This window comes from Pempheris klunzingeri, chromosome 21 (assembly GCF_042242105.1).
Source record: "Pempheris klunzingeri isolate RE-2024b chromosome 21, fPemKlu1.hap1, whole genome shotgun sequence".
Lineage (NCBI taxonomy): Eukaryota > Metazoa > Chordata > Actinopteri > Acropomatiformes > Pempheridae > Pempheris > Pempheris klunzingeri.
In genome coordinates, this window is record NC_092032.1 from 3,726,821 (window position 1) to 4,191,414 (window position 464,594).

General features: G+C 44.5%; 8 protein-coding genes across 10 annotated transcripts; 6 read left to right on the forward strand and 2 right to left on the reverse strand.

The window, feature by feature from the left end:
• Positions 1-7,344: 7,344 nt before the first annotated feature.
• Positions 7,345-204,543, reverse strand: kcnh2b (potassium voltage-gated channel, subfamily H (eag-related), member 2b). The gene is made up of 22 exons (XM_070852586.1): positions 204,468-204,543; positions 184,494-184,724; positions 102,710-102,865; positions 101,309-101,522; positions 100,265-100,584; positions 99,960-100,171; positions 23,788-23,967; positions 21,122-21,225; positions 20,655-20,793; positions 18,907-19,061; positions 18,417-18,511; positions 18,079-18,219; positions 15,639-15,838; positions 12,827-13,079; positions 11,522-11,715; positions 11,303-11,405; positions 10,937-11,088; positions 10,675-10,819; positions 10,401-10,590; positions 9,255-9,360; positions 8,827-8,928; positions 7,345-7,773 (listed from the first exon to the last, which is right to left on the reverse strand). Exons 1-22 carry the CDS (start codon positions 204,541-204,543, stop codon positions 7,345-7,347), a joined length of 3,897 nt encoding a protein of 1,298 aa, XP_070708687.1.
• Positions 204,544-207,808: 3,265 nt separating this feature from the next.
• Positions 207,809-278,357, reverse strand: sspo (SCO-spondin). The gene is made up of 117 exons (XM_070853329.1): positions 278,305-278,357; positions 277,584-277,793; positions 277,339-277,421; positions 276,573-276,743; positions 276,175-276,398; positions 275,947-276,049; positions 274,730-274,888; positions 274,549-274,634; positions 274,200-274,325; positions 273,341-273,497; positions 272,406-272,658; positions 272,156-272,297; positions 271,920-272,058; positions 270,926-271,098; positions 270,531-270,749; positions 270,270-270,435; positions 269,482-269,734; positions 267,585-267,795; positions 266,306-266,400; positions 265,973-266,229; positions 265,714-265,848; positions 265,380-265,582; positions 265,112-265,239; positions 264,450-264,559; positions 264,186-264,335; positions 262,363-262,456; positions 262,055-262,264; positions 260,859-261,064; positions 258,821-258,935; positions 258,525-258,646; positions 258,245-258,418; positions 257,935-258,168; positions 257,714-257,836; positions 257,389-257,486; positions 257,048-257,279; positions 256,766-256,918; positions 255,973-256,110; positions 255,689-255,871; positions 255,445-255,595; positions 254,653-254,812; positions 254,381-254,435; positions 253,738-253,824; positions 253,488-253,615; positions 252,869-252,989; positions 252,621-252,748; positions 252,378-252,519; positions 252,119-252,289; positions 251,711-251,891; positions 251,438-251,516; positions 251,021-251,042; positions 250,796-250,916; positions 250,470-250,683; positions 250,215-250,356; positions 249,932-250,108; positions 249,573-249,761; positions 249,313-249,387; positions 248,944-249,099; positions 248,551-248,709; positions 248,264-248,428; positions 247,994-248,185; positions 247,706-247,828; positions 246,480-246,609; positions 246,121-246,246; positions 245,641-245,732; positions 244,228-244,410; positions 243,937-244,107; positions 243,565-243,820; positions 243,393-243,439; positions 243,087-243,257; positions 242,841-242,975; positions 242,174-242,310; positions 242,007-242,101; positions 241,850-241,899; positions 241,451-241,621; positions 240,594-240,764; positions 240,417-240,496; positions 240,147-240,316; positions 239,989-240,035; positions 239,664-239,864; positions 239,282-239,452; positions 238,100-238,300; positions 237,881-237,992; positions 237,537-237,757; positions 237,155-237,307; positions 236,865-237,031; positions 236,575-236,720; positions 236,130-236,350; positions 235,861-235,896; positions 235,452-235,616; positions 234,075-234,281; positions 233,177-233,344; positions 232,830-232,964; positions 231,692-231,929; positions 231,382-231,534; positions 231,204-231,250; positions 230,398-230,568; positions 230,083-230,259; positions 228,953-229,108; positions 228,606-228,730; positions 227,511-227,650; positions 227,123-227,169; positions 226,803-227,039; positions 224,187-224,348; positions 223,863-223,979; positions 223,599-223,737; positions 223,194-223,390; positions 222,922-223,092; positions 222,590-222,717; positions 222,327-222,481; positions 220,389-220,435; positions 218,723-218,887; positions 218,011-218,219; positions 216,896-216,991; positions 213,335-213,395; positions 212,666-212,796; positions 210,443-210,593; positions 207,809-207,868 (listed from the first exon to the last, which is right to left on the reverse strand). Exons 1-117 carry the CDS (start codon positions 278,355-278,357, stop codon positions 207,846-207,848), a joined length of 17,205 nt encoding a protein of 5,734 aa, XP_070709430.1. The 3' UTR covers positions 207,809-207,845.
• A 1,916-nt stretch (positions 278,358-280,273) lies between these two features.
• On the forward strand, positions 280,274-284,399 carry aoc1 (amine oxidase copper containing 1). Its single transcript, XM_070852689.1, has 5 exons — positions 280,274-280,358; positions 280,845-282,383; positions 282,861-283,149; positions 283,354-283,486; positions 283,943-284,399. The coding sequence occupies exons 1-5, from the start codon at positions 280,349-280,351 to the stop codon at positions 284,210-284,212; spliced, it is 2,241 nt and encodes a 746-aa protein (XP_070708790.1). The 5' UTR covers positions 280,274-280,348; the 3' UTR covers positions 284,213-284,399.
• Positions 284,400-290,494: 6,095 nt separating this feature from the next.
• Positions 290,495-291,706, forward strand: LOC139221400 (zinc finger protein 709-like). Its single transcript, XM_070853330.1, has one exon. It carries the CDS (start codon positions 290,495-290,497, stop codon positions 291,440-291,442), a length of 948 nt encoding a protein of 315 aa, XP_070709431.1. The 3' UTR covers positions 291,443-291,706.
• An 8,427-nt stretch (positions 291,707-300,133) lies between these two features.
• On the forward strand, positions 300,134-355,393 carry slc12a7b (solute carrier family 12 member 7b). Of its 3 annotated transcripts, none has more exons than XM_070852569.1 (25): positions 300,134-300,335; positions 332,613-332,707; positions 333,445-333,576; positions 334,955-335,101; positions 337,695-337,749; positions 338,012-338,142; positions 338,288-338,529; positions 338,647-338,858; positions 340,145-340,312; positions 340,478-340,576; positions 340,894-340,951; positions 341,395-341,569; positions 341,831-341,949; positions 342,096-342,194; positions 342,605-342,724; positions 343,159-343,263; positions 343,784-343,952; positions 344,539-344,734; positions 345,078-345,247; positions 345,450-345,581; positions 346,686-346,793; positions 349,602-349,777; positions 350,484-350,498; positions 351,950-352,083; positions 352,505-355,393. In XM_070852569.1, exons 1-25 carry the CDS (start codon positions 300,134-300,136, stop codon positions 352,594-352,596), a joined length of 3,351 nt encoding a protein of 1,116 aa, XP_070708670.1. In that variant the 3' UTR covers positions 352,597-355,393. The 3 variants fall into 3 exon arrangements, with proteins under 3 accessions (XP_070708670.1, XP_070708671.1, XP_070708672.1); XM_070852571.1 differs by lacking the exon at positions 300,134-300,335 and adding an exon at positions 314,342-314,496; XM_070852570.1 differs by lacking the exon at positions 350,484-350,498.
• Positions 355,394-358,413: 3,020 nt separating this feature from the next.
• gfod1 (glucose-fructose oxidoreductase domain containing 1) lies at positions 358,414-381,556 on the forward strand. Its single transcript, XM_070853408.1, has 3 exons — positions 358,414-359,119; positions 377,845-378,038; positions 378,213-381,556. Exons 1-3 carry the CDS (start codon positions 358,867-358,869, stop codon positions 378,951-378,953), a joined length of 1,188 nt encoding a protein of 395 aa, XP_070709509.1. The 5' UTR covers positions 358,414-358,866; the 3' UTR covers positions 378,954-381,556.
• Positions 381,557-396,029: 14,473 nt separating this feature from the next.
• On the forward strand, positions 396,030-409,117 carry LOC139220840 (kinesin-1 heavy chain-like). The gene is made up of 25 exons (XM_070852694.1): positions 396,030-396,155; positions 398,330-398,417; positions 398,516-398,589; positions 398,700-398,804; positions 398,900-398,948; positions 399,035-399,090; positions 399,539-399,626; positions 400,150-400,274; positions 400,387-400,491; positions 400,773-400,918; positions 402,315-402,463; positions 403,093-403,292; positions 404,714-404,782; positions 405,023-405,229; positions 405,314-405,457; positions 406,318-406,506; positions 406,667-406,784; positions 407,105-407,160; positions 407,245-407,354; positions 407,442-407,543; positions 407,628-407,688; positions 407,886-407,957; positions 408,433-408,528; positions 408,642-408,849; positions 408,999-409,117. The coding sequence occupies exons 1-25, from the start codon at positions 396,030-396,032 to the stop codon at positions 409,115-409,117; spliced, it is 2,862 nt and encodes a 953-aa protein (XP_070708795.1).
• Positions 409,118-411,616: 2,499 nt separating this feature from the next.
• Positions 411,617-454,201, forward strand: arhgap12b (Rho GTPase activating protein 12b). The gene is made up of 17 exons (XM_070852685.1): positions 411,617-411,683; positions 414,623-415,384; positions 443,208-443,480; positions 443,885-444,025; positions 444,165-444,245; positions 444,751-444,873; positions 446,220-446,281; positions 446,366-446,447; positions 448,637-448,741; positions 448,827-448,925; positions 449,181-449,283; positions 449,367-449,486; positions 449,583-449,681; positions 450,636-450,713; positions 450,892-451,026; positions 451,147-451,252; positions 452,645-454,201. The coding sequence occupies exons 2-17, from the start codon at positions 414,707-414,709 to the stop codon at positions 452,817-452,819; spliced, it is 2,460 nt and encodes an 819-aa protein (XP_070708786.1). The 5' UTR covers positions 411,617-411,683; positions 414,623-414,706; the 3' UTR covers positions 452,820-454,201.
• The last annotated feature ends 10,393 nt before the right edge of the window (positions 454,202-464,594 follow it).

A 464,594-nucleotide genomic window follows, 5' to 3' on the forward strand; every position in this document is an offset into this window, starting at 1 on the left:
AAGGTTGGATGGACTTCCTTACAGACTAGAAGAAGCAGGCACCTGGTGTTATTCGCTGACAAAGCTCTGCTGTTGTGTTTCACATCTCTTCTCTCATTTACATCCACTAACTTCAGGACTCGATCCAGTGCCTGCCTAACTTTAGAGATCCCTCACCCCTGCACTAACGTTGGTTTCAGTTATTATGCACCTTTTAAATTGAATGAGCTACAATCTGCCTTCAAACTGGACTCACTCGTCACCCGTAGAGAATTTAAAACCTCATTACCTGAAGTCTTTATTGATTCTTGTAACTGCCTCAGGTTCTTGTATTCCTGTATTTCTTGTCATTGTTTAAATTTGCACTGTATGAATTTCTGCTGTGTGTTTGTTTTGTGAATGATGCTTTTTCTCAGGTCTCTCTTGTTAAAGAGATCTTAATCTCAATGAGACTGCCTGAATAGATAAAGATCGAATTAATCAAATAAATAAAGTAAAGTAAATCAATTTGCTTTATGAATAAATAAAAACTACGGCAGGTTCCTTTAGAATGTATCCTATTCTCGGCCACAGTCTGCTGTATGTTTGTGGAGGCAGAGAACTTTAATTCAAACTGTGTCTCTTCATCTTCAGCATGAACAGCAGGTTCAGGGTCTGGTTTCAACCAACAGTACAAGTTTAACCTGCAAAACCCCTCCAGGAAAATGACCGCAAGTGATGTGGGGGTGAGGAGGGTGGAAATGGGAAGGTGGTGGTGTTGATGGTGTCGGTGGGGAGGGGAGGGGCACAATGCTTCCTTTGTGGAAAGACTATTTAAGGGTCCCTATTATAGTCATTTGATTCAGAGTTTGTCCGTTTAAGGATGTTTGTTGGGCCAAAAGAGGTTAAAGAAAGGAAGCTGCTGCTGGAAATGTTGTGTTGGGATTAATATTTCAGTGTGGTCATTGTTGAAAGGTCGTTATGCTCATTTGTGACACAGTCTGACTGGAGACTTTTCTCATTAGCAAGCTGGGCCGTTCAGAGAAGAGGGATTGTTCTTCAGGACAAAAAAAAAAAAACAGTTTCCACAGTTACACACATTCCACTCACGTCGCTGAGCCAAGAGGTGCAGATTCAGAAATGTAAAACAGCCCCGCTAAATGTCACAAAGATCAGTCCTGACATCTGGATGTTGCTTTCAAAGAGGTTTATTGAAAGAAATATTTTGAAATTTTATAAAGATAAACCATTTATAATGCTATCACACAATCAGAACCTGAAGCTTCACCATTTCCCCCTCTAACCTTCGTCAACGTTTGATATGAATAATAGACTATAAGCCTCTAATCACACTCCACTGGCCACCCAAGTATTGCTTAGCTCAATACTCCAGGGACTGCCAGAGAGCTATTTTCAACACATTTGAGTTTTTTTTTGGGACATCACACTATTCAGTACTTCAGTAAAACTGTTTAGAATATTGCTAACAGATTTGAACTGAAAAGAACTGAAAAGAAAGTCGGGTGTGGTCCAAAAACTGCACTCAGATGTGTAGATAACCATCCTCCGGAGCGTAGCCCGTACCAACCTGGGCCAAAAAAAGTATCAGTAATATTTTAGGTGTACTTGATTTAACCTTCAGAGCGAGGGTGGAACACAGTCCAGATGAGGTAAGTCAAGCGCTCCTTGACATTCGGAACAGTTAAAACAGTTCTGCCCAGGACCGCCACACATGCATCGCTCCGTAGCAAAGATACAAATATACAATATAATATTGTATCATGTAGGATATCTGCAGCTATTCAGTACCACTCTCTCCCATGTAGTAGCAGTAGTATATATATATATATATATGTGTGTGTGTAGAAAATATATAATGTAAATATAGATATACACTACTCACTAAAAGTTAGGGATATTCGACTTTCAGGTGAAATATATGGAAAATGTAAAAAGTGAATGCTACAGTGATATTATATCATGAAAGTAGGGCATTTAAGTAGAAGCATGCAATGGTCATTTTATTCATCTTAAACAATTTATTGAAAGAAAATCAAACAACAGTGTCTCAATAAATTGGGATGTGGCCAAAGGACGTCCACTCCTCTCCTTTCTGTGACTCTTCCAGTCTCTGTATCACTGTTCCAACCTCCTGATGACACTCTGTGACCCTCTAAGCTCAGTGAACACCTCCGTCTGAGGACTTCCTGTTTGAAGCCTCCAGCGTTGAGGTGCTGCTGATCAACTGTTAGGTGTCGTCTTGGTCTCATGATGTCAGAATGTGAACAGCAGGATGAGGAGGACTGTTTAAATACCAATTCTAACTGAAGCAGGAAATGTATTGGTGGATTCATGGATCAAACCTGTTGTGAATGTTGCTGTTAAGCTTCTTGTTAGAGAACAGCAACTGGTGCAGAAAGTACTGAGACACTGAACAGTTGGACATGTGCATTCAAAAGTTTAGAGAAGGTCACATTAAGTTCACCTGGAAAGGTTAGAATGCATTTTAGGTTCATCCTGAAATTTCACCTGAAAGCCGAATATCCCTAACTTTTAGTGAGTAGTGTATAATAATATATAAATAATGTAATGATATATATACACACACACACACACATATATATACTACTGTACTACTGTGTGTGTGTGTGTGTAAATATGACTCTCTCGTAACCTGGAAGAATTCAGCATTTCACACAGTTTGCAAGCGTACAGCAAAAATCAGCTGCTTTGCACATCGAACCCTCTCACTGACGGACGATTTTCAGTGTAGCATGCAAGTAAAAATGTGCACAATGTTAAAAGCTTTTACCTTCATCATTCTAATCACTTGTAATCGCTCTCATCGTCATCATCGTCATCATCATCATCATCATCATCATCATCATACGCATTTTTATCTTCGTCTTTTTTTTCAATAAGGTGATCATTTCAATAAGAAATTAGAGCAGACTTTATTTGTTTAGTATATTTTCCTCTATAGTGTTTTGCATTTCAAAGCATGCCAAAGAAAATGTTCCGTTTTCTGCATAGTGCTGGCTATACGAGTGCCAAACAGTTTGATTCCTTTACAAGTAGTAGAAGTCGGTATGTACAGGCAAGGAGTGACAGAGCAGATCCAGTGTTGTGTAAACGGTACCAAATCCCCCTCCGCAAGTGCTCAAAATATCTACAAATACAGGACCCAAGTCTATCAGAACTCATAGAAAGTTGAACAGAGCTGAAAAAAGCTCAGCAGTATGGAAGAGCAGTTAAGGAAGGTGTGTGTGTGTGTGTGTGTGTGTGTTTGTGTGTGTGTGTGTGTGTGTGCGTGTTAGGACAAGTGTAAGTTGGGTTTTTATAAGCATGAGTTCAAACGCAACAGGGGAAAAAACAATCTAACCTCTGTTAACACCCCCACCCACCCACCCACCCACCCCTGCCCACAAACACCCCTTTTTCAAAGTGCACCCTCTACTGTTATAATATGCAGTATGCATTACATAAATGTATTCTCTAGCATCGAATATTACACTAAGGTCTACCATCACATACAAGGTTAAATTACAAGAGTCGACAACAAGCACATTCTAGTTTTGAGGTCATAGTTCTGAATTTAAACATACAGTTCAGGCCACTAGGTGACTGTTATTGAACACTAACAACGCTCTCGCTACAGTGTGAGAGATGGCGTCCACGTCTGAACATCAGTACCTCAGCACTGTGCTGGAAAAAAAAAAAAAAAAAAACTGGTCCGCCAGAGTCACTGGGTGTTTACTGGATTTTTTAAGAGTCAAAGATTGATTTGTTATCCTGGTGACCACAGGTAGGGACTGCTGGTGAACACTAACAGATGGTGATGGCGGCTGTGTCAGCTCCGCAAAACCAAATGAAACGCGACAACACTCAGGTAGGTTCAGTAGTAAGTAGAACTCAGTAGATTTGGTAAATGTCAGCTTATCAGCTTCGTGATCCGTTCCCTCGTATTCTAACTACAGAGTGCTGAAAAAGGGGGAATCCTAGTGACTTTGTATGGAACTGTGATACAGAGCATCACGTCATACAGTGTACAAACCACCCTCAGCTTTGCACTAATTCTCTGGGTTCAAGTTTTTCACATCGTTCTAATCACATCCCAAAACAGTCTTTCCTTCAGCCAACATTCTTTTTTTTTTTGTACCTACAGAGGTGCATTACGTGCCATTTTAATGTGACCAGTGATCAGTAGTTGCAGCATTCGCTTGCTGAAGTGCTCCTTTACAAATACGCACACAGATCCAATGAGCGCTCAGGCAAAGACACCGAGGAGAGCTGGGCAGACTGGTGACACAGGCCGCATGCACATCGTGATCAATGTAGAATGATTAATGAGAATAGTAATAATAACATGTGCAGCTCAACGAGTACTTCTACCCATAAATATTGAATAAATATTGAGAACGGTGGCATGAGTGGAACAGAACAGGTTACATATTTTTACACCTTACAAGAATAAATTAATGCAACAGCAAGCAGCAAAATACAATCTTCATAATTCAGCATTAAAGGGGGATTCCATCAGAGTTAAGGGTTTAGGATGCTATTCTGTAAATATCAGGGTCCTCCAGTGTTTCTTTCCTTTCTTCTGATTGGTTAGTTTTAGAGTTCTGAGACAAAGGAAAATGAGCCCTCTAACACTGATGATGCGTTCCTGAGTCTTTAAGAAACATCTGCACTGTCTAAGAGATAAAGTGCTGAACGGACGCAGTTAAGCTGCTACAAGTCTTAACTGTTTAAAGGACTATTGCACTCAAAAGGCTTTCCCTCCTCTGGTATGACTCTTCGTTGCGTGGGACAGTCTGTAAAATTTAGTATCAGGGAAGACAATTTGAAGACGTCACGGGTTTTTATTCTCCTCCTCACGACTGTAAACTAAAAACGGATAAAGGTCGACAGCATTAGAGTTGTTTCGTTTGAGTTCCACTTTATGACAATGACATTTTGCTATTTGTAGCATTTATGGATGATAGTTGACGAGATTTGAAAGGAGAATTATAAATGTTCTCTTTGCCAAATGTTACATTTCGGACTTACTTCCAAACATAATACCAAGGACCTTTTTCCATGTACGGGAAGTGTGCAAGCAATAATTTTCTCTTAATCCTATTTAATAAAAAAAAAAAAAACTATTAATCACTACTGTGTTGCCAGGCCAGATGTACCTGTATCTGATATTTTGCACAACCTTCCACTGAAATGATATCACACTATGTAGGAAGATGAAACACGGAGGTCTGGGCCAAAAGGTGTTTTTCGGTTCACTTCTACACCCACACTTCTACATTTCTACACTACCCCCCATTGTTCTCACTAACTGGTGTTATTTGTCAGGAACTGTGGCAGAAGGCAGTCTACAGTACATCGCTCAGCATAGTAGCACAGAGCCAAATGAAACCTGAACGGCGGTAACTTGTGATGAGCCTGGACGGTGCAGAGTGACACACGGTCACACTGGGGTCAGTCCTAACTCTTCAGGGCTCTGTTAGCTCCACTCACAAACAAATCAGTGCATGTTTTTACCAGTCGTCTATCTGTACATATGCTGTAGTTCTCATAATACTATACTCTAGCACATAATACTATACTACATAATACTATGCTATACTAGTATTAATAGTAGTGGTGTGGTGAGGAGACGTCACCGTCCATGTATCCTTATACCTCAGAGAGTCCATGTTAGTGTGTGTGCGGTCTGCTGGCACGGCGTGATGATCACTACCGCCGTAATGTCGAACATTTTGGGGATGACTTGGATGAACTGTGAAGAATTCTAAAACCTCCGTGTTTTTTTTGGGGTCGTTTGCTCGTTCATACAAGTCAATAAAGTGAGTTTTGGGGCAAAGAAAACAAATGCGTCCTAAACATTAGAATCCAGTGACTCTCCTCGTCGTGTGGGAGCAAACACACTATGGGCCATGCTCTGTCGAGTGAAAGACAAAAGAACACTAGGACAAACACACACACACACACACACACACACACATATGAACGCTTCGGACCTGAACTTATCACACACATAATAAGATTAAAGCACACGCACTCATGTCTTCTCGTCAGTGTTTGCATATTAAACCGCACAGAGACTAATGGCGCATTCGGCTGGTCGTTGTAAACTGGCAAACTTATAGAAATATGTATCACATGACAAACCGGTATGTACAAGGCAAAAGCATTCTGGGTGTTCGCTCGGGTGGAAAAAAAAAAAGTAACAACCAATGAAATCTGAGGTAGCAAATTGAACTAGACTAGAATCATCCGACCTCTTTCCTCTTGATGCGCGTCAAGTACTGACGTCATCACGCCAGCGTCTTGTTTCTCTGTGAGGTCACAAACTCATAGCTCGTGGAAATAGTCAGCTGAGACTTCCTGCTTGTTTAAATATGAATAATTACTTGTTGTTGTTTTTTCGGTGCACTCTTCTCCTGTTGCACTTGTAAGTTTGCCAGTTTACCTGTCTGCGACCCTGCCTAGCGTGCCATGTGTTCTTCAGTCACTAGCAAATCTGTACAATGTCTATGATAGGGCAGCTGATATGTTCATCAAGGAAATTCATGGCTTGTAACCCTCCAGTTCCCACCCCTGAGGTGCAAACCAGCCAATCCAGTGTGCTCTTGGGAAGAGTGGAGCATCAGCTCCACCTCTTGGGGCAGGACTTCGGGGGGGGGGGGGAGGAACCAATAAGGGAACGGGACAACAGGTTTCCTGTTAGGCCAGCTAACACTACAATTTACCAACCAGTCTGTGAATTTATCGGAAGCGCCACGGACATATAGAATAGAATAATCAGTATATCAACAGAATTTTCAGTGCAAGACGTAAATGGCTACTTGTTTTGTCATTATTCTGTCCGTTGTTGTATTTTCTTCTTGTTGTTGGTCATCCAACGCTGAATACCGCAGTAAAAGGATTCTTCTACAGGTAAGCAGTCATTTATGTGTGGGACGATATGTCATCCTTAGCGGATGACTGAGAGGTTCAGACCAGATCAGCTAACCTGGACTGAGATCATTGAGAGGCAGAGCTCCTCTCCGCTTTGTTTGTAGGTTTTGGTTAAAGGTTGTACCGCTGTGGAGTTCAGAAAGCTCCGGATGTGTCAAGAGGTGAGGGGACACTCGGGGGAACAGAGAGACTCTTGACCTGGCTTCACTCTCTCTGGGCGCAGTGGCCTTTCTTGTGAGAGGTTAGAGGTGACATTTCAGCAGTGAAGATACAGTAGCTGGGTGCCCCGAAGGGTTGGTGGTAGGTACAGTGGGTGCCTGTTTATCTCCAAAGTGCTATGAGAACCGGTGGAAAATGGAGGAACTGCAGTATAAAACATCACTTTCGCTGTCTTTCTGTATCCCTCCCTCCATCCCACTCTCCTCCCCCTTAGCTCCTCCCTGGGTCAGAGCTGTGTCTTTGTGGTGTCCGTGAGTCCAGAGGTGCCTGTGGTTCTTGGAGGGACAGCCTCCTTTGGGCTTCAGGATCCAGGGAGGATATATCTGTCCCAGCCCCAGCCCCAGCCCCCGCCTCAATGCGTACCCCTGAACCTAAATCTAACCCTGCCCCTAAGCTTGACCCCACAGCTGCCCCACTCTCTAAATGTAACCCTAAACCTGAACCTGAACCTACTGCTGGTCCTGAAGTGACGCCAGCGCCAGTCCCTAGTCCCAGTTCGAGCTCCAGATGCTGGCCCAGGCAGTTCAGTTCAGTAGGAGTGAGCTGGCTGTGGCTGGTGTTGATCAGTGAGGAGTCCTGGGGCTGCAGGGAGTCAAGAGGCTTGGCTGGCAACTCCTCAAAGTCCTGGGTATCCAAGATCTGCAGGAAAGAAACAGGTCAGTGGAACCGGCTACAACAAATACTACAACTACTACTACAACTACTACTACTACTACTGCTTCTACTGCTACTACTGCTACTACTACTACTACTACAACTACTAGTACAACTACTACTTCTACTGCTACTAGTACTACTACTACTACTTCTACTACAACTACTACTACGACTACGACTACTACTACTACTACTACTACTACTACGACTACTACTACTACTACTACTACTACTACAACTACTACTACTACTACTACTACTACTTCTACTGCTACTAGTACTACAACTACTACTTCTACTACAACTACTACTACTACTACTACTACTACGACTACTACTACTACTACGACTACTACGACTACTACTACGACTACGACTACTACTACTACTACGACTACTACTACTACTACGACTACTACTACTACTACTACAACTACTACAACTACTACTTCTACTGCTACTAGTACTACAACTACTACTTCTACTACAACTACTACTACTACTACGACTACGACTACGACTACGACTACGACTACTACTACTACTACTACTACTACTACTTCTACTACTACTTCTACTGCTACTACTCTTATTAATGAGTAAACCTTCCCTCAAGTGTGCCTGGGAGTTGTGCCATGAGGTGGAAGATCTTAGCTTTGACTTGATAGTTTGTATACACCAGTGATGCTGATTTCATGAATGTAAATGCAGTAAGAACGTGTCTTGAATTTAAAAATTGTTCTCAGAAAATAAATAATGTAAAATGTTGGAATATATTAAGCATGACATTAGCAGTTCTTATGTACTACATATGACACAGTGCAGGTGTTCCACTGGCTTATGTTAACACTCACTTAAATTCTTTCAGCACACACATAGTGTAGCTGCTATGTGGAATAAGTAACACTGTGAAGTTTAGGCACGAATCCAAAGCTTCAAATCGAAAGCTTTGGATTCAGTCAGATGTAATAATGCTGATCAGGAGGGCAAAGTCAAGTATGCAAAGCAGTCGGTTTATTACTGCATGTGCTTCACCTGTGATAGAGAGGCCAGCGTGTCTGTCTCCAGAGGTGGAACAGGCTGGACCAGTCTCTCTCCTGGACCTGGTCCTGGGCCGGGACCAGGGTAGGGGGAGACCTGCAAGAGACAACGTCTCATCGGTCTGCAGGAAAGTGTTGCATTCTGGGTCAGTCTCCGATGATCATAGAAAACAACTACAACTTTTTTCCTGCCTGATGTTGACGGGCTGACTTCAAACGCTTCCCAGCGACAACAAGCGTCACCATCCATTTACTATTTATATGTGTGTATAAATGGTAAATGGATTGCACACACACACACACACACACACACACACACACACACACACACACACTCTCGCCCACTTGGATCAAACCTCCAGTCTTCCGATTGTGATTGGCTCTACCTGTGAGCCGCAGCCGCCCATAAAAGTGTGTTATTACCTGAGGTGGTGATGAGATGGCACTGTAGGCAGGAGGAACCAGGGCCATCTGTCTCTGCAGCAGCTGCATGATTGCTCCGATGTCTGTTGACATGCGACTTTCCAACCTGCAGAAGACGATCAACTGTTACGCTCCGTATTTTATTTGACCATTTGATACTTTCGATTAAATCCGTACAACCTGCACTTTCTCTTGATGTTATCTAGGACATTTAGTACTCCACATTTAAAGGGAATTTCTACATTTGTATCCTCAAAGCTGAATCGGGAAGTCAGTCTGTAAAATGTAACTTATTAGACACGCTGCTTGTACTTCAAAGTCCACATGTCACAACATCTCGATGGTGAGGCTGGTGTGGAAAAGGTAGGGTGTCCAAAACTAGAACTGTTAGACTTTTCTAAACTCTTCTAAACTCTAACTCTTTGTAACTCTTTTTTTTTGCTTATACTGCATTTTTCTCCCCATCTTGATGTTACTCTGTGACAATCCGCTTTCCCCACAGGAGTCAACAAAGTTTTATCTCATCTTACAAGTAAACTATCATCTTAGTTCATAGTCACACTGTGGAACCAGGTAAGTATGTGCCACAAACAGGAGGTGTACGTTTTATCATCAAACCTGCTGGGTCCTCTCTGAAGCTCCCACACTGCTAATTAGGATTTCGCTGTGCCTATTTCTTCGGCTCTGCTCAACTTCCCGAGGGCCAACGGAGACTTTATCATGTGTGCAGATATTTGTAGTACTTGGGAGAGCAGTTTGTCCTCACACACCAATGCTCCCCAACTAAGCCTCCTCACACACTCCTTCAGCCTGCAGACTCATCTTATCCAGCACAGGCGTCCAGTCAATCATGCGTTAAAACCCCGAGCATTCAGCTGGAGGCGCGGCCAGCCTGATGGCCGTGCGCCAGCACAAAGACGGCCTGTGATCTCAAAAAGACCTGACAAAGGAGCCTCATCCAACTACAACCTACAGGGTTGGAAAAACTCCTTTTTTCCACTGTGCGGGAGAGAAGAGGCTTCCTTCAGAGGCAGCCAGGTAAAAGGAACTCTTAAAAGATGTCTTTTAACAGTTTGAGGGCGTCTTTCTTCAGCAACACGCGAAACACACCAAGCAGAAGACACACCGACACGCAGTCAGTTGTACCTGTTGAGCTGTTTCTGCAGCAGGTCCAGGCGCGTGTCCAGCTGGTTGCGTTGGTGTCGGCTCAGGCTGTGCAGCGGTGTGTTGAGAGGTGGAGGGGGGGCCAGGCTGCAGCTGGGAACCTCCTGGTACTGTCCACCACCCCGACTATCCCCCCAGAAACTAAAGATGTTGGACACGCCTGAGAACGCACCTGTGGTGGAGAAGGAGAGAGTGACTGTCTTAGTGTGAGCGCTGTGCAGGCAGGCACTGGGGAGACCACTCTGCTGGACTGTACCTGACAGGGCATTGCAGGTGTTCCCAGTCTTGGGGTCTCCATCACCGTCGGTGTTCCCTCTGAAGTTCATGGGCGTGGCCTGAGCCTGCGGATTCTCCAGCATTGCCGGTGGTGGGGCGAGTCTGGTCACAATGGACTCCTCCCCCTGTAAGATGTGGAGATCCAAGACTAGTTACACCAGTTTTTATTGTGCCACGGTGCACAACCAAGGAGACCCTACACCGACCATTTTAGGGAGTCATGATGAAAAGTGTAGTTATACCTCATCACCGCTAGAGTGTGAAGACACTGAGCTTCGATGTGCCTCCCACTGACACTTCTGTGCCTCATTCTGCTTTTGGTTGTTGGCTGCTTCCCTCTGTCTTCGTCTCACAGACTTATGGGATTTTTTAATTTCTCCAGCATCTGCATCATCTGGACAGTGGTGTGCCAGGGAATATTAAAAAAAAAGAGGGAGATGGTGAGTCACGCTGGATCAGAACCAGCAGAAGGGGAGGACAGCCAGAAAAATGGACAACCTTCATTATCAAATGAAATTCGCTGAACTTTTATTTCTATAAGCATTCAGACAGTCAGGTCGTTTCTTTGTACGGGACAGGAAAACAACCGATGAGCTTTAACGGGATACCTTTTTCTGTACGTCTTCTGAATGATAACTTGCGTCTGCGTAACTTGTTGAATCCCCCACAGTTGGAGTCATCACTGCTTGGAGAGCCTGGGATCATGTTGGTCTAAAATGAGGAACAGCATGAAATAATCTTTACTAAAAAGATGCTGCTCGTCAAAACAAGCGACAGTAAGAATCAGACGCTTCGATAAAGCAGAGACTCAAACAACTGGCACTCACATCTCGGAGGTTGAAGGTGATTTCCAGGTTGCTCCAGAAGTGGTCTGCAAACTCAGGATACATGTCCAGCACCTCCAGGACGTCTTCTCTGAGGATTTTATGGAGGTCGCAGTAGGTTAGAGCCCTCACATCGGCATTGGATTTCCCTGGTCGAGAGTACAGGTTGATGGGCTCACCGAAGATGTCATTCTTCCCTGGGAGAGGTGACAAGAAGGAAAACATTATGGATGGGACAGATGCATGAAAGACGGTACTGTATCTTCAGTGGTGACTTCATCCTGAAGAATGATAAAACTAGTGCAAACTTTTTTATCAACAAATATCCTACATAATAACAGGGCAACCATGTGTATGTGAGATTTTATGGTAACCCATGTAAGCTATGTCCAGGCTTTGTCTTCTGCACTCCTGTGCTGCTGTTCATAAATCTTGAAAACAGCTCTTGAATTATTGAAGGAAAGCAAATAGTTAAGTGCTTTCCACATGATAATAGTACACTCACACACACACACACACACACACATACACACATTCTTATCTTTCTATTTTTGTAAGGACACTCATTGACCCTTGGCCCTTACCCTAACCTTAACCATCACAGCCGAATGCCTGTCCCCAACCCTTACCCTAAACCTACACCTTAACCTAATTCTGACCTTACCCTTGAAACCAAATCTTAACCCTCAAATAGCCCTTTCATGTTGTGAGGACTCGGCGAATGTCCTCACAACAATGATGTAGAAATTTTATTTGTTCTCATGACTATACAAAGGCATGTGGAAACACACACACACATATATATATATATATATGTACATACACACACCTATCCAATCCCATCTCATTGTTGGCGAGTGAAGAGGCACACCCTCAACAAGCCTACATCCAGGCTGCATTACTAGGAACTCACCAGCAGATAGAGCTACCAGCTCATCCATATTTAACCAAAAAAAAGTGACCGGCTTGCTTCACACTTTTCCAAAGTTCAGATGGACACAGGAGGTAATGGACCAACTTTGTTACCCCTGTCCTGCTGATTAGTCCGTGCAGGTTGGTCTGAACTACTCGTACTGAGGTAAGCCCCCCAGCAGCTGAGTTGGTCTGCGATGGACTGGGTCTAGCTCTTAATCTACAATAATACGATATCAGTCTAAACTATTTGCACTTCTAAGTCATCCTCTAGAGATTTAGTTTGTAATAACCTAAAGGTTGATGAGGGATCGGGGCTACAGTAGGTGATAAATATAATTAGTAGGACAAACACTGAAATCTTTACATGTACATATGAATTTATATTTTTTGTACCCAAGATGGCCACCACCACGTCTCCTCTCAGTATCTCAATGGATCCCCTGGATATGAAGTAGAGGGCAGTGAGGACATCCCCAGCGTGGACCAGCGTGTCACCCGGGGGTGCATGGGTAGTCTTGAACTTCATGGCCAGCGCCCTGAGGCAGCCCTTGGTGGAGCCTTTAAAAGCCTTACAGTTCTGCAGCAACGTGCGGTTCAGATGCAGGCAGATATCCGCCTGGAGACACTCTGGGAAACCTTTCAGCACCTGGGGAGGGGAAGGGACGGAGCGAGGAAGCAAAGAAGGAATGAATGAGAGAAGACAAGGAGAGGGGAACGGGAAGGGAGGATGGAGGAGGTGGGATAAAGCAAGAGGAAGGTTACATCTGTATTGTTACATGTTACAAGCAGCCAGTGGCTGACAGGATACCTCCAGAACACAAAGCTAATGTCAAATAAATGTCACACATCAGAGATGCTTTAAAAGCAATAATAAAAGTGGATCCTTCACTGTCTTTATGGGTTTCATCCCCCACTCATGAACAGTCAGGGGATCGTTCGTTTTTACTGTTATGACATCATTCCACAAATCAGTGCGACAAAATTAAATTGTTACACGTTTATGAGAAGATATCGGTTCTAACCATCAGAGAAATCATGGTTTTAATATCATCTTAGCAGGAGAAGACAAGCATCTGAAGTTGGAGATTCTCACTGTTTATAAGGGCCTCTGCATGGCTTTTTAGAGCTTCACTGCAAATTCACTTCAGAGGGCCAACTGGTCCCATGGAGTGCAATTAATATGAAGAATCAGTGCAGTTTTAATGAGTTCACTGTAAGCATGGGAAGCCCCGGCTCCCAGGCTATGGACTTCTTTTGTAACTCTCCGGCTGACTGCACAGAACAGAACTGCGCCTAGACACCTACACTGTGCTTCTGTCTGTCCTCTTCTCTCTTTGCCTGTTTTCAGCTTCTCTCTTCATGTCAGCCTTCATCTCTGCTGGATAATGTCCATTTCTCTCTCTCTCTCTCTCTCTCTCTCTCTCCACATTTGTCACCAGCCCCTTCTCACCTCCCGCCTCTGTCTTGAGCTCCTGACTTGGTCATTCTGTAGGTCTCTTTGCTTGTTCATTCCCACCCCTTTATTTTCTACTGCAGTCATCATGCATTTTCCTTTCTTAATACTAATTATACTATTAGCTCTTCCCATCTCTGCTCAAGCTTGAAACCACACTAAACTTTCTGAAATGTGTCACGTCCTGGACTAAAGACACAGAAACACAGAAATGATGATAACTGCTGATTATGCTTTGTGTAACAGCCTACTATTACTCCATTTGTGGGTTGCCTGGTCCGACATCACAATGTGCTGAAGTCAGATTCTGCATCAGGTGTTCTTTTGGCTCCACTGTAATGGTGCATTTAGCAGATGTTGAACCGCTGACTTTCAAAGCTGCACTGTTATTGTTTGTCTAAATGTTTTTCTGTCATGATATATTACTGTGCTTTTCGCTGTAGCTTCTCTACCTCTGCTCAGTGTGGAAGGGAGATGTTTTTTATGGGTTTTTTTTTTGCTTTCACTGTATATCTACTAAAAAAACAAACACAAACTTCAAGGATAGCAGAAAACTAACTGGTCCTTCTGACAGTATCGTTTTCTTTCTGCTTCCACTACACTGAGAAGCACATCTGAGAGCCACATGGGGCTGTGGCTATGCCAACGCATGTTGATTTTATATATGTTAGTGATCGATCTCAGCGTCTGCACGAGTCCCATATATTCACACAGAAGTTAGAGGCCAACTGCGAAAGTGCGACCTCAGACCAGATTCAGTGTCCCGCTCATCCACACGAGAAAGATGCAACAGTTTTCTTTCTACTTCCTCCTGCTCTCTCATCACAGCGCTCAGCAGTCGTCAGTCCCTCATCAGAGCTGCATCATTATCCTCTCCATCCTCATGACTGAAAGAGGTCACAGCTAACTAAATCAGTTGCGGAGACAGACGGGTCTGCTCCACACGATCGTACTAATCAACAGAGTAAACACTCTGTAATCCGGTCTGCTCATTATTCTACACTTCACTGGGCCTTAAACGTAACGAGGGAAGATGAGGGTTGACACTGGAAAACACGTTGCCGTAGATGCTTGTCAAATCTGTCTCCTCTCTAGTTAAGTGGCTCACTTATTACACCGAGATGAATCAGGATTTCAGTGACGGGATCGCGTGTTTGCACTGGGACTTTTCTCCCAAGCGCCCTTCTGTAAGGGAGTTTGGATGCTGGATCTGCATCTGCAGTTGCATTCGTGCATGTGTGTGAGTCCAACATTACATCTGAGTCAAAGCCTTCAGAAATAGAAGATGTGACTATGCATGTGTGTGTGTGTGTGTGTGTGTGTGTGTAAACAGCACCATCCTATACATTGTGACTCATAGAGTTCAGGCTGAGGTTGACTGTGTACGACAAGCGAGTTGAAAGCGCTCCTTCATTCTGCATGTGTGTGAGCCTTTGACAGGCGTGATTCACTGTGTCTGTGGGTGTCTGCATGTGAAAAGTATAGTAACCGTCATGCATGTGTGTGTGTGTGTGTGCATGTGTGTGTGTGTGTGTGTGAGCATAATATTTACAAAACTCACATCTTTCCTACTTTCTCTGATGGTGTCACGCTGAGACAAAGTCTTCAGATCATCCTGTCACAGCCTTAAAACCCTCCTCTATCCTTCTGTGTGTACATGTGTATTCATAGGCAACTGTCATCCATTACATTATCAGACTAGGTGTATACACACACACATACACACACACACACGCGAGGATCACCACTCACAGCGTTCATGTCGATGCCGTTGGTGTAGGACCAGGCGTGCTGGAAGTACTCCTCCAGCCTCTGCCTGAGCGGGTTGGGAATCTGGTGGAAGCGGATGAACTCCCTGACTCTCAGCATCTGGGTGTGGTAGCGGGCCGTCCCCGAGTAGAGCCGCTGGATGATGGCCGACACATTCCCAAAGATGCTGGCGTACATTAGGGCTGACGGTGGGAGATGGGGATGAGGGGGAGGGGGAGGGGACGGCGGAAACGAGGGAAGTAGGAGAGAAGAGAGGAAGAGTCACACATACATTGACAGAGCGGATGGAGACACGGGGGGGGGGGCACCTGCTATACTGATATGACCTGACACATTTCTGGCTGACTGCCTTCTCCATCTGAAAAGAAATATATCATGAAGCTTGACAGCCTTGAGTGAGACGCTTGATCAAAAAAAAAAAAAAAGACGGTATGTGGAGAATGACAAGAACAAGACCGTGAGGAGGGGAGGGAGAGGAAGCTCAGACAGCTGATGGTATAACATTAAGGAATAATGAAGAGTTATAGTGTGTATAAGAGCTGCGTAGAAGAAAATACAACATTTTGCAATGTATGTAAGTGCAGATTAATTTCATGTGCAGAACATTAGAGGTGTCTTTACAAATGAGTAAAGTTTAAGCTCTACTCAGACTTCTTAAGTCTATATAATTATGGAACCAAAGACGGCAGTTCATCTGGACTAATGGCATCATTTTCTATTTCTTATTTTATCGAAGGTCAGCAATTTCAATGATTGCTTGATTCTATTCTTAGACGAAGTGCTTGAAAATGAGAACGCTATACAAATGAGGTTGATCGTGTCATATTTGCACTCTTTCGTTCCATCATACAGGCACATTTTCCTTTTTGCATTACAGCACACGCACAAGTGCCGTGTGAATACGATCCATTCGGACTCTAATACATGATAGTATCCTCTCTGAGCAGGAGGTCCTGATGTGCTACGACATCATACAAGTACAGCATACACGTTTATAAGCCTCTTCCTGTTTAAACACGTGCGCTGAAAATCAGCTCGTCGGTTGAGGGATCGTTCCAAAAACAACTGTGGTAGATATCCACTTGATTTGTTGGACTCAGACTGCTGAATATTTGCCTCGGATAGTGAATAGAGGGTTTGAAAGCGGTGATATAAGACCAGTTAAAGAGTAACTCAGCTCATACAACGGTTTTGCACGTGAGTTCAGTCCTCTAGAGAGCCGACAGAGAAGACGCTTGACTGATCTGAAAGGGTTTGTCTGTAGAGGACAGAGCGTTTTGTGTTGCATCCTTTGTGAGCCTCCCTGTTTTGTCCTGTTGACATGTCGGAATCGACTGACCTCTCACCTTCTGTCAGCTCCCATCATTGTCTGCATCACCCAGTAAAACTACTATGAGTGTGAGTGACTATGTGCATTTCTGTACAATTGATCTCTGGCTCTGTTTGAGTATGTTTTATAACATGGGACATTCCATTTTAGAGCAACAGAATATTGTACTTCCATAATGGAAATTTTTACAAGCCTCAGGTCATTTTTCCAGCCAAACATAAGCCAAAACTGTGTAGAGGAGAAACACAGCATAACTAGAATAAAACATCCAAAAAGGCCTTATTTAACTATAACAACAGTAAAATACATATTGCAAAAGCACAAAATAATGATTACTTTCATGCTGTGTAACTAGTTTCAAGTCACTTTTTAGATTGTGAACTACTTTTAAATGTCATATTTCTTCTAAGTGGAGTTGGTTATAGTAATAAATCATGACGTGGTGTACTGTTAGACAATAAAAAAAAAAAAGAATGATCAGCGGCTCTGTGCAGCCACTGTAGCTTTAACTGTGTAGAAAACTGCCCAGTTCTCTAACTGATACGGTCCGGTCTAATGTAATCCCTGGTCTGCTGACTGGAGTCTGCAGAGTAGCAGAAGAAGAGCTGAAAAAGGAGGATTTACCACAAATATTGTTCCTATAAACCACGTGATTTTGTGATGGACTGACTAATTCAGCCATCTCCTGAACAACATCCAGTTTCAAATCCCTTTTTTACTAGTTTTTCAAGTCAAACATTGTTGACACACATACTGTACAGCATTTCCTTCTTGTTTAAAGTTTCTCCTGCTGCTTGCTCTGGCATACATAGACCAGGCGAGTAAAGACAGAGCAGGAAAAGACGTACGAGGGAGGCGCTTCAGTCATGTTAGGTGGTGGACCCTCCTACACTGACTAGAGTACCAAGAGATCACCTCCAGCAGCTGTGATGGAGCCTGAAGATCTGATGTGACACTGGCTGTCACTGCTTGGAGTGCTGGATGTGAGTGTTTCCACTGGTGGATGTATTTCTCACATAATGTGACATTTTTGTTAAACCACTTTCTTCTAACCAAATCTGAAGTTGCTCTGACCATAACATCGATACTTACATCCGATGAGCATGACACAGATGGAGAAGATCTTCTCGGAGTTGGTGTTTGGGGACACGTTTCCGAATCCCACACTGGTCAGACTGCTAAAGGTGAAGTACAGAGCTGTAACGTACTTGTCTTTGATGGAAGGTCCCGAACCTGGTGTGGCAAGTTAGAGGTCACGTGAATATTGTAAAACAGTTCTTTGTTTCACAGAGGGACGGATGATCGCTGATGATCCTCCCACCGTCACATTTAAATCAAAAAGCACTTGTTGGATGTGTTTTCTATTCGACTGAGCTAACCAGTACAGGCAGTAACAGCATTACTACTAGATCCTTTTTTCCTCTCAGTACCTTGGACGGAGTCATTGTAGTGTTTTCCCAGCTGATCCCCCAGCGTGTGAAGCCAGCCAATTGAACCGTTCCTCTCTACGCTGCCGATGGCATACCTGGGGAAAATACTAGTTAATAACAGTTACAATAAGATTGTACTTTGTGATGTGAGCAATAATTAGGATGGTGCTGCTACAGCAATTACAAAATAAGCACACTACATGGGTTTGCACACTCCTGAGGGTGCTGTCAAAATATATAGCTCATAAGATTTATGAAGGTATGATTCAGACATTTTGAAACAGATAAACTAATTGCACTTTGGATGTACAACTCTGTGCAAAGCACGAGAAACTTATCATAAGTGTTGTGGTGCACTTGAGAATCTCTTAATTGTGACGACTCTAGTGTCCAGTTCTGACACATGCATACGAGACAAAGACGTGATTATTCCCACAGTGCTCCCCTCTAAATCTTTCCTGGTTCATCACACAGCCTCGTGGCATCGTACCAGATGCAGGCCAGCCAGTGAGCGATGAGGGCGAAGGTGCACATGAGGAGGAAGAGGACAGCTGCGCCGTACTCCGAGTAGCGGTCCAGCTTCCTGGCTACGCGCACCAGTCTTAGGAGACGAGCAGTTTTCAGCAGACCGATCAGAGTGGTGGTCTGACGGGAATGGGAGAGACAGAGAAAGGCAGAGATAAGTATTGTAGACAGGAAACAAAGTCCCTTGGCTCCAGTGTCACAGCAATCCCACCTGCTGTCATCCTGTCATGTCGCAAACACACACACACACACACGCAGGCGGTGCGACCGTGGCCTTGTCCAGATTCGCTGCGGTAGAGGTGAGAAATCCAGGCACCCTTTCATTACTGTCAGCTGTCTACTCCATCTCTTCCCTACTTGAATTCAGCTGACCCCCTCCGTGTCCATACAACAAATAAATAACAGGCCGATCACTGTGTTGGCAGACAGCCTAGGCCTGCCCTGTGTGTGTGTGTGTGTGTGTGTGTGTGTGTGTGTGTGTGCACACATGTCCTCACAGTAAATAATAGCTGTCTGCAGAGGAAAATCCACTTTCTCGGCTCTGTGGCCCCTTTCGGACAACATCGACGTGGCAAGTTTCCACATCCATCATTTTTTGGCTTGGTGAGAGACTTGATCACAATAAATAAGACTTTTTTATTTCTTACATGCATCCAGTTACTTATAGATGCATTTCAATTAGCGCTTACTCTGTCAATGGAATTTCCCAGGGCTGGGCTGCTGCATGGGATGCGTCTATCAACCTTGGCCTTGATGGTTTTCATCCTTATTTCATTATTTGGGAAGGATGCAGCAGTATTCAGCAACCTACAGTGTAACTAATTTCCTCTTTCTCCTCCATCTTCCCTCCAGATATCCCCCTCCATCGCTTCACTGACAGTCTTTTCAACTATTGGACTAGACCAAGCTACGCTGCACTGTGTTACTGGATCTTTGTCTCTGGGATTTAGCACAGTGATTATTATTATTACCGATTAACCCTAGGACACTAACGTCGGGTGACTTTCACCCACACGATTGTGGTCACGTTTTTATCGGGTAAAATATACCCGACGTTAGTGATGGTGTGAGTAACTGTCAGGTTAGTGTTCTAGGGTTAAAGCGACCCTTCTGGAGGTTTCTTCAGTTTGAAAAAAATAGATGTCATCAGCGTTATCTCACATTGGCTTGAGACTTAAACTCTTATACGGGTGCCTCTTCTCAAAAACTGGGAGGCGCACCACCACAACTTGTGGAGCCTTCACCCTCTACGTAAGACACACTGACGTCACTTTTGGTGTGCAGACCGCAACACTGGGGCCACGGTGTAAAGAATTAACAAAGATTTACATCCACGGGAGGCTTTTACAGCGAGGCGCGGACAGTCCTCCCTTCCATCCTCAGAACATTGACCGCACTGACCATACATAGCTCAGCCATGCACTTGGTTTCCACCCACTCTTCTGTCAGATGCATTTTGTTCGCTGCACTGTGTGATGTGAGGAGGACACACTTTATGTTGACGCTCCACCACAGCTTGACCGCAAATCAACCCCTCATGGAGACGACCGTTAAACAAAAACTAGACCACCCCTGCTTCTCTCTGTCCTCATTATTCCCTTTTTTTCCACAACACCGTTAATGTCCTCCCTCGCAGCTTCTCCGTGGTATATAAACAGCCAGTTGTCCCTCCCTCCCTCCCTGCCTCCCTCCCACTCTTCATCATTGCCATACCTCTTCTCCATTGCGGTAGATCAGCAGGTCAAAGGGAATAGCAGCTACCATGTCGATAAGGAACCAGCCTTTGAAGTAGTGGACAGCGATGCGCACTGGGTGGCTCACCACCTCGTCATTAGTGTTCACGTATGTTGTCCTGAGAGGAGGAGTGCAGATTATATCAAAATGACATGACATTAATAGCTGTTAATCTAATATGTTTGACACAACCACTACTACTGTGATAACCACCATTACTAACAACTATTTTTACTAATGCTACAACCAGAGTAACTTTAATAACAGATTAATGAGGAAAGAGCACTGGATTAGACTTGCAGCATTATTGTGTTTACTATGACTAATTCCACTACTGCTACTGCTGCAGCTGCTTCTACTGGAACAAAAAAAAAAAAACAACACTGCTACTATTTTTACTGCTAATACTGCTGTTATAATGTGTGCTTGTGTGTCTAAAGCCAGACCTGAAGTTGATGAGGATGTCGATAATGAACATGATGTCCACTATGAGGTCCACCACGCTGAGAGGAGAGCAGGAGTAACCACAACTCTGCAGGGCTACCTCTACCTGAGAGGAGAGGAGAGGAGAGGAGAGGAGAGGAGAGGGGTAGAAAAAAAGAGAATCATAGTATAATGCTCTAAAAATAGCTCTGTGAGATTACCTCCTTCAAAATGGATTAGCATTAAGTATGTCAAGATCATTTGCATACATATGTAAGTGAAGCATGAAAGCATGAAAAAGGGAAACAAAAACAGCGCTTAGAGAAGCACCAGTACAACAGGCGTGCTTTTTGTTCTACAAGAAATACATTTTCCTAACAACACCGTGTGCATTTAGGTGGAAATCCTCTTTGCACACTATTCTGCATTCTTGCACAACAGAATATACTTTATTCATCACTATTTGCCAACAGACACTATGTGTCACTCAAAGGACACTCTCACAGTGGGAGCCCTTCTCTGTCTGTTCTGCTCTGTTCAACTGCCGTGAACAGAAAATGTTAATGTTTGAACTAGCATTTATACTAATTCAACAACTTAATGTGCTTTACAGTGTTTTTTGTCTTCAGTGGTAGGCCTTTATTGTGAAACTAAGTTACTGCAGGAAGCGTTGACTGGGGTAGCAAGCTGCAAGCTGCTACTAACAGTTAACTAACTTAACTTGAAGCTTATCTCAAAGACTCTCAAAATTATTCAACCCTCACTGCAAATTAGGTGTATTGGCAACATTTACAAACTTTCAGCTGTGTTCAATGAACAACTTAAATAAGAACATTCGCTCAACACAACTAATATTACAGGTGGTTTCTGCAAGTTCAACACTTTTAATGATGACTGCAGTGTCAAAATGATTCAACCCCTTCTTGACAAGCATGTTTAGTGCAAGAGCACCCTTTTGCTGTTATGATGTGGTGCAAACATGATACATAGCCAGATGTATCATGACAGCATTCCTGAGGAATCTGAGCCCATTCCTCATGGCCAATAGCCTCCAGCTCTCTTGACTTCCTTCTTTCTTCCAGGACTTTTTCTGCAGCCAAGCCTTGGTGGACTGTGAGGTATGCTTGGTATCGTTGTCCTGTTGGAAGGTCCAGTGACAGCAAAGCTTCAGCGTCCTCACAGACAGCATGACGTTTTCTCCTAGGACTTCCTGATACTTGATTGAATCTGTTTTGCCCTTCAAACGCTGCAGGTTTCCAGTACCAGAAGAAGCAAAGCAGCCTCAGAGCACCACTGAGCCTCCGCCATGCTTCACTGTAGGCAGGGGGTTCTTTTCAGCATGTGCCTTGTTCCTCCTCCTCCAGACATACCGCTGATCCATAGACTAGAAAAGTCCCAGTTTTGTTTCATCGCTCCGCAGAACAGAATCCCAAAACATCTGTGGCTTGTTTATATGGTTTCCAGCATGTTGGAGCTGACTTGTCTTGTGCTTTTGGGTCAGTGGATGTGTATGTCTTACATCTAGTATGTACTTTACTGTGGAAACTGAAACCTTGAAAGTGAAAGTCTTGCTGCAGTCTTTTTGCAGTCACCCAAGGGTTTGTGGCCTCCTGCCTCCTCAGAAATCTAGTGGCAGCCGTTATAGCTTCCTCTTTCTGCCACGTCCAGGTAGTGCAGCCAGTGTTCCTTTAGCTTTGAACTTGGGAACTATGCTTCCAACAGTATCTCTGGGAACAGTCAGTACCTCTTTTTGTATCCTTTTCCTTGTTTGTGCAAGGCAATGATCTCCTCTCTTAACTTTTTGGACAGTTCTCTTGACTGCAACCAAACGTCACTGAGAACAAACCCCTGGCCAGTCTGGGTTTTTGATGTGTTCTGTGATGCAACTAACCAACAGCCTCATTCGGTGCATCAGGTGAACTTGACACGACACATGATTTGCAAATAAGTGCTCTTATGAGGGATTCTATTCAGGGGGTTGAATATTTTGAGACTGCAGTTGTCATTAGTGGCACATTTTGTTGAATTTGGAGATTCCGCCTGTAACATTAGTTGTGTTGAGCTTTTTAAACTGTTCTTGTGTGAGTTGTTCATTGAACACAGCTGAAAGTTTGTCAATTTTGCCAGTACACCAAATTTGCAATGAGGGTTGAATAATTTTGAGTGCAACTGTATGTCCACACAAGCTTTTGCTATTGGCATTGGGCAATCAGTCACAGACTATATATTTGCCTCGATCCTTAGACCCTTCAGTCTTGTTTCAGGATCATATGTTATGACTGTCATTGTGTCATTGTGCACTTCATCACTACATGTATTGTATTATTCTTTGAGGATCTCTTCAATTAAGCCTCTCCTGATTGAAGTGAAGATGTCAATCAATGTTGTGATTCATGTTTAGGCAGCATACATAAGTAAATGGCCTGTATTTGCACGGCGCCTTTCTAGTCATGTCGACTACTCAAAGCCCTTTTACATGACATTTTACATTACCACCTTCACCCATTCAGTTGGGGTTCAGTGTCTTGCCCAAGGACACTTCGACATACTGACTCATAGGAGCCGGGGATCAAACCACCGACCTTCCGACTGAGGGACGACCCACTCTACCTCTGAGCCACAGCTGTCCCAAATAAGATGTACTTAACAGCAGGCTGATTAATGATTCTCTCCCCAGGTGAGAACCCACCTGGTCGTTGAGGAGGAATGCGGCTGAGTAGGGTGTCAGGATAGCAGTGTAGATGACCAGCAGCAGAATTAACCAGTCCCACACCGCCTTGAAGGGGCTGTAGTGCAAGACCGTCCACTTGTGGATGCGAGGAGCCTGGAGCTTGTACTCTGGCAACACATCTGCACCCAAAGATAGCACCTGAGTAGGGAGAGGGAAACAGAGGGGCAATCAGACATCCAATAATGGAAGACAGAGAAGAAGGGAAGGAAAGTGATGAGGCAAAGGAAGTGAGGATGCATTAAGACAAAGACAGAGGAGAATGGATGGTTGTGAAAGCAGGAAGGTGGAGAGCAAATGTGGGGAAGAAGAAGAATGACAGAAATGGGGAGGAGAGAAGGAAAAATAGACTAAATCACCATAAGACTGTACCTAATGAAGCAGTGTAATGGAAAAACAAGTTGACTTACATGTAAACTATGCACACACACACACACACACACACAGTTTGCATTTAGTGGCTCCATGCAATATACATCAGCCTCCATGACGTGTGCTGTGCTTTCACAGAGGCTACAACAACAGCATTTTGCAATTACAGCGATGGAGCCAGTGTCCACTGAGGATGACGAGAACTGTTCTGAAGGCACTGACCCTCTTGAGGTCATCCTCTGAGGGCACACAGATGTGCAATTGCACAATAACGCATCGATGTACACACACACACACACACTTAGCAGTAATGATTCCAGTCACATCCTCCATTTTTCTGTACCAGTAGCTGTGACATGAGAGCCAAGGAACCCCATATACATATAACCATATTGCAAACACCCCCCCCACCCCAAACCTATAACACCCTCCCACCCACACAGATCCTTTTCCTCTGTCCTACACACTAATACATCTGAACACGCAACAGGAATGAAATCTTAGGCATTATGGAGCAGTTCTGAATAGCTTTATTTACAATAATGTATTCCACCATCTGCACTGCACTCGCCTCGGATGAGAACAGCACTAAATCAGAACAGAGAGCCATTAGCACAGCCTGCCTTGCGTCTGTGCTTAATAGAATCACAAAGTGAACCCCAGAAGCTGCTCGGCTGCCGTGCTGAAAAAAATGCTGAGCATTAGAATGCAAGTTATGACAAATTCAGACGTGAGTTTTGACTGACTTTCACTGTTGTACGGTACCCACACAAACAGAGTGTGTGTGAGCACGTGCATCAGTAACCAGCGAAATAACTGAAAGGAGAATGTATTGTCACAAAGGTAGACAATGTTGCTGTTGCTGCAAACCTTTTGTCGACGACGGTCTGACGTTTGTGAAGTTTCGATTGAAGTTTTTTTTTTGACCCACTGACATCAGAAGCACTTTGTGCATGCTGGGGATTCTGTTCTTGCGGTTTATTTTTTTGTTGCCTTCGATCTGGTCTTCAGAAGTGAAAGGAGCACTGAAAGCTTTAGGCGACTGACTTGGCTCTTCAAATCAAGTAATTGGGGACAGAGCCACAGTATATTTTATATTTCTTCAAGATGATTCAAGGTTGCATCGACTCTCTGTGGCTATGAAGGATTTTCCAAACAATTGTAACCGAACTGTAACCAACAGACACATTTGTAGCAGGTAGATTTTACCCTTGTTTGGCCTGGAGGAGGTGACAAATACAGCAGAGTGACAGAGTTCCAACCCAAGTGTGTGCAGTGTGTAACAATAAGTGAAACAAAACACATCCAAAGCTCTGACAGACGAGGTAAAACAACCAAAGACTTGTTTTAGTGTGATTCAGATATTATGCTGAGTATACTGAGTATTCCCAGTTGGTAAGCTTCTTTCCCCTGTCAACTCTGATTCATTTATTTCATTACTCTTTACTCCATTTGTTCTGCTTTCTTCCTACCCCCTCCCTTGACCTACTAAATCTCTCTTCTTTTATAATTTAATGTTTTCTTCCAGGAATCCTCACTCCACCTTTCTACCTTTTTCTCCTCTAACCACACAGCCAGCAGATCAATCACTTTTCAGTCACCCGGTCACATATTACCATTCATCCTGCCTCATGTCTCACCTTCCTTTCTTCTCCAGCTTGCATGGACAGTTTTTCATCCCTTTAGACTCTCTCTCTCCTCCTCTTTGACTCTCAGTCAGCCTTCCTGCCTCATTTTTACAGTCCCCTTCCTTTTCGCCATTATTTTCATGTATTCATCCTTCACATACTGTGGCAGACTTTATTTGTGGTTAAACCCTCCCTCAAACATCTGGTATAAGAGGATCTGATTCACCTTGCTCTCTCTGTATTTCCTTAGGAGTCCTTCTTATAGATGCCAACATTTGCAAGATAATATTTGCTTGATCTATTTTTGTAATTGAGCCTGTTTCAGCTGTTTCACATCTAAGCTTAAGTATCTATGTATTTCTGTACTAAAGTCCCTACTTGCATAAAATCCTACCTGCACTGGCATTTTGTTAATAGAGTTACTAGAATACTGAACAGAAATTGTATGAATTATCTAAATGGATAATTGCAAAACTTGAATTATTAGTTGATTTGAGTTGTTGAGCTCCACCAAATTCATGAGGACTATATGCTTCTTTGTCTTTTGAACAAAGGGGCTCCCTCTCTGAACTCAGTTTCCCAGAGTCCTTTACTTTCACACATATGTGCTAAACACACCCTTGGACCCAGATTTACAGCCACCATTGGTCAATGTGTGACAAATGACCCTACAACCTCAGGTTAACAAAACCAGAGCTCCCCCACTGCTCTCTCTCTCTCTCTCTCTCACATCCCTGAGGGTCAAGCTGGACTCTGCTCTCTCTCACCTCTCCTCTGGACCCCTCGAGGGTTCAGCTTGGCTCTCTCTGACTTCTCCTCTGGACCGCTGAGGATCCAGCTTTGTTTCACCTTGAGTTTTCCTGGAAACCTTTCCTGGTGCAGCGGTGGTTTGCTCTGGTGCTTTAATGTTCATTGAGTTTGATTTGTTATGTGCTCTAGTTTACTGTGCAGCCATAAAGTTAAGTTGATGTTAGTTGCTCATACATATGCTGTATTCTATAATATTGTACAAGAGTGAATACTGCCAACCTCTACTCTGTCAAGAACTCTGAAATCCTTCAACTAGCTGATTTTGGTAGTAGTTCAGTTAATTATTAATCATAATACCAAATTGATAGTTTAGTATTTTATGAGACTGAATCAGTTGAATCTTTTTCCTCGTTTACTTTACACTAAGTTCCATTAATCTATACAATTATCAGTTATCTTTGATAATTATTTCCGATACCCAAACATTTATTGGTGCCCCAGAGTTCTCTTGATATGATCGGTCTTCAGCCCTTGGAGACTACAGTAATACTAGCTTGATTTGTATATCTTATAACATGCTGAGATCAAACAGATCTAATGCGTACCATGTTGACTCTTAAAGTAACATGTTAGCATGCTAACATTAGCTACTGAGCACAAAAGTACAACTTAAGCTGATGTATCAGTTTTGCAGGCATAAGATGCAAAGTCAGGGGAACTCATCCTAGAATTCATCCTCTTGGGGGCATGAATCTCTGTACTAAATTTGATTGCAATTCATCCACTAGTTGTTGAGATATTTCAGTCTGGACCCAGTGGTGGATTTTCTTGGCGGCCAGAGAAAGCCTGGCCCTCCCAATAAGATATTTCATGAAAGCAAAAAAATATTCTTTCCCACAAATGTGTCTTTAACTGAGTTTTGGTCAAAACACTCCACCATCCTATACTTGTGCTTCAGCTGAGCGTAAGGAGCGAAAGGAACTATCTTACCAAGCTACCTTTTGAGGTTCAGCTAAAGATTAAAAGGATGGTGGGTCAACTCCGAAGCTTGACCCTACTTATGGGAGAGCTTAAGGGAAAGCTTGTTCTCTTTGAAAGGCATACTACACTTGGACTGACTGGCTAACAGAAAGCGTTAAGCTAAACCGCCTCTTTTGCCAATCCACCACCACCTTGAACAACCCACGGGGCACAGCGGGATTCGTTCATCTTTCACACCTACCACGGGCCATATGGAGGGGCACTCAATGTCCTGAAGTGTATCAAGACATAACCAGCAAATGAACAAAAATGGCAGAATGATTGTTGCTGTTCTGTACATCGGAGGCCAGGAGCAGGCATTTAGGGGTCACAACGAATTGGCCAGTAGCACGGGATTCAACAAAGGGAACTTCGTGGAGCTGGTGCAGGCTTTTGTTGAGTTTGATGCAACGCTCACGGAGCACCTGGCATCCGCGAGCACATTCACAGGTATGTCACCGACAATACAGAATGATATTGATGTATATTGATTCATTCTTGTTGGCTGTAAACACTAAAGATCTCTCCATGGCAAGCTGCCTGGCTTCATCCGTGAAATTCTTCTCGATCACTTCATGTCAGTGTTTCATCCTAACTGACTGGCTGATCTGAATTTGTCCCTTCTGGCTAAAACTGATCTATTATTTTTTCAGCATGTTTTGCCTTTAAAACAAGGCTGAACTTTCCAAAGGGGCTGAGGTTTTGTAGTATGGGAATTCTATGAATGTGAAAGTATATTGCTTGACCTGACTACACTGCAGTATGACATCCCCAGCTCTCTGAGGGCAGGATAAAGGTGTGTGCATACGTGTGCTGCTGAGAAATGAAAACCCAGGCTGACCAAGACACGACCACCTAATCCCACCTCCTACTCTTATTAATATTTAATTTCCTTTTCTAGACACACAACTGACCAACAGTAACTCTTACGTACATTTGCTGTAATTTACCAAACATGACTATGAACGTCAGCTTATCAAACAAAAACTTTTGTTAGTTGGTATAAAGCTCATCAAATTTCTCCGGCTCTGCACGCATCAGTGGTCTTATCGCATCTGTGGGGCTTGTCAGTTTTCAACAGCGGTCTTTAAGCTGCCTCTGCACTGCAGATAGGACCCTCCCCCTCCAGCTGTTTTTTCCCCAAAGGAAAAATATGAATGGATACATCTTATATGGTACGCATCAGCTAAAACATTTGATTTCACACTGCTAGAAAGCGTCTCAATTTTAATTTCTGTCCTGGATGTCTTTGACTCTAATTGAGAAATTTCAGGATTTTTATGGTTTATAATTGTGGCCTTTGCTTTCACTCTGGCTTCATGGTGCCAAACCCTTCTAGTGCCTCAGGCTCTGTGCTTTGTTGTTTTCTGAAGGACCACATACAGTGGCCACTGGAAATGGCTGCTGCAGTCACACATAAATATTGTATGTGTCAGGATTAAAACAAAATGAAAGGAGTAAATCTAGAAAAGGACCATCTTGTGCTTTTTCTGCCCTAAACATCTAGTATTATCACAAGTATCCCCAACAGATCTGTATCCAGACATGCACACACTAACATAAATCTTCAAGTGTGATCAAACATAAACTTGCAAACGCACGTGTATGCACACACTGACAAACCTCTACAGTTCAGTCAAATGCCCCTCTCAGCTGTGTATCCCCTCCTGGAGTATCCTTCGGGTTATTTTTAGCCATCTGTGTCAAACTGAAAAACACTGCTGTGAGGGCTGTTAAAAGTACAGATGTCAAGACACATTCATGTGCAGACTGGGCAGAGTTGGGTTTCATGACAGCACTGACGGATGAAGACTTGGAGGAAGGGGGCAACTTACAGAGCCGACTGTCTGTGCTAAGAAGACAATGTGTTTTTCTCACTTCACCCACAACAAGCTGTTTCTTCCTGGCGTCAGTCTACAGAGTGGAATCCCCGGCCCAGCAGACAGCAGCGTCATCAGCAAATTCTACACCATCTTTGACAATTATCCCTGAAACAAATGGGATTTGCCTGGATTGCATTGTGACACGTGGGTTTTGAGTGTACTGAATCCTAACTGTCTTGAATTAGACATTTAGTGGCCATTTGACGTCTTGGCTGGTGCAATACAGATCACAGGATTTGTTTTTTACAGGCTGTCCATTAGACTGCTGCAGTGTCAGTTCTTCTTGATGATGGTCAAGTGTTTCATACCTTAACCCTTTATCGGGCAAGGGACCATATTTGGTAACTTAAGTGGGAGTTCAAAATGCCCCCCCTTGCCTCACCATGAGGCAGCAGAACTACGAGATTTCTCCAAGCCAATCAGCAACAATCAGGCTACATGACAGACCAGCAAGAAACCATATATGGTGACTTCATTGACCTTGATTTTCACCATAACATTAAACATTTTTTTGAAAAACTCACAAAAGCAAAAAAGTCTTGTAATGACCACCAGTAATGGTCTAGGGTTGAAATTTTGAATTTCTAAGTATTTCAATGAGTGCCCTATAAAGGGGTAAAGATCATATGAACAGATTTCCTCCTAAAAAACTTTTCACAGCAGAACTGATCAAAGATGAGGCAAAGAACTTCTTTAAGGGAAACTGTAACACAAAAAAGCAGCACATAGAAGGACAAGGTTAGCTGTCTGTCTGAAGGTGATGACTCACCTTTTTACAAGCAACTAGGTTTAATAGCTCATGCACACACACGCACACACACTCCAGGGACTGGACTGACAGCCAAATAGCCAAAACAACCTCCAACATTAATCCTCAATCAAATCTTCTATTGGTGCAGGACACTGAGCCACAGGCCTGGGCACATAAAGACTGAGGAAGTAAAAAAAAAAATAATTCAAAGTGCACCTGAACAGCTCACTGTATTTAACTTTTGCACTTCCTTTTCTCTTGAGAGAAAGTTTTCAACAGAAGTCGGGGTATCACTTTGTGAAATGTGCCAAGAAGTTACAGTACAGAGATACATCACAGTTGACCGATATCTCACGTGCTTTACAGGTAACCCGTGATTGAGTATAACTCTACTTATCTTTAGTTGTGTCTGATCAAAAAGGTATCAGAAAAAAAGCATCCCATTATTAAAATGCTTCCGTCTACTGCACTGTTCCGTTCCGCTCTCTGTAGCTGTTATCAAACTTGATGTCCTGCCTTCTGAACACTTTGTGCAGAGGGGATAGGGACCAAAAAACATGACATGCTTTGAGGACAGCCAAAGGCAGTCAGGCAGCACACGCCATCCATCTGCTTGGTAGGGGTGTTGATGGTTTTGGAAGGCTTCCATCCATAAGATTCATTTGGCAGGGGCACTTGTGGACATGGGTGTAAACTTGGAAAAAACAATTACAGTCCAAGCATGCAGACAAATGAATACAGAAGGTGAAGACAAATGAACTTCTGAGCTCAGTTATAGTCATATTTTCAGACATACATTAACTACCATCTTTTCAATTGGCTCTTTGCTCCAATTTAGAGTCGGACAGACGTTTTTCAATCAATTGTATTCCAACGTCTCCAAGCATCATGGGAGTGTGTGTCATGTAAAAAACCCTTTTTTCCCCACTTCCCGTGGTGTTGTATCAGCCACAGGAGAGGTGGTCTAGTTACAAAATGTTAGATATTTTAAAATTTGAGACATAATGTCCATTGTTATTTTTCCATGTCTGGAAGCGTGAAACCTCGAACACATACGCAGACACATTCTTTCTCCCTCATGATCATGGATACCAAGCAAGTCTGACAATTAACCAACTGCCATTTCCTGTTCAACACACCCACGCACATACCTGCCCCTTGTGAATACCTCTGTCATCAATGGACAAGTCAAGCTATTAACCTGCCATCACAGAGTGCGCCTTGTGAATGGTACTTTCAATATGACTCAATGTGCAATATGTTTGTAACCATTCTGGTAAAAAAAATACATTAAGCTATTTCTTTATGGGCATTTTTGACAAAAAAAAGGACAAAATAAGACTGGAAACATTTTATGTAATCAATAAATAAGAAGCATTTCTGTAGTCTATAGTTTGGTCAAATCGAAAGTGAAATAATAAAATGTAATACAGTTTTTGTGTACAACTGCTCCATGTGTTTCACATCACATTTCAGGCAACTGCCGTTTCCATTTGATAGCGGGCCCTCATCCCTATTTGGTGCCAAAGTATCATCATTGGCTTTCAGTTTCTGAAAGAGGGCATAGGGAACTACACAGTTGCTTTTGGGTTATACAGTTTGCCTACAAACCTTCCCTTTATACCTTTTTCATGCTCTTACATTGGATTGCCAGAGCTCTATCTCCTTTGCACCAACTTATAGTACGGTGGCTCTGTCAGCTTCGAATACAGCATCCCAACTTATATTGTATATTGGGTGTGAACAAAAAGCAGCGAACCAGGGCATTATGTTCTTGAAGGCCGTCCAATAACCCCACCTCGGGGCCCAAGTAAATGCCAGGAGAATGGACAGAATCTCCATACATCATCTGTGTAGTAAAGGTTGGCTTGTCTACAAGGAGATCCTGAACCTCTCCAACTTTCACTGCAAGAGGAAAGCTGATGAAAATCAATCTTTAAGTTCTCAACCTGAAAGTCAGAACGTAGGACTGTGTTACACACAGGTTCGCCATTAATGAACTTCTATACTAAGAGTGCTGTGATGTGTGTGTGTGTGTGTGTGTGTGTGTGTGTCTCTATATAAGGTGCGGATGTGTTATCAAAGTTACTGTTATCAAAGTTCTATATGCATGAACTAGAAGTACTGAAATAATGTAGATCTGTTTTAGAAAAGGAGACAAAGACATGGAGGGAATGGGTGATGAAGAGAGAGAGGAGGGGGAATGAGAGAGTGAGAGTGAAAAACCAGTAGGAGGACACATGGAGCTTAAAAAAAAAAAAAGTAGAAAGAAGATGTATGAGAGCTAGTGGGCAAGACAAAGACAGATGGGGAAGCTGAGAAGGCTGAGGGGGGGCGAACGTATACAGAAAGATGACGGAGGGGCTAAAAACAGAGACTGATTGAAAAAAGCAAGTTATGAAACTGAAAGAAGGGTGGAGTCACACACACACACACACACACACACACACACACACACGTCACTTCTAAAATAGAAAATGTTAACATGCGCTTATGAAATGGAAAAGGAGATCATTCAGCTGTTCTCACTCACTTCTGGCTTTATTCTGCTTCATTGTTTGGGTTTGCTCATCGTTTCCTCTGCTCATCGCCGTGTCTTTCTTCATCTCATGTCATTATTTCAAATGTGTTTCTTGTCTCAGGAAGCTCTCTCATGGCACCTCATCACACTTGAACCCCTTTTCCTCTCAAACCTCGGCTTCCTGTTGTGATGCTTGGAAAGCCTCAACAAAAACGGTCATGCTGAATAAACTACATTTGCGTGGTACTTTTACAGTTTGGGGGTTCAAAGTCTCGCCCACTGACACTTGAAGAGCCGAGAACAAGGCAGATCGGTGGACAACACGCTGTCCCCCGTCAGTAATGTGGCCGTCAATACGTCACGACGGACAGCTGGTTAATATTTTATACACAGTGAAACGGCGCCGCTCGATCAGGCCCAACGTCAGTATTAGCAGGAGGCGGTCCGCATGAAAATTTCAAAGGCTTCATTTTCTACTGTACACAGAGCGGCCTGTGAGCTCCCAGCAGCGAACAGCACACGGTTGTTATTGCGAGGAACGATAGCTTATATGTTTGATACCCATTTAATAATGCAATATCCCCGTTCGGTAAAGGTGTGTATGTGTACATAGCTCCTGACTGAATCTACTGAATGACTGCACTCTAACACAGCCAACACACCACATTTCTAAGAGGAATTACTTGAGATTCTGTTTGGATTTCCACTGCATATATATATATATAGGCACTAATATATGTGTTTGTGCAGAAATCCAACCAGAAAGAACATGTCAATCAAGCGGTGGCAGACTGTAACGTGCCTGACGGAGAGGCCTGAGGATGCTGAAGGACAGAGGATGTTCACTGAGGTTTTCGCTGCCAACTTAGAACGTAGAATGGAAACGTTCCAGCAGCAAGTGATGTACATGTTGGTCTGTATCCCAGCATGACGTGGACTGCAAGCTTTGCTTCCACCGTGGTTGGCATGAACACACTTTAAAAGCCACGTACATCAGACGCATGGCTATATAAGCCGTAAGGGAGAAAACATACGCACATATACACATACTGTGTACATATGGGCGCTCACACATGCATTTCATTCCTCCTCCCGTCACCCTGAGCTGGAGCTTGTCAGCTTAATAGATGAATCCCACCCTAACCTTTTCTCAGCCCTTATTCCAACTATTATTATTTTAAAAAAGTTCTGGATGACTGATTTTTTCATTTTACAACACTAATACACACACTGCTGTGCAGGCACACTCATGAGCACACACACGAGGGCATAGGGAATTGACACTAGCCTGCAGCTTTATCTTTACCAAAAGACTAGCGTGATATTAATAGATGGTGTCGGGTGATAAGTTCACCCGACACCATCCACGTCCACGTCAGTGGACAGAGCAGCCACTGCTGTCTGGACAATGCAGCAGGGAAGGAACAGTGGATGATTCAAGTAAAACACACATGAACAAATGGTCAAAATGTGTCTGCAGTAATAGTACAGTAGTCTTCTAACGCTTCAGACTTTGGAGCTGAAGTGTTAATAATACATTATTGAATTGAAGGAGAGGAAGTTGGCTCGACAAGCAGGGGGGATCAGTGATTGGTCATTAGCTGTGCATATCATTGTTTCTCTCAATTTGCTGATTGATTGACATTGACAGAGCTTCTGCTCTCCTGCACTCATTGACTGACCAGGCAGACCACGTGAGCGCACAGTCCTTAAAAAGGCTATAGATTTGTTGTAAGGCGCTTTCTTAAAAAAGAGGTCTTACAATTTGCCAAATCTAGCCACAAAGTCATTAACAGTGCTTAAACCAAATCCCCTGGAGGCTAAGGCTGTTATCACTCTACACTCTGGTACAGTGTTCTGGCTCTCTCTGGGTGTTCCAGTCCTAAACAGGTCATTTTGTAACATAACCTGTAACCCTATAAAATAATCATGCTACGCCACTCTAGAAACAACACTAGGTTTGGTTCTATTGAAGGTAGTATGTTTGCAGCTTACTTCACACAGGTACACAGACCACAGATTTTAATCCATTCTCCACACATTTGGACATATAAAGGCTAAAAAAAAAAAATACCCCACCCTCCACAATCTTTGCAAAGCCTGATTTCCACAATGCCACTTTTCTTGACAATTATCTCCTGAGGAACGACCTGAGTCTTTCTGTACTGTATGAGACAAGCATGCTGGACTTTGTTTGTATCCACGCTCATGATTATGCATACAGTATGTATGGGCATGCCTGCATCCCTGTGTGTGACTACACCACCACTGGCTTCCTGGCTGACCTTTTTCTCTCCAGCTCTGACAGTTCCCATTAAGACGTAACAAAGGAGCATATTTCCTCATCCCTGATCTCTCTGCCTCCAATCTCTCTCTCTTCCTTTGCCTCCTCCTCCTCCTCCTCCTCCTCACTGCAGCCTTCTCCTCCAATATTCATCAGCACCATCAGTGCTCAGGGAGGTTGCTCTCTCTCTCTCTCTGGATATCTGTTTCTCCCCGTCTCTCTTTGTCTTTGTCCACATATCACTTCCATGATCTAATCTCACTCCATCTTTGTCTCTCTCTTTTTTTTTTACCCTTTCTCTGCCTCCATTTCTCCATTACTCTATCTTTCCTTCCCCTCAACACAAAGGGAACCTACAATATATATGCAGAAATAAAACACAATTGCTGCTGAAATACACTCTGCACACGCAGATGTGAATGCATTAAAGGGTTAATCTACGGCACAAGGGCACTTCTGAGTCTTTAAAGACATTTTAATCTCCGCTCTCTGCTTTCTGTCTGAGAAACTGCTTTCATCTGCTGGTATTCATACTAGAGATATGATGGCCTAAAGTCCAGCAACTGCAGTTCGACAACAACGCAACAGGGGATTTATTCTGCGCTAATGAAAGAAAAACATCACTCATTTGTGGGGAGGCGTTGTTGTTGTTGTAGTACAAAGCTTTAAAAAAAATCTTTCAGAACTTCACATTTCACTGCCTGTTCACATAAAAGTATCCTACACTAATTGCTGAGCACACATTGTACAGTATTGATGAGATCTGGCGCAGAGCTATAGCTGCTGTTGAAGCTGCGTTAAAGGGATCAGAGGATGCCATCATGCATTAGTTCAAACTACGGAATCAGGCCACTTGAATAAAAGATGCTGGTGTGTGTGAAGTCACAGAGGAAGGCGCATGACATGTTCTATGGTTGTGCTCTGAGCTTTGGAAACATGTAGTGTGTTTATTTTTCCTTGCATATTATATAATGGCTCTGTTCCGTTAGTGGTTACAGCGGTTTTCCTGAGACAAAATCAGTTTCCACTGCATCAGCAGCAAGCTTGCTGTGTAAATGAGAAGTCAGGTAAGTTTACCAAAAGAATCCAAAGTCAGCAAAGATTTGCGAAGCGTGGACGTGCAAGATCATATCAGAGCTGTGATTCTTCATACGTACTTTAAAGCCTAACCTATGTGAGATATGTAAGATAAAAGAATTTGCAACAATGGGAAATATGCAGGCGTCTTTCATGTTATTGGTAAAGAAATACTAACCACAAAGGTCAACTTACTGGCTTACAGAGCTTTCAACTGCATTCTTCAGATGTCCTGTTAATTCTCTTTTCTAAGCCCTGTGTACATTGTATAAATATTGTGCACAAGAGCCAATGTTTTGAAAACCACGAGATATATTCTGTGACAATTATAACTGCTGTGACGACACGACTTTCAGTGATGGGTGATGATTATGGAAAGTTCGAAAAATCATTTCATTTTTTAATAGTTTATAAGAATGAGAATATAGTTCCCCTTGTTTTGGGAGCAGAAGCTGGTGTGCTGAGATGAAGCCAGGTCTCTGTAAGATGAGATAAGATAAGGTATTCCTTTAATAGTCCCATGAAGGGAACATTTACAACGCTGCAGCAGACAGGAGGAGATATTAAAAAAAGATGTGGGCATAGAAGAATCTTTAAATAGTTAACAGTGAGTATCGAAGAGCACTTTTGTTTGAAATGCACATCCCTAATGACTTTGAGACCTTCCAGCAGCCCCTTCCACTGCTGCCCCACAGAGAGGTCAGGTGGGAAAGTGGGGCTGAAGGAATGCATTAAAAGATTTGGTCTCACTGCCTCAGTGAGAGCTACCTCATCCTGCTGTTATCATGTACAATCAACTACGGGACATGAACGGTTTCACATACGTGCAGCCATCAGACTGAACCACAGAGTCTGCAGAAGTGTACCTTTCCTACCTTTCCTTTTCCCGTTGTCCTTCCCTTGCTTCCTTTTATCTTTGTACAGTAGAACAACACACAGCTGGCTGAGGGAGCAGAACCGAAGCCAGGCCAGTTCAATAACAAGTTGAATACCACATTTCCTGCCTTCGGGGCCCAATTAGGCAACATCCAAGTGATACTTCGTGATCGAAGAGTCGTATATTTGATGATCCGAGCAGCCCAAAGAATTCACCATCACCTTCTCTCATCTCTGCGACCCTCCTTCCCTCACTCCCACTGCTCCTCTCCTCAATCATCCCCTTTCTGTCTAAGAAACCCGGCTCCCCACAGTTGGGTGACAGGGGCAGGGTGCATATTAAGTCTCTTCACATGTTTTTTTAAATCTCAGGCGAGCTAAGAAACCATGCAGAGGAGATATCGGTGTGATTTTTTTTTTTACTGAAGCTTTGCTCGCCATTACCAACACCTCCACATTGGTGAGCACACACACACACACACACACACACTTCAAGAATACACAGAAAGCAGCTAGTGAAGAGCACATATCTCTAACAAACTAAGACTTGCAGGAAAGCAAACACATATGCGCCCAACACACACTCCAACACCATATGCAAATGAACAACATACAGTGCATTAGTAGTTGCATTTATCCTGCCTTGATCCAGCAACAACCTAAAGGGCAGCACTCGACTCTTCGAAGCAGCTCAGTTATTTGGCAAAAGATGGACATCTGCAATGGCTGCTGACTGCACACACTCATAGACACACACCTCAGAGCTGCCACAGTTAGAGTGTCTTAGCAAATCGCTTCAGGCGTTTCGTACAATACATCGTGTGGGAGTCGGGGAATGCCAGTTACACTATCTCACCCTCCCAGCGTCTCTCCCTCTATTTTCCATTTCCCGTCACCTTCCCTGCCTTAGGTACCAAGCTTTGTCTTGTCTCACTTAGGCATGATAATGCGAACGAGGACTGCGTGTGCTGGGAGGGTCGTGTGCAGGAAACTCTCCCTCTTCAAAGCTCTAAAAAGGTTTTTACCTATTTGATACCAGTCCAATTGAATCTACTTTGTTCTGAAAATGCGTCTTGTAAAGTGAAAAAAGTTTAATTCATAAGAATTTACTAGAAATCCTGCAAAATTACATATAAATGAGTGTTGTTGTGTTTCTATCTAACCTTTAGACAGATAATCTCATTGAGACACAGGGACTCTTTCTCAAGAGATACCTGGCAAGGCAACAACACAAAGTTACAGAGAGACAGGACATTCTATAGTCAAAGTGGTAGTGACATTTTAAAGAGATTGAACAAGAGCAAACCCTCACAGACACTCTCTCTAGATTCCGTACAAGTAGCTCAGAATTCCTAATGGAAACCATGCTGCACAGCTTCAGCTCCTCCTGTAGCATGTTCCAGGTGGAGAAGGCAGAGTTATTAAGTTCTTATTATTATGGTAGACAGCGTCCAACAGATGAAGATCACTTGTAATGAAATGTGCGTTAATATTCAGCCCGTTCTCATTTGAACATGTTCACAGTCTCAATAGGGGCACCTTGTGCAGACATGGCTGACAACATGGCCTTGGCTTTGTCTGGACTTAAGACGCTGTGAAACTGGTGCTACTGAATAGTGTTAAATGCAAACTGAAGATACTCAAATGCCATGACAGGAGTGTCATTTTTAGACAAATATTTAGATAAATGTTATAAAGGGTGGGTTAATTTCATATCAGCAGTTACTTTACTGAAACCAGACTGGTGAGGAAACAGAATGTTGTTCAAGCACATGTATTCCTTTACCTGGTCATTCACCAGCCTTTCAAGGACCTTAGCTAAAATAGAAAGCTTGGAAAAGGGATTTATCTATTTATATGTCTATTTATATAGACAGACTAAAAACATGTGACATAGGTTTAGTTCTAATATCTGCAGCCATGGTATGGGAGGTAAGGAAAGAGATTAAGAGCTCCTGCTGATTCTCTAGGGTCTAGGTCCTTAAAGGTCCTACAAACCTTCCTAACACAGATGGGTGTGAAGGACAAAGTGTGGTTATTCGTGGCATGACTGGCAGGGAGGAGGAAGTGGGTGATTTGCCACTAGATAATGTGCCTAACAAATAGCTGGAGGCTGTAAATGTTTGTTCAAACAGCATTTTAGGTATCTTCGATTTATTTGATACAGGGATGGAGTCAACAACAGCGTTAGGAGGCAGCTCTGAAGAGCAAGAGTTGGCACAGAGACATTTTATGGTCTCCCAAAACCTCTTAGGGTCATTTAAACTGACTGATTTGTGCTTTTGGCTTTTTTTAAAGGCAGCAGTGCAGCAATTACGACAGGAATCATCCCAAAGCTGATTCCTCTTGTTAAAAAGGCGTCTCAGAAGTCAACCATCACCTTTTCCGTAAACCGGCAAATAAGAGCACAACTAAAATTTTCATGAAAACATTTCCAAGCAAGATCAATACTGCCAATTCATAAAATATAGTCCCATTTAAAATAAAACTAATCATGACGGAAGGCTTGCATAACAAATTGTTTAACAACACAGGACTTAGTAGGGGGGGTTTTGGTGTTCGTAATAGCGTAACAGCTTTAGCTTTGAACTTCCAACAGTATCTCTAAGAAGAGTCAGTACCTTTGCTGTCTTTTTGTATCCTTTTCCTTGTTTGTGCAAGGCAATGATCTCCTCTCTTAACTTTTTGGACAATTCTATTGACTTAACCATATTTCTAACATGCAACCAAACGTCACTGTGAACAAACCCCTGGCCAGTCCGGGTATTTGATGTGTTCTATCTCAAGCACGCCTGATGCTAACTAATGAGGCCCTGGTTTAGTTGCAGCAGTTGAGCTTGAGACGACACATGATTTGCAAATGAGTGTGCTCTTATGAGGGATTCTAATCGGGGGGTTGAATAATTTTGAGACTTCAGCTGTCATTAAAAGTGGCATTTGGAGAAACCACCTGTAATATTAGTTGTGTTGACCTATTTAAATTGTTCTTCTTTGACTTGTTCACAGCTGAAAGTTTGTCATTTTTGACAGTACACCTAATTTGGAATGGGGGTTGAATAATTCTGAGTGCAACTGCAAGTCACTTATTCAAAACACATCTTAAAAAATAACATCTATAGCAGAGACCTACGAATCTGACAATGCACAGTCTTGGATTGCTGCATTATTAACAACAACAAAGGAAACTAGAAAATTTGCAATTCCTGAAGAAATTGCAGTGTGAATGCTGCCTGCTGAATAGCTGACGTCACACTGCATCGCTGCCTTTTGTAACTGTAATTCATGGTTTAAGCTTCCCTGATATGAATGTATGTTCTTTTCTTTCCGTGGCCACATCACTGCGACGAGCACGATTTTTCCTATGTTTCGATGTATAAATGGTGAGTGTGAGTGACACACGTTGGGCGTGAGAGCGAGATAAAGACAAAACTTTCCGACGATTTTAATGCTCCTCTGCACTCTGGCGATGACGTCACCCACTCTAGGCAGCGCAACACACACCCATAAAATATGAGAAGGGAAAACGACATAAAAACTAAAACTGATATTGTCAATATTGTAAAATCCGTAAAATATATCAATAAGCTGAATTATGTGGTAACATAACAGGTGACCTGTTTAAAAGTTGAATGAAGTCTCTAGCTGAGAGTATGAGGAAGCTATAACCTTTCAAAGTGGAGGAAGTTGAGGATGATTTGAACATTCAGCCCATAGACTTCAATGTTAAATGCGAGTTGAAAAAAGCTGAATATTTTCAAAAGTTTAAAAAGGTTGAAATGTTTAAAAGTCACAGTTGAATGTCCTCAACGAGCTGAACATTTTGATGTTCGAATGGTTTCTGTAGCACAAAGTATGAAGCAGTTGTTAAGTGCCAAAAAACGTACGTAAGAAGAAAATGTGTGACTAATAAAGAGGATAAGAACAGTGTGAACGCTTTTCAGCAGCAACACTTCAGACCTGAAGTCCACCCAAAATACTAAATAATATATAATACAAAAAAACAACACAACACAAAAACAAACGAAACAAAACAGGGTCAGTAAGGACATTTGAACACATCGGGTGGGGTGCAGGTATATCTATGTCTATGTCTATATGCTTTAGTCCAAGTTAAAACATGGCATATCTCCAGGATATAACAAGTTGTTTCAACCTTGCCGTTACTTTAAAGGTGTTTTTTTTCAGAATCAAATGCAGAAGCAAGTATTTTTTCTCTGTAGCTTGAAGACGTCACTTTCACCATTTTTCTTTTCTTTCTTTTTAACTGATAACTTGATAAAGCAAGTTCAGTCAATCTGACAACATTTACAAGTAGTCAAGATGATGAATGTAAATTTAACCTACAATAAACTAGAATTAAAAATCTAAAACATATCCGAGCACTTTGAGTTAAAGAGAAAATGTAAATTGACATAACTAAAAGGGGCTGTGATGTTTTACAGTGTTCAAACTTAACATTGGTGTCAAACAGTGAGAAAGCAAAAGGCATGAGTTTATCCCAGTTTGGGAGGGATTACACAATCTGAGGGGAGGCTGAACTCGCCTCTGCCTCAGGAGATATGCACATTTAGCTATTTTGATTTTTAAAAATGATTGAAATTATTGGAATCGTACAGAAGTGACATTTATTGCAAAGGTCACTTAACAAATATTAATATTTATTTTATTGTATCATTATTTGTTTTTTTACTTTTCATGATGACCGCATGTCCCTGATATGATCCCTTATTAATTCTGCTTCAGCCAATAATTCAACCCTTGATAGAAAACCAGTATTTGATCACACTATGATATGAACAGTGAGACAAGAGCATGAAGGATGATGAACAATGTTCTACAGAAATACAACAATACAGGTACAATTTATCTATTTGTATTTTATTCCAATTATTGTCTAGGTGGGAGAAACCGGAGCACCCGGAGAAAACCCGTTCCCGTGTGTGTGTGTGTGTGTGTGTGTGTGAGAGAGAGTGTGTGTGTGTGAGTGTTAGTCCAGGTCCTGGACCTTCTTCTTGCTCTTGTACTTGCGCCGGTGTTTTGGCGTCAGAGCTTTCTTGAAGAGCCTCCAAGCTGAGATGTGCTCCTCTGTTTCCTGGATGTTCTCAGGAGTGTCTGCGTTCTCCGGTGGGGAGGTCGTTGCAGTCAGCTCGCACATCATCTCCATTTCCCTCTCCAGTGCCTGATAGGCATCCTGCTGAGTCTTCAGCTGGGAGGCCAGCTCCAGTTCTGCGCTGGTCTTTTCTTCCAGCTGCTTCTTCACCTCCTTCAGCTCCTCAGCAGTCAGTCTGCAGACCTCCTGCTCAGTGTTCAGCTGGGAGGCCAGCTTGAGTTCGGCGCTGGTCTTCTCTTCCAGCTGCTTGTTCACCTCCTCAAACTGTTCGGCACTCAGTCTGGAGACCTCCTGCTGAGTCTGCAGACTTGAGGCCAGCTCAAGTTCGGCGCTGGTCTTCACTTCCAGCTGTCTCTTGACCTCCTTCAGCTCCTCAGCAGTCAGTCTGCAGACCACCTGCTGAGTCTGCAGACTGGTGGCTAGTTCAAGGTTGGAGCTGGTCTTCTCCTCCAGCTGCTTCTTGACCTCCTCGAACTGCTCGATAGTTTTTCTGCAGACCTCGTGCTGAGTCTTCAGCTGGGAGGCCAGTTTGAGTTCGGCACTGGTCTTCTCCTCCAGCTGCTTCTTGACCTCCTTCAGCTCCTCAGCAGTCAGTCTGCAGACCTCCTGCTGAGTCTTCAGCTGGGAGACCAGTTCGAGTTCGGCACTGGTCTTCTCCTCCAGCTGCTTCTTGACCTCCTCAAACTGCTCAACAGTCTGAGTCTGCAGACTAGAAGCAGGCTTGAGTTCGGAGCTGGTCTTCTCATCCAGCTGCTTCTTTACATCCTCAAGCTGAGCCGTCAGTCTGCAGACGTCTTTCTGGTCATTTTTCAGCCCCTGCATCACTTTGCCAAGGGAGATGTTTTTGGCTGTCAGCTCTAAAATCAGGCTGATGTCCTTGTTGATTCTCTCCCTAAAAAGTTGCAGGACTTCTACAAGTGTTTGTTTGAAGGAGTCAGCCTTCTTTCTTTCACCCAGGACCCGGGCTTCTAGATCCCTAATAAGATCCTGGTTGGCACTGTTGTTTGACTGGTCCTGGGGCTCGGCTGTGGAGGAGAGACTCTCGATTTCTTTTTTCAGCATCTCCACCTCATTTTCTCGCCTGCATCTCCAGTTGCGCTCCTCTTGTAATTTCTTCTCTGCCTCCTGGAGCCTAGACTTGAAGATGTCCACATCACCTTCTGCCTTGAACCTCTTCTGTCTTTCTTGATGCAGCTGCTGGTGTAGAGATGGCTGCCCCCTCGGCTCGTTTTGAGGCGGCTGCCCGCTGTTGACGTTTTGAGGTGGCTGCCCCCTCGGCTCGTTTTGAGGCGGCTGCCCCCTGTTGACGTTTTGAGGTGGCTGCCCCCTCGGCTCGTTTTGAGGCGGCTGCCTCCTCGGCTCGTTTTGAGGCGGCTGCCCCCTCGGCTCGTTTTGACATGGCTGCCTCCTCGGCATGTTTTGAGTCGGCCGCCACGTCCGGCTGCGAATGGGATGGTTGATTCCTTCCATTGATGTTCTCTGTAGACTAACTGTCTTGAAGAACTGGCTGAAATCACTATCCAAAATCGCTAACCAAAATCGCTATCTAAAATCGCTTTCCCAAAATCGCTGTGTGTATCTGTTCTCTGATCGCTGTGTGTATCTGTGAGTATGAAACCGGTGAGTTTTCAAACTTGTACCTTATATATACCCAAACTGAGGGTCAACATTCTAAATGTCTTTGATGTGTCATCAGAGCATTTTAGAATGTTGATGCGTCAGAACCATCTAGAATGTTGACGTGTCATCATATTTATTTACAAGTTTCAACAAAATGGCCGCCCCAACATCAAACCACGCCCCCAGGAAGTGCTCAAGTAGCCAGAGATGTCTGTAAATCAGTCGCAAACTGTGAAATCACTCGTTTGGCCATCGGACTTTGATCCAGTCAACAGCATCACTGAATTTTATTATTTGAAATAGAAAAATTGCAATTCCTGAAGAAATTGCAGTGTGAATGCTGCCCCCTGCTGTCTTGCTGCTGCTGTACTGCCACCACGCCGCTGCTGCTGCTTTACATGCTGAATGGCAGCTCTGCTGCCACCTGGTGGCTCACAGGTTTTTATTAAGCTTCTGTTTGACCCGTTTGTAACGGTACTGAAGAAAGCGCCGATGACGCCACCACATACACACTCATGTAAAATGAGAAAAAGGAGGGAATAAAATTAAAGCTGTGATTTAGAGCTGAACCAACACCACCATGAGCAGCAGAAGACTGCTGAACACGAAAATGTGTTATTTGTTTGGATAAAGTTGAAAAATGACCTTGATTTCACAGTTTTAAAATTCCAAACTTTGGGTTTGGTCACAGATTTCAGAGCTGAAATAACATTAGAGTCAATGAGGGTTGAGGGTTGAGTTGAAGTTGTGTCCTGGTGCTTTGGGGCCGTGGCACCAAAAACGGTCCAGCAGCTGAAATGCTTACATGGTCTTAAACTAGTCATGTTTATCTACATTTTATCTATCTTGCGAAATGAGCGCTTGCTAGCAGGTAAAAGAAGTTTTTCTCTCTCCCTCCCTCCTCTGTCATTTTAACATGGCAGTCAATGAGCCGTTCGGTCGGTGCTCCCGTCGCTCCGAGGCTCGTGGGATGCGCTGCGTGTTCTGAGCCACATGACTGCGTGTCCAAAGACTTAAGCTACATTTTGAGTGATGATAAACTGTGACTGTGGGCGAAACGGTTCGGACACAGCAGGGAGTTAAAGTCAAAAGCTTCATGTGATTTTTCCACTCCTCCACGCTCTAGCGATGACGTCACCGCTTGAGCGCGAATGGAAATTCCGACGATTCTCCCCATTCACCTCCATGGACTCATAACGCAAAAATTTCATACTGAATATTATGGAAACTATGAATGAGAAAAGTCATAGCACTCGATTACCGATTGAGCTGCACATTTAGCAGTTTGAATGACGTTCATACCTTGAACGGTGTGGGAGGAGAAGCGCGGCAAAATATTTCAGTAGAAGAACATATAGTGTGAATGCTCTGGAGCATTCACACTAATGAAACTTAACTAAAATAAATACTATCAAAGTTTTTGCACTCTGAAAAAGCTTGAAAATGTCATGACTGGCTACTGTTTCTTACAGCCTTGGAATATTTCCACAAAATCAAAATAAATTATATAAGTTTTAGTTTATACGGCTCACCCAACTCTGTGCCAATCAGCGCACCTCTTGTCCACCCTGACGGCAGCCACAACACCGCTTCCTCACTGCTGTTCAACTCACTCTGCTTGCTAGATGTAAGACAATTAACCTGCACACTGTAGATAAAACACAAGCGGTACCTCAGATTGTCTCGACAGCTCTTCAATAGAACTGCCAACAAAACTTTCTGTCCTTAATTTGCAAGCTACGCTGAGTAGCTTTCAGTCTCTCAACAGCTTCCAGCACACCTGTAGTCTCAATGCTGACTATCATAAATAATGCTCTCACGAACACGCTTTAGAAATGCCATGTGCAGTCTCCCCCACCAAAATATTGAATCATTTTCTAAATCTGAGCAGAAATGCTATTCCCTTCTCCAAGAACGGCGTTCCTGTGCACCCCCACCCCTTCACTGCATACAACCCATACCTACAACAGTCTGTTCACCCTGCTGCTGTCTGGCAAGCAAAACAGAAGCTGTCATACCACCAGTCTACAGAGCAGCTTCTTTCATCAGGTTGTAGACTGTTAAGACGTCTTACCTCGTCCTCCACACACCACCATAAAACTTTGTTTTTTTCTTATATAGAATATATGAGGCTACAACTGTTGTTGGAGAACGACAAAAAAAATTAACCTTGTTTCTACCTTTTAATGGGAATCAATCTAAGCCTCATTGGGATAAGAACTCATTACCACTATATATTTTTCTCTACTACTTAGCTAGAAACAAACAGAACGATGACATATACATAAGTTTATTGCAAAGGTAAAGCCAACAAGCTGGAGGTAAACCCCAGAGCTGTTCTATGAAATGGACACAGACTTACAAACAGCGGCAGTATCAGAGGCTGATAATATTGAAACAATTTCCAGTTAAGAACTGCTGGCACTACACTGAGGATACCCATGTATGGTCAAAGACACTGTAGATCTGTGAGGGTGGATTTTCTTTTTAATTGCTAAAAACAAAATCTTGTGTAATGTGGGTCTCTGACTGTGTCCTATTTCTGGGTTTGCCAAACTCTTGCATAACTTTTAATACTGGCAGCAGGTACATTTGAAACTAAGGGTGCTTTCAGGTGTCAAATAGGGCCTGTCTGACAGCTGTGTAGGAGGAAGAGAGAATGAGAGAGAGAGAGAGAGAGAGAGAGAGAGAGAGAGAGAGAGAGAGAGAGAGAGAGAGAGAAAGAGAGATACTGAGCAAAAATTCAATATTTGACTGACAGTCTGTATCACTACTACATACTGCAGAATAGGTGAACATGTTTGACCAATGGTCCATAACTATTGGATGTATTTGGAAGATAAAATTATTGGGTTTTAAAGCATCACTTTCAAATCCAATTCATTTCAAATTAGCAGTACCAGCAGTTGACTGTTATACATAGAAAAGGCAAGATATTCAGCTACATGATGCAATTATGCTCTGGACTGTGCTTTTTTTTTTTTTTTTCTAACACCAATCTCCCACTGTATCCAGGGATCTACTTAGTATATGTGGTGGTCATGTTCGAGTAAACATCTCTCTTCAGCCTTCCATTGGTAGGTCAGAGGTCAAAGTCAGCATGATAGTCAGTTAGACCCATGGATCAGACATTTCCCCCCACTGTCCCAAAACCCATAACTTCATAACAATTATGTTCCGTTACATTTATTATTTTTCAAGACCTAAAAATCAACTGAATTCTTCTTCAATACAGAAACTCAAGTATTTGGAGGGACTTTTATTTCATTAAGGGTTAAGGTGGTCACACTGCAGGTGTAAAATAGATGTTATTCAAAAGGAGCCTCACAGTACCACTTCTGATACACTCTCGACTGTTTGCAGGAGGCAAGACCTAATTTGGGGACACGTTTTCCATCGTGTCTGAGGTGCATATGAACAGCCCCCATATATCAATTTGACATTTGCAATTTAAATACAGATATATCAGTTCAAGTCAGATTGTAGCTGATATCATGTTCACTTAGGAATTGTCACGCTCTTTTTATTTAAAATGAAGATGGTGATGGTGAAGATCTAGTCTCGAGCTCCCACTCAACTCTGCTCTTTTTTTTGGTTATACCTTATTTTTACTTTATTTTCTTTTCTTAGTTGTATATACCTTATTTTTATATTTCTTACGTACAGCAGTGTTACTGGGACCAGAGACATAAGAATTTCACTGCCAGTCATGTAACTGCTGAGACAATAAAGTCTTTGAATCTTGAATTGAATGAATCTTGAATCTTGAAATGTTAGATTAGAGCAGTGACTTTTTATTTGGCCCTCAACGTCCCACTGGTTCAGCTAACGTGATAGAAAGTGACTCTGTTTAGCCTCTAGATACTGCAGGCCAACACACCAACAACAGCACGAAGGGACTGATATCAACGCCTGGGCAGAAGAAGATCCAACTGTAACGTTCCTACTACGGAACTGTATTTCTTCAAATATGCAACTTTCAAATATGCTGCAGCCTTACTGATTGAGTTTTGGTGAAGATTTACTTATTGTTCAATTTGCCATAAACTGGACAGATGGGCTGCCTCCACTCTTCGTCTGTGAGCTCATTTTTATTCCCCCGTAGAGAACTAAGTGCAAAATTGAAAAGGTCACTGCAACAGAATCCAGCCTTGTTTTCAGGTGACAGATATTAGATAATGTGCTTCTAAATAGGACATAAAACATTCAGACCAATAGAAAACAGCTCCATAAGCCATACGTCCTTCAGGAAAGGCTAGGAGAAGAGATACCTTCTTACATGTTCTCACAAGGATGAAAAGAGCATTATTTTTTCAACAAATAAATATTTCAGCTGTTCTTCACTACAAACTTTTGCATCAGTAAAAGTAAAACATCAAAGTATCTTCTGCTACTTCTCTGTGCATGTTACAGTCTTTACCTTCCTCCGTCGGTCATTTTAGTCTAAGACACACTCTCGCCCACCTTACAGACACTTTGTCCTTATTCATACGCTTCTCCAGACCTTTCCTCACCTCAGTTGTCCCTTTTTGTCTCACCTCTTTCCCCTCGGTGGGCAGATGTCGTGGGTGCTCTCTTGCCTCCCACCCGCGGCGGCAAGAAAGTGGAGGGCCGGGCGGGCGCGGCATTAGAGCAGCCGGGTAGCAGGAAGGGCGGCAGCAGTGATCAGCGGCGGTGGCTTCGGTGAACGTCGACTGGCGTAGGAAGACGTTGAGGAGTTTGAGCAGCGATGGCAGGACCATGTTCCTCAGCGGGAGCTCACTGTGGCGGGGTCAGGGTCAGGGTGGCCCCCCGGGCGTCTGTGGCCATCCGCCGTGCAAACCCACGCCGAGACTTCACTATGTGGTGTTGCGACAATGAGGCGGTCACAGTGCACAGGCAGCCCAAAAGGCATAGCATGGCGTGGACTAAGTCTCATGCCTGAAGACGCTTTCAGACGTCACATGAAAGAGGGGTGATCACTCTGTTCCCCTGCTTCCTGGGCACAGACCATCTTCTTCGTTCTTCTTCTTCCTCAGGCTTATAAGTTGAGGGAGCCACAGCGGTTCGCAAAGCTGTTAAAATATGCAACTATTTAACAGCTTCCACTGCCTTCTGTCTCTGCTCTGCCTTCTCCCTGCATGGCTCTGATCAGTCCTCAGCTGGCCCTCGGGTCCTTATTAAACCATCGCCGACAACACTTTCTTTTTTTTTCAGACAAAATTTCAATGAGTTTTTTCGCTTGTCCCCCCCCCCCCTCTCAAAGAGACACACACAGTGCTCTGGGTGATGGCTGCCTGGCTGTAAAGCCCTCGGAATCGTTGGACAAATCAGCATGCAACAGAGGCGAAGAGGAGAAGGAGGAGGAGGAGGAGAAAAGAGAGACGGAGGACGGCAACAGGAGAGTCGGTTTCCATTTGTTGTAGATGAAGCCACGATGCCATTCAGCTGCTGCTGGTATTATTACTACTTCTACTACTCCGAAAAGAGAGTGGTAGAGAGAAAGTGAGGGAGAATTACATAAGGAGAGAGAGAGAAAGAAAAGAAGCATGTTCTGGGATGTCTTTTGAAAAAAAAAAAAAAAAACCTCTACCTAAGAGAAATGAGATGTTCTGTTGAGGATAATCAGAGAGGAAGGAAGAGAGAGAGAGAGAGAGAGATACAGACAGAGGGGAATGACGGAAGAGGGAGGGAGGGAGGGAGAGAGAGAGAGTGAGAGAGAGAGACAGAAAGAGAGACAGAAGGAGAGTGTTTAACGGCATGCAGATGCAGATGCAGATGCATGCCAATAACTGCATGCATGTGTAATGCATGCATGTAGAAGAAGTGTGAGGGTGTAATATAGGTGCTGGAATTTTGTGGTCACTTTATTTTGTCCACCCCACATACAGAGGCTGGGAAAAATAGTGGGCACACCTTACAGTGTTATGTAACCCAGTGCAACAACACTACAATCAGTGGGATGGAATATAATTGTGGTGGTGAATCAAATCTTTTGAGGGCGTCAACATAAAATGAAGGACTGTTGGTATTATGCTGTGCAGGTGTTCATGGAACTATGCTCATCCCTCGTGTGCTATATGTGACAGAGACCATGTCTCAGAGCCACATACAGTGCAAACAACGATGATAAGTACAACGAGCCACATCAAATACCTTGACAAAGCACAAACAACATTAAACTAGACTTGCAAGTAGAAGTAGTAGAAGTAAAACCCTTATAACATAAATTGACTATGGTCACTAAAGAAGCCTCACAGGCTTGATGAGACACAACATCAACTGGCTCATGTCCCCAATATCAACCCAGTAATACTTCAGTCATATGGTCAGACAGTGACAGATCCAGAGTCAGGGGGAAGATGAGAGGGACTTGGCCACTGCCAGACTGGTCTGTTTATTCAGGCAGAAAAAAGTAGCCAGTGTTAATGCATCGTTCCCCAGCTCAGTAGCACTGCCTCAACAACCTGGCTGATAGAGGCTCAGATAGAGAGGGGGAAGCACGGACACCATCTGATAAAATAACAGACAGTATGAAAGAGTGATGCTGGAGTGCAAGAACTCATCTGTGTAATGTACGTACGCTGTTTGCATGTGTGTTAGTGCGTGCGTGTACTGCAACCATGGTGACATCTGAGAAGGAACATGTGCTGTGTACTTTAGCTGACACACACACACACACACACACACACACACACACACACACACACACACACACACACACACACACACACACACACACACACACACAATGCTGATAAAGGTCACAGAGCAGTTGGCTGCTGCTCGGCACAGGCACCTATGGGCTACAAACATTATGCTCTGCTAGTATCCTAAAATAGGCTTAGGGAGAATTTTTGCCCCATGTTGTGGCACCCAGGCAGACCATCTAACCCTATGAACAAATCCCCTCTCCTCCGGATAGACAGGCCCTAAATCGAACTATTGCTTATCCTATGATTAATGCCTTACAACATTTGAGTGTTGCAGAAAGCAATGTCCGGGAGTTATGGTTAGGTGGGTTAGGTGGGCTTAATCTGGGCTGAGACACATTCACTAATTTCTGTTCATCTGGTTGTTGATACTGGTGGCATCACGTGTGTTAAACAATATTTGTGACATAATCTAAAGAAGTTATTTAAGTTTTTGAGCCTGCAGTGTGTTTTATTTAACTTTGGCAGATGGACAAAAAATTAGACCAACCAGTGGCTTCCAGCACATATTGTACATTCATGCACATTGGAGACTATGTGCTAATTACCTGTGTGTGCAGTATCTCAACATATGTATGTGTATCCGCCATATGTGTTCTGTGCAAATATAAACCGTGTGTTTGTGTGTGTGTGTGTATGAGAGGGGGAGAGTGTGTGACAACAGCTTCATAATTAGGACCCAGCTGGCTTTGTGATAAATTAAACTGATTGTGGATTTGATGGGCTGCTACTACTTATGGTACCTGCACCTGTCCTAGCTGCTGCACACAGTGACAAACATGCACACACGTGTACACACACACACACACACACACACACACTGCACTCAAACTCTCAGCTCCTAATTAATGACTAGCTGAAGACTGGCTGAGTGAATAGCTATGTGTTCATTTTGAACTCTACAATACGTAATAGTCTACAAAGAAACCAACTTGTCTCACTTGTCTTTCTCATTGTCTTTCAGATTGATTATTAAACAGCTGGTTGACTGACTTTTTAATGGTTTACTGGATGACTGGAAAACTGGTTGGCTGTGTGAAAGGTGTAGTAACTAGTATTATGGTCATCTCCTATTGCCCTCTAGTGGTCAACTCCTACTGCCCTCTCTGTCAGCACAGCTTGTACCTCTCGGGGTAAATAATGCTCTGGGTTTTCTGTTTTCTGGGCCAGAAGAGCCCCAATCCACACACACACACACACACACACACACATCTGCACTGGAAAAAAGAGAACTAGAAAGAATAGAAAAGGAAAAGTGAGTACGAATGAGGAGAGGAGAGGAGAGGAGACAGGCAAAGGAAGATAAAAGGAGGACTTGAGCACTGCTTGTTCTTTACATGTCGGGAATAGGTTGCCTGGTTACAGAGGAGAGAAAACTCCAATCTAAATTTAAACCCAGAGAAGAGGAAAGAGAGAACCTGGTGTAGAGTGAGATGAGAGACTGAGAGAGAACAATGGAAAGGTTAAGGAAATGGAGAGACAAGAGAGATGAGAGGTGGAGGGTGATGAAAAAGGGGCAGAAGAGGAAGGTGAACATGACAGGACGGTACATATGACGGCTACTAAAAATGCTTATATAGATACATGAAGTAGATATGCAGATCAAAAGTTGACTAAGAAAGAAGGAAATAAAGAAAGAGACTGATGGTTAGGAAGTGAAGCTCTTACAGCGAAGCCCGTCATCAAACACGTTTTGCCATCACAGCCAGCAGACATCAGGGGAAATGCTTGTCTTGTATTGTATAAATGTCAGAATGTGCAAGTGTGTGAGTGTGTATGCGAAGGGTTAGTAAGGTTACAGAGCATTGATGCAGGCTCTGCCTCCCCCACCTATCCCACAAACAGTTGCCTAGAATTCGGGCAAGGAGGGGGATGATGGAATGACAACAAGGGCGTCAAACTCGCAACTCATGAAGGGGTGTTTATCCCCAGAGAGGAGGGGAGGCTGATCCTGTAAGTGTGGAAGCTAAGGATGGCTCAAGGATCCCACAGGAGCTCTGGGAGCACTGAGTTAGGAGAGGGGCCCTGCCCATTGCAGGCAACATTGTGGGCAGTCCTGGCTAAGGTTGGTGTGATTACTCACCTTGTGGGCAACTTGTTCTTTTGACGGGCGCCTGCAGCCCCACCTTTTCAGGTTCCAACCTCACCTGCCTTTATGGAGGAACTACAATGCTGCTGGGTGGATCCCAGAGTGTTAGCCCACCATGGCGGAGATGCTAGGAACCTGGGATCTATGCCCAATACAGAGGTGGATCTGTGCATTGCCCCACTAATCCTCTTGCCAGACGAAGCCAGGCAGCCCCTTGGAGAATATTGCACCCTTAGGTAGTAGAAATTATCTGGGATCGTTACAGGGAGTCCCACTTAGATCTATTTGCCTGAGTGCACAACTCGTCTTCCACTATGGTTTTCCTTGGGGGAGACCAGTGCCCCACTGGGGAGAGATGCACTCACCAGCACTTGGCCGAGGGCCAAGGAGATCCATGGCAGCTCCCAGTGAGGGTGGACCTCCTGTCCCAGCTGGAGGGGAAGGTTTGGCATCCCGTGTCTGAGCCTCCCTCAGCTCTGCTCATGACTGACTTTGAGCCCTCAATTTGTGAAACCTTGCAGAGTGCAAGAGCTCCTTCCATGAGAACAGTGTATGCTGCAGGGCTGTGTTTTCCTCATGGTGCAAAGACAGGGGGTTAGACCCAGTGTCCTGCCTCTTGGAGGATATACTGTGGTATTTGCAATATCTTTTTGACACGGGCCGTACTGCTTCACCCTTGAAGGCACACGTGTATTGCTTTATCTTCAAACCATGGTCATATTGACGACAGGCCAGCAGAGGCACTGGGTGGGACAATTTCTGCGTGGTGCTGGGAGACCAGGCCCCCCCCACCAGGGAGAAGCATGCCGCAGCATGAGACCTGCCACTGGTCTTGCATGCCTTGAGCAGATCACCATTTGAGCCTACGGCAGGGACGACCTTGAGGAACACGTCAATGAAAACTGCTTTTCTTATTCCAGTTACAACTGCCAAGGGCATGGGTGAACTGCAGGCACTTCCTATCAGCCCTATGTGCTTTTGATGAAGGGCGGACGGCTCAGGAGTAACACTTTGCCCAAATATCTCCTTTCTGCCAAATGTTTTGTCCCCCAGCCAATAAAACCATTGAACTGGAAGCACACCATCCTCCCACGTTTAGATTGGAGCAGGAGGAGAGGGGAGTTTTGCTGTGTCCAGTCTGGGCGTTGAGGTTGTACATTGAGGCAACACAGAACTTTAGGTGATCAGAGCAACTGTTTGTCTGCTACAGTGGAAAAAAACAAGGGATGCGCACCCTCTAAACAGATGCTCTCCCATTTGATTGTTCATACAATCAAACACACATATGAAGGAGCTGGTCAATCTGCAACCTCAGATGTTATTGGACAATCTATGGGGGCTATGAGGGGGGTGGCACTATCGGAGATCTGTGCAGAGACATCCTGGACAGCGCCTTGTACATTCTCCAGGTTCTATCGCCTTAATGTGGCCTCTTGTTCCACCTTAGCATCAGCTATCCTACCACAGGCTTCTGTGGTTGACTAGTAGGTGGGTATCTGTTCCTCGTGACACTGCTGGTACTTTGTTTCCTACCACTGGCAGTCAGGAAGGAATGAAACAGAACGGAAGTTACGAACATAACTGTGGTCCTGGATGACTGCCAGTCATGCTGGTCACTCAGAACCTTTTTTGAAGAAGGATCTGAGAGGCTGGATGCAGGCTACCACGTGATATTTATATTGGGGGTGTGCACATAGCCTGTGAGTCACACCTGACTTTGTTAACATGCACACTCAACCTGCACGGAGCACGAGGAGACATATCCACTTTGTTTACTACCACTGGCAGTCATGCAGGAATTCACAGAACAATAGATACATTCGGAGCTTCCACTTATGCTTGTGCGCCCGTTCATCTGTCAGTTTTTTCAGACACACAACAATTTAAAATGCTTTTGAACACACAAACTGGTCTTTTTACAAAAGATTATCATAACACACACTTACACATGAAAACTCTGCCATAGGCAAAATGTTTGTTATTGCAGAACAACAAATCAATTTATCATTAGCTTGGGTTTCCAAATGAAGCATTGCAGGTTGCTGTTCAATGTGACACCGAGCTGTGCTGAGATTGTTTCTATCTGGGAGCCAGCAGCTCCCCTCCCTGGCTGGGAAATTACAACACAGCATGTGGCTGCATCACAGTGAGAACTGGGGAAACTGATGAATTTCAGTAGGTGCTTCTCTTTTCCCCTCTGTCTTTGTCTTGTTGCTCATTCATTTTCTTTACATGTCTATTTGTATTCACGAGGCCATTCGTTTGTCGTTTTACATGCTCTCCCGCGATACACGGGGATAAACTGAGCTAACGGCCACTTGCAGAGCAGGGGGCTGGCTCAGGGTTGGAGCATAAACTCTCTAAATTGCTTGCTCTGCCATGATGGGTCATGTTCAGTAAGTAACAAATGCATTAAATGCATTCTTGGCAAATGTCCTCCTGACATCTACATGGGGTCATTGTGAAACCGCTCCCTTAATCGATCCCAGGAACGGAACATTACCTAAGATAGATTCTGCTATAGAAACAGCAAGTGGAGGTTGATTAAGGCTTGTTAAAATGACTAATGAAACAGAGACATCGTTAAAAATGGTTGGAGCCTCTCCCAGCATGCACTTGGTGAGACACCCTGAACAAACTGCCAATCCATCACAGATAGAAAACTTTCTCCAGTACTTTTGATAGGAGCGTGGGCTTAAAGAGGCCCTGTAGTCAAGATCTGAGTCAGGAGGCTGATGATAATAAATAATATGTGGAAAAGTCTTTATGACATTTCTATGCAGTCTGTTGGGTGTGGTATCCAGAAAGGACAACACTGAGTCCTAACAGCAAGCCACACGAGCGACAAAATCTGTTTTATTGCCTTGTTTTCTATAGCACTGTCCTAACTGGCTGCAAGCGGCGCAGTGCGACGCTGCATGCTGTTCTGAGCAGAACTTTTACAGAGTTTTTATTTCTGTTGCACTGAAAGCGCCGTACTGGATGAGGAATGGCTGATTACTGAAGCTGAAATGAGATGTTATCTGTATGATACCGCCTCATTTCACAACAAAAACCTAAATAAGGAGGCAGCTGGCTGGAGGGAGATCACAGAGAGCTGTTACCCATAATAACAACCTGCTGCTGTTGGCTGGATTCTTTCACCGCCAGTAAAGAAGTGTCTAAAAGTGTGTCTTCAGTTTAAAACAGTACAAACGTGGGAAAAGAGACAGTACTCACCATCCTTTACTGGAGTGGTAATGTCTCCAGTCTGATCTCCAGTGCGCAGCTGATAGATATGTGGTTTGTTTATGTGAGGACAGAAGTACATTTGACGGACTCAATGTGGACAGAGAGCGTCCGATATTACATGATGCTATGAGACTGTCGGACGCTCGCGTGTTGTTAGGACACGGTGTTCGGAGGGTTTCAGGTGAGATATCCACGAGTGCTTTGGCGAATATAGGATCAGATGAGTCCATGGACGGGAATAACTTGATCTCTTATGTTTTCAGTTTTCTCTCAGTCATGCTAAAAGTAATCTTTGATTGTGGCTGTCGTCGGACATCAAATACTAGAAAAACACCTCTCTCTCTCTCTCTCAATCCTCAACTGAGGCATCAAAAGCCTTCATCAAATCCTTCCCAGAGGATGTACTCTGGACACGTCTGCAAGTCCTCAGATTCCTCTCATCCCCTCCATCCTCTCTTTACAGCATGAACAAGGTCACCAAGACAGAGACAGCCTAGAGTTATACTATACTTTGGTCATGGTTTACAGTCTCCACAGCAGTCTGATGGGTATCAATTAAGAAAAAATAAGAGCTGCTTTGACAGATAATGGGCCAGATAAAGACTTTTAGCAACTCTGGCACTGTAGAGTAGCTTTACAGTGGTAAAAATGGACAGAAGGCTGGCTTATTTTAAAGATGTGTTTGGCTTCAGTCCACTATTACGCCAGGATAACAATATCAATGAAAAACTTTTGGCTGGACCGAAGTAGGGCCAGTCCTGTAAAAGATATCTGAGTGAGTGATTGAGAGAATGAGTCATAAAGACTGACTGAGTGATTAAATTACACCACTGGTCGGTCAAATGTTGATGTTTCCCCAGTTGCCCTTTGCTCTTTCAAAAATAATATTGTGAGAACCAGACAATGCCGATTGAACGTGGCGGCGCCCTGCTTCCAAGCTGCAAATACCACGGTAGGGTGAGGCTGTATCACAGGGAGCTAATATTTTCTCTCCTGGCTTGACAGTACTGTATGTTTTTTGAAAGTGCGGGATGTGTGGGATAAAATCTTCATTGTTGTATCAAGCCCATTTTACGGAGAGGACGACATTTCAAACTCAGCGGCTCCAGACCACACACCATGGCTCACTCGGTTACAAGGGCGACCTTAAAACAGTCATTATTAATATGGTGTCTCCATGACCTCCACCTTGTAAGCAACCTCCTAGGGTCATGTCAGTGTCAGTTCTTCACATTAAGTTGATGGACGAACTGTGCTGCACCTGGGTGAAATCGTCCATCATGGTCTGCGGGTAGATGAGCAAACGATGAACCCCGCCCACCAAAATGTTCCCATGTGCTGAAGGAGGTATGTGAAGGGCACATGTCTGCTCCAGAGAGATGTACACTTTTACTTTTATGGTGAAGATGGTTAAAAACACACTTCATAATCCAAACTATGTATATGAGTTGAGGAAGACTTAATACAATAAGTTACTCTCTAAGGATATAAAGGAAAATAAACAGTTAGCTAGTTAGCTATTGCTGACAGTAGGTAGGTGCAACTGGTGTGGCAAGATTGTACATTTATACATTTTTCGTTCTCTTGTCTGATCTTGTATTAAACTTTTGATTAAAATTAATGCTCAGCTGAATTTTGGTAAAGTGGCAAATATAAACACCTTGTAATAACTACTGAGAACATTCTGTCTGTAATGGAAATGGGAGACAGTATGGAATAATTGAACACCGAAGTCTCAAAATGTCAACATTTTACAGTGTCTGGTTGGCTTTAGGGCCTTTTAAACTACAGTACTGCTGCATAGGACTATTAACTGTCAAGTGGGAGGATAAACTAAAGCCCAGGAGGAAAATGAGTGGCCTCTGCAGTTAAAAAGGAACCTTACATTATCTTAGTGTAGTATTGTATGGACCGAATTTGTTACACATTTAATGCATATGATGACTGGAATTTAAACAAATCAAATACTTATAAAGTGGGCATCCTTCATCACAGACGCTCAGGAGGAACACTCAGCACATGTAATTCATGTCAGGTCTTTTCTGATGAATTGCCCAAATGAGGAGAAAGAGAACAGTGAGAGAGAGAGAGAGTGTATGTCCATTTGTGCGTTTTGTGTGTGTTCACTCATACATTTTCCCTAAAAGACGAAAAGAAAACTGGAGTGAGATGAGGGTATCGTTGAGAGGGTAGTGCTGTTGAAGTGTCAGCCTGAGATGCATATTCTGCTGCGTTATGACACATATCTTCTGTTAGGCGTTTTAAGCATGTCAGCAAATGAGCTTTTTTTGTGGAGTATTTGTCCCTGGCAATGGCTTGTGTCCTGTCATGTGATGTAACCATGGGTTGATAAAACGCTAAATTTGATGGACAAGCTGCCTCCTCTGTGTAGCTCGTACTGTATGGCCCCTGACTGGCTACAAAAATATACAGGACGCATGCACTGAAATGAAGTTACTGCTTAGACAGAAATTCATACACACAAACATTCATGCGTGAACACATAGATAAGACATTATTAGCTCTCTTCGCTCCCTGTTCAGATAGATGTCAAGGTTTAAGGGTTTCCCTTGATAGAAAGCAGTAGTCACATATGTTCTGTGACCAGTAATGCAAAACAAGGTATTCACTTGTAACTTTATCTGGATGTAGTGCCAAGTGAATAAAAGCCATTTCATTGGCTTCCTTTTTTAAAAAGGATCAGTCCATTCACATAGTACAACAATTTTGTCTACAGTAACAACCCTGATTCATGGCTAATATCTAGCGGAGCTTGACGGGCCCCAATATCATCCTATGGGGAACCTCACAGTGATGGATAGCCCCGCCCCCCTTTGAGCCATTTGCCGGTTTGATGAATGAGTATGGCACAACTGGCAGCCACAACGGCAAATCTGAGTCCTGCTGCTGTGGGTGATAAACGGCTGCAGTGGCAACACTCCTTTGTGACGTGAGACCTCGGCCAACAACCTCCCCGAGAGGAGCAGAAACTGATGTCTGTTAGGCAGAATCCCGGTGTTCATCCAAGAGCAGTGTCCATCTATCAGGGGAGACACCTTCCGTCAAGGAAGATGAAATTAAAAAAAAAAAAAAAAAACGTGGCTTGTGTCCCATCTATCCATGTACTCAGTACTGTACACAGTATCTACCCTTAAGCGCCTGAAGCATAAAGTTAGTATCATTCAAATAACTAGGAACAGCTACAGATGTAGCCTCATGCTACAGTGACCAGCTGACTAATAGATGATGCAACAGCAGCACTCAGAAGTAGAAGAAGTTGAATCTTTCAGAGAGCCCAAACACCAATACAAGTCTCTAACACAGAGAGCTCATTAAAACTCAGTAAACTGTCTGGTTTGCAACTTTCATGTAGCAGGTAAGACAAGAGGAATGACAACAGGCTGCCAAGCAAATGGTTTGAGTTTACAGGTGCAGGGAAACACTAATTGGTCTGTGTTACTCTGTTTGTTCGTGTGTGTGTGTGTGTGTGTGTGTGTGTGTTTGTGGGTTAGGGGAACGCTATCGGGAAGAATGAAGATAAGGGTGAGAGAGGAGGAGCAAAGTCGGAATGTTGATTCCCACAATGCATTGCCACACTCGCACTATCGACCACTTTGGGATGAATTGGGCTGTAGCACCTGAAGAAGAAGATCATTTCTCTCCCTTGATCATCTTTGTGTCACTCGTGCTGCCAAGTAAAAATAGATGGAAAGAGGCACAGGGAGAACAGAGTCTGTCAGGCTGACAGGGACGCAGAAGTAGAATAGAAAGGGAGAGGGAGCGAAAGAGCCAACCAACCCTATGAAATGCTTAACGTACAATACCATATACTTTTACTGTTGATTTCCCATCTTTTACCCGATTTTTATTACTATATTGATTGTTCCTTCCATTTCTCCTTAATTTAGTTCATTCAGTCGATGAACTGTGCTTGAAACATAGTCTTTTCACAGTGGATATCCAGAGATGTCATAGCAGGGAAAAGCTCAGAATAGAGCCGCTGCTCCTTAGCATTGAAAGGAGCCAGTTGAGGTGGTTTGGGCATCTGGTCAGGATGCCTCTCGCTGGTTCCCCTAGGAGATTTTATGGCTACGGGATGCATGGGGATCCCCCAGGAAGGGCTGGAAAGCTTTGCTGGGGAGAAAGACGTCATGAGTGCCCTGCTTAGCCTGCTGCCACCATGACCTGAACCCGGATGAGAGAACGAAAATCAATGGACGGATGGATGGATGATTGCTGAAGCCCATGGTGTTTTTTTTGTATTTGTAGTTTTGGCATCATTTCTATTGTCTATGATAAAACTGTACACACCAAAGTAATAGCTGAGATCTGGGAACATCTGGGAAATGAGTACAAGAAAGCCTGGCAAGACAAGAGCAGGCGGGTTGTAAACACCCTTACCAAGTCTTAGAGGAAAGAGAAGAAAGGGAACACTAACCCTAACCCACAACTGATGCATTCTGTATAGCTAATACATAAAAAGAAAAAGTCTTAGTACATTACATACATAGCACACACTTCTATCACATTGCGATCAGGTTTGCACTGTGATGGGAAAGTCGGGATGGGAAGTGTAAATTTCAGATAACAAGAAGACATAAGTAATAGCAGGTGTATAGTAAATGCAAGAGCCATATCATTAGCTAAATAGCAGCTCTAAGTTCAGGCTGCATTTTTAATGCCAGATGTAAATGTGATAGGGGAGAGTGGCAATGAGAGAGGACGAAAAAGGATGAAAGATGAGGTGTGAAAAGAATAGGGAGATAGTGCCAACTCCTTCTCTCTCGCTCTCTCTCTCTCTCTCTCTCTCTCTCTCTCTCTCTCTCTCTCTGTCTCTGGTATAATGACAGAGGAGGACACATGAGTGGTATGTTATTATTATCAAAACGTTCCACATTCACATTCCCAGTTTGAAGACAGATTCGTCGGGACAAAGAGGCAGAAGAGTCAAAGTCAAAGTCAGTCAGTTGGAACAAGTAACTTGGCGTGTATGTGTGTGTGTGTGTGTGTGTGTGTGTGTGTGTGTCTGTCTCACACACATACACACACACACTGTGATATAATGTAATGAGAAGATATAGATAAGGGATATTCTATGTTGGGTCTACGTATTACTTGTCTTTTGAACAAAGGACCTTCCTGTCTGAACTCAGTTTCCCAGAGTCTAAACGCCCTCCTGGACGCAGCCTCCAGCTACCATTGGTCAGTGTGTAGCACATACATGACCCCCCACAACTTCAGGTCAATATACTGTAAGCAGAGTTCCCCCATTGCTCTTCCTTGGCTCCTCTTCTCTCCCGACCCCTGCAGGGGTGCAACTCTCTCCTGCAGCTCCAGCCTTAGTGTAGCCTGTACTAAGCAGACCACCTTTTCATGGAAACACAAAAAGTTTTGCCTGAGCGTTTGTTCCTTTTGTTCCTTGATAGTCGGCACCAAACGGCCAACTTGCAAGGAACAAGGAAGCAACTGGATGCCTCCAGCCTGCAACCAGGACACAGCAAGGACAACCACCAGGTTTGACTGCAGAACCAGAACCTTTTTTCCAGCCAGGCTCATCAACAGATTTGACAGTTAAGAAAGCAACACACCGAAGTACCTTCCTCTTTCCTTATAAGGACTGGTAATAAACTCTAGATGGGCATATATATAGGGTAACCTAACTGTGTACATGGCTAAGCAATGATTGAACCTTGTAATCGCCCATCTAATCAAAACTAATTTATTGGTTTTGATTTGTTTTGATGTTGTTCATGACTTTTAATTATTACTACTAGTTATTACTAGCTAACCATCCTTTCTTAACCTTGTACCTTTATCCTACATACTCACATATAAATCTGTACAATTTGAGATAAAGCTGCTACACAGCTACACATGTTCCCAAAGAACACGGCTTTGCCCTTTGTCTACCTCTGACCCACACCTTGTCTTTCTATCTTTGTGAGGACACTTACCCTAACCTCAACCGTCACAATAGAAGGCCTAACCCCAACCCTTACCCTAACCTTAACCTAATTCTAAGCTTAACCTTAAAACCAAGTATGAACCCTCAATTGGAAAAATGTCCTCACAGTGCAGAAATGTCCTCATAACGACAGTTTAAAACCAAGATTTCACTCTCTCTCTTGTTCTTTAGCTAGGCACATGTAGTTAGACTGTTTGTATGTTTGACTTTGGTATGCTTTCATAAATGTTTTTATACACACGCTGTCTTCTTTAATGTTGTATAATAGTACCAACCTCCACTCTGTCAAGAATTCTGAAATCCTTCAAGTAGTTATCAATATGGTCATGTGGTTGTAGTTATTTAGTTAAGTATCAGTCACAATGCCAAACTGATCATTTACTTTACTAAATGAGACTGAATCAGTTAAATCTTTTTCCTCATTTAACAAGGTAGCGCCCCAGTCGAGGTGGACTTTACAGCAAGCCCCATTAATCAATATAATTATTAATCATCTCTGATCATTATCAATCATTTCTGATTGCTTAACACAGAGAGATAGAGAGAGAGAGAGAGAGAGAGAGAGAGAGAGAGAGAGAGAGAGAGAGAGAGAGAGAGAGAGAGAGAGAGAGCTGCCAAGAACAAGTTGTCATCGTTAGTACAATGTGGGAGGCATTTAGACTGATTATTGATTGGATCCTACGGGAGGGTTTCGGCTGCATTTCTTGCATGTGTGAAAGTCTTTCTCTGTGTGGGTTTTTTTGTGTGGAAGTGTGAGTGAGTAGGTGAGGAAGCAATAGAAGGGGGGGGGGGTTGTACAGACTAACCTGTGTGTCTGAGTGTATGTTCTACGCATTGTGTCCGTCACCTGCATGTACACACAGAGCAGGCTGAATGAGGTTGGAGATACAGGTTTGAGAAGTGTTGGTGGCAGCTCCAGTCCGGCTGCTCTTTGTATGCCTGTGTGTGTGTGTGTGTGTGTGTGTGTGTGTGTGTGTTAGTGCGCACGTGTGTGTGTGTGTATGCGCAAGCTGAGCTGCTTAATGAAATAGCAGGTATATATATATAGGCTCAGCTGACACCATCATTTAAAAACACTACATGCAAAACCTGCACATCATCCCCCACCTCAAACCCACAGACGCACACGAAGACAAATGCACGCACATTTTGATGCTAAGAAATTCAATCATGTAAAATGATGATTTCGGTACAAACATATAAAGTATAAGGGGGGTTATAAAGCTTGATTTCATTTTTATTTACATCACCAATAAATAAAAACGATTATGTGTAATGAGAAAGGGGGAGCCCACAGAGACAGACCTACGCAGAATTACCACCCAGCTACTTTGATCTCGTCGTTTTGATTGTTTCTGTGTAAGATTCACTGCCAACGCTCTCATGGACCCAGTTTCCAACTGCAAACAGCTGTTTTCAGTTCACAGTATCACAGCCAGAACAAAAAGACAAGAACAGTAGCAGCTATGTGGGGCTGAACTGAGCTCAAACGCCCATGTCAACATGCTCTCATGTCTAAATGACAATGGTGATGTGCTTCAGTTTAGCATGTTAGCAGGCTAACATTGGCTATTTGGCACGAAACACACATTACAGCTCAGGCTGTTACTTGGTATTGACATTTTGACCTGATGATGGTGCTCAATGAAAGGTCAGACTTTCACTAAAATCATTACAGTTCATCCAGACGAATGTGCACCAACATTCACGCTACAGGAAAGTCAGAGGATCCGTAAAGTCATTAGACCGATCCTCTAAGCACCACGGACATCTGCACCAAATGACATGGCAATCAATCAAGTGGTAAATGCAATATTTCAGTGTGGACCAAAGTGGTGGACCAATGGACATTGACAGTGCCTTCCCTCAGGCCATGTCACAGGCAAGGCAAGAAATTCTACTTGCCCAGCATCAAATGGCATGAGAAATGACACCAAAATACATTATTCAATCTTAAGGCAAAAGTATTCTAGAAAAATATGTGTTTGCTGCGATGTTAGTTGGTTGCAATGTGCTAAATCTCACTCTTTTTAACCTTTGCGCAGCAGAGTTGGAGAACTATTATACTCATATCGCCTCTTTCATCAGTGATTCTTCACTCACAGCACAATGGCTCATCTTCTTTAAAAGAGGACTATAAATACTCACTGCCACAATTCCAACGACAAAGCCCTCAGTTCTTTTTCTTTAAAAGTTTATTCAAATTCAAGAGTTATGAAGTAAGCTTTGATTTCACTTTCATAATCAAAGAGAAGGAAACACACGGTGAAACAGTAGTGATGGGAGCGTGGCCTGCCAACGGTTCTCATCAGGTTTGTCATTAGCATGTTATTCAGCCTGATGTTTACAGCGATCACACACAATGGCCTGTATTGTAAACGGGCTGATTGCAGTGCACTTATTTGTGCATGATCTCACAAAAAAAACATGCGAACGAACAAATGAATTAATGACTCGATGGATGGATTCATCAATAAATTAATCAATTCGAACGCAACCGACCAGTAGATGCATTCACACCATGCAATCATCCTTGAAGCCCTCATCATTCGCCCTGTCTGACTAACTGGCGTTTGCTCAAATGACCTGCACACATACTAAAAAGTAACAACAATTAAAGAAACAACAGACAAACATATTGCACGAGGACAACTACCAGAGCTAGTGTCTTTCATATGCCAGAAAGGAAATGTCCTTCGCTGCCCCTTGTCTTCAAAGTGTCCGTCCTCCTGCTCCCTCATCACCCGATCACACTCCCCAGAGCCCAACAGATTAACCAACTAGAAATATAACCACCCTCCAATCACCTACAAGAGATCAACAACAAACTGGAGAGAATGTGGTCAGAGAGAGAAGAAGAGGGGATGGGGGCAAGAATGCAGCACCCCCTGGGGTGGGCTACAAAAACAACCTTCCTCAAGGGAGGTCATTCACATGCTTTCACACATATGCACATTCGACAACACGCAAAGGCGCCAGCACAAGCAAAGGGGCAAAGACATGGTTGGACACAAATGACAACAACAGAGAGGAGGATGAGGTATTGATAAGTGTCAATCAATATGAGAAAGAGGCTGCAAATATGAGAGAGGGCTGCGATGTGCATGTCTGTGAGAGATGAAAGGAAAGAAACAAGGGCGAGAATGAGAACGCAAAGAATTTGAAAATGTAAAGAAAAACAAACTGAGTGGTAAAACTGAAGTCTAAATAGGAAAAAGAAATATATATATATATATGTATAACAGAAAAGCTGTGCAGTCAGAGACCTCCAGTCATACCTTTTTTTTTTCCCCACATACTTTCATTCACCATCCTCCAACACACTGATTGCAACTATTTCAAAATGTCATGCAATCAGTGGTGCTTTTCCGATGAGCAGGGCCACATTCCAGTTTACGTTGTGATTATACTGCATTACTGAAATCCCCAATAAAGGTTTTTAACTTACTGCTACACTAGGCGGATGAAATGATTGTGACGCCAAGATGAGTTCTCCACCCTCTAGCCTTCGAGTCAGCCCCCAGAATGCATGAGGTAGATCACCAAGACTGGCCATGTGCCGTTTTCCACAACATATCAGCTTCAGTTTTCTGTTTATGTTAAGTACCAGAATTGATGCATCAGTCAGGTATGCAGGAAAGGAATCGTATGTATCGGCCTTTGTCATCGTGGCTGGACCTACACTGTGAATACACCAACCTACTGGGGAACAGTAACAGAAAGCAGCTGGCTGGTAGCTATATTTAGCATCTTTTGGGTAGCCTATGCTGGGTCTCACTCATGGGCAACGGCAATACTTCATTATCCACCAACCAAGGAGTTCCACTACTGGGTGGGGTGTGTGTGTGTGTGTGTGAGTGAGTGAGTGTAAGTGTGTGTATATGTGTTTGTGTGTCCTCATGTATTTAACCAACAGTGGACCTTGGTGTTGTTATACATTCACCAATAGTGGATTGAAGAGCCAAGAAGGAGACACTTTCCTGGTTAGACAGAAGTCCAATAACAAATATATATATATATATATATATATATATATATATATATATATATATACACATACATACAATTCCAGACAAAAAGAAGAGTCCTGTTTTATTTGTCCAAATCTACTGATTGCTGTGTTCAAGGGCATTGCTGGTAACGCTGATGGATGGGCAATTGTTTGCACTTCTCTCTCCTTCTTTCTTGCTTTATCTCTCTCTCTCTCTCTCTCTCGCTCCAGCTTCGTGATCAGACACTCCTGGAAATGACTAACTTTTCCCGTAGGCAAGGAAAAAAAAAAAGGGGGGATTGGACAATAAAAAAAGCTATTTGTCTTGGAAGTGACTACTGATTTATTTTTGCCAAACTTGAGTCGAGTATGGGGGCTGTTAGTGCTCTGTCTCAGCTGAGACACACAGGAGAAAAAACTACATGTATCTGCTGTGGAAACAAAAAAAATATTATCCCCTTAATGAAAAATATTACATATTTTCTCTGCAAAGAAAAATAGTGCTCTCAAGAGTTCTCTAAAATATGCATACTTGCAGATACAGTAATGCTGTTGCTCAGCTAACTGGAGTGTGTGAGTAGATTCATGTTAACATACACCCAAACTCTAATGTGACACACTGTGCTGACTGTTAACACCCCGTCAGCCACACGAGGTCAGGTTCGGGCAAGTAATGTGATAAACACACACATATGCACAGATTTCCTGTAATGTAACTCAATACTGCCTTTCATTGCACCCTCCCTGCCTCCTAAATGCCCACTTCTTTCAAGCTCCACACCTCCAGTTAGCAGCGCAGGCTTTCTGTTACACATTTTAAGCACCAAGTTCAAACTCAGATTAATCCGGGTTATTTACACAGTCTACGTGTGGAATCAGTGTCTCTTTAGTAATCATTTAAAAGTCAGCGTGAAAATATCAGTGTGTAGAAATAAAGCATCAATATGACAACCATCTGACGACAAAACCAGCCATTGATTTCACCGTGAAGTCAAGTTAATGTGCTCCGTGTCAAAACAAACGCAGTCAATGGACCCCACATATATTGACCAGAAACATGCATACATGTAAGCTAATGTGTGTGTGTGTGTGTGTGTGTGTGTGTGTGTGTGTGTGTGTGTGTGTGTGTGTGTGTGTGTGTGTGTGTGTGTGTGCGTGCTACCAATTCTTAGCTTGTGCCTTATGCAAACAGTCGTTTGTATTGATGAACCACAGCTCGCCACGGTCCCATCGCACACTATCCGCTCCGACACGCACAATCGCTGTCGATGCACACATGCGCACATGAGCGTCAGCGCACAAACATACAAATACATAAGCACAGGAGCAGATGTAACACATATCATTACTATGATGTTATCTAACACTTAAAGGTTGGGGGTTTTTTTTTTCCTCTCTCAGCTGCTCCGTTTAAACAGACTACCACCAAAATGTTAAAGCTTAATGAAATGTCTTCAATCAAGTGGTATTTGGCACATGTGCTTTTGATGTAATGAATACGAGTGGTCCAGGGTTGCCAGTATTTTACATATTGATAAACTAGGACCATTTCCACTCGTTTTGTGTCCCTCTCTTTCTCGCTCTCTGCCTTCTCTGCGTCTCTCTCTCTCTCAATAATGTTTACAGAGCTGCTGATCGGAGAGAGCTTCAATGGCCACATTTGCAGAATGTGTGCCCAACCCCGACCTCGCTCTTTCTAATACAAACATAAATACCCACGACAAATGGAGGGGGACTAAAAGGGAACATGTGTGAAGCTGTGAGACACTGTGCTTACTGGATTGCATTGCCTTGCTAAAATTGGAGCGTCCCGTTTCACACCTTCGTATTTGTACTGCCCCGGACTGGATCTATGTCAGCTGCTGGGGTGATGGAGGATAGCATAGGAGAGGAGAGGAGAGGAGAGGAGAGGAGAGGAGAGGAGAGGAGAGGAGAGGAGAGGAGAGGAGAGGAGAGGAGAGGAGAGGAGAGGAGAGGAGAGGAGTTGGGTTCAGTGCACTCTTAGACCTAATGTTCCCAGATGCTTTGGTGCAGATGTGTTGTCTCTCTCCACAGACAACTTTGGACACGGGGCCAAACACAAGGAAAAACACACACTAACACACACACACGCACGCACACACACACACACACACACACACATGTACATATACAGAGGAGATGGATCGCATCATCACTGATTACACAAATTCCTCCGAATGTGCATATTGTTGAAATTAGTAAATAGGTTTAGATGATGTCAAAGTGTCATGGTATCACTTTAACTCTTTATATTTTAATAATCAGGTGCACGTTTTCCTCTACACACTCGTAGACTTTATTTAAGACTTGATTTATGAGAAACATTTACATTCAGCTGCGCTAAGTTGTCACTTTCTCACTTTTGAGATGCTAGTAGCACACGCAGTTATTATTATTATAATCATTATTGCTTATAAAGTAGTAATAACTTCATACTTAAAGTGCCGTACAGCAGCTAAATAACAGAATCCAATTAAATGACAATAAAAGATTATAGAAAGGACAGAACAGTTACAATAAACTAAGATAAAGTCTATGATATTAAAATTATATCACAATACAACTGGTTATCAGATAATTTAGAAAGATTAGAAAGCCTCGGTTTATATTGTCCAGGTGAGCTGCAGATAAACTTCTCTGTAATCTATCAAGACGCAGGCAGCCACGCTGCTCTTTGTCTCCGAGGTGGAAACGACGTGAACTTCAACCGTACACGATTTTCTTTGTGAATGTGTAGAAACAATTCAATTATCAATGGTATTAGTCAGACAGTCGCTTCCTCCATCATTAGTCTGTAGCGCACAAGTGAAGATTCCCCTTAGCGTTCATCAGAGCTGGAGGGAGCAGCTCTCTAATCAATCAGAAAACCAATAAGCAAACATTTGGATAAGTGATAAATATTACAGTCACTTTGTTCAATCTCCTGCGGATTTGCTGCTTTTCTTTTGTTGTAAGTGACAGTAAACTGAACATCTGTGAGTTTTGAAGTCCTTGTCAGACAAAACAAGGAAACTGTTCGACAACCAATTAATCAAATAATCAGCAGACTCACTGATAAGTAATATTATTTGAATTGACAGAAATAAAAGTGTTTTACAGGTGTGTATGTTGCACACAGGATGGCAGAATGGCAGCTGATGGTCTTACACAGCGTTCCTGACAATAAAGACGAAACAACCACAGTTCCGGGACATCTACATTTCAAGCAACCAATGGTGATGAGGTCAAGGGTCAAATGTACCAGAGCTCAGACCACTGATGAAAATTAATTCATACACGTCTGTAATACACAGCACATGTATTTCACTGATTGCTTTCTCTGTCACACACACACACACACACACACACACACACACACTCGTCTACCGCTGTCACACCTCCATCACGCTTTCATCTTCTGACTGTGTAATCTGGCCCTGAACCAGATACACACACATTCCCATCACAACACACACACACAAAGGCACCGCTCTTCCACTCACCTCCTGAGCCACGAGGGAAGAGATGCGGACAGCCCTTCGGACCCTGGCATTCCTGCCCCCCTCCTGGGGGAGGCTGTCTCGCCCACTCAGCGACATCTCGCTCATCTGGTCCACCCAGGAGCCCCGGCCCACGGGCACAGGCACGTCCCACCGGGCGTCCCCCATCCCTCCCCAGCTGCCCCCCCGTGCCCGCCCGCCATCTGCACTCCCCCGTGCTGCCACTCCGTCGGCCGTCCTCCCCCCTCCGCTCTCCCCAAGAGACGGAAAGGGCGAAGGTGGCACCACAATTGGCACTGTTGGCACCGTCACCGTGCCTCCGAGGCCTCTTCTTCTCCTCCTCTACCTCCTCACCGTCCTCTTCCTCGTCGTCGTCCTCTTCCTCCTCCCCGCTGTGCCTGCTCAGCCCCCCAATGCTCTGGCAGCGACAAAGAGTTTTGGCTCCTGGGCTTCGTCCCTGTGCCTCCCCTCAGTCACTTCTCTCCTGCTACTCTGGTGTCAGTCTGGCTCTTCCTTCCTCTGTTTCTCTCAGTCTCTCTGTTGGTCCGTCTTTCTTTTTTTTTTATTTTTTTTTTTACCTGTCTCTCAGTCTGTCTGTCTGTCTCTCAGTCTGTCTGTGTTCCTGTCTGTGTCTCAGGCGGAGGAACAGAGCTCCTATCAGATCCACAGCTGTAGCCGGTCTGACTGAGTGCTCAGCCCAACTGCTGCTGCTGTTGAGACTTCCCTCTGCTCTGCTCCCTCTCTCCCCCCTCCCTTCTCTCTCTGCCTCTGTGGTGAAGCTTGCTCACTCTTCATCCACACAGAATCTTTCTCTCCTAAAACTGAACTCGCTCTTTATCCAGGATTTCCTTTAGTTCTCTCTTCCAGTGCACCTGATCTCTCTCTCTCTCTCTCTCTCTCTCTGTTGCTCTGCGTAGTGGTCTCTCTTTGTGCCTCTGTATCTCTCTCTCTCTCTCTCTCTCTCTCTCTCTCTCTAATGTCCAGTCTGTGTTTCATCTCTCAGACCTCAATCACTTTTTTGCCTCTTCTCCAATTTTACACTTTTTATGTGCTCTGATATCCACCATACATTCTGTATCTATTCTTTCTTCCACTCCTTCCTATTCTCTGTCTCTTCCTCATGTTTTTCTCTTTTCCGTTTCTATTCTCCAGGAGATAGACCAGGTCCTTTTTCTTCTCCTTGTAGGCAACAGCAGCATATAGCAAGTCCATTAAACTATGGCATTTAATATACTGTTGGTTTAACAGTTGCGTGCACATCCACTAATCCTTCAGGGGGAAGGATGCTGGATGCAAAAAATATCTCTAATAAAATGCTGAGATCTGATGTGTCAGGTAAACCTATCGCACAGGAAGTGATTGGTTTCCCGCAGAGATAATAGTCACTTGGTTGCAATAAAAGGAATCAGCGAAGAATATTAACGGAGCTCATGAGCCACAACAGCTGACGACAGTGGCACCTACAGAAAGTCGGCGCCAAAGAAAAGAAGGAGGAAGAATGCGCCTCTTTCCACTTCAAATAACTTTATTTAATAAAACATTTCTTTAGATTCACTCTCTGCTGTCTGTCTGTTCTTTTCCCTCCATCCCCTCTCCCTCTTTAAATCTCAGCCTGTGTCAGTACTAATTGCTATCCTGCATAAAGAACTCCATCCCTCCCTCTGTCCATCTAGTCGGCCCTTGCATTCTCTCTCTCTCTCTCTCTCTCCGTCCTCTCATCCCCTTCTGTTCATGTCTCATTACTGACCATGCTGCTGGATTAGTGTGTGTGTGTGTGTGTGTGTAAGAGTGCATGTTTTACACCCCCAACCAGGATTGTGCTTCCACAGCTTTTTGGGTCTCTATGTCACTTTCTTCACCTCCTTTCTCTGTGCTTCATTTTTACTCTCTCCGTTTCCTTTTCACTTCATTAACGTCGCTGCAGAGGCTTTTAAACGAAAACACATTACCTAAGCAATTTAGAAAAAGTCACATTTCTATACCATTAAACCACAGTTTCTATATCTGGGAGCATCTCCTTTGCTCTTTTTTGTTTGGTTTTTAATGCTGATTTCTCATCTGGATTCAACATAATTCAAGCAGCATCTCTGAAAGTAATTAATCATGAGTCATCAATAACGTCCAAACATTAACAGTGATTTCGAGCTGTGCATCAACAATCCTCCCAAAGTGTCTTCCTGTGCCGACTGTGGCGCTCCTGAAAGTTACCTCTGACCTCGTTTGTGGGAACAAGTGAAAAGAAGACCTCCCTCATGATTCGTTCAGTTATTGAATACCGCCTCTGTTTAGACTGTCCTTCAATTATCGCTGGGAGGAACAACTCGCGCCGACAAGACCGCACAATATTATAATATCGAATATACGACAGAGGCTTTGACCACAATTGTAACTTCCCTCGCACAGATCGTCAAGACAATAAGCAGCACTGTTGGAGAAGCATATGACAGGAATCGAAAGCAGTGAGATGGTGTCAGGCTTGCATCAAATCAGTCAATTATCGGTCTTTAGCAGTAGCCATGCTTCATATTGATTTCAGTTGAATTCATATGATGGTTGGTATGATTCATACCAACTGATGCTGGCTTCTGCTGACCTAGTTTGCGTGTGTGGAGGAGTGTGTACATATTTGTGTGTATATATGTATTAGTCATTCAGTGAAATGCTCTGTTTTTGAGAACCCTAGAATGAATGGAGAAGTGGCAGCAACACTGAAGAGCATTAAGTTTTTTTTTGGACAACGCAGCTAAAAAAAAAACTGCAATGGCCTGGAAATATTCCTTGATGAATCACACTGAGTCTGAATCTCAATACCGAACCAAAATTGTTTCAGGCAGAGCTGTGTGTGTGTGTGTGTGTGTGTGTGTGTGTGTGTAAGAGAGGGAGACTCCTGGTAACACACCGCTAGCACTGCATGTGTGGGGACCACAGAGCTCGTAGTTTGGAACTGCTACAGGCACACATTCTATGAACGCAAGCGCGCACACACACACACACACAGTAACTCACTTTCTGACCTTAACTGGTGAACCAACATTAACATTAAGAGGAAGGTGCTGTACTAACAGATCTTCTTTGCTACTGATATCATCAAAATGCAGTCAGGAAAAATGAATATGTGGCTTATATAAACATCGCTGATATTTCTTGATGTGATGTTACTGGTATTAGAGTTTGCTATTGTTAATGTGACCTAACGTTAGCAGAACGTCATTTTATTATATGTTTTTAACTATTATTATTATTATTATTAATGAACATCAACAGAGAATACAACTGCAAAATCGACCTAACTGAACGTCAGCTATGTCAGAACCTTTTTTTCCTCAAACTGCTCGGTGTGTCCCTCTGCCCTGGGAGAAAACACTGTAAGTCACTCGCATTGTTGTTTATTTGGTTGTCATGTTCCACTCGCTCTTCCTCAAAGTGGTGAGAGGGCGGATAACAGTGCGTTCGAGTACGTACCGCACGTGTTCAGTGGAGAATGTAATAGAAAACCTAGTGAGCTCGGCTGTTTATGTGCTTAACCCAAACACCCCTGCTGGTCCATCCAGGCTGACAGCTCATCTTTTCTCCAATCTGAATGGATCTCTGTGTCTCTTTCATCTGGGAAGGTTCATAAATAATAAACACAGCAGCAATGCAGACCTATATGCCAACAACTGGGTGACTGCTTTGATGGATGAGGCTAAGATTGACTCGCCTTTGTAGCACTGAAATACAGAAAAGACCTTGACCCAGGATCTGTCAACGCATAAAAAAAAAAAAAAAAAACAAGTCTGAGCTGAAGTTTGACCCTGCAGCTCCGGCGACACTTAGTGTTTATGTATCATGTTAGACACCGCACTACAAGGATCTGAGCTCGCAATTTTTCCCCACTCCTGCCTGTTTATCGTGTAAACAAAACCATATTTGGATGCTAACATGAAGCTCACTTCTCACACCAACATGTCCAACTATAGACACCATGAAAGATGATTTCAGATCACACATGACTGCAGGAGCTCTTGATCATTTTCAGGCAGATGCCAGTGCTACTCTGCATAATCTATAATCAACCATGTTGTTCCAAACAACATCACTCAACAGTGGTGAAGGCAAGGAGCTAAAAAGATAATACCAGCTAACTGGCTGAGGTTAGGCCACATTAAATAAACTCTGTACGGGAGAATCTAATTCCATAAAGGGAGCTGACTGTTTGTAGGGTGGGAGCTCACACTTTGTAGGACTGATGAGAAGGATGCGAAAAGTTGCAAAAAAACAAAAGAAAGGTAGCAAAATTGAGTTAGAATGACTTTAGAGTATATCTGTGTATACTTCATAGTTCCTCTCTGCCTATGCATCCCAGCAAACAACATTACAACTACTGTAGCTCTGCATGCAACAACGAACTGGCTCCCCACCTTTCCTTCTACCCTGTCCCTGTCATAATTGGCTCACAGACATAATTCATCATTTGAATTATGCACTTCTCTTCTTTGCCTCCTTCCTTCCACCTCTCTCTTCCTTCCTCGCCAACAAACCCGGGGCGACCGAGGCTCTTTTGTTCTCATACAGGTTGCTGAGTTGAATAAATTCATCTTTAATCACCCTGATTACGGTGGCTCCCTGCTCTCCATTTCCATTACCATGCTCAGATGCTCCCCGGCCATCACTCTTCCACAGGGCGGAGACAGTGAGCAGACTTATTAGCTATCAAAAACGCTACCTTGACAGAATTAGAATAAAGTGCAGGAGCTGAGGTGACCAAATCAGCAGCTCATGTATAAATGTGCATAGGTATTTCTTACTACATGCTGTCCTGTTCAGGCTATGGTTGGGCACTTTGTCCATGCGTGAAGGACCTGAAAGGATCTTTTCAATCAATGGAGCTTAACCCTAGGACACTAAAGTCGGCTGGTTTTCACCCACACGATTGTGGTCACGTGATTTTCATTGTGTGTCTTTATTTTTTTTTTTTTAAAGGAATTTTTCGTTAATGATTCCCTAATTTTTTTACTAATTTTAGAGCCTTTTTATAGGGTCCCCCCATGATACCTTTTTTTCGTTTTATGAGACGTTGTATAGGGGAAAGTGCTTCAATTTGCCATGTATTGTTGTACTTTAATGTATTTTGATGAGAAGTATTTTTTTTATCGAATCCTCTATTAGTAGTATCAGGACTAGGGTTGGATACCATGCACAATAAAACCAATACTGGTGCCAGTATCTGGAATTTGGTACTGATACCACATTTATCTGTCTGTCACCAAAGTGTGAGAACACTGTTGTGTGCGTCTTGGAGGAAGTTCATATTATATCCTACTTATAGGCACTGGCTGCAGGCATGCTCACCTTAGCTGCAGGTGTGCAAATGTTAGCTTTGGCTACAGCGAGGACTTCAGGCTGTCATACATGGTTTACTCCTCTGCTTTTAAATAGATTTAGTGCTTCACCAGGCGTTTCCTCAGGTTGGAGGTGCTGCCCAGTCCAGCTCTGTGTTTCACATTACAAATACAGCAGCGAGTATTGTCTGCGTCAAGTTTTGAAAAGTATAACTACACCTGCGATCGATTTAGGCTCGCCATCACACTGACTGTGTTTTCTTTCCCTCTTTCTCTCTCTCATATTCTGTCATCCACTCTCTCACTCAGATGTTCTTTAATGTCCTCTTAGGTACTAATCTAATTCAGTCACATCTTATTATATTTGTTTGGGTTCATATATGGTTAGATGCAGGTTCACTTTCTCTATACTGTAAACAGAGTTCTCATGGAATGGAGCAGCTTGTTTGCTGGACAGAGTTTTGTGAATTGAAGAATGTAAAGTAAATGTACGCTGTGTGTGTGCAAGCATGCTTGTTCTGTCCGGGGATACTGAATAGAGGATTCAGTGATCATACTGTATATCTTTTCGTGTGAACACACTATTAATGTGGGCGCACATAAATGGCTATAATTAAATAGCAAAAACGTATGTGCAAAGCAGAGTGGAATTCTACACTGACATACACAAATGATCCAAAAGTCTTTAGTCAATTTGGCTACACTGGGTTTTTGACCATCCTTTTGCTTGTGCCCATAAAATATTGTTTCTGGGTCTCTTCCTGTATTTGGTCTAAATACCTTTCCACATTAACAGACAATGCTGTAGTGGACTAAAATCCACTAGGTGCTAGGTTTCTCAGTATGGCATTTTTTATATACGTCTTCAAATCCCAAGCTTAAACCCTCAAGTTTGTGTGAACATGTCCTCAGACACACTTTTGATTACCTCCAAGGAGCCCTTGATCCAAACATGCACTGCTTGCCTGGTTCTACGGTGTTGTTCAGGGAGTAGGAGTAGGAATGCCCTCAGCAGAGTGAGTTTGCACCTGGGATTTGCATAAAGAAACAAATCTCTCTCTCTCTCTCTCTCTCTCTTTGTGTCTCTCTGGCAGTTGTTAGCAGGCAGTTTACTATGTTACCATTCCCCTACACAATAGATCAGGCTGCCATATTTAATTAGCTCTGGGGGTTGATTTACACAAACACAATGGACACATCAGTTACCGCCTTGCTGGCTTGTCAGTGGCCCCCTGGGTGGGGGCTGAGAAGGGAATCATGACAAATAACGTGTGAATATTGCTGCAATGACAGCCATCAGACAGGTGTGTGCGTGTGTGTGTGTGTATGTGTGTGTGCACACGCAGCAGTCGGGAAGGAAGAGTGTATATGTGTGCATGTCAGCCGTGGAAAGTGTGTGTTGTCGCCATATGTTTGTGTGTTCTATGAGCACACGTTTCAAGGGAGAAAAATGACAGGTGTGTGTATGTGTGTGTTCGGTTGGACAGGTGCACAAACACCTGCTCCACACGTGTCACGCTGTGTGACCCTTGCCATGTTAGTGCCACCACTGAAACCAATGGAGCAGCAGTGTTTTAATGTGACGCAATAACATATTGCACAAGAAAACATGAAGTGACCGACCTTGTCTGTACACCATCAATATTAATATGCATAAATACATTATTGTGTATTTAATGACGAAAATCGGTTCTACTAGTGACACAAACTTTCCAGAAAGCTGCAATCTGCTTAAAATGTCTACATTGATTCTGATGTTCAATTTTGATATAAACTTTGGCTCTCTGAAATAGAACTCACTGTATCTCTGCATGCCTACATGACCTGTAAACTCTACTAATCATTGCAGTAATTGGATTTCCAAACAAATATGTTGGAAAGACCTTGTGAGGTTAAACAGAGTCTCAGAGTCAGATTTATATGGCACAATTTTTTTTATGGTGTCAGGAGGCACAACTTGTATCGATTAAATGAGAATCTTGTCCTCAAATAACTTCGGACCTCCTTAAATTAGATTTGATCAATGAGCGAGGAAGGCTTGGGGACAGACATTGCAATAGATGGATTTTTTTGGATAGCTTTCTTTATTAGGTTTTCATACATCAATGTCAGACATTAGGGAAGTTGGTTGTGACAGAAGCCCAGCTGTGCTCAGCATCAACGACACTGCAAAGAGCAGCAGTCAAGAGTGTTGGTAATCAGAGGGTGGAAAATCTCTAAAAACAGCTTCTCCCTGCCTGTTAGTCATGAGATAGAGCATAAACCCTTACTCTATACACATGGCTGCCCATAACATTTGTCCTTTGTGCTTAAATGTGCACATTTATGGGATAATGTCCAACACTAAGTATGAAAACCACAAAAGTTTATGAATCTTCCTATTGGTTTGAAAAGTGCTGGGTGTGCATGGATGGAAGACCAAAATGCAGAGAAAAAAAGTGTGTCCCTGGACATGAAATGCTCATTTCTTTTCATGTCCCCCGGCACACTTTTCAAACGTATGTATTTCTATGGGATTATCTTTCTGTGTCCACAGTATGTCTTTTTTCGTTTTCCTCTCTTTAATTTATCAGTCCGCGGTGGTGTGGAGGATCCGCTGCCAGTCTAGAATGTGTGCTTGATAAGTCAGCAATATGACTGGTTAATGCTATGACCATCCATTTTTCTGTTAATAGCAGAAGCAGCGTGACTGTTTTTATGGGTTTTTTGAGTTTTTGATTCCCGAAGAAGGAGGGTCATAAAGGGCAGGTGATGCCTTGGACTGATCCATCGGACTGATCCACTGGCCTCATCGACTGCATCTTTATTAGATTGTTTGTCCGCTTACACTTCTTGTTTATTTCAGTGAACTTTGTAAAGCACTGTGAGACACTCGGTTGTGATATTGGGCTATACAAAATAAATTGAATTGAATTGAATGGGTTTTCTGCACTGTTAACACTTTGCTGTTAAACATTTAAAAACATGAAAGTGTCCTTGATAGTTCAACAATACGTTGAACTACCGTTAACTTCTCCCGTTTGAATTATTTCCTCATCGGTTCTAAAGACAATCAAGAATTGTCATCTGTTTTTCAGAGCACAAGCAGCGTTATTACCCATAAGCCTCATTGACAGTTGCTATGGAGACGAACACAGCCTGCTTTGCATTAGGTTACAAAAATTCTTAATATTTCTATAATAGTATTATATTGTTTCCTGGATATTTGCTATATTCCAAAAACATATCTTTTTACAATGCTACTTTGTAAACTGTAAGAACTGCCAATCCAAAACTTCATCTTCTAGGACACTAGCTTAGATATCGAACATTAACCAACATGTTTAATTTTTCTTAACATAGATAATCTAGATACGGTCTAATTACTAGTTTGGGAGTACTAGATATACGATGTATTGAGTAAATATACCTTTTTATGACCCTTTTTTAAACTGAGAACTACAGCTGTGGTGCTGATGTGTATAAACTTGCAGCTGATACAGCTGTAGGGAACTGAAGAATTAGAGCTCTCTGTAACAGTTGGGCCCTTATGTGACCCCTTATGATGCTGAATCATAAACCTGCAAACATGCTCCGAGGTCAATGTTCAAAGGTTAGTATTACAGTCGAATCTCCATACTGATAAATGCCAGGTCAAGACCTTTAACAATCTTATGATGCATTTGGTTTAGCTCTGTAACAAAGTTTTAATCTGGTCATTCCGTGTACACAAGGCATCCCAGACCTAGTTTCAAAAAGGACTTTGAAGGCCCACTTTATAAAATGAAATAAACAAAGAAGCAGAGGATTAGAATTAAATTTGAATTTTTCTAATGCAAAGCGCGTTCGTCTCCATAGCAATGATCGATGAGTAATGTTGAGTAATGTGGCAGTTATAGATGCATATCGCACACCAACATAAAATGAGAAATAACATTAAAGCTTCTGAGCTCCTAGATCAGAAAAAAAGATGTACTGTAGGCACAAAAAGATAATGCCATCAAAATATATTACTTTGAAAATCATGCCTGGAGACACACACAAAAAAGAAATTCATGTATTAACAGATTCAACTTTGTGACTATTTCACAAACTTATGTGAGACTGTGTTGGGTTCCTGTGCCATGCATGCTAGCTCAGACCACTGCAGCTGGCATGTGGACACTGGCACATCTTTTTTGAAATCTGAAACAACGCGGCCTGCAGCTGTGCAAACTGCATGCAGCTCTTTGTTAATGATTTTTCCATGGTACCTCCACCTCGATTACTTTTTCTGTCACCTACTTCTAAAACATTATGACAACGGTGATTAAGAATGAGGATGCAAGTTGGAAAACAATACACAAGCTGGCTTTTCCTGCGTTGGTCAACTTCAGCAGGGGTCTTCCCATGTGCTTGGTGATTGGTCCACAGCTCCCACTGCAGTTTTGCGGAACAATAGCAACTCCCACAAAGAGCGAAAACTCATGTCAGTATGTACACTGTATTAATTGTTGCAGAAAGAGGGGGCCATCCTGAGCAGACTGAGCTGAGCCCTTTAGCATACTGCTTCTACGGGGGACTGAATGCTCTAAAAAGTCCAAAGAAGTGAACCTCAGAAGCAGTTAAGCCAGACTTGACTTGGCCCAATGTATGAAAAGGAACAGATTTCTCATCACGTTGTGTTGAACAGGCCAACGCCGGACTATCAATTCTCACAAAATAGAAAATGAGATAGCAACCATTCATTGGAATGATGCACCTCATGTGTCCAGTTCAGTGGTTAGATAGAATGGGTAACAGATAAAAAAAAAAATTGTCTGACACAGGTGACTTACAGTGGCAAAAAAAACAAGCTGACATATTGTGGCTGCTTCATGCAAGGTGGTATACGGATATTCTACAGCGGCAGGCCAGCCATCATGGCGGGTGAGAGAGAACGGAACAGTGCTCATTTTCATACACCTCCCTCTCTCAATGATCTCCGATAACAAATGACACCATTACTTCTCCTCTCTAAGGCCCGTGTCGGCGCCCCACTTAATGTTTGCGTACTGCTGAGGTAGGCAGCATTGCCACCTGCCCCTCGCTTCTCCCCATTCTCCCCCCACCCCACCCCCCTTCTCAGCCCGGGTGGGGGCTCGTACCCTCCAGGTAGGTGGGTGGAGAACAGACCCCAGCTCGTGCATCTTCCAAGGAATGTGACACCCCCAGTTCCTGTGTGTGAGTTATGCTGTGAGTGTGTGTGTGAGTGTGTGTGTGTGTGAGTTTGAAAGAGAATCAGCATATGCATCCGTGTGTGATCATGAGTGTGACTATGTGTCCACAGAGGCCCCCTACTGCGGGCCAGGTGCTCCTAATGCTCAATATGACGTACAACATGGTGACATCAGTGCTATAAATGGCCAAGTTACATGTCCTTTTGATGAGTATACCTGCTTGTGTGTGTGTTGTATGTACTTGAGCAGGTTGAGCTCATTTGCTCTTTGCTGGTGTGTGTGTGTGTGTTCGCGCCTGTAACTGATGACACAGTGTTGTCAGCACCACTGAGCAGGACATACATGGAGTCACTTTTAGATGACACAGTTGAGGTAGTTGAGCAGCGTGAGCGTACATGTGTGTGTGTGTACATAAGTGTGTGTTCGGCCGATGTACAACACCACTGTGAGCAAACTGGATGCAGAGGTGACACAGTTGAGGTTGGCACCGACATATATCAGTACACTGAAAGTGACGACCCGGCACAGGCTGACCCCCGGCACACACTCCCTCTTTTCACTCGCTCAATGTTGGCTTGTTTCTTTGGGAAATGTCCAACGGCCATAAATTGTCCCCTTTCGCTCACTGGCTTCCTTATTGCTGCAAATGTAAGTACATAGATTGATAGATAAATAAACCTTTATTGCCTCTGATGGTGTGTATAAGTTGTCAGGTGGCAACAGACGGGAGGGGAATTACAGAGGCACAAGTATGACGCACAAGGACCGTAGCCCAAGGACAAGCAAAGGACAACCCCAACGATCCCTCCACCCCCATTAATGATGTCTGTGGTGAAAGGGGGGAAGGAAAAGGAAGAAGTGATAACGGGTGAAGAATATCTGCTATCTCATGGGACAGCAGGGAGAGACAGGGAAGGACGAGGAAGAGGAGGATGGGTTGACGAAGGAGAAAGCTCCAGGGAGGCAAGGGAAGGGGAGGTAGAGGTCAAGGGGTCTGGCTAAAGGCGATGGGCAGGGCACGTGGAGTGTGGGAGGATGATGCACGTGGAAAACGCTCGGAGCAGGGTGGCACAGTTTGGAACTCAAGCTAGGGAGACGTGAGCTAGGAAATTAGCAAATCTCTCCCCTGTGTTAGTAATGCTGAGGTGCCCTTGTGCAAGGCTCCGGGGAATTAGTCCAATAACAGAACTCCTGTATAAAACTGTATAAAATGTGTTTTTAGCAGACTTTTCCAGGATAAAACACACACACACACACACACACACACAGACACACACTGTAATTAAGAACAGTACATTTTTATGTTCATAACCTTCCTGACAAACTAAAGCTAATTAAGTTAAACCAGAATAGTTTTGAAGTACAAAATTGTTTGAATACTTAAGATGAGAAACATTTTTGATATGAAACTGTTTCTTTCTGGTTATTTGACAATACTAAGGCTTTACTCAGTATTGGGGATAGGGTTAGTGTAATAAACCGCTGTCCTGTTTAAGGTTGAAATGTTAGTCAATGAAGACTAATGTCATGTCTACTGTACATGCTGTAAATGTCATGAACACAGCGCCTTTAAGAGGTTAGTAAGGTTCGACAGGGGGAAGTCCTGAAGTCACATTTCACTTCTTGAAGGTTGTGAGACACTGTAACATGGCCCACGTATTGGACAAGGGACACCCTTGATGGATAAGGACAGGCTGGGATCAGTGGATGGGGCGGAGAGGGTTGAAGGACCGGCTAGCACTATTGGAAGTTAGGGAATCAAGGACTGGTGGGTGGGTGTAGTCTATTATCAGGGTGCTAGGAGGCTAAAATAGCTATGAGCTGCAAAGCACCAAGGACTGCTAGTGCGTATTATGGAGCTGTATGAGGTTTTTTTTTTTTTCAGACGTACAGATGAGAGTTAGAGCAGAGCAGCATACACGGTTATGGAACACCATGTTTCTGGGCTCATTTTACACACATGGACACCAATGTGTTCAGAAAATTAAAAATCAAAATTTCACTTTCAGAATTCAAAACCACTACACATAAAAATGGATGCAATGGCTGCTGTGATTACGAACCTTAAAAAAAAAAAAGATACAAAACTGTGCCTGTGTTGTAACTGTCCCAAGCTCCAGTTCAACAGAGAGACGCTGGCACTCACTTGGGATCGTCTCACACGTTTGTCATAATAGTTGTGCACAAAAAACATCAGTTTATGCAGCCATGAGTGTGTGTGCACGTGCATTTTTGTGTGTCTGTGTTTGCATGTATTAGCATGTGTGTGGGCGTGTGTGCATACATCAGTGTATCTGCAAATGCATTGTTTTTTAATTTTATTTTAAGACCTAAACAAAAAAAAGTTAATCTTTCACAAAGGGCTGGGTGATGTGTTTTACATCTAAAGAAAACTTTCCACATACATTTGACCTAATCGATTAGACTTGATGTCCCCTTTAGACTGAGGTCTCTAGACTGAGTATTGATGCTTAAGATGCTCATATCACACATAACAGAATAAAAACCTGAATGTTTCCTGTAACCATGGGATCATTGATGAAACATGAAGCGGCTCTAATCATGACACAGGAAGCCACTCCCCCCCCAAACATTGGCTACAATACACACACACACACACACACACACACACACACACACACACACACACACACACACACACCACTGCCTCTCTCAAACACACATCTGTAGCTACTTCGGCTCTCCCCAGTCCTGTGCTGCCTGGATACCCTGACATAAGGGTACAAAGCAACTGTGCGATATGCATCTGTTGCCCGGCATATAAAGGTCAGGGCTGATTGTGTATCAGGAGCTAAACAACGCTCGACCCTTCCTAATGAATGCCACCACAGATGATATTTGGAAACAGAGTACTGATGGGAACAGCGACTTGCGATCTATAAAGGACGGATTGTGTATTAGTGTGTGGAAGCACACTTGTCATCAAGACAGGGATGTTACAAGCGCACACACAGGTACAAACCATCCAACCAGCAACTCTGATAATGTAGTTGAACCTCATAACCTTAGCCCTACCTCTCAAGTTCATCCAACTCATTATTTTCCCATCAGTGTCTACAAATTATTGCTACTGGCTTATTCACTACCAACTATTTAAATCACTTGGCCTGTGACAACATGATGACTCAACTTGCTCATTAGTACAATGAGTCTGTGTGTGTAAGGGTGTATATGTGCCTATACACAGTTTGGCTGGCTGCAGGGCCATGAGAATAAATCACACACACACACACACACACACACACGTACACAAAGGTGGATACAGGACACTTATTTAGTACCTACTTTCCTATTCATCAAAGTAACCCAGTTGGTTTCTGTAGTTGGATTTGTGAAAGTAAAACTGTAATAACAGTGAATGTGTGAGTGTGTGAGTGTGTGTGTGTGTGTGTGTGTGCGTGTGTGTGTGGGTAGGCTGCATGTGTCTACACTTAGAAAACACTTTTTATCCGAAGCAAACCACCAACCCAGTGACCAGCGTTCGACCCGCTCTACCTCCTGACCCACAGCCACCACTTCCAGGACACTGTACACGGTGTTAGCGGACAGTGCATGTTAAGAAACGGGTAGACTTACCGAGCTAATACACGTGCCGAGTACAACAAGTCCATGAATCGTTAGTTAAGTACTGCAGTTTCATTTAATGCATCCCTGTAACATTCAGTATCTACTGCAGGGGGACCCATTGTGTACTTTACTCAGTGTGGAAGCTAGTTAGCCGAGTTTGACCACGTTCACACTAAACAATTTAGTTCATGTCATCTGAATAGTTGATGAGTTATTGGCAGCCCCCCCACACACACACAAACACACACTCAGTGTTGTATCACGACCACATTATAAAAAGGTGGGATGTCTAACGAGCCCTAGTTAATGCAAGCAGTAATGTACAGAGTGCCCGAGTCACCATGAATTCCTACGCTGGTTTCTTTGATTTTAATTTCACTTTGACTTCAGAAGATTAGTTTTGCCAGTTAATTACCTACGGATGTGAAAGATGCACCTGCACAACCAAATGTTTACTCAGCAGCAGCTGATCTATGAAACCACATCCTTCAACGACACACCTTAACCAGTAAAATAGATTTTATTCATCACAAAATACATTAAATGTCTATTATACACACACACACACACAGTCTGTGTCTGTCTCCCTCTCTCTCTCCCCCTCCCTCTCTCTCTCACATACACACACACACACACACACACACACACACACAAAGACAGATGGGATTTGACAATTCACTTTGGGTGCCGCACCAGGTGGGGATGACCTTTTAAGACGACTGGCACACAGAGGGAGCGAGCGGGAGAAAGAGAGGAGGAAAGAGGGACAGAAAGAAAGGAGAAAGAGAAAGAACAGAGGGAGACTCCCACAGAGAGCCACCGAGGCTGTGAGGGATTTGCTCTTTTAAACTGTGAATTGGTGGTCTTTTAGAAATACCACAGGATGCCAAACTGTTGCTCCTCACAGCCAATCTAGTGGAACAAAGTACTTTCAGTGTCATCGCTCTGTATGTGTTTACACTGCCTCTCTATTCAGCTCGTTTTTACTTCAGGACACTCAGCTCACTGGGAAAGCTGGATCCAGCATCCAAGTCCTCATCAGTAAATCATCACCACAGTAAACTTGGTACTTTCACTTCACATGAACATGGACAAGGACGCGACATGTTTACATTGTGTTCCCTGCAGGTTGGATGTCACAAATCATCTGCTCGACTCTTTTATGGAACGAAATAAAAGTGTTATATGAAAGACCGTTTTATTTTGGAGATTATCTTTGCTGTTTCAACCCTTGTATGGTGTTCAGGTCTGTGGGACCCGTCTTCATTTATTTTTTTATCAAGAGCAAAATGATACGATTAATTATTTTTTCAAACTCAGACTCATTGGCTCATATTGATGAGTCTGAGTTTGAAACAATGATTAATCGTATCATTTTTCTTTTGATAAAGACAATGAAAACGGATGAAATCGGGTCCCACAAAACCCGAACACCATACAAGGGTTAAATATCTTTTCTCAAACTATCATCGGTGAAGCAGGGTTTATGGAAAAGTATTGAACACATAATGAGACGCAGAACATTTTTGTATTTCTTCCAGAAATTATGTTTAGATATTAGTAATTCTTTTTGAGGGGAAAAGTAACAGCTGCCTCGATCCTCTTCAGCGGTAATGTTTATTCCACGGCACAGAAGTGGTATAGGGACATGTTTTTGTAGATGGTGGGTACAAAGCAGAGGACTTAGGTACTGGAGACTGGTCCCACATGTGGTTAGGTGTAGGCAGTAAAAACTCTTTGGTTAAGGTTAGGAGACAGGTTGTGGTTTTGATCTTCCCCAGCCTTAACCAAATACCATACTATACAAATTGTTGATCAGGCTTTATTTTTAGCATGCACTATGGATGAACATTTTTCTGACTTGGCAGATACGTTTATTAAAAAGTTTTTTTTCATTAAGTTAATAAAAGATCTAAACACTACATTAAATTTCCCTAAGAATAATAGTGCCACTAAAAAGTATATAGGTGTAATTTCCAGGAAACGGGGTTATTTTTCAGGTTCAAATTCAAACTTTAACTACATTCTCGTGGAAAGCATTTAATCTGAGAGGACCGTCCGTCTCTCCTGTACCCTGTATGGAATGTGTGTGTGTGTCAGATGTTCCCCTAACACAAATGGATGATGAGAGACTGAAAAGTGCCAACCTGTGTCAAATCCTACACAGTCCGCTGCTGTGGAGCCACATTTGATGTACTTCAGAATGATGTTAAAGCATTTCAAAGCGGGTAAAAAGTGCTGATGATTGTGACATTGCTCATCTCGTTGTTTGTCCTTTCCCTGGAAGGCCCTCTGTCTTGACACAGTCAACGAGGGGCTTGTGAGCAGGCTCATGGGACACTATTACGGTATGCTGATAATCAGCCAAAGACCGATCTGTAATTCTATTTCTGCGGTGGACTGGCGTTGTCAGCAATAACAATCATTCCTTTCAGGTATTTAGAGAGCGAAAACGTTTAAATGTGTACATTAAATATTGATGGGGAGTATGCCATACCATAATGTGATGGGATGAGTTAATGAAATGTCTTTTTGATTGTAAAATTTTTGATTAAAATGTCATTAATCAACTATATTTTCCTCTAAAAAGCACTCGAATAATCAAGAATATAGTTGAATTCTTTTATATTGTTTGGTCCAAACAAACAGCAAAAGCCTTAGTGAATCCGTAGCTCGTTACATTGGAACTTGTAGTCCACACATCATTCCTCTTTCAGCGGATCATTAAGTGAAGCGAATACGAGTGCAGTTCCAAAACCGCTTCTAGAGGGCAAACTCACATGGGAGCCATTTGAGAAATGTTCTTACGTCCTTCCAGCCAAGCATGCACATGGAGTAAGTTCTCAGAGGTAAAACTACTGAGGATTAAACACGTCAAATCTTCTTTAAACCGCCCCACGTTTGTCATTAATGCTGCGGAAACTAGCAGACAACACAGCAAAAGCTATTTCTGGAAATTACAGTGAGCTCCAGAAGTATTCGCTCAGCGATTTCTGCTTTGGCTTCATGCTGTCATTATGAATTGACTTTGACTGTGAGGTCAAGCAGAATGTCAACTTAAATACAAGGGTGTTTTCCTTGGTCTCTCTTCAAACGCTCGGAAAGTTTTTCATGTAATGTGATATTTGAAAAAGGACGAATTCTCACAAAATGCTGAATATTTTAAATCAGTCACATTATTCACAGTAATGTCTAGCACGCTTAACTGTTAATGAAAAGTGAACTCGTGCCAAAGGCGCATTAAAATAATTAACACGGAGGATACCGGACATTTATACATTTATTCCAGTACAAATTGGCTCGTTTATTCCCCGTGAACATGGGGGTGTTGCAATAAGGTAGACAAAGACACCAGGAAGTGGCTGACAGCTCCAATAAGCCTGGGCTGTGACAGCTGTGACAAGAGCCCCCAATGGATTACACACACACACACACACACACACACACACACACACACACACACACACACACACACACACACACACACACACACACACACACACACACACACACACACACACACACACACACACACACACACACACACACGTAGCATACTGTGTGTGTGTGCACGTATACACACAGAAGCACAAACACATTACAAGCTGAGAGGCTATATTACAGGACATCTGAGGTGTTGATGGAGCTAATGAGGGTCCGGAGGGCTAACAGAAGCACACGACAGAGGACACATTACCTTTAGGCTGTACGATGAATCACACATACCTTAGCTACGACCGGTTGTGACGCAACCTTTTGTTGTCACTCTCTCTCTCTCTGTCTGTCTGTCACTGTGTCTCACACACACCGTATACACACCATACCAAATTGTGACAGATTATCAGCGGAGAAGAAGACACACACACACGTACATTTTGTATTTATTGTGGGCAACCATCCCAGAGCTCACCGTTATATTACGACAAGCTGCAAGAGAAACTGCAGAGGAGCAAAAACACCGTTCCTCATATTCCTGACTGTGAATTCACGGGCCAAACACCAAAGAGCCCCCAGCCTGGAGGATTGCTGCTCTTTGTCGGTGCTTCTGTGTGTAATTTGCCTTGCTGTTATTTCACGTTTGTTGCTAGCAGAGTGGTTAGAACCCAAATAAGATGCAATCCCTCCATTGTGATGAGGAGTGCACTATTAAGAAGAGGCACATGAATAATCAAGTAACATCCTTCTGTAGTCCAGCTTTGCCTATTGCCACTGCTAATGTACCAATATGGATTGGGTAAAAAAAAAAAGTAGTGTATTTTTCTAGATGCCTTGTCTTAAAAAGGACCTTTATGTGGTGCACCTCATACTGTAGGTGACACACATGTCATCACACAAACATATAAGATAGTTCACACTGCTGAAAATCTTTTCTTTAAGGGAGATTTGGCCTCAACGCATCAATTTTTAAAGCGGAAGTGACTTAGCTGTCGAAATAATCACAAAATCCTTTTGGTAAACAGCAGGGCAGCATTGAGCTACAATGTCAGTGTCCCGAGATTACCCTGGAGACATGTCCTCAAGTTGAACTGTAGCCTTCGGTCTGCATGACTTTGTTCTGTTCCAAAACTCAGCCCTGCGCCTGCTTGTCTGCTTGACCTCAGGCAATTCCAGAGACTTCTCTGTCCTTGCACAAATCCCATACAAAACACTGTTTTCTTCTCCTCGCTATAAATATTCTGGATTAAACGAACGGCTGTGGAGGTCAACAGCACTAAAGATGTATGGAGCAAAAAGATTTAAAGAGCACCTGTACACGCGCAAATAAAAACAGGACAGGTGCTGAGTACGAATTTGGAGAGCGAAACTGGGAGACAAGAACTGAGGAAAAAAGAAAAAAAAAAAAAAGAACAGAGAAAGAGCTGAAGAGGAAACAAAGGAGTGAGAAAGAGGCAGTGAATGAGAGCGTGAGGAGCAGAGGAGAGTCTCCCGTGGAGTTTAACTTTTGGAGAATGAGTCAGTCTCAGCAGGTGGGACGACGAGAATCTCTGGACAGATTCCCAGCTCCCATGATGCTCTGCAGCAGCTTGTGACTGGACAGACATGACATGACAAGCTGTTGTGATGCTGATACGTTGCGTTAAGGTGCTCAGCAACCTCCGGCTTTAGAGGGACACACAGATCTGCTCTCACAGAGCTGGCCAGGTGGTGCTACTATCTTACACACACGCATCTGAATTGAGACAACCCTCCCACGGATATCCCTGCATGGACTGGTCCGTTTCCCAGTTAGCGAAGTTGTGTGCTAAGCACTTTTCTAACAAGGTAACCTGAATAAGATACAATAGCAGGTGATTTCTCACTGTGGCGTGTCATACTGGGGAGGCCTAGTTTTGTGTGTGTGTGTGTGTGTGTGTGTGTGTGTGTGTGTCCGTATATATGTTTATAGGTCTTATATATGTTTACATTTTTTTAACATGATATATATGTGTGTGTGTGTGTGCGTGCATTCCTGGAATAACATGAATGAACGAGAAACCTTGAGAAAAATGAGCACCTCCGTGCAAGCTGCACGTGCAGATGGTCGAACTGCAAGCCAAAAGACACACACACACACACACACACACACACACACACACACACACACACACACACACACACCTAAGTAAATATGAAAACTGTCCATTAACTATTGTGTCTGTGCAGGCAGAGATAAGTGAATCAATTTAAGTTGAAGTTCTTTTTTTTTTCATTCATATTCTAAAGTCCATCTGTATCACGTCCAAGCCTAAAATCCTGCTGCTGGCCACTGAGCAGCTCCATTAGAGACAGAGTTTCTTGCTCAAAGGCACCTCAACAGAGGGTGATCTCTGTCCTCTCTTCACACACACAAATCTTGGCTCTGTGTGCATCAGTGACTGTGACACGGTTTAGCCGTGTATATACATATATACATATATATATATACACTGTGCCCATCAAGTTGGAATAAAATGTTTTTTTACCTCTTCTCTTTTACCTCTAATTAACAATTAACAATTAATTAAAGTGTGTATTCAGGCTTTAACAAGATTGGGGGTATTGAATAATTATTCCAACTTTATGGGCAACAGTGTGTATGCAGATATTCAGTGTTTCTTGATCTCCCTGGGTGCATTAGAAAGGTTCTATATTGGGCTGCTGCTGTGTTGAAGCATGTTCTTGTTGCAGCACTGCTCTGCTGGTATTTACCATGATATTTCTGCAGGGCTCAAGGTCTGGACCAGGGTCATGGATAATGACTGGGTGTAAATGGCAGCCTCCGCCTCCATTCCCTGGCAGCTGCTGAGGAGCCAACACCAAGCTAATCTCTGGAGAGTGTCTGTAGTCTCAAGAGGACTTGCTGTACTGATACCACTGCAGGTAATCACATCGGGGTGTGTGTGAGACAGAGACAACGAGATGTGCCACATCAAGTTAGTTATGGATTTCCAAGTGACGGTTCACGCTCCAGACTGCTTCAGCAGAGTACACGTGCTTTTGCAGTAGACACTCAGTAAGAATACATTGTCCAACACAATGGAAACTAGCTTCCGGCGGCACTGTGGGGATGTGTGTCAGTGACGGAGCACCTCGATAACTCTCCTGGTTCACTCCACTGACTCCCGAGACCAGCCCATTCCCTCACCCTGCCCTACCCATCCACGCCCTTTGATGGATTGGTCCAAAGCCTCACTAACCTGATCCAGAGGCAACCATCTCACGTGTGGGGTCACGAGCAAAATCAGTGGCGTAAGATATAAAATTGGGTTTGAGATCCAAGAAATTCATTTTCAGAAACTATAACTGGCACACTTAATAACAGAAAGACAGGAGAACTATATTTCATTAAGAAATACACTTACAGGGACAACATATACCTACATTTTATCAAATTTGATCCAACCTAACAACATTCTTCCAACTAAACTTAACCCTTGGATGGTGTTCAGGTTTGTGGGACCTGATTTCATCTGTGTTCTTTATCAAAAGAAAAATGATACGATTAATCATTTTTTCAAACTCAGACTCATCAATATGCCAATGAGCCAATGAGTCAGAGTTTGAAAAAATAATTAATCGTATCAGTTTTCTCTTGATATAAAAATGAAAACGGGTCCCACAGACCCGAACGCCATACAAAGGTTAAGGTTGATCCTATGAAGGATTCGACCATTTCTCATGTTAGTGACTCCTGGTGGTGGCATTAAAAAATACACTGTGACAGCTATGATCAGAGGATACTGAAAACAAAAAGTAGAAGAATTTTTAGTTACAAAACTAAATTCTGTCTTCCTTCATTATCCAGCTAATCTACAGAAAATGCACCCATCCATTCACCAAAACCACAAAGCACCTCTCCTTGTCATCTGCTCTGATAAATATAGATGGATCTTCATTATCAGACATGTATCCACACCATAACCAACTCTAAGAAGTAACCAGGTCATACGTAAGCAGGGTAAATGACAGACCAATCAGTGGCTGCTTATTGTCCTTACCTTGAGCGCACTCTGATTCAATTACCTGCTATGATGAGGAAGGGCAGCCAGGCAGGGAGGCAGGAAGGCTGAGCCCACAACACTGTGATTAATGGGGCCAGGGCCAAGGAAATGGGTCATACAGACAGAGAGCAGGGTAGGACGACAGAGAAGGAGGGATAGGAAAGAGAAATTACAGGCTCAGGGATAAAAGGAAATGAGAGAAAAGGAGAGAAGATAGAAAAGAGAGAGAAAAAGACAAGAGGGACAAAGCAAAAAGAAAAGAGAGGCTGCACAAGATATTGCAAGAGAAAACTAAATAATGTCAGGAAGTGACAGATAAGAAGATCTGTGGTGGAACAAGGAGAGATGAAAGGAGGGATAGACGGCGAGGGTGAAGGTGTGGGAGCAGACTATGTGGCCTCGAACGCCCCTCTCATCCTTCATCTGCTGCTCTTTCAACTTTCACTTCTGTGGTCCGTCTGTGGTTCCTTTTACGGCAGGCCTCTCACACTCTCCCCATCGCTTCGTCCTTTCCTTTTCTTTACTTCCCGTCATTCTTCGTCCACTGAACTTTCCCTTGCACTGTCATGCCACTTGCCCTTTAAAGTTGGCCATTGATCGTGTATGTGTGTGTGTGTGTGTGTGTGTGTGTGTGTGAGGAGCCCGCCATTCGATCAGAGCGCCGACAGATTGAGAAGCCTTCCTGCCTGAGTGTGAATTAGAGCCAGAATGATTTAATTAGCCGCTGAGCACAAACACAGTAAACTTGCAGAAACAACTAATTGTTCCACCTGAACACCAGTGTGAAAACCAATATGTGATGTCTTCTGTTAATCCTGGATCCTAAATCCACTATTGCTCTTAAGTTCCCACGAACAATGTCATCATGTTATTTCAAAGACGCACCTGAATTTAGTCGGGTTATCTAGAGCGTTACAAATGGCCAAATCGATGTCGCGCTAATGTTGTTTGAATGAGGCTCCTCTCAGCAGCGGGAAGGAGCAATAGATTAGTCTGACATAGATTAGCTGCTTGAGAATTAGCACATTTGTTTCAACAGGGGCGACATTTTCAATGTCACAATTAACACGAAGATCCGCCGATGAATTCCAGTAATTCCACCGAACAGGTTTTCCTCTGTACCTGATGGAAGTCCTGCTCCACAGAGGATCACTTCCCCAAACATCTAACAATGTACCACCGACATAAGTAGTCTGCTATTACATGCTCTCATTTGGATGGAAATGGAATCACCGTTGCTTCTCTTAACATTTTAAAGAAATGATGGTGTGGAATTCATTAAGTTCCATTAAAAGAAGTGGAGTCAATGCAGTGCCCATCAGGGATCTGTTGATCGTGTGACCTCGTCCAGCCCTTCAGCAGGCTGAAAACCTGAATCTCACTGTCCGCCAGTGTTGTTACCTTGCTAACGCCAGCTCTGGTCATAAGGAGTCACAGGGACGAGCAAAGCAGGCAAATGTTTTGGGCAGGTTAGTCTGCTGAACGTGTTGTTAGCATGTTGCTCGGCTAATGTGGCTCCCCTTTGAAAAACTGATGCGAGAGACGGTGGATGGTGTCTGCTCAGGTTTGTGGGAGAACAGCTGACTTTGTACCAACCCTTCTCTTACACCTAATGTACAAGTGAAACATTACAAAAATCAAAGCCTTCTTTATGTATCTGGTGTCTTGAACTTTGACACCAGATACACTGACCTCCATGACACCTGTAGACTTATGACAGTGTCATTGTGGAGAAGATGTGAGGAAACAGTTTCTGATTTCCTAAAGTCATGTTGCATGTAACTCTCCTCTCATACAAGGGCCGTCATATAATCCCACGCATGGCAGGAAAACCAACCCAGAGGTTCGTGAGATAGTTACGAAATTTCGTGTGATGGTTTTAACAGTAGCCCACCATATTGTTGAGCTGTCAAGAACAATTTCATGCTTTTATGTTGAGAAATGATAATGAGAAAGAAGTGACAGTGAGGAAAAGCCGACCGTCTCCAAAGAAATGGTCAAGCTGCTTCCACTATTAAAGATTGACAAGAAAACATTCTTTTTCAGGACTGAAGGAGGAATAAATGAACACGGACGGTCACGGCATTAACTGGTCGTATTGTCGACTCAGAAAGCACACAGTTTTGTGTTTTTGTGCAGAGAAGAATCGACAGTGAGTGACACAAAAAACATTTGAATATTCGTGTCATTGGACAAAAATCAATAGATAAAATATTGTGACTATTTCATGAGCTTCTTTGAGACTGGGTGGGAAAGACTCATAAGCAATCAAGCAAGCAAAGAAGAAATAACACAAAATGTGCCTTAGGGTGCCATCAAATCATTGATTTTTCACTGAGGAAGTCTGAGAAAAACATACACAACAGAGTTGATCTGGAGAGGATTCTGATCATTATGTACACCTCTGATCGTTACAATCAACAAGAACAATTTCCAACATAAACACTCCCTGGAGAAACTACTCTTAACTGAACAGGGCTCAAGGAAAGATACATGCTGCTTCAAGACACTGACGACAAACCCTTCTGCGTGGGTCATTGAACTCACATGGAGAAAGCACTCAATCAGTTTGAGGTATTGAGGCACAGCCGCTGAGCGGGCAACTAAATTACAGTCCTGCAGGTTGAGTGCGTCATATGCTCCCAGACTCTTCTCTATTCCAGCCCATTTAACTGACAGAGCCAGGCACCGGCACGCCAGCACATGTGCATGCCTTACCAAAATATTACCAAATGTCTTCTTACCAGAGCAATCTGAGTACAAAAATAAGATACGGAAGACGGTTACCTGAGCTACGGAGTGTGGCTGCAGGCTCAAACTGCAAAAAGCCTTAATAAATCCTGTTTCATTTGTCTTCTTACCATGGAGGTTATTTCTTTTTGGTGATGGATACATTGCATAATATGTGAAGACACAAACAAGCATAGAATAGAATATCCTCATTACACACCTGGGTGGAAGTTTGTCTTTGGTTCACAATCACAAGAAGCAACAGCATAAAAAGCAGACAGGCAGTTAGTAAAACAAATACAAAGACAAGGTCGTCCTGCACATTAAAAACAGTCTGCGACTTATATCTCATCAGTCATTTTGTCGAGTTAAGAATATTGATGGCACTTGGGACGAAGGGCCTTTTAAATACATGCAGTTCAAATATCCATTATGGGATGCTCTTTTTATCTACTGCTGCAGTTTAGACTAGTTTTGCTAAAATGACTACTAAAGTACTAAACTACCACTGCGTCATTGAAGTTGTGACACAAAGAACTGTAACAAATCAACCAATGAGCACCTCCAGGTTATCACAGGCTGGAACAGACACGTGGCTGGATGCACTACTCTCCTCCAGGTGGATTCAGTAACCCTCCTCTGTCATCTCTTCTCTCTTCTGTCAGATGCAGCCCTGCTGTGCATCTCACACCGAAACAACCACAGTGTCACATCAGAGCCCAGCCCCCCCCCCCCGACTCTTCTTCAGCAAAAAAAAAAAAAACACGTGGCACTGCTAAAAATACCTGCTTTTGAATGATTCACATCATACACTATTTAGAGAGCTCATGCATACTCATGGCCCTATGCAAATATGTATCATCAGAGTTTGACTCAGGAGGAATCCAATTAATGGAAAAACAAGGGCTGCAGCCTGAGCATCTCGACCAAACTTCTCCCAACAAAAAGGATGAAACAGTGGCATGCAGGGGAAAATGATCTCTGATCAAAGTCAAAGTTGTACTTTTAATCTTCAGACAAAACATGGTTTTAAGTTTGCGGCTGTTTTCCCCAATGCATAATTAAGGTTTTACTGAAAGGCTGCTCTAGTTTTTCTTTTTACAGCTAAACTCAACTCTGCGTATTCAGCACCTTTCATACGAACAGCTAGACCAAAGCGCTTCGCATAGCATAATCACTACAGTAAGTCAATACGTATGAATCAGTAGAATAAAGCTTTATGAACCAGTAAAAGAACTCACTCTGAAAGATAAAAGGTAGCCTTCCACTCACTTTGTTGATCTGGAATCAAACCGTATGCGCCCATTAAGATTAAAATAAATGTACAATATATTTGATTGAGCGTGACACCTGTGTGCAACCTATTGACAGAGCTGTGGACGTGCCATACGGACAACATAGGGATGTAAGGGACAGAGAAAATGTCATCAAGTACTTTGGGTTTTTCTGCAGCGTCAGTTCCATTAACGCCGTAAAATGTGCAGAGATTACGAGGACATTTCTCCAGATTACAGCGGCATCTCACGGAAGATAAAGTTCGGAGAGTTTTCAGAGGCCAGGACAGTAAGTGAAAGGCATATAGTGTCTGCTCTAGTACACACACACACTTATCTATAATGCACTTTTCGCAGAAGAGGATGCAAACACATACACACACACACACACACACACAGAGTCAAAGTACAATAAAAATGTGACACAGTCCCCCCTGCCTTCTCCACAGAGATCTCCTCCTCCCATTTCCTGTACACCAGCTCATTAAAGAAACATGCACAGCCTATATTCCATGTAATGTAATGGATGTCTGTGATGGAGGTATATAATGACATAACAAGTGTTGTTCCAGAAGTGGCTCTTTACGGTAGTCCGGATGAATACCCTATGTGTGCGCACAGCTCAGAGTCCTCAAAGCAGCAGTGTTTTCACATGGTGAAACACAGAATGTAAAATGCCATTGATTTTAATACATTACCACTGAAAGACTGGATTATTTATGTGGGTGTTTGTCTTGGTGAAGCGTGCCGCAGGAAAACATCTGCAGGAAAACAAAAGCCTGAGGGCCACAGGAGGGAAAGGAGAACAGAGAACTGGCTCACAAATAAATCATTCTTAATTAAGACTATTTTTTTCACCCTCATTCACAATTTTCTCCACCAGAGAGATTAGCAGAAGACCTGTGAGGTGCCGCAAAGTTCACCATAGCACCTGTCTGGAAGTAAACCCCGGTGTTGTCACACTACCCATGAAGACGAAAGGGACCAGCAGAGTTCCTAAAAGCTGCACTACAGAAAAAGATGTGTCCTCGACTAGATAATCCAGTGGATTAGACAGAGTTGGGATTGTAGCCTTATTTTTAGATACTTTTGTTGTTACTTGTAAAGGCAAGAGAAAGACATTTAGATTACATGCTGCATTTTGATCACATGCAGTTAGAAACTTGATGTAAAGTAAAGTACAGTCACTTCCCCATAAACCATATTTCTAAATGATCCTGCACCAAAATATTGTGATTCTTTTGTACATTGTGCACTAGTTTTCTTGTCTGTGTGTTTGCAAGGCAAAACTTTTAAAGCGATCAATAAATTGTGGTATTATTACATAAAATGACATTCTTGTAAAACACTATGGATGTACATTTTACACCTTAAAAATACTTCAAATAACCACCTCTGTTACCAGATTGCAGTAATCCAGCTACATTACATCTGTTCCTTCCCATAGATGCTGAAAATGAAGAAAACCCAGCCACTGGATGCGTTTAAGACCGAACCACACATCATGCTATGCCACTAAATAAAAACAAGACTACTTTCCTGCCCGCTCAGTCATACAGCATACTGTCTTGTGAGACAGTCCAGTCATACAGTCTCACATCCAGCACACAGGACCCCCTAAACACCATCAACACTTTTTACCAACACGTGCCCCAAAACTAAAACTTCCAACGAAAGCTGAAGAGGTTCTCTGTCTCAGATTTTGAGGAGATGGACGCTTCCTACCGCTTTGCTGCTGGGCGCCGTGTGCTCCATCCATGGCTCCATTGGGTCGTCCCACTGTGGAGCTGGGTGTGACAGGCTGCTTGAGAGGAGAAGCAGCGTATATGTATATGTGTGTGTGTGTGTGTGTGTGTGTGTGTGCCTGAGTGGAAAAGAGCGTCGCTGTGTTGTAAGTGACTTTTCCCTTCAGTGTATATTTGTAAGCGTATGGGTGCTTATAGTACGTGCTCACGTGTGTGTAGGAAGGCCATGTATGGAGCTGGGTGGGGGTGTGTGCGTCAGGAATATTGTATGAGAGCTACTCTGAGTGAGTGTGTGAAGTGTGTATCTCACTCCGCGGCCGACCAAGTGTCCCTATAGGACATGACCACAGTCACAGGAGCTATGACTGTCTACTATGTGTGCAGTGAGGCGTGATTCCAGTTTATCTCTGCACTGTTCAGTGGTCTGGTCAGCCTTTCACGCTGCTCCAAACACTGCGTAAGACCTTCCTCTTTCTTGGCTTTCAGCCTCCCCTCCCCATCCGCTTCCATTATTAAACTGGCTAATGTGTCGATCACAGGTCTGTATAAGAGCTCACGAGAAGAAGATCGGAAGACGATTGATTGTTGAAATGATTGACGAGGAGACGGGGCTAACGCTAACTATTTCATGGCAGAGGCTGCAGTTACAGTTCAGCCATTTCCTCGTGTGCACAGCAACAAAAGTCGGCATTCAAGAGCCAGTGTGAGTGCAAGCAGCTTGGTCCTGAAGATGCTCAAGAGGCAGAAATCACCATTTTCAGAGCGGGAAAAGGGGGACAGAGCCAGGAGCCTTTTCAAACGAGACAGAAAATCTGCATCTGTTCTTGTTTAGGGTGTCAGATGTTTTATGGAACACTTCAATTATTCAGCCTTGTTTGCCTTTCAACATTTTCTTCTCTGCTCCTCTGAGGGCTTTGCTGAGGTCTGTCGTCACATTACCTGATGTGGTGCTGCCATCTTCAGACTTCAGCCGGTAACGCAGGCGCTTCCCGACACTAACGTGATCTCATCCGAGCAGTTGTTCCCAGGCGTCTACCACAGAGGGCTGAACCACGCAACCCGACTGTAGATTTGACTAGTTATTTCTAGTTAATTCTGCTGCTGTAGTTGACTTGAAAAGCAGAACAGGTTTGGACTATTGTTGTGCCTACACTTCCTTTTCTTTCCCCATTACTCCCTCATGTGAGTCTTCTACTTTAAAGAGACACAGAAGAAAGCCATCATGTTAAAAGGACGTCAGATATACGCAGTGAAAATGCGGCTCCTTTTGTGTTTTGTCTTTAAAACAGAGTCCATTTGGAGACACAGCTGGTGCTGGTTCCTCCATCTGCACCATAACATGACTGCACCATGTAGTACGAGTTATTGTGCGTGCATGCATATACACACACATTCACTGACGTTATGTTTTGACCTTTCCAGCTGCACCTGGCACACTGCGCTGCATGACTGCATTAAGTTTATATTGTGTTGCATCATCAACTTTGGATTATTGTATTTGCTCCCATTCCTAATCCTAGAGAACAGAGAGCATGATGTCTCACTCACTCAATACTGAATGGATCGTCCTCTCATCATCATCCTCTTTAGTAACTCCATGTAGACTACAGTCCTAGCGGAGAGGTTGACTTAATCTTTTCTGTTCTTTGTTCATCTAATTCCCAACATAGGCTTCCAAAAGTGAGAACGAGACAAAAACAGCCGGGATTAAACGACATGTTAAAGTCTGAGTAAGAACTAAATTACTCGAAAGCATCTCAGTCGGTCGACCGCACGAGAAACTTTTCATTTTAGGAAAAAAATTGTTGTCATTGCAGTCGCTTTAGACCATCATGTAAGTTTTCAAAGGATCATTTGGAGCCATCCAGTGTTCCAATCTATATAATCTGCCGTGCAGCATGCATGTAAGTAGATTTTCTGGGTTTTAAACAAAAAACATAAAAAAAAAAACAAGCATATAAGGATAAAATTGAGGAATTGAGTTCTTTTTACTTACTAGGATGAAGGGCAGAAGATGTTTTAAAGGAGGAAAATGTAAACCAGACAAAATAAAAAAGAAAGATTTTATCCTGTAACAATCCCAACATCTTTTCTGATGGAAGAGACATTTAAGAATATCCAATCATCATTAATTGTGAATGCAGGTGAATGTGAGGCGTCACCTTGGTCAGATGGGCTTTTAGCTCTAAAGTTTACAGCACATTTCTGGCTGGAATTGTTTCCCCTGCTTGTTCATCAGAGTCATGAATACCTCACGAGACACGGACTTTAATAATACACTGATTTATCTACAGGAAGCTGAGTGATGATTGCTGATTTTATCATTTTGTCAGTCAATCTGAGATCTCTGCTGAACACACAGGAAGTGTAAGTAAAACGAAAAGTAAAATTGAAATTAAAGTGTAGAGATAGTACGAGCTTATAGAAATCTCTTTTTCAGCCCAGCCATCGGAGATTGTTCGAATCTAATTAACATGCTCCTCTGGACGCTCTCGTAATAAAAGAAGGCCCAATGACCAACAAGCAGACTTTCCAAACAAGCAGACAAGACCTCTCTCCCCATCTAACCAACCCAACCACCATATGTGTTCCATCAGTGTCCTCGATAAAGCTCTCCTCTGGCAACAGCAACATTTTTGCACAGCAGAACCAGCCCCTTTGTAAAATAATGAAATCAAAGCAGAGGCTCCTCCTCTCCAGAAGCACGACATGGTCGCCTCTTATTTTAAGTAGGTGTGATGAAAAACACAATCATCTTTTTCAACATGAGACCACTCAGAAATCATCTGTTTTTTTATCTATTCAACATATCCAGCTCTCCCTCATATCTGGGACTGGGACATATTCTGTTTCACGCAACTCAAATGCCACCAGCTATAAGAAGTGGCATGGCGAAGAGCGCTCTTGCAACCAGGCGTTGGCAGTTTAAGACAGATCTTCAGATGGAAACATCGGCAGAGTGTTTAGTGAGAACCAGTGAGTGTGAGGGGTGGTGCTGTGTTGGCATCCTGTGAGAGGAGGAGGGAAGTGACCGTGGACACTTGTGAGACACTGAAGGAAATACAAGTGCTGCACTGCAACATGCCCCCCCCCATATGTCCTTTCTCTTTCAATTAATTCAATCAACTAATTGAAATGTTGCCATGCCACCCTCCATCATCAGTCTGCTTTGCATTCAGCTGAGTTGGAGCATTATCTCCTCATAAAGACTGGATTACAGTGAGTGGAATTAGCAGGCAGGAGTGAATTATACCGTCTTAGTGCACACGAATGCATAGTGTGTAAATGAGCACACGCCTTCCCAGTACCGAACCTCCAAGTTCAATACGGGCTAAACTGCGGTGAAGAATAGAAAAAAGCACCGAGTTGATTGCAAAAAATGTATCAGCAGCCCAGATGGAATCAGACAGGACCGAACCCCGACAAATAACACAAACACCTTGTACACAACGCACTGCACACGTGGACTCTGGCCTACCTGGGTGACTTTCTCTGTGACGTGGTGCGTCCGGTCAATGAGTTTGCAGGGAGCTATGATGTCCATCTCCCCAGTGGGCAGGGCGATGAGCGGGTCAGGTTTGAAATCCACGAAGTTGAGGGTGATCTGAGGGATTTTGGAAATGGTGCGGTACCGCATGAGGTCTGAGTCTGACGTGGAGTTCAAGATGTTGGACTTACTGTTTACCGCACCTGCAAGCACACACAGCAGACCGCAAGGTAAAAATCAAAGGGGGATTACAGAGAGGAGCATCTGGTTTTCCTCCTCAGTGTGTTCCTCCTCACCGGTGCTGCCCGGCCGAATACTCGTTCTCCGGTTCTTTCGGTTCCAGTCGGGCCTCAAGGCCTCAATTTCGTCGACAGAGGAGGCGCGACGCATACTGTGGAAGCTCTCCCGCGAGCGGCTGTGCGACATGGAGCAGTTAGAGGCCGAGCCGTCCGGGTTGAGGCTGAGGCGATGGTGAGGCGCGACGCAGGGTGACGACTGGGTGAGGGGACCCACCAGGCTGGCTCTGTGGGGAGGAGGGGGGGGGACCGGATTGTCAGAGCACAGTAAGGTTCGCTGGTCCTCCTGGTGGTCTTCTGGCCAACTCTGCAGAGCTGACCTAGGAAACAGAAGAGGACGTCATGTGTATTAACAGCATGTTGCTGATTTGGGGGGGAGTCATTGAACTGGTGTCTAAAATACCTTTAGCAAAAACAGAATGCTGCTGATTTTTAGCTAACAGTGACAGTGAGGAGAAGTGAGGAGAAGGGACAGGTACACAAACATAAGCTGTATATACTGTATATATAATTAATAAATCAATTTTAACATCATATATGTGATCATATTATTGTATACTGTGCAAATTATAGGACACATTGTATTTTCTTTGTATCTTTGATGCTTTGGTAACACTGTTCCTAAAACATTCATGCCAATAAAGCCAACTGCATTGAACTGCATTTAAAAAAAATATATCAATTCAAAGATTCATTTAAGACAAGGAGCTTTACATGGAAAAACTAAATGAAAATGAGACACAGCATTATATTAAGAAGTCGTAGTGAGATTGGTGTATTCTCATTTCACTGCAAATTTATTCAATGAAAACTGAAATGTGTCAAATCTCAATAAGTTGAAAGTCTCTTAACAAAAAGATCCCACACATGAAACAAACATTCAGACATGAGAAAAAATGTTTTTGGTGGGAATCCCGCTAGAAAGTTGCTCTACAGTACCGTGTGCATAGACGTTAGAATACATAGAAGACAGAACAATTGTTCCACATAGACCCTAGTGAAAGAATCTCTATGTTCTTGTCCAAAGCAATGCACAGGGTCTACCTGCTGCTGCTGATTTGCTCCTGCTGGTCTGGTGGTAAAGGGGGAAGGGGCAGGAACTCCCCAAGGCCTAAGGACTCGTGACTGTGGTGGTCTGGGTGCAGTGGCAGGGGCGTGGCAGTAGGAATGTGACCGGCCTCTGCGTCGTCCAGGGATGCTTTACTGTTGGACAAGGAGCGCGGCAGGGGGAGACGAAGCTTGAAGCCACGCGGACGACCTAGAGGAGTGAGGGAGGAGGAAGGAGGGAGGAAAAGGTGGATTTCCAATCTTAAACTGCGGCAGGAAGGAGAAATAGAGTACGAAACTTGAAGGTGAGTGTGAATCAAAGAGAGAAACAAGTAGAGATGGGATATGGGAGGATATTCTAGGTAGCTGAGGTCAGCCCAGGAGAGAGGGGGATTTGAACTGGAGAGTGAAAAACAGTCTACAAGAATCTAGGACAGTTACATTGATTAGATTTTGGTTTTAGCCCCAAAGTTAAAAACAAGAGATCTGGTTGAGAGAAAGACTTGATTCCAAATATTAGCTGTGTCCTACTTTAGATGCTGCTTCCCGTGCAGGGTTATCCCTCTGGAACATTAAGTACATGGTCATGTTCATGGAAAAAAGCTGTTTTGTGAAACCTGATCCAACATCATCATCATCATAACCGTATGCAAAATGAAATGAGCAAATGATCCGGGTGAATTAAGGGACGCTTGTCACTGATTATATGCTACAGCTACTGAACAGGGAATGTAAATTAACAGGATCAATGGATTTTGAGTACTGAACTATCAAAAAAAAAAAAAAAAAAAGTCTTTTCTTTAATTTTTATAATTTATTTTACACTGCCGAGTTCATTTTGTACTTCTGGATTTGGCATTTTTACTCTGTATATTACATTTGGTACTTTTTATAGTCTAGATTCCATTTTGTATTTATTTATTTAGTTATTTATTACCTCGCAACTTACAACATCTTGTAAATTTTTTTGCTCATTCGTTTGTATTCATGGCAGTGGTCACTTTCTATGCTGCTACTGTAACACCAGAATTTCCCCCCGGGGATCAATAAAGTATTTCTACCCATCTATCTAACTAGAATAGTCATTTTCTAAAATAGTGTGTCAATCAACAGGAAGTTTTATCTCATTTGATTGTGTTCTCTGTACAGTCTGTGCACCTACTGCATTCAGCTCGACCTCTTTATTAAGAGTTACAGCATTTTATTGTCTTGGGTTTTTTTCAGATGACTTTATGCGCTTTTTTGTTTCAAAAGTTCAAATCCACTGAAAAGGTGATCGAGCCGGATATATTCGGTCGTTCAGGAGTGAGTGCAGGACAGCAGAGACGGACAAGAATGAGGGAAAACCTGAAGTCGCCATCGGGTGAACAGAAAACAACGCGCAAAGACAGTAGCTACCTGTGACGAGCCAGGTGGGCAGGCGGTGGTTGAGCTCCTCTTTGCGGTCTCGGAACGTCTCCTCTGTCATGACCTCGAAGTTGAGGATGAACATGATCACCACGCCATCCTCGTTCTTTACTGGCACCACATCCACCATGCACAGGAAGCACTGACCTGCGTGGGAAGAGAGATAGATAAAGCTTAGACAGACTGATTTGTCTGTGTTTGCTGGAAGCTTTTATCCGGAACCTCTTACGGTGCCAAGCGTGTATATGGCTTTCGAGTTGGGATCAAAACCCCCCCGACCCTGGTGAAGTTATTTGAGGTGACATTATGAGCGCAATCATTGCTTTAATGGCTATGTGAAATTCTACAGAATCAATTTAAGTGGGGAAATATTGCCACATGGATTAGGGAGCAGTCACAGATGCACACAGGCATGTCACAGCATGTGAGCATATACACACACACACACACACACACACACACACACCTTTTAATTCTCTTTCTTTATTAAACATGCATCTGTGCTTAATCAGTTCACATACTCTCTCACACTTCAATATGTGGCCGGGCATTTCACTAATCTGCCACATGAGTGCAAAAACAGCTAAGTAAGCGTGAAATTAGACTACATACTGTATGACAGTAAGTGGTGGAGACTTTCTACCACCTCTGCAGGCCTGGCTGCACTGTGCAGACCCACTAAAGTGAAAGTCAAAATAAGCCCCTACTCTGTTTCAAACACTACAAATTTGAACCTTTGAAGCATCACAATACACACACACACAGAGTGGCAGCAGAAAAATGCACTGCTCATCTTGAACAAGGATAAAATCAGTACAACTACTGAGACACAATTTGAATACACCACAGAGGAGGAGAGTATCTGGCAGCATACTGAAAACGTCTAGGGAAATGTCTTGCTTAAAAGTATATATCTCTACTCTTTTGCATTTTACACCAGGAGGGGCCTGCTCCACACTGAAAATAAGTCAACATCTGCAAAATATCCAGAAATGTCCAAAGTAGGTTTAGTCAGGAAAATATTCTGAATGCTAAACTACAGGTATAGATGAGATAAAAGTGCAACACATTATTGACAGCATACAGAGAGTCAACATGCCGATACTGGTCGTACTGATCGCAAACTAAGGATTTTGTTGAATGTGAAAAGTTCTTCTTTGATGCCACATTTGAACAGAGCTTCCTCCTCTCAGTGACAATGGACTAAACAGACAGCGATGAGCTTCCTGAGAGTTTACTCTAAAATATCAGAAATGTATTCAAAGTCATCTCTGAAGTGTCCTGCAGCCGGTCCTAGAACAAAAACTTCACAAAAGCAAGGTACAACTAAATCCATCCAGCCTGCCGTGTCAAAATAAAGGCTCACGCTGCTGTTCAACACATTTAGCTTCTCGCTGTGATCATTATGCTAATATTTGTTCCCTCCCGACACGGATCACTTGGTCACTGCGTAAAATGGCCGTTTGATGTTAAATAGTTCCTATCACACTTCCCAGCATCCCTGGCTGTGATCCGTCCCGTCTCTTACCTGGGCAGTGATGGTCAGTGACAGACACAGCAGTTTGGGCAGCGTGGAGGGTTTACAGCCAGGGCGGTATGCTGGTCAACCAGACGTGCGGCGTGTCTAATGCATGCCTGTCTCACTCACCCACCCGCCTGTCATTCATCTCACATCATTGCTGGGGAGCGGGACGGAATCTGATTGGACGACAGTATAATCCCAACACACGAGAGGGGAAAAAATATGAAAGACAGGGGAAACTAAAAGGATTACACCATCTGGCCACATCTAGCAGTGCGGATGTGTGTCTGTGCATGCATGCTCATGTGCACGTGGGTAGGTAGATTGCCAGCCTCATGTTCACTCATAAGATACTGGGTCATGTGCATTCATGCATTCATGTTTTCATTTCCAGCTGTGACACTGCATGTGCATCCTTTTTTTTTTTTTTTTTTAAACTATGAAGGTGTTTCTGCGTCGGTCTAAAGCTGCCGGCCACCTGCTTGCTGCCACAGCGGGGGAAACCTCCCAACTTTAAGCTGATTGTTTGACAAGATTTTGTCACCAGGAGAAGTGAGAATGATTTCATCATGATCGCTGGAAGCAGGAACATGAAAGTGAAATCCAATAAATGCATAATATGAATGAGGGTTTGCGCTAAAGGGAGAAGTCAAACATGTTTAGCTCGTCCGTGGGTAAAAGATCTCACATTACTCGGTCGTTATTGCATTCTAGTCACAGGAAGAGTAATCAGAGACAGAGAACCTGGCGCCAGTCCTCCCTCTAAAGAGATCGAGATCCAGTGTTGCTTGGTGATTTATATTTACCAAACTGGTGTGCGTGTATATGTGAAAGACAATGCCTTAGAAACGCTTATTATAGGCTGTCAGTCCCAGACACTGAACCAGCGTCTCTTTACTTACAGAGCAGTCGCTCAAACTGAAGTTTGAAGTGACTCAAGTGAGTATGTGTGTTCTGTGGGTGACAGATGTGATCTGTACATACACATACACACACACACACACACACTATAATGTAGGATTAAATGCCGACAAAAGAGGATTTAACTTCAGTTCATTGTCTCAAGTCATGTACTTCATGAGACAAAATATTTAGCGTCAATTCTTTGAATGAAGCTGGAACACTCACTCACTTCTCTGATTGTGTGTTCACTTTAAACACACAATTATCATACACATCAATACCCAGCACTATACGGTGTGTGTGTGTGTGTGTGTGTGTGTGCGTGAATTCATCAGAGCTACATATTGTAGGTACATCAGACCCATTTGCTGCTGACCATCATATCGTCTCTGTCTACTGTAAAAGATGTCCTCCGAGAGCATCTGAAATGAACTGAGCTCCGAAGTCAACAGGGAAAATGCAATTTCATCTAAATGCTCCCGCTGGATGTATTCCAATTCAGCGTGTACCAGCTGATAATCTGATTCAGCGTTGCTGATTTAGAGAGCTCTGGGAGATTATCACAATGCACTAAATCGGATCCAAAAAAAAAAAAAAGCACAGCATGCAAACTGCTCAGGGTGGACCGTGGGTTTTGGGCGGAGGCTGACCGTTCCCTATTATAAAACAAAGGGTTGGCACCAAAATCTTTGAGCTGTGTCTGTTGTGGATGTTTGAACACGTGGCAGCGACTGAGTAAGTGAGGAAATGAAGCTTGCTATTATTTTGGGGTACTGGTACATTAAATATAAAATTTGATTTGTTCTCTGGCAACCACAGCCAGCAATCTGTTGCAGTAAACACCGCGAGCGAGCGGATCCAGACACACAGGTCTGAATTGTCATTTCTAATAATAATGCAGCTTTTGATTCTCTACCGTGTGTGGTCTATCAAAAAGGATTACGGCGTTTTAGATCTATGGTATCAGATAGTTTTAGTATTATCTTTGGCCTCCTTGAGAAGAATTAACATCCATCTTTAATCCCAACAGCTGCTGTCAGACTGCACATAATGCACATAATCCTCAAAAGCATGTATGTATTGAAAAACGGACACGGACAAGGTGCGGGCTGCTCCGGGCTGTGCTGCGTTTAAACCACTCAATCAATTCGTGTGGATTTACAGAGGCTGTTCACAAGCTATGACTGGACCGGTATCACTGGAATTAGGGATCGACCAAGCAAGGGAGAAAGGACAGATAAAAAAAGGAAAGACAGTGGCATTAGAGGATGAAGAAAAGGGAGAAAGCAAAGACGGAAAAACCTGAAGAAGAAAAACGAAATGAAAAATTGAAAGGTGATATGGGAAAAGAGGGGAGGAAGGATGAAAGGCAGGTGGAAAAGAAGAAAAGTGGATGGAAAAGGAGAAAATAATAAGAGAAGTGGGAAAGGGAGCGATGGCAGAGGAACATAGATAAATGAAGAAGGGATGAGGAGAAGAAGAATTGGTTTTAGTTGAGCCGGCAGGCTACAGTTCACCTGCTGTGCTCAGTGTCAACAGGACTGAGCGAAGCCACAGCAGACACTTAAAGGGACGGAAGGATTAGCTGTTCAGGAACAGATTTCTTCCTCTTTAGTATGAGCCCAGAGAGGATTGGAGAACAGTAAACAAGGATTTGGCTGATGTCAGAGCACATACGATTCTGAAGCTGAGCCACTGTTCCAATGGGACGATTCCCAATGGGGTCAAGGAGGTTTTAGCATCTGTCCTGTTTTGTTTAACCTTTTCAGCATAAAGAGAAAGAGCTGAAGCAACACCTCTCTTCCACTACGCCACAGAACATCCTGTGATGTGTTGGATTGGAAAATAGTATCATAATCTCTGCTATAGAACAAGTGGATTAAAGGAATAAAGATTAGCATTCAGTCGTTCAGATCCTCACTTCTGTACTTTGGTGAAGGGATCGAGGGAGGGGGGGGGTTTATAGAGTCCAAGATAAAAATAAAATAAAGCTAAATAAGTTTTAAATCGTTATCTGAATTATATCTTAATTTCATGTTCATTTTAAAATAACTTTAATGTTGTTAATATCAAGTAATATCAAAAGCAACGTAACAGTACAGGAGGAAATGTTTCCTGTCAGATGTAGAAGACTTGGTGCTCAGTATACAACATGGATACTGCACCCGTAGAGGGAATATCAAATGTGCAAAGACCTTGGCAGTGGGCAGCAAGCACAGTTGGATCAATTTCAAGTTGTTCATCAGTTCACAGAGTCACTGAGGTGTGTTCGACGGCAACAACAACATCATCCCTGGCACGAAACTCCAGGAAGTGTAATTGTCCTTCATCACATCATGACATCATGACTTACCATCTAACACAAATTCAGCACGAGCACCAAAATACTAAAGCGCTACCATGTGGAGTGTGTGTGTGTGGGGGGGGGGGGCTTCTGATTACAGCAGCTATGCATCCACTCCTCCTAGTGGACAGCGGTGGTCCCTACACGTTTGTCTTCAGTGTAACAACACACAGAACAGACATGCTCCTCATTTGGGAAAACTGTTCGTGTTCACTGCACTGGCTGCATGTCATTCATTCTTGGTGGATTCTGCCTCTAACTGCATCTCTAGCAGGTGCTATATAAGACCACTCTGCCTCTGTTTGTTTGGAACAGGAATTTCTAATAAGTCAGTATATACATATCAATCTCACTGTCGATTAAGAAGCTTTACACAGAAAATGACGAGTTATTTTGCAGAGAATGTCTTCAAAGTACTGACAGCACATTCAAAAGCAGCCAACTCGTTTGTTTTCTGAGGAGAAACTGACAGCCGGGAAAGGAGGCATGGCACTAAAGATTTCCAGTTCTTGTTAAGTTTTCAAATTGTTGTTGAATACAATGTACATAACCCGCATTACACATCTGTATTTCCATAAGGAAACCGTTAACTTGCGGCTACTGTCCATCCAGACAAAGAGATGGAACAGAATGAGGATGTCTGTTCTGCGTCACACACATGGACCAACACACACACACACGCGCATGCGGTGACAAAGTGATCATTCACATTATCATTCTCTTCAGCGGAAAAGAAAACAACGAAAAGAGGAAAATGTGCAGACCTTCATATCCGCACATCTACTGAGGGGGCTTTAAATATTGTGATGGTCCCGGCCGTAATCAGAGCCAAAGAAATCCTGCTTAAATCTACAACACTCAAGGTGTCATTCATCACACCAACGTACATAGCTGAATGAATTATTAATGACAATGGCAGATCTTCATACCAGGTGTGTATTCCTGATTGCTCTTTTCTCTAATAAGTTTCTGATTCCATTGGAGACTGTTGAGAAAGTGGAAAGTGGTCTTCTGCTTTTCGATAACACACCATCGAGCAAAGCCCAGTGACTGGATGAAGGGGAAACACACAGATTGTGAAGGAGTAGTCTGCTTTCTGTACTGATATGATGCAAACTGGCCCGTTCACATGCAATAGATAGTGTTACAGGGGTTTCATCAATGAGAGAGATCCTTTTCTAACCTAAAAATCTAAATCTGCACTTACTGTAGGTATCATGAGTCATGATGTAAGGCTTTTTAAAATCATGTGCTCCAGACACTTTAACAGTGAAATTGTTCACTTACTCACTTTCACTGCTCACTATACATGACATTATGTAGAGAGAAAAGAAGAAAAAAAGAAAATTCTAGCACTTTTCAGGTCATTGGGCATCTAAATGTGCTTGTTGTCATGCACAGCTCCCGCCTCTCGGTTGGTGACCATCAATTTTACATTGTATTGCAAGATAATTTGAAGAGACTATACACAGTTTAGTCTCACTAGACATTCAACAAGTTGTTGAAATGAAGAGCATCTTGGACAGTGGGACTTGGACAGGACAAGATGAAGGTCTACAGACAATCCAACCATTTTTTTCCCCCCAAAATGGAAAAGATTTCTGTGCGCAGTGATGGAGGAAAGAGTGACCATGAGTGGTTAGAATGCACACTGCAATTTAAATGGGAATTAGAGGAAAAGACACTAGTGTTACATGTTGTTCTGGTCTTTACAGTCTGTCGAGAGAGACTATGAACCCCCTAGAACTGAGCATGAGGAAAGAGTAATAACTCCAGTTAACAAACTCCTGACCAACTTTCTCTGTTAAACACTGTTACCTTGGTAACCTTCTGATATGGACTGTTTGAGAGAAGGAGACGGTCAGCTTCTGTATGTATGCTCTGATGTATCTCAGCATGCACTGGCATCCTTGATTACCTGTGTATTCATCTCCATTGAGCCACGAGCAATGCACAGTTTAAGTGGAGGCTGCAGTAGACCATGTCAAAGTGGCCAATGAAACATAAGAGAAGTATCATGTGATCATGATAAGGTGATAAACACGACACTTCTTCTTCTGTAGTTTTTAGTTCTTTTAGAACAAGCTGAAGTCTTACTGAACTGAACACTCTCCACTGTGCACTGAAAACCGGTCCTTGTACACCACCAGGGGGCAGGGCACAACAACCTTTTCCTTCTCATTTCTTTCAGATGCATAGTGGAAAATGTAACTTCACACACACACACACACACACACTGGCCTACTGTGATCTGGCTATACTACACCACTGCTTGCCCCATCCAGGTGTGTTCTTCAGACAGCGCTGGGCAGGGACATGGATGACAGAATGGAAAAATAAATTGGCACGTGTGTGTGTGTGTGTGTGTGTGAATGGCACACAGAATGTTAATATTGTAACATCCCTCTGATCCTGGCCACCAGCTGTCCTCTGATAAGTAATGTGACATTACTCCATCTAGCAAAATTGCACACACACACACACAAACACACACACACACACACACACAGATGCAAACACCCAGTTGACCACTGCACCTTTTTCTAGATTAGTGATGAGAGGCAGTGGAAAGGTAAACTAGACTACAGGTCTACACAACAATTCATCAGCCTCTGTGAGCTGTGTGTTCATGTGCTGTCTTGTAAGCACATGCTTTGAACACTTTGTGTGTCTATCTGTATATATATATACGCTGACGCAGCTCCAGACCGACAGGGGGACCCACTGAAGCAGCTGTCCGTCCCAGAGGCTGTGCTCGTAAGGGGGCGGAGCCTTGGACCCCTTTTTGTTCAGTGGGGTTTATCTAGGCTAGTAGACCATGAGGCGGATGAATGGATTGGCAAATATAATTCCAAAATGTTTGGGTCATTACTTATAAGAAATATTAGCGTATATAATAATAGCGCATTTATTGCTTCAACTGACTACATTTAACATTTACCCTCATCAAATGTGGTGAAACAGGCCTTTAACATTTGACTTCACTGATCGCACCCTGTCAGCATTAATACCCTACAGTATGACTCGCAGAGGTGATGATGTCTCTGCACCAGATCAGTGTGCACGTTACCGAGATGATCAGAATGAACGAGTAAGCAGGAATGGAAGAGAATCTGATATTAACTTTTGTGAGTGATGACTGCAGTACTGCCACTGAGTGTCGAAACACTGAGCAATACATACTAAAAGCAGAAAAGATAAATTGATAAGACGTTCAATCAATGTGATAAAATTCTCTCCCTCTCTCTAAACCCCTGTTGACATTCTATATTCCCTACCGACCAAAAAGTTGATCCCATAAGCTCGTCTCCAATCAGGAGCCCTCTCTTGCTGCCTCTTCACACCTTCCTCTGGTGGCAGGATGGAGAAATGGGAAGAATGAAGTAACGGTGGGAAGATCAGAGATCAGGTGACTGATCACAGATTAAGCTCCAACACTTGCGCTTCATGCTTCATCAACATATCTTGACAACCAGGGATATGAGGAGGTGAAGGGCCAGAGTTTGAAAAGCTCTGATACTGACATCAGCATCAGCCTCAGAAGTCCAGGAGCGATTCATTAGGAAAATATGTCAAGGTGTAATAATTACAATGATGAGTTTATTAAATCACATAAAGCAGAAATAAAGATGAGAGTGTAGAAATTCACACCCTAGCATAAACACACACACACACACAAAAATGAACAACTGTGACCACACAGGACGGTGTGTGAGGGGGGCCCCCCCCTCCGGCTCCTTCACTGTATGTGACAGCATGATAAGCCACCTGTGAAGGATCACTGGCCCAGCTGTCTCTATCGGTGACACTGTGTGCGACTGTGGTGTCACACACAAACAGCACAGCGGACTGGCTGTCTCCTTCACCCCACTCTGCACACGTCACACACACTACTATTAACAGATTACACGTCAGTGCTGGAGCACAGGTACGCAAACGTGCGCCCGTGGAGCCCAGCATGCCTGTTATAAAAGAGAAAACACACAACTAATCACAGCCCGACACCCTCACGCTTAATGTGTGTATGACACACACAAACATCTGCGCGTGTGTAGACGCACACATTTCTACTGATTACATGTCGGTAGGGTTTCAGAGCGCTGGCAGTACATACTGAAAACAAAGGTCGGCCAGGTAAAGCTCCCATGAATTAACCCAGTGTCCAGTTGCATTTACTTCAAGCTCATAAGATGCAAAAAACATAAAAAAATGAGAGGGCATTTAACTACATTTTAGAAAGTGATACGAAATGATCACTTTCTAAATATTCTATATTTATTTTGCTATTGCTTTATTTTCCAATGTTGCTTTTATTCACTCTTTCTTGTCTATTGTTGATGCTGTAACATGTAAATTTCCCCCTATGGGGGATCAATAGAAGAAGTCTAAGTCTAAAGTTATTACGTGTTTTGAGAAAAAGAAGTCCCACATCATTGGGTCTGCCTGGAGGCTCGTGGATCTTATTCTGTTCTGTCCTTGGGAGCGTGGAGAGATCATCGGGTCTCTTCTGAAACCACCATCATCTCGCACGCGGGCATATTAAAGTGGAGCAGGAACATCCAGGACAAACCGAACACATCGATATATATATATCACTAAATGTCAGGAAACATTCACCGGAGAGAATTTACTTCACTGTTGAGTTAATTAAAGCTCCATGTACCGCGATCTGCTTGGCAAATGAGGATTGTGGGATGTGGATCTTCTAACACCACCCTCAAGACAAATTTGACACTTTGATATTGTGGAGTCAAAGACCTTTTTTTTTTTTTTTTTTCTCGATGGGACTCTGTGGACATTGGCAGGTAGAAGACTGATAAGGAGAGGGGAAAGAACAAAAAAGAGAAGACAAGTTTAATTTCCTGTCTAAAGCTGCAGTTACTTAAAATGATGAAGATTCCCATCCTCCTCTATCCCTGTCTGCCGGACATTCCAGCACTCTCACTGTTTATAGACGGACAGGAATGCACACTTACGTTGGACAGCCATGTACGTTACAAATTACCGGGGATGAACTTCAGAGAGTCAGATAGAGATGAAGAAAACTTCATGAGCGCTTCTGCTTGACAAAAACAGCTCGCAGCTCACGGCTTTAGTTGTTACTCAGCACAGAAGATTCATGGATCAGAGGGGAACGAGGGAACAGAGTTCACGGGCAAAAATATGAATCCAGAGCAGCACAAAACTACACAGTAAAATCAAGATCACGCAGACGTGCTGTTTACACAGGCAGAAGAGTGTGTGGATGTGTGTGTGTGTGTGTGTGTGTGTGTCGGCCAGAGCTCCTGCAGGGCCCTGGTGGTGGGAACAGCGCCAAATGAAGGTCGGCAGAGGTTATTTGAATAGAAGAGTAAAGCTTATTTGAATGGCAAACTCTGCGGGTGAACATTGTTTCCTAGACAGATGTCACTGCACACAATGGGCAGGAGGCTGACATGACCAGCGGGATTTGCATTAAATCAAGCAAACACTTAAAATACACACACCGCATATCATACACTGTATGTTTACGGCTTCAAAATGTAAGTCTACTATATGTTTACGAATTCATTGTACACAGAGATCTACGGTTCTATACCTGGCGACCTCCCTCTCCATTTCCCCCGCTGTTATCCCTGTGCGAGCACTTTTCTGCACGCTTTGTTGCCCTCCGTCTCTCTCCCATTCCCTCCCTTCCACTGTCTTTGAATGTGGTTATGTAAGATCTCAAGATTTCTTAGCGGTATAGGCTGCAGAAGAGACAAAGGGACAGTGGGAGGTGCAGACGCTTTTCAAAAGATATACTCTGATGTACATTTTCATTTTTATTTTATTTTTTTCCCCTCAACAGAGAAGCAAAAAGTAAACCACGCCTCCAACCACCACCAGCACCATCAGCAGCAGCAGCATCCACTTCTTTTAAAAGAAGGAATTTCTATTTCTAAAGAATTTCTAAAGTTTAAGAATGCAGCACATGCACCGCTGCTGTTTGCTGACATGCTCATGTACGAGCCAGCCCCTGCCTGCAAAACACACTCTGTAATTGTCCCCTCTGTGCAGAGCCAAGTGACTTTGAAAACGCAGTTAGTAATAGTCGGGCAAATGCTTTGTGGTTTGGCTCAGCGGCAACATGAGTGTTTCTGGCAAGCGGGCAAAAAAGCTTGTTACGTGTGATGAACCTGCATTAGAGTGAGAGGAGGACAGCGAGAGAGGAAGAGAGGAAGAGGATCACATAGTTGGGAGAGGAAGTCTGGGGGGAAAGGTAAAAACTAGTGGGGAAAAAAAGAAACAGTGAGCACAGCTGAGGAAGGGAGTGAGGAGTGAAGAGAGGAGCAAAGGGTAAGAATTCGGCAAAGGGTGATAAATGAACTGTGGTAATAAGATGACATGGGGACTTTACGAACACTGGTGCTCTGCTTTTTATCAAATTAAGGATAAATGAATACTTCAACAAATACCTGCTCCCTAATTTAAAGAGACGACTTCATAAACTGTGGGAGTTTGGTTGCCCTGGTAACGAAAAGAGGGAGACTGACAGTGAGTGAAACAGGGGAACTGTCATGGTTTGAGGAGTAAAGGCTCGGTGGAACAAAGTGTTACACAGCTGCTGAACTGTAAGTCCGATGTGTGTGTGTGTGTGTGTGTGTGTGTGTGTGTGTGTGTGTGTGTGTGTGTGTGTGTGTTGGACACTTTCGACTGTCACCAGCCGTTTGCTCATAAGCTGTGTGACTGAAACCAGAGTGTAAAGGAGAGCCTGAAGCTCCGCTGCTGCAGCTGTTGGCTTGATGTGCAACTGGGACAGACACGCAAACACACATGATCACAAACCCACCCCACATCCACATCCACATCCACATCCACCAGTCTGGGCCTCATTCCCTGTCCTCTCTCTTTCTTTAGCCTCTCCATCTATGTTTCTTCCCCCCTTCTTCCTCATTATCCTTCTCTGTCTGCGGTCGGAGGGCGAGGCTCATATCTAACCAGCTATGCAAGTACAGAAACACACACACACACACACACACACTAACAAGTGTATCTCTCAGGCTGGGGAGCAGGGGAAATCTAATTTGGATGGAGGGCCTGGTTCCACTGGTGAGGCCATACATCAGAGCCACGCCTAATGAAAGTCCAGCAGCAAGGACTTGTCTTAGTTTATACTACACGCACAGTATATAAGAAAAATACACATGTACACACAGCTACTCATAGTGCTATGATATAGCTTCCCTATGATAAAAAGAAATTAAGAACAACATTAGATTATATAGCAAGCAGCTTTAAAAATGAGCCTTAGGTTCATTTATTTTTCTGCCACTTGGAGAAAGTTGTAATACCAACACTGACATTCAGTTGATATTACTAGTTAGCAAACAGTCACTTATTCAAACCTAAACCAGAGCCGAAGCACCATTAGCATCCATCTGGAGTTGTGTTTCTGTAAACTTGATTAATCTAAATCCAATATTCACTCTAATTTGAGTTCTGTTTGGTCCCCACAGAGTCCCAGGGAGAAATATCTGGCTCTTTGACTGCTAAATGCTTTACTATGTTCACCAGCTGGCTGCTAATGTCTGTCTGCTGTTTGGTTCAAGGCAGGTAGTGCATATCATCGAAGCATTTTCTTTGAAAGCAGCTGCCTGCTGCTGCCGCTAAAAGACTCTAAAAGACTCCACAGAGCAGCAAATTGCATATAATTGGTATAAATCCCGTGGGTTAATATTGATTAGCTTTAAGACTTCAACAAGACAGTAAAAAAACGATGGGCAGATAGACAATACATGAACTGAACAAAATCTTCAAATCAAAACTATGAACTAGAAACTTATTCTGTGTAAAGACACCCAAAAGGAAGTGAATCCAATATTTTAACTGTTCTATCTGCTCTTTTCTACCTCATTCTCTCCTTTGTCCGTCTCGTGTTTCCTTACATATGACCAACCTGTCCAGTTACTCTCTAGCACATTGCAGATTGTGTGTGCGTGTGCCTGCGTGTCTGTATAAAGAAATGTGTTCTATGTGTATGCGTGATGAACAATCCAATCCATAATTGGCCTCAATGATCCACAAACCATATCCATACTGTGTGGCTCATTAATTTGATAAATATGATGGTTAATGTAATCAATAACTGACCGGCTAATGAGCCAGCCAAATAAGCATGGGAACACAGAAATGAACAAATGAAGTAAGTAGTGCACGCCTACAGTTGGAGCTCTCCTACACACAGCCACTGTGTGAAGTTACTGAGGTCTTTTTGCTGCTGATAACCGCCCGTGTCAAGGTGAAAGGTTTTATCTTTATATGGATACTCGGCCCAGCCTCGGCAGTGACCTTGGACTGTGAGTGAAGCTGTGACGTGATTCAAGGTGAGCTAGGCTTTAGAACATCAGAGAGCAAATCCACATGAGAACTCACCTTGCTGTACAAGGGTGACGAGATGAGATCATACCGCCCTGAGCTATGGAGAAGCTGCACAATCACAACATCAGGTGAATTGAAAATAGCCACTATCTAAAAATACAAAACTATATCCATGTGTGCTCTCAGATGGATGAGAGAGACTTATCTGCTGGAAATCCTGCAGAGCCTCTACAAACATCTCACCAGCTTCCTCCTCCCAGTCCCTCACCAGCTCGGGGTCTCAGAGCACTGACACTGTGTTTACGTTGTGCTTAATATCACCTTTCTATTCTAAGTGCCTCTAAACCAGCCAACAGCTGAGGCAGCTCACCGTTAAGCATGTGTGTGATTTAACAGGAGTTTCTGTGAGCTTTGGCTGCTGCTGTAGCTGAAAGCCATAAACATGTGTGTGTGTGTGTGTGTGTGTGTGTGTGTGTGCGCGCACAGTACTGTAAGTGTGTGTCTGTGAGAAAAGGTGATGATGAGGGAGAGACAGAGAGCTGAAGGGGAGTTTGTGAGTGGGTCTGGGAGTGAGCGGATGAGAGTGAATGAGTGTGTGAGTAAGTGTGTGTATGGGTGTGAGAGAGGGAATGGTAGTGTTAGTGAATTAGCTGTTGAATGAATGTCTGTGTGTGTGTCAGAGAGAGAGAGGGGAGAGTCACCTACGGAGTGAGTGTGTGTTTGTCATGCACACACACACACACACACACACACACACACACACACACACATATATAAAACATACACGCATGCACAGGGTGCCCCTGTCCAAACAGCCCTCCACAAGCTCCCCTTAAATATTTAAGTATTAGGTTGCTGTGTGTGTGTGTGTGCGTGTGTGTGCGTGTGTGTGCGTGTGTGTGTGTGTGTGTGTGTGTGTGTGTGTTTTGGATAAGAGACAAATGTCTCCAGCCCAGGCCATGTGGAAAATTGTCTCCACTCACTCAGAAAAAAAAGTGTTCCTCCTATTTCTTCTCATCTCCCTCTCTGTGTACAGAATGGCCTGAAGCTTAGAGGTAAACATGATTGATTGGTTTTTAGACGTGTGCATCTTTACGTAGGCTACATGTATATATGAACCAGGGCTCATTTCATGTCACTAATCAGCCTTTCAAATCCAGAAGAACCTCATTCCGTGGTCAATAGAGTTCAAATGAAACTATATCGACCATTTATCTAATACTACATTTTAAATACAAGTAACTCATCAAAACTAAAACACCATCTCTAGCAATGGGCCTGATTCTCCCTGACAGTGCATACAGAAGTGGAGCAGTCAAATTAAAGTTATCCAGTCCTGAGATCGTGAGGCAAATGGCAGTAAATACTACAGCCTACATGGAATGAACGTTGTGCAGGTGGTTTGTAGCTGATGTCTGAGTAATGAGGCATTCAGAACCATGGGAAGAAAAGTGACATCCCACTATTGGAATAGCATTTCCCACCTAATCTAATGCTGCAGCTGCAGTACTGGAGACAGAGAGGAGGCAGCTATTTCAGGCTTCTGTAGAGGAAGGCATGAGTGACACTTACTTCTTTCAAAGTTACACTAGGGTATACAAGCAAATAGATTTTACGAGGGTCATTTGATTAGAGCAGAGGTTCTATATAGAAGAGAAAGGCCACTGGATCCAGGGTCAACAAATGGTCATGGTGGTCTTTGTACAGTAACAGTAAACAGATCCTACTTAGGAACATAGAAGTTTTTTGTGAAATGCCTCTATAAAGCACCAATATGGCCTCTGAAATGACCAAATCAGGAAAAAACAATTTCCTTGTAATATAATAATCTTATAATAATCCTTTAATGGTCAATTTTTGTACAGCATACTTCACAGCACACTTTACAACTTGAAATTAGTTCTCTGTATTTAACCCATCATATGTACAAACACATGCCCCACACTCATGCACATGCATATGAACAGAGGGCAGCCATACAAGGCGCCCGGGGAGCGATCTTAGGGGGGGTTAAGGGCCTTGCTCAAGGGCCCAAGTGGCGCCGGCGACGCTGATGTGATGGCAGTGCTACACCTGTCGTCCTCTTGGTCACCACACCAAGTCTTCTTTCCTTTGGGGGGTTCTCTCAGTCCATGCCGGTCTAGGGGTACGAACCAGCGACCTCCCGGTCACGAACTCGTCTCTCGAACCACTCGGCCACCACTCCCCCCAAACATCACCCAAACATCTTAAATTGAGCTTTTTTTATTAAAGCTACAGCTAAAGCTTCTTAACTTGATAAACAGAACAAAAGCACAAGTAAACTTTGGTCACCCATCGGATTAAGAAATGTTGCAAGTTACATTTCATTTGCTTCCACCTCTGGTGTCTCAAGTTCATTTCCACATTTACAACGTGACTGTGAATACAGCTGGGTTTGTGTTCACGGCTTTGAGAAAAAAGTTGTATGGATCACAAGAAACTCCAAATCAATTGATGAACTGAGTTAGCAGCTTCTCTCTGCTGTACTTTTCCAATGCGTGTTTAATTGTACAGCTGTAACTGACCACTAAAAGTGACTGTAGTCGTTCTGCTGCTTTTCAAAATGCAAGGTGTTGTACTGTATGACTCAGCTGCTCACTGAAGTGACATGACATAACTCCCAGTTATATAACTAAACTATCCCAAACAGTGCTGATGGCACTAAGTGGGCTGATGAATAAGAGTTAAGCAACAGCTTTATCGAGAAATAATATAATCCAGCATAGAGGTGGAGAGGACAGGAGAGGAGGTGTAGTCAAGAGTGTAGTCTTTGTGGTTGTGGGTTCGTCAGTGGTTGGCCAGGATGGATGCACTTCTCTTCTGGTTATGAGCTTGACTTTTTCCCAACAGGACATGATGTGGTGCTTCCCTCTGCTACAAACTGACCACATCTCACTTGATGGCACTATATCAATGAAAAATAATGAGAATGAAGCCAGCTCTATTGAAGCAGCCCTCTTCAGCACTCTACAAAAAGGAGAACGAACATGCAGTACGTCTTCACAGGAGGAACAAAGGAAAGCTTCTCTTGCCCATCTTTATTTAACACAGCTATCCCCCCCTCACGTCAGGTTAAGCCTGCTGGCACTAATTACAGAGCTGGCAAGTTACTGCCAAAATGTGTGCTGCAAAGCAACGAGAGTGACAAGAGTTCTGCCCTTTGAGCGTCCACACACAGCATTAAGATACGGATGCGTATATATGCATGCAAAGTATGCCGTGCACACAAATGTGCATATATTGCTTTTTATTTTTATGAAAGTGGCCGACAACACACAGGCAGAGATGCAGATTTCGCTGGGATAATAGATGGTTCTCCAAGGTAATTCATATCTCAGAAGAAAGCACAGTACAAACACAGCACACAATGATTAATCAAATACTCTGGGAGTACACACACACACACACACAGCGACATGGGTAAACACACAGCGAAAGTCTCTCCAACTCATGCTGCGGCTGCTAAGCATAGCCATTGTTGGTAATTCAATACAACATATTTTTTCTCCAATGCCATGAAAATTGACTGACTGTCGGTAAAAAAAACCAAATCACAAATATTCACAGATATCCAGTTGCTGTTGCTTTCCTGGTGTACACTATGATGAAAGTAGTCACAGTCAAGGCCAGTGTCCTGCATATTGTAGAAGAAGAGAGCTTTATTCATAGTACTAGAAAGAACAATCTGATTGTCCAAAGTCTCATGCACTTTTAGAAAGTTACAGTATATATGAATGGGTTTGAAATATCCTGAACATGTCAGGAACAATGTCAAAAAGATTTACGATCATCATAAAGCATCATAATCTTTAGATAATCTGAATTAAAAAAAGTTCATTTCTGTCCACTAATGAAAGAAACGGAGACAAACACTGATGATTTACTCAGGTATCATTGCTGGGCTCACTTAAGTGTTTTGTGCTGTGACTCATTAATAATTATTAATTAAAGTTTTTAGACTTAACAGACACAGTGTCATGGGTATCATCAACTGTAAAAGCCCAACACATGCCCCTGCATGTGGCCATCTTAACGGAAGAACAGGTGGTTCTGAACCAACAGCAACAACAAGGTGTTAGAAGTTCAATAAATAAAAAGCAGCAGACGGCGGTACGTGTTTATTCCAGACTGCCATACTAGAGACAAAACATGATGGCAGGACTAAGAATAAACACTGGTCTTTTTTCTTCGAGCCTCCTCAAACTCTGCTTCTTTCTCATCTAGAAAGAGTTATAGCATCTCGTTAGCACTAATGAGCCCATGGATGAGTGCTTTCCAGAGCTTAATGATGATGAGGGTGGAGCTGCGTGACCTGATCCTGACCTTTGAAGACTATTTCCACAGCCTCTCTACTCTACTGTACCCACATGAAGCCAGCCAGGAATTATCCAGTACCACTACATTTCATGTTAAAAGGAGCATATATTTCCAGTTATTACTCTGCTAGGATGCTTGGTTCAATTGTCCATTGTCTGCATTAAATCCCACCACCATTGTGCTTTCAGCGTATTAACCTACGCAGGTCCTGACACTTGTAGAACACAGGGAGCCCTCAGAAAGACATCTGTATTCAGAGGCTTGATGGGGTCATCATTAATCTGCAGGAGTGAAGGAGATGATGATGCCAGTGGGAGGGCATCTATCTCGTGCTGCTATGGGACGGGACTTGATCCTTGACAAAAGAAGAGGCCATTAAGGGGTGAAAGGCTTGACATCTTCATGAACTCGGGCCCATAGCAATTAAACAGTTATTACAATGTCAATGGCTGTGCTGCAGGCTATCACAATCGCACCGTCCCCAGATATATGCACAGGCAGCAATTTGATCTGAGCAATTAGAGGCTGATAGCAACGCTAAGATGAAGTGTGCCTGCACTCCAGCTCATCTGTCCCATTTTTATTCAGTTCAGTCCCTCCCTCTCCAGGGCCCAGCCATCAGTTTCACTTCTTTTCCCATTTAGCATCTTCTCTCACAGCCCTGAGTTCTGTCTCACTCTGTCTGTCTCTCTCTCTCTCTGCATTCCCGTCTTCCTCTCAAACGCGGTCGCTTAAGACAGCCTCGGAGTGACATTACATCCGTTATGCCGGCAACGAGCTGACAATTCAACGCCCATCTTCTCTGTGGAGCTCGCCGTCTCTCATTCACTGTCCTCGACCCCACCGAGAATATTTTCAAAGAAAAAGACATAAACACAAGAACGCTCACTCGTTTATCCACAGGGCTGGTAGCATATTTAAGAAAATGGGGGATGCAGGGAACGGTTTTGAGCCATTAGGTGTGGACAAAAGAAGAGATTTTCAGTGTGAAGATCAGAGGAAAAGTAAAGATCTGTAAATAAATGTATTGACAGTTGTATATAACTGATCCCTAAAGAGTCTGCTAAACCTTCAGCAATACACAATACCCTTCCTCAGCACCCTTAAACACTGGAATGTACTGCCAACCTATTTCTCTTCAAGCAGTCAAACCTGTCGAACCCCAGGACAGGGTGACCTGGCCAGAACACACTGATGTGGGCTCACTGCACTGTACAGTCTCAGGAGAACGTCTCTGATAGCAGACCAAAAACATTTGGATTAAAAGCAGCAGTCTGGAAGGTGGGGGGGGGCTCACTCAGGGCTGTGAAGCATTCATGAGGCTTGATGTGTTTCCAGTTCCAGTCCTGGTGCTCAGCTCGACCCGGTCTGGTCCAGTCAGGACTAGCTCTGACCTCTGAGGCCTCAGTTACTCAATTAAAAAAGACGGGTGCTCATCAGCCTGCTTGACTGGGCTGGTCCCATTCTGTCAGTCAGCCCGTCTCTTTACCGGGAACCTGATACATGATGGTAGATAGGGTGACAACTCAGGGAGCTGTTATCCCCCCCATCCATCCTTTCCCATGCTTTCATCCACTCCCTGCTATTCCTGTTTTCCTTCCGTCTTCGCTGGTTAACTCTTCAGTTAGTTTAACCCTTCTATCTTCCCTTGGACGCTGCACTCCCTTGTTGCATTCTTCTTTGGGCTTTCTGCTTTTTCTTATTCCTTACCCACTAACTTCTCATCACACTTTGTCAGTTAGGGGCTCTTCAGACAGTGATGGTCTTAACTCTGATACTTCCGCTGTAAAAGTCCAATTGAGAATAAAATATTTTGCAATGAATCTCACCAAGATATTTCTGGTCAAGACTTAGTGTTTCTATGGCTGCATCCCAATTCCCCCACTCAGCCCTACCCCTCCGTTTTATGCACTCTTGCGTACAGTGGTTTGTCCCATTTCTGTTGGGAATCAAGACTTAGTCGTCACCTAGCCCTTTAAATGCTTCCAGATGAAGACTTCAGATGAAGTAGTAGAAGAAAATTCTGGGGCAGGACATTATATTCATTCTGTCCAGTTGTAAATTGGCAATTTAATGTGCAATATTTTGTCAGCTCTTTCTCCGTTTTTGTTTTGTTAATGTTGGACGGGCAGACCAGCAATCTATTCGTATTAACCAGGGGTTAAAGTGGAAAGTCAGTCGCACCTGAGCAACCAGCCACAGTGCACTAACAATCTGAGCCCCAGACCAATTTAACATAATGGTGCTGACAGAGAGTAATGTCTTTATTTACATCAATTATCAAATACCTGCAGTTATCACACAGCAGGAGGAATGATACACGCATCTCCTAATTGAGAATGGGCACTTCCATCCACAACGGCACAGCTGTGGTTACCTAATCGATCATTAATTGGCATTACATTCACATTTTTTGACATGTTTATCTATGTTTATCTTTTGGAACAAAGCAGCAGAGTCCTGAGCCCAGTCAAATCTGTCCTTTTTTTTATTTTACTGCAAGTAAAAGTCTTAACTCTGTGTCTGACAAGTTGGGAAAGCATTCCACAAATGAATCCATTACTCCACCAATTAATTGTTAATCTTTCAGGAGACACTAATTGCTGTGCAGAAAGTTTCATTAAACAATACACCAATACAAAACAGAACAGAAACAGAAAAAGCAGCATCAGTTTCTACCGATGATGTAATGAACGGTGGGATTCTTCTTTGTGTTGTTTTCGTCTTAAAGTGCATACTGCCGCCTACCGTAGGGGAGTATATGGAACTAAATCTAGTAGGAGTGGTGTTCCTTTTCCTAGGAAAAGATTACAAACCCTACTCCTTGTAGCTCAGTTCTGAGGGGCCACTACCCAATTGAGGGCATTGCAAAACTAGGGGATAGGGCCAAGGGAGAGGAATTGGGATTGAGCCTATGTGTATGCTGTAGGACAGGATAACGTGTATCCTATACTGCACCAGTTTCAAAAGACACCATATTGATATTGCCTCCCTGAAAAGCATCTTGACACTGTCAGATAAAACCTTTCTTCCAGGTGACACAGACTTGTTGAAAGCAATCAATTGGCCTTTTGAAAAAGGTGAGGTGCTGAAGCCCACTCAACGTCTAGTTGAACTCACCAAGACTTGCAAGATACAGAGACATCAGGAACAAAGAAACACACGTCTGACGTGCTGTCGGAAGAGAAGCTACTCTCCCGTTTAATATGGACCACGATGAGACTGCAATGGGGCTTCATGAACACGCAGACCCATTGTCACAACATTACAGGCGCATAAATTACTTGGATCTGGACATTGTAATGACACGTTTAATACATTTCATCACTTCGTTTCAACACTCTTCCTCTTGACTATTTCCTCCAAGCTTCTGCCAGTGCCCATTCAGAAAACCACTTCTGTCATCAAGTCTCTCATCTTATTTCCAGACAACTCCATAAATTGGTCAAAATCCACAATTATTCTATTCTGCGGGGAAGACCGGGAGGCAGGAATGAATAACAGGATGTCCGTGCAGCAACGTGTGAGGACATTTCCATCACATTTTGTCCAGAAGAAAGTAGATCCACTGGGTCTTCACCTCCTGACAATGGTGGGGGCATAACATGAAGGCAGGTTTTCTGTGGGTGGGATCATCAGTGCTGATGAAGGGCTGATGGAGGTCACAAATCTAAATCAAATCTAAATGGAGTGTTTTCTCACGCATTTCATGAAGGATGGAGCAGTCTGGGGTGGGGGGGGTGTTCCAGAAACAACGGGGACACACATTTATGTTTAAAAGCCTTAAAAGTGCATAATATGCTTCCTTTGATAAAGCTAGTTTGTTGTTTTCCAGACAAAATGATCTTGCAGGATCCGCTGTCTTCGAACAGTGTTCTTCTCCTTCATTTACATTCCATACAATGTTACTGCCTGTAACTAACTAGGCAAACCCTAGATTCTAATGAGAATCCCACTTCCACCGTGTCCTCTCATTATATTCAGCTATAGAATTACTCAGTAAATTCTCGTGAATGCAGAAAAACTGCCTGAAATAAACAATTTTAGGAAAACAGACTTTAAAAAAGGCCCACCTAAAAAAAAAAAAACATCAGTATGAGTGTACGCTATATTTAGAATAGTTTCAACACTTTACATTGCCATCAGACGGCCCTTTAGACAGGGAAATGAAGCTGTTTTTTCGTTTTTCTTCAGTTTATTATAAAGCGAATTATTCCTTTAATTGAAAAGAAGAATCAGACTTTACACGTTGTAGAAGTGCGGGGACGTAAAATACACTCAAAAATCCTTCCGTGTGCCGACAGAGCTGGCTCACTGGGTTGGAGGCAGGTTCTGAAAGGAACCTTAGGTATCTACAATACAAGTCCTGTCAGTATCCTGCCTGTGTATGAAGAGGAACTGTGGTACTGTATGTGGGCCTGCAGAGATTATAGGTTAGCCTGCCAGTGTGAAAATGGCACCGATAATGGTGACTCCAATTTCAAAGCAGCAACTTGACCCTCTTGTCTATGTTTGATGAGTCAGAGCACTTTCAAGACTATCTAATCTCGTGGTCGACGCTCCACACTGAGTGACAGCTTCAGAAAGGTGTGCAAAGGTGTGTCAGCATTAGCGCAGTGAGTGATCTCTGTGTCATCATCCCTCGCTGCCGTAAGCGAGCTGGCACCTCCAACTTGGTGCTTGCTCGCTGAAGGCCTCAGTTGGCACCTGTCAGTCAGTGGGCAGCCAAGTGTGGCGCCCTCCATTAGCCTGGCTGACAGCCCCGGACCAGGGGCATCACTCATTCCCTCGCTTCATCAGCTTCACCCTGCCAGCCTGCCAGCACTTGCTCGGGGGCCTTTCAGCAGAGCGCACATAAGCACGTGAATGTAAGCGCACACACAAATACGTACATCCTTGCCATGGTCAGAGCATTCACCTTGGGCTCCGGCAGAGAGTGGTGACCTGGAGTTGCAGCTAAAGCAAAGCATCATCTTGACAACTTAGACTGACTCTGACATTTTCTCCCCCTTGTCACTCCATCCTTCTCCTCAACTCTCTTTCCACCCTTTGTTCAGTCTTCCCTCTTTTTCTTCCAGGACATCTCTCCTTCCGTCCTCTCCTCCACAGCCCCTCCCCTCTTGTACTCTGAGGTCCATGGTTAATTCATGTAGCACTTGGCTTTGGGACTGGTAGCCGGTAGCCAGTCATTTCACTGATTCAACTTGGATGGACGTCAAGGTTGAACAGGGCGCACATTTATCTCAGACCTGGATGCTCAGAGCTTGCCAAACATCTCACTGTTCCTCTTCGACCTCCAGCAGCCACTCCCTCCGTCTTTCTAAGTATTCCTGAAAGCATTTTTAAGAAAGACCATCTTTATTGCTGTATCTTAAAAAAGATTAAAGATGAAACGATCTTTGGTTTGATATAATGTTGGTGTCCTTATAAGGTAAAAACCAAAATCTTGCCTGTTTGTCTGATCCCTCCTCTAGTTACTCAGAGCCGCGAAGGTGATTTCAGATCAATATTCACCTTCTAAAAATTCATGGCACCTCTCAGCAGAGGACGGATACCAGTGCTGATACAACCACAATCCCACCGCTCTCAGCGAATCGATGCATTTCATCGGCCAGCAAACATCTCTGACATTGATGTGGGATCTCCACACATGTTGAGGCTCCCTGTGAGACTGTATAACTTAAATGTTCATGTGCATTTAACAATTCAGAGCGGTGTAGCCAACATTGGGATTCATTTAGGAGGAATAAGGAGAGGTGTCGATGTAAATTTGAAAAGATCTAAATCGAGGTGTTTTGACAGGTAATGTTTACATGTGAGAGAGCAAAGCAAATCAGTTAGGTGAAGATCAAGGCATCTCTCCATCGTATTTTCTCATTTCTAAGCATTTGTACCATGGTCTGGAGAAACTGTCTCTCCGCTGTTCTAAATGAATGTAATCATAGCAAGAGGGACGCAGTCAGAGCCTCTGCTTACAATTTGTTGCAACAGCTTACTAAGCTAGCTTATTTCCAACAGTGATTGTAACGCTCGTCCTTTAGTGTCTCATCCTCTGAACACCACAAGATGGAGACACACAAGCTGCCCCCCCCCCTCCCCGGAACTCACTGACACTTTGGATCACATGATCCCTCTCTGATCGTGTCTTTGAACTATTTACATCAATGATCCCCATTCACGGGGGAGAGCCTGTGAATTGGAGCTTTTGGTATAAGCGGGATGATGCCCTTCAAGGTGGCTCCTGAATTAATGGTGTTAATTTATGGAGTTATTAATGTAATTAAAGGAGTTCCTGATAATGGACGCCTCGTCGGGTATATCCCTTACTTATTAACTAGAGACCAGTCTCTTTTTTACCTATATTATATTAAATATATATTATACATATATATTTCTGCTCATTCTTAAAGGTACTGGAAAGTGAAATCTTGATTCAACAAAGCAATTAAAAAACACAATCACGGAAAAATATGAAAGTTCAAACACGAGGACTGCAACTTCTTTTAATACTAGTACTTCAAGTGTGCACTTAAGTGTGTGTCTGTGTGTGAGCCCTATCCTTCTGTTTGATCAATGAGAACATGTGTTAATGAGTGTTTATTCCACGGCTGACTGGACCATCAGGGTCCGGTGCTAACCTCCTCTGTCAGCTACAATTACTGACCCAACACATCCTGATGGCCTGCCACACACACACACACACACACACACACAGACAGACAGACACACACACACACTAGCCTTTTATATTCCATCAACTGTCTGAAATACAAACACATTTCAGATAACCGATTTGCAGTGTAAACATGACAAGCCTTTTGTTATTTATAGTGATTAAACAGATTTTTAGAGTCAGTTGGTAGGATACCAAGGGCCTTCATTACCCACAGACACACACACAAGATCACACACACTATACCCACATGCTCATTTATTGTATCCATTTGAGTGAAAAAGAGACAAGGACAAAGTGGAATCCGCTGGGGGGGATTTGCAGGGTTCAACAAACAAGGTTTTTGCATGGTTTAAGTGAGGCAGCTAATGATAATGCTAACATGGCAGCTGCTAATGGCAAAGCTACCCTGATCCCTACTACCACCTTAAAACACTGAACACTGAAGCCGGCAGGTGAAAAACATATTGACATGTTGCATTAAGCATTAAGGTAACTCGCTGAATTCACCATGTCCAAAGACCCCTCAAAGTGTTCTTGCAGACTGGATAAGACAAAGACTCCATTGGCGAAGTTCTGCAACACCTGATGCTCCTGGCTGGAGCATCTACAACTAAGGAAAATTCAAGGCCAGCGAGTTTTAGACAGTAAATTTAATACAAAGATTTTCAAGTTCAAGATTCAAATGAATTTTCAAAATAACTGACAGGTGGCTTAGTAATAAAACTTTTGTTGTGTATTTATTTACCCACTACTTAACATGAGCTATCCATATTTAGCCTCATCCCGTAAAGGAATGACCTGATCCTCCTCCAAGCCACATCAGGGTTGAGTAAAACAGTAACCAGAATGGAAGCACTAAAGTTTAGGTTGAAGGGGTGAAGGCATACTGGAGAAGATCCAAATCCTGCTTGCTCAGCAGCAGGGTGATGAGAGGAGATTCGAGGTGTGTAGGGATGAGATGTTAAGATGTAAGAGAAACGGATGGATGGCCCCCAAGAGTAAGCTGCTTAATACATATTCGTATTACATTACATTACAAGCCAGCTATACCATGGATTATCATGTGAAATGCCAACTAACTGTTAGCAAGACTGATGAGCTAGAGGCACTTGTGAAGAACCTGCAAGCATACCCTGACTGCAGTCTATTGTGTTTTACTGAGAGCTGGCTGAATGATAGACTCCTGTGTGGATTCACTCGGGTTCACGGCAGAATGAGCAGACAGAGGCGCCAGAGTGAGTGGAAAGAACAAAGGTGGGGGACTGATTTTTGTTTGTGTTCTGTAGAGGAGAAGATCTGCTGTCAGGATGTTGAACTGTTGGCAGTCGGTCTCAGATCTTACTATGTACCGAGGGAGTTCCCACACATTGTTGCCATTGTTGTCTACATTCAACCGCGGGCCGGGCCTGGAGCAGCACGTGCCGTCAACCACGAGACTGTTGTGGAGATACATCTCTCACCTCTCCTGTCTCTCAAAACAGACGAGGTGAGGGAGGAGCTTGAGAGGTTGCGTCCAGGAAAAGCAGCTGGCGTGGATGGCGTGTGTCCTAGACCACTTGAGACCGCTTAAATGTGGAGCCTCTCTAGAGGATCTTCAACATGAGCCTGTAGACAGGGACGGTTCTGGTTCTGTAGAAAACATCATGTCTCACTGCATTACCCTAAGTAGGGCGCCCAGCCAAGCTAAACAACTACAGACCGGTGGCCCTAATATCGCACATCATGAAGACTGCCTCGCTGCCTCCTAAGACCACAGTGTATGAGCCAGGTGGTTATGAGGATTATGTTCTTTGAATGTGGGAGGTTGAATAATGTTGAAAGAACTCAAAAGTCAGAGACAAGCTGGAAAAGTATGAGGAAGGAAGAGGAAGGGGAGTACAGGGACCTGGTGAGAACCTTTGGTGACTGGAGTGAGAAGAATGGCTCCAACTGTATACCTCCAAGACCAAGGAGATCGTCATGGACTTTCGCAGGTCTAAGCCCCCACCCCATCCAGTCAACATTCAAGGAAAGGACATCAAGGTGGTGCAATCCTACAAATACCTACGTGTGCACCTGGGCAACAAACTGGACTGGTCCCTGAATACAGATGTCCTCTTTTGCTGGAGTCTGCTGGGGAGGTAATAGGGAGTTAAGTAGTTAAGAATGAATAATTTAGAATTATTATAGTAATTAAGAATTCTACAAGAAGCTGCTGAAGACCTGATGACGATCAGCCTGGAGGGCCTTTCTGTCGAGGAGTTGGATCCCACTCCTGCCATGGATGGCTGGCTGACCTCTAAGCATGACAGGCAGCCGACAAACAAAAGCAGCTGGACAACTGATATCCTTTGTCTTGCTGGCACGAGCCAGAGAGAGCTTTTGGTGGTATGCTATTGCACAGACGCTAATAAACTCTGTGTTCCTTGAACATGTTTCTCTGAGATCCTAAATTTCTTTACCTCCTCCTATTTTTTTTTTTTTTTAAGTACTTAAACTACACGGATATATGGAACAATTTTTCATACTATGACTGAAGCAGGAAAGCTTATTCAGGTTAACCACACCCTGTGTGTGTGTGTGTGTGTGTGTGTGTGTGTGTCAGAAAACTGATTTAGGTGTAGATTTGTAGACTCAACCTGTGGGTTAAAGCAGAGCATGGGACAAAGCACATCTGTGTTTACTGTAACAAACAAACTGAAAAGCCAGCCCCAGCTGTAGAATTATTAAAGGCACAGCAAATGAAAGGAGACAAGCATTCACTGGCCTTTTTTTTTTTTTTTCTTTTTGTTGGTTCTTAATATTTACCAGCTGTCTATCCAAAAGGTTATTGCTGGCCATTACTATTCAGCCCTGCTGAAGTCTGGCCATTGATACCCAACAGCACAGTGTAAATGTCAAAAGATGGATGGCTGAGTGGCTGTTCTGGCCATAAAAATGAGGAGCTGGACTAACATGCCTGCTGGAGGCAGAGTCTCTTGGTTACAACCCTATGCAACTCTATGCAGGGTTTACAAATTGCCTACTAACAAGAAGAATGCTATGTGACAGAATGGAAGAGTTAAGACTACTGTTCCATCTCAGAATAAATACTCTGTGTTAAAGATGCACCGCCATATGCTGTTCAATATCTTACATTTAACGTGGATGAAAAATGAGGACACGAGTTGAATATTTGCATGCATCTTTCCGTGCTCAAAATGCATCTATTAACCAGGGAAAACAGGGCACTGGCCTTCTAATCAAAACAGCAGGCCTGGACTTTGAAAGGTGGAAATTTCCCAAGAGAGACAGCACTGGTTGAATCCAATTTCCCACTAGATTACTCGACCGTTCACACAAATTATAATTCAAGGAGACACTGATGTGATTAGAAAGAGCTTATCCTCTCTCGTATGGCAGTTTAACCAAGACAATCAACAAGTAAGGACAAAAATGCCTCATGTTCACATTAAAAGCTGTTTGTAAAGCTTTTAACGGCACATTTCTGGTGTACTCTATGTATTATTACTGGTGTACTCTATGTATTATTACTGGTGTACTGTATGTACTATCACTGGTGTACTCTATGTATTATTACTGGTGTACTCTATGTATTATGACTGGTGTACTCTATGTACTATCACTGGTGTACTCTATGTACTGTCACTGGTGTACTGTATGTATTATTACTGGTGTACTGTATGTACTATCACTGGTGTACTCTATGTACTATCACTGGTGTACTTTATGTATTATTACTGGTGTACTGTATGTACTATCGCTGGTCCACCCAATGGCCACTGCTAAAGCGAAGCTAGGAGAGTAGCAAAATGAAAAGCTTATATATTTCAGGACAGTTACTTGTTTGATAATGAATGTACATCTGTTAACCAAAGAAATACTAGTCCAATTGATGAAGAATTCATTTCTAACAAGGAAGCCACTTGTGGAAAACATTTGGGTTTGCAGCTAAATACGGTTGTAGTGCTAATATGAGTGTTCTTTAGGTCAAAGCCCTGATCCGTCCACAACAGACACTATAGTGAAGAGCACTTCAAACACTCCTCTACATAGCTCTGTCTCCCTCTCTTTCTATGTGTTTCTTTCACACAAACTCATGTCTCTGAGGGAATTTACGAGTCTCTCTTTCCAGCTGAGCTTTGTGTTCCTCTCTGCATCTCTCTCCTCTCTGGATCTCCCCTTTTAACTTTGCCTCCCAGTCAGTGTGCTTGGGTACTTGTGCAAAAAATGCTCCAAATTACTCTGCAATTTATTTACAACAAAGCAAGATAGTGCGGAATACGGCCATTTGCATAATAATGACAAAAGGGGTCTCCCAGGAGTTGGCTTTAAAGAGCTTGTCGGGTGGGGTCGGGGAGGGGGGGGGGGACATTGATTACAAGAGGACACAGGTCAGAGCCAAAACATTGGCACAGTGTGGCTGCTGTTCAGCATCGTTGTTCATTATCAGCTGAAACATGTTCGAGCCACTGGGACACTCTGTGCCTCAGCACCTACATCTGAGTCAATGATGGAATTCATCATTTACAGTTTGTCTGTGTTGAGGTGTGCTGCTGCCACGATGAGCCTCGCTTCTGAAATTCATCAAGCACCCTAAACGTGCATTAATAAAGGGCTGATGAATTACAGCACATTTCCATAAACTACATCTTTACATTTGTTTTCTGCACATATATCTGATCATTTATAATCGATCTGAGCTCTTGGACTTCAGTGTTCCAGTGACGAATACTTTGAGGGTAACAGCGATTCTTACAGTGGGTTAGATGAGAAGATCAATGTAGCGGTCTTATAATATAATAGCTACCAAATATTAGCCCAGCATAATGCAAACAGTGGAAGAGGCTGTTTTCAGAAAAGGTTTACCTGAGATGTACTTGAGTACAATATGGTTTTACTAATCAGTTAAGTAAAGGATCTGAATACTTCTTCTACCACCAGGCCTTTGTTTAGAGTTGGTAACGTTTACGATGTAGCTGGCAGTGTATAATCACTGGGTTAGCTGTCAACGGCCAGTAAATATCAGCAGTGCTCGTGAGAAGCACACAGATCCCATCCATTCCCTCACCCCCGCCAGCACCGCCATCCTGGTCCACTCTCTGGTCACCTCCCGCCTGGATTATTGCAACTCACTTCTCTCTGGTCTCCCCCTCAAGTCCCTCCATAAACTGCAACTGGTTCAGAATGCTGCAGCCCGGATCATCACCAGGACCCCTTCTATCAGTCACATCACCCCTGTTCTCCAACAGCTTCACTGGCTCCCGGTCACATACCGCATCTCATATAAAATCCTCCTCCTAACCTTCAAAGCCCTCCATAACCTCGCCCCTCCATACCTGACTGAACTCCTCCACATAAACACACCCAGCCGGACTCTCAGATCATCATCCTCCATAAACCTCACGATCCCTCCTGCCTGTATGACCGCCATGGGGTCCAGAGCCTTCAGCCACTCTGCCCCCCGCCTCTGGAACTCCCTCCCACCAGACATCCAGAACATCAATACGGTGAACTATTTTAACTTTTAACTTGTTTTTTCACTGTTTGTTTTTATCTGTGTGTTGTACGGTGTCCTTGAGTGCCTTGAAAGGCGCCTATAAATAAAATGTATTATTATTATTATTATCATCCATCCATCCATCCATCCATTTTCTATACCGCTTATTCGTCAGGGTCGCGGGGCAGCTGGAGCCTATCCCAGCTGACTTTGGGCGAGAGGCGGTACACCCTGGACTGGTCGCCAGCCAATCACAGGGCCAACACACACACAGAGACAGACAAACACTCACTCTCACACCTACAGGCAATTTAGAGCCACCAATTAACCTGCATGTCTTGGGACCACTGAGCCACTGTGCTGCCCATACACGTCCCACACATCAGAAAACTTTCAGCTTAGACACACAAAGAAAGGAGGCAGATGACAAGTTTCTACGAGTACGTTTCATCACCCTGCCTCACCTCTGCCTGCGTTCCTGTTCTCGTCTGAACAGCAGGGACACTAGTGAAAGTTCAGAGAGCTGAATAAGCCGCACTTTGACAAGCTTCTGAAGAAGAAGGCAAGCCGGGGTGAGCATCTCTTACGGTTTGCGACATGGAGAAAGAAAGAGACTTCAACAGCTGTCATATTTGGGATAATTAGATCAGGGTCGCGATTTGCTCAAGGGCCGACTGTCTGTAAGCCAGTGGGACGTTTTGGTTGGTGCCATGAGCAATTAAGCATTAACAAGGCACTCTGCAAGAAAAGACTTGTCGCTTCTCCCCCCCATTTCTTGTGTCTTTTTAAGCTCTCAGTGACATTTGGGAAAACAAGGTAAAAAAATAAAAAATAATGAGCTTTTAGACAGTATACGTATATTCTGTGGTTCTACCTACCTCTGTTTCACTCTCCCATCACTGGTCACTGTTTTTATCTTCCCTCTAACACGTTTCCATTTCACTAATTTTCTTGTTCACTTGTTGCCAGTATTTATGTTTTGGTGGTTTTTAAACGTCTCTGCAGGATTCTAATCACCTTTTCCTCTTTAGTGTGGGGTGTTTCCTTTCGACACCAAATAACTCTTCGTCCTGATTTGTGTTCCCTGGTCTCCCGTTTCCTCTTTTCTCATCAATCAACTTGATCTTTTCCTGTCTTCCACTTGTCCCTCAAACCTTCCATCTATTTCTCACTCTACCTTTGTTTAACCGTGTCTGTCTCCTCTATACTTTCTTTGACCATAGATATTTTCTTATGTCTGTTTCTCACGTTGTCCCCTTGTCACTTCAGCTGAAGCCAAAAGAATTCATTGGCATTAAAATCAAACAGCAATATTGCAGGCAGATGAGAGCTGCATATTCTGCCCCAGCCTCCTGCGCCACAGTTTCCAGGTAAAGGAGTGAAGTGTAGGGGGATGAGATGTGCTGAGCCTGGTGGAAGCTGAAGGTGAAAGCCAGTCATCCTTAACTGTACAATTAAATCAGAGTGGCAGCATGAATGGGCCGCTCCCCTGGAGGGCAGCAGATAATGGAGGGTGGCTGCTTCACAGGGGAAAAAGACTTCATGGTTTATGGAGGTCTAACTAAAGCACTGGGAATAGAGATCCAGGCCCACCCTGCCCTCACCTTTACCAGTCCCTCTGTCTGTCACAAACGCTCACATCATTCCCTTACATTATTCAAGTAAGCAGTCCTCCAACAACATCACTGTGGAAAAAGTTCTTTTAACTGATACTGAGGTATAAAACAGTAGTAATCAGCTTTAGGGTTATGCAAAAGGCTGCTATTAACTTCTAGTATGGAGTTTACCTGCTCACACATCTTCTATATGAAAAATCCCCCAAAGCATTTTTTACATTTTTCTAAAATAAAGTACAATAAACAAAACCAGTGAAACTGAAATGTATATTGAAATTGCAGCCCTTCACTCACTTCCCCGTCCTGAATTAGCAGTCCTGGTTTAGCTTCAGCAGATTTTGGTGCAGAAAGCAGAGCTTCAAGCTTTCCAGCGTGACGACAGCAACGTTCACGAGTTTCATTCACAAGGGAGGCAAAAGCGAAGCCGTCCCGCTTGCTAAACCTAACGTGAGTTTGCTTTCTACCACCATGATAACCATCTGGAGACTAATCTCACGTTCCAAATACGGTAGCTAACCTAAGTTCCAGACCTAAGTTCACCACTGAAATAGATCATTTGATTGTGTGACTGATTGTGATGTTTGATGCACCTTCAGTCGTATCTGCTGCCTTGCCTTGCCACAGCTCCACTATAGCTCACTGCAGTAGGTCCAGTCCATGAATGTATTCCTCTTCCCCCATTAGCCATCAGCTTTGATAGGTTTGTACACACCACATGTAACCAATTAGATGCTGTGGCTGGGACAGTGAGTGACACCATAGACAGAGATAGGCAGCTGCATCAGCACCAGAGTCACGCATTTTTTAATGAATTTGTGTTGGCAGCAATCAGATAAAGAGAGAACATTCTAAAAATATTGAATATCAGAACCAGCAATCAGTCAAGAACTGATCAACCCTCCTCAATATCTTCACATCTTGCCATTTTCCTGCCTGTGTGTTGTGTTAGAGCATGATGAAAATGATCATTCAGTTCCACACTAAATTCCACTCCTTTCCAATTTTCTCTCCTTGCATTGTATTATATGCTGCCACTACCTTATTCTCCCACTACCTCACTCTTACTCACTCTTTTCCCCTGCGCCATCCTCTCACTCAGCCAACACAAGCTTGAGGGGAAACCACTGTGGATTCAAATTCATCCAACTCAGATGGCTGTGAAATTGGGTTGGAAATGAGTCTTGCGTGTTAAATCGGGTGAAGTCAAAAATCGAAGCGTTGTTTCAGCAACGTGTTCGATGGGGTTTAACTTACAAATAGGGTGCTCTTATGGGACCCAGCGCTTTGGAGAGAGTTGCTTGTAAAGGGAGAGTCTTACAGCTAAAGAACTGTATGGCTGATTAAAGAAAGGCCATGCGGTAAGGCACAATCACGCTTGACATTAAACTATGTCCATTCTTCAATAGGTAACTGGTTCATGTGAGACATTTTTGTATAGCTGTTAAGATTTTTCAGATAGAGAGTATTCATGCATGGATTATGTGAAGTGACCTGTGACAGCCCTTTGAATAAAACACTTTCTACATTGTTTGGTGTACGTTTATGAGGATCAGACTAAATGGGCTCCATTTCTTTAAAATCGCGCTTTTTGTGCACACCTGTATCTTAATTTTGATCTTAAATCCTGTAGTGTGTGTAGTCCTATCAGTCATCACCGTTTCCTCCTCTCAATAGCGTTGCTCACTCCCAGCATGCACTAGGAGGTTTCCATTACCCCATTAAGCCTTGTTGCAGAGATAAGGCTTTCCTGAGCTCCCAAACACACACGCATAGGTTACAAGCTCTCCCCACTGTTGTCAGGAAGAGCATAAACACACATGTGGCCCCCTCCTGCCTGGTTCTGAGTGTGTGTGTGTGTGTGTGTGTGTGCGTGTGTCCATCCTGTGTCATTTCTTTCCTCCTGTGTGGTCTCTCTCTTTCTGTCTCTAACCCCAGAGCAGTTGTTTATGCTTTTCTTGGCTCCTCATGTTGCCATGCTCTGCAGTTCTGGTTTGGGTGCACAGGAATCAGTCTCAAAGGAGATATGAAGTGCATCTTTTAGTAACTAAAAACACTAAAAACCTACAACTTCTCTCTAGAAACACAGTAGATAATTATTCATTATCAATGTAGCTCATTATACTTCCTCTATTTAGGCAGACTGTACGTCTGTACTACGAGTCTCATTGTCAGCTACTCTGGCAAGATTTGGTAACTTTTTGAACTGTATACTAGCTGATGAAAACTCATACAACTTTGTGTCAAACTCTGTTTTCAGTGTCAGTGTATCTTTCTCCATTTCATAATTTCATGATGTGCATCCAACTATTCAAGAGCACTAGTTCTTCTGAAGAAAAGGAGATGCTGACGGTGGGTGCATAGCAAACCAGCACGAGGAGTTGAAAAGTTGAGCTTTAAACAATCACTAGTTAACTCTGTTCAACTTTATTGCTAGCATATTGTTGGGATAATAACAGGCGCTTTATAAAAGAGTGCCCTCGCAAATCTTTGAGCTGAAGAAGACGGGTAATGAAGTGAACACTAACAGTTCAATGAAATCCTCAATGAAGCAGCAAAATCACCAGCGTGAGAAAAGCAGAGAGTGGTTGGTAGAGAGACATTATTTAACAACATGACGCTGTCGCTGTGTTTCAATGTGTGTGTGTTTTGTATTGCACACTTAATGGGGCCACAAAACTGGAAGAACACCGACAGTATGGGGCCCACAGTGCTTTCTGGGACCAATTGGATGGACCCCACTGGAAGAACTACATTTTTCTGAACTATGTTGTTGTTATTGACAAAACTAAAAGTGTCAAATTATTAGTTTGGTGGGTTAGAGATAGGTTAGTTAGTGTCGCCGAGAAGTCCCCTCAAAGATAGCGAAACATGCTGTGTGTGTGTGTGTGTGTGTGTGTGTATGTCTGACTTAGGCCTGTGGCTATGCGGGGATGTGTGTGGATCCTTATAGTGACTCATGGAGATAAGTGGCAGTGGGCTCCTGAGGGGCCACTGAGAAATGGACAGAGAGATGTGCTCTTAGACAAGAGGAGTGGAAAAGATAGAGGATGGTAATAGCCAGTGCGTGGAGGAAGATGGACATTAAGGAGAGGAAGGCCTCATCATTAAGCCCATTAAGGCTTTGAATGTGTGTGGGTAGGAATTTACCAAAAGAAGGGAGGAGGACAAACTGGAGAAACAGGGTGGGGGCAGAAAGAGGTTATGAAACGGCACCAAAAGTTGCTCTAAATGAGTTTGAGTGTCAGAGAAAAACAATTTCCTCCCTGGTCACGATGATGAAAACTCACAGAAGAGTGTTATCAAGGAGAAGAACAGTGGAGAGGGAGAGGGAGTGGGGACATGATAAGTACTATTGGTGAGGGAGCAATATAGGAGTCAATATATACAGCAATTCACCCAATACCCTGCTGATTCAATTACAGGGTGCCATTACTGGCGGTATTCAGGCCTGAGGTTAGCCACGTAAATTTCAGAGGAGGCCAGAGCTCAAAGTGAGAGGCAAAGGGACTGAAGGTGCCTGAGGTTGGCAGCTAAGATATATAACAGGGCATGTGGAGTTAAATTTAAAGTTTGATGAGAAAATATTCCGGCCCAACCAACACATTGCCTCTTCCCATCTGTGTCCCTGAGTAAATCACCGAGGGGAGCAACGCTGCTGCTGAGGCTGATGATTCCATTCCGGCTGGGACATTACTTAGTACGTACATTTGATATATGTATATTACTTAGTACGTACATTTGATATATGTATATTTCAAGTTTTTTCCCAGCCTGGTGGGTGTTCCACAAACATGCATAATGAGACCACGCATAATGATTTTTTACTGATAGAAAAATCAGTATGTCTGAAATTATATTTCAGACATACTCACGGTAGCACTCATCCATCCCTAGAGATGCAACAAAAAGAAAACAAGACCTGTCGACACGGTGTGTTATAGCTGACTGGATGAGCTGAAAAGTTTTGGGTGAAACGTTTCTTCAAATTGCCTTCAAAGTTGGTTAAAATGGCCTGGTGACATGCAACTTGTCAGCTCCTACTGAAAACGGCTCTACAGCAGGTTTTTTTGTGTTTGCAGGTGGCTAACCTTAGAAGGAGTAGGCAACGGCACACTGTGACACATCGGCTGCACACTGATTAGCTGATGGATGACAAAGGAGATGGAGCTGACTGATACAGATGAGAGTTGTAATGGCTTTGACAGGAAAGCCTGGAGGCCGGTGGCCAAAGAAAACACGAGCCCCAGGTGACTCCGGTTTAAAAGATTACAGTTGCAAACTGGTAATACCTCTTCCAAGTGTTTTTCATTACTTTGCTGCCACATGCCTCAAGAAGAAGCAGCGGGGGCATATTTCAAGGCAGCAAGACGACCTGCTGACCAGTGAAACAGAAAAACACACCCTAACACACTGGATGAATGCACTCTTTATAGGAAATTGACCGACAATATTGACCTCAACTGAAGGTCTTGCTGTTTATTTTACCAACATTTTATCCACTTGGCCTTTGAAGACCTTCACAAGGAACAGGCATGTTCAAAACTGCTACGGTGACGGAAGCATTTAAGGACAGAATGATGCTGAAAATATATGTAAAACGGGAAGATGGAATGAAACATTTATGGAAGTATTATACTAGTGTGTATTCCTTTTTTTTTTTTTTTTTTACCTCTTTCCTATTCTATCAAGAGTTCTCTAGGTCATCGTCCTTCAAACACGTTTAATTGTAAATGCCTTTTACAAAGTGCCTGGACAGAGACACACAGCGATGCTTCAGTCGGCCTCTTCTTTCTCTGAGAGCTAACGACAGGCGAGAAGGTGACCACTTTCATGTGTCATCACCATCAGTGTGGCATTCTAAAGCTCAATCAATCCCCCACTTGACACCAGACCCCGACAGGCGCTCTCCTCGGCTGCGGCAGCATAGAACACATAGTCACTTGTTTGTCTTTCAGGAGGGGTCATTGTACCCATCTGAAGAGGAATGCATGGTCAGGTGGAGGGAGTTACGTGCAGAGTCCATTAACTTAGAGAGTAGTACCTGTAGGACAGCGAGAGTGGCATTTCGATGCAAGGCCGTTCACCTTGACCGCACCACGCTTTGTGTTCCCAAAGGAGCTGCGATGCTGAATCCACAAAGTAAAAAAGAAAAAAATAAATAAATCTACCTCTGCCTTGTCTGCTAAAATGACCTGTCGTATATTCCCAATGGTCGCCTGCTGCTTACTGCTACAGATTTAATACAGAGAGAGAGAGAGAGACAAGGTTAGGAGTCGAAGCTCCCATTTTAATTACAGCATGCCAACCCGATTCTCCAGAGTTGCACTGGTAAGCAGAAACCAATCTGTCTGCTAAGTTCTCTGGCAGCAGTACAATGCACTGCACAAATAATGTAACAATCAAAGTGAAGCCATACAACGTAAAGTTTGTAGTTGTAGTGCTGAGATACAGCCAGACACAACTGTTCCATTTTGGCCAGTCCTTCGACGCCTTGGTCAGCCTAGCTTTCATTTGTCCTGCATCTAAAAAGGTCATATGTATAGTCTTTCCCTGCCACAGCATCCAGCCACTGCAGTCCCAGGTAGTAAAAATGTCAAATGTCATCTCTGACACAGCATTAACTTAACATCGCAGCTTACCTTTCAGCGATTCATGATACATTTTCTCGAACCCACGAGTGGAGGTAGTGGGCAGGAGCAGAGAGAGCGACGAGGAGACAGTGTAGTCACAGAGAAGTTTACCTGGAGTTTGTTTGTCTTTGTGACTTATAACCTCACATTACGTCATACTAAAGTAGATAGCAGGGGGGAAATGTCATTTTGATCTTTTTCTGGAACTATTCGACTCAGCAGCACTTCATAGCTAATATATCAACCTACAGTAGCCGTGATTCCCTCCGAGATGTCTACGAAGTCTGTAAATGACGCAAATAATGTAATTTCTGTATGTTTATTAGCAGATATTTTTATTTTGAAGGGCTAAAAACCAAAAGTTTAAAGAAAACATATATGTAATATATAATATATGTTTAATCGAGATCAAGTTTTCTATCTTTCACCAGCTCGTACGGTGTGTTCAACTGTGTGAAATGTGCCACTATGTCTCCATTAAAGAACACCGAACCATCAGTCACACTCCTGTGTGAATGATGTGTGAGAGGGCGAATGAGGATGTGATGGAAAAGCACTTTGAGCAGTCGAAATGACTAGAAAGGTGCTGTACAAATACAGACCATTTAGCATTTATACAAAAAAAAAAAAACACTCAATACACAGAACAGACTCATGTACACCTGCTCGTCCTCACACGTTCGAAAAGCAGTCAGAGACACGATTGTTACAGTTGTAACAGCAGTCAACAAAGAGATGTACTGTCTTTGATCTAGCTGGGAATCAATATCTCGTGGCTCAGCTTGTAAGGTGGAGAAAAGCAGCTGCAAGGAGGAATAATCAGAGGCAGACAGAGATATCACTGGAACCTGCAGAATTCAAATGTTGCTTTGTTTTCTTACAATCCTGCTGAGATTTCAGACATTTATGATTTACTAAATATCCCCGTTTCTGCATGACAAAACAGCCGGCCTCTTGTCTGTTGCTGCTATTTAGCAGTCCGAGCACAAGACCGCTCTCAGTCACCTGAATCTGAAAAAGGCCACACGAGATAGAAATGCAAAGCAATTAAACCCTCCAGACTGCTCACTGAAATATTATAAATAAAGATAACAGCAAAGGACAGCGTAAAAGTCCTTCTTCTTTAATCTTTATTGTTGATGAGCCTCGGTGATTCATGCAACGCCTTATATAAGCCAACTCTATTCACGATCATATAGAGGAAAGAAGCCCGTGCTGTAATATTAACTGCTGATGATGTCGTTACATGTCAAATTGGTTGCTTGTGATGCACCTGAATCATCTGAAATACTCCTAAACAAATAAAATGTTGCTTGAAAGGGACAAAGCTGAGATAAAACAGGAGTAGTAACACAGGAAGTTCGATTCAAAGCCCTCTTTTCGCATTTGAACAGCCTTTAAAATGCTAAAATGTACTTCTTTTTTTTTTTGCTGGTCCCAATTCAGCCTCATCTGGACGCACACTCTTTGGGCCGATCAGGAAAGAGAAAAACTAAAGGGTTATCTTCCTGGGCAGTGACTTTTGCCATGCCAGAACTGCGTTGCTCCTTGGCTGAGCTCAGCGGAGCCTGTGGTCCTTTGACAGCGAGCTGAGTGAGTGTGTGCTCAGTCGTCCCTGTACAGCAGAAAATATCTTTGTTTAATGTGCTTATCAGTGGATTTATGCTAACCTGCAGTATATCATGCATCTATAATAAGTGGTGGTAGACTGTGTGTGTGTGTGTGTGTGTGTGTGTGTGTGTGTGTGCGGATGCCCTCCAGTTCAAAGTCCATTAGCTGAAATGAGCTGAAAGAGCATGCAGCACTGAATATCACTGGGTTAAGCCAGGTGGGTTCTCCTCCCTCATTCTTCTCAGATTCACATTTGGGCTCGTATTGTCTACATGCGCTTGCAGAGAATCCATAGTATTGAATAAAGTGGGTAGGGTTCATGGCCCACAGTCTGGCTGTTGTTTCATATTCCTCTCCACCCTGCCAAAGAAAATGTAATACCAAATCTATAAACTGAATTTCTACTCAGAGACTTTTCAAACTCTCAAAACGCTCCGTCTCGCTTTGTGTTCCCGCACAACGCTTTGCTGTTCGATGTCGTTTCGGGGGTTATTTTGATTCTCGGCCAAGCGCTTCATGTCTGGCTCATCAAAGCATCAGACGTTTTTTGTAATAAACAGCACATAAACAATCGTGGTAACTGCGTGGGGGTGTTTCCCCACCTTTGGACGAACAGCATGAGCTACATGGCTTTAAAGGAAACGCCAGATTCAGTTTTCCCATGTTTGAAGCATGCTTGAAAAGAAGCTTCTCTGGAGACTATTGAGAACACATTTCTTGGCAGTTTATAATGTGGAGAGGAATGTGGGGAGAGCTAGGTAGTGCCACTGGCAAGAGCAACCCATCATCTCCCACTACTGGCAGACAGTGTGTCTGGAAAATGACATTAAATCCCATAGTGCTAAGAAGGGAATATAACTTAGAACATGTCTTGTGAACTTTGCGCTGAAGTCATCAGGCACATGACCAGCAGACGCAGTTCGTTTTTCTCCAGCTGCCTCCACATGACCACGGTCGGCTATACCGAGCCAGCTGTTTACCTTCGACCTTCACAACTCCCCTCTCTCACCCTCCGCAGCACTCTGATCATGTGCCAAGCTGCCAAGCTGCCTAGCATAAAGCTGGAGGCCCACCATCCCCGTCTGCCCTTGGGTCATGGAGAGATGCTCAGATACAAGGCACCCGACGGGTGTCCTGTTCCTGGGGTGAATCCATGAGGACAAGCCGAGGGCTCGGTGGAGCTCAGGTCCGTTGGTAAAGTTCAGAGTCAGGGTGGCATCTGTATCACATAATCAGCACCTTGCTGCTTTGGTCCTCGACACACACCAACACATGCACATCAAGACAGGATGCGGTAACACACACATATATGTGTGTGACAGCCTCTGCCTGCATCCATATCTGTAAATTTGCTTGTCATGGGACTAATAAAGGAAAATCTTATCTTATCTTATCTTATCTTATCCGTCTCGAGTCGGAGGGTGAAGGAGAGGCAGAGGAGAGCTGAGTAATGAAGGGATGACATTATGATGGAAGAGGAGATGAAGCCAGAAGGCTTCAGAGACTGACAGCTCTCTCCAAAACAGATTATGAGGTTTCAGTGAGGAGAGAAAGAATTCCTAGTCAACATTCAGACATGCATTTTACTCTTTGGAACTTAATATCGTCTCTCTCTGCAATATTATCCCAAAACGGGACGCTCCACTTAGGAACACAGAAGATGAGAATAAAGCAAAGAAAGTGAGGGAGACGGCTGGCAGCTCCAGCACTCTGGACTCCCGTTACACACACTTTCTGAATGTTTTATAGTTATTCCACTTTCTTTGCTTTATTCACTTTCTATCATCTATTTTCTCATAAACTTTTTCCAAACAGATTGTTTTTGAAGTATCATTCATGCTGTGTACATACATACATGTATACTTCTTCAAACACAGGGAACAACATCTTACATTGATCTTTCCCTTCCTCTCTTAGTGTTATTTGCTTTGTTAGAATTCCAAACTTTAAGGAGAATGGATGAGTATGGAAGTAACAGACGCACTGTGAGAGCCTTAAATGACTAAATTGATCTGCCCACAGTGGTAAAACGCTCCATCACAAGTTGTCCCTCTAGTGTTGCCATGCCCTCCCCTTTCCATCCATCCGTCCAAACACACACACACACACACAGTAAGTCAATTAGCTTCTATCTTTCTTGCACCTGTCTGATCACTAGAAAAATCCAACAGATGGAAACACTGCATAGAATGTGTCATTTTGTAATTATAGCTAACAAACACTGAGCCTGTAGTGACAGACTGGTATCCAACAGATGCATGGTAACACACACACACACACACACACACACACACACACACAGAGTTAAGCTCGAAGTCAGGAGTCAGACAGAGGAAGCCAGATGCTGTCTTATTAAACCCTCACACTGTAAAATACAGCTCTCCAACTCGCCTTCTTTCTCTCTTTCCAAAGCTTTCTCCTCATCTCCCCCTCCTCTCCTCCCCTCCTCATTCCTCTCCTCTCCGTCCAACTCCATCCGTTATTCACTTGCCCTCTACTCTCCCTCCCCATCAGCACAAGTCAGCTAATGTCAAGCAGTTGAAACAGTAGCACTTTGAAACAGTAGATCTCAGTGCAATATGAACGATAACTGGCTGCTGCCCCCCCCATCTCTCTCTCAAACACACACACACACACACACACACACACACTCCCTGAGGACAGGAGAATGGTGTGACTGCTTGTATGACCTTGAATTGGTTTCATGTCATGTCTGTGCATAATGAGAGCTTCTAATGCTGTTTCATGCCTTCAGGGGGGGGGAATGGAGGGATGAAGGGGCAGAGGAAGTGATGATACCTGACAGGGCATCAGGATGTGGTGGAAGTTTTTCAAAAGGTTAAAAAAAAAAAAAAAGACAAAACAAGAAGAGTGAACAAAGCTGAAGCTAAATGACAGAGAGTGAAAGGCAGATGTACGGAGAGGAGGTGTGGGAGTAAACACAGCAGAGTGGGAAAAAAAAGAGTGACCAATGATCTCATTGTGCCAGGAGCATTCTATCAGCCTCACTTCCTCTCTCAACCTGATCTGATTAGCTGGAGAATTCAGTCAAAATGACAATTTTCTCTTTCTAAGAGAGGATCTATGGAAGACTGGGGACACATGCTGACCTCCAGATCCGACAGCATCACAATACTTGGGTGCTGATTTAATGTGTATTGCGATTCTTAGGTATTGTGATTTGATATTACAATTTATCAGGATTTATGTTTAACTTTTTAACACTGGACCACCAAGTGATCAACAAATGTCCCGCTTGGCAAAAGACGTCGCGACAGCACAGAAGTGCACATAAGGGCAGCTAACAGACCAGTGGGATAAGAGAGAAAGCGTCGTGGTATAAACCGGAGAACGGGCGCCTCCCTTCGGGCGGCTGTCGCTCAGAGGTGGAGTGGGTTTGTCCATCAATCAGAAGGGGGCAGGTTCGCTGGTTCGGTCCCCGGCCCTATGAGTCAGCACGTCCTTGGGCAAGACACTGAACCCTAACTTGCTGTGTGTGAAAGAATAGTTAGATTCCTCCTGAATGAGCGATGTGTGAATGAGGATGTGATGTAAAAGCGCTCTGAGTAGTCGAAATGACTAGAAAGGTGCCGTACAAATCCAGACCATTTACCCTTCGGCATTAGCTACAGCCCTCTGCCATGAGGTGGGACAAAGTTATCCACAAATGTCCCCGCTGGCATTCATGCTGCTGAGTGCAGCTCAAAGCGCTGTGGGCACAGCAAGGGGGGGGGGCAGCTTTTGTGTCTGTTTAAAGCCGCAGACTTTGGATTTAAAATTTGAAGGTGCAGGTCGTGTCCCTGCAGATCTCTGACTGTCTGCTGGATATGATGCTACGTTACTCATATGCAATACATACAATTAAAAGAGGTCACTTATTTCCACCTGCACACAGGCTAACATGAAGCAAGTGAATTTGAATTATTAAGAAAAAAATATTATATATATTATTTCCTCCCACTCATTATATAAACATTTCACTTATTTCAATTATTTATTATTTCAAAAGCATTTTGAATTATCAAGTTTTTTTCCCAAAACAAATAATGGTTGCTAAACCCATTTATAAGAGGTGACTTAGAGGAGGGAAGCACAGGAAAAAACACCTTTTACAATTGTTAACCAGCTGAAAAATGTTTGCCCTGAACTTCTTTTTCTTGAGAAATTGAAGATGAACACTGAAAGCAAAGGCCTGACTTGGGTCATTTCAAAATGAATTGGCCCAGACCTGTGAAAAGAGGGGAATGTTCCTCTGTGAGTGCTTTCAGCACCAAGGACAGAGACAGTCAGAGTGGAGAAAAATGACAAATTGCTGCAGTGAGCCAGTCAGCCCGAGAAGAAAGAGTTTTTACCAAATTACCATGACCAGTCACAACTGAAGCAGCTGCTCCCCTCAGCACTGACGCCACACCCCTGAAGTGACTCTTTACCTGGACAAGGTCGACTCAGCCGTCGCGTCTTGTGGTAAATGCCACCATGTTGCTTTCTGATAGATAATCTAAGGCCTTGCTCGGTTGTGATCTGCCCTGTTGCTCTTCACAGTAAATCATCCATTCATATGACATACTCATCATACCTCTGTTGTCTAACTTCTCCTGGCTTTATATCAGGTTCGACATTTTCATTTTGTCACACAGTATCCCCCACAGCCCATGAAGAGCTGCCAAGACTAACCTGCAGTGATTGCATAGGATCACCATGGATCAACAATGCAATGCTTCTCCTACACTTTGTAATGAATGATCACCTTGTTTCTGGATGGGAGCCATCTCAACACATTGGCTGGGATCTTAATATGAGCCCACAGCTCATTCAATTACCTGTCTCTGTGCAAACACGCTCACCGGAGCCTCTGTGTCGGCCCTGATTTGTTTGCACAGATGATATATATAGAGCCAAATTCAATTACACGGTCTCCAACAAAAACAGGGCTTCACTGGCGTGGAAGTGCCGTGGGAGTGCGTTTGAAAGAAATCTCTTCTGTTTGCTGAAGATCTTCGTTAAACCTGAAATTCACCAGAATGACGATGTGGCTCAGCAGCAATGCTGAGGTGGTCAAATGACACACGGTACACAAGACTGGAAGGCTTATTCAGTATCAACAGAAAGATGGACATGAACCATACCATGAGACAAACACTCCATCATCTCAGCATTGTTTTCCTTCTCTGGTGGTCAGATGGAGGACACCACCTACACTGATCACCTTAAAACAGAAGTTTAAATTAGCCGGTGAGTCAGTGAGCCTACTCCGATCCCTCTGTGGCTTTGATGGCAGTCCGCTCGGTGTGGAGCTGCTGGCAGTGAGACACGTCTCATTTTGTGGGGCGTGCCAAGGCAATAAGTGGCTCGCATCGTCTTTCAGCGCAATTGAAACATCTGCCAGACAATTGGAAACGACGGTGGCCCTTCAGAGATCACAACCAGAGCACAGCAGAATGGATACTTGGCTTCTCAAGTCTGTGTCGCGTGCTCTGGAAAGTTTTAATGTGCCCACAGATTCATAATCATAATGAGTACATGAGCATAAAAACTGTACATACACACTGCGTATGCTTTTCTACTCACTAAGATATTCCTTCTGCTAATCAACCATCGATAGTGATATCACTTTCGTCTGCATTAAGCGAGAAAACGGGTGATGAAAGAGCTTTTAGAAAGCTGCTGGTCATTAAAAACCAGGAGCAAACTTTATCCCTGCACTTAACACGAAGGAAAGACTATTATCAGAGGAAGCGGCTTCTAACTGGCTCGCCAACCCAAAACTGAATTCTGACCAAGATCAGAGCGACAAAAAAAAAACAACAGGAGAGGCGCAAGTTCCTAAATGATTCATCAGCTGTGAAATATTAAGGAGCTGTAAATCAGGGTGGAAAGGAGAGGGAGCAGTAGACCTGTAACTTAAACTGAGCTGATGAGCCCTCGGCTAATCAAGAACAGAGGTAGAGTGAGGAGAGGAAAGAGGCAGAGAGAGAAAGAGAGAGAGAGAGAGAGAGAGAGAGAGAGAGAGGGGGGGATGGGGAGAGAAAGTGAAACCAACTGACCGACCAACAGAAGGACGAGAGAGCCAGAAAGAAGAGGTTGACATTTAAGCGAGGATAATGAGGTGCAGGAGAGCATAAGGAACAGCAACTGGGGAGGAAAAGAAGATGCAAAGAAAATAAAGGCACAGAGATGAGCAGTGGAGGTACCGGTCTGGGGTAAATACTGAAGAAAAAGAAGAGTGAAAGAGTGAACATCCACCCTCATATATATATACCATGGCTTGTAACGTGACATCACGGTCTTCTTAGCCATTCCAGTCAATAAGCCTCTTCCTATGCCAGTGTGATTTGTTCATGAGAATATTTGCTCACGTTTTAAAGTACATTTCACTTAAGCTGAGTGATGCTCTTGTCAATAATATTTCATAGTGGTAATAATCCTGAATTAATGATTTTTACACTGATTCTCACCATGACATCTTATTCTTGGGTTGACTTTTCTGTGTGCTCCGTCACGGTGGCCATCACTGACCCGGTTCTTCCTCTAACAGTCCCAAAGGAGCTGTGAAACGTCACTTTCTGTGCCACGGGTATTTTTGAGTGTTTAGTACAGGAAACGTCAGAGCTCTTTTTAAACTTGCTTTCGCTTCTATCACCTGGCAAGATGGATACATTTGGTTTAGATTTAAAAAAAAAAAAGCCTTCAAATGAAGCCATCCACCATTCCTATTGCGCTCTCTCTCTCTCTTCTACCCACACACCTTCCCTCTCTCCATCTAAGGAACGACTGGAGAGTCCGAACGCTCAGTGCCAATAGCCAGGTGCAGCCCAGAGAGCCCTCCTGCTAAATCAACAGCCATGAGAGAGGAGACACAAAGAGAAAACACAATGAGAAAAGAGGAGAAACTTTGAGCCGGCCAACCAAGCAGTGTTTAGCTCCAGAGCACACACTGGGACGCTGCTGTGACACATCACTTTCTCATCATCCCCCTCCTATAACAAGCCTCTGTCCAGGCTAGAGCTGCCAGATCAATTCCCTCGATTGGCTCTGGTTATGTTTGTGTACCACTCCGGGACTAGTCTTATGTAACACCCGTACAGAAGGCTGAGGGGCTGAACACAGACTGGTCGGCACCACTGCTGCTGTTATTGATGCCGGCGCGTGGTGTGGGAGACATTTGGCCGAGCAAAACAGGAGCAACGTGCAGACCAGTATACAGAAGAGCTCTGACGTCAGAACCACAACCCTGGCTCATCAACACATTTGCCAGCTAAGAATGTAGCACACTGAAAATATCTCTCTCTTTTCCCTCCAAGGACTGGAAACAACCCGGCATACGTGGCATACCATAACTGTATACATGGCTAAGCAGGGCTTTCATTTTGGGAATGTATTGGTTTTGGTTTGCTTCATTGTTCAGTGAGTTCAGATTGTTGTGATGTGCTAGTTTAGTGTGTAGCCATGCCATTGGTTGGTTCTGCCCACACAGACACGGGGTCCTGCATGCAAACTAACCATCCTTTCTCATCCTGGCACCTTTATCTTACAAATCCACACGTACACATGTAGAAATCTGCCTCCACTAAAAGACAAAGCCAACGGCCACACATGAGCGACCTTCAGCACACAGCCTGTGTCGGCGTCTTCCTCTGACCCACACCCCAGGGTGTGCAGTCCTGCTTCGTCTGAGCCGGCACACACCTGAAGTTTCCCCTTTTTTTTTTCTGGTATATTCACATGTATACGCACACCCTCGCACAAGCACACACCCTCACTGCTATTTGTTAGTTGGGCACGTTTAGTCAGATCGTTTTGCATGTTTTCATTTTGCTATGTTTTAATGAATGTTTTGATGTATAAGAGTGAATGCTGCCGACCTCTATGCTGCCAATCATTTAACTAGCCATCAGTGTGGTCATCTTTATTGTAGTTTGTAAGTTAATTATTAATCAGCGTACCAAATTGATATTTTAGTTATTTTATGAGTCTGAATCAGTTGAACTTTTTTCGTATTCACCCCTCTCGAGGTGGACTTTACATTAAGTCTGATTAATCAATATAATTATTCCTTATCTCTGATAATTGTTAATACTTTCTGATTGCCAAAATGCCCCAGAAATGGTGAATCCCAACAAAGCGTACACTGTGAATGGATATGTTCATTCACTGTATCCATCTGTAACTATCCATGTGTGTGTGTCTTTTCTAAGCTGCCCAGCAACAATCCATTGTGCCACTGAACTAACCTCAGTCAGACAAACTGAGCTCATGTAGAAACAATATATGTGTGGCTTTTTTCAGATATGTTAAGCTGCGGACTGTCATTAATGGACAAAATGAAAGATTCGTTCTTCCTGCTCAGTGACTTTGAGAGAGCCGATTATGATCACGCTTTCCATCACGTTGACATTTTTTTCGTTTCCTAAGAACAAAAATGGATCAATGCACGTTTCTTCTTCTTGGATGCCGTTTGTATCTGTGTGTCTGAACTTGTCTGAGTCTGCTTCGTTGTTTAGTCATCACAAGTTTATCAGCAAAACATTATCACAGCACTGAAATGGTCCAAAGGGCTGGAAAAAAAAAAAAAAAACCCAAACCCATCTCTGGACAATGGGCTGCAGCATGAAGAGCTCTCCAAACAGCTCGACAGTAGATGCCGTGGCTGCTACCACTTCACACACACCACAGATCAACACTGATATAATCTACGAAGCAGCACATCTTTCAGGAGAATTTCCACTTTTAGCGATGACTGGCCTTATAGCCAGTGGAACATGTTTCACTAAAGCTCGCCATGTGTGGTGAGAAGTCATTTCTGTTCCTGTGGCGCTGCGCTCTCGTCATCCTGATGGCCAATTAACAGGGAGGATGTGACTGCATCATTATTCAACAAGGACTGGATGAGAGGTGGAGCAGCGGGCTCCAAGACCCGAAGTCTAATTCTCAACCAAACCACTGCACAATCACACATGGTTTTTGCCAACGGGGGTTGAACTCCAAAGTAAAAAAAAAAAACACCACAACTCATTCCTGAGTCCAAACTTTTAAAAAACAAAAAGATTTGGCTCAAGACACGTCTGTGTGAGAGAGAAACAAAACATAGTTACCCATTTACCACCTGCTGTCAAACACTCTTTTCTACACATCAGTTTTGCTGTCCTTGTTGCAGTCCTTGCTGTTGTTCCCTCTGGATCTTATTAAAGCTTTGCACAAATGCAGCAAACATCACAACAGCTGGAGAGGCTAACACTGAGAAGCGGGAGGGGTGTGAAACCCCAACAACGGTTTACACTGTTGCTACCTGAGAGAAGGAAGAAACTCTTACATTGCAGAGTTTACTTAACCCTTCAGAGTCTAGGACCGCCACACTGCGTCAAAGTCACATGTCGCACGTTTGAAAACGTAAAGCTGTGACACAAGCGCGCAGGTGCTCAATTCAAAGACTGTTGGAAAGCGGACACTTCAAACTTTTTACAAGTGTTTGAATTTTGTCGATCGGCCTATTAAGACTAAATTTATGAAGAGCCGAAGTCGCGCACTACAGCTCTTCTACGAGTTAGAAGATGCTGAATGTGGGGAAGAACGTTCTGATTCTGAGGAAGACTCCTTTCAGAGGATGAAGAGGATGCTGCGCGTGAAGACGAACGAGAGGAGGTGTCCGCGCAGACCCCCGCTCCTCCAAAGATCCAACTAGTTCCTACTCGGATTTTGTGTTTCTTTTGCACTTTTACATACAGTGTGTCCATATATTATGTCAAAATAAATAAATACTTGTAGAATCACATAGGTGAGGTTGTGCTGAAAAGAAAGACACAAAGAAAGGCAAGCTAAGCAGTTTGAATGGGAAACACAAAGGTAAAATGAAGAGTAGTAAACAACGCCATTTTACCCCAGACTCTGAAGGGTTAAGTAAAAGCTGAAGGGCTGACGGGAAACCAATGATCTCGCCGTGCGGGGCAGTACAGTCCTGCTTACCGTCCACAAGGCGGCCTCCTAAATGAATGCTAAATAACAAGCTGATAATGCCTGTGTGACATACACTTACAGTACAGAACAGCAGTATAGTCGACTGTTAGCACACAGCACTTGGTCTGCTGTCGCCTGCTGCTGATGGAATGGATTAAAAAGGGGCCAGATTTAGATCTTGTTACAAAGGTATGAATACCACAGCAGGCTGCTGGTGACAGATAGACAGACAGACAGTTTGACTGAACCACAGACGGGCAGGAGGGGGCCCCTGTCGCTCTGAGTTTGTCATTAGCGCAGCAGCATGTGGTGAGTGTGGGGGACAGACAGTGAGACAGTGAGAAAAAGAATGGACTTTTATGCATGCAAGACATTATGTAAGTGTAAAGTGGAATGCAAAATTGTGAGGGGTGAGGGAAAGAGACAGAGAGAGGCAAAGAGAGAGAGAGACGTCTCGGAAACTTGCGGCGCCCAAGTCAAATAGCATTATTCCCACTGCCGAGAGAGGCTGTCCAGTATCACTGATGGATGATCTGTGGCACGCAGACCCCCGCCCTCTGGGCTGCACCGTGGAGCCATTACGCAGAGATCTATTGGAAAGCTGGCATTAAAAATGAATGGAGGGGTTCTGCATCCTATTAATTAAGCAGCTTGTCTATCGAGCTCTGGTGGCAGCCATATTAGAGGCAAGCCCGATGTCATCAATAAGAAAGCCAGTCTCACGGGTGTGTGTGTGTGTGTGTGTGTGTACACACCAGTATACCATCATAGTCGCTAGATGGAACACACAAACACACATAGCACACAAATACACTTAGTCTCTCTCCCAGACTGACCTGATTCCTAGCCCACACAGCCCTGTTCAAACACTTACATTGACTGTAAAACTCAAGACATTGTTAGCGTGGAACACAAACAGACAAGATGTGGAAAAGTGAGATTGTGCCGTATTCAAACGTAATGCCAGCTTTAAATAAGTTATGTATGTTGTTGGGCTCCACCAGAAATGGTGAGGACTACATGTTTCTCTGTCTCTTGAACAAAGGGGCTCCCCTCTCTGTTTCCCAGGGTCCTTTAGTTTCACACATGTGTGCTAAACCCACCCCTGGACGCAGCTTTCCAGCCACCGTTGGTCAATGCGTGGCACATGACCCTACAAGCTCAGGTCAACAACACCAGAGCTCCCCCACTGCTCGTCTGGACCCCTTTGATTTGCTTTAATGTTCACGGAGTTTGATTATTGTGATGTGTGTGCTCTGTCAAGAACTCCCAAATCCTTCAACTAGCTGTCAATGTGGTGAATTTGATCATCATTAATCATTAATCATAATACCAAATTGATAGTTTAGTTATTTTTATGAGACTGAATCAGTTAAATCTTTTCCTCCTTTAACGAGGTGGTGACCCATCGAGGTGGATTTCACACCAATTCTCCATTATTAACATAACTATTATTTTCCTTTTCTATTATTAACTATTATTTTATATTTATATTATAACAATTATTTTCCATAGCCAAATTGTCCTAGAAATGGTGCAAATATTTTGGCCCCAAATATTTTGGTGCACTATGTAACGCAGAGCACTGAGCACAACAATAGCTCAAATATGTTATAGATGCAGAGCACTGCAGTTGTATGTTAAAGGTACCCTTTGCCGTTTTCTGGTAAACTACGAAAAGTTACATTTACATTCGTTTTGGGACATTTTCAAGCCTGTATTGTTTTAAATCCATGTTTTCTCCTGCGTAAGCTCCTTCTTCCCGACCTTTGTTCGCACATTTCTGTGTGTTTTGGCACATTACCACCACCTAGAGATGACAGGTACAGTGTAAAACCACTGGTAGGGCCGTGTACTCGCGCATACATGACACAAAGCTCCATAGTGCTACTCCACTCAGGAACTCCGCAGGTTAGCTTCCACCTGCAGTGCTTTAATTGGTGGTTAGTGGTCGGCGAAGAGGCTTCTGGCACAGCTATACCAGCAAATTTCTTTTCATCATGTCTTGACTCTTCAGTAGCGGCAGCTTTTATGGCATGAAATACAGAGTAGTTGGCCTGCCTTCATGAAAAACCTAATTAAACAGGGACACATCTTCAATCTAGGGTTTACAAATAAGCGTCACTTTCTTACAAGGGGAGCTAAAATGTTTTAAAACGATAAGCCAACAGTTTACTTGCAGCTCGGCAGTAATTGGTGAGCGAAGCAGCCAAGTGTTGCTGTAATTCTCTTTAGATGAGATAAACCATACAGATAAACCGGACAGCCTGTGACAGGAGATGGTATTCTAAAAACTGCTAAGTAATTAGGTCCACGGTGTATAAGCACCATGTGGCTACGGAGTCTGGGCCTGTGCTAAATCATCTCTGATCAATGCAGCGGGTAACAACGTCCTGCACGCGCTGTAAATATCAGCTTGTTGGCACTAAAGCAGCCAATCAAGTGCCCCGTATCTGCCATGTATTATCAAGATATAACCAGGTGAGACGGGGCTGCAGTGGAAACACAGGATTAGTGCAGCCTACACCGACTCAGAACTATAGCTGTCCAAACTAGATGGGGCCCCAGCAGAGGGCTCTGAGTAAGACGGGGAGTTAAAAGCCTTCTGAATGGGCCTTTATCTGGCCGTCCACAATGCAATCTCATTTCCTCTGTTCCAATATACACCAGATAACATCATTACCACGGCTGTAACCACAAATTAAAAACTGTCCAGATTACTCCTGCACAAGGCTGGGCTCTCATTCCAGCAACAAGGCAAAGTGAATTACCCACCAAACGGGCCCATCGTCTAGTGATTCTGTTGACACAATCAACTGCTGTGACCTTTCTGCCAGTGGCTGCTTGGATTCGGGGCTTTAAATCCCATCTCACTTGCTTCTGCTGAAGCCCTTGGCAGGCTTTAGCTGGTCATGCAGACGCGTGAGATGGGAGTGGGAAGAGTCATTAGAGTAGCCTGATCAATGTCAAGCTCAGAGTGCAATTAAAACATTAATTAAAAGAAAGATTCTCCAAAGCATGAGACGTGTTTAGAGGAGCCAAAGGAATTATCTTGAGCGTTTAGTTTTGACTTGATTTGCTAAATTTGAAAGTGGCCCCTCATAAAAATAATCAATATTTATGTTTACTGATAATCAGACTATGTAGACACTGAAAAGATGGCAACAACTCACTATGATAGTAATGTTCAGGATCAATTACTGCCATGTAGGCAATGTACAGATCATGTTGAAAAAAAAAGAAGGCAGATGGAGATGATAAGATAATAACAATTGGCCAGAAATGAAGGGGAGGGACACAAGGAGAGGCCAGATAGAGAGTGCAATAAAATGTTACCTATCAGCGGCTCGCTGCTTCATTTACAACATCACAGCATCCTTTATCATCAATTAAACTGGTGCACACACACACACACACACACACACACACACACACACACACACACACACACACACACACACACACACACACACACACACACACACACACACACACACACACACACACACACACACACAAACTGCATTCAGTCAATAATTGAATAATTCCAGGCAAAATAATGAACTAATTGGACAATGGACAGAGCATGAGAGGCTGTTAGAGGTGAGGGGGGGAAGAGAGTCGGAGTAGAAGAGGAGTGTGAGGTGCAACGGTAAAAGAAAATGTGAGCAAGAAAGATTGAAAAGCATACTGTGGGAGAGAGGAAGGAAAGGAAAGTGTGACAGAGGGGAGGGTGGGGGGGAGTAAACAAGCAGCTTTGTATGAAGGATAAGGGGCAGATGTCAGACAAAGACTGTGTATACATCAGACAGAGTTTGACTTTTTCTCTCCTAGCAAACTAAAAGGGAATTACTTCCAGTACTTGTACAGTACATACAAACACAATTATAAGATAACACAGACACATTTTGAGTTTGGAAATCCATTCCATTCCCTGTGATTCCTGACCTCCCTTCCCTGACCTCGAGACACCTATTACCCAAGAGGAGATTGTAGCTGTCATACCCTCTGTGCGGTCTGTTAAGTCTCCAGGTCCTGATAGATTCTCCACAGGTTTAAAAAAAAAAAACTCTAACCAATTGCATCCTTTTTTAGTATCGTCTTTGAAACTGGCTAACTCCCTTCTTTGTGTAACCAAGCATGCATCAGTCTCTTGAAAGGATTAAGATCCCTTGGACCGCACCTCAGGCCATTTTCTTCATGATATAGGGATATAAAAACCATTGCACGTAGATTGGAGACTGTCGTCCCCCAAAGTCATCTCCCCTGTTCAGACGGGGGTTAACAAAAGTTCTGCACTCATTCTTCAATATCTGACATTTGTTTAATATACTATATTCTCCCAAACTCTCTGATACTGAATGACCTCTCTGTATGGATGAATTCAGTAATCTTTTTATGGCTTTTATGGCAGCCAACCAATTCTTGGTGATTAATTCCCATTTGGGCATAATAAGAGCCAAACTAGCTAAAATTAGAGCTATCCCAAAAAAAACAAACCTGCCTCTCTGCTTCAGATCTTCTGGTGATGTTCTTCTCGGAATTCAATCTTCCAAACTTTCTCTGACTGCTGTTTTTGCACTCCTGCACATTCCTGCACAAGAATTGATTTTATTCAAAGCCAAATAAGGTGTGGTAGCCTTCATGTCCTTCCTAGATCAACTAGCCATATTATTAGACCAGACCAGACCAGACCAGAAGAACTGATCCGAGTCCAGTTCACATTGGAGGTGAAGCTGTGGAGAGAGTCCACACATCACCGCAGACCTCTCCTGGACTACACACACCTCCAGTGTCATCAGCAGGACACAACAACGGCTCTACTTCCCGAGGAAGCTCAGGCGAGCGAGACTGCCCCAGAACCTTCTGGTGAACTTTTACAGATGCACAGTGGAGAGTGTGCTTGCAGACTGCATCACAGCGGGGTACGCTAGCTGCACCAGGAGAGAGCAGAAGGCGCCGCAGAGGGTCATTAAGACCAAGCCCAACGCATCATAGGGACTCAACTCCCTGGCATTGAGGACATTTACTTGGCCCGATGTCTCAGCAGGGCCACAAACATCACCCGTGACCCAACACACCCGGCCCACCACATCTTCACACCCCTCCCCTCAGGCAGAAGATACAGGACAATCCGTGCACACACCACAAGACTGAAAAACAGCTTCCTCATCCTCATCCCTTCTATTGTGTTCTATTATATTATATTTATTCTATTACGTTTTCTAATATTTGTTTATATCCGTATAGTTATATTTAAATCTCAGGGAGCGTCATCTCAGTTTCGTTGTATTGTTGTTGCAGCAGTGTAATGACGATAAAGACTTTTTGATCTTTTGATCTTGATCTTTGATTCCGATGGGGAGATGCTGCCGCTCCCTCTTATTCCCACTCGATTAGGGATGTTATGCTGTCTTTGTAACTTGAAAAATGTGTCGTTCCACACAAATGTCAATGAATAAATTGAATAAATAAAGTGTGTTCCCTTTATCTATCGCTGTTTGTGAAACCTGAGACTGTTGTTACGTGTGTCTAATATCAGCTGGATACCGGTTAAATGGAAAATGTTGAAATGTACCGTTCCACACTGACACTCAATGCATAAACTCAAAAAAAACCTGAAGGAAATGCAGAATTTTCTTTTACTTTAAAATGTCTAAATCATCCAGACTAGGGTGTTACAGCTCTGTTACAGCAGCAGCCGGCTTCTCATTCACATCTGCTTGCTGTCATGTACAAGTATTTCACTGGTGGGCCTGTGAGCAGACACTGGACCAGTTGTGTGGTAAAAAAAAAAAAAATGCAAACAAGAAAGAAAGTGAACAAGAAAAACGAGGGTAGGCCACAACAGAGAGAAAGAGAGGGAGTCTCAGAGTGAGACTGCACAGAGCGAGACATAAATTCAAATCAATTGAATAATGAAGGAGTGTTAATGGCCTTCCTAATTATAACCAGGCCTGCCATTAGCAGATGCTGGTTAACGATATGCCACATCTGGATAAATGCTGGCTCTACAAAGCCTGCAGGGTTGACAGAGGCTTTACACACGCATACAGATGTACACAAGTATCCCGAGTGTTCAGAGACAGCTGGTTGGTGCGTCACACTCTCTCATACAGCGTCACCACCTCTGCAAGGGCCGCCATCAGAAGCCAAGTGCATCGAGGTGATTATGTCCAAAATCACTTTCTCTCGTTCCGTCTCTTATTTGCTGCATGCACAAACGTGAGCTCATGTCCAGTGTGAGTGTGCATACCAAAAATCACATATAAACACAGTCCTCATAATAGATTGGGCCTCAGGTGCCATGATCCTAATGTCATTTCCACCATGTCAACACAGTGCCTCATCATTAACCACACTTGGCCAGGCCAAGGTCAGCGGTCACATACACACCGCTGTGCTATCTCAGTGTCAGTGAATGTGTCTGCTGTCTCTCATCTTCTCCTGCTCTGCCATTTCTTCATCATCACTGGTATTTTATTTATTGAAAAACTTGGAAAAACACATTGAGGGAGGACCCTCAATGTTTTCAACAGTGCTACGAAAGTAAACGCAACTTAAATCAAACAGCAATTACCTATTATAGCTATATCAATAAAATACAAATAAGTACAAGGCATGACTACATAAGTATATAAGGCAGGAGTCCTTAAAGTTTAGAAAGGGAAGGCAGGTGAACCAAACAGCTGACGATCACAAAACTGGAGAAACACATAAGGGCAGGAGGGAAGGAGAAACAAGACAAGACTACTATCAAATAAAACAGGAAACAAGGACTCCAAAATAATCAACTTATCAAGTCCTTTAGGAGGCTTTAAACTGAAGGAGACAGCAGAAGGCCATCATGATAGATCAGCATGCACACAACAAAATGTCAATCCACTTCTCGCTGAACTTGCTGAGCTTTCTGCTTCATTTTATTCCATTAACAAAGCTTGATCTCTGGCTATTTGCTAAATGCCAGGGTTTTTTTGGTGAATCAGGCAGTGGGGTGTCCCACAGCTACCTCCTGTGATGAATGAAGTCATCTAATGGTTTCACAGTGGAAGTGGCTGCTTGCCAGTATATAGAACTAACTATAACTAACTGTACCAGAGTATTTCAACTCCACATATCCGTTTCTCCCCCCTCTGAATCTGTAATCACATGATTACATCACTCACCACCACCATGGACCAGCAGCTCTTCACCCGCCAACACCAGAGGAAGATCCTTCAGCCTCCATCAGATGTCTCTCCGGCCCGCTCAACATCCGACACCGGCACCGACAGGCGAAGCACACCTGTCCGCCATCCCGACCGTCACTCACCTACAAACATTTCCCATCGGACCGTCGCTCTCCATCGGCGCAGCATCCCTTTCCACCGTTCTGACAGTGAGGTCAAACTTTTCAAACTTTTCACCATCAAAACAAAACTCTCCCTCCACAAACATTTCGAGCACTTCCGGGTTCCCAGCGTCCCGTCCGTGCCGCATCCCACCTGGGCCGAAGAAGCCCCGCCCTCCACATCAGGTCATATCAAACCCTGCACAAACTCTCCCTGTTCCAGAGCCTCCTCATCCCTCTGTTTCCCTCCAACCTTCACTCACAACCCGAGCACATGCATCCCTCCATCCCAGCATCCTTCCTCTTCCCTTTCTTTTGCCCTTCCTATCCCTTCTTCTGCCACCACTTCACCTGTGGCTGCCTCCAACCCCCCTTTCCGGGTCCAGTGGCAACAGTTTCTATACATACCATGTTTCTTTTGCATCTCAAGCCGCTGGAGGCTTACAGCAGTTCAACCAAGGCACGTACTGGGAAACTCTAGATTCCAAGTTATATTGTCGAGTTTTCGCAGCTAGAGCTTCTCATGCGTCATCCATCTCCTTGATGACTTTCTCTCTGTCTCACTTGCATCTTCTCCCCCAGCGCTTGGTCTCAACACTTTGACTGGGGCATTCCATGAACTGGGAGTTCCCCTCTCCTCAGAGAAAATTGAGTGTCCCAGTACATCCCTAGAGTTCCTTGGCATCATTCTCGACTTCTCACTCCAAGCATCCCTGCCTACAGAGAAAACCAACCTTATTCAACCCTTCATCCCTCAACCCTTCTTGAATTGAATCAGTTCACCATCCCTCAGGAGATACAGGAGATAGCCTAGAGGATTTCAGTGCCAACATTAAGGAAAGATGACCTGTTTTCCTCCACACCACCATTGGGAGTAATAATCCAGAATGTAATTTAGTCATAAGAGGAACTGCAGATAATAGTCAGCAATTAGCTTTTGCACATATGCACTTATTCCTCAATTCTCTAAAGGCAAGCCAGTGAAAAGGGTGCACCTATCCAGAGATCATTCTTAAATAAAATAAAGTAGAAAGCTCAGGAGCATACTGGGGAGTGGGGAGTGTGCTTGTCTTTTTCAAAAGGTGCATGCTTATCTGTCATAAAAACTAAAATCCTTTTATCCAGTTAAAAGGTAAAGATAACAGTAAAATAGGGTGCATCATAAAAACAGGTCTAAAAATATGACCATCAAACCAAAACACAGGTGAATCTGTTTGTAAAATATAAGTTATTGTGAATTAAGTAACTAATTAACTAATTTAAAATTCTAAGAAACATCCCTTGACATTTATTCACAGCAAATGTTATGAGGTACAGATGATTACAGTGCAGGACTAAAGGCTGTGGGATGTATTAATTAAAGGCTCGATTGTTGGCTTGACCTATTAGACTGATCAGTTTTGGTCGGCTGCATTCAGGAATGAGGGCGTAAAGAAGAGTGTGTGTTCTCTGTGTATGTAAATGGGAATGGTTTTCATTCGCATATGCAAATGTGTGTGCATATGTGAGATTATGTATGCTCCAGGCACCACAAAGTGTGACATGGCTGACCTCTCACGTGGCCCAGCAGGCATGCGGATCGATCGAGTGTTTCTCCTCCGCTCGCCGAATCCTGCCGCTAGTTGAGCCAGAGCATGAGAGCCGGATTAGCGCACCACTCGACTTGCTCTCATTAGCTGGAAACTCAGGAAAACAAGACACACACACACACAAACGCAAACACAGTTCCATGCACATCCAAAAAGCTAAGTCCACGGAGACAAGCCTCGTAAATACACAGTGCAGTCAGTTTATGGATGCGTGCCTTCCGAAATCATGTCCAGTCAGTGGATGTTATCACAGGTGGACTTCAAACAAAGTGGAGAAACATCTGAAAGAGAAATGAGGGGAACCTGAGCTAAATTTCAAGTGCCACGGCAAATATTTTACTGAAGACCTTTGGCCATGTAAGTGTTATGGAGCTCTATCGTGCTTTGAGTCACATTATTCTTCATGAGACAGTCATTTTGGACAGTACACTTTCTGGTAGACTTTTGTACTGCAACCTGGACGTCTTTTAGCTTCTGGAACATGACTTTTTGTATCTCTGAACCATAAAACCTGCACTTGATAAATGACTACAAGAGATAATACTGGTAAACTCCTCTTTAATACTGCGGTTAAAAACTCCTTTGTCGTTAAAGCCCGTTTCAGTAGCAGCAACATGTCGCTATACTCAGATAGCTGGACACAAATAAAAAGTGCTCTGATGTCCAACAGCACTTTGCTTTTCTGAGAATGAACGGCAAACTGTGGAGAGTTCCTCATAACTCCTGCTGGTTCGTTCGCTTCATTGCAGAAGGCTCAGGTGAGACCTGCCAATATCTTTTCACTGAGGGTCAAATCTCCCGGGTCCTTTCAAATGAGAAGGAGTCGCTTTTCTGGATATGCTTCGCCTAGGTTTCACACATATTTTTCCACTCACTTAATGAAGAAGATCAAGAGGCAATTATCTCATTCTAGATACACCAACTGACAGAAATTGATGAGATGCTGTTTTCTGTTAGTAAGAACTCCAAAAGAGAGAATAGTGATGCATTGAGGATAAAATGCTCATCACATTCCACAGAATATACTTTGTAAATAGACTACTAGTGTGTAGTAGTCTATGAGTATCTAATGTAAAAACACTTTGAGTAGTTGAAATGACAAGAAAGGTTCCATACAAATACAGATCATTTATCATTTAGCATTACATTTTACATTTTACATTTTTAAAATTTAAATTTTAACATTCTTCACAAGATGCGTCCTGCACTGTTGCTCCAGCACCCTAATTCAGCTGTTTGAGGAAGCCATCAGTAATGGCTGTCATGGGCCGCCGTAGACCAGTGGATGGGAGGCCATTATCTGTCAAAGCTACACTGTGTTCATTCCAAATGAGGTGTGTCATGTGATGTGTGTGAGACGCGGTAATCATCACTTCTCACCCACTAGACTAGGGCTCAGTGACATGCAGCCAGGGTGTGTATCATTGTTTCTTTGTAGAGTAAAGACCTGTGCGGTTTGTGTGTTTTGTGTGCGTGTGTGTGTGTGTGTGACAGAGACACAGAAAGAAGAAGAAGAAGAAGAAGAAAATAAATTAATGAGCAGGGTTACAAATTAAAAAAAAAAAAAACAATCTGGAGGAAAGTATGGAAGGACATTGGACAATACTTTTCCACAATTATTACTGCATAGACTTTGTATTTCAAAATTATGAGTAAAAACTTGCCCATAATTACACAGAGCTGTCATAATTATTGAATCAGTATCTTATAATTGTTTCATCTAATTGTATTTTCAATAATGGGGACGGGAGGAAAGAAGCAGAAAGGCAGTGATGTAATCAGAACAAAAAATGAAAAGAAGGAAAATCAGAGGAAATAGTACATATAGAGCTTCTCTTAGAGTGTGTGTGGTATATGTTTGTGTGTGTGTGGTTGTGTATGTGCATGTGCGTGTGCGTGTGTGTGTTTTGCAGCAGCTGTCAGACAGAAAGGCCTAATTACAGGGTCTGAGGGGTAGAGAAACTGTGTGTCTTGAACACTTCAGGGAGAGAGAGAGAGACAAGCGTTGACTAATGAAGTGATATTACAGTGCCAACTGGCTTTACCTTGCTGCACCACATAATGTACACCCCAACACACACACACACACGCACACACACACACACACTGTGACCATTCACAGAAAGACAGGGACTGTAGGTGTGATGGTTAGCACTCAAACACTGTGGGAAAACACATAGAGTAGGAGGACAAAGAGAGAGAAGAAGAGTCAGTGCAGAAAGAAACCAATTATTCATGGACAATGGGACCACACACACACACACACACACACACACACACCAGGAGAAAACTAAAATCACGATAAAAACCCACAAATTGTATCGTTTTTTCTTTCCCTGTGCAGCACAGAAGGTAACTAGGTGTGTATGCATATATTGTGTTTGTTGTGTGTGTGTGTGTGTGTGTGTGTGTGTGTGTGTGTGTGGACTGAACCTCAGATAAGAAGAAACGCATCCATCACAGCACTGAGCATTTAATTCCAAAAGATAAATAAAATAAATAAAAAGAGAATTCTCACATGATATATCGACCTCAATGGAGTTCTCCTGTGAAACATTATTTGTTTGGTGCAGTAAACCATCAGGGCAGCGCTTTTATACTATATTATATGGGGTTATCTGTTTGTCTCATCTACCATCCAGCACACACACCTGTGCCAGCTGCTCCTGGCCCACTTTCCCCCGTGTGGTTTAGGTGACTGGCTCCGCAGACAATGGATCAGATAGTCTGTCTAGGTCCATTCATCATCTCAGGGTTGTGACACAGCTCCGCAGAAGGACACGGAGGGTAAGCATCAGTGATAATGTTGTATTCAAAAGGTGACTCAACATTGCTGTGCATCAACAGATAGGAGATGCCAGTGAATAGTTCATTCATCACATCAACGGGGACAAAATGTCAGCAGTACGTTTGACATAAGGACAAAAAAAAAAAAAAAAGAAATAATAAAAAGGAGCTGAGTTCTAAATGCAGCAATGACTCCTCCGCCTCCAAATCTAGCTTTCTGTTGTGTACCAGCTAATAATCTTTTCATCTCCGTCGTGTTTAAGACCAACTGTAGCCCCTCCTTCTCTAATGTAGGCTAAAAACTCAACGATGTGGTGGCGTGGGATCATGGGAGTGTTGTCTTCGCCACGAGTACTGGTGAAATCTATCTGATGTGACTCACGCAGAAATCATGTTTATAGACATGCCAGTGAAGTTTTATTCACGTCAAGACGTTTCATGCTAATGTAACACTTGCCAGCTAATGTTAGTTTACTGACGGGAATGAATAATCGTGACTCATCGTGAGTGAGTAAAACAAACAGTAGAATAAAGAAAACAACAGAGCTGCTTCCAAGTTGGGCAACTTTCTTTCTCACTCTCACACAATTCAACTGTTTGTTTCCATGTTTTCCCAGAAGATATTTTAACTTGGAAATGGTGCATATCATATATTTTAACGACCACGAGATCGAGGACTATAGTCTACATGCAGCTCTGTGAGTCTGCACTTAGACACAGAAGTGCTCTGAGCTAAATGCCAACAATAATGTTAATGTTCAGCGTTAACATTCACCATCTTCACCATCTTACCATTACACCATCCTAGGTGTGTCATTAGTTTTAGATACTTAGTCATAAAAGTAAATATTTCCTTCTCTCTCTTTCTTACCTTCATTTCCCAGAAGACTTTTTTATTTGATTTGATTTGATTTGATATATTTGTTTTGTAACCAATCCCTGCCCAGGGAACCTGGTTAATGGCTACTAGAGTTGAACACTTAATGGTGAACATTTTCTCTTTCTTTCTCCAAGTCAACCATATCTCCATCCTGCAGAATGGTGAGGTTGTCATGGTGACAGAAGTGCCCCTCTATTATGGGACAGGCTAGCAGAGGAACCCAGATCAATCCTCTCTCACTCTCTCTCTCTTCTTCCTCACTGTTTCTCTCTCTTTCAGTTTTCTTTAACCATCCTTTATTCTTCTTATTTACCTACTGAACAGTACTTATGTATGTAGATGAAAATATCAAAACTGAAAAGTAATCCCGAAAGAGTGCACCTGCTAAAACTATTGTCACCTTATAAAAAAAAAACAACTTAAAATCAAATTTCAACACAATTCCCAGAGTAGACATATTTTAGGAGAAATAAAAATCTAAATGCCAAGCGTCAGGTCGACCACAGAAAGCCTAGAGGTTTTTCTGTAGCTTTAGCGTCTCCATGAAAAATAATTATCCCCGCAGGCAAGCACTGCCAATGTGGTTAAACAATGAGATGAAGGGAAGGTGGGGCAGGATGGGACAGCAGAGAAGGAGAGAAAAAGAAAAGTAGGGGAATGTCAAAAGAAGAAAGGGGAGGTGAGAAGAGTAGTAGAGGGGCTGAAAACAAGAGGAGACAACAATAGGGGGGGTAAAAGATTAAAAATGGATAGGGAAAGACAGCCTTGTGTAACGATGAGATGCACTGCAGCTGGGCAGGGGGGGGGCTGGTTGGGGGCAATTAGAAGAAACCATAGCCATTACTATCATTACCCTGTTCGTTGGAGGATACGGGACCTTTGACCTGGAAGCTTTATTCTAAAACTATACATCACTCCTCTCCTTCACGCTGTTCTCTGCTTTCCTCGTTCTCACCCCCGTGCAGATTGGAGGATATCTTTGTTTCTCATCTCAGGATCCACACGGGGAGGACGACCCTTCAGCAACTTCAGTCTACTTTTTAACTCCTGTGCTGGGCGGCTCTTTGACAGCTCTTGCGTTTGCGTGACCACTCGCTACGAGCACAGAAATGCGATGGGGACCACAGCACTGATTAGACAACCACGTTGAGGTTCCGCTTTAACCTACTCAGTTTTATCACTGATAATAAAATGTCCACATATCACCTTTCTCACTTTGACTAATAGGCTCAATACTCGAATGCTCCTAAAACAGCTGTTGTATTTTTATGGCATTTGGTCTCATTTGCTGTGCAACCGTTTCTAAATCATCAACATGTCACAGAAAAAATGCTACCGATACATTTATTTTCTCTCTTTCAACTGTTGGCTCGTTTGACTTTGACCTTCTAGCGTCAAACAACACCTGAAAAAAAATACGTCAAAGCGGCGGAGACTTGGAGTGGAGTGTGAGGAGGGAAGAGGACAGTGAAGCAATTAATGAGATGGCGTCATTTGAGACGAGCTGACGTACCGTATACAGTACGGAAACAGACAGCAGGTGTTGCTATCGTACACTGACAGAATAATTCATGGGGCATGCACAGGCATCAAGGTGTCACCTATAGCCAGCTTACTGTACGTCGGCTCCAACACACAACTCAGACAGCAACAACAGGACGAACGGCACTGACGTGATCAAACACAGACATCCTTCACAATGATCACACGAGGTGTCAATTTGATGTCCTCTTGTTTCTGTTCTCTACTCTACAATATGTCCCATTTCGTAAATCTTATCCAATATTCATCCATCCATTATTTATACTGCTTATCCGTCAGGGTCGCGAGGGGGCTGGAGCCAATCTCAGCACCCCGGACCGGTCGCCAGTCAATCACAGGGCCGTCAGATAGAGACAGACAACCTCTCACGCTCACACTCACACCTAGGGGGCAATTCAGAGTCACCAATTAACCTGCATGTCTTTGGACTGTGGGAGGAAGCCGGAGCACGGGGGAGAACGAAGCTCCACACTCCGCACAGAAAAGACCCCAGGTTCAAACCTGGATCCTTCTTGCAGTGAGTCAACAGTGCTAACCACTGCACCACCACGCTGCCCCTCATACCAGCAGCAACAAGACTAATTCGTGCAAATTTGTTTCACGTGGGGAATGAAATTATCCTGATTAAAGATCTGATTGAGCCATTTCTCGTGTTGCCAGAGTGTGTAGCCTCAGGAAATAAGTTTTAAAAAGGACCTGTGTGGCTGCTGTTACTGTTTTTCATTATTATGATCTCCATTTCAGACTATACTGTCAATAAATACTTCTACAACAAGCATCCCAGTCAGTTTATCAAAGCATCTATGATTGTGTGTTAATACAGATGAAAACACAGAGTGAGTGGTGGTTTCATTTTACAGGTCAGAAAATATTCTCAACTTGTTCATTAGCTCCAACAACGGAGCTGCTGAATACAATGTTGTTTGGTCCAAATCTTTGGTCTTTGAATGCCAGAACCTTGTCCCAGCACAGAAACAGCCTGAACCAGACTGTTTAAAATCAAACAGCAGTCCGAAAACAGATCTTTGACTAAATAAAACAGATGTTTCGAGGATACAGTGCAGGTGCCGATTACAGCACATTACAGATTTTGTCTCACACACAATTAGAGTGAGGAGAGGCTTCGCTCTCTGCCTCTTTCATGCTCCATGACACAGCCACAAGCAAAGACACACATTCAGTCCGTCACACAGATACACAGAAGCGCGCACACACAGGCAGCAGAGGCAGAGTTCGATACAGTACGTGCATTTGGACTGAATAAAATGTAGAGCAACGACGATTAGTCGATTAACAAATTACTCAATCGACTGGAAAATTAATCTATTGAACTATTCTCATGATTGATGAGATGATGATTCTCAGTCCAAACAAAAAGGATCAGATATTCTCTTCAGCTTCTCTAACGAAAGGATTATCTGCTTTTATTCGCCACATATGACAGTAAAGTGACTATCTTTAACATTTTATTGACTAAAAGATTAATCGAGACAATGATCAGCATATCACTCAGCCAGGTACTTCATTCTAAGATTGTCACATCTTAACACATAGAGAATGCAGATTGCTCAAACATCTTCTCTGGGGGTTGTTGAAAATCATTGAGGGAAATGAGGGAAATCACTGACTGAAGTCAAAGTAGACGAGGACGGCTCAGGAGAAGTGCACCCATCAAGTAACACTTAAAATTCCTGACATGCTTCATATGGAAAATATGAGTCTCAGAGTATTTGAAGACTATTTTCCTTTAATATCTTCTCCTGCCAAGATCCCTAAAGATCCCTTTCTCCTGAGTCTGCAGCTCTGCAGGCCTCTCAGCCTCCCTACAGTCTTAATAAGGAAAGAATATTAAGAAAAGTTCACTGCCTGCTCTCTGCAAAAAAAGAAAAATGAAGCCCCAAGGGCAAGACAGAGTGGGGGACTCTCCTTGCCACAGTGTAATATGAACCACTGGATTCAGGGGCCATGGCTTAGCCACACCTAACTGTCTGTGGTGAATAATGCATGTGGATGGGGCCCACAGGCACAGCTCTCATGTGTGGTCACTGCACTGGGGCCAGAATACCAGCAAGGAACAGCAATAGGGTTTCAGCTGGCAGCAAGGGTTATCTGTTGATCTGGAGTCTGCAGCTGATCTGACCAGCACTTGGGTTTCAACCGGGCGCCCAGGGGGTTATCACACTGACATGGTGTCAGGTTCAAGCGTGACGGAGTGGAGTGTCCCTGGATTTAGAATAAGTGGACGTTGAATACAGGTGGAATCCCCTCAGGAAACCGATATGCAAGCCTAGAGTGTTCACATTTCAACGTTTCAAGTTTTCTTTTTCAGCATCTTGATCACGCTGTGAGTCCTGTTTGTCGTGACGAGGCTAGTGGAGATGACGAATGAGAAATTTCACTTAATGAATATGATGACGATGATGATGGATGTGGTGTTCGTTGCACCAGTAATAGCGATCCTTTTAATGAAAGTGGTAATGGTGAAGATAGCATGGGCGATTAACAAGTATTCAAGATCAATTTCTTTTCCAGGTTTGATGGATAGATCGTAAGGTTACTGCTTTAATAATTGCGTGTCCTCATGTTGCATTTCACGTCTACTCATGTGACTCGTACGCGTTTTGCTCGTCTCATTACCCTGCCATCCACAGAACACATGCACTTCTGTAGCTTCCTCACTATGAAGTAATGAATGGAAAAAAATATTTCATCACATCTTAAAAACCACCACAAATTGCAAACGACAAAAACAAAATGCACTGTAGATGTTTTTTAGGGTGTTTTTTTGACACTGCTCAGTAGTCACACCTCTTCTTCCCCCTCTCCTCCTTTCCATTACCCCCTTACTCTGTCCACCAAATGCTCTTTCCATCCCCTCCCTCTGAATCGTGCTACATTAAGTCTTAATAGCACTGGAAAAGACATACTACCCAATAACTTGTATCTGTGCAAGTGCCATTTATCCTTCCCCTGCCTCTCAAGTGCAACAACATTAAACGTAATTGGCTTGATATTCAAAGCCTAGTAGTCCCCACAAGTCATTTTGTCATTCAGAGTATCTTCCCAACCTAATATTTGACAGTGTTTTACAGCAACCACAATGAACGACTAATATTGTCAATATCAGTCAAGAAAGTTGTACATGGAAAGGCAAATAACCAACGACATACTGTAGACACATGCACAGACATGTGATCTCTCTCTCTCTCTCTCTGTTACACACACACACACAACCACAAAGAAAAAAACAAGTACACTTAATCTGTAACACACTTCTGTGCAGGTACACACACACACACACACACACACACTCCAAAACACATACAAAATTGAGGTTGCTGAAGCATAATAATGCCGTACATGTTCAACATCATTAGTTGTGCTGGGTTATTAAACATCCCCCTAACAGACTTTCACAATAATATGCCAACACCATCAATCAGCTTGGCAAATATAAGACTGTGGTTCTCAGTGGGATTCAGACGCCAGTCAGCTCACAACATTGTTTTAGCCCTAATGGACTTACAGTTTGTTTGTTTTTTAAACCGCTAACTAACATTTCTCAATGCTTAGTTCATTTTTTCAAAACAGTTGTCTTCAGCAACTTTAGCAAAAATGAGATTAACTGAGCATGCAGCTCAGCACAACTGTTAATCTGGCATCCAAATTGCCCCAATATAACAAAAAAAAAAAAAAAAAACTGCATACACATCTCAGAATCAACTTGTGTGTACAAACACTGACAACATCCGTCTGCCAAGCTCTCTGCCACTCTGTGAAAAAAAATGAAATTCATTCCAAAACTAATGAATATCATATACGTAACGGAGTCCATCTGTCCATTTATCTGAAAAAGTGGGCATTATTTCTATTACCAAAAAGCTCTGATAAAACCTATGATGCAGAAGCAGGTACCTATCTTCTCAGAGCTTCAGAGGGAACAGATGTGGGGGCTCCCTGGTCAGCATAAACTTTGAACTCACCAAACTCCTCTTCAAAAACCTCTTTGAACCTCTGTTTTTTGATATTTTCATTTTTATTCCATAACGTGAAAAACTGATCAGCACTGTGCCTCCTGCGTTCACACACACACCCAAAGGCTCCAAAACATCAACTCTTAGCTGAGTGAAGATGAAAGCAAGGAGTTGAAAGCGTTAAGTCTTTCTCGACGCAACCAAATTGAAGAAATTCAGAAATCCTAGGCCTGATGCATTTTTAGTGGAAACATTGCTGAGTTGAGAATTTAAACACGTGACTGCTGCTATCTATCCAGTACCAAGACAGCTATACATTACAAAAGAACAAAAAATGGTTTTCTCGACATGCAGCATAGTGTTTAGTCCCCAAAAATCAAGACGCCAAAGGCAAAAGTCACATATTTTTTTTCTCTTCTCTAATGCGAATTTATACTGGGACAAAAGGAATCTTTTCTTTAAAGAGTGAAACAGTGGCAGCCATCAGCAAAGCCCTTTAAAAACTCTAATTATTATGTCAACTAATTATCATGTCAACGAACAGCAACCATGTACTTGCTGTAATGCAGCACATCATGTAATAAAATGACACCTTCACAATGGCTCTCAAGAGATCCCAGGGTAAAATGTGGGAATACTGGAAGTGCTTTAAACACCTGCAGGCTCAGGAAAGTCAACATACTGCCCTATATGTTGATGTTCAAATGAGGAAAAGCAGAAATACGTCATTAAGCAAGCCTGCAGACACATGATAGACCGTGTGGGAGTGAGTGAACGAGTGTGTCAGCGAGCAAGCGATGTTTGCGCAGCCTCTGCTTACACTGACAAAGTGCAACGGCTGCCTTCATCTATCGAAGAAAGCGTCTCTACAGTCAAGAGTTCCTAATAGACATTAGAAACTGCAGCAGAGATTTAATGCTACAACCAAAAGAGCTCAGGTTGCTTGGCAAGCTTAGCCTGCTCCACCTTGCTGAAACTCGCCCCGATGAGGAGACGTCGGTAGCGCTGTGACAGGACACGGAAATGAGGGAAGCATGGAGGAGCTGGCACTGGGCTGAGAGAGCTAACCCCATCAAACGAGCTATCCCCAACGTCTTTCTGCCAAATATCCGCTCCCTGGACACAAAGATGTATGACATCCAAATATGGAGGTACACTCACCGAGGAGTGAGGGACTGCTGCTTCCTTGCGTTTATGGAGACAAAGATAAATGGCAAAATATCGGACACTGGTGTCCAGCCAACTGGGCTGACACTACACAGGAGTGGACAGGGAAACTGCATCATCCTGTAAGCTTCGCTGAGGCCGTCTGGCCTACAAACAATTCATGGTGCTGCGATGTGAAGAGGATCTCTCAGTTCTGCTCTCAGGATGTGGAGTTTCTGTCGACCTTTTTACCTAACGCCAGAACTAAGAGCAGTAATTGCTACTGCAGTGTATGTCCTCCCTAGTGCTAGCGTAAAGCAGGCTATGGGGGACTGAAAGAAGGCCATCAGTGAGCTGCAAACTGCCCATCCTGATGCATTTTACATAATTACAGGGGACTTTAACGAGACTAGACTATAGATGGTGTTCTACCAGCATATGAAATGTGAAACAAGAGGAAACAACAAACTGGATCTTGTTTACACGAACATCAAAAATGCATACAAAGCAGCCCCTCCACTCCATGCTGGGTAGCTGATCTCCTGACTATCATCCTACACCTGCATACAGGCCCAGTGTAGAACAAGAGCCACCAGCACTGAGGGAAATTAGAGTGTGGCCTCAGGAGGCTGCTCCATCCCCGCGAGGCTGTTTTGAGTGCGCACAGTGCATTGTCATGGACGCAGCTACATCAGGGGGACTGTGTAGACCTCCGGGAGCACGACATGGAAGATGTCACTGTGATCAAAATTGTCAAGCCATGGTTGACAGTCAGGCCAGAGTACCGACCTGTCTCTCAAGAGCGCCACTATAATACCCAAGCCCAAAAAACCAAATCCAACTTGTATGAATGACTACCGCCTGGTTGCTCTGACCCCAGTATCCATGAGATGTTTCGAACGACTGGTCATGCAACATCTCAAGTCGTGCCTGTACGCCAACCTCGATCCCCTACAATTTTCTTCCAGAGAAAAGTAGTCTACAGAGGACCTCATATCCACCCTACTCCATCTCACTCTGACTCACTTGGAAGGGAAAAAAAAACCTACACCAGGATCCTGCTATTTAATTTTAGCTCGGCATTTAACAGAATCTTGCCAAAGTACCTTCTGAAGAAGCTGTAACTATTGGAAATAGATGCAAACGCCTGCAACTGGATCCGATCCTAGACTTCCTGTCACAGCACCGGCAGACAGTCAGACAGAGTTGGCAGCACCACCTCCACTACAGTGAGCACAGATATAAGGGTATGTACTGAGTGCCACTGTTGACATGACTGATCTGTACAGTTACACACAAACCACATCCTGAAGATCACCTACGACAGGCAGGTCAGCTGAGAGAGAGAAACTCCACAGCAGAGAGGATCATCGGTGCCTCTCTTCCATCTCTGACGGACGTCGACAACCATTGCAGCATCACGAGCGATCACTCCCATCCCTCTCATTCCCTAAACCACAGCATACAAATAGTGAGAATAGGAGAAACACTGCCCCCCATTTTTTTTGTAGCAGGTGGCTGATTTCCACATGTTGCACCGTTAAGGATACTTTTTAGAATTTAGATTTCAGGCATTAGATGATACGGCGGTACCTCAGGTCTAGCAGTAGCCAAATGATTCTATGGGAAATTCCAATAATGGTTGCAAGCTGCTATAGTAACCATCCCTCCGATAGCACGTCTGCCTTTACATAAGTGCTATCACATTTTGGGTACTCTAAACACAAAATAGATTCAAAATAGAACTAAAATGATCATAACACACCTGTTGCAGCATGAAAAAGCACAACACGGACACACTCAGCACACTGAAAGTTCACTCAGCCTATTTAGGACTAAAAATATTCTTCCGGTTCTTCAATTACATGAATCAAAACACAAGCAAAGCTAGCGCTGCTTTGATCTGCCCTTTTCAGAGGGATGCAACACAGATATGCAACACAGCATAGAATGATCAAAGCAGGTCTGCACATACACAGATGAGCATGTACATCTCCTTCCCTCTTTGGTGTGTTTGGTGTGTCACTGGAAATGCGTTAGAAAAAGAGAGAGGGAGAGAGGAAGAGGGGAAGCCTTGACTTGTGAGCCCTGCCTCTCAGTCATCAAGGGGGTCTCAAAGAGAGATTTTGAGAGGAATTGCAGGATGAGCATTTCATTTTTTATTTTCTCTCTGTGCTTTCCACATAGCCTCTTATGCACATAAACACACGTGTACATGAGTGTGTTGATCTGCACATACAAACTGAAACAGTGCATAAAAAGCATGCACACTTCAGACACACACACACGTGAAAGCACACATGACACATACCTTTTCATTTGTATAGCCAATTTCAATTTCTGTCTTTTGTTTAATATGAATTCTCAATTTACCCTTCTTACTCTGCCCTAATGCCTTATCCTCTCTGCATTTGGCAGCGTGAGGGAGTAATGGCTACTGAAAAGGCTTGGCCATTAGAGCATTTGCGGTATGAAGGAGAATGAAATACATCTGATGAATATTAGGACTTGCACTGCATGGCTGGAGATGATTGACAGGCCCTGTGCCACGCAGGCAAATGAAGTAATAAAGAGAGAAAGAGTGGACCCGCTCTACCAATTTACCATATTACTATCTCTAACATGGCTTCCAGTAAAATCCAGAATAGAGTTTAAAATCCTTCTCCTCACCTACAAGGTTCTTAATGTTCAGGCTCCTTCGTATCTTAAAGAACTCATAGTACCGTACTACCCCACTAGAGCACTGTGCTCCCAGACTGCAGGCCTACTGGTGGTTCCTAAAGTCCTCTAAAATAGTGATGGAGCCAGAGCTTTCAGCTATCAGGCTCCTCTCCTGTGGAATCTCCTTCCAGTTTAGTTCAGGGGGCAGAAGAGTAGACTAAAAACCTTCCTTTTTCATAAAGCCAATAGTTTAGGGCTTGGACCAGCCCCTAGTTATGCTGCTATAGGCTCAGACTGCCAGGGGACTCCCACGATGCACTGGACTCCTCTCTCCTCCTCTTCCTCTCCATCCTGATGCTTCATGTCTCTTTAATGTCTGTTACTAACTTTGTATCTTCCCCGGAGCCTTTCTGTGCTTTTCTCATCTCTCAGGTTCCTGTGGATCCTGGTCCTGGTTCTCCTGCTGTGGTTCTCAGGTTCCTGTGGATCCTGGTCCTGGTTCTCCTGCTGTGGTTCTCAGGCTCCTGTGGATCCTGGTCCTGGTTCTCCTGCTGTGGTTCTCAGGCTCCTGTGGATCCTGGTCCTGGTTCTCCTGCTGTGGTTCTCAGGTTCCTGTGGATCCTGGTCCTGGTTCTCCTGCTGTGGTTCTCAGGTTCCTGTGGATCCTGGTCCTGGTTCTCCTGCTGTGGTTCTCAGGCTCCTGTGGATCCTGGTCCTGGTTCTCCTGCTGTGGTTCTCAGGCTCCTGTGGATCCTGGTCCTGGTTATCCTGCTGTGGTTCTCAGGCTCCTGTGGATCCTGGTCCTGGTTCTCCTGCTGTGGTTCTCAGGCTCCTGTGGATCCTGGTCCTGGTTATCCTGCTGTGGTTCTCAGGTTCCTGTGGATCCTGGTCCTGGTTCTCCTGCTGTGGTTCTCAGGCTCCTGTGGATCCTGGTCCTGGTTATCCTGCTGTGGTTCTCAGGCTCCTGTGGATCCTGGTCCTGGTTCTCCTGCTGTGGTTCTCAGGCTCCTGTGGATCCTGGTCCTGGTTCTCCTGCTGTGGTTCTCAGGCTCCTGTGGATCCTGGTCCTGGTTCTCCTGCTGTGGTTCTCAGGTTCCTGTGGATCCTGGTCCTGGTTCTCCTGCTGTGGTTCTCAGGCTCCTGTGGATCCTGGTCCTGGTTATCCTGCTGTGGTTCTCAGGCTCCTGTGGATCCTGGTCCTGGTTATCCTGCTGTGGTTCTCAGGTTCCTGTGGATCCTGGTCCTGGTTCTCCTGCTGTGGTTCTCAGGCTCCTGTGGATCCTGGTGCTGGTTCTCCTGCTGTGGTTCTCAGGTTCCTGTGGATCCTGGTCCTGGTTCTCCTGCTGTGGTTCTCAGGCTCCTGTGGATCCTGGTCCTGGTTCTCCTGCTGTGGTTCTCAGGTTCCTGTGGATCCTGGTCCTGGTTCTCTGGCTTCATGAACCACTGCTGCTGAATGTCGGCCACCACCACTTTTTACTGATATTATCATTGTTCATATATTAACTATGGTCATGTTTTTCACTGTTACCATATTGCTCATTGTTAATCATATTCCTATTGTCAGTACTATAGTTGTGCCTCCTAGCTGAGCTGAACAGCTCTTTTACTTTAATGAGATGCAATCCAATCAGAAATAAGTTAAATTAAATGGAAAATAAATTAGAGATCTTAGAGCTTAGAGCTCAGAGATCTCTCACATCTTCCAGTGGAGCTCTTTAAACAAGTCCTTGTTATATGACTCACTTGTTCTGTGTCTTAATGGCCATAGCACAGGAGTGTCATCAAGAAACAAACGCCTTTGCAAACTGAGCAGGTTCAAGTGCTGTTGCATGTTATATCAGGTCGGTCATGGTGTTGCAGTTTGAATCTGACATCAGGATACAAAGGCAGGTTTCTGTATCCAGGCCGGCAAGAAGCAAATATGTGCATAATCAGAAGGTATATCTGTAACCACAGTATGTACAGTAAGGTAGATGATATTCGAAGTTAAAGCTTATTTGACCAGTTTTATTTCTTGTTTGGATCCATTGTTGTAGAACAGGCTTGGACTGCGGCACAGATATGGACAAGAAAGCAAGATGGACGAGCGCTGCGTAGGCTAACAAGACCATAAGGGGAGGAGGCAGACTCACTGCACCAATTAACACCGTGTCACAACATCCATCTATCACCCTGTCTGTCAGTATGTGTGTAGGTGTGTGGGAACAACACGGTGGCCTGGTGGACGATCTCGTGTGTCACATCACAAATTATTTTTCAGGTCTTTTATGTACTTTTTGTAGTTCACCTACATGGCACACCACCTACCACATCTACTAGGATGTACTGCTATATGAAAAGGTAAGATGATTTCAAATAAAGACGTAGGATAGCAACAAAAGGTAATGAAGTCATTCAAACTGATGAATGAATCCACCAGAAAAGTAAGACAGAGGATCAAGCATCTTACTCAAACAAACAAAAGTTTTTCACTTAGTTTACATGTAAGATGGATTTTGTGTTGATTTGGCTTACGTGTTAAACATAATAGCTACAATCTGCAGCATTAGACATTCATAAAATACTCATGGTGGTTCAAATGGGCCCAATGTTTAGTAAAATTAGCAACCAAGCAATTTTTTTTTATTATTTATGACTCGTTCCATCATTTCGAGACAGAAACACATTTTGAGTTTTTTATATGTGTCTAAAGAGGAAAGCCTCAGCTTTATGGCAACATTATCTTTCTACTTCAGATAGTTTATGAGATATGCTCTTCCTAATGTCAATGCTCATGAAACCTTGTTTTTGAGGAAAAAGGGCACTGAATACAATAATCAAATATTTAGCCATTATCCAAATGAAGTGATGATTCACAGATTTCTTAGTCACAAGTGATACCCCACATTTGGAAACACGTGCACAAATGTGTATGTGCAAGTTGTCCTGTGCACGTGCCTAGGGTAACGCCCCTAATTATACCCATGTAAATCCTTTGTTTTTGTGTATTTTAAATATGGACTATTGTATGGAATATTACATTTTACATTCATTATATTTGTTTTGCTATATTTAAAATGATTTCATAAGATTCATATCTCTTACAGATGCTCATAAGCTAGCCTGCACACACAAACATTATAAGCTTCCTATAACACTGGTAATGGTAATGGTCTGTATTTGTACAGCGCCTTTCTAGTCATTTCGACTACTCACAGTGCTTTTACATGTCATCCTCACTCACCCGGGAAAAGTTGTAGCAGACTATTCTTTCATATACATTCTCACACTGAAGCAGAAGGCTCAGGAGCAAGTTGGGGTTCAGTGTCTTGCCCAAGGACACTTCAACATGCGGATTTGGAGAAGCCAGGGATCGAAGGTCACTAAGTACTGAAAATGCTTGTCAAGAAGCGAATGAAAAAGACTGCAGCAGTCATGAAAAGTGACATTTCGTGTTGAATTTGGAGAGACGGCCTGTAATATTACTTGTGTCGTGTCTGTATTTATTTATTTATATTTAGAGTGGGAGAAGTCAGGAAAAATCATTCTTAGGACCAAGAAATATGATGATTGAACTCAAATTCAAATAGTCTCCACATTATTTAAGCAAGAACAGGCCACATATACAATAACACGTGTCACGCGTGTGTTGGTTGTTTTTCAGGCACATTGCAGCGACATGCAACAAGCACAGAGTGAAACAGACTGTGGTTCGCTTAGCATATTTTAGAGCTCGGCATTTAACGCCAAATCAGGTCAGCTTGGTCGGATTTCTCACATCATAGTGCTGGATTGAGTCAAACTTGAGTGAAAAACTAATTATGAAAACATAGTGATTAGGAAGTAGCATCTGTGATCAGTGACTTGTAGATTATGGTGCATGAAAACAAATTCCCTCCATAATAATCTAAGTTTCCCAGTATATCAGAGTATATCAGCCTCAACTGAATACTGCTGTGTATTTAGCATGGATATTGACTCCAAGTAACACAAACACAAAAATACACACAGTAACTCAAAGAATTACCTCACATTACCCAGAGCATGTGTTATCGTTGATGCCCACATCAATTTGTCAATCTTTGGCCTCTATTTCGAGTGCATTTGTATATGTGTGTGTTTGAGCATGCAGAGCAGCCCGGTACAGCACAGTGGGTGACTAATGAGGCGGACACACGATGCAGTGCTATCACACTTCGACGTGTCATGATTCATTATTTGGGTGTCATCAAAAAAAGGGAGGAAGATACACAATAATACATACAGACACACACTGTACCCACACTGTGAGCTCAGCACACGTGGTTACACTGCCGGAGCAGAGCAGGAGTGATCTGCAATTTGATCATGATGCTCCTCAATTTGGTGTTTTGTGATCTAATTCAGACTATTACTTTACACAAACGTCCCCGTCCCAGCGAAAGGTTTTCTGTTACCTGGTAAAACATAGTCAGTTAAGATGTATAGTGTGTAGCGCTGCTGCTGTTGGTCTGAATCCAGCTTCCTACTTGTCACTTTAACCCTCGCTCTCTGTCTCTCTTTCCCTCTCATCTCCCTCGTCCTCTATCCTGTTACACCACGTACCAAGGTGCAAGTCCACGTTCTTATTCTGCTTATTTGTGCTGAAACACACAAAAAGCTCTCTCTCATCTCTGGAGATGGACACCTCTCCCTTCAGTTCAAAAACCTAATGCAACCTGTTGTGTGGGCGACAGCTGACAGCATTAGTCGCATGTGTTGTGTGTGTGTGTGTAGCACGAGGGAGGATCGTCCATGGCAGCCATCGGCGTACAATAACCTTTCCATAAAGGCTGCAGGTCTCTAAGTGCTTTGCTTAGCTACCGCTGCTAGGCAATCAAGATTCCCCCCAGTCACACAGCCTGCTCCTCTGGGCTCGCTGCATTATCACAGCACAATGCTGTTTGGACACTAACGTTGTCTCATAGAAACCTGCAAGTCCTCAAGACCAACGACACACTCAAGACCGTCTTTTCATCATGCCTGGGGTTGTTATCACACTCACACTAGCTGGAAAAAAATTACTGTTTATATCTGCAACTGGGGTGCAGATGATGCTTCCTTTAGGATTTTGAGCTTTTATGGCAGAAAACTGCTAGCCGGTTCTGTTTGAGTGCAACAGGTCACTTGTACCCAGACAGTCTATGATTTAATTCAGGGGCATAAAGGAACATTTTAAGACACAAACCCCATAAAAACTTTCAGCCATGGATCCCAAAAAATCCTATATCATAGAATTATATTAATGCTCAACTATTGTGCATTAGGGATTTACTATATGTTCAAAGCTAATGTCCAGTGCCAACGCAGGAAGTGACATTCACAGAGCACAGCTGTTGAGGAAATGTGCTACGTTGAAGCTGATTTTATAAAGCAGAGATAAAGAACACTGTTGACACAGCTCCCTGTTATCCAGGGAACAGACATAACATGGCTCCGTCATTACAGCCATGATGCGGAGGCACAGACACAAATTTGAACCAATCTTTGTTTGCGTGATGAAGCTCTGATACAGCAGCTTCAGGGGCTTCCCAGGTAAGCAAGGACTGACCCTAAAGCCACTGGGATCTAATCTTTATCTCCTTCAAATGAAGCTGAAATTCTCCCCTTGACTTGAGCATCACACCTAAGTGGCTCTTTTTCAACGAGGAAACAGCAGTAATAGACTGTGTTTTAGTGTGTTGTCCAATAAGAGGTAGATGCTCTAGGCATTCAGAGCTTCCACAACAGATGGCAGGGAAACATGGGAAAGAAATGAGAAGCAGTGTTCATAGTACAGCTGACTGAAAGGCATAACTGCTCATGGATGTGTATGGGATCAGACGTGACGCCCGACCGCTGGACAGCTCACATTAACACACCCATAATGTGGCATTTCAGCATAAAGGCTCCATCTGTCTGTCCTTCCCCCTGACCTCTGTCTGCCAAACAGTTTTACTGGTCAAAGTACTCTAAGTTTGATTATGAGCAATAATTAAAACATCACGCTTGGTTGTCTCGCATCGTCTAAACAATTGTTTCAACATACTTACTTTTACTTGAGCAGGATGTCAGTGAACACAATCTACTGTGCTGTAAAACAAGTACACACACGCAGTGATGTGTTGGACGAGACACTTTTGCCTTTATTTTAAGTATACCACCTGTCTGTGTGTGTGTTTTCTCACATCTCAGGGTTGAGTCTGACCACGTATGTCTCGAGCTCAATACTGACGATAATTTAAAAAGGCAGGAGTAAAAGATGCTGTGGTTTGAGAGGAGATACTGAGTTTTAAGTTCCTGGCAACACAAACAGAAAAAACACTAATTTCATTTCACTCAAAGATTGATGCTCACTCTGTGTGGATTTAAGGGGCAGATTACATCATCCAGAAGAGAAAACCCAGTTAAAAATCTTCTGGATTCTGAAGTCTTAACTATACCATTAGAGAGAGGAACTGTTAAACAGGCTACTCTTGAAATAGTGACACCAGCCACGTCCTTGAATCGATCCAAGTTCATGATGACCGTCTGTCTTCATAGCTCCTTGACACAGACATTATCTGTGTTCTCTTGTTTTCATAATTAGTCTCTGAGTCTGAGCAACTAGAGCCAAGAGGAAAGTAAGGTGAGAGAGATATGGGTGTAGAGTGAAAGAGTAAGAATAAAGGGCAACACCTATCCAGTTAAAACAGTTTCTTAACTCAAAGACCCTCTTTAGCTCCCCCCTAGTCACCGCCATGTTTCCCTGTGAAGGCCAAAAGCAAAACCATGCAGTTGTGACGTTCAACCGATGAGGAGCTTCAAAGCTTTACGGCCAACACTTCAGCTGGAGCCCGTTCTGTACCACAACTTCTGCGCGCTCGTCGTATGTAGGCATGTGTGTGTGTTTCCTATCGCAGCTTACCTAGAGAGCATGATTGATTAAACTGGTGAGCAATCGGAGTAGGACAATTGAGCGTGAGAGCGAGAAGGGAGATCCATCATCGTGAAGGCTCATGCCTAAGCTTGGCACTAGATAAATGAGCTCAGATGAAGTGTGTGTGTGTATGTGTATATGTGTGTGTGTGTGTGTGTGCCATGAGTTGATGCATGTGTGCTCAGTAATCTCTCTGTACGCATGAATGTGTGGGTCATGGCTACACAGTCCCACCGTTCCCAGTAAAACACGCACACCTGTAAACTCACTGCTTGAAGGGCTAGTGTTCCTTTGCCTTCTTTGCCTGTGCGAGGCTGGGGGACAAGAGGAGGTGGCATAGTGTTTCCTCCCTGTCTGCATTATGGATGAGACGAGTCCTCGGTGTTCGATCAGCACCTCTCTGATGGCTTGAAGGTGGCCCACTGGGGTTACCTAAGACTTTGTGTTTGTGTCTCTGTGAGCTTCAGTGTGTATGACGATGACTGAGAAGAGGAGTCACCAGGGTCACACCTGCCCATACACACAGATGACAAATACACTCCCTGGAGCTAATTTTTCATTCATTCATGATCATTTATTGAGGACAAATCAATAGAGAGTTTATAAGCAACAAAATGCTTTGGGTCAGCACGAAGACCAAAGAAGTTTGATGTATGTATGTATGTATGTATCATTTAAGTAAGACATGGTCAACACATCCTCTTCCAAATCCTTGTATTTACAGGCCACAACATATCCCTCTTTAGATGTACTAGACTGTTAAAATCATATATATATATTATGAATTAATTATAATATAAATAATCAAAATGAATATTAATAATATAAAACATGTGACATGAGTGGAGATGAGTACAGTGGAGGAGGAGTCCCGAAACCCAAATTTTTTTCTCCAGTCAAAACAGTGTTCCTTTGTTACCATGACAACCTGATGAGGCCCTCTCTACAAACTCCATGGCAACATGACAAACACAACTCCCCATTCATAGAGAGGGGTAAGCATGGAGTATATGTGAAGTGTGTGTGCGCTTGTTTATAGACTCTCGTGTACTGTCAGCTGAGCTTAGTCATATCGGCCCAGCAGATAACAGCTTATAACTCTCTCTATAACACTCTCTCTCAGCGCCCATTACTGCGTTACCACAGACATGAGGAGGACACAGTATTGTTGGGTTTTAGGCATTCTGTAGTCACTAGATACCACTGAGAGAACGAAAGCCAACGTAAGGTCATTTTAACCAGGCGGGCTGGAAACACAATATTAAACCGTCAATAAGAATGTTGAAAATTGATGAAAATACATATGGTACATGTAAATGTCCCTGGGAGTTTATTCTAATCCAGACTTTTGGTTTTCTTAACTTTTATTTCACCAAAAGTAGGCTGTCTATTTCCACTTGTGTTCCAGTGAAGTTCCAGTGAGAGCTGTCCTGTGTGATCACTGGAGCAACTGTAAATTTTACTCCCACCCACAATCCAATACACAGGTCCCTGGCCAGACAGGGCAGATGCTGAAAGCTGGCTGCCAACAGGAAAGATGCCATTAGCTTGTCTGCAATACGAGTAAATCACACTTATGTGATTGTCATGGCAACCTGCAGGGAACATATGATGGCAGAGTCGTGTTTATTGCCTTTGGGATGCTCTTGAGAAAAGAACTTGATCCGCTTCTGCTCCAGGGGAGCTGTTAGGGCTGAATACTAAGTTTGTTTGACACCGATATAAATTGTAGAACACTAATACATACTCAGTTGAATCTCGGTGGATAAAGGTCAAAGAAAGAAATATGACTGCGTCAAACAGTCAGAGAAGAATCTCCAAGGCTTTGGGAAGAGCTGAGCTAAGTGTCCAGGAGCTGTAATCACATTTGTTCGTTAAATGTTTGTGACTTTGTGTGTGCTGTGCCAGGCTCATCTCCCCTCACTGTCCTGTTGTTACCCCCAATGGTTCTTTTTTAAAGATATCTGATCATTTCCTTCCTAAAGCTACAAGCTACACTTAATACGGTAATTTCGCTTTTGTCTTTAATGGCACGCCATATTCAACACACTGCACTGTGCGTGCCAATAGAGTCTTCACAGCTACCAGCCGGCACGGGCCTGACACTCAATAAATGCAATAAATGTTGTTTCCAAATCCTTTAACTATGTGTTGTTAGCATGGTGGACTCTTGTTAACATATCCAACAGGACAGATATGATAACACCTCTGTGATTCTATATATAGGGTTGTAGCTTTTCACGAGACACTTGTATTGTAGATCACTCTGTGTGTGTATGTGTGTGTGTGTGTGTGTGTGTGTGTGTGTGTGTGTGTCCCCACATCCCCAGTATATATAAACAGTGGAAAGTGAAATGTGGAGAGGAGAGGGCTGAGTTGGCAAAGCAAACCTCAGAGGTATCGCTTAAGGAGAGATGGCTGACTCCATCTCTCTGTGTTTCTTCCTCTCTCTTTTACAGGATTACATGAGAGGCACTCTGTCTGACGGACTCAGCTCGGTTCAGTAGACTTTACTGGTATGACAGTCAGTGTTTATGTTGCTAAATCACATGAGGAAGACAATGTCAGTGAGTGAAATCAGCAAAAAAAAAAATAATGAGACCAGCTACACAAGTTGCTAATAAATAGGTAGTATTGATAAAATCAAGAAAACAGTAAAAACTACAATAAAAAAAAGAACACTTGCTGTGTAGTGTGTGTGTGTGTGTGTGTGTGTGTGTGTGTGCTCCACCCCACCCATCTCTCCCTCTCTCCGTCTCTCTCCTCCGTACTGGTTTTTCCTCACTTTTCAGAGCTATGCTGTTTTCCTGCTTCTTAGTAATCTTGCCCTCATTTCCCCCTCAGTTTGATTTAAGCCTTTTCCTCTCTCTCTCTGTCCCTCCTCCTCCCTCCTCTCTCTCTCTCTCTCTCTCTCTCTCTCTCTCTCTCTCTCCTCCTGCTGCTCTGGTGTCTGTCCACAGGTGGAAAATGTCCACAAGATGCTTTGGCCATAGCCCAGGCTGTTGCTGGCCTTATTACCATGGCAGCTCTTTATCACCATGGAAGCCGTCTATCATTGCAGCGACCAGAGTCTTGTTACCTGGTCCTGGTCCAGTTGGTACGTTTGCAGACAAAAACACGCTCTTGCCACTGGGGAGAATTCTCTGAGGGCTTCCCCCATTTTCTTCCCCTCTACACTGCACCTAACCATTCAGTGAGCCATTGAAAACACTGCTATTTCATGAGAATATTACAAAACCGCTGTAACTTCAAGGCCACTTCTATGTTGATGTGCAGACTCAGCTGTTATCTAAGCACACACAGATTAGTCTTCTGTTAATAACATCTGAAAACAAACCAAGACATCTAGCTCTAATCTGGCACAAAAAAGTTGCAAGAGACAAAAAATAGAGCATGGACTTATGTGTAAACAGTAGTCAGGTCTCACATGTTACAGCTCACACATAGGCACGGACTGGCGTGTGCCCAATACTCTGTACATGCCACACAGGAAGATACTGAAGCCGCTTGAGAACAAAACCATTCAAACACCTAAACATTTCACATACACTCAAGCACACTCAAATATAGCAATACTTTCCTTCCCAATCCATGCAAACTCACATAGCAACTAACATGGCATTTACTTTCCCGACTTTCTGGCTCCAAACACAGAGTGTACCCAAACTGACCTCCTTTTTGGTGTAGTTTGTATAACTACATCACAACAACGCGCACACGTTCCGTACCTAACATGTGTGAACACTGTGCCATCTTGACACAGCAGAGGGATGTCTTCTTCCCCCGAAATCCCACCAGGGACGTCTGCGCCGCGTTCTGGCAGCGGTCCGGTTTTGCTCCGTCCTCAGTGCGGTTGTAAAACCCACCAGTGTTTCAGAAGCGCTTCAGACGCGGGGGTGTTTTGCCTGGCTGATTGGTTGACTTGCTCAGACTCCAAACAAGCTGTATTTCTTATTTTGTCTGTTTAAATGTCTTTCTTGTGTGTGTGCCTGCAAACAGCAGCTAAAGTCAAAGTGAGAGTATTTTTTCCACGTCCAAGACAAAACTCTTGTCATACATGGTGTGAAAAACCCCTCTGCCCAATTAATGTCTGGCCTGGTGACAGCCATTCTAAAGTAATATTGAGGTGGTGGTGGAATATACAATTGAAAGTATGCACTGGGGCTTTTATTTTGAAAACTTACCAGATTCTCTTTGCTGTTTGTTTGTCAGACTTCCTGCTCGCCCCATCTGTTCTGTGCTGCTTGACGCAGTTTGGACGCAGCCAGCATCGAAAATAGAAGTGGCACAAATCTTGAGCCCTGCGGAGCGCCGAGCTTCTGCTGGGTTGCTTCTGAGACTAGGTGCTTGCTCCCAGTGGGTTTTGAAGCGTTGACTAGAGAGGGGGCGATAAGGTCCAGCAGCCATGCCGCTGACAGAACACGACGCAGACGGCGGCGGTGGGATTTAACCGTTATACACCCCATAAACAAGTCAACAGGCAGAAAAGCTCTGCACACATCTTCTCCTAAGCCTATACCAACATGTTTCAAATCACTCTAGCAAAGTTTGATTTTCCTACCATCTTTGCGGTAGAGGTTGATTTCCACTTTCCTCTCCTCTGACCCAAGCAGGGCCTGGGCCATCTGGGCGATAGCCAGTCGCTTGGTGTCGGGGCCGTACAGGAAGTTACACGTGCAAGGCTTCTGCATGATCTCAGCACGAGAGTAGCCACACATGTGGCAGAAGCCATCATTGCAGAAGATGATGGCGCAGTTCTCCACTCTTGCATTGGCTATGACGAACTTACGACCTGTGGATGAAATGGAAAAGTTTACTGAGTTTTCAAGTTTTCACTGAGGCAGGAACACGACCACCCAATTATAGCTACTAATGGGGGTGCGACAAAGGACAAGAGACAAATACACAAATTACTGCACTGAAAAAACTAAATTAATATTGTATAACGAGTCTTTCAGGGGAAATGTGTCATTAGGGTTTACCCTTGGTCAAAACTGGATGTAATTGCATGAAAATTAATTCCTCACTAAACATCATAATAGGCAAAACATTATTTTTTCTCTTGCCGATCTTGTACAGTGCTAATGCTATGATACCAAGGGACCAATTCACTGTGACCAACAATATTTTCCTGAAACAAACAACACACTTCCCTTAGTCTTTGCAGGAGTCAGTTTTGTCTAATTTGCATACTCTGCTGGAAGTGTTGATAAATGTACACACAGCATATGAGATGTCCACCAAAGAGGCTGCTGTCTAAAATATGTCTTTCACTTTTCCTTTGCACCGCACATGCCATTCTGACCCATGTACCAACAATGGCATATACAGTATGTACTTCATTATGCACCCCATAATCAGGGAATATGAAAAAACAAGACTCCTGCATGATGGCTGATTAACTTTCAAACAGATTGTTCAAAAAAGCATCAACACTGAATTAAATACGCTGTAGTGGAGCTCCAGAAAGACAATCTTGGAGATGTTTACAAGTCATACAACTCTTCTGATGTGAAAAATCATATGTTTTCAGAGGGCTAAAGGTAGGCCTCTTTACCAGGTAAATTAATTGCTGAGGAAGAGTGGAATACTCACATTTTAAAACCACAATCCATTTAAAAGCCAACAAATGCAAGTAGTCAAAGGCGGCTTTAACCTACAGCAGTATTTCGGTCACTGATGTGGGTTATGAGAATAAAATGGAGAATAATGTCATGAAAACAGCAGATTGACTTGTCATTGCAGGAAACTTCAGGTGCAATCAATGATTTTAATTATGTCAGCACTCCAATTAGCCTCACCAGTTCCAGGGTCAGCCAACTGTGTGGCTTGCTAGAACACCTTAATGGATTGGAGCCAGCATTCATTGAAGTTAATAGTAATACATGCTTTTCCTGCTGGAGTGGTCCAATGATCTGCTGTCAAAAGGATCTTACAGAGGAAAGGAGAGTCAAGACATTACAGTCATTTCGTTTTATTAAGTTGTGTATTTCCAGAGAACGCTGAGCCCTGTTAGTGAGGACAGCTAACATTAAGTGCCCATTAAAGACAGCAAATATCACTTGCTCCTTATCTAATAGGACATTAACTAATTTCCAAAGCTAATGTAGCTACGCAGAGAAGCTGTTCAGTTCTTTATTTACACAATTGCATTCAGCAACCGTGTCCCCTTTTCAGCCACCTGCTCCACACGTCAGGAACACAGACTGTATGTGAAGATAATATTGTTACTATACACAGTCTGAGGTTCGACCAGTGTTCACAATGTGTCATATCCTTCAAAATAAGAGCCACACTTTCTAAATAAAATGAAAGTAATACAATACAATTATGGAATGAATAAAAGTGGAAAACTATATATTGTCGAGTGCACCAGACCAAAAATATAAGCCATTTAGAAATGTACTTAATGTACTGCTTACTGTGTGAAGTCATTTTACTGTCAATGGTCTGCTATGGCTAGAGCTGTATTCTGTGTTTAAGTCCTCTTTAATGCCAACTTAGAAGTGTTTATAATTGCGGTCAGTGTGTAAACCGCAGCTTTAACCTCGGTATCTCTGTCTCCCACAAAGTCCTGATGCGTGTCTCTCTGAACCACTTACTGTAGAAGGAGCCATTTAGCTCCATGGCCTCTGTTCAATATCAGTGGATGATCTGAATGCACTGCTGAATGCACAGGTGCTGTAATGTCCCCACACACACACACATACACACACACTTTACACTCTGTACTTCCTTGCTACATAATCAAGTCTCCGGGTTGTGCAAGGTGAGTGTCATGTGTGTCTCGTGGGAGCACATACAAACAACATAAATGCGTGCATTTGCATGAGGCCTCTGTGGACGTGTGGTTGTGTTTGTGCTGCATCGAGGTTGCCAGGTTGATATGGCCTGCACTAAAGAGCTTCAAGCCTCTGAAGAGCTCCAATGTTCCCAATGTTACTTTCGCTCAGCACTTGGCCCCACTGTGAGGAACACCGCACTCATAAATAGTCATATGGGTGGTTAGAGGGAGGGAGAAAAAGACTGACACAAAGGGGTGGGTGAAGTGAGAGGCAGCAGGAGGGCTGGATGAGGATGAATAAACAGAGAGAAATGGGAAGGTTGGATAGAAAAGCTTTGGGGGGCGGAAAGAATGACAGAAAAACAGGAGCTATATTGAGATTTGGAGAAAAAGATAAGGCGTGGCAGGGATAGAGGAGTAGTGATCTGTCCAGGGAGGGAAGACACGAGCAGAATCTGAGACTGTGGTGAAAAATTGTCATTTGAATAAATGCATTAGGAAATGAATATAAATGCACCATTTAGGTTACCTTACAGAGTCATAAATAATGGCCAACCTGCATTGAGAAGATGGATAGCAGAGAGAATGCCAAGCAGAACAAGCAGCACAAAAAACTGGGCGAATGCTGTGCCTTTATCTTTCCTTATAGGCTAGGTGTATCACTCCTGGATTTTGTTCCAGGATAGCCAATATAATATAATAATAACATAACAATGCAGCAATAAATCGAACCGTACAGCTTCAGTGTGACTGCAGGTGCAAGCTGAATGCAAGCTCTGAGCATGGCTCCACGTGAGAAAGTATGGAGGCCAAGCTACATATGAAGCTCACCTCATCATCCAGCAGATATTCAACTCTTTCACAGTGTAAAAAAAACAAGCCACTTCAAAAAAATAAATAAATCTCTGTAGTGGCAGCACAACTCAGTAAATATTAATAGTAATTTTGAAAAGAATGTATAATATAGGTGAGAGATTTGAGCGTTGGGGGAGATTTAGAATTTCTGCTCAACTCCGTCTGGTTCTGTCTGCTGAAGTTTTCAACAAAGACCACTCAGAGGGTCTGCAAACACATTTGAAAGCCACTAACAAGGCCACATTTCGAACAAGACGTGGCCATTATAATGAGAGCAATCTCTTTAAGACAAAGAAGTTTTTCAGTAGAAGATTGCTTATGGGGAGCGTTCATCCCCAGAGGAGCTTTTGTCTTGGATATAGGACAGAGTCATGACCATTAGACCATTTTTAGGTGACATAAATAACTTCAGCCACAAGATTATTGTTGTAATGAACAAGCCATGCCTTACAGGTCCTTATAGCACCCCACTTGTCAAAAAACTCTGTAACGTTTTGTAATTTACATTCCATGCCGAGAGATCCTCAAAAAGGCTGTCAGTCAGAAGTCTTCCTCAAGGACTTGCGGCTGTGAAAAGGGAGGAGCACCTCATTGGTTCCTGTAATTGCTTCTTGTTTAGTATGTCAGACTCCAGACCTTGATCACAAGTTCCCTAAAACACAAAGCCTAGGAAACGGGCTTTAAAATGTTGGTGAAAGGTAAAGGATAATCCGCGTATTTTTGTTCCTGGCGTCCAAAAAATGATTAAATTAACAGTCTGAAAATGAGAATAATTACACAGTCAAGTTTGACGTGAATATTTGCAGTTGATCTTCGTTTAAGTGTGCTGTCATTGTATACATACTAGAAATCTGAAACATCATAAACCCCCATAAATGTGAGAGTAGCTGCATACTTCAGAATTCTTTGTAGGTTCATCTCTACTAGCGACCCCCCTTGCACGATTGTTCATTGTTTTCAAAATGTCAGCTGATACATTGTTGTTTTAAGAATATTGATTATAGCAGTTTTAAGCTTAACTATCTCCCAAGAGAAATCTTTGGTCCTCAAGCTCAACCACAGTGGGCCAAATGATCAAACCTCCTCGGCGTCGGTCACTTCGGCGGACCTCATGAGAAACATCTTCTCTGGAATTAAAGGTTGTTTCCTTCAGGTGACCAAAATCAGCTCCTCAATCACTTCAGTGAGGAAAGGCAGTAAGACAAGAAGATGTATGTATGCATCTGAGTTCAATTTGAGTGAAAATCACAAAATAGTGTAATTTCTTCGGTTTAATCTCGACAGCAGGTCCTATGAACCTAAATTAATGTGTCTCCACGCGTGTTTTCCTTTGATCCAGCGAATAGAAGAAGACTTCTGGCCAGGGCAAGACTTTAGAAAAAGGTAATGCATCATACATCGCCTTCATGAATGAATGTATGAAGGAATGAAAATTTAAAACACAACCTACATAGTAGGGGAAATTGTCTTGCTAAAGTGTTCTTGATTAGACTTGATTATGACGATACGGCCCCTGAACAGGAATGATCCTTTAGGAGGGAGGAGGGTAGATACTCATTATAACGTAAATGATGGCTCAGAGGCAGTCCAGAGGTGATGCGAAGCCATTCCCCCTGTGAGCCAGTGATTTCTAAGTCGTTGTGTAACTGCTGTGAAGGCAGCAGACTACGGCGCTCAAATATCACAGGCGGAAAAGAAATATTAAAAAAGAATTCTGAGACTCTTGCGTCTGAGTCGAGCTCTTCGTGCAGGGAGGGACTGTTCAACCACTGTTGTTATCATTACGTTGGGATGAGTTTGGAGGCTGCAGCTAAATGATTTCTGGAAATGATTGGAAAGATTTGTTACTGTATCAGCTGCTTAGCCATAACGTGGAGGAGTATTTCATTGCTGTATTGATGTAGTGCACTTTTGTCTGTGTGAGTGAGTGTGGCCAAGGGTGTTGTGTGTGTGTGTGTGTGTGTGTGTGTGTGTTCTCAGCAACATGTACACATACAGAATTTGTAAAAGAACAGATGATGGTGCATCAAACGCAGACAGGAGGGGGCAGAATAAGAGAGAAAAGACTCAACACAGACGCAACACGGTGTGACCTTGTGTTAAAAATGCAAAGACACAGCATGTACCTTGCTGGCTGATAAATGAAAGGCTTCTAATCAAGAGAGCAGACAAAACACCCTCAGTCAGCATGCTGGTGAGGATCAGTACTCAAAGACCGGCCTACATTCATACAAAAGCCTAAACCAGTACGTACACATCGTCAAACTGTGAACAAACAGGCGTATAGAGGCAGAATAAAAACACAAATATGTAGAAGGGATTGATATTAGTCAGCATTTTCTCATCAGAGAAAAGGATGATCCTCATCAGGGTGGTAGTTCACACACTTTACCTAAACCTAACCAAGTTATTTTGGTTATATACTCTACCCACTCGTATCATTTTTATAAAAGGTTATTTGTGAAGGTGAACAAAACAATGATGATGTAGGAACAAACGTGATGTAGGTCACATATTAAAGAGTATAATACATAGCTTGTGCTTGTCCTCCAGAAAGCCTTAACCACTATGGTTAAGGTTCAGTTGTGTCTAAACACAAAAAACGGTTTGGTTAGGGTCTAGGACATACCGTGTAAGCGTTTGGGTCAAAATGACTTGCACCTTTTCCTTCTTCCATTTTTCAAAGATTTCAATTAAAAAATAAAACCTGAGTTGTAATCAAACATAGTTTTCCTTTAAAACCATCAATGCCTCCAAAAAAACATGTGACTTCACACCTGACAGAGGTCTACATTACATCCATCAAGTCTAGTATCCATTCTTTAACCGCAGTGATGCTCTGAAAAGGCTTCACAGAACCTAAATTCCTGTCAGCAAAACCAGAGTTTTCCCATTTCATTTTCCTCCCCTAAAGCACCTATCAATCAAAGTCATGCTACAGGAATCAAAACTGACTCGGACCATTTTCCAACATAAAGTGAGCATCCATCAACACAGTCCTACGCAATGAAAATGTCTTAGCGTCTCTCTGCCTGCTTTAAACACACTACTATTACACTCTCTCCCCTCTTCCTTTATAAAACAGACATATCATCCACGAAGGCTGCACGTCCTGTATTCAACAAGCCGTTCTCAGGGGAGACATAAACCAGTAAAAGGGGCTGTTCAGATATTCATGGAAACAGTGGAGATTGGTTGAGTGGCTGCGCTTGGTGGACTGCCTCCATGAATTAGCAGCAGCAGCAGCAGCAGCCCTCAGAGGGTCATAAAGCTTGATGGGTTTGTCTGGCTGCAATGAGCACTTGGTAATACAAAGGCAAAAAGGAGTGCGTGAGTGTGTGGTGTACGTTTCATTTTCCAGCCTTTGAGTAAGTTGGTCTTAAGATGAACTAAAAACAGAACAGTAGTTGCTTTTTACTCACTGTTTAATTGTTTTTTAACCCTCTAACGTCCTCACCAAGAAAAAAGCAAATTTATTCTTTATATATTTTATTTCCTTGAGGCACTAATTACAAAAATCAATGTTTTTTTATGAACAGACCCCACATTTTTTGAAATATTGGCCTCTACCAAACGGTTGAGATGTCGTAAGTAAAACATGTTTTCAATAAGCTATAGTGAGTCAAAATGTGCTGAGCAGAAGGTTAAAGGGTTAAAGAGCCCTTTGGATTGTGGGATAGCCTAGAAGATGAGCTATATTTATTTAGTGTGATGTTGTGACACACACACACACACATACACACATAAAGAGTAGATATAGTCTTGATGCAGACATAGTGTATGTTACCAGAGTTACCAGAATAAAATGTGAAACCAAAAAAAAAAGAGAAGGATGTGGAAACTCAAAAAAGAAAACCAGCTGAGATTAGAAGAATGTAAGAGAATGTTCAGGGATTAAAGCAGGGGTGTAAAAAGGAAGACAGGAGACAGCAGATAGAGTGTGAAAGCAGCTGCCTCAGTGTTTGTGCTGCTCAGCTGGGCATGAGGGACAACCAGCATTATTCTACCAGGGAAAGAGGCAGCACCGTGTTATTACACCACAGGTGTTCAGGGAGGCTAGCAGCCAAGATACAGCAATATTTGGAACCAGTGGTCAATGCGTTCAGATAAAACAGCAGAGATGGTGGGCAGCTATACTCACAGCGCCACTGCAACGTATTTCTATTTGGTTTGGAGCGCACTTTCCCCAGAGCTGCTGTTATGATGTCAGCTCGTGGACAGAAATGTTTCTGTCTTCAACTCGTGTTGACCCCTAGTGACCCACAGGTATCTAATGCTGTCATCCTACTCCACTGTCACGACAGCTAGTATGGAAGTGTGAATAGGAAAACAGCACCTATATCAATATTAAACCTATGAATGAAAGAATGAATTAAGATATAATAATAATAATAGTATACATAAATAGACAAACTATATAATGCAGTAATTAAAATATGAATCTATGAATTAAATTAATGACAATAGTACTATTATTATTAGATTTCATCCTGCTTATTTTTTACAATAATGGGTTTAATTCAGGTCATTATTATATTCCAGTGTTTTTATTCCATAGCGTCCATTTTTCACAATGCCATTTCCCCCAGTGACCATTTTATTTTTTAATACCTACAGTCTGTCTGTCAGTCAAGCAGATTAATGCACCACAAGCAAGGAAAGGAGAAAAAAAAAAAAACTTTTAACATTCACACAGGTAACGTGTTATTTTTTTTTCTTTCTACATTTAATACAAAAGCCAGCCCCCACACCCTCCAATATCAAGTGGTCATGTCAGAGGCAATCAAACAAAAAGCCCCCGCAGCCTCTGCTTTTGGTGACATCACTGACCACGTCTTGTTCTCTCTCTCTTTGTAATTTCGAATGAGCTTTTAAATTCAGAGAGGAGGGAGATGATGGAGACGCCTCTTAAAGACAAGCTGCTGCTGCTGCTCTGGTGGAGAAAACACTGGTTCTCATTCTCACTGACACACACACACACACACACACACACGTACACGTTCACATTCACACCATCACAAACTAAATTATTCACTAAGACCAGAGCTTGGGCGGCTCAGCAGTCTGCCAGTTTGTGTGTGTGTGTGTGTGCATGCGGCGTATTTGTATGTGTGTGAACAAGTGTGTATGCATGAGTGTGTGCATGTGCTTGGAATCTCCCTGAGTACACTGTGTAGGCGAATAAGGAGGGAAGCCCATGAGTTAAAAGCACAAGTCAACACACCGGCTCTGAGCCTGCTAGCTGCAGAGACAGAGAGATAAAGAGGGAGCGAGTGAGATTAACAACAAAGGGGAGAAAGAGAGAGAGAGAGAGAGATGGGGGGAAAGGCTAAAAGCAAGAGGAATGCTGAGAGAAAAGGAAAAACTAGAGAAAGAAGCAGATGTATGCAATCGGTTGGTTTTCAGTGACAGGCTGAGGAGGGTTTTTTTTTTTTTGTCTGTACCCATTTCTAACTGTGCAATTGCCATGGAAACTGAGGCTTTGACACATGTTTAATTCTCCAACAGAACCACTGCGACCTAACACTCACAATAAATTCAGGCTGAATGCAGGAACCTTTACATGCTACACTGTCTCTCACACCAGCCGGCCTATCAGTGTCCAGTTATCTCACAGTTATGTAGTGATCACAAATCAATAGCAGCCTACAATTATATATACACTGATATATAAAGTATAAGGAGCAATTGCAGTGTTTGTCGGTGGCTCTACTGGTAGAGTGAGTACCAATAAGGCTTATGGCCTAACTGTGGTCCTTTATAGTATGCCGTCCCTCCTCTCTTTCACCCATTTCCAGAACTTCCAGAATAGCCTTGTTGATTCTGCAGTTTATATTTTCCATCTTTGGTCAATCCATTTTTTCTTGATTTTCTACTCACTTGCTTCCCTCTATAGGATACCCGAGTGATTTTGTTGCTTGGATCTCTTAGACAAGCAGAAATGAACTTGTACTTATTTTGAATAACCGGATTCCATATTCTATTGATTGAGTCTATTGAATGAATTAATCATTTCTTATGAAAGATGAACAGGTTTTTTGAAACGTGATCTTTAATCTCGCTTTACCGAGTGCTCTTACAGGTTAGTCCGCCAGAATTGAGCGGTGGATGAAGATGAAGTCCACGTACAAGCTTTTTCCAGAGCTTTCAACTGTGTCTCACAGTTGACGGACAAGGCATAAAGTTACGAGGAAGTAACCTTTCCAGTCTGTTATAAGAAGAAGTATGTGACTGGCATGCAGCAGCTGTAAGCTCTGTTTAAAGATGTCAGGGCCATTTCACCAACGTAGTGGCCCCCACAGTTCTTGCTTGTGATGATGAACACAGCGCAATTTTTCCTTCTGACACCTTAAGATCTTTGGAGATCTTTGGAGAGCTTAAGGTGTGGAATGGGTTAGTGAATACCATTTAGCAGTGTCGATTCTAGCCTAAGCTGGGGCGGGATTCTTTGTATCATTATATCAAATAGAAATGATTGTGTTATATTGTTATTGTTGTAGAGCATCGTTTTCTCTCCTTCCACTCCACTGCCTTCAACTACAGCTGTATTTCTGCTGCCTCCATTGGTCTGAGTTATAAAGAGTTCCACAGAAATGATGACTAGGAATGACGGAGTCCATTGAGTCATACTGGATGAACTGTAAGGGGGTGTTTCCTACTCAATACTAGTACTTTCTTAGCAGCCACAAACTACTCTAAGATAAAGGGATGAGTCATCATTTCAAAGGAAACCCTTTGATATAATAGTACTAAAGTGGTATAAATATATTTGCTATTGGTGAGCATTCCCATGTTGCATGTAAGTGTGTTTTCACTTCTAGAGGGCAAATAATGCGGGGAGTTTAAAACTCTTCCGAGGGACCAAGTAAAAGTCTATGCGTACAATTCTATCTACCAGTACCCAGAGAACACAGTGATAGCGTGCATCACACAGTACCGCAAGATGTTAAGCTGTCAAGCATCCTGTCTGGTCCTCCTAATGACCCTGTCAGTCAAACGTTACTCCCTGCTCTCACACACGGACAGAGAAATAATTAGTCTAACATTTGTTTGGATTTGCAGAAATGTTACTGTTAAAAATAAAATCCTGCCACAGCACAAGTCTTTCAAAAACGTCCTCATATTTCCATCCTATTAGAGGAGCCGGCCAAAGCTCTGTTGGCAGGACAGCGTTGCTGGAGAAGTGCTGATGTCATCAGTGTGAGACAGCTGACAGCAGGATGGGGGGTCCTGTCAGGTTTTGACTGCCCAAGCATTTATTTTAGTCCACTTGGGGCTGCATTTTGGAGCCATTTCTAAAACACATTTTATTAATAAAAATCCCCACCAATATACTTTCATTTATTTACTGAAGAGAAAAGTGTTGACCAAAATACCTGCAAGCATATTGTCTTCTGAGTCAGCCACATCCTCGTGGGAGAGACAGACAGACAGATGAGACCAAGATCGACTTGTACCAGAATGATGGGAAGAGAAGAGCATGGAGAAGGGAAGGAACTGCTCAAGATCCAAAGCACACCACCTCATCGGTGAAGCATGGTGGTGGTGTAATGGCGTGGGCACGTATGGCTGCCAGTGGAACTTATATTTATTGATGATGTGACTGCTGACAAAAGCAGCCGGATGAATTCTGAAGTGTTTCGTCCAATATTCTCTGCTCACATTCAGCCAAATGCTTCAGAACTCATTGGACGGTGCTTCACGGTGCAGATGGACAATGACCCCAAGTGTACTGTGAAAGCAACCAAAGAGATTTTTTTTAAGGCAAAGAAGTGGAATGTTCTGCAATGGCCAAGTCAATCACCTGACCTGAATCCAAAATGCTCCAAGAACAAGCAGGAGCTGAAGACAGCTGCAGTAGAGGCCTGGCAGAGCATCACCAGGGATGAAACCCAGCGTCTGGTGATGTCTATGGGTTCGAGACCTCAGGCCGTCATTGACTGCAAAGGATTTGCAACCAAATATTAAAAGTGACAATTTGATTTATGATTATGTTGGTTTGTCCAATTACTTTTGGTCCCTTGAAAAGCTGGAGGGTGGAGTGTAGCGCAGTGGATAATTGCACATGCCATCGGCCTGGGGAACCCAGGTTTGACTCCCTCCCAGTCCCGGCTACCAAAAATGGGCGAGGGTTGCGTCAGGAAGGGCATCCGGTGTAAAAAACTAACGCCAAAATCTACAAGTGGATCATCTGCTGTGGCGACCCCGGAAGGGAGCAGCCAGAGCAAGGACAACAACAGTGTACAGAGCCAAAATGCTGGAAATTGTGTCAATGTCCAAATATTTATGGACCTGACTGTATGTTTCTAGTTGCCCATGGTTTGATGAAATGCTCAAAGGCAAGAATTGGTAGAAATATTCCTTTCTATAGTCTGCTGGTATCCCGCTCTGCTGGCATTCATGACTGAAATGAATTGAAGGCCTAATATACAGTGTGTATTTAAGAGCAGGCAGGCGGTGGGAAGAACTACTTCAGTGAATGTGCTGACAGAGCAGCTTTCATTTGAACGAATGGCCACTATGTTTGTATTCTTTAATCCGCTGTTACAGTAAACGCATTCATGAAATTTCTAGTGTAGGTTACTTTAAATCATTTGAATGGAAATAAAAAACATGGTCAGGAACAAATCCCATGCAAATGCAATCTGAAGGTCACCTGACCTGAAAGCTTGGATTCCCTGCCTCCCTACAGTTTGCAACTCAGTCATGCGATGTGGCACTTTTCAGAGAGTACACACCGGTCCAGTCCCCGTACAGGCGTTAAGAGTGATAATCCCATAATCACCGCAATCCTTAATGGGCTGTTTCACTCTGGAGGTGTCCCAGGCTACAGTGTGTACAGCGTCTCCCTCTGCCTTAACGAGGTTATGCAAATTTATGCAAATGAGGTTTAATCCCTGGGACGCTGGGGACTCTGGGGTCTTTAAGTCGGTTAGCTGGCCTTTTCTGTGCCACCACTCTGGGGGTGGCAGAGGAGTCACAGTAAATGTGAGAGGGAGAACTAGTTGGTGAGAAGGAAGCATAGAGACGAAGAGCGGATGAGAGAGGCGTGATCAAAACCTGCGGGGGGGGGTGGGGGGGGTCCTTGATGAATGGGAGGACGAGAGTGAAAGGGCAGCTGCCAAGAGATAAAGCAGTGACAAATAGAGGTATTGGCAAAGGGGTAAGAGGAGAAGGACAGGAGAACGTTAGGAGCTACCACAGCTGTGGATCCTGCAGGACAGGAGGTGAAGACAACAATGACAAGTCCATTATAATAAAGGCTAGTTGTTATTTTTAGTATGCTGTAACATTTTGGAACTTTTGTTTGTCTCCAGCTGGTGACCATCAAAGTCTTCACTTAAGCCCTGTTTGCATTGCTTGTGGTCTACCTGCGTCAGCCCCACACATCTGTGTTAGGGTGCTGCAGCACTGCATGGGTCACACTACTTTATAATTCATTCAAAGATCATGGTTGAGGCAAATTAACAACACGTCCCCGTTCTGAAATGATGGAATGGACTTTTCATTGACTCCCACAGTGAGTTTAGTTTCAAGAAAAGAACATAGTTTGGAATGAAGAGAATAAATTAGATGCCAACCAGATGGAAGTGGTACCTTTTTGGTTTATCGTGTTTTATTTATAGCAGACTTGTTCTTTATTGTTCTTAGCTTTTGTTTCAGGGAAGATGCTGCTCTGTTTCTTCACCTTACATCACAGTAATGAGTAACAGACATCCTTATCATTGAGCTCATGTCATCTTTTCATTGTGGCAAGAACAAAAAAAAACACAGCTGAGATGCAGCATTCGATACTTTAGTCCTTGGGGTACACGTTTTTTTTTTTTTCTTTTTTTAAAAAGCAGAGCCAATTAAAAGCTGATAATGTGGAGAGAGATGTAAGTCTCCCAGAGATGCTTTTAACATGTGTGCCGTGATCTGAGAAAACAGATCTTCGGCTACACAGGCACAAACATTCAGCTTTGACTTTGAGAGCACGGTTTGAGATGAAGTGTTTTTGAGAAAGCTGGTAACAGGGCATCTGTAGTTTTACTGACTGATGATGACTGAAATTACAAAGCAATGCGACATAGCCACTGCAATGGATTCACAATATTTTATAGGTCATAATAGGTCGAATTAATAACTTTGATCACTTAGAATATTGCAAGAGCAAAAAGCTTGCTGTGGCTAAGCTACATGCTTGAGGTTTTCACACTAGTCTCAGCTGTTACTTCAGATTTGACCCTGCAATCAGATGGATTGAAATGTGGCCTTTACCTGTGTGAAAAGACAGTCAATCAAAAGATTGTTGAAGCACACAGCCGTATCAAAGTGTCTTTCACACGAGGATAGAACTGCTGTGTGCTTCTGAGCTCCGGGTCTGTCTGATTTGAATAATAATCAGACCATCTAAAAATCCTCCAGAATGAAGTGTCCCGCGTTTTGGACAAAGTGTTCTCCCTTTGTTTACAACAGTCAAAATAAAGCACTGAAGATTGAATACTGCACCCAGCGTATGTGTTCATGAATCAGTTTTGACCAGAGGGTCACTGGTTCAAATTCCTGTAAGGAGCTGGGACAATGAGGGTGGTCACAGAGAAGGACAGCTGCTTTAACAGCTGCTGTCCGTTTGCTCTTGAGCAAGATACCAAACTTCCAGCTGCTCCTCCGCAACAGAGAAGTCGCAGCAGACAGAGTAGCTACTAACTAACTCAAGCAAGGACACCGTCCTGTTAGACTACGCCTCTGATGTTGCTCCCCTTCCCTTCCCCTGCATCCCTTTAATATTGCATGTTCTAATATACTGTTTGTGCATTCAACATTTAACATCCTGTTCTACGTGTTTTCTTGTGTTGTATATATGTTCTTGTTGTATAGAGTCAATTGTAATTTTGAATATTTAATATTTTTATTGCCAAGCACAGAACTGCACAATGTAGAGATGTGTTGAGTATGTAACAAATAAAAGTCCCTTTTAAAGGCTGTAGTTTTATCCGTAGACCCTCCACTGAAGCTGTTCTAAGGTTTTTAGGATCATTACATCCGTTTTCACAATCAGACCTATCTTAGATATGCAAGACAACACATTTTCTTTTTTTACTTTGTTGAACTAGTTAAAAAGTGTTAAAGTGAGGCTGTGCAACCTTTGCTGCAACTGTGGCTGCAATTCTTATTCCAGGTTTAAGGTCAAAGTGTTTATCAGTGGCCTGATTTTTGTGCTAGTTTCAATAAAATCATGTTTGTGTCGCCCACTGCAGCTGATACTGTTTGGACCGATCCAGCTTATCTATCTTGTTTATCTTGATGGGGGGTATTTTTTGCAGGCACGGAAAATGGAAAGTGTGAACTCAAAAGCACACACACACACACACACACACACACATACGACACACTCAACTTCCTCCCTTGCAGCAGGTGCTATGTTGCCCGGTTGGATGCATGCCTATTTGAAATCAGAAGGCAGTTAGGCATGGCGACACAGTGGGCGTCTGCTGGGCACCAGCAAGACGCAGAGAGGTAAAGGGGTGAGGAAGAGAGAAAACAGGTTGTCAAATGAGACAAAGAGCAGAGAGAAGGAAGGTGCGAGATGGAGAGGGAGGGCAGTGAGAAAGAGGAGTGTTTACAAGCTCCATGGGTTTACAAGTGTGTGCGTGCACTCCCTTCTGTGTGTGTGTGTGTGTGTGTGTGTGTCTGTGTTCTTTTGTGCTCCCACTTGGTAACATGTGTGGGTGTATGTGTATGAACGGGAGAAAGAAAAGAAGACAGGAGCAGCGACAGGGAGGAAAGACAGTGTGTGTGTGTGTGTGTGTGTGTGTGTGTGTGTGAGAGACGAGTGATTTCACACCAATAAAGTGCAATCATGAGGCACTGAGTCACTCCTGACCTCAGCACCAGCGTAGCAGTGTTGTTGTGTTCACACACTCTGAGTGGAACAGATGGAGCAGAGGAATAAAGCAAACCAGTGAAGAAGAATCCTGGATTTATTCCGCGCTGGTACAGTAAAGCAACGGTGAAACCTTTATGTAGAGGAATTTTGATACTTCGAGATTTTCTCCGCACCTGGAGGAAGAAGCTCAACGATGGCGGCACGAGTTTGTGTATCGCTGTCACAGCAGACATGAAAGTAGATGATTCCAATAAGGCGCCCTTGAACGTCTCCTCGCAGCTTAATACATGAACGCAGGCCATATGTTGCTGTGTGTGTGTGTGTGTGTGCACTCGGCAGCAGTCACACATCTTTTCACTGAAGGCATCTCCTCCTCCCTGCACTAGGAACATCAAGGCTCTGCGTCTTATGCAACTCGAAGCACGAGGAAGCACAGACGCACCGAGCTCTGAACGCTCAGGTGGACGAACTGCTGCTGCTGCAGCCGAACAGCAGGCCCGACGGACCGACACAAGCTGGAGAGGAACATTGCCGAGTGTTGAAGGCAATAGGAGCATTTATCTTCAAACTGACTTGCAGTTTCTCGCGCATGCTACATTTTGCTAATACATCATTAGCGGTGGCATGTTGTCATTCGTCCTCCTACCTGTCCTCAAAACTGGTTATGTTTTATGCCAATGTATGACTGACTGTCGAAGCCAAAAAGACGAGCTCCCTCAGTCACATTCTACAGGGTACAAAGGATAAGGCAGGTTCTTTATTCTTCTTCTATGTTCTTCTTATTGTCAGCAAATCCCAGGAAGAGACCAAAACCAACAATATATTCTGTGTCTGTGTCTGACTTCCCTGTCTGTGGCATCAAGCCCATTAGTTCCTAGTGAGCACAAAAAGCTTTCAGAACGGGCTGCAAATATAAAGCCAGTAAAACACTGAAGTTACTTAGCAAAGGTTACTCAGAGAGGAGGATATGGTGTATTTGTTTGGAGCTATATCTTGCTGCATTAGTGTGTTTGTCCAGGTGCAGGGTGCTGTATGTTGGATTTACTCACAATAAAGCTGCAATGTCTTGTTTCTGTGTGACAATCTGATTACTTGATGTTAGATTTCAGGATATAAGACACACTTCCATCAGTGTCTCATTTCTCTGTATATAGAGTTCATGTCTGCCTAAAACCGGAGCCAATCACGTGTGAGCGTGCTCTGTGCTATCAGAACTAGTTGCTCCAGTGAACACTGATAGTAACAGACAGCATCCAGTTAGGTGAGCGACACTAAGAGCTGTTACTAAAAGACGGAGAATGTAGTATTACCCGCTGTGGACTAATATTGTCCTGTTTCCTGCTCTGCATGTATGTGTGTGTGTGTGTGTGTGTGCGCAGGAGGGTGGGCGGGTATTTGGGTGGTGGAACCGAAGGGGCAGTTGCCATGGCAATGAGGTGTTTGTACTTGGGAGCATCCTCCCCGGAGAGCAGCGGCTTTGATGCTCGCAATTGGGCAGAAGTTTTCTCTGAGGATCGTCGAACAGACAACAACACATGACCCGGGAGGTTGCTGTGACCTCATATTGAGGCCAAATGGGTTGTTGTTTGTTGCTGGGGAGGCACACGATTGGTCTCTGCAGTCTAATGTGTGTGGGATGCAGCACGGCTACCGGGCGAGGAGGATCACAGCACAGCGAGAGGAAAGGGTTACATGCCCGGAGGATCAGAGTACAGCAAGTAGAGCAGTCTGAAGTCAGAGGATAAGACTGGAAAACACGAGGGTTACATTTTCAGCAATGTCTGAAAACGGCCTCCAGTGTGTGGTGCAGCCGCTGATCTAACACAGTTTTGTTTTAAAGGTGGAATCAAGTTTTCTTTATTGTCCAAATAGGACTATTCTTTCTTCATTCAGAACAAATGGAAAACATCGCAACATGTTGTACCCCATAAATTATGCATTCTTTGTCAGAGCCACTTACAAACGAGTAGGTCTCAAAACAAACAGCACACCCTTTGGCCAATCGGTGCGATTTCATAATACACCAGCATGGAGAAATGAGGAGCGATGGATTATGTGCTATCGTTCACATAATTCTGTCATGGTGGAGCGTTAACGCTGATTCGTGCTCATGATTTGGTCACAATGTGATCAGTGGTATCTACAACAGCAGGCCAGGAGCTTGGCACTGAGAACAGAAACACAAAGTCCAAATGCCCATTATTGACAGATATAAATGAAAGAGGGGTATTGGTTTATATTTAGTAAAATCATGATGTCCTCACAAGTCTGTGTATGGATTTGTAAAGACCCTCCCACTGATTGGTCACCTCCTCGCATAAGCGAAGATCCCGCTCCTAATCAACTGTCCTCCAGTGGACCCATCAATAATCCGAGGACCAGCTATGACCTCTTGCTCATCTCTGTCTGCTAATTCAATAAACAGCTGTGTCCTACAAATCAATACAAACAGCTACTGTGCATTGCCGCCCAGGCTGCCTGGTGACTGTCTGACTTGTCTCCTGGTTGGATGCATGCTCCATAAAGCTGCTGTTAATGTGAACTCATAGCTCTTTATATATACAGAGAGAGAGATGCTCCATGTTTAAAAAAGAAAATACATATATTGTATAGTAATGGACCACAAATGTATCCTACATAGGTGATACAAGAGTCTCAAATCAACTTCAGTGTGAAAACATGAAAACAACAACTTCAGAACCACCTTTAGCTTGGTGACTGGCTGGGATCTGAGGATTTCCCTGTATGTAAAGAGGACTGCCATCTGTTCATCTGGCATGAGATCCGAGCTACTCTGTGCACAGTTCCTAGTATATGTTCCTCAGAAGCTCAGCGCACAGCTCTTCTCGTCCTGAGGGCTGCAGTTCAGCCACGTAGCCAGCAGAAAACAGCCACAAGCAGCTGAAGTACTGACTCGACATCTCAGATGTGCTGCTCAGACCGGCCTCTTGGATGCATTCACCTTCTCACTGGAACTTGTCTGAGTCTGAGTGCTCATTAACTGTCAGAGACAGATTTTATAAATAGCCTTTAAACTTGACAGTAAAATCACAATATGTTTTTTTTATCCCCCGAAACAAATTCAGGACATTCAGCTGGTAAAAACCGGGTCTAAAGAATCATTTTATTCTTTATTTCCAGCTGATGGAATATGATCTGTGCACTTCCACCGCACAGTCCACGTCCTGATGAAAACTCCCCCAAAATGATCAAAACAAAAATGAGTTCTGTGGAAACACACGGCAGTCCTTTTTAAAGGCAGAGAACAGAAGTGAAACTGGGTGCAGGAGAATCAGCTGTTTGAGATGGAAGCCTCTGCCTTCTGTTCCCTCAGCTCGGGATAACATGAGAGGAGTGGGCTCAAGTTTCAGTGATGTGGAGTGGTGGGGTCAAAGCTAGATCAAAGGAAGACTGGGGAGGACTGACACTGGGCCTGAAGAACTCCTCGGCTGCATCTGCAAATATTCCCAGTGCGCTGCAGTTTGAATTCACTCATTGGCTTTATTAAAAAAAAAAACGGTGGAATTAATAAGATCACCATCATCGGCGTGCTCTGTTATCCCAACCCAAAGCCTGCAATAACCGCAAAACAGAAAATTCTTCTGAAGGTCTGAGCCACTGGCAGAGGACATGGGAAGCAGTGGATGGAGGTTATGAGCCCCTCAGGTGAAGGTTCCTCTCCCCCAGGCTGTAACAGCTGATCTCTGCTCCTCTCCTACACAATCATCCACCGCTCAGAGAAGCTTTCTGCCACACCCGAACCACTCAAATCTGCTGCCAGGATATGAACACATGTTCACCTTCATCCACACTCGTCAGGATGGAAACATAAGTGCTGCCTGATTCATGTCAATGACTTAACTTCAGCCTCAATTATTCAACTTCGCTGCACCCGTGTGGAGTCGCTTTTCAGCACCAGTGTCAGGAAACTAGGTGTTTGTACACCAAAAGGCTTCCCGGTCACACCTGGTCTGAAGCTCAGCTGCTGCCGTGACATCACCACTCAGCCCAGCAGCTTCACGGTGATGTACGGTGGCAGGCAGGCAGGCAGGCACACTCACTAAGTAGATGGTACCCCAAGAGTTCAAGGTTGGTCGAGAGTTGTTTCTCCCCAGGTGTGTTTCACTTCAGCTCTCCTTGTGCTTCACTCTACAGTAAATGTAATCAGCTGGGCTGTCAGAATCCTAAAATGACTAAAAGTTAATGACGCACAACACCTCAGGTATAATAACATCGTCCTCATCTCCTTCGTCAGCCTTCAGGGGAATTTCCACTGGAAATGTGGTGCTGTGGCTGCAGAGGCACATTTGAAGTCTGGTCACACAGTAAGAGACGGGAAAAAAAAAAAAAAGAAGGGGGGAATGATTTGCATCAGAGATAACACCTCTGCAGGTGCACGGGGCCTGGGTACTGAGAGGTGTAGGGGCCATCAGACGTGGCGCCCCTGGGCTCTATGAAAGATTCAGGAGCTCAGACATAGTGGTTGTTTATGTGGCTCAGTAGTGCAGATTAATTGGTGGCTGTCCGGTTTTTCTGAATAAAAACTCATTTACATTTCCACACCAGTTCAGACGGACACAGCAGAGCCCCCGGCCCCAGGGCGACTACAGGGGTCCCTTCCTGAGGATTGCTCTCTCTCTGATTTTGTCACAGCAGAGATGGCAGATGTCTGCTGCAGCTGCAAGGATCGGACACTAAATTCTGTAAGTTCACAGTCCAGACCTCCACAAGCTGAGACACTAGTCACTGCCAGACTGTCCCTTAGTATGATGTGGGGGGGGGAGAGTCTTCACCTGACTACCATGAGCATTGTCTTCACTCATCTCACATTTCAGCTGCTGGAACACCACCGGCTATGAACCCTGCCTCAGCAAACATGATTATTAGACTAATTCTGGACTAAAACAGCAGCTGGAAGCCTCCATCGTTACGGTGGCTTTCTCAAACAGCCTTTGGATCATTTGCAAACGGTCCTCGAGTACCTTAATGAGACAGGTTAGAAACGCAGAACAAGACCGTGATCTTACTTTGACTGTCGAATTTCCTGATGATGGTGTCTAGGAAGGTGTTCTGAGGAGCCACATGGCCCCTCCGAACCGGCATCTTCGCTGCTGCGGCGCCTGGACTTTGAGAGACTTTGCAGGACTTTGGATAATATCACACCGAGGGTTTCCAGTCCCCGCAGCCGAGCGCGCGATGCTCCCCACTACTCCCCCTGCATGGACACTCCACACTGACAGGTCAGCGGCAGTAATCCGACCAGGGGCCAAAGTTTCCCCAAGTTGGTGGTGGAGTGGAGGGGGGGGGGTGGGGTGGGGAGAGACGGTGGCCAGTCGTGGCTCTCCCTCCTGGAGAGAGGAGCGGAGGAGAGTCCTGGAAAGGAGGCGCTCTGTACGCACGGCAGGACCGAGCCGCTTCAGCCTCCGGTCTCCGGGCTGAGAGGGGCGAGGGTGTCTGTTTGTGTCCCCTGGGGGGGGGGGGGGGGGAAGGGGGGGGGGGCTGTCAGCTGATATTTCTTCCTGCTCTCACACTCGGCGGAGCGCAGCAGAGCTCTCATCCCGCGCCGCAGCTCGCTGTTGTGGAGCACACCCCGCAAGCATTCCGCCGAGCGTCGCTGGAGCCATAGCTGGTGCGCCGGGCTGCGCTTTCATCAGGCTGTGCCTCCTTCTTCCTCCTCCTCCTCCTCCTCCTCCTCCTCCTACTGGCTCAGTGTCAGTGTGTTTAACTCGGGAGGGAAGCAACACTCGGGGGGGGGGGGTTAAGAGAAAAGAGCAGAGCGCACATCCGCAGCTCCAGTCGCCCCTGACGATGTGTTTGGAGGTGTTCTCAGTATCTCTCTTCCTCTTCCTCCTCCTCCTCCTCCTCTTCCTCCTCCTCGCCGTGCGCTCTGTCGGATGACTTCAGCTCCAACGGCGTCTCGCTGCGCCTCTTTAACCCTTTGCTCATCACGAGCTGAAGCGAACAGCTCACGTCTGAAGGTGGAGGAACTAGTAAATGCGCTCCCAGCAGTTTAGACTCCCCAGAGAGGTGTCACATGTAGTGGTTCTGCCCTCAGAGGGGGGGGTGGGGGCTTCATCACGCACCTGCTCTGCAGCCAACAGGTGTTCTGTTGGGCTCTCTTTGTGGGAGGGGTCTGTCTGAAGCACACACAGGTGCATCAGCTGTGCTTTACCGCACCTACCCGGAGGCTGCTCCAGGATCAGTTTGAACGTCGCCAGCAGATGCGGCTGTTGCGCTGCTGGTGTGTGTGTGTGTGTGTTTTAGGGCCGGATGGGATGGGGAGTCACCACTCTGGCTGCTCAGTGACGTCACACTGCCGGGGTTTCCCCCCTTCCGTCACGCTGGGGATGATGCCTTCATGAACTGTAGGATACTGCAGGATCTCCGACCCGGTGCCGATCGGAGATGCGTGTTGATGCCGTTCACGTCCAGTGACGCGCAGACACGGTGGGGTGTGTTCTTGGTGTCAGACATGAGATGCAAGAGATTTTTCTTAATGCTGCTGAATGATAAAATGGATTCCTCTACGTGCTGTCTGGTGTTGTGATGCCTTTTTAACTTTCATTTGAAACATTTGATGGGGTCCACGTTTCAGTGATGGGTTCAGGGAGCACTGACTCGTGCCCTCATGTGTGTGCTTGGAAACAGAAAAGCACTGTATGGGGGGGCTGATGCTTCATTTTGGAAATCAAGCAAAAAAAAAGGGAGAACTTAGCCAGCTTCTATGAGGCCAATAAATAGAAACATGGATCAGTGGTAAATCAATCAATATGGCGACAGGAAGCACAGTGAGCTGGCCTTACTCAGGAAATCAACCTCCTGAAGTCACTGTGATGCAAGAACAGACGTGTGCTTCACTTTTGAGTGCATTTGAACGCAGCAGCGAACAAAGCTCAGCACCCTCATGTCTCCCTGAGAGCCCCTTTAGCTCCATTAGAGGAAGGTTTTTATAATCAACTCAGGGACGTAACAGGCCTCTGGCTGAGTGAACCTTCCCTGGTTTGACTTGTGTAAGACGAGGCCCCAAAGCAACACTGCTGCTCACTGGATGCATTCATCAAAATGACCTGAATGCATTCTGGTTTTTTTCTTCCCCAGCTATCAGTGTTTTAATGATCGGTGGGACATGATGAATGGTAGCCTTGCGTTTGGACGACGCCCGAGGAGCTATCCATCACCATGTGACATTTTAGTATGAATTAAAAATGTGTCGGTTCTCGCTCTTATTCCACAACAGCAGCGGTGTTTACTACAGCAGGCTGAGAGGCAGAGGAGGCCGCCGTCAGCTTTCCCTTCAACTCCCTTATTTAGTCAGGGGGACAGAGAGAGAGGAATGGGGAGGAGAGGAGAGGAGGAGGGGAGGGGAGGAGGAGGAGGAGGAGGAGGAGAGGGGGTAGGTGGAAAAGAAAAAAGGCGGTTTGTGATCATAGATGATACAGAGCCCAGCCTGTCAAACTCTTTGTGTATCACCAGTGTACACACAAAGGTTAGACAGAAGGAGTGTTTAGTGAGTCCTTAATGTCTTTCACCTTGTGGAAAAGCTCCGGGCGTCACTTTGACACCATCAGCCATCAGAAATATCACTATATACAACAAGAACAATATTTACAGGGAAACATTTTTGTTAACGTTCCAACTTCATTTATTCAGCACAAAGTACAAACTTTGATCTGTGTCCTTCCTCCCTTCCTTAAACTACCATCATCCACTTGGGAGCTAAACTGTAAAGCAGTGATTTCTAATCAACGACACACTGCAGCATGCATGAATATAAATGTTATACTTTCCCTTTAAAAGTGGTTAAATTTAGACTTTTATATCTTGGACATGTGACCGCTGTTGATAATCTCAGCTGGGTATTTGTATCAGGTGAGGAGGTTGGAGCTCAGGGCACTACTAATTAATGAGAAATAGATTCTTAAAAAGACAGAAAGTATCATCCACGTGTAAAAATGTTTATTAAAACTGCACTGTAAACATGGAAGAATATCTAACCAGTGACTGCTGGTACATATCATATCTTTTTTTTTTGTTTTTTTTTACACATACAAATGAAACATATTTCAGAACAGGTCTTACTGGGATTGTATCTTTTAACACAACTATAAACATACAGTAGGACAGGCTGTACAGGCTGAAGAGCAAAGACTAGAAACATGGAACTCTACCATCAGCACGCACATCTGCTCACATGCTGACTACACAACACAGTGTCTCCATCATCCATCCACTGACCATCCATCCATCCATTCATCCAAGCATCATCCATACATCCACCAACTGAATTTCAGTGCGGTACTCTCACTTGATGGTGTTAATATTCCTACTGTGCTCACCCTCTCTAGTGTGTAGACACACACACACACAGACATCCTCACACACACACACACACTTGGCAGACTGGCTCAGCGTCTGGACAGGTCACCCCCTGTGAAGAGGAGAAAGAGTGATGGAATCATAACTCCGCTCAGCTTTTACCTGCAATAACTTCACACACACGCGTTTGAAAAGCAAAGTGCCGCCTCTGCAGGATCAAAGACGGAGATCGAGTGTCTCTAAAAGCACCTCCTCCTCCTCCTCCTCCTCATTCAGAAGCACGTGTGAACAGAATGACTTTCTCTATTCTGGGATCAGACCTGTGTCTGTGATAAGTGTGTGTGTGTGTGTGTGTGTGTGTCACGAGCCAGAGCGCCAGAGAGAAATGAGAAAACTTTTAGTGGCAGTTAATAGCGGTGAGAGTGTGTGAGTACGTATGGCAGCAGCCACACTCTATCAAAGATTGATAGCTGTAGAGAGCAAATCTGTCATATGTGATGTCCGCAGGAGTGTAGTGCCGGCAGAGGGACACGAGCGGGGGGGGATGTTCTGTGTCATATGTGGCTACATCCAATTAGCTAACGCAATCAGCCATGTTGATGAATGGATTAGCACATAATTGCTTTGGAGGTGGGATCCTTGATTGAATTATTCACGGAGAGCAAAGGCAAATGTATGTTTCGCTCAGATTAGAGTACGTGTGTGTGTGTGTGTGTGTGTGTGTGTGAATCTATGTAAATGTACGTATGTGGTGTTAATGGGAAGTGACTGAAAAAGAGACGGACGCCACGGTGGAGCGTTTCAGCCGCTCGTTGCTGCCCTCTATGAACTACAGCGTCTACACTGGCCTCACAGTCAGTGGCATCACAACGGGTTTTTGCTGTGGATGAGCTCCAAAAGCTAACCATGTTTGAGCCAAGCGGTCAAGGTCTCTATGTTATTTCACGCTGAGAAACAATCTCACTCTTTGGAATAAAATCTGTTCTTGAAATCCCAATTGGAATGCTTCCACAGTGACAATCCAAACGTCCTTTAGGGATTACGTGTCCAAGTGTGAAAGTGTTACTTCCAAACAGGCAAATGTTATTTTTTGTTTGTTTTACATCATGTGCAATCTCCAGTTCTATTCTACTGCCTTTCTAAATAGCTTTTCTGAGTATGTGTAGGTTACATTAAGTTAAAATGTATTTATATTAGTTCAATGTACCAAATCCTGCAGTGCTGGATGAGCAATAACCGTTCCCTGGTTAAGTTATGCTTGGAAACGCAGTGCTATTAAAGTTTCTGTTGCAGCAACTGGATTATAACGTTGAAGCGTGGAGGAACGATTAAAGGTGCATCTCGTATTATGTTTATTTGTTATTTGCCTTACTGCATGCATGTTAATGGTAGCTAGGAGGGTGAATAACTATTTCAAGTTGGTTAACTACATGATGACACTGTTGAAGATTTTCATCTGATTGAGTTCAAAAACATTATTATTATTATTTTTTTTTTTTTACACATACAAATGAAACATACACTACTCACAAAAAGTTAGGGATATTCGGCTTTCAGGTGAAATTTCAGGATGAACCTAAAATGCATTCTAACCTTTCCAGGTGAACTTAATGTGACCTTCTCTAAACCTTTGAATGCACATGTCCAACTGTTCAGTGTCTCAGTACTTTCTGCACCAGCTGCTGTTCTCTAACAAGAAGCTTAACAGCAACATTCACCACAGGTTTGATCCATGAATCCACCAATACATTTCCTGCTTCAGTTAGAATTGGTATTTAAACAGTCCTCCTCATCCTGCTGTTCACATTCTGACATCATGAGACCAAGACGACACCTAACAGTTGATCAGCAGCACCTCAACACTGGAGGCTTCAAACAGGAAGTCCTCAGACGGAGGTGTTCACTGAGCTTAGAGGGTCACAGAGTGTCATCAGGAGGTTGGAACAGTGATACAGAGACTGGAAGAGTCACAGAAAGGAGAGGAGTGGACGTCCTTTGGCCACATCCCAATTTATTGAGACACTGAAAATGTTTTGTTGTGGTATACCTACCACTGTTGGTAGATTTTCTTTCAATAAATTGTTTAAGATGAATAAAATGACCATTGCATGCTTCTACTTAAATGCCCTACTTTCATGATATAATATCACTGTAGCATTCACTTTTTACATTTTCCATAGATTTCACCTGAAAGTTGAATATCCCTAACTTTTTGTGAGTAGTGTATTTCAGAACAGGTCTTACTGGGATTGTATCCGAGGTCTTTTAACACAACTATAAACATAGAGTAGGACAGGCTGTACAGGCTGAAGAAGAAGAAGACTAGAAACATGGAACTGAAAGATCACTGAAAGATTGAAGGCCACAATGATATATCTCACCAGGATGTTAAAGGATGGTCATGTATGTATATACAGTAGTTGCTTCTTGTCTGAGAGACAGACAAAGTGTGTTCACAGTCCAGTACAATACAGTACAGTAGAGTACATTATCTATTACTGTGTCGAACCTGGACATTGTGCCGTACACTTTGCTTTGCCTAGCACTTCCAAACCTTCTTCTCGATGTGTCTGCTGGGAGCCTGCAGTGTGTGTCAGCATCTTTACATATATTTAAATGCTCAGTTCTCGCACTGACATGAGATACGCACATGGAAATCCACTCGGCCACATTCATTATTACGCACCTTGGCAGCTGGTGCATTCGCAGCTGTGTATGACAGGCAGGACGACGGGCTCGCTCTCTCCGTTCTCACACTGTAAGCTCAGGAAACGGACCGGGTGGTCAGGGTCCAGCCGGTAACTACAGCACTCGCAAACTGACTGAAGGTAGGGCTCCTGTAGAGACGGAGAGAAGGGAGGAAAGGAGGATGAGATGGCGCATGAAAGACGCAGAAGGTGAAATAAGAGGGTGGGAAGTCAACAAATCAATCAGTCTTTATTCACACAAATGTTATCTTAAGACTCTTTCTATTCAAAATTAAGGATTCAAGAATCCCCACATGGGCAAACATCAGGTATTATATTAGGCAACAGTGGCAGGAAGAACTTTAACGGGAAGAAACCTGGAACAGAACCAGGCTCAGAGGTGGGCGGCTTTCTGTCAGGATCCATGTTGGGTGTGGGTGGGACAGACACAGAGACGCACAGCAATCAATGACCATAGTACGGATATTAAATATATTACTGATAACAGGAATATGACTAATAATGTATATGAACAATAATAACATGACTAATAATAGAACATCTGCAGCAGCATGGAAGCCAGAGCAGAGAGCGAAGTGAGGAAAAAGTTTGAAGGAGGTGCATGTGGATTGGCAGACCTGATATATACGAGAGGAGAGGAGGAGGGTAGAGAAATCAGAAACCCTTAATATTATATTAAAGGCTATGAACTAGAGTATAGAGAGGAAAGATATATTAATAACACATCAACACACAATAAAATAAACACATTTCCCGTGGTGCATCTGAAAATATGAACTCACAGCAGACCCTGGTGTAAAGCTCCACAAGGATGTTATTTTCTATATTAATCAAACACGAAAGAAGTCGCTCTCACTGTTGAAGCCGTAGAGAGTTATTATCAAACTCTGCAGCTCTGCAGAGCTTTGCAGCCTCTTTTAGCCACTTGGTTTCATTGCCCTGCACCCTCTGAGTCTCTTTTCAGACAGCTTTCTGTAGCAGGCAGGCCCTAATTAGCTCACTGTACGCTGCCCACAACCAATGGCATTCAGTCAGTCTTCTGCTGCTAAATATTAGCCATTAGCAGCTGTAGGTACAGATGTTTGTCAGGCAAAGTTGAAAGGAGAATAAATATGGGAATCATTTATCAAATGGACACAAACACCACCCTAAATGAGTGCCAACGCTAAACCTGTAGCCATTAAAACTGTGTTTTTCAGGTCACTGTGAAGTTCTTCTGCCCTTAAGTGGGAAGAAAATGAATAAATGCAAGAACATATCATTATGCAATAGAGAGCAGCAGCTAATTCAAAGCAGCGTTTGTACATTTTTGGCCACTTGCGATTTTCACTCTTCTTCTCGCTCTGCTTTTGGTCTCCACTGACTGCTGAGAGAAATGTCTGGCTCTGTAGCCGATCCACCAGCTAGCTGCTAACTTTGTCTGTCTGCCGTTCGGTGCCGGGCAGGTAGCGCGGGGTCGCTTCATCAGCACGTTTTCACTGAAAACCGTGAGAGTGAGCCAGAATAACAAGCTGAGAGATGCAAAAATACTTCACACATCTGAGGGGAACTGCAAAGTCAGATAATAATTTATAGGCTTTCGAGCTCCTCAAATACAGTTCACATGACAAATTAAAGGTGCAAAAAAAGCTCCTAGAAAGCTGAAACTTTGAGAATTAGATTGTCGGCGTGGTGTTCTGCATTATAGAAATGGCTGCTTCTTGGAAGCTGTGCTCGTGTGTCAAATTAGTGCAGACGCATTAAGACCCAAGGAGCCGTGATTATTGCTTCGTGCACTTTGAAAAGTCCACAGTGTGTGTGTGCATTTAATACTTGAGCTGGTGGTGGGAAAGAGCGTGCCATTCCTGTGAACGTACTCTTGCCTCTTGCAGTCCTGCTGATTAATGAAAAGGGAACTTCTCTGCGCTGCACAGTCACCACTTACCATCCCCGTGTTGCCACAGTAACAGGAGGCAATGACACATTTGGCTGAGCTGATGTTTATTTTTACTAATCTGAGTGAACACTGACTGAGAACAAAGTGATGAGCTTATGGCAGGAAAAAGAAGAAAAAGAAGCAGAGAGAATCACCAGCTGACTCTACATGTGACCCCTGCACAAGATCTTTTTTTCCTGTTCCAGGTCTGATCTCCTGGAGTCTTTACTGCCACTCGTGTTACGTTCACAGAGTAATATCTTGTGTAGCCGTCTCTCCTCTGTACCTCCAGGATGACATCGGTCCGGGACAGGCAGCGTCCCCTACAGAAGCTGACCTCCACGTTGTCAAGCCGACAGTCTCCCTTGGTGATGTTCCTGACCTGCACGTAGCGATGACATTCTGGCACGGGCTCGTCTGACGGAAACACAGAGAAAAAAAAAAGGGGGGGGGGGGGGGGGGAGGGAGGATGAGGGGACAGAGTAAATGGGACTGCAGAGAAGGATAGCACAAAAAACTTGTTCTGCTTTGCTTGAAAAATGAAGAGGAAAAAAAGACAAAAAAAATTTTAAAGAAAAGAGATAAACCAGAGTTCCCTCCAGAGAACACAGTGACATTGCCGTGCTCCCTCGCAGCATGTGATATTTCATCCACTGGGACAAAGACTAAAGCCCCAGTGTACGGTAGCTAATGTAATCTCTCCCTAATTGGGCACTTTTTATAGAGGTTTTCAGCCTCCTAAAAAATGAACAACATAACATTTAAATCCAGTGAAGTGGATTGAAGTCGTGACATGGCATAAAGAGAACGCAGTGATTATGTTTGTTTTTTTTTAACTGAGTCAGGGAACATATACCAGATGTACCTGTGATAACATTTGATTTCTGAATACAGTCTCTGAGTTGATTTGTGGATTTGGTGGCGTGTTTCTTTGCATACTGTATGTTGTACTAACCTGGAAACTTCTTTCTACACACTGGACAGCAGCTGCCTGGTTCCTCCACCTTGACCTCCCCCTGAGAAAGAGACAGCATGAGCCGTGTTTTTAATTTTCTTCAGTCTCTGTTTCACAAAGGGAGGTGCATGATATAAAAAAAAAAAAAATCTCCAGCACACCATCAACACTTACAACCGGTTTATTGCACAGTTCTGGTTGGACATAACTTTGGCAACACATTTCAGTCAACATATGACATCTTAAAAGAAGGACAACAACTCTTAGAGATTAGACTACATTCCTAGAGAGAGGGAGTTGAATTAAAACAAAATATTTAAAGGAGTTAGAAAATCAAGTACAGTTCACAATAAGATAATCTAACAAGACTATCAGGCCTCAGCAGTGCTAGTAGCTCCACATAGACACAGCAGCACTTTGAACTAAATATTAACATCAGTACATTATCAGCTCACAGTGGCTATTCTAATTATCTAATTAGTTGTCTTTGGCTTGTGTTTTAACGGTGTAATTTTGTATTTGCAGCTGCCTCTCTTGGCCAGGACTCTCTTGGAAAAAGAGGTTCTTAATCTCAATGGGATTGTCGTGGTTAAATAAAGGTTAAAAAAAAAAAAAAAAACATGCTGATGGTTTACAGGTATAGTGTTTACCATGTTCAGCATCTTACTTCAGTACAGAACATTCTAACGTTTTCTAGTTGGCTCTAGATAAAAAGCAAAGCTTTCTGCAAAGCAAAGGAATGTTATTTGTTATTTGATGGTAATCCATCCAATAGTTTTGAGACATTTCAGTAATGTGTGAATGAAGTACTTTTGCTAGAGGAGAAGTTATCACTATAGGAGGAGAAGGTATTACAATATGAGGAGAGGAGAGGAGAGGAGAGGAGAGGAGAGGAGAGGAGAGGAGAGGAGAGGAGAGGAGTTAAAAAAGAAAAGAAGGGAGACAGAAGAATGAGACCAAGACAGTGAGGTGAGGATACAAAGGATGTAGATGAGAGGAGTGAAGCTACTGAGGAAGACATATCCAGAACAGTCCGGAGACGAGCAGGGTGTCCCATGGTGGAGCTGTCTAAGAATAGCTGCTGTTAGCATGCAAAGTCACACACAGTCTGACAGCAACCTCACCAATATCAGACTCAACTCACTCCTGACTCCTGACTTCACCCAGCCATACCATTTCCCTCCCCTTTACACACACACACACCTCCTAACTGTTCACCCTGAGGACTTGTCCTCCCTCTCTGCACAGCTGCTAGCCTTCACTCAGGGATAGAGGGAGCCCACTCAGTGAAAAGTGAAAGGGAGGGATCACGAAGAAGACCATTTCAAGTCTTTCAGTTGTGTGTGTGTGTGTGTGTGTGTGTGTGTGTGTGATGTGATGCAGCAGGAAGAAGAATTATTGTGAACTGTGGATCTCTTGGCTATTTAAAAGAGAAGGGCACTTGGCATTTTGATGAGGAGATAAAAATGAGATAGAGATAAGAGTCCCATTAATGTATCTGGTACAGAAAAAAGAAACAACAGCAGTCGGTGATGGAGAGCAAACCTGATATGGGAACAGAAGCATCAGTGCATAACCTTGAAAAGGGACTCCCATCAGAGAGGAGGAGGCATGTTGGGAGACTGAAATGTTAAAAAAGCAAAGTCCTAAATGACAGAGTGCATTGACAATAACCAATTCTGAGCCTGTCAGGAGAGGGAACACAGTGCAACAAATGACCTTTTTATATTGGCCAGGATAAGGAGTACTTTCAATGAGGCATAATTCTGTGCAGGCAGGGGGGGGGGGCAAGAGATTTGAAAATGCAAGCAGAAATAGTTACACAACTCTGAGTCCCTCCAGAGACACAGTGAACCGGAACTGTGTACACCACAGGTGGGGGGCTCAGTAGACTGTCTACCCCGTGGAGCTCACTGTGCAATCAACCTCTCCTTTAAAGTTCTGGATGTCAGCAGAATGTATTTTTACTCTGGCCTTTAGACGGTGCCGCTTTGCTAAAGATATAAATTCAGCCCACTGTGTCAAGGAGGAGACAGACTTTTCTACTGGGACTTTGCTCAACTTCATCACCGTGGAGCCTATTCATCAGTGAGTGTTGTTCTTTATTTAAAGGGTTAGTACACCCAAATTACACAAGAAAATATGTTCTTTCTTACTTGAGGTATCCGGCCATAAAGCAGCTTTCCTTGGATTTTTTTTCCCCACGTATTGAGACAAAGGAAACAACCAAATCATGATGGAGCATCACAAATGAAATGAATTTAACACAGATGTCCCGTCGAAAAATCTGGACAGAACTAGACTGAAACAATCTGCCTGGATGGACAGAGAAGTATCGCAGAAGGCAGTTTTAGGAGAAAATGATCTCAGTTCCTTTTCGAAAAACAACACGAGGGGTGGCCTCATTGGGGGTGTCATGACCTTTTCCTCTATTTCTATCAAAAGCATCAAGTTCCATCAGTCTCAAACACTACACAATGAATTCATATCTATCTATGCATCTAGTTGTACGGAGCGCATGCATAATTGACACTGAGCCAACCGTCTCCTGCAAGATGGCCAGCTGTTAACCACTCATAGGCAGGCAGGCAGTCACCAAGCATGCACTGGTACCCACAATCCCTCATGACAAGACAGTTACCCGAACCATAGACAAAATGTTGCTAGGAAAACAGAACTGATGAATATCTACGAGCTATACGAGACTAGATAAAGACTGATTGTGCTTTACATGGTGCCGCTCCTTTTGCAGAACAGGTCTGAGCTCTGCCAAATGGTGGATATGTTGAATATCAAATGAACTCAATTGCACTTAATGAAACAAGGTTTCAGTGTTCCATGGGATGTAGAGGGACATGGTAAAGGAAAAGTGCACGCTCGTAGGAGGATCAGACAGTCAGGTATTGATCTACTTCAGCCAGTGACTTGCAGAGAACATCCCACACAGTTTTTTCGGAGAGCAGAGCATTTTCTCCCTCACTCAGAGGAGATGAGATGTTTGTGACCAGCAGAGATGCTGTGTAAACTGTACCTTTGTCTCTTAATAAATACTCTAGCAGTTCCACGGCTCAGGCCTCTAAAAAGTGCCAAACTGAAACATTCTAATAAGGAACAATCATGACACATCACACTGACTGAACTCCCCACAACCCATACACGCTGCTCTGCAATGAGGTCGATATGAGCAAAAAAGAGTTGGGATCCGCTGGCCTTATTTGCTAGAAGAAAGCCAGTGTTCGTTGTTTGAAAGATGCCTGGTGCAAGGACAGAAAAAAAAGATCTCTATGCAAGAGCTGCATCATGCAGACTGGCTGTGAGAGGGATGCGCCTTGCAAAGATGGAGCCTTTCTTCTTCCTGATAAAGCGCCTCAGTTTTCTGGTGGTGGGGATTAGCCATTCTATGATCTATACACAGTTTCTTAAGTGAATTTCCAGTGAAATGCCTCTAAATATCGGACCTTGGAGACTAGTATTCAGAAACTTCCTGTGGGTTCTTATCAAAGAGCATCCCATTCTGTAAGAAAGGACAGATTTAGTACCGAGTGTCAGTGTGTGTCTCACCTCATCACAGTGGAGTGGCGCACATCTTAACTGGCACAGCTTTTTCCCATTCATACAGCGACATGACAGACAGCCTTCCTCCCACTCTGATCCTGCCTGGCTCACACACACACACACACAAACAAACAAACACATGATATTTATTTTGTTTGACTTTTGAAATGCATGGTAATATGTATATATGCATCATAACTCAGGATCTGTTTCCTCCCCTCGTGCATACTTAAGGTAGCTGATGTGATGCTGTAATTATAGCAACACATAATACAGACTTCATGTGTGCGTTAGCGATGGGAATCATTAACATTCCTCCATTTTTTCCCCCCCATTCGAAAGCACCGACTAAGGAATGCCTTTGTGGCTCACACTGACCCATCTGGTTTAACAGTCATGAGGTAGCTGATTAGAAAACCACAGAGGGTCTTTATATGGACATTATTCATCATCAACAGCTGACAGACAGAGAGAGAGGGAGAGAGAGAGAGAGAGAAAGACAGAGTCGACGAGCAGAACGAAAGAGACAGAGAGCAAGTATGACTGAGAGGGAAACATGGAGGGAGAGACAGGAAGAGAGAAAGAGGAGGACTGCGGGAGAGGAGATGAAGAGAATAAGATGAAGAAAATGAGAGACTGAGCACGGATCGTGTAAAGAGAGCAGAAGGGGGACTATTGAACGATAAAGCAGAGGCATGAGAGGATGAAAGAAAGAAAGAAGAACAAAGATCAGGCAGGGGGGGTCTGACCACTTGTCGGTGTATGATTAATTCTTCTAATTCTATAATATCCCCTCTATCATAAATAATTCCTGGCAGGCTTGCCCAGCTGCGATCTGAGTCCTGGTTTTCTACAGCGCCTCCTACAAAATTGATGAAGCTGAGGGCTCGAGAGGCATTGTGGTGTAATGTGGCCCACGGGGCATGTCACTCATCTTCTAATAGGCCCTTCTTTATGAGTAAATAACACAATGGGAGTGAATGGGAGGGAACATGCACTGCGCTAATGGTAAGGTTCAACAAACACCACAATGAAGCAGGCAGAATGGGTACAGGCTGCCAAGTCAGCTGGGCAGCAGATGTCTGTTTACTTTGTGTGTGTGTGTGTGTGTGTGTGTGTACCTCCCACAGGATGCCCTGGTCATAGCAGGGGCAGAGGGCAGGGATGACACACGCACCCTCAGTGTTTCGGTAAAGCCCCTCCTGACACAGGCAGTCCTCGGCGGAGTGGCTGCAGTTGACAGGAGAGGAGTAAATGTCCTGGCAGCTCCTCTCGCACAGCGGCACCTCCTCTGACACCCTCCTCCTCCACTGTTCCCCAACTGGACAGGCTACGGAGGAGGAGAGGAAGGAGGAGGAGAGGGAGGAGGAGGAGGAGGAGAGGGAGGAGGAGGAGGAGGAGGAAAGGGAAGCGAGTGAGATGTGTTAAAAAGGTGACATGCAGGAGAGTAGAAAATAGAAAGGGAAGACGGTGGGATGGAGAGGGGAAATGGAAAAAGTGGGGGGGATTTTATGATGAATTGGTGGTGGGCAGGGAGTACGGGGAATCAGAAATAGTGCATTTGAGTATTAATCAGCGTGACATGCCCACTTATGTTTTCCAATGATTGTCTTTCTTGCTGAAACATACATTTAAACTACTTTTAACTAGTAATACATACATTAATACATTTAACTACTAGAATAAATGACTTGGCTAAACACCTCCCCTGAACAGCCAACTCATCCAAAAACACTTCCTGTCCCAAAGTTAAAACAGACAGTTCTTCTTCTAATGTTAGACATGTTGCTGTTAGTGTTAATAACACTGTTTGCGATGATCAGGCTCACTCACTGCAGTCTGGGCCTGTGCAGATTGTGGTGCGATGGTCAGGGCCCTCGCATGAGGCCCCTCCATACTGGCTTGGTTGCAGGACCATTCTAGTGGAGCTCTGGCGCCCCGTCCCACAGCTTGCTGAGCATGGACTCCACTGAGACCAGCTGGACCACTCACAGTCCACTGCAGGGGCAGATGACGGGAGAAGCAGCACATATAAGATGTCTGTTATCTGACCAATGATCCCGAGCTTGCCCATGTAAAATTAAAATTACAGGTATTACATTACTTTTATTAAACCCATTTAGTAACTACAACACTTATCTGGATGAAGATGAGTACTTACAAGTGCTGTACTGAGAATAGCCTAGCACTATGAACCACAGGCTGATTTACCTGCTGTATTCATACGCACACACAGGTTTCTGTTACGTTCGATGTAACTCACGAGCATGTCTGAGTGGGAGTGGCAAACATGAGAAGATGGTTTGTCTGCAAGTTTCCCAATTGCAAAGTACATGCTGTGTAGTTTTAAACTGAAGGACAGCATTCGATAAAGGGAGACTATGCTGTTGACTACAAAATGTTTCTTCCTGTTAAAGGGGAGTTTTTTCTTGCCACTGTCACCTAATGTCTGGTGCTGCTCATGTCGGGATTCTTGAATTCTTAATTTTAAATTCTTGAATCGTTGGGCCTCTCTCCTAATTAAAGAGTTTGGTCTAGACCTGCTCTTTAGATAACACCATGAATTGGCGCTATATAAATGAAGATTGATTGACAACTTCACATACAACAACTGCAAGGGCTGTCGGGGAACTATTTTCTGTGCTAGCTTTGTGTCTGAGATGATTTCTATGAGACCATCTAATTATTACATTATTCATTTGTTTCATTTTAATTGATTAATTTTCAAAAGTTTTATTGAATGGTTTCTAGAGAGTGTTCATTTTTTTGCATTCATTTTCAATACATTTCTATCCACCACTATTGACACGCCATCACTAAGAAGTCTGTATGACCTGTTATCTTATCAGTGTTGATAAAAGACCCTTGATCCTGTTTTTAGTGGCTGAGTGTGCTGTCAGCACCACACCAACTGAAAGCTGTACACTCCTTCAACCCTCCAGTGAACATTGCTCCTACAAGTGTCTCTGCTTCCCGAATATCCACTTTGGAGGTGTTGAGTAAAACATTCTCGTAATATGAGAATAAATTCCTCATTAACATGCACCTGAATTACTTGAAAAACACCCTGGCTTCCTGTGAGAGGAGAGGGGAGGCAGGAGGAGGACAAAAGGCCCTGCCGATCAAATGGTGACAGATAAAAACCTGCTGTTGGTCGACATTCAAGTCTCTTAAAAGGACTTGACGAGTTGCATCATCTAAAACTCTACTCCCCCTTTTTTTTTTTTCTCCAGTCCTTCCTGTCCCGCTAGTTCAAGACAGTATAAGATGTTTACAAAGCAAAAACCCAGTAATGGCCTTCGTAGCCTGTGATTGATGACAATGTCGCTCAGTTATTTGAGCCAACTGTTGCAACAGCTGTTCCTAACTACTGATAGACTGACATATCTATCATGTTCCTGATTGTCCAAAGACTATTGGTGCTGGTGCTTAAAGAGAGGCCCTATAAAGTGCAACAAATGGGTTTGGGTGAGAACAGGCGTGTGCATCCATCACTCACCATCACAGAGCCTGGCGGTACAGTTGAACGCTCCTCCTTGGCACACGCTGGAAAAAGACGAAGAATGAGGTGTGTAAAGTCACATGAGGACAAAAACAGTAACGGTGATATCGTAGAACACTGACACACCAAAGCAATCATCATGTAACACAGCTGAGCCCATCAGACTGTATTACGTGAATATCAAGACGGCGGTTAGGGAGATGAAATGACTTACAGCATGTCTGCGGCCTGCCACACTATCTGTCAGAGCAGATATCACAGCTCCAGACTGGATTGGTGTATGCACTGAAATTCAACTCTGCTGCCGTTGCTCCACAGCACAAATATTCTTTTCAATATCCAATTGGTACATTTTTCATAAATAAATCAGACCATGGTCAACCTACTGGTGCCACTGCTTCTGCTAGTGTTTCGTAGTCAATACCACAGTTCCCATAAAGCCTTGTGCGTATTTTTGCAAGGACATTTTGGTTCTTCTATCCTTTGGTCCAAGGCTTTAACTTTTACTTTAGCGTGATTGAATACATATGTTGTTTTCATAGGACTTAATTTGTGCTAACACCTCCTTTTCTGTGCTGTACATTTCCTGTTGTGCAACGGTTGGATTGGAGGTTAGGGCTGTGAGGCTTGGGAACAGACAATGCTATTTCTTCATCTATGACCTCAATCCTCCTTCCAGCCTTAATCAAGTAGTTTTTGGGGGTTCGTGTACTAATGTACAATTATAACTGGGGTTATTAAGATGCTGTTGCATCATTCATTCATAAAATGAAGCTAAACAATTATCTAGGAAATGAAAAGGGATGAATAAACAAAGTTCCCAAATAGGATATTACTAAATTCTTTTTATAAAAAAACTTGTGTTAAAGTGTTTTTTAAGCTATTGTACCAGAGGAGATATAGAAGTGATGCTGCATGTTCAGAGTTTGAACTATTGTTTGGTTCATGTGGACTTGAAGTCTTCTTTCAATTGGGCATCCAGGAGGACAGAGAGATTGATGAAGAGGCACAAGAGACAAATTTAGGAAATAAAAAAAGAGATGCTGATGAAAAAGCTGAAGCCACCTCATTGTAAACGCCTTGATGAAATAAATGTAGCATCATAGTGTATTAGTCGCTCAGTGAAAGGTCACACCAAGCCACTTTGTTTAGTGTTGAAATATTTCCACTTTTAAATGTTGCACTCACCTTTTTTCTGCTGCTGGTAAGATATGTATGGACTACACTTTAATACCAGTTTCTCTTCCACACCACGATCTTCCCTTTTTTACTTTCAGCTTCTCTTAAGAGCCAAAACTGCATGAACTTAACCAAATCCAGCAGAACGCATAGTTAACCTTGCCCATCATATCTCCTCCAGTTATTTCTGCTCTTCCCTCTTAAATGCTGAAGGATATGAGATGTCCTCTTGGACTGTGCACTAATTTCAAAGCTGGATTTTCTGACATCTGCATACAATATTTTATACAATGTTAAAAAGCCTTCCAGTGTCCATCCTACTTTCCACTGTGGGACAGTCAGTTGCTCTTTGTTGACTCAACTTATTAAGATGTGACCATGTCATATTTACCAAGTATTTGCACTCACATGGTCTTTGATCAGCACTTGTATGCCACTTGTTCTTGGCTGCAGCCTGAATGTGTTGTGAATCACATGGAAGCTTTGTGCATAGATCTTTTACTAACCAGTCCACCATGTGTTTTATCAAACTGGGTTATGATAGAACCTGTCCCAGTAGTTGTAAAGAAAATTTAAAACAGAAAACTTTAAATATTGAGCTGTAATGCTAGATTCCCATTGTGGCAGGATGCACAGGTTCAGTCTGGCATTAAAGTTAACTATGGTCACGCTCAGTCTGACCCTGCTGGCCTACAAAGGGTTAAATCAGTGAACGAATGGATGAATTGTGTAGAGTGTGTTACCACGGTGTGTTACCATGTGTTGCAGAGGTGCTGGATGGTCGTTCCAGGTGGCAGCAGGACTTCTCTGATCTCCTCAATGCTGAAGGTCCAGTTTTGGTAACCAGCCGGCAGGGACAGTGGTGAACAGGGACAGTCAGCGTGGGACACACAGGAGCCTTCATGTAACACCTATGGGGGGGGGGGGACACAGTTAGACTGGGAAGTATCAGATTGTATCAGGAACACACCAAAATATATCACAGCTACACACACACACACATACAGAGGTGTCCAGACCTGTCCAGGAGGGCAAGTGCACCCAGGGGTGCAGGGTCCGGGTAAACACTGAGTGTGTGGCCACAGGTCCTCACAGGTGTATGGACAGGAACCTGAACAGTCACTAAACACCTGCCCGCTGGGACACTCTGGGGCACAGGGACAGACAAATGGGCATGGGATAAGTTACATCTCGTCTCTTATATAATTCAAAACAAAGGAATCCTGTCTCTCAGGTTCAACCTTTGACAGCATAACACACAATTACCACTTTCTTTAACTGTAATACAGGAATTCTAGTGCATGGCAGAAATGTGACAATTCTCCACGGTGTGTGTGTGTGTTTGCGTTACCAGGCCGGCAGCTGTTGGTGTTACACACAGTGTGCTGTTCAAGTGGTCCAACACACGCTGTCCCACCAGCCTCTGGCTCTCTGAGGACTGTCTTATTCCGCACTGACAACCCGCCACCACACGTGGCGCTGCACTCACTCCAGGGTGACCACTCGCTCAACAAACATCCCACTGGAGAGAAACTTTCAGTAAGTTAAATGTGCCCTGTTAACACAAACAGAAAGCTTGGGACATTCTCAATTGTGCATCTGGGTACTTGTTCCACGTCTGACCTGGACACGATGGCTGATCACAGCTCGCTGTCTGCATGGTGTTGGCACAGGAAGGACCACCCTCTGTGTCCTGGCAGGGGCGTGTTCTTGTTCTCTGACCACGCCCGCAGGAAACTGAGCAGGAGCTCCATGGGCTCCAGGGTTCATAGACCGGGCAGGGACGCTTGGTGCACACAAGAGTGCCATTCTCACACACACTGCAGATGGAGCGGTGAGATTAAGGCTTGAGCTCAGGCTTAGTGGAAAAGTAAAGTATCAGAAGCGTACAGCCAAGTGTAGCAGACCTGAACAGGCAATAAAGTGTGAAAATCTGCTCTTAACGTGAGACATCCTCCAGTAATATAACAGATCAAACGTGGACAAACATCCCTCCAAGAAATGGAAGTGACACAAAGCCGTTCTCACCAGGTGTTACAGTCCACGGAAAGCTCTGCTTTAGGGATGAACTCCAGCGTCCCATTGCCTGATGGGATACCACAGCGACACTCTGTCACTGACACACAGTGGCCATCCTGCAACAACTGTCCCTCTGGACACCGACAGCCTGAGAAATAAAAGAAAAGAGAGAAAATCAAAAGAGAAATTGAACAAAAATAGAGAGACAGATTCTCTGGCTGATCAAGCGATCGAAGAGTATTTTAATCTACTGTTCATCAAGTCTAAGCATACCTGGGTGACAGGCTCCTTGGAGACACTGCACATGCTCCCATAAGTCAGTGCAGCTGCGAGGACATTGATTGGCACAGCTCTCTTTGTAGCTCCGTCCTCTATCCTCACAGCGCTCGCCTGCAAAACAAGGGAAATCAATCTCTCCCACTCGTTTTGCCATCATTAGAGAGGGACTGGAGACTCAGCTGGCATGCCCCAACTGATCTGACCCCCTACAAACCACATTTCTTTGACACATAAATTGCTGATTGAAGCTTTCTACTTATGTCTCTGAGCGGTTTGTAAATGTTTACAGCGACTCGAGTGAGTTTTAAACAGTTGTACCTGGGCAGAGTCCCGTGTTACAGCTCTGGCTCTGTGTCTGTTGGCTCTTACAGTGGGGTCCTGGGGGAGAGGCCAGGGGTCGCCTGTAGCGTTGCCTGACTCCGCCGCTGCACGGATCTGCACAGGCTGTCCAAGCGCTCCACACGCTCCACTGACACAGATCTGGATGGGTAGAACGGTTATCATAACCACCATCAACTGGTCCATAATCATCTTGATTATAATGACTGTAATTACGGTGGTGACTGCAGAAATAGCTGTAATTGTTGCATCGTAATCAACAACAACAAAAGCGTATTTGTTGTTAATGGACTCATGCACAAGCCCACTTGAGCTGGTGAGATGATTCATATATAGAGATAAGAGATTATTTATCTATTTCTGTGTACTCACAGTGTCTGTCCTCACCGAGTAGTTTTTAGAGATCTGGATAAACTATGAGGAAGTACAAGGCTTCAAATATTTGACATGCAAACCAAACCTCAGCTCCACTGGGGCATGATAGTAATTCTGAGCCATGCCCATTCATATCCACAGGGGGAGGGGACAGAGAGGAAAATGATCATGTTGAGTCCAGCATGGATCATTCATACAACGCTAAATCTAATTAACCTTATATATCCCCACATGGACAGAGAACTCATCAAATCTTTCCATTTGCACTCCTTTGGGGAATAATGAGAATAGAGCATAATACCATTTTTTGTCACAGTGGATACTGATGACACACTCTTAAACAGTCTATTCATTTGAGCTGACAGCAGTGAACTGACACAAATACAGACGGCAGCCTGGTACCAAACGTTTTACTACAGGTTCCACACTCATTAGAAGTAGAATGTATTATAACCCCAATAAGTCGTGAAAGACTCTCCAGCTGGTCCAGAACGCTGCTGCTTGTGTTCTGATGAGAACTAAGAGAAGAGACCACATTTCTCCTGTACTGGCTTCTCTTCATTGGCTTCCAGTAAAATCTAGAATAGAGTTTAAAATCCTTCTCCTCACCTACAAGGTTCTTAATGGTCAGGCTCCATCATATCTTAAAGAACTCATAGTACCGTACTACCCCACTAGAGCACTGTGCTCCCAGACTGCAGGCCTACTGGTGGTTCCTAAAGTCCTCTAAAGTAGTGATGGAGCCAGAGCTTTCAGCTATCAGGCTCCTCTCCTGTGGAACCTCCTTCCAGTTTGGGTTCGGGGGGGCAGACACCCTCTCTACATTTAAGAGTAGACTAAAAACCTTCCTAAAAGCCTATAGTTTAGGGCTGGATCAGGCCTTAGACCAGCCCCTAATTATGCTGCTATAGGCTTAGACTGCCGGGGGACTCCCCATGATGCACTGGGCTCCTCTCTCCTCCTCTTCCTCTCCATCCTGATGCTTCATGTCTCTTTAATGGCGGTTACTAACTTGGTATCTTCCCCAGAGCCTTTCTGCGCTATAAAGCTAAAGATTGATTGATTGATTGATTGATAATGTAACTAGATAATAACAGTTATTGTGATCCAATTGTATTGGAAAACTGTGTTTGACTTTGTGGTACTACAACGTTCTCCTACTAGCTAAGACTATTGAAAAGAAAACTTTTTAACCATAATTATGTGCACATAGATTTAAGTAACAGTAAGTGACTAGAGCCCCATACAGCCACTGAAAAACTGAGCTAAGCAATGATTTGATATTCCAAAATGTCCTCAAGAAATCTAGGTGTAGTAATTGAATCAGCCTACCATCATCTTAAGAATATATCAAGAATTAAAGGATGTGTGTCTTAGCAGGATTTAGAAAAACGTCCATGGTTTATCTCTAATAGGCTAAAGTACTGTAATGTGTCTACATGTCAACCAGACAGCTCATTCATAACCATGCTGCTAAAGCCTCACCAGGACTAAGACAGTGGACTGTATCTGCTTAGTTCTCAGCTCTTTGCATTGGCCTCCTGCGTTCCCAGAATGGTCACGGGCTAAAACACCTCTCTGATCTACTGCTACGCTACTAACTGTCAAGACCTCCGGGGTCCAAACTAGACACGGAGAAGCAACATTCAGTTTGTTACCAATGCTCCAACTCTCAGGACTCTTAAACATTAGGCTTAATACATTTCTGTTTTCTACTGCTCTACCTTAATCTACTTCTTCATATCTCGTGCTGTTCTGTACAAAAGACACATCTTAAAGTCCTTTTTAGATGTGTCTTTATCGGGTTGTGTCCCTTGTGCTTAATTGTCTTGATGCCTTTTTATGTCTTATGTAAAACACTTTAAAAAGGTGCCACAAAAATACATTTGCCTTATAATATTTCCCTCTCCTTCCCAGAGACGTTCATGTTAGAGTCGTTTCATCAGCACAGTCACTCTCTGACCCAGTCCAGGATTCACTGTTTCTATGGTGCCATACATTTTAGCTCTGACAAGTTCACTGCATCGTCTGCATGCAATCTTATGATGGGAGCAACATGTTGTGTGGGGAACTCGGGTGAAGCAAAATGGTCCCATTCCTTACTTTCTTCCACTGTGGAGATAAAGGAGCAACTGGAGCCTGACAGAGGCATACTGAGGGACTGACTGCTTTTCTGGACTCAGATAAAAGATTCAGTCACTCTTGGACAAACTCTATTACCTCTGCAGATGTTAGCATCTGGACAGAGCCTGTCCTCTACCAGTGGTCCTGGACACTGGCTCTCTTTCTCTTCTCTGGAGACTGGAAACCCAGAATCCAGGTCCAGGCAGGCCCGGAAACGCCTCTGGATTGAAACCATCTTGCTGCCACTGATAACTCCTGCTTGGGAGGCGCTGTGCTGCAGGGAGGCCACACAGGGGGAACATGGAGTCCACTCTGACCACTCGCTAAAGATGACTGACAGAAAAAGCAGGATGCCAGGATGATGGGATTATTCAACCAGAGGTCTTTGCGTTACTCTTATTACTCGGTTTTCTTACCTTCACACTCTCTCATGTCACACTGTAAAGTTCCATCATAGCAAAGACTGCAGGGCAGAAACAGCCAAACAAACAGATTAAATAAAAATATGCCAAACTGAGTCATAGATTCCACACAAGCAGAGAGCAAACAAGAAGTGGAGAGAAAGAAAAATGCAGCACAGATACACAAACACGACTGTAGCCATGGCATTAGCACTTCCAACTGCATTTGCCCTGTTTTAATGCAGAGCTTTGCACCGCTGCAGCACGGTTAAGACTGTTATACAAGTATTTCTCACACTTTGTCTTGAAAAGCTGAAAATCAGAAAGGTTGGATGTAACAGAGGGACTGATACTGAAAGCACTCTGCCATGGCTCCATGTGTTTTTAACAGCCAGGGCCTAACCAGGTACTGCAGCCTATGTTGACTGTGGCCCCCTGAGGGACAGTGACCGGTGTGGGTGGTTGTCCCGGAGCTTGGTGCTGCAGGTGGACGCAGCCACACTCCTCTGGAGGAACACAGCTACCATTCTGATGCAGCAGGCCCTGGAAGAGGAAATATACAATTCACAAAAAAGGAAAAGGGGTATAGTGGAGGCGTAACTGTCTGTGCAGTTCTTTTCCCCTGTATCTACAGTGTAATGCTCAGTAAAAATCTATAAATATGTTGATAACTGTACACACGAGGCAAAACAAACCTAATTGTAAAATGTATAATGTGTGTATGCTGCAGCTAGTAGTTGTTTTAACATTTGAAGTTATAAAGTTAAGTGATATTTCTATAATAATCAGTCGACAATGTGGAAGAGGTTGCTCATAGAGATGAGCCTACAGAGAATCAGTTGCAGCGTACTGATGAGCACACCTGTACTGCTCTGGTTCGCTCTCACTGCTCTCAGTGCTGGTTTTAGAGAAAAAAGTTCTAAAAACCTGCTGCACGTAACCTGCTCAGCAGACAGACACAGCCAGAGAGCAGCTGGTGAACACGGTGGAGCACTTAGCAGCTAAAGAGCAAATATTTCCCTCAGGAGATGGTGGAGACCAAACACAGAGCTAAAATGACTCTGAATATTGAACAGTACATTTGCCAGGTGGCCAGAAACACATCTATGTAAGTATTCAACATAAAAGCAAGTCATAGTTGATCTGTGTTAGGTGGCGCGTTCTATGCCTCTGATGAGAGTTTGCTATAACTGCAGATTTTTTTTTCCAGGCAGAATATATCTGGTTGCTCTCTTGTACATCAAATGTATTTAGGTGTAGAATTAAAATCTAAAAAATGAAGGTGCATTGCAAGGTGCATGCAACTATGATGTGTAGTCAAAATAGAACATACAGGATCACAAACATCATTTGTGATTTATGTGTTTTTTAATTAAACTGTCCGAATCACATTCGTCCTCAATGATCAGCAATAAACAATGTAGTTATACCGGGATCAAGAATGTCACACGTTATTGTGAGTTGAAGATTTGAGCACAGTGAAATATGAAATATCCACCTGTGGGCAGTAGCAGCCAGGTGTACACTTCCTGACACCTAAACACAGATCTCCGTGGCTCAGCAGTGCACACTGCTTCTCACAGGGCGAACCACAAGCTGAGTACACAAATGGTTCTTCACAATCTACAGATGAAAAAAAAAAAAAAAAAAGGTACATCAGTGTCCTCAATCAAACACAAAACAAATTCTCACACAAAGAGGTGCTTGGTTTCCTGTGTGTACATTTGGGTCCCAGTCTGCTTATTTCAGGGCGGGAAAAGGAAATTCAAGAATAATAACAAACAGGCATCTTTAAGCATACGAACTCAGAAACATACATGTGTTTTCCCGTGGCTGTAAACTCACCATCACACTGACTGAGCCTACATGTCCTGCTCTGTGTTTCGACGGGAGTGCACTGTTGTCCCCTGGTGGCGGGGGAGAGAGCCACACGGTAGCGCTGCTGCCGCTGAGACTCGCAGGAGCACTGAGACCACACACTCCACTGAGACATGGGACAGCCTGCAGAGGAAAACCGTCAAACCATCTGGTGCTACACGGAATTCTAAACAAATAATTCATGCTATTTGTGATTCACTCAGCGAAGCAGCACTCTGAGTTGGCACTCACCCAGAGTTAGTCCTGGTGAGTCTGTTGCTAAGTTAATCATATAATGGATCTATTTATACACTCAACTTTAGGATATCACACAAATCTGTCTTACTGGCATCAACTACTAAAGTACAGTTAAAGCAGAAACAAACATTTGACACAACACTCCAATAATGCCATATTGTCCAGGCTTAAAATACATCATCTTGCTAGCCAACATTTAAAGATAATAATAATTAATGTTAATTTGTTGTCTGTGACTCATTTTATTGCCTTAAGGTGGTCTGTATCTGTACAGCGCCTTTCTAGTCATTTCAACTAATCAAAGCTCTTTTCCATCACATCCTCATTCACCCATTCGCACATCATTCATACAGGAGGAATCTAAGTTGGAGGAGAATCTTCTTTAAGAATCTACTCTTCTTTAACACACATTCACACTAACTCTAGGGGCAGACACTCACCACATACTGTAACAGACCCTCATGGACTGAACAAGGATAAGGACCGGTGTTTTCATTGACGACTGATGATGATCTAGTTGGTTAGTTTTCTCATATTTGTTGATCTTCATTCTAATGGTCACTTATTTATAGAGCAGTTGCTTGAGGGGTCCTGTCTGTATGAATAGGTTTATCCCTATTGTACCTTATGCTGTCAGCCTATTTTATCAGTTCTCTATTTTCTCTGTTGTAAATATTGTGAATAATCTGGTGGGCTGGAGCTTGACCTGAATCAGGTGAAGTCTACACTGTATACGAACCTTCTTAATCCATGTTGAATATCACCTGATGAAGACAATGGGGGGGGCTTCTGTGGTCTGACTGCTCAGCATCCGTTTATCAGGAGGAACAGTTGTTGGGTTTGGTCTGTAGTGTGTGTACCTGGACAGGGCTGTTTGTAACACAGCTGGGTCTCCTCTCTGTTCCTCTCAGCCTCGACCTCAGCGGGACACGCTGCATCTCCTCCCTCCTCACACGCACACACCCTGTGACGTGACACCGAACCTGCGCCGCAGCTCCGGGAACACGGTGACCATGGTGACCAGGGGCAAAGCTCATCTGTCGACAACAGAGTCAGCATGATGTCTTTACTCGTTTCATAATCCTGTTCTGCTGACATTCTTCTTTACAACTTGTATCAGACAGATGATGTGGATGCGACTGAATCAATATCAGTGTGGTCTTTTCCGAACAAACCCAGACATGGAGGAGTGTGACAGTCCTGTGTTTCCCTCCCTGGCCCGCTGCAGTGGGAGCCGTTGTTACGCGGCGGGGGGTTGATGCAGGCGCGGGTTCGAACCTGTGTGCCTTGACTGCAGGTCACTGAGCAGCCAGACCACACCGACCATGGGGTCCAGCCACCATCCACTGGAAATAACAAACAGGATTTGGCCATTCAACACAGGTTCCACAGGTCAGATGGAAATGTGTACAGTGGTCCCTCGTTTACTGCGGGGGTTACGTTCTAAAAATAACCCGCAATAGGCGAAATCCGCGAAGTAGTCAGCTTTATTTTTTACAATTATTCTATATATTTTAAGGCTGTAAAACCCCTCACCATACAGTTTATACACTTTTCTCAGACAGGCATTAACATTTTCTCACATTTATCTCTTGTTTGACTTGTTTGTTTGTCTCGCAAACAGGCAGCACTTAAAAGTCACACTGCTAGCGATTGAACATTTATGTAAATTTGGCAAGCCGAACGCATTCTGTACTGTACAGAGACACGAGATTAATTGACATTGGTCTACAGTCCCTTAGCCAATCAGGACGCAGAACACAATGCGCGTTCATACACTGTAAAAAAAAAAGCATGCAAAATTGCACCGCGAAACAGCGAGGCCGCGAAAGGTGAATCGCGTTATAGCGAGGGACTACTGTATATTCTCTGAATACTGAAATGTTGAAATACTCAGAGTTCAGGACATGGTGTAACACATCTGCAACAGTGCCCATGTTAATCTGCCACATTTCGGCTTGTTTGATTTACTCTGACACACCTCTGCAGTCAATGTCTTGGCAGTAGTCTCCCTCTGGGGTGCATGAGCTGGGAGGCAAAACAAAGTGGAGAATGTTGAAAACACACAAGTGGAATCTTTTCGACTCGCATTTTCTTTTCAGTAAAACCGTTACCGGCAAAACATTCTTCTCCTCTGTGTTTGTGTGCATCCATCTCACCATTGTTTACACTCGCCCTGCAGCCAGGTGTCTCCCACACTGAGCTCCTGGTCGTCATGGAGACACAGGGGTGGACAGGGTCCGGGGTCGCACGATTTATTCTGGACTTCCTCGAACTGGCAGTCTGTTCCTTCATTCTCTGGAACCAGAGACCTGAGGCACAACAGAGGCACAGAACAGTATATTTGTGTTTACTGTATTGTCATTACAAAGAAATATTTTTCCCTGAGAAGAACGGGGCTCTATAATGTATATGTATGTGTGTATGCATGCATGTGTAAAAGGCAATTTGTGAGTGTCTGTTCCTCACCTGTATCTGGTTCTCTGGCCCCGCCCACAGGAGACGCTGCACAAGGCCCAACTGGACCATGAGCTCCAAATGCAGGAGGCCTGGCAGCTGTGATTGGTGCAGAGGAGCTGTCCGTCAGAGCAGCTACAGTTGTTACAGCCCACCTGATGCCAGCTGCCAGCTGCCCAAATCTGTCCCAGTGAGTCCACACAGTCACACTGCCACAGCTGCACACACACCCCGTCCTGCTGCAGCTGGCCTGGACACACACACACACACACACACACACACATACACACATACACACATACACACAACACAACATATTTTGTCAGCCACCTCTAGCTGTATGTAGCCAGATCTCCAGAAGCCATGTAGATTGTTTTGATTTTGATATATCTGTCAGCAATACCTCCAGAATAAGTGAATAAAAGTACATTTGTGCTGCTCAGAGATTTAAAACATTTTAACAACAGCTACTATCTATTTCCAAAAAAACAATAAGCCTTTTAGACTTGACACAGTATGAAAAGCACAGGTGTAAATAATCAAATGAATGAGGGCTGGATTCCATTTACCTGCTTTAGTGGATGCTATTTTCTTGTGCAGTAAATATGGAATCCTTTCTTTATTTATTGGTGTCAAAGTTGTGTCAAATACCTGCCATGAGTATATTTTTTATTTAAAATTCTTAAATTATTTTTGGATATAAACTCTCCAGGGTGCTGAAACTATTAACAGTGAGTTCTGTCAATTATTCAGAGTGTTTGGGACATTTTCTGGAATGAGATGTTACTGCTGATTTTTGTTTTCAATGCTGTGATGAGTACAAATGAAGTTAAATTCACCTCCGTTGTACTGGGTTTGAGGGAGAAACCCCAGCGACCAAAGTCCGATCTCAACATATAGAAATGTCTGGAAATACAAGTGTGACTACAGTGCTCATTACTAACTCTGGGTTAACAGCAGCCAGGCTCAGTCAAATGTAGCTTGTGCACACACACACACACACACACACACACACACACTGGTACATGGCGCTTATCTTCTGACAACCAGCAGGCACAGGCCCTTTAGGGAGCAATCACTCTGATATGCACACAAACATTGATACAAACACGCATAAGCTTATCTGTTAATAAAATGATCGTCTCAGTACCTTTAGGGCAGCGGCAGCCGGGCTGGCATTCGCTGTTGCCATGGCACTCTATGCCCTGCTGGAGGTCTGAGCACTGCTGTGGACACTGGTTGGCACATGACACAAACTCCTGGCCTGGCGGGCACCCTTTCTCATCTGACAATACAGAAACAGAAGGTCATGAATTTTCCCATGATGCTGTGGACATTTCCCTTGCACAACAAGCCTCACCGACAACGATCACAGTCGGATCACCAAGAAAAACAAGCCACAAGCTGAATTCATGAGCGTTAATGAACTATCCTCGGGGTCACAGCAATCTAAACTTCACAAGCACGTCGACTTCGACGACGCTTCGAATGTCTCACCGCACAGTTTGGTGTTGCAGGGCTTGACCTGGTTCTTCTCTCCCTCGCACTTCCTCCCACCGTTCTTGGGCGGAGGGCTGGAGCAGGAGCGAGTGCGAATGGATCGCCCTCCGCCACAGCGCTTATCACAGCGGGACCAGGGACTCCAGCGAGACCACCCTCCATCCACTACAGCATCCACACACAAAGCAGACACCAACATATGACACCAGAGCTTCTGCATATTTCATGTTAGACACTATACATCACATATACACCAAAGGAACATGGGGGTTGTGTAAAACTGCAGAAGGACAACATTACTGTACAACAATAATGTAAATCTGATGATGTCATCCACAGCCTCGCCCCTCCATACTTCTCTGACCTCATCCACGTTTCTGCACCTACCCGCACCCTCCCATCCTCTTCCTCTGTCCATCTCTCTGTTCCCTCTGCTCGCCTTGTCACCGTGGGGGGGGCGAGCATTCAGCCGCTCGGCTCCCCAGTTATGGAACTCACTCCCCCCCGACCTCCGTAACACCGACTCCTTACTGCTCTTCAAATCCAGACTCAAAACCCATCTTTTCACACTTTCCTACTCCCTCTGATTCATTTTGCACTGCTACTGTATTTTATTGCTTGTTTTTACACCTGGTTTATCTATTATATTGTATGTTTTATGTGTACTCTGTACGGCGAAAAATAAAATGTACTATTATTATTATTATTATTATCACAGATATGGTGCACTGTAAAAGTTCTGAATCTAAGACTGCTAGATTTTCATACAGTTTTTAAATGAATGGAAATCCATTCATGCCTGGACGGCAGGCTGAAACGCCCCCTGCACTGACAGATTTGAATTTCCTGAAAAGCTCGACCTGAAAACTGCAGACAGACTCTACATGTGGCCGACCTCTGCAGGGCTTGATGTTACAGAAGCGATGCTCCTGGTTTCCTCCCAAGATGTCTTCACACCATGAGCCGTTCGTCCCAGGGCTGAGGAAGGTCCGGATCCTCTGCTGCTGGCCCACTCCACAGGAGCGCGAACACAAGCTCCACTGCCCCCAGTCCGTCCATGAACAGTTCCTCTGTGCACAGTTTGCCCCCGCACATACCTCACCTCCATCTGGGAACAGATCGCAAAACACAGAAGACGGCTTGATATTGTAGTTGAATACTTAAGTAGCTTTGGCTCATTAATTGTAATGCTGTTTATTTGTCCTTACAGTTTACTAGAATCACAATAAAGCATTTTGTGTTGTAATATTTAATTATTTGAGTGAAAACTGTGCACAGAGCTCCTTTCAAACACAGTCACATCAAAGGAGCAGTTTATTAAGCTTCTCTGAGGTCAGAATAATGATATAAAGGCTGTGTGTGCAATATCACGTTCCTTCAGACCAAAACAAATGTACACACCCACCCAGCGGCTCCACGACCGTGTATGTCGGTCGTTCTTCCTGTGTCCTGGTCACAACTGCTGACTGACGACCTGCTTTAACTTTTGTGCTACTGTGTTAGCTTTTCTTTTAATATTTGAATTGATCTAACTTACAAGTAAATCTTCACTAATCATCACAATACAGAGTGCCTGTACTAATGTCTTCTGATGTCTGTTCTGATGTCCACTGCAAATCCGTTCTGTCGTCTCTGAGATAAGCGTGGCGAAACATCACAAACCAAGCCACAGAACAAAGCAGCAGATGTTTTGGAACTCAGTTTGCAAAGATTTTACAGAGGAATGCTGATCTTCACTTACATCAAGTGCTCTTTCACGCATGGGTCCCTAATATCTGGATAATAATCCTCTGTTGTCCGATTAAAAACACTAGAAAGGCAGTTTTCATCTTATCACACATTTTGCAGTCTTTTTTTGTAGAAAAGCAAACACTGCCTTGCATAACAGCCTCACAGCCATCTTGATACACACTACAGTGCTCTGTTAGCTTTCTCAAAGCTCCAAAGTAGTTCTCCCATAAAGAAAGTCCAAGCTGGTCTGGGAATTGGAGCCTGTGTCCTCCTGTTTAATAGTCTGTAACCTCCAGGCTCCCATAGATGCTCATATCATCACTACTGGCTGGCTGCTACTGGTTATATTGTATCAAGACACCAAGGCAGCTTGCCTTTAAGTAAATGCCCTGCTCTTTTGCTTGAAGGTTAAATAATAACAGGCTTACAATCTAAGACAGTGGAAAATTTGTGAAATTCATGTTTAAGTGGTAAAAGGACAGACTCAGTAGCGCTCATAGACTCTGACCGCAGCAAAGAGAGATGATGAAAGTGGTCACACCTGGACACTGGGGCAGGTTACAGGCCTTCTCTTGGTCAGAGCTTCCAGAGCAGGGAGGTTTGATGCACTCTCGGCGACGGGACTTCATGGCCGGACTGAGAGCATCGGTGCAAGTCTTAGTGCATGGACTCCATAACGACCAGGGAGAGAAGCCAGCATCGTCATCTGAAGAAGACGGAGGAGGAAAGAGGAAGTGGTCATTTACATGTGGGAAAAGAGAAAAGATGATGGTAGACGGGGTTTAAAAGAAGTGGAACAAGTCACAAGACCAGGTACTATACAGACAAAGAAAGTGTTGAGACCAGTAGGGCAGAGGGATGAAAAAGAGACGTGGAAGAAAAAAAAGAGAGAGAAGATTACAGGAGAAGATTCTAGCTGGTACTAAACTCTGGCTGAAGGAATCATTTACCTTGTAAAGCTGGTTCTTCTGTAGGCACAACTTCAACTGCCAACAGCAAGCAAAAAAGATCAACATGAGAACAAGCTCCACCATTTAGAACTGTGCATAAACAGACACTTGGAATTACATACAGTCTCTCTGACTATTTATAATGGCTACAAATGAATAATACAGAATGGCCTTTATATACATCCACTCACTCTCACATTACCAAAACATTCCTGCTCACTGCAACTGCTGCTACATACTCTAGCTAAACTAGCCCCCGTCCCCCCCACCTGGGCAGTCAGGGGCCTGGCAGTAGGTGGTTTCCTTGCGTGGCCCCTGGCAGTCTCTCCCTCCATGGGCTGGAGCGGGCTGTGAGCATCCCCTGGAACGGGTCTTCAGTCCCACACCTCCACAGGACAGTGAGCAGGAGCTCCAGGAGCTCCAGGGTGACAGGCCGCCATCGACTGGGCAGTGCTCCAGGGTACAGTTCCACCTGCCGTGTTCACAGCCACTGTACGGAGCAGAGGGGAGGAAGAGTTGGGTGTGCTGCTAGTAGTCTGAGGAGATGATGGAAGCAATAATGATAATGATGGTGGTGATTTCCGCTCCTGAACTCGGATCCTTATTTGATTGATTATTAGACATTGTAGAACCTACACATACCCTCTAATTGTCCAGCAGTAGGAAACAGTGTGTGTAGGAGGCAGTGTGGGACCACAGAGATATTCTGCTCACCAGATGCTGCAGTCATGGACCAGTGTGTCTCCAGATTGAAGTTCTGCTCCCTCAGAGATGTTATAGAGGTGCAGAGATGAGTCCAGTGTGACAGAAACACTCTGCAGAGAGGTCAGAAACTCTTTGTCTACCAGACATGGACACTCCTGCAACACACACATGAATGACAGTTTCAATGAAAACAGCAATGTTTCAGTTCATTTGACATTGTTTAGAAAAGTGTTAACTATACGGTTAACATTATTCAGATGCATGATATCATGATTCTACCAGAATGGCAGTGAACCGACCTGCAGGCAGACACCGTGGTGTTGGTAGGTGTGCAGGGGGCAGTGGCAGCCCTCCTCACAGCCATCGGAGAAGCAGCCCTCCCTGCCGCTGACCTGATCACAGCTGAATGGACAGCTCTCACCTTGTTCACACTCCCTGTATAACCTGCCGGGAGGGCAGCCCACTTCTGCACAACAACATGTCAGCATGGGGACACAGAGTAAAGATTCTCCATACAACCTGCAAATAAGAGCTGTTCTGGAAAGGGGTCTTCAATGATTTACGTATTCTACAAGAAACCAGGACTCACCAAGGCACACCTGCGTGCTGCAGGTCCTGCTCTGGCGGCTGTGGCCGCTGCAGGATGGAGAGCTGCAAAGACGAGAGCGGGACTGCTGTCCTCCACCACAGCTGACCGAACACACCGACCACTGAGACCAGGGGAGCCACGGACCCATGGAGTCTGCCAGCAGAAACACACTGAGATGAAAAAGAGATACAGCTGCATAGTAGGTGAGACTGTTTAAATTACTAAGAAAGATGACAGCATCCTTTTTTGTTTCACAAGGTAACGTAAGGTAACTTTTAGATTTCAATAAAGTAGAGAGAGAGAGACGTTTTTCCCAAGTTGTGTTGGAAAAAAATAAAAAAGTTCTAAGCCTAAATTCTAAGGGTTGGCAAGCTGGCAGTACCTGTGCACAGGTGTGTGTTGCAGTCCTTCTGTTGTTCAGGAGCTCCCAGGCAGCCTCTCCCTCCACTCTGTGGGGACGGGTTATCACATTGGCGTCTCCTGAACTTGGCTCCTCCTCCACAAGGAAGCGAGCACTCAGTCCAGGCCCCCCACTGACTCCAGCCACCATCAACATGGCAACCAGGGAGTGATCGACACCACAGAACCCCAGCCGTGCATGAACTGAAAGCATGACGAAGATGATAAAATAGAAAAATAAAGAAAAACAAAGACATCAAAATTGAATACACGTATACACAAACACACACACGCACACACACACTTATTGAGAATCAAGAGCTATACCAGTTTTTGCAGTCACTGAGGATGCTGTCTCCTGGATTTGCAAACTGCCAGTCAGATTCACCAGGCCATACCCATGATGCATTACTGGAATCTAGTCCGCTGAGTGTCATTACTATATCAGAGACAAAAGTATATGGATTAGACTATCTCTGCTCATTCTGACACAGTTTACACAGACGATGTAACCGATTCCATTAGCAGATTTCACGTGGATCTGACCAGTAGCAGAGCTGTTGTGATATTTGCAGCGACACTCCTCCCTGGCCACGCACACTCCATCCTGCAGAACCATGTCACCTGGACAACCACAGGTCTGTTTGCACCCAGGGGAGTCGAAGCACTCTGTGTCACCATGGAGATCTGAACAGGAGCGAGGACAAGGCTTCCCACAAGGCCATTCTTCCTGGCCTCCATCACAGTCTGCAGATCGCAGGAGGATATAAGAGTGAGAAGAGAATAACAAATGCAGAGGAGTCATGGGGTTTATGGGCTATTATGCATTGACAGAATTTGAGGCAATGTATGTCAGCCTGATGAAATGAGAGCGTAGTGGAAACACGAAACTGTCAAGCTGGAGTGAAAAAACAGAGGCTTCTTGATTGTGGATGACTGATGAAGTGCTTAGTTGAATTCTTCCTAACACGGGCGTTGCTGTGTGTGCAGCCTTGCATAGGCAGCGGATGAGGCTGAAGATGTTTAACCAACTATCAGGCTATTAACAACATTGTGTGCATAGACGCCATTCTATGCACTGACTGTAAACAATAATGAATATGCTTAGTCATATCAGAAAATGGTCTGTCAAAAGTGGCTGTGGTGGGGCCGGAGGTTTGGCACATTTAAGCTTTGGTTAATTTAGCATTGCCTGCTGGCTGACAGAAATTGGCAGGGTGGTGTTCGCCGACCTCGGCTGCCAGAAACAGCCATATATCCCGCTGTGGTCTCACACCTATCTGTGTTCCATCACAGTGGTCTCAGGTGGTCATCTTAAAACGAATGGAGGCTGAATCCAATCCAAGGTTTGGAAAGGTGGAGCTGTTCGCCTCACAGAAAATGCACAGTGTCGCTCTGGTTCTCCATGAGTATCACCACCCATGGCCCAGAGGTATGAGGTGACTCATGTGGTGATATAATATCATATCCATATCTATGTGCACAATAGCCAGCAGTACATTTAGGGAAGACTACATTACCCACCACAGCTACAGCCCTGTTAGTGTATCACAGGACTGTGGGTGCTGGTCACCTTGCTGTTTATCAGTAGTCCCATCATTCTGTGGGAATGGACATGCAGTCTTCATTTCCTCATTTTATCCTAATTTTCCTCCAGTAACCCCTTGAAGTGACACGAGTGCTTTTCAACATAAAACCAATTAATATACAGTCCTTTATCACGCTGACCTGAGCAGATGGTGATGTTGTCATGGCAACCCCGTCTTTGCCTGCTCTCCCCGAGACAGGGCAGGCCACCAAACCGGGCAGGGGGACTGTTACATTCTCTGATGCGAGTGGTCGACCCAGCACACCCATCACACTCGGACCATCCTGACCAGGAACCCCATGACCCATGGACTAGAGGGAAGAACGAGTGCAGGACACAAGAGAGAAATGTAGAGACAGACACAGACAAATTATGTGTGATACAGTCAGTTAATGAGCTGCAAATAAAGGAATGACAGAGGACATCAAAAGACAATAAACACAGACATGTAGATACAAATAATAGAAGCAGGGGAGGATAAACGTAGGACAACAAACAACAACAAAAAACCTTCTGTCTTACCTGGACAGAAGGTGATGATAGGGCAGGGCTGTCTCTGGATTTGAACCCCAACTCCGTTGTGCATTTCCTGTTCTCCAGAGCAGGCCACTCCTCCAGCCCTGGGCTCAGGACAGCCACAGCTCCTGTAACGGGACACTGACTCTCCCCCACAGGTCCTGGAGCATGGAGTCCACTCTGACCACTCACACCAGCCACCTGACACTGGAAACAAACAGAAGGATGCAAAATCTATACTCACGGTCGTGCACGGATGTTCATTTAACCGTGAAATCAGAAATAAAGATTATTGATCATGCATGAGCTAAGATGAGCTGCTCTTACTCACCTGGACAGTGGTGTCTGGAGCAGTTGAGCCTCCCACCCTCACAGGTGCTAAAACAAAGCGGAAACAATGACAGTGACTGTCCTTTTTCTGGATGTTTCTCTGTTAAATATCAATGTGGCATGTGCAGTATGTGCTCCTTGTGAGTGAATTATTCTGACCAGTTGTTACATCCATCAGGGGCCTCAATGATCTCGCCTGGCTGCAGTGTGTGTCCAGTGCTGAGGTCCAGGCAGGGACAGTCTTCTCTCTCTACACACACTGTGCCATTAGCAGACAAGACTTTTCCCTCGGTACAGTAACAACCTGGCTCACATTGCCACTCACAGTGCTGGGGGACAGAAGAAAATCCCATTATCACCATTTTTATTCACAAAGTCAAACTAGCAGTCATGAGAGGAAACAGAAGTCATGTTCGGTGTGATACTCACAGCCAGGTCCTCACAGGAACGAGGACAGGAGGGCCCACAGCTGCTGAACACTGTGCCTGGGACCTGTGAGCACGGGGGAACTGAAAACACAGACACGATCAACTGTCCTGTGAACAAAACTCAATATGCAAATGAAGGCCACGTGCCATCTACCCTCCACACATTCTTTAAGCGTACCTGGACAGTGGTCGGTGTTACAGGCTACGGCCTCAGTTCCCAGTCCCTCACAGTAATTCCCCTCCCCCTCTGGACTAGGACTGTCACATTGTCTTTTCCGGCTTTGAACGCCCCCACCACAGGACTTGGTACACTCCGTCCAGTTACTCCAGTGACCCCAGCCACCATCACCTGGAAAGAGCCCAAAGCATCATGATGCAATAGTAAATACGTAGAACACAATTGGTCAATTGCTGTATCTATTATTTTCAATAGTAGTTGGTACATACATGAATTACCAAGGAGGTGACAACCTTTAAAAACCTGGTACTATCAGCCATCTACAGGGTGTACAGTATATATCCAACAGGAGAAAAAAGTGATCCATCCATCCAAATCACATATTTATTTTTTACTATATGTCAATCTTAATATTTAAAGGAATGTTTTCACGAAAGAACGATGAAAAACTTTACTTCCTTTACTTTGATGGAGGCCAAATCTGAATTCCACATTCAATTTTTTTTTCTTCTTCTCACAAGCGTGTAAAAAATCTCAGTCAGCGCAGGAGTGACTCAACAAATGGGTCCCCTGGTCACTCCAGTAATTAATACTCATCATGTGGCTTACAGGATGCTCAAATGGAATTTTCCAGGTAATCAACTTATACCAGAACAAACTAAGTAAGACAGCAAAAACATTATTGACAGCGCTTCAAAATCTTGTGGTCTGACTGAAGTTCAAATTGGTTTGAATGCAATTCAGTCCAAATATGCATAGCGGCAGCCTAAAGAGAGGAGGTGTGGACAATGTAATGCTCATACATTTTAATACCAACAGGTTGTTAGTGAACACAAACTGCCACAAAAGGAACTCACGGTCACATGGAGCGGTGATGCAGACCTGGTCCTCTCTCTCAGGGCCAAGGCAGGGCAGGCCACTGGAAGAGCGCTGGGCACTGGAACAGAACCGGTACCGAGACTGGAGACCCACTCCGCACGACACCGAGCACTGACCCCAAGGAGTCCATCCCGACCACTGGCCATCAGCTAGACAGGATGTGTGTTTGTGTGTGAGGAGGAACAGAACCAGAGAGATACAGCGTGGAACCATGAGGTAAAAGATGGTAGGAAAAAATGATTCATATTACTTTTTATGTTGTTTTCCATCACTACAGCTTAAACATAAAGGTCCTGAATATGAATAAATTATTACCATTATGAACACAAAGAAAGAAAGCATGAAAAATGTGTCTGTATAATAGATACATTCTTTACCAGTGCAGCTGACTTGAGAGCAGTTTACCAGCCTCCCTGTTTCACATGTACTGAAATATAAACACACACAAGTTAAATCCTAATTCTGTCTGCTCTTTATGTACTGAAGAACAGAGGCACATGTTGGTGGAGTTCAATTAATGGCGGCTTCACTTACCAGTTGTTGCAATCTGTGGGCACAGTCTCTCCTGGCTTGTACCGCTCTCCGTCCACATCACAGCGACAGTCAGACTCCCGCACACACACGCCATCCTGGAAACACGAAGGAGCATTAACACTATGGCAGTGAGTACTGCGTGTGTACGTTCGGCCTCTCCCACCCACCTGTTGGACAGTCCCGGGTGGACACTGGCAGCCTGGTGTGCAGTTCCTACTAAGATCCATGGTGAGGTCTGTACATGACACTGCACCCATCACACACTGCTTCCACTCCTGGCCCGGAGGACACACCCTGCCATCACCTGACACAGCAACAAGAGTCCAAGCACAGATCAGTAAAAGCCATCTCAATGCCATCATCTGTTTGGATCTGATTTTATAGAAAACCTGGTTATCCAATGTTGCCAAGTGACAAAAGCTCTTTAATGCATTAAAATAGCACTTATTTTGACTAGAACATGCTTGAATCAAAATGTGTGCAGTATCATCCGATAATCTCATTAAATCACTCTTTCAATATTGCTGTTGACATTAATTATACGTCAGTGTGTGCCCTGTTTTTTCTTCTATCCTTTTTAAGCATTTCTCACATACTTCCCAGAATAGATTTGACATATTAGAATAAACATTTACATTTTTTTTTTTTTTTAAATCATTGATTTTCTGTAACTCTGTTTGAGCACGTTCAAGATCTTCAATTAAACAATCGGAAGTCTGGCTTCTTATTTTGTTTTTGCGCAAAACATGACTTGCCAGAAGTGCCAGCACGCAGTTACAGTTCTGATGTTAAACATGACAGTGTTGTTAGATGAGAGTGTAGGTCTTGCTCTACCACAGGGCTGCAGGTTACAGGCGCTGAACTGCTGAGCAGTGCCATGGGTCCGGATGGGCCCACGGGTCCGGATCCTGTAACCTCCTCCACACGTCACTGAGCAGTCTGACCACGCACTCCATGGCTCCTTTACACCTTCAGATACGTCACAACTAGATTAGCCCCCTTTATACACACACAGTAAAATAAAAACACTTTCATGGACTCTGCATATTGTAACATTGGCAACAAAGTACGCCTCCTCACCAAAGCATGGTTCAATGCTGCAGGAATCGATCCCAACTCTGTCTCCTTTGCAGGGACGACCCCCGAAAGCCGGAGGAGGATTGGTTCCTGAGCGATACCGCCTTCTCACACCGACATCACATGTTCGGCTGCATGCACTCCACTGGGTCCAGCTGCTCCAGCCACAGTCCACTGGGAAACACACAAGGAGGCAGAAAGACAGAGTGAATGGGAAAGAAATGCAGAGGGAAGAAAGGATTGCAAGAGACAGGCAGGGACACATGTAAATGTACATTCAAAGCTATATTTACAAGTAAAGCCACTCACCAGGGCAGGGAGCTGCTCCACACTCCATTTCTCCATTAGTGCAGGTACTGTTTGACACACACGGTACATTCCAACACCCACAATATGAACTTAAACTTTCAGGCAAAATTTGATCATCCAATTACAGACAGACATGCCATTGTGTCTATTTTAACATAAAGGCCAACAGTACCAGTTATTGCAGATGTCAGCAGGTACAGTGGCGCCAGCTGGGTGCAGTTGCCCCTGGTGGTAACACGGGCATTGTGCCAGGGGCACACAGCTGCCATTGAGTAGGTAGAAGCCCAGGGCACAATAGCAGCCGTCGTAACAGGCGGTGGCGCACTGCACTTCTGTGGCGGTCATGTCCAAACACACCCGCGGACATGCTCCGCCCTGAGCCTCACACTCTGCCGCTGTCATAAACACCATGCCGTCTGGACACACACCTGCGAGTATGGAAGTGAAAAAGATGACACACAGGTACTTATTGAATTTAATGCAATCCCATACAAAAACACCACAAACACTGCAGCTTTAGCAATGAGAAGATACGCAGCAGTACCTGAGCAAGGGTGGGAGTTGCAGTCTCTTGTCTGTATGTGTGGCCCAGGGCAGCTGTTGCCCCCATGCTGTGGTGAAGGTGAACTGCAGAACCGATCTCTGGTTTGGACACCAGAGTCACACTCTGATGAACACTGAGACCATGGTGACCACGCTGACCAGCCACCATTCACTGGAAGTACACAATGAAAATCAGCTTTTCAGTCTTCTTTTAGACCACAACACATCATTTGTGGAGAGTAGAGGGAGCTAAGAAATGATGGATATATTATAGTTTGTATATCTGTATTACCAGGACAGCGCTCAGTGTTACAAGGCTCTTGATCCTCGCTGTCTCCATTACACGCAGAGTCCGAGTGCGTGTGGTTGCAGTTTCGGAATCGTCGTCTCATTCCAACATCATCGACATGGTTGAAACATGTTTTACTGCACTCTGACCAGCTGGTCCATTTACTCCAGACTCCTTCAAGTAGCACTGCACAGGAGGAGGACAAAGTCATCCCATCAACCATAGAGAGTATGCATGGGAGTTACAGGCCTGAGACTCATATTTGAGATGTGCCTGAGATTAGAGGGGCTCCATAGTTCTTCACACTTTTAACTGGCTTTGATATACATACACTACAATATAACATCTTGTATCTAGTACATACTCACAAAAAACAACATTTAGCAGTTTATTTTTATCGATTTACAAAATGCAAAGTGAGCAAACAAAAGGAAAAATCTAACTCAACTCAATATTTGGTGTGACCACCCTTTGTCTTGAAAACAGCATAAATTCTTGTAGGTACACTTCCATAAAGTCAGGGATTTTGTAGGATCATAGTCAGGTGTATGATTAACCAGTTATACCAAACAGGTGCTAATGATCATCAGTTTCATATGTAGGTTGAAACGCAGTCTGCTACCAAGGTGAGGTTGTGGAAGACAGTTTCATGTCACAGGTCATCATGTTCAGACTGAGCACAGCAACAAGACACAAGGTCTCTGCCAGGGAAAGATTTCAGAGCAGACTGGGGATTCAAGATGTGCTATTCAAGAAGAAGCACAAAGAAAAGGGCAACGTTGAGGACTGTAGATGCAGCGGTCAGCCAAGGAAACTTAGTGCAGCAGATGAAAGACACATTAGGTTTACTTCCATTCAAAATCAGAAGATATCCAGCAAGTGCCATCAGCTATGAACCAGCAGAAACCAGTGGGACCCAGATACACCAACTACTGTCTGGAGAAGTCTGGCCAGAAGTGGAATTAGAATTGTGGCCAAAAAGCCAGTCATCTGACGTGGAAACATGGCCAAGCGACTCAACTATGCACGAAAACAGGAACTGGGGTGCAGAGAAATGGCAGCAGCTGCTCTGGACTGATGAGTTAAAATTTGAAATATAAATATTTGGCTGTAGCAGAAGGCAGTTTGTTGGCCGAAGGGCTGGAGAGCAGGTGTGAGTGTCTGCAGGCAACAGTGAAGCATGATGGAGGTTCCTTGCAAGTTCGGGGCTGTATTTCTGCAAATGGAGTTTGGGATTTGGTCAGAGTTAATGGTGTCCACAGAAGATCTTCAAGATGTTTGGAACAACCTAGTTCCTTCAAAAACTGTGTGCAGGTGTACCTAGAAGAATTGATGCTGTTTTGGTTAAATGATAACCATACAGAGTGTGACAGCAGTAGTGTCACTGTTGTGTGCCTGGAGTGTGAACTGGTGTACCAGGGGTGCAGGGGCTGGAGCAGTGGCGGGCCTCTGATGACTCTCCCGAACAGGGCTGGATTCTGACTGCTCCAGCTGGGTTCACTGGTGACCTACAGAGACAGGTCAAGGCATTAAGACTCCTCATCCAAACTGAATAGGCGGTGTGTGAGCAAAAAAAAAAAATTTGGTCCATTACAAGGACTGTTAAAACTGTGAAAGAACTTACAGTAACACTTCCTGTAAGGAAACAATCCAGAAATGAAAAAATAGGAATTATACAAAATAAAATAGGAATTATGTATAAAAACCACGAATTTGAAAAATGTAGGCAGAAGATATAACATAAGAAAGTATTTTAGAGTGTTCAAAAGACAGTAAACAGATGATATACAGGAGAATAAGTAAAGAATTATTGATATAATTCCCCCTTCTGTTGTGGAAAGTGAAATGAGGCTGAGAAAAGGCCTCTAATAGCTCTACTGAATTAATCAGGTTGACCTGTAGCGTTGCTGGAGCCCCAGACCGCAGGTTACATCACAAGGTGACCATGATGACCAGGCTGACCAGCGGCACGTCTCAACACAACTGGAGGTGTCGCAGGTTACTTGTCCGTCTCTGCACACGCTGGCAGGGCAAAAATGTGCATTTCTGTTAGCTGTTTTTTTACATCGAGATTTGCTACACAATAAGACAGCAGCCCCAGCAGGCTTTGCTGGTGAGAAGTTTAGCATCACTGAAGCTTTGAGCGATGCATTTAGAAAGTAACTTTAGTTAGCAAGCGTTTTAGAAAGTTATTTATAAAAACCAGTGTTGCTGTCAAAGTAGACCATAAAGGATAAATGCGGCGTGTCGGTCACCATGTGGTACACTGGTCCCTGCGGACCGTCTGTCCTGGCTGCAAAGTTTGACCATCCCAGAGACAAACACACTCGCTGGCGTTCACACATCGCCCACCCTGAAGATACAGACCATCAGGACAGCGACACCCTGGAGAGGACAGAGGCATTTCAGCAGCGACCAGTGAAGGATCCTTGGGGAACTTCTATTGTTCCAGAATACATATCATGAGCTTTGCTTCAGTAGAGTTTAAAAGTGATCACTTTACTTTATATATACACTACTCACTAAAAGTTAGGGATATTTGGCTTTCAGGTGAAATTTCAGGATGAACCTAAAATGCATTCTAACCTTTCCAGGTGAACTTAATGTGACCTTCTCTAAACCTTTGAATGCACATGTCCAACTGTTCAGTGTCTCAGTACTTTCTGCACCAGCTGCTGTTCTCTAACAAGAAGCTTAACAGCAACATTCACAACAGGTTTGATCCCTGAATCCACCAATACATTTCCTGCTTCAGTTAGAATTGGTATTTAAACAGTCCTCCTCATCCTGCTGTTCACATTCTGACATCATGAGACCAAGACGACACCTAACAGTTGATCAGCAGCACCTCAACACTGGAGGCTTCAAACAGGAAGTCCTCAGACGGAGGTGTTCACTGAGCTTAGAGGGTCACAGAGTGTCATCAGGAGGTTGGAACAGTGATACAGAGACTGGAAGAGTCACAGAAAGGAGAGGAGTGGACGTCCTTTGGCCACATCCCAATTTATTGAGACACTGAAAATGTTTTGTTGTGGTATACCCACCACTGTTGTTAGATTTTCTTTCAATAAATTGTTTAAGATGAATAAAATTACCATTGCATGCTTCTACTTAAATGCCCTACTTTCATGATATAATATCACTGTAGCATTCACTTTTTACATTTTCCATATATTTCACCTGAAAGTCTAAGTCCCTAACTTTTTGTGAGTAGTGTAATTTAATAGTGTATGAAAGTACCTACTGACGATAAGTAAGGAATCAGTTAACACACAATAGACCGTATGCTATCTCTGTGAGTACTGTTGGAAGTTAATTATTTATTTATAATGTAAGTGAATGGCAAGAGACCTATTCATCTTCTATTCCTCATCTATTTATCTCACTTTTTCATACCTACATGAAATTATGAAGTAAACAATGACGTCACTCTACAACCTTCAGTCCTATATGACAGCCTATCAGATCCTGCGTGTCATACCCAGTATGCATGCTGCTGTGCAGTTGCTGGACGAGCTGAGATGTGAGCAGGTAGGAGGACAGGGCTCTACCCTCCCAGCACGGCAGTCAGCCTCACTCACCAGCACCATGCTGCCCACACAGCCTGAACAACCAGTCGGGGAACAGACATAATTCAGTTTGCCAACTTTATGTAATAACCAGTGTAATGATCAAGTGGTATTGGAGTACCATCATCTGGCTAGAGGGAAATGAATGACTGATTTAAACAGTGACAACAGAAGTGAGTGTGTAACAGAGTACAGGTCACCTGACTGCGTGCCAATGTCTGTGGTGCAGGGCTGGCTGTTGCAGCCCTGGCTCTGCAGGGTAATGCCCTCACAGTCCCGTCCACCATTCTTGGGAGGAGGAGCAGAACAGGTTCTGTTCCGGTGCCTCGCACCACCTCCACACTGAGCGTCACACTCTGACCACTCTGTCCACTCTGACCAGTGACCATCAGCTACAAGAGGAGATAATCTTTAAATAAGATAACAGGTGATAGATGCATCCTATTAGACGTTAGGTTCAGAAAACAGACCTGGACATGCTTGTTGGAAACAGGTCCGGCTGTCGAACTGAGCTCCACCACAGGCTCCTCCTGGCAGGGCTTCCCTCAGTATGTCCCTCTGCCGGAATAAGGAGCCCAGACCACAGGATACACTGCACGCACTCCATGCTGTCCACTGGGACATGATGCAGTCCACTGGGGGGGGGGGGGGGGGGGGGGGGGGGGGGGGACAGAGAGGGAAGGCAAACGGGTGTAGCAAAAATATCTGCAAGTTCTGTTCTGCTTATTTTCACTTTTGAGGTGAGCAGACATCTTACCGCAGTCTTTCTCATCCGATCCATCCTTACAGTCCTTCTGCAGGTTACATCTGCGGTCCAGGTGAATGCACTCCCCACTCAGACAGGAGAATTGCTTGGGAGAACAGGGGCTGGGCAGCGGGGGGGCCGGTGGAGTCACTGCTGGTCTGGCTGTGGTGCCTGATGGGAACACAATAACAGAACAGCTTATCTATGAGTTTTTCCAGGAATAACACATCAATTTTTAATCGAAGGATCATTTCACATCGTGTGTGTGTGTGTGTGTGTGTGTGTGTGTGCGTGTGTGAGGTCCATCATGAAACTACACATCTTCAGTATGCTACCAATGTAAAATGAAGCCATTCGGGTTCATTCTTCCGTACTTCCACTAGCAGACAGCTTGTTGATGCATACCACAGCGTTCTTCGTCTGACCCATCCAAACAGTCGTGTCTGCCGTCACACACCCGCGCTGAATTGACACAGCCAAATGACCGGCACGCAAACTGGCCCTCCACGCAAAGCACTCTAGGTAGGCCACCATCATGGGGGGTTGTAGCAATCCATGGGGCTGTAAATAAAATGAAATACAGTTTATGTTGAAAAAAGGGAATATTCTCATACTTCTAGAAGCATTTGCATATTTTATACTTTGTATGTCTCCAATAAATAGATCTACACAAAAACAAAATAAAAGGTTACAATATATGTGATCTGTATAAAGTGCTAATCCATGGGTCCTGTCTAGTTGTAGGATAACTCGTAAGGATGATGTGTGTTTTACTTCTTGTGGTTTGCAAACCAGGCTTTCCAGAATAGAGGCTTGTGGTGTGATGCAGTCCAGGTTGACCTGTGGTGACTCCGCGGTAGATGGATGGTCTGGTGGTCCAGTGGCCTGTTGTTATTGTTGAACACATTGATCAGAAGTATATTGCAAACAGACACACCCACAAATAGACAGTTGGATCAAGTTTAACTTCCTGGTAAAAATCCAACAGCGAAGAGTGAAAAGTAGATTACACCAACAGCAGATTCTACCTGCACTTGAAGTTGTAGTCCTCTGAAGTCCAGGTTGACCTGTGGTCCCCGGGCTAGCCATCCCAGGAAAACCACCTTGGGACCTGGTATTATGGATGCCTGGGGCACCTGTTGTACTGTCACCATGGAAACCTGGTCTCCCTGTGGAGCTAGTCTGGTTCTGCAGCCCTGGAGAGCCTCTAGTTGGAGCCATACCTGAGGAAAAGGATGAGGAGAAAGAGACAAAGACGGACACAAAGGAGTCAGGAAGGTGCTGAATTGCCATAAATGTAAATTGTTTTCAATCATACTTAAGGAGACTAAAAACTGGGGTGACTTAGAGGAGGATGAAGAATATATGTAAGCAGTTATTGCTCAGCTCTCACCACAGTTGACCTCGTCAGAGTGGTCTTTGCAGTCTGGTTGGCCATCGCAGAGCACAGAGACAGAGACGCACTCTTTACTGTACTGGCATGCATACTGGCCTGGCTTACAGCTCTGCACTGTCACTTTGCCACCAGCAGAGGGGGACATGGTGACACTGCTGGGGGTCACCAGTTCATCTACAAGAGCAAGAGGGGGGGGGGAGGTGTTTCATATTAACACTGGTATGAAGTAGGAGAGTTTTGATTGGTATCAATTTATTGTACTTTCAGTTCAGTTCTTCACCTCCTCTGCAGCCAAGGATCTCCACACGCAGGTAGAAGGTGTGTCTGAACTCCACGGGGATGATGCGCAGGTAGCGAGCTCTGATCAGCCGACCGAGCCAGCGGGTCACAGGGGTCCTGCCCACCATCCGGACTTCAAACACCTACACCACAATCGAGAGTGACAAGATTTATGTAATTGGTTTTTCTTTTCTTCTGCCTTGAATGAACACATTCAAAAAGCATTTCATGTCAATGTCCAAATAACTGCAAATACCTTAGCAAGGCCAGCGGGCTTGCCATTCTCAGTATAGTCCGTGAAGAGGCTGCTTTGGAGGGCAAAGGCCAAGCGGTATTTAGTGAGGTAACCCCACATGCGTTCACTGCCCTGAGTCACCACCCCAGATACCCATGTAGGCTCTAGGAAGTCCACCTGAAAATATGGCTGGGGATCTGTAGGCAAGGGGCTCCATCCAGGCTCCATAACCTGACTACACAGAGGATGAGATGGCTTGTTATTTTTCTGCAATGCTCTATATCCCCCTTTTAGGTTGGATGCAGAAAACCACATCAAATGTTGACGAAGCGATATGCTTTACTCACACATTAGGAACAATGTTCAGTCGTCCGGCATCGGCAGGGTTGTTCTCACGATATGAGGATGAGGTCATCTGACCATATCGAATTCTCCCATCCTCCAGCCCAAGGGGAGAGGAGCAGATGCCTGCAGAATACGATGACTTTTTACACCATCCAACAGAGCCGGTTTGGCAAACTGAACACAAAGCATTTAGCTTTAGTCCATAAAAAAATGAACCCAACACTCACCACGGTGTCCTGGGCCACCATCCTGTGAATACATTTCAAAATAAATTTAGTGTACATTGATATGTACTTATATTAACACTTGATTTTGTCTGTAACCCTTACTAGTGTAAAGAAGAGTGGGGAAAAGGGCAGCCCTGTCATGTCTGTCAATAAATGATTTAAAGGTTATTCATGTCATAAGTTTATAAAATGTATAATGCCTGAAAAATGCTTATTATAAACAAATATCCAATTTAAGATGATCACGTGCTTTTTAAACTTAGATTATCAACGATAAATCTTCTCTGAAACTAAACTAATCCATTACCCTTAAATTCAGAGTACAAAGAAAATATGGGACACATTGAAGCATAAACACCGATGAACCAGAAATGCAGAATTCAGAGACAGTGATGATTGATTGAGGTGTTTTCTTACGGTTGGTGTTACTGCAGGATGAGTGACAGCAGCCATGGACGGAGTCCTGAGAGGAGCAGGCGTGGGGGGTGTGTACGGTCTGTAAATTAGCACACGACAATGACGAGGAGAAAACACCCGAAACACCAGGAAACACCAGGACTAAGACAGAATAAAAGAAGAGCTGGATAAACAGAGACAATACAAACAGATAGAAGCAAAATTTTGAAGTAGATTAACAACAACGTGATTTACGAAATTACCACTGCTACATATAATGATAGTTCCCTCCACCTGTCTGACTGTGTAGTGATGCTGGCGTGTGGATAGCAGCCTGTCTCATCCTCTCCATTGGGGCAGTGAGGGGTCCCGTCGCAGCGCTGCCCTGCCTCGATGCAGCCACCTGGTGAGGGGCAGGAGAACTGACCAGCAGGGCAGCTGCGTGGGCTAGAGGTTGTAGGAGATGGCTGTGCACCTGTATTTGGAGAACGGTCAGTAAGTATGAATGATTTAAATTTTCAGTTTTTGTATGTATGACGTATAAAATCCATGAACGGACCCGGATCAAATCCTAACCAAATGATGGTTAATAACCTGTGTAAGCGAGCCTCCTTTCCACCACATTTCAGACAAAAATGTGTTGAAACTGCATGGTTTTGATAAAATAAATGGAACTACGGTGTGTTCGGTTGGAAAGCTCACCACAGAGCATCTCATCTGATCCATCTCCACAGTCATTGACTCCATCACAGACAACCCCCAGTGGACCTGCTGGCACACAGCGACCATTTCCACACTGGAACTCCTTCTCTCTGCAGCCACCTTCTGGAGAGACTGGGGAGGGAGGAGTGGGGGTAGTCAACCAGTGGTAACCTGCAGGAGGAGGGGGGGGGCATTTTAGAGTCACGTTAGTTTGTTAAACACCAGCAAGGTGAGATTATTAACCATCTACTGCACTAACCGTCTCCACAGCCCATGATCTCTAGTCGCAGGTAGATGCCATTCTGGAAGTCGTGTGGCAGCAGGCGGACAAACTGAGCTGACACCATCCTGTCCAGTCGGACCTCTGCCACACCGCGATCGTCACGGTTACCATGAAAAACCTGGAGGGAGAATGGTAATAGATCAATTTCAGCATATGCAGAGACAAGTGGGCTTCAGTAGATACGCTGAAAAGGTGCATGGACTTGGTCTGACATCCAACCTTAGCTCTGAGCCGGGCATCGGTGACAAGCTCTTTGTACGTGTGCCACTGTCTGCCATCCTGGCTGAACTGGAGGTAGAAGCTGGACACGAATGTGCCAAACACACCCCCACCCTGGGTTAGCACACCTACGGAAGGCAAGAAAGACGGAATTTTTTTACTCACATAGGAATCCAAATTGAACACACAGTATATCAAACCAGCATTTCCCTCTATACTGGCTGCGAGGTGCTTGTACGAGTGTTTACCAGTGATGTTGTATGGTTTCAGCAGGTCTATCTGTAGATAGGGGCTTTGTGTGTTTCCGGTGTGTCCCTCAGGGCTCCGCTGTGGTAGGTCCTTATATTGCTCAGGCTCTGGACTCCAGCCCTGCAGATAGAAGGTTTGCAGATTGCACCACCTGTTTATCTTGCAACATCAATGCTTTTGAATGACCGATTTTCAGTGTGCTAACACGCTCACAATAACAATGTTAACGTACAGACACAACCATGCACCACCTTTGTTAGTTAAGCATGATAAGATACTTCAGGGGTTTCTGACAAATCTGACTTTCTCGGTTGGAATTAGGAGTTGGACTCACAGTAGCTCGAATATTAGCATTCATTTTGCAGGTATTTGGTCAAAAACCACAGCAATGGTTGAAGTAAAATTTTAACCTGATGATGCAGCTAGAGGAAAAGAGACTACAATTCATCTTGAGGGGGACGGGAATGTCTGTACCCAAATGTATGCCAATCTGTCTGGCACATGTCCAGACATTCCACACAGAAATAAAAGTGTAATGCTGCTGGCGACATTAGAAGTAGGGTCAGAGGATCACTGAAAACATTCACATCCATTCCTAGGAGACCTTGAATGTTGTACCTGGAGGTCACGATGGGGGTCCCACCCATGGAGGCGACTTGCCTCAGGGGGATGACCAGTCTGCTGTGACGAAGCACTGAAACTGGAGGCCGGGAGAGATTGAACGCCCAGAGGTGACCAACACTCATCTGAACAGAAGAGAAGGTCAGTTCACTAAAACCTAATAATCACGGATGCTAAAAAAGCTAAAACGCTCCACCTGTACATGTAGACCTGCATGATTAACTGGTGATGTGAAAAAGACACTGACCTCCAGGAGGCAGTGGATATGTTGGAACCAGAGGTGATGGCTTGGAGGTCACAGTGACAGGCCCAACTGTCACAACAATGGTCTCATCTCCTCCTGCAGAAATGTTGTAGAACACAAAGACTAATGTTTGAGAACGCACACTTCATAACGGCAATGTTTACAATAATGAACTGCACCTTATAACTGAAGCACTGAGGGACCAAATGATCTTTATATAGCTTTTATTTGGCTTTTTCTTTGCTCTTCCCATTTTCTTAAAACACATTTCTGACTCCTAAGGCAGTGTTTCATAAACTGTCGCGTCTCTTGATGAATACTGTTCTTTTTATATAACAGTTAAAGTAAATGGTCTTTTGAACATGTGCGATGTATCTGTGGTCAGGAGAAAAGGGAGCATGGGTTCTCTGCTCTGAATACGGACAATTTGTAAGCTTTTCTCAACCCAAGCAATCCTGGAAAACAAAGAACATATAACACCGCCTGCTTCATAATCCTCATTTCTCTGTCACTGAGTGAATTAGTGATCACTCAGTGCCAACATTAGGAACCATCGGCTGCGGTTAGTTGTGTATACTGAAAATAATCTGATTCACCGTTAAACAGGAGGGCATCCAATCAGTACACAGGAGAAGAACAGTTGTGCTTTTACCTTGGCAGTAACAACACTTGTCTCCCTCTCCAGGCACCAGACTTTGGCCCTGCACAAGCAAAACAACACTCAACACCATAGTCAGTCACACATGTGGCCTGTGAGTTGTTATGGGCCAAAACTATGTTGGGCAAAAGGTTGCAGAGGACGCAGAGCTGTGGATTATGACAGGGAGAGTGTGAATTGGACTGTTGACATGAAATAAGATTGAAACACAGATGCCATTTAAGCACACATATCTACTCTAATCTATTCTCTGTTCTAACCTGTGGGCATCCGCTGGCAGCGTATGGACAAAAAGGGGAACACTGCACTGACAGGTTGGGCAGACAGTGACATAACTGGCAGTGGTCTGACCTCCATCTGTCTCCCACAGCATGGGACTGACCCTGGTATTCACACTCGTCACAGGGGTCTGTCTGGCACCTAAGCACATACAGACACACACAAAAAAACATGCACGCAGAAGTCATGGAATACTCATTACACGACAACTAACTGTCTAACACGTGTGTGAACACGCAGCCTTTCATGGATAAGTGGTTACAATAGATAGATGGATCAATCATGAAAACGCACAGCAAACGTGGCTCGTTGCTCAGTAATTATGATCATGTTATACAAATGTGCACAAAATTGATAGGCTGTTAGGTGCAGAAAATGACTGGTGTGTGGGAAGTTAACTGCTCATTTGATTTTCAGATGTTATGTACATGAGAACAATTTTACCTTAAGCTGTAATAGACAAAAGATCAACACAACGTGAAGACAACAAAACATCTATATTTATATATTTTTTTATTCCAATCAAAAATGTGGCACTAACAGAGAGGTTGGCTGTGTCCCCAACAACCTCAGCATTTCATCCTCTTGGGACCATAAATATCCACAGCAGATTAGAAATATGGCCATTTCCTTTCAGTGCTAGAGAAGAGTATGTTTTGGAAATGATCCTATAAGGACCATGAATATCCATGAACTGACGTGTAGTTGTATAGCAGTAGAGTAATGAGAACAGTGAATGTAGTTAACAGTCCCATAAGGGCTGGGCTACGTACCGGCGGGCTTTCCTGTAAATCCCTCTACATGTTGTCCCATCTCCGTGCACGGTGGGGTTGTTTGGGCTGCGGAACGACCACTGGACACTCTGAACCCCACAGGGCCCCAAACACTCTCCCCACTCGGACCATGATGACCAGCCACAGTGCACTGCAAGTGTGACAAAGCTGACTGTTTATGACCACTCAGATGAAGAACGATAGAGACCCAGCGCACGGGTAGAAATGTGTGTATTAAAGTCACCTGAACAGTCTGGGTTGGGCTGACATCTCTGAGGCCTTCCTCTCTCACAAACACAAATCTCACAGTCCACCTTCATCTGCTGGCCTGGCCAGTACCGCACGCCTTCAAGCTCACACACACACTCCTCTGGTAACACACACTGCTGCTCATGGCTCATCACCTGGCCCTCTGGACACCAGCAACCTGAAGCAAGAGACGGTGAGGAAACAAATGTAAAAGTTAACTTGGTCTTTTCAAAATGGCAAGAAGCAACCATTCAATATTCCAGATTGGTCCTGACTGACCAGGGGAGCAGGGGACTGTTGGATCACAGGTCGCCCCACTGCTGATGTGGGCACAGGATAATGGGCAGGGAGCACAGCTGAGTCTCACCCGCCCAGTGGGACAGCTGGTGTTGACACATCCATGGTCAGGGCAAGGCTCTATGGAGGAACAGGGAAGGGAAGAGGGGAAGGTGTTTGTTTTTAATCTTTTAATCCTTCTAATGATCAGACTTTTTTATCTTGATGAGCCTGTTCCTTTTTTTTTTTTGTAATTTTTGTACTTCATATACCACCACCATCAAGTTCTGAATACACAAGCAACACTTTAAGATTACAGTGATTTCCATTAAGAGTTATACCATATATCATAAAGTTATTGAGGCAGATTGATTTGGTCTAAAAACATCTGTTGTTAATAAGCTAATACACTGGTGGTATTAATTAATGCAGATAGTTATGGTTTCACTGCACTGGGTTTCTGCTTCCATTCCATTTCAATGTAGCTGAATGAAACTTTGTTTATGGTGCTCACAGCAATGACAAATCACAATTTCAAAAAAATCAAAAGCAACTGATCTTTCCTGAAGAAGAGTCCCAGTTACTTATACTTACTTATAACAGAAGTTGTTAGTCCTGGTGAAAACTATTGACAGCGTATTTTCTTTTCTGGAATTTTAGGTGAACCAATCGTTTACAGCGAACACTTCAATAATTGTACAAGATTAAGGGATTTCTTTCCATATTTCCATCCAGTGATTTTTACCAATAGGTATTGTTTATTTCAGTTCAACCTTAGTTTACAGACAGCTCTTACTGATCTCCACTGCAAGGTTGGATGGTCCAGGGAGCTGGGAACAGTCTTGGCCTCCGTAGCGAGGAGGGATGCAGCCACGTCGTCTGACCTGAATTCCACCACAATCGCTAGAGCAGTTTGACCAGCTCGCCCACGGCAACCACTGACCATCGACTGTAAGGGGGAAGAGAGAGCATCGCCTTTTATTAACACATACATATTTGATTTTAAACTATGCACCGTGACCCTGACGCTGTTTATTCTGAGACGTGTTTATTTTTTGGCTCCTGTCCACTTCCTTACCGGGACAGGTGGTGTTGAAGCATTGCTGCCTCTGGATGTCCTGTCCCCTACAATGGCGCAGCGGGTCCCCTGGAGGGCAGGTTCTCTGCCGGCTCATGGAGCCTGTACCACAGGAGGTGCTGCAGGGGCCCCACGGACCCCAGGTGCTCCAGATCCTACAGCCCTGCTCATCAGAGGGGCCTCCAAGGGGTGTTAATGAAGAGTCTGGACAGTCTGCCACTCCATTACACACCTAAGTAATAGGGAAGGATTAGTAAACAGGACTGCACCCCTTCAATCACCACTTCCTTCTAAATACCTAAAGTATGTCTGGCTGCATGTCCTGCAGGTATTAGACTTACCATGTTGAAGAGGACACAGGATCCATCCATACAGGTGAATTCAGGGCAAATAACAGTGGTGTTCCTCCTGCCAGGGGGGGCTGGTGAGACACTTTTATCTGGATAGAGCAACATTTCAAAGATAGTAATAGCATACACAGCAGCAGCATACAACATAGTCTGTGATCAACATTGCTTCTTATGCTTCCCTTCCTTTTTATTTCCTACCCTCTGTATTTTTTTTTTTTTTTTAATGTCTTCCGCAGTCCCTTGCTCCATTTCCTCACTCAATCCATCATCACGTCCATTCTCACCTCTACCTTCTCCTTATCTCATGAGAACTCACCACACACTAACTCGTCGTCTCCTTGCGGACAGTCTGGAACGCCGTCACACACTTGCGACATGTTCACACAGGTGCGGTTGTCACACGGGAAGCTGCCTGGACAGGCAGGTATCCGAGAAGAGCCTAGCAGACAGACACACTCCGTTTTTGGGGCCTGATAATATAACTTAGTGGTATCTGTCATCACGTGCCTTCGTATATTCGCATCGACAGTAACTTACCACAGTTGTCGATACTCTCGTCTGAGGCATCCTTGCAGTGCGGGGTCCCGTCACAGAGCTGCTGGTATCCCACACACTGGCCCCCACTGAGGCAAAGCATCTGGCCTGGGCCACATGGGGTGGTGCACTGCTGCTCGTCACTGGCATCCATGCAATCTGTTTCTCCATCGCAGTGCCAGGCCTGGGGCACACACTGTCCACCGAAGGCACAGCTGAATTCATTGGACCTACAAGCTGGAGAGAAGAGGATGTTTAAGAAAAACGCTGACTACTGAAAACATCTTCTCCTAAATGTCATGACTATCATTACCTGGAGTGGGCAGAGTCGGGGTAACGGGTGAGGGTGACGGTGTTATGATATCGGTGTGGCAGTTGGTTCTGATCTCATCTTCTCCACCTGGACAGTCTGTGGTTCCATCACACAACTTCGTGGTTGCAACACATGTACCATCACCACAGGCAAACTGGCCAGGAGCACAGATCACTGGCACACACAGAGAGGGTGACATCTGATTGCTGATTCAAACCATGCAGGGGGGCTTTTGACACAATTCTATGTAGTGAAGCAGTCGGTGCTGTATGATTAGTACCTTTACTTGGACAGACAGCTTCGTCTGTTCCAGAGGGGCAGTCTCTGTGCCCATCACACACTCTGTCTGCAGGGACACACTGGTCCCCGGGGCACTGAAACTCCCCTGGTGCACACACACACCTAAAAACCAGCCAAAACATTTAGAGAATCATCATCTCCGTTAGGGGCCACCACAGTAGCAGCTATTGTTCCTGGGGTCCACACACACATAAACATTTAAAACAAGACACGTAAAGAATATCAAAAAGAACATATTGGTAGTACAAACACCGAGAATCAGCAGAAATGACATACCCCCTCTCATCACTGAGGTCCTCACAGTCATCATGTCCGTCACAACGGTGGAGGTAGAGGATGCATCGTCCTCCAGCACACAGAAATTCCTCTTCATCACATACTACACCGCAGTCTGCACCAACACAAGTGTAGTTCATCACATGCATTCAGTACGTTCAAGTGTACCCTCAGGTACAAACACAATAAACAAGACTCTTATTTATACTGCATTGTTTGTATTGTATTGCATTGTATTGTATTTATCCAGATTGTTCAAGATTGTTTAAGATTGTTTCAAATTCTTCCTGATTGTTATTATTATTTTGTTATTGATATATATATGTATTTATCATATATATATATATATATGTGTGTGTGTATGTGTGTATATATGTATATATGTATGTATATATACACACATCTATATTTTAATCTTTAGACTTGTTAGACTTTCGTTGTATGCTGTTAACAGTTGTACAATGAATATTTTTTTATTTACAATAAAACCTCTTATGTCTTATGTCTTGTTAAAAGAAGGCTGTACTTTGCTGAGGACAGTGTTAGAGCCCCTCTCTTGATAAGCTCGTGTTGATGGAACACCATGTTTCATAGCTGTGTATGGACTTCACTGCTGGAAGGTAAAACTAATTACTGAACACTGGATTTGAATTAGCTATAATAACTGTATGACTAACATTATATTAATAGTGAACTGTATAACCTTTATTTGAACTAACCAAGTGACCTGTGAGTGAACTAATAACACTATATAATCAACCATTAGAACCATTTGTGTTGCTAACACTGGAAGTTCAGTTTTTACTGACAATGTATGCACTGTTTTTAATCTGCAGGGAGAGACATATTAATGCAATGCACCGCCACAGGGAAGAGCCATACCCCATAGTTGCTAAAGAGGGGAACAAGCACTGGCCCCAGGTTCTGAAGGGCCAGACACATGATGATTAAGTGGGATGTATATGGCAAGAAAGCACAAGCACGCTTACATGCACCACTACGCATCTCATAAACTACAGGGTTCACACAAGGTTAGGGATATTCGACTTTCAGGTGAAATTTATGGAAAATGTAAAAAGTGAATGCTACAGTGATATTATATCATGAAAGTAGGACATTTAAGTATCAGCATGCAATGGTAGTTTCTTCATCTTAAACAATTTATTGAAAGAAAATCTAACAACAGTGGAGGGTAAACGAGGGTAAACGTAAAATTGGGATGTGGCCAAAGGACGTCCACTCCTCTCCTTTCTGTGACTCTTCCAGTCTCTGTATCACTGTTCCAACCTCCTGATGACACTCTGTGACCCTCTAAGCTCAGTGAACACCTCCGTCTGAGGACTTCCTGTTTGAAGCCTCCAGTGTTGAGGTGCTGCTGATCAACTGTTAGGTGTCGTCTTGGTCTCATGATGTCAGAATGTGAACAGCAGGATGAGGAGGACTGTTTAAATACCAATTCTAACTGAAGCAGGAAATGTATTGGTGGTGGTTCATCCTGAAATTTCACCTGAAAGCCGAATATCCCTAACTTTTTGTGAGTAGTGTACTTCACACCCAGTACTGGGAGCTCCAGGGACGAGGCTGGTGGGAGGCCGTTACTGGAACAGCAGGATGAGATAACTACAGGGGAGGGATGTTCTCAGAAAGACTCCATTGTAAGATGCACACACACGATAGGGAAAGGTCACCAGGGAGGATACTTTGTTACAGGTACGGCTGCTGGATGAAGGTCGTGATGCCAAGAGGCTGGGACCAGCCTGTGCACCAACGAAGGGAGGGCCAAGCATAAATCCACGGCTACTCCCCACCTAGTCAACCAATCAAAAATAATTGTGTTCTTGCTGGAATGTATATACTGTTACTGCATATGTGCTTCAGGGCTCACTCTGTGACCTGTTGGCTACAGACTGACAGCTTGCTGACTGTGGTTTGCAGAGCTCAGACTGAGTCCTTGGCCAAGCTCAATACTTATTCACACAGAAAATAAAACACCTCAAATGAGAGAAGTTGCCTGTCAGAACACGCTGACACACTGTACCTCGCTCATCAGACCCGTCAGCAAAACCACAGTCCAGCCGTCCATCGCACACGTGACTGGCAGGCAGGCACTTTCCATTGGCACACTGAAACTCCCCCGCTGGGCACAAGGGCGGAGGGGGGGCAGGTCCACAGAACTCCTCATCCGAGCGGTCAGCACAGTCTGGGTGGCCATCACAGCGCAGAACCAGGTTCAGACACGGGCCACTGCAGGGTGGGGGTCAAACCACTTTACTCACAAGTTATCGCGTTATTATCGCGTTAGCGCTTTCGTTAATGAACGCCGACATTTATTTTATAGCGCAGTTGTTTTTATTAAGGCCCGAGCACCAAACGGTGAGAGGTCCCTGCTGAAATGCAAGGTATTATTATTATTCTCCTTCTTCTCCGAAATGAATTACAATTTTGAGGGCCTAAACATACCCGGAAACTCATGAACTCGCAAAATGGCTCCATGGAGTCCCCAAATTTCAAGCCGCGGAACTGCGTTTTTTGTCAATATACGAAATTTGGAAGATACACGTATCTCTTCCGGATGTACAAAAACGTCACTTGAAGCAATGACCTAAACCCAACAGGAAGTCGGCCATATTGGTTTTTTTTTCGTACATTTTTTGCGATTCACAGGGGTCATAAATGAACGAACCAGTCCGAGGGGGTTGAACCGAGCGACTTCAAACTGGTAGAGAAGACATTAACGATGAAAAGTTATTAAAAGCTTGAGTTTTCACCACACGGTGTGGCGAGGCCTCAAACTTCAGTGTCTCGCCATGAAACAGGAAGTTGTTAATAAATAGACTCTACGTGATCCAATCAGCACCAAGCTTGACCTGTCTGATGAGAGTCCCGCCCTGAAGACGTCTACATGTCAATATTCATTCACAGTCACAGCGCCACCTGGTGGCGACAGGAAGTGCTATGTTATTGTGATAATATGCTAGCATGCTGTTCAACATACCCGAGTGAAGTATCAGATCTCATGTAGTTTAGTTTTGTAGCAATCTCTGTAGTTTAATCTCTATTATTATATTAGCCTTCCTAATTCTAGTGTTATTATTTTATTTAACCGTACTCCATTCGTTGTGAATGCTGCTGCAACGATACAATTTAAAGTACATCTATCTATCTATCTATCTATCTATCTATCTATCTATCTATCTCTACACAGAATTCTCTCTAAAGAGAGTTTGGGTCCACCTCGGTGTGCTGGTACAGTGGAACTGGTGTGGAGAGCAGGTGGACGGGCAGATCTCGTCTGAACCATCGCCACAGTCGTCCTCGTTGTCACACACCCAGTGGGAGGGGATGCAGAGGCCAGCAGCACAGGTAAACTCCGACTCCAGACAGGGAGGGGAGGGAGGAGGGCAGGCCACACCCTCACACAGCCACACACCATCCTCGCAGGAACTGAACACACAAAGGCAAAGAAAGCCCCCCGGATTTCAGTTTGGATTATTATTGAAAAAGAGTGGAATGTCCCTTCACAAGAATTTAGTTTGACCGACCAGTTCTGACAGTGCTGAATGATGGTAGTTCCAGGGGGAAACATGGAGCCGTCCCACTCACATGGACACTGAGTGAGAACGACACAGCTGTCCCCTGTAGAACACAAAACAGACTTACGACTCTGCTATTCCTACATGGTACATGAGCCCATTCAAATCAAAAGTTTTTCCTCTGGTACCATCTTGTTGGCCAAAATGTTTGTCCAGGAAAACCTACAGTTGCATTCAAAATTAGTCAGTCCCTTCTTCAAACTTACTTCAAACAAGAACAATTTGAATAGCTCAGCACAGCTAATATTACAGGTGGTTTCTCCAAATTCAGCACAATATGCCTCTTTTAATGACGACTGCAGTCTCAGAAGTATTCAACCCCTTCTTGACAAGCATCTTTAGTACTTACAAGAGCACTCTTTTGCTGCAAACATGACAGCGTTCCTGAGGAATCTGAGCCCATTCCTCATGGACAACAGCCTCCAGCTCTCTAATGTTCTTGGGTTTGTGTGCTGCAACAGCCTTCTCCAAATCCCACCAAAGATTTTCTGTGGGATTCAAGTCAGGTGACTGTGACGGCCACTCTAATATCTTCCAGGACTTTTTCTGCAGCCAAGCTTTGGTGGACTGTGAGGTATGCTTGGTATCGTTGTCCTGTTGGAAGGTCCAGTGATAGCAAAGCTTCAGCGTCCTCACAGACAGCATGACGTTTTCTCCTAGGACTTCCTGATACTTGATTGAATCTGTTTTGCCCTTCAAACGCTGCAGGTTTCCAGTACCAGAAGAAGCAAAGCAGTCTCAGAGCACCACTGAGCCTCCGCCATGCTTCACTGTAGGCAGGGTGTTCTTTTCAGCATGTGACTTGTTCCTCCTCCTCCAGACATACCGCTGATCCATAGACTAGAAAAGTCCCAGTTTTGTTTCATCGCTCCACAGAACAGAATCCCAAAACATCTGTGGCTTGTTTATATGGTTTCCAGCATGTTGGAGCTGTCTTGTCTTGTGCTTTTGGGTCAGTGGATGTGTATGTCTTACATCTAGTATGTACTTTACTGTGGAAACTGAAACCTTGAAAGTGAAAGTCTTGCTGCAGTTTTTTGCAGTCACCCAAGGGTTTGTGGCCTCCTGCCTCCTCAGAAATCTAGTGGTAGCCGTTATAGCTTCCTCTTTCTGCCACGTCCAGCTAGTGCAGCCAGTGTTCCTTTAGCTTTGAACTTGGGAACTATGCTTCCAACAGTATCTCTGGGAACAGTCAGTACCTCTTTTTGTATCCTTTTCCTTGTTTGTGCAAGGCAATGATCTCCTCTCTTAACTTTTTGGACAGTTCTCTTGACTGCAACCAAACGTCACTGTGAACAAACCCCTGGCCAGTCTGGGTATTTGATGTGTTCTGTGATGCAACTAACCAACAGCCTCATTCGGTGCATCAGGTGAACTTGACACGACACATGATTTGCAAATAAATGCTCTTATGAGGGATTCTATTCATAATTTTGAGACTGTGGTAGTCATTAAAAGTGGCACATTTTGTTGAATTTGGAGATTCCACCTGTAACATTAGTTGTGTTCAGCTTTTTAAACTGTTCTTGTGTGAGCTGTTCATTGAACACAGCTGAAAGTTTGTCAATTTTGCCAGTACACCAAATTTGCAATGAGAGTTGAATAATTTTGAGTGCAACTGCAAGTGAAAGGTCAGTTCAAGCTTGATAAATCCCACTCTGGGAACATGGATATCCACACCAATGTTGAGGTTCATGAATTAAAGAAAAATATTCCACTTAAGTAAATGTCCCTCTTAAAAGCTCAGGATTAGTTTGGTAAATCCGTCTTACCATGGCGGACCTTGCCAGCGGGGCAGAAGCAACCCTCCACACAGGAGAGAGTGCCACACTGGGGGTGTAAACTCTGCGGAGCACTGGGACACAAGGGAGAACAAGCGGGACCACAGGGATCATACACCAGGCCATTCTCACACTGCAGAGCTGCAGGGGATGGGGGGGGGGGGGGGGGGGGGGGGAAGAAAAAGTGAGACCAGAAAGAAAACAAAGGCCACAGAAACATGGCAGGAGGAGAGGTGCATGTATCATGTGACCTACGACAGAGTTCCTGGGACCTCCAGCGGATGTATACTCCTCGGCGGTTACACTCTTCAGCATAGGCAGCAATGGCTGTACAGAGACATTCACAGTCCCCGCCTGAGTCACAGCTAAAACACACACACAAACAATGAAACTGTAAGTACTCTATTTAACGACGATTGATGTTATGGTAAACATTACTGCACACACATATGCCCAAGGATTGAGCTGTGACGTATGAAGGGCAGTAATTCATAATACCAGTCGGTGGCAGTGATGTACCGCAAATGTATTGGTGCAACACACCAATAAAAGACCAGGCAAAGAGAGGTGTCTGTATCTCATCAATGTAGGGTTCAAAAGATTAAATAAAGGCTTTTGCAAATATCCGAGGTAGGAAATGCATTTTAAGAATACACACAGCTTATTCCAGGGAGACAGGCTGAATGTGAATGAATGAGCTTCAGTGAAAGTGGCCTGATAGACGCAACAAGCTCATGAGACAGTAGCAAAATGCGACAGTTCTGAAAAGCATCTGCAAAATCAGTGCACCTCATGGAAGAAGAAACACTGAGACACAGACATGTCTTCATACTGAAGCATTTGTCGAGCGCACACGTTACACATTTTCCTAAGAGGTCATTTTCAGATACTAAATGTAGATCGGTGCTTTCACTCACCCACAAGCATCAAAGACACACCAGTCATAATACTGCTGGAAGGGCACCTCAGAATGGCACAGAGAGAAGAGCTGTTGGGTCAGGACAGCACACCTTTTCCTGGCCCAGGTCACCCTGTGAGGGTTTAGCTGAACAAGAGAGAGAAGTTTGCTTTCGTATGTGTGTGTGTGTGTGTGTGTGAGTTTACACCAATATCCAAGGAAGTAAGTCCACGTCTGATGTCCCTGCGGTCTGTGTGGGACTGCGCACGTGTCTGTATGGGACTCACGGCACAGGGGTCTCGGAGGTCCTGGTCTGCCACGTCAGGGCAGGAGGGGCTGACCTTCCAGGAGTTTCCGAACAGCTCGGGTGTAGACTCCACGATGCCCTGCCGTGTGGTAAAGTCATTCTCTGTGTCCCCGTCAAAGTTGCCACACAGGCCCCCGACCCGCCGCTGCAGGGTGGCCGCCAGGCGCACATAGACACGCATGCCTTGGGGTAACACGTGGAACAGCAACATTACCATTCATTTGTTGATTGACCTGCATCTACAGCCACAGATGTAATTACTGTGAGACATCGTTTAAAGTTGCAGAAGTTGATGTTTGTTTCTCCGCTCCTACCTCCATCCCATAACAGAGTGACCCCCAGCCGGGAGGAGAGGGAGACAAACAGGCCGACTCTTTCCAAAGTTAGACCACTGCCACTGTAAGACTTTGGCAGATTCACTGGCATCCCATTTACTGTCACAGCTTTACCTAAAGAGCAGAGACAAGACCGTTTATTCAAATCAGCTATTCTCTACAATGCACCCTGTGGAGCCTATGGCTGCCAGCTTCCTCTCATCAGCCTCTTCTCCCCCCCCCCCCCCATCAGTCCTACCTCTCAGAAGATGTATGACAGTATTTCCCAGGCTGAGGGTGACCGACTTCGTGCAGGTGACCCCAGTGCTACCACAGGGCACGTTCTCTGCCAGGACGCTGAACAAGCCGCTGGTCTCCCTCGCCAGGACATACTGGCAGTCACCCAGGAAAGAGTAAGTGCGGCCGTCGAACGTCACATAGTGTGGGTCACCAGTCGCCACGCACACACCAGCACAGGGGAGCTGGCTGCAGTGCCAGCGGCGCTCCTTGCACACGCTGCAGGAGTGGAAGTGATGTTGAGATAATGACAGGGTAAAGTGATACGATGCAATGAGACAGCTGCATACGCTACCATGTGTTGCAGTCTTTAGTAATGCTGTCGTTGGTGTAGTAAAGTCGACCGTTATGGCGGCACGGGCATTCGTCTGGCAGGACGCAGTGATCCCCCTGAGGTAGAGCAGAGAACACATGATGTGCAGTCAAAACTCAGCCTTACAACATGACATGACGTGCGTCTATCATCTGTGTGTCCACTTCAATTGAATTCAATTCAACTTTATTGTCTGTTCAAGTAAAAACAGACATTTTTCTTTTGTCACAGCTATAAAAACAAGGTTTAAAAACCCACATTCAGGCATCACTAATTAGACACACTAAAACCTGTGCAACATCTTATCTGCTCTGTCCCCCCCCCCCCCCCCCCCCCCCCCCCCCCCCCCCCCCCCCCCCCAGTACATACAAAGGATAAAGGTGAGATAATCGAGCTGTGTAAGCTTGAGGCTTTGCATGACGGCGTATTTCAATCCCCTAAGAATGTGTCTCTTTGGCTGGAACAATAAACCTGAATAAAAGCCAAGCAGACCAGAAGAAGCGGAGAAATAATAAAACTACCGTTGAAACTAAAGGTACAATGCCAGTATTTTCCTCAGTGGAACATAACAAAGGAATGGATCCATTGAGTATGTTAAACCAATACACTGTTTATGGTTAAACCTATAAGCTGTGTATAATATACAGACTATGGTTAAATCTGTAGACTGTGTATACTACACAGACTAAGGCTAACATTAGCCTAGCTCTATCCCTAGTAAAAACACCCTGAACATCCAGATCAGCCAGTTATCACCTCCTATTACTCAATATCAGCATGCTAACACTTTAAAGCTGCTCTCTTCTAAAGCCTTCAGCGGATTCATTGATTACATGAAGTGCTTGCTAGCATCTAATGTTTGCTTAATGCGTCTCTCTGTCTATTGCATGTGGAAGTATGAAGCTGTCTGCGAACACTTCAGCGTATTAACTGTCTTTACATGATGACAGTATATCAATGTTCTCAGCTTCTCTTCGTCCCCCAAGCAAATCTATCACTAATGATAATCATTAATCAGAATGATGATGGTGATAATCTATTATGGCCTGAGTCTGCAAGAAGGCAGACATGAATATGATATGGTTAGTTATCGTATATGACTTTACCAGCTGCAGGGTCCTGCTATTGTGCACACGCTGGCTAACTAGAACTCAATGCAACAAAGCCATTAAGTAAGTATTAAGTATGTAATTATTAATTACACCTGTGCTCTTCACAGGTCTGTGGTCTCAGAATAAAATATATCATTTATTCCACCCACTAGTAGCACAGTTCCCTGAGGACAGACGCAGCCCGACAGGGGCTCTCTGCAGCCCGGCTGTGCAATGCTGCCCTCCCGCTGTTGGCCAGGGGGGTCAAGGCTGGAGCAGGTGAGGAGACAGGAGCGCGGGGAGTAGACCAAAGAGCCTGGACACCGGTTCAGCTCTTCACAGCGCTCCTGAGTGCAGTTAAAGCGCCCCTGATCGCATACACTATGAAGTGAGAAGGAGAGTGAGCAGAATCAGAAGGGAAGTTACTTATATTAGTCATGTCAGGTGCGTATGACAGGCTTTTAAAGCTTGTTCGAGGCTTATTGATCACGTTTCAGCAAAAGCCAATATTTTGAAACATCGGTGTTAAATAGATAAGATAAAGAGCAATAAGTTGGCCTAGGTGGTTTACAAATCTAAAGCTCTGCCCTTGAGCATCTCTGCTGGCTCAAGAGACTTTGGGTCAATAGTTTCATGTTATAGTTACCGACCTCTGAACAGTAGCTGTAAAATCTAATGAAGCAACAAGAAAGGGTGTTCTGAGGTGTGATGAAAATCATTTCACTGATATCCAAAGACTTGTCATTCAAGATGAATGAATGTGCTGTATACCATATCTCATATCAGTGTAATAATTATCCAACCCAAACTTCGCATTTCCTCATTGCAGTTAATCAGGTCAACAGTGACATATCTCTGCAGTTACAACACAATGGACATGAGGACAAAGCACATCCACAGACACACAAAACAATCAGAGAGAAGCACCAGTAGCTTTCTGGTGCTGTTGTGACTGTTCTGACTCGTCATTAACAGACGAGGCCCAGGCCCGTGGAGTGATGATCGCTGTGGTGAAGAGATGCAATGAAATCAACCTATCCTGTATCAGGGAGCAGGAACATAGGGTGATTTCATCAGAGCTCTTGAACCACCAGGGACTCACTGGGGAGAAGCTATTTTTCTCATATACACCAACAGTTTGCAGTTTCAACCATTCAAACACACACATAAATAAGTGCACATATCTGTTATTTATAGTTCTGTTCTAAATCTAACAATGCTTGTAAAACTTGTGTTGTAAAATGATTGCATCAAATCAATCTGCATCAAAGTGCACTCGCAGAGCACAGGTCTCTACCAAGGCTGTCTTCTGTTATATGAAATATAACCTGTGAGCCCAACCAGTGCACATGTCTGGATATGTTTCCAAAAAAACTGAAAGAATTATCAAAAGAACTGTTTAGTTGTATGTTTAGTTGTTAAGCTCCAGTCGGCAAGTTATTGAAAATTGTGCAAGTAGTTTTTCCTGCTGACAGACATGAGAAAACTTGGTCCTTGGCGGGGATGGAGATGATTTTATCTACGAGCACAAACATGTTCACTCAGTGGCCGCTGACCTTACACACTGTCCTCGGAGACACACGGCGACAGAGTGTTTAGTGCTTAGCGGACTACACTTGATCTTCAACAGAGCGGTGTTGACCCCATGGGATACCAGAACTATGCTCATGAAAGTGTGCCAACACTAGATTGTATCTGAGGCAAAGTCGTGCTCTACAGACAACGTAGAAAACATGCTTACACTCACTGATTCTTTATCATTACTACCACATGATAAAAGCAGCACACAGATAAAAGACGAAGGGCTGTTTTTACAACATGCTGTAAAACTGTAAGCTTGTGCTGAATTAACCTCCACCATGAGGATCACTACAGAGGGATACAGAGCCATTACGACTCAACCAGAAAATATGAAATCGTGGTTGGTTGATTGTAAATCTGATCATATCTCCAGAAAAACCTGATTCAAGACATACGGTGGGACCAATTTATCTCACAATGTGGCAGTAAAAGTATTGTAGCCAGGAAATACCTGACTGAAAAAGAAGGTTCTCTCCTACTACATACCAGGTGTTACAGTTGTTCTGGATGACAGCCCCAGGCTGGTATGTCTTGCCTCCTTGCACACAGGGGCACGAAGTGATGGGCACACACTGGCCCTGGTGGTCCTGCACTAATCCTGGTGGGCACTGGCAACCTGGAACACACATCCCAAGACCCATCCCACTTCCACTGTCATCGCAGCTCCAGCCCTCGGAACAGTATCCCCCACAGGCACGACCGCATTCCTGGTACACCTGACCACCTGAACACTGGGCAGCTAAGAGGACAAGAGAGGAGGAAAATACGGTGTCATGCTATGGAAATGTTCTGAAAAATGCTAAATAGCTTGGTACACTTTGTGATAATGGCTTTAAGGGTTGAAACATAAATTCTGCTAAGGGTTTCTTAGTTTTCTTCACACACTGTTAAAACAACACACAAGTCAGAGCAGCTTTAAGCCTTCTTTTCTCCATATATCTGTGATCAATTTCCAATTAGTCCTCAAGTAGACCAACAAAATGTCTTTTTACAGATTGATGTTAAAGTCTGACTTGGATCCAAGTTATGTGACTCCACACCTGGAGAAAATGTCCTGTACTCTTTGTATCTTGGACCAATCATGATAATAGACACATGATACACAAATAATCAAACAAATAAGACAAATACAATGCTGAGTATTGGGGGATCAATCTGTAGTCCCTGCCACTGATTTCCCTGAGAAAAACAGAACATTACTCTGGACATTCGTGCATCTCAGTATCATCATGGAGATCCTGAAACACCACTTAACCAATGGCGTCCCCACTTACGGCAGAAGGTCTGATTGTGCCAGTGGACGGCAGTGCCCTCCTGAGCACAGTGTTGGCTGTAGGCAGTGAGGATGGTGCAGTGGCAGTCCCGCTGGGGGGCGCAACCACAGACCTCCGACAGACAGAGACGGAAATAGGGCTCCCTCTCCACCACGTCGTGGCATGCCTATGAAATCAGCGAGGCAGGTGCATTAATGAATGAAAAAAAGAGGGGAACACACAGAGATGAATGGCAGAGAATCAACACTCCACGCAGACTACCTGGAACGTGGAGCTGTGTATGATGGAGCACACCGTCTCTGCGTACTGTCTCCTCTGAGTGTATGTGGTGCAGGGCTCGGGTGGAGCTCCACTCGGCAGGGTACAGCGCTCCGTTGTGAATTTCCCCGCAAAGGATGACACACTGTTCTCCACGTCTCCTTCTGGGGTGGTGAAGTCATCGTGCTGGTTCCAGGTCAGCGTTCCACACAGGCCACGCACCTTCAACACAGCATTTCCACTTTTTGAGTTCAAATGTCTGTAAGTTTTGCTTGATCATAGCATTTATGGGCATTCCCCCTTTAGTTAAACATAGTGCAGCGTGTTTGGATGTCAAAAGGGAAAATTTGAAGCAGTGATGCTACAAATGAAAGAACCATGTGAAGTGTGAAGGTCACCTTGTTTGCAAAGCCAGGTTGCAGGTTTATGAGGACCAAGGGTCCATCTAGGTGCCAGAGCAGGTGGGCACCAAATGTCTGGATGAAGAGAAATGAAGAAGAGGCCCTACGCACAACCAGGTCCCCCGTCACCACCGGCAACGGTTCCCTCTGGCCATTCAGTGTCACTGTACCTGAAAGGAATAACAGCAACTGTAGTAGATTAAATGGCATCGAGCACAAAACACTAAAAAAAGGATACAAATCCTAGCCAGAACCATACAGTCATTCATTAAGTTAAATCTTTCAGAAGAGTTTTCTGACTTAAGAGAAGAGATTCAGTAAGTTCTTCTAAATACAAATACGTGTCCCCTCACAAAGATTAAAATGAGGCGATCACATACAAAATCTACACATAGTCGCTATAATAACATTAATCAACACATTTTTTTCCCTTTAGAATGAATCATTCAAAAGTAGCAGAAGTGAGACTTTTGAATGTAAATTGCTGTACAGTCACTTCTACGTTAGGTTAAAGCACCATCATTTTCGTGGTTCTTTTTTTCAGGCACTTGGCAGTTAAACAAGTTGGAAACAGCCACAGACATAATATCAGTTTTTGAAGTAATTGGTGAACAAACATCAGATACAGAAACATTAGTTGTGCATGTTTCTACCTGATAAACCAAATCCAATATTCACACTCTTTTAGTTCAACTCCTGAGGGAAATACATATCTGACTGTTTAGCTACTTAATGTTCCACCATGTTCACTTAAAGTAGGTTTGTCACAGTCTTTTTTTTTTTTCTGAAGACAGATGCCGGCTTCTGCAGGAACTGGCTTTGTAAAGCTTCATAAGGACATAAAATCATGCAATCAAAATGAAGATGTTGTGAAAAACTTCCAAACAAAGGGGCTTGAATGTGTTTACTGCCCCACTGTCTAAGAGTCAAATCTGCAGCAGAGAAGGGAGAAGGGCATGTGCAGTCAGGTCAGTGTGTAGGACCTCCTCACCAGTGTCTGTGATGGTGACGGTGGTGCGGAGTGCTGTGACTGACATCTCCCTCAGACAGCCCAGGCCTCCTCCACCTCCTCCCCCTGCTGTACACTCCCCAAAGCGCACGCTCACCACCAGCCTCCTGTCAGCAAAGTCCTGAACACCCACAGAACACAAGCAGAGGAGAGGCGGCAGTCAGCACACGGCCGTAGTGTTCGTATCTGTGTGCTCGGTGGCTTTTTGTGTGTCTCACCTCCACGGCAGTGAAGGGACAGTCTCCTCCATGTAGTGAATACCTCTTTTTGTCAAAGGTGGTCACCTGCAGTGCCCCCACCAGACTGCACTGAGCTGCACACTTCTCCCCAGTGCACTGCCACTGGCCTGCTCTGCACACGCTGGGAGGATAAAGAGCGGAAAAAGTCAGAAAGACAGGAATGGGGATGGGTGAAAAAGAAATCTAGAGGACAAAGTGACCATGGAAACACACAAATAGTTTCCCACACCAGGTGTTGCATTTCTGCTGGATCTTCTCCCCCGACTGGTAGGTGCGTCTGCGATGGAAACAGGGACAATCATCTCTTTTCAGACAGAGACCCTGGTAAAGGTAGAGGCCTGGTGGACATTCACAGCCTCCAACGCACTCCTCCCTGCACTGGCCCATGGCTGCAGCAGGCCCGAGGGGCTGGAGGGACGCACAGCTGGGGGCACAGGAGGACACGCAGTCCGAAAACACTTGACCCCTGGGGCAGACCCGACCTGGAAGCACAGACGGAAAAGGAAACAGAGTTTAAAGGACCTTACTGGTGCTTTTACATGTCTTAGCATCATGTGGTCAGAAGACTGTGATGTCACACAGTACATGTGAATATGTTATGAGAATGTGATGTGTCTACTCCTCTATAGTGAACGCTTCATTGCCTTTAATGTTGTATGCTTCGAATACTCCTGCCTGTGTGTGTTAATGTGCCTGTGGGAAACTGTGACCTCTCTAACAGTGAGACAAAGTTAATCTCTGTTTTCTTAGTGTTTGCCTTCTGGGTTTGACTCTAGCTTATGAATGCAATTTTATTTTACAACAGACTCTAAATTTTACACTCCATGAACTCGCCATGAGGGGAAGAATTTTCAAAGCAGTCCCTGCTAAATGTTCACTGTATTAAGTATTATCTATCTAAAAATGATGGAAAACTTGACAAGAATGGTTGACATGGACGTAATGTGAAGCAGAAGAGATTTCTGTTAAACTTGTGCGTTACTCTTACACCAGATTTTTTAGCATTATCCTGTAATTGCCTCTTGTCGCCACTGTTGGAGTGGGGGGGTAGACAGGGAGGATGGTTTGCCAAGAATGCTGAGTTTAATCTAAAATGACAGCATCTCAGGTCCTTTGCTCACTCAGTCAAAAGACCATACCACTAAAATCTTTGTATTTTATTACCACACAGGGCAGCTGTCCTCCACGTTATGATGACATGTTGCTGAGCACACTCCCGGGCATAGCTGGCCATGGTGTCACACACCGCTGAATCCCTGTCTTTGGGTGGCAGGCTGCAGTACAGGAAGAGACAGGTGTCTATGTACGCTGCTGGGTCCAACTGAAAGACAGAAATGTATCACTTGCGGGTTATTCAACAGTAAACCTGCATCAAATTGTGTGCAAAAACAATTTGGATACAACCACTAAGAGTCACAAATCTGCAAATCTCGTCCTGCAGACAAGTAAATTGGTGCGATAACGAACAGAACAGATGCAGATATTGTGGAAAGTCATTTGTAAATATAAATATGATGCTCTATTATATGTTATGATATGAATAATGAGTGCACCAGTGGGTGACGATGGCTGACAAGTATAGCCAGAGGGAGAAGTAGTCATATCTTAATTCAGAAATGATTAACCAGAGTGTAAAGTCTTTTTAGTGTGAGATGTGCAGTAAACAGAGTAAAGAGATGTCCAAAGAATTTCTAGGGCATGCTAAATGTAAATTCGACTTAAACTAGCAATTGCACTCACTCAGGTGTTAGTTAGTGCTCTCCATGAGGTCATTACAGTTCAACAGACTGTGAGACAGTCCCACGGCTTGCGTCAAACAAACCCGTTTCTTGGAACTGCTCCAACAACTGACATCTGGTAAATTATCTACCTTGAGATATTTTGATTTACAGCTCATTGCAGGTTTGGCTTTGAAAGAAATAAGATTATAGCCTCCATCAGATCTACCATCAAGTGACAAACTAAGGCTTTAGGAAGCGTTGGTAGTGCCGCGTGACAGCGATGCATATGAGCGGTGTCTGACCCGAAAGTGGCAGTGTGTGAAGGGATTCTCCAGCAGGCGATGACACACTGACTCTGCTTGGCCGCGGAGGGCAGGGTCTCCTGACACATCACAGCTGTGACCGAGTTCAGCAGCATCACTGCAGTCCTTGGGGAAGCATTGGACACAGCAAGACTCCATTAAGAGGGAGCAATTCAGGAATGCGCAGTGGAAGTGTCACAGAGCAAAAACAACTGCCGAATCTCGATTAAATCAGAAGCGTCAGAATGATGACGCCATTAGCTGCTTTCGGTTTGTATTGAGCAGCACAAATATCTCATGTAGGCGTCTTATAAAGAAAACTAAAAGTGGTAAATACTCAGTGCAGTACTTCATTCTGCTGGTCCGGAACTTTCCATGAGTTGCCAAAGCTGGCGGCGTACTGGGACACAGTTCCACTCATTGTAGTGAAATCATCTATGGCACCAAGACACAGATTATTAGGTTACTAATGCACGCAAAGGTACGCGAACATTCAAACGTGTGTGTGTGTGTGTGTGCACTTTCCTCACCTTCAGCGTTGTTGTTGTAGACTCCACAGAGCCCCCTAGTGGATGCCAGGTGCTCAGCGGTCACTGTCAGGTACACGGTGTTGGTCAGGTCAAACTTCACTCTCACTCCCAGGCCACTCTCCACAAATACAAAGTCCCCAAGCCAGCGGACGCTCACTCCTGTGAGAGGTAAAACTCTGGCTGTGTTCAGCAAGTTTACACTTGTATGTATAATGTTTTTGATCAAGATCATTTCTCTTTTGTAAGGTCTGGGAATAGTATCTCCAGTGATCGCACGGAAAGCTATCACCCACTATGTCCACCCATCCATCCATCCATCCATCCATCTATCCATCTATCCATCCATCCATCTATCCATCCATCCATCTATCCATCCATCCATCCATCCATTAATTTATTCATCAATATCATCCATCATCTATATATCATCCATCCATCCATTAATTTATCTATCCATCATCCATTCATTATCCACCCATCCATCTATCCATCCAACCATCCATCCATCCATCCATCCATCTATCCATCCATCCAACATCCATCCACCCATCCATCTATCCATCCATCCAACCATCCATCCATCCATCTATCCATCCAACCATCCATCCACCCATCCATCCATCCATCCATCCATCCATCCATCTATCCATCCATCCATCCATCCATCCATCCATCCAACTATCCATCCATCCATCTATCCATCCATCCATCCATCCATCCATCCATCCATCTATCCATCCATCCAACATCCATCCACCCATCCATCCATCTATCCATCTATCCACCCAACCATCCATCCATCCATCCATCCATCCATCCATCTAACCATCCATCCACCCATCCATATATCCATCCAACTATCAATCCATTCATCCATCCATCCATCCATCCAATCATCCATTCATTCATCTATCCATCCATCCAACCATCCATCCACCCATCCATCCATCCATCCATCCATCCATCCATCCAATCATCCATTCATTCATTTATCCATCCATCCAACCATCCATCCATCCATCCATCCATCTATCCATCCATCCATCCATCCATCCATCCATCCAACCATCCATCCATCTATCCATCCATCCATCCATCCATCCATCCAACTATCCATCCATTCATCCAACCATCCATCCACCCATCCATCTATCCATCCAACTATCAATCCATCCATCCCCTAACTCAGGACTAAGAGAGAGTTGAAAATAGTTTACCATTTTGGAAGAGTGGCTCTCCCTTTGGAACATGGAGGTTATTCAGCGTTAAGTTTGTGTGGTGAATGGAAACCAAATCTAGCCCCAGCATCATCCTTAAAGCCTGAAAGCAGATGGACATGTGAACATTTGTTTGCACACATTTCCTTTTCCATCAGTCCCTCTCTAACAAACGGCTAAGCTCCACGGTGTTACAACTGTTGTGGTGGAATTTGCCATATGCCCCACCTTACTGCAGTCTCCTCTATTGCCACACAGGGTACTAATGTAGACTGCCCAGGTGCCGTCAGTGGATGAGGCAAGCAGGTAGGTGCAGCTGCCCTGGAAGTGAAAGTGCCTCCTGTCAAAAGTGCGGAAGTGAGCACCACCCCAGGACATGCAGGTGGCTGAGCTCTGAGGCATCCTGGCGCTACCCAGCAGAGCAGCATGTACCAGAGGAGAGGCCTGGGAGTCTAGAGAGGAGGAGAGGGTGTGTGTGGGGGGTTTATTTCTCATTGTCATATGGAATACAAGCTGCAGACTTCTCAGTGCATGAAAGAAAAATATAATTTAAAGAGAAATATATCCAGTACAAGTCACTGATTAATACTTGAACAACATCCAAGTGTGAATGCATGTTCTCTGACCAGGAAGGAGAGTGTAGGTGCAAGACAGGCAGGTGTGGTCGGAGGAATTCCTCCAGCTCAGCCCCCACAGGCTGCTGCAGCACTGCTCCATGGGCATCAAGGAGGAGTTATGGACTCCAGGGAACTCCTCACAACTCCACGTGGAGTAGCACTGGCCACGCGCACCCACACCTACACAGAGAGACCAGGTTACAAAAAGTCTGAAGGCAGTAGATGCAGAGGAAAAGTGTGAGAGAGACGGGGACTGGTGTGTTTTACTAAACCCACAATAGCTCGTAGAAATGCTTCGAATCTTTAGGAAAACACTGAAAAGTATTGATAAGTTGTTTTCTATTCTAACGCGGTTCATTTAAAGTTGTTATAACCGTTTCTTTGTAGCAGTAAAATGAAAATATGGCTCAACCTTGGATTGCACAAGGGAATGAAGAATAACAAGTAAGAATGTCACACACTGCTCTCTTCATTGAGTTATGCATTCATTTGAAATGACAAAATAAATAAATCAACAACCAAACATCTGGAAGCATGCTTGTAATATACATATTAAAACAGTGAAAATAAAAAAATCCAATTAGATAATAATATTTAATATAAACTTCCTAAGCTTAAATATATAGCACACTATACAAAAGATTGGCTATTCGTACTGATTTGTTGATATCGATTCAAACTTTTGTTGGTTACAGTACGCTTACATTCTATATGTATATATGTAATTATGGCTGCATCCGCTAAAAGGTGCTGATGTGTTGATTCCTGTCCTCACCCTCAGAGCAGCGTGGTCCAGCCCAGCCTTCACAGCACACCCTCACCGTCCTGTTCACCATCTGACTGTCCATCTCCGGGGGTCTAAGGTCCGTACACATCAGGTGGAAAGTCAATATATTCACAATACTGTCATACTGTCATACATCTCCTCTTGGACAGCAAATACTTTACTGTTGGCCAGCATCTACACAGATACAGCATGTTGCAAGTTAAACTGATGCCGTTTTAGGACTTTTCACTCACTTGTACAAGAAACAGGAGGCCTTGGAGCCCTGCTGTTTGTAATATAGTGCGATGCCATCATCACTCCCATGCCTGACGCGCATCCTGTCCACGTCCAGCCTCCAGCCCTGGGTGTTATACTGATACACCTCAGAGCAGCTCACTTCGAGCTGCAGACGTGGGGACAGGATTCGCTCGACTCTTTCCTCCATCGTGCGTTCACACCAGTGTCTGGAACAGAACACGTGGATTTCATTTCCTCTCCAATACTTGCGTGTTTAAGTGAGAGACTTAAGGTCCTGAATTCAAAGGTCAAGATGGAACTTCTACTCTCTGCTTGCATGAGAATTCCCGTTAGAAAACCAAATCAGATACAGATGAAGTAAGTCAGCAATGTGTTGGTGCCATTGTAAATAGTTCTACTGTCAAATGAAAAGATCCTGCAGTTGGGTTCCTTTATAAAAACACATTGATAATCTTATGGCGCGTATTACTTGCATGCACACCAGTCCAAGAAGATACAGAGGCTCGTTTACTTCAGCTCAAACAAATCCAGCACACTATTAGAACATGAACCACTTCAGTGCAACTTTAATACAAATTCTAAGATCTAAGTTTGACCGTTAAATATCAACTGTAACAAATGTTTGGCTTAGTGGAATGAATAAATAATAATCATTTATCTCTCTGCACAATCTTTCCTACCTTCCTCATCTCTGTACCTGGTGTGCCTCATACTCACCCCATTCCCTTCACTGTCTGCAACCCAAGCAGAATCAGCACCAGTGTCTCCATAGTCCTCTCCTCAATATTTGTGCTTCAAATTCCTGCAAGATGTTTGAATGCAAGTTTATATTCATAATCTGTTTGTTTTCTCAAAGATCATGATGTCGGTTTGGAGCCATCAACGTTGCCTTGAAGATTCAAAATTAAAAAGCGACTTTATTGGTAGGTGAATAAATTCTTTCTGACATTTGAAAAACAATAAGTCATCCCGGTTTACTACCTAATATTAAGACTTCAACAAGTCAGACTGATTATAATGTGTTATCACTTTGAGTCATCAAACCAACCCCAATAAAGTTCCTTGAATTTATACATATTTTCATATCCTTCCCACCCCATCTTCCTCCTTTAGGCAACAAAAGGTGCTCTTACCTTTGAGGTGCTTTGGGGAAATCTCTGGATTTTTGCCATAAACAATATTTTCACTATCCGTTTTTATGACTGTTTTTCTTTTTGTTCTGTCCAGCAGTATGTGATTCAGTCCTCAATGAAAGTGATACTACTGTGCCCTATCTGGGGAGCGGCTTTAAATGCGGGGGTGACTCATTGCATGTACAGTAGCATCTGAAACTGCTGCTATTGGACATAAGTGGCAAGGTCACAGCTGGGAGGACAGGCATTGGTCACTGGACCCGTAACGGGCACATCCTCTGACCTCGCCCTGTCAAACATTACAGGGTGCTTTAGGTGATAGCGGGGGTGGGGTCCTCAGCTACTCAATAAAGAGATGTTTGTCTGAGCCTAATCCTGTAAAGAGAGGCATTTCGGGAAGGATGATTGGGGCATTTATTCAATGAAGCGTGTCAACAGACATGGAGACTGAAGGGCTTTAGACTCACCAGTATCACAAGTCTGACCTCCTGACCCCAGAGCAAGGAGGCTCAAACACAGCTGTCACCACAGTACACCTAAACTTGGGGCCTGGAGGAGAGGAAGGATGTCACAAGGGTCTGCTTTAATGGCATACAGTAAGCAAAACAGCGTGTCATCATTTGCGTTCTCTCCATGTAAGTTTCTCTAACCTTGGAGACGCTGTGTTTCAAGAAAGAGACAACAAAGAGCTGTCACTTTGTGAGTTCACTGCTTCATCATCAGTTATGGAAAGAGGAAGGGTGAGAGCGAGGGGTGTGGACGGAGACACAGGGGGGAGTTGGGAGATGCAGGTTATATTAGCCATGCATTCAGACAGTCTAAAGCCATGTTCTGTGAGGCTACAGTGTGATGTGTTCCATGTTCAGTATCGTAGTTCAGCATGGTAGCGTGCTGACATTTGCTAGTTAGGACTGCAGACGCAGTACAGCTGAGGCTGATGGGATCATTGATTTGAAGACATTTCCTCATAAAACAAAGACAGATGGCGCTGAGTGAAAAGTCAGGGGATCACCAAAGGCAGTATGAGTCTTGGATGTCTGTAAAATTAGTCCATCATCTACATACTGAGAAATTTCACTGGAAAAGTCCAAATGTTGTCAGGGGATTACCAGTAGCAGCAGTAGCCTACCATGGGATTCACTGGTGCCTCATGCAGTGATCATTTGAAGCAAATGAATAGGCAAAGTTCATCCTCTGGCTCCTTGTCTGTGTTGCTCAACAATGGGGGGAATGACATTTTTGCCTGGGCGATGCTCCAGCAGTGAGGATATTAATCATACATGTACTTTAAATCCTCCTTAAAACAGGCAAATCACATTTTATATTGCCTTGTGTTCCTTCATGCCTTTGATATCTTATGTAAAGCACTCTGAATTGCCTTGTTGTTAAAAGGTCCCATACAAATAACCTTGCCTTGCCTTCTCCTGGACTATCTAAAAACAACATCTGTTATTTCATCATATTTACAGCCCACTGTTGGCCAATCAGCCTCCGCTGCAGCAGAGTAGGAGGCTATATATAAGCAGCAGCCCAATGATCGTTGTTTCCATAAGGGAATTTTTCTCAATTGCTGAAGCTGGAGGACTGGAGTGATCAAACCTGTCTTGCATAACGTTTGAAGCAGGAGGATGACTGCAGGTACAGTAGTTGGGGTTTATTTCAGCTGGTGTTTCTCATGGGTCTACTTTGTGCATCATATATCAAAACAGGAGAATAAATTATAAATGTTACATGTTATAAAATCAAATTAATTCTATAGAATTGCAGTGATGACTTGACTGGAATTTTGAAATTGACACGAGAATCCAGTTTATCTTGTTAGTGTGCAGCACAAACAGTGCAGGGAGATAAATAGAGATGGGGACAGCATTGGTAGATAAATAGAGGTTAATATTTACAGTACAGTTTGTGGTCATGTGTAGAGTTAGAGAAGACCCTAATATAATAAAAATTAATAAAATACTGTAAAGGAAACAAGAAAGAATTGCTTATAGAGATTACTGTAGTTTTTGATCATTTAGTATATAAGAAATAAGAAAATTAGTTTGTGTGGGAAAAAAAGATTATATAAGTGGAAACAGGGCTTTGTCAAAGTACTCAAAGTGTATTTTCTCATCATTTCAGCCATGAGGCTTCTCTGTCCACTGCTGCTGGTCTGCTTGGCTGGTTGTAGTGCTTCCAGATCGAGAGAGTGGGCTCATCATGGTGCCCCAATGTTTGCTGACCTGACAGTACGTGAGATGAAAGCTGTCCGGGTTTACCTGCATGGTCTCCCAGAGCTGGGGCTCACTGATGCTCAAAGCAAGACTCTGAAGAAGAACAGCATCCTGCTGATGGAACTCCATTTGCCAAGAAAGCATGAAGCCCTGAGAGCTCTGGACCGTGGACAGGCCAAACCCCTCCGGCAAGCCCGCGTGATCGTCCAGTTTGCGAACCAGACCAATCCCAACATCACTGAGTACATTGTGAGCCCTCTGCCGACACCAACGTCCCATGAAGTCAAAACATTCAAGGGGGATAGGCCTATCCGGTTTGAATCAAGGCCCATCACTGCTGCTGAGTATCACCACATTACTGGCATCCTTGAGAAGATAACAACTAAAGTCCACAAGCTCCTGTTTGAGACCACGGGAGGGTTTTCCTTCACTAACTGCTCTGACCGCTGCCTGACGTTCTCAGACATAGCCCCCCGTGGGCTGGGTCCAGGTGAGAGGAGGACCTGGATCATGTTGCAGAAGTTTGTGGAGGGTTATTTCATCCACCCAGTTGGGTTTGAGGTTCTGATCAACCACCAGGACCTGGACCCAGAAAAGTGGACAGTTGAGAAGGTGTGGTACAACAGCATGTATTTTGACAGTATTGAGGAGTTGGTAGCAAAATATGAATCAGGAGGTGTTGAGAAGGTCAAGCTGCCTGATCATGACGACAGTGACCTCTACTCTACCTACATCCCCCGGGGGCAGAGCCACACGCCCACCAATATCCATGGGCCCAAGCTTGTAGAGCCCCAGGGACCTCGCTATCACACTGACCGCAACTTTGTCGAATACGCCGGGTGGTCTTTTGCCTACCGAGTCCGCTCATCAGCCGGACTTCAAGTCTTTGACCTCCGTTTTAATGGAGAGAGGATTGCCTATGAAATCAGCCTCCAAGAAGCTATTGCCTTTTATGCTGGTGATACTCCTGCTGCCATGCAAACCAAGTATATCGATGCTGGCTGGGCAATGGGCGCCTCAACCTATGAACTGGCGCCTGGAATCGACTGTCCAGAAATTGCCACCTTTGTTGACCTTTACCACTACTTTGACACAGACAAACCTGTGCGCCACAGAAATGCACTCTGTATTTTTGAGATGACCACTGCAATGCCTCTGAGAAGGCATTTCAACTTCAACTCCCAGGGGGGTTACAACTTCTACGGAGGGCTGGAAAACACTGTACTGGTTATGCGGACAACCTCAACTGTTTACAACTATGACTACATCTGGGACTTCCTCTTCTACCAGAATGGGGTGGTGGAGGTGAAGGTCAGTGCCACTGGATACATCCATGCCACTTTTTTTACACCCAATGGACTTCACTATGGTACAAAGGTGTACAACTATGTGCTGGGTAACCTGCACACACACCTCATCCATTATAAAGTGGACCTGGATATTGCTGGTGAGTATTATGGTGCAACCACCAATTTTAGGTCCGTTGTAAAGCAGTAATTCTTCATTGGCTGTCCTTTCTTCAAAAAATGGATGATTGAATTGAATTTGAATATGAGAAGATGGTAAAATGAGCTTAAATGAAGGGCACGCAGAAATTTCACTTAAGCCTTTTATTGATGTGGCTTTATGGACTATAACCTGCCATAAAGGAGACAGTCTTGGCCTTTCAAGCCTGTGCAACTGTTCTGTTGAAATGTGTGATCAAGGCTGTCTGTGATCAAGGCTATGTGCCCTGGATAAATCAATAACTTAATCTTGTAAAACCAGTCTGCCACTTCCAATACTTTTAAAGTATATTCAACTTAACTCTGCTGAAACAGAGAAATGAATGATGGAGACATCTGATGCAAAAGTAAATGTGTCCCGACAGACTGTTTATACCTTGACGTCTAACTTCTCCTGACAACTCTTGACTGTAACACAGGTCGAGAGAACAGCTTTGAGACGTTGGATCTGAAATTCATCAACTTCACAAATCCCTGGAGCCCGAAGCATTTCATCGTTCAGTCCCAGCTCCACAGGACAGAGCACAAAACCGAGCGATCTGCCGCTTTCCGCTTTGGCAAGAAGTTCCCACGCTACGTGCACTTCAACAACCCCAATGAGAAGAATAAATGGGGGCATCAAAAGGGTTATCGTATCCAGTTTAACTCGCATGCCAACAGTGTTCTTCCAAGAGGCTGGAGAGAGGAAAATGGCATCAGTTGGTCAAGGCAATAAGACATTTCCACTTATGTTTCTATATAAAATACTTGTAGTAGATATAACTTGGTTAGAACTAACTATGTTAGAATCAGCTCTGTTCGACTGAACTATACAAAATTAAAACAAAGGCCCACTTAAGACTGATTTAGTCTGAATACATTCCTTATCTAATATAAAAAACTGACTGACTGATGAACTGTCTCTCTCCGCAGGTATCCTCTGGCTGTGACTCGCCATAAAGACAGTGAAGCCACCAGCAGCAGCATTTACAACCAGAATGACCCCTGGGAACCTGTTGTGTCATTTGAGGACTACATCCGCAACAATGAAGACATAGTCAACCAGGTACAATAGTACAATAGTATCTATACTCCCTGTTTGTGTATGTTGAAAATTAGGAAAAGAGTATGCAAAACCCCATTAGATCAAACAATGGGTATGATCACCAACCACAGTAACAGTTCCATTGCAGTAGGGCTAGTGATGCTTGTGGGGCTTTTTTAGGACTGCAATGAGTCACAGTTCACTACTGGACAGCATCCTTTGTGATGTTTCAAATGCATTCTAAGAAGTGGTTTACATTTTGGGGGTGGAGGTGGGGGTGGATTTCCGAGAGGTTACGTCATTAGTCTCGGCTTGCTTTTCCTAAAAGAAGCTGTTTATCAGTTTTGGTCAGTAACCTTCATGGTAACACAGGAATGCTGACATTTTCATCTGTTTGCACTTTCAAGTAGATAAAACCCACCTGCCATGTGTCCTGTTCTAAAAATGTGAATGTGGTGTTTGCTGTCCTGTGTGTAGGACCTGGTAGCCTGGGTGACAGTGGGCTTCCTGCATGTGCCCCACTCAGAAGACATCCCCAACACGGCAACACCTGGCAACTCGGTGGGCTTCTTCCTCCGGCCCTTCAACTTCTTTGATGAAGACCCTTCGCTAGCATCCAGAAGCACTGTCATCGTCCGGCCTGGCAAGGATGGCAAGCCCAAGGTTCAGAGATGGACACCTGAGGTCATAGGTCACTGTGTGACAGACAAGCCATTTTTTTACAATGGCACTTATGCAGGAGTCTAGAAGTGTTTTTTTTTGGAGTTTTTCAAAGAGTATTTAGCACAAATCTAATTTTTGCTCTATTTCAGTAAATTGCACTATGTGGATCACTGATTGATTGGAGTACACATTGTCAGATTTAGTAATGTCTAAAAATGTGACAGCCATATGAAAATAATTTGTAATATTTAATTTTTTTTTAATCATGAAAAAGATAGAATTTATAGAAATGAAAAGTTGATATCATGTAAAAAAAAAAAATTGTCAAGGTTGGTCATATATAACGTAAAATCCCAATTATATAAAGTTAAGTTATATAAATATAAAGTTATCTAGCTGCAGACTCCACACAATTGCATTAACATTCTAAATTGCATGCATTTGTTATGCATGTCTGACCAGTTTTGTCACTTGTCACTTAAATTGTACACATGTAAAGTCTAGTTGTTGAAGGTGATTTACCTCCCAAAATCAAGGGGAAGTGGTGGCGGGCATCTGGAGCCTTTAGAGCCCCTGTAATCCCATGTTGCGTCTCCATGGCTGAGGTTTAGCTGCGACGAGCATGCAGGATGCAGGATGCTTTGTATCCGCCTGCCCCCAGGGGCCAACATGTTTTTTACTGAAGACAACAGGCCTCACAGAGCAAACAGCCTGATTCTGGATCCTTCCCCGCAAACACTCCAAGATACCTTCTGGCTGCACTGTTGCCCCAGGTAACCTAACTTTAAATACAATGTGACAAAATATGCAGATCATCAACAGCACATGTAACTGCTTTGTCCTTTATGTGAGCATTCCTAACATACCGACGTCTCTTCTCAACCAAAAGACTTCAAATAAGCCCAACTGTTCTGATAATATCGTATGTTTGATTGGAAACTTTTCAGTATTACTCAGTGATTAATACACACAGGTCTATGATGAGATAGCCAGCAGACAAAAGGTAACTCCTGAGGAGACAGTGGGGTTTTGCCAGTTTGTGTGAAGGGTAAATAATTAGCGGTTTTGGAGTGGGGCAAAGGAATCCAGCCAACACAATCTTAAAACCCCTTTTTTTATAAGTGTGTGTCCATGTTTTACAGTGCACACGGTAAAAGAGGGATAATATGAAAGTCATGCATGCATGAGTGAATGGGCAGAGTTGGAGGAGAGGATAAAAAAACCCATATGAACTGGGTAACAAGCATTCCTACAGACATTCCCATGGCAACGATGGCACGGTTGATTCATTCTAAATTGGCATGTAGTAGTTTCACGTGTATAAAAACATCCACATCTAGCGTCTCTCCTTGTTCTCTTAAAGTTTTTTTTCTGTAACTTTCTGGCTTCTTTCTGGACGTACTGTTATAAGCCACAAAAATTGTAAAATAGTACAATTAGTCAAAATGAACACTACAAAAAAGATAAAGGTTTGCATTCGTCATTAAAAGTCTTACACAACAGCGCGGCATACATAATGTCTCTACAGATGTTCAACAAAACTGTGGACCACAGATTATAGTATCATGGTTGTAAATATAGACCTGAAGATACCAGTTAAAAAAAAAATCACAACAGAAGGCGAGCTGTCATAAAAGAGAAAGAATGTGACAAACAGCATGTTAGTCTTTCCATTTAACTTCAGCAAATATTTCTATAAGTTTAGCCTCTGTAAGATGACAAACTACTATTGGCCCTTTAGAAATAGATGGCGCTGTGTCGCCACCTAGTGGTTCCTTACATAATTGTTTTGTCTGCCCATATCATCAGTTTGTGGTGGACACTGAACATCCCATGAGTGTGTCCATTCATTTGCACTTATCATTTTAATAGTATTTTAAAAAGCAGCAGTACTGGATGCGAACACATGTTTGGATGGAAACTTCCATTGTTTATACCACTTATCCTCAAGGGTTGCGGGGGTGAGCTGGAGCCGGTCCAGTTATTATACTGTTGCAGTTTAGTGATATAAGCCAACAGGTATTTATGGTCACACACACACACACACACACACACACACCAGATACAGCCTCGGTGAAAAAGAGAGCACAGTTGTAATGACGTTTGCATTTACAGGACCAAGCCCCTCTGATTTAACATGTTTACCTCCTTCCATCCTTCTCTCTTTCCTTCCTTCCTTCCTTTTTTGGTTTATTTTTCTCCTCTTCTATTTCCAGATGCGTGGCTTTGCTCTAATCGTCCATCTCTTGTCATCAATAGATAATTAGCCTTTGTTCATTTAAGCCTTTGTGTGAATCCCACAAAGTGACTCTGATTACGATCTGATAGTTCAGATGTTCGAGATGTGACAGTAAACACATGGAAATACATATTAGGGAATGTATTATTGGACCAGATGTCGTGTAGCTGAGACAAGCTTGAGCCTTCATTTCCTGCCTGCCACATCACCCCCTCTTTTCACACTGCTGTTATATTACAAAATGTTCACTGTGAAATGATTGTATCAAACTCTCCCTGTTATGTTAGTACATAATGATCTGTCGAAGGGGTTGAGACTGAGCACTTGATTATTGACAAAAATGTTCAAAAAAAAAAAGATGGAGTTGATTTTGGATATCACTCTTATCAATATCTGTAAATCAGTAATGGATCAAATGGGCCGGACCTACTGACAGACTTTGCTGTTCCCCTTCAGCTCCAGAGCATTTTTAGCTCGTGGATTTTAGACGAGTTAAACGGAGAGTGAATACCAAGGCCCTGTCAGACATGCACCCGTGTCTTCATGTTTATCCTGATGGGGCCATGTTGAATAAGCACAGTGGACCAAGTAACATTTCTCTGTTGTTTTAGACGCAGCACAGGTGTGAACTGAATGCCATTAGATTAACATAAAGACAACAACAGCACAGGAGAGAGACAGGCAGATAGACAGACAGACAGACAGACAGAGAGAGAGAGAGAGAGAAGGAAAGTAGATAAGAATAATCTGGGCTTAAGCAGAGATAGACAGACATTAGACAGATCCTAGCTAAGTCCACAGTTGGATGTGGACCACAGTGATCACAGACTGGACATCTAACCACACACACACACACACACACACACACACATATCCCTAATAAATATATTTCAGTCATCAGTCCAAAGGTTCATTTGGTAACATTTATGAAAATATCTTCTTTTTTTTTGTCTTATTCGCTGAAACTGTCACTGTATCCTGACAACAGATCATGAGACAGGTCATCTGTGAATCCAGCTTGGATCAAAACAACCGATCAGAACAGGAGGATTCTTACCCCAGTGTCAATCACTGCTCATGCACATGCTTCACAGCCCTGCATGGACATCATCTTTTCAATTTTCATCATGTGGGGGTAAGAGATTGGTGAGCTCCAAGCAGCTGTGCGCCTCCTGTCCGGAGCTCCATGGCCGGCTCACTATCTGCAGTGTTAATATTGTGCACCATCGTGGATGCCATTGTATTCCTGGCCTCGTCAGTTGCTGTGGCTACCCTGCGTGTGCATGACAGCCTCCTCTGAGGGAGGGGGCTTTGGCGGCAGGACTGAAGCCAGCACAGAGGAAGTTCAAATTCTGTCATTTGAGTCATTTGTTAATGGTACCAAATGCTGCTTTAATAAACCAGGGAACACCTATAGAAGAGACTGTTACAGGATTCTGTCTGTATCAGACTGGTCTATGAAAACTGTTTCAAGTAATAACCTGACCCGCACCCTCTCCTTATATTTTCATTTAGTCATGACAACAGCGTGTGCAGTGCTGTCATGTCTGAATGAAGCCGTAAAGTTTTGTTATGTCGTGGAGAAAAAATCTAAATATAAATGAAGTTGAGAAGGATGTGTCCAGTGTCTAAGACTGCAATCAGTATTTTTAAATTAACAACAGAAAAGATTAATCTTACAATGTGAAAGGGGCCAATAGCCAATGTGGCTATTTACACCCTGGTGTGTGTGTCGGACAGCAGATATTTTGTGTCTATTGTAAACTGCCTTTTATATTTGTATTTGACTTATTATTTTAACCCAAACCAGGATCTTTTCATACATCTAGAGGTGTGTGCGCCCGTGTGTGTGTGTGTGTGTGTGTGTGTGTGTCTGTGCGTGTGCGTGTGTGTGGTTGTGTACATGCATGCATGTGCATGCATGTGTGGCTGAATTGGTACATGGTGGTGTGTGTCCCCACTGGTATGCCAACCATCCCATTCCTCTTTGTCCACTTCTCAAAATAAACCCCCAGCCCAGTAGCAGCTGAGACAAAACTTCAGACAGACTCCCTAAACAGAAAAAGTGGGGGCATGAGGGTCATTGGGAGGCCAGGCTGCTGGAGGTTTGGGTGATTCCAAACCCCAGCTTCCCCTTTAAGGTCCAGTAAGCGCTTGTTACAATCCACTTGTGCTTTCAGTTTTCAGTGGACCAAAACCTGGACAAATGTTCTGGATCCTGTGAAGCACAGAGAGGCTCCTCTTCCATATGTTCTGGACCCTGTGCAACAGAGGGACCCCTCCTTCATATGTTCTGGACCCTGTGCAACAGAGGGACCCCTCCTTCATATGTTCTGGGCCCTGTGGAACACATTTCTGGGCATGAATGTAAGGTTGTGGGCCCTGTGAGCACATGGTACATAAATGGCAGATGCAGATATTGGAATGTATATAATGTTTCTTTTCAATTGTTTCTCATTATTGTATTTCTTTCTTGCTATGACTGATTTCTTTTGATAAATTGTGTTTTTAGACTGATCAGTATTTAGCTGAGCAAAAAACGTGTATTTGAATGCAAAATAAAGATTTATTTTTAAAAAAAAATCGCTTTCGGCTGTTTCCGTCTGTCACGTGACCGTCGTCTCGGGAGATGCAGCCGCGCCGGGCGGAAGTGAAGGAGAGCAAAGAGTGGACAGGTAATACATGTTGTTGTCCTCTCCCTCTTCCCTCCTGTCTGTGTCTGGGTTTGTTTTAAAGCTGTTCACAGCAGCTGTAAAGCCGCAGAGGTGTCCTTCCTGCGTGCGCGGCTGACTTAGTGTTGTTAGCTCTGCTCTTAGCTGAGCGGTTACTGTGCTGCTGCTGCTGGTTTTATTAGCACTGGTTATGTTAGGGGTGGTCTTGTTGGTTACATGAGACCACCGAAACGAGGCACTGTTAACTTTTCAGCTGTTTCACTCTGTTGTGTTCTGTAAACCGAGAAGGAAATGTGTTCTACATTCATTCTGTTCGCTTGGATGTGTTTTGCTAGCATGCCTCTGTGCTAGCCCCCCGGTACGGAAAGCCAAAGTGTCCAATATTCAGCAAAGAACACTTTTAATATGAGCAATAAATTGTTTAAAGTATAGATATGAATCAACAATTTGTGGAATAGTCATTGATCACTGATCACCAGAAGAAAGCATGTGGCCTACACTCACTTTGACCACTAAGAGAGTGAAATGAGTTCTTCAGAGGAGTTACAGCAAATCTACAGTAACATTATCCAGCATTTCCACCTTGTGCTGCACACAGCATTGAATCGACAAGCCAACTCATGATTGACTGCATTATGACGAGAACTCTGACCTCATGTTTTGGTGTAGAAAAGGAAAAAGGCTTTTACAAACTACACCACTTTTCCCCCTCTAACCCTCTGTGTGATTCCTCATCGTAAATGTTAAGGTGGTCAAGCACCACAGCTTTTCTCATTAACCTGTATTCATGAGGAATTTGTCAGATGATTCGCGCACATGACATTTTCACGTGTCACGGCATCAGAACATAAATCTTACTGGTTTGGGCTTGGACACTTAATGGGCTTTGGAGATTCATCTCAAATCATTCTATTCCCCAGATTCCTCTCGGTTATAGAGGTTAGAAACCCCCCACACGATACAGCAAAAATCAAACCGACAGTTTCTCTGCTTTTAATCTTCAGTCCAGCTACACGAGCCAATAGATGAACATCCAGCAAAACACTCCGCATACAGATTGTGAGGTAATAGAATTAAATTACAACCCCAACTAATGTCATGTCACGTAGTGCTCTTCAACACAGCAGAGGTCTCTAATAACTTTTTAAATGATGACATTAGTTGTAAAATGCATGACTGGATTCACAGTGAAGCCAAAACGACAAACGACAAAATCTATAATTGATGCAGCCTCGCTATCCCAATGTCTGTGGCTCAACAACAGTGTTAGTGTTGTGGAATATACATCATACTGAAAGTGTGCAATGGCCCTTACCATGATTTTAGAATTTTCAGTGTGTTCTTCTGTAGATAGAGATGTTTACAATTGTGAAGGTCCTACGCTCTGACCTTAATGTCTGTGTCTCTGTCTTTGTCAGTTGACATGAACGTATGCGGACGGATTGGCAGTCTGACATGGACTCACTCCCACCGAACAGAAACCACCGCTGTGAACAATGTGGCAGCGGCCAACTAAATGCGCACAAGCTACACCTACAAACCCACAATGAAGAAACACCATGCTGCTGCTACCAATGTGGGACACATTTCAGCAACCAGGGTTCATACAGGACTGACCTGTGCGACCATGCTGGACCACACCACTTTGACCAGTGTGGAAAGGCTTTCAGTCACTCTTATGTTTCCAAGACACACGTGGGGGGCCACACCAGAGAGAAACCGTACCAGTGTGACCAGTGTGGAAAGACTTTTAGTTACTTCTGTCATTACAAGAGACACCAGCGTGTTCACACTGGAGAGAAACCCTTCCAGTGTGACCAGTGTGGGAACACTTTCAGTTTGCTAAGTAGTTACAAGGACCACCAGCGTGTCCACACCGGAGAGAAGCCATACCAATGTGGGCAGTGTGAAAAAGGGTTTAGTCGCTTAAGTAACTACAAGACACACCTGCGTATCCACACCGGAGAGAAGCCACACTGCTGCGAACAATGTGGGAAGAGTTTTCGTTTCTTAAGTGATTACAAGAGACACTTGCGTATCCACACTGGAGAAAAGCCTCACCAGTGTGACCAGTGTGACAAGAGTTTTAGTTGTGCAAGTCATTACAAGAGACACCTGCTTGTCCATACTGGAGAGAAGCCATACCAGTGTGACCACTGTGAAAAACAATTCATTGAGTCTAGTGATTATAACAGACACCTGCGCACACACACGGGGGAGAAACCATATCAGTGTGACCAGTGTGGCAAGAGATACACTCACTTAAGTAGTTACAATCAGCACCTTCGATGCCACACTGGAGAAAGACCGTATTGGTGTTCTCGATGTAAAAGGTTGTTTGCTTGGCCAAAATCGTTGAAGGTGCATCGTTGTGTCGCTGTAGATGAAGAAAGCTTTGACTGAGTGTCAGAGTAAAGTTACTTTTTCTAGCTCAGAGAACAATGGCAGGGTCCGCCACTCCCGTGCTGGATTAGGATTACCTTCCTGAGCATGAGGGATTCAGGTGAAAATGATACAGGCATGTAATCCAGTGTAGCTATAGCTAATCTAATATATCTAACAGCCTTACTGTCAAAGTCGACGTGCTTTGTTTGTGTAAGTGCACAGTATAATACATGGTCATTGCAAACAATGAAATTCTTAGGACATGGCATGCAACAACTATGTAGTGGGTATAAAATCAATACTAAATTGTAAAGAGTCACAAATAAGGGAAAATATACAAAGCAGTAAAATCCTTGCATCCAGTAAAAATGGAGATTATAGACAGTAAGAATGAGAGTATTAAAAACTTGTGTTGGAGTGCCAAAGGATCCATAAATCCTTTAATATTTCGACCTGTATTAAGGTACTGCAAATTCAAACAGAACATCCCACTGCCACTGCTTTGCATTAAAAATGTTCAACTGACAAAACGGTATCCGGCTTGTATTGTGAAGCAGCAACAGGAAATGCAAACTTCCATTTTCTGCAGTTCTATTTTTTCCCCCTCACGTGATTTTTTTGCAAGGAAGTATTTGAACAGTAAGCTTAAGTTGCTTGAAGGGCTACAGGAGAGCGGCTGCATGTCTCAGCGAGGCCACCAGCTTCACTGTGTTCTCAGGCTCATCCAGCTCGTGTCCTACTTTTTTTGTGGAAAAGTACTTGAGCTGTGCGCAGCATAAAATCATGGGAAGGCATTCTACCTCATGCAGCCTATGTCCTCTCCTCTGTCCTGCCCGTGTCAACCTGAGGTTTCTGGCCTGAGATAAAACTTGGTAGCTTTGAAATTGGCTCACGTCCCGCTCAGGCGTGATCACAGAGAATCGCAGCGTAGAAAGATTATGGGAGTGCCCAAATAGTTTTTGCAGCCTCGATGGAAATCCATGTCTTTGATGTTAGAAAGCATAAAATCTAATAATCTGTTGCAGTGTTATAACATGGTTTTTAATTTTCTTTTTTTACATAATTTGTCAAAGATTATTTAGAAAACAAGAGGTTTCCTCAGCATATCTAAATGTAACTTCAGAGATAAGCCTGATAAAAAGTAATGGGATATTTAATGTGATATTGTAAAATGAAGTTATTATTGTTAGAAGTACACTTAGATACACTAGGGGGGAATGAAATATTTAAAATGTCTCATTCTTTTGTGGCCACACCATTTGACATCTTCAGACACATTGAGTCCTAGCTTTTGTAAAAAAATAGTGCAAATGCCGTTTAAAATGACACAAAACCATCATAAATACGTAATGCACACTTCAACAAGCATGACGCATGCTTTTAAGATTAGCTTTGAAGACATTTTTCCGTTGCTCATCATGCCAACCCTTATTTGTCACTGACCCTTTAACAAATGTACCATGCCACGCCAACACGTCTGTGGACGGACAGAGAACAGTCATAAGACGAAAACAATAGGTTTTTAATAGTAGGTTTGTTCTGCAATATGATTACGGCCTTAAAGATGAACCCAAATGGCTCAGCAGAGGACAGAGCAGGATTCTCATCCAAAATCTGTGTCTGATGAAGCTACGTGTGGTTTGTGATGTGACGTGCATCATGGCAGATCTGTCTTCTTTCACACTCCTGTCTGCCTGGCTGTCACTGACTGCACGCTCACCCAGCTGTGCTTCATGTGCACACACTGTTCAGGCTGTTACCATCTCACACACACACACACACACACACACTGTGACTTTTTGTCACGAGTCCAGATGTAAAGTGTACTCATTTTCTCAGTGTCTGTCTGCTCACACACACACACACACACACACACACACACACACACACGCACGTGTCCCTTATGAGTAGCGCAGCCCGTGGGATCTTGTTACAACAGTGTGCCATCTGTACGAGACAAAAACAAGTCCTGTTTAATGTCTCCTACCTCCTCTATAATCACTGGGTCTCAGATTCAGCCTCTCACGCCCTGTGGGAACTGTTTTCTGCCAAACAACCTTTGATTCACAACCACACACACACACACACACACACACACACCATGTTGTATAGAACACATTTAAAGTTTTGTAGGCTTTAACGACAAATACGATACATTTTTAAAAAGAAATCACTGATTTATCCAGAAATTCTGAATGAAGCCTCAAAGAAATTAGCTTTGCATCAATGATCATCATTCCCAGTCAGGGGAATGGTTTCTCCTAAATCCAAGAAAAATAGAAAAGTAGTTTAATTTTGCTGATTGCCGTTCATAAGCAGACAACAGTACATTCAATTTGCAATGATATGTGATAAACAAGAGCAGCAAATGCTCCCACCTGACAATCTGGAATCAGAAAATGAAACATATTTTCACTCATTAGGTTTAAACATGAGTGAAATGGTTAATTGATTGTCAAACTGTATCAATAATAAATCATTTCAGCTCTGACTGATTCTTTACTCATTTTCTCTTAGTAACATAGCTGAATAAATTTTTCACATATTCAATTAGAACCAAAAATATATTAAATTCTATTTAGTTTGACTACAGCTGTGTTATATTTATTATGTTAAGCCTCATGAGAGGAACTGTGACAAACACATAAACACTTGAAAATGCCCTTCTGTGTTTCCAGCTACATTACAGTGTCATAAACCTTCCATTGATTGTTAATATACTGCTAATAAATGTTAAATCAGAAACTTTTTTTTTAAAAAGAGTTGTAGAATTTCCTCATCACACACAGGAGCAGGTTATTCTCCTAAAATAACACGTTTACATAAAATCAAGTATAGATTGATCAGCTTTTCCTTGTCAGAAAAACTAGATCCATTTTAGATTTTAGATACTCTGAGAAAAGACCATCCTCACATGGAAATGTGTGAAGACACACTGTTTAGATTATCCTCCCTTTACGATATTATAAGGGAATGTGTTGAACATGTGACATCCTCCAGCCCTTCAGCAGGCCGACTTCACCCCCCCCACCCCCACCCCCACCCCGAAAACCTCCTGAGTCATCCTTGCTGTCCACCATAGTGTTTTCCTCACTAATGCCAGCTCCTGGTAACGCAAAGATGCTGATGGGGAGAGCGAAGCATGCAAGTTGTTCCGTTCCTCTGAAACAGAGCGTGTAGACAGAGGCTGGAAACAGTTGCATCAGTCATGTCTGCTAGAAGAATAACAAAAGGTTGGACACACCTTCTCCTTCAATGGTTTTTCTTTATTTTTATTATTTTATATATTGTAGGTTAAATATTGAAGACATAAAAACTATGAAGACTTATGGAATTATGTAGTAAACAAACTTATATTTTAGATTCTTCATAGTAGCCTCCTTTTGCTTTGATGACGGCTTTGCAAACTCTTCGCATTTTCTCATTCAGCTTCATGAGGTCACCTGGAGTGGTTTTCAATTAACACATGTGCCCTGTCAAGAGTTAATTTGTGGAATTTCTTGCCTTTTTAATGTGTTTGAGACCATCAGTTGCAGTTCTACACAGTGAATAGCCGTATTCGACTTCTGTTCTAATCCGTATTATGGCAAGAATCACTGAACTAACTAAGAAGAATGACAGTCCATCACTTTAAGACAAAGAAGGTCAGTCAGTGTGGAAACTTTCAAGAAATTTGAATTTATCCTCAAGTGCAGTCACAAAACCCATTAAACACTGTGATGAAACTGGCTCTCGTGCTCTCCACCCCGGCAAAGGAAGACCAGAGGATGCAGCAGAGGATAAATCTATTAGAGTTACCAGTCTCAGAAACTGTAAATTAACAATACCTCAGATTAGAGTCCATATAAATGCTTCACTGAGTAGTAGCAGAGAAGTAGCAGACACATCTCAACATCAGCTGTTCAAAGGATCAGTCAGGCCTTTGTGGTCGAATTGCTGCAAAGAAGCCACTACTGGGGAAGCACAACAACAAGAAGAGAATAGCTTGGACCAAGAAACACAAGGAATAGACACCAGACCTGTGGAAATCTGTGCTTTGGTCTGATGAGTCCAAATTAGAGATTTTTGGTTCCACTCACCACATGTCTTTGTCTTTGGTTTCTGCACGTGTGGTTCCCACCATGAAGCATGGAGGAGGTGGTGTGATGGTGTGGGGGTGCTTTGCTTGTGACACTGCGACTTATTCAAAGTACAAGACACACTTAACCAGCAAAGCCACCTCAGCATTCTGCAGTGACATGCCATCCCATCTTGTTTGCGCTGAGCACCATCATTTGTTTTTCAAGAGGACAGTGACTGCAAACACACCTCCAGGCTATGAAAGGGCTATTTGACCATGAAGGAGAGTGATACGGTGCTGCGTCAGATGACCTGGCCTCCACAATCCCCTGACTGAAACCCCACTGAGATGGTTAGGGATGAGGTGGAGTGAAGGAAAAGCAGCACCTCTGGGAACTCCTTCCAGCCTGTTGGTAAAAACCATCCAGGTGAGGCTACTCTGAAGAATCTAAAATATAAAACATATTCTAGTTTGTTTAACTTGTTTTTGTTTACCACATATATAATTTTTTATTCAATATTAATCTACAATTGAGGAAATAATAAAAATGTAGAAAAACTATTGGATGAGAAGGTGTGGCACTGTATGTACTGTACACTCCTCCATAACCTTCCCCTCTGAGATCTGTTAAGACTACAGGAGGAGAGAATGATGACCCATCACTGTCTGTTGTGACAGGGGCAGCACAATGACACAGCAGTGGGGACCTATTTCACAATAAAAGCCGCCTTTAATGCTGTAGAGCTGACCCACATACACTCCGGGCACGCATTGTTGGCTCCAGTAATTTCAGCAGCACAGCTGGAGCAGTCTTCAGGGAGCGGCTGCCTGCAGTGAATGACTGTGATTGCTATGGAGAAATACTCATCAAGGAGCACTGAACGTTGGTGTCTTTGTCCTTTGCATTTACAGTCTGCAGGGAAGTAGTTAGCGACATGGCTTTCACTAACTGTGGCTCAGAGGTGGAGCGGAGTGGAGTCTCCTCCACCGTAGATTCCTCCTGTACGAGTGAATGAGTTGTAAAAGCACTTTGAGTAGTCTAAATGAGCAGAAAGGCTCTGTACAGTTACAGACCATTCAACCATTTAACATGAGCAGGTTGTATGACACGATGGTTGTAGTTCTGATTTCCTGCATGGTAAATTCTGACTTTAAAGGTAAAGAGGGACAATGCTGGGAGTAGACTGAGCTTAAATTCAGTCACTGGAGCGACACAAAGATGCAAAACTAACTTCTAGACTAAATATAAAATAGTATTTTCTTTCAGGATGACAGGGCACTGACACTAAGTAGGCTTACACACTCATTACTATCCCTCCTGTACCTGAAAACACAAAGCCAGGCAAAGAGAGCTGAATATATCTCAGTCAAGCACAACAACAAGTTCACCTCAGCGGCCTGTTTGTTCAGCTCCCTCCCGCAGGACAAGCTCTATGACAACAGAGGAGACTGTTTGTAGACTGCTGATCCATATTTTGAATAGAGGAGACTGTTTGTAGACTGCTGATCCATATTTGGAATGAATCAAATCACGCATATTTCAGTCAGCGGCACAAACCTGCTCTTTTCTGTCGCTAACTTTGTCACGGAGGAGCGTGATGACGCAAATCCAAACGAGAATCCAGCAGGAGTTAAGTGATAAAAGTCCAATTTTCTAGTATGAACACAATATCCCTGTTCTTTAGTTTCACTTCAATAAAGAAATACAGTTTTTTTTTCGCAAAGACATTAACTTTAGCAGGCTCCCCGTTCTGTGAAAGCAATAACAATATCCTGTTGTTGTACAGGATCTCGTGGACAGCCATTTCTGCCAGGAAAGACAGAGACGGAAAGTTAGACATGATGAAGATATAAAAAAAGTCAGGATGAGCCGAAGTGTTGTGAAATGTGTAAGCAAGTCTCTTGTGTTATCATTTTGATTTACTTTAGACTTTAGACAGCCTTTAGCCTCGACGCATTCTTACCGTACGCATCATAGGCATTAGAGCACCCCCTAAACCTAACTCGAACCCTACTTCATCGCGTACTTGTCAGTTAGATCGACGAAACAAACGTGTCTCATTTTCTACGCAGAACTGGGACTGTCTCCATGATCAGCTCGACTTGAAAGGCCGAGATGAGGGTGGCACGAAGGTGAAGGCTGACATCCGTCCCCCCCCCTGAACACTTTGCAGCTGTGGCTGTGCAGTAAAGACCACAACTGTTCACACCCAGTTTAAATAAAGAAATCCGAACTTCACGTTTTTTTTTGGCTTTTTTTTCCCAGCCTGCAAGTCAGTCTGAGCTGAGGTGATGAATTCAGCTGCGGATGAGTAAAACAAGATGGATATTACGAGTTACTTTGTTCCCCCCCGGTATTTGAGTCTCACAGCCACAGTGTGCTGCTTTCAGCCCTCGTACTGTGCATTCATCCCGTCTCTGCACAGAGAACCATGAAAATATTCTGGATTAAACACACAGACAAAACCAATAGACCATCATTTGTAAGCTGACCTCTGTGTAGATAAGGACTTTGACTCTTCTGCCATTTTAATCGGTGGCTGAACTGAGCTGACTCCTCCGCGCAGCCACCCCCCACCCCCTGCTCCCCTCTTACCCCTCGGTAATCCAACTGCCCTGCCAGCTGTCTATTTCATGTCCATGCAACACCCTCAAGCAACCACTGTCTGAGTGGCCTCCTGGACTTGGTCAGAATATGCTGTCATCAGGAGTTTTGCCCGGCTGGTGAGTGAATGGCAGACTGTTTCACATGGTTCCTGTGGTGCTTGAACAGGGTTTGGTTCACAAACTTTTGAACTGGGGGCTCACTCAACATGGCATTACATCCACGGACAGGTTATGTAGCAACGGGCCCACTGACACGGACATGTAGAAGACCCTGCACCCCTCCTACACAGGAGGAAGACACCCAGATTGGGAGAGACGCAAAGTACAAACAGCGCTCGCCTCTCTTTGTTGTCCAATCAGATTTCAGGGGGTCCGAGCCCCCCCCCCTCCCTCTGGCCCCAAGCAGTGGCCCATCTTTGAGTTTCATAGCCATGCCATAAGCATTCTTTCAGTGTGAGACTCTTCACTTCAGCACTATTTATTCATTCATTCATTGATTTATCACCCTGACATGTGAGTTGCATTATTGTTTTACTGTGTCAAAAACAGCCGAAGGTCTGTCTGAAGCCAACAGGCGTCGTGTCTCACCAAATTTATTTACCATGATACCACTTCCCAGTGTGTGTCTGACAGGAATCACACCCACACAAGGCCTTCAAGCGTGACCCCCCTGACCTGAGATTTCCATGCTTCATCGGCTCTATTTTTATGGTGCGTTCCCACTGTTTATGAAACGACCTGTAGCTCTCTGTAAGGCTGCCGCTGCACATGCCTGTGAATGACTAAGGGAGGGTCTGTCAGGGTTACGTGTGAGCGGATTCCCATTGAATTTGGTGAACAAATGGATCTGTCTCCAAGGAACAGTTCATTAAATCGGGGTGGGGTTTTCCAGCACCAGTTGATCACCAGTTTTCTATGAAACCAGCAGCTCAAAGCAGCCAAGATACTGTGGTGAAAGAAAATACTTTGGTGCAAGCAACATATTCCTGTTGTTGTGTTTATGGGCAGTTTGGAGAATGTTTTCCAAAATGCCCTATACTTTCACTTTAGAGTGTGAAACTGAAAGAGCTCACATTTCAAGCTGTGGAGCAACAAGGAGTTTTGAATGTGAACCAATAGAGGACACCCTAAGGCACCGACAAACCATTTATTCCAGGATATTACATGCTAAAGTTTTAATGTGGTGCTGGTAAATGAGAGGGATTTATTGGGTTTCTGTGGCAGGCTATTGATAGTGGAGGATGTGCACAGTGAGTGTTAATTACTCGGTCATTTTGACACCATTGAAGAAGCTCCAGTGTGACCTGCCAGCACATGTGCTCCACTGATACAGCAGGACACCGGCCCACAGTGTGTTAAGCTGCACTGTTGTGCCACAGAAGCAGCCCTGCCTACATTTAGGCATTATGAGGCAAAAATAGATCCTTCTCAGGTAAACCTCAGAGTGTGTTTAGAGACAGAAAAGAAGAAAACAAGAGCATGTATTTGTATGGGTGTGACAAAAATATATGATGTTGGATGAAATATTTTGTTGAAACAGTATCAGTATTTAAAAAAAAAAAAATTATTTATTTATTTTCATTCATTCATTCATTTGTCTGAAACCTATTTATAAAACACTGTTGTGTTGCACTTGTATGTAGTCTTAAAAACCTATAGAACACGGTGTTTGGTTTAGATTCGACTTTCTGGGCCGACATGAAGTTGTCGCCCAGCCCGGAGGGGCTGAATTACGGGGAGGGTCTCATCAAGTTGAAGCGAATTTTTAGAACTCGCTCATTCCACAATTAACTCATTTCCGCCCCTCTGATTGGCGCGTGGGGCTGATTGACGGCGCTCCTCGGCCGTTTGGACCAATGGGCGGAGGCTTCGGGTGGGCCGGTCCGTACTGTAATCAATCCAGTGATCGGCCCGGGTGTCAACGCTTATGTCCCGCTGTTCCCTCTCCGGTCAGTCCGCCCTCAGTGAGCGTGGACCCAGAGGTGAGCGGGCCGGGCGCTGTGTTTTCCTCCATTAACAGTGCGACGAAGAGGAGGAGGGACATGGGTGAAAGATTTGTGGTCGTCCCGGTGGACGGAAGAGTTGGGGTCACCGAGGAGGGGGAGCACACGAACGCGGTTGTCGCTGACCCGGCGGCGGACACCAGCGGCGGCACGGTGGGGCTGAGAGTGGCGGGATACGAGCCGGAGGACCCCGACGCGGTGGTGCCTATCCTGGAGTACGACAGGGAGCCCAATAAATTCGGTAAGACGGCGGGCAGGCACAGACACCGTGTCCCACTTCTTATCTCATCCATGTACCGGGGGATTAACTCATGTAGGCTAATATAAGACATGAAGCTGTGGTGATGCACCGAGCTGCGGAGGGACCCGAGTCCCAGAAAGTTTGAGCGGTGCTGCAGAAGAGCTGGGGACCAGCTCCTGTCACAGCTAGCTGAGACATCCCCTGCCCTCTGAAACAGTGTCCTCTGTTATCAGTCAGAAGGTTTGGGGTGTGTGTGTGTGTGTGTGTGTGTGTGTGTGTGTGTGTGTGTGTGTGTGTGTGTGTGTGTGTGTGTGTGTGCCAGCAGAATGAGCAGAATGCACCTTTTTAAGTGCCTGTTTGTGTGACTGTTGGACAATGGAGGGCAGAGAAGAAAGAGGAGAAACTGGAGTTAACAAATGTTAATAATCCTCTCATCAAACTTGAGGCTGAACGTGTCTCTGCTCTGAACCCCAGTTTGGCTGCAGCCTTTGCTCTCAGTCCTTGTTCAACCTGCTGCTCACAAACAAGGCGCTTCTATAGCAACAGGTTGAGGGTTAAAGAAAGCAACAGCAACAAAAAAAAAAAAAGAATTACCTGGAGCACCGGCCAAGTTAAATTACAAGGCTTGGTGTGTGCATGAATCTATTATTGATTGGTGATTGTCAGAGATGTGCTAAAATGTCTCCCCCTTTTTTGTAATACAGTTTGTTTTAACGTGCATAGATCACTGCCCTCCACTCCTGCCGCTGACTGGTTTTATATGTTGATTCACGCACCAGTTCCCCCTGCCACGGTAAAGTGAGGGCAGTTATCATGAAGCAAGTGGAGGTGTTGAGTGTGGACAGAAAGATGGATCAGAGAATAAGAAGGATCCCACTGGAGATTATTATTGTTGTTGTTGTGGTGGTGACGGGAGCGTTGGGTGAGGCTCGGGGGCCCCGGCGCCAGGACAAGGTGCTGGGGCGGGTAACAAGCGAAATAAGAAGCTGCCTTGATTTCTGCCCTCCTCGGTTTGCCATCGTTGATTTCAGGGCAGAGAAAATCCTTCAGACTCTGCTTGTGTGTATTTGATGTTGTGCAGCATGGGTATAAACACTGGTGCATTCTGGGTTCAGAGGGTAGAAATGTTGTATGCTGGACGAGCTGCAGAGCCATGAAAACGTAGAGTTCCTCCTCTTATGATACGAGGACAGATCTGCCTGCCCACTTAGTTTTAAATGCAAAGATTGAATTTCATTTGAAATCAACCTTGAATCTGTCTCTGGATCAATGACGGACTTACATTGAGTGTAAGCTTCCGTCAGCAAACGCTTGAATCTCCCGAGCCACTGGTCACATGACTCTGAAAGAAAGACTGCATCCCCTGTGTGGACGGCACTCAGCTGGGCTGCGGCGCACTGCAAGAATGTGTCGTATGATCAGAATTATTGTGTTAAGTTGAGACAGTCAACAGTTAAGACGGGCAAAGTTAATTAAGCACTTCAGCTTGCGAGGAAGTGTGTCCTCTTCGTTGTTATTTAGGGCGAGAGCTTTCTGTTTCATTTCACTGACTGTCTTTGAAGACATTTCTTCATGCTTAGGACATTATCTGACGAATTGCAAAACGAAATCAATAGATTAAACCGGGTGAGAAATGAGGCAACGACACCAAGTTCTACTCGCACTTGAATGTGAGCATCTTGAAGTGCTTTAAGCTGCGTAATGTGAAGACCATTAGGCTGTTGGACAGTGGATGTGATACTCAGAGGACAGATCGGGGCTGTTCTGTCTCAAGTCTGTGCCAGTTGACCGTTGTGGGAAGTGGTGGCATTAAAACCCAGGACTGTTTTATTTTATCACTGCATAATGAAAACTGGACGTGAGGAGTCTTGCATCACTTATTATGAAATATTGATCCTTTGTTTTGTGATTAATTGGTCCTGAGTTTCAGTTCCTCTCAGATTCCTTCCTTTATTGCAATCAGTACATGATTGATAGCAGACAATACCTGCTTGTTCTGGTGTAATCTCTGTACTGATAGACGCTTCTGCTAAATGAAATCTCTGGATGATGAAGTTGTTGACCGGGGCAGATAATGAGTGTACGTAGAAGATAATGGACGTTCAAGACTGTTCCCATTACTTTAGAGTGTTTTTTCTTCGTTCTTTCTTTTTTTTAATTTCTGATCACGTAGGTAAAGGTACTGGTTAAATGAAATCAAAGGTTCGAGGGATTTCTGGATCTCCTTAGGCCACTGATAAACAGCTGAATGATTTCTACAGTGAGCGTCGATTTAAATGTTTCTTAGAGCAGAGCTCTGATGATCGTAAAGTTCACCTCAAGACCAAGTGTGACTTTTCCAAGGTTGCCTGGGGAGGCTTTACGGGAGATGATCAAACCCAATATTAATGTGTGTGATCGTATAGCTGAACTGGGGGAAAAAATGTTACTCTTGTCCCGAGGTTGCAAAAACAGATGTAAAGAGGGGATATGAAGTAACAGATATTGTAAAGAGGAAGCGGTGGCTATGACGAAGTGGAAATATTAGAGGAGATGGTGCCGTGCTTCACTGGCTTCAGGCTGTAAATGTTCCTTTTGCTTGTTCCTTGTTCAGTCTTTGTGAAACAAAGAATATACGATCACGGTTGTTGTGAGATGAACATCATATATCGTGTGTATTCTCAGAATGTATCTGTTTGAACAGTGACACACATTGTACATTCATAGTTAATGAAATCGGAGCACAACGCAGGACGCACTCCGCTGTCTTACTCAGATACTGAGCCTCACTAGTATTACAGTTGGATTTATGAGAGATTAAGCAGGCGGTGAAAGATGGATGAGGTTCTACGGGGACAAGGGTCTCTAGAAGGTGTCGCATTTAAGCAACAGCGAGCAGAGAGCGACTGCCAGTCGATCTCTGCATCACTCACACGCCGGCAGGTCTTTAGGGTTGGGAAACACTGCTGACACATTTTAGCAGTAATACACGCTTCCAGTTTTTCAGTGGGCAGAGTCCAACTCAATAGCTGAATAACATCCTCTGTGGCTGTGGAGAGGTTTTGTCCAGTCTGGGGAAGATGATGAGGATGTCAGAAGGGGTTGTTTTAGCTCGGGCCTGGAGACCGCAAATATCTAATAGGAAGCCTGTGTTACAAAGTGAAGGTATGGACTTTACAGAGAGGAGGCATCTTGTGAAAAAATGCTATAAACTGCATTGTGGGAAATGTAGGTGCCAGTGTTTTGAGAGCTTAAACCATCTTATTGTATGCAAAGGCTGTACAAAAACATGTTTCCCTGTACACACACTGGTCAGGTCAGCCTGAAATACCATCCTGGTTTTAACACTTTTTTTTTACTGTGACACAAAAAAGTGCAGGTGGGGGGCAGTACGAGTGAGTTGGGGCCGCACGAAGGATTGTGAGCCTTCAGAATGTCCTCACCACACAGCATCATGTTTGCGTCCATGCGTGTGCACTCATGTGTAAAAAGGCATGCACCTTGGGCTATCATGTGCTGCCCTCTGCTTTATTTGGATCCTAGCAGTCAGCACATGGACACCAACTGGGCCCCGGTGTCCACTATATCTGCTCCTGCTGCCGTGTGGCCTTCCACTCCGCTGCCTCCTTACATGGGATGTTTGTATGAGTTGCTCCTTATTTACAGGGGATTGTTGGTCGCACAGGAGGGTTCTCGGTGAACTTTCCTCCTCTTGTGGGGACATGCACACAGCCCTTGATTGGCCTCTTCCTCAAGTTATTTTTTTGAATTGGTCATGTGTCACGTGTCATCCAGAGACATTGTTCCAGTTTAACTGTGTAAATTGGTCTGGATTTGTATAGCGTCTCAAAGCTTTGACATTAAATCCTCATTCACCCATTCACACATCATTCAAACAGGAGGAATCAAAGTTGGAGGAGACTATTCTTTCACACACACATTCACACACTCAGTGTCTTGCCCAAGGACTCACAGGAGACGGGGATCGAACCACCGACCTTTCGATTTGAGGGACGACCCACTCTCCCTCTGAGCCACAGCTGCCCCAACGTAGTCATAATGCAAGTCTGAGCTCTCTGATGTGCACATTTGTTACGGAAAGATTCATTTGATAACAAAATATATATTTTTTTGGTCTTATTTGCTGAAACTGTCACTGTATCCTGACTGTCGAACATGAGACAAGTTATCTGTGAAAAACTGGCCTCCTCTGGCTCCTCCTAGTGCTTCTGGTGTCATTTGCAAGAACCCACCGCGCCTGTTTGAGAGCATTCAACCAGAGCAGGAGGAGTCTGAAACGGTGTCGCTCACTGGCCGTGCACACACTGCTGTGAGCCGCTCCGAGCCTCCTGCACACCGCGCGGAATCCCGCGACCGTCTTGCCATGCACACTGTTACCGTTGTGTCCTGCTGTGATTGTGATGCCGGTGTATACCTGGCCTCTTCGGTTGCCATGGTTAGCCTGCACGTGTATGATGGAGCACTGAAGCGCAGCGGAGAGGGAGGCGTAGGGACCCGGAGTCGCCGAATTCCACTCCCCTCTCAGCGCCATCACCCGCTGCTTTAAACGTGGGGAAAACATTACATTTAGGTTCCACGTATCAATGACAGACTCCCTGAACTAGTGGAGAACAGTACTGCGGCTGTGTTCTGTATCAGCTCCTGTCATGGCTGTGCAGGGACTGTTTTCTGGTCTCAGTACCTTTTTTAAAAATAACTCCTGCTGTCCTTGTGAACTCATGACACGCATCACAATGCCTAAGTTTATCCTCATGTGAGATCCGGGAATGCTCTTATTCTGTTTCGCAGAACTTTACTGAGCTGCTTCTGGTTTCTTTTTTCCCTTCTTCCACTTGCTGCTACTCTTTAACGGACCAGCTACGTAACAGCAACCCTTTCTAAACTGGCTCAAATCAAGTTTGGCACTTCTGTTCTGCACTTTGTTGTATCCCATACACTAATATGAATTGCAACAAGCCTGTATTGGCTGAAATTGGCCTAGCTCTAGCTTGAAGCCCCTCTATTATACATTGTTTTTTTCAAGCCCTGACAGGATCGGGACTCAGGGACTGATGGACTCTGACAACCACTACCTCATGAGTTCCTTTGACCTACTACTGTAGGTAATTTATGTCATTTAAGCGCATGAATAGCTTTTTAAATAGTTTTGATGGGGCCTTCAATACAAGTAGCTTGTGAAAAATGAGTTGTGCCATATTTAGAAGCCACAGCTGTTATTTCAGCACGTCAGATATGTATTAACTCGACGTCTTTAATAAAAGGGCTCAAGTCAGGAGCCCAGAAGAACTTGGGTTTGGGATATCCCTCAGTAATATTATATGTGCTGAATATCTGCTCATCAATGCAGCGGGCTTACTGGATTTGGAAACAGTCCTTGTAATCAACCTGAAATCCTGTTCTTATCTCCTCCAATGCTCTGTACATAAGCTGCTTTTATGTCAGACACAATGCATGTGTCAGACTGATAACACTAACTATTTTCCAGCAGCTGAGAGCCGTTCTAGGTAGGTAATAGGTACCGAACAAATGTCGTGGGAAAAAGCACATAACAGGCTTCTCTACATTTGGAAGGTGGCAGCCATGGGGTTTTCCAGCTCTTGGTGAGTGGGCATGCGTGTGGCTAAGCGAGGCGTTGACTGTGACTGTGAGTCACAAAATAAAATGTTAATTGAACTCCGGCAGATGGCGAGACGGTGAACCGTGATGTCAGCGTTGTAGCTTAAATCAGCAGTCGCTGTCCAAACAACAAGAAAACATTAATATTATGTTTAAGTTCTGCATTTCATTCCGCAAAGTGTTCAAACGTCTTTCTGAACACCCAGGTGTACGCGAGGAGATAAGACAGCGAGGAAGAGTAGGTAGCTCCTTGGTCGTAGCCTCGATGGATATCGGATGTCCGAAATATGTAGGGAGACGTGTTAGTGTCATGGTCCGCCTGGTCTGAATGAAGAGGCTGACCCCCCCCCCCACTCCCCTGTCAGGCCCAAGCTACATGACAGCCAGAGAGGAAACTGATACAGTGGAAACTTCAATCATTTCTAGTGTCTCTCATGACTTGTTCTGAGTTGTCTGCCCAAAAAGGAACTGAGCCGAGACTGAGCCCTCTAACAGGCGGGATAGAGAAAAGACGGAACTGCTCTCACATCCCTCTCTTGCTCTCTCGTGCCCTCCCCTCGCTCCTGTGGGGATTCCAGAACTCTTCATTTTGAATTCTTGAGTCGTTGGGTCCCTCTTAGTTTACAGAAAGGACGCTCCCGAAGAAACGAAGATCCACTGGATAGTGTTTTTTTTTTTTTTTGTTTTACTTTTAGTTTTTATAGTTTTGCTGCTGTAGTTCCCAGTGTAGTAACGATGCGCACACAACAATCACTACATGCATCATGTCCCACCCATACATGAGTATTTGTACATGCATACTTCATGTACACATGGTTTTCTACTGCGTGTTGCAGGTGAAATGATGAGGTGGAAAATAAACATAAGGCCTTCCATTGAAAGATTGTTTCTTTAGGTTGTTTGCTGAGTTCTTTACTTTTACAGACTTCATTTATCAATTACTCATGAGTGCAGCGTCTCTTGTTTCCTTTGGTGTTAACCATCTTTTCAATCCATCCTCGCTCGTGAAGCAATTTGCCATGTCTGTTATGAGCACTGTTGAGCATAGACAGACTTGTCTGACCTTTGATAACGAAGATACCACTGACAACAATCTGCATGTGATGAATGACTTTAACGGCTGCTCTGAATGTTCGCTGCTCTGCCAGTGGTGGAACCGCGTCGGTGTCAAACAAACAAAGTGACATGGCTCTTCTTCTCGGCAGGCCTCTGTAGGGGAGGAGCAGCAGAAGTGGCCCCGCAATGATTGAGATTTAGGAAGCAGAACCACGTCAATGTGTGCTAATGCTAAAAAAAACAAAGCAGTTACGGAAGATCCTCATCGTAATTAGCCAATAAGTAGCTCTAACCTGGTAAGGGAGCGGTGATTTCAGCTGTGACAGCACCTGAAATCAGCCCTAACTGCAGAGGATATGTATAAAAAAGTTAGAAAAATGTAAAGAGGAACAGCCTTCGCCTTCCAAACAGACAACAGTGTCATCTGATCCCTTTGTGTCAAACACAGCGTTTAATGAGTGACTGGCTGCAGAGGGGGCTGTTACCTGAGATGGTCGAGGTGTGGCTCTTCATGTGTGCAGTAAAGCCATTACAGACCTCAAGTTGCCTTGCACCGTGTGTTTACCTTTCCTCAGCCAATTTCTTGTGTAGCTGATGATGACTAGTTTGTGTTTTTTTTCCACAGAATTTCTGTCTAGCTACGTGCTACGGTTCTGGCCACGGCCTCCTTTGCACACCAGCAAACAAATGTCATGGAAACGTTTCGGAGGGCTCCGTCAGGCGCTAGGAAAGTCTGGCTGGATTTGATGGCTGGCATTGTTTTCCCCCTCAGTTTCACTTGAATCACTGCTTGTAAAAAATGACTTTTCCATCTGCCAGGTTACACCTCATTTTACTGTTAAAACTGCAGTGTTTGCTCAATCATTGGTTTACATCTAGACTAAAAACCAGAATAAAACCGATTAGTCACAAACAGTTGGCCCGTATTTCGTCATGATGATGGTGTGACCGGTGTATTTCCAGATGTGATCAAACGGGGGCATCAGAGTGTCATTATTAGGCCTCAGCCGAGAGGAGACGAGTCACATTCAAAAGCAGAACACCAGAAGGTCTGTCCACTGTATGTGACAGTGTCAGCTTTTATCTGATTCACACATGCGTGGAGCTACATTCAGGCGACTCTCAGGCAGACCAGTTGTGCGCTGCCTCCCCTCTCCCAAAAGGCACACAAGCCTCTGCCAGCAAAGACAGAGGAGCTAAGATACTTCACAGTATTGGTTTTTCATTCAGCGGTCCGCAGTGACAAAAATGACCCGAGTGAGATGCTGCATGTTTCTGTCGTCTGCCCTCTGGTCTCTGGCAGTAAGACTTCTGACAGCAGGAAGACGTAGAGAGAAGGGGGGAGGGCGCCTTGTGACGAGAGACCTGATGACCCAGACTGGCACGACACGATAAAGTGACGATCTTCGAGCTCGTCAGCCACCATGACTGTCTGTGGATCGGTGCCATTTTGACTGTGTTTTACACATTTTCACACAGCCTCTGTCAGTGTGTTGATCCTGACAGGAAAGCTGTCCTCCCTGCTGTGCCCTGCAGAGGGCACCATCGGCTCCTGCTGGGGATTGTGTGTATCACTGAAAAGCTCAGAAGGGTGAGTTTGTTTTTTTTTACTCGGCCGCCACACTGCTGCCAGAATGTATAGAAAGTTTAAAGCTTTGTACTGCAGAGTCAGACAGTGTTTCTTTGCAGTTCAATTTTTTTGTGTTCATATGGTTTTACTTTGACTTAAAAGGGTTCAAATTTGAAAGGAAGCTCACAAATTACTTGCAAACATTCTTTTTTTTTAAGCGTACAGTCTAAATTTTCTGGTTCTGAATACATCTTGAGAGAATATTTGGGGAATGAACCATCATGTAACCATAAAAACTTGGTGCCAAATAATTCAACTCTCTTAAAATAGGTGAAATTCTTAAACACCCTATCGACTTGTTTGGCATAAATCTTACATTACAACTATTTACTAGGAAATAAAAGTAATGGAACACCATTGATCTGAATTTTGTAGTTTTGTAATGTCCATAAGTCAACTTTATAAAATGGCACGGCGGTGTAACCACCATTCAAGGAGTCATTTTGATAATAATATGCAAGAAAACCACGTGACAGGAAACAATATCATATAGTAGGACCCCCTGATGCTCCTAACTGCTGCGTGCCAGGGTCTCTTCAAATATGCTTACATAGATGTCCACGATGATGCCTGTCAAATTTGATTTTAAATTTAAATGTTAGATAGGAGTTAAATGGCATAACATTTTGCCATTTTTACAAGCTTCATTTTAGAAGCCAATCTTGTCAAATATCAGTGATTTATGATGCTGGTTAAAGATGCAGTATGAACTAACTTACTAGGTGGTAATATTTTCAGGTGTTTAGTTTTACATATTTTGAAAAAGTGGTGATTTATCTACAACTTTACTATCAAAGCTCCGTGAGGCTAGGATCAAATCAATATTCTGCATCACAGTGGTGGTTTTGAAATGTTTAGCTTCAACGCATGTCTGTGTTCTACTCACCTACAATTCTTCTTTCATAATGTTGGAGAATGAAGTGGGTGAACTATAACTAGCAGTACTAAAAATCAAATTCAGTGATGGTAGAGAAGCTTCTCAAAATTTACATCTGCGATTTTCTAATAATAGAGCCTGTCTTCCCCCAGCAGCAGCAGCCGCTTTAAAGCAAGGAGAAAGTGGCTCTTCACACAGCACCAGTGAACGCTGATGCTGTGTTAAGGGCCAATTACACTGCCAAAAGATGGTGCCAATGAAAGGTGGTTTTCTCACACAAAAACAAAGATGCACGCGAAAAGATGAACAAAAGAATGAGTGCTGCACCGTGTCCTAAAAGCAAGGGAAGCAGTCGTCTGTGACAAAATCAGTTTGATTGCTTTGTTTCCTGTTGGACTGTTAGAACTGGCAACAAGCGACGCTGCGGGCAATTTTAGCAGGAGTTTTGTTGGACGCCCGTTTTCTACCAGTGTCACTCTGAAAGCTCTGTGATGGACGAGGAACAGCTGATTGGCAAAGTTGGAATGAGGAGTTATCTGTGTGACAGCACCTCCATGTCACTACAAGGTTAAATTAAATACAAATTACTTAATTGAATGCAGACAACCAGCTGTATGAAATGGATTCCTTTTTTTCTTGGCCTTTTGTCCTTTTTGGGCTCCCAAACATTGCTTCAGTCTCATGCATCATCAGAAAAAGCAGCACAAAAGTGATATGTAGAGTTAGACGGAAGGTCGTCAAAGAGGATCAAAATAAACTTTGTGTCCATGTTTGTTAGACAGAAAGGAAGGACGCTCCTCTCCACAACCTTATCTGTCTCCTTGGGCTGTACTCAGGGTGTCTGTTGCAGATCCTCCTCCCATCTTCTCCCTGACAGTCAATCAATACGTCTGCTTTGGGATCAGACTTTTGAGCCCGTGGAGAAAAAGCCTAGCACAGTGGAGTGAGCCCCAAGAATAGACTGCTTTCCCGGGCAATAGTGATCAGCTGTGTCCTGTTGCTTCAGAAAATCAGAAAATAACATTGTGCGGCGGAGGGAGACCTTTTAACAAATTAAAAACCTTAAAAAAAACCATCTAACACCGTACTTTTTGAAATAATATTACTGGGCTCAATGGTTGGGGTTTGATGATAAGTATTCCTGCTCACACGCCTCCCTCTGTTTGTGCCTGACACGTCTTCTTGTCTTCTGGTGACGCAAACCGGAAGCATCTAAGCCTGATCGGTCAGTCCCCGTCACGAATTGAGCTGAGGCCGACGCACTATGATGCTGCTTGTGTTTCATCTTTTCTGGTGAATTTATTTGTCGGTCTAAAAGGCTTCAACGCAGTTATAAGGTGAAATGTGTATTATTTTTTTAAGTCATAGAAGAAGAAAATGTCATGATCTGGGTGCTGTCCATGCAGTATTGTCTTGTTGTTTGTGTTATTCTTCCTCTCCAGCTCGTGCAGCTACAGGAAGTGTGTGCATGCGTGTTGAAAAACCACTGATGGAGCATTCCTAACACACCTGCGTTATACACACTTAAACAACTCTTTTTATACCTTTTGTCCTGTTAGCATGGAGGTGACATTCACATTCAGGTCAGATGTGCACTAAACCACTGAAGGCCAGATTCCAATGAGTTAAAATCTGTGGATAGAGCTTTTTCACTGAGGAATAAGTCCTCCCTGAGTCATGCCCCCTCCCACAGAAACCCTTAATGTCACGATTCCAGTGGGGGTAAGCCAGATAAATGCTGTCAATGCTTTAGATTGTCTGTAAATGTTCCTATACTCATTAATGACTGAGAACATTATTAACATTTTACACAGCCTCCTCCATGTTGCTAGTTAGTTTACTCTTTTCTCCACCATGGTTTGCAGTGATCTTGTTCTGGTTGACTGAACCAGCACAGATATACTGTGTGTTTGATAGATGGGTGCAGGACGATGTTGTAGACAGTCACTGAAGTTCTTCTATACATTAAAAGTGGGTGATCCTCATGGAGTTTGTTCATTGAGTGATTGTCACAACATTAAATGCGTTTTACAAAGTAGTTCCTCTGTAAAATCTTTTTGTCTCTCTGTAGTGTCTTATAATTAGACTCTTTTCTGTCCCTATGACTGTTGGAGCGGCAGAATGAAGTTATGTAATAATACCTTTATCATCATTTTGAGCGTTGGCTGTGATCAAACATGACCTGGTGGAAGCCTTCCTGAGAAGCGCTGCTATGACAGCAGCATTTCAGTTTCAGTCTTCGGTCTCCAGCCTGTGCGCTGCTGCGGACTCTCTCATAAAGGGGACATTGTCCTCCTGGCCTGGATGCACTGACTGTCCCTGAGAAGCAGTCTGACTGCCTGGCCTCTTAATCAGCAGATGCCAGTTACATCACTGCTCATCCAGTGCAGATCAGTGCTCTCTTTGTTACCTTAGCAGCTCCATAATACTCTGTGGATATTGAGTTGTCAGATCACACCATGATTAATGCATTAGTTTCACTAGAAACATATCTTGCGAACGCAGAAGTGGTAGCTGCTTTAAACTGCAGATTAGCTACCAGGCTTATTTGCCAACCACACCCATTTACTAGAAGTCTGATGTTTGAGGCCGGACCTGGCATGTCCATGGCAGGACGGGAAGCCTGACCGGACAAAATCATTTCTCTTCTTCTTAAAAACAGAACAATAAAGGTGCAGGTGGATGTTGAGGCGATATTTTTACTGAAAGGTAAATGTGAGGCCAGTATTTGTATAGAAGTGGGCTGTTGTGGCAGATTGGGATGAATAAATAGTAAATTGCAGTAAAGAGTTGATACTTTGGACTGGAGGTTAAAATCAAATGCTTATGGAATGGAAAAGGTGATGCCATTTTTATATACGACTGCCTCAAGCAAATCACTGTGACTGGTCCGTCCCTGTAAGGCCTGTTTAAGGGAAATACAGCGATCTAACTCCCATTGCCTAAATAAGTTCCATCAAAATGTTTGTGCCTATGAGGCCTGGATTACTCCAGCGGGGGAATTAAAGTGTAAAACATGTAGGAACTCTCTGTACCGCAGCGTCACCAGCTGGAACTTTCTCAGTCCTGTGGAAATGAACTCTGAGCCTTGCCTGAGTCGCGCTGCTAAAAGCGAGGCGAGTCTTTCCCGTAAGCTGGTCACTCTGCCTGGCCGTGTCTGTCTCTTTGGCTCTCTTGCCTTCTGCTGCACCTCTTCCCTTTCCTGTTTCCCGCCGCCCCCACCCTGCCTCCCGCTGACCGTACTGATTTTAGATGTCGTCATGTTGGGGAGCAAAAGGGGGATGGGGAAGGGGGGGTATGGTAACGTGTTCTGGGTGTGCCTCGAGGGCTGGATCTTTCTCAACAAACTGGGCATCTGCCGTCAGTTCTGTGCCTCTGTCCTTGCGCAGGGTTCCTTTTTAGAATCACACACATCACACAGGGGTGTCGGTTGCTCGGGATGAGACCTAATACGTCGTATCACTTTCAGTGCACTGCTTGCCTTGAGGAAATGACTCATTGTTTTTGGATCAGACATGAGGTGATGTGATTTGAATATGAGCCACATGTTCGTTTTTTTTTTTTATTGGTTTATTTAAAACAGGGACAGTGTACAAAAGATAGATTGCACCAGATATGGCACGCTGTTGTCCCTGGGCGTGTATACGGTGCACGTACAACAATGGGAAAGAAACGAAACATAACCGTAATAAATACTGCTGCTACTGAGGGGTGACACACAGGCTACGCAGCTGGACGTAGCAGAGTGCAAGAGACAGTAGAAAAAGAGAATAACAGGAAAGATTAGGTAATGTAATGGTATGTTTATTGTTTCCTCGTGGTATTTTTTAACGAATGGACGATGCGGTAGAAAGGAAAATAAAAATGTCACCACATCTGTCTGTGTTGGGAAAAAAAAACAGTCTCACGGTTTCTCTTTGAGTAGAACTGTCCCATAATTCTCAAACACATGTTTTTTTTTTTCACTGCAGCTTGGGTTTCCAAAGTTGCTCTGAAGAGATAAGAGCATGAAGCTGACACTTGTATTGATTCACTTTCCTCTGCTATGCCTCCCTCAGCTCCCTATCCCCTTCTCTTAGTGTGTAACATACAGTCCACTCATAATGGGATGTTAGGCAGAGGTTAGCGCGTGTGCCTGCACGCTATAGGGGCTGGGGGTTTAGACAGCCGCTATACGTCTTTAAATCAGCCCTGCCCACTTCTGACTACGCACAAAGGGTCAAATAACACTGCATCGGAAGTGAGGATTGAGCAAATGTATATGTGTGTATTTGTGTGTGTGCTAATTTTCCTCAGTAGAGCAGCTTTGGACTTCCTCCTCACTTTGAACAAAGGCTGACATTGCCGGCTTTTGTGTTGTGTGTGTGTGTGTGTGTGTGTGTGTGTCAAAGAGAGAGACAGTGACATTCCTGGGCAGAGGATCTGCCCTAAAGCACAGAACAAGCCATGTGTGTGCACTCATGAGCACAAATACATGTCATGTTTTCTGCAAGTGTGTGTGTGTGTGTGTGTGTGTGTGCGTGTGTACAGCCCCCATTGGGCGGGGCAGTCATGGTCTTCCTTATTTGGATAGTTGGTGGGGGCGCTGGGTGGGTGGGTGGGTGGGGGGGGTCACATGGGTGTACAGCAGAGTCCTAACGATAGGAACAAAAACTCGGAGGACCCGCCGTCTGCTGTTCAGAGTAACGTCTGCTAGAGCACTAAATCTGAAGGAAGCAGCAAAGAACTAAGGAAAGCTAGAGAGAAAGGGTGGAGAGAGAGAGAGAGAGGAGAGGGGGCGGAGAACAGAGAGGGAGGAGAAAGGGGGAGAGATAAGAGTGTGACAAACAGGAGGCATTTAGATGAAGCACATGGTGTAAAAATGCCCACCAACTTCACTGTGGTCCCGGTGAAGGATGACGCCAGAAAGGCAAAGGAGGGGAACGAGGAGGAGGATGTGGATGACAACAATGTGCTGAGAGAGGAAGATGAGGAAGCCACAGGTGAGAGCAGATTTTGTTGTGTTTTTTAACACCGGTGGGTGACCATGAGATATGTCAATATGCGACTGTTTCTGCTTATCAAATGTGCAGATTTGAATTTTTGAAATGAGGCTTTAACGGCCATCGTACCTGTTTTTGAAGTCCGAACCACATCTGGGCTCCTCTGTAGAGACAGTAGGTAGAGAAAGAGCCCTGGAAAGTTCCAGGAGTTGCTTACAGTATCCAGTGTAAGCTAATAATTTGGCTTTATTGCTAGGGTTACTTTAGCCTATTTTCTTCAGAACCAAACCAGTTTATAGGTTGTGTGTGGGTGGATAATGTGTAAGGAAGATTGAATTTCAAAGAAGGCTTGTTCATTTTCCAGCAGCAGCATCGAGATGAGGGTTTCCTTCTCACGCCATGGCCACTCCAGGGACTTGGACATGATTTTTTTCCATGCCAATTTTTTCCTTATGGCCTAAATCTCTCTTTAGTTACCCCCTCCACACCACTGGTTGCCTCTTTTTTTAAATTTAATTAAGTTTTCAGAGTATTTCGCCGCCTCCCAGTGAATTGTTTATTCTTCTTCTAGTCTGTCCTTTTTTTTTTTTTCATTTCTAGTCATTTCAGTACAGTCCGGGGTTTCCTAGTGTTGTAGTAACAAACACAGGCTAACACAGATGCTCTAATTTGGACCCCCATGACTCATGCATCTCCTAACATCTCTCTGTGTTGATTACCATAGACATGCAACCTCCGACATGACTCGCTCTCTGTTGACCTTGCAGTGAACTTTGGTGTGTGACAAATATCAGGATAACCCAGACGCGACCAATGCGAACCCTGCCGGCCCGAGACAAAGTTCATACATGTACGTGTGTCACGCTGAAGGTCCGAATCAATGAGATCAATCGAATCCATTAGAGAAGCACAAGTGTGCTTTGTGAAGCCTGAACCAGCTGCAGCCAGCTGACGGTCGGTCCAAGTCTAGCTTTATGGACAACAGTTGTCTCGACTTTGCTTTGAGACCTGGGTGCTGCACGGGTTGTTGATCTTGTTGTCACCTGTCGATCATGGATGCTTCTCAGTGTTTCTTTTCTACGATGACAGTGTGGGACATGTGGATCTCGTGCCGTGTTGTGCATGATGTATTTGTGCTGGACTACGTCTGAAAAGCAATTTGCCCCTCTGGGACTTTTTAAAATCTTGAATCATTCAATCTGGGTGTGTGCATCAGAGATTAGGCGATGGCACAAAGCGTTCTGTCTGCCAATAGTATCTGTACTTTGAATATTCAGCGTGGGGGGGCGGGGTCATAGAGTGCATGCACTGGACCTGCTATAGCTTGGCTTGTAAAATCACCAGGACAACGCTGTATTTAGTTTGCATCGGTGCACTTGTGAGGAGGACAATTCTGTTGTCCATGCAGAGTAACTCCACAGGTCAAGTCTCCGTTCCCCTGACAGAGCAGAGGACCCAGGCTGTGCAGCTCTTACCAGGGCGGGTCCTTGTTAGGACACACTCTGTGTTGTTGCTCATGAGCTTGTAATGTAGGGAGGACTGAGTCAAGTAGCAGACACTGTTATTGATTATCCTGTTGGCTTGCTTCCCGTTGGCTGAGTGGGGGGAGGTGAGACCCCACCCCCATGCCATAATGTAATGTACTCAAGTTTTTCTCTCTCACTCTGCACTCCCTCCTTGTCCTGGCCTCCCTCTGTGGTTCCAGCGTCTGTCTCTACTCCCTTTGCTTATTTCATTCTGAATATGATGCCGGCGGTGTTGCAGCTAACGTCTGCGTCTCACGAGCGACCCTCAGTCTGGAGGTCCAGTTAAACAGCCGACACATTCATTCAATAGCTTGGTGGTTACAGCGTCAGGTCGGTGAGAGCACAGAGGAAAAGAAAAAGTCAAAATCTCAGGCCCTTCTGGTTTTGACTCACCCCTTTCCACCTCCACCTCACACAGTTCTTCTCACCTTGTTTCTGACAGAGAATGAGTTGAAGCTTAGTCCTCCACGCAAGTGAAACAGAAGCTGTTTTTCTCCTCCTATCAGTCACGCAAATGCAAACTTAATCAAATATCACCAGCTGAAACATCTTGGTCTGAACTGTAGCTTGTTTTCAGCATCAGTTGATGCCTGCACTCTCCATTTCCTTATACAATTTCAAGAACGTGCACTAGAATTTTACACAAAGTCTATGTGGCTTTGGTGTTGAAGGAGAGTAACAAACAACAAATCAAGATTGCACTGAATGTCAACAGGAAATCTTGGCCAGCTCGGCGCTCTTCGCTCGGCTCCTCAACGTGTATCCACATTAAAACACACTGAAGCACATTAGAAGAACCCGACTTGTCTTTTGCCAATGAATTCTAGTATTCTCATATTTAACAGTTTAACAGTGACCAGAGCTGCACTTTTTAAAGCATGTGAAACCCAGTCCTTTGTTGCTGCAGAAGGGTGGTGGTGCCAGTCCATCATAGGTATCATTGTGTGTAACTGGACTGATTTGACTGTGTACTGCCGGCGGCTGTAGCTAATCTATGTTAGTCCTGTCTTGAGTGTGTGATGTTTCTATTCCCGGGGATCCCTCAGCACCTTACTCAGCACCGTAATGTGATTCCATTCAGTCTTTTATCTTCTGCTCATATCTTCTGTTCATGCCATGTAAAGCTGACTCATTATTAATAATAATAATAATAATACTTTTTATTTATAGGCGCCTTTCAAGGCACTCAAGGACACCTTACAGTATAAACAATAAAAGACATTAAAATAGCAGAAAAAATACAAAAACAGGCAATGGAAAAAGCCCACCATGTTAGAAAGTGTTTAGATGAAGAAAGTCCTTGAGGACCACGCGTGTCTTATTTTCTCTGTTGCATTGGGCAGACAGATCTTCTACAGACGCAGAGATGATCTGAATGTCAGTGGGACTGGGTGGAGTGGGTTGATGTGTGAGCAAGAGCGTTTATAATGGTCAGACATTCTGTGGGAGGTGACCGGTGCTGCACTGTACAGACCTCTAGCATGGACTCCCCAAGACTGCATGCAAGCCCTAATTTTGACCATGCTGGTGCTCAGACATACGGACTGATGTGGATCTTAAGGCTTCAGTAGTTAAGTAGTGTTTAAGTGGTGGTGACTCATAAAGAACTGCTTTCGTGGTGTTGATGTTGAAACTAAGCAGGTGACCAGAGAGGAAGCCTGGATGTTGCTGCCTCTGTCCGTTGGTCCGTTTGTCCAAGACACGTGTTTCCTGTTTTCTAGTTTTGTTCAAAGCTGCTGTCTGTATGTCATTCTCAGCCTATTATGCTGTTAACTCTTTAAGATCCTGGACTTTTGTCTACTGCCCGCCCTACTTGCTGGGTTTTATAAGCAGCCCAGGCAATATATTTTAAATGGTCTGGGGGAGTAACACAGGTTCAACTAACTAAACTAGATCCATTGCGAGGGCAATTTTTCCCCACTCATTAACATTAACGTTCTCACCCTTATTGATTACTGAAAAATCACAGTTCTGCTAATGATTTATCCTCTAATCTAATCACTCTTCATGTGTATATTTTCCCACCAAGACTTTCTGACAAAGCCAGGACTACATTCTGTTCCTGCCTGTTGCATTAGCCTGCCGTCAGTAGTGGTTGAAATAAAGCGACCGCTGCCAGTTTCTGAAAATCCCCAGAGATTCGGAGAGGGCCTCCTCTTTGTGGGAAGTTAATGAGGAATATTGGTGAAAGGCTTTGTTGAGCTTGACATCAACAGCTAAGGAAACATATAATGAGATGAAGGAGGGGTGTCTAATTAGCTGTTATGATCTACTTATGCACCGTGCTGTATTTATTATTCCAGTTCTCAGGTTGTTTTTGGGGTGGTGTTGTTTTTAGCACATGGACTACGTCCATGTAACTAAACACTTTCATCTTGATAAGGCAGTGTGATGGTCAGGTCTTAAAGACCCAGGTATGGAGCTGGATCTGGTCTCTGTTTCATGCCCCTGCAGACCTCTTGCACCGCAGTGTGTGTGCCCTGCCTGTGTAACCCTATAGTGTTGCTTAACTCTGTGTGTGTGTTTGCGTTGGCTTCAGTCGTTAGTTCTGCATGTTCCATCTGCAGCATTACAGCAACACAACCAGACTGTGTTATTCTACGCCAGCTGTTGCATCACATACTGTATGTGGGTCATGGAATCATTAATAAAATGTAACATGTTGAAACAACTCTTCAGAAAATGATTCCATAAATAGTTGCTGTGCAAGTGGTTGTCTAATGCTGTTTAATTTAGGGGAACTCAGGTACAGATTAACCAGCATGCTTATACATTGACCCACACACAGCTCCCTAACATCCACAGTTAATTCACTCTTTCTAATTTATTTCCAATGAAGAAATGTTAGTGAGACTAGGCTGTCTCTTGTCTCTGTGGTATAATATACTGACGGGTGTGTGTTATCAGTTGTCAGTGAGCGAAGAGAAAAGGGAGAGAGTTACTAAAGGAATGCAGGGAGTGAGTGAAGGACTTGGACAGGACGTAATGTGACTTACAGTCCCACAGAACATCTGGTTTAACCAGGCCAGTGCTGAAACATTAAAGTCTAGTCCTGATCCTTAGTAAGCTGTGTTTAAAAAGAGAATACAAAGACAGTCACAGCAATAAGAACCACCCCTATTAAGCCTCAAGCGTTTGCTTAACATTTAAGCCAAAATGTAAACTTCACTGAGATTTGGCTGGACATGAGAGGCTGATAGACTAGTATGAATACATGCTTGAAGATAGATTCGCGGCTTGCAAAGGTAATATTCAAGATGAGGCTCATCACCTAGCCTGCACCTTCCTGAAGTCATGCCTTGTTTGAGACCTTCACCTGGATAAGAATAGAATATAGAATATTGGGTAAACGTACTTAACCATCTTGAACCCCTCTGCCAAGTGAACACCTTCACTCATTTCAACTCTGGTTTTGTCACACAGTTGTACCCTCTGGCTGCTGGCTCTCATGTACATACAGTAGGTTCACTGAAAGTAGAAACACTAATTAAACTAACCTAATTTTCTCTTATCTATGTTTCCAAGCGGAACAATTCAGATGTGTATGACGTCCAGCCAAAAGGAATCCTTTTGAATTGTGTAATGCAGGAAGTGCAGATGATGATGATGCTCCCACCGCGATTTGCATCATAGTTGTGAGGCCAAAAAATCCGAGTGGTAGCCAGATGAAAACTCTGTTGGAGAATGTCTCTCTCTGTTGAAGTGTCTGAAGTCTCCCACCTGCTGCTCTATAGCTGGCCTCGCTGGCCTCAACATCATTATGTAGCTGGGTTTTGTTAGCAATTTGTACATTTATACTTTGTGCAAAATAAATAGCATTTTCAGGGAGTGCTCAAATGGTTATCATACATTTCATTTGTTAGAATATTTCCCAACAGCCCTTGTATTAAACCCTCTATTAAACTAAACTAAAGAGGAGCCGTCCACTGCAGCTGCTCCTCTGTCCTGCCAGGGTGTGGTGAAGAGGGTGGCTGACATTGCCCATGAAGGCCTGCGGTTTGCTCCGTGTGCGTCTCTCCACCACCACCCCCAAGTGAATCCAGGCCTCCCACCCAGCACTGAACCAGCCTTTTCAACCAGCTTGTCCAGACGGCCTGGCGTTCTTGGCTGTGATGCTGCCTCCCCAGCAGACTGCAGCATAAAACAGTACACCAGCCACCACTGACTGGTAGAACATGTGCAGCATTTCACTGCAGACATCAAAGGACCTGAGCCTCCTGAGGAAAAATAGCCGGCTCTGTCCCTTTCTGTTGAGGGCGTCTGTATTCGGGGACCAGTCCAGTTTATTGTCCAGGTGCACACCGAGGTATTTGTAGAACACCTCTCCATTTCCTTATACAATTTCAAGACCAGCCACTAGAATTTTAGAAAATCATTATCTGGTTTTGTGTTGTCTGTGTGACTTTGGTGTTGAAGGACAGTAACAAACAACAAATCAAGATTGTACTGAATGTCAGGAACAGGAAATCTTGGCCAGCTCAGCGCTCTTCACTTGGCTCCTCGATGGGTATCCACATTAAAACACATTAATTGTTCTTCTGCTTGTAACCAGTGATAGTCCGCATCCACATCCACATCCACATCCACACTTCTCTGATGTTGTATTGCTGCAGCTTTCTCTCCACCTTCCTTTTGTAGACCTCCTTGGCCTGCTCTAGGCTGCTCTTTAGCACTGTTGCACTTCCTTGCACCCATCCCTGAAGGCCTGCTCTTTCTGGCTCAATGTTAGTGCTTATCTAGGGATTATTATTGGGAAAATTGCGCACAGTCCTTGTTCTTATGACAGCATCCCTACAGAACTGAATGTAGATTGTAGTGCAGTCAACCATTCTGTCAGTGTCAGTCCAAGTTCATGTTATTTTCCTGTGACCCCAGCAGTTCATCCCAATCTGTGCACTCAAAGCAGGCCCTAAGAGATTCACTGGCCTCTGGTGTCCACTTCCTGAATGTGCGGGTGGTTGCAGGTTGCCTCAGTACAGGTTTATAGGAAGACCAAGACCAGATCAAGTGTCCTGCTTTCCCTTGTGGGGGGACGGTCAACACACCATGCAAAGCCAGTCAGATGGGAGGCGAGGCTGACGTGATTAAAAACTCCTGGTATCACAATGAATGCATCAGGGTGCTGGGTCTGTCTCCATGCATCAGTGTTGTGGATGATGTCACATGCATAAACAACCATGGCGAAGAGGTGTGAAAACTTCGTAGAGAGTTAACATTTCCCATGATAATACATATCTCTTCTCCTAGCTTCTAGCTTAGCCTTACGCTTAGCACCAGCTCTGCACCGCACCGTATGGCTTCTTCAGCTCAGCCGGGATGGGGTGTTTGACTCCTTGTCCAGTCTGTTGCAATGAGAAGAGTGCTTCCTTTGTGCTTTCTTCCAAGCCATTCTCAACATTATTAGTTGAAAAAACGCTGAAAAAAAATACTTTAATACACAATAACCCCAAGACCTACAAGCACTCAGGATGAAATCCTACTGCTACAGCTCATGAAGAGCGATGAGGGGAGGTTTGCGCTCAGTGTTTCTCTCAAATTGTGAGATAGTGACACCATCCGGAGAAGGGTGGGCCTTTTCTCTGTCTGTGTGTGTGTGTGTGTGTGTGTGTGTGTGTGTGTGTGTGTGTGTGTGTGTGTGTGTGTGTGTGTGTGTGTGTGTGTGTGTGTGTGTGTGTGTGTGTGTGTTCCATGGTCTGTCTTCTGCCTGAGGTCATAAAAAACTGCCTGCATATGAGGGGTCAGATGATTTCCTTGTTGGTTCTCACATGGTTGTGATTCATTGGTCAGTAGAGTAGGGAAGGAAAATGCAGGAGAGAAGCGGGCATAAAAAAAACCTAAATAATAAACACATTAGATCGGACACAAAATGAAGGAAAACTGCAAAAACTAGAATTGTTAGGAACATAAATAACTGTATTTATTATGCGAAGTGATAGTAGAAGAAAAGGACATTCTACATCTAAGCAACGCACCAATTTGTTTTATCTGTGTTAAATTAGGATGCTTGTGCTGATCAGGGCTGGGAATAACTGAAATAACTCAGCAATAAGTAGTACCTGCATCCGTGCCGACGTTACTGTTATTTTCTCGCCTGTGTCATGCTTAGTATTAACACACGACAGCAGGGATTCAGGTGTAAGCAGCACAAAGTTGATCTCAAAGGTCTCGGCTGACCCCTGTTCCGTGTCATTTTCTCTCTCCGCACATTTCGCACGCACAAGTTCAATTAAAACTTGACTTAACTGATTAAATCCAACTCCACGATGAAACGTGCATCTTTGGCCTGAAGCCATTTGACGTATCATTACTGCAGCCTTGTCCCGATGGCTTCTTCTCATGCAACGGTCATTTAACTTGTGTCAGTCGGATCAATTTTCAACCATTTCCCCCGTAGTATGGATGTTTTTAAAGTATCTTCTAATCCAGTAGTACACACTCTCAGTAACCCCCGTCTGTCTCTGTTCTCTCTCTACTGCCCATGATGTGTGTTGCATAACAGACAGTGTTGTTTACCTGAAGGATTTAAAAGCTTAGGACATGATGAAGTCCTACACCCACACAGACACACACACACACACACACACACACACATGCAAAATAACTAACAGCATCCATCTGACATCAAACCAAGTAGAGCCTGATACTACTAAATCCTTCTTACTTTGTGATTTGATAGCCCCCTTTAAGCTCTGCCTTGACACATCTGTCACTTTAATGACGCTGGCTGCTAATGTTCAGTTCCGTCTTCACCTGGTGGGTCAAAGCCGGGCGGACAACGCAGAGTCTGAATTCAAGAGTACAGCAAGTTGTCTTTTGTAAATGTATATCTTTGCTCGATGATCAATTCTAAGATGAGCGTCTACAGATTATTGTAGTCTGAGCGAGTGACGGGGAGCTTTGTGCTGACGGCCACAGCTCCACACATACAGCAGGCGGCCCCAGAGCCATGCCTGCGCTGGCTCCACTGAACCAACAGCAGCCTGCATGTCTCATCGGCTGAAGGACACTCACCTGACTGACAGAAGACTGCTGCAGAAATTGAGCTTCTGCGCTTTATAAAAAGTTCAGGATTAGCCTAATCTGGTTAAGTGATTAGTGCCCACTTCACTTGCTCTTAGATGGACAGTTTAATGTGCAGCCAAGACAAAGGTAGACAGCAGCTTGCTGGTTCACCAAAGCATTGGGGTAACAGCTGGGCCAGAACTTTGTCTGCCAGGGGTCCAGCCTGTTTTGGGCTGTGGCTCATCCGTGGCTCCTTCTTGCTAACATGCAGCTCATTCTGTCCCATGTGAGTTCAGATTAGCAGAACATGCTACAGCCTATAGGCTGGTGCTTTAGTTTCTTCTTCCTTTTTAAAGAAATGGTGATTAATCAGCAGAAATTACTTTGTGCAAAATAAAGATTTTACTCGAATACTTGAATCAGTTCCATGATGATCAACCCAGAGATAAGTATTCTTATATTGATTGATAATATTAATACTAATGATTAAAAAGAATAGAAATAATTATTCTTTTAAACAATGACCCCATCAATTCATCTTTTTTTTTTATTTGGTCTACAAAATGTCAATCTAATCTATTAATTTATTTTAATCAGAAACACGTTGGACAGACTAATGGAAAATAATCCTCAATTTCAGCCCCACTTGTATGTTTATGGTCTTACGCAGCCTTAATTAAGAACACTAATGGTTATTATTATAGTGTGTTAACATTAACACTGTTGGCTCCATAGCAGTATCCTATAAGACTCCTAATGTGTCCTCAGCCTGCAGCAGTACTAGCCTGAGTGCTACCTGTGCTTTGCTCATCGATTGACCACCTCCACCTACAGGATGGACCTGGAGGTCAAGCAGGAGGTCAGCTTTGAAATGAAACTGCTCACGCAGGCAGCACCGGCAGTTTAAAATAGTAAATAGGTATTGATCCAGAAAGATATACTGCACAGCTTTTTTATTGTGGATGGCAAGTTATTTTTTTTTGTTTTTTTTACCTCTCGCTGAACACTTTCTAAGTGTCCTGAGCTGTCTCATGTCCCCTGTCTGACCCACGCATGTGTACTTCCATCCATCCATCCAACAATCCATCCTTCTCTCTGCTGCCTCTGACTTGCCTAAAGCCATCTCTTTTTCTCTTTCTTTGCTCCTCCTCCTCTCTCTCTCTCTGTGTGTGTGTGTGTGTGTGTGTGTGTGTGTGTGTGTGTGTGTGTGTGTGTGTGTGTGTGTGTGTGTGTGTGTGTGTGTGTGTGTGTGTGTGTGTGTGTGTGTGTGTGTGTGTGTGTGTGTGTGTGTGTGTGTGTGTGTGTGTGTGTGTGTGTGTGTGTGTGTGTGTGTGTGTGTGTAGTGTGTGTAGCAGGAATCAGAAGCTCAGGGAGGAAAATGCGTGCGTGCGTAGGTCTGTTGACGGGAGGGTGAGGGTGCTTTGTGATGCATGGCTGATGTCACTGACATCGTTGTCACGGGCCACTTTTTACACACACACACACACACACACACACACACACACACACAGAGTCACAGAAATAGCTGATCCTCACATTATCCACACGGCACAGGCAGCATTCCTGACTTCTGCACCTCACTAGCAGTATCTCTATATTTTGGACCCCCATCACTGGAGTTCCCTAGGGACCACTACAAGGACCCCCTCCCTTCCATTCCCTTTTGTAGCCCTGCTCCTCAGAATGGAGCAGAGGGGTGGCTCTCGACGGAAGGGTAAGTTTTTCTTAAATGCACTTCTGCCATTAACTTCTATCGGAGCTAATACGTGGTCATGGTTGCGATGTTGGAGAGATCTGGTTACATATGCAGCGTTTTTTAGATCCTCCTTTCCTGTGTTAGCAGAGTTGTTTTATCGATGGGCTGAAGCACTTTTTTTTTTTTTTCGTCTTGTGTCATGGTTCTGCTCACGAGAAACTCTTCCACTAAAAAGGAATCTGGCTATAAAGGACGCATTAGTAGATTTACTGTGAGTGATGTTTACATGATAAAGTATTAATAGCAAATGACTCTGCTCTACCTTCTGTTGTTGGCAACTCACTAAGCAGAAAGTCATGATACTTAAATGCATTGTAGTCCGGTATGGATGCTGCACGGCACTAACTCTGGCATACACTTAGTGTGAGTGCTGGACAGCTCCAACACTGCACACATCATTGGGTTCAATCTCAAAATCTAATTGGCAAAGTACATGTAAATGAAGTCGGTTTGCTTTTTTTGTTTCTGCAGTTTCTTAGTCTGACAGATGACAGTTGTGTTTTTCTCTTTCACATTAACCTTGAGCTAAAGAAACTGATTTTTGACTTGTACTTTCTGGACTTTCAATTACCGTACAGCTCCATCTTATCTCCACCCCCACCCCTTTTCTATTTTTTTCTTAGTACATTGAGCCATGGACTAACTCCAGCAGTGTTAGGCAGCTTACAGTGTCATCACAGTGTGCGGCTTAGTGGTTATAAATAGGATGCATGGTCATTTATTACCACAGCGACCAGAGAGGTTGAGCCTAACCATTAGCACACCCTCAGTACCTGCACTGCTGCTAAGTCCATAGCAATCAATAAACAGAGTGCTGATGAGGTATGGCTTCAGCCAGGGGTGTGATCACAAACAAAAAGCACCAAGGACGATTTAGAAAAAGATGGCAGCAGAGGGCAATGTGACATTTAGCCTCTCACTGAGGACAAATGACAGAGTGACAGCTGTTCTGAGGAATAACTACGTTCTACTGTGCAGTGCGCTATGGCAGAGTCAGGGAATCCCCATCACTTATGTAACATCGCTGACTGTGAAGTAAAAGATATCTGATGTTTAAATGCTCTTTAGATATCAGATGTTGGGCACATCTAGCACGTGTCAGCACTGATCCCTGCTGTGATCCACGACTCTGAGCAAAGCGTGTCAGGGGTGCGAATTGTTCACTCTTGTGCTTCCATACTTGACTCATTCATTTACTGACTAGGGATGCGCATTTCAGGCAGAAATACTATTCGATAGTCGCTGTGAACTATTTGAAGATTATTCGAATAGTTCACCTCCCCCCTCGCGCGCACTAACACACAGACACGAACGTCACTGAGTGCTGCTGAAACACGTGCAACTTGTGGCTGAATTACACGTATGAATTAGTTTGGATCACACACACACACACACACACACACACACTCGCTGGATGCAGCATTGTTTTATCTAAATATATGTCGTCCAGTCTCTCGCTGTCATTGCTTTTACGTGTCTGAATTTGGAGTTCTGAGTTCTGAGTTTGGATTAAAGCAGACTTTAATACGATCGCTGCCCACGACATCTTCCGTCCAACCCAGAACAAGCACCGCAGCGGGAGGGGGGGCGATCTCCCCGGGAGGAGAGGAGAGAGAGCCGGGATGAGAGCTACGCTGACCCGTCTTTTACTTAGGGCAGCCTCTGGCTAATGTCTGGTCGTGGGAAGGTCAGATGGATGAAATGGGACTCGGGCTACCCAAACAATTAAAAATCAGAGACTGTCTGTGCCCACATCTTTACACAGACCTGGCTCCATATCAGAGCCCCGTATCAATCTACTGCTCCTGGCAGAGGAAAATATACGTGTATTCGTGTAAAATTTTGTATACTTCATATAAATCTAAGAAAATCACGGAGAAGAGGATGTTTTCTTTTTTTTTTTTTTAGGCGAGAGGGGCTGATTTCATCTGTTTCAGTATACCTGCGGTCATCGCTGCCCACATCCTGTGTATACCCTCTAACAATGCCACATTTTTAGGGGTCACCTCATGCGCTATACCGCAGGGAGATTCTCCTGGCCACCTGCAGAAGTAGAGCATGTGCACACGCGCACACACAAAGCTGTCGCCACCAAATACACCTGCGTTCATTCATCAACAATTACACAAGAGCTTTCAGCCCCTCTCCCTCCCTCCCTCTTTGTTATAGACGGGCTGCTGGCTGGATGGTCTGGATTCTGTGTTCAGTCCAGCTGCAACCTTTAAAGTGTCACGCTGTTGTCATCAGTTTACTGAGGAGTTACTGAATCTCACACAGGTCACATAATGCAGATGAAGTGCCCATTTGTGCATGCAGTGTTCAGTACGTGCACACAGTTCACTCTCTCCAACAAAAGATCTGCCTCTTTAGCTGCCACAAACACTGAGAGCGAACGAGGCCTTCAAATCCCACTGCCGCTGTAAAAATACGTGTAATTCATGGTAAATAAGAGCACTTGTAATCTACTGGATGTTGGCCCAAGCCTCAGTTGCTGGATTACTTTCATCGACCACAGTGATGTCAAGTGTGGTAGTGGTGTGTTGTGTTCCGGCGCCGCTGTGTTTGTACACATGTGAAATGAGAAAAGGAAGTGTTGAGGCAAGGCCAAACACACGATGCAACGTAACCCCGCATGCGCTCTTTTCCTGCCAAGTGTTGTCAGCGCCAATGTGCTTTGTAGATTAAAGTAAGGTGGCTCGGCACACTCTGAGCTCTTCAGGTCCATACAGAACACTTTGAACTCCACCGGTAACGAGATCGGGAAGATCGCCCACAATGCAGTTCCACTTTTTTTATGTGTTGGCATTGACTTGCTTCTGTCATTAATAGGGTCCATATGAGGGTATGAACACGTTACAGTTGCCGGATCCCAGGAGCTTGACACATTGTTGTGCACATTTTTTGCATCCATTATCAGTTTCACTTGAACACACACACACACACACACACACACACACACACACACACACACTCTTCTTGCAGCTCTCATCTTCATGCTACTCTCCTCCCCTCCACTGCAGACCAGGTGCATATTTGCAAACATTTGCAGTATTTGTTCCTCATGAACACATTTGTATGTGCAGTGCACTTTCAGTATTCCTGAACAGAAATGAGAACAGCTGATGTTGGGAGCCTGTGCAGTGCAGGATGGGTAATGATGTCAGAGAGCAAGCTTCCAACTTTGCAGGATGAACCTGGTCAGCCGTCATAGCTGAACTGGTTATCTTAGCTTGATGGGCTTGGATCTGGACCCAAGCCGAGCCGAGCTTATTGCTTGTTGGTAGCTTAAACTGAGCTACTCGTCATCGTTCGCTTCTTTATTTTGTGGTGCTGCAGCAGTATCCAAGTGGACAAAGCCAGGCTGTTCGGTTAAAGGTCGGGCCTCCTGTACCCTTTTTGCTGCCCCATAAGATGTCCCATTTAGTGAGAAGACATAAACATGGACTTCTAGGAAGCAGAGTGAATCTCTCCAAGGTAAATGACAACATGTGTAATGTGCACAGAGGCTAGCATCTGTTAAGTGGGCGAGAGCCTTGTCACTGCTACTGTACATGAATCTGGACCATGTCCCCCAGGACTGCCGGCCACAGCACACCACAGCACACACACACACGTTGACATTTACACACGTTTACACAGTTAGGGTGATATGTTGACTGACACACATACGCATAGATCATCTTCATCCTCCATAGAATTCCCCTGTGCTCTTTGTTTTTGGTATCTAATCTACAACAATGGTTGCAGCGAGCGCTGTGTTTGGCATCTGCTGGGAGGACTTTTGGCAGAGAGCCTGGCACCTTTGCCTAGTTTGGGATGGTGAGGTGTAAGTGCAACTTGAGGCCACTGGAGGCAACCAAATGGAGCACCTTGGTAGCCGAATGGTTGCAGCATGCTGCATAGCCACATGGTCCAACTGTCACTGACAGTCAACGACCTCTTATCATATCACCCTCCTCTCTCCCTGTTTCCTGTCCACCTCTTCACTCGACTGTCCAATAAACAGCAAAGACAAATATATTAATGTTATGATAAAGAAATCAGCTATTTTTACATATTTCTATCTGAAATGGGCCAAGAGACCTCAGCTTCCACTGCCTGTAAGAGTGCAACAACGGGGAAGTGATGAGGCCGATTTTTATTCCACAAAATGCAAAGAGTCAATGATGACACAGACATGCAAATGATGAAGAAACACGAAGAGCCGTGCCAGTGTAATGCTCTTTAAGATCAGGTCATTATCGCCCATGAAAAGTACTTGATGTTGTTAAGAAATAAGTGTGCACCCCAGGTAGAAGTTGCCTCCCTCTCTGTCTGAAGCACACATGAACCTAGGCCTCTAGCTAAATTATTTATTATCCGTTAATGAGCCAATAGATTCTATTTTTGATTAATCAGTTCATCGTGTAGCCCATGAAGTACCAGAAATTCATTAAAAAAAAAAGTGTTTGTTAATTTAACAACTCATATGTTTCATCGATCATTAAAAAATACATGAATGGACCAGTTGTTCTAGTTCTGCATACAAGATATCAATTAAAGGAGGAAAATGTTATACGACAGAATTCCACGTGCTGTTTGTTTTTCTGTCAGCAGGAGTCTTTTCTCTTTTTTCTGCAGTATTACAGCATTACTGCAGTATTCTACAGTATTTTGTTCTGTTAAATGTTCAAACATTGTTTGATTACTGTCTCCCATATATGTTGTCAATGTATTGTCGGGCTTCGTGTGGCGGATGTAATGTAAGTGTTACGCCTGGGCTGATGTCAGTGATTGTGTTCACTTCCTGACTGATGTCTAAACCACCTGACACGTGGTCGCATTCTAAAGGCTGAAACCTCATCTGATTTAGAAACAGTGCTGCAGGTTTTAGTCTCAAAGAGGATTTAGCCAGTGTCATTTAAGGCGATGATTACCTTTGGTGTGTAGCATTCTGCCAGGCTAAGTGATGACTGACAGGCTGCTCCACCCTTGGCTGCATCCTCGCAGTACAACGGTCATCGTTTTAAATTCATTCCTGTTATCCAAGCTTATTGAGATACTGTGCCCTCACCTAATATGTTCTGCTTTCCCACTCACTTTGTGTTTTAAAGAGCTACGCAGCACAAGGGCATAGTGACTTTCTCTGTGATTATCACTGGGCTAAGCCTCACTGCAAGCCTCTTATTCCCCCTGCAGCTGGATCAAGCAGTAAAAGTTCCCAATAAAATCCCCTCTGCAGCCAGAGTTCACACTCCCACTGCTGAATGAAGGAGACCCCCCCACCCCCACCCAGCCAGCCCGCAGAGAGCTGCAGTCAGTGGACTCACCAGCAGAAGGGGTGTATGCTTGTGAATACTTCTTGTGCTGTCTCAAGGCACTTCGGTGTCTGTAGCTTTTAAAGATGAGTCCTCCTCAACTAATGGAGCACTTATTAACATCACTTATGATGGTTCTGTTATGACCAGGTAAAAGCCATGAACATGAGAGCAACCACACCAGATGCTTTCTGTACAACTGAGAAGGATCCTGGAGACAAATGGTTTAATTGAATGAGAAACGCCCTAATGTTAGCCAGCCATCCATCCATCCATCCATCCATCTATCTATCGATGTATCGTTCTGCATGACGTACAGCTGCAGCTAGGTTTGGATCTTTTTTTTTTTAAAACATTTTCATCCTGTAAAGCAGATTTTGAGGATGTCCATGACATTTTCTTTCCTCACAGTGAATAGGCAAGCTGGAAGGACTTACGTATTAATCGATTACTCCATTAACAGAAAATTAATCTGCGATTATTTTGATAACTGATTTATCATTTGAGATGTTTTTCAGGTGAAAATAAAAAAAGTGCTCATTTGCAGCCCTCATTCACAGAGCAACCTTTTTGTAAGAACAAAGACAGACTCCACTAAGAATCAAAGAGCAGAACGGCTTTCGTAGATAAACACGTATCCTTGTTAGACATTTTGATTTTGTGACTTTCATTGCAGCATCCTGCCAGTCAGACGCGAGGAGCCCGCTGCTGTGTTGCACTGTTCTGATTCCTCACTAGGCAGCTGAATATTGAATATTTATTAGGTTTTAGAGCCATTAAAAGTAGTGGATGCTGCTGCTGCTGTTGCCGCTTTAACTGTAACTATTTCTGCAGGAATGGCTGCATGTGTTTCCTTTTATGTCCTCCACCGTCCTTGTGTTAGTCTTCTGTGGCCTCTTCGGTTTAAGAGCTTTAAAGTGACCACCTCTGTTTTGTGCCCTGATGTATTTTTCCTCCTTTATTCCTTTTGAAAACGTTTGTCTTACTTATTTTGTTGGTGTTTTGTGATCTGTAAAGTGCAGTTTACCATTCTATCAGCACAGTTTCATCATTTCTTGTGCTGACACTTTTCTCTTCCTGCTTCTTTCACCAAATCATAGCTTTGAGATTACTGAATCAATATGTTGTCTTGAATCATCAGTGGGAATAGGGACAATCTGATAATCATTTCTTCCCTAAAACAAATCAAATGGAGTAGTTAGTTTGTACAAAAAAATGAATTCATTTAATATGATACATGAAAAGGAGCCTCACAGATTCTCTGCAGCGCTCCGGTCCCTGCTGTACACGTCGTCTCTTCGGCGGCAGCATGTGCGGTATCTTCACCCCTACGCTCTAAGCTGTCTGCTCATTCAAAATATTTGCTCAGTGCAGTTTCTGTGCAGGTTGCTGGCTCCAGCAGCAAAGACACAGCGCGGCTCACAGTTCGGCGTTGGAATGTAGTTTCAGGCGACAGCGGATTAGCCGCGCGTGGCGTCGACTACGTCCGCTGTGTGAGCTGTGCTGTGGCCGCTGAAGTAGAGACGCAGAGAGGAGGCCGTGCTTTCCTCTCAAAATGACAGCAGTCCTTTCCAGTGGAGCTGTTGCTCCTGTAGCTGTGGTCGGTGCTCAAAATGGGATCCAGCTGTATAACATCCACAATTTTCCAGGCATAATGACTGCATGAGTGTATCCCTGAATGAATGGGCGAGATGACGTATGAGTTATGATGATGCAAATAGTTAATTTACAGTATTTGTGCCATTTTACCACAAAGTTCAAAACATACTTAATTTCCCAAGTAAATGAATGCATAATGATGATAATCTTTATCATGTTGTGTGAAATGTTCAGCCTTTGAACTGGAAGGACACTCGGTGGCTTGGCGTGACAGTTATGGAAACATCCTGTCTTGAATTTCTGTTGTCGTCCCGTCATGCTCCAATTCTTGCCTTCTCATTTACATTGTGTGCTCTGTTGAATAAGTGTATATTTCTGCGGCTCTTGTAGGTTTTACAATAATGTTTATAGCACATTAACATGTCTGTGTCACATTATGCTCAAGTAATCTGCTTTGTTGGATTGACTACACGTACGTGCACAGACATGTATGTAATTGTTTTAGATGGTACGAGGTCATGATGCACAGAACCTGGATTCAGTACAATGACTGTGGATGTTACCATTTTTTGATGGATCCTATTGGCTGTTTAAAGCCTAAATCACCATCAACTCAGTCTTCACAGACCTACAAAACACCAGAGGACACAATACAAAATGTTGTGTGTACATGTATGGTGATGGCTAAATGTGCACTATGTCGTGATAATGGAGAAAAGGTAACTAGAAAGTATAATAAAATAGTTTGGGATAATAAATACTTGCTTTGAGTAAAACAATGAAAGGAGCTACAGACCAAAGACCATGAAAATGGCTTTTTAAGAAGCAGCTTCTTGCAGACGAGGAGTGTATATTCTTTGCCAACCATCTCCCGTACTTTGATTTGGTTACATGAGCAGGTTACATCATAAAGAAACTACTGTGTTGTTCCCACAGGTGATGGCGTCCCAAAGGAAAACAGTCCCTTCATCAACAACACGGATAATGACAAAGGCAACAGCTACGATGGCACCAACATGGCCCTTTTTGAGGTAACTGTCGTCCTCAACGTGATACAGCCCCCTATACCCTGGGCAGTGGGTGTCTTACTACATGGTGTCATTTGTTCTGGCACAGCGTGGGGGAGACGACCCCAAGTGCTGCAAATACATCCAAATGCTTTTCAAGTAAATCCTCACTGCCAGAAGTATTTCTGCAGTTTTAAATTGGAACTAGACAATGAAGCCCAAAGCATTCATTAATGCCCAGTATGCTACAGCATCAGGGCGGGCTGCGGTGAGCTAAATAAATAGCAACTAAGAAGATACAGGGGAGGTGAAAGTACCAATCAGAGAGTTTATTTGCTCCAAAAGCTTGTGCATTCCTTCAAGTTCATTCAGCTGAACCTTTGCCAGGTGCTTCGGCTGCCATCTGGCAGACCTCTGGGCCGTGTGGTCACTGGCCTTTGTATAGGATCAATCAGCCACTGTGGCTTCTGTTTCCCCACTGTGCAGGAAGCAGACCCAGTCATGCTATTCTGAGATGCTTTGAACAGTTCACTAAATACTTTCACTGGTCATTTTTATCCTGGAAAAGTTTGTCCTTTTAAAGCAAATGGGGACTGCCCGCCTTAAAGTCCCACGAGTGTTTTAAATAATCTCATATTATTCTATATGTCGTAGACCGTACATCACATTAGTGTCTCGTGGAATGTTTAAACAAAATGATATGAATGTTTGTGATCTTGGTCTTGTTCAGCATGTTGAAGAAATCTTTTTTTCTATTGCAGGAGGAGATGGACAGCAACCCCATGGTGTCATCTCTGCTCAACAAACTGGCCAACTACACCAATCTCACCCAGGGCGCCCAGGAGCATGAGGAGGCCGACGACGACGAGGGGCCCAAGAAGAAAGCTGTTAAGGTAGAGCAGAGAGCCTGGTTTTATACGAAGTAGTAGCTGTTTACACACAGTACAGTTGTTCTGCTAAACCTGCTAAACTATCATTACATAACAGGGTCTTTGACCGTCTAAGCCCTGCCATTTGTTCTATTCTCTAATCTGTCTCGGGGGGTTATACAAGCTTCCATAGATTTCCTTCTCCAAAGCATTTCGTGTTGTTGCTAACCTTTTATTCTCACCCTCAAACTTTGTCCAAAAACTGTCATAGAGGCAATATTCTACTTTTTCTGTTGGATTTATGTATTATTTGTGCCATGCAGTCACTTTCTCATGCAAAAATCTTCAGTTGTTTTGAGTTATTACACAGTTGTGTTTCTTCAACTATTGTTTTTGTGCTTGTAAGTAAAACGTGAATAATTGGACCCTTAATAGTGATTTTTATTTAATGCTTTTTAATTGGACAGACAGAACAACAACAGTCTTTTATACTCACAGTACTTTCTTTTAAACTAAATACCTGTCAGACATGCTGCCCCTGAGTCCAAAATGGAATAAGGAATGTGACAGTCCAGCAGCGACTGTCTCCTTGTTCCGCCGTCCGTCGGTGCGGCCGGCCCTCTGGGATTCTTTCATCAAGTCTCGCGGTCTTTGCCTCATGTTTGGCTTTCTTGAAAAAGAAAAATGAAAAGTAGCCACAGTGCTGTCTTGCAGCACATAGATGTTTTTGTAACCACAGCTTCAGTCCCAGGCCAGTTGCTCCATCCTGTCCCTTGCATGGAAAGGGGCCTGAGGCACCTCCCATTGGCTTGCAGGAACATCTAAGTCAAGATTGAAGCTGATACCATTGTCGCCCCTCTCTGTGTGGACCAGTGGGATTAGTGCTGTCCGTTTGGAGATAGGTGGTTAAAAAGGTAGCTGCTCGTCAATCTGAGGTCATTGATGCAACATTGCGTTGTTGTCGTCGTTTTTTTTGTTGTCTTTAAATGCTATTGCGAAACTACAGTTTTTATTTGGAAGGACTGCTGCGTTTCGGGGTGGAAGCACTGCAGGATGTTCGGCACGTTTTGTCACTGGTTAGTAGATGATATAGAGTGGTTCATGGAAAATGACGCCTGTGTCACTGAGATGTAAATCTTAAATCCAGACGTCAGCTCAGTGCGATCAAACGTGTTTTGAAGAGCATTAAGTGTGCTCTTCATACTGCCAACAGGGGCAGCTTTTGTTCTGCAAACTGAGGAATTGCCCTGTCAAATAGTCGTCATTACTTTATCATCATAAAGCACGGAAAAATGACTGCTATTGTCTAACATAAATATCTGTTATGTGGATAAAGGACCCCCCCCCCACACACACACACACACACACTAATCTATTTTTTTCTGCCTTATTACCCCCACAGAGCCCTCAGATGGGGACCTTCATGGGTGTCTACCTCCCCTGCCTCCAGAATATCCTGGGGGTCATCCTATTTTTGCGGCTCACTTGGATTGTGGGCACTGCTGGAATCCTGGAATCCCTGGCTATAGTCTGCTTGTGCTGCTCTTGTGTGAGTAGACGGCTCCCCTCATGAACCGCACGACTTCCCTCTTTGTTCTGTCACCATGCTTTATCCACCTTTTGCCTTTTAAAATAGAAATTAAAGGAAGGTTTAAACATCTGCACCTCCCCTCTACTGCTTACCTTTTCCTAAATAGAAGGTTGTCTGACTCTCTGATATGGACATAACTTTGTCCTTTATCAAGGTTTTAAAGTTTAAGACATGTAAAAGTGAAATTACTGTACACACACAGCTCTTCAGTTTGTTGTGAACACACGGGCACATGACAGTGCATATGGTGTGGTGACAGTGGGGCAGATGTTGCTTCAACTGTTATTGGTAGACTGGTGCAAGTGCTGGACCGACGGATGTCATGAATGCCACTGATCCCTCCTATATTTAGCCACTGTGACTCTCCATTTCCCATACACCCCCAGCTCCTAATGGTACCTGGCAGCTTGACGTGTAATCCTCCATCTGCAAAGTGTCAGAAACATAGCGACATGCACACCCACACAGTGGCTATATTTGCCAATCCCATGGCAGACAATGGATTATTCAGGCTTAATCAGGGAAAGTACAAACAAAAACCTGAAGCACTAACTCATTTCAGTGCTTTTTGCTCATAATGGAACGCTCTAATGGTATAACATGACCAATTTCACTAATAGTGTAGCCAAAAGTGGAAAAGTGACCATGCAGGCATTCTTTAACAGAGAGAAGCAACAAAAGCCTTAATTCTCAGACAACATATTTATTTATCGGAATTACCAGATTTCATATACGCCGTGCAGATGTAAGTCAGCACGCTGCATCTGTGAAGTTATGAGTTAACATCAGATTTTCTTGCTGTGAACACTGTTTGCCTTGTAAGATGAGGACTCCATTTCATATATTACAATCAAGCTTAAGTGCTTTAGGATGGTGTATCCTCCGCTGCATTGCTGCTGTTGCATAATGAGAGAGCCGAGCTTAGTCAGACAGATTAATGTTCATTTTCACTGCCGAGACCACGTCTGACTTTTGCACTGATGTCAGAAAAACAGCAGAAATGACTAAAAATAGCCTGAAGAGAATTCACTTGAGTCTGTTTAGACCAGTTTCAGTTTTAATTTGTTCAGTTCTTCCTCTCATGTTCGCTCATGGCTCATCACTGACGATTCAGTCACTGTATCGCTTTTTACAGAAGGACAACTGTTTCTGTTTTATTGTAACCTAAAGAAGTGCAGTGGGGGGGTGAAAATACAGAGGCTCAGTGAGTCGGCAGGTCGCACTAACTTAACAACATGTATACAGTAGCATTGGGCTTCCAAAGTAGATTGTAGCAGTTGGCACCAAGATAAAGCGAGCTTTGAGTGAACAGGGGGAGGAGAGGCAAGATTTGGTTTTGATTCTTGAGGTCAAGTTAAATTTGATAACTGATTGTCAGCGAGGTCTGCCCGTTCTCCTGTGAAAGCATCCTGCTTTTTCTATGAAATGTTATTTGTGCTAAGACTGCATTGGCGTTGGAGAAAGACCGACGCTCTCAAATACCTGCAGTTCTTTGCTCTCTGTCATCTCATTATACTGCAGCGTTTAGCATGTGATAGAAGACGAGATACCGTTTATTCATTTTAAACTCACTGCTAATGACCGCATTAACCATGTCACCTCTACCTCCCAGTGGGGGTTAACACTCCTCCAGTGATTGCATGGAAACACTAATGGATATCATTTTGAGGTTTTCAGTCACTTGGGCCGTGGAGTGCAGTGATTTGTGGTTAACGCAGATCTGCTGATGTTGTGTGGGCCCGGCTCGGCGTCTGGCTCTGGTTAAATTGTCTTCTCGAAGAGGTTTCCAAAAAAGGCAGGAAGCCGTCCTACAACACATGTCAGCATGACTTCTGTGTAGTCATGTTTCAGGTTGCAACGGTGAGGACATGCCTCCCACTGAGCTCTTCTGCAATAAATTCTTTGATTCGACAAGCTAGTGTGTATCTGCTTAGGGTATCAGAGGAAGTGGGAGGTAAAATTGTCAGCTAATTGGCTTTACTCCAGTAAACCGGACACCGAGCAAGAGCGCAGAGTTCATCGTGGTCATGCCCTTGCCCCGCTCCTGCTCTTCCTCTTGCCTTTGCCCTCTTTTCTCTCACCTTCGTGCTTTCTCCCCTCCCTCTTTCTTTTGCCCTTGAAGTTTTATCTTTTATATGTCTTTCTGTCTTTCCCATTCTTTGTCCCTCATATCTTGTTTCCCCGTCCTTCCCTCTGCTCTGTCCTCCCCTCACACAGGAGCTGTATTAGGTAACAGGCTGATGTAAATATCCACCACCGCAATGACTGATTTCACCGCGAAGCTCAGATCAATTACCAATCGAGAAGATTTAGAACGTATCGCCCTAAATGCTCCTCTCCAAAGTGTCTGTTGGACCATTAGTCAGTTGTGAAACTCATAGAAATAAAGAATAGATAGGTGGGCCCAAACACAGATGATGGTGGTTTTGAATGGATGATAACAACACGCTGATGTCTACATGGTAGAAGGTCCATGGTGTGTTTGCCTCAGGTGTTTGGCTTCGAGAGCTTTACTCCGGTGTCATCGTTCCTTCTCATCTTCTCTCCACAGACCATGCTGACAGCCATATCCATGAGTGCAATTGCTACTAATGGCGTTGTACCAGGTAAGACATTTTGGTGGCGTGAAATACACAAGCTTTACATATTTGCATCAATAGAATGGACCTTGTACTTTTTGTACATCTCCTCTGTATGTCATTGATAGCAGATACAATATTATTAGAAGAAACCCTTAACAGCAATGTCCTTGTTTAGTGAGTCCATGGATGTATTAGAAAATCCACCAGTTGTCCTTAGTTCTTGAAAAGCTGACTTAAGAGAAGTTAGTTTCCATGCTCTTACATTAACCCCCCCCTTCTCTCCCAGCTGGAGGCTCCTACTACATGATCTCCAGATCTCTGGGCCCAGAGTTTGGAGGAGCTGTAGGTCTCTGCTTCTACCTGGGCACCACCTTTGCTGGCTCCATGTACATACTGGGTACTATAGAGATTCTGCTGGTGAGTAAATGGTGGTTATCCCCTCCTCCAGCTCACTGCATGTTGACCACCTCTACACTTCATCACTGTACAGGGAGAAAACATGGAGTGTTAAAAGACATATTGAAAGTAATAAGTGTTTTTCTTGTCCTGTCCCTCCCCTCAGACCTACATCGTGCCCAAAGCGGCCATCTTTGTGGCGGAGAAAAAGGAGGATGAGGTGGCAGCCCTGCTAAATAACATGCGTGTTTATGGCACGTGTTGCCTCACTCTGATGTCCCTGGTCGTCTTTGTAGGGGTGAAATATGTCAACAAGCTAGCACTAGTCTTCCTGGCCTGTGTCATTCTCTCCATCCTTGCAATCTATGCCGGAGTCATCAAGACCATCTTTGAGCCACCAGACTTTCCGTGAGTCCAGTAAACAACGAGCTCCATGTTGCGTTGTGCCATACGATGCCTAAATAGTTAAATAGTTGAATCAGCGTGTCACTTAAAAACGTCTGACTCTCTCTTCCTTCCACACAGAGTTTGCATGTTGGGGAATCGGACACTGCAGAACCACAACTTCGATCGCTGTCTCAAGACCGAGGTTATAGACAACGTGACAGTCACCACCAAGCTGTGGAAGCTGTTCTGCGACGGGCCAGAGCTCAACGCCACCTGCAATGACTATTTTAATAACAACAACGTGACCATTATGCAGGGCATCCCCGGACTGACCAGCGGAGTTATTTCAGGTGTGAACACCCCGTTTCCTCTGCAGCTTTTAGCAGCCCTGATATACAGTACCAGTCAAAAGTTTGGACACAACTTCTCATTCAGTCATTTTCTTCTTTATTTTTCTCATTTTCGACATCATAGATTAATATTAGTGAAAAAATGAAATGCTAATAAAAAATGTTAAACAAACCAAAATATGTTTTATATTTTAAATTCTTCAGAGTGGCCACCTGTTGATAGCTTGGTGACAGCTATCTTGGCATTCTCTCTGGTGTGTTCAAACCTTTCACGGGTGCTGTACTTCCTGTACACTGCTCTCGACTTCTCCGTTGCCTAATGTGTACTCAGCCATATATTCATCCAAATGATTCAGAATTAGTGTTTGTGTCACTCGGTCTCATCCTCTGGTTATGCCGAACCTGCCAAACTGCTGCCACTTTGTAATGATGGTTCGGACAATGTTTAAATTCCTACTCAGACGTTAATATTGCAGTCAGTTACACACACCCCCTTATGTGACATAACTGCTGGCCGCGACATGGCGCGACACAAGAATTGCTACGAATGCATTTCTGTCCTATTTCTTGTGAACCATCTGGAGCGTGTGCAGGTGCTGAGTGATTTCACATGTGGTCATATTTCTCTCTGCCTTTCTTTTTGTCTGTTGCTTTTTTTTGTTCTTGCTCACATCATCATCTTCTTTCTCCAAAATATGTCTCCCTCCTCTTCTCATTCAATTCAGCTTTACTTTTTTGCCTATTTAGTCATTTTGGATGTCTGCTCTGACTGTGGAAACAGAAGACGTCATCAGTTTTCCTCTCTTAACCACCAGTGCTCTCGCTCCGTATCAACCATTCATGTGTTGGTTCGCGTCTAATTTGATGGACATTGAAATTAGATTCATAGTGGATCTGAAGTCAAACAGTTATATTTTTTATAGTATTTCATCAAGTATACTTTTGCTACAGTATTAGTGACTTGTGTCTCTGTGTTCTCCTGGTTGTTTTAAACACTCTATCACTGCATCAAGGCAGAAATGACACAAAACTGTCACCGACTGCCAACAAATAGTATTTCCAAATCCACAGTTCGCTCTCTCTCTCTCTCTGCGACCAGTGGCTAATGTCTCCTCGCTCCTTCGTTCACTCGGGTCTGAATGAATGAATGAATGTTTTTCTTTTATGTTTAGCCTTTTCTTTTTGCATTTTTATTTGCCTCTGGGTGAATGCCATACAGCCTGACTGAGCTGCTGTTTAACGTAGTGGTTTGGAGTGTCAGTGCTCTGTTTCTGTCTCTCCTGTAGAAAACATGTGGTCGGAGTATGGCCGTCTGGGTGACTTGGTAGAAGACAAGAAGCTGGTGTCTCAAGGGGGAAGTGACCCTGCCCAGGACATCTACCTGCCCTATGTAGTCAATGACATCACCACCTTCTTCACACTGCTGGTGGGCATCTACTTCCCGTCTGTGACTGGTGAGACTGTGATGAAGCACACGCACGCAGTGTGTGTTTATGTCGTCTTTTTGTCATCGTGGTCAAAATTGCAAATCAGAGTTTTGTGTATTTACTAAAGATTTCATGTTTGACCCTCTTTTGTCAACCAACCCCCCCCCACACACACACACCTTCCCCTTCCAGGTATCATGGCTGGTTCAAATCGGTCAGGTGACTTGCGTGATGCCCAGAAGTCCATCCCCATCGGGACGATCCTGGCCATCACTACCACCTCCATCATCTGTATCCTTCAACCTGTTTGTGACACTGATAGCAGGAAGTCCAGTCACATGACTAGTCCAGTCCATTTAAAATGTTTTTGTAGCCTCATCAGCTTACTTAGTACAGCACCTGTGAGTCGCAACAAATGCCAGATATCAGTGCCAGGTTGTCTCACAGGCGCTACGTTGAATGTTGTTGGCAGGAATACTTTGTTTTGGTGCCAGTGGAGGAAGAATTAAAGAACAAAAACAACACAGCAGGTGTCACCGGTTTGTCGTGTGTAGTGAAGTGAAGACTGTCCATGGAATGAGTTTCCTCTCCTGAACTGTGCCTCCCAGACGTCACCTGTGTGGTGCTATTCGGCGGCTGCATTGAGGGAGTTCTGCTTCGAGACAAGTACAAGTTTAACACACAGCACATACTGCAACAAAAAAAACCAAAAAAACACTGTACACATGTTGGGCAAAGCACGCGGAATGAACTGCTGACGGCCGAGAGACAAACTGATTCGGTCACAAGCTGATTCAGTGTCCTCATCGCAGGAGGATGTTGATGTCCGCTGTGTTGATGTAATGTGAATAGGCCGCTGTGCTGTGAAAGAGTCTGCACTGTGTGTGTTCACAGGGGCTCACTGATGTGTTTAGTTTATGGACAACACTCACGCTCTATAGGTCAGAGGGCGAAGATACCTCCGACTCTGGATACATACACAGTCGTGTTAGTGGATCCACCCGTTGCTGGTTTTGGCCTGCGCGTGGGATTTGCTGACAATAAGAAAAACACCAGACTTATCCTTTAAGTGAAATGGAATGAACTGAACGACTGTTTTTGCTTCGCAGATTCGGCGACTCGGTGAAAGGCAACCTTGTCATAGGCATACTATCGTGGCCGTCGCCCTGGGTCATTGTGATTGGCTCGTTCTTCTCCTGCTGTGGGGCGGGGCTGCAGAGCTTGACTGGCGCCCCACGTCTGTTGCAGGCCATCGCACGAGACGGCATCGTGCCTTTCTTACAGGTTAGACACACGGGCGGCTGTGGCTCAGAGGACGGCTATGAGCGGAAGTGTCCTCGGGCAGCTTCAGCGTGTGGCAGAATGATCTCCTCCAACTGAGATTCCTCCTGAACGAATGATGAGTGAATGAGGATGCGATGTAAAAGCGCTGGAGTAGTCACTATACAAATACAGACCATTTACCATTTACACTCAGCGCTAGCGGTCTTCACAGTCTTCCTCATGTGCTAATGTTGAATTTTCACACTTGTCTGTGTGTGTCAGGTGTTTGGTCATGGGAAAGCCAATGGAGAACCCACCTGGGCTCTGCTGCTGACTGGTGGGATTTGTGAGATTGGCATCCTCATCGCCTCACTGGACGCTGTAGCTCCTATCCTCTCCATGTCAGTGTCTGCTGCACAGTCATGTTTTCTCTCCATAAAACACAATCACCACATAAAGTCTGTCAGCCCTCAAGTGTTGAACTTGTTAAAGCCACACAGAGTGAGTAGGGAGTAGTCGTTTTTGACATCATGTCTTCCGTTCGCAGGTTTTTCCTCATGTGCTACTTGTTTGTCAACCTGGCCTGTGCGGTTCAGACCCTGCTGCGGACGCCGAACTGGAGACCACGCTTCAAATATTACCACTGGTGGGTGATGGATTACTCAGTGTCTCTGCAGTGCCCTCTCTAGATTCACTGTCTGATAATGAAAGTCTCTGAGGTTAATCTGAACGCTGCAGTTTTAACAGGCTAATTGGACCTGATCAAGCAACAATCACAAACACCTTCACTGCAACACACACACACACACACACACACACACGCACACACACACACACACACACTGCTGTTCAGTGTGGTTTGTGTGGTGATGACCTTTCCTTAGATTACTTGCATTATAAGGGCTGAGGACAACATGGCACAGCACTATCGTTAGGAGTGGATTTCATCATTTTGTTCGGAACTGGTTGCATTTATGTGCAGCAAACCTGATATGTGGATAAAAGGGGTTCTGTAAACGGATGGGTTGTAAAGTGTGTGTGTGTGTTCTCCTACAGGGCTCTGTCCTTCCTGGGAATGAGCTTGTGTCTTGCTCTCATGTTCATCTCCTCCTGGTATTATGCTATTGTGGCCATGGTCATCGCTGGCTGCATCTACAAATACATCGAGTACAGAGGGTAAGAACAACTCTGCATGTAGTGTACAGTACATTTTTGAAAAGAAATCCTTGCTGTGTTAAACTGATAAAAACATCATAGAGAGAATACAAAATGATCCGAGTATGCATTTAAGATCGTCCACTTCATTCTAAAGGGAGTTGGGTGTTTTCTCACCCAGGGAGGACGGTAATCCTAGAAAATAAAATCCATATTTTATGCTGCTCATGTCGCCTTTTGATGCCAAATACAGCTGTGACTTTCAGGCGTGCTGCACATTTCAAAGGGTGCTGTAGGTTGCTCCTTTCTTTACTGCTAAATGTTCGAACAGAAAGTGGACAAAGTCAGCACATAAACCACACCAAACAAGTGTGGAGTCCATCCCACTGGCTTTGGTTTCACCATTCTGTGTGTCTTCTCATGTTTTGCCTCTTTGTTATTGAAACCCTCTTCAGGGCAGAGAAGGAGTGGGGAGACGGCATCCGGGGCCTGTCACTCAATGCAGCACGCTACGCCCTCATTCGCCTCGAGGAGGCTCCACCACACACCAAGAACTGGAGGTACGGTATACTGTGTGAGTTAGTTACTGAGTGAGCTTGATATGGATGTGGTTCCAGCTGACAACGTACCACCTGTCCCTGCCGGGGCGGGCAGGCCAGGAATAGACACAGAGGTTGCACTCGATTAATCTCTTGGTCCTCTATCTAATCTGACAGAAAAGGTTGACAAGCCTTCAGACTCCACACAAGCCTGAGTGCACTGGCTGACTTTCACGCTGACTGTCCAAAAATACAAGTTCCATGTACTTTCTTTGCATATTCAGAGTGGATACTCCTCTCAGAGATGTGCTGTTTCCCCTTTATACAAATGGTGCTCACTGAAGATGTTTCATTGTGTCATCTTGGACTGTAAGGTCCCTTTTCAGCTCCAGCTAAGGTCTCCCTGCATAACTGAAATATTTGTTGCTATTTTTCAACCTTCTGTGGGTCAAGGATCAATCTGGCCGGTCCCTCATGGCCTTGCAAAGCAGCACAGTCTGACTTTATGCCCCCCCTCTCCTTTTTCTCTCCGTGTATTCAGGCCCCAGTTGTTGGTGCTCCTAGACCTGGACTCAGATCAAGCAGTCAAGCATCCTCGTCTGCTGTCCCTCACCACGCAGCTGAAGGCAGGGAAAGGCCTAACCATAGTGGGGAATGTTTTAGAGGGCACCTATCTGACCAAAGAGGCAGAGGCCAAGGTCGCTGAGCAGGTACAGTAGAAATGGCGGCCACTCACAAACAAACATGCCGACATACCAGCACAAGTGTTGTTCTTTTTTGTTTCCTGCAACTCCAAATACTGTTCTTTATGAATGGGATCTTGTACTGATAAAATATGTTTCAACCAGCCTTGTTTGTTATCACTTGTTAAACACTGCAGTTGCTCTCTGTGGGTGTTCACTACTGGACCCGCAAACAAATCTGTTCTGTCAATCAGGATTGCCATTGTTAGGATGAACTGTAGAGAAACTCTGCCATCTACTGACCAAACTGAACAAGTCATTTGGTTCTCTTTTGCAACCTGCTTTGGCTTTGTCCTCCAACGCATTTTATGCAAAAGCAATCGTTGAGTACTAGAACACACAGCCTGCTGTATTGATGAGCAATGTTAGACCCCCATTAACATAGTCCTAAGGAGAGAGTCACGGATCAGTACTAACAGCAGAAAGCCGAAACCATTGAATCATTTTGTTCAAAAAGATGTTTTTCTCAGTAGTAGTGTATCAGGTTGGTTTCCCACTGCTTTCATACTTTCTGTGTCGATTTGTGCTCTTTTTTCCGTCTTCCTCTGTACAGAACATCAAATCCTCCATGTCAGCAGAGCGAACAAAAGGTTTCTGCCACGTTGTGATCTCCTCAAACATTAGAGATGGCTTCTCCCACCTCATCCAGTCCGCAGGACTAGGAGGCATGAAGCACAACACAGTCCTCATGGCCTGGCCCGACACCTGGAGGCAATCCAATGACCCGCAGTCGTGGAAGAATTTCATAGGTACAGACCAGGAGATATATATGTAGGTACAGAAATGCAAAATCAGATGAACATTGTGGACAATGTGAGACTTTATTTCTCCCACATTGGGGAAATGTACTTAGTACAGCAACAGAAAAGGTGCAGAAATAAAGTGTGAGTAGCAGAATTAGTGCAAAAACAAGGGATAGAGGAAAAAAGAAATGTAAATATAAAAATATGAGAATGCATAGGAAGTCGTGATTATACGTCTTACAATGTCTGTTTTTCCACTGGGATGTCATCACTCCATATTACCCAGACAACACACACTGATTAAGTGCCAGTTACTCACAGACACTGCCTCAATTCTTCTGCCATCCAGAGACAGTGCGGGAGACCACAGCGGCCCACCAGGCCTTGCTTGTGGCTAAGAATGTGGACAATTTCCCCACCAACCATGATCGCCTGCGGGAAGGCACCATCGACGTGTGGTGGGTTGTTCATGATGGCGGCTTGCTGATGTTGTTGCCCTTCCTGCTGCGACAGCACAAGGTTGTGTTTATTTCTGAGACATTCTTCATATCACATCCATATTCTGCATTCTTGTCTTTATATTCACACTCAGTCCCTCTTTCATACCTGCCTATCTGTCTATATATAGGACACCACCCCCCCCACTCCCCACCCCAAACCAGTCTGAACTGTCTGTCTCAGTCACCCTCCTTCCATAATACCAGTGTCTTCCCCCCTCCAGGTGTGGAGGAAGTGTAAGATGCGCATCTTCACTGTGGCTCAGATGGATGACAACAGCATCCAAATGAAGAAAGATCTCCAGATGTTCCTGTACCACCTGCGCCTGGACGCAGAAGTGGAAGTTGTGGAGATGGTGAGACTGACAGCGTCACAGCCTGGAGTCAGGATGATAGTCCTAAGTGATTTATTATGTTGACGATGTATTTTATTTAGAACCTGATGTTGTGCTCAGTTCTCTGGGGCACCAATAAATGTTGGGGTTTGCACCATTTCGGGGGCAAATAGATAGATAGATAGATAAACTTTATTGTCTGCCCCAGACAGTGACAGAAATTCTCCTTTGACAAGGCTCTAACAATAAATAAATAAATAAAAACAACACATATTACACACACATATGACAAGTGAAATGTTAAAAGCAAACAGCAGCCAATACATGCCAAAGTCCACTGGTTCTCAGAAATAATTATTAAAGAATCAATAATTATATTGATTAGTGGGACTTAGTGTAAAGTCCACCTCGATTGGGGCACTACCTCAATTAACAAGGAAAAATAATTAATTCATTAGAATAACTAAACTATTGGTGTTATGATTTACTTCATAACTACTACCTAAATGACCACACTGACAGCTAGCTGATGGATGTCTTGACAGAGTAGAGGTTGGCACCATTCACTCTTGTATAATATTACAGAAGACAGCATGTGGATTAAAACATGTGGTGGAGCTCCGCTTTTGTTAACCTGAGTTTGTAGGGTGTCATGTGTCACACATTGGCTGTAAAGCTGCGTCCAGGGGTGCGTTTAGCACATATGTGTGGAAATAAAGGACTCTGGGAAACTCAGCCTTTTGTTCAAAAGACAAAGAAACATGTAGAAACACCAATTTGGTGGAGCCCAACACTGAGGTGGAAATAAGAAACACTGTGTTTGTCCATTAGCTATGGTCAGTTGGCCAATGCACTACTTCTTTGACTTACTGTATTTACTGTGTTACAGCTGTTATATTTGTACTGTCACCTCTTTGTTGGGACAGTGTCTCTGATTTAGATCAAATCTGGAAGTAAGATGCCTGCCAAGGATCAGATTTGAAATAATATATTAAAAAATTCCCTGAGTCTTTACTTTGATTACCAAATAATAAGACGGACCTGAAAAACAACATTAGTGATAGCAGTGGTTGTGTGTGGCTCCACATTGTGTTCATCACAGTGTTTCTATCCTCTCATACACAGCATGATAACGACATCTCAGCCTTTACCTACGAGAAGACTCTGGTGATGGAGCAAAGGTCTCAGATGCTCAAACAAATGCAACTTTCCAAGACGGAGAGGGAGAGAGAGGTAATGTACCCCTCAGGGACCCGAACACAACCCTGCACTCACAGGCGCTTTGCCTCTCTAGTTTCACTCCTGCTCAACACAAGACAATGCAGCATTTTTATGGTGAGACTTAGATTAGATATTAGCCGGAGGTTATCAACGTCTCCAGGAAGATTGCACGTGTTCTTATGGAATGTTGGTTGCATTTGCTTCTTGATAATGTGTTGTCATCACAGGCCGTCACCATAGCTTTAGTACCAGCTTCTTCAGTATGTAAAACTAAATCTGTATTTCCATAAATACCAGACTCCATAGTTCAACCAAAACAGTATTGTAGTCAAATCTGGCCCAGCGCTGCGCACTATGACAACCAGCCCCTTTCCTTGTTCACCTTGCCATCGCCTCTCTGGGCCACGTCACACTGCTCAGATTCAGAGTATCACTGACGAATCGCGTAGCTCAATCCGGAGGAAGAACCAGGGCGCTGCCCAGACCATGAACCTCAGCCAGCAGTCCTCACCGATGGAGGACACTCAGGAGGAAGCCGATGAGGTAGCCGATTTTGTCTTCCCACTGCCCCTCATTGTTAGACTCACAGGCCTGTCTTCACAAAGCTGGATCTTTGGCTGCAGCTGAAGTTTGTCATTTAACAGTTTTAATGACTTTCATCATTTTAATGGGTTCAATTCTGGATTCAGAGAATCCAATTTTACTCAAATGTCAAAAATAGAAGTGGTCAGTTATGTTGTCTGTGGTGTGGCCATCAGACTGTGGTGCATATGTAGTTTAATCAATCCGAAGGGGGAAAGGAGGGATGGAGGAGTAGTAATGCTACGCTAATGCTATGCTTACTAGGTTTTAAGTCACTAGTGCCATAGGAAGTGCATTTTCAGTTCAAATGTGGGCGTAGTTCTTGAATTACATCCAATCTGGCCTTTAACAAGATCAAGTTATTGTTAATTGAAAAGGCCTCTCCAGTGTTTGTTTAAATGATGAAATGCTCTCATTTGCTGAAGAGACTTAATGTTGTTAATGTTGGAGCTGATTTTCAGTCATTGCAGGCACTCTATACCACGCTTCCTTTAAAGCAAAGGGCCAAAACCTCTAGCATCACATGAAGGTCCAAAGTGAGTGTGAAAGAAAGGGAGGAAAATGTTTTGTTCTCTGGATAATCCATTGTGCCTTTTATCCTTCTCAGCGTGGGCTTATCCATAGCATCAGCTCATGGCTGATTTGCCATGCTTATGCAGTGTGCTAGTATTAGTTCAGGGTACTGAGATGATGAGAAACCATGTTACATCAGAGCTAAAAGCTCTGGCCAAAACCAGTTGGTCTCAACGTAATGTCCCAGCGTGCCTACAGGCCTTAATGTAGCATTGGCAAAGTCCTAATGGACTTCCATTAAAGTCACAGGGACACACGGCCATGAATGGTCCATGAAGAGAAGCTGGCTTATGATTACAGATCCATCATGTCCATCTGACAATGGAAGCATCTGTCCAGTCTGGCCTAGCGGTAGTGCTTCTTACTGTCACTAAGAGCTGCTTTGTGAACACCAGCCAGTTGCCCCTGAAAATTCCCATTATCGTCATGAGCCCACCTCATCCCACCCCCCCACCCCACCCCCCCACCCCACCCCCACCCCCACCAAACCTTTGAGCCAAAGAGTGGACAGTATTGTCTCTGAAACCTGGGAACTGTGTCGACTTCTGCACAGCAAGAAAAATCCTTAGCATTGTCCTGCCATCCTGCATAAAGCACAGCGAGACTGCAGCTAAGCAGCAGCCTGAGGACAAACTCATCCGGTGACAAAGTGCTCAAATCAAGAGCAGCACAGCATCACAGGGCCAATATTCAGTGGTTTTTACTCACCATTCTGACTTGACAATACTGTACTCTTTTCATTTTAGCCTTCCCAGTTATCTCCATGTTGGTGTATCCCCCCCCCCTGCTGGCACTCCCGGCATACCCGTGCTCATACTGATATCTCAACAGTCATACAAACTGAACACGCATCCTTCAAGACAGAATGTGCATGTTGTTACCACATATATAACCTCTCAGCTGCATGTGTGTAAGGACAGCACAGTCACTCAAAATAGAATATCTTAACCAGGAAGCCTGTTATCCTGTCGCTGCCTATGTGGTTGTGGACGGTTTTCATCCGTAGCACATACACAGAGAAATGTAATGAAACCCAATTATTTTTAAATCGTTAATCCTACTTATTGCCGCTCTCTCCTGCATCATACGCTCACAGACCTGCTTCGTGTTTTCATTTGAAGCGGCATAGTAACATTGTGCACGTGTGTAATTCTACTGGGATGCCCTGTAGCCAGCGGCATGTGGTTGCCATCACAGCGTACCTTCCTATCCTGGTCAGTTTTCACCACCTAAGCTCCGTTCCTGCCAGTCGGCTGGCTGGGACCTTCAGTCGGCCCTGACAGACACTGTCGTATTTGTTCCTTTGTGTGTGTTGTTGAACAGGTTTGTACTATTCCTGTTGTTCTTTAGCATGAGTTCACCCACCTTTCATCATCTTATAGAGGGAGAGTTGTTGGTTTCCCTGCTTCCTTGTTCCTGGTTTGTAATTTTCCATTGTGTCACTTTTTTTGTGATTCCTTCCTCACCTTCCACCTTCCCCAGTTTTCTTTCCGATTTCTCTCCGTCAATGCCTGTCCGGTGTTATTCTCACCTCCTTCACCTCCTTGTCACCCCCTCATTGTTCATTTTTCCTTAGGAATTTTGGCTGTTCTTTTGTTACCACCTTTCCGTTCATGCCCCTGAAGTTCTTCACGTCTTCATCCTCCTCTCTCTTCCCTCTTGTAGGCGCAGCTCATCCACGACAGAAACACAGCGTCTCACGCCATGATAAATGACAAGGCTGACCCGGGGCCCGAGCGGGTCCACATGACCTGGACTAAAGACAAGCTGTTCACAGAACGTAATCGGAACCGCGAGTGCAATGCCAATGTGGCTGTCCGTGACCTGTTCAACATGAAACCGTGAGTATACCCACCTGTAAAACACTTCAGAGTAGCCTACTGTCTATGCCACTACAAAATACTGTAATGTTAGCGGAGCGTGGTGCTCTCTCTCTCGTCTGACCTCTTAGAGTCATTTGCACCATTTTTGAAGTCTATGGAGTATGAGAAGGATGTGAATAGTAAAAGCCCAGCTCATAGAGTAGCGAGGGTTCCTCAGGGTGACACCTGGGGCCTCCGCGCAGCCAGACAGCATGTGTAGCCGTAGCTGTAGCTGTAGCCGTAGCGACAGGGTGAAATGGGACAACCGTCTGCATGGCGTGTGCATTCAGGCTGCATTTGGTGTGTGTGCGCATGTGTGTGTACACTTCCAGCCATTTCAGTCTCGGTGCATGGCCAGTTTAGACTAACACCTTCTCATCCCATACTGCCCATACCATCAGTGTGTGGACCTCACCAGGTGGATCCCACACCACCTGTATTGGCTTATGAATCCAATACAGGCTTATGAAGTAAAGTAAGTCACCGTAAACAGACAGGACAGGAAGAGATGCCTCAGCGTACACATCTAACGGCTCCATGTCACTGTCTGTGGGTCACCTCCAGGTGTCACAACGAGCCGTTTGGGACAGTTGGAAGCATGCGGTTTGGTGGGGAGAGCTTGACCGCTGATGTAGAAAGTATCTAAGCCTGTTTCTGTTGTTTTGTCCCATTTTCCTCCTTCTAGAGAGTGGGAGAGCCTGTAAGTCGCATTCTCTTTGCCTTAGGCCATATCTGTGTGTGTGTGTGTGCTGCTGCTGCTGTGGTGACTGTAGCTTTGTTCAGCGTCCTCTTGCTCATGTGCTTGCACCTCCGTGTGTGTGTGTGTGTGTGTGTGTGTGTGTATATATATGTCTGTCCGTGTCCTTATCTGTGCGTCCCAATACGCTCGGGCTCACCGTTCCAGCATGAAACTGTATGTCGGTGCAAAAGCCTTCATCAGTTTAATTTGCATGTATTATTTACCCTTTGTGTGCATCAGCAACTTTGTGCTTTCCATTCACGTTTTTCAAAGTGATCGGCAACAAAAAAAAAAAAAAAAAGCCCATTTGGTCCAGACTTAAGGTTTTTCTTACCCAGCCGAATGGAAAGCAGAATTTAATTTTCCTCCGTGATGTAATTTGGCTTCTGGCAGTTGACGTCATGTACTTAATGCTTTGTGATGTAACACTGTGAAGGTGATGATAAAAAGGCAACATGTAAAAAGAGAGAGAGGAAGAAGTAGCTGATAACAAACAGAACACAGCTAGTTTCACAGACCACAGCATGTCCAGTTGGCTCCGACAAAGTAAACCAGCGAATGGTGGGTGTGATACAGCGGGTTACTTTGTCTTAAAGTGCTGCCTCTTTACTCAGTACGCTTCTGTCCCTTAACCATGCCTTGTTTTTTGTTTGCTAACATGTAGAACGTTTGAACTAAAATCCAACTTCTCTCCACGACAAATGTTATTAACATGTCTGACTGTGTGTTCTACTGCTGAAGGTGTTTTCACTACAAGCACACAGCGTCACTGTGAGGTTTTCATTCACACGCAAGTTAGAAAAACATCCCGTTACATTAGTTTTTCCGTCGAATAAGGGGAGCTTGTTCTCCGACAGTTCTGTGCTCTGCTGTAAACGAGGCTTCTAGTCATTTGAAGAGGAGGGCGTAAGCAAACCATTTTCCAATGTGCAGCTTTATCTTACCCAGGGGTGCTGCTATGTTCCACAGAAGGCCTTTTTCTCACAAGACCGTCTGATTTGTCCCAGTATTAACAGCACAGGTTTGAATAATAAAGGGTCCAGGCGTCGTTCATGCTGGCTCCCAGTCACACTGTCAAAGCCGGCAGGGACACTTGAATAGAACAGAGCTATTGTTAATGCTTTAGCAGCCCCCGTGCTTTCCCCTGCTACGAGTCAAAATGTGTGGGGGAAAAAGTACTTTTGTAGTCTTCTCGGATTAATCCAAATCTTTACAGACCCCCAGTATACAGAGAGAAATTTAAATTCACAGTACAAGTGTAGTTTTGCTGTGTTTTAAACTTGCAGTCCTAGAAACTAACTAATTTTGTGGCCACATTGAGATTGCAGGCTTGGGGTCACCTTAGTGGTAACTGGCTATTCATGTTTTCTTCACTGCTGTTATTCCTCACTGTGAACCTCTTGTCCAACCAGAAACCAGTCGAATGTCCGTAGGATGCACACAGCTGTCAAGCTGAACGAGGTGGTGGTCAACAAGTCGCAGGGGGCTCACCTGGTCCTGCTCAACATGCCCGGACCACCCAAGAACAGAGGAGGAGACGAGAATTGTATCCTTGAAGCAGCTCGAGTGTAGAGAGCTTTCAGCTCACCGTCGAGCCGTCCGACACACACCTGTCCTGTTCTGTTTCACTCTCACTGCTCTCATAGCACGCTTTAAAACATGACTTATTAGAAACGATGATGTTACTCTGTAAGTGCGATATGTTTCAATAAGAAACAAGTTCTCCATACCAGCTTAAAAGATGACGGTTGTTGTGTTCTCGGCCTGTTTCTGCGGCCCCCGACTGGCCAAAACATGGCCCTTTGGGCAAGTTTAGCTCCTCCCACTCTAACTGATGCAGCACGGTGTGATGGAGCTCAGAAGGAGTGAGGGGTGTGACGTGTGGTACGGCTCAGAGGGTCACATTAGCCTGCCCCCCCCCCATCCTGCTCTCTACAGCTTTTACGCCTTGACTGCCGTCTTCTCAGACATGGAGTTCCTGGAGGTTCTCCTCGAGGGGCTGAACCGAGTCCTCCTGGTTCGAGGCGGCGGCCGTGAAGTCATCACCATCTACTCTTAAAAAAACAAAAAAAAACAAAAAACAAAAAAAACACTCTCACGCCCCACCCTGCACACATGGGCTGTTGCCATGGATACCGATTACTGGGCATTGTGGGAGACGAAGAAGCTTTTTTTTTTTTTATGAAGGGCGGGGTTTTGTTTGAAGGCGGGACCACTTGTGATTGGCAGATGGTGTGAAGGGCCTCAGGATAATGAAACAGCGTTGAATCAGTTGACTGACTGAGAGTACGAGCACAGTGAGTGTCCATGCTGGACCACAGTACCCCTGCACATGGGAGATAGAGCATAGAGACACTTTATATTGTTCATTTAACTCTGGAAATGTCATGTTCTGTTACATTTTCATATTCTTTCCCTCTTGTGTTGACGTTGTGAAGTTACTGGCACAAACTCGTGAATGCGTGCTATTGATATGAAGGCCGTAGTCTTCCTGTCGGCAGATGCGTTTGACGTGTTCTGAACCCGAGACAGACATGCACAGAGAGGACAGGTCGCTCAGAACAACACGCACTGACTGTTCGACATCAAATACGGTTTGGTGACGTGTATGACACCATTTGTAAAATAGAGAATGCTTTCAGTGCGAGCTGCAGAAAGGAGTAAATGGTGTGTTTAGAACATTCTGCGTAGGTTGGTTAGGTAGCCTGTCTGTAGGCGGAAGGTCCTACCTACACCTGCACTGGTAGTTTTAGAGTTCTGTGGTTGTCTGCCTTGTCAGTGATTTAGTGAAGGAGTGGCTGGGAGGACACTGGACGTGTACCAGACTTCCCTTTAGGTGGGTGGGCAGACAGGAGCCTGTCAGATATCTGCTAGCGATGCTGACCACCGGTCAAAATTTGCCACCTCCAAAGAACGCTGGTTTATTTTAATTGGGGAAAATAGCCATAGTTAATATTGTAGGGCCCCATTGTGAGTTTTACATGACATACTAAATGCACATGTGTACATAATGACGCCGTCTGAAGTAGTGCTCAGTTGGCATTAACTAAATGGTTTTAATCTGAGGGTGTGCAGCATGCAGCAACTTGATGAAATTTGCTAATTGGTTCACACATCGAAATCTTTAATCTGCCATCAGAATAGCTGGCTTTTACCAAACTGTCACATGTGAATTAGCGTAACTCTTCCCATATCAGTGGAGTTAAAGCACTGCTGACTTTGCACTACCGATCTCTCAGCACTTAACTCATTGTGTACTCTCCCCTGATTTTATCGCCTCCAGTGACTCTTTCACTGGTCAGTACACAGACGGCAAGTTATTCCACACTGTTTAATACTCATGTTTCACTGTTGTTTTTATATAATATTTTACCAAACATAAATCTGTAGGCTTTGAGTCCCAGACTTAGTAGATGAGTTCTAAATGATTATGTACAGGAGAAAAAGTGCCAAATGACTACAAAAGAAACGTGGAAGTATTATTAACGCATATGAGAGCAGGACCTTTTAGCACTGACAATCTAATCTTTGGAAACCCTACACATGAAAAGTACAATTCTTTTTTTTTTTTTTATGATAGAACTCATCGTCGCTGCTAGAATTCTTTTCAAACTCTGCATATGAATAATTGAGCAATTGGAAATAACATCGCAGTTCCAGGGCATCTGAAGCCATCTGACCTGGGCTAAAAAACTGCAAAGAGAAGGATGTCTGTGTCAGAGGACAGAAGGAAAACCCTTTCTCGTATGTACCCTCAACCGTTTCTTTTTTTGAAATTAGCAGTGCAGTATTTTGTACAGCAGAAAGTTGTATTCTCCTGCAGTTCTTTGCAGGGGAACGAGAACTTCTGATTGTCAGTTATGCAACATCCATGTTTTCTTGTGTTTTGTTCAGTTGGTGATGTACGCCTGTGTAACTATAGTTATGTTCTCTTAGTGTTTGTTCCATGGTCTTTGAACTTTGTTACTTCTATTAATTTGCGTGTGATATCTATGAAGGAGGCAGACAGAGGCGTTAAGTGTGAAGAGCACTTGTGAGGTTTTTCGTGTTGTGTTCCAATCCAAACACAGAGGACTGAGACCCCCCCCCCCCCCCCTCAGGACACGGCGGCACCCTGGACTGAGAGGATTAAGAAACCTGATTGAAACAACCAGGGTACAAATGAAATGGTTTAAAACTCAATATACGATGTTCGAACTATCTCTCTTTCCTCGCTCACTTTGATATTTTAGCCACCAAAGATAAAGCAAACTTCTGTCAAAATACATCTGTCTAGTTTTAAGAAGTTTGAAACATTTAACCTTGTGAAGATAAATTATTAAGAAAGTCTTTTGTTTCGCATTTGGTTCTGCGCTGAATAGCAGTAGCTGTACATAAGGAAAACATGAAATACATGAAATCCTGAAGAGAAGATGCTAAATATAAAAGCAAACAGGTTTATGGGGTTAGGATTATGTGTTTCACGGCTCTAATGTTTGAGGTGACTGGAGAATGTTATCTACCTCAAGGTGTCACTGAGGCTCAACTGAAGGAATAAAAACTTGATCAATCACACATCTCTTTCAGAGCTGATGTTCCATGCAGATTTGTGAAAAAAAAAAAAAAAAGCCTCTGCTACACGAGAGGCCCAGCAGAACAGTGTGTGTGTGTGTGTGTGTGTGTGTGTGTGTGAGAGTGAGTATGTCCCTGTGCGTACCGTTGTGAGGTGAAGATCTTTGTGTTTCTGCTGTTGTCCAGCTCAGCTGGCAGGCCTCACGGGCTGGAACAGAAAGTCACTTGTGGGCCTACATATAGAGGAAGGTAGCCCTGTAAATGTATTTGTGCCTCTGAGTAATTATTAAAAGTGCTGAAATAAATCTGAACTTGTCTGTGTCCTGTTTCTTTTACATATAAAAACCGACTTGAAGCAAACCTGGGACATGCTGGTATTCCACTTTAGTTAGCTCTGGGATACTGGTTGGTTTTGCTTGGGTATGGGTTAATCGCGGCCGTGTGGTGTATTAATCCTGGCGTCCCATCTCTCGGGACAGAGGTGACTGTCCACTGGCATGACGACACAATTGTACACTAGAGGGCAGCCTAGCCTTGCCTTCAAATTGGCTTTGTGCCGCAACTTGATGGCAGCCAAATCAAACATGGGCTCATTACTGTATGGGATACCTCCAGAGGTGTAGTTCCAAATGCATGTCAACACAGTGATGCGTTGACTGTCCTTGACTGGTCACCAGTGTCTCTGTCAGGTTACCATCCAGCCCCTCTGTTGGGGAGAGATGTCTCATCTGCACCTCCCCCCTGTGTGACTGGGCAAATGGCTATCTAGCAGCAGCAGGCCTGACCTGACTAGTCATATGCTCGCATGACATGATAGAGATAAAGAGGCAGAGCATAACAGACTGTGTTCAGACGTGATGCTTCTCGTGTTTACAAGTCTGAACTCCAGCTCTGGTGATCTCTAGACCTCCGTCAGGACTGAACATGCTCTCAAGTCCTGACTGCTTCTGAATAGTTGCTTGCTGTAAGTTGTGTTGTTGTAACTCAAGGAGGAAGTTGTGTGTTGCCAATTGCATCAACACCCTGAAGCTGAACCCTCTGTCCAAAAGCACCCTCTGCCAAAATGCCTCTTACGGGAACACCCTTGAGCTTTGGCCTTTACTGACCTTGGACCTCTTGCACCACATTCTCTGCACAATCTGTCAGTCCAAAGTACTGCCTATCTCCTTCTGCTTGCTCTGTGTGTTGTTGACCAGATCAATAGGATAAGCTGGATGTTGACAGCACAACCTGACATGTGTCCAAACTGTACACGCGCAAAAGACTAAGATCAAAAAGCACAAAGACCTTTTCTCAGTGATCCTCTGCAACACCTTTAAGGACAAAAGAACAGCAAAGTGTTATGTGCACGTCAGTGTAATATTGTATGCCTGTACCTGTACGCTGAGTCAAGCTTTGACAATCAGCTTTTTCCTTCCATTGACATGGTGATTATTCCCAACAGCTGTGGGCCTCCTGGGTAAAAGCAAAAAGTTTTTTTATCATGATGAGAAGAAACAACCTGGACTTTAAGATGAATCCAAGATATTTATCACGTTTGACTCATGGATCCAAATTGATGCAGCAGAGCCAGAGAAATCACGACAGGTTGGCCAGAGATTGTAGGGTGTCACACCAGTCTGCTCGGCTCACTTCATCTAACATCATTTTCTAACTTGTAGTCTTCACACCCACCAACGCTGACTCAAGTGACATCATTTGAGGTCATTTATCAGACTTCTCGCTGCTACCTCTGGAGGCAAAAGGTTTTACACTACTTTATTAATTATATTGTACTCCTCAACACTTGGAAACACACTTAGATGTGTAAAATCTGTCGAGCTTCCCTCTAACATCTATCAAAGACAAAGTCCTCATTATGTATGTTTTCTTCCAACTACTAAAAATATGCTTGGAAGTCACCAATATGCTGATGATGACCTTCTCTAAGTTTCTTAAACCAGTGGAAGTGAACCGTTGACACTTTCATTCATTCATTCATTCATTCATCTCCTCATTTCAGTTCTGAAGAATTCAGGGTTGTGAGCTCTAAATGTGTTGATCCCACTGAACTCCTGTATGATGTTTAACAGTAAAAATACATTTCAGACAGACGTGACTTCAGACTAGACTTGCAAAATGCACTTCAATATACACAAACTCTTCTGAAATATCAGCCTTTGCAGTTTCAAAAATGGCTGCAGGTCATCGTACAAAATTCTAGATTAAAGAAGAAAATAATCTGCAAGGTAAATTCCCTAAAACGCACTCTGATCAGCTCAAGTCACAGCGGCTTCAATCTGCCAAATGTCACCAGTGTCACTTCAGCAATCAGACACGTGAATAATACAGGAGTTTAGTTTTTAGTGTAGAACATATTCCTGTATGTAAAAGCTTGTTTCAGGTCCGTCCCTACTAAATCAGCTGCTGTGAGGTGTCCACTCTATTAAACCCAGAGGGGGAGGATGAGTGCAGGAATAATCAGTGGACTCATCACATTCAAATCCTCTCCTCACTTCCAAACGCCTCTGATCCCTGCTGCAGAATGCAAAGCAGCTCAACTCCCTGACATGACATCCTCAAAGAACCTCAAACAATGAAGTCTTCCCCCCCCACCACCACCACCCTGACCGTCTCTGTCTTGTTGCATTTGGTCAGGTGTTACATGGCTCTGTGGGGCGTAAAGGGTGCAGACATACACTTCAGCTCCCTATGCAGCTGAGAATGGGTGAAGATGGGCAGACAGATTGGTGGAGCGTCTCTAGGCTCCAGTACGGAGATAAGGTTGCTGCCATGCAGGTGTGTCATGCAGGCAGAACTCAGATAGACAGGAGAAGAAGAGGACGACGTGATGACCATGGGAATATTACTACATTGCTGTTATAGACTATAATGACTTTCATTGACCTGCAATGTGAACATGGCTGTTGAAAGACTTGCACCTCATAGACAGATTTTCTCAAATAGCTCCAGCACAGAGCTCAGTCCTGTCTGTGGCATCTGACTGTCAAGTGACACGAAGAGCAATGGAGAAAGACCGGAAATGTCTTTACTGTGTTTGTTCTCTCTGTGATTCAGATATCTGCCTCTGTAGAACAGTAACACGCTGTGTGTTTAATCAAAGCCCACACGTCCTCTTGTAAAGACCGCGGAAATGTACTTGGAGCGAATAACTGCTCAAAAACAAAGATGGTTGAGTATTTTGAAAATCCTCCGCCTGCAGCTTCCGGTCGGCGTGTGGACTCTACTGCGCATGTCTGCGCTGCAGCATCAGGCGCTGCCTCTCAGCGTTACAGCGTTTGCGCCGCTGTCGCTGCGGATCCTCCGGGAGCGGACAGAGGCGACGGGCCGGGCGGCGGTGTTCCTGTCAGCATGCCGGCGTATGAAGCTCCTCTCCGGCTCCCACTGACTCCCCGCGGGCCCGTGTGAAGGAGGCTCTGGCCGGACAAGGAAGAGCAGCCCTCAGAAGGAGGTGGCATGCCCTTCACTGCTTGGCGCAGTCAGACGGGGACGAGGTGAAGACCCGAGTGCTGCTTTTAAATTGCTCTTTGTAACGCAGGGAAGTCTGCCGGCCGGTAGGGGATTATTTTCCCGGGGAAGAACGACATTACATGCCCGATAGCAGAGCCGGAGCGACGGGGAAATGCTGCTCAGCGGGTGTCTGGCTGCAGGTGGATGGCCGACCTGACGGTCCCGGTCGCCACTTCCCCCCTCGTTCGGCTCCTGCCGCTGCGGCAGCCGGTCCGTCTTCATGCGGAGCTGCAAAACACAGTGAAATCGGAGACCTAAAACCCGAGCCATGCTTCCAGGGGTCGGCGTATTCGGCACCAGCCTGACTGCCAGGGTGATCATCCCGCTGCTGAAGAACGAGGGCTTCGCCGTCAAAGCGCTGTGGGGCCGGACGCAGGAGGAGGCGGAGGAGCTGGCCAAGGAGATGAACGTGCCGTTTTACACCAACCGGATCGACGACGTGCTGCTGCACCAGGATGTGGATCTGGTCTGCATCAACCTGCCGCCGCCTCTGACCCGACAGATCGCAGTCAAAACACTGGGTGAGTCCTGCTGCTGCTGCTGATGATGATGATGGGTGGATGCTGAGGCCCAGGGCTGATGGGGGCTGACAGACAGGCCACTGGGGTACCTGCTGCAGGTCCACTGTGTGTCCTGGAGGGGCGGAGGGGAGGGGGGGGGTCATAGGTGTGGCTGGTTGGGGAGGAGGGCAGATCTTCCTTCCTGGCTGCTGCTGCTGCTTGGCCTCCAGGTGCAGGCAGGATCTGAGCAGGGCTCTGTGGAGGGTTGTGGGGGAGAACAAAGAGCACAGGATTTAAACTGTGACCATGTCTTACTGGAGGTAGGGGTGGTGGTGGGGGGGGGGGTGTAGCATCATTAACAGGGCCCTCACACACCATGACTCCACTGTCTTGTCTCCGCACCTTCTCATGTCCTCCCCCTTAGCTGCTGATGTGTTGTCTGAATAGAGGCCTGGTTTTTCTTCAGGAGGGAAACACCCACAGCAGTGGTGTTCACCCTGAGTCAGTGGGACTCCCCACAAAACAAAAGGTGAGCTTAACTCGTGTCAGTGAAAGTGACACACGCTGGCGCTGAAGCCCAAGGGGAGCGAAAGTGGGAAGAGATTCGCATAAAGAGAGGTTGTTCTGCTTTAAATCTGGAGCCGAGCAGCTTATTTTGGAGATCGGTGGAGCTGCAGTGAAAGGAAGGTGGCCAGGACGACTGAGCTGTACTCCACACTGGCTTTATTGACTGGCTAGTCTGGCAGCAGAGCTCAGCTGGCAGTGAGTTCTAATAGGTCAGGCCGAGGACTGAAAACACGTTTCCGGTCCTGTTTGCGGGGGGGAGCAGGGCTGCCAGTGGTGATGACTGTCATTATGGATTCATCGGAGGATTTGTAAAACACAATTTCTCCGAGGTGACATGTTCAAATATTAACCAACCGTCTAAACCCCCCCCCCTAAATAAGCACCTTATTCTCTTGAGCAAGTAGTTGTTCCTGATAAATGACTGAATGACGAAGCACTTGATCAACTAATCGATTAGTTGACTGGTCATTGCAGCAGAACTAATAGATTCAATGCTTCAACAATCTTAACTCAAGGTCCAATTTCATAGCAGTTCTGGAGCTTTCAATCACGTCAGACGATCAGCTGATGGAGTTTGCCCAGTCGTGCATGTTCAGAGAACCTGCAGGCCCATGAAACCTCACCGGTGAGGTTCACTGGAGACCTCGTTCAGCACGCTGTACTGCTGGTGATTTTAGCTGAGATGTATCTTCAGATGGCACAGAGCTCAGCCCCGCTTCTTCCCGCTGATGACAGACGGGTTCTTCCCTGTACGCCTGCACCACAGAGACTGTTAGCGGATAAATGAGGGATGGATGACTGTGTGCTTCTCCTCAGCCAGCCTGCTTTTACTGCAGAGGGGATGCTCTTCCTGTCACATCATCCGTCACACTCCTGGGCAGCAGAAGGAGTGCCTGCATTAGTTTAGTGTGTGTGTGTGTGTGTGTGTGTGTGTGTGTGTGTGTGTGTGTGTGTGCCTTTGTATTGCACACTTAATGGGGCCAGAGAACTGGGAGAACACCCACACTGTGGGCTTTTTTTTTCTGAACTATGTTGTTGTTATTGACTAAACTAAAAGCGTCAGGGATAGGTTAGTGTTTTTAAGTTACAGAATACATGCTGTCTGTGGGAAGTCCCCACAGAGATAGTGAAGCACGTGAGGTCGAGAGGGATTAACATGGAACAGGTCTTGTGACTGGACTCGGCTGATGTGAATTTCACAGGTGTTGTTAAGAAGCTCCTCCACTTGAGCTGGACGTCAGCAGACCGACGGGATGCTTTTTGATAAATTGAGTTTTCTTCCCAATCAGCGGGTCGAGTCTAGAATTAAAAGGGCTGCTCTTCTAAAGGGCTTTACATATTCACATGGTGGGAAAAGTGTCCTTAAAGCTGCCTGTGAGCCCCGAAGCACACGTGTACCATCCCAGCATCTCTACTGGCTCATTCCATTTCCACCACACCTCGTTCGCTCTTCGGCTGAGGTAAATCCTGTCAGCGCGGACGAACAGGAAGGAAAGGCCTGACGCACAGCAGGCAGCGTCGATATATATACTAGAACACATCCACCACGAACACACCCTCTTCTCTTTCTTCATTCCCTGTCTACATCCACGCATGTGACACACAAGCCAGCTGATCCTGAGCCAGCATCGCTAATCCTGTCCCAGTAAACTTGACTCAACCTGCACACCACCCCTTCCAAACTTGTCAGTGGCCATTCTTTCTCTCTTTCCTCTCGGCTCATTTCCTTGCGGCTCCATTGTGCGAGTGCTGCCCGCCGCCTCCCACCCACCTCTCTTCCTCAGCTGCACATCCCCAGCCAAGTCTGCCTCCAATCCTATTGGATTACAGTGTTTGCAAATTCTGCTGAACCAGGGTCTGATGATCAGGCCGAGCCAGAACATCCACATATTTCTGTTTTGGATTTAGTGTGTTTAATAAACACATTGCTAGAAGTAATAGATAAATGGCTTAAATTTCTAGTTTGGCTACCCCAGGGCCCATATGACTACATTTGCTATTTAAAAAAAAAGGCCAAGCAAAAACCTAGACAATTCTAGAACCACCACATCTTGTAATATAGTCAATATTTTATAACAATTTCCCATTTTCTATAATTAACAGTGTTCTGTATTATCCAGTTTTTGATCTATTGAAATGAACACATTTGGAGCATGACAGATGATGATGATGATGAAGGTGGACCTGTGCTCCCCACATGCAGATGTGGGCTACGTCAGACGAAAAGGTTGGGAACCACGGCTGCGTTGCCGATGTCGGTGAATATCTTTGACATCCCAGATGGACTGTATATTTATCACAGTGAAAACAGTGAGCTAGGTGAACCACCATCACCTGAACATCAGGGGCTGTTTTTTTTCCGAGCTCGTGGATATTTGAATAGTTGATGTGTGCTTTTCACAGGACGGGCCTTGCTAACAAAGTAGTGCTTTTAGATGACGGTGTAATAAAAAGCACTGGTGTAGACAATAAGTATGTGGTGGTAATGTTGTCGATATCCGTATCAGCTGTAATCACCACCCCCCCACCCACAAGTCAAAGGCTGTCAGTGAGCGGAGAGGCCAGCTGCGTGAGACAGCCAGAATAACTTCCTCCTATGTCTGGGTGTGGGAGCTGATAGCGAACGGCCCGCAGCTGACTTACTTTTCCTCTGAAAATATATGCATGCATGCGTTACTCTCTGTCTTCATTTGTCCTGCGGCCCACGCTCGTTTTAAACAGAGCCTCCTGCACGGCGAGAGAGACCCAACTACTGCAGAGACACATCGAGCTTTTATGGAATGGTGTAGACTTAAACGCTGGCATTAACCGCACGGACTCAGAGCCAAGAGGAAAGTGGAAAAACACTGGTACGAGCCACCAGCGTGCTCCACACGTTGTTCAGGTGTTACCAGAGTGGGCTCGTCCTATCAGTCCAACAAACCGGTTCTCATCACGGAGAACCAGTCAGTTCAGTCGAGCCACCTCTGTCCCTCCTTTCTCTTTCTTACTACTATGGCATTCCTGAGGCATCTGATGTCACACAGAGACATGACACACACACACACACACACACACACACTCTGCTTTCAAAGAGGGTTAGCCTGAAGCATTTCTTGGCCACCAGCGTGTGAAAGTGTGAAGTCTTAAAGCAGAGGATTTTTTTTTTTTCAGATCTGTTTGAATATATTTGCATTTTCCAATATTCTGCAGCCGGAGGAAGTCTGCTGTATGTGTCAGACACAAGATTTATTTTGGGTCATTGTTTCTCAGTACTTATGTGCTGCAGTAGAATTATTCATAATCTATATTTAACTGTCTCTTAAAGCGGCAGCTCTTAAAGGTTTTCAGTGTTGTAGTATGTTCTTGGCTTTAAGGCTTGTAAAAGTGTACCACAGTCATGCACTAAACGTAGCACATAAAAAATGAGAAGGCTACTGCCTCAAGGTTTTCAGGTGTTTTTGCTGGAAATGATCTAAACCGTTAGTCGGTTCAATTTAGGTGCTTATTTCTCTGTCAATCAACTAATTGTTTAATCTTTATCTAGTCCCTGACATCCCTGTATGAGGCTGTGCTCTTGCTGTGGCAACATTTCATCACGTTATTCCTGCTGTGGGTATGTGGCCCAGATGCTGAGAGGGAATCCGAGAGCTGGACCGAAAAGTAACAAGAGCCAGAGTTTCAGGTGCACTCTGTGTCCCATTGTGCACGTTTTTTGTTTTTTTTTACATTGGTAGGAGGAAGTGTTGGGCTCAGCCCCCTGTGACACACACAGTTCTACAGGCCTTTCATGATGTCTGTGTAAAACCCCCTTCATCACTCTGTCCTATGATTGATTAGATTGTGAAAAACAGAGTAAAAATGTAACACAAACCACAAGGGAGTCATAAAGGTCAACGATGACTTGCCCCGTGTGGTTCTGAGCAGGAAATGACTCATCTCTTGGTGTGTTGCTGCATCACAATCATACACTGGGATATCTACCCCAGTTTACCTGGTTACTAACTTGGTTGTTTCACACTAAGATGACATAGAAGAGTTTAATGAAAATAGTGCCTTTGTGAGTTAGACGACACTGAGAAAATCGATTGGAGGTGTCAAATGATTCGAGGTTGATTAATGGCAGGATGAGTTCATCTTGACGGCTTGGCCGTCATGAAAACTTTTAAATGAGGTCACAACATTCAGTGCTTTAATGACAAGCTCAGATGATGAAGTGTCACATGTTCACACTGGCCCTCCCCTGGCACACTGACGAGGAACTCAAGACCTGTTGAACGGATATTTTTGAAAGCAAACTCTGCCCCAGTTTAGGTATTTTTTTTTAACTGCCGCTCAAACAGCTACTCCGAGGCCAGTGACAGTGAAAGCAGCAGCGGGCAGGAAATGTGTTTTTAGTAACCCAGTAAATGTGTATCCATATCAAGTATGAGTGATATACTGAGCACGTAGCATGTGGTCGACCGGCACTGTGATGAGTTCTCAGACACCTGCTCTGAAGGGATGCCCAAAGGCTGAGAGCTATTTATAACCTGACTGCAAAGGGCAGGCAGGCGTCATCTTAAATACATGTTCCCACCGCTGATGCTCTTATGCAACTGCACTTCTGACCGGCAATGAGCTCTTTGGCGGCCCGCTCAACTTTTTCAAGGGGGCTAGTAGACTCAAATCGGAGGCCACAGACTGATGGAGATTAGAAAGTTGTAGCCTCACCCAGCTGCTTTTTCACATCACATGTTCTGTGGTTCCAGATTTGGGGACATTAAAATGTAATACAGTGGACATTAAATATAGCAAAACAAAATGTAAACTGTAATGATATAGTTACTGTGCGTATTTTTCCACAAGGTAAAACCAGAGACAGTGAGCCAGCACCCTCAAACTGATGCAGCTAAATGGAATTCGGCCATCATTCATTTGACGATCTGTGTTTTTCTTACTGTGACAAATCAATGACCGAATGAATGTAACCAGACTTGGAAAGACTCTCCAGACCAGAAAGAAAGGCTGCATCCATTCCATTTTGTTTTGCGTGATAGATGAGTGCCTTTGGGTCGAGCTGTGGGTTTGGCCCAGACACATCAACAGGCTGCTCAGGCAGAGTCAGCCAGGAGGATGCAGCCATTCCCAGGCCTCCTTTCTCAGCACTATCGGCGCTTGTTCACATTCATGTTCTCCTGGACAGCCATTAGTATGGTAATGAGCGTGTGTGTGAAAGAGTTTGTGAGAGAGAGGACTTGATGGCGAGACGGCAAGGAGTGAGGAGGAATAGCAGAGATAAAGCTTGTCCTTCTGTGAAGTTGCCTTTGTGCGTTAGATGAATGGGTGTTGGGGGGGGTTCAACCCCCTGCACTGACAAGTGAGCATTCCTGAAGACAACGGGGAGAGTGAGGGACCTCCCCGTCCCCGCCCCTTCGTGGTGGTACTCTTCGTCCTCGTGGAGCCAGCAGGAACTGCTGTGTGGCGTTGAACTTGGGCTGCAGGTGTCGGATGAAGAGTCAGGGGCCAAGCTTTTAGTATCATGTGGAGGCTCTCAATACGGAATAACTCTGCATTATTATGCTAGAGTCTGTTGCATGTGAGCTGAGGAACGACCGCTTTGGGCTCTTGGGTTAAACTTTCAGGTCTGTGAGGCTTCTCTCTTTGCCCCCGTGGCCTTTATTCTGATGGTGCACAGAGAGGTGAGAGGTAAAGATGCCCTGAGATGTGTACCGTTTCCATCCTAGTTTGTCCACCACAGAGACCCATAAGAGCGCACGTGTGAAGAAAGCCAAGGAGAGTGATGTTTTATTTCATCGAGTCAACCTGTAACCATGACGATCACCCTCAGGTCGAGAGCATCATGCTGAGTTAATCACAGCTGCTCTCTCCCTCTTTGTAACAACTGTCTCTTGGCCAAGTCGGGGGGCAAAAATGTACCTTATCCGACACTGTGCGTCTGAAAAGACAAAAATATCATGTAGTCCGGTCCTTTCATTACACCCTCCTGTAGCTGTATAGTAAGGCTGAGATGTGGTGACAGCATATGATCCTTAAAGTCTTCATACCCAGCAGCTTTCTCTGGAAGCATGCACATCTGTTCTACTTGTCAGGTTATTCCTTCAATGTGTTACTCGTCTGTATATGATAAGAAAACCCTGTCAGCAGTGATAAACATAATATGATACTATTATATTACTTTATGGGCGAATTATTGCTTCATGGTGAGTGTAGTTTTTGTTTTGGACAGTCTTGCTGCCTCTGTTCTGCATCGGTGCAGCAATTATATCATGCTATGACACGCAGCTGCAATAACTACAATAAACTTCATGCTTTTCCTACAAATACTTCAAAACCCTGTCGATGCACATCGACTGACTGACTGTAACATGCTGAAACAAAGATACCTGTGTAATCGGCTATGGCATTGAGAATTCACTTGTGAAATGTTTTCATCTTGCACAAACACATCAAATAAGCGTGTGCGTCTACAGATATGTTCTGTGTTTCCTCCTCTGTTTCACACACTGCTCGTTTCCTCTAATGTATTACTGACTCGTGCCTTGTGCCATGAACTTTATCTGGCTCTTTCTTGTCAGCTAATTCCCAAGGTGAAACTGTCCAATTATAGGCTTGCTCAGATGTCCTTTATGCGCCCGTGTACAGGAATAGGCCCGTCTGTGTCACTTAATTGGCCACCAGGGACTGAGGACCAGAGGCAGCTGTAGGTCCTAGAGTAGGGAGGGAGATACTGTACCTCTGTCAGTTCAGGCCTCGCATCTAGTCGCCTTCTTCCTGCCAACACTGACACTGCTGCCACACTCTCTTCTGGGCTCTTTAAGGGCAAGAAACACAAAGTCATGCAGACATAGGATGTGGGAATGAATCAAACATCCACGGACAAAGTTTAAGCTGAAGATAAAAGCATTACAAAGCTCCAGTCTCAAACAGGAAGTGATATTTTGACGTGCCGCAGTGAAAGCGTGTCTTGCTTCCTGTTGTGCATGCGGTAGGTGGAAACAAGCATGTTTGACGTGACGGTGAGGATTCTCCTCGATTACGTCCTGCTAATGACTCGCAGAAATGTAATGTGTCGCCGTGATCTCTCTCCAAGCTGTTGTTGTCATGCACGATTCATACTGTCACTCCGAAGCACGGGGCTGAGTGTGTTCCTGCAGTTTTCCACTGACTCAACTAGCCTGTCAGGTAGTCAGCGGCAGGGATATAATCAGGAGCACAAACAGCAGGGAACAGTTGCTTCAGATGCTCAAAATGACAGATTCAAAGGATATTCTCTCAGCGATGATCTGGACTATTTAAAGGAATATCAGTGATATCAATTTTCTAATCTAAAAAAAACAATGAAGCATGTTTTCACAAATGTGGAACTATTCCTTTATGGGAGACAGTAGGTCAGTCTGAAATCCTCATCTCACTTCTGCGAGGGAGCTGGGAACTAGATTGTTGCGGCGTAAATTTCGGAGGAAGGCGAAAGAGCGTGCAAACATGTATTTCAAGGAAATGCAATACGCAAGAGGACAACACATAATCTCCTTAATAAACGATGCAGAAATGATACTGAGAAGTTAAAGTTAAAGGGACAATGCTGTCTTCTGTCACAGCAAGATGATGAAGGTGAGATTAGATCATATGGAATGATGGAAATAGGTGATTTTTGCATACAGTACAATGGAAGTGTTACTGTTTCTACACAGCTATTCAAATCCACACAGGCAGCTACAACCCTTGTGGATTCCCTCGAAGAAGAGGTGAGTCCTTGTGTATGTTTCAGTGATGGCTACATACAGTAACTCATCGCATCCGAATCTGAATCTTAAGAAACCGTCGTGAGTGATGGGGTATGCGGGTATGTTTGTTTTCCCGCTCAGTCGTCGTAGAACTGCTTTGCATTTTTCACCTTGTTAATCTCACACCCCAGAGGAGCCACAGAGAAAGGAGTCATTGTGCCAGTGCCATGTATGCTGCTAGCCGGCCAAAGAGAATCCTATCCTCCAAAGCAGTAGGAGACGGTGGGCCCAATCCAACGGTGGCAGAAACAAACAGCCACGGGAGGGATGACGGGCCTTATTTCATCTTATCCCGCCGTCTCAAAGGGCGTGAATGTGTCGGCGGCTGGTGGAGGTCATCTCAGTTGATTTATGTAACATCAGTGTTGATCTCAGCTTCATGTTAATGATTCATAGCCTTGGACTGCACGCCCTTCAGACTGTTGTGTGTCATCGTGTCTCAGTGTTCACGCTGTAAACGGGCCAGCCAAGCTTGTTCATAGAGACAGGAAACACCGTTTCCCCTGAGCCATGATGTAAGTGACCTCAAAGAATACATGTGATGTTTTTAGTCTTGTCAGAATCATGTGTGCGAGTTCAAACTGGTTGCACCACACGAACCTGTTACGTAGAGATTAACTGTTACTAAACATTTAGCAACTTCCAGCGGCACGTGGTTCGGTGTAACTGACTGAAGCTGATGTTAACATGCTAACATATGACCTGTTCGGATGACAGCGTTAACAGGAAATATGGTCATGATATCAGACCTGATATCTGATGAAAATACAAAGTCTAGAAAGACGAAACAAATGGCGAAACATGATGCTAATAACCTGAGACTAAGTGACTGGATAAATCAGTTCAATTAGCACCGCTGGGTGTGTCACACTCCTTCTAAACTGCACTAATTACTACTTCTCCATGTATACAGATATAAGTAAGACAACCATAACACCTACGTGTACAGAAGAGTGGGTCAGCAGTTCGATTCCCAGCTCCTCTAAGTTAATGTCACTGTCAAAGTGGTCTTGGGCAGGATACTGAACCCCTACTGAAACATGACTTCAGTGTGTGAAAGAATAGTCTCCTGCAACCTAGACTCCTCCTGTATGTCAAAGTGCTTTGAGTAGTCGAAATGACTAGTAAGGCCAAATATAGACCATTTACCATACTCCACAAACTAGTGGAGATGGCATTGGAGCGGCACCACGTCCTGAGCAACATTTAGGACCTCATCATGGACTATTAGAGAGACCCAATAACCAAACCTGGAGTCTGGAGCCCTCCATCAGAGCTTTTACGGATGACTATGAATCCCAGGATTTCCCAGGAGGTAGCGTGCTTTGCGTATGGCCACTGAGGTGGGGGCGAGGGACTTTGCAAAGCCTACAGCTACCTGGGCGTAACCGGAGCGTGCAAACAACAAGTCATCAGCAGAGCCTCAGAGGCTGCAGAAAAAGCTTTGCGATGGCTGTGGATCAAAGCATGGGCTCGTGCTACATGGACACAGGCTGGGAATTGTTCATATCCAGTCGGCTCGCCGGGGATGGGGTCTGAAGTTGAAAGACATCCAATTTACAGATGACGAAAATTGTCACCAGATATTTTCAGGTTTTAATGGTGCAGCCTGATTTAGTAAATGACTAGTTGAAAACTGCTAGTGTTTGCTTAGACCTTAAACGAATGTTCCACACAAGCTGTGATAGATGTATGGGCAGCTGGTGCAGCCGGAGGGCTTTCCTCCTCCGCACTCATATTTATTTTGGACTACCCTGTCACCAAATATCTTCTCCATTCCTTCTGCACGTCTTCCTCTCTTAGCCCGGTGGCAGACACAGAGACGGAGAGGCAGAGAGGTCACGGGGGCATCATAACCATGACAACAATCCAGATTTAATCATGCATCGGCAAGGTTTCTCTCCTTCCCTCCTTCTGTGGCTTTACTGAATTAAAAAGTCGAGTTCATCTGTCACTGTCCCTCCCGTGACAGGGAGGAGGGGAATGGCAGAGCCTGTTTGGCCTCGTGGTGGAGATGTCTCTATCCATTAGTTTGTGCCTCAGGACATTAATGGATATTGATGAACTCTTGCAATCTTTTACGAAAGTATCAGTGCTTCTAAATCCTGCTCATGTCAGTGTTGGGTCTTGAAGGTCTTGTCAACATTCTAAATCTCCTGGCTGCATGTTGCGACTATTTGCTCCTGAAACCTGAACGTGTTAAATTAAGTTTGAATGATGGAATCCTTCTCCTTCCTGAGTCCTGTGCTCCTATGAGTGCTCACAGCTGTGTGTTTGAGCAGAGTTCTCCACTTTTAAGCCACCGGTAACTATTAGATCACTGATGCTTGTTAGCATTCAGAGCTTTACTTCCTTCGTTCACTCCTCATCAGACACAAAGGTGCCCTTCATGGCCCTGGCAGGAGCCACCAGAGCTGCAACGAACATATTTTCAAAAAACCAACGACAGACTTACCAATGTCTTGCAGGCTATGCTTCCCCTTTATGTCCCCGGGGGAATGCGTTACATACCTGCCGGGTCAGCTCTGGAGCTTTCTTCAGCACAGCAGCTATTTCTTTTAAATATATTGATATGATATTGATGTTCCTCCTCTGTGCAACGTTCAATCATCTGTTATTCACTGCTACTTTTAATATAACACAGTGAGGCCAAACTCCGTCTCCAGAACATTAGGAGCAGTCACGGCAGAGTTACTGTGGGACAAAGAATCACTTACCTCTGTATTATTGATGACCGGGCACCAGCAGTCTCAGTGGGCGTTCACTTCAGACATGTGAGCAGAACTGTGGTGAATCGTTCACACATTGCAGAGCTTGTAATGTAGTCATTGTAATTGATTCTGTGGTGCTAATTAATGAAATGAGACGCATACTGTACACAAGAGGGGTCATTTTTGCAAAGCAATAAGGAACCACCCCAACCAACCAACCAACCGTAGTCAGGATCAAAAACAAGAAGTGAGTGTGGACAGTGTTATCTGCTTCATACCTGACGAAGGCAAACAAAGGCTGCTCTGATAGTAACGTGCACAGGGAGGAGGGAGGCTGTGACCAGTCTGTGAGGGGGCACACAATCACTCTTTGGCAGCCATGTTTTATTTGTCTTAGCTGAGCTGTGAGGGAAGAGGCGGGGGCTGATTAGGGTGCTGTGTGTGTGTGTGTGTGTGTGTGTGTGTGTGTGTGTGTGTGATTGGAGGGGAGGGGTAGCAGTTCACCTCAGCAGTTAATTAGGCCCTGGGGAATCACAGGGGGGCAAGTGGGGGCTTAATCACACAGACGTTCACACATTTTCCTTTGCATGAGGTGTGTTTATGTTGGATTATATGATGTTTTTGCTGCTCCCGTACCACATTTATTGTATTAGTCTCTATTTTGCACCACTAGGCCTGCATGACTTTCTGGGAGGGACCCCTCCATCTATTTTGGCAAACACCACCAGTTTTTTTTATTGGATTTGTTAATTGTTTATTTTTGGTGAACTGATCCGTTGTTATAATAACCCCAGTTTAGTATCTCTATGACATTACAATAGATCCTACTGTATCCTGTCCACAGCACTGCTATTGATGTGAACCTCATCAGAGCAGCTGCCTGCTGAGTGCATGCCCGTCATTAGCATGTGGTGTTAGTGCACACATTAAGAATCACACGGCCACGAGCCATTAATGGCAGCACTTAACACATGTCGGAATGCTAAACTCCTTGCAACTCGAGGGCATTAGCTCAAGGGGAGAGCCGACTGAGTGAGACTAATGCATGTCATCCTTCATAGTTCTGCTGTCTACTAGTGGACACCAAGCTGGAGCACGGACAGTATAGACCCTACGTGCAATCTAGTGACATTTGGTTGCTTGATGACTGTGACTGTCCACTTCATAACTACATTGAAAAATAAATTGGAAAAGGGAAACATCACTGTGTTCATCCACCACTGCTACCAAGGCTGCTCTTTACATGCCAGTTTCAGACGGGGAGGGCAAATTAATCAGCCGGAAGATCGCTTTCTCTGATTTACATCCAGCAAGAGAGCTACACGCTGCCGAGAATGTACAGTTTTCCATGTCGGTGTCTCTGTTCCACCCCTCCTCTCTTTGTAATTGCTTTAAGCTAAATTTAATTTAGGATAATCAGCAGAGAGATGAGCGTGGCCTCTCCTGTCCTCCCCCCTGTACTGAAGACAGTGCATGGACAGTATTTTCCACTGTCACATGTACAAGACATAAACTTGGTATTAGATCAAAACTAAAAGCCATTTAATACCATAATATAAAGCCACTCCAGTCCTAACTTCTGTCTGTGGCTTAAAAGTTTACTCTTGGACACTGTCTTTTATAGGATTTAACAGAGCACACATAGCAGACCCATTCTGCAAGGATGGGGTAGTCTTTCTCTGAACATTTGTGAATGCTTCGCTCGAATGCACCCTTCCTGTGTGTATAAGTGTAGTTTTCAGAGCTTTTCCACCTCCACAGGCTTAATAATAGACCAACCTAATTATTTTTCCAGTGCTTCGGCGGTGGAGGATGCTTTTTCATCTTTCTGGCCCACTGACTTCCCTTTGTCTGATCAACCTGCTGCCACACTTGTGTAATCAAGCACACAAGTCAGCACAGACACACACTCACATATTCACTTATTCACTTGAGGTCCATAGACTGTTTTCCAAGGCAGACAGGCAAACAGTGGAGTGGCTGAGTGCACTCCTCCTCGTGTCCACTGGGCTTCAGTGTACTACAGCAGGACTACACAGGATGTTATCAAATGATTTATTTGACATTTTTGGCAAATGGCAACTATTTCATGTGCCATAATTGCATGAAATAGAGAAAATGATGAGCGTGAACACATGCATGCTGTATAATTGTACATGATTACAGTCGACCAACGACAAACATTTAGCTCTGTGACAAGAGAATATATACCATATGCAATAAAATCTAGCTTACAGTTTTCAACCTCATCTCATGATCTTCATTCAGCGATTGGAGGTGGCTCGTGTTACAGCAGTACTAATGACATTTTTAGCAGCAGTGGAGTAAACTGTAACCACAGCACTTGAATATTAACTTAAACCTCGCTTACACTTGCGAAAGTGTTAGAAAAGCACAGAAGCATCAGAATTCATTAGGATTAGTGTTTGTGTCCATCTGATGAATGTGAGTCCCGTGTTTCTCTTTTAGCTCTGTTTTGGTCTCCACCACCTCCTGGGGAAAAAACTATCTAATGTCTCTTTAGCTGGTAAATGCTCCACTGTGTTTACCAGCTCGCTGCTAAATGTGCATGCTGCCCGGTGCTGCACAGGTAGTGTGCAGTGAGCTGAAAAACAGCCGGCTGTAGAGTAGTGACACTGGAGCGAAACAGGGGATAGAATAAGTCACTATTATTTCACAACGACACCTGATACCTTCAAAGATGCCGTAAGCATAAAGACATACAAGTGACAAAAACATGACACTATTCAGGGGTAGAGTGGGTTGTGCTGAATTGCTGTAAGTTAAATGGTCTATTTGTATAGCAGCTCATTGTATAGCTTGTCATTTCGACCACTCAAAGAGCTTTTAGGTTACATCCTCTTTCACCCATTCACATGTTCTTCACCATTCTTTCACACACTGAAGCCACGCTTCAGGAGCAAGTTGAGGTTTGGTGTTTTGCCCAAGGACACGTGGACATGCAAACTTGGTGGAGCCAGGGGTCGATCCGCCCATCGGCCGATTGATGGACGTCCCACTCTACCTCTGATCCAGTTGTGTGAATGTGAATACAGCGTTAAAGCAGTTGAAAAGACTAGAATGGCGCTATACGAGTACGGTCCATTGAACGTATTGTAAATGTGTCTTCATCATCACTGTGTAGGAATTAAAGAAGCTCTCCTCCTCCTGACAGTCGCCCTGCAGGAGAGCGTGCATGGCACAGTGTAGCAGATGGCTATCTCTCCTCACCGGTTCCCTTGGCTTCTCTATTTCTGGCATCCTCATGGGGCCTATTGTGTCGGCTGTCATGATTCATTCAGTATCCTTCTTAATCCACCTTGTTTTCCTCTGTGGTGATTTCCAGCTGTTGCCATTGTAGCCCAGAGATGCATGGTCCTGTATGCAGCTGTGAGCATTTGTCATTTCTCTGCTGAAGAAAGAATAAGGAGAGAGGTGTTCGCCTTTATTTTCTTCTTCAAAAACTTTAAACCAAACCAGAACAGCTATATTACAAGCTCCTTTTTGTCAAGTCAAGTGTGTTGTATGACGGTTGCCATGGCAGGTTTCCATCCTGCTGTGACAAAATGTACAACCGTAAGCAACGAGCAATTATGTGCTACACAAGTCGGCTTCGCTGTCTGAGAAGAGATGTGTCAGCCTCGTCCTCACTTACACTCTGCCTGACCTTCCACGGGAGGCACCACTTCCGCCTTTCCTTCCTCAGCATCGCAATCACTGGAGGTGTGAACGCACAAAACCTAATGATGATGATGATGGCGTTCCCTCTGCCATACACGAGTACGCACACCTGAAGCTTTACCTCGCCCCTTTCAAGGCCAATGCATGTGTGTTTGTTGCAGTGAATATTGGTTGTCAGTAGAATACCCTGCAGCGAGGCCAGATGATGTGTGTGGCAGCGAGCCAAGAGGACCACTGGAGTGGAGAGAGTCGGCCGTCGCTCGTAATGATGCAGCTACTCTCTCTCTTGGCCTTTCTTTTTCTTTTCCCTGTCCCACTTCTGTTCTCTGTAACTGTGTGTGTGCGTGTGTTATTCGCAAATAAGTGTAACCTGTTTGTCCTGCAGCTCCTATCCTTCCCCAAAGGCTCTAGATAGGCTGTTTGTTTTGGCTCAAGTCACAGTAATTATCGACAATATGTTTTAATTAAAGTTGTTCAGTGTGGCTTCATTAAACAATTATATATTTGGTTTTTCATGAATGTCATGACACTACACACTGTCTGCACGCTGTCAGAATCTGTTTGCACTGGAAGAACTGTATTTGTCTCTGCATGTTTTTGTGCTGATCTCCTGACAAATCTGTCCTCGTTGCAGCAGTTTTACGGGCGGCTAATGCGGGCAGTGGTCTCATGTGTCTAAAGTTACCGAACATTAACTGGTGCTTAATGCTGTAATGATGTTAAAATGCTGCACATGGCCCATTTGATGAAGATTCAATGAGCCTTCTGTTCCGTCCAATAGTTTAGAATGCCTCTCGTTGCCTGTCATTCTCCTGTCTCTTTAATGAGATCAAGGAATCGGTTTTTGTTTTTCACTAGATGATCGTGAGCAGAACATGTGCTCGCAAATTATTGGTAGTTGTCAGTAGTAGCAGTCATGAGAAAGGAGAAAAAAGGCTCCCTGGGCCAGTGAGTGTGTTTCTGCTTCATGGTACATCACAGTTAACAGCTAGAACTTTATTTATTTGAAGAGTTTTAGACCGCCGGTCTGTGAGACACCAGGGTGTCATTTCAGTCTGTGAGGTTGGTTGATTCTCTTTGACAGAATTTCAGGCCTGGAGATACCTGATGGCCCCTTTAGGCTCCAAAGTGTTCCTGAAACCCCCTTAAGAAAAAACAGCCTCCCCCTGATCACTTCTGCTGTGCTGGGGGAAGCCCTTCCCCAGATCTTAGGAAGCACATAGGGATGTATGTGGACTGGGGTTGGTTGGGATCCACCTGTTCTGCTAAATACCTGTGATGTCCTTCATGCTACCAAATACCTCATGTTTGCTGTTGTCCTTCTTCTCTTCTGTAAAGTAATTCATTTGCCATAATACGTGGATAATATTCCTGCTTTATTAGTTAATAGGGACCTTTTCTGACTCATAAGATACCAGAGTACTGATGTTTTATTCCTCATTCCATTGTCACAGGTAATTCAATTCAATTCAATTGGCTATTCTATTCAGTTCTATTCAGTTACTGGTATGAATGTTTAAGAAACTATGTTGCCAATAAAACACGCTAAATACAATTTATCCAATAATGTGACCAGCATGGAATAATATGATCATTAAGTAGGTAATTACACCATATACACCACATCCTATAGCTATATGTTTTCCATGTTAGGAGGAAGTGTATCTCTGCCTAGTCTCAGCTGTCCAACAGTGACAGCCACATGTTGTGATGTCATGATGTTTCGTGTCCTCCTTGTCAAATGTTCAGTCTGTGGTCACTGAGCCTGGACTTGGTAGAGAGATACAGGCTGCAGTACACGTCTTTCTACTGTTGTGGCAGTTAGTCTCAGCACCAGAGGACAGAGGAAATTCTTTTCTCGGTTCAGCTCTTGGGTTTGGAATGGATGGTGTCTCTGCAGATGATTTAAAGTGGTTAAAGAACTGAAGTGCTCTCTTTTGAGTATTAATGATCACTGGGTATCATCCTCATTCTGCTCTGCATGCATCTAATGGTGTGTTTTCTCTCTCTCTCTCTCTCTCTCTCTGTCTTTGAAGTCTCTTGGTTAAATATGTCCTCTACCTGAATTATTGATGTTGGGGGACTGAGCTGCTGTGCTGGAGGGTTTTTCTGCTCCATTACTGCTCTCCCACTGCGCCTGGAGTTTTACCTGTGGCTTCAGCTCCACTTTGCCCTGCCTGTCACAGAAATACCATAGCTCATTCACTAACCCTTTTACTGTACAGCTGTTTGGACGGCAGGTTTGGACCACCGGTTCCTCCTTTTTTTCAGCACCTGTTGTGACTTTACCTCACACTCATGTGCATTCGTAATCTACGGGACACGTGCATATAAAATCCATCCTCTCACTGTCTGGGGGAGGCTGTGGCTGAGTCATCATGATGACAGGACAGGCCGACCTGGCTAAGCCAGCCTCGACCTTCCAGAGCTTTGTACATGAGGAGCGAAAGGTTATTGATTATCTTAATAGGGGCTGTTTTTATATCTGTAAAGGTCACACTCAAAGCCTGAGGCAAAAGAATTGCGGACCTTGCTGAAGAGATTTGTATTTTGGCCATATCCTAAAGAGAACAGCTGTGGAATGGCGAAAGCTGCCTTTAGTCATTTTAGTAGCTGGGCAAGCTATTGTTCTGTGAAGAAAATGAGCTTAACGTGAGTGCCAACACAACCAGTCAAGGACATTTAGCATTTACTCAAAAGGACCTTAGCCCAGACAATGCATCTTTCCACTATTTGTTTGTGTTTGTGACTGCCAAAAAGAAGGGGTAGGGTAGGGGTGGGGTGGGTGGGGGGCACTCATGTTGTTTGGCTTTGTGCGTCTGCAGGGGTTGGGTAGTGGTGGGGGCTCCCATGGCGCTGCTCAGAACTGGGTCAGAGGGATTAATTTCTTGGCCTGGCCGATTGAAGCTAAAGGCAGATTAGCATGGGAAGTTTCACTTCCAAAAGAACCCCTACACCCACAAGCTTTCAACACTTGAGGGCCTGAGGAATATGTGCGTAAAGCGATGCCTCTGTGCTGTCTGGACACTTTCTGTTTGGCTCCCTGCTGTCAGACAGAAAGCTCCACTTTCTGCTGTTGGTAATAGCCACCTTTGTGCAGCTTTTGAATGCAGAATGGGCTCATTACGACCGGCCAAAGTGGTATATTTTTCAGTTTTACAATGGAAAGACTTAAAGGATAAAGCCCAAGATGTTAATTTGGAAAATGCATTAACTTCCCCACCTTTTGATAATGAGTGGTGAGCATGAGCACTTTCCCAGGCTTTATAATGTGAAGTATTCAGTACTGTCTCAGCAGACAGGTTAAAGGAGTGCCAGGCTAATGTTTGCAAACTTAATGTAGAATCTGCTGTGTAATGGACACTACTCAGTCAATTTACTTACTTTATGGCCCTTTTCTGCTTTTGCCACTGTTGCATTGCATTTTACCATCTACCTATTGATCTCAGTTTTTTAAATTATGTGTGCATATTTTGAATCATTGCTGACATGCTTCTATTCACTATGTTGCTCAGGTATAAATAATGGTGGATTTTGGCCATAAGGTTTAAGGTGCAAGATTCATTTATTTGTCACTCTACAACACAGGGTTAAATAGGGAAATCCAACTTGTATTCCCAATTCTTAGCTCTGGAGTTGTTGAAGCAGTAATGGAGCCGTCCATGCTCTCGGTGTCCATACATACCATACACATAATTGTATCTTTTGCAAGAAGCTTCTTTTGTGATAAAGCTGCCGTGACTCAGAGGAGAAAGCTCAGAAAGTTTGGTCATTCTTGAGTCAGCTATTCTGGGAGTTGCCTCATTTTACAGCTCGGCATTGTTTTTTCAGGGGATGTTTTTATGCACGCTCAAGAGGATATTATGTCTGCTAGTGTTGCTAAGGCTGACCACATTTCTTGTTTCTCTCTCTCCCTCTCTCTTCATCTCTACATAGACAGAATAGAGGAAAAAGGTGCTGTCAAAACAATGAAAGTAAAGCTCTGTTGGCTCATTCCCAAGTGTCTCTCCTCTCTTATAAGGTATTGGAAAAAACGTCATCTGCGACCGGACAGCTACACCTCTGGATGCCTTCCGGATGATGTCAGCAGCCCAGTACTACCCAAAGTTGCTCAGCATTATGGGAAATGTGCTACGTTTCTTGCCTGCCTTTGTTCGAATGAAGGAGCTGTTAGAGGAAGGGTACATTGGGGAGCTCCTGGTCTGTGAGGCCCAGGTATGATAAAAGCCATGAGTTCTCTTTAAAATCTCTTTGTCAATTGATTTCTTGGCATTTATTATTATTACAAAACTCTTTCAGTTTGTTCTTAGTTGTCCTGATGAAATTCAAGAGAAAAACCTAACATGATATTGCAAAAATATTCACAGTTTCTCCGTTTTTGCCCTAAAGGTCCACAGCGGTAGTCTCCTGGGGAAGAAATACAACTGGAGCTGTGATGACCTGATGGGAGGCGGTGGTCTGCATTCAGTGGGCAGTTACATCATCGACCTACTTACGTTTCTGACCGGTCAGCGTGCAGCAAAAGTCCATGGTTTCCTCAAGACCTTTGTCAAACAAACGGATCACATCCGGGGCATCCGCCAGATCACCAGCGATGACTTCTGCACCTTCCAGATGGTACTGGAGGGAGGCGCCTGCTGCACCGTCACACTCAACTTCAACGTGCCTGGAGAGTTTCGGCAGGAGGTGATCATTGTGGGGACAGTTGGAAGGTTAATGGTCATGGGGACGGACCTGTATGGACAGAAGAACAGCGGGGTTGGAGGAAGCAGTGGAGGTCCTGACCTCCTCCTCAAAGACACCACACCTCTTGAGAAGGCTTCCTTGCCAGAGAAAGCCTTCAGTGACATTCCATCTCCATATCTCACCGGAACGATTCGCATGATCCAGGCTGTGCGGCAGGCCTTTCAGGACCAAGATGACAGGCGGACATGGGATGGGAGGCCTCTGACAATGGCTGCTACCTTTGAGGATTGTCTTTATGCTCTTTGTGTGGTGGATACAATCAAGAAATCCAACCAGTGTGGAGAGTGGCAGAACATTGTGGTGATGACAGAGGAGCCAGAGATCAGTCCAGCTTATTTGATCAGTGAGGCAATGCGGCGAAGTAGGATGTCACTCTACTGTTAGCATCCAGCTGATGTGCTGACCTCCTAAGTGGCTGAATGCTTGTGCTACATTTCAAAGTGGAGGTGGCACCATAAAGGCCTTGGTGTTGTTGGAGCTTTGTTCATACAGCTGCCGGGGTCAGTTGAAATTCTACATCCGTTTGTTTTAATACAAATCTGTATTGTTACTGTTACAGACAGAGGTCACGCCACCGCAGTTATGGTTTCCTGATACCCTGCCTCAGCAGTAGAGGAAAAGCAATGTGATCAATAATGAAACCTTTATTTATAAGAAAGCTTTTACCTTTTTCCCTTTTGACAGAAGTCCCTCCAGGGACGTGCACTTAAATCAAACTGATTCATACGAAAGAACGATGAGATAAAGTCCTACAGTGGAGGCAGATCAGGGACTGAAATTGATGCTACTGTGTTCTGCTTGACCATAATTGTATTGCGCCTCTCATCTCTGCTTCTCTTCTATATGACTGGGTCTGGAAGACAAACCCTGACACTGTGGGTCCCAACGGGGACAGCCATGGAAGAACGACAGTCGTCTCAGATAAAACTGTGCTGCTGTATTGTTGCTATAATCTAAAGTACTAGTTAGTTTTACCAAGTGAATGTTTAAAAAAAAAAAAAAATCAGTGTACTTGATGTCTTCAGTCTCTGTCTGCTCTGTGTGCTTCCTCTGTACGAGTGAAAAAAATCAATAGTTTGGCTGGTGGGTTTCAACTTCTGGTTTATGTATGCAATGTGTCCAGGCTGTAGCAGAAACACTTTGAGCTTCTAGTCTGGAGTAAAGGGTTAAAATATAGTATGGTATGCCTTTATGCAGTAAGTGTAGCCTATGCATCCATTGATGACACCTGTATGGGTGGCCAGTGCAGTGACACTTTGATGTTCTTATTTATTTCGTGCTTTTTGTCATGAAGCATGGTCATGGGATTACAGTGAACTCTGTGTGTCTGTGTGCATATCAGCACTGAGCCTTAAGTTTAGACTTCTATGCAGTCTTACACTGCAAGTTGCGAGTAAATTCTTAGCAGTTTTTATCTTCATATTGCAATGCAGTGGGTCACACCTGTATCAAGCTACTGTGAATTTAGCATTTAGCATGCATTATTAAGCTTCTTTAATATGCACAGTGAAATGCAAGCTTGGACCCACACCTCCAGTTAGACTGGAAACTGCAGCACAATGTGCGAGTGGACTAGAAAACCATTCCTTTAGTTTCTGTTCTGAGATGTTAAACTTTAAGGCTGGTGCTATTCTATGTTTTTCTTAAACCAACAACATGATAGTCTGTGTATCAGTACTTTTTGGCACTCGGCTCCAAAGTCATTGATTGTAAATCTTTAAAAAGTAATCGATATCTTTTTTTTTAATGATAACAAATGGCTCAATGTGAAAGATAACAGATAATTATGACTCAGCTCTGCAGTTTCCCTCAACTTGAAGTAGTGTTTTAGCATATTTCAGCTTATTGTTTTCATTTTTATTTTATATGCACACAGTACGCTACCTCACAGTACCAAAGACAGACACAAGAATCAGTCAGTGAACGTAATGGAGCGTTTAAAAGATAAAGAGCCAGATACTTCCCCTCAGGAAAAACAGAGCTAAAACAGAATGAATATTGGACTTACATTCATCAGGTGATCAGAAACATAATGCGACTGTTGCTCCGTCTGGTGGATGTGAAAATTGGCAAACTTTTGCTGACACAGTAGCTCTAAAAACCTTTAACCAATACATAGCAGTGCGCTTCCATTTTTAGCTCATGTTGCTCAAACAGGAGTGAATGGAGCATTTGTTGGGGACTATTTTCAGCTGCAGACTAATACACGTTCACTGGTCCATTAAGAAAAATACAGAATATCATCATGCTTATCTTTTAAAGCATAATTTACAGGCGTTACGTGTGCAGGCTTTCAGAATCTCAGTGCTTCAGAGTGCAACTATTCATCAGTCACATAAGGAAGCGAACACAAACCATCAGAAAGTACTCGCAAATCTAGTTTTTACTTAAAAAAGACTGACCTACAAGCCAAAAGATTGATTTTTTTGATGCTCTGTTCCCATGTGGTTTCAAGTTCTTAAACTGTGCTGAGATAATATATATGTAACAACTACTGAAAATGTACATATGAAAATATTATAAGACATTATGCGTTTGTATAAAGAAATACACAAGTACTGTATGTATTTTATTTGTAAAAACCAAGGAAGTGGCAGATGTTTCGATGAGTGTATTTATTCTTTGTTTATTTGGTTTTGTGGACTGACCTGCTGTGTATTTCCCAAATTAATACTGAGACTGAGGCCGTGGAGCATTCGGCGTCTTTCAATTATTGACCAAAATTTTCATAAGTCAACTTCACAGTCATCCAGTGCAGAGATATGAAAAGTCAAACGTTACTATGTCTGAGCCCTTTACGCAGAACAACGTCAACACTTTTCTGTGAAGTTGCACATTTTAGGAGAAAAGCAGCCCTGCTAGCTCGTGTGGCTGAAGCAGCTCTGAGTCCAACACTGATAAGCTATCACTCCTTCAGATAATTCTAGTAAGGTTAAAGGCCCTGGTGGTGTACACAGCGCCTTATCACATCTGCATATAGACTTTCCCCCTCTGTCTGACAACCATGTTTCAATACATACAAGCCTAATTCCAGCCTACACAGGATGCTTGTTTTTCTGTTCTTCTATGATACGCAGCGGCTTGAAGGAGTCAGCTGAAGATTTATGAATGAATTGATGTCACGATGTAAACTCGGACTTAGATGTAAGCAGCATTAGTCTGAGGACACCGAGCAGATAGTGGACAGGCAGGTGCAGCAGAGGACCCAGGATCCAAGTCACAACTCCTACAGTTCATTTCATTGTCACCAGGCTGTTTCCTTTCCCTCTTTAGGCCTGTAAATGTTCTTTATCACCTTTTGATTTATGGCTGTGTGCTGGAATGTTCTTGGCCGGAAAAGACTTGACAAGGAGATCAAGTCTGAGTGCCGGATCCAACATTTAGATTTACAGGGTTACACAAAACAGTGAAAGTTAATCATTTGTTGTCCGGTAAGGATCCGTTTCATGCCATTTTGCAGGTAATATTATATCACAAATTTCTAGAAAGCACAATGGAAGATAATTACAGTTCAAATATAGATCAGGGTTTTATTTTATTCTATTTTAATAGGCTCAGTTAGCTGGTCGAGTTTATTATTGATTTCCAGAGATCCTTCATATGTGTCAAAGTGTAAGTTGGTCTGTAGTCTGATTTTGACACATGTTCAGTCTCAGGGTTACACAAGCTTGGAATCTGGAATCAACTGGAAGCGTACCAACTGATCACTAATTATCTTGTAATTGGTACCAACTTCCTTCAAGGAAACTTCCTCGTTCTGACAGTTGGAAATTATTAGAAATTCAATTTAGAGACGTGTAAAATAACTTGTTCCTGTAATTACTTTTGGAAGGTTTAGCTAAACAGAGATGCAGCCGTGACACAGATGCTCCAGTGCTGCTATCATTCTGTAGGGTAAAGGTCTCAAATGGTTTTCTAGTGATGAGATTGTTCTTCCTCTCTAAGCTGCTGAAACTCATCCACCCCCCCCACCCCCCCACCCCCAAAGAAACACGCCACTAGTTAAACTCAAAAGTTCATAAAAACTGAACTCTTTGAAACTTAAATTGCTTTAAATTTCCAATATTTGACCTACTCCTATTTCCTACCCTCTGTCTCCATGACCATGACAACTTGACTCGCAGTGTTTCCTTAGCCTGTGTGTAACTCACAATAGACCTAGTGTGTCTCACTCAGCCTGGTCTCGTGCTAAAATCAGATGAACTATATTTTTACGGTGGCCGGGAGGTGCAAAACAATTTTACAATACGAGAAACACTTTTACAAAGCTGGAGACAAATTTACATTTTAGAAAACATTTTTACAAATCAGAAAACAAAATTACATTGCCATAACACATTTACAAGTCCTGAGACAAATTTACATTTGAGAAAACAAATTTACAAGACGTGAAACACTTTTACAAACGCTGAAACAAATTTACAAGTAACTTTTTCAACCGGAAAGGGAATGTACCAACTGTCGAGTAGAACCGGAAGTGATAAGGAGTTCATGGCGACCCACGATGGACGGCAGTCAAGCGGTCTTTTGCCCGTTTAGTGGCGTTTTTTGTCTCAGGACTTGTAAATGTGTTATGGCAATGTAATTTTGTTTTCTGATATGTATAAATGTTTTCTAAAATGTAAATTTGTCTCCAGCTTTGTAAAAGTGTTTCTCGTATTGTAAAACTGTTTTGCACCTCCCGGCCACCGTACTATTTAGAGTACCACGGCTGAAATAATGTTTAATGGTAAATGGTTGGTTCACAACATTAGCTCGACCTGCACAAGTTCTGTCCGTGTGAATTTACTCCAGTCTGTGGAGGATTATCCGGACCCGTCCTCCCCCATGACACAATTAAAGAGCTCAGCAGACTCGTCCTCAGCTGCCATGCTTCTGGTGGATGTGCCACAAGCATCTGCTCCAAATTACGAACATCACAAGACCGGGAGGGGTTTTCATTCCAGCTGGAGGAAAAACCCTGAGATGCAGAAGTGCAGGGAGAGAGGCGACCTTTTCTGTGGTGCAGTGATAATGCTGACAACAACAGTGATGTGTGTGGGGGGGCAGTGTCCTCACATCACAACCTGAAGACGTCCAGCCCCGCTTACTGATGAAGCATCTGCAAAGGCTTTTAGTGGCTTAGACACTGATGTGTGTGAGGAGCTGCAGGGGCGGCCGTCTGAAACAGATGAGACAATATCTGGGTTCGGAAGCACTGAATATTTAATGAGTGGAGCTCCAGTGAGCTGATCGCTGCTCTGGTAGGATCTCATCCATTTTAACAACCGCTCGGCGGCGTCATGCATTTTCCTTCTGCTGGTGAATCACTGCGTGTTTGAATGAAAAGTCGTCCAGACATCATTGCTGCTGTGTGCGGACAGTGAGTGTGGTCCACTCCTCTTCATGGTCAGGACCAGTCTTCATCACTCAGCCCGCTGCTGTGGCCCGTTAAGGAGACGGTCTGACGGTCTGCCCGCCGACAGCAGAGACTGTGAATCGCTTGTTCTTGCTTCGGCAGCATTCACAGGCCGATCAGGAAAGGGTTTCCCCTGACAGGGGGAGGGAGGGAGGGGCGGAGGGGCAGGAGCTGGGGGTGCAAATTGTTCATTTTGGGAGACCTCAAAGAGGCGCTTCTTCTGCCCTCGCAGACCGTTACTTAGCAACAAGAAGCCACGTTGCCAGAACTAGGTTTTGTCTTTTTTTTTTTCTTTCACGCTCTTTTTCATTTCCACTCCCACAGTATCACTATACCCTCACCCCCCCCCCCACCCCCACTTTCTAACACTCAAAGGATGAACTCCTCAAGGGGGCCTTACAATCAGTTTTTGATCTGTCATCCCACATTTGGCTCACCAGATCCCTCTCTCCTTATTGAGAGTCAGGATGAAACCTCCCCTCCCCTCCCCTCTCCTCCCCTCCCCTCTCCTCCCCTCTCCTCTCCTCTCCTCTCCCCTCTCTCTCCTCCCCTCCCCTCTCCTCCCCTCTCCTCTCCTCTCCTCTCCCCTCTCTCTCCTCCCCTCTCCTCTCCTCTCCTCTCCTTGCTGCTGTATTCTGGCTGTATTCCATATTTATTCTTGTGTATATATGTGACCGGTGGTGTCTGACTCTGCGTTGTGTGTGAGACAGAGACTCGGGCGCCGATAACTTTTGAAAGCCGTATCTGCTTTATTTGCAGCTCCTGACAACAGCAACGTATACAAAATCCTCCGGTCAGTCTTTTCAGATGCATGCCCCTCTCCCACGGAGACCAAAAACAAACTCGAGCACGAGGTAAAAATTCCGGAACCCCTGTCTTCCGGGGTGTGTCACATTACAACCAGAACGTAGGGGTACCAACTAAAACTGTTGCACAATAGTTCCACATACCGACTCGGAGGCCAACCTGTCAGGTGTTAACTAAAATGAATATAAATAAAATAAACTTAATGTAACACAGATTTTGTGTAATTAAACAATAACAAATCTATAATATATGTACACATTGCTGTATAATTGACCCTGTTACACTCACCCCCCTAGAATTACACAAAATTCTGGGTAGCGAAACAATCCACGCAAACACACTGGCCATTAAGAAAACAACCAAATGACATGAACCAGCAATATGAGCTTCCTATTAAAAGGATAAGAGAACAAGAGATCTGCTTGGCGCCTAGCAAGAACTCACAGTACTCCATAGACAAGATGAGGTGCCTTATACACCACACACACAGGCCAACGATGTGGGCGAGCACAAAAAAATACAACTCAAGGTCCTACACAGCAACATGTAACCATTACAACAACAAGAGCAGCTCATATAACACGCCACCCTGATTCACACATTTTACACATGAAGAACAGCAGGACGGGTATCTAACTGAACCCCTAGCATGGAATCAAGTTGTGCCATGGACTCGATAAAGCGGCACACCGGTTTGATGATCCTGCCGAACCGTGAGGTAAGTAGGCCGTCTGCACCAGATGCCTGAGGCGGACTGGCAGGCGGTGGTTGCGGTAGGGAGTCCGGGAGAGCCGTCGGGGGATCCAGGGCAGTGGCAGGGCCACCAGCAGCAAGCGAGGCTGCTACAGGAGGAAGTGGTTGACAGTCTGGATTAGGGAGCCCATCAATGGAGGACCGCTCACGGACCCATGAGGCAGTGCGGCCATCATCCCAGTCACCAACACTTGAGAGAGAGTCAGCAAGGGATGGCTCAGCCGTCGCAGCTGCAGTGTCCAAATCAGACACATCCGCCTCATGCCAACCAGATCCAGGGGGGTCATTGGCCATACCGGTGGCGGCCATGGACATGGGAGCATCATCATCCACAGCTTCCTCCAGCGGAAGGAAGTTGACCTGAAGCAGCAGGTTCCGGTGAACGACACGTTCATGTCCCTTTGGATCCCTGATCCGGTAGATATGCAGGGCAGGCTTCGAGGCCACCACCGTAAACACAACAGGCAACCACTTGTCAGAGAGCTTACGTTTCCCCTTAACGCCTTTGTTCGCCAGCAGCACTTGGTCACCGAGAGACAGAGGCTGACCTTTGACCCGTTTGTTGTACTGGTCACACTGATGTCTCTGCTCAGCTGTGCAGTTCTTCTGAGCCAGTGCCATGGCGCAGTGCAGGTCTTCCAGAAGGGATTTCACATAAGCACCATAGTCACCCACAGTCAAATCATGAAGCACGTTCTTGAAGAGAAGGTCAACCGGCAACCTAGGGACTCTCCCGAACATCAAGTAGAAGGGCGCGAACCCTGTGGTCTCATGAACAGTGCAATTGTATACAAAGGTCATGGTCTGGATCATTTGTGGCCACTTCTGTTTGGAGCGAAGGGGTAGAGATCTCAACATGTTGCCTAAGGTGCGGTTAAACCTCTCCGTGCTGCCGTTCCCCATAGGATGGTAAGGTGAGGTGTGGGATTTGCCAACCCCCGACAACTCCAAGAGCTCAGCGATCAGCTCACTTTCGAAGTTTGCTCCCTGGTCAGAATGGAGGCGTTGGGGGAAACCGTAGATGCAGAAAAAGTTGTCCCACAGCTTCTTGGCCACCCTCTTGGCAGTTTGATCCTGACAGGGAAACGCGTGTGCCAACTTCGTGAAGTGATCAGTCACTACAAGAACATCCACCGCCTTGTTGTGGTTGTCCTCAGCTGACCAAAAGTCAATGCACACGAGCTCAAGAGGGACGGAGGTCTTGATGCTCTCCAGTGGGGCTCTTGCAGAAGGCTCGGGAGTCTTGCTGAGAACACACCTGTGGCAGTGCTTCACATGACTGCGGATATCCTTCTCCATGTCGTACCAGAAGAAACGCTGGCGGGCCAGGGAAAGTGTGCGGGGCTGACCTTGATGACCAGCACGATCATGAACACCCATCAACGCATCCTCCTTCAGGGACTCAGGCACAACAAACTGGAACCTCTTCTGTTTGGTCAAGGGATCCTTTGTTACCCTATAGAGGATGCCGTTCAGGAGCGTTAGCTTATCCCATTGCTTCAGGACTCTCAGAGTTGGCTGACTCTCATTGCAGCGTTCACGTCTGGAAGGTCTACGCTTCCTGTCAACATAGTGAGCGACTCTTGAGATAACCGGGTCCTGCTGCTGATGTGACTGAAGCTCAGCAAGAGACAATGAAGGCAACATATCCTGGCCAGGAAGTCTGAGGGTGGTGAGATGGTCAGCTGCGGAGGCCGCCCGCTGCCTGGGGGCAGAGTCCCACTCGTCCAATGAAGAGAGGAGGGAGGAGACATCATCTTCAGACATTGAGCCCTCAATAGCAGCAGAGTGAGAGGCACTCCCCAGTGACTGTGGCTGGCACGTGAGGCGGAAGGCATCCTGCACGCATCCATCACTGACATCACATACTTGGTCCAGCAGTTCAGAGTAAGGTTCACACAGCAGCCGCTGCCTCAGAGGCCTCACAAATGGGTCTCTGCTGAGGGCATCTGCCACCACGTTCAGCCTGCCAGGGATGTGCTTGATCTCAAAGCAATACGGAGCCAGCTTAGAGACCCACCGCTGCTCACAAGCATCAAGTTTCGGCTTGGTCAAGATGTATGTGAGCGGATTGTTGTCAGACCAGACAGTAAATCTGTGACCCTTGAGCCAGTGGCTAAACTTATCACAAACTGCCCACTTCAGAGCCAAGAATTCCAGTCTGTGGGCAGGATAGTTGGCTTGACTGCGACTGAGAGTCTTGCTCGCAAAGGCAATGGGTCTCGCCTTCTCCTCACCGGCAGGCACCTGAGATAGAACAGCACCGAGACCGTCAAGGGAAGCATCGGTGGAGAGAACAAAAGGCCTATCAAAATCCGGGTGAGCCAACATCACACTGTTGAGGAGTGCGCTTTTCAGATCCTCAAATGCTTTATCACAGGCAGGGGTCCAATCCTGGGGAGTCAGTTCTCGAAAGGTGCCAGCCCGTCTCCGACCAAAGGAGCCTTTAGCTCTCCTCTTCTGTCCTGCAGTCAAGGTGTAGAGTGGCTTTGCAATGGAAGAACAGCCAGGGATGAAATGCTGATAATACAGGACCATCCCAAGGAAAGATTTGACCCGCCGCTGAGATGGGGTGCAGCCGTCATCGTTCATGAGGTCCTCCCGCTTGAAAGCTGAGATGGCCCTCACTTTCTCCTCGTCGACTGAGACACCACCACAGTCCACCACATGCCCAAGAAACCTCACAGACCTGCGCAGGAAGTAGCACTTCCTCTGTGCCAGCTTCAGGTTGTTGGCTCTGAGACGTGAGAAGACAGCCTCCAGCCGTTTCAGGGCTTCCTCCTCAGATGGAGCGAAGACGAGAAGATCGTCCAGATAACAGAGGAGGCTGGAGAAGTTCAAATCCCCGAACACACTGATCATCATCCGCATGAATGATGCGGGACTGTTGCATAAGCCCTGGGGAAGTCTATTGTACTCGTACAGGCCCAAGGGTGTCGTGAAGGCCGTGTACCGCCTGTCAGACTCATGGAGGGGGATGTTGTAGAATCCTGATGTGAGATCCATGGTGCTGAAAAAGGCATTACCACCAAGGGCGGCAAGACAGTCGGCCTGGTGAGGCAGTGGGTGGGCGTCCTTGACGGTCTTTGCATTAAGCCAGCGAAAGTCAGTACAGATCCTTAGTTCTCCTGACTTCTTCCAGACAAGGACCAGCGGCGAAGCATATTCGCTGACTGACTTACTGATGATACCTTTCAACTCCATCTCAGACAGCACCTCTCTCAGTTTATGATAGTGAGCTGGAGGGACACGGCGATAGGGCAATCTGAAGGGACGATCATCAGTGAGGTGTATTCGATGGACAAACTCCTTCGCTTCCCCACAGTCCAACTTGTCTTTGGAGAAGACATCTTGGTAAGCGAGCACAAGTTCACCGAGCCGCTGTTTCCACTCACCCGACACCTCACAGTCTTCAAGGTTGATGTCCGCCAATCCACAGTCCTTAAGCCGCTGAAAGAGGTTAGGGGTGGCGCCTGAGTTGGGGTTAGGGTCAGTCTGACTGGTGTGTGGCCTACTCACACCCTGGGAGAGAGGGAGGTCCTCCACTGCCACACAAGGAAACACGTCTGCCACTTTTGCATTGCGGCGCAGTGTCACAGGTTTCATTGTTGGGTTGAGGATCTTCATTGGGACCCAACGATCTCCCCACATGGGTGTCACAACCCTCCCAATGATGATATCTTTAGGGGCTGAACGGGAAGAGGTGGGCTCCACAATGACAGTGCTCCCAGGAGACACAGGAGCACTACTGGGTAGCTTTCCCCACACCAGATGCTCCCCCTGTGGTGCAAGAGTGATAGCCTGCCGCAGTCTGACTGTTCCAACTTTATCAGGCAGTTCAGGACCAGACCAACGAGTAATGCAACTGAGCAACTGAAGAAATTGCTCACAATCAGGGTCCGAGGTGCTGGAGTGGATGAGCTCCCAGTACTTCTCATCGGACTTCATCCTCTGTATTATGGGCCTAATGACGTTGCTTCCAACGATGAGCTCGTCTCTCTGCCCCGGGACAAGGAAAGTCGGCACAATGAATTTGGACCCATAAAGCTCAATTTCCAGGTCATAAATACAACTGGGTTGTGTTGTAAGGCCGCCACAGCCGACAAGGACTACCTTCTCAGGCACAAGCTGACGATCAGGGAGAACACCAGCAGCTCTAAGCTTGGACTCCGCCTCCACACTGAGCGTGCATGACATGCTCCCTGAATCAAGCATCCCTCTCAAAGTAGACTGACCCCCGACAGACACTGGAGCATAAAACAGGTCACTAGCTCCTTCCACTCTATGTGAACCCACAACAATAACTTTTTTGTCATCAGGGAGACCACTACAGCAGTTCACGTAGATTGATTGCAAGTCATTTTCCTTACTGAGGGTGTCACCAGTACCGCCCATGTTACCCCTCTCCTTACACAGGCGGCCTAGTTTAAATCAGCACTGGAGGGAGAAGGCAGTGGCATGGCTGGAGAAGGGGAGGCCAGCTGGCACTGGCTCTTTATGTGACCGGGACTGAAGCAGTTGAGGCACAATCTGTACAGCCTACAGTGTGCATGGGTAGAGTGATCCCTGGAGCCACAAACCTTGCATGCAAGAGGCTCAGAAGGCAGTGGGTTACGGGGTTGACCAGTTCGATGGTGGGCTGGTTGACGGTTGCCCTGCTGTCGGCTGACTGGCCTTTGAGTGGTTGCAAGGGAAGCGTTGCACAAGGACAGAACTTTGTCAAACATTGCCACAACCTGTTGAACACCAAGGTTGGTAGTAGGTGAGTCAACGGCAGCATGAGCAGGGTCAGAGACGGCAGAAGGAGGCGGAGACAGAGAAGCAGGCTCACGTGGGCTCACTACAACATTGTCTGACTGGGGCTGACTGCAGGCCAGGGCAGAGGCCAGTAGAGAGTTAGAAGGTGTCTTTGGTTGGTGTGCTACTAAAGCAGCCTGGGACGTGCTAAGATCAGGAGGGTGGAAAGAATCAGCCACGGGGCTCTGACTGTAGGCCGACAAACCCACTGTGTGCTGGGACTGGGCTGCTGTCTTCCTCAAATGTCTCATGTGAGCATCCAGACGCTCCTGAACCTCCGCTGTAGTCCACTGCTCCGGTGCCTTCAGTTGGAATGACATGGCAAGCCTGGGGTCAGGACAATGATTAATGAACATTAAGACCACTTCAGCACCGGGGTCCTCCACAGATTTACCCCGCCTCCGCAGACATTCGTCAGCGGCGTCGATGGACTTGTTAAGGCGAATCCAATAGTCCATAGCATTCTCACCAACACGGGGAATGGTGCTGTAGAAATCTTTCATGGGTAAGTTTGAGTATGTGAGCTCACTGAAGTTACCTTTCAATATGTCAAACACAGCTGTGAGCTGGTCGGCTGTACTCAGTTTAGGGCGGCTGCGGAGCGACACCTTCACCACATCCCTAGCTTTGCCTGTCAGTCTCGACATTATCAGGTCAAACATTTCAGCAGGAGTGTCACATTTCACCCTATTCAGGTAACATCTCATCATGTCCTCCCATTCATGAACAGAGAACACATCAGCATGATCACCCCTGAAGTAAGGTGGAGCTTTGGTGTCTGACTGCACAACAACCTTCAACTGAGACAAACCTGCATTGCTGGATGACTCACTTTCAGTGGGAGACTGAGGCTGGACAGTACTGGGTTGGTGAATGGTGTTAAGGCTGGCTGAGATGTTTTCTCCAATTTGTTTAGCCAAACTTGCAATCATGTCTCCAAAATCATCAACTGATATGACTTGTGTGGGCTTGGGGTTTGACTGGGTAATTGGCGTGGAACTAGCAGTGGGGGTCAGAAGTGGGTTAACTGTCTGATCAGCTGTGTATTCTGGAACACCAGGGGACATGAACCGACCCCTTCCAGCAACCCATCTGCCCCTCCCCACTCCAAATGTGACATCATGTAAATGTCTATCCATATTATGAACCACACAAAAAAAATCTACCCCTGGCACCACAAAGAGCTATGCTAATATCACAATATGAGTGCAATATTGGCAGAAAAGAAAAACTGTGACAGTTATGCACAAACCAACAGTATGAGTACAAATAAAGAGCATAAAATCCCCCAAAATGTAACTTAAATCCTCATATGCATGACCACATATAAGAGATCAAGAAAAAAAGATGAAATGATCCAAAACTGATGTAAAACAAAAAGGCTCAGTTCAAAAACTCGACCAATATAAATTATGAGCAGTTATAATATGCCCTCTCAGGTTTGTCCTGTTCCTGCTGTTAAATGTCTTCACCTGTTTTGTCCTTCAATGCACTGGCGGGTCATAGTAGTATCACCAGCATAAACCAACATGAAATAAAATCACGGGAGAAAGAGAGGAGGAAAAAAAAACAAAAGTCACACACTCCAAAGCAGTGGTCCGGAGTCTCTTTGACGAGTTTTTAATCAGTCAGCAAACCTCGCGCACCCGCGGGAGCAAGCACAGTTCTCCGACGCCGCGGAGCAGCAGCGACAAATAGGCAGGAATGACGAACAGGAGCCAGGAGCCAGGAGCCAGGTGTCAGCAGCCGTACCCCGGGAACCAGACGGGCGCTGATCGGGGATGCAACGGGTCGTAACGGCACCAAGTGTGACCGGTGGTGTCTGACTCTGCGTTGTGTGTGAGACAGAGACTCGGGCGCCGATAACTTTTGAAAGCCGTATCTGCTTTATTTGCAGCTCCTGACAACAGCAACGTATACAAAATCCTCCGGTCAGTCTTTTCAGATGCATGCCCCTCTCCCACGGAGACCAAAAACAAACTCGAGCACGAGGTAAAAATTCCGGAACCCCTGTCTTCCGGGGTGTGTCACATTACAACCAGAACGTAGGGGTACCAACTAAAACTGTTGCACAATAGTTCCACATACCGACTCGGAGGCCAACCTGTCAGGTGTTAACTAAAATGAATATAAATAAAATAAACTTAATGTAACACAGATTTTGTGTAATTAAACAATAACAAATCTATAATATATGTACACATTGCTGTATAATTGACCCTGTTACATATAGAGGACACATGGACCTCTCTACATACTGTCATTTGAGCTCTAAACTGCATATTTATCAGTCTGAATCAAGAGAATATACTTACTGTAGGAATAATGTACATTTTAGATCTGCTAAGGACAATACGCCATTTTTAGGAAGTCAGTAGGAGTCACAGAGTTCTCTGTGTGATGTAAAGTGTGTTGGTGCACTTCTGTTAAATGACCCCTCCCCTCCCTCTCTCCCTTATTGACTGTATGACTCCTGTGTCAGTGTCTTACTGTCTCATCTCCCTTGTGTGGGTGAGGATGTGTGTGTGTGTGTGTGTGTGTGTGTGTGTGTGTGTGTGTGGGTGTGTGTGTGTGTGCAATATGGTTTACTGCTTCAGCACTTGTCTAATGCTGCAGTTTCTATGAAATAAAAAGATGTTAACATCCGTATTGACTCTCCTTTCGTTGTTTTGATCAGGTGTCTCGTCCCCTCTCTCTACTTCATGTGGTTCTTTTGCTCACAGAAGTTCTGTTTTGGGTTTTCTCCCACTGTTTGACAGGAGGACACTGGGATCCTTCAGACGCTCCTTAGCTCCACGCCACATACTGAAAGCTTCTGCTGACCCCTGCTGCCTACTGTGGATGCTGCATGTCAGAGCCTGAGAGAGGGAGGAAGGGGGAGGGAGAGGGAGGAGGAGTGGATTAATCACTTTAGTGAATAATCTAGAAATATTACAGAAACAATGGCCTATTTCATATATAGACAGAATTGATAAAAGACAACCAAAACCCTTTAGACTACCAAGTAACAGCAAGAACTAACAGAAATCATCCAATCCTTGAAAACAAAAAAGCCTGTGGAACTGATGCCATCCTCAGTGAACTCGCTGTAATAAACCTGTAAAATCATCAACAAATGACTCGTCGATTTTCTTACTGACTCGTTGTTTTGCGTTCATGCCGACTTGGATTCTCGCCGAATTCCTGTACAACAGCTGAAATATGTACATGAAATTAATCATGAAGAAAAGAAAGGTCTGTGCCTGTTTCGTTGATTTCAGAGAACCTTTGACTCCATCTGGCGTGATGGCCTCTTCTACGGGATACTCGAAGATGGAACTTGGGGTGTTGCGACCTCAGGGATGGCCCTACCTTGTCTGGCTCTGTGGTTGTGTTTTTCCTTTTGCTCCAGGAAGCTGATGGGTGGAGCAGGGTGGAGCTTTGTATTTTGTGTTTCACTTGTATATATACAGTACTAACTGATTGAACTGTTTAATTTCTAAATGTTTCTTTAATAGATATCAGTCAAGCTGGGTGATAAATGGTGGCTTATACATTATCTGCTTTATTAAAACGTGATGTACATAATTAGATATTGCCATTCTAACCTAGTCACACATTGTTATATATGTAATATTGTTATAATAGAACAACTGACACACACACATACACACACACTGAACCTCAACTTGCTCCTGAAGCAGCGTCAGTGTGTGAATGTGTGTGAAAGAACAGTCTCCTCCAGCTTAGATTCCTCCTGAGTGAATGATGTGTGAGTGGGTGAAAGAGGATGTGATGGAAAAGAGCTTTGAGTGGTTGAAATGACTAGAGGAGCACTAATACAACAAATCCAATTTTCATTGGCCCGCAGGAAATTCTAAAAATGTATTGGAATGCGGCCCACACATGGAACCTGCGCTGGACTGTGTTGTACTTCTTAGTCTCACCACTAGGTGGAGTAACTGTCTTGAAACGAGGCAGCTTCTCTATAAAATGAGTAATAGAAGAAGAAATGTGCTACAGGTGACCCAAAATGGCAGAATCAAGGAAACGTAAGAGAGCAAGTGAGTGTAGAAAGTTTCAGACGCGGTGTGAGATGAGAGCACAGCTAATAACTAATGAAGATCACTTCTGCATTATGGAGGAGCTGCTTGATGTTAGCAGTCTAAAGAGCACCACGACGGGTGAGGATGTTTTTGAAGCTGTGCCAGGTGCAGTTAGCCTGATCGGAGTTAAATGGGACGAGCTGTGTGGAGGTACGACGGATGAGGCTCCAGCTGGGACAGGGGAGCGCAAAGGAAGAGCCTCTACGGTGTCCGCAGAGGGGCAAGAAAGTGGAGGTAAGGCTGTTAATTCAAGCACCAGGGCTCTAGCACAGACTATTTCAAGCTTCCCTCTCTGATGCTGATGCTGATGCTGGTGCTGGGGGGGGGCTCTACCATTGTCATGTGCGCTGGCTAAGTCGTGGCTCTGTGCTGCAGTGGTTTTATTCCCTGAGATCAGAAATGGACCAGTTTTGAAGAGAGAAGGACTCTTCATGAGCTCAGTGACCCTCTCTGGTTGGCATGTTTAGTGGCTCTCACTGATCACCTGAACACACTGAGCAAGAGCCTACAAGGCAAAGACCAGCTTGGACCACTACTAATAAATGAAAGGCTTTTTTTTTTTTCTTGAATCATATTCAGTTATCAAGCAGAATTTACCCACAGGCTACACTGTGATCTGAAGTTAGAAAGCCCTGTCTCTGTCTTTGGAGCATGGTTTTGGTTTTAACAATAGGTCCTCGCCTATTTTGCACACTCGGTGCTCGGGCGCGAATTAGACAATGGCTTTGAATCTGTTGTATAATCAATGGCAGAGAGGTATGGAGCCCTTTTCCACAAATGATTGGAAAACACGGAATGCAGAGTTTTGCAGAAGTATTCAAAGGAAAATCTCCAAACTCTGCATGCGGAGCTGGATTAGGCCGATATCCTTCTAAATATTACTTCTAAATAATACTTCTAATACTAAAGCCCTTGCCTACCAAGAGTTCGGCACAGGAAGGAGTCCCCTCAGCCAAGTGGTGCTGAGACTGGCTGACCTTTCACCTTCTGACACACAAACAGTGTCAAAAACACAGAGATATTCCATATTCCATGGAACGGCAGGAGCAGGGAAACTGTCCCTCCTCCTTGGGGAACAGAATGTGCAGTGTCAGCCACTAAATATGTCACTCTTGGCCACAACGGAGACAGAGAGACACATCAGTGGAACATTTACATGCAGTCAACAATGAAGAATGAGAATGCAGGCAGAATAAACAGCTGTGCTTGGCCTCCCTGGACGCTTCATCTAAGAGACAGTGCTTTAAGAACAGCCCCATGTGACTGCTCTTCTATCATAAGACCCGTCTGCTGCCCCGCCCTCACACAAGCTGGGGGCTCTCTCATCATTCTGAGCACCAAGTCAACACTTGGTAACTTTCATTACTTTTCTCCCTGCAGACTCAGGATTTTCAAGCTCTACCTCTTTGTTATATTCTATTTTCCACAGAATAGTCTGATTTATTTATTTTTTGTTTGTGACAATACACAGTAATATTTAAATCATTTATTTTATTTTGAAGACTTTATTTTAAAGCGTCTTTGCACCACCTGAGTGTAAATGAGTCATTTTGGCTGTAAATATATTTGAGGACTACTTCATCGCAGTCACCTGAAGCGGGCCCCCCCCTCCCCGCGGACATGGCTGACCCAGCCGAGTGCACCATCAAGGTGGTGTGTCGCTTCAGGCCGCTGAACAAGTCGGAGGTGGCCCGGGGAGACAAGTACATCCCGAAGTTCAAGGGGGATGACTGTGTGCAGATGGCGGTGAGTGTGCTGTGGCTCTACTGGGGACCAGAGGACAAACTTTTCAATGATTACAAGTCAGATTGTGATCAATACAGACATTAACTGTGTGCATGACTGTCCGGACAGACGTGGTCCTTCTCTCTGGAATTCACAAATGCCAAACGCAGCTTTAGAATTCCTGAATCCCTCTTAATGAAAGAGTTTGGTCTAGACCTGCTCTTTATGGAAAGTGTCGAGATAACTAATGATTGTTGTTAGGACCAGCACCTGCACATCAGGGGCAGTGCACACTGAAGGCGATGCCAGTTGTGAAGGTTAAGATGTCTGTGTTAAGACGAGACAAGACTGCAAGAGTGGCCGTGATGTCCATCCATAAGATGCTGTGAGCCGAGCTGCACGTCTCTTTACGGCAGATATCCTGTTTGCAGCCATAAGTCTATGTATGCAGCAGCAGAGAGGTCTAAGGTTATCAAAGTTGGGTGAAACTGGTAACAGGAGGGTAGGTTAAGCTTCCAAAGCTACCCCACCTCGACATGAGCATAAAGTGTAAAGTGACATAGCCTGAAGAGCAAAATGTGCCAGTGGAACCGTGAAAGCCTGAGAAATTTGTTAAAACAAACAGCAGCTGTTTATCTGACGGTGGGCGTGGTGTCAGCGCCCCCAGCAGACATGCCCCCAGCACCTCAGGACAGAGAATGCTGCTTTTCAGGATGTGGAAATCTAATTTTAATACTGTTTTCTGTCATGTGACAAACTGAAAACACACATTTATTTAATGGACTTCACCAAAAAAAAGGGCATTTAAATGTCAGATCAGCTTCCTGGAAGGATTCATGAATCACTGGACCAAACTAAGTACAAAATTCTAAGAATTTATTGTGATTGTAAATCAATCGTTGTGAAGACAGAACATTTATTAGGGAGTTTCTCCAGATCAGCTTCACGTTGTCTCCAGATCTGTTTCACGTTGTCACATACATATTGTCAGACTTGTCAACAGTCTTGACTACTACTGTTTCACTCATACAGCAGTACTGTATGGTTAATGCATCCTTAGGCTGCTAATGTGTTTCCAGGGGCTGATGGATAATGGGTCAGGACAATGGTATCATGCTAACATGTTAGGGTGCCGTGTTAGCAGCAAGCGTTGGTGGAGCTGAAACACGATACCCAGCTTAGGCTGGATGTTGAGCCGAGTTATCAATCTGCATTCATTTATCAGTGGAGTGCATGATAAACCTTCCAGAACAAAAGCAGGGAATTATGATTCAGTAATAGCAGTGGTAGGGCGGGTCGTCCCTCAATCGGAAGGTCAGTGGTTCGATCCCCGGCTCCTGTGAAGTCAGCATGTCGAAGCACGAACCCCAACTTGCTCCTGAAGCATAACGTCAGTGTGTGAAAGAATAATCTCCTCCAACTTAGATTCCTCCTGTATGAATGCTGTGTGAATGAGGATGTGATGTAAAAGTCACAGTGACTAGAAAGGTGCTGTACAAATCCAGACCTTTTACCGTTTATATCCGATAGTCTGCTCTTACTGGAATGCGATGCTAACTTTAGCTGAATAATTGCGCTGCTGTGTCATTATGGAGTCGTTGTAAACGCTAAAAGCATGAAGCGGCGCAAGCAGAGAAGAGTCATGAATCAGTTGTACACCAATATTGATCTAGATATGTCAGCTCCCATTAGCCACCATAAGCTACCAGTCACACCAAACCAAATACCAGTGTGTCACATTGAACATTGTTTCAAAAACTGACTAGTCTTGATTTTTCTAAACCAAAATAAGCAAGTTGCAGCCTGTTAGCCATTGTAGACATTGTCTTTTGTTGAATAAAGCAGATCTCCTGTACTTTATCCTCTCATATCATGAATTATGCATTAAAATCTAATAGGACTTGCACAGTGTATAGACACACATATGCTGACACAGTATTTCCACCATTTTCAGACACCAAATATTAGTCCCTGCTCTCCTGCCATGGGTCTATAAAGCACAACATAGTAAGACCATCTACGCCCACCTCTTCTCTTCTGAAGGCCAGAGGGCCAGTTTAAAGTGGTGTTGTTACCACGGAGGCACACTGATTGAACCAATGTCTCCCCCGTACAGCGGCCTGATCTAGAGTTATGTAGGTTGAGTGTAGCCATATGGAAACAGATGTTATCACCCCTGCTCCTCTTCTCCGCAGGGTAAACCGTACTACTTTGACCGCGTGTTCCAGTCCAATACAACCCAGGAGCAATTCTACAATGCTGTGGCTCAGAAGATTGTCCGAGGTAAGATGTGCAGTGGATACAGACGTAGTCTCAGTGGTTGTCTGACACACTAACGCCCGGTAATGTATTGTATTCTGCCTTCGTCTTGATGTGTCCAGATGTTCTGGATGGCTACAACGGGACAATATTTGCCTACGGGCAGACATCCTCCGGCAAAACACACACAATGGAGGTAACAGAAAGAATCAGCCCATTGCTTCCCCCACTAGACAACATTACTAAAAATAGTAGTTTGCTCCGTGCAGTCTTGTTTAGACATTTTCATGTAATTGTCTCTCGAAGGGGGTGCTCCATGACCCAGACATGATGGGAGTCATTCCCAGACTCGTTCAAGACATCTTCAACTACATTTATTCCATGGACGAGAACCTGGAGTTTCACATCAAAGTACGTTAAAACGTCTCAGTCAGGCGCCTTTGAAAGTCAGCACGCACTCATCTTAATGTTTATGCTTCATTTCACTGGAAGCTTTTGCTTTGCAGGTTTCATATTTTGAAATTTATTTGGACAAAATCAGGGACTTGCTGGATGGTACGTACTATGTCCGCCATTAAGAGCCCGATGCATGCAGCGTGATTGGTTCAGACGTGGTGTTTTACTGTGCTTCTCCTCCACAGTCACAAAGACCAACCTCTCTGTGCACGAGGATAAAAATAGAGTGCCCTTTGTCAAGGTGAGGCATGGGGATTCCTCTCAGGTTGACAGACGTTACTGGAGATGCAGCATTAATTGTTTCCAATTAAGTTCCCCAAACACACAATCACATGCTTGTAATGAATTAGCTGCAAATGAGATCATCAGAGAACATGATGAAATCATGTGGGACTTTCTCAGTACAGACTTTTTACAATCATTGTGTTTAATGGAACAGGATTTTTATCTTTCATATCGTTCTCAATTGTACGTTCCATATAGTTCAGTGGAAGAACTGTGGCAGATATTAAACACATTAAGATGAATGAGGCAATAAGATGGCCCCCTCTTCAGAAGCATCTCTCTGAAAGCTTAAGCTCGGAGCGGGATGTTCTGCTGTCCTCTGATGCTGATAATCGTGTCTCTGTGAAGCTGCAGCTGCAGGGCCGATGAACCCAGCCTTTCCTTGTGATTGCATGTGTCCTCAGGGCTGTACTGAACGTTTCGTGTGCAGTCCTAACGAGGTCATGGAAGCCATTGATGAAGGCAAAAACAACCGGTCCGTGGCTGTCACAAGTGAGTTCATACATTCGGCGCCTCTCATGGGATCAGCCTCACCGGGTCTCCTGACTGCAGCGAGACTGTATCAGTCAGTAATCAGTAGAGACACTGTCTGTGTAGTGAAAATAGCATGGCATGTAATGCTCTCTGTGTGATCGTGTATTTTTAATCTTGGACAACTGTCTTCACATGACTTTTTTTTTTTTTTTTTCACATCTAAACGTTTGTTAGGATGTTGTCACTGAACCTCGTCAGCTTACAGTACAGTGAATTAGCCTCCACTAATCTTCAGCTTAAGTTCAGATCTTCATTGTTTTTGGCTCCCCTCAACATGAATAGAATAGAAGGAAACCAGGAAATCAGTAACTCAAACGCAGATTTTAAAAAGCATGGTTGAAACGGAGGCAGCAGATATCCTGACTTTTAGTGTCCAAGTAGGAACTTTTCAACTTTTCCTCACAAATCAGCTCGTTTCATGTGTGTTTTGCAGCTGGTATTCATGAAGTCGTGTGTGTGTGTGTGTTTCTGTCTGCGTCAGACATGAATGAGCACAGTTCCAGGAGTCACAGCATCTTCCAGATCAACATCAAGCAGGAAAACCTTCAGACTGATCAGAAGCTTACTGGCAAGCTGTACCTCGTCGATCTGGCCGGAAGTGAGAAAGTACGTTTGCTGTCAGTCATCGTGCTAGTTGTGCGAGAAGTCGTGTCAAATAATCACTGTGTTAGATTCTGGCTCCAGCCTCACTCTGAGGTTCTCCTTGTGTGATTCAAAGGTGGGTAAGACTGGAGCGGAGGGCACAGTGCTGGATGAAGCCAAGATGATCAACAAGTCTCTGTCTGCCCTGGGAAATGTCATCTCAGCTCTGGCAGAGGGCTCGGTGAGACAATCGACACTTCCCGGGGGAGAGACTGGTCATGTGCTCGCATCATAACTGCCGCTAATCAGTGTGTTTAAGAGGGAGAATGGGATTAAAAGATTATGATTAGGATTCCCACAAAGGAGAAAGCTTATTAGTTGGGGTTATATATTTAAAATGATAATAATGATGGCTTTGGGAATGCTATACTCTGACAAATATATTATAGCTAAAATGAAATATGGAAATATTGAAATGATCTCAGTAGGAACTCCACCTGTGCCCTGTGGATTCTCTGTCAGACATATGTACCATACAGAGACAGTAAGATGACCAGGATCCTGCAGGACTCCCTGGGAGGGAACTGTCGGACCACTATGGTCATCTGCTGCTCACCCTCCGCTTTCAATGATGCTGAGACCAGGACCACACTGCTGTTTGGACAGAGGTACACACACACACACACACACGCACACACACACACACTGTATGGAAATAAGAAGAATCGTTTTAAGATGATGTACAACTAGAACATAAGGTCAGGGGTCTCTGTGTGTTAAGGCCCGCCATAAAGAGTTGTAACTGCAAACAGAGCCGTTGACAAAGAAACTATATTTAACCCTTTCATGCATAGAGGTCACTACAGTGTGCAGCTATTCACAAGCTGTTTTCTTGTAAATGCATGAGTTTTGATGGCGTAGTTGCACATCAGCCGCTACAGTGGATGCTACTGTATCCTCTCATACACTGACTGCTACCCAGTGGGAAGCCATAGCAAGTGGGGAAAAAAAAAAGAAGAGTGAAACCAAGATGGTGGACAGACAGACAGAAACACCAAGCTGCTCATTTCTTTCTGTTCAAACCTTCTATAAAAAGAAACCCTTGCAAGTAAGAAAAATATGGTGACATCAAGTAACATCTAAGGAGTCATGCAATTGCTAAATTTTCCAGGTATTGATTTTATATTGGGAGGAAATTATGATTAATCACATGTCCACTGAGGTGTACATCATGCATCACTAGCTATATTTCTACTACTGGACATGTAAATATATCTTTATAAAATATGACTGAGGTTATAATAATTCAAGCATGAAAGGGTTCATGTAAACCCTTCAATCCACAATCCTGTTAATCCTCTACGTATCTGCACCTTGTGCAGTCCAGTGTGTGTATGTATGATCGCTGCATCACTATTTTTGACCAAACAAATGAAGAGTCTGTTGTTATCCAACAGCCTGTTTGTGTTTTTACCATAGCCAGTCACCACCCATAAAAATTATCCCATAACTGTCGCGCATCACATTTCCATTGCACTGAAAAAGGGAGTTGAGGATACGAGATGAGAAGTGTAGCAGGTTGGTGAATTTTTCCACAGTGAAATGAAACATTTTCACAACAGAAACACTTTCCTGAAATGACTGGGCACACAGACAGGGGGGGGAAAAAAAACACTTGCCCATCCATGCACATATTGCCATATTTGGTCTGTTGACGTGGGAAGCCAGGTAGGGATCAAATTCTTGTTACTGCACCAGTGCGTCCCAGAGGTTGGACAATGAACCACCATGCTCTATAAAGACCAGCCAGGTTTCCTGTTTCTCACTGCTTCCACTGCATCAACCTTCTCATTTAACTGTTGGCAAATATTCCCGAAATGTCTAAATGTTCCGTTAACGCACCCCTGAAGAAGCTGCCTCCTGACGATCAGATGATTGTCTGTGTTAATCAGAGAGAGTATCTCATCCCTGACGTCCCTTAACGGCCTGAATTAGCCTGAATGATGAAAAACAAAGACTGTGAAACGGAGTTGCTGTCATTTTCTCCCCTTCCTTTCACACCAGGGCGAAAACCATCAAGAACACAGTTAGCCTGAATGTGGAGCTCACTGCCGAGCAGTGGAAGAACAAGTGGGAGAAAGAAAAGGAGAGGAACAAGACGCTGAAAAATACAGTCACCTGGCTGGAGACGGAGCTCAACCGCTGGAGGGGCGGTGAGGACGCCGCGTCTCACGTGTTTCTATCCTCTATCACGGCCTAGGTTAAGCAGAGCGAGAAGGGACCACGTTTGGGGAAAGAATATCTGCTCATGTGTTATCTTCATCCTGATATATACTCGCTGAGATTTAAGATATATTTTAAGAAGAATCAGCCCCTGTGAATTCCTCTCCTTGCTTCAGCAGATTTTCTTAGCGTAGCTGTCCAACCAAAGAAGCAAACTATGTCCTGATATATCGAGTTTTAAAAGCAACACAGTGCAGCAATGTTCCATGTGAGGCGAAAAAAGGCTATAAAAATGGCAAAGCACTTTCAGATTTAGTATCAGTATCGTCTCTTTGCAGTGGTCGTGCTTTAGGCTTGAAAGAAACATGCTGAAGACAGAAGAGGAACGAAAGAAAGCATCCGTTGTTTGCAGATTAACAATGCTGGTAGCGGTGCAGATATCTTCAGAAAATGTGCACGATCATGTCGGCCTTGCACCAGTGTGAAGACATGAGAAATCTAGAAGTGTCACAGGTCTTAAAACAGAGGTTTGATTGAGGGAAGAGCAGAGGAGGGACAGGACGCACGGCAGACAAACCGGGAGGCTGGGACTGATGCCCCTTTCTGCTGCCCCCTGCAGGAGAGAGCGTTCCAGTAGATGAGCAGTTCGATAAGGAAAAGGCCAAAGCGGAGGTGAATGCCTTGGACACTGCTCCCAACAACGATAAGGCAGCACCCACAGCCAACGCCGACAGCCTCCCTGGAGTCAAACTGACAGACGCAGAGAAGCAGAAGTATGAGGCAGAAATGGCTAAGCTCTACAAAGAGATGGACGACAAGGTGAGGACGCATCATGTTTGGTTTACTGAGAGTGTCTCTTCTATGTGGTGAGTGATCTCACCTCCTACTACCTGTTGGGAGGTTGTGTCTAGTGTACGCACACACACACACTTACCACACTGCCTGTAGCAGTATATTGACAGTATATTGGAGTGTTCATGTCTGAATGTCGAGCAGAATAATGCATTGATTAGCACAGCAGAGCTCCTAAATGAGGAAATGTGACATGAATAAATCCATCACAAGAATATCACATTACATAGAAACTATGCCTGAGCAGTAACACGGTGCTAATGTGTTGTCATGCTGGACATGACATGTTTTCATCCCCTGACCATGTTCTGATTTCTCAAGTGATTCGTGACTATATATTGTGTAGTGGATCCAGTGAATGCAGATAAAATATATTGGAAAGAATGGGATGATAATAATAAATAATAAGATATAACTGCACATTGCCTTAGACAAGCTATCCTTATATTGTTTAATTATCATTTAATATCACAATGATAATATTAATAGTTAATAGTGTATATTTGGTCATAATTCCATCGTTGATTCATGGCGGTGGTGTGTATATATACAAGGCCTGTCCACGTGGACTCAAGTGGAATCAGGAATCTGGTGACTTTAGTCTTGACTTGATAAAATCTCAAACGTTAGGATTCTAAAAAGTGTGCAAATCAAAAGTGAAGCCCTTAATCATCATGTTATTAAATTAGATATGAAGAGGGGAAGCTGTCCGTTAGCTAATGTTGGTGCACCTGTCTCTTCCAAAGTCATCTCACATCTGACACATTATTATTGTGATGGAAATAGAGATCATAGAAATGTAATGTGTCTGATGTAATAATATATAAGTGATGTAACAATATTAAAATGTAGACAGTGAAATAGATACCCACTATGATATTTCTAATGTTGCTCAAATTTGTCTCTTTACTATTCACACTCTACATAATGTGATGCTCCTCACTGCCAGCAGGTGGCATGATTGGCTAGATCTCCCCTCCCAACCTCTCTCTCTCTCTCTCTCTCTCTCTCTCTCTCTCTCTCTCTCTCTCTCGCTCTCTGTCCAACCCACACCCAACAAGAACCCAGACAGAAATCTGCGCCCAGTTCTGTTCAAGGTTTCTTCCCGTTAAAGGGAATTTCTTCTTTGCCCCTGTCGCCTAATGCTTGTCGCTGCTCACATGGGGATTCTTGAATCCTTCATTTTAAGTTCTTGAATTGTTGTGTCTCTGTCTTAATTAAAGAATGTGGTCTCGACCTGCTCTTTATGGAAAGAGTCTTGTGCTTACATTTTTTTTTTTTTTGCTATATAGATAAAGATTGACTGATGGCACTCGGCTGTGGTTGTTGTGGAGATACATGAGTGATGCTACTTTTAATGTGTTCCCATCCTCCCCCTCCCCCTCCAGGACGAAGAGATCAACCAGCAGTCCCAGTTGGCGGAGAAGCTGAACGAGCAGTTGTTGGACCAGGAGGAGGTGATCCATCCTCCCTTTCCCTGTTAGCACAAACTCAGTGTGACAGCAGACAGCAGACCACCATTAGCCTCAGGAAACACAGTGGAGCCACCCAGACTGAACAATATGAGTTTTTTTTAGGTGGACAGAAATGTGTTTTGTAGATACTGTTATGAATTTCAGACTTTACTCCCTTTTCACCCTCTTCCCTTCCCAGACTGAGCATCTTTGTCTTCTCCTCCCCCCCGTCCTCACCCACAGCTCTTATCCTCCTCCCGCCGGGATCACGACACCTTGCAAAGAGAACTGAACCGGCTGCTGGCGGAAAACGAAGCCTCCAAGGAGGAAGTGAAGGAGGTGCTGCAGGCCCTGGAGGAACTGGCCGTCAACTACGACCAGAAGAGTCAGGAAGTTGAGGACAAAGCGCAGGAGTTTGAGGCTCTCAGTGAGGAGCTGAACCAGAAATCGGTACTTTTTTCATGGGCTCTAAATTCACTGATTACACGTGACAGTGTGAGGCGTGTCTGTATTCATGCTCTCATCCACCACCAGAGCTCCTTGGCCTCCATCGACTCTGAACTCCAGAAACTGAAGGAGATGACCAACCATCAGAAGAAGAGGGTCACTGAGATGATGTCATCATTGCTCAAAGACCTGGCTGAGATAGGCATCGCCGTGGGGAGCAATGACATTAAGGTTAGAGTCCTGGTGGTGGTCACATTTGGTAAATACTCTAGAAACTAAGAATGCAGTGGCATTTGGTGGAGCAACTGAAGTTTCCAAACAATACTTGCTTAAATCAGAGATGCATTTGTGTAGGACTGCAGCATGTTTCCATTTCTATTATATATCTATATTTCTAAACCATGTGATGTTTTGCAATAGTTAACAGTATATTTTCTGTCAACTGACTAAGCAATTAATTGGGTTTATTTATTTTGTTTAATGTGACAAATACCACATATCACATCTGCCCACAGCCCAAGGTCACATTTTCAGAGAGCTCTTTGTGTCTCGGACCCAAAGATTTGAGATCTGCTGTACTCTGAGCTGGAGGCCTTTGTCTCTTGTCCACGCCTCAGAAGAAGAGACAGGTCGAGGGTCTCTTGTGGAAACTTACAACACAGCCAGTTTGGAAATGTCATTTGCCTTTCAGTACTGAAGTTCTGAGCGGTAGTTTAGCCTCAGTCTAAGCTGGAGCGGCACTCTGTCCATCAGTCCCTTAGTGACTCTTAGATTCTGTCTTTATTGTGCTGTGCACATCTCTGAAAAATACCAAGAGTGTAATAGATTACAGACCAAACACTGAATTACAGAATCAGAAAATGCATCCTCAGATTAATCAGTAATGAAAGTGATTGTGATTTTACCCTTGATTTATCGGATTTCACTACACAGGGCTTTCTGTATATAAAGTCAATGGCTACTCATTTGTAGAAATAGAAGAGATAAGTCATTTGAAAAGAAAATATTGCTCAGAGCTATTCATACAGAATGACTACGACCAAACATGAAGCACACAATCGTCTAAGGTTTTACTTACTGTGACCTCTCAGCACCAGGAGAGCAGCGGCCTCATTGATGAAGAGTTCACTATGGCCCGTCTCTACATCAGTAAGATGAAGTCAGAGGTGAAGACAATGGTGAAGCGCAGCAAACAACTGGAGAGCACTCAGGCTGAGAGCATCCACAAGCTGGAGGAGACAGAAGTGGAGCTGACTTCCTGCCAGCTTCGCATCTCCCAGGTAACTGCCGCTGCTCACCACCGCTGCCTCTGCCAACACACTGACAAATGTGGCACTTGATGGGTTTTTGTAACACTGTTAGAACTATTACGGAGTTTGGTTTCTAATCATTTTCATGTTTTTTTTTGTTGTTTTTTTTCATTTCGCTATTGGTGTCCAGTATGAAGCCAAAATCAAGTCCCTGACAGACTCCCTCCAGAATGTCGAGCAGAAGAAAAGGCAGCTGGAGGAAAATGTGGACTCTCTGAATGAGGAGATAGTCAGGATCAAGGCCCAGGGTAAGCACGGCATACTATGCTGTCATAAACCAAATCCAGCATTGACCTGTTATGGTGCTCTCTTGTTGTGATATGTGCTGGAAGAATGTGTCGTGCTAAACTGACTGACTGAGTCACTTGATTGAAGTCTGTTAGGCCCCAAAACTCAGACGGAGACCTGTTCAGATGTCTTTCCCGGAGCAAAGATGTCGTCTTGACATGTGTCGGGTTTATAGCGGAGTTTTCATAGTGTGTGTTTTTTTTAGTTAGAATAAAGTAAATAAATACCATCAATAAGAAATGGGCAGTCAGATTTAAAATGCTTTTTCGTCTCCTTCCAGAGAAAGTCAACACCATGGAGAAGGAGAATGAGATCCAGTCAGCCAATGAAGTCAAGGTAGTGGACCACTATTCTGTGCCTTCCCTGTGTGTCGTCCAGCCAGAAGGTGTGGTTGTAGCTTGTTTGCTTGTATGTCTCCAGGATGCTGTGGAGAAGCAAATCCAGTCTCACAGAGAGACCCATCAGAAACAGATCAGCAGCCTGAGAGACGAGCTGGACAGCAAAGAGAAGCTCATCACAGAGCTGCAGGAGTAAGACACCGCAACCGTGAACACTTTTTCTGTCTAAGTGAATCTGAAAATGGTTCCGTACTGATTCTCCATCACTGGTGTGCGTAGTCTGAACCAGAAGATCATTCTGGAGCAGGAGAGCCTGAGGTTGGAGCATGAGAAGCTGAAGGCTGCCGACCAGGAGAAGAGCCGCCAGCTGCAGGAGCTCACGTAATGCGTCTACGTGTGGTCTTCTACCACCTGCTGTTTGATACCTCTGTACGCATTTACTAACGTCCTGTTTGCTTCCTGAAGGGTGCTGCAGGACAGACGGGAGCAGGCCACGCAGGACATGAAAGGTCTGGAGGAGACTGTGGTCAGTGAGCATTTTGCCTCCTCTCTGCGGTATCTGAAAGTTGCAGTTTGTGCCTTGGCATGGCACATGTCATGTACTTATTGTGTCATTTCCTGTTGGTAGCAAATGGAGCACGAAGTGTTACCATAAATGAAATGAATGGAAAATGAATTTTTCTCTTAGCTGGGTGTTTTTTTTTTTTTTTTTCCTCCACACAGGCCCGAGAGCTGCAGACCCTCCACAACCTCAGGAGACTTTTTGTTCAGGACTTGTCCACAAGAGTCAAAAAGGTAAAGGTCCCACCAGTGTGTACATGTCCTCCTCGTTCTCTGTCCTCATCACCCTGTGATGTGAGATGTCGTCTCCACCACATACTTCATATTTCCCTTCATGCGCCGGCTGCGCTCCATTTAGTTTGCACCATGATAAAATTTTAATGAATCCTGGGAACACAACAGAAAGTGTCTGCGATAACTAGGCCATGGGATTCTTCAAAGGTAGCAGCTGTAAATTAGGGACCCTCAGCATGGTGCTTGTCTCCCGCCCTCAGGCTGAGGCTGGATGAGATGAACAAAGGCAGCACAGGCTTTCCTGAAAGACGCACAATATGCCGTGGTGCCGCACCCATCCAAAACCTGCTACTCATCATCTCATTTAGCCACAAATGGGATGGACTCAGGACTTTTGGTTACAGACGTTGGATGAATAAATGAATGCAGAGGCAGCCCATGGATTTATATAAAGCTGTATGTTGTGCTCAAACAGAATGCTCTGGTGGATGCAGATGGCATCGCTGTCCAGAAACAGAAGATCAGCTTCCTAGAGAGCAACCTTGAGCATCTCACACAGGTTCACAAGCAGGTGAGAATACGTCCAAACACACAGTTACCACGGCGCTCCCTCTCTGAACTACAAGTGTCGTCTAAGAAATCCTTCTCCGCTCACTCTTCGTGTCATCTCTGTCCCCTCTGTAGCTGCTGCGAGAAAACACAGACCTTCGTGGAGAGATTCCTAAAATGGAGAAGCGCCTGCGGGCCATGGTTGAGCGGATCAAAGCCCTAGAGGCCGCTCTGAAGGAGGCCAAAGAGAACGCCGCCCGCGACCGGAAGCAGTATCAGCAGGAGATGGAGCGCATCAAGGACACTGTCAAGCCCAAAAACATGGGCAGGAGAGCCTCGATAGGTAGCCGGACACACATGCAGAGCTGTATCATCAATTAAATGAATGGTTTCATGTTTTGTTTCCTTCAAATTCAGACAAAGAAGTGACAAGTATGTGCACAATAATATGTGATGTCTCAAGCCCACATGATCTGTCTGCGTCCCACACAGCCAAGCCAATCAGACCAGGCCAGCTGTCAGGAGCTCCCATGAACCCCTGCATCAACAGGTCCAACCTCATCCAGAACAACCAGCCTGCTGGCATCAGGGGAGGAGGCAACAACAGGTGAGAGGAAACACACGATACATATGAAGCCAGCGTTGTGTTCAGGGCCTGCTTAATCAGCCGCATGAAGACGGCAGTTTGTATTTTTATTAGGTTTAATTCCTTCTCTCCTGTTTTTTCTCCTACAGCAGCTGAGGAAGCCAAGAAGCCAAAGCCCCAGATGCAAGGACGTTTCACTGAAAATACGGAACTCAAATCACGACCACTGAACTAAGCTTCCAACATCAAAGTGTGTATATACTCTATGTACTGTAAGTAAGTTAATGCAGCAAACTCAGCACACAGTGCAACAAGTTGCGCTAACAGCAGCCCCCTTCTCCTAACCTGTACCGACATGAATGGACCTGTCAGGCCTCGGTGGACACGAGAAGACCCCCCCCCCCACAGTCATGCTGCACGGTGAAGAGAGCACAGGGCCTGATTCTCCACTCTTTGCTTTCATAGTATATTTATCAAGGGTTCCTTTGCTTTGACACCGACTGTGGATTGATTTCTTAACTGTATCTGTTGAGCAAGTGTTTGCATACTTAGCCTCGTGTCTTGCCTGACTGCTCTTACTAATGTGAGCCGGACAGTGTATGATGGATACTTCCCCCGTAGCGCTCCATCAGCTCTGTCGTAGCGACCCTTTACCCATCCCTGACGCCTTCTACTGAATGTTGAGTTAAAGCTTCTGAAGGAACATTTACTTCATTGAAACATCTGACTGGACCACTTGAATTCGGTCCCTAAATCTAAAGGCCCCGCTGAAACGAACCTTTCCAAATGCTTATGTGATTCTCATGCACGGACCACTGGAGATATTATTGATGACTCAGGATGTAGCAGCCCAGTGCGTGACTGTTCCACACGCTGTGAGTAGACCCAGTCACTGCAGTCTTACTCTGTTAACAGGTAATAAATTTCAGTTGGAAACCTTATTGCTTTCCATTCATTTGCCTTCATCAGCATCCAAGGAAACACACGGGGGGGGGGGGTTCCTACGGAAGAAAAAGGTTGTTCATCAGTGGAAATGGGTTAAAGACATTTTACAATTCCAGAGGGGAAGTGAGTGAAAGCATCAGTGCTTCTGACCCACTCAAGTCAGCCAGGCTGATTTCACTCCTTTTCTAATCCTGCTGGATGGGGGGGGGGGGGCATTTTTGTCATGTTACAGGCTGTGGCTTTAAGGAAATGTCTTTAAATCCTGTATTTTAAATATTGTCCTCATCCTTTTTAGACTTCATCAAAAGTTTAACAGGGGAAACTCCATCAATGATCCCTTAGAGTCGAGGCTAGGTAGCACCCAGCAGGGAGGTGTAGGAGTGGGGGGGTGGGGTGGGGGGCAGGCTCTGCACCTCTCTGGCAGACGGGTGGGACGGCAGCGACCGACCACAGCAGCGTCTGCGACGTTTGAGACCACAATTGCGTCAAGTCAAATGCAAACACACTGACTGAAACCGGATATTAGTCCAAATACCTCCAAAATAAAGTCAATTATTCGGTGGCGAGCAGACAACAGAATGAATACACACAAAAAATAATTAAGGGAAAACAAAGAGAGCAAACAATCACAAAACATGGTTAGAAACAGTTCCACTGAAGAGCAGACGTGTTTTAAAATGAGCTGTGGGTGCAGTCGTGTTAAGTTTTAATGTGTGTTGTGAAATGTTCCCAAAATGAGGCGGCAGAATGAGTGAAATAATGACTATAAGACCAGTTTAACTGGGAGCTGATATATGATGGCAAGGTGCCATTAACAGAGACCACTGATCTTACATGTTCTTGTTATAAATCTAAACTTTCTAATCTGATCCAATCTATTACACACTGTTGTCCAGGAGACCGATAGTCCGGAAACCATTTACAGGACTTATTGCCAAAACATGACACAGCCTCTGTAGAAGTAAAATTTGATGAACAGTGTCAGAACATGCTATTGTTACAATATGAGGAACAACCCAGGTAACAACAGAGACAGCTCTGGAAACAGCCAATCACCCATCTGATTTCCAAATTTGAGGAAAGCTGTGTGATTTGTTCAGTAATGAATGGGGCTAAGAGCATTAAAAAGGCCTGCAGGCTTGTGGTATTTAACAAGTAATCCTGCCAATTTCTGAATTGCACTGAAGAACATTGAGGGTGGTCTGTGTATTCCCTCCACAATAACTGAATACTTACTTGATAAGTTAACTTACAGAGCAATAAATTCAAGAGAATGTACCTTCACTAGGAATAAGGTTCATAATACACAGAGGGTATTTCATGCCTTATTTCCAGCTGCTCTGCTGTGATTCCAACGTCTAAATAAGATCACGTGTGCAGGGAAACCACAGCCTTTACTTTGAAGGGCTCGGTCGGATGTTCAGTGTGTGGGCACAGGAAGCTTGACCGCGTGCAGAGAGGCGGCCGACTAGCGGGGGGCTGATCAGTGATCAGTGATCAGAGTCAGACCGGACCGGACTGGAGGTCTGCTGCGGGCCGAGGCAGAGCAGCTGACGAGCGGACAGGTGGGAAAGTTGCTCCTGACTGCCTGATCGGTGGACGGAGGACACACGGACACCCCCACCCCCCCCTCGGAGTTTCTGAAGGTTAGTGTGTTTCCCTTGTGTGTGTGTGTGTGTGTGTGGCTGGGGGAGAGGCTTCAGTGTGCCGGAGTTACTTTGTTGCTATGCACGCTGTTGCAGCCCAGAGGCTGTGGAGCCTGCAGACCTGCGGACAGCGCCCGCGTGCACGATCATGTTGTAATCGATGCTGCTGAAACAGCCCACGTGAGAGCATCAGCCCGTGTGCTGCACCTCCACGTTTGGTGAGCTCAGTGTCTCGCGGTGTGTTTGGCTATCCGTTCCCTTTCCTGGATGAGGAGGAGGAGGAGGGGGGGTGCGGGGTGGTGGGGGGCATGCACGTCCCTTCCCTCCTCGCCCCTCGCTCCTCGCTCCTGGGAACCCTCGGTGATGTCGAGTCAGAGCCCTTTGTTGTGAGTGCACATGCATTAAACTCCTTTGTGTTGTATCCCTGCAGTTCGTGTAGGGCTGGAAGAGACCCTGCCCCCACTCGTGCCCCCCCCCCCCCCACCCCTCCACCCTTCTTACCACTACCCACCCCAGGCATGCCGTGGCCGCGCAGCCCCACAATTTACGGACCCACGCTGCTTGTTTTCAGGGCTCTTTTAGTGCTTCAGTACCAAACCCACTGTTATCCTGCGGCGCATATCCATGCAGCAGATCATGTGCACAGCAGAGGGAAACGCTGCAGCAGCAGCAGCAGCAGCAGCAGCACATGCTGGTGTGAGTGGGGGCTGCTCGGCCACATCTGCTCTGAATGAAGCTCATGGACAAAGGCAGTGCGGAGATCAGGGTGTTTGGGGGCCACAGTGGCTGCTCTGCAGATGTTTGCAGGCTCAAGCACAGGTCTGACGTCTGTGTTGATGCATCACGATGAGCTCCTGCCAGTGGCACCCTGGTTGAGTGCTACCATACACACGTCAATATTCCAACCACATGACCCTGATGTCTGCATGTAGCATGTCAGTGCAGAGCCCTGTGGGTAAAGGGAGCACAGAGCCTTAGATGTTTCTACCGTAATAGTTGATAGTAATAAGATTATTCTCTCCCAGGGAGCACATCTGTCATGTTGTTCCTGTTTGAGGTCTACAGAATTAACTATCTGTAATAACCATCAGATCAGATAGAGCCGTATGTGATCAGCAGTCACTTCAAGAGCAGCAGAGCTACATAATCAGAGTCATGTCGGATCAGGGGGGGCGGTTTGGCATTTAAAAAGTTGGACAATTGATTGAATGCAATCTCATGGCCGTGTTAGGGTGGAGATGATGTGTGGCTTCAGCGAACAAGTGGTCAAAAGCACCGATTGATGCCCAATTGGAAGCAGAGGGATGGTGGGGAATCGGTCTACGCAGACAGATGGACGTTAGTCGCTCAGGCATGCTTCGCTGAGATGTGCCCACCTGTTTCTTAACGTGAGAGGCATCCTTTGAGTCTCCGCAGAGCAACAAGTAGGTGAGTGCTCTCCTCTGAGGCTGACCGGGATTCAGCTGCAGCTAAAGGCACCAAATGTGTTTGGTTGCTCAAAGGCAGAGCGAGTCGTCCGTCAACCGGTAGGTCGGCGGTTTGATCCCCGGCTCCTCTAAGTCAGCAACTTTCTGCTTCAAGTGCGTGAAAGAACGGTCTCCCCCCAATTTAGATTCTTCCTGAACGAATGACGTGTGAATGGGTGAATGAGGGTGTGATGTAAAAGTGCTTTGAGCCGCCGAAAGGACTAGGAAGGCGCCGTACGGACCATTTAGTGTTTGCTCTGTTGGTCGTCTGCCAGAACTCTGTCACCACAGCAGTTGAGCATTAAAACACTTTAAAACAGACAGTGACTTTTCCCTCAGACAGTCATTCCTAAAGGCCTGAACAAGTATGTGTTTACATCAGGCCTGCAGCTTGTATTGGGACAGGTCCCAAGTGTGTGTGTGTGTGTGTGTGTGTGTGCTTCATGGTGTTGAATCAGATAAAACCGAAACTGTTTTAAGCCCATTATGCACATGCAGCCCATCTCCTGTGGACTTTCACTTGGGCCCCGACGACCTTTGCCACCGTGGATCTATTCTGGGTGCGTAGCTGTAGCTGTCAGTCTGTGTTTCCATGTTCCTTCACCTGAGGATGTGCTCCTTCACAGAAAATAGAGGTGTATTCTCATCCCTCACTAATAGCACCTGCTTTTACTGCCTGCACCCCCAGGATGTCAGGGAGGATACGAGGAGAGCGCGGCTCAGCGTCCCGGTATTTATTTAGGTTCTCTGACGAAGTGTAACTCTGACAGGCAGATCAATGACAGGCCGCATCCCAAAACAAACCCTGCGGGACTGGCGAGGGCCCGGCTGACTCATACATCGTGCGTTTGGGTCTTGAGAAGTTAACCGTAAGCCTTTTCAAATAGTTCTGACTGTGGCTTGTAACTGCATTAATGAGCAATGAGGTCAAACTGCAGGGCAGAACTCTATGTCATCCCAAAATAAAGCGAGTGTCTACCGCACACGCTTTATTTCGGGATGTAGTCTCTTAGGGAACGTAGCTCCACTGAGTCACTGTGGTCACTGGATCGCATGCAGGATCAGCATGCGGGGTCATGTTGTCGTCACCTTTAGCTCCACAGAGGGTGATCAGGTTAACGGGCTGGATATCGGGTGGCTACCGTCGCAATCCGGGCTGTCTGTTGTGGTTGTTGATGATCAGAGAGAGGAGTTTCCGTGTGGTGTTCTGTGTCCTTGACTCACCAGTAGAATTTGTCTGTCTGGAAGTAGTTCATGTCGTATGTGAGTGTGTTACAGCAGCAGCACTTTGTGGTTGTGGTAATCAGGTGAGTAAGGAGGCGGGCTGTGGCTGGTTGAGACGTTTGTACGGTGAAATGGGAGGGTGCTTGTGTGCTGAAGGAAAAATATAGCTTTTCCATTTAACTAACTTCTGTCTATATGTCTTTTCTTTCCTTGCTCTCTCCCTTGCTTTTATTCTTTCATGTCTTGAAGCCCAGGACCTGCTCCAGTCAGACATGAGGAGCCCTCCAGGCCTGGAACACTGAGCAGGAGGTTCAAGCAATTGTTCCAGCAGTCATGGCCGACGGAGAAGGGCTGCCTATCACCCCGGGTCAGGTCTACATCGAGGTGGAGTACGACTACGAGTACAAGGCCAAAGACAAGATGGTGACCATCCGTCAGGGAGAGTGGTACATGCTGGTGAAGAAGACCAATGAGGACTGGTGGCAGGTGAGGAAGGAGGAGGGCACAAAGGCCTTTTACGTGCCTGCGCAGTATGTCAGGGAGGTACGCCGGGCGCTCATGCCCCCCCAGAAGCCCACCTTGAGGGCAAAGCCTACCGTTTTGGATATCTGCCGGGCATCCAATGAAAACCTCAACAGACCCCAGCCAGAAATGTCCAGCTTTGGGCGGCCATCGCCCTCCTCCACCCCGTCGCCATCCTCTGATCGGGTCACACCACCAGCTTTGCCCAAGGATGCTAACCAGAACGTGGCGAGTCCCCATCACTGCAAGGTGGTGGCCGAACTAGTACTTCTCCACAACAACAACAACCACCTCCACACCAACAACTCCACGTTGCCAAGGACACAGGCAGACTCGCCTCCGCTCAAAGTGGGGAAGGACCACAAAAAAAGTCCGGACAGTGACAAGACCAGCTCACCAGGCCAGCTGCTAGGAGACGGGCTGAGCAAGTTCCACAACGACTCCGAGTCTGGGGATGAGCTGAGCAGCAGCTCAACAGAACACTTGCACGTGAGTTGTGGCTTTTTTCTCTTTCTGGAAATGGCGACCTTTCAGGATTTTCATGTGATGCATGTTTGAGTTTTGCATTCTTTGGCATTGTGACTGATTTTTAAAAAAAAAAAAGTTTATAGCATCACAGAACACAATGAAAAGTGTCTGCTTTAGTTCTGCCTCTGCTATCTTCCAAACAGGAACTGAGGAACTTGACTCTCATGATCACAGTTGGTTTTGTCCTTTTTTTATCCTCTCAATTGTGCCCTCCTCTCTGTTCTTTTTCTTCCACTCTCCCCGGTTTATTTCCCACCCTGTGCTCATTTTGTTCTCTTGGGCTGGCTGCAGATAGCGGCCCTTGGCCCCATCAGACTCTGTCATATTGGGTGTTAAGATATTACACCTTTTTCCACTCACTGTCTCTTGCAGAGCTACATTCATTCATCAGCCGCCATAACATTCGACCTCAAACATTTTGTGCTGCATGTGCCGGATTTGAATAGTAGCAACAGTTGCAGGTGCTAATTAAACTCCACAACTGTTGCCCCTTGAGGCGTAATTTGTTTAGCTGGTACAGATGTGCATGTTTTTTTTTTGGGGGGGGGGGCAGCCCCAGGTACAGAAAGAAAAATATTGCAAACACAACTGCTTGATTGTGTAGATCTGTTGTGCCACTGCTTTACCTTGTGCTTTTTGAACTTGCTGATGACCCTGTAGAACAGGAAGGTGTACAAAGGTATTCTTTTACCCCATAGGAAAGGAAGGCAGATAATCTTTTGTCAGTGCTTTAATGGCTAAGCCCTATTTAGGGATCCGTTTCTGATGCCCCAGACAAAAACATGTAATAAATTCTCTCCTTCCTCCCGTCCCCACAGTCCCCAGATTGGTAACTCAGGCTTCCCTCCACCTCCATGATATTTATCTCATCGCCCTGATCCAGGAGAATGGGTGGGGGAACTGCAGACACCGTGGCTTATCCCCTTGTCTGTAGCAGATTTGCAGATAGTGGAAGTCCGAGCAGCACCGCTCGCAGAAGCCCAGACAGGGTCCGCTTATTTGAAGGCTCCAAGTGCTGCTTCACTCTTTGTACCTCGGGCCGCAGCAGCCTCCTCCACTACGGAGCGAACAAAGAGAGACAGGCTTGAATAGAAACGAGGTCATATCTGCAGAGGATCAGTCTGTAGCCCCCAGTCGCCCCACCGTGGGGACCTCTGTGTGAGCCAGAGCGTTTGTGAGTGTGAATGCCATATGTGATGCGCCATGAGAAGGAGAGGAAAGTGAGAATGGAAGCATACTAACAGTTTACAGCCTCAGATCTCTACATGCACCATGACTAAATGGTTCCCGGGTCAGAATTGACATACCTCAAAAGGCCATAACGAGGCTAGAAAAAAGGTGTTTTCTGTGTTGCGGCCTGCCTTGACCAACCTTTTAGAATTAATTTCACGCTTGTCAAACCACATGGGCCAAAATAAACACATATTTCACTCTCAGCCATTTCCATTTTCCATGGGCAGCTTTGTGAAGTGTTTCTTTTTTGTCAGACTTCAGTAGTGCTGGAGAAGCAGATAAGAAGCAGACAGCAGACAAGATTCAGCCAGAACTCTCTGTGCAGCTCACAGCTCGCTGTCTTTGGTTGCCGGGGCAGGTGGAGCCCACCCCCTCTCTCTCTTTGTGCCTTTGTGGTGCTGCCTTAGTTTGTCCTGTTTGGCCTGTTGCCAGGCAAATGAATGACCCTGCAAAAAAAACCCAATTCTTTCAACTCCCCTACTTCCATTGCATCCTGTCATTGCTTGGGTGGTTACAGACCAGGCCTGCCAGTAAAAAGCAGAGAGGATCGTTTAGTGACAGCATTGTGGAGTACAAATTATTTTTGGAGGAGTTTTGGTGCTTACAAGAGTTTTTTTTTTTAGGCTGATATTGATTTTTGAGTCGATAGACTCTGATTTATTGGTTGATATGTGTCTTTGTAACATAAAATCTGATAAGGATCCTGTAAATTTAGCTATTAATGAATTGTTAACAAGTCCTGAGTCCTCGCTTCCTCTAATGGGGCCCAGTTTGATCAACAAAGCGCTGGAGCTTTGCAAGTGGTGCTCTGCAGCGTGTTGGAATTTATTACTATGATTCTGATGCTTTCTTTTTAGTTGTTTGACTGTGTATATCACAGATGGTGATCATGCTAGAAGCCTGTAAAGGCACTAAAACGTTAAGACTCTCTAACTGTGGGGTGGGTGGCTGCTCTGCAATTGCTCCGAACTGCATAGATCTGGACGCAGCCATGAACAATAACTGGTATTTCTCATAATTGGAGGTAAGGTGTATCGATCAAAGAGTATCAGTAAAAGTGTGTATTGATAAGAAAAGCAGGAGTTAAATGGGTAATGATAACTGGATTGATTAAGATGCTGTTTCATGTTGCTCAAGTGCTCCCTCTGTTTTCCTCTTATTTATCCCCCAACAGCTGTTCTTCAGTCACACCTTGTTCTCCCTTCCACATTGAGTCTGCCAGGGAAAGAGCTGCTGGCTGAGTGGACGAATGGGTCTGTTAGAGGGACTGAATTGATTAGATTTGATCTGTTGTATGATGATTAACGCTGCCGTGTCATTCCATACTTTCCCTATGTCATTTGCTTATTTCTGGGGCTTATTCCTGGGGAGTTATCGGGTTTGGTGGCCACACAGTCATCCTCATGAATCCTATTTATTAGTTAGTTATTTTGAGCTGGCTTAGTTTGGCATTCTTTCCTCCTGTCCTCTTAAAAAACGGGGAAAGTCTGGCCTCGTCCCTGTGATGAGAAGCAGCTCCTCGGTGACTCCTCAGAGCGGATGTAGACTCTGCTCTGCGGGATTGTGTGCGAGGCTAGACTGTTGTTTTCTTTCCCTGACATGTGTGACAGAGGGGCAGATGTGGTGGCCATGGATGTGTTTTTGTCTGCGGCTTTGCACTGCGGAGCCAGCGGGCTGCTCGCTCACTGTCTGATTAGAAAGACCTTGAGAGGCCCCCACAGCCACACCTTTATTCCCAAAATCACACTCCAAACAAGGTATCAACTACTGATAGGCCCTACCTTTCTTTGAAAATGCGGACACACTTAGCTGTTAAGTAACTGCTCTTAGTTTGTAAAAAGCACCTCGAGGATCCTCTTTCAGGATGCCTATAGCCACAGTGACATAACTGGCTCGTAAATGTCTCTGGACGGATTCTCAAAGGATCCAAAAACAAAAAGAAACAGTTGAGCGGAGGCCAGAATCTGCCTGCCTTCAGCCTGCTGTGTGGTCTTCTGGTTAGCTGGCGCTGCCTTAAGGAGGAGGAGGAGGAGGAGGAGGGTGAGGAGGGTGAGGAGGGTGAGGGGTGCTGCGGGCATAACGAGACAGGAACAAAGTGTCGGGTCCTGACAGAGCTGATGTAGCCCCTGTGGGATGGGCAGAGACCTCGGGACGGGAGGCCAGAAGTGAGATGTTTTGGGTGAATCTGGAGATGAGTTGTAGCCCGTGAGCCATAAACCTCCGAATGGTTGCCACGGTGAGATGAATGACTTCAAAGAGCAACATTACAAGGCCACCATAAAATATGGATTAGAGCATTAAAAGTGGATGTCGTTTATGTCTGAGTGTCTGTTGCACCAGACTGTAGAAGGATTGTTCTTTCTGTGCTGTTTAGCTTGGTTCTGATAACTTGTATGTTTGCTGACTTGTGCAACAGTGCCAAGCGGAGAGTGTGTATGTGTGTGTGTGTGTGTGTGTGTGTCAGGGGCTTAGCAGTGCATTGAAATAGACTGCTATGTGGGGGTGTGTGGGGCCCCTAAGTGCACTTTGAAAATGCATTCACTCCTAGAAAAGTTTGATCATTTTTGCTGCTGTTACTTGCTGCTCGTGCAGTGAATTGGAACACTATTGTCCCGTGACGTCAGTTTTCTCCCACATGAAGCAGAATGTGTGTATTGTTCATTGTTCAGGAACAGTGCGGTGGCTGATGAGACGGCCTTTCTCTCAAACTTGAGTGTCCTGGGAAGCGTCTCGGTTCACTGTACAGAAAAGACCTGTTCCCAAACATCCCCGGCACCACAATAACCTGCTAATTACAGTACAGGACATGCTGCGTCAAACGGATTCTTTCTAACATTTGCTGCGGAGCACTCTTTACAGCCGTTGTTGAAATAAGCTGAAATCTTTGAAGGGAAGGGTGCACGCTTATTACATAATGATCAGGTAAATGACACCAAACATGACAGCAGCTAGTGCTGGAAAATTCAACCATCTCCTGCCTGTTGTGCCCTGTAATCTGGAGCTCTGCTGAGAGTCTTACTCCCAGACCGGCTGAAAAGGAGGCCCCTGCTTGTTTTCCAGTGCATGCTTGACATTCCTGCCTCAGTACACACACACACACACACACACACACACACACACACACCGCTAGGCAATGTGCAGGCTAAGTCAATGAAGGTTGTCTTTCCTCTCAAAAGTGAAGCATTGGATTTTGCAGTAATCTAACGTCAAACTTGAGCGAGTAGCTCGGCGGGGGCCATGTGGGAGACCTCCCCTCTCTGTCTGTCTGCTGATCAGCTGGACAACTTTCTGGCCATTTCGCTGCCCTCTGTCTGGGCCTTTTAGTTTCTCTTCTACTTTTCTCTCTCACACCGTCTCTGTTGCTTCCTCCTCTGCCTTCTGCTGTCAGCCTCGTATTCCCCTCTGTGCCCCCCTTCAGCCTTTTGTAATGAATGATGTTGGTCAGATGTGGTCTTAGTGAGGGGCTGGACAACAGAGCTCCTGGTCTGCACTTTGACCACCATTTTTTTTTTTTCCTTCCCCACATGCATCCTGATCCACGCCTCTGTGATACAAGAGGATTAAACCCACAAGCCCCCAGGGACTGAGCCAACAGGGCTTGGGGTTAAGGAGAATAATGTCTGCTGTGTAAGGTGCTGGATTTGACGTCTAGAAGTCTTTCCATTATGTGTGGACTAAGGACGAAATGGACAGAATGAAAAATTTACATTTTTCAGGCATGTGTTTCTAGAACCAGTAATTTCGGATTGAAGCAGCCAGTGATCCCAACATAATATACCAAAATATTCTGTGTTTACCTCTGTATTTTATTCCTGCCACACAGTGCGTCATATTTTGATACGCCCATATCACTGAAAGTCTTGAAGTTGGGGTCGCCTTCCTGGCATCACCAGACCAATTAGCAAAATTAGTCTGGAACCTCTCACTTCAATATCAGTTTCCATCCTGAAATATGGCCAACACACATCTTTCTTATCAACATACATGGGTCTGGATCTCATGCTAGAACATTGCATCCGGCAGGTCGCATTGAACATTGTCATTTCTGATTAGATCCCCTCCTAAAACCCACTGCACAATGCAATGACTAGTCTGGCCATCATCATTTTGAATAAAAGGGTAATATCTGCCATATAGTTATGTTAAAGAGCTTGATGACAGCAGCATTAATACAGAAACTTTTGGCCCAAAATAGTTACATCCATGAAAAATGGGGACAGAAAATGGCCAGGACAAATGGCAACAACCATGGGTGTCATAATGTGATCCACCACTGCAGCTTCTGTTCCCTACAGAGAATGCAAGAGACATAAGTTGGCTAGACAAAACAAACTAAGCCCAGTCAGAAAGAGAATGGTTAACATGAACTGAAACTAAAAAGCAATTCAGTTTGGTCATCAGGCTAGTTACGACCGGTAGGTAAGCACTACGTCATCAAGCTTCCGGTTTTCAGAGAGAATTTGTACTGGTTGACTTGTCTGAACACTAACTCTACGAGACTTGGATCCTCCCTGAATAGACCAACGTCTCCAACACAGACGTGATTTGATTGTCGTGAATTGCTCGGGCCCCCTGTATCTCTACCATGGTGTGAACTGTAAATGTTGAACTGCTTACCAAGTGGTCTACAGTCGACCATATTGGCAGCAGTTCTCTCCACTCTAGTGTCCAGAAAGCTGCTTTGCCTGTCCGCCTGTATTGCAGCGAGCGTAGCATTTATTCACTGAGGATGACGGGGACACGTGTGTGTGAGCCGTCACCTGGCTCACTCTTGTAGCTCAGTGGACTGGGACAACATGTACCCAGAGAAGGTAAGAACCTTGACCTGGCTTTGATATCACAGTGATTTAGTTACTTCGAGTGTCCTCCCTCTGCTACTTTCTATCTCACTCACCCAGCAACCTTCCTGGACCTTTCCCTGCTTTGACTGTTGGAGATACTGCTGGCTGTCTAACCCCTAGAGCCCCTTTTGCCTGTGGCATTTAAGTTCAAAATATTAAGACTGACAGCACCAATTGCTGTGTGGTGTGTGTTTAATGTGCTATTGGCCACGTGTGGGTGTTCCTATGTGGGATTTATTTTAGTAACTTCAGTAACTTGACCGCCTTTCCGCTGTGTTATCCACACAGGTCTGCGTTTGCATACAAGTGATGATACTCGGGGCTCTTTGCTCTTAGTGTATGGTTGCATAGCTTTTGCTGGCACTGTCTACAGGTTTTTAAACAGCTGCTTGTGACCACCCCCCCCCCCCCCCCCCTCCCCATAGTGCCCCTTTATATAAGCAGATAGGTCAAGCTACACTTACACTAAAATCTCTGAGGATCACAGTCTGGGGAGTTGTTTCCCTGAGAATCTCTTACGAAGTTTTCTGTGTTGGATGTATGTGGCTGTTAGCACAATGACGGTGAAGACATTCAGATATGGCTTTCTGGGGATAAAAACGCTTCCCGTGTGGTGTGCCTTGTTTCGGATTTCTCCTTTTACCTCTGAATCCATCTTGGGGGACCTGAGTCAGCAGAGCGCTAAAGCGGAGCGCCATTACTTCCCACAGTCCTTGATCCTTTATCGTTGGAGTTTGTTTCACTATGTGATGCATCAGTTCTGGTTTCTTAGGTAATTTGTTTGCTAGTAGTTGACAATTTGCCGCTCCTACTATCCTGTAACAGCCTTATGGTTTTTACCGCTGAATTGACTTTCCAGAAACGGTGTTTTTGTCCTCAGAACTTTCCACAAGCAGCTGTCACTGAACAGAGATACCACAGTGAAAAACAAAGGGGATACAGAGAGAGTGAACATGGTGCCACTGTGGATTAGTCTGGATGCTTCTGCCAGCTTTACAGCTCTGTTCCCAAACAGTAATTTCAAACAGCAAATCTAATTTTAACATGGCATCAACACACGTCCTACAATTACACTCAGATGGGCTTTCAAACCAGGCTCTGCCTTTTGGGGATACGGTACAAGTCTCTGCACATTTCCTCAGAGGTGATCAGAAATAACTTGCAGATAAAACAAAGGCACTAGGAGGCTGAGCAGAGTCCGCTTTACTATACAGAGGAGACTTTCAAGGCCAGTAGCCTGTCAGCGCCCTTGTACCGTATACGATTGGCAGAGAGGCCCTCCCAATGTCCATTAATGAAATGGATATGCCAGCGGTAACGGATGTCTCGGTGTTCCCTTCATGCTATGTTGACTCCACAACACCAGTGGCTAGTTTGATCACCTCTTCGTGTTGTTGGCTGACAGCTTGTTGATTATTCTGTCAGGGAGGAATTACCATTCATAAACTCAGGACAGCTCGTATCTATGTCAGGAAGCTTCACCGCTAGAAACCTCATTCTGTTAAGAGGGTGTTGTGAAGCTGCAGCGAGGCAACAGTTCATCAGGAGCCTTCTTGGTTTCATATCTCTGTCTCCACCTTTTAGAGCATGATTGCTTTTCCCTCTCATTTGTGATTGGCATTGGTTTGGTCCGTGTTTTCGAGACCGAATGGAAGCAAAACAAAGGTGTACTCGGATGTGTGAGTGCCGAAGATCTTTTCCAGCACGTTTCTGTTGCTAGAATGCAGTAGATCCTTTTTCCACTTGTCTTTGAATCGTCGACACACCAGTTCTTAAAACCGTGAATTCAGAAATGAGACCAAATTATGAAAAATGTAAATCTTGTAGAGTTGAGTAGTGACAATCACGTTTTGACATGAATGAAATTGTGCAGTTTCACAGAGCTGTATTAATGAGAAAATCCACAATGCATCTCAGATATTCTGTCTTTTACATAACCTGCTTACAGAAAGACAAAAATGGTGATTAACATGAATATATTTTATATTCAGGTTTTGGTATTTCAGAGAGATTGTATTTATTAATTCAACACAATAACTTACTTAACATGGACACAATAGAACTGACTAAGCCTGTTTCAGGTCTCCTACAGTGTCTCTCTGTTCTACTCCGTCAGAGACCAGACAGCGATTGTTTACCACTGATGAAGGTTACATAGACCAAATCCATTCTGGTGGTTCCACAGCAAAGGCTGACCCCAGGCCTGCTAGCCATCAGCTCAGATGGCATACCCTGTTAATGCTTGTTTAAATCCTTTATGATAAGATCACCCATGTTAGTGACTATCCACCAGCTCCCATGGAGCTTAATTCAGTAACATTTAAGTGGACAATATTTCCCTGGCATGTGGCATATACACAGTTAACATTATGCTTTGTTAATTTAAGTCTGTCCTTTTCTAGATTGAACTAGAATTATTTTACTAGAATTATAAAAACAAATAAAAGGATAAAAATCAGAAACTGATCCTCAGTTGCAACCCTGTTAATGACAAAGGACAGCTGTGTGAGACAGGAGATTTTACTTCCCTCTATTTTGTTTTAGTGTCTGTAAGTGTATTTGGGAATAAGCCCGCTACACTAAAGGGTGAGTCTGTTTTTTTTAAGTGAGTGCTACTAGAGCATTGTTTTGTATGGATTAAGCCACAGAAAGAGTGCTGTAGGCTTCACTGGGTGAGCCTCCTGCACCAGCAGTGTTGGACAGAGGGGTTTACAGGTCTGCCCGAGCCTGGACAGACTGCCGCCGCCATTACACACATACACGTACTAGAAAGCAATCTTCTTACATATCTGGATTAAGGGGTTGTGTTCAGTACAATTACTGGGTTAACCCCCCTCCCCCAAAATCCTGTTCATCCCACACCAACATGCTCCAGCAGCTCTCATCTTGTAAATCAATGTGCTCATTTGGGCCGTGCTACTTGTTCTGACTCTGATTGTGGTGAGGAATGAATAAAACCATTACCTGTCCGCACCAAGCGTGCCATACTGTTAATTCCCTAATACTGTTGGGTGACTGAGAGGACATGTGCTGCTTAGTTCCATGTCTTTGTTGTTGTCTAATTCGCAAATTCATTCTCCCTACTTGTGTCTCTCGCATGAAGCCCCTGGTAGTGATTGAAAGGCGAGTAATTTGTCTTGCTTAGAGTTTGGGTTATGCGGCTGCTTTGTGGTCTGGGCTGGGTTGAGTTGAGAGGTATGTTGTTGAATGACCCGCCAATCTCTAGGCCTCTATTGGTTTAAAATAATCAATATCAACCATAGTGATGTACTGAAATCATATTCAGTTCAAATTAGGTTGCAGTGCTTTGGATATGTTTAACATAGGCTGCTTGAGGTGAACTGAGATTTTTGTGCCCATCCAAGCGTTGGAGGTCCTATCCTGTCAGTCACCTAACTTAAACAGAAAATGAACTGACTTCCATTTTCAATTCCCTGAATGCCTGAAATAACTCTATTATAAATATTCTATTATCCAACATATTTTTGTTTCGCCCATTGTCAAACTTCGATTTTGAAATCGTGAGTTCATAAAGTCTGCATTTCCACATCCTGAACAGGAAATGGAAACAGGTCTCATCCAAGCTCCTTTTGGCCGTGCCCATTTGGGATCAGATCCAGGGTCCCATTGTTACTCTGAAGCAAACCCACTGACCCTCTTTGTTACTCCTGTCCACCCCAGCAGATCCATTGCTCCTGATCCCTGTCAGCACACTCAGCAGGAGAGGGTCACCTTTTATCTCAAGGTTACCAAGTGTCCCAGTTCCTTTCTTGCCCGGTGTCTGTTCTGTCCGTGGACCACGGAAACAGTTGCCGTGTCTTGTTCCAAATGTAGGGCAGTGGCATTATTTCCAGCAGGTATCGCCAAGAATATACTGATGTGTAAATAAAGAGGTGACAGGCAGTCTAGAGTTCAGTATGTGGCCATGCTTTCAGACCTCTGGCCAACTGATGATGCGGTTAATTTTTCTAAAGATCCCAAGCATGTGACTAGACAGTATAGATGACAAGGCAGCCCTCTCTTTGGCAGTGACTGTACACAACAATGACTTCACAGTGGCTGCTCTGCTACTGGAACTTTTCTCTGGATAGGGCGGGAGCGGGGGGCTGGCTGGAAGTCTCTTGGTAGTGGGCTGAATGACCCATGACCCATACGTATGGGGCACAATAGGTCTTTGTGTCACTGCATATCCACCCTCAATACACACATGCCCTGAGTCATCGCATGTGGGCCAGTGTGTCGTTCAGCTGGAGATTTAAATGTTCCCTTTTTAATTGTGCGGATCCCCACATTCACACAGCCGTTATTAATCTGCAGGGACAGATGCCCATCACATGGAACTAGAGCCCAAAGCAACATGTGCCTATAAATGTTACGTGACAAAAATGTTGTCAGTTTCCTTTTGTGTCAGTTGATTGCCAGTCAAATGATTGATTTACTGTTTGATGGATCGATTGTTTGGGTTTGGCTCCGTTTTCCAGCAAAAATTCCAAATAGTTTCTGGTCCAGTCGCTCAAATATTTCGTTGTTGTCCAGTGAAAACGATGAATTTGAAAGAGTGACGACTTTTCAGACAAACGGAGGGATTATGCGATTCTTTATAGTGAGTGAGTTATTTATAATATTCTAAAATCCTGTATAGTTTAAGCCATGTTTCACACCTACTTCCTTGCCTTTGACATGTTAACAGTGCCAGCTAGAAGTCAGCCGATGTTGCCTATAGCAGGAATGTGCACTGTATCGCCTCATGATAATGCAACATGAACAAAATGGATCTATATTTGCTCTGTTAGCTTAGGTAAAGTTTGAATTGGAGATGCATGGTTTTTATAGGACAGCAACAATTTGATGATGACTGAAAAAAAATCTTGGGGTTATGGGCTGAGACAATACATGGCATCTCTATGGGCTCTGGGGAATTATAATGGTCCCTTTACACCAGTCATAGACAAAAGAATACTTGTTTAATAGTGAAAACGATTGATTAATAATGATAATAATAATTAGTTGTGGCCTCATTTTATTTTGATCCAAAGGGCAGAAAAATTCTGAGCCCACAGGGATCTTCTCGGGTTTATTTTTGACCAATAGACCAACTTCAGAAGACATTCACGTCTCTGATTCTGATTCCTGTATTTACACCAACATTAACTGTCCTGCTAGGCTTCAACCAACAATCATTTGCAAGTGGTCCATGTGTTTTTGAGGACTAGCAGAATATAAATCAGGGCTGTTGTTATAGATGTGCAGTTGTTGTTCCCTGAAGTCTCGTCCAGTGCTTTGCCCAAGGCGGAGCTATAGAATGAATTGTTGAAACCACCTGCTGTGCTTTTGGTTTTCTCTCTCTCTGCTCAGGCTGCTCCATTGTAGATGTGCTGTTCAAGCAAGTATCTGCTCTCGGACTATTGTTATCAGTTAAACCAGGGTATCCTGCTGATCTTGTGTTGTCTCTTAATGGAAACAGACTTCACTTAGCAACCAGAAAAAAAAAAAAAAAAAAGCGCGTAGCAACTAGGCCTTTTCATTCTGCTGCTGTTTGCTTAAGTATACTTCAACCTACAAGCAGTAGCCTGCACAGAGCTTTGGTAAAGATTTGACACCTTCTGGCCAGCAGCACACCACCTCCTGTGTCTGTCTGTGTGTGCTTAGATTTCCCTTGTGGGTGGCTGTGGCTTTTTAAAACGAAGAAGTCTCAGCACTCAGTCCCACCACAGATTCATTCAGCATCCCGGAGAGTGCGATACCGACTGGTGTCCTCAATAATTCAGCCTGTGGTCACATGTTAATGTGCATGCCTGCACACACCCTCACGCCTCTTGCAAACGCACTCCACAGAGGGTTAAAGGGTTATGTTGGAGTGTGGCAGGCAGCAGAAGAGGAGAGAAGGGAAAATGTACAGAACAGTGCCACTTGAACCCTCGGGGCAGCAGAGTGACGCTTATCTGGGTCACATTCTGGAGAGGAAGATCATTAAATTTGGAGCATTAGAAATCAGCTACTTGAAAGCAAACACACACTAATGCATATTCATGGTTCAAACACAACCTTATCGGCCGCTGGACCTACAGACGAAAATGCATTGTGGGATAAAATCTGTGCGTTTTGATTTTCAGTTAACCTGATTCGCCGGGGTTAATACCCTGACACCTACCACTACTGCCATGCTTGGCGGCTCCAAGGTGTTCCTACTCCGTCTTTACCAGTAATGGAGCATCTTCTGTCCGAGCACATGCAGACGCACTCTTCTTTGTCTCTGCCACAGGCACACTGGGAAGAAATAAAGCAGAAACTAGTGCACAAACATGAAGATAATGAAAAGTAAGCCTCCACTTTAAACTCAGAGGAGACTGAGCTCTTCCATCAGGCTCGGTGTTGCGTTGCTGATGCATCTCAATGTTGATGCTTCTTAATTTTTCGCTTTCCACACTATTTCTTACTGCCCCTTGCATAACTAGAAAAGCTCGATCAGTATAGTGCAGATCTCAGGCGAACTCTGCTACACCTAACCTAAACCTAGCCCCGGCTGCGAGGACACCTCTGCAGGAAACACCAGGTGATGAAGATAACAGAAAAGGGATTTATTCATGTCGTATCCTGCGTGACTCCTACGTGGATCATAACATATCAGGTATAGAGTCAATCTGCAGAGGTTCCGGTTCAACACCGGCCCAAACTTTTCTATTAAGTCAGTTTCTGAGCCACAAAGGTCAGAATGTGTCCTGAACGGACGAGTCGAGGCTGTTTTTAGCTCGGCCAAATGCCGTTAGCTCTGTGATGTCAGGCTGAAGCAGTTGTTGATGACCCGTGGCCTGACCGGCCGCTTTAGGGGAGTGAGGAGTCAGCAGTCAGTGAGGGGGTAAAACAGGCAATACAATAGGTTTTTAAAACTTGTGAATCATTGCAACCACTAGAGGTCATTCAGCATGCAGGACAAAAATTTGCACAAAAATATTAGAGTGATTGGTCCATTAGTCTGCGAGATACGGACAGATGCACATACATGTGATTGACTGGCCACCAGTCCACGGTGTACCCCACCTCCCGCCCAATCTCCAGCCCCCCACAACCCTTAAAGATAAGTGATATAGACAATGGATTTTAAAAGTGAACTTTCTGTTCTGTATGTACAACACAGCAGTTTTTGAATCTACATGCCTCCATGACATTGATAGAACAGTACTTCTGCTCACTTCCCTCTAGTGCTGAAATAATAAAATGATGAGTGTACCTACAGAAATGTAATTCGTCAATAGTTTTGATTGTCAATTCATCTTTTAAATCATTTTTTCAAACAAAAATATGAAACTTTCCTTATCGCCTCCTTCTGAAAAGTGAGGCGTTGCTACTTTATTATTTTTTTTACATCTATTTTCCAGAATGAGCAATATAAACACATCAGTGTTTAATACTGTCTGAACAACTGTACTGGAATATTTCTAAAATAAAAACATGATATTTATGCCACTCTATGCACATTTTTGATATTTGGCTATTTCTAATCCACAGTAATGTTGGTAGTAATAACGTTCATTATACAGCCCTACTTTACACTCTACCCACTTTATATACTTGTGGCATGTGTATGGCTGTGAATGGTGCCCACGTGAAACAGCATAGACACTCTCACTGACTCTTTCCTCTCACCTGACACATCACTGTGAGATCGTGGCATTCCCGTGACAGATCTCCTCCCACCAATCTGTCACTTAGCAAATGAAGCAGATAATGGCTCTAATCTGTCATCATCCTCATCTATTTTGGCTGACCTTTCCATTGACGGACTGGAAGGAAACACTGGAAGGGGCGTCAGGATCAGCTGTGATCACTATGCTTTCCCACACAGCTGGTGGCAGACTTACCACAACTCTGAAATTAAATCTCAGTAATCTCCTTCAAAGGAGAGAAAATGCAGTGGATTCTGGCAGTTTGGTGGTGGCAGCTTGTCGGATGTGTTTCTGTGTAAAACTGGGTATTGCAGAGCTGCTGTTGTATCGCTGAGATCAGGCCCTCACCGTTATTTTTGGCTTATTCAAAATAGTTTTCAGTGCAGATTTCACCACAGCCACAGCCTGTAGATGTAACTGGAGCGTGTGAACCACAGACTTTGTGACCCCAGGATTGTGAAATCTGACCTTTTATGGCCCGCTGAGTGAACTTTGAGTATGGCCACCCGTCAAGCAATCCACTTTGTCTTTTTCTTTCCTGTCCGTCTCTCTCTGCCTCTCTCTGCCTCTCTCTCTCTCTCTCTCTCTCTCTCTCTCTCTCTCTCTCTCTCTCTCCCCTCTACCTCTCCACGGCTCAGGTCATTCAGCTAATGAGTGCTCCTATTTGAAGCGAGCACCAAGGCCCTAAATAGATCTCTTTAGATCCTTTAATCGGCCACTGAGGCCTCTTCTTTTCTGTGTGACGACAGTCTGGATGTAGCTGTTGCAGGAGCCACCACCAGCCATATCCACAAACTTGAAACCCCCCCCCCAACTCCTCCTGGACTTGTTTGCCTTTATTTTTTTTTTGGACCATGTTTTCCTACCTGAGGAGCCCACACTATATTGTGAGTAGCTGTGGCTCGGCAGGAAGACTGTGACGGTGTGGAGGCTTGGGCTACTTGGCTAAGGGAGAAGTAGAGCAGGTGTCAGTGGGTCTTATTCATGTCCTGGTCTCTGATGACGACTGCAGAGCAGCGCTTCTTTGATCTGATTAATCTCCACTGATCATTATTTGGTTATTGTCAGTGGTGGAAATGAGCTAAAAGTACATTTATTGGAGCGATCTTCTAAATTACAATGCTGCGCCTGTCCTGTATGAAGTATTACGAGTATTTCCACAGTATAATTCTCTTTCACGACATTTCACATGGACGTATTGTACTTGCTAGAGGTAAATACTACAGTAGAAGTAATAGCAGTAGTACGTGCAGCATGTACTTTCTTCCTGAATGTCATATGTTAATAGACGGCTGTCAGCTTTAGCTAGCAGACTGTCCAACATTGGCTCTGACTAAAGAGACAGAGACATTCATCATAGAGCCTGAAAATCTTTGGCACTGTTCCTCCAACAATAAGAACCGATGTCAGCTGCGACATCTTAAATTGTGCATTTTAGAGCATAAAGAGTAGTCGGTTAATAAGCAGGCTGACAGGAAATTAATCTGCAGCTCTTTTGATAAACATCATTGGAGTATTAGAAACAGATATGATTATATCTTCCGAGCTGAAAGGGGGGTCCACTTCTTTCAGCATTTAACAGTTTCTGCTAAGTGTGCTTGTTGTTAATGACATATAACCAGTCCTGAAGCTGAGCTGTTATTGTGGTCTGTCTGCCCCACTCACTGCACTCCGCTCAGACACCCATATACATACAAAGTCTTTATTATTAGCACTAGTATTAATAATCCAGTGATGTATCTAATAATGTAATAGCAAAGTGGCTACTTTCTACTCATCTCTACTGTTACTGAAGTCAAATGTATGTTACGTTGTGGTTTTGCTGCGTTTGTCTTCTATCTAAACACTTATTCTGTTTTAGTGTGAACATGATGCTGCAGCGCTGTTGTTTCACTTTCTTCCAGGGACACATGGTAGAAACTCTTGCTTACGGTCCAGGTTTTTAATTGATGCTTTCTATATGTACTGCTGTGTGCGTCGATTTTCACTTGTGAAGATTCTGTGTTACGTAAGAGAGAAGAGGTTGATGGTTGGTTTCAGTGTCCTCTTTCAGCATCAAAGGGAGTCCATAACTCTGAGAGAGCATTGAGACGGTCTGACCTTCACTTAGCTGCGGGGCAAAAGCAGTTCAGCTCAAACAGCCAGCTGACGAGGACGGCATGTGCTAGACAACATGGCTGCATGTGTGCACTCATGTCTGTGCACACAGGTGGTTGTGATCCAAGTTTTTCTCCAACGCATCTGCCCCCTCACAGGATGGTACACTGAGAATAGATGCAGGGGGTTCAGCTATAGTGACTCTTAGCTCCGCTCCAGCATCTTGTGCCCCGCCCCGACCTCTCGTCCTGTCATTGTCAGCTGCTTCAACTGCACTGAATGAAGGCTGACTACCTATTGTCTTCCTCTGTACCAAGAACCGTTGTGTCCCACGCTGTGCCTGCACTTCATGTGGCACTGCATCAATAGACGTCAGACTCCTCCAGGCTCCCTGAGTCTGCTCCCTCATGCCCGTCGCACGCCTATTCTGGAGGGCAGTCAGGATTCAATGAAAGGTCACTTCACCCTGGACATCATGCGTGCTCACTGTTTCTACGGACATGTAGGGGGGTGTAGGAGTCACGCAGTGGGTATAACAGGGATTCTGATGTACAAATGCCGCTGCTGTAGGACCCGTGGTAAACCCGCTCTCTCCATAGACGCAGCACAGTTTACTCTGTAAGAACAAACATCTACAGTGAGTCTTGGCAATTGAGGTAAATGAATGCGACGCCAGTGAGTTGCAGCCCCAGTTACTGAGTACTGATAAGTACTGGCTGCTTTTTCATAGCTTCAGAAAGAGGCTGACGTTTTTGACAGATTTGTGTTGAGTGTCAACGCTTGGACTTGAATGACACACACATCAGTGAAAGCTGGGGATCTGCCCCCCAGAGTGCAGCGCGTGATGTGACGAGTTGTATGTCTCATGGTGTCTCACTGACCTGGATAGTTATCTTGATCAGAGTTTGCATCCTCTCCACAAAGGTTTCAGTGGAAATCTGAGAAAAGATTAATTCAAGTGTTGAACAGTGGAGAATTTAAACTGTCAGGAAAGACACAAGATCTTGTTGGTGTCTGTCACAAGCTTTTAGGCCCAGGCATGGCTCTCTATGTGGGGCCACTGCAGCGAATCCTTGTGCTATCTCGTACCTCAAAGTGAATATGATTGTACTGCTCCTTGCTGTAGACCTTAGGCACGTGTGAAGAAATGCTGTTAAGTAAGAATGGTTGTAAGTGGGCTAAACAGAAGAAAAATCTAAATCAATATTTGGTGTGACCACCAAAACAGCTTTAATTCTTCTAGGTACACTTGCACAAAATCAGGGACTTTGTAGGATCATAGTCAGGTGTATGATTAACCAGTTATACCAAACAGGTGCTAATGATCATCAGTTTCATATTGTTGCCACACTATTGGCAACAGGTAATAAAGACACACACACATGTACACACACAATAACAACATCAGTCTTAATAACATTAGCAACATGTTTGCAGCAGCCATTTGCCAACACAGTCTCAGAGATGTTTTTAACTGAGGGAACATGTACAAGAAAACAGGGACTGATCTGATGTTAACAGCGAGGTGGAGTGAACTAGAGATGTGCATTTCAAGCAAAAATACTATTCGATAGTCACTGTCAACTATTCAAAGATTATTCGCATAGTACCCCCCCTTAATCTTCACGCAGAGTCTTTTAATTGTTTTGTCTGTAAAATACCAGAAAATGGTGATAGTTGTCCATCCCAGAGTCAGTATGATGTCTTCAAATGTCTTGTTCTGTCCAATCAACAGTCAGTGTATTCAATCGTAGAAGAAACATTCAAGAAGCTGGGATTTGACATGTTTTCTTAAAACTACATTCAAATCAGTTGCTTAATTAATGAATCAACCTATTTTTGCAGCTCTAAACATGATAATATACTGCTGTACAAAGCCAGGTCTGTGAAAAAATGGGTACCACGGTTGCTTTGGGAGATCTTGCCCTATCCGACACCTTTGGGATGAACTGGAACAGTGAACTGTAAGCAAGACATTGTTGCCCACCATAATTGTTGGATGGCACTAATGGGCCCGGTCCCTGTCACCTTTTTTTCCTGGCCTCCTGCAGCTCTCAGTCTGTTTCCAAGCAAAATGAACAGATTAGCCAGATTTGAGGGAATATGAATAACCCACTGCAGTATAAACCAAAGCCAGCTGCCATCAAGACCTCTTAACCATCTTAACAATGAGTGCAAACATTTCAAGATTTCAAGATGTTTATTTGTCGTGTGCACAGTAAAAACACGGTGGCAACACTGAGCAATGACATTCTTGCTTTGCTAGTTTCCCTCCACGTAGACAAAAAAACAATTATAAATATAAATTAAAAAAAGACAATGTACAGAAGAATAATTTAAGAAGAAACATGCTTGCAATGACTTTTTCTATACAGTAAGGATGCAACTAACCATTATTTTTATTATCAGTTGATCGTCAGTTAATTAATCAATTCATCAAAACACAGATCTCAGTTTATTAGAGGCTAATGTGATATCTGCAGACTGCTTGTTTTGTCTGACCAACAGTCCAAAACCTCCAAATATTCATTTTTCTACTATTTTAAAACAAAAAACAGCAAAATCCTTACATATAACAAGCTAATCATAATCTGTGCATCAATCAAATTAATCAAGTAAATTAATTTTCTGCCGATGAATCGGTCGACTGAGCTGAATCTTGAAGGCCTCCGCTTTGAACAGGTCCACCCCATTAGTCCGAGCAGCCATTCAGCGTCCAGAGAAGGGAGCCAGTGTAATTAGCTGAACCAATCACGCTGAAGGCACAAGGGCAGGATTAGTCATTAACTGGGGGCTTAGCTGTCAGCTGGTAGCCACAGAGGAATTCTGCTAAGACTTGTGCTCCAGCTCTGTGCTCCCTGCCACCAAGAAGTAGAAGAGAGATGATTAATTCTGCAGCAACATGGTTGTTAAACCACTGTCTGCTGCTCCGTTACCAGCCTGAGCCACAGGTGATGCATCAGGCTCCATCTGTAATGTCTGTGGCATGTGTTGCCTGAGGATGATACCGCTGTATGTTATGTCAGAAACGCTGACCTGAAATGAGTTAGCATTGATTAACCGTGTTTTCCGTGTGTGAGACTGTGATGTGTCATGTTTAGTGGAAAAGAAAAGACCTTCTGTTTGTGTCCCGCAGTGGGAGAAAACACACAGTCTTTGTACGCCCAAGACTGCTCCAAGTGAGTAATAAGAGAGATTTGGCAATGTCGCTTCCATTAAAGAAATTGAATTTTCCTTCAATGCCTTGGCAATCCCCCCCCCCCCCAACCTGTCTGCGACTAAACACAACAAATTGATGCTGACAGTGTCCGGTTCATTCGGCTTGTACAGACAGAATTCATTTAGTGGTAAATAGTCTGTATTTGTATTGCGCCTTCTTAGCTTTTGACTACTGTTGCATCACATTTGCACCCATCATTCAACCCATCCAGGAGGAATCTAAGCTGGAGGAGACTATTCTTTCACACACATTCACACACTTCAGGAGCGAGTTGAGGTTCAGTGTCTTACCCAAGGACACTTCGACACGCCGACTTGCCGCCAATCTTGGTTGCAGGGACAGACATGCAAGTGCCGCTCTGTCGTCCCATTCCACAAGACCGGCTGTCTCACACTGTGACCGTAGAGCCCAAACGCTGGCTCATGACCGCTGTGCAGCTTTTGGAGAAGGGGTGTATCTGAGTTGAGGTTGGGAGAAGGAGGGATGGGAGTCACTCCTGCTGTGTGGATCTGGTGGCCTTCTGACCCCTCAGAGGACAGAAAAGTAGGAGTGCACATGCAGTCTTCTGTGTCAGCCGGCTCGTGTGCTAGCGGTTAGCTTGCCATGGAGAGCAGCTCGCCAGGCAAGTACAGTTAGCACGTCACCGAGCTTCATTGTAAGTATTAATGTAATTGCAGCAGTTTGCAGTGTGCCCAGGCTGACCAGATTATGTCCAGCACAGGTGGTGCCAAAAACATGGTCTCCCAGTCTCACACACACACACACACACTACAGCTATATGTTCTCGTGCTACACAGAACTGCTGATATTTGAGACACACACATTCTTAAACACTCCAGGAATTTCACCTCATGCTTTTAAGAAAAGAACCCGACTAAAAGGAGAAATCTGGCTGCATCAGGCTCGTCTGTGTTTGCTTTCACGCTCTGACCCAAGTTTGGCCCCGAATAGACGCCAAAACCCTGTGATCCACTGGTGACTGTAACATTTCTGTTGTCCCACACGCAAGTTGTTTGATTGAAGCTCACTTTCTGGCACACTCTTACTGCAGAAGCTGCAACCCAGTATGGTAGACTGGTTCTCGGCCAATGACAGCATCTCCCCATATGCGCGTGAGACTGCACACGAGGAGAGAGGGGCTGCAGGCTACCCTCATCCTCAAAATCGGCCTCTTCCTCGCTCATTAACATTTCAAGAGGGAAAATGTGATTGGAGAGGTAGCGTGTGGCACAGAAAGCCCCTGTTACTCACACAGGGGACGTGAAACGAACAGAGATGCTGTTTGAACAATCTTAGTTCGTGCAACAGATGATTTTGACACAAAAACTCGACGTGAGTAAACTATTTTGTGCTCTAATCTGCTGAGGTGCCCTTTTCTTTTTCTGCAGCCTTAAACCTTTTGTTGTGTGCAGAATCCTTGGAGCAGGATGGTGTCTGTTCGACCAGATGGTCTCTGCCCAGCTAGGTGTTTATCAGAAACAGGGCGTACTTCCACACAAACTGACATTTAAGCTGAGCACTATCAACTCCGTACCAGGAGGTGTGGCTGTGACCCTCGCCGAATCCTCTGATCCGTGAAATGAATGTAGCTGTCGTCATCCCTATGAGTGAAAAGACGCTAATGCACTTTCATCCCAGGGTTTCTCCGGATTTTTCTCCGCTTCCACTCACTGACCCTGGCCGTGTTTTGTGCACCTGTGTATGTGCCAGAGTTGCATTTGTGAGTGAAGTCGATGTTCACAGCTCATTAACATTTTCTCCTAACCACTCCATCCTTTTCCCCTCGAGAGAGAGAGAGAGAGAGAATCTGCTCTTGTTATAATTCTGTTTCTGTCTGCTTGTGTGTGTGTGGGGGGGGGGGGGGTCGCTTGTGAAATGCCACAATGTGGTGATGGGGAGCAGGCAAATGTGGTCTGACATCCAGCAAGGTGGAAATGTAGGTTAATCTGGTCATAAGGACACAACCATTATGATCAGCATCATACCTCCTGGAAGAGTGGGGGGTGCGGGGCAGCGAGCCGTTGGCTGAGCATTGGGAGGAAAAGGGCAGGCAATGTTTGCTGTGGGGGTGGGAGGAGGTGGGGAGGAGAACGATGAGCAGACTGAGGACAAAGGAACACAGGGAGTGTTCACACACACACACACACACACTCCAGCCCTTCACTCCGTGTTTAAACACTCCTCTGTGTGACTGCCTGATTGGCTGGGTGTCGCCATGGTCACAGATGCAGCTCCATCAGTCGCCATGGCACCTGTCCCCGCTGCCCAGCGCACTTCCTTTAGCCTGCTTTCATCTAATTCACTTGCACATTAAGTGACTCTGTTAGGGAAGCGCTCTGTGTCCATCTGAGACTGGACACTTATTTGAGCATCGCTGCTATGATGATGCTTCCATTTCTTCTGGCGGTCGTACTGCCGCTCCCTGCTGTTTTTCTTCTGCTTTCTGTTCTGAGGAAACCTGCCTTCCCAAGCATGAAAATAACCCAGACTTTGCACGTCGGTCCAGTTTGATTTATGAACTAGCTTTGCGGGCTTTGTGCTACACTGGCCGTCCAATGTTTGGATTTCAGCCCAGCTGAGGAGACGTATTTAAATGCTTTGATTTAAGTTTGATTCAACTTAAATCTCCTCCCACTTGTTTTGCCCACTCCCATGAAGACCGCCTCTGATTGGTTAGTCACAGCGTAGTCCAGCCCTAAAACATATCCTGTGTTTATCGTTTATTTTCCTCTAAATAGGACAATAATTTACTAAATGGACATCGTGCTGTATTGAAGAAGACTTGAAACTTCTGACTGAGACCATAAACTCACTGGGAAAGTGTTTACTGGAGTAATAAATCAAGTGAAAAGTGTGGTCATTTTCTCACAGGCTTCCATACAACTGGTCTTTTTGCAGCCAGTATCGCTGCCCCCTGCTGGCCATGAGAAAGACTGCAGGTTTGGCTTCACTTTACCCAGCCAGTAGTCACGTCTACTTTTATATACAGTCTATGTGTAAAACATGGACGGAGCCTCCGTGACATCACCCATCACCCAAATGAAGCGCAATGGGCGGCTCTGGAGGTCGCCTTCTTGGCAGTGCTTGACTCTGCCCACTCCTGGTTAATCCAAAAATGGGCAAAGAGGTTGTTTTTTTTTTTATTTGGTGAACAGATGGACACTAAAACATCCTACAGCAGCTGGCTGAGGATGTACAATTGATTGCAAAGAAAATAAAACAAAACAAAACCAACCACCAATCAGGGAGGGGCAAGGACTCGAAACAACAGGAAACCTCTTGGTTGAGGAAAATTTGGTTGAGGATGTTTTTTTAATAACACAGAGAAACAATTTAAAATCAGTGACGAGCCAATCAAAGGAGGGCTTACCATTTTCTCCAAATGCTGCAGTGAATGTGATATTTACCCCTAAGAATGATGATATTAATCATGTTTGAGAATTTAACCTGTCCATGTCAAATGAGAAATATTAAAATCTAGAATGTCATTTAATTTTAAAGAGAGACAATTTTTTTTTATATCTAACCAAAATCTTTTGGACAGTGGGAATGAGAAAAGCATGTTCTTTGGTATCATTTGATACTTTGCTGAAGGAGGCCAGAACATAGGTCCAGTGTTTTATGACCTACTGGGTGGATGTGAGGAGAGAGGAAGATGGAGAGGCATGGTTAAAGGCCCCAGAGATGAGCGGGAGGGGGCCCGTGGGTGCTGTGCTTGCAGCCTGCTAGTGACAGTGTGGAGGACATCACAGGCTACATCAGCGCTAGCAGAGGCGTGGGGGGGGCGTAAACAGCTATCATGATGACATTTTTGGAGGGGTTTGGGCTTAATCTTAGAATGCTTAGAGGTTTCTTCATCATCTTCTTCACTATCTTCGTCATCACACACCTCACAGAACACTTTCAGGGCCCAGTCGTGGTCCGTCATGCCAACAGGTGCAGCATTTGAGAGTCACAACTCTTAGATCCATTCAGTCAGATAACATTTGGAAGAGCCGCATGATTAAATCAGGCTTTGATGCCAATTTTACATAGTGGCCAATCCAGGAGGTGAGCGTAACAACATGCTGTGCTTTCTTTGTGTCGGTCAGGATCCTGCAGCAGCAGCAGCAGCAGCACTATCACTTAACTGATGCAGATTATGAATCGGCTTCAGCACAGTGACTGAATGATGTCACAACTGTGGTTAAAGCTGCTCCTGTGTGCAGCGAACGCAGCATGGCTACACAGATACAAAAAATGTGTCCAAGGAGCAGGATGCTAACAGAGTGGGTTGCCATGTGTGCACAGACAAAAAAAAGCCCCCCCACCTCCCCACCCCCACCCCCCCTCACGCTGATCTCCTCGTGGCCAGATGCATTTGATGGAGATTCCTACCCACTAACCAGCGTCCTGCTCCCCCGTCCTCCCTCCCAACCCGAGAGAGACACCTAGTGGCCTCCTGCAGCCCCACACCCCTGCTGTCCTCCCCCTGACCTACTCTGAATTGTGGCGCAAGACTCAGGCAGAGGGAGGGAGGGAGGAGGGGAGGGGGGGTCGACGGGAACATGGAGTAGTATTCCCAGCCTGGTGATGAATACAGGAGCGACAGGAAACTGTGTTCCACGCAGCAGAGCAACATCTCATCAGCCCCAATTGCTGTGTGCTTGTATTCCCCTCAGACTTCACTTATATTAGAGTTGTTAATGACACGTCTCCACGCTGGGGGTGCCTACACACTGGATACATAATGTAGCCCACTGCAGTCTGGGAGATTTCATAGTGCACTGGTCTGTATTCTGACGCTCCCTCTTCGCTCACTCTGCCCTCTATTCCCCCCCCCCCCCCTCCAAAGCTATACCTCCACCCCCTCAGGTCGTTTCCGGCTGCCAGAGACCCGGGTTTCCACCTGTCAGCTCTCTGCCAAATCTCATTCCCTTCAAAGTAGCCACCTGAGAGAACAGCAAGGAGAGGATGAGTGCATTCACGGCCTCATCTCCACCCACCACAGATATGAATGACAGATATATCTGTCAACACGTGTTTTTAATCATTTCATGTTTTAATCATGGGAAAAGCTCTCACATGAAAGTGTGGAGAGAAAGGATAATTCATCATCAGAGGAGGTCTTACATGTGCCGGTGCACCCCCCCAGCCTGTAGAGCATTTTTTAAAAGATGAAACCTCAGATCGTTTTGACACATTTTCACGCCTTCTGTTGGATAGAAGGTGTTTATTTGTTTTTTTTAAAGCAGTACTAGCAATATGTCATCATCAAATTTGTGAAATTCTTAATATTGAATTCAGTCTGAAAATTTCAGATTCAGTCGGGCACTAATGCAGAAATCACTCAGCCAGCATTTACTGTATGAGAGTCCATGTGGGATTAGTTAAAAATAAAGTTCCTGTCAGTGATTCTCAGTATTAAAAACAATCCAAACTATGAGATGTGATGAGGTATAATGTGTGTAAAAGAAAAACCAGGTAGTGTAAAGTTTAAAGATCTTAGTTTCATTATACCCATATTGCTCTTTTCACAATCATGGTCCTCATCACGTCTTTATCTCAGTCACAGTAACGAGTACCTTATCCCTTCTGTCGGTAACGGTTGTTCGCTCTCTGTCTTCCTTCCTCTTAGCGTCTCCTTCTGCACTTAAATCTTCATCTGCTCCAGCTAAGCAACCACTTTGCTAATTACACCGTTTGCTCAGCTCAGCTTTAGCTCTGGGTGATGAGAGCAGGCCGGAGTGGTGATCAGTGGTGCACAGGGAGGTGAAGCCATGTGTCCCATCCTACTTATTGGCCTCGGTGCATCGCCATGCTTTGTGCTTTCAGTATATTCAGAGGCTACAGGAGAGCCAGCAAAGCTGATGATGAGGTGTTTGTCCCTGAATGTAAGGCGATATGACCGATGGGGACCTCACATGAGACATGATGGACACTGAAAAATGTGGGCTTTTTCTAAAAAAGGGGCTATTTTTACCTCGTCAGTCTCTCTCTCTAATAAAAAGACTAATACAGAACAGGACACGACTTGTCTGCTTTGCCAACAGATGGACTTCAGATGGAAGTTCAGAACAGGTGATTTCCTGCTGTCCTCAAACTGTCAATGTATGATTTGAGAATTTTCCATCAGACTTTGGCGCGCGTCACCAGCTTTGTTCTGTTTAAACTGTTACATTGAATTCCAGGCAGCACTAATGGGGTCCAACAGGAGCCTGAAAGCAGTAGATATTGTGTGATTGCACTTTGCCAGTGAAACGCTTGATGTGCAGTTCAGTTAAACACTTCCTGTCGAGCATGTGCCGTCTCGTGCTATTCCAGGCATGTGCTGTACTTCTGTCTCAGCATATGGTGCACCTTGCATAAAACCATTTCTGTCTGACACAAAGCAGTCCATTTTCTCAAAAGAGCGCGCCCATTGTCCCTTGACATCACTTCTATTTTGAGTTTTTTTTTTTTGCTCAGTTTCAAAGGGTGCAGTTAGTCATCTGTTTTTCTTCTAACCAGATTTTTAAGGGTGTACTGCAGGGCACATTAACTGGGCCGATAGTTTTGGTTGATTTTTGTTTATCACAATATCGGCACGTTTTGTATTTAGTTTGAGATCATTTAGAAACTGCGTCTCCGTGACTGTCCTCATTGTTTTTGGATCAGTTCTCTTTCTTTTTAGAGTTTATACTGATGGAGCTACGGAGCTGCTGATTTATTTATTTTTTTTCATAAGGGGTCCAGATCTTTACCTGAAGACCTCTATTTCATGTCACCAGGATTCTGAGCATCTCTAAAGCTATACCCAGGGGCTGCTGCTTTAAAGTTTGAAATGTGCCCCCCCCCGTAGAAGCAACAGGGAGAACACGAGGTTAAATGATGCATGCAGTATGCATGTTAACAGTGGGCCTGTGTTCCTCTGTGCTGTAATAGCCCGTGTGCGCTTGGCTTTATCCAGAAGGATTGTGAAATTACAAAGTCTTAATCAAAGTGGGGACCACAGGAAAATGTTTCGGTCGAACTGCTGTCAAAAAGAATGTGATAGCCTGTTAATTACTTCACCATCGGACGCGGTTTGGTAAGTCAGACCCTGACCGCGCTCAATCATCTGCATTTAGACTTGATCATTCCCACATTATTCCTGAAGCCCTAATTAAAGCTGCAGCACACTGGCTCCACTCTGGTGGTAAACTGAGTCTGAACCCAAGTTCAGCCAAGCCGTCACGTTTGCCTCCACGCTCGAGCGCTCGCCGTGTGTTGGACTGGGAGTGAGAAACAGAAAGCAGCAGGACACCTCCGAAACTTTTTCCCTGCTCATGCGTGTGTGTGCAGGGTTTTAGATAATGATTGATGTGAAAGATATTCCTGTCATTCCAAAAGTGGCGGAAAGTGCCATCTGTTTCCTGAAACACATTCCTAACCTGTCACGGGGGGGGGGGGAGGGATGGTGCTGGTTCAGCCTCTCATATCCATTTATCTGCTCTGTTTTACACAACGGTTGGTGCTGGATCTCCTCTAGAGAGACACGAGGCTGGCATCCTCCTCACACACTCGGCTCTGCTGCAGAACGTTAATTGCTCTGAGCAATAACTTTCTTTTTTGGTTTTTAGAGTGACCATCAGATGCTGCCAGGTTCTCTAAGAGCACTTCTGAAACTGTGTAAAGTCAGCTCGGACACTGTGGGGGCCAAATTAGTGATTCACCTGTGAGTTGACTGGTAATTTGTGTAGTCGTTCTCTAAATGACTTTATAGATTCACAAAGTGCCACCATGCAGCTACAATGCAGTGCACCCCTCTTCTTCAGCAGCGCAGCGCCACTTATTGAGTTTTCCTCAGACATCCAATCAACGCTTGACACCAAGGTAGACTTCATCTCATCTCGCCCTCCACTTCCTCTTTGCTCGCCTTCCCTGCGTAGTACGCATATTCTTCCTCTCTCAGGGAAAATAACTCAGTTAACCACAATTATTTCTTTTCCTCTAGTTTTACTTTCTGTTAGTAAGCTATGACACAATACAGCATTGTCCAGCAAAGGCACTGCATTGGCCAACCACGCAAGTACATTTTGGTAAATTACATCATTTACAAGATGAAATAGTTGCCACAGTCATAATTAGAGGTAAAGTCCTGTCTGTGTTTATTGTAAAGTGGCACCTGATAAGCCTGTTTTCTTAACATCTGTGCCATCCAGAGCTCTGCAGAAAGGCTTTTATACACATTCCTCCAGTTTTACCTTCTCTCCATTGTTTCCTTGTGACCGATAGGAAGGATTTTTCTATTCTGAAAATAGTTCTTTCGGCCTCCTTGCTCCGAGGGGCCGTAGGCTGAAGGCTGAGAAGTGTCAGGATCCGAATCTAAAAAGCATCTTAGAATCCAGTTGTTTTTCCTGGTTTTCTTCTCATCTTATCCCTTTTACTTTTCTTGTGTCGTGCTTCTTTAAATATGTTGTTTTCTTCCTTTTAAAGCACTTTGTGACCTCTGTTTTGAAACGTGAAATGTAAAAGCCTTCCCTTTAATACCAGGCGCCCTCATGTTGATAGCGTGCGTCTCTCAGCGGTCAAATGATTATGTAAGTTTGCCGAGTGCATGTGGTTTGAGGACCTGATCAGAAAATATCTGCAGATCAGATCTAATCAGATCAGCAGCTGCATCCTGCCGTGCAGACCGTCAGTTGAAAAGCAGCATGTTTATATCCTGGATAGTTTCTAGAACTGGTGATGATCTGACCACCTCTCGTTTTCTCCTTTCCCTCCACCAGACAACGTCACCTGCAGGTCAGGGCCGGTCCAACTCGCCGGTCTACACCAACCTTCAGGAGCTGAAGATCTCTCAGTCCAGCCTGCCGCCCATCCCCTCCGGCTCCCCGCTCCACATCCTGGGCGACTGGGAGACCCACAAAGACCTGAGCGGCAGGCATTTCTACTACAACCGTGCCACTGGAGAGCGGACCTGGAAGCCACCGCGCACCAGGGACACCAGCGGCAGCGCAAGCATCGTCCGAGGAGACAGCCAGGGCACAGCGGAGAGTGAGGTATGCTTAAAGCCATTTGCTCATATGGTCTTGCATACACTAGACCTTGACCTCTGTCTAAAACAGATACGGCAATTATTGGATCGATGAAGTGAATCAACAAAAATATCATTTCAGATGGTTCCACCTGCTCAGAGTGGCATATCACTGTTAGGTCATTGGTGCAACAAGAAATATCTGACATCTGATATACAGATGAATCAGTAATTAATGTTAGTAACCATCAGTAGCTCTAGTGGATACAGATGTGCCATCATGTAATGGTGGAGCCGTTTTTAAGGGAAAGAAACTGTACAAAGAAGTATAAAAGAGCATAAAATGGAACTATTTAAGTAAAATTAAAAGGCTTGGAATGTGCAAATCTGTTGTGAACCACATACAGCCCTTCATCTCTTCCTCTGCAGCCACTGTCCTTTGAGGAAAACTGCCACAGCACCCACTCGAGTCAGTCCGACAGCCAGTACGGGTCGCCCCCTAGAGGCTGGTCCGAGGAGCAGGACGAGCACGGACACACTCTCTACGTCTCTGAGTACACGCAGGAGAAGGTGCAATGTGCTTATTAACCACACAGCATACGGGCTGATCAGAGTCATGCGGGGGGGGGGGGGGGGGGGGGGGGGCGTCGCGTCCTGTCTGGTGTTAGATTCGGCCCCAGCACCCCCTCACTGGTGTTTGTGTTCACAGTGGATCAAACACGTGGACGAGCAGGGCCGGCCCTACTACTACAGCGCCGACGGATCCAGGTCAGAGTGGGAGCTGCCCAAGGTAAGATGACCCTGTGAACATGAGCTGTCCTGGTGTTTTGCTCATACCCCCCCCCCCCACCCCACCCCTGTAACAGCAATCCCCCTCTCTTCAAATGTGAGCTCCTCCGCTATTACATCACATACTAACACACTGCAGGCAGAGTGACTGCGTCGCCCCCGGAGTGTATTCTGAGACTGGACCTGTTACTGTAAGTGGATAAGTGTCTGAGTTAAAGTCTGGGTGACGGACTATTACTGGCTCCTTACTTGCTAATCAGAAACCGGCTAAGCTGATCCGAATAGAGCAGTCCAGAGTGAGCATGGATACATTCAGAGCGTCGTCCTGGGGACTGCTGAAGACGATGCCTGGGCTGTAAGAGAAGTATCTCTATCCAATGGTGCTGTGGAGAGTAAAAGGAGAGGTAGGGAGAGGAGAGGAGAGGAGAGGAGAGGGGGAATGCTAATAGGGGAGGGGGGGGGGGATGCTACAACAACTCTCTGATGTCTCCTCTGTGTGTCTGCAGTACAATATCTCCCCACAGTCCAGCGAGGTTCCCAAGAGTCGCAGTCTGGAGAGGAAGCAGCAGGACCCCATCGTGCTCACCAAGTGGAGACACAGCACCTACGTCCTAGACCTCAACGACAAGGTACGACCCACGGAAGGCCGCGTTGTAAGTGGAATTTGTGCGGAAAGAGCCGCCGTTAGGTCCTCTGGCAGGCTTTTCCTCTGCTCTTTCCATTACCTGTGTTATTGGCAGGGAGTTAAATCCCAAACTGCTAATGATGCTTTCAGCTCAACAGAGGAAAAGGCTTACAGTGGCTTAACCCGTCTCTTGTATTTGGGAGTCTTGACAAAACGTAGTGTTGTTGTGACTGCTTTTGTCAGACATGAACCCACCAGCGCCCCCCCCTGTAAGTCTCTTTAAGACTCAAGGTTCTGGACAGATTCAGGTTGTGGGCTAATTTCACAGAGCAAGAAAACCCACCACAGCAGACGTGAGTCTTAAAGAGTGCTCTGGTGTTCTCCGCTCCTATGAAGTGGTGGGATCTGAAGACTGAAGCAAGAGATCCTGACTTTTAGCCCCCGATATAAGTCAAGATCCACTAATACCGGATCCTACCTCCCTGCTTCCTTATATTAAAATGTATCATATTTTTCCAATTGAGATGATCAAATGAAAACTCATAGATTCAAAGGTTCAGGTTCATTGGTCTCAGTGACACCAGTCAGTCGGATCAAATCCACTGGAGGGTAACTTTGTGCCGTTTTGTTGCAGTTCTCTTTCAAACTCTGGCGGTTCAACTCCGACTCGTACAGGAGGAGATTTCGTCTCTCTGTGCTCCGTGATAAAGTTGGTACCAAGGCAGAGCTCCCCTCTCTAATCAACACACGGCCCACTCTGATTGGCTGCGTTGACTTTAGCGGTTGATTTGAGTAGCTGTAGTAACATGACAATCGGTCACTCAATCACAGATGTGCGATTTGTTCTCACGGTGGATGGACGTAACGGGAAAAGGAGCAGCGTCTAGGACTGCTCCGTCGCTCTGAGCCCTCCTCCTCTTTTCCCCTCTCTTCTGATGACACTAACATCCACCTCAGTTCTGTGGTTTCTCTCCATGTTGTGGATTTCATTTTCTTGCTCATGCTGTGCCTCTCGTTGGTAGGAGTGTGCTCCGGCGCCCAAGCAGAGCTCTCCAGACTCTGACTCCTGCCCCTCATCTCCTAAGCACCCCTCGACTGTTAGTATGCCTCTCAGCACACTCACCATCACCCTGCTTTCACCTGCATCTGAACACAAACACGTCTTTCTTGCCATCCTCTAAACTAGAAGTGTAACTTCACCGCACCTAACACCTCGAGTGCCGCAGTGTTAGGGCGCCCTCTGCTGGCCGTTTCTGAACATTACACCAACATTGGCCCGTTTTCTTTCACAAGCTTTCCCGTGCGTGTGTTGGAGTGGGCTCTTATCCGTGTCTGTGTCTTCCTCTTCAGCCCTCCGAGAAGTGTGGAGTCCTCAACGTCACCAAGATCACGGAGAATGGAAAGAAAGTCAGGTAGGAGTCACTTCACCGTCTCCCCACATCCTGACGAGCCAAACGGCGTCATCTGAAATCCCTTGTTCAATTGTGACCCCGCAGGAAGAACTGGACCTCCTCGTGGACCGTACTGCAGGGGTCCTCCCTGCTCTTTGCAAAGGGCCAGGGGGGCAGCACCAGCTGGGTATGTATCCCATCAGCCCCCACAGCTCCACTGTCAGCGTTCCATTCATCTCTCTGTCGTGTCTCTTTATTTCTGCCCTCGTCATTGACACCTGTGTTGTGAAATTAGTAATCCTCTATTTATTGCTCTTCTCTCACTTCTCCCCCCCCTTCACCTCTCTCCTCCTCCACCCCCCTTTCCTCTCATCTCCTCCCCCCTTTTTTCTCCTCCTCCTCCTCCCCCCTCCCTCCTCTCCTCCCTTCTCTCCTCTTAGCCTCTCCTCTCCCTTCTCCTCTTCTCCGCTCTCCTGTCCTCTCCCCTTCTCTCCTCGCCCCCCCCTTCTTTCTGCCCTTCCTCCCCCGCTCCTCCTCTCCTCTCCTCTCCTCTCCTCTCCTCTCTCCTCCCCCTCTCCTCCTTTTCCTCCACCCCTGAAGTCTTACTACCGCAGCGGCTCCATCCCTGAGCTGCTCCTCACTTTCCTTAGCAACTGGAAGCAGTCAGTGAAGCCCCGTCCTGCTGTCTCCTGTGTGAGCTGTGGGCCTGTGAAGGCTGCTGCTGTATGTCCCTGCCCTCTCTGCATGCGTGCTGCTCCTCCCCATCGTCTTTCATTCTGTCACTCACTCCTGCTTTAGACTGCTGTTGACTGGGAGAGCAGTGTGTGTGTGTGTGTGTGTGTGTGTGTGTGTGTGTGTGTGTGTGAGACTTCCTCTGACCTTAATGTTAACTCTGCACTGATCCATGTTGTCACATTAACAGTGGACTACCGAAGTGGCTACACACTGTACAGCCGTTTGTACTAACGAACACACAGAGAATTGACCTCGCAGTAATTATCAGCTCACTGTTGGAGTTTCAGGTTGTTGGCAGCTGTGTTTGATTGGAAAGCACAATGAAACTCACTGTACATCACTTGCTCAGCGACAAAGAGCAGACAGACGGTCAGAGAGCAGGCGGTGGAGCATTTAGAGTCTAAAGAGGTGGTGGAGACCAAACTAGACAGACAGAATATGGGACTTCTATTCATTTGGTGGAAAAACAAAGCTAACGGCTCTCTCACCACTCCTGCGTGTGAATAGGCAACAGTTGGCTAACATGCAAAATTAATGTCTTCTCAACACAAGTGTGTGTCCCTGGTGTGCCTAGACTCTTCCTTTTTCTTCTGCTCCATCTTCTTTCGGTAAATGTGTGTGAAAACACCTCATTTAGATTTGGCTCCCCTTATGACGTCACAAGGGGAGCCAGTAAGCGGACCTGTCCCCACCTAATGAAAGCCTCCTGAATCCACCTTGCCGTCCGCCATTGCTTATTCCTCACTAACACCAGCTCCCAGTAACACAAAGCTGCTGCATGCCAAAGCAAAGCACGGAGTTTGTTCTGTTTTAAACTTTTGTCTCAACTGGGAGCAGTTGCAGGAAGCCCCCGTCACGTATGAGAGAAAGGAGCCATGCAAACCTATTCTAGTAGGACCTCCAAATACAAGTAAAAATACAAGTAAAATGGGACCTTTTTAAATCAACGAGTCAAACTGGCCCCTGGATATGTAGGCGCATCCCACATCCCAGTTTAAGCTCTGAGTGTAACAGTGACACTGTCATTCTACACAGTTGGCAACAACACTGGCTTCCAAAACGCCACTGATATTATGACTTGAGGTGAAGATGATTCAGTTCTATGTGATCATGTTTGAAACAACAGACGGCCGTTTACCTGATCTGATCTGAATCACAGAAGAGCATTGAGGCTCAGTTGTTTTCTAGATATTGTTAATGAAGCCACTAAATGTTGATACGATGAAGCACTTGATTCAAACCGAGGATTTCAGATTTTAAGGATATTCCAGCTTCAATAGAAGCTTGGAATGTAAAAGAAAGACATAAACACATGTCTTCACGTGCTTAGGGCAGTTTCTCCTCCCTCAGTGACAAATAAATAAGTTATTGCAGGTTCGAGTCGTATGTGAAGATGATATTATGCCTCAAAAGCCTTCTAAGGGTTGCAAAGGAACATCTTTCTGTGTGATAACCCGGGAGAGAGGACGCACACTGGTCTGAGGTCAGAATTTACTCCTGACATTGGTCAGTAACGGTGAGGTGAAAACAAAAACAGAAGGGTAACACTTGTAAACTCTAAAGGCTGCTGAAACAGCACCACGATCCTGCTGGTCATCTTTGTGTTGGACATAGACTCCCATGCTGTTTCCTGCATTCCAGAAGTTTGGCAGCAACCAGTCCAAGCCCGAGTTCACTGTTGACCTGCGAGGGGGGTCGGTTGAGTGGGCGTCCAAGGACAAGTCCAGCAAGAAGCACGTCATCGAGGTATCGTGCTCCCCGGATCTGCTGTCGAGTCTCACTGTGGATCGACCTGCGCTTTAAACATCTGAACGTTCTTTTTCTCTGTCAGCTGAAGACTCATCAGGGGACGGAGCTACTGATCCAGTCAGAGATCGACAGCATCATCAACGACTGGTACCGGGCCCTCACCGAGACCATAAACACACACGTGAGGAGACCGTTTTTAATCAGGAGTAGATAAAAAATGTGTAACTGGTAGCAGAATAGCAGATTTTCCCACCATTCAATGCAGGTGTCTTCCTCTAGTTAATGTCACTAGAATAAACTCTCAAGAGTCTGAACCTACTGCTGCAGGCCTGATTGGAGCCAGTGAGCTGACTTAAGTCTAGATGTGTCTAACAGCGTGTGTGTGTGTGTGTGTGTGTGTGTGTGTGTGTGTGTGTGTGTGGGGGGTCATGTCCAGGCCTGGGAGTCAGATGAGGCCATTGAGGAGGACATGTCAGAGTCTCCAGGAGCTGAGAAACAGGACAAGGAGAAAGAGCACCGGGAATCCAAGAAGACCAGAGGTGAGATGAGCAGAGACTGTTACTGCTCCCTCAGCATGTGTTTTATAGTCAGCTGATCACTAATATCACTAATATCTCCTCAGTGATGAAGACATCCGTGAGCATGGACTCATCAGACCAGAAGAAAACCAGGTTGAAGCTCAAGAAGTTCCTGACACGTCGACCTACCTATCAGGCAGTCCGAGACAAGGGCTACATCAAAGGTACTGAGCCAGAACACGGCTCTGGATCATGCTCTGGACCCCCCCCCCCCCCCTTTTGCTGGACAAGTGAAGGTTTGACATGTGTTTAACTTGCAGATCAGGTGTTTGGCTGCAGTCTGACCAGTCTGTGCCAGCGAGAGAACACATCGGTGCCCAACTTTGTCACAATGTGCATCGACCACGTGGAGAACACAGGTAACGAGCCAACACCCGTCTCACTGTATCGCACCTCTCGTTGCCATTCTTCCTCATTTTCATTCAAAAACCATCCTGGATCAGGGGCACGAGCTCGAGCAGAGGGACACTATGGCTCCGGTATTCGCAGTGGAAGGAAACTATTGGCCTGAAATGTCTTGATGATTCAAAAGAGTGATGCTGAATGTGATGTCCTCACAAAGACTGATACAGTATCCCAAGGTTTCCTCTGCCCGGCCTCATCTACTGTTTAGAGATAAGAACTCCATTTCTTCCTCAGAGCTGCTGAGGAGGAGATGCTTTTTTTTGGTCTAACCTAAAGCTGGAAACTGATTTATTCAGTGTTACCAGCAATCTTTCTTTTTTTTATTTTTTTTAATTATTATTCAGACAGTTTACAGCTGGTGCAGAACGTTCGTACGTCAACGCACAGCGACATGTCAGCTGCTTCCACTGCGTTCACATTCAGATTTAGACGGCTTTATTTATCCCCCAAAGGGCAATTCATTTGTAGCTCGCTCAGCACGTGCATCCGTGCATACAATAATTAAATCAAGGAAAGCAAATTAAGGATACTGGACAATTGGAGGAAGAAGTTACCACGAGAGCCCTAAAAATACTCCTTAGTATATAGATAAGAACAATAAAAAGACGGCGTATCATAATATTCCATTAAAATACATCTGGATAAAGGACTTAAAGTATCAGTTAGTTCTCCCAAAGTGCACATTCTAACGTCAGCCTGAGTATCAAACAGGTTGGCTGATCTTTCCTTGTTTTTTTTTTCTCCCAAATTGAGCCCAAGTCCTTCAGCTGCATCATTGTAACAGGACGTGAGGGGGGGGGGGGGGGCCTGATGAGTTGGCTCTTGTTGCTGCTGTGTGTTTAAGATCAGCCCCTTCGTTCTCAGCGTTCTCAGTTGCACTGTTGTCCCTCCTCATCCTCCTCCTGCAGGTCTCAGCATTGACGGCTTGTACAGAGTGAGCGGGAACCTGGCCGTGATCCAGAAGCTCCGCTTTGCAGTGAATCACGGTAGGACAATGCAAACTCCCTGACACGGGATGATTGAGTTGACATTTCCGGACCGCCGTGTCCACGGATCTCAGCAGCACACAGAGCAACACAAATGTGGATACATCAGGGTTTGCTTGGGTACGCCTCCTCTTGTGTTCCTTCACCTTGTCTTGCCTGATGTCCCTCTGTCCGTCAGATGAGAATGTGGAGCTAGATGACAGTAAGTGGGAGGACATCCACGTCACAACCGGTGCTCTCAAGATGTTCTTCAGGGAGCTTCCCGAGCCTCTCTTTACGTACAGATCCTTCAATGACTTTGTTAACGCCATCAGTGAGTAACCTTCCCTCGTTGTGCCACAGGGCCTTTTGAGTACACGTTTGGTTTGTTCTTAACTTGGCCACAAGATGGCGCCGTGCCCGTGCGTATCCGCTGACTGTCTCTCTGCTTCAGAATGCTCCGACTACATGCAGCGAGTGGAGTCAATCAAAGACTTAATCAAGAAGTTGCCAAAACCCAACCACGACACAATGCAAGTCCTCTTCAAACACCTGCGCAGGTAGGAAGACCCTGCTCTCTCTCTCTCTCTCTCTCTCTCTCTCTCTCTCTCTCTCTCTCTCTCTCTCTCTCTCTCTCTCTCTCTCTCTCTCTCTCTCTCTCTCTCTCTCTCTCTCTTTGCACTCAGGCTGCACAGACCACCTGTGTGGAGCTTTGTACTTTGAAAGGTATCGAAAGACACTGATTCTTTGGCTTGGTTATGTCCCAGTTTCTTTTATTTCAAGAAACGTTGTGGCTGGATGTTGTGCAGGCAGAGTTTTTTTTATTTAATACAGATGTCGTCAGGCATATCTGTATTTATACCTGTTTAACTGTATTTAATGCGCCTCAATACCAGAGAAAATATTTGGTGTATAACATCAAGAGTGATTCTCTCTCACACACACACACACACACACACACACACACTTGCTTGGATCCAACAAAGCACAGGCGCTAACTCTAGATTACTCAGCTCGTGTGCCAGTCTAAACAGGATGTGCTACTCTGTGACTCATGCGTTATCACGTCCGTTCCCATTTTGTAGTTTTGCTGTATCAAAACCTAAAGGAGACTGTAGGACGACACCAAGACAGCTTTAGTGGATGCAGAAATGGAATTTGAACAACTGACGTAAAAATCATCCTTCAACATCCTGTCAGTTTTGACTGTTCTTTTGATTGGCCCATGGGTGCTCACACCCCAGAACACCTGTCCTGGGAAAGCGGAGCCTGTATATGACAATAGCCTGCTCCTCTTGGACACACTTGTGACTGTGGAGATAAACTCTTATATCCTACCGCGCCTTGATGCATTTGGAATGTAAATGGCACCGAGGACATCTCACTGCATTTGTGCACCTTCTGTTTACCTTTCCACCAGCTGCCTATCGGCAAACACAGACCGCAGCCAGGTCTTACACGTATCCTTAGCCCGATGGAGCCGGTGGCAATATCATACGTTCCCAATGATATTTGCCAAGGTTTCCAATTTGCATTTATATGGCGCTGTGTTTGCTGTAATTCAGTACCTATGAAGTGGTGTTTCTTGAGGAAATTTATAGCATGACATTTGGTGTATAGAGGTCTACGTACATCAGCAGGCGGATTTAATATTCTTTTTTTTCTCCCTTCCATGAATATGTTATTGTTTTGTGCATCTGCATGCAAGGCTGTAGAATCTATTTAAAAAGACTATTATGCTCTAGCCTGGAGCGTTCAGTTGCGTTAGGCAGCGTGTCACCAGGCTCGCGTCAGTGCTCCATCTCGAACCCAGAGATGTGTGTGTACGGACATAATGTTGTTTTTGTAGTTGAGAGGCTGAAGTTGCACTGAAGCCAGAGGATTGTCAAAGAAATACACGCTCACATAAAGCCATTTGTGTCACCCCAACCCCCCCATCCTCCCCACCCCAGGGTGATCGACCACGGAGAGGCCAACCGCATGACCACCCAGAGCGTGGCCATCGTGTTCGGACCCACGCTGCTCCGGCCTGAGGCTGAGACGGGCAACATCGCGGTCCACATGGTCTACCAGAACCAGATAGTGGAGCTCATACTGCTCGAGTACGAAAGCATTTTCAGCAGGTAGAAGTGAACCCGCTCAGGAGAGGACGGCTGGCTTTTTTTTCCTTTTCGCCCCCTTTTCTTTGAGCTGAACATTGCTGTGGACCAAGCAGTTGGGAGGAATAAAAAACAAAAAAACAAAAAAGAAGAGAACTTCCACAGTTTACCGAAGAGTTGCACTTACAGATGAATTCTAAAACGGTCTACACGTTCCCCCCCCACTTTTTCAGTTCAGCCATTCCTGCTGCGACTAGCAAGCTGGACAATGGGCAGTGTTTCAGAGTGATGCTGTGACGACGAGCGGGCATCTGTCATTTAGCGGATGTGCGTATTCAGGGTGTTTTCACGTACACTGGATTCATGTGGCCAGTAATTCAAAGTTCAAAGTGAAGCTTCAGCAGCCGCTGGTTGGATCATGACGGAGGTACCCGGCATCAAAAGCCTCCGGAGAAACGAGCTGCATCTGAACTGGACATGTTTTCTGCGTCATGCTCGTCTGTGGCGTGTCCCGCTACGTGTGGTTTTGGGTCGGGGTGAAAAAAAAAAAAAAAAAAAAAAATCAGTGTTATGTTAACAGACTTGTCTCGTGGCACTTGACTGAACTGGAGTTACGGATTCTGTCCCCAGCTTCCCACAATCCTCGGTTACCTCAGCGACACCTTCCCCCTCTGCCCCTCCCTCGACCCCGCTCCCTCTTTCAACCAGTGTTAAGCATTAACCCTGTGACATGAGCGTCCCGTGGCTTGAATGGTGGAGGACAAAGCCTCTGTGTGTGTCTGTGTGTGTGTGTGTGTGTGTGTGTGTGTGTGAAGTGGAACTAACCTGAGCAGGAGCATCCTCTTCTTGCCACTTTGTACAAACTGTGTTGTGTAGCGTTACGTGCTTTGGACAAGTTTCCATTGAGATGTGAGCGGTCGTCGTCTGCGCTCTTTCACGACCTCCAGCGTCGGTCCCTTCTGGTGTCATGGGACACGACAAAGCGGATTTCTGGGAATTGCAATGTAACCACTTCTTACACTCGACGGCCCCTTCTCTTCTCCTAAGATAATATTAAAGAGTGTCCAGGAAGGGAGTGAGTACTGAGAACATTTCAGACCTTAATGTGTGGGTGTTTTACTGCTAAAAAAGAGCCTTTGAAACCCTTTCAGAGTATATGTACGGTGACAGAAACTAGTTGTTAAAATGAGTTGTAGTGACTGAGGTATGTATGCTTTGATGGTGAAAGATGATTTTGATTTTGTACATTTTAATTAAAATATGACAATACACACTCTGGAGGATGGGGGGAGGAGGAGGACAAAAAAAAAAACCACGTGATGGACTTTTGTTTGAAGGTGTATCTGTAGTGTTTACGCATGGTCAGCTGCACATTTTGAATGTAATTTTCTGGCTAACTGCTGTTTGTGAAATTGCTATGTCTAATAAAAAAAAGACAAACTAAACGTTCCGAGCGTGTTCCGTGGGAAAGTGCACTGAAATGTTCTCTCCGAGACGACGGAAGAAAGAAAGGTGAGTCTGCAGTTTAACCTTCAATCAGCTCTAATGCTTCACCTTTCCCTCAGCTTTAATTACAGAATTGAATTAATCTACTCAACTGATACCCTTGCTTATTGAATTGAGTGATTAAGCTTTCATGTCTCAATCAATTATATTCTTAGCTGTTAATTATGAAATGAACTGCAGTATATTTCTAGAGATTTCTCAAATGCAGCACAACCTCCGCCGCTCTGCTTCCATTAATCTGATTTCTCCATTCTTCGAAGGCATTTTCGTCATTACTCCATGGGTCACACTTGGCTGCAGACCTGAAGGTTGTGGATTAATTGATGTCTAATTAGGTAATTGCCACAGTGCCAGTTTTGATTAAGAAGCAGGAGGCAGAGCGAGTGCTAAAGCAAAGCTGCTCGCTGTAGGCAGCGCTGAGCAAAAGCCTCTTTGGCGTCGCCTTTATTTTTGCTGCAGGTTTGCGCGCGAGTGTGTGCTGGAACGTCTGGTGAGCGTCGGCTCTATTATCCGCAGAATGACGGCTCTCTGTGGACGCCCGTTTCTGCCACTAACAAAAAGAAGAGACATTTCTGAAATTCATTCAAAATTGAATTCAACATCATGATGGTAAACATCTGGTCTGACCCTCTGTCTCATAATTAGGGCCCTATTGAAATGCAAGGAAATGCATCTGAAATAAATTGCAAGTTTGAGGGCCTAAACATACACGAGAGCTCATGAAACTTTGCACACGCATCAGTCGTGGTGAAAAATTACATATTTTATGGGTCTTGCAAATGGGCGTGGCAAAATGACTCCATAGCGCCCCCTAATTTCAAGCCCCAGAACTGTGTTTTATGTACATGTACGAAATTTGGTGGGTTCATGTGTCTCTTCAAGATGTACAAAAATGTCTCTTGGAGGCATTTTTGGTGATTTACAGGGGTCATAAATTAACGAAGTAGTCTGAAGGGGTTGAAGCGATCCACTTCAAACTTGGTCAGTTGGTAGAAAAAACATCAACGATGAAAAGTTATTAAAAGTCTCAACAAAACTTTAATGGTGTGGGCGTGGCGAGCTGTCAACCATGTGTCTCATGGTGTCTCACCATGAAACAGGAAGTTGTTAATAAATAGACTCTACATCAGGGGTGTCCAAACTACAGCCCGCGGGCCAACTGCGGCCCGTGGTCCAATTTTCATTGGCCCACACGAAATTCTAAAAATGTATTGGAACGCGGCCCGCACATGGAACCTGCGCTGGACTGTATTGTACTTCTTAGTCTCACCACTAGGTGGAGTAACTGTCTTGAAACGAGGCAGCTTCTCTATAAAATGGGTAATAGAAGAAGAAATGTGCTACAGGTGACCCAAAATGGCAGAATCAAGGAAACGTAAGAGAGCAAGTGAGTGTAGAAAGTTTCAGACGTGGTGTGCGATGAGAGCACAGCTAATAACTAATGAGGATCACTTCTGCATTACGGAGGAGCTGCTTGATGTTAGCAGTCTAAAGAGCACCAGGACGGGGGAGGATGTTTTTGAAGCTGTGCCAGATGCAGTTGGCATGATGGGAGTTAAATGGGACGAGCTGTGTGGAGGTACGACGGATGAGGCTCCAGCTGGGACAGGGGAGCGCAAAGGAAGGGGCTCTACGGTGTCCGCCGAGGGGCAAGAAAGTGGAGGTAAGGCTGTTAATTTGAGCACCAGGGCTCTAGCACAGACTATTTCAAGCTTCCCTCTCTGATGCTGGAGCTGATGCTGGTGTTGGTGGGGGGGGGGCTCTACCATTGTCATGTGCGCTGGCTCAGTCGTGGCTCTGTGCTGCAGCGGTTTTATTCCCTGAGATCAGAAATGGACCAGTTTTGAAGAGAGAAGGACCTCTTCATGAGCTCAGTGACCCTCTCTGGTTGGCATCTTTAGTGGATCTCACTGATCACCTGAACACACTGAACAAGAGCCAACAAGGCAAAGACCAGCTTGGACCACAACTAATAAATGAAAGGCTGTTTTTTTTTTCTTGAATCATATTCAGTTATCAAGCAGAATTTACCTACATTTGATTGATTTTGCCAACTTTCCAAACTTGTCATGATTAATAAGATTCCCGACCTGAAGACATCTACATGACAGTTAGTGACCACAGTCATTGCGCCACCTAGTGACAACAGGAAGTAAGACTTTTGTGCCAATCATCATTTGATTTGCATGAAATTTTCACGGTGTAGTCAACACTTCATATGCTGAAATATAGGACGTGATTAGTGGCTGTTCTCTAGCTCCACATAGGGGACGCTGCTTGCAGCTTTAATTTAATTTGATACTCATTGTTTGGATTGAAAATGTCATTTTCTCAGAATTTGGCTTTAAATTAAAAAAGGACTTTTCATCTGGTTATTTTACCAAATGACGCTGTGTGATGTGACGTGAGTATGAAATCAGATCAGAGAAGTGGATACCAGTGAAAAACCTTCAATAAAGCAGCTTCAATTGTAAGTCAGTCGGTCATAAGTCAAACATTTTTAAGTCATAAAGTCAAGCATTTGACTTAGTAGCTCATCATTTTCATTTACTATTTACTTTTGTGAGTCTCAGCTTTTCATATTTTTGCCCCCAGCACGTTGGAGATGAGAGGAATTATGTTTGAGCTCATAACATTGAAAACTTATGTTTAAAAAAAATAACTTTCAAGGAGCAAAGTTCATGTTTTCTCTGGATAATCCAACACCGCCAATAATTTTGAATGTGTGTGTGTGTGTGTGTGTGTATATATATATATATACTGTGCCTCTGTCCAAATTTCATTTGGAGACTTTGACTTAGTATCTCATAATATTCACTCCCTCTGAGTATTGGAATTTTGTCAGACCTAACTTTAGATCCAGTCCCGAATGGAACTTTTCATCTGTGGCCTACATGTTAATTTACTGCAACAGGTCTGTTTTAACAGAGCAGACCACCTTGGATCTGACAAATGTGCCAGAGGTAGGCAGGACTGAATCATGTGCCCTGTTGGAAACCACAGGCTGTTAAAACTGACATGCAGAGAGGAAGGGCCCCAGTATTTCCAAATGAGAAAACAATTAGATCATTTCTATAATTCATGGGTGCAACCACAGCTCAGGCCCGGGGGGGCTTTGAGTGTTTGAAGTGCTCCATATGCTCGCAAAGGTTTTTAGGCCTGATCTCCTCAGTGCTGGCCCGGCCTGCTTTGTGGAGGCTGAGGTGTGGGCAGGTAATGTGAACAGACCATTATGGAGCATAAAAGATTAATGTGTCTTCAGTGCTTCCCCCGCTTCATTTGCACGTGGGCTGTTGGCAAAGTGGCTGGATGAGGGAACAAAATGGTTGGGAGGTTTCCCCACTGTGTGGTACACTACCCACTACTATTTACGCCAAGCTCAGTGAGCAAATGGCTGCTCGTCCCAGGGATCCTGCTGCTAATTTATAATTAGCAAATAGTTCTAGTTCTAGCATTTCAGATAACACTTTGAAAACATGATAAATATCAGATTGAATGTGTTCTGTGTTACCATTCCAGCAAACGGAGCCTTTCAGGGGTCACTTCATCCAAATGGAGTATGGTCCTTTTTATCTAGACAAAAACTATGGATCCCACGATTCCCATAATGTAACTGACTAGTGTCTCTGCTTGGACCGTCTATGTCTTATACAGGCTGATGTCTTTCGATCTCCACCCCCGGCCTTGTTGCCACCCACCCCAAACTGCACCAGCTGACCGCTTGGTGATTGGTGCTCATAGTGTAAGCTGACCACTAGGGCCCCCCCGTACCCTTCTGTGCTTGAAATGCCAGGCATTTAAAGAGTCAATTGACCACTAGGGCCCTTCAGGCCCCTGGAGGTTAAAGTATTATCTGACCACCCATGTGCTTACAGTGTGAATTGAGCACTAGGACCCCCAGGCCCCCCAGGCCCCTTGTACACTCAGCCTCTCAGAGTGCTCCTGTACACCTGAGCCACTAGTTGACATGCTACATTATGACCTGATACAATATTCACCAACAGGTCAGTTCATTCTGCGTAACATAACAGTTTAAAGGATGGCATACTACGGCAAGCCATTCGTTGTTTGACTCACCATAACTAGCTGTCCCTTTTATTTTGGCTGGCCGTCCGTTTCCTATATTCAGCTTGATTAACTATTTTAGCATGTTAACAGAAATGAGTTCGCTTGCTCCCATTTTTCCCAGATGGCTACCCTTACAACCTAGTTGACCAGCTGTCAGCCTAAAACTGAGCCGTCTTGCCTCTTAAGTTACACACAACTGAACTAGTTAGTTGGGTGGCATTTGTGGGCTGAATAAATGTTTACAGCATGCATGTCAAGTCTACAAGCTGGCTAACTGTTAGTGGTACTACTTCAAATTTGACTGAATTATTATTACTGAAGCTGTGGGAATAAAAACTCCTGAGAGTTTATTAGCTAACTCATATGAACAAGAGTGCTAAATGCACATCGTGGTGTTGACACAAACCATAGCACGCTGTTAAGTGGTTATAATTTAATAATGTTGTTTATACTGTACTGTAAAAAGTGTCTAATCTTAAAGTAATCTCATCTTAATGTTGTTTTTCACTTGACTAGAGCACAACAAGAGAGCTCTAAAAGACGTTTGCCCAGGGGCCTCGTGGGACCATGATCCAGCCCTGCCTCTCGTGACGAGCAAACTTTCACGATAGTGTGATCTGCTCCTTTTAAAATGACCTGTGCTGGTATGATGGTAGAATTCAGAGGAATGAAGCTGTTTCAGCAAATACGCCTGCACATCCATTGCACTCCCCTCTCTGCATGACCGCAGATTGCGTGAGCGCTTACAAGGAGAACATCATGTGCAAGCAGAAGAGCCGGTTCCAGTTGCAGGAGTAACTCATTTTGCCGGTGTGCTTTAATTCTAAGCCATCCTTTTTCCAAATGTGCTGTCATAGCTGCAGCGCACGGCAGACTAGGCTGTGTTGTTGCATGCATGGCAATGCTAAGTAAGCGGGTAAGTATTCCAAATGTCAGCTCGACTCATCGTTGTTATTAATGAGCTTCGGGCGGCAGGAGTGGATCATTTTCGATGGAAATTCAATGCATTTTAAATAGCAGTGGATCAACATTCCAGCCCAGGATTTACATAAGGTAATTGCAGGATGCTGAAAGTACCTTCATACTGGCAATGGATGTTTTCCCTCCTTGCCTTCAGTAATACAATAAAGTCTATTAAGTAGGCAATAAATACAAGGTAAGATTGTATGAATGCTCCATGACAGATGATGGTTCTCTCCAGAATATCTATTTATTTACCCTTGGACAGATACAGCTGCTGTTCTAGCAGTTCTAGGGTTTGCTTCCTTTACCTCCCCGCCTGCTAAAGACATTTGATACCTCTGTCCTGCGCGGTGTTTCTTCCTGCTGTGATTGAGTATTGAAACAGATTGATCGCTAGAAAAGGAGGGTATGTCGTAGGATTGAGATGAAGCCCCGTGTTACACCTCTCTGAGGTCTAACTGCGGCAGCTGCTATGGGGGTCTGGGGAAATTAAGTGTAGATGGAGAGCGAGAACACAAAGGCAATAGTGCCACGCTGTATGTATGCAGAGGTGGAGGGGCACTTCAATCTACGCAACACTCCTACTGTTGCTTAAAAAAGTATTTTCTTCTTTGGCTTAGTCAGTTGGTAGTTAGGAGATCAGATACACTGTCTGCCACAGGCCTGACATGGTAGTTAGCCTCTGTAGGACACAGCCAATTCAGCAGCTCGTTAGAGAAATGGGCCAACTGGCGGGTTGGGACTGCTTCTGCTTCCTCCTCCCCCAGAGACCCCGGGTTATTGTGTTGGTTGCCTGTATGGACTTTTGGGGGCCGTCAAGTGATGATTACACTCAGAAAGTGCTCTTTGTATTTTTTTTTTCCAATAAGGGCTGATGGAAGTGCAGCGATAAGTAAAGACAGAGGTTTCTCGTAGGAAAAAGAGCAGCAGTGAAGTGATCCTTCCTACCTGGATGTTGATGTGAGGCTGCAGTTGGCCATGATGAGCGCTGAAAATGAGAGAGGAAGAAGTAGGTGCTCTGATTAATGTGAAGGAGGGCTGGCCCTCCATTTTTTTTCTCTCTGTCTCATTAACACTGTTGGCTCCAGAATGTGTTAGCTAACAGCACATGTATTCCCCCGGTGGAGTCCTTCTCCTCTGAGGCTGTAATTAGGACATTTCATCCACAGCCTTTTCAAAACAGCTGTCTGATTGGAGGAAGGGCCCTGCGTAATTACAGAGGCCCCGGGCCCCTCACACAGCTGGGGGGGTGGTTGGTTTGGAAGGGGGGGGGGGGGGGCGTGCGCACTAAACAAATCACAAACAGAATTTAATTAAAGGATCAACAGCCTCACATGCGGATGTCTCCATCTGATTGGACCGTTCTCCATCACGAACATTTTTGAAGTTTTCTCTGTCTTATTGTAGGTAGGCCTTACAGGGATGGGCTGTGGGAGGGAGGGAGGGAGGGGGGGGGGGGAGTGGTGTACTCTGCCAGTTCTCTCATAAGATCATTGGATTTACTCCTGTGCCAACGTCTCACTTAATTAGCCTGCACATTTTTATGGGCATAAATCGCTTTTACATCACTGCCAATGGAGCGCACTGCAAAGTGGGTCGATCATATATTATGTTGATCCTCCTTGGCGCAGTTAAAGCCATACATTACATTTGAATTTGTTGAAGAGCTGCAGGCCTATGGCATAATTCTTCTTTGTTGTGCTGTCAGCGCTAATCTCTCCCCAGGGGTCTGAGCATCAGCTCTTTCTTTCTCTCTCGTTGCTGCCCCCAGATCTGATGAGTAAAGGGACGCAGGGATTTAGGCGAGCCAGGAGGGCACCCACACATCTTTCCATCAGCCCACCGCCCCTCCCAATATGTAAACCTACCTCCCACCGCCCTGCACTCTGCCAGTTCGAGGCCTCCACTCGGAATGCGTGTGATGTACATGACATATTTGGGAAAACTTGCTAGCACCACCAGATAAGATCCTCTCTCTTGTTGCTTTTATTCCTCTCGCATTACAGACGATCGTTTCCTGAACTTTAAAGCTCCATTCGTCTCCATGTTGCACCGTTTTTCTATGAACGACGGTTTAACTGACTGCATAAAAGGTGTCAGCCATAGCCATAGCTCACCGAGCGCTTTAGTGTCCTTGAGCTTGTTGTTTTGGTTTCTCTGACCTGCTTCTCTTACATTTTGGCCGACTCTCACGGCTCTCATCAACAAACATCATCTCAGCTCACCTGTTTCCAGCAGCAGCAGTATTCCCCCGAAAAACTTCTAAAAACCCATTTTGCACTACTTGCTCTGCAACGAACAGCAGAGGCTTTTGATAATTAAATACATTTACTCAAGTACTGTGCTGAAGTTTAATTTTCAGGCACTTTAAAACATTAAAATGGTGAACTGAACTCATTTACAACATTGAAGGGCTGGTTACATGTTAATGCATCAACAACAATGGTAATAATAACTATTATTATTATTATTATTATCCAGAGATATATAACATTGACAGGGCCCATTGTGCATGATGAGTACTTTTACCTTTGATATTTTAAGTACATAGTTCATTGTAGTATTTCTACATAAGTAGCAAATCACATGATCAACTAGCTGATGAACATAGTTGAGTGCTGCTGAAGAAGCCCATATCAGGAAGTGGTGGAGACTAAACCCGTGTTTGAAGAGAGAGAATTTTAGACCCCCCTGATCAGGTGACTCGTGTTGCTCTGTGTCTGCTGAACCTGTAAGCAGGCTCCTGTACGCCAACAGCTTCCCCATCTCAACTGAAGCGGAGGTTAGTGATAAAATGGTGGTGTGCTCTAAATATCACTTAATGCAGGTGAGCAACTACTACAAAAGGCCGTCAGGCATCACTGGCTGACATTACCGGCATAAGGCATAACTGGTAATGTGTCCCAACGCCACACTGTGAGGAGACTTTACTGTACTGTACTAACAGGAAATAATCCAAGATGAGTGCTGGTGGACTTTAATTAGACTGCTACTTAGAAAAACTGCTGCTCACGTACAACTTCAGCGAGATGAAATATTTAATTACTCACTTCCCATAGTTCAAATATTTTTCCAGTTGTGAGTACTTCCCTTTTTGCCTTTGTGCATTGCATTGTGGAACGGTACAGTCCATCAACAGCACATTAAAATACTAAGCAAGTTTATCCTTGAGTGTACCTGAGGTCTGAAAGGTTAATTAAAGGTATTTACCCTTGTTTTACTGTGAAATCACCGTTTATCTTTATTGGCTTTGCTGCTGAGCCTTTTGTGTTGCATATTATGCATGAATTGTGCTACAGACAAGTCTACTTTAAGCCCTTTTTAGGACTTTTAACTGCATCTCCTGGTCTTCATCAGCAAGCAGGCCTGGGGCTGAAAGTCTGTCTATCTCTGCTCAAGCGTGGTCTTTGACTGCTCCATCATTTCTAGAAGTCTTTGACATTTGAATGGATTTTTGTTTAAATCACACAGTTGTAGCTGGAGTCAAACCCGCCACTGATCAGAAGAAGAAGCGTTCCCACCCTGAGGGTGTTGTCTGGTCCACAGCTCTGCCTCCTTCCTCTCTGTGCTGTGTCTCTGTTCTCCCACTAGGGTGTAGTGAAGAACACGGATTCACCTTCTTCTCCTCGACCCAGTTGCATACCTGCTCCAGGCTGCGCTGTCTATTCTCCGTGGATTAACTTCCCCAAACGTCCGCCTACTTCCTCCTCCTCCTCCTCCTCCTCCACATCTTCCTCATCTTCCTCCTCCTCTCCCACCTCCACTCAGGGAAAGAAAAACAACCGAGACACTTGGCTCTTCGGCACATGGCAAACCGTCTCCGACTGAGCTTAGAAACACACACACAAACCACACAAAATCAAGCTTTTGCCACTGCTCCTCTCCAGAGTCCTCTGTATCAGCATGGAAGTCATCCATATTGATGCTAGGTGATTCATGTGCTGCCATCTTCTTTGTTTTTTTTTTCCTGCCTCGTCACCCTCTTTACTCAGGATAAGCTTTCTGGGGATCAGGGGGGGGTGATTAAGGCGAGGAGAGATGGAGAAGTGGTTGGCTAAGGGCCCCTGGGTGATGGGGGTGGAGGCAGTCAGGTTTGTAGCCCTGGTCCCCCCGGTGATGAGGTGGAGCCTAATTGATTTGTCAATGTGGAGCCATCTGGCACAGAAAGATGGGGCTGCAACCTGTTCTCCTTCCTGTGGTGGGGCATCGAGAGAGCGTTGGATTACACACATGACACACACACACACACACGACACACACGACACACACACACTGTTTGGGATTTGATGATCTCTTTCTCACCTTTGTTAAAGACAGAGTCGTGTCTTCCTCTGTTCCATATTCTAGATCATCTTCATCCATTCTGTGTACTGGTTCTCTCCCCTGGCCCACAATGCCCCCCCCCCCCAGCACCAACCCAGTGAATGATGACAGGGACAGAAGGCTCACACAGGGGCCCCAGTGGGGATCAGAAGGTCAGGATTGTTGATGGACGCCAGCACACAAAGGCAGCCCCCAGTGTCTTAATGAAAAGACATTGAGGAAATGGGGACAGACAGAGACAGAAGGAGAAAATGGATGCTGCCTGCACTGATTAAGATCAGTCATCTGGCTTTATTCCCCATGCCCCCCCTTCTTCCCTTCGTTTCAGTCTATCACCCTTCCCCTGACTTGGAGCCTCAATTCTATGTTAAGATAAGAAAAGTAAATGAGTGTTCCTGTATGAATGATACTTTGAGGGATGATATGAAGTAGCTCTGTTGTCCTATCAGTGTTTACATCTCTGCAGCCTGCTTTAGGTGATACTGACAGATGCCGATGTTCATTTTCAATTAATTTTCAAAGGAGGGGGTGAGATGAGCCGCTTCGGCGTCCCTGTGACAATTTGTCTCAAAGACAGATTTGAACACACATTGCAGGATGTTGTCCATCACTGGAACTCATACAGTTATTTCTAAAATAAAAACTTTCAAAAATACAACTGGCCCAAGTTGCCCAAGCTGAGGGGGAAGTGTAGCTGGAGCAGAAACAGCTCTGAAAGAATGGGGTAGAGTGCTGGACCAGTTTTAAATGTTGTGAGTAGGTAACTGGATGAGCATCAGATGTGCAGGTGAATGATCTTAAGGCATCTTCCGGCTCAGTGGACCGGAAACTGGTTTATGTTGGGAAACATGGAATGTAGGGTGAACCCTCAGAGGAGGGGAGTTTTAAGCTCACAGCAGATGGGTTAATGATGTGTTCAATAGTGAAAGGGCCAATGTAACGA

What these genes read in the sequence shown, in the direction of transcription:
- gfod1 (XM_070853408.1), top strand. Translation starts at nt 358,867, where the DNA reads ATGCTTCCAGGGGTCGGCGTATTCGGCACCAGCCTGACTGCCAGGGTG. An exon ending in GATCGCAGTCAAAACACTGG is followed by an intron (nt 359,120 to 377,844) that starts GTGAGTCCTGCT and finishes CTCTCTTATAAG; the next exon opens with GTATTGGAAAAAACGTCATC. An exon ending in TCCTGGTCTGTGAGGCCCAG is followed by an intron (nt 378,039 to 378,212) that starts GTATGATAAAAG and finishes TTTGCCCTAAAG; the next exon opens with GTCCACAGCGGTAGTCTCCT.
- slc12a7b (XM_070852569.1), top strand. Translation starts at nt 300,134, where the DNA reads ATGGGTGAAAGATTTGTGGTCGTCCCGGTGGACGGAAGAGTTGGGGTC. An exon ending in AAATACATCGAGTACAGAGG is followed by an intron (nt 342,725 to 343,158) that starts GTAAGAACAACT and finishes AACCCTCTTCAG; the next exon opens with GGCAGAGAAGGAGTGGGGAG. An exon ending in CCACACACCAAGAACTGGAG is followed by an intron (nt 343,264 to 343,783) that starts GTACGGTATACT and finishes CCGTGTATTCAG; the next exon opens with GCCCCAGTTGTTGGTGCTCC.
- aoc1 (XM_070852689.1), top strand. An exon ending in AGTGGACCTGGATATTGCTG is followed by an intron (nt 282,384 to 282,860) that starts GTGAGTATTATG and finishes ACTGTAACACAG; the next exon opens with GTCGAGAGAACAGCTTTGAG. An exon ending in AATGGCATCAGTTGGTCAAG is followed by an intron (nt 283,150 to 283,353) that starts GCAATAAGACAT and finishes CTCTCTCCGCAG; the next exon opens with GTATCCTCTGGCTGTGACTC.
- LOC139220840 (XM_070852694.1), top strand. Translation starts at nt 396,030, where the DNA reads ATGGCTGACCCAGCCGAGTGCACCATCAAGGTGGTGTGTCGCTTCAGG. An exon ending in ACAAAGAGATGGACGACAAG is followed by an intron (nt 403,293 to 404,713) that starts GTGAGGACGCAT and finishes CTCCCCCTCCAG; the next exon opens with GACGAAGAGATCAACCAGCA. An exon ending in CGCCAGCTGCAGGAGCTCAC is followed by an intron (nt 407,544 to 407,627) that starts GTAATGCGTCTA and finishes TGCTTCCTGAAG; the next exon opens with GGTGCTGCAGGACAGACGGG.
- sspo (XM_070853329.1), bottom strand. Translation starts at nt 278,357, where the DNA reads ATGGAGACACTGGTGCTGATTCTGCTTGGGTTGCAGACAGTGAAGGGA. An exon ending in GTCAGACGAAGAACGCTGTG is followed by an intron (nt 248,710 to 248,943) that starts GTATGCATCAAC and finishes TGTTCCCATCAG; the next exon opens with GCACCACAGCCAGACCAGCA. An exon ending in CACCCGGGACTGTCCAACAG is followed by an intron (nt 242,102 to 242,173) that starts GTGGGTGGGAGA and finishes TCGTGTTTCCAG; the next exon opens with GATGGCGTGTGTGTGCGGGA.
- LOC139221400 (XM_070853330.1), top strand. Translation starts at nt 290,495, where the DNA reads ATGGACTCACTCCCACCGAACAGAAACCACCGCTGTGAACAATGTGGC.
- kcnh2b (XM_070852586.1), bottom strand. Translation starts at nt 204,543, where the DNA reads ATGCCGGTTCGGAGGGGCCATGTGGCTCCTCAGAACACCTTCCTAGAC. An exon ending in CGTGGTGGTGGCCATCTTGG is followed by an intron (nt 11,716 to 12,826) that starts GTACAAAAAATA and finishes CACCTCTCCCAG; the next exon opens with GGAAGAATGACATCTTCGGT. An exon ending in CACACTCTAGCGGTGATGAG is followed by an intron (nt 10,820 to 10,936) that starts GTATAACTACAC and finishes CACATCTTACAG; the next exon opens with GGGGAGGAGTCCATTGTGAC.
- arhgap12b (XM_070852685.1), top strand. Translation starts at nt 414,707, where the DNA reads ATGGCCGACGGAGAAGGGCTGCCTATCACCCCGGGTCAGGTCTACATC. An exon ending in TCCTAGACCTCAACGACAAG is followed by an intron (nt 444,874 to 446,219) that starts GTACGACCCACG and finishes CTTCCTCTTCAG; the next exon opens with CCCTCCGAGAAGTGTGGAGT. An exon ending in AGGGGGGCAGCACCAGCTGG is followed by an intron (nt 446,448 to 448,636) that starts GTATGTATCCCA and finishes CCTGCATTCCAG; the next exon opens with AAGTTTGGCAGCAACCAGTC.